Source organism: Schistocerca piceifrons, chromosome 5, assembly GCF_021461385.2.
Source record: "Schistocerca piceifrons isolate TAMUIC-IGC-003096 chromosome 5, iqSchPice1.1, whole genome shotgun sequence".
NCBI lineage: Eukaryota > Metazoa > Arthropoda > Insecta > Orthoptera > Acrididae > Schistocerca > Schistocerca piceifrons.
In genome coordinates, this window is record NC_060142.1 from 476,738,941 (window position 1) to 477,226,527 (window position 487,587).

A 487,587-nucleotide genomic window follows, 5' to 3' on the forward strand; every position below is an offset into this window, starting at 1 on the left:
GCGCAGGTACGACGTTCACTCGACCACGGCTTGATGCCGACTGACCTGTTGAGTGCGTGAACGCACAGATGGTGTTGCTACTCCCCCCACAACCCGCACTGTGACCAATCGGAGGTTACTTTCTGAACCGCCCTCGTAAATCTCATGTCATTGTCTTGACACAGCTTAACTAATTCTATGGACAGTTTTGAAGACAAATTGTCCCCCCAGTAGGCTCATGGTTCTTTAGTGAGTTTGTGCATGGTGCACACGAGGCCCTGAGCTATTGCAGTCAATTCTTCCTTCTCTGGCTGCGTTTCCTTCACCCTGCCCTCCCTCCCTATCCTTGCTCCTTCCCTGTTGCCCCCACCTTCCCCTCTCTCAGTGTTCTGATTTATATCAACCTTGCTGTCCACCTGGTTTCCTGAATTGGTTGCAATTTTGTTCCTTTTGCCTGTTCTTTCATATTTTTGGGCGTTTAGGTCCCCACTTGAGGTTTGACCTCCAAAATTTCCTGTTTTTAGTGTGAGCCATTTGCGGAAGAACTCCCTCCCTAGCATCTACGGTGTGCACTCCTCTCCCCACTTCCTTACCCTCTCCCTTTCCCGTTGTAGCCCCCTTCCACTCTGCTATGTCACCAGCATATGTAGCTAGTCCATGTGGTAGGGCTGTTATGTTCTCATATGGCTGAGGCCCCTGACAACACAGGGATCACACTACATATACCTGAGCTGTTCCCTCCCCATATATGCCAAGTAGTGGTTGCTTATCTTCTTGGAACATCGGACCTCCTGGCAATGGCCACTGTGCCAGAGGGCCCTTGCTGTGGCTGGGTGGCGCCTATGCGCAGGGGGGAGGGGAGCTGGTCAGAGTGGGTGGTATCAGGGTGGATGCTTGGTACATAAAGTTTATCAAACTGCAAAAATCTGACCATTCTCACAAGGCTGTTTCTTCAAATGGTGAAGCATCATTGAATGCTGCTTTGTACGACCCAGCAACCTTCCCTTCCCTGGCTATACCATGGGAGGAGGGCCAGGCTCGCCATCTTGGGATGAAACCCTTCCCCCATTACCTCGTCTGTACTAATACAAATCGGGGTTACACCACAAATCCATTGTTTTTTGTGGTAAATATCGAGTACAAGTTTGGTGAAGTGAAGTCTCTTAGTAAGATCCGGTCGGGCTCCCTGTTGATCAAAGCTTCTTCTGGCTTGCAATGTGCAGCTGATCATGCCTGTGATTGTCTCGGCAATGTACCGGCGTCTATTACTCCTCACCAATCTCCGTATATGGTCCAGAAAGTGATTTTTCGTAGGGACCTCATCCTGCAAACTGATGAGAAACTCCAAGCTAATCTGGAGTGGCGCGGCATTCTTTCTGTTCGATGTGTGCAGAAGGGTCATAAACACAACTGCACTGATACTGGCGCCTTCATTCTGGCTTTCGAGGGGGATACCATCTCAGAGATGGTCAAGGTTATGTGCTACAGATATGATATGAGGCTGTACATCACTCCACCTATGCGGTGCATTTTGGGCATATGTCTTCCCGCTGTACGGCAGACCCTTTGTCTGGTGACTGTGGACACCCACTCCATGAAGGAAGCCCCTGTGTTTGTCAGTTGTGCTGACCGCCACTGCCCTCACTTGCCAGATTGCCTGGCTCACAAGATAGAAAAGAAGATCCAAGAATACAAGTCCCTAGATCACCTGTTTTATGCTGAGGCTGGCCACAAGTATGAGAAACTCCATCCAGTGTCACTATCTTCAACTTTTTCCTGTGTTACTTCATTTCCTCCTCCTATCTTTTCCTTACTCCAGCCCCATTCCCTCTTCCCTCACCCTCCTCTGCAGTTCCCACGACATCCCAACTGGGAGCCACTCCCCCTCTCTGGCCAAAGAAGTGCCCCCTTCTTCAGCACCTGCTAGTGATTGGGCTCCCTCCCAAGACCCCTCTCCCTGGTGTCTCTCAGGTTACCAGAACTTGCACCACCTGTGTACCCCAAGGTCGCCTGCTCTGTTTTGGTTTCATATCTTGCAGGCATCTGTACTGCACTCCTCCACCTCTCGAAGAGGAGGAGGAGGAGAAGAAGAAGAAGAAGAAGAAACATAAATCCCAAGACAAGACCTGTCCAGTGCCTCAGGAGGTGCCATCTCCCCCCTCACAACCTGAGTCCAACATTTTATTTATAGATGTCACCCCATCCTTGTTGGTGATGACTACTGACCAAATGACATGACTTCCTCTCAGCTTCTCTATGTCTAACCTAGACTATCGCAACACGATCATCCAGTGGAATTTGCAACAGACCCTATCATCACCTACAGGAAATGCAACATCTTGTTCTTCAAGAAACACATTTCCGTGATGACCAACCTTCAACATTTTGTGGTTATCGGGCCTTCTGTCAGAACCTTGCCAGCCCCGGGATAGCATTTGGTGCACTTTTATTCGCTATGACATCATTAGTGACTGCATGCCCCTATGTATCAATTTGGAAGCAATAGTCATTCAAGTGCAAATGACTCTGGCAATAACCGTTTGCAATGTCTACCTCCCTGCTGGTAGGCCACTTCCTTATGTTGCACAGTCTACCTTAATCCACCAACTCCCACCCCATTTCTCCTCCTTGGGGACTTCAGTGCCCACCACCCACTGTGGGGGGAGTGTCACTTCAATGAGTAGAGGTCTCCTAATTGACCAACGTACCGTGGACCTCAATTTGTGTCACCTCAATTATGGTTCCTCTACCCACTTCAGTGCCGCTCATGGCACCTTCTCTACAATCGATCTCACAGTTTACTCCCCTGCCCTCGTGGTTCCCCTGCATTGTTCATCCCATGATGATCGTGACAGTGACCACTTTCCGGTGATTCTATCATTTCCCTGGTGCCGCCAGGCAGACACGCCACCACGTTGGACATTCTGCAGGGCCAATTGGCCTTTATATACGGCTGCTGAGCACTTGAACACCTCCCTCTCAAATTCCATTGAAGTAATCATGCAAGGCATCTCTGCCACAGTTCTTCCCACTGCTGGCACTGCTGTCCCCCTATCCTCATCCCCCCTCCCCCTTGTCATCAACTGGTACCTTGGTGGACCAAGGATGTCCAGGACCACTGACGGACGCTGCAGTGATTTAAGTAACACCCTTCACAAACCATCCTCCTCCCTTTTAAGCATGTCCGTGCTAAGGCTCATCACCTTATTAAGTGCAGTAAAAAGGAATGCTGGGAGCACTATGTTTCCTCCCTGGGGACATATGCCTCTTCATCGTAGGTTTGGTCCAAGCTCTGTAGCCTTCTGGGCTGCCAGAGACAGTCAACTGTCCAGGTCTTAATCTTCAAGGTGCTCCGTGCAATGATCCATTGGTCCTCACGGAACACCTCATGGCACACCTTGAGACAGCATCAGCATCCTCCTCCTATTCTACCACCTTTCTCTAGAAGAAATGCAGAGTTGAACAGGACCCCCTGTTTCATCCCACACCATGCTGAGCCCTATAATGCACCCTTCACTGAATAGAAATTCTTGCAGGTTCTTACCTCTTCCTGAGACATGGCCCCAGGCACGGATTCCACCCACAACCAGATGATCCAACACTTGGGCATTCCCCATAGGCAACATCTCCACAGGGTCTTCAACTGCATTTGGTTCATGGGTGCTTTTACGTCACAATGGTGAGACAGTATAGTTATCCCCATCCTTAAGCCCAGGATGAACCCAACACCAATTGACAGCTACCACCAAATTAGCCTGACGAATGTACTTTGTAAACTGCTCAACAGGATAGCCAGCTTCAGATTATGTTGGGTACTCGAATCTCGGGGCCTTTTGTCCCTGTATTAGTGTGGCTTCTGGATAGGACAATCTCCAACTGGCCATTTACTCAGATTGAAAACACCCATCCGACAGGCTTTTATCTCACCGCCCGCACCTTGTCGCAACCTTCTTTGACCTACATAAGGCATATGACACGGCTTGGCCCCATCACATTTTAGTTACCCACCATGACTGGGACTTCCATGGTCCCCTTTTTTATCTCACCAGCTCTTCCAGGTTCGAGTTGGCACTTCACTCAGTGACCCCTGGATTCAGGAGAACAGTATCCTGCACGCTTCTGTGCTAAGTGTCACCCTCTTCCTCGTTGCCATCAATAGGTTTGTGGCCTATGTTGGGGCTCTGGTTACCCTTACATTGTACATCGACAATTTTTACATCTGATGCAGCTCCCTCTCAGTGGCATCTGCTGAGTGCTGGCTCCAAGGCGCCATCCAACAGGCCTCTGCGTGAACCATCTCCAATGGCTTCCATTTTTCTTCCTCCAAAACGTGGGTTATTCATTTTTGTCATCGACCAACAGTACACCCTGATCCAGGACTTTATTCAGAGTACCTGCTCCTCGCTGTTGTAGGACAGTCACGTTTCTTAGGCCTTATTTTTGATAAAAAGCTGACATAGTTGCCCCACATTTGCCACCTAAAGACTACATGTATACAGAAGCTTGATGCTCTCCGTCTCCTGGCCCACACATCATGGGGTGCACACCATTCCACTCTTCTTTGTCTTGCTCTGGTCTTGTCCAGACTAGATTATGGTAATGAGGTTTATGGCTCAGCAGCTCCTTCCACTTTGAAACTGCTTGACCCTGTCCATCAATGTGGGGTGCATCTGGATATTGGTGTCTTTTGCACTAGTTCCATTGATAGTCTCCTCACAGAAGTGGGGATTCCCCCTCTACATATAAAACGCAGCCAACTCCTTGTTTCTTACACAACCGCCATTCGCCAATTCCCTGACTTTCCTGTGCTCCTTGCCAATGAGAGATGTCTCCCTCCATGCCAGTTGGCATGCATCTCACATCCTACTGTTGGGATCTCCATCCTCACTCACTGGACTGCACCCCGTGTCTTTCCTCCCATAACCCCCCCCCCCCCCCCCTTGTGTCTACCTCACAGATTAGGACTGATCTACTCCAGTGTCCTAAGATCTCTGTCATTCCTATGGTTTTCCAGCATCTTGTATGTGCCATCCTTGCAGAGTTCCAAGGTGCCACCATCTTCTACACTGATCGTTCTAAGACAATCGATCAGGTGGGATATGCTTTCACGTCTCCTACTGGCTTCGAACACCATTTATTGCCAGGATCATGTAGTGTGTACACAGCAGAGCTTCTAGCCATTCATAGGGCACTCCTTTTTGTTTCTCAGGCCTCACTCCACAGTTTTTTAATTTGTTCAGACTCAATGAGCAGCCTGCAGGCTATCTACCAATGCTACTCTTGTCTTGGTCTCTGCTATCCATGACCTCCTCTCTGCCCTTGAGTGTGCCACCTGTTTGGTTCTTTCTCTGGGTCCCAAGTCATGTGGGCATCCCAGGGACTGAGCTGGCTGACCGTTTGGCTTCCAGCTGCAGATATGCAAATCCACGTCGAATCTCTCATTGCCCAAAAGTGGAATGCCATCTGGAGTGCTACTGCTCATAGTAATAAACTCCGTACAATCAAGGAGCCCACTGCAGTTTGGCATTCCTCCTTCAGCTCCTCTCAGAAGGAGTCCACTGTTTTGTGTCGTTTACACTTTGGTCATACCCAGCTCACCCATTGTTTCCTCCTACATTACAACCCAGCCCCACAATGTGGTTGTGGAGCCAGACTGATGATATCTGACATATTGGTGGAATGTCCCTTTCTATTGGCCCTTCGTATTAAGTATAGTCTTCCTGATTCCCTAAATTTAATATTACCAGACGATCCTCAGTTGGTTGAATTGGTTCTCAGTTTCCTCTGTGAAAGTGTGTTTTATTTCCAGATATAAGGCTCCACCTTACTCTTGGAGCAGGGGCAGGTTGGTAGTGTTTGGGACTTCTTTTCCAGTCTTCTCGGTCTGTGACCCCATGACTGCCCCTTTTTTCCAGTTTTTAGCTTTGGTCTAATCTTTTATGCCTCTTACTGTGTGTGTTTAATGTTCATTATTTTATAATTTGACTCCCCTGACTGGATACGTCCACTTTTAGTGGACCCTCTTTCTTCTGTGATTAACTTTGGAATTGCGGGACTGATGACATCACTGTCTGTTCCCATAACCCCTTGCAGTTAATCAATCAATCAAGATAAATCGTCTCCTATAAGAAATTTCTGCCCTCTTACATTAGATGGTGGCACATTGTCTATTTCATTCGATAGTTCATTGAAGTAACTGTTGATGGTTTCTGGTGTTACACCGGCTCTGGAGTGTTTTATGTTGTGACACACTCACACTGCCAATTGATCTTTTTATTGCCTCTTCCACAAAATCACTACCAGGGAGATTATCCTTAAACCTTTTCACCTCCTCCCCCTTTCTGACCAACAAATCCTTTAGTAAAAATCTTAAGGTTGTAGAGTCGATAGGATAGCCTTATTTGCTGCATATTTTCAATCTATCTACAAACAGCTTCTCTTCTTCAAAATACAAGGTAATTTGTCCATCCTGATATTTAATGTTGAGGTCTCATTTCAGGTGCCTGTGTAGTACATTACAATGAATCCCATGTTTTTTTAGCTGCTTTCCACAGGTTAACACCAAATTCAATGTGAGAGAGGGTATTTTTTTTATATGTATGATCAGGTCTGTGTTTTCTGTAACCGCCTCCAGCGATGAGTTTGTATCTCCATGGCATATCTGAGCACCAACTCTGAAACAAGAAAGATATGTTAGTTATGCATATAACATAATTATAGAATGAATAATAGGCTTCTATGTAGTATTAATATGGGATAATAGGACCTTTTTTGTGATGTGAATAGGAACACCAGAATTGTTATGTTTCTATTCGTCCCACAAACTTTAAAAACCAAAACTAAGAAATATGAAAATTCTCAGAGCTGATTTCATTAAAAGTAGAAGAAAAATCAACCCCTACTATTTTATATTAATGTTATAGGTAGTATTTATGCCATCAACCCTCATATGTATAATATCGTTTACTTACCAGAGAAGTTCGAAGTAGGTAGGCTTGAAAACTTTTGAGGCAGACACTAGGATAAATGTCAACCTACTGTGCTGCCAAACAAACAAAACATAATATCCTTGTTGGTGCAAAGTGTTGCTAACTCAAAAATATTAATAGTTAAAAATAACAGCACAAACATATTTTATCCAAAGTAATTATGTATATGAAGTTTTGTCTCTATTCACCCCACTGTTTCTATTCACCGCTTTTCATGGTAAAACATTTTTGTTATTAAGAGGGAAGTCATAGAAAGTAATTCAAACAAAAATAAGATTATAAAAATTATGACTGTTGAACAAGATGACAATTTTCTGAGGGGAGCATGCAAAAAACGTCAAAATGGCATGAAGTTTACCACATGGTGGGATTGCAAATGCTTTGTATTTCAGCACAACCACACAAAGTAGGTAGAAATCACGCCATCTAAAGTCTGTGTAACATCACAGAGCCAGGTCATGTTCTGAATCAAGAAATAAGCCTGCTTAGAGCAAGATAAGCATCCACACACACACACACACACACACACACACACACACACACACACACACACACACACACACACAGTATAATGACATCCAGAGCACCAAGATGACCGAGTGGCACCACACACTACTTTCAGAGGAGTCCTGCTTCTTGTTATAGCAGCACAGTGGGTGTACTTAAGGAGAACTAATGTTGTTAGATTATACTCATCATTTTCACAAGGGGCTACCACCTGTAAGATTCTATGGAGTACCATTGGGTACAAAATGGTATACTTCTGGTAAACATATCTGGTAATTCAGGAAGCAAATCCACACAATAAACTCAGTTTCAGTGTGGGCAACAGTGGGGTGAGACCACTGTTGTTTTTGCCTCCCTGCGCTAATCAAACCAATTTGGATAGTGTTACATCTCTTACATTTTAAGGTTAGTGGATGTGCCATATATTTGAAGTTTCAATGATGTTATTTTTCAATAAGACATTGCAAGACTGCATATGATCTGTGTTGTCCTTACCCATCTTGACACAGAGGGCATCCAACTACTGCCTTGGACAGAACTTTCTCCAGAAATCTCACCCAGTGAAAACCTAGTCATGGGTTGTCGTGGACCAGCGGGGCACCACTTGCCAGCACTGTGATTGATGAACTCTAGCATGCAGATGAAGCACTGTGGAGTGATGTAATGAATCTGTTATCCAAATTCACTTCGACTTGATATCCAGCCGGGTTAGAGGGATTGTTGTTGCCAGAGGTGGCAGTTCTATGTATTAAATTTCACACCCATACCAGCACTTCATACTGGTCCCGACTGGTCATTCAGTACCACCGGTCCACTGTGCCAGCCTTTGCCACTGGCATCGTTCATATTCTGTATGAAGGGGTATGGGGTAGTAATATCATTCTCCCAGCCATTGTCAATTTCCCAGACCTTGGAGCGGCTACTTCTCACACAGGAAGCTCCTCAACTGGCAACACAAAGCTGAATGCAGCCCATTTCAGTTCTCCCACCAAGGAGAAATCTCTGGCAGTACAAGGAATGGAACCCACGTCGTCTGCGCAGGAATCAGACATGTTGCCCACTTAACTGTAGTGGCAAAGAGTTTCACATCCCGTATATCCACAGATCAGCGACAAATTTAATTGTGTATTTTTGTAATATATTGTACAAGAACAATAAGTAAAATTCCATTATTGGCAGTGTAGTCTCAATCTTAGTCTTAGTTTCAAAAATTTTGAATTGTGCTATATGTTATTTTACATTAAATTAATTTCTGTAAATTTCATTTCATGGACAAATATGCTAATATGAGTGTATTAAAAACCAGAATTCAAGTTAAAGGAATGGAAGAAACAGCCTGCAGGAAAAAGAGGCAATGGTTACTGGAATAAACACACATTACACTTTTTATCTGTAATAAAATCAGTATTAAGTTTGTAACAGGTCAAGTGATAACAACGTCTTTCCTGAAACATTTTGTGTTTTCTAGTGACTGATTTGGTGCAGTTAGCTGACACGTTTCATGTAATGATGGAAGCTGTTTTGTTTGAGACACTATTGTGACTGTGCACACTATGCTACAATGAATATATTTTAATTGCCACTACTTTTAATTTTAATTTCCAGTTTGGTGCTTAATTAATTTTTTTGATTGGTTTGGAACAATATATAGTGAAAGAATTTGGTCCTGTCATAAGTTAAATGATTTCATGCTACATGGATTTGTTTGAGCAGATAAATCAGTTAACAGAAAAAATTAGTAGCCTGATCATGGCCATTGCAACTATGGTTGAGTCACAAAAGAACTGTCAATGGAAGTAGGCAGCACGAGTGAATCACAAAATCAATTGCCAGCGCAGCCATTTTGGAACAAGCTATATAGGTAGAAGCAGTCGAGGAGATGCCGACTGAATATGAATATACAATTTTAACACCTAATAGAAAATGCTGTTTAGAGTTGTTTTTTCCCCTTTGCAAATGTATGTTCACAACACAATTTGATTGGTTGCATTAAGATGACACCAACTACTACTTTTAATTACTATCCTTACAGCCCTTTTCTGTAGTTTGAAAACAGTGTTCATGCTTATGTGCATAACAAAACTCCATAGCTATGAACTGAATGTACATGGAAATACTGTCACCACAAGACACTAGCTATTACACACTGCTGACATGGCACTAAGGACACAATATGCTGCTGATATTCTCCTTGGCAGTATCTTGAAGTGCCACCTACATCAGTTAACAATCAACACTCATCCCTAAAAACTTTGTGTTTGCTACACAGTATATAGATTTATCATTTATGCTATGGTGCTTTCTCTCTCTAAGCTAAAACTTATGCTAATTGTTTTCTTTATGTTTAGTTTTAATTTATTACATACCACTAAACTGTACTCATTAACGACAGCTTCATTACATTTAACATTAACTCATTACAAACTGTTCAATTGTACACATTAATGATGGTTTCATTTTCCTTCTCATCTAGAAGTTCTAGTGTTTTATTGGAAACAATAATGTTCTTGCCATCAGGAAAGAGAATTCTTCCTCGGTGTATTACACTGTTTAAAAGGTCTATGGTCAATATTAATAACATAACTGGTCATAATGAGAGTACATTAACATTAATCATAATTTGTCACTGTAATTTAGAGACATAGCATACAGTAACTACTTCTGCTTGTGAATGTGTAACCTGATTTTTTCCACATTCATGAAAGCCCTCCTTGATGATATTTACAGAAAATAATGTGTGAACGAATGCATTAATTCAAGAAGTATGCATTGTACAGTAATTTATCACATATGACACACTGTATTCAGCGGTGAAAATTTACTGTGAAGGGCATCAGATGATTTATGGAGTTCATTTTTATTAAGTCCCCTTTTCTTGACACAATCTTACTAGATACAACACATAACCACAATTTGGCAACAATTTTGTCACTGCAAGGCAAGCTTTTCATTTTCGAATATAGTTTTTACCTCTACGGATCCCTCTAGTATCACAGAAGTTACTCCCTGATGTCTGAACACAAGTTTTCGCACCCTGTAACTTCTTCTTGTTAATGTTTTCCACATATTTCTGTCCTTGCTGATCGTGTGGAGAACATCATTTCTTATCTGACCAGTCCACCTAATGTACAGCATCCTTCTATAGCTCCACATCTCAGACACTTTGATTCTCTTCTTTTCAGCTTCCTCCACAGTCTGTGGTCAGAAATTTCGTCTGCAAAATAAGGACAGTGTTTAATTCTAGTAGTCGTCTTTTGATCAGGAATGCCCCCTTCTCTTGTGCTAATCTGCATTTCATGTTATTCTTGCTTCACCTGTCATATGTTATTTTGCTCCCACGGTACAAGAAGCCCTTCACTTCATCTACTTTGAACATCCCAGTTTTAATGATAATTTTGTCACTAAACCCCAACCACATTTCTGCTACTCCTCGTCAGTTTCATCTACCTTCTGTTAACTCTCAGTGCATATTCTGTGCTCACTAGACCGTTCATTTCATTCTGTATGTCCTGTAAGTCTTTCTCACTTCCACTGAGAATAAAAATGTCATCAGCAAGTCTTATCACTGATATTGTTTCACCTTGAATTTTAATCCCACTTCTCAGTCTATCTTTTATTTCCATCATTGCTTCATTGATCTACAGACTGAACAATAACCCAAACACTTCATTCTTGGTCACCATTCTTATTGTTCCTTATTGGTTCTTATACATATTGTGTATTACCCATCTTTCCCTAGTTTCCACCCATTTTTTCTGAGAATTTTGAACATCTTGCACCATCTCACATTGCTGAACACTTTTTGTAGGTTGGCAGATCCTATGAAGGTGTCTTCATTTTTCTTAATTCTTGCTTCATTTATCAAGTGCAATGTCAGGATTGCTTTTTGCTGGATTTACCTTTCCTAAAGCCAAATTGATTGTCACCTAAACGATTCTTGATTTTATTTTCCATTCTTTTGCATATTATTCTCATCAGCAACTTTGAGGCAAGAGCTGTTAAGCAGATTCTACTATAGTTTTTGTGCTTTTCTGCCCATGCTATTTTGGAGACTGTGTGGATAATAACTTTAAAAAATTCGGATGGTATGTTTCCATTCTCACATATTCTACACACCAACTTGAATAGTTTGCAGCATTGACAAGTACAAACAATATATCTGTCATCGTAAGTTCTTTGAGTCTGAACTTAATGACCCAGGCCATCTTGTTTGTTCAGTTTGCTGTATGATGTGTTGTAATGTGGACATCTGTAGGAAATATACTGATCCTTACGGAAATCAGTGTGTTTCTTTGGGCTACAACCCAACAGAAATCCCACAGTGGTGACCCCAAGTAAGAATTTGCATGCCGGCTTTGTTGATGCCTTCGTTTGTTCCACTTGGCCATGTATCCTGCCATGCAGCACGAGGATATTGAAGCTCCTGCACCTAAAACGGGACATTTTGTCACTTCACCACCACCTGGATTCTACAACACGTTTCCTGCAGTTTCATCACCTCAACACTTTCGCCATTCGACAATGTGACATGTCACTGCAGACTCAGGCTTTGCCTCTCTAGTGATTGTGCATCGACATGTGCATTTCCAAAACATTAATGAGGAGAGCAAAGTTCCTGAATTTCATCATGCTGACGTGGATTCTGCAATTTCGTGCATAAACTATGTATCAGACGGTTGCTGTCCGAGCGACTGTTACAACAGTGTCGTGTGCAACAGCACCTTTGTTAGGACAGACGATGTGTACTGACAGAGTTCCCATGATGTCCGAGCGCTTCACCACTTCACCAGTTTACAAAGTGGACAATGCCCAGTGTATATCACGAACAATTGAAAGACAGTGTCCGTCCCCCGTGACCATTCGGCCCCTCAGTGCACTTTACTGGCCCCCACTTGGTGTGAACAGTGTGCCGTGTAGTGATACTAACTGTGGTTTCTGCCCCTCCAAACATGCCCTAGCTCGTCATGTCAACAACCCGGTGGGAACATTTTACTGTGCTGGTCTGTACACGTCCGTTATTCAACCTCCCCACCACCACCACCGAAAGTAAACTTGCAGGGGATTTCAGCTGCAGCCATTCCTCCACTTGCTTTTCACATGGCGCCGGCTGTGCCTTCTGCGGTGGGACTACCATGCTGTGAACATAGCAGTGGACAGTTGTACAGCAGCATTTCCTGGTACTTCAATGCCATTCTCATCTCCTCCTACAGACTGCTCGATCGCACCCTACGCAGTGCCTGCCATCTGCGTCTATCGCACCGGTCCAGCACTCATGTCATACGAGTGATACGAGGGACTCAGATACAGAACTAGCTGCACCTTCATCACCACCACTAGGCCGCTTACTGAGGCTGCCTACGCTATCTGAGGACAACCCAGCAATCCGGTTTGTACTGGCGGAGACCTCGTTCTAACTGTACCACGTAACCCATGACAATTCAAAATTCCTGTGCTTCACGACTCAACTGCACGGGCACACAGACCTGATCTGTGACTTATTTCTGACACTGCTGCTAATTTCAAACGACGATTTCACAAAACAGACTATCATCGAGTGCTCTCAAGTTCCCCACAAGAGGTTATTCTGTGAATACTGTGCGAGAAACATCTCAGCGACCGCACCCCATCCCAGCTTTGGCGCCGGCTATGCCTTCTGGTCAGTAAGCAGATGATGCTGGACAAAACTCTGTGGTTGGTGTGGTTATCAAAACTGCCTACAGATCTCCAGGTTCATCTTCTCGTAAATACCCTGGAATCCATCGATTCGCATTTGCAGATGGCTGACCAGGAATTCACTCACTCACCAGTGCCACCAGCTGGAGCACAAGCAACAGGTTGGCACTCCTGTACCAGTAGCTCACACGGCCACAGGCATGGGCAGGCCACGTTCTGCCCCCCAGACTGCTGCGCCAACTGGCACCCTGCATGTGCCCTCTCTGCCCACCGAGCCGCTGCATATTGTGCCTGCACCGACCACTCCAGTGTATGAACCCAAACACACAGAGGACGACTGGCCACCTCCTCTCCAAACATACTCTCACTGTTGGTACCACACAGTATTCAGCTACTATCCAAAAAAATGCCACCCCCTATGCAAGCATCCAAAAAGCCGATCGTCTGATAAGTGGCAACCCATGCTACATTCCATCCACACCTCCATCCTATTGAATGGCTGCCTTAACGTCAAATACATTACTGGACATTAAAATTGCTACACCATGAAGATGAGGTCCTACAGACACAAAATTTAACCGCCAGGAAGAAGATGCTGTGATATGCAAATGATTAGCTTTTCAGAGCATTCACACAAGGTTGGCGCCGGGGTCGACACCTACAACGCACTGACATGAGAAAAGTTTCCAACCGATTTCTCGTACACAAACAGCAGTTGACCGGCATCGCCTGGTGAAATGTTGTTGTGATGCCTCTTGTAAGGAGGAGAAATGCGTACCATCACATTTCCGACTTGATAAACGTCGGATTGTAGCCTACCGCGATTGTGGTTTATCGTATCGCGACATTGCTGCTCGCGTTGATTGAGATCCAATGACTGTTAGCAGGTTAGCAGAATATGGAATCGGTGGGTTCATGAGGGTAATACGGAACGCTGTGCTAGATCCCAATGGCCTCGTATCACTAACAGTTGAGATGACAGGCATCTTATCCGCATCGCTGTAAAGGATCGTGCAGCCATGTCTCGATCCCTGAGTCAACAGATGGGGACATTTGCAAGATAACAACCATCTGCACGAACAGTTCAACGACGTTTGCAGCAGCATGGACTATCAGCTCGGAGACCATGGCTGTGGTAACCCTTCACGCTGCATCACAGACAGGAGCGCCTGCGACGGTGTACTCAATGACGAACCTGGGGCCACGAACGGCAAAACGCCATTTTTTCGGATGAATCCATGTTCTGTTTACAGCATCATGATGGTCGCATCCGTGTTTGGCGACATCACAGTGAACGCACATTGGAGGCTGTATTCGTCACCGCTATACTGGCGTATCACCTGGTGTGATGGTATGGGATGCCATTGGTTACACGTCTCGGTCACCTCTTGTTCGCATTGATGACACTTTGAACAGTGGACGTTACATTTCAGATGTGTTACGACCCCTGGCTCTACCCTTCACTCGATCCCTGCGAAACCCTACAATTCAACAGAATAATGCACGACCGCATGTTGCAGGTCCTGTACGGGCCTTTCTGGATACAGAAAATGGGGCTGCTGCCCTGGCCAGCACATTCTCCAGATCTCTCACCAATTGAAAACGTCTGCTCAATGGTGGCCGCGCAACTCGCTCGTCACAATATGCCAGTCACTACTCTTGATGAACTGTGGTATTGTGTTGAAGCTGCATGGGCAGCTGTACTTGTAAAAGTCATCCAAGCTCTGTTTGACTCAATACCCCGGTGTATCAAGGCCGTTGCAACAGCCAGATGTGGTTGCTCAGGGTACTGATTTCTCAGGATCTATGCACCAAAATGGTGTGAAAATGTAATCACATGTCAGTTCTAGCATAATATATTTGTCCAATGAATACCTGTTTATCATCTGCATTTCTTCTTGATGTAACAATTTTAATGTCCATTAGTGTGTTATTCTTTGAGTCGCAGCTTCCTCATGGACACCGGCGCTGACGTCTCAGTCGTACCTAAATCGATGGTTACATGCCCCCTCACACACACACACACACACACACACACACACACACACACACACACACACACACACACACACACACACACACACACACACACACACACGCACACACACACTCCTGCAAGCCATGATCTCATCTACCCTCCAGACCTGCAGCTCCATCGAGCTTCAACTCTGTCTCTCTAATGGCCTCTCCCTCCCCTGGATCTTCTACGTGGCGGACATTGCAGAACTGATCCCGGAAATCAACTTATCACACCACCACCTGTCTCCAAACATTGTTCGAGGTTCTCTATTTCACCACACCTCTAACTCTCACATCCCATGTGACCATGCTCCGCCAACTGCTTGAAGTGTAAACGTCGTTAACTGTTTTGTGAATCAGTGCATGGCTCTCGTGAGAAGGACTTGTGCAACTGTGAATCGCGTCCTGGCGGGAAGTGTCGAGACATGTGCTCTCTACTGTGAGAATGCCGTTTTGAAATATCCCATTGCATGCGCTGAGGATGAGCTTGCTGCGATCACCGCCCACATCAATTGACACCGTTCAGCAGCATCAACACCCGAGCCTTCATCCGCCGCACCCGACAGCTCTGCTGACAACAGCGCGCAGGTTAGCAAGACCACACCTATCTCGTGTGACTCAGTGACTCCAGTCTCAACCACACAGTGTTACCACCCCATCAAATGTGTTCTGCTCAACATCTCTCTAACCTCTTTCACCAACTGACACTCTTGCACCTTACAACAATCCACCTGTCTGGGCTCTGACCACGCTGCATGCGCGCCTGCACAGTGTTGATAAAAATTCTCCCACTCTCACACCTCCTCACACGGCTCGCTCCATAGCTCCAAACAAGCTAGCAGTGCCGCTACTGCCGAGCGTGCCTGTGTTGCACACTATGGGCAATAGACAGCCTCTGCGCACATCACTGACACCCGCCTCATGCTCAGCACTCGCAGACTGCCATCTGCACCGCCGTAAAGATAAAAAAATGTGACTTTTTCACTGCCATTCCTCTCTCGAAAAGAGAACTATGCTGCTTCCAAGCCATGCGCCCCTAATAAATCGATCAATACCACACCCCACACGCACACAGTCATTGAATATTCAGTTTCCCCCCTCACGAATGGAACTGTTCATCACATCGTCACGTCCAAGGGCCCACCTTTTCGCCACAAGGCTTGCTGTCTTAACCCACTTGAGTTACGCTAGGGTCGCCAGCAAATACAGGAGCTTTATGAGGTGGGAATTTTACAGCCCTCCAATAGTAGCTGTACATCACCCACACACCTCACCCCTAAACAAGATGGCTCCTTTCGTATGTGTGGCGATTACAGACGCTTTAATGCTGGAAATGTGATGGACTATTACCCAATACCAAACATTTCCGACTTCACTCATCTTCTTGTGGATGCTACAATTTTCAGTGAACTGCATTGTAAATGCACTTATCACCAAATCCCAATCGCACCAGAATACATTCCAAAAACAGTGATAATCACCCCCATTGGGTTGTACAAGTACAATTTCATGCTACTCGGGTTAAAAGGCATTGCTTTATTGACTCACTCTTACTTCACTTCGACTTCTGTTTCGTATATCTCGATGATATCCTGATCTTCAGCAAATCAGCGCAAGTTCACAAACATCACATAACTATAGTAAAGGACATTCTCTCTTCAAACAGAGTTGAGATCAACACCGACAAACTGCAACTGCGCCAACAATCTGCCCAATTCTTGGGGAACACAGTCTTGGCCGCCAATAATAATCATACCCTTGAATCAAAGGTACAACCAATCTTATCCATGCCATGCCCTATCACATACAAAGAGCTACGTTGGTTCCTGGGAACCATAAACTACTAGTGTCGTCATTTGCCTGCAGCAGCCAACACCCAGGCCGCCCTCACTAACGCCATTGCCGGCAAGCAAACTAAAGGGATGCACCCTATTCCATGGACGGAACCAATGTGTGCAGCCTTCCAAGCCCTGAAAGACTCTCTCGCACAAGCCATTACCCTCGCTCATCCAATCTTGGATGCTGAACTCTTCAACACCACGGATGTCAGTGACTCTGTGGTAGGCGTGGTCCTACAACAATGCCGCAACAATGTGGTCATGCCACTTCAGTTCTATTCAAAGAAACTTTCACACACCCAAAAGAAATACTCAGCCTTCGGCTGCGAACTTTTAGCGGTTTATGAGCCAGTGAAACACTTCCACGCCAATGTCATGGGCCGACCTTTCCACATCCTGACTGACCAGAAACCAGTATCAGATGCCATATGCAACCCCCTCTCGGCATCCCCCCCCCCCCCCCGTCACTTTTGGCATTTCGATTTCATCTCTCAGTTCTCTACAGACATCCGCCATATCAAAGACACCGACAACATCATTGCAGATTTCCTTTCCCACATTAGCACCATCTCAATGGTCGACGACCTTTCCTACCTTGCATCCCTACAGAACCAGGACGAGGATACACAGCAACTTCTCAACAGCACCTCCACTATGCTGTCTTTCACCAAAGCAAAATTCGCCAGCATCCAAGAGGAAGTCCGGTGTGACTCCTCCACTAACACCCTAGAACCCCTCATCCCCATCCCCCTCCACCTTCCAGTTTTTGACATATTACATTCTCTAGCACACCCCAGAATTAAGTTATCGACACGCATTGTGTCCAAATGATTCTTGTGGTGAGACATGAAGTGCGATTGTCAGATCTGGCCCCGGAACTGCATCACCTGCCAGCGCAATAAAGTCACCAGCCACACTGTTCCACCTGTTCGCAAATTCGACATTCCACCTGGCTGCTTTCACCATGTACACCTAGACCTCATCGCACCCTTTCCCCCCCACAGAGGGCTTCTGTCATGTTGTTTCTTGCATCAAGCATTTATCTCAGTGGGTAGAGGCCGTACCTCTCACCAACATAACCATCAAGACAACACTGCAGTGTCACGACAGTCTTTAGACCAAGCCCCTCCCGTTGGTACTCCTTGGCCTACAGTCATCGTACAAACCAGATATCAAGGGCACCACAAGTGAGTTCATCTATGGTGAAAACCCTGTCCTCCCTGGGGAGCTGTTACAACCTACCTCCCCCGACAATCCCACCCCTCTTCCTGACTTCATAAGCCGCATTTTGTGAAAATTTCCATGACCCCTGTCTAGCCATACCTCCCTTCCCTCCGACTCCCCCCCCCCCCCTGCTCCTACTTGCCCTCTGATCTCCTTTCATGCAAGTTCGTTTTTCTCTGTGATGACAGTGTCCGGGCCCCATTTGTCCCACCATATTAAGGCCCATACGAGGTCATGAGCCACCCAGCTAACACGATGGACATCCAGATTAAAGGTTTGCCACTCACTGTTTCTGTCCATTGTGTGAAACTGGCATGTCTTTCATGCCTGACAACATTATGCACCTCCCAGCACTGAGGACTCACATTCAAGCTATGCCCCCTCAAAGCTGCCACTGCAGCCCTCACCTGAACATGTGTCTGTATCACCATCAATGCCGTTCCTCAGGTTCTCTCTACCTCCTCCCCCTCTATTGGTTCTGCAAACCGACATCCCGCACAAATTTGTGAAGGATGTCACCTTCCTCATCGATGACAATCACATCTTCATCGTGCCGCAAGACAACTCACCCCACCCGACAGGGGATCTGGTTTGTCAGTCGATTGCTGGCTTCCGCCTGCTCCCACTTGGGGTCGATTACATGCTCCTCTGAGCTACGGTAAACCCCCTAGGGAGGGTCACAGTTCGAATGCTGCCAGCCAGTCACGCAGGGGACACAGTCCTTCCCTACACAACTTCATCTTCACATGCAGGCCTACGCCTCTTCCATCCACATCACCTACAGGAGTTACACATCTACCTCCCAGCATGGGCCCTGCCAAAACAACCTCTGGAGATGAACATCCCCATCAGATCACTGCTGTCTCCATCACCACATTCACCACCGGACATGCCCCCCCTTCCACTGCACTCAAACTGTGCACCACACTGCAGAGGGCAGTTTTGTGGCATCGAGAAGTATGAATGATATATCTCCGGCATTGCAAGTTCTTTGACTCTGAACCTAACGGCCCACACCATCTTCCTTGTTAAGTTCACTGTATAATTTGTTGTAATGTGGATGTCTGTAGGAAATATACAATTCTTACAGAAATGAGTGTGTTTCTTTGGGCTACAACCCAACAGAAATCCCACAAATTGTTTGGTTGCCACATCCTCCAGACTGTTTAGAAATTCCAAAAGAATGTTAGCTATTCCTTTCATCTTATGTAATCGCAGTTGTTCTATATCTTTGTTAAAATCTGACTGTAGTACTGGACCACGTATGTCATTCCATATTGATTCTCAATTCTTCTATCTCATCAGACAGTACCTCACAGTCACAGAGGACTTTAATATACTCTTTCCATCCATCTGTTCTCTCCACCACACTTAACAGTGGAATTCCTCTTGCAGTCTTAATATTGACTCCTCTGCTTTGAATTTCATTCAAGGTTGTTTTGATTTTTCTGCATGCTGAATCTGTCCTTCTGATGACCATTTCTCTTTCGATTACTTCACATTTTTCCTGCTGCCCTTTCGCCATAGCTTCCTGTGATACTTATTTATTTCATTCCTAAGCGACTTATATAGCTGAATTCCTTTCTTTTCCTGAGCATTGTTGTACTTCCTTCTTTCATCAATAAATTGAAATATTTCTCCACTGTTATCTTCCTTGTAATTGTAGTGTCCTTCCAACTTCTATGACTGCCCTTCTTGGAGATGCCTCTTCAACTGAACTGTATACTGCTGTACTCATTACAACAGTATATACAGCCTTATAGAATTAAAATATACATAATCATTCCTCAGTATTTCAGTATCCCACTGCTTCATAATTACCAAATTCTAGTCTGTGTCTATATCTGCTTCTGGGTATGCCTTATAATCCAATATTTAATATCAGAATCACTTTCTGACCCAGATGTAATCCAGCTGGTATCCTCCCAAGCATTTTCCAAGTATACTATCAACACTTGTGATTTTTTAACAGTGAATTTGCTATTACCAGTTGAAATTGTGACATGAAAGGCACATATATCACTGTGTGGTATTTGATTCTTTTTTTTTCTGATTGTCTCGGCTATTTTTGAGGAGAGTACATAATTTGCCGACTCAGAAAGAAAGCTTCACATTATCTTGTTACAACCAAGTGGGCCCTCATGTTCACCCCAAGGTCTCACTTGACGACAGGAGGTCAGTCACAGAGGCTCTGAAGGAAGGATGTGGGTCCCCAAACCACTGCAGCTTGTAGACATCAGTTGGACTCAGCCCTGGCTCCACACTTTGTCAGCAAATGCAGTTTGCTCCTTCAAATGCAATCTGCTCCTATGACACTACGTGCCCCTAGTGTATAGTGAGAGTGACAATCATGTTCCTGTAAGCAAATCAACGAACAGTGCCTTCTCTAACAAATACTGAATTTAGGATGAACTGCGGAAATCACAACCAAAAATCTAAAATTATCATAATCTCCACATTGACAGTCTTGGGCTTGAAATGCAGTTTTATACCCTGGTGCAAAAGTCTGTGACAGGCTGCCAGCAGAAATGACACAAGAGATTGAAAATCCCCAATATTTGAAAATAAAGTAAAAGAACACGTCATTAGCTACTCTTAATATTCCTTATAATATTTGCACTCAGAGCTGTAAATTTACATTAACTCTAACATTGGTATTCAACAAATCTTGTTTTAACTATTAAATATTCTACTGATAATGTTACATTTGGTGTTGTTGTTGTTATCATCATCGTCTTCAGTCCAAATCTGGTTTGATGCAGCTCTCCATTCAACTCTATCCTGCGCACGCCTCTTCTTCACCGAATAACTACTGCAACCTACATCCATCTGAAACTAATTACTGTATTCATCTCTTGACCTCCCTCTATAAGTTTTACCTCCCACACTTTCTTCCAATACTAAACTGATGATCACGTGTTTCAGCCAGTGTCTTTTTAACTGATCCCATCTTTCAGTCGAGTTTTGAGGCAGATTTCTTTTCTCTCCAGTTCAATTCAGTACCTCACCTTTAGTTATATGGTCTATCCCCTCTGACTTACAGCATTCTTCTGTAGAACTACATTTCAAAAGCTTCTATTCTCATCTTGCCTGAACTGCCTCACTTTCATAAATGGCCACACACCTGACAAATACCTTCAGAAAAGGCTTCCTAACACTTAAATATATTAGATTTTTTTTTCTTCAGAAATGCTTTTCTTTGCATTGCCAGTATACATTTTATATCCTCTCTACTTCAGCCATCTTCATTTTGCTGCACAAATAGCAAAACTCATCTGCTACTTCTCATAACCCATTTCCTAATCTAATTCCCCGTTATTTCCTGATATACTTCAACTACATTCCATTACCCTTGTTTCACTATTGTTGTTGTTCTTCGTCTTATATCCACTTTTCAAGACACTATCCATTCCGTTCAATTGCTCTTCCAAGTCCTTTGCAGAACTAAAATGTTATTGGCAAACATCAAAGTTTTTATTTCTTCTCTCTGAACGTTAATTCCACCTCTAAATTTTTGTTTTGTTTTGTTTCCTTTACTGCTTGCTCACTGTACATCTGTTTCAAGTAATAGATAAAAACGCCAGGTGAGTGGGAGAAGAAGAGGATTCCTCCTAATACACATGAATATACAGGCAATAATCAAGTAGCAATTCCCTAAATTATTTGTGTGAATAGATTATCATACTTAATTTGTTGTTAGTATACTATAAAGAAGCAGGCAGAAGTAGCTGCTTCTACAAGTTAAGATGTAATCTCACTCACTCCTCATTCCTGAATTAATGGTGGAATTCACAGAATGCTGTGAGAATGAACGAGTGAATGGTTGAAAAGCATAAGGCAATTTCTAGGACTTACTTGTTCAAAATATTTTTTCAGTTTTTATAAATAATGCATTCAGCAACATTTGAGTGCCACAAGCCTCTTAATTTATCTTATGTTGCTCATTAGGACAAAATTATGACCATAATTTAAATGAAAGGCGACTGTTTTGGACATAAAATCTGGCAAATCAATAGGAGATGGACTAAGGAATATCTATGCTAGTTTTCAAGACACAATAAGAGGCCAAGTAGATGACTTAATGAAAGAGGGACAGGCAACATTAGAAAACATCTAGGAGCAAGTGATATTCATTTTCCCATTATACCAGAAACAAGTCACACACATTCTAAAGTTGTCTTCTGCCATCCGTGTTTTTCATTATTGAAGAAACACATGAAATATTTTATGACATACGATGAATGACAAAGTATTCCGTGTGGGTAAACAACCATTTTATAAACATAATCTTTGATAACCCCAGGTCACTTCTCAAACATTTGTGTATATTATAGAATAACTCATCTACTGAGATTTGTGTCTTGGTTATTATGTAAACCCTGTTCTCCTTGCCTAGTTTCACTACCTTGTCAAGGAATAAGTTACCCATCTGTACTCATTACAGTTCATATTATTTTGTCTCCTATGATATATAGCACCTTGCCAATCATTATATCTGCATCTGTTGTTTGGATTTGGCTGGTTCTGGTAGCTTGGTTCCTAGCCACGGCCACCTGTTTTTAGATAACCATTGTTTCCCCAATAACTGAAATTTCTCTGCTTATTATCTGGTCGTGACACATATGGTTGCCAATGGTGGCTGTTGTTCTTGTTACTATAATGGTTGTATCTATTGCTTTGGACACATGACCATACATTTCAATTGTCTCCTTGCCCTCAGTCATCTTCATGTATGAGAGCTATGGAATCCAATACCGAGAGAAAATACACAAAGTCAGTTCAGGTACAGTAATTAATTTTCTCACAAATTCGGAAGCAATCTACTTTTCAAGATTTTTAACACATCTACATGTGAAAGATATGTTGTTGTTGTTGTGATCTTCAGTCCTGAGACTAGTTTGATGCAGCTCTCCATGCTACTCTATCCTGTGCAAGTTTCTTCATCTCCCAGTACCTACTGCAACCTACATCCTTCTGAATCTGCTTAGTGTATTCATCTCTTGGTCTCCCTCTACAATTTATACCCTCCACGCTGCCCTCCAATACTAAATTGGTGATCCCTTGATGCCTCAGAACATGTCCTACCAACCGATCCCTTCTTCTAGTCAAGTTTTGCCACAAACTCCTCTTCTACCCAATCCCATTCAATACCTCCTCATTATTTATGTGATCTACCCATCTAATCTTCAGCATTCTTCTGTAGCACCACATTTCGAAAGCTTCTATTCTCTTCTTGTCCAAACTATTTGTCGTCCATGTTTCACTTCCATACATGGCTACACTCCACACAAATACTTTCAGCAACGATTTCCTGACACTTAAATCTATACTCGATGTTAACAAATTTATCGTCTTCAGAAACGCTTTCCTTGCCATTGCCAGTCTATATTTATATCCTCTCTATTTCGACCATCATCAGTTATTTTGCTCCTCAAATAGCAAAACTCCTTTACTACTTTAAGCGTCTCATTTCCTAATCTAATTCCCTAAGAATCACCCTACTTAATTCGACTACATCCCGATATCCTCGTTTTGCTTTTGTTGATGTTTGTCTTACATCCTCCTTTCAAGACACTGTCCATTCTGTTCAACTGCTCTTCCAAGTCCTTTGCTGTCTCTGACAGAATTACATCATCATCGGCGAACCTCAAAGTTTTTATTTCTTCTCCATGGATTTTAATACCTACTCCAAATTTTTCTTTTGTTTCCTTCACTGTGAGAGGCTACAACCTTGTCCCACTCCCTTATATATCATCTTTTGTATATATTTTTTTGATTATTTTTGCAATCCTCCATCTTTGCTGTTGAACCTTTGAAGGTCAAACATTTCTCACTGCAATCATTCTTGAATACCAGTGAGCCAAAACTTGTCTAAAAAGACTTGCTCAAACTGTTCATATGTTTGACAATGTCCTGCAACATCTGCTACCCAGAGCAGTGCACCTCTTACGGTGAATATTTCAATGTAGTGTATTTTTTGTTATTGGTCCAGCTTCATGGCAGTATGTTACAGAACACTCTTGTAAAAGTTAGATGGCAGACCTTTTTTGTCTCTGGGGAAAACACCTGCATTTGGCAATATTTAATAAACTTCCATCCATCAGTATTGACGAAGCACAGGGTCCTATTTCCAGTGAATGTTGTAGTAAAGTGTGGCAGTGAATGGGGTAATTTTGTCTCCAGTATTGGGAGTTCGTTCTACAAGCTAAAACCCTTTTCATTGACTCTGAGAAACTGGAGAGGTGAAAATGTATTTTCTCTTTCATTTGGAATACTGTTTTGCTTGTTTCTAGTCTTTTAACAGTTTTGTTCAAGCTCACTCTGCAAAGAGTCAGTTTAGAATGTATTTGCTGTACAGTAGCATTGATTTTATTTTACTTTTTGTGCATCAATTTTTCGGTGTCAGTTACATAGGTTTGATGCTGCAATACAAACATTTGAATTAGTGTGATATTGTCGAATGCCCCCACATCCATGTGATTGGTCAACTACATTACGTCTTTGTCAATGCATTTTTGTCCTATTTTTATAAACACTTCATCTTCTGATGGTTTTTTTCACTTTGTTGGGATATTCATTACAACCAGCCCGTATTTCTGAAATCTCTCTCTGAATGTATCTATAGCCTAAGCTATCTCATCATGTGCTGTTTTGAGATTGTTTTGCTTTTCAGTGAGTTCACCTAACCTACCAATTGTTTTCTTAAGTTCAACAAGTAATTGTGAAAATTTTTTATCAAAACTTTTTGATGCATCTTCAAATTTTTGATCAAGTTTGCTTGACATATTTGTAAAATCTTGACTGAGAGCATGTGACATATTTGTAATCATCTGTTTGAAAATTTCTACTGTCTCAATCATTGTACTTGGCTTCAGTGAGGTGTTTTTTTCTGATATTTGGGGTACCCTTTTGCTCATAAGCATTTTGTGTTCATGCAATAGCAGACTGTCAGAAATTTCAGTCACCTACAACGCCTCTTCCAAAACTAATAGGTGAAAAATCACTCTCTGTTGACAACTTTGTTGGCAGTGCATCAACTGCTTGCACTGAAATATTTCCTAATAAAATGTGTCTGTCTGTAGTTTTTCTTAAATTGCTAAAAGAAAGGAAAGCAAGGGTCTAATACCACTGAATCGAACTACAGAACACTAATCATTATGATAATTGTTTCTTACCTTCCGCTGATGTGCTCATTTATATAAATTTTCTTTTCAATGTTGATTTTGTATTTCCTTTTACAAGGTGCTATACAAAATTTTCGAGACTGGTGCTGCCATCTGTTGAAAACCTTACCTTTGGACTAATGGTCACCATCACCGTCAAAATGGTTCCTATCCAAAAGTACACACCGGTCCCAGCACTTCTGCACTGGCCAAACATTTTCTGGAAGTCCTGTTCTTTGAGGGTGTTTATCACTGCCAACAACGCTTCTTAAATCCTCTCTAGTGTGTCGAACCAACGGCCTTTCAACTTGAGTTTCAGTTTTGGGAATAGCATGAATTCGCAAGGTGGCAAATCTGGCAAGTTTGGTGTGTGGGGTACAAACACCATGTTGTTTTTTGCCAAAATGGTCCTGGTGAGCAAGGATGTGTAACAGGGCATGTTGTCATGATGCAGCAGCCAGCTCCCTTGAAGTCAAAGTTTGGGCCGTTGTCACCGCACATCTTCATGGAGTTGTCACAAAACGTCACAGTAGTATGCAGAATTCACCACTTTGCTCTTCACCTGTGTCCCTTTTTTGGGTCTTGGAGAGCCCGGGCTCTTCCACTGGGGTGATTGTTGCTTTGTCTCTGGGTCATAACCATAAATCCAGCTCTCATCGCCAGTGATAACCCGTGACAAGAAGGTTGGGTCATCAGATGTGATCTGACGGAGATCCATGCACACTTCAACACTGTGCCTTCTGATCAGCAGACAAAATCCTTGGCACAAATTTTGCACCGACATGATGCATGCCCAATTCATCGGTCAACATCCGTTGACATGTCCCATAACCAATACCCACTTCATCCGCAAGGGCTTAAATGGTTTGACATCGATCCACATGAACCAATTGTTGAAGTTTGGCAACAATGTCTGGCATTCTGCGGCTAATGGGCCTTCCAGTGTGAGCATCGTCTTCGACATCCGTACCGCCAGCCCTGAACCGAGCATGCCACACAAGCAAACGCGTACGGCTCATGCTCTGTGCCCCAAACACTTGTTGAATCATTGCAACGGTCTCTGTAGCACTTTTCCCAAGATTCGCACAGAATTTGATACACACGCGCTGTTCTGTTCACGGATCCATCATAAAATCGCCACACACCAAACACAAAAGTATTACGGAAATCACTGTGGACACACAACACATCCTCTCAGCTGAATGCCACTCTGCGCACTGACTCATCAGATATGCAGCTCTCACCACCTAGCAGTGCAAAGATCTACTACTCCTACTTTCCAGATGGCAGTATTAGTCCTGAAAATTTGATTCCACCTCGCATTGTAGCTTTGCAAATTTCCCTCTCGGCTTTAATTGTTATTGTTTTCTTGCCAATCTCATATCATGCAACAAAGAAAATGTTCATTATTATTATGTGAAAAATAAAATTTTTGACATAGTATCAACAATAGTACTTACATCTGATAAGGCACAGTACCTGTAAGGTCGACAGTCCAATGAAACTACTACTGCTACTAATAATAATAATAATAATAATAATAATAATAATATCAATATAATGGAAGGAAACATTCCACGTGGGAAAAATTATATATAAAAACAAAGATGAGGTGACTTACCGAACAAAAGCGCTGGCAGGTCGATAGACACACAAACAAACACAAACATACACACAAAATTCAAGCTTTCGCAACAAACTGTTGCCTCATCAGGAAAGAGGGAAGGAGAGGGGAAGACGAAAGGAAGTGGGTTTTAAGGGAGAGGGTAAGGAGTCATTCCAATCCCGGGAGCGGAAAGACTTACCTTTGGGGGGAAAAAGGACAGGTATACACTCACACACACGCACATATCCATCCACACACACAGACACAAGCATAAATATGTCTGCTTGTGTCTGTGTGTGTGGATGGATATGTGCGTGTGTGCGAGTGTATACCTGTCCTTTTTTCCCCCTAAGGTAAGTCTTTCCGCTCCCGGGATTGGAATGACTCCTTACCCTCTCCCTTAAAACCCACTTCCTTTCGTCTTCCCCTCTCCTTCCCTCTTTCCTGATGAGGCAACAGTTTGTTGCGAAAGCTTGAATTTTGTGTGTATGTTTGTGTTTGTTTGTGTGTCTATCGACCTGCCAGCGCTTTTGTTCGGTAAGTCACCTCATCTTTGTTTTTATATATAATAATAATAATAATAATAATAATAATAATAATATGCACCACAAAATGTACTGGAAATGATGAATACAAATTATACTGGAACAGAACCATTATAACAGATAAAACAACACCACATAACAAACCTGACATCATTCTCACCAATAAAAAGAAGAAATTAACACAACTAATCAAAATATCCATACCCAATACAACAAATATACAGAAGAAAACAGGAGAAAAAATTGAAAAATACATCCAACTGGCTGAGGAAGTCAAGGACATGTGGCATCAGGATAAAGTTGACATTATACCAATTATACTGTCAACTACAGGAGTCATACCACACAATATCCACCAGTACATCAACGCAATACAGCTACATCCAAACTTATATATACAACTACAGAAATCTGTAATTATTGATACATGTTCAATTACCCGAAAGTTCCTAAATGCAATGTAACATATACTGTACAGTTAAAAGGAAGTCATGCTTGATCAAGGTCCACGTCACTTTCCATTTTTGACCAGACATAACATCTGAGAAAAGAAAGAAAGATAATAATAATAATAATAATATGTGTAATTATATTGTTTTAATGTGTCCCTCACAGAAACTAAAAGAAACATTAGATAAAAGATTTCACAATGACCTTTTGTAAACACTGTGTTAAATGTTTGTCGTTTTTTTGGATACATGTTGCTACCAATGGGTATGAAATTGTGATCACCTTTTACCTCGGGAGTTCATCGTATTTCAGTTCCTCTGAGTTAACTGTGGTCCACCCAACATGTCCTTTATTGTTTCTGTGTAGCATAGACTCAGCAATCTGACATGGTTTTGCGTTCCATCGTACAGAGATTCTTTTTCCATCGATATTTCTTCTTTCACATACAAATAAGTAAAAAATTTTGCGTTCAACAACTTTGGCAATCATATTCTCCATTTAAGCATTTTTATTACAGAGCACTGTTGTGTATGCTCAGTACAGGCATCGCTCTCAACATATCATCAGACCAACGGAAGAAGCTCATTAAAAAAAATTTGGATGAATTCTACTTTCATTTTCTGCTTCATAGATATTTTATTTCTTGGTTATCATTACACTGTACAGTTTACCACAAGTTGTTGAAAGATAATAAAGTTTATAGTCAAAACAAAACAGAAAAATATGACTTTTTTTCTTTCCTTATGTTTTTATACATTCAAAATATCTTAACCAAAAGAGGCCCTTAGCCATCTAATTTACTTTTCGGATTTGCACTTAGCAGTTACTTCCAATTCCCCAAGCTTATTGCATCATTATTAAGTTCTGCATATATTTTTTTGTAAAAGTCCTTGCATCATCTCTGAATGAGGTGCGCCACAAGTATAATAAAGTATCGTGAACTTTGAACACACCTACAAGAAATGCACGAGCATGTAGTTCTTACTCTTTATTTAAGAATACAGTGAATTCAACACAAATGGTCTTTGTTCACTATCAAAAGAAACAAGTAACCAACTTTTTAACTCTTTCTTAACAGGGAAATAAGTTCACAATCAAATGCAAGTACTTGGAACAACAAAGGGAAGACTTTCACAGTTAGAGTTGGTTCACTATAAGTTTACTATCCAATATTTAAGACTTCATTGTCCTTGAGCAGAGCACTTTGGAACAAATTAACACTTACAGTCTATATGAGTACACAGTTTCTACAGTCTTGCCAAGCGAGACTGACAGAATACCAATAGAACTGCAAGCAGGTTCCAAGGTCTCAGGAGCAATGGTGGCCTACAGACAGTGGCTCTGGACCTGCAGCAGACTTCCTCTTTTGGCTGGCTGCATTATAACTGCTGTGAGTGTCTTGGACACGGTCCTAAATACCTGCACAGGGGGAGTTACACTTCTTCCTGATTGGCTGCCCATGGCACTAGCGGTCAAAAGGTTCATGATATGAGCGACCTTTGTTGCTAATGTCATACCCTCTGTACTGTGATCTGCTGTACATGAAGGTACTCTGCAGGTTGCGCTGCAAATCACTGAGTCGGAACATCGTGTAGTCGCAAGGGCTGAGATAGCAGCCAGCCAGACAGTGGTGTGTTGCCTTATGGCATCAGCACTTGGCGGCTTTTGCAACACATCACATAAAATGCACAATACATTTATTCAGCTCAAACTTTTGGACAATTTTGTACTGTTAGGACACTGTCTATACATAAATGTAGGTTGGGGTTTAAAGAGGATAATAAATATTTGTATCTGAAATTGAGAAGCACTAAATATTTTGCCTCGTGGCTCTGATAGTCCAGCATGGTGATTTTGAAATCCCACTGGAGGGTACGGAACTTGATGACAGCCTCTAGATGGCACTGCTAAACCTGCAAATGCCTGTAATCGCATTTGCAGCACTGGCTGCACATTACCACCAGGACATGTCCACCTTGCCAGCCAATTAGTGCTTGTGCCTGCATCTTCACTCTCATATCATTCTCATTACACATCATTGGTGTGGTTTTAGATTATTCAATTTTTTTTATGTTTTTGATCTTGGATCACTTGTTTGGACTATCATTCTATGGTGCTGCTCCATTGTTTGTTCTTTTTGTTGTTGTCCTTGTGTCCACACTCAGTAAATCGCTGTTGACAGTCTGTGCAGTTTCTTTGGCTGTTCCTAACTTTCTGCTGAATCCCTGTCACTATAACTGGCAACAAGGTAAAAGGTTAGCAGCGTCCCATGGACACAAAAAGTTCATGCAATTCATGGAACAGAAACAACAACATCTGCTCCAGCTGCTGCAGATGTAACAGCAGTTCCAGCAACAACAACTACAACTACAACTACAACTACAACTACAACTACTACTACTACTACTACTACTACTACTACTACTACTACAGAAGCAGCAAACTTAGTTGCTCCATTAGGAAAGTCTGACTACAAAAGGATCAACTCTATGTTCAGAATACACACCGCCTAAAGGCGAAGATCACCTCCAAGGCGGAGAGGCACACACCCAATGTGTGTTTAACAATGACAAAGAAGATTGGGACATGTATTCACAGCAGCTGAAACAGCGCTTCACCACCTTTCCGTTCTCTTATGACTCTTCAGTGGCCACTTTTCCTTTCTTGGGCTTCCCCATAGATGTTTCCTTACTGTAGAAGTTGTCTCCCTTCTCAAATCCAGTCGCACTAACATCTGAGGAGAAATGCATGTTTCTTTCAAATTATTATTCGCAACAACTTCATTTGGTCACATCATGATTCAAATTTCATCAGTCTCACAAGCAATTTGGTCAGTTGCAGTGCTCCTAGATAACCAAATTACAGAGATCTAGTTGCTGATGATATTCCACTTGTGTGAACACAGCAGGAAAAACCTCATATGCTGACCCTTTTAATTTGAGATTTTGTTGTCCAGTTTGCTCTCTGTCTAGAAGTACACATAGCAACCTTCAAACCGGACAATCATTTCTTTGACAATTTGAAAATCACATTCATGACTACAAGTAGCAGCAGTTCTGCCCCACATGGGACCAGAATACTGGTACACCACTTCCCAGATGGCAGTGGCATTAATCATTGATTTCTGATGTCAGTGCCCTCTGAACATACAGTCACACCCTGCCAGTGAGATCTTCCATCACATTCCGACAGTTTCACAGCACACACAAGTGAACTGTCTGGATCGCTGGGTGCACCGCATCCATTGCATAAAATATGGATTTCTTCAAACTGTCTGTTGTAAACTGTCAAGGTAATTGAACTGTGATCCCTGAATGTGTCAAGGGGTAGTGCATGAACGTAAAGGCAACTGTTCTGCTGGGCATTCCTTTCACAATCAAGTTGCTTATCAACCTCACATCTGTGAACAAGGTGTCTGTATCCAGGCAGACATAGGAGGTTCCGTTTCCATGGTAAACCTCCAAATATATGATTGTATGGGTTCCCTCAAAATGGCCTGGCCCTCCCATACATTGGTCACATTTGGTGACTGTTCAGTTCCCCTCTGTGGTCAGTTCACTGTCAATACCACCTACAAACAAGCCACATGGCTGATAACACTTGTCAATATAACCACTTGGCTGGAAACATTTTCGACTTCTAGATGCCTTCTCATCTGGATTCTCCATCACCGATGATGTTCAGGCTGTATCAGATATGTCTCTTCCAGGAACTTTCAAACATTTGAGCCGCATTCCCACAAATCTTTGAGTCTGGCCTATGATGCACCACAGATATCCAGGCTCATATCTACTTCTGTCCTGATGTAGTGCCCTGTTTCTGCCAGGTTAAACCCACTCCATCCTCCTAGCACATGGACTTTACACAGGAAGTCAGTCACTTCCATGAGGCTGGGGTGAGTGAGCCTATTGAAATCAGTGCTTTGGCTACGCCCGTGGTAGTGATAAAAAAACCTAATGGCTCCTGTGGCTATGTGCAGATTTTAAATTGACAATCAGTGCCGAGGCACAGGTGGAAATGTACCCTATACTTCATCTAGAGGGCCTCTTCACGAAACTTGTCAAGAGGTGAAAATTGCTGACACATAATTTGCATATCCCATTGGATAAGGAGTTGCAATGCATCACAGTTATTAACATCCCCTTTGGTTTATAAAAATAAAAGTACTCACCTTTTGGAATTTCTCTCTCTGCGGCAATCTTCCAGTGATACAGGAATACTTAACCTTCTCCATCCTCGCTTCCACTATCTTGATGATTTAATTTTCATGGGTACTATGAGGTCAGGACCACCTGTGCACCCTATTTACTATGTTGTGTGACACAGGGCTCAAGTGTCACACAAATGCCAGTTTTTTCAGGAACAAGTGGGATACCATGGACACTTGTTCAATAAAGAAGTGATTCAGCCTACTGACTGCAATATTGCACTCATTGATTCTCTATCCCACCCTCCCACAACTTACAGGAGATTCAGGCCTTTTGGGAAAAGGTGAATTGTTATTCTAAGTCTCTCCCACAATTGGCTCACATTATACATCTCTAAACCAGTTGCAGAAGAAGGGCGTTCAGTACAGGTGAACAGCTGCCTGTGAACAAGTTTTCAAGCAGTTGAAGCATATGCTGCACTCAACACTTTAATTTAAATTCCTTTCCTCATAAAGTCCACTAGTTTTGGGAGTGGGTGCCTCTCCATGTGGCACTGGTGCAGTGCTGGCGCATAGGAACGATGATGGTACTGAGGAACCGATTGCCTGTGCATCAAAGGTGTTGTTGACACTCACTCAAAAGAACCACTCACAGCTCACAGGTAGGAAAGGAAGCTTTCACATTATCACCGCAATTAAAAAGTTCCATATTTACCTATTTGTGACTAAGTTTACACTCAAAACATACCACAATGCACTATTCCGGCAGCGCTCTTGCCTTCCAGAGCAGACAGCACAATGTCTGTGACACTGGATGTGTCTCTGCAGCTCCTAAAATTATACCATTAAACACAAGCCCACAGCACATGAAAATGTGGACGCATTATCTTGTCTACCCATAGGACCTGACCTGACCTTTGACCAGCAGGAAATCTTATGTTTCCACACAGATGAGGAATGGTGATACATCTTGGATGAGTTTCTCATTACAACTGCTCAAATCACTGTACACACAGCTATGGCCCTGTCTTATAGAGTGTCGTGCACTGTGTCTCCCACTGTCTGGCAGTATATCACCAATGACGTTAAGCAGTATACTCATTGTATCATCATCCCAATTGCCCTGCGACATCAAGTCTCACAACTCTTCCATCGTGGGCACTGTGGTGTGTAATGTCTGCAAGCCCTCGGGCTGTGGCATGCCTACTGACTAGCGGTGACCAAGGATGTGGCAGCCACGGTGCACAGCTGTTCCACTTGCAGCTAGTGTTATGGCTCTCCACCCCAATCTTTTGTCACCTGGCCCACCCACATCGCTTCTGTCTTAGTGGGTCCCTTTGTGGGGTTTATGTGACTCATTGCCATGGACACTTACTCTAACTACACACATGGTCAGGACAGTGACAAGCACAACAGATGCCGCAGTAAGCACACTCATCCAGAATCTCAACATCGAAGGGCTTCCTCGAACCATTTCGGACAGAGGGCCCCAATTTGTGGCAACAATCATGCATCTCAATTGGCATCAAGCACACATTTAGTCCAATGGCAAAATACACCGTATGGTGCAGACGTTTAAAAAGCAAGTGTTGAATCAGTGGGAACCACCACCACCACCTGCACCACCACAACTGCACTCATAATGTTCTTGAGGACCACTAGCATCCAGTCATATCCCAGGAGAGCTCCTTCATGGGTGGCAGCCACACACTCTCCTCCATCTTCTAGCCCCATAGCCCTGAAAATCCCAGACCCAGCACACTGGAAGCTACCCACCGGTCACAACAGTGTGGGCATGCTCATACAGGGCAAAAGAAGCATGGATGCTGGCTACAATGCATACCACCCACGGGTGGCATCTTACAACAGTTGACACTCCAAGGGGTTTGGAGTGCCATCATACCTACCAACCAAGTCCTCACCTTATGACTGCACCACTGTTAGTGGCATAATTGGACTTAGATGGCCCACTTTTGCTGATACCACAACAGCATAGGTACAGCCTGAGTAGAGAAATGGACATCTGAACATGGCTCCTGCAATCTCAGCCACCATCACGAAATCATCACACCCCAGTACTTTGTTGAATGAGCCCCAGTTCTTCCCACCAGCCAACGGGTTTAAGTGCCAGGACACCAACCATGCTGCCAGTTCACCCCTCCAAAGCATCATCATGGATACTTCTGGGGGAGAGATCCAGTTTACCGGACCAAACCACTGGAGGGCACATGAGTTGATGACAGCCACTAGATAACACTGCTACGTCAGTAAGCACTAGTATCACCTGTGAAGCGCTGGCTGCGCGATGCCGCAGGTCCAAGCCCACCTTGCAAGTCAGTCAGTGCCTGTAGCCGTGCTATGACACTAGTTGCACAGGGGCTCTCCTATCTACAGTTGCGTATTCACTGTACCCTCATATCGCTTTCATTACAGACTTTTGTTATGTCTTAGGTTTTGGTCTTGTTACACTCGTTTGGACTATGGAATGTGCTGTGTGTTCCTCTTTTTGAAATCGTTGAGTTAACATTTGGTGAATGCGTTAGGTCTATTGGTCGATGATGATGATGATGATGATGATGATGATGATGATGATGTTTGGTTTTTCGTGGGGCGCTCAACTGCGCGGTTATCAGCGCCCAACTATTGGTCGATTTTGGAATAACCGTGCTGGGAGGAAGCCCGACAGCCAACACAAAGAATATGAATCAGAATGAAATTTATGTAATGAGGGATCATTACTACTGGAAATACTGGAATTAAAGCATGAATTCTTGTTGAAACTAAATTGGTGCCATGAATAGTCTTCCTTACAGCATAAGAAAAATATATTGTAACATACCAATACTGAAGTCACATAAATTGTATTTTTCAGTAAACTTGGTGCTTAACAAAAAGTCAAGTGTTCGATTATTACATACATATATATTTAATAGAAGTCACTATTGAGTTATACTGACATCATTAATTTACCCTGAATTTTCCGTGGTTGCCGATCATAGTCTGTCCCCTAAATCTTGATGATTAGCACATATAGTATTTTAAGATGTCTTGATGGATGGAAGAAATTACTGCCTCTTCTAATGATTGCAGGCAAAAGACATGCTTGTGAAGAAATATTGGTGTAACAAATAAAAATATTCCTGCATGTATGATAATTCTTTACACACACACACACACACACACACACACACACACACACACGCATTTTCATCATGCATAACATTTACTACACATATTGTTGATGGATGAGTAAAAATCACACGACCTTTTTGTGTGAGATCTAAAACATAAGTACTCTCAAGCGAGATTGAAAGAAAAGTTGTTAAAAAAATTGAATATTCCCGGGACATTGCCTTTTTATTACAAAGATAATTTTAAAAGCCTATCCTTGCCTTCTTCTGCAGCAATGTACAAATTTTTTATTACTAATGAGGAAAAGAAAACATTCCTAGAAATTAATAATGAGAAAAAAAATAAAAAATATGATATTGAGAGCTAGTTGTTTTGGTATTAGACATGAACTGTTGCTGACAACCCGTGACCAGTCAGTTCAGTCTCAGTGGGCTCTTTGATTGTTCCCGAATTTCTGCCAAATATTGGACACTATACTGACTAACAATTGTGACTGCTCCTGGTATCTCAAGATGATTACCAGGGTGGAAGAGATCCCAAAACGTAAGCACTTGTTTTTGTTTAAGCCAAATGGAGACTTGGGAGCTCCAATGTGAGGTGCGTAATGGGGGCACTTAGGAACATGGCTGCCAAGGAGGGGAAGGAAATCAGTGTGCATTCCGGAGGGAGTCATTCCGGATAAGGAAGGGGTGCTTCCGGATGCCATGAAGAGTACAGGGTGCAGCCAACTGCAGGTGGTGACTCATATCGGTACCAATGACGTGTGTCGCTTTGGATCAGAGCAGATTCTGTCTGGGTTTTGGCGGCTAGCGGGAATGGTAAGGACTGCCAGTCTTGCTTCCGAGATTAAGGCAGAGCTCACCATCTGCAGCATCGTCGATAGAAGCGACTGTGGTCCTTTGGTGCAGAGCTGAGTGGAGGGCCTGAATCAGAGGCTCAGGCAGTTCTGTGACTGTGTAGGCTGCAGATTCCTTGACTTGCGCCATCGGATGGTTGGTTTCCGGGTTCCGCTTAACAGGTCAGGAGTCCACTACACACAGGAGGTGGCTACACGGGTAGCAGAGGCTGTGTGGAAGGGTGTGGGTGGTTTTTTAGGTTAGAGGGTCTCAGAGAACCACAGAAGGGACATCCATCTAAAAGTGGGCAGGTAAAACACAGTAAGGTAGTTGTAGAAACAATTGGTATTGTAGTTGTAAATTGTCGTAGCTGTGTTGGGAAAGAACCAGACCTCCAAGCCCTAATAGAAAGCACTAAAGCTCAGATAGTTGTAGGTACAGAGAGCTGGCTAAAGCCGGAAATAACTTCAGAAGAAATTTTTTTCAAATGATCTAACAGTGTTCAGAAAGGATAGATTAAATACAGTTGATGGTAGAGTATCTATTGCTGTCAGAGGTAGTTTACCTTGTGGTGAAATTGAAGTAGACAGTTTGTGTGAAATAGTATGGGTAGAGATTATACCTGACAATCAGACTAAACTATTAATTGGATAGTTTTACCGATCCCCTGACTCAGAAGATATAGTTGCTGAGCAGTTCAAAGAAAACTTGAGTCTCATTTCAAATAAGTACCCCGCTCATACAATTATAGTCGGTGGTGACTTCAATCTACCCTCGATATGCTGGAAAAATTATACTTTTAAAGCCGGCGGCAGGCATAAAACGTCATCCGAAATTGTACTGAATGCTTTCTCAGAAAATTATTTTGAACAATTAGTTCATGAGCCCACTCGAAGCGCAAATGGTTGCAAAAGTGTACTTGATCTTTTAGCAACAAATAATCCTGGACAAATAGTGAGTATTGTGATGAATACAGGGATTAGTGACCACAAGGCAGTTGCTGCTAGGCTGAATACCATAACACCTACAACCACCAAAAAGAAACGCAAAGTATATCTATTTAAAAAATCTGATAAAAATGCTCTTACTGCCTTTTTAAGAGACAGTCTTCATTCCTTCCAATCTGATCACGTAAGTATAGAAAAGTTGTGGAATGTTTTCAAAAAGATAGTATCGACAGCAATTGAGAGATACATACCACATAAATTAATAAGTGATGGTACTGATCCTCCATGGTACACAAAACGGGTCAGATTGTTGTTGCAGAAGCAACGAAAAAAGCATGCCAAATTTAAAAGAACGCAACATCCCCGAGACTGGCAAAGTTTTACAGAAGTTCAAAATATAGTGTGTGCTTCAATGCGAGATGCTTTTAACAATTTCCACAACGAAATTCTGTCTCAAAATCTGGCAGAAAACCCAAAGAGATTCTGGTCATACACAAAGCACACCAGTGGCAAGACGCAATCAATACCTCCACTGCGCGATAACAACGGTGAAGTCACTGACGACAGTGCCACTAAAGCAGAGTTATTAAACACTGTTTTCCGAAACTCCTTCACCAAAGAAGACGAAGTAAATATTCCTGAATTCCAATTAAGAACAACTGCCAAGATGAAAAACATAGAAGTAGATACCCTCGATGTAGCAAAGCAGCTTAAACCACTTAATAAAGGCAAGGCCTCCGGTCCAGTTGTATACCAGTCAGGTTCCTCTCAGAGTATGCTGATAAAATAGCTCCATATTTAGCAATTATATACAACCACTCGCTCACAGAAAGATCCATACCTAAAGACTGGAAAATTGCTCAAGTTGCACCAATGCCCAAAAAGGGAAGTAGGAGTAATCCGCTGAATTACAGTCCTATATCACTAACTTCGATTTGCAGTAGGGTTTTAGAACATATACTGGTTTCGAACATCATGAAGTACCTCAAAGAAAATGATTTATTGACACATAGTCAGCACGGATTCAGAAAATATTGTTCTTGTGAAACACAACTAGCTCTTTATACTCATGATGTAATAATTGCTATTGGCAGGGGATGTCAAATTGATTCCATATTTTTAGATTTCCAGAAGGCTTTTGACACCATTCCTCACAAGCATCTTCTAACCAAACCGCATGCCTATGGAGTATCGCCTCAGTTGTGCGACTAGATTCGTGATTTCCTGTCAGAAAGGTCACAGTTTGTAGTAATAGAAGGAAAGTCATCGAGTGCAACACAAGTAATATCTGGCGTTCCCCAAGGAAGTGTTAGAGGCCCTCTATTGTTCCTGAACTATATTAACGACATAGGAGACAATCTGAGTAGCAGTCTTAGATTGTCTGTAGATGATGCTGTCAATTACCGTCTTGTAAAGTCATCAGATGATCAAAATGACGTGAAAAATGATTTATATAAGATATCTGTATGGTGTGAAAAGTAGCAATTGACCCTGAATAAAGAAAAGTGTGAAGTTATTCACATGAGTACTAAAATAAATCAGTTAAATTTCGATTACGTGATAAGTCATACAAATCTGAAGGCTGTAAATTCTGCTATATATTTAGGGATTACAATAACAATTAACCTAAATTGGAATGATCACACAGACAATATTGTTTGTAGGGCAAACCAAAGTCTGTGATTCATTGGCAGAACACTTAGAAGGTGCAACAGGTCTACTAAAGAGACTGCTTACACCACACTTGTCCGCCCTATTCTGGAGTATTGCTGTGCGGTGTGGCATCCGCATCGGGTGGGACTGACGGATGACATCAGAAAAGTACAAAGAAGGGCAGCTCGTTTTGTATTTTCACGTAATAGGGGAGATAGTGTCACAGACATGATATGTGAATTGGAGTGGCAATCATTAAATCAAAGATGTTTTGCGTTGCGACGGGATCTTCTCATGAAATTTCAATCACCAGTTTTATCCTCCGATTGCGAAAACATTCTATTGGCACCCACCTACATAGGAAGAAATGAGCATCACGATAAAATAAGAGAAATCAGGGCTTGCACAGAAAAATTTAAGAGTTCGTTTTTCCCACGTGCCCTTCAAGAGTGGAATGGTAGAGAGAAAGCTTGAAGGTGGTTCATTGAACCCTCTGCCAGGCATTTTATTGTGAATAGCACAGTAATCACGTAGATGTAGATGAGTAAATCATTACGCATTGCAACTCCTTGTCCGGCAGAATCTGCAAAGTATGAGTCATCCAGATCTAGCTTGAAAAAATAGTCATATCTGACAAGCTTTATGAAGAAGCCCTCTAGATGGGGTATGGGGTAGGTTTGCACTTATGCCTGGGTATTGACTGCCAGTCATCACATAGCTGGATGGAGCCATTAAGTTTCTTGGCCGCTACCAGGGGCATAGCCGAAGTGCTGGTTGTAACAAGTTCAGTCATCAAAACCTCATAAAGGCACTCGTGTTCTTGCCTAACAGATGTCTGTAAAGAGATTGGAACTGGTTTTGCCCAGCAGAAACCGGGCACTGTATCTGATACAAGGAGATATGAGCCTGGAAATCTCTGACACAACCCAAGCCAGGGTTGAAGGTCATCAAGGACTATTGACAACAAACAGTATCAGTTGTGTGACCCATTTGTAAAACACAATGACTGTGAACTGACCCCAGTGTGGAATCGAAGTCACCATATGTGATCAATGTTCAGGAGGGCTGGGCCATTTTGGAGGAACCCACACAATCACACATTTGGAGGTTTACTAAGAAAAGAAAAGCTCTTGTGTCCACCTGGACAGACAGATATCCTGATTCGTAATTGTGAGGCTGATAAGCAACTTGGTATTCGAAAGGGTCACCCTGGGGAACAAATTCCTTATGTTCATTCACCGCCGCTTGACGGAAGAAAGGAATGGGATTCAAACTGTCCTGACAGTTTACAACAGACAGTTCGAAGATGCCCTTCTTTCACACAATGTGTGCAGTGCACCCAATGATTCAGACTGACTACACTTGAGAGTGCTGTGAGACAGTCTGGACGTGACGTAAGACCCCACTGCCCACACTGATGGGATGTGAGTGGCTGTTGAGAGGCAGTCGACAAAGTATGGCATTTGGATAGCTGCAACCTGTAGACAAGCCATGAGGTGCTCATTTTCTGCCCATGCAATTTTAAAAGAACATGACATTTTCAAAATTTTGTCCGAGAAACAATTGTCCATGTATACCTCCATATATATATAACTGCTGCTGCGTTTTCGTCAGGGTCTACAGTAGAGTTGCGCAGCATGTGCCAATAGTCCGTTTATCTGCATAGTTTAGTTTTCCATGGCCTTTAGTATGAACAGGGACTGCAATTGTTGTGTGCGGATGTGAGCCGAGTTGGTGACACTTCGCTCTCAGCTTCAGGCTGTGATGGCTTCTGTTACACAGCTTGAGGCTGCAGTGGATGGGCGCCACTGTTGTGGGCCGGCCATGGGGATCCAATGGACTTACAGCAGAGTCCTCCGATCAGTCCTCACCGGTGGCCAACCCAGTTATTACTGGCACTGAGGTTGACCCCTCACCTGGGGTAGGGTGGGAGGTCGCCCTGGGGGGAAGCAGGCGGCGAAAGACTTCCCAGGCGGCTGTACTTAAGGCCTCCCCAGTTTGTCTGACAAACAGGTTCCAGGTGTTGTCTGTGGCTAACACTGTAGCTGAGCCAGATGCTATCGCCTGTCCTGTTCCAGAGGAAACCACTCAGCCTGTAAGATCCGGGCAATCGCAAAGGGTGGGATTATTGGTAGTTGGGAGCTCCAACGTTAGGTGTGTTATGGGGCCCCTTAGGGACTTGGCCGACATGGAGGGTAAGAAATCCATTGTGCACTCCGTGTGCATACCGGGTGGAGTCATTCCAGATGTGGAAAGGGTCCTCTCGGATGCCATGAAGAGTGCAGGGTGCAGCCAGCTGCGGGTGGTGGTTCACATCGGTACCAATGATGTGTGTCACTTTGGATCAGAAGAGATTCTCTCTGGTTTCGAGCGGCTAACAGAAGTGGTAAAGGCTGCCAGTCTTGCTTGCAAGATGTAAGCAGAGCTGACCATATGCAGCATAGTCGACAGGACCGATTGCGGACCTCTGGTACAGAGCCGAGTAGAGGGTCTGAATCAGAGGCTCAGACGGTTCTGCGACCGTGTAGGCTGCAGATTCCTCGACTTGCGCCAAAGGGTGGTTGGGTTTCGGGTTCCGCTGAATAGGTCAGGTGTCCACTATACTCAGGAGGCGGCTACACGGGTAGCAGGAGCTGTGTGGCGTGGAATGGGTGGTTTTTTAGGGTAGAGGGTCTCGGGAAAACACAAGAATGGTTTCAGTCACAAAGGGTGCAGGCTGAACACAGGAAAAACGTAGGTACAGAAACCATTGGTATAACAGTTGTAAATTGTCGTAGCTGTGTTGGGAAAGTACCAGAGCTCCAAGCGCTAATAGAAAGCACTGATGGTCAAATCAGCTGGCTAAAGCCGGATATAAGCTCAGCCGAAATTTTTGCGAAGAACCTAACGGTGTTCCGAAAGGACACGCTAAACATGGTTGGCGGTGGCGTGTTTATTGCTGTCAGCAGTTTAGCTTGTTGTGGAATTGAAGTAGGTACTTCCTGTTAGTTAGTATGGGCAGAGGTCATTGTTGGCAACCGGAATAAAATAATAATTGGATCCTTTTACCGACCTCCCAATTCAGATGATACAGTTGCTGAAAGGTTCAAAGAAAACTTGCATCTGATTTCAAACACGTACCCAACTCATACGATAATAGTTGGTGGTGACTTTAATTTACCCTCAATATGTTGGAGAAAATACATGTTTAATTCCGGAGGTACGCATAAAATATCATCCCAAATTTTGCTAAACGCATTCTCTGAAAATTATTACGAGCAGTTAGTTCATGAGCCCACGCGAATAGTAAACGGTTGTGAAAACACACTTGACCTCTTAGCAACAAATAATCCTGAGTTAATAACAAGCATCAAAACCGATTCAGAGATTAGTGAATACAGGGTTGTCATAGTGAGAGCATAGTGAGAGCACATTCCGGGAAGAGATGGGCAACATATTACTACCGCCCACATATATCTCGCGTAATGATCACAACGAAAAGATCCGAGAAATTAGAGCAAATACGGAGACTTACAAGCAGTCGTTCTTCCCACGCACAATTCGTGAATGGAACAGGGAAGGGGGGATCAGATAGTGGTACAATAAGTACCCTCCGCCACACACCGTAAGGTGGCTCGCGGAGTATAGATGTAGATGTAGAATACTGTAATCCCCAATTCCTCGAAAAATAAGCGAAAAAGATACCTATTCAAAAAAGCAGATAAAAATTCACTTGACACCTTCCTGAGAGACAATCTCCACTCATTCCAAATTAATAATATAAGTGTAGACCAGATGTGGCTTAAATTCAAAGAAATAGTATCGGCAGCAATTGAGAGATTTATACCAAATAAATTAACAAATGACGAAGCTGATCCTCCTTGGTACACAAAACAGATTAGAACAATGTTGCAGAAACAACAAAACAAACATGTCAAATTTAAACAGACGCAAAATCCCCAAGATTGGCGATGTTTTACAGAAACTCGAAATTTAGTGCGGACTTCAATGCGAGATGCCTATAACAGTTTCCATAACGAAACTTTGTCTCGAAACCTGACAGAAAATCCAAAGAGATTCCGGTCGTATGTGAAGTATGTTAGTGGCAAGAAACAATCAATGCCTTCTCTGCACGATAGCAATGGAGATACTATCGAAGACAGTGCTGCCAAAGCAGAGTTACTAAACACAGCCTTCCGAAATGCCTTCACAAAAGACGACGAAGTACATATTCCAGAATTCGAAACAAGAAGAGCTGCCAGCATGAGTAACGTAGAAGTAAATATCCTCGGAGTAGTGGAGCAACTTAAATCACTTAATAAACGCAAGTCTTCTAGTCCAGACTGTATACCAATTAGGTTCCTTTCGGAGTATGCTGATGCATTAGCTCCATACTTAACAATCATATACAAACGTTCACTTAGCGAAAGATCCGTACCCAAAGACTGGGAAGTTGCACAGGTCACACCAATATTCAAGAAAGGTAGTAGGAGTAATCCACCAAATTACAGGCCCATATCGTTAACGTCGATATGCAGCAGGATTTTAGAACATATATTGTGTTCGAACATTATGAATTACCTCAAAGAAAACAGTCTATTGACACACAGTCAATATGGATTTAGAAAACATCGTTCCTGTGAAACACAACTATCTCCTTATTCACATGAAGTGTTGAGTGCTATTGACAAGGAATTTCAGATCAATTCCGTATTTCTGGATTTCCAGAAGGCTTTTGACACTGTACCACACAAGCGGCTTGTAGTGAAATTGGGTGCTTATGGAATATCGTCTCAGTTATGAGACTGGATTTGTAATTTCCTGACAGAGAAGTCACAGTTCATAGTAACTGATGGAAAGTCATCAAGTAAAAGAGAAGTGATTTCTGGCGCTCCCCTAGGTAGTGTTATGACCTTTGCTGTTCCTTATCTATATTAATGATTTTGGAGACAATCTGAGCATCCGTCTTCGGTTGTTTGAAGATAACGCTGTCGTTTATTGACTAATAAAGTCATCAGAAGACCAAAACAAACTGCAAAACGATTTTAGAAAAGGTATCTGAATGGTGCGAAAAGTGGCAGTCGACCCTAAATAATGAAAAGTGTGAGGTCATCCACATGAGTGCTAAAAGGAACTCGTTAAACTTCAGTTACACAATAAATCAGTCTAATCTAAAAGCAATAAATTCAACTAAATACCTAGGTATTACAACTACAAACAACTTAAATTGGAAGGAACACACAGATAATGTTGTAGGGTAGGCTAACCAAAGACTGCGTTTTATTGACAGGACATTTAGAAAATGTAACAGATCTACTAAGGAGACTGCCTACACTACGCTTGTCCAACCTCTTTTCGAATACTGCTGTGTGGTGTGGGATCCTTACCAGATAGGACTGACGGAGTACACTGAAATAGTTCAAAGAAAGGCAGCACATTTTGTAATATCGTGAAATATGGGAGAGAGAGTCACAGAAATGATACAGGATTTGAGCTGGACATCACTAAAAGAAAGGTGTTTTTCATTGCGACGGAATCTTCTTACGAAATTCCAATCACCAACTTTCTCCTCCGAATGTGAAAATATTTTGTTAACACCGACCTACATAGGGCGGAACGATCACCACGATAAAATAAGGGAAATCAGAACTCGTACAGAATGATATAGGTGTTCATTCTTTCCGCGCGCTATACGAGATTGGAATAATAGAGAATTATGAGGGTGGTTCGATGAACCCTCTGCCAGGCACTTAAATGTGATTTGCAGAGTATCCATGTAGATGTAGAGAGCTGATCACACAACGAAGTCTCATATTAGAGTGTCAGCATAAGAGGTTTTGCATGCTGTGTTCACACAAGTGAAATAGCATTGGCGATTAAATCTTTGCAATTCAGCCACCCAAGAGAAATACAACTGACCAGCTTGCTTGTGATATTGATGATATTCGAATCACGATGTGTCTAGATGAAATGTTTGTGAATAATAATTCGAAAGCAACATGCACATTTCCTTAAAAGTAAGCGCAACTGCATTAAATAGGGAAGCCTACTTCTGTAGTGTGAAAAGGTCTCCAGAAGCGCCTGAGAAAGGAACAGCAATCACTGGAGAGAGTCATCAGAGACCCAAAAGATGGTGAAGCGCCGTTTCATCTGCTGTGAAGACATGTCCCAATTTTCTTCCACATTGTTAAAAGGTGGAAATGTAGGTGTGCGACTCTCCGCCTCGGAGGTGACATCCTCCTGTATGGGGTGGGTATCCTGAACCTACATTAGTAGTAGTAGTAGTAGTAGTTGTTGTTGTTGTTGTTGTTGTTGTCACTGTCGTGGTGAAACTGCTGTTGGAACTGCTGCTGTTCCACAAGTTGCACAAACTTTGTGCCCATGGGATGCTACCAATGTTTTATTCTATCATCAATTATGGTGACCGAGATTCAGCAGAAAGTTGGGAATAATGAAAGAACCTGCTGAGACTGGACTGAGCAGACAGGGTTGTCAAGACTGGTCTGTCAAGAGTGAACACAAGGCCAAGAACAAGAGGAACACACAGTGGAGACATCATTGCACAATAACAAGGTCCAAACAACTCGTGTGCAATGAAAATGATATGACAGGGCAGCAAATACACAAATGAGGACAGAGTTGCTGCATGGTTAGGTTTAACGTAAGCCATGAGCACTAATTGGCTGGAATGGTGGGCTTGGCCCATGGCGCTGCACACCCAGTGCTGATGAGGTGATTACTGGTATTTGTAGGAGTAGCAGTGCCATCTAGTGGCTGTTATCAAGTTCCCAGCTCTCCAATGGAATTTCAAAATGCTGGGCCGGACTACCAGAGCCAGACTTAACTTCAGGAGGTGGAATATTTAATACTGCTTATAGGCAGCTATTACAAATATTTATAATTCCCTCCTAACCCCAGCCTTTATTGGGATACAGACAGTGTCATAAACTAAACTAAACTCCGTACGAACAGACCATGAAGGTGCAACAGTACCGACCAGCCGCCATGTCATCCTCAGCCCTCAGGTATCATTGGATGCGGATATGGAGAAGCATGTGTTCTGCACACCACTCTACCTGCTGTATTTCAGTTTTCAAGAACAGAGCTGCTACTTCTCAATCAAGTAGCTCCTCAGTTTGCCTCACAAAGACTGAATGCATCCTGTTGTCAAAAGTGCTTGGCAGACCAGATGGTCACCCATCCAAGTGCTAACCCAGCTCAACAGCACTTAACTTTGGTGATCTGATGGGAACCGTGTTACCACTACAGTAAGGCCAATGGTCTATACAGTGTCATAGCAGTAAAAAATTGCCCAATAGTCTGGGAGCAACTGCCAAGTGCAAATCCAAAAAGTAAATTAGGTGGCTAAAGGGTCTCTTTTGGTTCAGATATTGCATTAAAGCAGTTTCTCAATGTGTTGTTATGAATAAGAGGCCAGCATTGAATCCCTGTTCTCCACACTCTAAAGCACTCATATCTGTCATTGCCTTCGTAACTACGTAATGACTTATTTGCATACAGAGAAACTAATGTATTTTAACTGACTGTAATATCTAAGACTGGGCTGAATGTTGTCCCACAAACTTCCTCTCTGCATATCATTTCCGTGTCAACTCTGTCACTGGCAGTGCAACATTATGCCACACTTCTCACCCAGTTAATCCTGAACATTAGCATACTAACAGATTGTAGAAGACTTTCTCTCATATAAATTAAGCTCTTTTATCTCAAATGCTACTGGATTATTTGAAAGTAGTAGAACAATATAAAATTAAAATTCTCTGTAGCAGCCATTTCATGCTTTGTTTGCTGAATATCTTTCTGCAGACAGCACATATTCTCTGCTGCCAGTAGCAGATCTCTTGTATATCAATATGCTTTTGTTTGATAATACTGCTTCATCATTCAACAGAACAAGAAATTTGTAACACAAATAAAAAAGTTAATGTATTTCTTCAATAACAAAAAACGGATGGCAGAAAACAACTTTAAAATGTGTGTGGCATGTTTCTTGTATAATGGAAAAGTGAAGATCACCTACATATCCAAAAAATAGAAAACACTGTTGTGTGTTATTCTTCAAATAAACTTATTATAGACGACTAATGATTATCTACCTTTTATAGGTAATTAAACACTGGAATATCCAAAATGGAGTATACAAAAGCAATGTCTCCAAGAAAGTTAACATGACACAGTTAACTTCATACAGCATGTGGAAAATAATTTGATATTTGAGTATATTCACTCATTTCTAAAAGGCAACCTTATTCTGCCTATCAGTAACAGAAAAAACTAAGTACACATTACTGAATACTGTCCCTGAAATTCAGAAGACTACTGCCTTTATAAGGAAAACATCCTAAGAACATTAAATATATACTGCTGTAACTTTCCACTTTTTCATTTGCTTATAGAGAAGACAATTTATAGTTACTGCTGATCATCAGTAGATCACTCTGATCAGTGTTCTGGATTTAATTGTCTCCCATGATGTGTTAATAACATGCCAGTTTTAATAAAGCACCATTCCCTAGGTGAGCTTATTACTAGGATAAGTAAGATACTTCATGCTGCAACCAGTCTTGGTAGATGCTTTTCAGGTCTGCTTCACCACTTTGAGATGTCATTATTCATCACCAGGGTGAATTAAAATGTAGAGATCTAGGACATGAATATGTTTTGTTATTCTTCCAGTCCCTAAAACCATCTCTCCTTCTGGGTAACTATGACATTGGACTTGCTGAAGGCCATATGTTAATAAACAAAAAGTGAGAAGTAATGCAACATGGTGTGAAAAGCATGAAGGTGACACCTGGAGAGCAAAAAATGGTTTTATGTGAGAAAATATTATACAAATTATACTACTTCTGTATGGCTATAAGATACTATACACTAACTGTACAACAATGATTATGTTAAAAACTGCATGTTGTACCTGAACAACTTACGCACATTTGTCACACACAACTAGGAATTTTCTGCTTTTCATTTATGTCGAGCATACTGAGATCACGGAAAGATGGCCAAAGAAACAGTAACAACTCCATGTTTGGAAGTAATTACAACCTTGTCAAACTTCAAATCTACAATTTCCTTTTATCATAATGAAACAGTACTTGTAACTGTAGCAAGTAAGTTCACTTCACAATCATTATTGTCATTGACACTGTATATTTGATAAATTTGTGAAACCAAACAACAGCTGACAGGATTGTAGGTTCTTTTTCATCTTCTAATTCACCTGTGACCTCTTTAAACGGTTTCAGGAAATCCACTATTCTTCCTGCAAGCTCATTATCATATCCCTTTAACCTGTAAATGAAATTCTTTTCCATTAGTAAAACAGTAACTTTGTGATATCAACTGTGTAAGGACTCCAGCATAGTTTACTCTAACTGTTCCAGAATGTGCTGTCCTCTTGTTTCAAAGATTTGCAGAGGCCAATTTCCTTCATGTTCTGTACAAAATATTACGCAATATGTGTTGTTGCTATGATGTTCAGGACGTGATCTAATGATAAGATATCTTCATCAAAAGTGCACCTAACTTCTCTGTTTATACAATAAACAGCACAAGGAAGTCTTTTATGATTTTTCGTGCTTTTATTAATCGGCAGCCTGGTCGAAGATAAAAACAAAATAATGCAATATGTCAGGCAAAACGTTCCAATCAATCAGCCATTCTATCTATTATTTCTTTCATAACATTTACTCATGTCTTCTTAATGTCTGTAAATTTGGTTTTAAATAATATATCAGTCACAAAGGATCAGTCTGTGTTTCCGTAATGTGCTGTAAGTATCAAACAATGTATCTGATCAGTCAACATATTGACTGTCACAATACATGTTTTGTTAATAAGTTACATGATTACAGAAGGCATTACACTGTTTCAGCAGTGTCAGCCTGTTTGTTGAGACGTCTATTTACAGTAGATGAATGTGGCATGACTTCTAAATAATGTGCATTTATATCTGTTAACTCTCAGGTTAGTTCTTTGAAACCTTCACCAGAAATAGTATCAAAAAGGTCTCATATCTTAAGCACATTTTGCTGTTATACTATTTTTTTTATCACTGCTGGTATCCCTGGAAGGTCTGTGCTTACATGGGATCTCATACAACTGTGTTTCTGTAAATAATTTGTTTCTGTCTGGAAACAGAATAATGCAGGGCAGTTTACACGATATGTACACAGTACACTTGCTACGATTCCTCCCATTGCGTCTTTGAGTGGTCCAAACATATGGAAATCACTTGGGGGCAAGGTATGGTGGATGAGGAAGACACTCAAAATGCAGGTCTGTGATTGTTGCAACTGTTGTATGGGCAGTGTGGGGCCTTGCATTGTCATGTTGCAAAAGGACACCTGCTGACAGCAATCCACATTGCTTTGATTTGATTGCAGGTCGCAGATGATTTTTTAGGAGATCTGTGTATGATACACTGGTGATAGTGGTCCCTCTAGGCATGTAATGCTCCAAAATGACACATTTTTCGTCCCAAAAGAGAGTCAGCAGAACCTTCCCTGCTGATGGTTCTGTTTGAAACTTCTTTGGTTTTGGTGATGAGGAATGGCGCCATTCCTTGCTCGCTTTCGTTTCAGGTTGGTGGAGGTGAGCCCGGGTTTTGTCCCCAGTAACGATTCTCGCAAGGAAGCCATCACCTTCTGGTTCAAAGTGCCGAAGAAGTTCTTCACAAGCATCAACACGTTGTTGTCTCATTTCAGGAGTCACCTGCCATGGCACCCATCTTGCAGACACTTTGTGAAACTGGAGCACATCATGCACAATGTGGTGTGCTGACCCTTGACTAATCTGTAAACATGCTGCAATGTCATTCAGTGTCACTCAGCGGTTTTCCTTCACTATGGCTTCAACTGCTGCAATGTTCTGTGGAGGCACAACTCATTGTGCCAGACCTGGACGAGGAGCACCTTCCACTGAAGTCACACCGTTTGCGAACTTCCTACTCCATTCGTAGACTTGCTGCTGTGAGAAACGTGCATCACCGTACTGAAACTTCATTCGTCGATGAATTTCAATAGGTTTCACACCTTCACTACGCAAAAACCAAATAACAGAACGCTGTTCTTCCCTGGTGCAAATCGCAAGTGGAGCGGCAATCTTTGTACTGATACTGTGACGGTATGTGTGCATCTGCACTATGCTGCCACCTACAGGCCATTCTGCTTGGTGCTTGTAACACGCTTACCAACTTACAGGATAACGGTGCAAAATTTTGATTTGTTATTACAAATTTAAGGTTTTCATTTGAAAACCCTCATATTTATGTCTACAGTTAACAGAAATCTGTTGCATATTTTGCTTTTTACACCCTCCTTTTTCTTCAATGGGTATGCATTGTTTCACTCTTACTGCACTGGTTTTCCTAAGCTGCATGATTAAAGACAGACAGACTACACTGGACGTAGTTGTGCACTGAGAAAGACACATTTAGCATCTTAGGAGTCAAACATTGCCTAGGATTCAGTCATTACTTCTACATTCAACCACAATAAGTAATGCAGGCAGCCTATCTGTTTTTACTCTCGCCTGCCTCTCTTTCATTACACTATCTGGCCATTTATTGTGACTTGGAATCCAGTAAATGAATTCCTTAGTCCACTTCCTATCAATTTGTGTGAATATATGTCTCTATTTCATTTTCATTATGATCATAATTACATCCTGATGAGCAAAATAGGACATGTCAAGTTAAGAGACTTGTGACACTTGAGAATTACTGAGGGCAATATTTATAAAAATTGAAAAGGTATTAAAAGAAAGTGGGTTCAACAAATTGTATTGAGGCTTTCCATCCACCCCTTCCATTCACACAATGTTCTGCGAATTCTACCATGAAGGAGAACCCTCAGAGATGAAGAATGAGTCAGTAGGAGCAGCCACTTCCGGCTGCTTCTTTAAAGTATACTAACAACAAACTGTATCTATAGTCCAATTAAAATTACTTGATGGTTGACATCTGTCACTTGCCACTAGTGTTGCCACATCTAATGCCAGCTACTGCTCAGTTATAGGCAACACACAAACATGGCAGGTCACTTCACATATTCTGTTAATATGTAATACGGAGCAATGGTGGAAGCGGCTGCCGCAAGGTATGACACAAATGGGAGATGCTCTGTTGACAGCTGAATTTTAAGTGATGAATGACTGAACTGTGCCAGACGACAGGTTTTGTAGCCATGAATTTAAACTCATGTCCTAACCTGAACACAACCTCTTGATGTGCAATGTATCCGAGAAAATGGAAATCAACACACTGCGGCAAAACAAAAAAATCTTGATCTCTTTGTTCATGGCATTTAAAGCTAACCTCTATAAGCAAACTCAAGATAGAAAAATTTCTTAATATGTTTCTTGCATAGCCATCTTCTATAGCAAACTTTCAGGTTTAGTGGTAAAAGCAAACTGTAATTTCTCACTGTCACTGTTTACCTGGAACTATCCTCACACTGGCTACACAAGCTGCCGTGTTACCAACTGATGAGCAGTCCTGGTTGGCACTTGCAGATTATAAGCAACAGAACAGATTCCAAATGAAAAAAAGAATGATGGGAAGGAAAACAAAATCAAACAAAAAAAGTCAATATGACGATAAAAATGACACAGCAAAGTATTAGAAATAAAAAAAATACACTTAAACCAACTAATTGATTAAAAATAATAATCACAGTCTTCTGATTAAATTTACAAAAATCAAAAATTTCACTGGGCTTGATGAGATTTGTTCCTTCAACCTTCTACATGTCAGGTTTATATGCTAACCACTATGCTATGCCATTACACTGTGAAAGAATGTATTTACTCTGGTATCCCAGTCACGACTGACAGCCTTCAAAAATTCGGCTTTACACACTGTCATGTGTAGCTTGCCTAATGTAAGCCAATCTCTGTGATTTCCATAACTGTGTAAATGAATCTGAAGTGCATCTTGTGCAGAAGAATCCAGTAGTATTCGATTAGTGCCGTGTATGAAACGCGTGTATTCTGTTAGCATCATTTGTGTGTGTGTGTGTGTGTGTGGGGGGGGGGTGTCGTTGTGGTTATCATGTGTGATTAAATACAAAATAAAAGGGGCCAAACCCAGGATTCAGAATCCAAACATATCAAGAAAGAATGTCCAACAATAAATTGGAACTGAACAAATTGTTGCAGCAGTTTGACAACAGCAAATGGTTCAGGTGTGATACTAAGGGTTCTGATTGGAGGAAACCAGCTAAAACACATGAAATGTCAACTATCAAGTAATTTTAATCATAGTATAGAGATAATCTACTCACACTAATAAATTTGGAAATTACTTCAAGATCATTCTACTTAGGTTCATGTATATTAGGAAAAGACAGCTATTTTGGGGGAAAAATTGTTCCTCATCTTCTATCACACTTAAGATGCAGTATATCAGTACAATATGTAACAACTGTCAAGCTCTGTTGAATAGCAGCTTCAGAGTTAAGCTAAATTACAGCCCTGAGGCCAAATATTCCAAGGAATTGCAGGAGTGGCTAATGAAGTGTCCTTTTACTTTGTTTTTAAATATATGGGGATTTTCGATTCCCTATGGTGATTTCTGCTAGCAAATTGTTATAGATTTTTGCACCAGAGAATGAAACCACATTCCTAGCCCACAATTATTGTATGTCTATACGGAAAGTATGTTAATTTTAGTTTTGTGGTTGTGATATGCACATCATCCTACATTCATTCTTGATAGAGGAAGGCACCATGGTCTAGGGGTAGTGTGTTTGAGTGGTAATCAAAACATTCCAGGTGCTGATTTCGAACCCAGTCACTCCTTAAATATTGAATAAAAATCATCAGTAATGACAGCAAGAGACCTCTGGCATACGGAGTCACCCTAATTCCGCTAACAGTCTTGTCAAAGAGAGCAGAGGAGTGGAAAGAGGCTCCGGACAACCTTGTGGTAAGAAACAGTGCCCAAAGGCAGAAGAATCAGTTTTGACCAACAGCATGAGGATGATCCACAGGACATGTATCCTGTAACTGAAAAAGTGTCATGATGATCTCTGCATTGACTAAAGATTCTAGATTAGTTCCTCACTCACATCTCCAGGAGAGAATCATCAATATGGAAGTGACTGTGAGTAAAGGACTGAATAACCAGGAAAGACTAGTATTCTACGAGATGGAGTGTGAAATGTAAGAAGTCTCAATGAGATAGGGAAGCTAGAAAATCTGAAAAGGGAAATGCAAAGGCTCAACCTAGATACAGTGGGAATCAATGAAGTCACATATAGGGTAATATCTATAACTTCATAGAGTAGAATTCATTATGAATAGGAAAATAAGGTGAGAGTGAGTTACTTTGAACATTGAGTGGTAGGACTGCTCTCATCTGAATCAACAATGACCCAATGCCAACAACAATAGTTCAAGTGTACATGTCGACATCGGAAGTAAATGATAAAGAGAGAGAACGTTTAAAGTACAAGTTTATCCGTACAAAAAGGGGGATGAAAATTTGATAATTGTGGATGATTGGAACACAAAAGTGGAGGAAAAAACAGAAGAGGAGGTTAGAGGAGAATATGGGCACTGTAGCCTAGAGCACGGAGAAAGACTAAAAAAGTTCTTTGGAAAACTTCAATTGGTAATACCGAATACAGTGTTCAAAAATCACAAGAGGAAGTATACTTGGAAAATGCTTGTAGACATGGAGAGATATCAGCTGGATTACATCAAGGTCAAACAGTGATTCTGAAATTAGACATTGGATTGTAAGATATACCCAGAAGCAAATACAGACACAGACTACATTTCATAATGATGAAGAAATGAGATACTGAAGTACTGAGAAATGATTATGTATGTTAGAAGTTCCATAAAACTGTAGATCCTATGATAACGAATAACATAGCACACAGTTCAGTTGAAGAGGAATGGACATCTCTAAAAAGGGCTGTCACAGGATGTGGACGAACAGTTTTAAATGCAAGGAATATAACTGCAAAGAAACCTTTGGTAACAGAAGAAATACTTCAGTTTTTTGACAAAAGAATGAAATACAAACATTTGCCAGCAAAGGCAGGACTACACTAATGAACAGGTAGTGGAAGAAGCTAAGGTGATAGTGGCAGGAAAAATATGATGAAATCAAAAGAGAAATGATCATAAGGAGGACAGATTCAGCATATACGAAAGTTAAAACAACCTTCAGTGAACTTCATAGTAAAGAAGACAAAGGAGAGAACAGAGGTGGGTGGAAGAAGTACACTGAAGTTTTTTACAAAGAAAGGGAGGAAATGCCTGATGTTGTGACAGAAGAAGAATTTGGAGTCAATTGGATGACACAGTCAATTTCAAGAAATTTTCAAAATTTGCCATCAAATACGAAAGGCATAGATAACATTCCTTTGGAATTTCTCAACTCACTGGAGGATATGGCAACAAAACGCCTATTCGAGTTGATGTGTAGAATATAAGAGAATGGAGACATACAATCCGACTTTCGGAAAAATCCACACATTCCTGAAGATAGCAAGGGCAGATAAGTACAAAAACTGTGGTGGAATTCACTTACAAAACAGCTGACAAGAATAATACGCAGAATGTAAAAAAAATTAGGATTTTCTACATGACAATTAGTTTGGCTTTAGAAAAGGTAAAGGCACTGGAGAGGCAATTCTGACATTGCTCTTGATAACTGAAGCAAGAATTAAGAAAAATCAAGACACCTTCATATGATTTGTCAACCTAGAAAAATTGTTCAGTCATGTAAAATGATGCAAGATGTTTAACGTTCTCATAAAAATTGATGTAAACTGTAGAGAAAGATGGGTAATATACAATATGTATAAGATCCAATAAGGAACAATATAAATGGAGAGCACAAATGAAATGCTTGTACTAAAAAGGGTATACTACAAGGATGCATCCTTTCTCCACTACTGTTCAATCTGTAGACTGAAGAAGCAATGACAGAAATAGAAGCTAATTTCAGGAGTGCAATTAAAATTCAGGGTGAGAAAATATCAATGATAAGATCTGTTGATAAGATTAACATACACAGTGGAAGTGGGAAAGACTTGAAGGGCATACAGAATGAAATAAACAGTCTATCAGGCTCAGGACATGGACTGAGAGTAAACAGAAGGTATATAAAAGTGACGAGGATTAGAAGCAATGAGTTCTGGTATTAGTGTCAAAATTAATATCATCAACACAGCAGACAAACTGAAGAACATCTGCTACCTTGGAAGCAAAATAACATGTGCCAAACAAACCAAGAACAAAATAAGAAGCAGATTAGCAGGTTGAATGAGAGCATTCCAGGTCAAAAGTAGCCTACCAGAATTAAACACTGGCCTTAATTTGAGGAAGAAATTTCTGATAATGAATGTCTGGACCACAGCATTGTATGGAGGTGAAGCATGAACTGTGGAAGAAGCTAAGAAGAAGAGAATTGAAGTGTTGAGATATGGAGGTATAGAAGGAAGCTGAAAATTAGCTGGACTGATAAGATAAGAAATGAGGTTATATACGGAATCAGCAAGGATAGAAATATGTGGAAAACGTTGAGAAGATGGGACACAATGACAGGATTTGTATTAAGGCAGCAGGGATGACTTCTGTGGTATTATAGGGAGCCGCAGAGGGTAAAAACTGTATTCTAAAATGAAATGCATGCCTTGCAGTGATAAGAGTTGTACCAAATTGTGGTTAAGCATTATATCTAATAAGATTGTTTTAAGAAGCAGAAAGCGACTTAGTAGAAATGATTTCCCAAAACCATATGCTGGCCTGTGTAGTAAATTTTCACCATTGGTTGTCATGTATCACATGTGATTTATTACAGTACAGTGTGTACTTCCTGAATTCATGCATTCATTCACATGTCTTGTTCCATAAATCTCATCATCAAGAACAGCCTTCACAAATATGGAACAAGTCAAGTTATACATTCACGAGCAGAATTTGTATGCTGTGTCTGTAAATTACAATTTACAATGATATAGAATTTATCAGTGTAATACAAGTAAGAGTTAAGTGATATATAGACACAGGAATGTACCTACATCGTTAATGAGAAGAGGATAATACCATTGGCTGGTCATATGAACAAATTTTATGATTAATGTTAATGTACTCACAGTATTATGAACTCTGATCTTAATATATGTCAATGACATCCTAAACAATACATGGAGAAAGATGAACTAGAACAGTCACAACCATAGGAAACGTCTTTTTTTTATGAGGTTAGCATTCATTGAGTCCTCGGTTCACAGTCAATGTGTACCATTACAGAGTCAGGTCTGAAGATGGTCCAAAACTGGTAACATCATAAAAAAAGAAATTTCTTGCAGTTGTGACTGTTCATGTTCACTTTTAAGTAATAAAAAACTGCTGTACTGCAAGAGAAATGTGCTCAAAAATTACATGAAGGAAGAATTCTCTTTCCTCATAGCAGCAACATATATAGTCACTGATAAAATGCCAGAACTCCTAGTTGGGAAGACAAATGGAACCCTCTTTAATGAGTACAACTGGGATATATGTAAAAATTAACATTATACAAAAAGAAAACAATCAGCATAAGTTTTAGCTTACACAGAGAAAACAGTTTTAAGCCTCAGTGATAAATCTGTACAGGGTGTCCCATTTACCTTGACCATCCTAAATAACTGTTTGTCCAGGTGCAAATTACAAAATGTTTCAAGCAAATGTTCTTTAGCTGTCAAGAGGACATCAAACAGAATGACTGCCTTCATTGCAGCTTTGTTTTTTGCAAAGATATGAACAGCACTATGACTTTTTTAAATGGCACCCTGTATTTTTTATTCAGTAATTCATTTCCTCTCCTAAATATCTATTCAAAAATATATCACAGTATACCATTCACTGAAACACAATGTTATTAATTACATAACAACATTGATGTTGATATTCCCAGCGCTTAGTGCAGGAACTCGGGGTAATGAAACGCATCCACGCGATGACGATGACAAATGTAAACATAAGTAGAATGCACACCCATCATTCCATCAACCATTGTCAGTTGAAGAGTTGTGTGAGTAGAATGTACACCAACGAAGAGAAGGTAGAAATGCTATTCATCTATGGGGAATGTAAGTTAGCAGAGCAGTAATTGCAATACTGTTTTCTTATGTATGGGTACATTTAGTAGAGTAGCTTAGTCCTTTTAAATACTATTGTGTAGAGTAAGCATACAGTAAAGGCTATCCTTCCTACAAACTGCATTGACATAACGTTAATTTTTTTATTGTTGCTGTTGTTGAAGGTAGGCGAAATGCTGCGCAGGCAGCGGAACTGTACAGAGAGCAATATCCTGACAAGAACCCACCTTCCCGACGGATGTTTTCTCGTCTTGTTATGAAGCTTCAGGACACGGGAAGTTTCAACCCACAACAACGCAATCGTCGTAGCACTCGCACAGACAAAGCTGCCGAAGTTACTGCTTCCATTGCTATGAATCCACATGTGAGCACACGACAGCTTGAATACAAGATTAGCATTTCTAAAACCAGTGTACATCATATTCTTATACGTTACCGATTCCATCCTTACCATGTACACTTGCATCAAGAATTGCATGGGAACGATTTCCAGAATTGTGTACAGTTCTGTCAGTGGGCACAGCAGCAAATCCTCACCAACCTGAACTACTTCTCCAAAGTTCTATTTACCGATGAATGTTCCTTCTCAAACAAAGGACAGGTAAATACAAGGACAACTCACAATGGCTTAGACAGGTGGAACATCAGCGTCAATGTAGGGTTAACATTTGGTGTGGGATGATTGGTACTACAATTATTGACCCTTATTTCATCCATAGTAGTCTAAATGGCACAGCGTATGCCAACTTCCTCAGACAACTACTTCCTCCTCTTCTGGATGAAGTGCTGCTAAGAACCAGAATGCTTATGTGGTATCAATACGGTGGTCCAGCACATAATGCCTTGCATGCACATCATGTTCTGAACCGAAGGTATCCTGCCAGATGGATTGGTCAAGGAGGAACAGTTACTTGGCCTGCTGAGTCTCCTGATTTAAATCCTCTGGACTTTTTTCTTTGGGGATGCATTAAAGACATTGTACATCACAATATTCGAACAACTACAGAGGACATGCAGGAACTTATCGTGCTTGCTTGTAATTCTCTTCAGCAGGCAACACTGGAAGCGGTAAATAATTCTTTCATTCAACAGGTGCACCAATGTATCAGTGTCCAGGGTCACAACTTTGAGCACCTTTGAATGTTCTACTCCTGGGCATTGGTACAGGAGAGTCAAAGTCAATTTTGTGTTATGTTTTTACTAGGTTTTCATTTGTTCTCTGAGAACTCCAGCAAGTGGATGGGTTTGTGATCCGGAGCTCAAAGTCAATGGTGTGTTAGGGGCCTATGTAATTAATAACATTGTGTTTCAGTGAAAGGTACATTGTGATACATTTTTGAATAGGTCTTTAGGAGAGGAAATGAATTACCGAATAAAAAATACAGGGTTCCATTTAAAAAGGTCATACCACTGTTCATATCTTTGTAAAAAACAAAGCTACAACAAAGGCAATCATGCTGATTGATGTCCCCTTGATGGCTAAAGCACATTTGCTTGAAACATTTTGTAATTTGCACCTAAACAAACAGTTATTTAAGGTGGTCAAGATAAATGGGACACCCTGTATAATGTGTAGCAAACACGATATTTTTAGAGACGAACATCTGTTAACTGATGTGGATGAACACATGGAGACACTGACAAAAAGATCACCAGCAAGTTATGCTCTTAGTGTCATATCATCAGTGTGTAATAGCCAGTGTCCTGTGATTCGGACTTACATTTGCCATGGGCAAAGAAATAAAAAGAGCTAAACAGCAATTTCTGCCAGGTATTAAAACTATGTAATAATTTATAATAATTTGCCTGAGGAAATTAGTGTGACACCTAGCTAAAAATACCTCTTAAATATAGCAGTTAATGATTAATTAGTGTGTTTTGGTGTATGGGGGGGGGGGGGGGGGGAGAGAGAGAGAAGGTCTAGTGTATAATACTAATGTTCACCATGTTCTTCCAAGTTCAATGTCCTACTCATCCTGAGGGGATGCTGACACCATTTTTTTGGACGAGCGGAAGGGAAGACATGGTGAAGTAACAATGGAGCGGCAGCATGGTCGTATGCAGCAAAAAGGTTAAATGAACAGTGTATAATAATTATTCAAGTTGTTATGTTAAATGAACATGGCATAATTAATTTCATGTTCAGCTAACTTGTTCCCAGTACATACAAACATAAGAGAACTACATATTAGATATATCCGAATGAGGTAATGCATTTGTTAAGCTGCGGGTGTCAGATTCTGCAGGATAGAAGTTTACGTTTGGTCCAGCCAACCTGGTTTAGGTTTTTGTAAATCAGTTCAAGCAAATGTTGAGACAGATCCTTCAACAAGTACAGAGCCAGCCAATTGTCCTGTCCTCTTCTCATTAAAGACATAGGTATATTCCTATGTCTCTATATATCACTTAACTATTTCTTGAATTAAACTTATAAATCCTATATCATTGTAGAATGATCCTTGGACACACAAATGACTAATTCAGAAGTCATTACATAGCTACAAGGTTTACAGTATTTCATTTCAGAATAAATTAGAGTATCTGTCCTATTCTTTGCCAGTTTTCTCCCCTTCTTCTTCTTATTTCCCTTGAATTTATCCCATCTGGTCTGGGATCCAATCTTCCAGTATTTGGCAAAATTTTATTCTATTATTTAAATTTTAACCCAGATGCTCTTCCTGACACCACAGTAATTAAGTTACCCTAAGGGAGGTGCACTATCTGCCTGTGAATCCTGTAAACTTTGTTTTGTGTGTTATCATATTTTAACTCTCTGTATATCATACTCTCTGAGGTGGGATTGGGGACCAGCTCATCATCTGCCTAAAAGAATGTGAGAAACCACTCTGGATGGCCAGTGTGCCATGCACATTAAATTTGATTCTGCTTCACTTCTCTGTCTCACAAGTTAGTGTGCTACATATTTAGCTCTATGAGCGAATCCTCCCCCCTCCCCCAATCATCTAAAATAAATGTCAATGGTCACAGAGACATATTCTAGCCTGAAACATCTACTATGTGTATATGTAGACTGAAGAAACAAATGAATATATGTACCATGGCCGGGATTTAAAGCCATGTCTCCTGCTCACTAGGCAGATGCACTAACCACTAGCCATTGTTGTAGAGTGGCTATGTATCACTGCACAAACTACCCTTGCACGCCTCCCTCCTCAATCCAAATTCCCACTCGAACCTCAGCCCACTGGGTATATCCTCTAAACTTGAATAGCATTGCAGACGTCTTCCAACTGTATTGGAATAGCACTTCAGCATCAGATAAAATGGGGGAGGTGCTATTCCAACACAATTGGAGAGCTTCTACAACGCTGCTCAAGTTAAGGGGAATACAACATGGGATGAGGCATGAAAGGGAATTTCAACTAATGAGGGAGGCATGCTAGGGTAGACCGTACACTTGTACAAAGCCAGGGAGATGTAGTGGTTAGCGCACGTGCCCAGTGAGCAGGAGGTCCGGAAAGGAAAATAATTATATGGTGATGTTTAGAGTACAAATTAATTTGCAATATGAATGTAAAATAACTCATTCCACATCATGATGATTTATCATACAAAATGATCAGTGGAACATGAAAGTAAGTAACTAACTAACTATGTGGCACCTACCCAACAGTGATGATCACATAATATAGACATTACACACTGATAAAAAACAGCTGGCTAGGGATCATAGGACTCCACCTCTGGACAATTTTATTTGGAACACACTACCTGGGGAAACAGTTTTCAGGTAAAAGTGAAACTGATTCATGTGGAATTGTCAACAACTATGATGTCAGTCAGACATAAGGACAAATCAGGTAGGCCTATAGCTAAAGTACACACTCTCTGGCACTAACTACAAAGTAAATACTTCTAACGCAGGAGCATTTTATGCCATTATATCCACTTACTCAAATATTAAGAAATCCTTAAAAGCACAGCAGTAGCAAGACAGAGAAAAAAAGGATAGATAACATCCAAATTACCACAGAGCAAAATATAGTCACAACAATGAAAATTTCGTGTCATACGGTACTTCATACTAACAGAAGATTGTTTGCACTATACTAGTACAACAACCACACAGCTTTTGTCAAAACTCTTTAATTATGTATAACAGTATGTACTAACAAATAGTGTACTAATGGAATGTGTCACTGCATCATAACTGTAGTGGTCTAATTGTTTATATTTGCCAATGTAAGCATTTTACAATATCACAAAAGGAGACTTTGTCCACAACATGTATTTGAGTCATTCCAACAGTACCTCTCTTTCACTAACCTGTCCATCTGCTACATATTCCTGGCTTCTCCCTTGTTCTTTGAATTCCACAATATCTAGCAGCTTGTTGAAATATTATTAAAATGTAATCTTCCTCTAGAAGCTCTTCCTGCATATCTACCACCATTATCTTCCACATCAACTAATTTCATGGCATCAAAATTTGATCTTTAAGGATTCGGATTGCTTTCTTACATATTACCCGATTAGGACCTACCATTGCCAGAATGTTTCTACAATTTTTCCCAGAAATGACTCATCCTTTCTGCTTCATCCCTTAGAACTTTAAATTTTCTACTCTCCTACAAAAACTATACCTCGAAAAGAAACGTTTTTTTCCCTTCCTCCCATAGTGCAACTATCACAAAAATTATGCTTAAAACAGAAAAATAAATTTTTCCAAGTGTTGGCTATCAAAATTGACAATCCGGGGTCTTTCAAGATCATAATAAAAGAAGTACTCACGATGTGAAGTTAAATTTCATTCATAAACTAACTATAATACATCATACAGATAATTCACACTTGCTACACTGTAAAAAAACATGGCTGAATATATTCTGACAAATGGCAAACGAAGAATAGTAAATTGATGGTATCAGAACTCAACTTTAATATAAGACTATGACTGCTTTACGGATTCCATGTTATACCACTGTTATCAATTTTATACAAAATACATTTTGTTTTGCCTTGTCCACTAATCTGTGCATAGAATAGATTATTATTCAATTGGCCCTGACACTGCTGGAGATGAATTCTGTATGTAGGTGTGGTCTTATCATCATGAACGTCTGTAGATGATTTTGTTGATTGGAAATATGTTTGCTTGGTATACATTAGCACTAGTTTATACTCCATGAGGCACTTCTTTATCGTCTGAAGCATTTTCTTCACGTAAAGATCCATTTTACGAACGCCACCCTGGGCTACATCCTGCCAATAGTACGCCGTTATGCTATCTAGCACCAGCAGACTAACATATCGGTTGACACTTAACAGTCTTTCTAAAGAATGCAATGTAATTTGATACTGTGCACTGTCGTAGCATTTAAGAATTATAAGTTTTCTTAGAGATTCCTTGATTATTTTCTCCGCCGTCGCCGAATCTAACACTGTTTTGTTGTCCTCAACATCTTCACTGTGTGTCCTACATTTCATAAGATGTAGCTCCATCAAATTTACAAGTTTTAGCAAATGAAAGTGATGGTCTGTATCCATCAATATAGCCCCAACATTCAGCCCGCCAATATGGAATTTTCCCCATTCTTTCGGTAATACGCATTTCACTAAAAACTTCGTCACAAGTAACGTCTTTCCACACGATGGATCGCCAGTAATTTCAATCACATCATTTAATTCGGGGCCAGTTTCAAATATCACCGTATCTATCCCTTTAAGGCTCAAATTGGCACCACATCTGGATAGAAACTGAACTCCGGATTCCGCATCGCATTGAAATGCCATTACAACCAATAAAAATTACATTTCAATACAGTGAATACACAACACTCACTAAAACTACTGCTATTTAAATAAGGGTTTTTCGCGTGGAAAACAAATCCACTACAAAGTTTATAAAAAACGAGGCAGGCATGTAAATACAACAAAAGTTGATAACTAAACGCCTGAGTCAATCGAAGGCGCCCTCTTTTAGCTGACAACGCCGTAGCACTTAACGCCACTGGGCAAACTAGGTCGAGATTATATTCAATTCATATTGAAATTTAGATTTCGTCGAGTGCAGACGGCAGGACAGATATTAATCAGTTTCCTTTTGTTGGTATGATTTTAACAAATAGCACAGTAACTTTGAGAACCTAAATTGTTGCAGTGTTATGCAACCTTTTATTGCCACTGCACATTTTATTATATGTCGCAACGATTACAAACTTTTCTGATAAGCTTCTCGGAAACATACATCTACTTCAGGATAACATATTATGATGTTTCTCATTCGAGATTTGCAGTTACAAGTTTAGCGATCATGCATTCTAGTTACGTTGGGTTTCCACATTCAACTAAAAAGATGCCACAGCAAGCTGCAGTCCATGCCACTGACTCCCTAATTAAAAAAGTGCTTAATGCTTATGAAGGAAAAAATTTTGCTCAGGCTACCTTTTGTGATCTTAGCAAAGCCTTCGAATGTGTGGAGCATATTTCACTCCTCAACAAATTAGTTTATTATGGAATTACAAACAGTGAAGTTGACAACATTTTCGAATCTTTCCTCAGCAACCGTAAACAAATTGTTTGTATTGATAAACAGAGATTACAGCTAGCTGAAGTTAAGTATGGTGTGTCACAAGGCTCAGTATTAGGACCTCTGCTATTTATCCTAATGACAATCGATCTACCATCTAACATAAATACTCACTCCATTCTCTGTGCAGATAATACCACTTTTTTCAATACAAGCTCAGGCATGGATATGCTCCAAACTGTGACAAATGACACAATATCACAAGCATCAGCCTGGTTTCGAGCTAATGGGTTCCTGCTTAATGCGAGTAAAACTCATAAGATCGTATTTAGTTTAAGAGATCTGCCAGTAGCAGACTTCATGGATAGTGTTAAGTTCTTAGGTATTGTTATAAATAGTAAGTTGACTTGGGAGCCACATATTAAATACATTAGTGCAAAGCTGTCTAGAGTAGTGTATTTGTTAAGGAATTTAAAAAACCATGTACCTAAGGCCTATGTGAGATCGGCCTACTTTGCTTTTTTTCAAAGCATTATATCTTATGGGCTTTTAATATTCGGCAATAGCTCACACCGTCAGGACATTTTGGTACTTCAGAAGAAAGTAATTCGAGTTATCACAAACAGTGATAAACTGGCCCACTGCAAACCACTGTTTATCAACTTAAAAATATTAACTGTTATAAACATATATATTTACACTACCCTACTGCATATAAAGAGCAACTTATCAGAATACCAGCGTAGAAGAGATGTAAACTTTCATGGAACCAGAAATAGTAGCCATCTTGACATACCTTACTACAGATTATCCAAGTCACGAACAGCTATGGCATTCCCGTTCAGGCTGCAGAGGTGAGCTGATCGCTGCACGTTAAGTGCTCGCTCCCCAGCGTGCTTGGACGTCATGGAAAGGGAGGCAAAGGCGCCGGCCTACTGCAATTGCTGGGCCTCGTGCTCGGCGCATCAGAAGACGGAGGATGCAAGAAGACGGCGGAGCGAAAGGAGCAGTGCTATCGCTGCCAAAAACTTGGACATGTTGCCAAGTACTGTCGTGATCTAGTAGCGTGCCTTCGGTGTGCACAAGCACACGATTCGCACCACTGCATGAAGAAGGACGCCACACGATGCTGCACCAATTGTGGTGGCGCTCATGCGGCGAATTACTGCGGCTACAGCTACATCAAGAATTGGACTCGCGGTGATAAAGCTAGACAGAGACATAAGACCTCCAAGAAGGCGGATACAGCCGAGGCCATTGTGTCCTTGCCACCCCCCGCCTTTGGCGGATCCGTGGTGGCTGATGACGTGGCTGTTCCATCGGACGCAGTCAGTGAGGCGTGCGCCGCCGAAGATGAAGAAATTGCTGCCCACAAAGCCGCAGTGGCGGAAGAGAGGGCAACACTCCAACCCGCACTAGCCGAGGCTCGGTAGCTGGTACACAGTCTCCGTGATGCACTGGCCAGCCAGCCCCACCCAGCACAGAAGAAGGATGCTGAGACGCAGACTGCCACCCCCGTGGAACCTGTAGTGATGCAGGAAGCCACGAGGGTGGAAACACAAGACGCAGCCACACAGACAATCGTCGCGGCGAAGAACAAGGCAACATAGGTCATCATGCAGGAGGCCCCTTCCCCCTCTCCAAGACGCAGCTGCAGAAGATAGTGTCCATTCACTTGGACACTCTCAAGTCCTACAAAGCCCACACTCCTCTCACATCTGTCGAGTGGGAAGTTCTCGTTGCCTCAATAGAACAAGCCCAGAATGCAAGGAAAGAACAAGGGGCGAGGACCGCCGAAGCCCCCGAAGCCGCCAGCTAGGAGGATGTGACAGATCCTGAAGTGTCACAAGCAGACCACACAAGAAGAAGAAAAAGGATAAGAAGAGGTACCCAGACGCCAGGAGGACTTAGAAGACTCTCCTCCTTACTGCGCCCGACACCCATCACCAACATCATCATCATCAACAATTCCTCTTGTCAGTCGTTGACTGGCAGTCCCAGGCGTCAACAGGGCCAGTCAAGTAAAGGTCCCTAGCCGACGCATCGCCGTTATTCATATAACATACCGCCTGTCCTTGACCAGCAATCATTAGTACCCACTATGCACTACTGTCCCAGTTATTCCTAAATGTCCCAGCAAACTTCAACCTCCTAAGTGGAGTAAATGTCTAACGCCAACTAACTCCTCCTTAACATTCTCAAGAAGAGGAATTCAAGTGTGAAGCAGCAGCACTGAACAGATACAAAGTGGTAGGTATAAAGATGTTTAACAAACTACCACTACAATGGATAGAAGGTCCATTTGATTTATTTAAAGACAAATTATTCAGTTGGTTAGCTGCAAATCTTTGCTACTCACATCAGGAATTTTATGACTGTAAAATATCGTAGTGGTACCGGTTTGGAGAGTACAGCATAATTTCTTTAGCTGAGTAATTTATCATGCAATGCTTTTCATATTATGTGATTTTAAATATTGTATTGTATAGAAAACCAATAGTGACATATTGATATTCAACCCATGTATATCTGCTGTATAACTTGTATATATGTAACTTGACTTTGTCAATTGCTGTAATAGCTAAACGGCAGTAAAATTTCATTCAATTCAATTCAGACATTGGTGTTGTCATCCAGGTTGTGGCATTAGATTTGAGTTAAGAATCCAATAAGAAAAAGCATAAATGCTGAACATAGAAGTGGGTTTTGTGCAGAAATAACTCAGAGGTATCAAACACACTTATAAATAAAGTAGACCTCGAAAACGAACAGTCATTTGAGACTCGCTTTCGAACAACAAAAGTAAATTCCGAGTGCTTATTGAGATGTATATCAAGCTCTGTTAAAAAAATACAATACTGACATCAGAAAGGCAGTACTTGCTCGAGTGAAACTACAAATAAAACTGATATATTTGACATCTGGTAATTAGCTGTCACCTCTCTACATACACCACGATCCCAAAAATAGAATTCCATCGTTGCATTCAACCTTAATTAATTTCTAAGTAGTACTTGCTTACTCATACACAAAGAATATTCATGGATCAGAAAACATATATATCACGCACTTTCACCACATAAATGAATAAGCTAATAACTGCAATAGCAAAACCTAAGCTACCAGCATCCTTAATTGTAGAAAGGTAGTATAATACACCATGTTGTCGTGGACCTAGGCAAATATCATTTACAATAAAAACACACGTCTCATGTCAGTAATCATCGTATAGAATAAAATCTTACGCTGCATCATTTTGTAGTGTGGTTCCACATGTAAGCTCACTTGTGCAAGAGGTAGGTGAAGGACACATGAAAGAAATTCATGCATGTAGGAACCTGGCATTTGCAATAAATACATCTCAAGTGGGCACATATTCTGACGTATGATACACAATTTCAGGCAATACTCGAACTACTGTATTTGTAGCACTCTTTTTTGCGCTTCTGTACACAAGATCACTCCTCACGCAGTTCAATAAACTGAGGATGTTAACAACCAGTTTGTAGACATTTTAGAGTACAGTACTACGCAACACATACACACAGAAAAGTTGTTTATATGAAAACCAAAATATTGCTCTTGTGCTTCGAAATTCAGCAACGAGAGCGAAGTAGAACGACGCTAATTGGTGGTGGGGGAATGAAAGTGGCGTCACGAAGTTAAGACGACTTTAACTTTTTTTGCGTGGTTAGAAGTGCCGTCGCTTGAGTGGCGCAAAGGGAATCTGTGTGCATTCACACACAAACAAGATGACGCCACTCGAGTGGCAGCAAAGTGGCGTCACTTTTGTTATACATGGAAACCTAGGTTTAGATGCCTACCACAGCCTACTCTACACAAGCTGTAGCCTTCTATATGACGACACTGTGTAGTTGTCAAATAGACGCCAGACTTCCAGAATGGGTCTCTCATTGCACATTAAAAATACAACTGTTTCACTCTCTAATGCATGCACTTGTACGTTTAACACATGCACATAAGAATGACTCACTGATATCTTTCCCTTCACATAGCAAGAAATGGAATTTTAACAAGCCCCCAAAAGCTATTGAACACAAAAATGGACCTAAGTACAGATGGCAGTATATGGCAAAACATGTCATATGCACATAGATGAGCACAATGCTACGATTAGGGCATGCGCACATGAAAGAAACAGTAACACTACTTCCATTTAAATAGTAAAGTATGAAATCTTAACAAATGATGAAAATTATGGTACATGAAAATAAAAAGTCTTACAGCTGTCAAGGATAGGGGCAAATGAACAGTATGTACATACATAACTAAAAAGAATTTTCCCAGCCCTGCAAATGTGAAATATGATGGTAACTTCCCAGCATGTACTAAATTTAACATGCTCCAATGTTGTTATTTTATTGCTTAAGGTATATGAATTTGATTATCAGTTTAAACTAAAATTGGGCTTGATGAAGTAGTTTGTAAAGGCTCTCCCACAGGATGAGCATTGTATCAAGTACCTTTCCAAGAAATTTCTCTTCACCACACGACACAAACTGAAAGCTGGAATTCTTTTTTAGTCCTTAAATAGATAAACTGATGAAGGGTGAAGAGTCTCGGAAGATAATGAAGAAAAGAGAAAAATGGTGCATGATCCCCTTCCAACCAGTTACTGAGAACTTTCTATGGAATAACAAAGCACCTAATAACAAGGCTATTGCTACAAAAAGCTGCAAAATTTCAAGAAGATGGATTATTAAATGAGTGTGAAAATCCACTTTCTACACTCACATACCAACTACCAAGATACTCGTATTAAGAGGAAATACCAGTGGCACTTGACAGCAGGTATGTTGATGACTACTGTTGGATGTTGAAGAGGGACAGTCATCATATACAAGGATCTACAAGCAAGTCAAAGACGATAAATTTAAAAAATTCATGCAACATTCTTGACTTCTTGCTTTTATATAAGTCAGTCACAAAACAAATTAGGGGAGTTCTGAGGAGTATTTTTTAAAATTATTTCATTTTTTAAATGTGTTTTGATTAAAAACTCACATTGTGTGAAATGGTGTTAAAATGTATTTGTGGGTACAGAAGTGAAAATCGTCAAAATTTTACTTCCTATTTTGTGTAAAAACCTGATGTGACACACACAAATAGTAGTTATTTCCAGAATCAGCATAAAAAAATGATTCAAGAACACCTACTTTCAGCAGATCATCTGACAAAAAGTCTGAAAATACTGACTGGTGTAATCTATTGGAACCTGCTGAAGTTGGAATTCGGTGTGAAACAGATGTAGTAAATGATATAGGGAATTTGTCGTACATGGAAGGTGAGATGGCATTTATTGGCTGTGATATCCCCTTCTGGGTTTGGCCGCCATATTTCAAATCTTTTTAGTTGAGGCCACTTTGGCGACTTGTATGTCAGTGATGATGAGAATGATGATGGATACATAACACCCAGTCCCCTGCCGGGAATCAAACCCAGGCCCCCTTGTATGGTAGGCAGTAACGCTACTGCTGCGCTATGGAGGCAGACACACGTAAGGTGAACAGATGGAAAGCATGGGTGGACAGAAACCTAAAAGACAGAGTAACTATATGTTCGCTTATTCCTGATCAATTTACGAAACTATTACACGGCTGGTGCCGGCGGAGGTTCAAGTCCTCCCTCGGGCATGGGTGGTCGATTTGTAAAACTATTGGTTTGGTAGGGTGAAATTGTATTAAACATCTGTCACTAAGCAAAGCATTTTTGAGTTTCGGAAATGAGTCTTGACAGTCTTTAATCCACACAAACGGTACAGTTCTGCAACGCAAGCGATGCAATGGAACCGCGATCTGAGCGGCATTCGGTATGAACTGAATGTAGTACGTCATCTTGCTTGTCACTAACTCCAGTTCAGACACACTGCGAGGAACAGGCAGGTCACGGATTGCAAGCAAATGAGACTGGATGGCGTGCACACCCCGACTGTTTATCACATAACCTAAGTACTGTAGTTCAGTTTGAAAAAAGTCATACTTTTCAAGGTGACACTTGAGTCGTGCTTCTGACAACACACTAAAAAGAGTACGTCAATTGGCAATGTGTTCCTCTGGTGTACGACCTGAGACGACTATATCGCCAAGGTAGTTTGAACAAAATGGCACTTTTGCAGTCAGCTGTTCCAAGTAACGTTGAAAAATGGCGGGCGTGGAGGCACTGTCGAACCGCAAACGCAAATACTTGAACAGTCCTAAGTGTATATTTGCAACAAACACTTTCTGTGATTTTTCATCCAATGGAACTTGCAATAGGCATCACGCAAATCTATCTTAGAAAATAACGTCCTACACCAAGCCTATCCATGAGCTCCTCAGGCAAAGGTAACCAATAAGTGTCAACTACTGTCTGTGGGTTGGCTGTAAACTTCAAGTCAACACAAATGCGAATGTGACAAGAAGGCTTAGGCAACAATACGAGGAGACTTGCCCGTTGAATAGGTTGAGTGGGAGCAATTACATCATTATCTTGCAATTCTTTCAATTCATTGGCAGCTTTGTCTCTTAAAAATTTTGGCTGTGCATTGTCTTTCAATGCAACATGCTCTTCAAAGTTATTAGCTTTGGCCATTCCTTCTTGAAACAGTTCAGGAAATTCTTTAAGCAAGCTAGCTACATGGTCTTTTGGCTCAAAAGCCGAGACTGAAAGCACATTGCCTTGGATATTAAGGCCAGTCAAATCAAAGTCATCTAAATCGAATGTTTACTTACTGTCTTTTGATTTCAATACAGTAAAATCCACTGTCCTAGAGTGAGGTTAGTAAGTGGCAGGCAAACTACATTGTCCAAGCACTGGAATTTCCTGTCCATTGTAAGCAGTGAGGTGCTTGCTAGATTTCGATAGGCGTGCAGAGCCTAACTGTTCGTACGTTGCGTGATTAAGCAAAGTTACTGAAGCACCTGTGTGTAACTGAAAGCTCACACAACGGCAAGTATCTCGTAATGAGACAAATAGTATGTTACAACGGCATTGCACAGTACTAGGGCGAGAAGGAAGCACAATCTTAATCTTACTTTTTTCACAACCTGTTGTAACTTTGAAAAACAAAGCCTTTACTGCAAGTCCACGAGCCAGTTTTTCCTGGGAGTGGGCAAAATTGGCGTTTTTGTGCCGTTGCAAACAAACTGCTTCGACATGGCACTTTTTTCCACACGTGTTACACGTTGCGCTACGTGAAGGGCAGTCCTGTCATTTATGGCGAGCAAAACATCTAGGGCAAGGCTTCACTAAAATTCACAGGCCTGTTTACCTATCTACGTGGCTGTCCACACGGCTGTATAAGCGCCTGTTGCGGATGCCTGCGGCGCTTGCGAACAAAGGACGACTCGGCCCGACAAATCGTGGCTTGGTCAAACTTACCAGCCGCTATGGCGCCCAAATCATGCTGGTCTAAGATGTGCAATAGTTGGGGAAGTGATGGATCAGAATACTCTAAGATTTGTTCCCGTATTGTACTATCTCGGACATCGAATGTTATAGCATCATGTATCATGAGATCACTGTAAAAGTTGCCACAACTATACGTAAATTTACACTTCCTAGTCATGCCCATTAATTCTGTGTACCGGTGGCGGTACGTCTGATCAGGCTTTTTCTGCTAGCAAAAGAACTGATATCTAGCAGCAGCTACTTGGACTTGCTGGTCACAATATTGAGTTAACATAGTGATTACTTGGTCGTAGCTGAGTTCGTTGCAAGATGTGGTTGGGAATAGCTTTTTGTATCAACATGAACATCGTTGACACTGCAATCTAAAGGAAGTGTTGTAACCGGCCGTTGTGGCCGAGCGGTTCTGGGCGCTTCAGTCCGGGCCCGCGCTGCTGTTACGGTCGCAGGTTCGAATCCTGCCTCGAGCATGAATGTGTGTAATGTCTTTAGGTTAATTAGGTTTAAGTAGTTCTAAGTCTAGGGGACTGGCGACCTCAGATATTAAGTTTCATAGTGCTTAGAGCCATTCGAGCCATTTTTTGAAGTATTATAACTTGGTATTACCTTGAACACGACAATCTTTACAATGTGCTTGGAACTAAGTCAGGTATTCAAGCCATTCGTTTTCGGTATCATTAAATTGCCGGACTGGTGATATGCTGGTCAGTGGCACTTGTTGAGCCAGCTGCTTGATCAGTTGTGCGGCCGACACAGCTTGTGTACCAGTAGTTGTTGTACCGTCGACAGTAAGGTAGCAATTTGTTGGTTCCGAAATTGTAAACTTGTGTTAGATCCTTCACATTGGCCATCTGCAGCCTAGGTGGGGGAGCAGCAAGTGGAGTGGATGGGGTAGCCAAGGCTTACACAAATACGTTATAGCCTCTGAAAAGAGAAATTTGATTAGTTCTGCGGCTCCCATCCTGGAATAAGTGCAAGAACACAATAACTATTGAGCATATAGAAATGAGCACTCCTGCAAGCAAAAACACAAGACACGCAAGCAAATCTTCAGCCAAATTGATTAACTTCGGTCGCCAGTGTTATATCCTCATTGAAGCTGTAGAGTTTTTTTACCATAGGAATCAAGGGGAACGATGTTGTTTGGTGGCCAGTATCCTCTTTCTACAACACAACTGCACACATGTGATAACAGGGTTCTCTATTTAGTTAAATACATAATGGCTACTTAACTTTAACAATGTCCATGTATTGTGATATGAGCTCTTCAATATTAGTCCACATTAGCTACACTGCTGGTAACGTATAAGTCCTGCTATAAACACTACTCTAGTCGCAAGACACTCTCGTAGCCGGTGATGTGAACTGAGCTTGTAACTGAGACTGAGACAGCCTGTCAGTGGCGGCAGTCTAAATACTTGCAGTCAAGAGGGCGTTGGCGACTTGTTGCTTGCGTATTGTAGAAGTTACAGATGTCAACCAGCCATGCCTGTCTGAACAGTAGAGCTAAACACAGCTGCAAGCTGATTGTAGTCAGAACAGAGTAGCGAGAGTAATGTTACATACGTTATTGGTAATGACGTATCTATGTTAAGATGTAATGCTGATGTTAGCGTGCTTGGAGATCTAATGAACAAACGCCATCCATATTTTAGGTCTGACACAGAACTTGTGTAAGCCATTGTGATAGGAGAAATACGTGGCGCACCTAAGAACTTAATTAGACTGTAGATATATTTCGAAAAATATCACAGGTCTAGAAACTACCCGTACTACCAGCAAAAAAAAAAAAAAAAAAAAAATGTGGGCTGACAGGTGTTATTGGCGCACAGTCACAGATAATTAAGCAGCAAGTACAGGTGGTATTTAGAATAGGTGCAAGAGCTACAAAATGCACCTTCCTAGTAGCCTAGAGACTATCGGTTGCCCATATACTCAGCTGCAAATCCCTTCAAGAGAGAAAAGCAAACATTGGATTCTGATAAGGAGAAATTAGTATTATGAATGAAGATTGGTTGGTTGTTTTTGGGGAAGGAGACCAGACAGCGAGGTCATCGGTCTCATCGGATTAGGGAAGGACGGGGAAGGAAGTTGGCCGTGCCCTTTGAAAGGAACCATCCCGGCATTTGCCTGGAGCGATTTAGGGAAATCACGGAAAACCTAAATCAGGATGGCCGGACGCGGGATTGAACCGTCGTCCTCCCGAATGCGAGTCCAGTGTCTAACCACTGCGCCACCTTGCTCGGTTATGAATGAAGAGCAAATGATTTTACAGGCAATGGTTAAAATCATAGAGGTGCATGATAATATTGTCAGCCCATTTTGGTGATGTGCAGGAGACCAAGTGTGATGCAAATTTGTGACACACAATACAACAAAGGAATTTACCATTCTAAATCTGAATCAATTAACTTACCTCACATTGAAAGTTCGATTGTCTTGAAAACTCAAGAGTTGGAATATCTTAACACAGGACCACAAGTTAAGTTATCACAGCTGTTGTGTAAATATTTAGAGTGTTTTCTGACAATTCAGCACTATCAAGGGATGCCAATACAAAACAGAGGTAGTGCCACTTACTGTCTTTCCAACTACTCTGAACTGTGTGCCAAAAACGAGTCTGTTACGAAAGAAATCGGAAGATGGTGGAAGGGGGTTAATAGAACCATCCCTGCCCTTATCTAGAAATCCTCTAACAGTGGTAGCTAAAGCCAGAGGAAAGATCTGACTAGTTTAGACACTAGCGAAATAAAGAAAACTAACATACCTTTCGTTCGAGGTTAGAGAACTTGGTCGAACAGACACAGAAGTTCTATGGGGTTAAGTACCTTATCCTCATAGATTGGTGATGTTCCTACTGCCAAATTCCGATAACAGAGGATTTTAAGAAATTTACAGCTTTTATATACAGTGGTAGAAGTTACAGTTCAAGCTACTACTACTTGGTCTGAATGTGAGCACAGGCATGTTGATAACAGCTCTAGATACTGTGCTTGACCTGGAAATGTTGCACAGAGTAACACTGTATGTGGAAGATCTATGGATTGCTACCAAGACGTGGAAGAACCAACAAGATTTATTAGGGAAATTTGTAGAGGCTGGTGTAATTGCAAACTCAGAATATCTCAATTCGGCAGGCAGCAAACAAAGTTCTTTGGACATATGATTTCAGTACTATTACTCCTGGACCAAAGAAAATGTGAGCAATGGGAAGTTTCATCAACCATGAGCCAAAAAAAAAACTAAAAGCATTTATGGACTCGTGTTGTTTATTGAGGCATTTCATGCCCTATCAGATCCTAAATGGTGAACCACTGTTTAGTTTACCTAAGAAAAATGCACCATGGGTATGAAAAACAGAATTCCAATTAGAATTTGTGACTATTAAAAGAGTAGGGTATTCATACGCTGTGAACCCTCGTATTCTGTGAAAAACTTAGAAGCCTTAATGGTTGTGTGGCAGCATAAAAGTTCCACTTGTATATCTGTTGTAAACCGGTAGTCATGTATTGTGACTACCAAATGCTGTAAGCTATTACACGATCGATTAGCGTGCTCAAACATGTCTGAAGGGCTTCATATACTATTTGCACATGTCGGCATAAACAACTGTGTGACTGTTATGAAAGAGTATTGCCATCAAAAATCTAAGGAGACAAGTGCAAAATACTGTACGAACATGCATCATGATGTGTCAACATGATGTGTCTGATAATTTCATACAGTCTCATATGTAATTCGTCGAATTGCATTACATCATAACATATGGGGACGCCATAAATCCCTCTATGATGAACATGCACATGAATTAATTAAGATTGTAGTAGTCATTCTACTGGCGTTCCTACAAAGTTTCACTGTTCTTTTACTGATATGTACTACACTTTCTCACACTGAGATTAACTGCAGATGTTCATGTATGACATAGGCGCAATTAGTTCATTTAGTGATCTTTTGTTTAATAACACTGTTTGTCATCAAGTCCATTTATCATTGAAGTTCAGACATTTGATTCGTATTGGCTATCAACTTCTGCTGCACTTTACTCTGTACAGTCCTTGCAGCTGATTTCTTTTACCACCAATAGACATTACTCGATATTGATTAACTATTGAGCTACTAATGCATTCTACTGACAAGTGGGGATAAAGATCTGAGGGCTTAGGTCGTTTACAGTATGGTCCTCCCATTCAGGGACGATTCAAGGGGAACAAGGGACATACAAGGAAAAACTTCGAAAGGACCTGTCTTCATCCCAGTATATACTCTGTTTCATTAAGTTCTCAAAAATTATATTACTTTAATAGCAAGATTATTATAAGGTTTGAAATGAATATACATATATAGAAATCTTGCTTGCATACAAATAAGTTAATGTCCTTGGTTTGAAAAATATTCAGGTAGTTTCTCCGTAAAGAGTAATTCAAAATTATACAATGCAAAAGTTGTTTCTTTGTGTCGATCTTCTCTCTTGTTGGAGTCTTCTCCACTGAAGTTGAAAGTATGACACTGGAGCAAAGGTTCTCTAATGAGATATTGCTTAGCACCTGGCCAGAACTAAAGGTCGAACCCAGGATACTCCACAGACTTCAGATGTGCTGCTGCTACTCATGTGCTGTTGTCTCATAATGTGTCCCAGTACTGCTATTCTGCGCATGTTCAGCGTATGTGTTCATAAAATCATTTAAACGTGGCATTACACACAGTTAAAAATTTTACACACTACAGAAGAAATACAGAAGATTTAGATGTTTATTATTGTTCACTCATGATCAATATGGCATTACATTCACCACAGCTGCTATTTTGATTTGACACATTGTCATATGCTCTAAGTAAAATTTAGTATTCATAAGCACCCCCCCCCCCTCCCAAGACCCATGGACCTTGCCGTTGGAGGGGGGGCTTGTGTGCCTCAGCGATACAGATAGCCATACTGTAGGTGCAACCACAACGGAGGGGTATCTGTTGAGAGGCCAGACAAACATGTGGTTCCTGAAGAGCGGCAGCAGCCTTTCCAGTAGTTGCAGGGGCAACAGTCTGGATGATTGACTGATCTGGCCTTGTAACACTAACCAAAACGGCCTTGTTGTGCTGGTACTGTGAACGGCTGAAAGCAAGGGGAAGCTACAGCCATAATTTTTCCTGAGTCCATGCAGCTTTACTGTATGGTTTAATGATGCTGGCGTCTTCTTGGGTAAAATATTCTGGAGCTAAAATAGTCCCCCATTCGGATCTCCAGGCAGGGACCACACAGGAGGACGTCATTATCAGGAGAAAGAAAACCGGCGTTCTATGGATCGGAGCGTGGAATGTCAGATCCCTTAATCGAGCAGGTAGGTTAGAAAATTTAAAAAGGGAAATGGATAGGTTAAGGTTAGATATAGTAGGAATTAGTGAAGTTCACTGGCAGGAGGAACAAGACTTCTGGTCGGGCAAATACGGGGTGATAAATACAAAATCAAATAGGGGTAATGCAGGAGTCGGTTTAATAATGAATAAAAAAATAGGAGTGTGGGTAAAGTACTACAAACAGCATAGTGAATGCATTATTGTAGCCAAGATAGACACGAAGCCCACGTCTACTACAGTAGTACAAGTTTATATGCCAACTAGCTCTGCAGATGATGAAGAAATTGAAGAAAAGTGTGATGAAATAAAAGAAATTATTCAGATAGTGAAGGGAGACGAAAATTTAATAGTCATGGGTGACTGGAATTCGGTAGTAGGAAAAGGGAGAGAAGGAAACGTAGTAGGTCAATATGGAATGGGGGTGAGGAATGAAACAGGAAGCCGCCTGATAGAATTTTGCACAGAGCACAACTTAATCATAGCTAACACTTGGTTCAAGAATCATAAAAGAAGGTTGTATACATGGAAGAAGCCTGGAGATACTGACAGGTTTCAGATAGATTACATAATGGTAAGACAGAGATTTAGGAACCAGTTTTTAAAATGTAAGACATTTCTAGGGGCAGATGTGGACTCTGATCACAATCTATTGGTTATGAACTGTAGATTAAAACTGAAGAAACTGCAAAAAGATGGGAATTTAAGGAGATGGGACCTGGATAAACTGACTAAACCAAAGATTGTACAGAGTTTCAGGGAGAGCAGAAGGGAACAATTGACAGGAATGGGGGAAAGAAATACAGTAGAAGAAGAATGGGTAGCTTTGAGAGATGAAGTAGTGAAAGCAGCAGAGGACCTAGTAGGTAAAAAGACGAGGGCTAGTAGAAATCCTTGGGTAACAGAAGAAATATTGAATTTAGTTGATGAAAGGAAAAAATATAAAAATGCAGTAAATGAAGCAGGCAAAAAGGACTACAAACGTCTCAAAAATGAGATCGACAGGAAGTGCAAAATGGCTAAGCAGGGATGGCTAGAGGACAAATGTAAGGATATAGAGGCTTACCTCACTAGGGGTAATATAGATACCGCCTACAGGGAAATTAAAGAGACCTTTGGAGAAAAGAGAACCACTTTATGAATATCAAGAGCTCAGATGGAAACCCACTTCTAAGCAAAGAAGGGAAAGCAGAAAGGAGGAGGGAGTACATAGAGTGTCTATACAAGGGCAATGTACTTGAGGACAATATTATGGAAATGGAAGAGGATGTAGATGAAGATGAAATGGGAGGTACGATACTGCGTGAAGAGTTTGACAGAGTACTGAAAGACCTGATTCGAAACTAGGCCCCGGGAGAAGACAACATTCCATTAGAACTACTGACAGCCTTGGGAGAGACAGTCCTGACAAAACTCTACCATCTGATGAGCAAGATGTATGAAACAGGCGAAATACCCTCAGACTTCAAGAAGAATATAATAATTCCAATCCTAAAGAAAGCAGGTGTTGACAGATGTGAAAATTACCGAACTATCAGTTTAATAAGTCACAGCTGCAAAATACTAACGCGAATTCTTTACAAACGAATGGAAAAACTGGTAGAAGCCGACATGGGGGAAGATCAGTTTGGATTCCGTAGAAATATTGGAACACGCGAGGCAATACAGACCCTACGACTTATCTTGGAAGCTAGATTAAGGAAAGGCAAACCTACGTTTCTAGCATTTGTAGACTTAGAGAAAGCTTTCGACAATGTTGACTGGAATACTCTCTTTCAAATTCCGAAGGTGGCGGGGTAAAATACAGGGAGCGAAAGGCTATTTACAATTTGTACAGATGGCAGTTATAAGAGTCGAAGGGCATGAAAGAGAAGCAGTGGTTGGGAAGGGAGTGAGACAGGGTTGTAGCCTCTCCCCGATGTTATTCAATCTGTATATTGAGCAAGCAGTGAAGGAAACGAAAGAAAAATTCGGAGTAGGTATTAAAATCCATGGAGAAGAAAGAAAAACCTTGAGGTTCACCGATGGCATTGTAATTCTGTCACAGACAGCAAAAGACTTGGAAGAGCAGCTGAACGGAATGGATAGCATCTTGAAAGGAGGATGTAAGATGAACATCAACAAAAGCAAAACGAGGATAATGGAATGTAGTCGAATTAAGTCGGGTGAGGCTGAAGGAATTTGATTAGGAAATGAGTCACTTAAAGTAGTAAAAGAGTTTTGCTATCTGGGGAGCAAAATAACTGATGATGGTCGAAGTAGAGAGGATATAAAATGTAGACTGGCAATGGCAAGGAAAGCGTTTCTGAAGAAGAGAAATTTGTTAACATCGAGTATAGATTGAAGTGTCAGGAATTCGTTTCTGAAAGTATATTATGGAGCGTAGCCATGTATGGAAGTGAAACATGGACGATAACTAGTTACGACAAGAAGAGAATAGAAGCTTTCGAAATGTGGTGCTACAGAAGAATGCTGAAGATTAGATGGGTAGATCACATAACTAATGAGGAGATATTGAATAGGATTGGGGAGAAGAGAAGTTTGTGGCACAACTTGACGAGAAGAAGGGATCGGTTGGTAGGACATGTTCTGAGGCATCAAGGGATCACCAATTTAGTACTGGAGGGCAGCGTGGAGGGTAAAAATCGTAGAGGGAGACCAAGAGATGAATACACTAAACAGATTCAGTAGGTTGTAGGTTGCAGTAGGTACTGGGAGATGAAGAAGCTTGCACAGGATAGCGTAGTATGGAGAGCTGCATCAAACCAGCCTCAGGACTGAAGACCACAACAACAACAACAGATGCACACACAGTTTTGCTACAGTTTGTTGCGTTTCACATTTCACAGCTAGTGCGGACACATTACTATACCGCAACGCGAATACTTTCGGCGTCGCGATTGTGCGCTGTCACCAGTGCGCTGCCGGTAGTTACAGAAGTATACCGATTGTTGGAAGTGAATATTTTCAATCCGTCCGAACACATCGGCAGCAATCCTTTACGTGCGTCACCACACCGTCACAGTATGCACTGTTCTTGTAAAGGGGCTAAGTACAGTAGGTTTCTGTGTCACAACTTGGTTTTAGGAATAAAAAGTGTTACAATGACATTTCAAAGTAGTCGAGTTCTCGAAATAACATCCATCATTTGCTCTGTCCTTCATCAAGAGGCGTTATACACTTGAGCCAAATATCATACTGCAAAACTTGCACCCTGGCTACAGATTCGCGTAGTTTTACAATAATTGGCATAGTCTTTACACTCATGTATATTATTATATAATTTTAAAATTCCTATGGAGATGTCTCCATTACAAGCAGAGTGTATGTACCTCAAATTTACATGACGCACACACATTGCAAAACTAACGTATGATTATTAACCCAGAAGGAGAAAATATGTCCACATCTTGTAGTATGCACTAATGGGTTAAACTTTTCCTACTTGAATTCATCTCTGAGTGACACACAAAAGGTATCCTGTTCTAACTACTTCTTTCCATTATTTACTGATGCTTATGCTGACTGACACGACTATCATTTCTCTACACATATCCTGATATATACATAAATTTATTACATAAATATATTACATTGCAAATACACTAAGACTGCAATTGAAACTTGTCAAGTACTGCTTAAGGCAGGTTGCCTTCTATGATTACAACTTTTTTTATAAGTTTCATTTTAGCCATCTGCAATGTGTATTGCACCTTTTGGACATACAGTTCACGAAGAACTGCTGAAGGCAGTTCATGTTTTCAAAGTTTTCAAATACCTCTTCTGGCTGATAGCCACTAAGGTTTTCTTACAAATTAATAGCAAACATGATGCAAATATTTACTATATTGGACATAAATCTACTATTTACAAGTTTTACATGTAATGCACATATTTCTTAAGAATCCTTATATGGATAAAATCCCTTGACTTTGCTAGTTTTGATGTCAGCTAAAACATGTTGCATGTTGATAACTTTGTATGGACCTTTATATAACAGCTGCCATTTTTTCTTCTTTTTCTGTAATAATGATGGCTTTGGATGACATCCAAGTAGCACCAAATCACTGACTTCAAATGATTATGTACTGTTCACATAAGAGTCACACTTTGCTTTTCTTGCCTCAGCACATGGAGACAAATTAATCACGACTCCAACATGGATCAGGTTTTGCAGCTTGTCTTGCCCAGGAAAGTGTGGTAATGGAATAAGCCAGTCTTTCCTAGCTGATTTACCATTGAATACCTCAGCTGGTGCCTATCCCATTGTGGCATGAGGTAAGGTTTTAAGAATCTTTTCAAAGGTTGGTGTGTAAACTATCCACTTTCTGTAGAGGTTTGGCATGTAAATCCTCATAATTCGACTGAATTCTTTAAGCATTCTTCCAATTGGGTTTGTCTCTGGTGACACATAAGATCATTCTTGTTTGATTGCTTGTTTTTTGAGGAATTGTTCCCAATTAAAAACAGAAAAAGAATGCAATATTATCAGTCATCGCTGCCTGAGCCTCGCTAATCTTGGTCAATCAACACTAATTGCATTGGATTTGTGGATACAGCTGTATGGAACAAGTTTTTGTTTGAAAGATTCATGTGTTTAGCGTTTTGGCAGATGATGCATGTTCGTACAGTATTTTGCACTTGTCTCCTTAGATTTTTGATGGCAATACTCTTTCATAACAGTCACACTGTTGTTTATTCCAACATGTGCAAATACCATATGAAGCCCTTCAGACATGTTTGTGCACGCTAATGGATCGTATAATAGCTTACAGCGTTTGGTGGTCACAGTACATGACTACCGGTTTACTACAAATATACAAGTGGAACTTTTATGCTGCCACACCACCACTGAGGCTTCTAATTTTGTCACAGTATATGAGTGCTCACAGCTTATGAATACCCTACTCTTTTAATAGTCACAAATTCTAATTGGAATTCTGTTTACCTTACCCATGGTGCATTTTTCTTAGGTAAACTAAATATTGGTTCACTATTTAGGATCTGATAGGGCATGAAATGCCTCAATAAACAACATGAGTCCAACAAATGCTTTTAGTTGTTTTTTGGCTGGTGGTTGATGAAACTTCTCATTGCTCACATTTTCTTTGCGCCAACGGTAATAGTGCTGAAATGTCTAAAAAAACTTTGTTTGTGACCTGCCAAACTTGGATGTTGAGTTTTACAATTACACCAGCCTCTACAAATCTTCTTAGAAACTTCTCTAGAAGCTCTAGGTGGTCCTCCCATGTATTCGTAGCGATCCCCAGATCGTCCACATACAGTGTTACTCTGTGCAACATTTCCAGGTTAAGCACAGTATCCAAATCTGTTATCAACATGGATGTGGCCATATTCAGGCCAAATGGTAGTACCCTGATCTGTAACTTTTACCACTGAATATAAAAGCTGGAAATTTCTTAAAATCCTCTGTTATCGGAATTTGCCAGTAGGAATATCACAAGGTACCCTCCGCCACACACCGTCAGCTTGCGGGGTATGGATGTAGATGTAGAAATCTATGGAGGTAAGGTACCTAACCCCATAGAACTTCGGTGTCTGTTTGACGAAGTTCTCTGACCTCAAACGGAAAGGTATGATAATTTCCATTATTTTGCTGGTGTCTAAACCAGTCAGATCTTTCGTCTGGCTGTAGCTACCGCTATTAGAGGATCTCTAGATAGGGGCAGGGATGGTTCTATTATCCCCATTCCACCATCTTCCGAATTTCTTTCGTAACAGACTCGTTTTTGGCACACAGTACAGAGCAGGTGGAAAGACAGTAAGTGGCACTACCTCTGTTTTGTATTGGCATCCATTGATAGTGCTGAATTGTTAGAAAACACTCTAAATATTTACGCAACAGCTGTGATAACTTGTAGGCCTGTGTTAAGATATTCCAACTCTTGAGTTTTCAAGACAATCGAACTTTCAATGCGAGGTAAGTTAATTTTTTCAGATTTAGAATAGTAAATTCCTTTGTTGTATTGTGTGTCACAAATTTGCATCACACTTGGCCTCCTGCACATCACCAAAATGGGCTGACAATATTATCATGCACCTCTATGGTTTTAACCATTGCCTGTAAAATCATTTGCTCTTCATTCATAATACTAATTTCTCCTTACCAGAATCCAATGTTTGCTTTTCTCTCTTGAAGGGATTCGCAGCTGAGTATATGGGTAACCGATAGTCCCTAGGCTACTAGGAAAGTGCATTTTGTAGCTCTTGCACCTATTCTAAATACCACCTGTACTTGCTGCTTAATTATCTGTGACTGTGCGCCAATAACACCTGTCAGCCCACTTTTTTTTTTTTGCTGGTAGTACGGGTAGTTTCTAGACCTGTGATATTTTTCGAAATATATCTACAGTCATTACTTTACCTGTAGCTCCTGTATCTATAATTAAGTATTTAGGTACGCCACGTATTTCTCCTATCACAGTGGCTTACACAAGTTCTGTGTCAGACCTAAAATATGGATGGCATTTGTTCATTAGATCTCCAAGCACGCTAACATCAGCATTACATCTTAACATAGATACGTCATTACCAATAACGTATGTAACATTACTCTCGCTACTCTGTTCTGACTACAATCAGCTTGCAGCTGTGTTTAGCTCTACTGTTCAGACAGGCATGGCTGGTTGACATCTGTAACTTCTACAATACGCAAGCAACAAGTCGCCAACGCCCTCTTGACTGCAAGTATTTAGACTGCCGCCACTGACAGGCTGTCTCAGTCTCAGTCACAAGCTCAGTTCACATCACCGGCTACGAGAGTGTCTTGCGACTAGAGTAGTGTTTATAGCAGGACTTATACGTTACCAGCAGTGTAGCTAATGTGGACTAATATTGAAGAACTCATACCACAATACATGGACATTGTTAAAGTTAAGTAGCCATTATGTATTTAACTAAATAGAGAACCCTGTTATCACATGTGTGCAGTTGTGTTGTAGAAAGAGGATACTGGCCATCAAACAACATAGTTCCCCTTGATTCCAATGGTAAAAAAAACTCTACAGCTTCAATGAGGATATAACACTGGCGACCGAAGTTAATCAATTTGGCTGAAGATTTTGCTTGCGTGTCTTGTGTTTTTTCTTGCAGGAGTGCTCATTTCTATATGCTCAATAGTTATTGTGTTCTTGCACTTATTCCAGGATGGGAGCCGCAGAACTAATCAAATTTCTCTTTTCAGAGGCTATAACGTATTTGTGTAAGCCTTGGCTACCCCACCCACTCCACTTGTTTCTCCACCACTTAGGCTGCAGATGGCCAATGTGAAGGATCTAACACAAGTTTACAATTTCAGAACCAACAAATTACTACCTTGCTGACGACGGTACAACAACTACTGGCTGCACAAGCTGTGTTGGCCGTGCAACTGATCAAGCAACCGACTTAACAAGTGCCACCGACCAGCATACCGCCCTTCCGGCAATTTAACGACACCGAAAACGAACTGCTCGAATACCTGTCTCAGTTCCAAGCTCATAGTCAAGTTCAACGTGTTCAGGGTAATGTGAAGTTACAATACTTCCTTTAGGTCATGGAGTCCCCAGTGTTCATGTTGATACAAAAAACTATTCCCAACCACATTTTCCGACAAACTCAACTACGACCCAGTAATCGCTACATTAACTCAGTATTGTGACCAGCAAGTCCAAGTAGCTGCAGCTAGATATCAGTTCTTTCACTTGCAGAGAAAGCCGGAACAGACGTACCGGCAGTGGTACACAGAATTAACGGGCATGCCTAGGAAGTGTAAATTTATGACATTCGATGTCCCAGAAAGTACAATATGGGAACTGATCTTAAAGTATTCTGATCCATAACCTCCCCAAGTACTGCAAATTTTAGACCAACATGATTTGGGTGCAATAGTGGCTGGTAAGTCTGACCAGGCCACGATTTGTCGGGTTGAGTCGCCCCATTTTCGCGAGCGACGCAAGCACATGCGCTTATACAGCCACGTGGACGGGTAAACTGGCCTGTGAATTTAGTGAAGCCTTTCCCTCGATGTTTTGCTCGCCGTAAATGACAGGACTGCCCATCACGTAACGCAAAGTGTGATATGTGTGGAAAAAATGGCCATGTCGAAGCAGTTTGTTTGCAACGGCACAAAAACGCCAATATTGCCCACTCCCAGAAAAAACAGGCTCGAGCACATGCAGTGAACGTTTTGTTTTCCAAAGTTGCAACAGGTTCTGAAAAAAGTAAGATTATGATTGTGCTCCCTTCTCGCCCTAATACTGTGCAGTGACGTTGCAACATAGTATTTGTCTCATTATGAGTTGCTGGCCGTTGTGTGAACTTTCAGTTAGACACAGGTGCTTCAGTAACTTTGCTTAATCATGCAACGTACGAACAGTTAGTTGATGCTTCGAAAACGAACAGTAATACTGTTTATTGACGGTCTGCTGTGGAGGAACGTTATGCGTTAGGGTAACACCATCACAGTCGTATACGAGAATCACCATTACTTTAGACCACTCCATTCGCATCATCAACAGAACAGGTTTGCAAACGGTATACTACCCCTTCCACATCGCTGGCAACGGGTTCTACACAACGCTGGTGAGTGCTTTGAAGGACAGTAACAGGTGCAAACGTGTTACACTTTTGTACCGGCAGTGAATAAAGAGTTGCCACTATTTAAGTTCCAACCCTCATACTCTTTTTAACATTACTATTATGTATTCTTTCTTAGTATGTTCATTATTACTTGACTGAGGCATACTGATTTTATTTAGGACACCTTGTATAATTTTCCTACAATTTACATTTTATGAAACAATGTTCATGGAGAAAAGCCTGACGCAATTGACAGAATGGAAGTGATATTGTGTTGGTCTTCATGTAGCATTTACAAACATTAGACGGTTAAATTTCTTGACACCTTGGCACTCTACTCAACAGATCTGAATTGGTTAATGTTGGAATAATTCATGATTTGTCTCCTGCTAGTGCCAAATTCATGAGCGACTAAAAGGAGTATGATACAATCGGCATTTGGTGTTCAGCTGGAGTTGAGGTCACGTGACGTCTATCACTTTCTGTTTTGGGACATGCTATATTGGATTTCATAGTATTTTGTTGTTTCTATATTATGCCTGCGTGTTATGCCAGTATGTCATTTCAAGGTAATGGTACACTGAAGATTTATCACAACCACGTCACTCTGGTTACGAAAAGTTACAATAATATGCCATTTAATAACACATTGGTGGTGAAAGCATTTAGCAGACACTAAAATGAACAATAGTAATGAACAAACTTAGAAGCATTAATTGTGATCTTGTGTTCAGAGACATGCATTTACGAGACTCAAAGAAGTTGCTTTGAGTCCCATTACATGCTAATAATTTTTTTCCATCTTTGCGTTTGTAACATATTCAGGTACTTTCTTATTCATTTGACAGAAATATGTTCTACAATATTTGACATTATTTACATATAAGAGCACACTCCATCACGAATTATTTTCTTCGAGTTTGTGACATCAGTGTGGTTAAAAATATATATTCTCGCTTGCCACAAATATATGGCCGTTTTTTCCGAATATGTTGCGGTATCTGAGGGTGTGGTTGGGAAGGTACCTGAGAGTACAGCTTAAACTTCTGCGAGTGTAAGGAGCATGAATGATATTTATATTCTTGCCTGTCATTTCACGATATCCTAGGGTGTCACCTCAGTTCCGAGAGTTCCCGTACCTGTGCAGAAAATTGGAATAGAGATTAATATAATTATCATTTCCGTCCTTTTTATTGCCCGTGAAAACCACACATTGCATTTTGTACCACCATACAGCGAGACCTTCAGAGGTGGTGGTCCATATTTCTGTACACACCGGCGATTCAGCATAGATCCCTTAGAGTGGTAGGTGGGTCGCGTTGTCCATAAACAGTCTATCCTAGGCATGTACGATAGGGTTCGTGTCTGGAGAACATGCAGGCCACTCAAGTTGAGCAATGTTGTTATCCTGAAGGAAGTCATTCACAAGATGTACACGATGGGGTCGCGAATTGTCGTCCATGAAGACGAATGCCTCGCCAATATGATGCTTGTATGGTTGCACTATCGGTCGGAGGATGGCATTCACGTACTGTACATCCGTTATGGCGCCTTCCATGACCACCCGCAGCGTACGTAAGCCCCACGTAATGCCACCCCAAAACAGCAGGGAACCTCCACCTTGCTGCACTCGCTGGACAGTGTGTCTAAGGCATTCAGAGTTGCCTGGTTGAAGGCATATGCGGCACTCATCGGTGAAGAGAACGTAATGCCAATCCTGAGTGGTCCATTCGGCATGTTGTTGGGCCCCTCTGTACCGCGCTGCATGGTGTTGTGGTTGCAAAGATGGACCTCGCCATGGACATCAGGAGTAAAGTTGTGCAATATGTGGCCTATTGTGCACAATTTGAGTCGTAACACGATGTCCTGTGGCTGCACAAAAAGCATTGTTCAACATGGTGGCGTTCCTGTCAGGATTCCTCTGAGCCATAATCCGTAGGTAGCGGTTATCCACTGCAGTAGTAGCCCTTGGGCGGCTTGAGCGAGGCATGTCATCGACAGTTCCTGTCTCTCTGTATCTCCTCCACATCCAAACAACATCGCTTTGGTTCACTCTGAGAAGCTTGGACACTTCCCATCTTGAGAGCCCTTCCTGGCACAACGTAACAATGCTGATGCGATCGAACCGCAGTATTGACCGTCTACGCATGGTTGAACTACGGACAACATGAGCCGTGTACCTCCTTCCTGGTGGAATGACTGGAACTGATCGGCTGTCGGACCTCCTCCGTCTAATAGACACTGCTCATGCAAGGTTGTTTACATCTTTGGGCGGGTTTAGTAACATTTCTGAACAGTCAAAGATACTGTGTCTGTGATACAAAATCCATAGTCAACGTCTATCTTCAGAAGTTCTGGGAACTGGGGTGATGCACAACCTTTTTTGGTGTATGTACTTTTGGTTTCCCCAAGGCATTGGTAGATGCCTCTGTTGTCAACGTCCCCTTATTTCCTCACGTGCGGTTATTTCCTTGACCAAAAATACATTCCATTCCAGGGATAAGTCTCGGCAGCGCAGCCAACCAATGAGAACGAAGTTACCATAAACCAATGAAAATGTTCGGCGCGTGTCGATTGGAAATTAACTTCCGACGTTTACAAAATATTTTTGTGTGTCAGTAAACGATTAGAGAGAGAAAAAAAGAAATATTCGCTACGAAATGGCTTGGAGTTGCAAAAGCCGCAAATCGTACCAGTTTGGCCAACCATGAAACTGTGTGTGTTACCTCTTTTCATCCCCATAGTCATGGTTCACCTTGACATTTAATGTTTCGGGTTGTTAATGTTATAATGTGGAATTCGTTGAATCTGTGAATATAAAGTCTATGGCAGCGTAAACACTGTGCACCAGTGAAATACGAAATGAGTATTTATCCCACCACAAAAATTTTATATTTTGTGTATGTAGGTCTAATTTGATTTTGTGTTGTGGAAGTCATTAAAACTTTGGATATGGTGTAGTTGCTGTGTTTTCATTAGCTGATTGTAACCGCTGTCACCATTTGGCTGATTTCGAAATGGAGCAGATCTCTCTTGAATGGAATGTATCTTAGGTTGGGCAAATAAGCATTTGTCTGTTGTCAAGGTCGAATCAAGGCAGAAGCTCTTTATATGTTCAGCTGGTTCATTTACTACAAATTTGTAAACTATTGTTGTCTTTTCTTTCTTTGAAAGTGAGAATCTGCCCAGTTCATCCTGTTTATTTACATAGTAGTGTTTAGTACGGAAAGTACATACGATGATCTCCCAACGCGAAGAAAATATGTTGGTTGTGTGAAGTGTGTTGTTATTCACGCAAAAAAAATACAACTACTGCTGTAATTTATTTCTTTGAAAGAAAGAACCTGTCAACCACGTATTAATCGCGCTAACAAAGTTGACACTCTGCGCGGTTGCTGATGGGAGCGACTGTAAATGGGAAATGTCTTTACTGTTGCTCCCATATGCCAAAGCGTCCAGTGTCAACTTTGCGCGTGTAGTACTCGTTATTTACATGGTGGTATGTATTACATAGCGCACTTAAGGAGAAGCTTCCCCCACTGCTAAATAAATGTGCTGGTTGTGTGATGTATGTTCTAATTTGTGCGAAAAATTACAAATCATTGCTCTACCTTTGTTCTTGTAAGTAACGGAAAAAAACGAGAAAAGACACCAACAGGAGATCAGGAGTATGCCTGTAACAGTATAAGAATGTATTTCGTCTGCGTATGTGCTTTATTTGAAAACGAAGTCCCCTGAAATAACTGTTGTTGTTGTGGTCTTTGGTCCTGAGACTGGTTTGATGCAGCTCTCCATGCTACTCTAACCTGTGCAAACTTCTTCATCTCCCAGTACCTACTGCAACCTACATCCTTCTGAATCTGCTTGGTGTATTCATCTCTTGGTCTCCCTCTACGATTTTTACACTCCACGCTGCCCTCCAATAGTAAATTGGTGATCCCTTGATGCCTCGAAACATGTCCTACCAACCGGTCCATTCTTCTCGTCAAGTTGTGGCACAAACTTCTCTTCTCCCCAATCCTATTCAGTACCTCCTCATTAGTTATGTGATCTACCCATCTAATCTTCAGCATTCTTGTGTAGCACCACATTTCGAAAGCTTCTATTCTCTTCTTGTCGTAACTAGTTATCGTCAATGTTTCACTTCCATACGTGGCTACACTCCATACAAATACTTTCAGAAACGACTTCCTGACACTTAAATCTATACTCAATGTTAACAAATTTCTGTTCTTCAGAAAGGCTTTCCTTGCCATTGCCAGTCTACATTTTATATCCCCTCTACTTCGACCATCATCAGTTATTTTGCTCCTCAAATAGCAAAACTCCTTTACTACTTTAAGTGTCTCATTTCCTAATCTAATACCCTCAACATCTCCCGACTTAATTCGACTACATTCCATTATCCTCGGTTTGCTTTTGTTGATGTTCATCTTACATCCTCCTTTCAAGATGCTATCCATTCCGTTCAGCTGCTCTTCCAAGTCTTTTGCTGTCTGTGACAGAATTACAATGCCATCGGTGAACCTCAAGGTTTTTCTTTCTTCTCCATGGATTTTAATACCTACTCCGAATTTTTCTTTCGTTTCCTTCACTGCTTGCTCAATATACAGATTGAATAACATCGGGGAGAGGCTACAACCCTGTCTCACTCCCTTCCCAATCACTCCTTCCCTTTCATGCCCCTCAACTCTTATAACTGCCATTTGGTTTCTGTACAAATTGTAAATAGCCTTTCGCTCCCTGTATTTTACCCCTGCCACCTTCAGAATTTGAAAGAGAGTATTCCAGTCAACATTATCAAAAGCTTTCTCTAAGTTTACAAATGCTAGAAACGTAGGTTTGCCTTTCCTTAGTCTAGCTACTAAGATAAGTCGTAGGGTCAGTATTGCCTCACGTGTTCCAATATTTCTATGGAATCCAAACTGATCTTCCCCGAGGTCAGCTTCTACTAGTTTTGCCATTCGTCTGTAAAGAATTTGTGTTAGTATTTTGCAGCTGTGGCTTATTAAACTGATAGTTCGGTAATTTTCACATCTGTCAGCACCTGCTTTCTTTGGGATTGGAATTATTATATTCTTCTTGAAGTCTGAGGGTATTTCGCCTGTCTCATACATCTTGCTCACGAGATGGTAGAGTTTTGTCAGGACTGTCTCTCCCAAGGCTGTCAGTAGTTCTAATGGAATGTAATTTACTCCTGGGGCCTTGTTTTGACTCAGGTCTTTCAGTGCTCTGTCAAACTCTTCACACAGTATCGTACCTCCCATTTCATCTTCATCAACATCCTCTTCCATTTCCATTTCCTTGTATAGACCCTCAATATACTCCTTCCACCTTTCTGCTTTACCTTCTTTGCTTAGAAGTGGGTTTCCATCTGAGCTCTTGATATTCATGAAGTGGTTCTCTTTTCTCCAAAGGTCTCTTTAATTTTCCTGTAGGCAGTATCTATCTCACCCCTAGTGAGATGAGCCTCTATATCCTTACATTTGTCCTCTAGCCATCCCTGCTTAGCCATTTTGCACTTCCTGTCGATCTCATTTTTGAGAAGTTTGTATTCCTTTTTGCCTGCTTCATTTACTGCATTTTTATATTTTCTCCTTTCATCAATTAAATTCAATATTTCTTCTGTTACCCAAGGATTCCTACTAGCCCTCATCTTTTCACCTACTTGATCCTCTGCTGCCTTCACTGCTTCATCCCTCAAAGCTACCCATTCTTCTTCCACTGTATTTCTTTCCCCCATTCCTGTCAATTGTTCCCTTATGCTCTCCCTGAAACTCTGTACAACCTCTGGCTTAGTCAGTTTATCCAGGTCCCATCTTCTTAAATTCCCACCTTTTTGCAGTTTCTTCAGTTTTAATCTACAGTTCATAACCAATAGATTGTGATCAGAGTCCACATCTGCCCCTAGAAATGTCTTACAATTTAAAACCTGGTTCATAAATCTCTGTCTTACCATTATGTAATCTATCTGAAACCTGTCAGTATCTCCAGGCTTCTTCCATGTATACAACCTTCTTTTATGATTCTTGAACCAAGTGTAGCTATGATTAAGTTGTGCTCTGTGCAAAATTCTATCAGGCGGCTTCCTCTTTCATTACTTAGCCCCAATCCATATTCACCTACTATGTTTCCTTCTCTCCCTTTTCCTACTACCGAATTCCAGTCACCCATGACTATTAAATTTTCGTCTCCCTTCACTATCTTAATAATTTCTTTTATTTCGTCGTACATTTCTTCAATTTCTTCATCATCTGCAGAGCTAGTTGGCATATAAATTTGTACTACTGTAGTAGGCATGGGCTTTGTGTCTATCTTGGGCACAATAATGCGTTCACTATGCTGTTTGTAGTAGCTTACCCGCATTCCTATTTTTTTTATTCATTATTAAACCTACTCCTGCATTACCCCTATTTGACTTTGTATTTATAACCCTTTATTCGCCTGACCAAAAGTCTTGTTCCTGTTGCCACCAAACTTCACTAATTCCCACTATATCTAACTTTAACCTATCCATTTCTGTTTTTAAATTTTCTAACCTACCTGCCCGATTAAGGGATCTGACATTCCACACTCTGATCCGTAGAACATCAGTTTTCTTTCTCCTGATAACGACGTCCTCTTGAGTAGTCCCCGCCCGGAGATCCGAATGGGGGACTATTTTACCTCCGGAATATTTTGCCCAAGAGGACGCCGTCATCATTAACCATAAATTAAAGCTACATGCCCTCCGGAAAAATTACAGCTGTAGTTTCCTCATGCTTTCAACCATTCGCAGTACCAGCACAGCAAGGCCATTTTGGTTAGCGTTACAAGGCCAGATCAGTCAATCATCCAGACTGTTGCCCCTGCAACTACTGAAAAGGCTGCTGCCGCTCTTCAGGAACCACACGTTTGTCTGGCCTCTCGACAGATACCCCTCCGTTGTGGTTGCACCTACGGTACGGCTATCTGTATTGCTGAGGCACGCAAGCCTCCCCACCAATGGCAAGGTCCATGGTTCATGGGGGAGGGGCTGAAATAACTAGTTCGCAAATTTCCTTTTATACTTTCTAAGACGATGACGGTGATGCTAAGTCACATTTTAATTCTGTCTCACATATGTCAGTGTTTTTTATGTATTTTGTTCTGACAGTAACGGGTGGTTTGTTTTTAGAAACAATATGTTTTGAATATTCATTCAAATCTCGATGTTTCATGCTTAATTTGCAAATTATTGACACTGACAAGCCCCAGTAGCTCGCAGAAACTGAATGTGAACAATAAATTTTTTCCAGTGGCAAGACAGGAAAGATACCATATGCCCAGTTACATCTCTTTATCCACTACGGAATCTGTTACCCACTACACCACAATGATGATGAACAACTGTCCTCTGTTACAGTCTCCTGCAACCTTTGAACGCCAATAACAAATTATCTGACATTTAATATCAATAAATTTTAACTTTTCGAGAGATCTCCTGTATGTGCGTTTTGGAACAGCATTTATTTATGACATAATTTATTATCCAAATCACACACAATATGAGCTTGACAAAATCCAGTATGACCTCACCCAGGCGCTTCAACCAAAGTATATCTTTGAAATATATACTATAGAGATCACTAACAACCACCATAGACATACTAAAACGAGGCAAGCACAATACTTTGAGTGTCTCGTCTCAATAAATCATGTGGTTGCATTGATGTTTTGGACCGGAAACCGGCATTTCGCCTCTAGCTGCTGTACATACTTGACTGTAAATACTTGGCTGCAATGATAGATGAATAGCTGAAGCAGAATTCTGCACTTGTCTGGAATATGATTGTATATTCGTAGCTATAAAATCCGTGTACTTTTCCTCATTGTCATCCACCTGTTATCTACGTACATCACATGAAGTAGCGAGTGTGCTTAAATGGCTGACTGCTGTTTAAAGAGTCGAAGCAAGTTGGCTGGAGCATTAAACTGTCCAAAAGACATAACTTTGAATTTATAGATGCTGTCAGGTGTTGTGGAGGCAGTCTCTTCCTAGTCAGCTTCATCAAAATTGATTTGCCAGTAACCTGGCCACATGTCCTTAGTTGTGAAATACCTTCTTCTTTTCAAGCCATTTACGATGTCTTCAATGCACAATAATGGACAGACATCATTTTTTTGTCACTTTGTTCAGTCATCAGTAGGCTAAGCAGAAATACCTTGAACCATCCTTCTTTTTCACAAGGATCATAGGAGAGAACCAAGGACACTCTGATTGTTCAGTGATGTCATTTTACAGCATCTCCACTTCCCCCACATTATCCCTCATTGAGCTAGCAATGCCCTATGTAAGTGCTGGCTAATTAGTGGATGATCTCCAGCATCAATATGATGTTTCACCATGGACCACTTGGTCTATCCTTTCTCTACTGTGCTATGGTGTGCCGGAGAGTGGCCTCATTTAGGGTACCTTCTTGATGACCTTGTTTTATATGTCAACTGTGATCATCTGCAGATGATTGTTGTGATGGGTGATATGTGGACCATAGTAGTCATCGAAGACTCACATTCTTTCTCTCTTATGGTACGTGTCCCGGGCTTCCACAGTGGAAACACAGGAGCATATTGTCCTCTGTCTCCAAATTTCTGTTGCTCTGTGGGCCATCGCACTTGGCTGAGGGATTGGTTGTACCTGCATTAGTCGGGTGCTAGATTGTCTGACAGCTGTGGTGTACATCGAAGTTGCCCCAGCCCATTCTTCCTGATGCATTCGACTGGCATTTGAGATTGGAGCTAAGGATTAGTACACCACCTATTCATGGGTACTACCTCTTGCACCACCTGGTCAAACAGTTCCGGCTGCAATAAAATACAGTAGATCTTCTCTCTCTACAAGTCATATTGAAGATGTAAGGACGTGATGGCACCACTTGATGAATTCCTCAGTTTTTGTGACCCCCTTTACCAGAAGAGCTCAGCGTTTACACCTACATCATATTCTGCGAATCACCGTGAAGTGGCACATATCATTGAGCCAGTTATTAGGGCTTGTTCCCGTTCCATACATTACGAAGCACAGGAAAAATGGTTATTTAAGTGCCTCTGTGCATGCTGTAATTAATCTAATGTTATCCTCATAGTACCTATGGGAACCATATGCAGCGGACCATAGTACATTTTTAGAGCCGTTATTTAAAGCCGCTTCTTTAAAGTTTGTTAGTGAACTACCTCAGGATAATTTCCATCAGTCTTCAGCAGTCTGCTAGTTCATTCTTCCCACATCTCTGTGACACTCTCTTGTGGCTCAAACAAATATGTTACCATTTGTGCTGCCCTTCACTGTGCATGTTCAATATATCCTGCTAGTCCTAATTCGTACAGGTCCCACACACTTTAGCAGTATTCTGGGAGGGGTAATGTGAGTGATTTGTAAGCTACCTCCTTTGTGGACTAACTTCATTTCGCTTGTGTTCTTCCAATAAACCAACACACGCTACTCTGAGCCTATGTGACCATTCCATTTCACATCCCTACAAAGTGTTACACACAAATATTTGATCAAGTTTATAGAGTTCAAGTGACTCACTGTTATAATATTCATAGAAAACTATGCTTTTTTCCCATTTTGCATTTACATTTTGAACATTTGAAGCACACTGCCAATCACTGCACCACTTTGAAATCTTATCAAGGTCTTACTGAACATTTGTACAGCATCATTGTGACTGCACTTTATTACAGATAACAGTATCGTATGCAAAAAGTCTGAGGTTACCTTTAATATTGTCCACAAGATCGTTACTATACAACACAAACAACAAGGGATGCAACACACTTTCCAGGGGTACATCTGAAGTTATGGATGTTGGGAATGATATACTACTTGTATTCTGGTTTCTGTTCATGTAAAAGATGGCTTTTACATTGCTTAAATGTATGCTTGGTAATGTATATGTTTTGAAGTACCCAACATCTCCACCAAACAATGTCACACTGTAACCACATCCAAAAGCAGGATCATCCATGAAGTACTACACTTAGCAGTGAAAGCATGTTTATCATAAACACCAATGTACAGCCAGATCTGATTTGAATCCCTGGATGGAGAGTGCCGTTCTTTGTACAGACATGTAACACTCCAAAATATACAAAAATAAGACATTTCAAGTGTTTTTCAGAAATGATAAATACTAAATAACAAGTCAGTTCTGAGCTTCAAGTGGCTCTGACCACTACGGGACTTAACTTCTGAGGTCATCAGTCCCCTAGAACTTAGAACTACTTAAACCTAACTAACCTAAGGACATCACACACAACCATGCCCGAGGCAGGATTTGAACCTGTGATCGTAGCTGTCGCGCGGCTCCAGACTGTAGCACCTAGAACCGCTTGGCCACTCCGGTCGGCTCAGTTCTGAACTGACAAGCTGCAGGACACCAGCCAGCAACATCAGCTGCCACACTCCAAGCACCACAGCTCATGGCAGTATTGTGTGTCACTAATAGTTTTGCTAAATTAAATGAGATTATATAATACTTATATCTGCAAAGTAGCATTTATTTATTTTACACACTGACAGAAAACATCACATGCTGTTTCCAGCTCTGATAAGCTATACGACAGGTGTGAAAAGTGTCAGTCCTTGAATGATCAATATAAAGGACAGAGACACTGTGTACTCGTGTGACAGTGTTATCCGCACCTGACAAAGTTTGAAATATGCCTCAATGTGAGTCTCCATTCAGCCATCTGGTAAAATTGTGCAATATCCAGGTTTGTGGGGCATTCAGAAGTGTCAGTAGCCCAATGTTGGATTGAATGGGAACATGAGGGCAGACATATTGTTCAAGAATCTGGTCTATGAAATCTGGCCACCACAAGGGAGGATCATCCTATTGTACATCAAGCACATTGCAATCCCTTCATATCTGCACCTGCCATCCGAGAACAAGTAACAGACTCCATGGAACATTCTGTGTCATACTGCATCATTGGTGGATCAGCAACAGGGAATTACCATTCCATGTTTAGGACGCTGTTAACACAACCCAAGTGGCTGAATTTGGAGGGGTGCTGTGACATTGGAGCATGAACTTATGATGAATGGCATCGGACTGTGTTTAGTGATGAATTATGGTTCTGCATTAGTTTAGAACACGGCTGTCTCTCAGCAGCAGATATAAGTTTCATTGGAGAACTAACACAACCAACCAGTATCAAATAATTTTTAATACATTGATCTAGGTTTCAACACATCTAAAGATGTCTTCACCAGAATGAAATTTTAACAACCCAATAAAATATGGTACATAGAAAACATTAACAAAGATGAAAATGTCGGTAACTTAAAGGTTACTTGCGAGCTGCCAATAGTCAAAATTATGAGCAGACATACTTAGATCAAAAATTAAAAAAATTTCCAGCATTTGGTATGTATACCTTGTACCGAACATTAGACTGATCGGCCCACTGGTATACATTGCAGCCACAAAAACAGAATACAAGTTCACCACCTATTAGGTGTGGAAAGTGACATATGCCAATTTGAGACATCACAACAGAAATAATTGAATTAAACAACAGTAAAACATAAAAAACAAAAACTCAAAGAATGTGAGCTTAATGAATTTTTAAAAGTACAAAGTAGTCAAATTAAGTACAATTGAGTGCCATCTATTACATAAAGTACAGAATGTTTACACATAACAGCTGCATAGTAGGAAAAAAAAGTGTGTGCATGAAGAAAACTTTAATAGTACAACTAGGGGCAGAAAAATATAGTAAAAAATTGAAGGAATAAAAATTTTGCAAGCAGTGAATTAAAGCCATTTAAAACATTTTTGTTACATAATAGTGACTGTTTGTCAAGAAAGAGGCCATCGTTCATAGAAATATGTTTGAAAATGAACAGCTCTTCGAGTATGTCAAGCCTGTGATCTTTCTTTTCTCTACATAAAATGGAAATTTCTTCCACACTTTTTGGTTTGCGACCAGAAATTAACATATGATCAGCAAAAGTGCAATTATGCACATTACTGTCACTTTTTTTCCCAATAAATATATGCCTAAAGAAGTAACTTTAGCATCAGTTTTCACTCTGAAAATGTTTCCAACTAACATGGGATCACAACTGTTATTTACTGCAATAGTTCTTATAAATTCACCTCAGCATTAAGGTCTACTATGAATTCATCATCATCATCATCATCATCATCATCTTGGACAGTTTCCAGCCACTGGCAGGGTCTGTCGGGAACACAAGCTTCTCCATCGTGTTCTGTCTTTCCACCATTCCCCATCTTCCACCTTCGTCCAGTTCTCTCCTCTTCTCGTCACACATTCCTTCACTCCCTTCACCCATCTATCTCTTGGTCTTCCTCTGGGCCTCTTCCCCTCCAGTTGCAGATCAAACATCCTCTTTGGAATTCTTCCCTCATCCATTCTCTTCATGTGTCCATACCACTGCAGTCTTGATTTTTCTATCCTGTCCTGTACTGGTTCCTCCTTTAGTCTTTCCCTCACATACACATTACGCAATCTGTTTCGTCTTGTTACACTCAACCTGCTCCTCTGGAACTTCATTTCACTAGCCTGTATTCTACTTTTGTCGCTTTTGTGCGTTACCCATGTCTCACTTCCGATGCCAATATGGGGACAAAGTAGGTTCGGTATATAATTCCCTTGGATTTCTGTGGCACCTCCTTGCTCCAAATAAGCCCCCTAATGCATTTGTAGAACTGCCCTGCTTTTCTGCACCTTTCATTTATTTCCATTGCGTTTCCCCCCTTACTTTCAATCATGCTTCCCAGGTACTTGAAGTTCTCTACCACTTGTAGTTTTTCCCCTCCACAAGTTATATCCACATTTGGCCTATTCTTCTTCCTTGTTGTGACAATTATTTCACTTTTCTTTGCAGAGAAATGCATTCCATATTGTGCTGCCGTTGCCTCCCATACATCTAACTGCTCTTGCACCTCCTCCTCGCAATTTCCCCATAACATCAGGCCATCGGCAAAAAGCACTGCTTTCATTTTATGATCTCCAATTGCATCTGATACTTGCTGTAGGATTTCATCCATAACAATAATAAACAATAAAGGCGAAAGTGCACTTCCCTGTTGCAGCCCATTTTCCAGCTTGAACCATGCAGTACGTTCCCTCCCCACTTTCACACAACTCTCACTTCCCTCTGTAGGGACAAGCTCTGGGATGTGCTGAACGCAAAAGGGATAGATGAAGAGAACACGAAAAGTCTACTATGAATTGCTGAATGTAAAAATACTTTATGGGAATGAGGATGCAATGAACTAGTGGGCACAGTCTGATCTGTATAAGTGGTTTCTCAGAAAATATTGAAGGAAAGTTTGTCGTCGTATATCAAAATACTAAGGTCCAAGTAATGTACTTTATGATCATTATTTTCTAATTCACAAATGAAGTTGATATTTTCATGAAGACTATTAAAAATTCAGGGCAATTGCTTAATATCTTCCTGGGAACCAACTGTATATGATCAAAATGTCATCTGCATATCAAGAATATGACAAAATACCCAGGTCAGTAGCTGAAAAATTATTAAAGAATTTTTCTTTCAGCAAATTAATGAATATGTTGGCCAAGACACCTGCCTGTAGATTACCCATTGCCAGGATGTCAGGCTGATGGTACAGTTTGCCACTGACAGAAAAATAGTGGGCGTCCGGTACAGTTGTTTATAGTGAGAAAGTGAACAAAAGTTATAGTTGTGTGGTGAAAAACGGAACATACGTAAATTATAACAGTGAAATAGTGAAGCTAAATGAACGTGTATCAAGCCTGCAATTAATTGTAGATGTACTAAGGCGGGACATTGCGCATTTAGGAAATGAAAATGCCGAACTGAAAAAGGCGCGTAATATCCCGATCGCCAAAGCAAGTAAAACACGGAACTGGGAGCACAGGACTAGCATGATCACGGAAGAAAGAAGCGAAAAGGTGATAAATACAATGAATGGAACGAACCGCGGCAATAAAAGCAGTTTCAGTGTCCTACCTACAATAAACGAGTGCTCTGAAGTGGATATAGGACTAAAGGCAGAAACAACAAGGCAACATATGTTTACTAGGCCAAAAAGGGTTGGTCGTGTGAAACTCAGTGACTGTAGAATTACTGTGGTAACAAAAAACCGTTTTCATGCACTAGATTCAGATATAAATGTGGAATCCACGGAAAACTGTGACGACAACAACACGCCGAATCTACATAGTGACAAGCACATGAGCAGAAACTTCCGCAATAAACGTGAAGACAAACTCAAAGTGAAAATATTCTCTGATAGCCATGGACGTGAGATCACAAAAATACTACGTTACAGTCATTGTATACAAGCAACTAGTATTGTCAAACCAGGTGCACCCATCCAAGAACTCGTTAGAAACATAGAAACTGAAAATGATCGTCATATTGTCGTCATAGCAGGAGCCAATAATGTATATAAAAAAGACCTCCACAGTGCAACACGAAACCTTAAGGCAATACTAAATTCAACAGGAGAGAAATCAGTTTTTGTAGTCGGAATTCCACATAGGCATGACCTTTCGGAATGGTCATGTGTGAACGTGGAAATCATAAAAGCAAACAGGCAATACTCAAAGATTGGCAGGGCCTACCAAAATGCATATTTTATAAGTATGGACTCCTCGCAAAGAGACTGTTACATGAGACATGGCATGCACCTTAATAACAGAGGCAAGAAGATTCTGTGCCAAAACATCAGCATGATACTGAAAGCATCTGACAACCAAGAAGTAATTGCTGCTCTTCCAGTTCCTTGCTTGACGCAAGCAGAGCCTGAAGAAATGGTTACTTCTATTGCAGCAGTAGAAGTAGAGGTAGAAGCAGCAATTGTACCTACACACATAACAAATGCTGCAGCAGCAGTACCTACCACACTTCATCTACAGGATTCAACAGCAGCAGAAGATGAAGCAACATCCAAATCTCCACTGTCACCAGTTGCCACAACAATGCCTACAGCAGCAGCGGCAGCAGCAGTACCTATCACACTTCACCAGCAAGATTCAACAGCAGCAGAAGAAGAAGCAACCACCTTATCTCCTCAGTCACCAGATGCCACAACAGTGCCTCGAGACACCATAACAGCAGTTACATCAATTCCTCTAGTAGCAGCTTCATGTACAATATCATCACAAGGAGGGAAGAGTAGGTATACAACAGTAGATGTGCTACCACTCCAAGTGAACAATTTTTTAGTAAAAGGCAACAAGAGGCAGAAATCCAAAAGATAAGCCCTGAAAAATATCACCATAGTGTTCAGTGTGTAAGCAATAAGAGCATGGATCTTAAAATATGTTACCTTAACGTTCAAGGACTGAAAGATAAAGAACTTATCATAAATGAGTTTGGTCTTGATAACCAGTTTGATATTTTTTGTCTGAGTGATCACTGGGCTAATGAGAATGAACTTGCAGTTGCCAAATTTGACAATTTTAGTATAGTAAATAGCTACTGTAGGAAAAAGCACATTAGAGGTGGTGTGGCAATTTATTCCAACCAGTCACTCAATTGTACAATTATCAAACTAGACCTAAATTCCTTGTGTGATAAACAGCACTTTGAAGTTATGGGTATAATCATTAATAGTCATAAGCTAATAGTAGTATCCATGTACAGATCACCAAAGGGAAGCATTAACATATTTTTAGAAAAAATGGACATGCTATTGAGTAAATTAAGTAATATTAAATGGCTACATTATGATATTGCAATAGGAGGTGATTTGAATGCTGATTTTGATGTTACTAAATGTAAGGGTAGTGTTGCAGATCTGGAAAACTTACTAAGACAATACAATTTACATCATGTTAATAACAGGCCCACAAGAAACAAAGCATGTTTAGATAACATCTTTGTAAACTTCAAGACCACTGAAAACACATGCGAAGTTGTAGTGTTCCCATTCTCTGACCATGACTCCGTATCTCTAAATTATGCAAGTAAAATTCCCCTCAATAGGAGCAATGCAAACAGACCTGTCCCAACAGTTGTGATTACCAGACCCATAACTGAGGATAAAATTAACACATTTCGTAATTCCCTTGCTGACAGATCCTGGTTTGGCCATTGTAGTGTCGATGGACATTACACATCAAGTAATGACCTGCCAGCCAAAATAATATTTGATAGATTTTTTAATGCATTCTTGACCCTATTTAACCATAGTATTCCCATAAAGAAAATCAAAATAATGGACAGCAGCCACAAATCCAGATCTCAAAACAGACAAAATATATGGTACACTAAACAGCTGACAGATCTAAAGGAACAAGTTTTGTTACTGTACAACATATACAATAGTATGAAGTCTGACTGTGCCAAATCAGCCTATGTGGAATGCAGGAATGAATACAAAAAAGCCATCCTGCACGCCAAAAAAACCTACAATGCCAACAGCATACATAATTCCACCAATAAATGCAAAACCGCTTGGAAAGTAATTAACAGTGCTGCCAGAGATACTAAAAAAGACGAAATTAATATCCCACCACAAACACTCAATGAGTTTTTTATTAATTCAGTGAAAGAAATAGGAGACACAACTATCAAACCAGACATTAGTCCATCAGAGTTACTCTCCCAAAATTGGGGCAGACAGTCACTAAATACAAGCATGGTAACCTTCTCCGAAGTATCGCCTAGATATGTACAAGGGGTCATAAAACAACTGAAATCATCTGATAGCTTAGATATATATGACATATCATGCAACCTGCTAAAAAAAGTGTGTGACTGCATTCTCTACCCCTTAACCCATTGCATAAACAAGTGCTTACTTGAGGGATATTTTCCTGATGAGTTAAAACTGTCTAGGATCGTCCCAGTATACAAAAAGGGAGATAAAGACACTCTATCTAGCTACAGGCCTATTTCAATAGTACCCGCATTCTCCAAGGTAATAGAATGCATCATGTACCAACAATTATCATCTCACTTTGAGAATCTAGGAATAATTAATGATACACAATACAGGTTTAGGAAGAATCTGTCGACCATTGATGCAATCAACACGGTAGTCAGTTACATCCTCAAAGTTTTTGAGAACAAAGGCTTTGCTCAGGTCTCATTCTGTGACCTAAGCAAGGCCTTCGACTATGTTGAGCACATGCCACTACTAGAGAAACTAGAATTCTACGGCATCAAAGAAAACAGTCTCAGACTATTAAAAGCTTATCTCAACAACCGTAAACAGGTAGTTTGTGTTGGTAAGGAAATGTCAAACATAGAAAATGTTAAAGTAGGTGTGCCTCAGGGATCTGTACTGGGGCCCTTCCTGTTTCTGATAATGATCAATGACCTCCCCTCATTTATTAGATCCACCACTGTATTGTATGCAGATGATACGACTTTTCTCCATAGCAGTAACAGTCTTAATGATCTTAAAACCTGTGCTGAAAATACACTCACTCATGCAGCATATTGGTTCAGAGCAAATGGTTTCCTGCTACATGAAAATAAAACTCAGCAGATAATCTTCACCCTAAGAGACAAGCCACTATCTGATGACCCTAGTTCTGTTAAATTCCTGGGAGTTTATTTAGACGAAAAGTTATCCTGGGGCCAACATGTAAACTTTATTAGTAGTAAACTATCTAGAGTAATTTATTTATTAAGACAACTCAGAAATTGTGTACCTGAAACATACATCAGATCATCTTATTTTGCATTTTTCCAGAGTATAATATCCTATGGCATTATCTTGTGGGGTAACTGTAGTCATATACATGACATCCTATTATTGCAGAAGAAAGCCATTAGGATAATTACAAATTCTTCACATAATGCTCACTGCAAACCCTTATTTACTAAACAAAAAATTATGACTGTAATAAACCTTTATATATACAATGTCTTAATCTTTACAAAGAAGAATCTACAAGATGTGAAACGTAGAGAAAATGTACATTGTTACAACACAAGAAGCATCAAACACATATACACGCCTTACCACAGACTATCAAAATCAATAAATAGCTATGAAGTCACAGGGCACAAGCTATTTAATAAGCTGCCACATGCCATACAGGATCTTCCTGAACATACATTCAAAGAAAGACTGCATGAATGGTTTATTGCCCACTCGTTCTATGAAATCAATGAATTCTTCAACTGTAAAATGCAGTAATCCAACAGATGACCCACTGTACATTTATTGTAATATAAGCTAAAATATTTCAGTAGTCAATACCTTATCACACTGTATTATAAATTGTAACTTCATTTGACGTTGTCAATTGCTGTAATGGCCTAAAGACAATAAAATCTTTATTATTATTATTATTATTCTTAGCACACAAATTAGGTCAGTGTTTTGCCCATCAGAAATATCAATGCATTAGGTCAGTGATTTGCTTATCAGAAATATCATGATAAAATAAGAGAGTCTTTTGTTTTTCAAAATAATTATTCTGTCATCAATAGTCAAAAACTAGTCAGTAAAATCAAAGATTTGCAGTGTGATCAGGATACTAAATTGCTTTCACTAGACATTACGAACCTATACACTAATGTACCCGTTCAAACAATTACTGACATAATTGAAAAATACGTTTGTACTTTTTAAAAAGATATTTCTAATGAGCAAATCACCGACCTAATACAATTGCTAAGAACAGCATCAAAATAAAACTGATGACATTTTCATCATGAACAGTGGTTCCCCAGAAGGCTTCGAGCAATTGCTTGGAATTTTTAATGCTCTTAATGAAAAAATCAGCTTCACTTGTGAATTCGAAAATAATGATTGCCAGCTACATTGCTTGGACCTTAGTATTGCCATGGACAGCAACAGATTTTCCTTTGATATTTTCTGAAAAGCCATTAATACAGAAGAGACTGTGCCCGCTAGTTCAGTGCATCCTCATTCTCCTCCCTCCCCCCCCCCCCCCTCCCAAAAAAAAAATAAAAAAAATTGCATTCAGCCATTCATCGTGCATCTTATTGATGGGATGAACTGATGCATCTTAGTGATGGGATGAACTGAATACAAACTATTGCATTCAATAATGGTTAAGATCCCTCATTAGTTGAAAACATCTTCAGAATGAAAACTGATGCTACAGTGACTACTCCATGACAACCAGTATGGTTTTCAAAAACATTGATCAAGCACTTTTCTCAAGACATAGTGAAAGCTTTGGCTCAAGGGAACCAGGTAGACGCAGTGTTTACGGATTTCCAAAAAGCATTTGACTCAGTTCTGCACTTACGCCAATTGTCAAAAGTGTGATCACATGGGGTATCAACTGAAATTTGTGACTGGACTGAGGACTTTTTGGTAGGGAAGACACAGCATGTTACTGTGGATGACGAGTCATTGTCAGATGTAGAAGTAACTTCGGGTGTGCTCCAGGGAAGTGTGTTGGGACCCTTGCTATTCATGTTGTATATTAACGGCTACACAGACAATATTAATAGTAAAATCAGGCCTTTTGCAGGTGATGCAGTTATCTACAATGAAGTACTGTGTGAGAGAAGCTGAATAAATGTTCAGTCACATCTTGATAAGATTTCAACATGGAGCAGAGATTGGCAACTTGCTCTAAATGTTTAGAAATGTACAGTTATGTACTTCACAAAATGAAAAAAATGTAGTATACTATGAATATAATATCAATGTGTCACTGCTGGAATCAGGCAACTCATAAAAATACTTGGGTGTAACTCTTTGTAGGGAAATGAAATGGAATGATAACTTAGGTTCAGTCATGGCTAAAGCAGATGGAAGACTCCGGTTTATTGGTAGGATACTAGGGAATGCAATCAGTCTACAAAAGACATTGCTTACGAGCCACTAGTGTAACTCATCCTAGAATATTGCTCAAGTGTGTGGGACACCAACCACACAGGACTAAGAGAAGATATTGGACATATACAGAGAAGGAGGGCAGCACAAATGGTCAATGTTTGGTTAATCCGTGGGAGAGTGTCACAGAGATACTGAAGAAACCGAAACTGCAGCCTCTTGAAGACAGACATAAACTATTCTGAGACAGTCTATTAAGAAAGATTCAAGAACCAGCTTTAAGTGATTACTCTAGGGGTATACCACAATCCCCGACGTATCACTCACACAGGGATCATGAGGATAAGATTGCAATAATTACTGCACGCACAAAGGCATTCAAACAATCAGTCTTCCCATGGTCCAAAGATGAATGAAATAAGAAGAAACCCTAATAACTGGTACAATGAGATGTACACTCTGTCATGCACCTCATGGTGGTTTGCAGAGAGTAGGTGTAGATATAGCCTTTAGGCATCAGTGTTGTGTCTGACAGTAATGAGTATAAAAAAAGCTTTCTCAGTTCCATTTTTAGGCTCTATTGCTTATAGAATCTGTCATCTTCTAGTTAAAAAATGCAGATGCCAAATTGTCTTTACTACTAACAATAGCTTGCAGAAAATCTCATTTACAATATCAAGTCCACAGTTGCTCCTACATGCAGCTCAGGAGTTTATAAAATCACTTGCTATATTTGTCGTGTTTGCTATACAGGACAAACTGGAATATCTTTCAGTGTCAGGTACAAGGAAGAGTTAGTGGTTTTTTTTAAAAAAAAAAAAAAAAAAAAAAGAGAAGAAGAAGAAGAAGAAGAAGAAGAAGAAGAAGAGACACTGATGTACATAATTCCACTTTTGCTGATCATCTGTTACTTTCTAGTCACAAACCAAAAAGTGCTGAAGAAATTTCCATTTTACATAGAGGGAAGAAAGACCACAGGCTCAATGTACTCTAAGAGTTGGAGATTTTCAAGCATATTTCTATGAACTATGGCCTCATAGTCAACAGTTATAAATATGTAACAAAAATTTTTTAAATGTCTTTAATCTACTGTTTGCAAAATTTTGATTTCTTGATTTTTTTATTATGTTCTCCTGCCTCTATTTCTGAAACATCTTTTCCTTCACATCTCATATAGGTATGTGCTACTAAAGTTTCCTTCGTGCACTTTTTCTTTTTGATTGTGCAGCTGTTTGTGTAAATATTCTACAATACTCTGCACTTTATGTAATGGTCATTTCTGTAAAGCCTAATTGATGGCTCTCAGTAGTACTTAATTTAGTCGACTACTTTGTACTTTAAAAATTTCATTAACCTCTCATCCTTTGAATTTTTGTTTTTATGATTAAATGTTGTTTAATTAAATTGTTTCTGTTGTAATGTCTCAAATTGGCGTATGTCATTGTCCATGCCCGATAGATGGAGCAACTTGTATCCTGTTTTTGTGCCAACAATGTAAGCCACTGTACTGATCAGTCAGATGATTTTCATTGCCAGGTGTACATACCGAACACTGGAACAGTTTTAATTTTTGACTTGAGCACGTCTGCTTGTATTTTGACTATTGTGTGCTCGCAATGTAACTTGACCTAAGGAACCTTTAGGTAATGACATTTTCATCTTTGTTAATATTCCTGTGAAATTTATTTTTCTGTGTATTTTATAGTATCGTTAAAATTTCAGTCTGATGAAGGATGAAGAGGTGTCAAAACCTAAGTCAATGTATTGAAAATTATTTGCAATCAGTTCTGCATTACTCCAGATGACCACCATCAGTAACCTGGCCTCATTTCTCCAACATTGCAAGAAGATGCTACGGTGTTACTACTGGCTTCACGGTATGAGTAACCATCAGGTATTAATTCAGGACAGGGCTCATAGTGATTGAGAAAATTCCAATAGCTCTACAATACATTGTGGACATTCTGCATCCTCTTGTGTTACCTCTCATGTGACAGTATTGTGATACCCATTTTTCAACAGGTCAATGACTGTCTACATGCGGCACTTGCCACTCTGAACTGTTTGCATGATGTTGTGATACTCCCATGGCCAGCAGGGTTCCCCAATGTGTCTGCAATGGTACAAATGTGGAACTAGCTCGGACGTCAATTCCGCCCAAGTCCTAAGCCCCAGGATATCGAGGGCCAGTTATAACAGTTTCCACAGCTAGTTTGCCTAAGGAGAAAATAAAATGGGTTTATGCCACCTTTCCCAAGGGGATACAGTGGCATGCTGATAAGAGGATCTATAGTCCAAGTTCTTTATGCATTTGACTCAGTTTTGCAGTCAGTGCAATAAAATCCAATAATATCACATACTCTCTCAACCCATGAAGGTTTTAGTTTCCACCTCCCCTTCTGTGGACCGACATTTGTTAGGCAGTGTATTTGTGCCATTTTGCATTCTACTGCCACTACAGCACACAGGTCTTCAGCCTATAGCTCCATTTATGGCTGCTTTGTTACAACTCTTTGTTCATGGATTTTTAACTTGTTTTATTAATAATTTATTGTGAAATAACAATACAGGAAATTTTTAAAAATCTATTTATTTCTTCATTTGTATCAAAGAAATTCTTGTCATTCTTTTAGTATGACTCCCTTTTTGACATTGCTTGTGCTGTCAACCAAACAACAACAATAAAAACAAGAACAAACTATATACTGAGTGGCATCTCAGCATTCAGACGGCGACTTATTTTATTCTGTAAATATCTAATAAAATGCTCCTCAGGCAATAACAACTGACTAAACAAATACTAAAACAGTATAATGCACAGAAACAAAGTACAAACCTACAAACACAGAAAAACTGCCATTGTTTTGCAATATTCTGAATCTCATATTTTTTACATATTTACACTACTATATTTCATACACATTTCTTCAACACACAGAAACGCAAGGAAAACATTGCTGAGTGCATATTGATACAGATATCAGAAACTGAACAAGAATAACTTTTTAATAAAAAGTGGGATTTAAGAGACATTATCACAATCTTGCAATGAAGTATAATTAGCTGGTACCCAAAGAGTTAAACCTGCAGCAAGAAGAATAGCCATGAACAAAATATAATCCATTATGAAAGGAAAGCAGATCAAGAGAAACTGGTACAATCAGTATCGGTTCACATGTACACCAGATTATAGTTCTGTATATTGCTTTATGTCACCATGGTCTGTTTTAATAATTGTCATAGATATATTGGTTACAACCATGAGTGATTTAATCTGTTCAATAAATTTTCTCTCTATATCGCGACTTTGTAAAATTTTACAAGAAATTCAACTAGATGTTTACTGTGAGATACAGGCTTCAACAGCAGAACAAGGACCTGTGCTGTTGATTGCAGAACACGTACTTTGTATCTACTTAATTTTTTTTGTTACTAAAAGAGGTATAAAGACAACTGTCAACACTGACTTTCTCCCTTTAATCCTTGTCAAAGATAAGAGGTTCTCTTGATTGTAATTTTAGTTCCAGGATTAGCGATAAAACTGCAAAAACTTTACCAGTCACTCTTGTGTGCTAAAAGACAATTACAAAATATTTCAGTATATATACTCTGTCACTATACCAACATTAAACTGTGTAATGATGCTTTCTGTCAGTCATATTTTATGTTGCATTTTTATGCATTCAACAGTAAAACTGGTCTGGCTGAAAATGAGTGAATAGTACGTGAAACATTGCACCTATCATGTGTCCAACAAAACAGATTTTTGTTTGTTTGTTAAGACCATAAGATATCAGAATAAGTGAAAATTTTATTTTGTTTTCCTTTAAAGATTAGGCTCATAAAAAACTGAATAGTTACTGCACAAGTTAATTAACAAGTAGTAATTATACTGATTTCCTATTTAACCATCTTTATACATTTTGGCATGGTTAACAGAGAAAGTACACACATTCATTAAGCAATGTTAAATTACTGTAACAGCAGCAAAAAGGCTTGTCAAGAAGCCCTAGATTTCACTTATCTTTTCAGATGTGATTTCAAGAAGAGATGGGAAAATGAAGAGGAACATACAAGGTCATAGTGTGTCTATTAGGTGTTGGAATGAAGGGAAACATGCATGGCTAACAACTCTGTTTGTAGCAGTGGCCACAGTGCAAAAACATGCTTCAATTCTTTTCAGTAATAGACAAATGCAGTGGTAAGTGTCTCACATTGATCTGTGAAAGCAGCATAAGGCTTATATCATATCACTGGATGGCAACCATTGACAAATTGTTCTCGCACTGTGGCAAACTGAATTTTCTGAATAGTGTGAATAACAGATATCTGTGAGCAACTAAAAAAACTTATTCAAATATGACTCAATTTTATAAATGATTATGTATTATGAATATGCTTAATAAACAAACAGTAAAATCAGAATAGAAAGCAGAACATATGAAATAGATATTACATTAAAACAAATAGCATGTGATAGCAAAATTTAGTGGGCTGGATAACAAGCTGAAAGTACTACTATGTCGAAGCTACAAGTGATCAATAAAATAAAAACATCTCAAACATATGCGTAAGAAAACTAATCAACTATTTCCGTTTTGAAAGAAGGCAATATTTCACACATTTCTCACAATGAAAAATGTATTTTCTGTAAGAGAAGTAGTTTGCAAATGACAGAACTCTTAATGTTTGCAATAAAATCTTTGGGTTTCTTGCTGTTTATATTGTCAGTGTGGCCATGACATTATGAAAGGTATGTACCCTCTTTCCATCTTTAAACACCCAGCTGCTCCGTGGCCACTTAACTAACACCTAGCCTCTGTTCAGTTGTGTTATTGCATATATTTTCAGTGCACTATATTGTAAAACAGTGTAGTGCCTGTCTGCACCTTACTTTCAACAAAAGCAGAGCTATACCACCATATGTTGCACTAGACAGCTACACAATTTAAGACTCAGCCAAGAAGGTAAATCATTACAATGAGCACAGCTTAATGGAGGAAAATGTATGCAATTTCATTAATACATATTATCTGTCCAGTGAGTGTTTTTGGGGACAGTATTACTACAGAGACCATCAAAATGAATGTGACACCAAATCTTGTGAACTGTTCTACAGGTTTTGCTCTCAGAGGAGCTTCACAACCTGCAGAGAAAGTAATAAGATGGAGCAACAAAATGCTGCATTTTGTGGTGCAGATGTGAGAAGTGAGTGTGAACTGCTGGCCATATAATCACAGGTCTGGTTGGAGGTTAAATTGGTTATAGAGTGGCTGTTGCAGGGAATTAAATGTTCACCATCACAGAAGACTATGTAAAGAGAGAGACTGTGCAATACCTACACTTCACCAGAACATGGAAGGAGAGTTTATGCCTTCTGACATGTTGCAGACACACCGAATTGATGACAAGAAATGAGTGAAAAATTTATTGCACTGACATGTTACAAGAACCTTCATTTACACTTAATCCTTGTTTGGACTTATTTTGTCCTACGTGTGTTTCTTGCAGACTTCCGATAAATTATGAATTTAGATGTTAACGATCCACATAACAAAGTTAATCAGAGGTACATTCTTACCTCCTAATTACTTTAGATGATACGCTATTGCACTGAGAAAGCAGAGGACAGGTTCATTTCAGCTGCCTTCTGTCTTCATTTATTAATAGTATGGCAAAAAGCTCCTTCTGACCACATGCTCCCCTCCTCAAACTTGATGCTGCTGTGCCCTAACTACTGGTGACCTGTCCTCTCAATCTGTTTCAATTCCATCTCCAGTTTTTCACAATAATAATTGTTTTTTATCTTTTGTTCTTGTAGAATAATGCCAAAAAATAATATAATATTATTCATCACACCTAAGTTTGCATTTTTGAAGCACAGTAACAAAGCAAAAAATAACTTACTTTATTCAGTTATGTAAAAATATGTGCCAGGTGGCATGTCAATAACATATCGTGTCCCTTCATGCCACCAGCTATTATTTCATTTATCGTACACTCAAGAATTGTCCACGCCACTCTTTTATCCTACATTTTCAGCCAAACACCACTTATTATATACAATGTTAAAAGGTAAAGCATTTACACAAGCATTACAAACTGTTTAAGACCCAGCAGGAAAAGGTGATGGTTGATACAGAATTGGAAGCTCACAAACTAAGGTTTCTCCAAGAAAAATGAGCCGACAATGGAATAAATAGAAAGGCAGCAAACAAAACTTAAATTGAAATGAACACACAAAGTACAGGATGATGTCAATCTATAGAACATAAGATACAAACTGCATTCCTGAGACACTGCTAAAGCAAAGTTAGACGGGAATCGGCCATCTGTTCTGAGAATAATGTTTGAAACTGGAGACAGAAAGAATGACGGAGGTATTTGGGGAGCAGAACTGAGAATAAATATGTAAGTAACATAAAATTATAGATTCAAGGCAAGACTTTTCGTTCTGTTGGCAGGCTTCTATGATTCAAAGTAATTCACCATTTTATCTGTTTTTAACACAGTTTGTTCCTCTTTTGGTTGTTCTCACTGTCATAAAAATATGTCATTGTAAATGGCTTGCATTTCGTACAATGTGGCAATTTATTTCATGAGAATCTCCCAACTTTCAGTTGACAAACTCATTATGTCGACTAAAATAACAATGCTTTAAAATACAGTTATTGAAAGAATGAACAGCAGAGTCTGAACTGTAATAGACTAGATGGGCCATTCACTGACTACTGTGCCTTTGTTATGTCATCAGAAACCTAGATAAAGAAAAGCAATCAACAAAACCAACTATTGAACAATTTTTTACAATCTTCCCTCTTAAACGCATAAACATGAAGTGAAACTACAAACCTGGCTTCACATAATTGGCTTGATTATATTAGTTCAGCTGAACAAAATGGCTATAATTTAGACAAAGGAATTTTTGTTTGTTCGTAGTATAAGGTAAGTTCCTCATTTGGCTTCATAAGGCTGAGTGGACCTCATTCCAGATATCCCACCTCAGATATTTTTTTCTGAGGTCGTACTGGGAATGGAACCCAGGTCCATCTGTACCAAAGGCAGTGATGCTAATCATTCAGCTATGGAGCTTGGATAAAGAAGCAGTGCACCATCAAGATTCATCTACTGGCAATAACAGCTGGATGGATTGGCGACACGCCAATCATGTCCCACGATCACGGATAGCTCCTAGTATTGCCTTGTACGCGCCAGTCAGCCAGTCGGAACAGGCCCAAGGCCTAATGCTTTATGTTATGCTTTATAAAGTAAGTAACCATATCCAGTGAAATCATCAAAGCAGACAAGGTAAGGATGAACTCAGATTCATGATGTATTCTAAGCAACTGAGAAAGTGGGAAAAATTTAGAAACCTCTGGGAATGTAACTTGCAGTTAATAAACCAAAGTTTACATTTTTACAGTTATTAATGCTGGAGCCTTCCTGTGCACTAGTAACTTTTGGTTATGACATACATACATACATCTTTTCCGCAGTAGTATATGCAATGCCAAAAATATTGTGCCCAGAGGGCAGAAAATAAAATGTTTTATGTACAAACTATACCAATAAGAATGGCAAAATCAAATTACAATGAGAAAAAACAACAAATGTAGCAACACAGAAGATGATGCAAGTCTAACTACCCTTTTTTTTTTTTAGACACCGTATATTTATTTTCCTGCAATATTTCAATCTTACCATGTCCCGCCAATTCGTATAATTGCATTCCTTTCTATGTTTTACAATGTGTGTTTAAATACATGTAAAAGAGCTGTCAATGAAATCCTCATTTTCACAAAATATTACTTACATAAATATTAATTTGAACTACACTAATAGGAATATTCTGAAAGTACATGCCAAACAAACAACGTTAGGATAACAAACAGAGGCAGATTTATTCCAAGAATTTTAGTGATCATACTTGGCAAATCTAAAACATTGGAGTGCAAATACATACCTGATCCTAATTAATCAAAAATAAATAAAATATTCCGATTCTTCAGTTATATCACAAAAGATGACATTGATAATATCTCAATGAGATATGAGCATGTACAATATACAAAAATAAAAATATAATGGCAACTTCAACAAGAAAGTAATGCAATATATGTCCAACTAATATGCAGAGTCCACTTTTTTTTTTTTTTTTAGAATTAAATCTTCATGTTTCTCTTTAAACTTGTTTATTTTACCAATAATGAAGTGGTTTTAACATATTCCTCTGCAGTTGCTTATTTGTACTGCATATACTAGCACTTATTATTTTTAGCAACAGAGGAATGCAATATTATGCAGGCTGCTCAGGGTCCAGCTCAATGGAATATAATCTTTCTGATTTTCAATATCTGATACCATACATTACTGTATAAATTAGCAAACAATAAAAAAGTTCTTAAGGACCACTTTGTAAGAGATACGCACACACTTCCATGCATGATTAAGATAAATACTTTCACATAAAACATCTCAAATGGAAAACTAGGCACTATACCATCATTTATGACCTGAGTACCTCTAAAATAAGGAACTCCCACTGTAGTTAATAAACTACACAATTTTTGTATCAGAAACAGGAACAACTGGCGTATTGTCTACTACCAGTGCTGATTCAACATGCCACACTTGAGCCACACTATCTGCTTCTGGAGCACCATGGGCACGACACCACACTTCCAGAGAAGAACCGAGGTCGAATGTACCTGGACCCGTCGTAACTGCACACAGTGACACGGAAGTACTGTCGTGAGGACTTAGTTCTGAGCACGAGCCTGCCAAGCCAACCCAGTGGAACGTACTTGAAGAATGTGGAGAATACAGCTTGTTTTTACTTGATGATGAACTGCAGGATAAAAAATATATACATGTTTGACAAATATTGGTTGAAAATTGTAGGAAATTAGACAGACTGAGATGTGGCAAGGTAGAATGGTTCCATTTTCTATAATTCCACTTCTAATTTTCTTAGTCTTTTCTGTTATTCATTATACAAACAATGCACATACCATGATTGCACAAAACAGTTAAATTCTTACCGCTGCAGTATTTCAGTAAACTTTTTTTTTATTCACAGGGTATTTTACAGGCTACTGATGACAATGGCATATTTAGTTTGTACAGAAAGACATTTTATTTAAGGGAATATTAACAATTTTGAAGTTATGCAAACCAAATTCTTTTCAAAATTTTACCCCAATAATAAATGTTTGTTTCAAGATAAACACAGGTTATTTGAAAGCCCTCATTTTACTCTTTCAAACAAACATTTTCCTTTTTTAAAAAACTTTGTATTTAAAATGTAATTCACATTTAACATATTCCAGACTGTTCCAATTTGAAAATGCAATCCTATCACATTTCTACTATTATAGTTTTCTAGCCATGGTTATTCTGATCACAAAAATGTATAACTTTCCAGAATTAACATGTTATTTTATGAAAAATCTAAAATCTAAACTATTAATTTCCAGAAAATTATTGTAGGCTTTGTAATCCCCAGTGTACATTAAAAACTTCCGTTAAAATTTTTGACATGACTGGAGACGTCAGTCATGTGTGCATGAGGTGTGCTTGCTTGTGTGAATACTAACATGTCATCTCTACAGTGAGTAGCAGTCTATCCTTTCCATAATATTGTGGTATTCCAACCTGGACTTTCCACTGTTTGGTTTTACTGATGTTTTTGCGATATTTTGATTATATAGCTCATTCTTAATCTCAATAACTTTACTGCCTAATTTGTTTCTGCAGTTTTTACTTTTACTGTGTTTTATGCCAATATCTAAAATGTAATAGTCCTATATTTTCCCATTTCATCATTACTGTACTGCATGCCTCTCTATATAGGCCTCAATGTACAAAGGTATAGACAGTTGTGGGCAAGCATTCAACCAGTTCTGACACTATGCTATCCATTTTATTCATATAGTCAGTTGGCAGTCAGCACTTATGATTCCAAGTAGTTACTATGGTAATCTGTGCCATTTGTGAAATTTTGTTAGACCAGTCGCAATCTATGTCGCTTACTGGTGTGTATTACAAAATTGATGTTTGTATATTACAAGCAAGCTGGTCATTGAAACTGTGTTTTGTGTCAATACATGTGAAGAGAATGAAAAACTAAATTTAACTGAGCTGTGTAGATTTATTTATACTAGCTATTAAAACATGTGTAAGACAAGAGGAAAACTAAAATAACGACACATGGAAATGTGACTGGATTATAATCATGGCGTGAAGGTTTTAACCTTATAGAACCTAAAAAGGGATAAATCATACTTAAAGGCCTAAGAGGGGCTACACAGGATTTCAACAGAAAAAGTAGGACTAAAGAGAAGTTTTGGAGAAAAAACATGGTTTTTAAATAGCTTTCTTGAATTAATACTAAGGAAAATTGATGACGTGAATCTGCATATTTTTAAGAAATGACATAATAAATATATACATATTCAGCGAAATTGTTCTGAAATAATTTCACACAACCATCAACAGGTAAGAATTTCTTTTCTTTCAGACATGTGAGTAAATAAAATTTCTTGTTAGTTGCTGTATTAGATTAGGACTGTTGCCATATACTGGTACACATCTCAAGAGTGTGTGTGTGTGTGTGTGTGTGTGTGTGTGTCACATGAATTTTTCAATAAAAGATTTTCCATTAAAACATTATAAAAGGAGAAAACAACTGTAGCACATGTAATTATCCCAGCATTTTATGCTTTCTTTTAGTGCCAATATAAGGAATAGTTAATAGTTTATTTTTCGAGAATAACTACAATAACTGTGTCAAAATTATAATAAAATTTTCTATTTAAATATTAGTGTTCATTATATTACTCATTAAAAGTCTCCAAAAAACGCTAAAATAGTTTAAAATGAAACAGAAAATAAAGAGCTAAAATCCATTTTATAAAAAGTTGAAAATCCAAGTCCTAGTCATGAGGTACCTGCCAGAGATTCCGCTCATTATTGCTTAATACAGCATTGAAGAGTTTTGTGTGTTAATGGTTTTCAAACTGTTTCAGTCACATCAATTCTGCATAAGGCACATCAAAACTTTGCAGATAAAGCACAACATATGCATATCACTGCCAAAATACTTTATCAAATACAACTTGAAACAACAAGTGTGTTGTTCAAGCATGAGTATTCAGACAGTGCTATATTTGAATGAAAGATACAATAACTGGAGAGTCATCAGCTGTAACGGCTGATGTAAACTTTTACAATTAGTTGGATCTTTTCATTTTCACTTTGGGAATCTATGATCATTATGAGATTTAATCTCACTACAAATTGTTCATGAAATGCAAATCAAAAGTGCATTTAACAAAAATTATGATCTGAAATTACACAAACTGGCCTTCTATTTGTCTTCAGTCATAAAAAAGTATCTTTTCTTGGGACACCAGGGGAAACAGGCAAATTAATGTAGAAATCTATGGACATGGTATAGATGTTCAACACACTATTTAAAGTAACTATTAATCCAATCAGCTCCAAAATAGCTTTAAACTAGTTTGCCAGTATTCATTAAAAATGAATACTGGCAATATTTCTGAGAGCACAGGAGTCTGTATTTAACAGCATCCAAAACATCTGAAATATGAATAATAGGGGAAGAAAGGCAAGCATGTTTGTGTATCTTTAGAAGTACAATGTCTGTGAGTTATGTGCAGTAAGATGTTTTACCTGAAATTGTTATGAAGTATAGGCCAGTTTCCCATACTGTTATCAAGGTCTTCATGTACAATTCAATACACATATACTTACCTTCCACTGTCTGACGCATTCACCCTGACAACAAGACTGGTATCTGAACAGTTCTGCAACTGAAGCTGAACAGGTACAAAGCAGAGCCTGTAAGGAAACAAAATTATGTTACCAGTATGAATCTTTCAATCTGCAGTGAAGTGTGTGCCATTTTGAAACTTCCTGCCAGACTAAAACAGTGTCCTCAACTGGTGCTTAAGTTCAGAACCTTTCGTGTCCAATGCTCTTACCGATGAAACTTTCCAGGTGTGACTCTCAACCTAGGTTATGGGTTTGTATACTGATCTGGCACACAGTTTTAATTTTTCACCAAGTTTCAACAATATATTAAATTATCATTTAATGTTAAGGTGTCATCAACCCCTACATGTGGTCCTATTGGAGGTGAAATGCCACTACCTTGCTCTCACATTTGGACCATCTTACTCAGCCAATTATAAATGAATCAACAGTTTCACAAGGACACCAAACCATAGTGCAAATCAGCATTTTTCATATTGACATTGCCATGGTTGAAAGATGTGATAAGTGGTAGACAAACATACTTTGACTGACTGAGCAATTATTAGGCTTGATTAAATAAAACATTATACTATAAATAATTTTAAGTACAACTATCTATGCCAATCCTTAAATCCTTACCTTTCTTCCCAAAAAGTAGCAATTTTAAAGAAAAATATTCTCTCTCTCTCTTTGGTGGAAAGATTAACAACAGTATAACACGAATGTTTTGGCTCTGGATTTGGTGAAGTGTTGGGGGATGTGGCAAGTTGAAAAGGTCAGTTAGGCAGAGTTTAGGTGTTATGAGAGTTGGAAGAGGAGGAACACTGTGATTAGGATACAGGTGAGATAGTAGAGCCCCTCAGCTCCACAGAAGTTTCAGTCATATCCGAAGGCCTGACCTTTAGCCTTACACTCAAATTTAACCATGCAATGAAAACCGTTCTTTGCTGCAAATCCCTCCAGCCAAAGCCAACCTAATTCCAACACTGAACCCCACCTCTCCCAATTCATACACCATCTCAACCATACTCCTCCTCCCCCTTCCACCTAACCACCCACTGGTCATCTTCCAAAAATTCATTACCTCAAACTTGGCCTCACCATCCTTCCCTAGTTCCTTTCCTCAGAACAGCAACTGTTCAGCAGAAGAATGAATAGCCATATGTAAGCTCAAAACAAATCCTGATCTAATCATCCTACCTGCAGGCACAGATGCCACTACTTTTGTTCTGAATCGCAATGATTATCTGGCAGAAAGGCCTCTGCTAATTATCTTTCTCCTCCACCTACAAGCTCTGCCATAGCGATCCCATCCCAGACGCCCAACACAACCTCTAATACCTGCTTAAAGCCTCAGGCCCTTCTTCCATTTTCACCCCAATAACACCGTGTGCACCCACCTTCTACATGCTCCCCAAAACTACAGACCCAAAAATCCTGGAGGCACCATTGTGGCTAGTTATTGTGCGCCCACTGAAACAATTTCAGTCCTCAATGCCCAACACCCCAACCAATTGCATGTAATCTAGCCTCCCATGTCAAAGATACCAACCTCCACCATTCCCGCCCCTTTATCTCCTGGCTCCCTACTCGTCACTCTTGACGTCACCACCCTATACACCGATATACCTCTTACATAGGAGTTTTTAATACTACCTTTTCCAACATCCTTCAGTCTCCTAACCCACTTCCTCATTCCTCATAAACCTTACTAACTTTTTCCTAACCCACTACTACTTCTCCTTTGAAGAAAAGATATACAAACAAATCTGCAGCACAGCCACAGTTACCCACATGGCACCTTCCTGTTTGTGGGCCATCTAGAGCAGACCTTCCTAGTCTCCCAAAATGATAAAGTGTTAGACAACCTTGTAGATGGGGGAACCACAGCTATGAGTAGTCATCTTGGGTATTAATAACTGTTTCAGCTGTGATTAGTACTTTATTATTGGAGGGCACTAAAAGCTACATCTTCAGGTGAGCTTTCTGTACACCAAAACTAACCTTACTGTGTGGTTCAAAAATAGATCCCAGTGATCCACTCCATACCATACACACAGCACTCCTTGTACATCTGTCAACCAGCCATAAGGAAAGTCCTCTCCCCTTTCATAACTAGTATCACCAATGACTGGCAAATGAATCACATTCTCCACCAAGCATTTGTCACATTTATCACATCATCGAATAAGGAATATACCTCTGTTCCCTCCTAAAGTGGTATTCTACTGCCCACCCAACGTATGCAATATCCTTATTCATCTGTATGCCACTCCTCAATCGACCCTGCACCCTTGGCTCATATACCTGTGAAAGACTCCACCTTTCTCAAACATCTACCAACCATTGCTTATTCCAGCCATGTCACTGGGATTCCTTACTCTGTCAAGTGCAGAGCCAAATTTTAAATCAGTCACATTGTGCATCATCTTACTGCAATAACTGATCAAATTTCTATGTGGATATGAACATGAGAAAACTAATCTCCCAGTTGAATGAGCACTGCCAAATGGTTCTAGATCAACTAAATCAATCAGTTAAAAATAATGTTGAACTGATACAGGCTGATCAGCTAATCCTCCTCCCGCTCCTCACACAACGTACCCTCTAGTTCCCTACAACCCACCACAGACAAGTCTGCTATGAATACCAGCCATATATATACATATATATATATAAAATGGAAGGAAACATTCCACGTGGGAAAAATTATATATAAAAACAAAGATGAGGTGACTTACCGAACAAAAGCGCTGGCAGGTCGATAGACACACAAACAAACACAAACATACACACAAAATTCAAGCTTTCGCAACAAACTGTTGCCTCATCAGGAAAGAGGGAAGGAGAGGGGAAGACGAAAGGAAGTGGGTTTTAAGGGAGAGGGTAAGAAGTCATTCCAATCCCGGGAGCGGGAAGACTTACCTTAGGGGGAAAAAAGGACAGGTATACACTCGCACACACGCACATATCCATCCACACATACAGACACAAGCAGTTTGTTTGTTTGTGTGTCTATCGACCTGCCAGCGCTTTTGTTCGGTAAGTCACCTCATCTTTGTTTATATATATATATATATATATATATATATATATATATATATATATATATATATATATATATATATATATATATATATATATAAAAACAAAGATGAGGTGACTTACCGAACGAAAGCGCTGGCAGGTCGATAGACACACAAACAAACACAAACATACACACAAAATTCAAGCTTTCGCAACAAACTGTTGCCTCATCAGGAAAGAGGGAAGGAGAGGGGAAGACGAAAGGAAGTGGGTTTTAAGGGAGAGGGTAAGGAGTCATTCCAATCCCGGGAGCGGAAAGACTTACCTTAGGGGGAAAAAAGGACAGGTATACACTTGCACACATGCACATATCCATCCACACATACAGACACAAGCAGACATATTGGCCTTTAAATATGTCTGCTTGTGTCTGTATGTGTGGATGGATATGTGCGTGTGTGCAAGTGTATACCTGTCCTTTTTTCCCCCTAAGGTAAGTCTTTCCGCTCCTGGGATTGGAATGACTCCTTACCCTCTCCCTTAAAACCCACTTCCTTTCGTCTTCCCCTCTCCTTCCCTCTTTCCTGATGAGGCAACAGTTTGTTGCGAAAGCTTGAATTTTGTGTGTATGTTTGTGTTTGTTTGTGTGTCTATCGACCTGCCAGCGCTTTCGTTCGGTAAGTCACCTCATCTTTGTTTTTATATAAAATTTTTCCCATGTGGAATGTTTCCTTCTATTATATATATATATATATATATATATATATATATATATATATATATATATATATATATATATATATATGTGTGTGTGTGTGTGTGTGTGTGTGTGTGTGTGTGTGTGTGTGTGTTTTTCCCACATTACTACTATTTGGTGCTTAGAGATATGTATGTCCTTATAGACATATTATTTAAGGTCAAATGTGACATCATCTCCAAAGTCAAGAAGCTACAATAATGATTCATAAACTAGACACAATTGCCCAATGAAATAGTCAGAAAGACAATACAGAGTGTACTCACAACCTAAGATTTCAAACGTCCACTCCTGCAGAAAATAACTGACCATCAATATTTACACCAACATTCATACTCTGCAAGTCACTGTGAAGTTCTTGGAAAAAGAGTACTTCCCACTGTACTCTGTATTAGATTTTCTTCTCATTCTGTTTGTGTATTCGTCACAGGAAGAATGCCTTTATCTGCTGTCCCTACGGGAGCAATGCATATGAATCTGTAGTATATTGCTAGATTTCTCACTTAATAACTGTTTTGAAACTCTGTAAGTTGGCTTCCACAGGATGGTTGGGTTCTTTCTTCGGGCACCTGGCAGTTCAAATTTTTCATCATTTCCATTAATCAAACAAACTTGCAAGCATTTGTGGTGCCCTTCTTTGTATATGTTTAACATTCACTGCAAGTTCTATTTGGTACCACCCCACGTACTTGAGCAAAATTCCAGGACAGATGATGAGTATTTTTTAACTAATCTCCTTGGGGCACTAGATGAAATTGCAATATAATAAGGAATTAAAAGTATTTCTGGGCACCGTCATAAATAAACTTTTTCTGTACAGATATTGTTAACATGAAACCCTCCAGTAATGGAATGTAAATGTGTAAAGGTATGTTGAAGTACCAGTGGTTTAAAACTGCTGATAATAAAGATTCAGCAACAGAAAAGACAAAGTAGACATTTTTAGTATCATGAAGCCACAAAACTATTATTCGCAAGGCTACTGAAAAAGTGCACTAAAGGACAATACAGTGGATATTCACAATTAAACATTCAAATAAGTACAACTGAAGAGAACATGTAAGCACCTCTACAGAAATTACAGTCTCTGGACAATAAGCTACACTTGTGAGGCAACTATGATAAAACTCACTAATTGGTGAATAACAATGTGGTTTTAAGAAAAAAATAGATAATGTTCAGAGTAGATTCTCAACTTATAAGTCAATAATAATGTATGTGAAAAGACACTCTAAAATATTCATAACCTCTTTTGTTGACTTATTAAAAGCCTATGACTTGGTCAATAAGAAGTTATTGTTTGAAATTCTCAAAAATATGGGCTTAGGTAATAAAACTGCAGCTCTTATTAAGCAAACACAAACAAACACCCATTCTAAACTGAAATTTAGGTGTGTGATTAAGACTTAAGTCAGACAGGGAGATGGTCTCTGCCCACTGTCTAGCGTTTGCAGATGACCTAGTTATTTTTTCAGTCTGATGAAAACAGCAACTAGACAGAGAGAATTACTTAACGAACAAGCTGAAAAGCAGGCTTACAAATCTTCTTTGAGAAAAAAAAGACAAACTTTAGATGGGTAGATCACATAACTAATGAGGTGGTGTCGAACAGAATTGGGGAGAAGAGATATTTGTGGCACAACTTGACTAGGAGAAGGGATCGGTTGGTAGGGCATGTTCTGAGGCATCAAGAGATCACCAATTTAGTATTGGAGGGCAGTGTGGAGGGTAAAAATCGTAGAGGGAGACCAAGAGATGAATACTCTAAGCAGGTTCAGAAGGATGTAGGTTGCAGTAGGTACTGCGAGATGAAGAAGCTTGTACAGGATCGAGTAGCATGGAGAGCCTCATCAAACCAGTCTCTGGACTGAAGACCACAACAACAACATAGGGGAGCCCACAAGATAATACTAAGTAAATATGGAAAAACTGAGAGAACTGACTAATTCAAGTACTACGAGAAGTAACTGAATCAGAAAATTTGTGTCACAGACAGGCACCATGAAATACAGAAAAATGAGTAAGCTTTCGGCCAAAAGGCCTGCGATATACCCCCCCCCCCTCCCTCCCCCAACCCCCACACAAAAAAACTACTGTCTCTGGCTGCCCTAAGAACAACTGCACATAATGGGAGAAACAGTCTGGGGGTGACGGTGCGAGGGGGGAGGGGGGGTAAGGAGGAGACTGTGGCAGGGAGGGGAAGGGATAGCACGATAGGGGTGTTGGATACTGAAGTGCTGGTTGTGGGTGCACAAAAAGTCATAGTGGAGAAAGGGTGGGGCAGCTAAGTACAATCACGAGATTAGATGGAAGGTGAGGGTCAGAGCAGGAGTGGGAAGGAAGGAAAGTATAAAGACTGTGGGTAGCGCTGAAATGAAAGGTTGTGTGGTGCTGGAGTGGGAACAAGGAAAGGGACAGTTGGCTGAAGAACAGTGACTAATGAAGACTGAGGACAGGGTGATTATGGGAATGTAGTATATATTGCAGGCAGGCTTCCCACCGGGACAGTTCAGAAAAGCTGGTTGTGGTAGGAAGGATCCAGATGGTGCAGCTTGTGAAGCAGTCATTGAAGAGAAGAATGTCGTATTGGACAGATGTTCTGCAACTGGTTGGTCTAACTGTTTCTTGGTTACAGTTTGTTGGTGTCCATTCATATGTACAGACAGTTTTTTGGTTGTCACACCCAAATAGAACACAGCACAAAGGTTGCAGCTTAGCCTGTAGGTCATATGACTGGTTTCACAAGTAGCCTTGCCTATGATGGGACAGGCAATGCTTGTGATCGCACTGGAGTAGGTGGAGGCGACTATCCACGAGAGCAGTCATGTGACCTACACGATAAGCTGCAACCACTGTGCTGTATTCTACATGGGCATGAAAACCAACAAGTTGTCTGTCCGTATGAAAGGCTAGCAGCAAACTGTGACCAAGAAACAGCTGGACAACCCAGTTGCTGAGTACACTGCTGAACAACATTCTTCACTTCAACGACCGCTTCACAGCCTGTGTCTTCTGGATCCATCCTACCAACACCAGCTTTCTGAATTGCACAGGTGGGAACTCTGCCTGTGACATATCCTATGTTCCTGTAACTCCCCTGGCCTTGCCCTTACTAAGTCGCTGTCTATCATGCACCTGTCGCCTTCCCCAATCCAACTGCAGCAGTACACAACCTTTATTCCACCAACGCACCGACAGTCTTTTTACTCTCTGTTTCCATTTGCCCTACTCTGTCCTCACTGCATCCCTGTATATTCCCGCAAGCAGCACTTTACTTTCCCCCACTCCTACCCAGCTATCCCTCCCCATTCCTGCCCCAGACTACGCTTTATCTTCACCACCCAGATTGCTTCTGCTATTGTGCGCTCTTGCTCGCAGTCTGGCCTTAGTGGCCAGAATCACTGGTGTGTGTGTGTGTGTGTGTGTGTGTGTGTGTGTGTTTTGCCTATTTCAGTAACAACCTTTTGAAGGTAATAAGTAACGTAAGATAAGACATCAGTATCCCTCAATGGTGAACTTAGACACTATTCTACAGTAATTTGCCTAGAAGTGCTTTATGTAGCACAATGATTAAACAAAAAGGTGATGAGGAAAACACTGGAATTCACAGAAAGAAAAATGCTAAAGAATGTCAATGAGGCAGATGGTTGAATTCTCAAAGATCCTATTAAAATTCTGTCCAATGAAACTACTCATACAATCAGTTATGGTATCCCTCAAAGATTCAGTTCTAGGACCCTTTTCCTCTTATTCATAAATGACCTGTATCGGAATCTGCCTAAGGCCTTATCTGTATTTTTTGCAGACAACATGGATTTCCTTTTCCAAAATTCAGCTCGTCAGATTGTAAAGGATGTAATAATAGATCCTATCAACAGCATAATTTTCTACATACACATAAACAAGCTATCATTAAACAAAAAGTGTTCATTTGCTTTTCACTGCCACCAAAGATCATCCTACCTACATGGAGCCCATTCTGATCAACTATGAAGCAACGGAACAAGTCAATGAGATTACATTTCTTGGGGTGTGGATGGACGATAACTTACAATGGAATATTCACAGATGAAAGCTGCTAAAGAAACTGAGCAGTCTGTGCTACACTTCTCAGATTTTTAGTCAGTCTTATGATACCTCAACCCTAAAAACAGTTTATTTTGCTTTAGCAGACTCAGTTCTCTCTTATGGAATCCGATTTTGGGGGTCAGCATTTAGTACAATTTTTGTGCGAGAAACGCTTTTAAAGATAATAAGGCCAGTCTCTCTGCGTACCTCCACTAAGCCCAATTTTAGGGAACTGAAGAAAACAGCCAATTAGATCTTAGAAAATAGGACTTTCGTTAATAAGAATTTGCCTTTGTTTGTGAACAATACATCTATTCACAATCATAGTATTTATTCTAGTGCAGAAATTCATGTTAATAGTTGAAGACTTACAGTTTACTTGGTATACAGTTTACTTGGTATAAGAAATATGGGCAGTGTGCTTTGCAGTAAATTACCCCTATCTGTTAAGGAAAACAGAAATGCATTTAGGAATAAAGTAAAAAATATCTTAGTTACACCCTGTTTTTCACCTGTTTGTGACTACCTAAAATCCAATTTGTTTCTAATAGTTCTTTTGCATTTGGTCTGTAGTGTGTCTAAATCTAAAAGTTTACTCACACATGACCACTGTCTCTGGCCACCGAGGCCAGACTGCAAGCAACTGCGCATGATGGGAGAAGTAATCCGTGTGATTGGGATAAGGATGAGGCTGGGCTGGGGATGGAGAGGTATAGCAGCATAGGGGTGAGGGACAGTCAAGATCTGGTTGTGGGAGCATACAGGGTCATGGTGGGGAACAGGTAGGGAAGTTAGGTGCATTCAGGTGGTTAGAGTGAAGGTGGGGGTGGGAGTGGAAAAGAAGTAAAGGAACTGTGGGGGCACTGGTGGAACAGAAGGCTGTATAATGCTGGAGTGGGAACAAGGATGGGGACACACAGGTGAGGACAGTGACAAACGAAGGTTGAGTCCAGGTGAATTATGTGAATGTAGTTTATTTTGTAGGCAGAGTTACCATCTGCGCATTTCAGGAAAGTTGGTGTTGGTAGGAAGGATCCAGACGGCATAGGTTGTGAATCTGCCGTTGATGCAAAGAACATTGTGTGGGGCAGTGTGCTCAGCAACTGGTCCAGTTGTTTCTCGGCTACAGTTTGACAGTGACCATTCATGTGGGCAGACACCTTGTTGATTGGCATTCCCAAGTGGAATAAAGCACAGTGGTTGCAGCATAAGCTGTAGATTACATGACTGTTTTCACAGGTATCTCCATCTTTGATGAGATAGGTGATGCTTGTGAGTGGCTGGAATAGGTGGTGGCAGGACGACGTATGGGACAGATCTTGCACCTAGGTCTAATACAGGGATATGAGCCATGAGGCAAGGGGTTGGGGGCAGGGTTGGAGTAGGGATGGACAAGGATATAGCGTAATAGCATAGGTGCAATGTGTGGTGGAATATCACTGCGGGAGTGGTTGGAAGTATAGTGGACAGAAAATTTCTCATTTCAGGGCATGATGAAAGGTAATCTGAACTCTGGCAGAGAATGTGAATCAGTTGCTCCAGTCCTGAATAATATTGAACCATGAGGGGAATTCTGCACTGTGGCCAGGCAGTGAGACTTTGGAGAGACAAGACATTGGAGACCTGGTCCTGTACCAGGTTGGAGGGTAATCACATAAGTGATGGCCTCAGTGAGATCCTCAGTATATTTCAAGAGGGTCTGTTCAGCACTGACAGATGCAATGGCCATGACTGGCTAGGCTGTATGGAAGGGACTTCTTGGTATGTAATGGGTGGCAGCTATTGAAGTCGAGGTATTGCTAGCAATTGGTAGGTTTCATATGGACGGAGGTACTGATGTAGCCATATTTGAGGTAAAAAAAAACTTTGGAGAGTCGGAGGAGGAAATGGTTGGTGTCTTTTATATAGGAGAGTAGGTTCAGGTAACAGGCTGCAGGTTTTGGTCTCCAAGAGCATAGATTCTTTCAGTGGGAGGGCGGGGGGGGGGGGGGGGGGGGTACAGTCACCAACCACAATAGAGCATCCTGGGTGGTTGGGCTTATGGACTTTAAGTAGCATGTAGAAGGTATGTATGCTAGGAGTGGTACGGGCGAGGAAAGAGATAGACTCAGGGGAAAGGCTCTGAGAGGGCCTGAGGATTTGAGGAGACACTGGAGATTCTCTTGGGTTTCTAGAATGGAATCACTGTGGCAGGGTTTGTAGGTGGACGAATCTAACAGCTGCCGGAGTCCTTCTGCAGAGGTGTGGTTCAAAAGCACAGTGGTGGAGCCTTTGTCAGCAGATAGGGTTACAAGTTGAGGATGAGTGTGGTTTGTTCTGCAGATGTAAGGTTATTGTGCATGTTGAGGGATTTAAGGAATGATGGCAAGGAAAGGTTTGAGGGTAATGGGGTGATTTGAGGGCAATAAGGGTGGCTCACAGTTGGATAGAGGAGTGCATCAAATCAGGTATGATTTAACATTGGTTTTGGCTTAAGAATGATTGGTAGGTTTGGCAATGAAAAAGTGTTTCCTCTGTAGGGACTGGGAGGAGGAGAGAAGATCTTTAACAAGTCCAGCATGATTGAATTTGGGAGCAGGACAGAATGTAAGGCCTTTGGAAAAGACTAATACTTCTGTAGGACTAACACTTTTGGAGGAAAGTTTTATGACCGTGTCTTCGGCCTGTTTAGGTTCTGGATTCTAAGTGGTGGTGGGAGGGAGTTTTTGAGGGTGTGATAAATGTAGTAGGTCTATGGGGCAGTGTTTATCAGCTATGAGGGGATGTGGGGGAGGTTCAGAGGGTGTTGTAGAGGTGGTGGATAGTGGTAGTCCAAGGTGGGAGCAGGAGGTGAACAGGTTGGAGTGTCTGAACTGGTGTTGAGCATGCTGCTCTAGTTCCTGGAGGACAAGAGTTTCCATGTGAAAGTGGGATATAGAAATTTGGGACTGCACAGTAGGAGAATTTTACAGATGGAGAGGAAATATATCAAGAAGGTTTGGGCCTGATTTACATGGTTTTGCAAGACTAGATTGGTGAGCACTAAGTACTGTTGGAATCTGAGAAGATGGAAGTCACTGTGAAAGGAGGGGTTGCAGCAGGAGGTCAGAAATATGATAGTACAGCCTGTTGGGGGGGGGGGGGGGGGATTTCAAGAGACAGGCAACAACAAAGGAACAGTATGTGAGACTGGGTTCTGGCATACGTTAAGGAAACTTCTCTGTATTGGTGCAGATGGAAGGAGCAAGGACCCATTCTCAAGGATAAAAATGCATAAAAATACATAAATAATGCATGAAAAAGAGTCACAAAAATATGAAAAAATACATGGAGAAAATCACAAAAATGACAGAACAGATGAAGTAAGGGGAAACAAGAGAATCCTGAGGGAATAAACTGATAGTGAGAGATAAAAACCAAATGAAATTGATGTGAAAATACTTTGAGACTAAAGATAAAAATAAATAAAAAGACTATAATGTAGGTTGCAAGTAGGTGGGTGGATATGTATGAAGAAGGGAGGCAGAAGATGTGATTAGATAAGGTGACGTTAGTAAATGCAAATTGGAATAAGAGAGGAGAAAGGTTGAAGGGTGGGGAGGAAGTTGGTAGTACAGGGTAGAAGTTCTTGTGGCACAGGAAGGTACTGAAAATAACATGCAAAAATGTGCGAGAGTACAGGAAGAGTGATCAATGTGAAATCTCAAAATTTACCAAAGGTGTCACTGAGGACTTCATGGGCCAAAATTACCCTACCAACTTTGTACAGAAATAGATCTCCAATGTCTAGTCCCTCTAGTCACCCACCACCTCCCAAAGTCCCACCTTCTGGCCACAAAGCGGCATTCCCTTTGTGACTCAGTACCACCCATCAACTGTGTCCTATTCTCTGCCAAGATTTCAACTACCTCTTGCCATGACATGAAATGAGAAAAATCCTACCCACTATCATTCCCACCTCTCCCCAAGAGCTATTCCGCTGCCCACTGAACCTACACAGTATCCTCATGCATCCCTGCTCCAAAGTCCTTGCCATATGGCTCATATCCCTGTAATAGACCTGTCCTGTAAAACCTACCACCACCACCACCACCACCACCACCACCTACTCCATTCCAGTCACAGGTATCACCTATCCCATCAAAGGCAGGGCTACCTGTGAAACCAGTCATGTGATCTACAAGCTAACCTACCATCACTGCGCTGCATTATGTGTGGGCATCACAATCAACAAGCTGTCTGTAGGCACGAATGACCACCGGCAAACTGTGGCCAAGAAACATCTGGATCACCCAGTTACTGAGCACACTGCCCAACGCAACATTCTTCACTCCAATGACAGCTTCACAGCCTGTGCCATCTGGATCCTTCCTACCAACATCAGTTTTTCTGAACTGTGCAGGTGGGAACTCCAACTGCAGTGTATACTATGTTCCCATAATCCCCCCCATCCCAATCTTCATTAGTCACTGTCCTTCATCCACCTATCACCTTCCCTGTTCCTACCCTAGGACTACACAGCGTTCTATTCCACAAATGCACCCACAGTGTTCTTACTTCTCCCTTTTTCTGATCCATCACCCCCCCCCCCATATATATATATATATATATATATATATATATATATATATATATATATATATATATATATATATATATAATAGAGGGAAACATTCCACGTGGGAAAAATACATCTAAAAAGAAAGATGATGAAACTTACCAAACAAAAGCGCTGGCAGGTCGACAGACACACAAACAAACACAAACATACACACAAAATTCTAGCTTTCGCAACCAATGGTTGCCTCGTCAGGAAAGAGGGAAGGAGAAGGAAAGACAAAAGGATATGGGTTTTAAGGGAGAGGGTAAGGAGTCATTCCAATCCCGGGAGCGGAAAGACTTACCTTAGGGGGAAAAAAGGAGGAAACTCTTTGCCTTTACAAATGTCTGCTTGTGTCTGTGTATGTGTGGATGGATATGTGTGTGTGTGCGAGTGTATACCTGTCCTTTTTTCCCCCTAAGGTAAGTCTTTCCGCTCCCGGGATTGGAATGACTCCTTACCGTCTCCCTTAAAACCCATATCCTTTTGTCTTTCCTTCTCCTTCCCTCTTTCCTGACGAGGCAACCATTGGTTGCGAAAGCTAGAATTTTGTGTGTATGTTTGTGTGTCTGTCGACCTGCCAGCGCTTTTGTTTGGTAAGTTTCATCATCTTTCTTTTTATATATATATATATATATATATATATATATATATATATATATATATATATATATATATATATATATATATATATATATATAAAAATAGAGGGAAACATTCCACGTGGGAAAAATATATCTAAAAACACAGATGATGTGACTTACCGAACGAAAGTGCTGGCAGGTCGATACACACACAAACAAACACAAACATACACACGAAATTCAAGCTTTCACAACAAACTGTTGCCTCATCAGGAAAGAGGGAAGGAGAGGGAAAGACGAAAGGATGTGTGTTTTAAAGGAGAGGGTAAGGAGTCATTGCAATCCCGGGAGCGGGAAGACTTACCTTAGGGGGAAAAAAGGACGGGTATACACTTGCGCACACACACACATATACAGACACAAGCAGGCATATTTAAAGACAAAGAGTTTGGGCAGAGATGTCAGTCGAGGCGGAAGTGCAGAGGCAAAGATGTTGAAAGACAGGTGAGGTATGAGTGGCGGCAACTTGAAATTAGCGGAGATTGAGGCCTGTTGGATAATGGGAAGAGAGGATATATTGAAGAGCAAGTTCCCATCTCTGGAGTTCAGAAGGGTTGGTGTTTAGTGGGAAGTATCCAGATAACCCGGACGGTGTAACACTGTGCCAAGATGTGCTGGCCATGCACCAAGGCATGTTTAGCCACAGGGTGATCCTCATTACCAACAAACACTGTCTGCCTGTGTCCATTCATGCGAATGGACAGTTTGTTGCTGGTCATTCCCACGTAGAATGCGTCACAGTGTAGGCAGGTCAGTTGGTAAATCACGTGGGTGCTTTCACACGTGGCTCTGCCTTTGATCGTGTACACCTTCCGGGTTACAGGCCGATCACCTGCCACCCTACCTAAAACCTCTTTCCTCATTACCTTAGCCAGCTTCATCCTGACCCACAACTTCTTCACTTTTGAAGGCCAGACATACCAACAAATAAAGCGAACAGCCATGGGTACAGGATGGCCCCCTCGTACGCCAACCTATTCATGGGTCGCTTAGAGGAAGCCTTCTTGGTTACCCAGGCCTGACAACCCAAAGTTTGGTACAGATTTATTGATGACATCTTCATGATCTGGACTCACAGTGAAGAAGAACTCCAGAATTTCCTCTCCAACCTCAACTCCTTTGGTTCCATCAGATTCACGTGGTCCTACTCTAAATCCCATGCCACTTTCCTTGACGTTGACCTCCATCTGTCCAATGGCCAGCTTCACACGTCCGTCCACATCAAACCCACCAACAAGCAACAGTACCTCCATTATGACAGCTGCCACCCATTCCACATCAAACGGTCCCCTTCCCTACAGCCTAGGTCTTCGTGGCAAACGAATATGCTCCAGTCTGGAATCCCTGAACTATTACACCAACAACCTGACAACAGCTTTCGCATCCCGCAACTACCCTCCCGACCTGGTACAGAAGCGAATAACCAGAGCCAATTCCTCATCCTCTCAAACCCAGAAACTCCCACAGAAGAACCACAAAAGTGCCCCACTTGTGACAGGATACTTTCCGGGACTGGATCAGACTCTGAATGTGGCTCTCCAGCAGGGATACGACTTCCTCAAATCCTGCCCTGAAATGAGATCCATCCTTCATGAAATCCTCCCCACTCCACCAAGAGTGTCTTTCCGCCGTCCACCTAACCTTCGTAACCTCTTAGTTCATCCCTATGAAATCCCCAAACCTTCTTCCCTACCCTCTGGCTCCTACCCTTGTAACCGCCCCCGGTGTAAAACCTGTCCCATGCACCCTCCCACCACCACCTAATCCAGTCCTGTAACCCGGAAGGCGTACACGATCAAAGGCAGAGCCACGTGTGAAAGCACCCACGTGATTTACCAACTGACCTGCCTACACTGTGACGCATTCTATGTGGGAATGACCAGCAACAAACTGTCCATTCGCATGAATGGACACAGGCAGACAGTGTTTGTTGGTAATGAGGATCACCCTGTGGCTAAACATGCCTTGGTGCACGGCCAGCACATCTTGGCACAGTGTTACACCGTCCGGGTTATCTGGATACTTCCCACTAACACCAACCCTTCTGAACTCCGGAGATGGGAACTTGCTCTTCAATATATCCTCTCTTCCCGTTATCCACCAGGCCTCAATCTCCGCTAATTTCAAGTTGCCGCCACTCATACCTCACCTGTCATTCAACAACATCTTTGCCTCTGCACTTCCGCCTCGACTGACATCTCTGCCCAAACTCTATGCCTTTTAATATGTCTGCTTGTGTCTGTATATGTGTGGATGGATGTGTGTGTGTGTGTGTGTGCGCGCGCGAGTGTATACCCGTCCTTTTTTCCCCCTAAGGTAAGTCTTTCCGCTCCCGGGATTGGAATGACTCCTTACCCTCTCCCTTAAAACCCACACTCTTTCGTCCTTCCCTCTTTCCTGACGAAGCAACCGTATATGTGTGTGTGTGTGTGTGTGTGTCTATATATATATATATATATATATGGGAAACATTCCACGTGGGAAAAATATATCTAAAAACAAGGATGATGTGACTTACCAAAGGAAGGCGCTGGCACGTCGATACACACACAAACAAACACACAAAATACTAGCTTTCGCAACCAACGGTTGCTTAGTCAGGAAAGAGGGAAGGAGAGGGAAAGACGAAAGGATTTGGGTTTTAAGGGAGAGGGTAAGGAGTCATTCCAATCCTGGGAGCGGAAAGACTTACCTTACGGGGAAAAAAGGACGGGTATAGACTCGCACACACACACACACACACACATATACACACACAAAGAGCGAAGGCATGTTTGCGGAGGGAATGTAAATAAAGCTTAATGGGGTCGTTGTGAGGGTGACATGGTATTAGAAGGTGGAAAGTGTGACATGAGGCTGAAATGAAAATGAAAATAAAAATATATGGGGAGAGATAAAGGTGAACTGGAAAGCAACTGGAGATCTGGTGTGAAAAAAGGCGAAAAAGTGTTGGTAAAAGCTGAGCTACGTTGATCCTGTGGTGAACTTGGGTTGGTAAACAACGATGTGCTCAAAGGTTAAGTGGTTGTGTTGCCTCCAATACAAGTTGAAGGGTGGAGAAATTCAGGAAAATTTCAAAAAAACTGCGTGCAAATGTATTAAAAGGAGTGGTTTTGTGGTGGCAGATTATGAAAATGAGGCTAACAATTGTCTGACGAAGAAATAATGACATTAAAACCTGTGGGAAGCGGCTAAAAATGATCAGTGATGTGGGAAAAAAAGCGAAAGTTATTAGAACTAGCCGAAATGGTTGTTTAATAGGTGAAATGAACTGTTTGTAAACTGGAAACAGTGGATTTTATAGCAGCGGTAGTGTTGAAAGCGGAAAAAAATTTTTGGTTATGGTTTGGAAGTGGGTTACGTATTATTGAGTATATATAGGTGGGATAAAATTCTACGGTAGATTACGGTAAAAAGGAGAAGGTGAATACAAAGTGAATCTACTTACAAAAACAGAAAGAGAAAATAAGATGACAGAAAAGATTTCGAAATGCAACAGTGACAATAACAAACGTAATTGTTGGGCTCAAATTAATGATATGAATATAATAGAGGGAAACATTACACGTGGGAAAAATATATCTAAAAACATAGAAGATGTGACTTACCAAACGAAAGCGCTGGCAGGTTGACAGACACATAAAGGGCGAAGGCATGTTTGCGGAGGGAATGTAAATAAAACTTAATGGGGTCGTCGTGAGGATGTTGTGAGGGTGTCATGCGCTCAGCCATTAGTTGTCGTCATAGCGATGTAAAAGGCTGTGCAGTGCAGTCATGTCAGCTGATAAATGACATGTGTTGTTTCACATGTGGCCCTGCCTTGAATTGTGTATATTTTGCCAGTAGCGGGGCTGGAGTAGTTGGTTGTAGGGGGATGCATGGGGCAGGTTTTGCAGCGGGGTTGGTTACAGGGGTAGGAACCGCTGGGTAGAGAAGGTGGTCTGGGAATATTGTAGGGTTTGACAAGGATATTACGGAGGTTGGGGGGGCGACGAAAGGCAACTCTGGGTGATGTTCCCACCCACAACCACCTACTCCAGCTCCACTACCTGCGTGTCTATCAACCTGCCAGCGCTTTCGTTTGGTAAATCACATCTTCTTTGTTTTTAGATATATTTTTCCCATGTGGAATGTTTCCCTCTATTATATTCACATATATATACCTTCATCTAACCTTCCGACTGCACCTGGCTGCCATACCCCGTCACCACCATGTCCCTGTATGCATGCTCCCACAAGCGGCACTTTCTGTCCCCCACCCCTACCCTTATTGTGCCCGCCTGTGACTCAGCATCTCCACTATATGGTGAGTTGCAATCTGTTCTTATCAAAATATTGCAGAAGTTTAATGGAATAGTATAGAACTAGTCTGATTTGTGGCACTATAATTTTTGATTTTATTTTTGATTTAAGTTTTTAACTGCAAATCTAGTCTGATGAACTGTGCTGGTCTCAGTCTTTAGTATTATCTCACTTAAGATAATTTGTTTAGCAGTGCTGTACAATTTTAGTTTAAAGTTTGTATCTCATGTGCGTGCCCCCCCCCCCCCCCCCCCCCCCTCCCCACACACACACACCAACTAATGACAAGAAGAGGAAGGACCTGAAAGTGATAAACTGTTTCTGGGGGGAGCTAAATGATAGTCTGAAAAGCATGCTACACTGACATGTGAAGACACTTATAGGTGATTATAGACTGGAAAGGCAAACTAGCATAAAGGAATGGCAGGGCAGTACCTAACACACAAGTGAATAAACAAAAAGAGGAATGTTTAGCTGTGCCGTGTTGAGAAAACAAAATGAGACTTATGAGAACAAACAGACTGAGTAAGAAAAAGACATGTACTAACAAAGAGATAGAGGGGCTGGCCAGTACTTACCTCAGCTCAGTACAGCCGATAGATACACAAAACGAAAACAGAAAATTTACATTCCTAGCTTTCCAAACTTTGTTGCTTCATCTGGGAGGATAGGAGGGGAAAAAAGGGAAGAAGGGAAATTGGATTCACTTACTCACAACCCAGGCTATGAAGCAACAGGGAAAGGTAAACAGGGAGGGTAATAAGGATGGAGGCATGGTTGTCAGAGGGAAGCCAAAGATATTCTACAGTATGTACTGTGCCAGCTTCAAACCAAAGAGGATGCATACAGAAGTAAAGACGTATATAGTATAAAGATAAACACAACTATGTAAGAAGAAAAGATGTGTGAATGGCTAAAGAGGAGAGGGAAAAAGGAGGAGACTGAAGAGTAAATGGGAGTGAGGTTGGTTAACGTAGGTTTAGTCCAGGGGGATGGCATGATGAAAGGATGTGTTGGAGTGCAAGTTCCCATCTCCGCAGTTCAGAGGGACTGGTGTTGGGTGGGAGAAGCCAAATGGCATGTACGGTGTAGCAGGTTCCTAGGTCCCTAGAATTATGCTGGAAGGCATGCTCTGCTACTAGGTATTGGACATCTCTGCTCTTAGGTATTGGACATCTCCTAGGCGGACAGTTCATCTGTGCCCGTTCATGCGCTCAGCCATTAGTTGTCGTCATAGCGATGTAAAAGGCTGTGCAGTGCAGTCATGTCAGCTGATAAATGACATGTGTTGTTTCACATGTGGCCCTGCCTTGAATTGTGTATGTTTTACCAGTAGCGGGGCTGGAGTAGTTGGTTGTAGGGGGATGCATGGGGCAGGTTTTTCAGCAGGGTTGGTTACAGGGGTAGGAACCGCTGGGTAGAGAAGGTGGTCTGGGAATATTGTAGGGTTTGACAAGGATATTACGGAGGTTGGGGGGGTGACGAAAGGCAACTCTGGGTGGTGTTCCCACCCACAACCACCTACTCCAGCTCCACTACTGGTAACACACACACAATTCAAGGCAGGGCAACATGTGAAACAACACATGTCATTTATCAGCTGACATGACTGCACTGCACAGACTTTTACATTGGTATGATGACAACTAATGGCTGAGCGCATGCACGGGCACAGACGAACTGTCTGCCTAGGAGATGTCCAATACCCAGTAGCAGAGCATGCTCTCCAGCATAATTGTAGGGACCTAGGAACCTGCTACACTGTACGTGTCATTTGGCTTCTCTCACACCCAACACCAGTCCCTCGGAACTGCAGAGATGGGAACTTGCATTCCAACACATCCTTTCATCCTGCCATCCCCCTGGACTGAACCTACGTTAACCAACCTCACTCCCATTTACTATTCAGTCTTCTCCTTTTTCCCCTCTCCTCTTTAGCCATTCACGCATCTTTTCTTCCTACATAGTTGTGTTTATCTTTATACTATATACCTCTTTACTTCTGTATGCATCCTCTTTGGTTTGAAGCTGGCACAGTACTTACAGTAGAATATCTTTGTATTAACAGAATCTTCCGTCGGTTCTTGGTAGAACAACATTATAATAATAAATGAAAAGCACCAGTTTGCTTTTGTTCTACAATATTATTTTTATTGCTAACCGGTTTTCGGCTTACAAGGCCATCTTCGGACATTTCTGAAGATGGCCTTGTAAGCCGAAAACCGGTTAGCAATTAAAATAATATTGTAGAACAAAAGCAAACTGGTGCTTTTCATTTATTATTAGAATATCTTTGGCTTCCCTCTGACAACCATGCCTCCATCCTTACTTCCCTCCCTGTTTACCTTCCCCTGTTGCTTCATAGCCTGGGTTGTGAGTAACTGAATCCACTTTCCCTTCTTCCCTTTTTCCGCTCTCTCCTCCCTGATGAAGGAACAAAGTTCCAAAAGCTAGGAATGTAAATTTTCTGTTCTGTTTTGTGTATCTGTCGGCTGTACTGAGCTGAGGTAAGTACTGGCTAGCCTCTCTATCTCTTTGTTAGTATTTGTTTCACATCTATAAATGAGATGTTTCACATCTATAAATGAGATTTTCCATTAATCATTAAGAAAAAGACAAGGGCAAACATATATACCAACATTGGTGAAATCCAAATTGAGCCATGTAACAGTCAGACAAAGACTAAAGACTCAAACTCCTGCGATTGTTAGTGGCAGTAGACAGAAAACATGCTTTGTTGGTGTTGCGAATCTTGGTGATTTTGAATGAAGTAAGCTCACACTGCAGTGTTGTTCTTCGGCACACCAGTGTAGAAGTGTGCTCAGAAATAATGTAAGTGACAGATCTGTGAAATATGCACATTTATTTACACAGCAAAGGTGACTTCGGAATTTTCCTTTGTGTGAGATTGCGTGTACAAGATTCGTGTGCCGATTTGAAGTTCTAGATCAGCATATTTTACAGTTTGCACTGGTTCTGCATAATCTTTCACTGATTGTATCAGTACCCATTTATATTGTGATATAGCATGAAATTCTGGTCATTTGCGCATGTCATGACAAACTCTAAGTGTTCTTGTCAATTGTAAGCTTAAGGTTAAGATTAAATGTGCTCTTTTAAATTGTTTGAGAACAGTAGGCCTATCCACAAAAAACTGTTCTCAAATTTCATTGTATAATTATGTGAGAAACATGTTATTTTTTAGAATTTTCAGATGCTTACAAAACTATATTTTTGTAAGTTACCGGTATGCGTGTTTTGGATATGTAACTTGCTTTGCACTCAATCAACATTTGTGGTTCACAGTTACTGCCAAAGAATACATCACCCCTGAATTCCATCATATATCATTGCAAATAAATGAGCATTTTTGAGTATTTTTTGAAGATACCACACTCTACAAGTAATTTTGTAGTATCTCAGCATTTGTGATTTAGTAACTGTAACAGATATTCTACCTAACATATTGTGTTACATCTAGTTTTCCCTTAAAGAGTAGCAGTGCTGCACATAACCTACAGTTATCATAAATTTACTCTGTTTTCACCATACATTGGAACTGCCAACAACTAATAGACCCTTACCCTATTGCATTTGCCTCCTCTTGGCACTAGATAAAACATGTTCCACCAAAACATGTGAAGCGAGTCCCACTGGGTCAGTTTGAGTGAAAGACAGCACCTCAAACTTGTTGCTTAGGGGAAACCCTAATTAACCTCAAAACATGTTAGGAAATCAGCAATTTTTACTACAGTTTTATGTGTTGCCTTTATAGAAATCTCATTTTGTATATTTGCATAAGGTATTAGCAATTTTTTAGCTCAACAGATTAAAAGATAATCAGCACACTTAAAGTTGTTTGTTCATTGCCCTGTAAAACACTGCATCAGCCAAAATGCAGCCCCACTGTGAATGCTGCTCTCTAACATGGTTGATATTCATAAGCAGTCCGAAATCGCCCTGACTACTGTCAAATGATTGGCAGCTGCTGCGAATCAGTGTGTTGGATGAGCTCCTGAGAGTCATGTACCTGTGATACCAGTATAAGAGGTACCTTAAGTGTCATACTCTCCTGTGGATCCTGTCACGTCTGCAGAATGTACAAGATCTGTCATTATTTGCCCACTTCATTGTGAGTGGCGTGGCAATGGTAGATATAGGAATCCTGTACAGGGTGGATGGGGTCAGGGAGGACTCAGGATGTTTTACTGACCCCCCTAACCAACAAGTCTGAGGTGCTGTCTTTCAATGAAACTGACCCAGTGGGACTCACTTCATCTGTTTTGGGGGAACACATTTTATCCGGTGTCAAGAGGTGGCAAATGCAAAAGGGCACAAGTCTATTAATCGCTGGCAGTTCAAATGTATGGTGAATAATGGTACCCCTAAGGGAAATGGCAGCAAGGGACAAACAAGGACACCAGATGCACTCAGTGTGTATGCCTGGAGACCTCATTCATGTTTAAGAGGCTATTCTAGCAGCCACTGAGGGAACAGGTTGCAACCAGCTGCAGATTGTGGCATGGATTGGAAAATGATGCCTGTCTTCTGGGCTCTGAGTGCATACTTGGATCACTCCTGTCTCTGGCAAAGAAGGTTGAGAAGACCAGCCTTGTGCATGGCATTTCAACAAAGCTCACACTTTGCAGTATTGTCCTAAGAACTAATCCTGGGCTCGTGGTTCTGAATCGAATATAAGGACTGAAGGAATGTTTGTGTGATAAGCTAGGCTGTGACTTCCTGGACTTGTGCCATAGGGTTTCATTACACATAAAAGATTAAAGATTACTACTCAGGTAGCTGAGCGTGGTGTGCACACGAGTTTTTTTTTTTGCTTAGGTGACTCTCCAGCCAATGTAGATAACGGTAGCTGTAGGAAACCCAGATGTATCACTGTAAGGTTGAAATAAATGCCTTCCACAGCTTTCACAAAATTCTAATGGTAACTCTCGAAGCATTTGCAACAAAGTGCCAGAGTTTGAAGCACTCATGAAAAGCAGTGAAGCTCACATAATACTAGGTACAGGAAGCTGGTTGAAACCTGAAATTTATAGCAAGGAGATTTTTGGGGAAAATTTAAGTGTGTATCGAAAGGATAGGCAAACAGGAAGTGCAGTTGAGGTATTTGTTACAGTAGAAAAAAAATTCAAATCCTCTGAGATAGAAATTAAAGCTGCATGTGAGATTGTTTGGGCAAGACTCAGAATCACAGATGAACATAACACGATAATTGGATCCTTCTACTGCCCACGAGCCTCATTTCCCAATGTAACTAAAAACTTTAGAGAAAACCTTAGTTCACTTGTATGTACGTTCCCCAGCATACTTTAGTCATCCAACAATTAACTGTGAAAATTACAGTTTTGTTAGTGGTGGGATAATAATACATCTTGTAAAACATTACTAAATCCCTTCTTTGAAAACAAAAGGCTTCGTAGCCAGGCAAAGGGACTGTCACCAATTATGGTCAACACAGTGTTGAATCAAGTTATCAGACAATGGACAGCAATAAACGAGGAAATAGAAATAAAAAAGATTTACATGAGGGGAAAAAAATAAAAAACAAACAACAGGGGAAAAAGGCGCTGCCTTCCCTTTGTGAGCAACACCCAACACTGCAATAGTGATGCAAAAGAAGATACACAACCCTACAACTTAAGCAAAATTTCCAGAAGGATGGGAATGAAAATCAACTACAACAAGGTCAACAGACTGAATACCACTCTGCATCAGAATCACCAGAAAACAAAAATAAAAGGTAGATCAATACGAATATGTGGGAGACTTGATAAAACAAATGAACAATAGTAATCATGGAATAATAGGGAGGGTGACGAAAATGAAGTCAGCCATTTATATGGCCAGAGATAGAGTACAAAGAACATACATAAATACACAATGACCACACACTACAAGGCAACAATGAGGACTGTAGTACTATAGACGGCAGAGACAATAACACTAGGAAGACATTAGGCAGAACAACTACAAGAAGAAGAGAGAAAAGTACCGATATAAATATTGGGTCCTGAAAGAGACAGTGTAAGATGATTGTGAAACTCTAAGAAAGACATGTATAGGGACATGAGGGCAATATCGGGAGAAATCAGACTGAAAAGACAAGATTTATGGGACGTGTGATAAGAATGAATACGGATAAAATGACCAAAATAGTATGGGAAACAGTGAGTAAAACAAGGTGAAAGACAGGAACCAAGTGGGGTGTAGATCTCTAGGAGGACTGTTCTGAACTGGGGATCAAGGTGGAAGTACACATCAACTAGTACACCAGAGGTCAAACACAGAGAAGAACACATCAAAATGATACACATTCACCAGTGGAGAAGACAATAGAAGAAAATACTGAAGACATTAGAAGAAGAATGTGAGAAAAGAGCATAAAAGATGAAGAGGCTCTGGGAGGAGGCACAGGAGCAAATGCTATCTCAAAGGACTACCCAAGGTCCTTTGGAGGCCATAACAAAAGAAGACGAAGAAACTGTTGCAATCCTGCTTCAAGCTATTCATGATCATTCCAGCTAAATTTGCTCAAGTAAATAAAAAAGAAATATGCTAGTCCAAATGAAATCAAATAAATAAATAAAGCTGCTCCACTCTCAGTTGCACTAGGTGGCTGGTATTTATCTGCCATTGCTGGCTTAGTGTTTATTTGACTACAAAGGTATTTTTCAAAAATATCATAATATCCCACCTTCCAGAACCACACGTCAACTATTCTGCTGGAGAGCTGTTTCTCCAATACAGTTTATTATCTACATGGTATTACGGTACTTCTAGTGTATCTGATTTAATAGTCAAGGTTGCCACCACAGAAAATTCTTGTCTAATGTTACAGCCACGGACAGTTGCCTAGCTTTGACTCTTCAGCTGTAACCATTATCTTCAACTAATTTAATTAGTAACTGCATTAACTAGTAGCTGCGTTCTTTAACATAACAGACATTAAATGGGGCAAGTTAGTTTAAGCACATGCATTTTTGTATGCTTGTCACTGCTTGGGTGTCATTTTATAGTTGTAGCTCCATAATGATGCACCTATGATCTATGATTATTTTTGCTCAATTTGATGACCCCTAACTTGCTCCAACTATTATTAGGTTGTTTCTCTTCACCTGTACGCATGCATTTACATACCTCCAGGCTTAGTTTGAGAAGGATGGGGCAGGCAGTCTGCCATAGCCTCCAGCAATTTAGATACAACAAAAAATCAAAAGCAATATGGACAGATGGAGATTAGAATGTCCACCCTCCTGACTACAAGGTCAGTTTGTCTGAAATGGCACAACCTCATTCAGTCAGTTCCTAGAGTAAAGTACTGTTTTGTTTTCACATTCTTGCAAAGAAGTTATTTAACAATGCGAAAAACTAGTGCAATGCTGTTCATTCTTTTCTCAAGAACCATCACTACACACTATATTAAGTCCTGGTTTTGATATTTTGGATAAACAACTTATAGCTATTTTAAATTTTGTATTTCAGACAATCATTTGAAAATGGATACACAGACAAAAATATGCAGTGCCTATGCAAAATGAAAAAATGAACGTATTTTTTAATCCAAACAGTCACAGTTTGTGCAACAAAACGTTATCATTTTTGAAAAAAATAGGTATTACTGAGGAACTGTACATCACTGAGGGAATGGGGAATCTGAAGTCAAAATGTGGCAGAAAAAATTGAGAATGTGTGTGACAAAAGAATCATTATTCCAAAAGCACTAGTCCAGCAAGGTACGCACGAGAGCATCTGTAAACTTTGTAAAGTATGAGAGAGGAACTGTCAGAATTGATGCTGTGATGGTAGATCAGGAGCTATGCCTTGGCATTGCCTCAGAAAGTTATGGTTCAGCATTCCAAATTCCAAATCCCAGCCCACCATACAGCTGTAATCTGTTTGGAACGCTCAGCCCAGTGCACATACTACTAAGACTGGAAGATGCATTCTGGAAGAACCAGTTACTATCAGATGTGAAAACTAACAGCTGCAGTTGTCTTCACAAGTACATAAATGTAAAAAAATTTGATGAACAGAAGCAAAAGTAGGTCCATACCGTGGATAGAAAAAAAGCCAGAGAGTGAGGTAAGGTGTCAAAAGTAATCAACAGAGTAGAATTTGAAAGCACAAACTAAATATACTAAACTGCACTATAGTGTAATTATGTATACTACTATGTGAATGAAGATCTCTCTTCCTGAAACTCATGTACTCTACTTTTTTACTCTCTAGGCACAAAACAAATGAAATTGCAAAACATAAAGCACAATCGGTGACTTTTAGCTTACCTCGATACACTAAAGTCGTGGCACACCCTAGGCAAATGCCGAATGTTATGTATGACTAGCCTCTGGAGAACATCGAGAGTGGGGTACTTTTCACTAGTGACACTCTTGTAAGATGAGTCATCTGGCCCAAATATCCTAAGTGGACCTTCAATCTCTGATGGTACTGGTACTTTAGCATCATCTGCTGAGGAAACAGACAACACTGCAATTTTATCCAGTATTAAATGGTGCTGTCCTAGGGCCATCCTTTTTGTTCCTTTCCCATTCCTAATCTCCGTCTGTAATAAAGAGCAAAATAATTTAGCCACACACTACGTTCTCTTGTGATAGCATAAATAATTAAAAGAAGTACAGAATGTTGACAGATAAGACTTATAACACAACAACTACAGGTACACAGATACTGGAAGCTATGGATATATTGGACATCTACAAAGTAGCAGATCATAAATTTTGTGACATGTTCGATTTCTCTCAACTGTACATTTCAGTGGCCATCTCTCAACTGTGGATTTCACAGGTAACTGTTCATTTAAAATACTGACACATTTCCTTATCAGTCCTTTTTTTAATGCTCTTTCAAGGACCCCTTGCTTCAAAAGCTCAACATTCAGCTCCCAATTTTCTGAGCAGCTACAGCTAATTTTTGTAACTATAATCTATATTCACCTTATTACATTATTATAAAGTTATAACAGATTTTACGCTTCCGTTGCCAATGGAAAAGGAAAAGCGTACAGAAAAAAGTTGTGCAGAATAACAGCAACTGATATTACAGATGGACCACGTCCACGTCTACGTCTACACAATTGCTCTGCTACTCACAATAAAGCGTTTTGGCCTTGTTCTGCAATTGAAACTGATCACTAGATTAAGTTTAGTACAGTCAGCACAACATGAAAGGACAACAGAGTAGTGCATTTTTTTCATGTCCACTTGTTTTCATAGTTACAGTCTTAGCACCTTTTGTGGCAACAGTTCTGTCACTCTGCACATCAAATGTCAAAGGAGTTTTGTCTATACTCACTATTTGGCTTAGTTCCAAACTGGTTTTCTTTCGTTGTTGAATAACAAAGTGACGGAAAGATAATATTCTCTCTTCATATTCTTGAAGTTATTTTCTGAGATATTTTGGTTTGGTTTGCATGCCAAGACCATGATGCTTCATAAACCTGTAGCACCCACCAACTCTCCCCTTAAAGTCTGTAGCACTAGTTTACGACATGTATTTGAATCATTTTTGTATTAATTCCAAATCCATTTTGATGGTGTCCTTGATTCCATGTTCTTCTGCACATGCTATTACTTTTAATTTATAGCCTGCATCATATGAATACTTTTTATTTTTTTTCCATTTTCAAAACTAGCTACCAACAAAAATACTGTACTGATACCGAAAACAAAACTTAATTTCAATTCAAGTTCACTGGCACTGTAGACTGAAATGACGCATAACACACCAAAGACTAGACGGTGTTAGCTAGCTTGTGAATCCCACAACTTATGTTAATTGCATCAGTGCACTGCTGCTGCCAGTTGAATCCAATGTTTCCAGCTAGAGATAGGTTTACTGCAGCATAGAATATATGGCCATTTTTTTCTCGAAGAAAAAAGTACTTCTTACAGTCCGTAAAATATGGGATGTATGACTCTGGGCCCACTTGTTTCACACAATGTCCACAGGATTGCACTGAAGCACCTAACAGAGAGTAATGAAATCTTTGAAGACATGCTTCAGTTGGTAGTTACACATCATTCCAACATTCGGTGGGCATCTCCTCCACACCTTTTCCACAAGACAAGTGTGGCAACCCTTTGGTGATTACTGCCGATTGCTTGCTAGTACTGTCCTGGATGGGTATCCTGTGCCTAATATCAAAGACGTCACATGTGCTTTGACAAGTGTAAATGTTTTCACTGCTCTTTACTACCACAAGGCTTATATCAAATTCTGGCAGCACCTACTGATATACCAAAAACACCTTCTGGTCTTTTTGAATTCTTGTTCATGCCATTCAGACTCAAAAATTCTGGTCAAACTTGGCAATATTTCATTGACAAAATTTTTCAGGAACTGGCATTTTGTTCCATATATTTGGATGATATCCTGGTATTCTCCTCCAACACTCAGTTACAAGACAAGCAAGTTCACAAAGTATGACAGAAATATAGAGCCACGGCACTCGGTGTCACTGTTAAAAGTGAAACAGCTTTCCTCAACTTTGGCCATAGGATCTCAGCTGATTTTATCTGCCAGTTACCAGGGAAGTTAGCTGTTTTACATTACCTTCCGAAGCCAAAGAATTACCAACAACTGAGATTTTTCTGGGGATGGCGACTTTGTTTCTATCGCTGTCACCTTTGGGCAACAACTTCCATTCAAGCACCTCAATGAAAGCAATTTTCAGCCATAACACCATGGGCAAATGAGTATTCAAGTGGACTCCAGAAATGGACAAGGCTTTCCATGATCTACAAGGGAGCCTTGCAGAGGCAGTGCTGCTCATCCAAGCTGTACAATTTATATTGTTGTAGAGGTCAGCCAAAGTGCAACTGGTGCAGTCTTGCACCAGAAAGTTGACAAATTACAGCCAGGGCAAAGACAATGGAGTGCTTACGATAGAGAACTGTTGGTAACATACGAGAGCATGAGGCACATTTGCCCTCAAATCGAAGCCTGGCCAGTGATGACCTATACAGACCACATGCCAATTGTGCCGGACTTTCAAAATGTCAGTGATAAATGTTTCTCTCAACAGTACTGGCACATAGAATTTATCAGACAATTTACCATGGATGTATGCCATATTAAAGGTGCAGAAAACAGTCACTGACTACTTTTCTCACATTTGCACTTTGATAGATGTTTTGAACTACAACACTCTCACCATGGCCCCAGTGAAATTATCCTTTCATGCAACTGAGACTGAAGGAAGTTGAGGTGCCAGGTGGCAAATCTAAAATATGCTGTGATGTCTCACAAACAAAGCAAGGGCCCTAAATTTCACCATAGTTTTACAATGTGGCATTCGCCAGTGTTCACAAAGCATCACATTCAGAGACGAAAGCCATGACTAAATTATTAACAAACCATTTAATGAGGCTATCAATAAAAAATGATGCTCAGCCCTTTGCTCATGCGTGCCTTCACTGCAGCACTGCAAGGTGGAATGCCACATTCATGCAGATATCAGGTATTTCCCTGTGTCTCCAGTGAGATTTAGTCACATACATATCGATCTTGTTGAAACTATACCGCCTTCAGAAGGTTAAAGTACCTATTTATGGCAACTACTGGATTCACTAGATGGGCAGAAACTGTAGCAATCATTGATATATCACTGAGACTACTGAAAACACTTTCACCACAAATTGGTTAGCGCACTTTAGCTGTCCTCTCTGCGTGGTTCCCAATGCCACCACACTAGAAGTTGCCATTCTGGCAGCAATTGAATTTTTGAAAGATGGCATAGAACTTTTAATGTCACTCTTATGTCACCAACAGAAGTAGATGAAAGTTCTTCCTTTGCTCCTATTATGATTAGACAGCTTATAAATCTGATACCAGTGCACTATTGGCTGAAATAGCACATGGGGAGCCACTAAAGATTCCGGGATTGGAACTATCATTATTGGTACAACAATTCAGGAACTGTTGCAAAGTCATCTACTTCATGACACAGCAAACACCTGTTTTTTGTACAAAAACATTTGATGGACTGTTCCCATGTCATGCTCCACATGGATTTAATTCAAGCCCCTTTTCAGCCACCATACATAGGACTTTCCAAGTGTCGTGAATTCGGGACCACATGTTATGTATCTGCCGAGGCACTGAAACCAGTGTGGTACTGTCACTACCTTTGGGCAGCACACCGAAAACCACAGTTACATACCACCCTGACACGCCCAAGCAGATCTCAACTATAGGGTCAATGCCATGTCACCCACCCTTAGCCACACTATGACTGCACCAGAACCACAATCAACTGTCCACACAAAGAGAAAGTGAGAGGGTTCAGTGGGTGGTGAAACTGTAATAAATCTTGTTGTATCTCGCCTTTAAGTATATTCCTTATTATTGCTATTCTTTTCTACACACTTGAAATGATTATCCACAGGATTACATAACAGTCTGCATTTATTATGTGAACTTACACAACATACTGTATATGTGGATAGTTCAATATCAATTCTAATACTAAAATAAACTCTAAGCATTTTTGTATGAGTTACATAAGGGAGGATCAGAACGTAATGCACAGTAACTGCCCTCCTTCTATGAACTGGGCATATTGAAACTGGTACCACAATGAAAGAAATGTATTGAGAATGGGGTGACCACGCAGAAAAGTACGTGAAAGATGTAACTTCATTTGTGATTTTTTTGTTTTCTCACCTATTAAACTTTTAGGTATTAAAATTATAGTGTAATACTTTTGATCTTCCCTCGTATTATAAACATTCTATCATATATAGCTCCTTGACAGATTAAACCTCTTATTCTGAGGTCCAACCTATGACATCCACACAAAGTTGGAGGCTCTTAGCCACACTTGCTGTGACATAATGGGCACCTGCTGACTAACCTCAAATGCTGCAAGCCTCCCAAGGAGTACCTCAGACAGATATTAATACAACACAAACTGTACACTGATCAGCCAGAACATTACTACCACCAACCTACTATCGATATAAAACCATCCAGGCAATAGCAGTGCCACTTGGTGAGAAATGACTGCTAGTAAGACACACATACAGTGCATGTGATATCAGTGAGCATGCTGCTGTGCATAGAATGGGGAATGCATGTGATCTATCAGAGTTTGACCGAGGGCAGATTGTGATGGCTCACAGGTTGGGCATCAGCATTTCAGAAACTGCTTGACTTTTTGAGTGGACGAGGAGTGCTGTGGTAAGCATCTTCAAAACATGGTGAAACCAAGGTTAAACCATGTCCAGGCATCCTGAGGTTGGGTGGCAACCCCTCATTACAGATGTCGGATATTAAAGGCTCGGTACACTGGTAAAACAGGACATGTGCTGAACTGTGCTGGCACTAACATCACACTTTAATGATCAGTAGAGTATGTGTGTGTCTGTGCACATAGTGCACACTCCTAACAATAGGCCTCCACAGCCAACAACCCAGGCATGTACCAATGTTAATACCATGACACTGGCAACTATGACTGAAATGGGCACGTGACCATCTGCACTGGACATTGGCGCAGTGGCAGAGCATTGCATGGTCTGATGAATCCTGATACCTTCATGATCATGCTGGTCAGATGGAGCAAATCTGTCGTCTTCTAGGGGAACAGCTGCTTGACACATATAATGTGGGATAAGGACAAGCTGGTGGCAGTTCCATTATGTTCTGGGCAGTATTCACAAGGGCATCCAAGTGTCCAGTGGAGCTCGTTCAAGGCACCATGTTGGCCAAACGTGTTGTAAACTGATTGCAGATCACTGATACCCCTTCATGATGATCCTGTTTCCCCAACAGCAGTGGCATTTTTCAACAAGATAATGCGCCATGTCACAAGACCAAGGGTGTGATGGAGTGGTTCGAGGAACACACTGGTGAGTTCCAATTGATGGGCTGGCCCCACAAGTCAACAGATGTGAACCCTGTCGAATACATCTCAGATTGAACATGACATTAGAGCTCATAAGGTGACTTGTGTGTGCAGATGTGCCATATCCCTCCACTGATCAACCAAGGCCTCATTGCTTCCATGCCATGATGCTTGCCAGTGTTTATATACATCAAAGGTGGACATACCAGCTATTAGGTAGGTGGTCATGATGTTCTGGTTGATCAGTATATGCAAAACATGGACTTATGTTCCACAATATTATTAATAAACTGCACAATTAGTCATTTATGCAAGATGACAAGGGTAAAAAATCTTTGGAAAATCCAGGATGGAATGATGACACTATTATGAAAAGGCTAGTTGCTAACCACCAAATAGCGGAGATTCTGAGTTGCAGATAGCCACAACAAAAACGCTGATGACAGTCTTTTTTGTTTTGCCTATCTGCAATTCAGCATCTCTGCTATAAGGTGAGTAGGAACTATCCTTTTGATAATATTGTACATGAAACTTGCACTTCTGACATTTAAAAAGAGAAAAAACCTGAACATAATTATGCAAAATTCTATGCTCTCACATATTCTGACCCATATAAATGAAAAAAAAAAGCATGTTACTGCTTCATAAATAATTTAACCTGAATACACGTACACGAAGTACCTTAAACAAATTTCTTTAAACATCCTGTCTTGTTAATTATATTTGGTTTTTAGAAGCTACACATTTTCACTACATAAGTAAAGTATACATATTTCCTTTTTATATCATTGTTTCTCCTTCTTCATTCCCATTTTTTTTTCTAAAAAAAATCATAACCATGTAAGTTTCAACAAAACAGTTCTGTTAACTGAATTACTGTGGTTAACATTGAAACTGCTGTAATAAAACATGTATGTACATATTCATCCGTTTAGTACTCCTGAAGTTTCATCATTAAAGCAGCTGAAAAACGCTCATGTCAGAGTACAAAAAATGCAAATCTGTTCCTCTTTAAAAGATTCTGACAGAAAATTGGGAAACCACCTGAATCAATCTTCATTCTGCCTTCATCATCAAAAATTTTGGTGTGTGGACGTACTTTTGTTCTTTTAACACAAGAATGTTCTAAATCTTTTCACCAGCTCTCTCCTTGTAGTGAAGCCTTCGTGCTCAGCATCTCCCTCCCACTGTGTACTTTTTTTCCTGTTGACACTCTCACCCTCCCCCCCCCCCCCCCCCCCCCTCTCTCTCTCTCTCTCTCTCTCTCTCTCTCTCTCTCTCTCTCTCTCTCTCTCACACACACACACACACACACAAACTGGCATTGTCTCCTCTCTCTTCCACCATCATTGTCTTTCTACTACTCTTTTTCAGTACAAAAAGTGTGAATATGTTTGCATGGTAAAATTTTTGTTGAGGAAGGAGGAATGAGGCAGCTGGTTCCTCACTTTTCTGTCAGAATCTTTTAAAGAGGAGCATATTCCCTTTTTTCTGCTCTGAAAGGAGCATTGTTCAGCTGGTTTCCTCCTTTTCCCTGTACGCCAGGGTGTGCTGCTTATATAAAACGAATTCTGTAGGTCAGTACAGTTTTGACAGTTTATTTCTATATTTCAACACATTTAAAAACTTTAATTGGATAGATAAAAAATCTGCTCACCAAGTGGCGGCAGAACACACACACACAAAAGACTGTTGTGATTGGCAAGCTTTCGGAGCCAGTCGCTCCTCCTTCAGGCACAAGGGTTGAAGGGGAAGGAAGAAGGGTGAAGGAAAAGGACTGGAGAGGTCTAGGAAAAGGGGTAGATTTTGGGAAAGCCACCCAGAACTGCAAGTCATCCCTTATGGTAAGTCTCCCCTGCCCCGTGGTTTTGGATGACTTTCCTGAAATCTACCCCTTTTCCTAGACCTCTGCCATTTCGTCCTTCCCCTTCAACCCTTCTGCCGGAAGAAGGGGCCACTGGCTCCAAAAGCTTGCCAATCACAACAGTCTTTTGTGTTCTGCTGCCGCTTCATGAGTAGATTTTGTAGATTTTTTATCTTCTATACAATTAAATAACTTTATCAATAATTGATTGTTTTCATTGTTGCATTTAAATACTTTGACACACATAAACAACAAATAAGTATCCACAATATAAAGCTAACACAAAATCGACTCTCATTCAACCCAAGTTAACTGAACACTACATTAAAATGCACAACATTTTTAGACTATGCCTATAGTATACCAAAAAATGCAGAGTTGGATTTGCAAGTACAAATTCATAAGACAAAAATTATTTTTTGTAAGGTGCTTATGCTGCCAGGTGGCAACATCAAATAATTTCCAGGTCATGAAAGTGTGTGTAGGTGTGAAGTCCCTATTATACAGAGACAGGGCTTCACAAAATTCTATTTCTGAAAAAACTGCAACTAAAAACATTGTTTGGTGACCTCAGAACCCTTTTGATGACCCCAGAACTCTGGCCATGTGTTAAACATGTTGGTTAAAACTCCATTTTCACCCCAGACCATATATTACATGCTAATTTTACATATATAAGTACAGAAACTTCAAAACTGTGGCTCTTTGTAATGGATAATTATATCAAAAAAATTTCATGGCTTCCTGGGATCATCATCTAAAGAACATACAGTAACAAATTTGACAATTTGCCATGAATGGATGATATAGAAGTGGCCATCCCCACAATTGGTACTTTTGGTACGCAAAAATCATGGTTTTTCAGGGTTTTCTTAGAACAGTCTCTGAAAAATGGTGCTTTTATAAGCCACTTACGGCCCACCCTAGTACACACATAATGCAAAGGATTTGCTCTGTTTGCCTGTGCTGGAGGAAATGTGCCATGTTTAAATTTTCATTCTGTATGCCTGCTTTTCCGATAGATGTACAAATAGTCATTAGGCTGAGGTGGTCAACTGATCACAGAGATAAGGGATGTCAACTGTTTCGGACAGCCCTCCGCCTAATGAAAATTTGTATATCTATCAGAAGAATGGGCATACAGTAGCTGTACTGCAGTACAGGATGAAAATTTAAACGTAGCACATTTCCTCCAGCCCAGGCAAATTGAACAAATCTTTTGCATTAGGTATGTACTAGGGTGGGCCTTAGGTGACTTATAAAACGCACCATTTCTTCATGGGTGGTTCTCAGAAAACCCTGAAAAACCACGATTTTTGGGTACCAAAAGTACCAATTGTGGGTACTTTTTTGCACTTGGCTTTTTGAAACATATTGGTTCTGTGTATTGTAATGCACAGACCGATCTTAAAAAATATTATTGTAACAAGGTCTTCCTTTGAGTCCCTTGTCACATTTATATGTGGGAAGTTACTTGAGTGTTCCTTCAATCCTACTTGTTAACTAAAATATGATAAGGTCTGATTGGATGTTAGCACTTTTGACTTAAAATTAAGTCCTTTTTAGTTGAGTTGGGTAACTAATTAATTTAACTAGTTAATCTAAGCTAAGTTACCTCCTTGATACAAACATATACCAATTAACATTACTACCACCCAGTATAAACCCTCACCAAATTTGTCATTTAATAGGTTAAGTATACAAAAGTGCACTACACCAAATGCCATAGAAGGTTCACTTGTAATTTGTTGTTGGCTAAACACAATCATTTATTCAGATAATACAATGATCTTAATCTAAACTTGTTAGGGGATTGACGTCATTAAATTATAGCAGGTCTCTCACATTGAAAGTCTTACTGAATGTTCCTTTCCCTCAAACATTTTAATAAATTTTAATTTAATTAAATTAATTTCAGCAAGAAACTGGTCATTCTCTGTTGGAGAGAAAAACTGTTTCTCTGCACAGGATACTTAGGGTACCTTCCTTGCACAGAGGACAAGGGTACTAAGACCACAATAAATCTTCGTAGACTGCCCACAAGCCCCACTCCTTCACACTACATTAATTTACACCATGTAGGTCGTCATTCCTTAAAGGGAAAAAGAAAATGGTTACTTGACCTAACATTAATGTTACAATACCTCTTGAATCTTCATACCAGTCAGTCTATCAAAATTCACTCTAATGAGTGCTGCCTTCTAACCAGGGCACAAAATGTCCCTAGACCACTGCACAATAGTACTTATATAACTTACCAAACGAAAGTGTTGGCATGTTGATAGACACACAAACACAAACACAAACACACACACAAAATTCAAACCCTCGCAACCAACAGCCGCCCCACCAGGAAACAGGGAAGGAGAGGGAAAGACAAAAGGATGTGGGCTTTAAGGGAGAGGGCAAAGAGTCACCCCAATCCCGGGAGCGGAAAGACTTACCTTAGGGGGAAAAAAGGACAGGTATACACGCGCGCGCGCACAACACACACACACACACACACACACACACACACACACACACACACACACACACACACACACACACCACGCACGCACGCACACATCCATCCGCACATATACAGACACAAGCAGACATTTGTAAAGGCAAAGAGTTTGGGCAGAGATGTCAGTCGAGGCGGAAATACAGAAGCAAAGCTGTTGTTGAATGACAGGTGAGGTATGAGCGGCGGCAACTTGAAATTCGTGGAGGTTGAGGCCTGGTGGGTAACGGGAAGAGAGGATATACTGAAGGGCAAGTTCCCATCTCTGGAGTTCTGACAGGGGGTGGGGGTGGGGGTGGGGGTGGGGAGGGGGGGTGTTTCGGTAACAATTTGAATGGCTCTATCATGGTAATCCATGGGTACCATGGTTACTCTATGGGGCCTAGTTACTGCCAATGCCAAGGATTAAGTGATCATTTTGCTGATCAGGTCCATGCCATAGTATAATGTTTGTCCCCCCAGTGGTGATGATGTGTCTGAAGATGACAGAGCCCCTATCCACACAGCTCACGTCATCCAAGACAGGTTTTGTGGGCATGAGGATGAAGTGTCTCATTTCCCCTGGCCAGTTACCATATCACTATCCACCTCTATTACTGTTACTGAAACTTGACACTATTTTGCATGAAGAATGGTACAAGATTCCACTGAAAATCAAACAGGACATGTATTTATCCATTCCAAGATGAATGGAAGTGCTTCTGAATGTCAATAGTTTTCCTACATCATATTAGGCATGATAATGTGTTATGTTTTTTGTGTTCCCACAATTCTGGCCACCCCTTGTACATGAAAATACTTCCACTTCCCTTACTACTAGTTACTCATATGCTTCCCGCTTTAATCATCTAACCACTGGCCATCATTTAGCAATCCCATACAGTTATCAAGACAAATACACTGTTGTCATAATCAATGAAAAAACAGATTGCTATTTACTATAAAAAACACACGTTAAGTTGCAGACAGCACAATTAAAAGACTCTTCCACAAAGCTTTCAGCCCAGCCTTCATCAGAAAAAAAAAGAAACAGAGAAACACACACCATGTGTGTATGAATGGTGTGTGTTTCTCTGTTTCTCTTTTGCTGATGAAGGCCATGGCCAAAAGCTTTGTGTAAGTGACTTTTAATTTAGCCTGTCTGCAATTTAAAGTGTCTTCATTATGGTAAGTAGCAATCTAACTTTTCCTACATGGTTGACATTCCGAATGTGAAGTTCCATTGTTTGAAACACACTTATTTATGACATTTCCAAATGAAATATAAACTTAATTCATTGCAACACCAAATGTTTTATACTCTCAAGTGCCCACCCATAGATACTCCAATAACCTAAATTTTGAAATTTGGCACATTGGTAACCTGGTACGGGTTTCCATAATAATTATCACATTCTATCTATATTGTCATTAAGTCTACTTTAAAATCAGTAATACTGATTGTCATCATAACCTGTAATAATGTTTGTCACTAAATGTGTGTATGCAACACAAATACATGCCAGTAGGAGTGCCTGCCGCTCTCCCCCACCATGAGAGAGTGGACCAGCAAGGTTCACTGCCACAAAATTGCTACATACCTCTGGTATTAATAAATGTAAAATATTATGTGTGCCTGTAATAAATACTTTCACTTTCTGTCATATATACTAAATGTTCTCACTGCTTTCTTTACTATATTAAACATAAGCTTTAGGTAATAATGTTTTCTGATTTTGACCACTCACTTCTTGTGTCGAACAGATAATTTATTTAACTATTTACTTATGAATTAATAGAGGGAAACATTCCACATGGGAAAAATATATCTAAAAACAAAGATGATGTGACTTACCAAACGAAAGCGCTGGCACGTCGATAGACACACAAACACATACATACACACAAAATTCAAGCTTTCGCAACAAACTGTTGCCTCATCAGGAAAGAGGGAAGGAGAGGGAAAGACGAAAGGAAGTGGGTTTTAAGGGAGAGGGTAAGGAGTCATTCCAATCCCGGGAGCGGAAAGACTTACCTTAGGGGGAAAAAAGGACGGGTATACACTCGCACACACACACATATGGTGGATGTGTGTGTGTGTGTGTGTGTGTGTGCGAGAGCGCGCGCGCGCTCGCACACACACACACACACACACACACACACACACACACACACACCATGTGTGTGTGTGTGTGTGTGTGTGTGTGTGTGTGTGTGTGTGTGTGTGTGCGCGAGTGTATACCCGTCCTTTTTCCCCCTAAGGTAAGTCTTTCCGCTCCCGGGATTGGAATGACTCCTTACCCTCTCCCTTAAAACCCACTTCCTTTTGTCTTTCCCTCTCCTTCCCTCTTTCCTGATGAGGCAACAGTTTGTTGCGAAAGCTTGAATTTTGTGTGTATGTATGTGTTTGTTTGTGTGTCTATCGACGTGCCAGCGCTTTCGTTTGGTAAGTCACATCATCTTTGTTTTTAGATATAACTATTTACTTACTTCAACATAACTTAATCTAAGGTGAAATAAGTATTAATATCTCCATAATGTGCAGTAACTCACTTATTTCTATTATAAATAAATGAGGCACCAACCTCAACTAGTGCAACAGTATCACTAACTTAAGATATAAGTAATAGCAGCAGGTAATAAATTTTCATTAGGAGTCTCTTTGTAAAAACAGAGCATACCAATTTCTCATTTGTAACTGTATACATTAAATTTTCAGTAACCACAAACCATGAAAAATTGTTAGTAGAAGCTAATGTTGGTATAATATTTGTACTACAGTGAGCTGGTGGAAGTCCCAGCAGTGGCAGTAGCTAGCAATTTCTCAATGGGGAGCACAGCTCCTACATCCTCAGTAATGACAGAAGGTATACCCTCTTTAAAATTACTTTGTGATTGACGGATTACAGTGGTGTAAGTTTTGTACGTGGTTTGGGGGAGGAGGGGGGGGGGGGTGTAAATGACTAGAAACATGCAACACAGTGAGCACATGGCACTCGAGCAAGAACTATGATTGGCTGCTGGCAGCTGGCCCCTACTACTCAACTAGCTGATATGTCAATTACAATTTTAATCAGAGTACAGTAAGTCCTAAGCGGTAATCAATAACAGCAAATTCTCTGAAGAAGTCTGTTGTAACGTTTTTCCATGGTAATTGACAACATTAAACTGTCAGTAGTAACTGATAATTCTAATTTCTTAAAATTAATAAATGAAATTAGATTATAATTTATCAGACTGTTATAATCAGTTTCGTCACTATTAGATATAATCAGTTTCATCACTATTAGAGGACTCTACAATAGCCTGCAGTTCCTCCAACTACAGTTGTCTTTCATCTGTAATTACTGTAACAGTTTTTACTTTCTTAACTGTATTATACACAAAAGCACTTTCTGTTTGTAATGTTTGTTCTTCAATTGCTAGAATATTCTCTACTAAACCAATAGTAACAGAATGTTCCACACTGTTATCAGTCTTTTCTTCCACTAAATCTAAATAATTATCAAAATTTTGTACCTCATTTTTGCCCATATATATTGTATTCCCTAATCTGATCATCCTTTCATTTAACAGAGAACTTATCTATACTAGTGGTTTATCATCATCATTTTCTTGTGTCTTTGCCCGTATCAGTGCAAGAGTGGCAAGGTTTTTAAAAGATTTAGCATGGTTAATTTACAAGGTGGCCGGATGCCCTTCCTGTCACCACCTCATTACCCCCCAGGACAGAATGTGTGTACCCCAAACACCTGCGTATAGTGTTATCCACGCAAAAGTGAGTGAAAGTTTCTTAAATGTTTGCAAATCACATAACTGAGGCAGGACTTGGGTATCAGCTCAGTATTCATCTAGTGGAATGTGGAACATTGCCTACAAATCACACCCAGGTTTGCTGGTACACTGACTAGTCATTAATGTACTAGGAGGATTCAATCCAGAAGTAGCACATCTCCCCATCCCACAAGCAGCACTAACACGTATGGCTATCATGACAGGTGACAAGAGTTGTATCCACTTTTCAAAATCTGTTATCTATTTGAGTAAATTTGTTATCTATTTGAGTAAATTTGTTATCTATTTGATAATATTCTCTCATTCATGTCTGTTGACTGCTGAGAAAGTAACAGTGTTAAATCTGTTGAATGCTGTGAAAGTACCTGAATTAAATCTGTCATTGCTGTGCAGTCACTTGCATTTTTATTTCTAAATTAATATTTTTCTTTATGAGAGCCACTGTCAATTTTCTAAGAACTAGTAAGTAAAAATAAAAAAAGTTAATGTAAAGTAATTAATAGAAAATATTTAGTTCTCTCTTTCTTTTAACTTTTGGCAAAAAATTACATTCCCTCAACTAGTTTTATTTTTACACTGAAATGTGTTTGATAAACTGACTTCACAATTGCATAGTCCTCTAAACATTTCAGTTGATGACCTGACAATCATTGTACCTGAGCACCCACTTTACAACATTTTATCCATTAAATACAGAGCCCACCAGATTTTAATTAGTGGACCCCACTGGGAAGTGCCAATTGCATCTGATGCCAGCCCCTGCCATCTTTACGTGTTGTCAAATCTCCTCTGCTTGGAGCACCAACTGCATATATTGCTCATGTCTCTGCACGCCGTCTGCCCTGTCAGACTGCCGCTGGATACCAATGTTGGTTGTTGACTGCTAGTCGTGTAGATGCTGTGCTGACTGCCAACAGTACTGGCTGATTGTGTTTTGTTCAAATAATTTGTTATGGACAACAGATTGGCAATAATGGTTAAACTTGATAGGGTGCACCTACTGCATACTCTTCTAGTGCTTCTTCAAAAAAAATTTTTACCAATTCAACTTAAGTTAGAAGAACATGAAATCCCTGCAAATCATCTTTATTGTTTTTTTACATCCAATGTATTCGTAAAATCTTATAAATAACGATGTATAATTACATTACTTATAATTTCTTTATAACTGTTGAATAGTATTGGATGTCATTTGACAGTGTCTAACTGCATAATCTTTTTCTTGCTTATTTTTCCAATATTAATGTCAATTTAAATCTTGAATCATTGCATGGAAGAGGAAGTCCACAATCTGGTTGTATTTTACACTTCAGATGTTGCAAAGTCTTTGGTTTCTTCTATTGTATAGTTTCCATCCTTGGTCAATGTGCTAAGACACTCACACACATAATGACATCATTTGTCTTTATTAATTGTTTTACACATGTAATGATATAATCTTCTGTTTTGATAAACTTGTAACAGGGTTTCTGGCCCATTGTGAAAGTGTAATAACTTCTCAGAGTCAAATTCTTCTTTATTATTTTCATCTTCAATTGTAGCACCCTGTTCGATCTTCTTTCATTCCAGGTTCATACTACACTTCAGGGCCATAATGTGACAGTTTATGTGACAGTAAAAACGTAATTAATTCTTGATCCATCAATTCTCCTGCAAATTCTTTATAATTATTTTCGTCTTCTATTTTAACTGTCAAATCAAACTATTACTGTTCCAGATTCATGTTACACTACAGGATTGCCATGTGAGAGGGATAACTGGTGGTGAAATCATAGTAAAAATTGCAGTATCTTGATTTAAGTATATCTGCTGCTGCTGCTGTTGTTGTTGTTGTTGTTGTTGTTGTTGTTACCATCATCATCATTGTTATTATTCTTTTCAATATATTTGAAATGATTATCCACAGTATTAAATAACCCTGTGCACCTATCAGCTGAACTTGTGCAACATACTGTGTATGTGAATAGTTTAACATCATTTCCAATACTTAAACATACTCTAAGCTTTGTTGTGTAAGTTATACTATACACATTCTTGTGAATATACTTCCTTGATGGTCTTCAACCTCTTATTCTGTAGTGCTCCTTATGATATCCATGTCAAGTAGGGAGCTCCGAACCATATTTGCTGAGATATAAAGGATGTCCACTGATTAACTTCAAATGCACCATGCTTCCCAAGGAGAACCTCTGTTGCAATAATATTACAATACAAACAAACAAACTATATGTACTAACACATAACACTAAGGGCAAAATATAGACTTGTGTGTCACAATACTATTAATAAACTGTGTGATTACTCATTTATATAACAACAACAGCACAGAAAACTTCACACTTCTGATGTTTGATAGGGAAAGATCCCAAATCTAACTATGCAAAATTCTGTACTCTCACACTTGATGACAGGTGGGGTTCAAGTATCTCTACAGCCCAAGTGCTCCGCACTTTATGGAGTGGGCTGTGTGGCAATAAACAATTGATCAATCAAGTTTCCTACATGTTCTGTGAAAGTATTGATTGTTCTCTGTCCAATTTGTTCTTCATATCATTTGACATTACTGGTGAATTTCTCAATAAGAAGTGTTTAGCATTATTAAGTTCGCCTACAAGTTATGTCTTCTGGTGCTGTTTCACACATACCATCTTTTTATAGAACAGGGGCCAATAATTTACTCCCTTTTCTGGATATCTACTGGTTTCATTATCATTTTAGTAGAAGTGTTGAATCAGTTACTAAAATTCAGGATACTTGTTTAAGATTAGATTAATACTAGTTCCATGGATCATGAATACGATATTTCGTAATGATGTGGAATGAGTAAAATTTTCCAATACATGACATAATTAAGTTAATTTAACAACATACTTAAGTTAATAACTTTTTTTATTTTTTTGTGTTTTTTATTTTATTTTTATTTTTTTAATATTTTTTTGTTTTTTTTTTTTTCTTTATTTTTCTTAATTTATATCTAAAAATTCCTCTATGGAGTAGAAGGAGTTGTCATTCAGAAATTCTTTTAATTTCTTCTTAAATACTTGTTGGTTATCTGTCAGACTTTTGATACTCTTTGGTAAGTGACCAAAGACTTTCATGCCAGTATAATTCACCCCTTTCTGTGCCAAAGTTAGATTTAATCTTGAATAGTGAAGATCATCCTTTCTCCTAGTATTGTAGTTATGCACACTGCTATTACTTTTGAATTGGGTTTGGTTGTTAATAACAAATTTCATAAGAGAGTATATATACTGAGAAGCTACTGTGAATATCCCTAGATCCTTAAATAAATGTCTGCAGGATGATCTTGGGTGGACTCCAGCTATTATTCTGATTACACGCTTTTGTGCAATAAATACTTTATTCCTCAGTGATGAATTACCCCAAAATATGATGCCATATGAAAGCAATGAGTGAAAATAGGCGTAGTAAGCTAATTTACTAAGATGTTTATCACCAAAATTTGCAATGACCCTTATTGCATAAGTAGCTGAACTCAAGCGTTTCAGCAGATCATCAATGTGTTTCTTTCAATTTAATTGCTCATCAATGGACACACCTAAAAATTTGGAATATTCTACCTTAGCTATATGCTTCTGATTAGGGTCTATATTTATTAATGGCGTCATACCATTCACTGTACGGAACTGTATGTACTGTGTCTTATCAAAATTCAGTGAGAGTCCATTTACAAGGAACCACTTAGTAATTTTCTGAAAGACAGTATTGACAATTTCATCAGTTAATTCTTGTTTGTCAGGTGTAATTACTATACTTGTATCATCAGCAAAGAGAACTAACTTTGCCTCTTCATGAATATAGAATGGCAAGTCATTAATATATATTAAGAACAACAAAGGACCCAAGACTGACCCTTGTGGAACCCCATTCTTGATAGTTCCCCAGTTTGAGGAATGTGTTGATCTTTGCATATTATGAGAACTACTTATTTCAACTTTCTGCACTCTTCCAGTTAGGTACGAATTAAACCATTTGTGCACTGTCCCACTCATGCCACAATACTTGAGCTTGTCTAGTAGAATTTCATGATTTACACAATCAAAAGCCTTTGAGAGATCACAAAAAATCCCAATGGGTGGTGTTCGGTTATTCAGATCATTCAAAATTTGATTGGTGAAAGCATATATGGCATTTTCTGTTGAAAAACCTTTCTGGAAACCAAACTGACATTTTGTTAGTACTTCATTTTTACAGATATGTGAAGCTACTCTTGAATACATTACTTTCTCAAAAATTTTGGATAAAGTTGTTAGAAGGGAGATTGGACGGTAATTGTTGACATCAGATCTATCCCCCTTTTTATGCAAAGGTATAACAAAAGCATATTTCAGTCTATCAGGGAAAATGCCTTGTTCCAGAGAGCTATTACACAGGTGGCTGAGAATCTTACTTATCTGTTGAGAACAAGCTTTTAGTATTTTGCTGGAAATGCCATCAATTCCATGTGAGTTTTTGCTTTTAAGTAAGTTTATTATTCTCCTAATTTCAGAGGGAGAAGTGGGTGAGATTTCAATTGTATCAAACTGCATAGGTATGGTCTCTTCCATTAACAGCCTAGAATCTTCTAATGAACACCTGGATCCTACTATATCCACAACATTTAGAAAATGATTATTAAAAATATTTTCAACTTCTGACTTTTTGTTCGTAAAGTTTTCATTCAATTTGATGGTAATACTGTCTTCCTATGGTCTTGGTTGACCTGTTTCTCTTTTAATAATATTCCAAATTGTTTTAATTTTATTATCAGAGTTGCTGATTTCGGACATGATACACATACTTCTGGATTTTTTAATAACTTTTCTTAATATAACACAGTAGTTTTTATAATGTTTGATAGTTTCTGGGTCACTACTCTTTCTTGCTGTCAGATACATTTCCCTTTTCCGGTTACAAGATATTTTTATACCCTTGGTAAGCCATGGTTTGTTACAAGGTTTCTTACGAGTATATTTAACTATTTTCTTGGGGAAGCAGTTTTCAAATGCATTTACAAAAATGTAATGAAATAAATTATATTTTAAATTGGCATCAGGTTCACAGTACACCTCATCCCAGTCTAACTGCTGTAGGCTTTCCCTGAAATTTGCAATTGTTAAATCGTTGACTGAACGTACTACTTTGGAGGACTGTTTAGTATTGCTGAATGGAGCTATGTCATATATTGTAACTAGCTGTGCACCATGATCAGAAAGACCATTCTCAACAGGCTGAGCATTTATCTGGTTAAACTTATTTTGGTCTATAAAGAAGTTATCTATCAGTGAGCTGCTATCCTTTGCCACCCGAGTAGGAAAATTAATAACGGGTGTCAAATTGAAAGAACCGAGTAATACTTCAAGGTCATTTTTCCTATTACCCTCTTTCAGAGAATCTACATTGAAGTCCACAAATAATAATTTGCTTCCCCCTGTCTGACAGATAGCACAACAAGGAGTCCAAATTTTTCAGAAATAGATGAAAATTTCCTGATGGGGACCTATATACAGTTACAATTATAAATGTGCCTTTATTTAATTTAAGCTCACAGGCACATGCTTCTATATGTTTCTCTACACAAAACTTTTTTGTTTCTATACTTTTTGCACAATGATAACTTTTGACATATATGGCAACTCCTCCTTTCTCCATATTTTCTCTAATTACATTAAGACTCTCTCTCTCTCTCTCTCTCTCTCTCTCTCTCTCTCACTCACTCACTCACTGCCCATCTTGCTTTTACCCTTGTGTTGTGTAAAGTATTCAAGATTTTGGCTGAGAGAGTGTGTGTAAACTTCTGCACAGTTGCATGCACCTGATTAAAGAGCTCCTTTCATTCCATCCCCATGTCACAGGTGAAAGGATGTATGCTTTAAGATTCACTGATTTAGTGGGGCAGAAGAAAGAAGAGAAAATTCTCACACAGTAAACTGTATCGATACTGTTTTAACTAATCATGTCTATAAAGATTAGGCAGGAACATTTAAGGTATGAAAACTAACTTGAAAAGAAACTCTGGCACAGAGTAATTGTTAATGTTTAGAAATAAGATAAAAGAGCCAAAAAGATTCTTAAATGTTTTCAATAAAACATTTTCATGCCAAGGAAATAAAGTGACAAATAAATTAAAATGGATCACACAGGGCATGAAAATTTCTAGGGCAAGGAAAAGGCAGATGCACAAACAACTAAAATATAACAGACATACTGATTTCATTGAATAAGTGAGACTATATAAAATTATATTTAAAAGAGTGGCCAAAGCAGAAAAACATTTGGCAAATATCTGGATAATTTTAAACCAGAATATAAAACTATGGCTTTGAGGTCAGTCATTAAATCTGAATAAGTGTTGATGCCTGTAATGAAGAAATTTCAAAAATTACCTCGAAGAAACAGAAGTCCATCCAATTCAAATGACAGTGTGCTTCAATGAATTATTTATTAATGTAGCAAAATCTGTTGTCAATGGAACAGATTACCATAACAAAGTGAGTAAATTTTGGTCTTGATGAAAATTCTCAACATCTTACAAAATTTCAAAGTATTTCCATGAAGGACATAGAAAATTAATATTTAGCATTAAAAAGCAAAAATTCTCTGGGTTGGAATGGAATACACACCAAAGTTATTAAAACAGCATACACCATAATTGCACGCCCACCAGCTAAAGTAATTAATGTTTTGAAACTGGTTGCTTCCCACAGGCACTGAAGAATGCCAAAGTTAAACGAGTTTTAATAAAGAGATCAAGAGATATTGTGGGACATTATTGTCCTATCTCAGTTATTTCAGTCACATCTAAAATATTTGAAGTAGCTGCAGTTATCAAGCCCAAAACTTTATTGCATATATTCCATTATCCTAAACAGTCAGTTTGGTTATCAACAAGTGAAAAACACTATAGATGCAGTAAACAGTTTTGTTGGTGCAATAAGCACATAATTAAACAAGGACAATAAGATCACAGGAAACTTCTTTGATCTAATCAAGGCTTTTGATTCTGTAAACCAAGCCTTGCTTATTTATAAAATCATCAAATTTTGCATTAGGAGCAGTGACCTACAATGACTTATATCCAATTTCTGTAACAGAAAACACCAAGTGGGGTAAATTATTATTCCAATTGAGAAATAATGTCTCTGGATTTTGCACAAGGTTCCATATTCGAGAGAAATCTTTTGTTCATACACAAACACAAGAAACAAAAAAACTTGATGCTTCACACTGGGTAAAACCGTATACCTTGCTTTGCAGTAAAGGAAACAAAAATTTGTAATAAATTGAAAGAGAACAATTAGGTCCACTGAAAAGAAAGCTATATAAGGCACTGCTACTGAAATGTTATTATTCAGAGGATGAATTATTAATCCAAGTTGCACACAACTTGTCACATATCCAGTTAAGTAAACATAATCATTTATAAAAATATATGAATAAAAATAATTTTTGATAATCTAATGTAACTGGATGGATAAAAAAATCTACTCAACATGCGGCAGTAGGAGAAAATACGTATACAGCTTGCATATTTCAATACCTTTATAAGCATTCTCTCCTGCTGCTGCTCGGTGAATAGACACAATATCTATCCAGTTACATTATGTTCACTATGGGTCAATTGGAATGAAAGTAAATTTAATCTAATCTAATCTTATAAAAATATCATTTTACAGTTATGTTATTGTTTACTGGCATCAAAATTGCTTTAACTATAATGCAAATTTCTGATATTTCTCCTGTGCGCAAACCAAATGGATTGCAAATGTATGTCATGATACGAATAAATCAATCACAGTTCGCACAAATTACTGTACACTGAGAGTGCACAACAATTTTCACTTATTTATCCAACGGTAAATTATTGTTCATTTCCTTCCATTAACATGATATGCAGAGTGGGATGAAGTAGACAAAGGAAATTCGAGGTGATGGAAATCATAACATTTCAATACAACAGAATTTTCTACAAAGCAAACACAGCAGCACTTATTAGATACTGTATGCAAAGTTCTATATTAACTCTCATGTCGCATTTCTCCCACAGCTACTGTATTAATTTTTCCTCTCTCCCTGAAAGTGATCTGCTGAAGTTTCCCTGATTCAAAACTGTCTCAAAAAACTCAGTGCTTTAAAATCTTTTACTAGTATTCCAACAGTTTCCTCCATTTCCATGGATGGAAGGCAGAGGAGTGAGGACAATGACAGATAGCTGCATTGTAAATTACAAGAAGTTCACATGTCAACAATAAATTTTGTCTTTGTACTTCAGGTATTTTTTGTGCACTGCTGTGATAGAAACTCCATTTTAACATACACAGTTTCAATGAGTAATATGGTCACTGAAATGCTGTGCATAAAAATGAGATCTTCAACCAGGCAAACCTGCTAGACATCTCAGAATATACTTCACAGACAATCTCATGAACCAAATATACACAAAACTATTTACCTGCCACCTGAGAATTAAGGTTGCATTAATATTGAGAGCCTCCTCCATGCCGGTAGTATCATCATTCTCTAGTTGACTAGCAACAGAATTCCTTGAGACTTCTGCAGTTTCATCTGCCCCTGAACTGGAGATGACTCTTGCCCTGTGTCTGTTATAGAAGTCCACATACGGGCTCTCCCTAGCAGAAGTTACATTCTCTACATGGTCTTCAATGGGAAGATCAGAAAATGGATCAGCTCTTTCCTCTGAAACAGAATTATTGTTGATTTTTCTTATACTTAAATTTTTTATGAAATGTAGTCAAAAGTAGTTAGGTATGATATAGCACAGCATTCTAAGTACATAACTGTGTACCACCAGGAGTAAATATGACACAAAGACAAGGTTGGACTTGTGTTATGCTGACAGCCAACAGATTCAAACAATTCAATGCTGAATGGTATGTCCGAAATAAATTTCTCAGTGCACAGCATGGGGAACATTTTGAAGAGCTATTTGCATAAATTATTTTATATTTATACCCTCGAGAAAGAAATCCGAGAGAGAGAGAGAGAGAGAGAGAGAGAGAGAGAGAGAGAGTAGTAGATTCAGTACACGATGGTTGTATCCAGTATTTCGAGTAAGAAATGTGTACTCCATATGATGGGAGAAGAGCTCTGACAGTTGATGCGGCCTTGGCATGCATGCTTAACGCATATACGATGGCCAATTAGATCGTGAGCTTTTGCTTACGTTGCCATGGTAACGGCCCAGTGTTGCTGTAGTGTTGGGCGTCTTCCTCATCACAAGAAGGGGTGCTACAGATGTATAACGTCTCAAAATACACAGTCTGTAAACTACACTAACGAGTGTCATTAGTGTATTATTTGTAAACAATATTTGCTTTATTCCACACACACACACACACACACACACACACACACACACACACACACACACACACACACAAAATGGGCTCACATTAGTGTCATCTATAATTAACAGAAAAGCAGTTACTGTTCAGTTGATTTATCTACAACAATGTTGAAAATTATGTTATATTGATTGCTATTGAAAGATAAAAATTATTAATTATATACATAAAATTTTATCTGTAATAAATAAGACTTCTTTATAGTGCTACAAGATTTGCAAATCCAGAATTCAAATAATATATCAAACTGAATGTTATCCCAAAATTTGATACTGCTAAAAAACCTGAACTCTAACAAGCGAACTTGACAAAAAACAGTCCAACAATTAGCAAAAGCTAAAAGAAAAGTTCATCAGAACAGCACAAAATTTAATTCCACTTTGAAAGAAACAAAACACCCTTGGTGGAATGCAGATTGTGAAACAGCAGTTAAGTCTACGCATGAGGCATTCAAAAATTGGAATAGTAACAAAGCTGAATACGCACACCACCTTTCAAACAGTAAGTAAAGAAATATCTAAATCTGACAGTCTAAAAGAAACTACAAAAATGCCAAACTTTTTGGAAAGAGACTTCCAAACAAACAATACAAGAAACTTTTATAAAACATTCAAAGCAAAACTAACCAATTACCAACCTCAAAGTCTTTGCTTCAAAGATGAAAATGTCAGTCTGGCTCTTAGCAACCAGGAAAATTGTAAGGTACTTACTAATTATTTAAAAAAACTATTAAACTGTAATCAGCAAATAACTTCCAACCACAGCAAACTAGTAACACCAACCCTAACTCTAAAGAACCACACAAAATAGAAATAACTAAACAAATTAAGAGACTTAAAAACAATAAAGCATCTGGAGAAGACAGTATACTTGCAGAACTACTAAAATCAGGTGGCACTAATACCATAAAAAAGGTCACTCAACTAATAGGACATATCTGGCAAACCGAGAAAACATCTGAGGATTGGAAAACTGGCCTAATTAATCCATTGCATAAAAAAGGGGGTGAAACTAATGTTAATAATTGCTGAGGACTCTTACTTTCTTCTCCCGGTCACATACAAAATTCTACTGCCATTTTTTTGATTGAGCCCAAGAACAGTTAGAACCTAAAATTGGTGAATAACAAACAGGTTTTAGACAAAACAGATCTTGTCTGGAACAAATTCTAAATTTAAAACTAATCCTTAGGCACCAAAGTATTTCTAGTAACAATACTGTATGTACATTTGTGCAGTGTCATTTTTTCCTCGTTGAGTGCAACAGGAAAGAGAATGCCTAGCAGTGATATAAGGCATCCTGAGCCAAACACCATATGGTCACCTGTGGAATATGTATATAGATGTAGATTGTGGGCCAGTTGCACCTCTCTACTAGCGTAGTTACTGCTTGCAATCATTAAAACACATGTTGTGACCAGTGTGAATAATCTTGACAAACGTTTGCATAAACTCAGTCTTCTTGTGGGTAATTCAGGCAACATTGAAGAATTACAAAAAAATGAAGACCACCACAGAAAAGTACCAGTGAGATGATTGTTGTTAAGCATGCGTAAAGTCATTAGCAATGAGGAAATGCAAGTTACACCATGAGGTGTAACATACCACTGCAGTGAAGTGATGTGTTTCAGAACGTTTATAGTATCAATGAATAATGATTGTCAAACATGCAGTTAATTTTTATCAATTGGTTTAGTAAGTTTCAACACACATACTGCCTGGAGATTTTGCGTTATCTGTGCAAGTAACTGAGTCCAGTTGGAGACAGTATTTCTGCAAGAGGGGGTGATGCTGGCAGTTTGGTCAGGCTTTAAGGCACCTGCTAGTTTGACAGTTATTCTATGCAGCTGTACCCTTGCCTCAGAGACATACTGCGCTCCTTGGAATATCACACACTATGAAAATGGACAACATCATGAAAGGAAATGGAAATGTCGTGCGACGAGGGCCTCCCGTCGGGTAGACCGTTCGCCTGGTGGAAGTCTTTAGATTTGACGCCAATTTGGCGACTTGCGCGTCGATGGGGATGAAATGATGATGATTAGGACAACACAACACCCAGTCCCTGAGCGGAGAAAATCTCCGACCCACCCGGGAATCGAACCCGGGCCCTTTGGATTGACAGTCTGTCGCGCTGACCACTCAGCTACCGGGGGCGGACCATCATGAAAGAAAGAGAAGATAGTCTGCTCTGAAGTACGATACAAAGTTTGCATTGAACTATCTATCAATTTGTATTTCTTGATATAATTGCCAAACAATAAAGGCACACAATTATTGTATAGGATGTTCTGAGATTGTATGAGCTGAAAGAATCTATGTATGTCTTAAAAGAGTGACTTCTATTAGTTAGTAGCTTATTGGAACAAGCTCAATTCCATTTCCAGCACAAGCTAAACCGTACAGGAGACAAAGTCCACAAAAAGAAGAAAGAAGACACCAGGAGGGGAAAAATACTCAAGATAAGTAAGCCAGTAATATCTGGACAGTTCACAACAGCATGAGAATTAACGCATGAAATCCCTCTCCAAGCATATGTCAAATACAGCTAGGAGCTGTCCCAACATTCTGCACCAACGTCCCTACTCACTTCAATTGAGTGACAGGACATGCTTATCCAGGATGAGTTTTTGATCACCAAAACTTTGCAAAACACGGAAATACTTTTTAGACAAAAATAGTCAGTTGTGAGAGCTTTTTACAATGGTTGTAATTTTGTCCTCATGTTTCCATTTGATATCCTGCAGCTGATTTCAGTTCCTCCTTTCCCACCAGCTTCCATGCAATGTAAGCCTCACCATTCCATTGCCCTTACTATTTGCTTAAAACATATTTAACTTGACGCATCATGGTGTGGAAGCAATGAGGCCTTGGTAGATTGCTGGAAGGAGTTGGCACCACATCTGCACACATGTCATCCAATTCCCGTAAAGGAAGGGGATGATAACCTCTGACACCTCATTTAATCATATCCCTGATGTGTTTGAACGGGTTCAGATCCGGCAAGTTGGGAGGAGAGCACATCAATTGGAACATGTCACTGTGTTCCTCAAACCACTCCATCACACTCCTCATCTTGTGATGTGACCCATTAACTTGTTGAAAAATGCTGCTGCCATATGGAAACAATCGTCATGAAGGGGACATACACGGTCTGCAAGCAATGTATGATGCACTTTGGCCATCATTATGCCTCAAACAAGCTCCACTGAACCCATGGATGCCCACGTGAATGTTCCCTTGAGCATAACGCAGCTGCCACCAGCTTGTCTTCATCTCACAGTAAAGGCGTCAAAGAGCTGCTACCTCTGGAAGATGATGGATTCACTCCCTCACACCAGCATGATGAAGAAGGTATTGGGATTCATCAGATCATGCAACACACTGCCACTGCACCGCAGTCCAGTGCCGATTGTCACATGCCCATTTCAGTTATGGTTGCCAATGTCATGATGTAAACATTGGCATATGCATGGGTTATTGGCTGCGGAGGCCCATCATTAGGAGTGTTCGGCACATTGTGTGTTCAGATAAATTAGTACTCTGCTCCCCTTCACAGTTCGTTGCCTGTCCTGTTTTACTAGTCTGCCCAACCTATGATGTCTAAAACCTGTAATGAAGGGTGGCCACCCAACTCTACGATGTTGGGATGAGGTTTCACCACGTGTTGAAGACACTGATTGCAGCATTCCTCTAACACCCGACAAGTCATGCAGTTTCTGAAATGCTCTTGCTGAGCCTCCATACCATCACAATTTGCCCTCGGTCAAACTCAGATGGATCGCATGCCTTCCCGATTCTACACACGGACAGCACGCTCACTGATACTACGTGCAACAACCGTGTGTCTCACTAGCAGTGGTTCCTCACCAGCTGACATTGCTGGACGGGTTTATATCAATAGTAGGTTGATGGTAATAATGTTCTGGCTAATCAGTGAATTTAGTTTCTAGGTAAGCTTGATGATCATTTAAAGGAAAACTTGTATGATGTTTGAGTTATTCTTGCAAGATTTAACAAAGGCATAATTGTGAAGCAATTTTATTGTTATTAAGTTGAATGCTGGCCTTCGACAAAAGAATTGGAACAATGACTTGCTGTTTTATGGAAACAAAGATGCTCAATGGGACATCTGGATTGACACTGCTCCATGATCACATCACATATGATGAAGTTCGTAAGTTACATGAAGTATCGACAACAGTAGAGCAGATGCAGCAACAGTAGGGCAGATGCCATAACAGTGGCAAAGACTGGTATTAGTTTGAGAGTAAATAGTTACTGGCCAGTAGGATGACTTAGGCAACAATGGCTTGAGACCCTGCACAAAGATCTCACGATCTCAGTCCTGCACGTTCATTAGGCACAAGATCAGATAAAATTGCAACAGAACACTAAAACAGTGGACCCCGCCAGCAAGAGGGACAGATGGTGAGGGTGTGGAAGAGGAGGAGGAGGAGGAGGAGGAGGAGGAAAAAGAAAAAAAAGAAGAACAACACATTATTTATGCCATTTCTAAAGATGAAATTGTTGACTTGTATAACACGAATGCAACAGCTAAGCTTCTCTAGTTTTGTGTCAAAATAAATGTTATAACATAAAAATCAATGTATACTCCACAAAATTATAAAGGAGGGGTCTCTCTTCCAATAGTGTTTCATCCATCCTTGCGCCACAAAGATTACTTGCGTTTATCATAAATACCACCCAAGGTAAAAAAGGAACTTAAAGTTCAATAACAGTATCTACAATTATACACACAACCAATACCACTTAAAGAAAAATGTCACATTAAAAAGAAATAGTCAAGTCATTAATGAGGGGAACAGCTTCTGCAAAGAGTGAAGTTTATAGCCAGAAGATAACTAATCTTAGGGACAGCGAAGACTGTTTGTGAGTGATAAGCAGTCATATATAAGCAGCTAATATAAAATTCTCATCTGCTATGAACCCCTTACACACTACCATACACCTGATGTACAGAATTTTTCATCACTATTATCTGAAACAATTATTACACCATCCAGTAGTTCTGTATCACAAAATACGATTAACTTACTTTTGTGTTTCTGTCTGCGTGCACTAAACACAAAGTGGATTGACTCTTGTGCCTGAAGTTTCACTCCTGAAATGAAATAATATTTAACTCAGTTGAATTAACAAATTATTAACAGCTACAATGATGTTAAAACAAATATAAATTGCAAACTATAACTACATACTACCTGTAGGAACAGCTATTTTTCCACATAGCTGCCATGTTTTGCTGACGAGTGAAACCTGAGAGACTGATACCTCTGTCAATATAGGATCGTGTACCTGCAAATTAAGATAAGGGCATATAGAAATTATTCCTTGTTTCAGTATTACATGATAACACATAAAGAGTAGTTGTACTATTCACAAATGGGTACAAGGAAGATGCTTCCTCAAAGCTTGAGGAACAATGAGGCGTATCTTTGCCAACATCGAGGAAACCTATGTGGCTGAATCTTCAACCACTGAAGATGCTAACTATTTTAATTTGTTTTTGACTCTGATAAATAAATAAAAAGTACGACATATCAAATAGTAATTATTATTGTCCGTTAACAGTTACATGCACAAAAAGACTGTTCATGCACTTGCAGAGTACAGCAAAATGATTACTTGTACACATTTGGCTCCTCTGAGAGAAGTCTCTGGTGTGTGAGAAGTTGTCACAGATCTGTGTTTCATATGATATTGAGTTAATTTTACGAAATATAGTAGTACTAGAGGCACTGCCTGACTGCAGCTGGTCAGAGTAAATATTTACTGTTACCTTGTTTTTCGGTTACTATCAAATAAATATTTTGTTTTTGTCACTGTTCCTTTTTTATATTTTATTGGAACACTTGCTTATGTACTTTTAATGTTGGCAATCTGATTCAGACATCACATGCCTATGTGTCACCCTTGAATTATTTTTGTGCCAAAGTACCTACATGTCTACCCTACTTTCCCAACAACAACTGGAAACTGACTATTATTTCGTGGGATCATAAAGGAAGACCACAAATTCTACATTGCATGTTGCATCTAGTCGAATTTCACGAAGTGTGTGAATTTTCTTTCTATTTTTTTCCTTCTGCTATTGTTGTTCACCTGATTCTCAGTTTTCATATGAACATTCTCTAATTCTCACATCTTCTCTCACACTTTCACATAGTTCTTCTCTTCAACCTTCTCTTACACATTTTTTTTCTTTTTTTTTTTCAAATTACAGTATGGCGTCTTTTTTCTTCCTTACTGTTTCTCCATGCCCTCTTATATCTTTTAGATTTTGCATGACACTCTGTAAACTCGCTCTTATGATATGGCATTTTAGTGACATATAAACAATTTTTATTTGTTGCTAAAATAATATTAATGCATTAGCACAAACGGTTATATACCTTCAAGCGGCAAAATTTGTAGAACATAGGCATTTATGACTTATGGTTTCAGAACATTTCTAAAAGCACCTAGAACATTTGGCTCTCTCCCATACAGCTTTGGTGTGATGAAGCTACTCCTGACCAATAATTACTTGTGCTTTGCACAAAATTTTTCTATATAAATTTATATTACTATGAAAACTAAATTTGAAATGTTTCTTTTTTGTATTGTTTTTGTATCCTACCTAAATCTGAACCTCGCTCACTTGGCACATGTCAGGTTATGAGTTGGAATCCTTGGTACATTCAATATTTACAAGCATTGTAGGTCTTTTCATGAAAGAATAATATTTTAGAATGAGAGAGATTACATCTCACTACACATCCAGTCGCATCCCACACAGTCACTGTTATTAAATTTTCTTATTAGCAAAAGGAGACCAAGAGCTATCTGCTATCAAAACTGTGTATATGTGGTAGTGGACAACAGTGAATGCTTACTAACACACACTTAAAGATATTGGAATCTCTACACTGAGAGAGAAGTGTCTTGCAATGGAAAACTAGTACAGTACAACATCGTTCTTGTACAAGAAGCCTTGTATGTGACAGAAACCACATTAACTAGAGGGATTATAAAAATCGGTTACACTGAGACATGATTGGAAAATTCTTTGAAAAATCAACAGTGGTGCTCTCTGAGACACAGACAACATCACAGATAAATTTAGGAAAAGATGCCTACACTTGTATTGGCACCTATGTGTGATTGATGAAAAAATGTTCACTAAGAAAATATTTATCATAATTAATGCAATTAAATTAAAGACCATTTGGATGAAAGAAACACAAGACAACCAGGAATAACTGAAAATATCAGAAGAAATTAAGGGCAGAAAACAACTCTGAAATAAACATCAGAAACAAGAAATTGAACAAGTATGAAGAAAAGAAACAACAGGCGAAAAAACAGAGAGAAAAGAAAGAAAAAAAACACAGTGAATTAATAAAGAGGCTTTAGAAATTGAAGACAAGGAAGTGAACCTGTGACTGGCTCAAGTGCACACACTCTCCTAAGGCAGGATAATCAAAGAGTGAGAGTGAGAGATAGTATTTTTTAATAGGCAATCTGTTAAAGATATTTGCACAAGGCTCTAGAAATCCTTTAAGAATTCTAGAGTAGCAGGCAAAGTCTACATTGATCTTATTTTTGTTTTTTGTATTTTTTTAAGATTGTGATTAATCTGAAATAGGTCTTCAGTATTAATTTCAGACACTGGAGTTCACAGGTTTGACAATTTAATGTATTTTTCTATTTGGACAGTTTAAGAGTCACTTATACACTCCTGGAAATTGAAATAAGAACACCGTGAATTCATTGTCCCAGGAAGGGGAAACTTTATTGACACATTCCTGGGGTCAGATACGTCACATGATCACACTGACAGAACCACAGGCACATAGACACAGGCAACACAGCATGCACAATGTCGGCACTAGTACAGTGTATATCCACCTTTCGCAGCAATGCAGGCTGCTATTCTCCCATGGAGACGATCGTAGAGATGCTGGATGTAGTCCTGTGGAACGGCTTGCCATGCCATTTTCACCTGGTGCCTCAGTTGGACCAGCGTTCGTGCTGGACGTGCAGACCGCGTGAGACGACGCTTCATCCAGTCCCAAACATGCTCAATGGGGGACAGATCCAGAGATCTTGCTGGCCAGGCTAGTTGACTTACACCTTCTAGAGCACGTTGGGTGGCACGGGATACATGCGGACGTGCATTGTCCTGTTGGAACAGCAAGTTCCCTTGCCGGTCTAGGAATGGTAGAACGATGGGTTCGATGACGGTTTGGATGTACCGTGCACTATTCAGTGTCCCCTCGACGATCACCAGTGGTGTACGGCCAGTGTAGGAGATCGCTCCCCACACCATGATGCCGGGTGTTGGCCCTGTGTGCCTCGGTCGTATGCAGTCCTGATTGTGACGCTCACCTGCACGGCACCAAACACGCATACGACCATCATTGGCACCAAGGCAGAATCGACCCTCATCGCTGAAGACGACACGTCTCCATTCGTCCCTCCATTCACGCCTGTCGCGACACCACTGGAGGCGGGCTGCACGATGTTGGGGCGTGAGCGGAAGACGGCCTAACGGTGAGTGGGACCGTAGCCCAGCTTCATGGAGACGGTTGCGAATGGTCCTCGCCGATACCCCAGGAGCAACAGTGTCCCTAATTTGCTGGGAAGTGGCGGTGCGGTCCCCTACGGCACTGCGTAGGATCCTACGGTCTTGGCGTGCATCCGTGCGTCGCTGCGGTCCGGTCCCAGGTCAACGGGCACGTGCACCTTCCGCCGACCACTGGCGACAACATCGATGTACTGTGGAGACCTCACGCCCCACGTGTTGAGCAATTCGGCGGTACGTCCACCCGGCCTCCCGCATGCCCACTATACGCCCTCGCTCAAAGTCCGTCAACTGCACATACGGTTCACGTCCACGCTGTCGCGGCATGCTACCAGTGTTAAAGACTGCGATGGAGCTCCGTATGCCACGGCAAACTGGCTGACACTGACGGCGGCGGTGCACAAATGCTGCGCAGCTAGCGCTATTCGACGGCCAACACCGCGGTTCCTGGTGTGTCCGCTGTGCCGTGCGTGTGATCATTGCTTGTACAGCCCTCTCGCAGTGTCCGGAGCAAGTATGGTGGGTCTGACACACCGGTGTCAATGTGTTCTTTTTTCCATTTCCAGGAGTGTATTTTCTTGAACACAGGAAGAGTTGTTCAGAGAAAGCTACTACTTTCCATATATATGAAGTACACAATAAAGACTCTTACAACACAATTATACTCAAGGTGTCCAGGGAATGAGCAGATGTAGGTGTCCAATAGAGGCGGAACATTATTACTATGGGACCCACCACTAATTAGATTTTTTAAATTTATTTAATCACCTTTTTCTAGTAAAATATTGGATGAGTTTTGGAATATGATCTGTTCAGTAATTCAGTGAGTGAAATACATCGGTGACACACACAGGAAGCTTTCAAACTAATTTAATGTTGCCATTTACTGCAGGAGATAACATTAAAGAGCACTTCACCAAGGTGTCATGTAACAATATTATGAAAAAGATAGTTGCTACTCACCATATAGCAGAGACACAGTCGCAGATACGCACAACAAAAATACTGTCAGAAAGTGAGCTTTTGGCCTACACGGCTTTAGTCAGTTCAGGGGGTTGAGTATGTTACATCAGCCTTTCCATGATGACCATTTTTCCTATGAAAGCCTGGGACAACGGGAGAGAGTAGCTGCATACATGTACACCCTGTGATCGTGCTGTATGTAGTGTGTGCTCATACAGAGACATGTGTTCAGAAGGGAAGCTATAATGTTAACTTCTTTGCATGTGTATCAACTGCCTGGAGGTTAATCTATACCATATAGTGGTAATATTTTTTCGTACAATTATTTGCATTTCTGTAAGAAATTTTCATTAACTGATTAGAAAAACTCTTATCACTGAATACTCTACTCGTCTACAGTGGTCTGCATCCATTTGACAAGAACACAGAAACTGAAGTATTTGCAAAAGCTCTCCTTACTTGTGAACTTGCTCAATTTTAATAATAGCTTCGACTAGGTTTGTGTATGTTTGTAGCTGAGTGGTACAGCACAGCTGACTGCTACCACGGAGACCCAGATTTGATTCCTTGTATTACTAGGGATTTTTCCTTGGTGGGAAGACTTGTACAGGGTGTATTCTGCATCATGAGGCCAATTGAGGAGCTACTCGATAGATTAGCAGCAGTTCTAAGGTCAAGAAACCCAACAACAATCAGGAGAGCAGTGTGCTCACCACATGCCCCTCCACACCATATCCAATGTTGCCACTGGCAGAGGATGACACGAGGGTCAGTTGGATCTGAGTACAGGGTGTACATAAAGTCTGGGAACACTTCCAATTATTTGTTGCACAAGAACCAAACATTGTACAGATATAATGTATATGTTATTTTGAAGAGAAAGTCATTTTTTCCCCCTTCATGTATATTGCCACAGTGTAGTTTGGTAATTTGCCGATAGTCAGCACTAGTCACAAATAGGACGAGTTCAGGTGCGGACCGAGCTTTCTGTGTGTTGGATTTCGACAAAAACAAATATGCTACAGCTGTTCAACAGATGTTTAGCATCAAGTATGGTAGGAAGCCACCAACAAGGAAGGCCATTTACCACTGGCACAACAAATTCCCTACGACAGGTTGCTTGTGTCCGGCAAAAAGAAGCGGATGTCCCAGTGTGAGTGGAGCAAATGTGGAGTGTGTAAGAGAGACATTCATAAGGAGTCCAAAGAAACTGGAGCGTGGTGCATCCTATGAACTTGAAATGGCTCCAATGGCAGCGTGGAAAGCCTGCGACAGAAGCTGTCTATGAAACCATCAAATTGGAGCTAGAGCAGAACTACAGTCGATGACGCCATGCTTGGATGGGTATGGCAAGAATTTGATTACCGTAATGACGTCTGCCGGGTCACTCATGGTTCGCATATCGAATGATTGTATAAAAAAAAAAAAAAAAAAAAAAAAAAAAAACGGCTTTCAGAGTTTCTCTTCAAAATGGCAATATGTATGACACCTGTACAATGTTTACTTCTTGTGCAATAAATAACTGAAAGTGTCCCCGGACTTTATGTAAACCGTGTACTGATCAAATAAAATTTTTCTATAAGATCATTTTAGCAGAAAGCTTTATGTACCTCAGATACATGCCATCCATCATCTGTTCATGTCATGCTGTCTTCAACCCAGAACTTGGTTTCTTCTTTCACCTGCAAACTTTCAGTATCAGGCAATTAGGCATTTTTTGCTACGGGACTTCATACACCTTTTTCAGCATCCAACTGTTAGTGTTTATGTACATTGCAGTGCCCAACTGGTGTCACAGTGTGACTAGCTATGTTACTTGCTACAGTCCGATTTCATTCAATAATGTCAAAAAAATCAGATTTTATCTTGTCTATTTCAGCTTTTGCAATCCTTTTCACATGTCCTATGGCTTTATTTAGTTTTTTGTCTAACACAATGAACTAATACTGGCATATCAAGTAGGTCATAGGGTAATGTCCTGTTGTCCACACATGGTCCTATGGTCATGAAAATGTCATCTAGATTTATATGGTAATTTCTGGTCAACACAAAAGGAAATTAAAACAACATGTTGATACCAAAGTTTCAAATTACATTTGATCAGTGTCACACACTGAAAGTGTGATAATGAAAATAGTGAAATATCTGCTTCTAAGTAATAACACTTTTACTATGAAAAATTCAATAATAATTTGAAGCAAGCTCACCTGATTAACATTTTTAACTTGTAGTGCCAGATTCAAAACTTGGCTACTCTCATCAGTGGAGGCTACACAACTGTTTGTTGCCATAGATGTACACTGAACTGAACCCAAAACGGTTATCTCCCATGAATGTCTTACTAATCGATACCTGTAACATGTGGTAATACCAACTTAAATTTAGTACAGAAATCACTTTACATCAAGCTACACATAATGAACATATCTTTATAAATAAAATAAACTATTACTTCTTAAATGAAAAAAGGTAGCAAATGCACAATGTTAACTGCTAAGAAGGAAGGAAGGAAAGAAGGTAGATTAGGAGTTAACATCCTGTTAACATCATGGTTATTGGAGATGGAGAACACGCTTGATGTGCTTCAAGAATCGGGAAGGAAATTGGCTATGCCCTTTAAAAGAAATCATTCGACATTTGCCTGGAGGGATTTAGGGATATCACAGAAAACATAAATCAGGATGGTCATATGCAGATACAGACAGACAGCCTCCCGAACTGCAATTAATACAAGTCCATTGCTGTGACATATGCTTAGTTAATTTTGTGTGTGTGTGTGTGTGTGTGTGTGTGTGTGTGTGTGTGTGTGTGTGTGTGTGACGAGGGCGCGAGCATGTGGGCATTGGGAGCTTACGGGCACTCAATGACGGGGTTATCAGTGCCTTTTGTTAATGGAAGAACACTTCAATACCGTAGTCTGCCACTAGTCACTACAAATTCATTGCGAAATGGTGATTACAGATGAGGATGTAATTTAACTGTGACAGTAACATTGCATTCAAAACTCCCCAAATAAATGTGACATTTTAAATGACTACAGTAAAAAGTCTTAAGGATGAGAGACATAATGAAATATTTACATAATTATATAAAAACATATTTTACTGCTGGCAGAAAGTCTATGATTATGTCACAACTTCATATAGACAAGAAAATGGTCATTTAGTACCACAATAAACTAATAGTATTTATTTATTTACATTTCTCCGCACAGAGTCACTGATATGAAGACTTTTGCAAATACCATACTTATGGGCACTAGACTTAAAAGTAGTAATTGCAATTAATAATATTTATCAAAATTTATTACATCCACACATGTCTTAGGATAACAAGAAACATTAATTTATCACATACTTAATACCACATGCTTAATTTTTATAATAAAAACATTATTATTTATTTATAAAAACATTGGAAACATTATACACCTAGTTTGCATATACTTTATGTTAAAACGCATCAGTGGGCTCTATTTACTACTTTAAAATGCACTGAGTGGATACAATCATGTTTCAATTAAAAATAGTAAAAAAATTAAAAAAATTAACTTTCATTTAAACAGTCCCTGGTCACAAGTTTCCAGTGGCTCTGGCAGTTTGTTATACCTTTTCATTCCATTAATACACTCATGTTCAGCTAAAACAGAACACTTTGAATGACTAGAGATAGGATGTTTAGTATGTTCTGCAGGATTAGCATTTCAGTCACTTTCATGCAGCATGTGTCCTGTTGCCTAGTAGGCATAGGATCTGCAATGGCCATGATAACGTGTTCCACGCATGATGGCATCGACATGCATAAAGCACAAATGGTGTCCAGTGATATAGTCATCCATGCTGCATTCACCTGGTTCTGAAGTTCATCTGTGGTGGTTGGCATTGGGTCATAGCACTGCACCCTCCATTTCACCATCTCCCACACATTTTCGATTTGCGACAAGTCTGGTGATCTGGCAGGACAGGGCAAAATGCTGATACCCTGTGACACAAAGAAGGCATGTGCTCATGCAGCAACATGCAGTTGTCCATTGTCTTGCTGAAAAATTGTATCTGGGGTGTTGCGCATAAAGGATATGGCCATGGGTTGCAGGATGTCATTCACGTAGGTCACACTTGTCACAACACCCTGGATATGCACCAACTGTGATTTGTGGTTACACCCAATAGCATGCCACACCATCAGGCCTTGATTTGGCACTGTATGTCTTATGCAAATGCAGTCACAGTGAACCCGCTCCCCCTGTTTGTGGCGAACCAAAATGCAGCCATCATTTTCAAACAAACAAAACCTGGATTGATTCAAAAACACTGTCTGATACCATTCCTGTCCCTGGTGATGTCATTCCATACTCCACTACTGTCAGGCATGTTTCTGCACATTAGTCAAAGGTAGGTGGAGAAGCGGACGATGTGCAAGTAAGCAATGTTGTAATAAATGGTGACATACTACCACCCCTGATAGTGTACAATGTGTTCCACTGTTCCACTGTTGCACCAGAGCCAAGGAGGACGCAGATCTGTCCTGCAATACCATTTGCACCAGATGTCGATCTTCTTGGAGGGTGTTCCAAGTGGTGCGACTTGACGCATCTCGTCGTATTCTACGGCCTTCAGTGAACCATTCTGCACATACTCGTTGCACAGCCAAAACACTTTGTCCCACACAAGCAGCAATTTCCTGGATGGATGGAACACATTCTCTCATGCCAATAATGCATCCTCTTTGAAACTCACTGATTTGATGATACAGTGTGCGCATACATCTGTGAAGCATCATTCATATCTGCTGAAGTCACACTGGTCCGTTACCTTCCGTTTATTCCAACAACAGGAGCCACAGGCACATTTTACCATCAGATGGTGTTACGCTGCAATCTTTATGTTGTCCTTGAACTGTGGGCCGACTTGGTTCAAATGCTAATCGTTTCTGCAGAACATAGTAATGTACACACCCAGTGAATATGAATGTCCTGTCTCCAGTTATTCAAGATGTTCTGTTTTTTTTTCTGAAGATAAGTGTACATAGGCTCCCATCAATCATTTTTAATTTTATTCTTTGTCTGAAGTACTTGAATTACACTTTGTGTTTTGGTTATGTATATCAATACATTTACTTAGTTAAGGTTGCAAAAAAGTAATTAACTCATAGGTGCATGAAGAATAGATTGTGGAGTATCTGTGCTGTACAAAAGCTTCATGACAAGATTCTCTAGAGCCTAGTCTGCGTTCAATCCTGAGTGTTCCTTTTTTTGTAGCAGCAATATTCTGTTCTGCACCAGAATTCTGTATTTCTGCACAGTAGCTATTGTAGGGATAGATTGTCCCACAATATACAGTTTTCAATGTGTGCTTGGGCACCTGGCTAAGAAGTTACATATCATTACTGATTTTATACTGCACAACACAAATATGTTTAACCATCAGAGGTCTGAGTCCAGATTGACACCAAAGACTTTACAGCTGTCTGCTTCATCTGCCATTATTCGTTTGCGCATGAGTGATGTAAGCTTCTGGTTGCAAATATTAGCTTCTAGGATTTACTTTCATTGATCTTCGTCTCTTATCACCAGCTGACAAAAATTCACACTTGAGTTGAAGGGATGCATAATGTCATTAACACATCCCAGGAAAAGGAAAGGACCAAGCACTGAGCCCTGAGGAAATCTTTGTATCACTGCTTCACTGGAGGATTTGAAAGTTACTACCTTATTATCACTGCTTCACTGGAGCATTTGAAAGTTACTACCTTATTATCAATTTAATATCTAAGTTTAATATAATATTTCAGATTCATCAGTTAGAAGTATCACTGACACATTATTGATACCATATGGCCTCATTTTCCTTAGAATAAGCCAATGATTTACATAATTAAAAGATTTTCTCAGGTCAAGAAATATTACAACAATATGTGTACTCTGTTCTCTACAACAGTACGCTTCATGGAAGAATATGGTAATATCAGTGATTGCACTTGGTTATTTCTTCTATCGATACTGAAATTCAGTAAGCATTTTGTGTCCAGAGAGGAAGGCAGCAAGCTGAGATAGGATACTATTATTTTACTGAAGGCGGGATTAGTGACATTGTTCTATAATTTGAAACTTTCTCCTTACTTCCCTTTTCATACATCTTACTTATTTTAAGACATTTGGATATAAGTTTTCTCTAATACTGCTGTTCATAGGATAGGTTTTGATAAATTGCCACTAAATTATCAATGCTGTTTGTCAGTGTTGAACTCCTGGGCTATATATGCTGGAGGGATTTTGATAAAACTCAATTGTAAAGTACAGGCTAAAATTTTACATGTATAAGTTGTTTCTGATGTAACATAACAAACACTTTTGATTGCAACATAAGATTGCTCTATTCATATTAGCAATTTACTTATATATAGCTCTCATTGTGAAATTCAAATTTTCACTTTTGGTTTCAGTTTTAGAAATTATGCTACCACCACAAACATTTATTGAATGTCAGACCAACCTCTTATCCACAAGGGCATAGTAAGTTATGTGGGAATAGTTTCCATGCATTGACCCCGCCAAGCCTGGTGGAGAGAAACGTTCACCTTAATTTTTATACCCTTTCTTAAAGCTTTGACACAAATTATGTATTTTGATTGAAGCATGGGGTCTAAATATCTTGACTGTAACTAGTTTTGCTTAAAAGACAGTGTTTTAATTACTATCAATTAATTAAACCATCAGTAAGAATAGATTGATAATTCCTGTAGTACTTTGCCTGGACTAAATCCAACTTCAGTTTTGTAATCCTCTGATAAAACAGAATTGTTTGATGCATATCACAATATGAGGGGGGAGTGGGGTGGTCGAAAAGATTCTAGCCTAACAAATAAAGAATGACAGAAATTTCATAATACCAATTTATTTTTCAATACACTTGCAGGCGCACTCAGATAACTTCTACAAACTATTCAAATAAAAGGTCTTTGATTTCGAGTCCAACCAAGCATTCACAGCATCAATCACTGAATCATCATTGTCAAATCATCTTTTTTAGGTATGGGAAAAGAAAAAAGTCTGATGGAGCCAAATCTGGAGAACATGACAGATGACAACGATTTGAACCCATGGTCATGCAGAGTTTCAAGTGTTGCGAGGGCTTTGTGCACCGGTGCGTTGTCCTGATGCAAAAGAGCTCCATGCACCAATTTTCTGTGCCATTTTTTCTTTCTCTCTTCTCCCAAATGGCGCAGGAGGATGCAATAGTATGATGCATTGAGAGATATGCCCTTTTGCAAGTAATCCACAATAATTACCCTTTCTGCATCCCAGAAGACCAATGCTATCACGTTACCAGCTGATTTTTGCACCCGGAATTTTTACGGGTTAGGGGATGAAGGTGGTTTTCAGTTTTGTGACTTGTTTTGTCTCAGGATCAAAGTGGTGAATCCACGTTTTGTCCATTGTCACATACCTTGCAAGAAAGCTGTCTTCATCCATTTCAAATTGGCAGACAATTTCTTCACAACACCGCAAACACTCCCGTGTCTGATTTGCATTCAAATCTTTCGGGACCCACTGAGATGAAACTTTCCACATTCCCAAAATATCCACAACACTGTCATGAGCACACCCATGGGAGATTCCAAATGTGGTTCCAATGTGCTGCAACATTGTTCGATGACCCTGCAAAATCATATTGTGAATTGCAGTCACTGTTTCATCATTGGCAACAGTGACAGGCCTTCCACTCCTTGGCGCATCTTCCTCACTTGTTCTTCCATGTTGAACACCCAGTTTATCACTGTTGCATACGGCGCAGCACTGTCCTTAAGCGTATTCCACATGTCCCCTGCAATTTCCTTTGGTGTCATTCCCTTCAAATGAAGATATTGAATAAGAGCATGGTTCTCGATTCTCTTTATGTTCACCATTTTGCTTACACTGTGGTATACAATGCATCCTAGAGCCAAAAGTAACAAAGATGGAGCCATCAAATTTGACTTGCACACCCACAAAGGGTCACCACAAATGTAGCTGGTGGTGTTTGTGCGAGACATTACGGTAACTAGGGCTCTTTTCAACTGCCCCAAGTAATATTGTCTGACTTTTATCTTCACATTTTTCTAGCAACTTTTGTTTTTGTATATTTTCAGACCTTCCACCCCGCTTTTTAATTCAGTTCAATCAAAATATTATAAACATGATTTGCATGTATACAGAACCGGCAATTTTTGAGATGTTACCAAGAGTGAGTCGGATGGGCTTAATTCCTTTTTAGAAACCATCAGCAAAATTAGAATTATATGGATCTTAATTTGAATCAGAAGACCACTGTAATTCTGATGTAAAACTCAAATTATGCCTGAACAATTTCATCACAAGTCACCATGTCAAAAGCACATCCCTCAGCTGGAGACAGCAGTTTTGGCACAATATGAGTAGCAACCAAACATTTTGGCAGCTACAGATGTGCATATTTTCAGGATAGCACAATATTTTCATCATCTTTTTTGTTTGGTATGAAAGTTGCAACACTGATTGCAGCAATATATTTAACTATATCTTATTTGTATTGCTAGTTTTGCTTGGGAACCAACCACAACTAACATTCCAAAGTTAAATGAAGCTGTGGACCTGCAACCCTTGCGGAAAATTGACCCAACCAAGAAAAGATTACCCACAGAAGTTGCGGAATTGGGATTTTACATTATTAGCGAGGCCTTGTAGTAATGCTGTGTCAAATGAATGTAGCTGGACCTGAAAGTAAGGGGTTCAGTTATTTCATTTGCACATTTCTTTACCATCATACTTGAGATACCATCCATCCAGAAGAGTATTTGCTCTAATTTTTGCGTTGCTTGAGCCTGACACAATGTGTGATTTTATATGGTCTCAGCCTGCAAGTCTATAATGGGGCTGATTGGTCATAAGGAGAGATCAAGTACTTATTGATCAAATTACATATTCCATTTGCACCTTTTACTAAGTTGTCCTCAAGCCTAATGTTGGCTGGTTTACTGCACATCTTACTGATAGTTATTCAGTGTTTATTGATCGGTCTCCAAGATGTCTTACTTATGTTTGGATGCACTATGGCATCGCTGTTTTGGCCGTAGGGCTAAATAGTGGCCCATCCAACCGGTTAGCCTGCTTAGTTTATAATAAAATGAACAAATGATACCTCCTATGCTGGGATGCCAATGATTGCATTTGTTGGTCAAGTAATACAGAAAATCTTTTAAACACACTGTATGCCAAGACAAGACTCATGAAAAAATGAATAAGACTCTTAATGACTAGTCACTAAGGGCTATCACAGTGACCATCCCAGCATAACTCACAGAGTAAAGATTAACAAATAAATTGCTATAAACTAGGAGTAAACAGTATTGAGTTAATAGATAAAACACAGTACTCCTGGCAGCTGGCTTGGAACTAATTTTACATAACGAAATCTAACACTTGTGGCACGATGCTTGTGTGAAACACTTGTGCACTACAGTGTACAGAACTGCTGGGTTGCTAAAACAGCCCCCTTGGCAGAGTGCCACCCAGGAAGCCAGGAAGTGTGCGAGGAACTGGGCTTGTCGACCAGATCTCATGGGGCGCTGGTCCCCTGGATCTGAGGTGGCCATTGCTGGTGTCATAGTTGCTGTTGCTGGACCAGGTATTGAGAGAGGTTGCATCTGTCAAGTCTCAGTGGGGTGTGGCTCATCGAAGACGTATGCCAGGATGAACCTGTCTATTATGATGGCAATGTGTTTTCCATTGACCAGAATGTTCCATGGTGCGACCTCCCCTCTTGACAACATGATGCGGCCTTGTGTATGGTTGTTGCAGGGCTGGTTTGACACCATCAGTATGTAACATCATGAGTGTGCACATACTGTGATCTTTGTGGACAAACGTGGTGACAGTTCCCTGTCTGGATGCCTGTGGTGGTCAGATCTTTTTGACATGATCTCTAAGGTAACCAATGAAGGTAGATGGCTCTGTATCAGGCTGCAAAGCCACATCTACAAATTCACCAGGTACTATTAGTGATTCTCCGTACACCATTCCTGCAGAGGAACCAGTTTGTATGCATTCTGTAGGCTAGGTACAACCACTGGCAGAGTTCCTGTCCACCCAGTGGTGTGGCACATTAGAGCTGCTTTTAGTGTTCAGTGCCAACACTACATCATTACATTGCTGGCCTGGTGGTAGCTGGTTGTTTTGTGATGAGTCATGCTACAGAATGCTGCAATTTTAATGAACAATTCTGCTTTGAACTGCTTGCCACAATCTGCTGTAATATGCTGAGGACAGCTGAAACATGATAACCGGTTCAGCATACAGGCATGTGCCAAAGTTTCCACATAGATTTGTCCACAGTTGCTACTTCTGGCCAATGTATGAACAGGTCAGTCATTGCCAGCAGGTACTGTTGACCATTTGATGATAGGAGGGGCTCATGATGTCCATGTGCACGTGAGTGAAACGTGGTAGTGTTGGGAAAGTTGCTGATCAGCGCATGTATATGCCTGCTAACCTCGTAATGCTGACACTGTACACAACATCATGTGCACTCATGGCAGTCTTTCTTCATTCCTGGACACAAGAAGTGATCTATGATGAGGCATAACATAGATTACACACCAAGGTGACACAGGTTGTGGAAATATTCAAAGGCCTTCTTCCAAAATCCTGCTGGTAAAAATTGCCACGGCTTTACTGTTGACACGCACAGTATAACTAGATGCCTGTGCCAGGAATGTTGACTAACTGCAACTCTAATGATGATATTGTTTCCCACAACAGCTCTTGCAGTTCCTGGTCAGTACATTGTATAAGCTGGTTATGGTCATAAGTGGTACACTTTTGTTGATATGTTGACAGTTTCTGCAAGAAAATGCTAGAGGCTGCCACACATCATTGTTGTGTTGCTGCAACACAACATCTACGGCAGTCTGGCTCGCATCTTCCACCAATGCCCTGTCCAAGTTACTGCTGCATTCCTTTTACATTTTGGACCTGCGAACACAGCTGTCAATGATTCTTGAATTTCTGCTGCTCATGGTAGATGCCGATGAAACAAAATTAGAATCCATAGCAACTCTTGCAGCTCCATAACTGTGGGGATCTTCAAAATGGCTTCCACTTTGTAGGTAGTGGTAAGGAGAGGAGAAATCAATTTCTGACTGACCAAAAATACATTTTGCTGTGTTCAGAACAACACCATATTCGTTCAGCCATTTTAAAACTTCTGACTGACAATGTTGTTCTGTTGAGGCTAGAATACCAGTATGTCATCAAGGTAAGCAAAACAGAGTGGCATGTCTCGCAACATGGAATTGATAAATCTTAGCCATGTCTGCACTGCACTCCTGAGGCTAAACATCAGGAATTTGCTTTCAAACAGACCAAATGGTGTAATTATGACATCTTCAGGATGTCTTCCTTAGCAAATGGTATCTGCATATATGCCTTTGCACAGTCCAACACACTGTACAGGCAGGCACCACTCAACTCAAAGCTGTAACTGCGGAGTAGCAGCAGTGGATAATAATCTGGCACTGTACAGGTGTTAAGCACTCTATAGTCACCGCAAGGGCACCATGAACCTTACTTCCTTGGTACTAGATGCAGCAATGACGACCAAGGACAACTGGATGGTCACATGATGCCCTCTTGAATCATGCTGTCAAATTCTGTCTTTGCAACTGCTAAGCGATCTGGAGTTAACCCTCACAGCCTACACCCCAGTGGGGATCCCTCAGGAGAATTTACATAGTGCTTGGTGTTAGGTTTCACATTTTTAGGCATACCAGACGGTCTTGTTAGTGCAGGAAAACATTGTTCAAAGTAGGTGCAGTGTACTCCCCAGCTGTGGCTTTAATCATTTTGTCAAATTGGGTCAATGCCTGGTGCTGGAAGAACACAGCCGTTAGTCCGGTGGTTCAGTTGACCAAGGTACGTTTTGGTGATATCAGGCAGAAGGTTGTAATATGCCAGGAAGTCCGCTCTAATTATTAGCTCTGTGACATCTGCGATTGTGAAGTTCCACACAAATGCTCACCATAGGTCTTGGTCCAGCTCAAATCGGTGTGTGCCATATGTCACAATAGAATAATTGTTGGTGGCAGCTAGAAAGAAAGACATACACAGCGTACAATAATGTAGCACTGTTCATGGGAAGATACACTCATTGGTACCAGTGTCAACTAGGTATTTATGACCTTTTCAGCGATCACTCACAAACAGATGCTGTGACTCAGACCAGCAATTGGATGAAGCATCTACATCCAACTGGCAGTGGCATTTGGGAATGCACAGAGTCTGGTACAGCAATGTGCTCGATTGCCAAAATCAGCTATGGTACCAACATACATCCTGCTGCATTTCCATCCGAAGAGTCTACGATATACTGCATGAACACTTCAGGAATATGCATTGGCCATGGCCGTTGTTGGTGATATGGCAAGGTAACAGCTGCCTGATCTGTGTCAGCACACCCATCTTTGCTGTCAGAACATTGTAGTCAGCGTGTGATACTGTGGCAGACGCCCTTCGCACTAAACAGTTGTTACACTGATAAGCAGGGGTGATACAGTGTCTTGCACCTAGTCTGCTAGCTCTGCCACTGTGTCTAAAAGGCATTTCAGATTGTAATGCACTGATTGCTTTAATGAGAGGTGCCAACCGACTATTCCAGATAGTTCTTAGCAGGCTATCTGCTACTGTGCCAGCATTGATCTTGCTTTGCAAGTGCTGCAAGGACTGAGATAGTTTGCAATCCCTGAAGTTGTCCTGTGTCAGGATATGGCAGAGGAGTGCTTCTTGTGAAGCAGATACACAAAGCTTTATCTCTGCTTTGAGACGGTTATACAAACCATACTCTGGGAGTGAATTTAACACATCTTTCACTTCAGCCACGTACTGAAGGTCAAGTTGGCTCGCAACCAATGTGAACATGGTGGCGTCAGTAGTTATTCCTCAATAAAAGAATCTGGCTTCAACTTGAGCAAACCAAGAAACTGGGTTGTGAGGCCAAAAGGATGGTTATCATACAGCGAGCCTGAAGACAGCATGGTTAGTCATTGCTAAATTTCCCATCATGATGCAGTAGTACTTCCTCCAATTTCTGTCAGGAGGGTGTAAACCATGTCGGGGCCACCAATTTGGCTGCATAGCCAAATACTGGCCCATCTGATTGGTTAGCCAGCTTAGTTTATGGTAAATAACACACAAGCGATATCTCCTTTGCTACAATGACAATAACATTACTCGTTCACAGGTCAAGTAATACAGAATGCCTTTTACACGCAGTGTATGCCAAGAAAAGACTCTTGAGACAACAGCAAGTGAGACTCTTGTTAACTGGTTACTGTGGACTGAGCACAATCAAAGAGCTCAGCATAGATAAACACAAACATATACATTGCTATAAGCTAAAAGTAAACAGCACAGAAGTAATAGAAAAAATGCAATGCTCCTGGCAACCAGCATGGAACTAATTTGAGAGAGTGAAATCTAACGTTCACAGCACAACATACATGTGAAAAGCTGGTGCAAACAATGTACAGTACTGCTAGCCGCAGTTGCTACACTGCTTGTCTGTTTCCTTAAATGTAAGAGGTCTGTCTTAAATTTTTTTTTAGCTTGATTGTTCTTTTCCTTAAATATATTAGCTTTGTTTTTTGACCCTTTCCTTATTTTTGTTATTCTATTCTCAACATTCCATTGTTGGTTAGTTTGTTTCTTAACAGACAAGATCACAATGTTATGCCATTTCTTAATTAGGCTAGGTGGAAGTTTCAGTTTAGTACTACCCTCACTGTCAAAGTGTGTTAGTTCCCAGGCTATTCATTTTATGAAACAGTAGTAGCCAAAATAGCAGAACACAGTTCTATAATATTAATCCCATTTGCTTCCAGACCCTGTACCCTGACAAATGGAGTCCAACTTCTCCTCTGCTAGCTCATTTTTGAAGGTGCTGATGTTGGCACCAATCAGAATCTGTTTGTACTCAACCTTTCAGTTGTTGAGAAAGGAGAGCTTCAGTATTCTAACAACTGACAATAATGATTATTTTACTTGTGTCTGACTATGTTACTCCAGTGTCAGAGCTTACTACATTTGTGATATGTTCAGGAGACACTGGAAGGTTTGGATTGGTTATATAATGGTAAGAAAGAGATTTTGATACTAAATTTTGAATTGTAAAACATTATCAGGGGCAAGTGTGGGTTCTGATGATAGTCTGTTGATTACAGACTGTAGGTTAAAACTGAAGAAATTGCAAAAAGGTAGAAAATTAAGGAGATGAGACTTGAATAAGTTGAAAGAACCAGAGGTTGCTGAGAGTTTCAGAGGGAACGTTACACAATCATTGACAAGAACAAGGCAAAGGAATAGAGTAGAAGAAGAATCAGTAACTTTAAGATATGAAATAGTGAAGGCAGCAGAGGATCAAACAGCTAGAAAGACAAGGGCTAGTAGAAAACGTTCGATAACACAAGAGATATGGAATTTAATTGATGAAAGGAGAAAATATAAAAATTCAATAAATGAAGCAGGCAACAGGGAATACGAACTTCTAAAACTGATATTTACAGGAAGTGCAAAATGGCTAACAAGGGAAGGCCAAAATGTTGGGATCACATATTTACTTCAAACTTTGTAGCTGTAGTGGGCCATTAAAACAACATAATGTGCAAGTAGTAAGGTGCACTACTCTGGAAATTCCAAGAAAATCAAAAGAGAAGTTTTACACATCTATCACGTGGCTTAATCAAACCATGTAAAATCCAGGATGGGATGTAACAATATTATGAAAAGGATAGTTGTTAATTACCACACAACGGAGATGATGAGTCTCAGATAGGCACAACAAAAAAGACTGTTACAAAATAGACAGCAACCCCCCCCCCCCCACCCACCCACACACACACACACACACACACACACACACACACACACACACACACACACACACACACAGAGCCTCTAGCAGCTGAAGCCTATTTGGTGACAGTCTTTTTGTTGTGCCTATCTGCGACTCAGCATCTCCACTATATGGTGAGTTACAACCATCCTTTTCATAATAGTATTATGTGGTTTATGTATTTGTGTGTAGGTGCTGGACACTTAGAGTTCATGGTGGTCAAGTGATTAGCATTTGAGTCTCGCAAGACAAACTTGTATGAGGTGATGGTTAGACTCCCACTCAAACATTAATTAATAATTATTAATATTTTTTCATCACTGGTCATATTATTCAGTTTACGTGACATTTCAGAGATAATATAATTTAAAAAAGAGAGAAAAAAATGTGTATTTGCATGAAGTTTAAGTGAATTTCATGTTATTTGATTACTTACTATTTTTAATCAAATGTAATTATTAGAACAAACATATTTATAACTATCAACAAGTAAACAAAGAATTGCATAGAGTTTTCCTGAAAATGTATGCCTCTCATCATTTGTGAAATCCCTTATACATACAATCTGGTAACGCACCCAGAACTATTTCGCACCTTGACATTTCATGCTGCAGGCACAGAGGCAGGCCTCATTTGGCCGTTAACATGCGTAGCTGTGAGACACTGCTCAAGCAGCAAGAACAAATGGTGTGGATGCAAATTTTAGGAATATCACACAATTTACACTTGTACTACAAAAATGAAGATGACTCCCTGTTTTTCGACTATTGGAGATAATGAATGTCATGACGATTCAATGCATACTGCAGCTACAAAACGTCTGTTGTGGAAGTCTTTTTCAAGAAGTGAACCTTATTGACACAGAGCAATGACTGAGACAATTTCAGCAGATGCAATGGCAAGTGTAGAAGTACTTTATCATTCTATTGTCAAAATGTTAGGAGAAGAGAGACTTACTACTCATGAGGAACTCACGCATTCCGACAAAGTAGATGGAGGTGGTCTATTTCATGAAGTTGACGATACTTCCGACAATAAGAATTTTCAACCAGCCAAAAATAAGGCAAAAGCTGAACACATGGTGTTGGAGACAAAAATAAACGTAGCAGCACTGGTAAAAAGAGCACCCCATGTGGAATCTATAAACTCTCCACAGAAAAGGATCTCAAATTTTAAAATGAGAGGACCATTTGAGGAGATGAGAAGAAAACATAAAAACGGGAGGATCAGCAATTGATAAATATGCGCTAATTGAGTCATGGACCAATGACTGCTTCGTGGAGCCTAAAAAAATCACCAGCAAGGAAGTTACAATTTTGTCAACTGCTCTGTTTTTATCTTCAACAACTGTATTTTAACAACAGATTATGACAGTGATATGTAACTCTGATTGCACATTTCAGGTAACAAGAAGGATTTTACAGCAGTGGGCTTTGGCTGATGCAGGCCAATTTCAGTCCAAGAACTTCATCTTCAAAGCATCAGTTTCATGGGATAAAAAATTCAAACAATGGCACAGAATTCAGAAGAGGAAGATCGCGACATACATGAGAAACAGGGAGTCTGTGCCTTGGGAAGAAACACTGGAAGTCACAAGAAAGTTTCAACTGCAGACGAAGGCACTTATCCCTAATTTTGACAAAAATTTGAGATTAATACAGACCAGACAGTTTGCCAGTACCGGTCAATTTATGACAGAAATCTTGCTGAAAGAAATTCAAAATCTGTGTTTGTTATAAGTGATGAAAATTTAGATAAAAAAAAAAATCTACTCACCAAGTGGTAGCAGAACACACACATAAAAAACTGTTGTGATTGGCAAGCTTTCAGAGCCAGTGGCCCCTTCTTCAGGCAGAAGGGCTGAAGGGGAAGGAAGAAGGGTGAAGGAAAAGGACTGGAGAGGTCTAGGGAGAGGGGTAGAGCTTCGGAAAATCACACAGAACTGCGGATGAAGGGAGACTCACCATACAGGATAAGAAGGAAAGACTGATTGTTGGGGATTGCATCGGACAAGATTTGAAAACCTGAGCTCAGGTTTTCAAATCTCGTCCACCTTACACATTTCTTTCCCACCTTATACATTTCTTTCAACAGACCTATTTCTTTCTGAGGTTATTTCTGAAATTGGTGCAGGTATTTTAAATCTGTCTTGCGACTCCAAGAAAATGTGTGTTTTTATCACCAAGTGGGTTTCGTTTTATTGAAATAAAATAACTTCATTGGTCTTAATGAAACACATATACCATTTGGCTTGCTTTCTCCATCTAAATACAATTTATTACAAAAGATGTTGATGTTAGTACTTAAGGTTTTTTCTCACATTAGGAAATGCAATCTGCTTGCAAGTTCTATTTAGATATTTCCTCATTTGGCTCTATTGTTTCTTGTACCGTAGCTGCATAGACACATTGTCAACTTCCATCTTTACTTACCCTTGAGATCTCAAAATTTGTCAGGGAAAAATGCTAAAACTTGTCTGGAAATCAGGGAATTCCACTTGGGGAAACTTGTGGCAACCCTGCATTATATTCCTAACCTTCATAAAACTAGTATGTATATATTTCAGGAACAATAAAAGAAAAATCCCTCTGAAGATGCCACAACTGTCATGAAATATGTTTGGGGATAAAACAACACAAATAATTGTGTTCTTGCAAGAAGATGTTGTTGTTGTTGTTGTGGTCTTCAGTCCTGAGACTGGTTTGATGCAGCTCTCCATGCTACTCTATCCTGTGCAAGCTTCTTCATCTCCCAGTACCTACTGCAACCTACATCCTTCTGAATCTGCTTAGTGTATTGATCTCTTGGTCTCCCTCTACGATTTTTACCCTCCACGCTGCCCTCCAATGCTAAATTTGTGATCCCTTGATGCCTCAAAACATGTCCTACCAACCGATCCCTTCTTCTAGTCAAGTTGTGCCACAAACTTCTCTTCTCCCCAATCCTATTCAATACCTCCTCATTAGTTACGTGATCTACCCACCTTATCTTCAGCATTCTTCTGTGGCACCACATTGTACTACTGTAGTAGGCATGGGCTTTGTGTCTATCTTGGCCACAATAATGCGTTCACTATGCTGTTTGTAGTAGCTAACCCGCACTCCTATTTTTTTATTCATTATTAAACCTACTCCTGCATTACCCCTATTTGATTTTGTATTTATAGCCCTGTAATCACCTGACCAAAAGTCTTGTTCCTCCTGCCACCGAACTTCACTAATTCCCAATATATCTAACTTTAACCTATCCATTTCCCTTTTTAAATTTTCTAACCTACCTGCCCGATTAAGGGATCTGACATTCCACGCTCCGATCCGTAGAACGCCAGTTTTCTTTCTCCTGATAACGACGTCCTCTTGAGTAGTCCCCGCCCGGAGATGCAAGAAGATAGACTCTCTTTAATTCATTACTGTTATTTTCTCCAAGAACGGAATGGAGCTAAAAATGACATTATGATAAACTCATTGTTGTTGTGGTCTTTAGTCCAAAGACTGCTTTGATGCAGCTCTCCATCTGCTCTATCTGTGCAAGCCTCTTCATCTCTGAATAAGTACTGCAACCTAAATCCTTCCTTGAGAATGTGCTGCTTACTGTATACATCTCTTGGTCTCCCTTGATGACTTTTACCCCCCGCCCTCACTGTGCTTCCCTCCAGTACTAAATTGGTGATGTCTTGATGCCTTACACTGTATACCATCATCAGAGCCGTTCTTTTACTCAAGTTATCCCACAAACTTCTTTTCTTCACAATTCTTTCAGTACCTCATCATTAGTTATGTGATCTACCCATATAATCTCCAACATTCTTCTGTAGCACCACGTGTCAAAACCCTCTGTTCTCTTCTTGTCCAAACTGTTTATTGCCCATGTTTCACTACGATACATGGCTACACTCCATACAAATACTTCCAGGAAAGACTTCGTGACACTCAAATCTATATTTGGTGTTAATAAAATAATCCTGTTCTTCAACCCTTTGCTTGCCAGTGCCAGTCTACATTTTATGTCGTCCCTACTTAGGCCTTCATCAATTATTTTGCTGCCCAAATAGCAAAACTTATCTTCTTTTATTATCTTATTTCCTAATCTAATTCTCTCAGCATCGCCAGATTAATTTGACTATGTTCCATTATCCTTGTTTTGCATTGGACGAGATTTGAAAACCTGAGCTCAGGTTTTCAAATCTTGTCCGATGCAATCCCCTACAATATAGATGACTGCCAATAAAATGTTGATTCTACTACGTTAATTATTGTTGGTTATTAGCCACTGTGTTATATCTATTATTTTACAGGTGTTATGTAAGCTTTCTTTCAAGAAATATTTGAGTACATGGTGTACAAACTACCAGCAACTGCCACACTTTTCTTCCTCTTATCATCCATACTTTCTAATGTATAAACTACTTTAAAAGTGCCAAAATGTACTAGAATACGGTAAATAAAATATCTATAAAATGCCATACTGCACAACGTATTTGCAATGAACAGTCGCAGTTTTTGAAATCCATCGTCTGTGGCCTCTACCCTGCCGAGGAGCACTGCAGTCCTTGATCCGTGGGTATATCACAAAAATCCACTGCATTACGCCACATACAAACAGACCAGGCCTGTGGACAGTTAAGTGGGACTAGGTCTGATGGGCAGGACTTGTATTAGTGGAAAATGAAGGGCTTCAGATTGGCAGGCCCCATCCATTAGAGATACCGGCAGAAATGGCCCGCAGTTTTGGCCTATCATGGAAATCCACTCTTGTGGCCAGATATTCGTGAGTGGTGGACAGCATGTTGATGAAATGCGACCACAGTGATCAATCCACGAAACAGATAACATCTGCAAATACTCTGAGAATCAATAATAATGAAGATAGGTAGAATTCACTGTAAAGATGATCGCTGAGCCGCAGACAGGCAGATAGAAAACACAATCACACTCTCAGAACTAAATTTTCGGTCATAGCCTTTGTCAGAAAATGAGAGCACATGCACATTCACACAATCACTCACACACAACTGAGGCTCATGTGACCGCCATCTCCGATCACTGAGAATCAGATCCAAATAAACCACTCCTCACGCCTCCCTGCCTCTCGTCAGCAGCTGCTAGGCTAGAGGCCAAAAGTGGTGGCAGCACTGACTGCAAGCTGAGGGGTGTGGTAGGAAGGGGAGAAGTAGTAACGAGGGAGTAGGGAAGTGGCGCATGTGCTCAGCTGCACCCAACCAGTGACAATGCACAACATCTCAGTAAACAAACCATTTCATCTACTAAGACAAAAACGAGATTTTTCCAGTTTTTTTTTTTCAAATTTCCCTGATATTTCCCAATTCCCTGATTTCCAGAACCTGTGGCAACCCTGATAATGGCGTCAGATTTTGTCATCGTTTGGATGGCATACATATTTTACATCTTGTAGCTGATAACAGAAATCAGCCACATGTGTATATTACCACCAAATGTGATCTGCAACACAGGGATGTTAGACCAATGTCTGAAATGAATTTCTGTGTAGAATATAACCTCTAAACTATGCATTCCAGTAAAATAAAGGTATATGGCCCTTTGAGCTGCTTAAACACGTCTCCATGTCCTGTAATTAAGCTAACCTTATCCTCATGATACCTAAAGGAGTGATATGTAGCAGGTGGTTGTTTATTCCTAGAGTCATCATTTACAGCTGGTTCTTGAAACTTTGTTAGTAGGCTTTCTCGGGATGGTTCCCATCTACCTTCAACAGTCTGCCAGTTTAATTCTTTCAGTATCTTACTGACACTCAGCCACAGGTCAAACAAACCTGTGACCATTTGTTCTGCCCATCTCCATATTAGTTCAATATCCCCTGCTATACCTATTTGGTATGGGTCACACAGACTCCAGCAATATTCTAGAATGGTCACATGAGTGATTTGTAGACTGACTACATTTTCCTAGTATTCTACCAATAAACTGACATCTGCTACCTGCTTATCCATGACTGACCCTATGTGATCGTTCCACTTCATGTCCCTACTAAGTCACAAATTTGATAAGGTAACTGTTTACAGCCATCAAACAATTGAAGAAATGCATCTCTGAGCTATCAGCTGAGCAAATAAATCTTTATTCTCTATTTTTTTGAGTTAAATAATCATTTCTTCGGTTTAGGTGTTTATTTAACACAAACGGGTAGAGAATAAAGGTGTAGCTGATGGCTCAGAGATGGATTTCTTCATGTATCTGACAGATGTAAACAGTTACTTTACAATATCCCCAATCAAATTTCGAGGTCTGGCACAAATGGTAACTTTCTTTTGTATCAATGTCCCGAACTGAAAATTACAGCTTTTTCTCCTGTGAAGATTGTTATTTACTGAAACCAGTACAGAATAAAGGTGTATTTGCACAGCTGATGGCTCAAAAATGCATTTCTCCCATCAAGTACTGTATTTGCTTGAGTTTACAGATTTGAACTTGGTCTCACTAATATTAAATTCACAGGATACTATGTTTTCCATTTTGCAAAGTGCACAACTTTACATTATTGAATAGTTAAAGCAAGCAGCCAATCATTGCACCACTTTGAAATCTTATCAATGGCTGACTGAATATTTGTACAGTTTAGGTCAAAGTGTACTTCATTACAGATAACTGCATCATCTGTGAAAATTCTTTGGCTACTATTAATAACATCCACAAGATCGTTAATAAACAACATGAACAACAGCGGACCAAACACACTTTCCTGGGTTACACCCAGAGTTACTTCTACATCTGTTGATTCTTCTTCCATCCAAGATAACATGCTACATCCTCCCTACCAAAATGTCTTCAATCCAGTCACAAAATTTGTCTGATACCCCATATGATCACACTTTTGATAGTAAGTGTCGGTGTGGTACGGACTGAAATGCTTTTCGGAAATCGAGAAATACTACATCTACCTGACCACTTTGATCTTCAGCTTTCAGGATGACGTTAGAAAAATGTGGGTTGGGTTTCACGTGATCTATTTTTTCCAAATTTATGCTAGCTGGCATGGAAGAGGCTGTTCTGTTCAATATACCTCATTATGTTTCTAAGATTCTACAACAAATGGATGTCACAGATATTGGATGGTCATTTTGTGGGGAAAGACAGGTGGATGCATTGGCAGAGGGCTGCAAACAAACAAGGTGGCTGATGAGAATGGAAGGAGGTGATAGGACAGGGGGGGGTAGAAACTGTTGGATGGAGGGTGTGGGGACAATATGTTACTGTAGGTTGAGGCCGGGATGATTATGGGAGCAGAGAATGTACTGTAAGGATAACTCCTATCTGTGCAGTTCAGAAAAGCTGGTGGTGGAGGGAAGGATCCAGTTGGCTCAAGTAGTGAAGCAGTGATTGAAATCAAGTGTGTTATGTTCAGCTGCATGTTGTGCCACAGGGTGGTCAGTCTACTTTGCTCTTGGCCACAGATTGGTGGTGGCCTTTCCTCCTGGTGGACAACTGGTTGGTAGTCATTCCAATGTAAAAAGATGCGCAATGATTGCAGCAGAGCTGGTAAATGACATAGCTGCTTTCACAGATGGCCTGGCACCTGATGGAGTAGGACAGGACTGGAATAGGAAGTGCTGGGTGGGTGGATTGGTCAGGTTTTGCACCTGAGTCTTCCACAGAGATATGATCCTTGTGCCAAGGAGCTGGGATTGGGAGTGGCGTAGGGATGGAGATGGACTGAGATGATGTGGAGGTTAGGTGGGCAATGGAACACTACTTTAGAGGGGTGGGAAGTATCTCGGGTAGGATGTCCTTCATTTCAGGACATGATGATAGATAATCAAAGCCCTGGCAAAGGATGTGGTTCAGTTGTCCATGTCTGGGGTAGTCCTGGTGATGAAGGGGACACTCCTTTGTGGCTGATTTTTGTCGGTGGTGGGAGGGTTTTGGGTGTGACAATAAACGACATGGGACATCTGTTTGTGTACTAGGTCTGGGGGATAGTGCCTGTCTGTGAAGGCCTCGGTGAGACCCTCAGCATACTGAGCAAGAGTGTTTTTGTCATTGCAGATACACCATCCCACTGTATAGGAGGGACGTTTTGGTGTAAAAGGGATGACAACTGTCAAAATGCAGGTACTGTTGGTGGGTTTAATGTGGACAGAGGTGCAGATATAGCCATGAGAGAGGAGGATGTCAACATCTAGGAAGGTGGCACACTGGTTTGAGGGGGACCACTTGATGCGAACGAGTGAGAAAGTGTTGAGGAACAAAAAAATAGGGTATCTTGGCACTGGGTTCAGACTACGAAGATATCAATGAACCTGACCCAGACTAGGGGTATGGTGTTTTGGGAGGCAAGAAAGGTCTCTTCCAGATGACCCATAAAAAGGTTGGCATACGAGGGTGCCATGGAGGTGCCCAGGGCTGTGCTGCAGATTTGTTTATTACTTTTCCTTCAAATGAGAAGTATCTGTGAGTTAGGAAAACGTTAGGTGTATGAGAAATGAGGTAGTGGGTTTGGAGTCTGAAGGATGCTGGAAAAGGTAGTGTTCAATAGCGGTAAGACCAAGGACATGAGGGATGTTTGTGTATAGGGAAGGGGTGTCAACAGTGACAAGTAGGGATCCAGGAGGAAAACGGATGGGAATGGTGGACTGTTAGGGAAGGAAGTGGTTCGTGTATTTGATGGGGAAGGCTAGATTATGGCCAATTCATTGGAGGTGTTGGTGAATGAATGCTGAAATTCTTTCAATGGGGGCACAATAACCAGGCACAATGGGGCCTCAAGAATTGTTGGGTTTGTGGATTTTGGATAGCATGTAGAAAATGGGTGTGTGGGGTGTCATAGGGATGAGGAGGGAAATGGAATCAGGGGAGATATTCTGGGAAGGGCCTAAGGCTTTAAGCAGGTACTGGAGTTTGTGTTGGACTTCTCTCCACTGAAAGAATAGTGTTCTGAGGAAGGGACTGGGGAGGGATGGTAAGGCTAAGTTGGAGTGAGGTACTCCTGGAAGGTGATCGGCCAGTTGTTAGGTGGGAGGGGGGAGTATCACAGTTGGATGGTGGTACGAACTGGAAGAGGCAGGGTTCAATGTTGGAATTAAAGTGGTTTTGGTTGGAGGGATTGGAGGCAATGAAATGTTTCCACTGCAGGGGTTGGGAGAAGGGGAGTAGGTGTTTGACAAGTCCAGCATGGTTAAATTTGGGTGTAGGGCTAAAGGTGAGGCCTTTGGATAGGACTGAAACTTCTGTGGAGCTGAGGGTTTTGGTGGAAAGGTTAACAATTGTGTTACGGGAATATTTTGGCTCTGGATTGGTGGACGGTTGGTAGGGAGTTTTGGGGGATGTGGCAAGTTGAAAAGATTAACTAGGGACTGTTTAGCTGCTATGTGGTGTGGACAAAGAGGAACACTGTGGGTATGATAGGGGTTGGATGGTGGTGCCCTGAGATTGGCAGTAGGTTTCTACATTCCTAGATGTTGATCACCTCCTCTCTGCTGGTTCCATCTGCACCTCTGTTTACATTAAACCTACCAACCACCAACAGTAGTTGCATTTTGTCAGCTGTCATCTCTTTCACACCAAAAAATCCCTCCAATATAGCCTGGCTACCTGTGGACAGCGTATCTGCAGTGACAAAAACTCCCTTGCTAAATATGCTGAGGGTCTCACCAAGGCCTTCACATGCAGATACTATCCCCCAGACCCCGTACACAAACAGGTCTCCCGTGCCATTTCCCCTCACACCCTAAATCCTCCCACCTCCCACAAAAACCAGTTACAAGTGAGTGCCCCTTTGTCACCCAGTAACATCCCAGGCTGTAATAGCTGAACTACATCCTTCACCAGGGTTTGATCACCTATTGTTGTGCCCTGAAATAGGGACATTCTACTCTAGATTCTTCCCAGCCCACCTAAAGTCGTGTTCCGTTGCCCATCCAACCTCCACAAGATCTTAGTCCACCCCTGTGCCACTCCCAATCCCAGCCCCTCGCCCCAAGGATCACATCCCTGTGGAAGACCCAGATGCAAAACTTGCCCAATCCACCCACCCAGCACTTCCTATTCCAGTCCTGTAACAGGTTTATCCTACCCCATCAGGGACCGGAGCACCTACGAAAGCAGCCATGTCATTTATCAGCTCTGCTGCAATCATTGCACATCTTTTTATATTGGTACGACTACCAACCAGCTGTACACTGGGAGGAAAGGCAACCACCAAACTGTGGCACAACATTCAACTGAACATAACACACTTGATATTCATGGCTCATTCACTACTTGAGCCATCTGGATCCTACCCTCTACCACCAGCTTTCCTGAACTGCACAGATGGGAGTTATCCTTACAACACATTCTCCACTCCTGTAACTATCCTGGCCTCAACCTATGGAAACATACTGTCTGAACACCCTCTACCGAACAGTTTCCACCCCCCAGTCCTATTATCTCCTCACATTCTCATCTCTCATCCTTTTTATTTGCAGCCCTGTCAATGCATCCACCTGTCTTTCCCCATTCCCCACCCCCACCTCCCTGCCCAACAACCTCCTGACACTGCACCTGTTGGCAGTCTAATCTTTGCATACTCCATCAGACAGCATTTGTCTCCCCCCCCCCCCCCCCCCCATTTGTACACCACAATCACTATCACTTCCACTTACCCACCCTCTCCAGATTGCTGCTTGCATTCATATCTTTTTCACTCCTCTTTTCAGTGGTACAAGAAATAAGTTGTGGCAATATTGAATATAACTCACAATATTCAAACTTTGAACAACCTACGAAACATTGCAACATCAATTGTCAACTGCATGTCTGAAAAAAATAAATGTGTACATGTGATCTCAGATTTCCTTGGTGCGATTGATTAATGGTGTGCTACTAGGCATACAGCAAAGTTATTGTTTCCATTATATCCATATTACTTTGAAGCCTGGCCTAGTCATCATCTTCAGGCACTATAAATTTTGCCTTTAAGTAGAAACAGCAACTTTGCTGTATACCTGGAAGCGCACAAACTCACTGCTGCTTCAGTAGCAACACTAGTTTTCTTGGCCTAGGGCCACTGCCCTAGACTAATTTTTGTACCTGATATTTCATTCCCCATTGCAGGAGTATTTGTTGGAGGCAATGGAGAGCAGGTAGATGATTTTCCAATATGAACTGCTTTAAAGTGTACAATGGCTCAATTACCTGAAGCAGCCAAACCTTTTTTATTTGTAACTGTCGAGTTGTGATGTCTTCTGATTGTTGCCAAAGATCACGGGTTCAAACCAATGTATATTAAGGAATTTATAAAGCAGAAGGATTGGTGATGTTTACCTTATTTAGCATTAAGGCCCACAACTTCCCTCATTTCAGCCCTCCTTTTCTGTTTAAAGTTGTTTTTGTGTTTCTGAATTTATATGTTCTCTCTAAATACCCTAACAATGTGGTGATTGGACCCTGCCGAAATTTCAGTATCGAAGCATCAAATTTGGTGGTTCCCTGTTCCCATGAATGAACTACTACTGCTAGTTTATCAATACTAATTTATCCGTGCTATCCAGATGATAATTGCTCTCATGTTCATCACGACATCCAGTGAAGCTTTTATTAGTAATTCAGATGTACATGGTTCGACTTTTGTGAAGTCACAAATAAATAGTTCAAACAGTAAGTCCAGGATGGAACAACAATATGGAAAGGATAAACTGCTACTAACCATAGAGTGGAGGCCTAAATCGGAGACAAGCACAATGAAAAACAATGGGCACAGTGAAAAAGAATGCTAGAAATATGTCAGCTTTTGGGCAAAGTTCTTCTTTAGATGTAGAAAACACGTGCATGCGCCCACGCAATCTAAGTGGGGTGGACTAGGGACTCCCCTCCCCTCCCCTCCCCTCCCCTCCATCTCCTCTCCTTCCCCAACCCACCCCACCTCCCCTCCCACAGCTTCCTGTTTTGCACCCAGCAGCTCTATCCTGTCACCATGTCACTCCATGCTCCCACAAGCAGCACTAGCATTTCCCCTCAAACCTAACCTGCTATCACCCCCCCCCCCCCTCCTCCCTCTTTCCCTACCGGCCAATGTCTCTTCCTTATCCCATTACCCATCTCAGCTAGACTGCTGCTCATGTTAGACACATTCATAGTTGGGCCTTAGGTTGGTTGGTTGGTCGTTATGAGGGAGGGGACCAAGGACAAAGCAGCAAGGTCACCAGTCCCATCAGGTTAGGGAAGGATGGGGAAGGAAGCCAGCCATGCCATTTCGAAGGAACCATCCTGGCATTTTCCTGAAGCAATTTAGGGAAATCATAGAATACTTACATCAGGATGGCCAGATGCACGATTGAGCCCTCGTCCCCCGAACGCGAGTCCAGTGTGCTAACCACTGCGCCACCTCCCTTTGTAGATGTTCCTTAGCTGAGCACATGTAATGTACAGCACTTTGTTTATTTAAGGCTGATTACATTGGTGAATCAATTACCTGCACCGCCACTGGCTCAGAGGATGTCTCCCACAATAGCAGACACAACATCAGGAACAAAACCCATGACTAAGACTACGCCTAATTCCCAGAAAACCAAAGTCATTAAGAGAGTAACCAATGATTACTTGTCCTTTTAGAAAAATAATAATTATCACGAAGAACTGTTTAATAATCATAACTTAAGTCCTTACAGGTTCTAATAAAATGGAGATCACAATCCCATGCCTTCTTCACAATTTCAATACAGAGCACTAGGTTAAACTGGCCAAGGAACTGTAAAAGAATTCTCTACTGATTTGCCAAGGGCACAATTGCATTATTTGCATCAAAAAATTCAGGGAAACCATGGAAATCCTAGATTTTCAGTGTTTTTACTTCATTGCACTATCATGACTGATCTCATTGTTCTCCTGAAATAATATTACAACATTTCTCAAAACCCTTCCATTCACTATAAAAATTGTAGCACTCTGTTGCCTAAATTTTATATGAGTGCAGCACATACACAATTTGTGAATGTGTGGTGGTGGGGAGAAGGTGCGAGGCACATAATATTATGTTCGAATGCAGAAGTATAAGGAACTGTTGTACTTACCGTGGAATGCATTTGGTGTTGTTATTTTCATAGTAAAACATAATTTCTAAGTTGGTGATGCCTCTATAGTCAGGTGCACGAAGCCACATGGATTCCATGTGTTTCTGACCGGGTGCAAGTTGCCCACCCGGAAGGGAAATTTTTATGACTTCTGGAATAGTCCCCTGTCCAGTATCACAAACTGGATAACCAGCACATGAAATCAATTCTGGTACAGATGATGCAAGATATAAATTACTCAATGGAGCACTACCAATGTTCTTGAAACGTATGCTAACATTCTGCATTTCACCACAAAGCATCTGTGAACTCATATTTTGAAATGATACCTGCAAAAGTGAAATGAGATACATTATAATAATACTACTTCAAATATATTATGGCAACTACAGAAAACTAGGTCTTGAAAACTATCCATTTAATGAAAGCACTTTAGAAATTATTGAGTTCTGGATGATTTAAAAGTTGACTTCATCCAAACAAATGGAAAGACGAAATGGTGCTCAATGTTAGATAGCTCAGAATTTCAATAACGGTTCAGAATCGTATGTACAAATTAAGGCTAGAGGTTCAGTCTTGTAACTGACAATACCAATGCAGAAAAAGTTTTTTATTACTGCGTTCCTTACTACTGTTAATAATGAATATACAGTTGCAAAAAACAATTAAAAACTGACACGTAAAGAGTTCAACATGTGGCATCTTAAGAAATTACAACACATGAGAATGGGAGAGTTGACATTTATTACTTTTACTGTGCAAACAGGTTACCCTATGTAACAGGACAATAAATTGAAGAAAAGAGCCAAGTGCTTACAAAGCTTCAACTGAGGGTTCACTCAGCTCTCTCCAACACAGGAGTGGACCGTGTTGGTGAAGGATGTTTGTTGTTGTCGCTGTTGTTGTTGTTGTTGTGGTCTTCAGTCCTGAGACTGGTTTGATGCAGCTCTCCATGCTACTCTATCCTGTGCAAGCTTCATCATCTCCCAGTACCTACTACAACCTACACCCTTCTGTATCTGTTTAGTGTATTCATCTCTTGGTCTCCCTCTACAATTTTTACCGTCCACGCTGCCCTCCAATACCAAATTGGTGATCCCTTGATACCTCAGAACATGTCCTACCAACCGATCCCTTCTTCTAGTCAAGTTGTGCCACAAACGTCTCTTCTCCCCAATCCTATTCAGTACCTCCTCATTAGTTATATGATCTACCCACCTAATCTTCAGCATTCTTCTATAGCACCACATTTCGAAAGCTTCTATTCTCTTCTTGTCTAAACTATGTATCGTCCATGTTTCACTTCCATACATGGCTACACTCCATACATATACTTTCAGAAACGACTTCCTGACCCTTTAATATATATTCAATGTTAACAAATTTCTCTTCTTCAGAAACGCTTTCCTTGCCATTGCCAGTCTACATTTTATATCCTCTCTACTTCGACCATCATCAGTTATTTTGCTCCCCAAATAGCAAAACTCCTTTACTACTTTAAGTGTCTCATTTCCTAATCTAATTCCCTCAGTATCACCCGACTTAATTCGACTACATTCCATTATCCTCGTTTTGCTTTTGTTAATGTTCATCTTATATCCTCCTTTCAAGACACTATCCATTGGGTTCAACTGCTCTTCTAAGTCCTTTGCTGTCTCTGACAGAATTACAATGTCATCGGCGAACCTCAAAGTTTTTATTTATTCTCCATGGATTTTAATACCTACTCCAAATTTTTCTTTTGTTTCCTTCACTGCTTGCTCAATATACAGATTGAATAACATCGGGGAGAGGCTACAACCCTGTCTCACTCCCTTCCCAACCACTGCTTCCCTTTCATGCCCCTCAACTCTTATAACTGCCATCTGGTTTCTGTACAAATTGTAAATAGCCTTTCGGTCCCTGTATTTTACCCCTGCCACCTTCAGAATTTGAAAGAGAGTACTCCAGTCAACATTATCAAAAGCTTTCTCTAAGTTTACAAATGCTAGAAACGTAGGTTTGCCTTTCCTTAGTCTAGCTACTAAGATAAGTCATAGGGTCAGTATGGCCCCACGTGTTCCAACATTTCTACGAAATCCAAACTGATCTTCCCCGAGGTCAGCTTCTACTAGTTTTTCCATTTGTCTGTAAAGAATTTGCGTTAGTATTTTGCATCCGTGTCGTCTTAAACTGATTGTTCGGTAATTTTCACATCTGTCAGCACGTGCTTTCTTTGGGATTGGAATTATTATATTCTTCTTGAAGTCTGAGGGTATTTCGCCTGTCTCATACATCTTGCTCACCAGATGGTAGAGTTTTGTCAGGACTGGCTCTCTCAATGCCGTCAGTAGTTCTGATGGAATGCTGTCTACTCCCGGGGACGACCAGAACTGATCCACATTGCCATTGCCACTGACAGCCACGTATCTCCCCCTCTTCAGCTTCTTTTCCCCACACTACAGCTTTCTCAATCCTTTAACCTCCCACCACATGCATCCAGCACTCACATGAAGAGAGACAGAAAGCAGTTTTCTGACCTTTTAAGTTTACATATGCACCATCCATCATTCACGTGCAAGAAAGTGGCGGCCATTCTTCATTTCTCGTTTGTCATTTACATTCTCTTAACGAATAAAACAGACACATCAACTGTGTACACAAGTTTTTTCTTCACCACCTTGTGATTTAATAACTGACATTTTACACTTTCTGGTAATATATCTCTCATGGAATCTTTCAACCCACATGACATAAGGGCACAAAGATTGTAAAGGACATCCTCCCGAGATAGGAAGACTTTGAAAAAGAGCTGCATAACACAGATCACAATCCAGTAACTTTGGAACGTGAATTATTGTACAGTGTGGATGATGATGATGATGATGATGAAAACTAGATGACTTACAAACTCATCATATTAAAATTAAAAAGCATGAATGAAGCTGAGAGGGGACAGTACCGGCTAGATGCAACTACAAAAAGAGTATACAACAGTATTCAATATCTTGGACCATTTTCAGTCTGTATTTAGAAAATACAATGACCACTGACTGCTAGATTTATTTATTTATTTGGGTCAGAAGCCATACAAAACTCTAAATCACATGACTGTACACTATTAAGAGATACTAGAAAATCAACATTTACATTATTTACAATTTACATAGATTACATAATTAACTAAATGATCTTCACCGAGAATTGAGCAACAGCAACTGCTCCCCCTTCAGCCTTCATCAGCTCTTCATTGCTACATGACTGCAAGGGCAGTGGCACAGGTGATCCACTTTCTGTGCTATTATTTATTCACATTGTGCTGGTACTTTGGAAAATGCCCATTTGACAAGGTTGTCCTTGGAGTTAACAACACTTGACCTTTGTCTGCTCAATGATCTCCAGGAGAACCTATCTAAAGTACCTCCAGTTGGTAGACACTCAGCAGATTTCATGCATGTCTGTAGTTGGACACTTCTACCTACACTTACTTGTTCTCTGGCAGCAAGGTAAGATATAATGCTGACAATGAACTAGGGAAACTACAACTGGATTTCAACCTAGATCTCGGTGGTCGATGGCTACAGAGAGATTTTAGGTAACAAGGGAGTAAAAATTGGAATAAGAATAATATTGTGTTTGAGATTTGATGATGACATGGTCTTTCTAGCAACAGACAAAAAAGAATTACAGGATATAGTTGAAGTTCAGGGAAAGATTAATGGAATGAAAATCACTACTAATAAAACAAAAGTAATGCCACTAACAAGAAATAAAAGGGTGAAGGTAACACTGAATAGTGGAATAGTACAACATGTGCAAAGTTTTAGATCCCTACGAAGCAGGATACAAACCAAATGGAAGAGCAACATTGAAGCTGAAACAAGGATAGCAATGGCGAAAGTGGTATTTTGTAAGAAAAAGAGAATTTTCTGCAACAATATGAACAAAGATTTGAAGGAAAAAACTAATAAAATGCTTTGACACATCTGGATTCTAGGATATGGGGAGATGCACCAGGCCTGGGTTGAATCTGTCCTGCAAATTAAAGGCAAGGGACTGTATGCTGGCCACCATGGATGTGGTTTTTAGGCAGTTTCCTCACATCTGGCTTGGTGTATACCAAGCTGGTACCAATGCATTGTCTCAGATACACAATTTGCAAACATACAGAAAGCTCCACATACTTTCACACGAGATAACACTACACAGAGACACAGTAATTGTGCCACAAATTCCACACTGTGGGAGAGAGAGTGCAAGAAGGGCATCCAGCCACACTTTATCTCTAACTCTGCAAACTCCAATAATTAACATGCCAACCCCATGAGGGAATAAAGGCCAGCTACGCATCCTCTCTATCTTCATACAATTTTCACAATGGCCACAGTAATGTCTACTACTCTGTTATGTTTCCTCCTCCATCTTTTCGTTTACTTGTGTCTCAGAATAATTCTCAGTATTTAATTCTACAGCGCTTACAGAGCAATTTTTGAATGGTTTTTCTATTAAAAGTCCATGTCTCACTGCTAAAAGACAAAAATAGTAAAATTTTACAATTTTAACCTTTCCTTTTCAGATGAATGGGAAGCATGACTTTGAAACCTCTTCTTTACTACAAGCATTCTAGGCCATATTTTACTCTGTTCATTTTTCTTCTTCCTGTCCATTCACTGTTTGTCTTCATATCTATTTTTGAACTTACTTTATTAAATTCTTTCATTCACTGTTCATGTTTGATTACACTAGAGGCTGTTGTTGCAGTCTTCAGTCTGAAGAATGGTTGGATGCACTCCATTCGATTCTAACGTGTGTAAATCTCTACATTAACCCCCTCCCCCTCTCATTTTGGTGATAGTTAATCTCCCAGGCTGATTCTTCTTTCAGTATTGAATTTCTCAATAATATGATGAAATCTAATAGAAGCTATTGTACTGACATACATTTCCTTCATGATAACAACACTGGTTGGACAATGTCTTGTGTAACTGACCCTGTTCCAGACATTTCCATGTTACATGACAACACACAACCCCTCTGCAAAGTCACTCCTGGACAGATGCTTGCAAAGATCAGCACAGTGGAATCACGCATGGCACCCGCTGTGTGTAGTTGTCGCCACGAGTTTTATTCGAGCGACCTGGTGTCTATTCTGTAATTACACTGCAGCCACCAGTACCTGTTCTGGGTTCTGAACAAATGACAACTGCCCGTTTGCTCAGGCACTTCACAGCTCTGCAATTGGTCACCTCCGTGAGACTTTGTCACCAGGATTCTGCTGCCACCTCATGGACGTGGCATGACAGGCTACCATGCAGCTCTGTGCCTTCAGAATCTGCGAGCTGCCAGCTGCCGCTCACAGGCCATCAGTCCAATGTTACATCCTGGGCAACACTGGGACCTGCCATTCAGGACAGCCGTGTCCAGTGTGTGGCCGCCACCACTGACTCAGCGCCAGAATGCCACTGCTGTTAGCTCAGCGTGCCACCTCCCCTGTCGCAGGCCACATGCTATGTCTCTCTCGCCTACCACTATGCCAGGAAATAATATAAGATAACTGCAGACCATCTCGGAGCCAAGAATACACCCAAATGACTGTTAAAATGTAATGGACTGATAAATAATTTTTTATGTTCAGTATATGTTTGTCTGCAGTTTCACACACTGCAACACCTGTATCCCATGCTGGCAAAGCCCCAGATGGGAGTCAAGACCACGCACCCACCCACCCACACACCACATTTCTTAATACAAAACTTATTGAAAACAAGTTAAATATTTTCTGTAGATCTATACTGGTGATTACACTTAAGTGACTGAAGTCATGAGACTCTTCCTATATTGTCGCTCATGTCCTTTTGACCAGCATAGTGCAATAACTCGATGTGGTATAGTCTCAACAAGTCATTGGAAGTCCCCTGCAGAAATATTGAGCCATGCTGCATCTATAACCGTCCATAATTGGGAAAGAGTTGGTGGTGCAGGATTTTGTGCATGAACTGACATCTCAATTATGTCCAAAAATGTTCTATGGGATTCATGTTGGGTGATCTGTGTGGCCAAACCATTCACAACTGTCCAGAATGTTCTTCAAACTGATGGTGATAGTTTTAGGGACCTTTTTTTGTGGGGTTTTAGGGCGCTCAACTACTAAGGTCATTAGCACCCAGTCACAAATGTAAGTGTACATATAATCTGGTAAATCTCAAGGGGGGGAGGAACACCAGAAAGTTCTTAGAAAGATGCAGATAAAATAATTAAAAGAGTTAGATGTCTTTGGACAAGTCCGTCAAAGTAATAAAATGAAGAACACGAGCAGCTGCTCGAGTGTCATCAGCTAAAATTTCTTGTAAGGTAGATGGCAGAGACAGGACAACACGAGATTGATTAAAACGGGGATACGACAACAAAACATGGCGCACTGTCAATGCATGACCACAAGGGCACTGCGGGGGGGGGTCACCAGATAGCAGGTAGCGGTGGCTAAACCGGCAATGCCCAATCCGCAACCTGGCCAAAACGACCTCCTCTCGTCGAGATGGTGAGGAGGAAGTTGTCCAAGCTGTTGGGAACGGTTTTATGGCCCGGAACTTATTTTCGTGAAGTGACGACCAAGTATCCCACCATAATGACACAAACCTCTTACAAACAACCCCACTAATGTCAGACGATGGGACACAAAGGGAGGCTGGCCGAGGCAGGAGGACTGCAGCCTTGGCCGCAGCATCAGCAGCCTCATTCCCAGGCACTCCTACATGGCCTGGAACCCACATAAAACTAACAGGAGAGCCATCATCAGCAAAAGAATGGAGGGATTGCTGGATCCGTTGCACCAAGGGATGGAACGGATATGGAGCTCCAAGGCTCTGAAGAGCACTGAGTGTATCAGAGCAGAGTACATACGGAGAATGGTGGTGGCGGCGGACATACTGAACGGCCTGATAGAGAGCAAAAAGCTCGGCCGTAAAGCTGGAACACTGGTCGAGGAGCCAGTATTTAAAGCTGATGTCCCCAACGACAAAGGCACAGCCGACACCATCATCAGTTTTGGAGCCATCAGTGTAAATAAAGGTGTTACTGGCGAGTCGCGCATGAAGTTGGACAAACCATGAGCAATACACTGCATCTGGAGTACCCTCCTTCGGGAGCAAGCTGAGGTCAAGATGAATGGGAACCGGAGCCTGGAGCCAAGGTGGTGTCAGGCCTCTCTGAAGATGGTAGGGAGGGCAAAATCCAATTGTCGAAGCAGGCGATGAAAGCGGACTCCAGGGGGCAGCAGGGCAGACACATACAACCCATACTGACGGTCGAGAGAATCGTCGAAGAAGTACTGATAAGAGGGGTGGTCGGGCATTGACAACAGCTGGCAGGCATACTGACAAAGCAATACGTCGCGCCAGTAGGTCAATGGTAATTCGGCAGCTTCAGCATAAAGACTCTCGACAGGACTAGTACAGAATGCTCTGGTCGCAAGACGTAACCCCCGATGATGGATGAGTTGAGACGGCATAAGAGGGATGGCCGGACTATGGACTGATATAAGCGAAGCAGGACAGTGCGATCCGCTCCCCAAGATGAACCACTAAGAACACGGAGGACATTAAGTGAGCGTGTATAATGGGCAGCCAAATAAGAGACATGTGGAGACCAACAAAGTTTCCTGTCCAGAGTGAGCCCTAAAACCTTCGTTGTCTCTATGAATGGGAGAACAACGGGACTGAGATGTAAGGATGGTGGAAGGAATGCTTTATATCGCCGAAAGTTGATGCAAACTGTCTTTTCTTCTGAGAACCGGAAGCCATTAGCCACACTCCATGAGTATAGGCTGTCAAAGACAACGCTGAAGGCAGTGCTGCAGGAGGCATGTTCTCTGGGCACTGCAGTAGATTGCGAACTCATCGACGAAAAGAGAGCCGGAGACGTTAGGTGGAATGCAATCCATAATTGGATTGATCCCTATGGCAAAAAGGGCTACGCTCAAAACGGAGCCCTGAGGCACTCCGTTCTCCTGGAGGAAGACATTGGACAATACGGAACCCACATATACCCTAAACATTCAATTTGTTAAAAATGAATCAATAAAAAGGGGCAGGCGACTACATAGACCCCACCTGCGCATAGTGCGGAGGATACCTCCTCTCCAACAGGTATCGTAAGCCTTCTCCAAATCGAAGAACACATCTACCGTTTGGCGCTTTCGCAAAAAGTTGTTCATGATGAACGTCAACAAGGTCACAAGGTGGTCAACAGCGGAGCGGCGTCGACGAAAACCGCATTGAACATTGGTAAGTAGCTGTTGATAATCAAGAATCCAAACCAACCGAGTGTTAACCATGTGCTCCATCACCTTACAGACACAGGTTGTAAGAGAATTGGGTTGGTAACTAGAAGGAGGGTGTCTATCCTTCCCGGGTTTAGGTATGGGAACGACGACGGCCTCATGCCAACGCATGGGGACCTGACCTTCGGTACAGACGCGATTATAGGTATGAAGAAGAAAGCATTTGCCTGCCGGAGAAAGGTGTGTCAGCATCTGAACGTGAATGGCATCTGGACCCGGAGCAGAGGACCGGGACAGTGCAAGTGCACGGTCGAGTTCCCGCATGGTAAAGGGGGCATTATAATCTTCCCGATTCAGCGAGTGGAAGGAAGGTCGCCGAGCCTCTTCTGCCTCTTTTCTGGGAAGGAAGGCAGGGTGGTAATGGGTGGAGCTTGAAACCTCCGTGAAAAAGCTGCCGAAGGCGTTGGAGACATCCACAGGGTCCACAAGTACCTCATTACCTGGAGTCAGGCCAGGTATCACGGAGTGGGCCTTAATGCCCGACAGCAGGCGCAGGCCACCCCAGACGACAGAAGAGGGAGTAAAACTGTTAAAGGAGCTTGTGAAAGAGGCCCAACAAGCTTTTTTGTTGTCTTTGATGACTCAACGACATTACGCTTGGAGCCGTTTGTAATTAATACAATTTGCCAGCTTAGGATGGCGGCGAAAGGTGCGTAAAGCACGTCGTCGAGCATGGATAGCGTCTCTGCAAGCCTCATTCCACAAGGGGACTGAAACGTGTCGTGAAGAAGAGGTAGTACGAGGAATGGAACGTTCGGCAGCATTGATGATAACAGCCGTGAGGTATTTGACCTGACTGTCACAGCTGAGAAAATCTTGGTCCGGAAAGGTCACCAGGGAGGAGTAATAATAATAATAATAATACTAATAATAATAATAATAATAATGGCGTGTGACGAGGGCCTCCCGTCACGTAGACCGCTCGCCTGGTGCAAGTCTTTCGATTTGACGCCACTTCGGCGACTTGCGCGGCGATGTGGATGAAATGATGATGATTAGGACAGCACAACAGTCAGTCCCTGAGCGGAGAAAATCTCCGACCCAGCCAGGAATCGAACACGGGCCCTTAGGATTGACAATCTGTCGCACTGACCACTCAGCTAATGGGGGCGGACAGGGAGGAGTAAAGTCCCCAGTCAGTTTTCAGTATGTTCCAGCTTGAAGGACGTGGGGATGGGGTGTGGTGCAGGAGACGAACGACACAGGGGAAATGGTCACTCAAATAGGTGTCAGGCAAGAGTGGTAGAACAGATCGAGAGGTCCAAGTGGGAGAAGGTATGAGTAGAGTCCGAGAGGAAAGTCGGGGCGCCAGTATTAAGGCATGCAAGATTGAGATGGTTGAAAACATCCACAAAGAGGGAGCCTCTCTCACAGGATGCAGGAGAACCCCAAAGGGGATGATGGGCATTGAAGTTGCCAAACAAAAAAAGGCGGAAGAAATTGAGCAATCAGGTGCATCATGTCAGCCCAACTAACTGAGGATGAAAATGGAGTGTAGACAGTACAAACAGAAAAAGTAAAGGCAGAAAGAGTAATACGGACAGCTATTGCTTGGAGTGGGGTGGTCGATGGGATGGTAATAGACATCATCCCAAACGAGCAACATGAGCCCACCATGAGCTGGAATACTGTCCACAGGGGACAGGTCACATCACTCGGAGGTATAGTGCGTAAAAACAATATGGTCAGTTGGGCGTAACTTCGTTTCCTGGAGACCAATGACAAGCGGACAGTGCAGGCGGAGGAGCAGTTGTAATTCCTCCCAATTAGATCAAATACCGCTTATGTTCCAATGTAACATAGCCATTGCAAATCAGAGAAAGGGGGAACGAAACGGGTGAAGAGCTGGTCACCTCGACGGCCGCGGAGGGCCAGGTTTCGAGAGATCATTGCTACAACCGTCGAGAGGCGGATCCTGTCCCATCGAGTTGTCACCAGCTGCGGCCACATTCCTGGGTTGCGCAGGAGGGGCAGCATCGTCCGCCGATGACAGGCCAGCTGAGCGCCTGGCAGCAGAGCGTACTGGCGAAACCAAGGACGGCTGGGAGCAGCGACTGTCGGATGGAGCATCAGGCGAAACACGCCAGGGTGGAGAGGGAGATAAAGACTTCTTCTTTGAGGCCTTCTTGGAAGACTGATGAGTCACAGGGATGGTGGGCTGTGAGGGCTGGACCCGAAGAAAGTCCTCACATTCGAGGTCCTTCTTTGAATGCCAGACCTTGGAAGCCGGGGTCCGTAACGTTTCCCCGATGGACACCTGAGAAGAGGATCGCTTCTCAGGCGGCGGCAGAGGAGGAGGAGGCGGAGGAGGAGGAGGAGGAAGGGTGGCCCCTGGGGCAGAGGGGGCAGGGGCCGCGAGGGAGGACGATTTGGAAGGGAGGGATTTGGGAGGTGGAGGCATAGACCCTGGATGGGGTGAGGAGGTGGAGGGGGGACAGGATAGGGGTGAGGATACTGCGGAAGGAGTGGACACGACCGAAGCAAACGATGTTGTCAACATCACGGGATGGAGGCGGTCATATTTCTTCCTGGGCTCAGAATAAGACAGACGGTTCAAGGTTTTCAATTCTTGTGTCTTCTTCTCCTTCCGATATGCAGTGCAGTCGAAAGATCGAGGTGAGTGGAGGCCAAGACAATTGACACACCGAGGTGGTGGGGTGCATGTATGTCCCTCACGAAGAGGACGTCCACAATCGACACAAAGCGGCTCAGCTTCACACCATGACGACATGTGCCCAAAGTGCAAACATCGAAAGCATCGCATAGGAGGCGGGACGTAAGGTCGCACATCACACCGGTAGCACATCACCTTCTGTGGGAGAACATCCCCCTTGAAGACGAGGATAAAGGCCCCAGTGTCAATGCGACGATCTTTGGGGCCGCACTGGACTCGCCGGACGAAATGCATGCCACGGCACTCCAGGTTGGCCCTGAGCTCCTCATCAGATTGCAGCAGGAGGTCCCGATGGAAAATAATCCCCTGCGACCTATTGAGTGCCAGATGTGGGACAATGGACACTGGGATGTCCCCTAGTCGGTCGCATGCCTGGAGCGCCGCCGACTGTGTAGTGGAGGTGGTCTTTATGGGAATGGACCCCGAATGCATTTTACTAAGAGCCTCGATTTCTCCAAAGATATCCTCAATATGCTGTACAAAGAACATGGGCTTGGAGGTGGCGAACGTCCCCCTGTCCGAGAACAGACTAAATAGTGGGGGAAGTATTTCGCCCCAAGCCAGCGGGCCTGTCTTTCCTGCCACGGAGTGGCCAAGGGGAGAAAGGCAGAAGTACCAGAGACAGAGACAGAGACAGAAAACTTTCCCCTTAGAAGACGCGGCCGCAGAGCGACTTGATGCATGTTGACATTTCATCTGTGAAACGTCCGCCCGATACCACCCACTCTGACCAAGGGCTCTCCCCAAGGGTGCCCCCCAGCCTCAGCAAGGGCCACCTGGCAGGATGACCGTTGCTGGGAGTCTTGATGTCCCAGGTACATGGGCATCTACTCCTTGGCTTACGTGGGGAGGGTGCAGCTCAGGTATCGGCAGTACGATCCCTGTGTTGTCAGGGGGCTACAACCTAGAGGGTACATGACGACCCCACCACAACGGGCTGGCTACCGTGCTGGATTTCGGGTGCCATGGAAAGTCCATCATGATTGTAGGTGCAGATGGGGACGCACTATGGGCGTAACATGTGCAACCCATCAGGTGTTTAGGCCCAAATTGATGAACAGTGGGTGCAGTTACGACGCCGTTACGATGATGAGTGGCAAGGTCTTAGTGCAATGAGGACCGGTGATACACCACGTAAGGTGTCCTTCCCCAAAAGGCTTGTACTTCTGTAGAATTTTGAAAAATGGAGGTCAAACCCCAATGGGGACCATCACATTGAAGGCCGAAATGGTTGAAACTCCTTTAGTCGCCTGTTATGACAGGCAGGAATACCTCGGGCCTATTCTTACCCCAGACCCACAGAGGAAATAGTTTTAGGAAGTATCATGTAAAATCTGGAGAGGGAGTCAATAGGTCAAGAGTCTGTTGTGCTCATATTCACTTGGCAGTCCAGCTGCCGCACTAGTACAATGTAATCAGCCGGGAGAATATAGCCATGCTGGTGTGTGTGTGTGTGTGTGTGTGTGTGTGTGTGTGTGTGTGTGTGTAGTCTGCATAAAAATAGCTCTGTTTGACATCATCCAAAGGCTTAACAACATTTTCAGTTACATGCCTATCAAGTGCTTAACACCTCAACTAATGGTCAATTATTTATATTCTACCCATGACTTTCCATCATCACACTTAAAACACTCTTATCAGTTCTTCAATATTATCTGACAGTGAGACATCCTTACTAAGATTAACGAAAAACAATAAAATACAGAAGAGCTGTGTGGCTAGTCAAATATCTTACTAATGTGAAGCCAGCATTAAATTGCTCAAAAATGTCTCATCAGAGGCTTCTTTCAATATAAACACGCATTCTAAATGAGTCAAAAACAATTATGATTATGCAGCTGTATATGGGAGTAAATACTATAATAGTAAAATTAGAGAAATTTGGGCTAATATAGAGAAGTATGGACAGCATACCATCCAGAAATGGAATTTGAAGGATTAACACGATACTGAAGGACTACATACCTTCTGACACACATAAGGTAGCTTGTTAAGTATAGATGTAGGTAAAGGAACTGGCCCAGTATTTGTTTCCGTTATCTAGAGAAATACTAGAAAACTTTTAATAGGGTAACCAGATGGAGATTTGATTCCCTTCATACGACTTGATCCACATGCCTCACAAAAACTCAAGAGACAAGGGTTCAATACATTTGTAACAAGTATTTACAAATCAGATGCTTTTATTAAATGCTGCACTCTATCGAAATCTTCTAAACCTAATCTGTAAAAGAACTAGTGCTTTCTGCTATTACTGAATGAGAATTTTTCTCTTTAATAAAAGCTGGCATCATCTACATAGTTTGTCCATTCTTTCTCTTCCTTTCCTACTTTGATCTGTTATCTGACAAGTTTACTTATATTACACACACATTATAGGTCAGAGACCTAAACATGTAATTATTTCTGGAGGGACTATGGACGAAATCATTGAGATGTAAGTATGGGTGGCAGATCGTCATACAAATGTATAGGGAGATGTATTTCAATGCCAAAACATAGTAACATTATTAACCATACATGAGAAGAATGAACAGTGGTCCATGTGATACACCAACTGGAAGAGCTTTCTATTGTGAATATTTATGTCAAACAAGTGGAACTGATTATGACATCAGCACAATAAAAAATGATACATCTGAAAAGGTACATTGTGCCAGTTCAGAAACACAAGCACAGAGAAATGTCAGAAGACTATACAATACATAAAAGAACCAATCTTTCAGTTCTCAATAGAAATAAGGTATGACAGTCTCACAGATACATGTAGTTTGGTATGAGGCACCAAGCTGGCCAGCCTACAGGAAGTGATGACAATGTCAAACGTGTTTTACTAATGTTTGAGCATTTACCTCTGCGTATCAGTGAGTCTCACAAGAACTGGAAGGAACGGTGAAATTTTCTCAGTCTTGCAATGGAATTTTATTTTTAGGCAATTAAAATATACTTATTTCTCAACAAATCCCTTTTCACAGCCGTAAAATTTGTCCAATGGCTTTCCACTGAGGAGATTCTGCCTAACCTTGAAGATAGATTCTTTTTCTCCACACACAAATATGTTTCATTTCAATTTTTCCTGCAGACTTGGATCAATACCTGTTTAGTCTTTGCGAGTTAATCAATGTGAATATCTTCTGTATAACAGCTAAGACATGCCAAAATCTTTCTGGCAACTGAAAGAAATTTTGCTTTTTGTGTTGTATGGCCTCCAACTTTTAGTCACTGCTTTGATTATTACACAGGCCAACGATGCAAAAACATTTTTGCTGAAAATTATCTTATTCTTTTGTTTTTTAGGGTGGTAAATACAAATATGATACTTAAAAAAACTGTATCACCCACCATTTCTTCACATTTTACGGTTAAATTTATTAAATTAGGCGATTTTTTAAAGAATTTAACACCTTTTATACAGTTAAAATAATTTAAAAAAGAGGTGTAATGAATGTAGAAGATGTTGGTAGCACTGCTGAAAAACATTTGCTGTCAAAAACAGGTCGATTCTAGTTTTGTGTAAACCAATGGTGTTTTGTTTACTGTCAACCTAACCTCACTTTCCAGTTTCCTGTACATATGCTCAGTACAATATCTAATTGTGGTTGTAAAAACTCTGCTAAGAGTTCTTTTTATATTTGTGGTGGATTTGTGATTAAAAACACCAAAGAAACATTACAGACTTTGTGAAAAAAGTTTATCTATCACACTTTGGATCTAAACTTGGTGATCAAGATAAATCTTGGGCATTGCGTAACATATGGTGTGTGCGTGTGTGTGTGTGTGTGTGTGTGTGTGTGTTGAAGATCTGAGAAAATGGTCCAAAAAGGAGAAAAAAAAGCCTTTAGATTTGCTATTACTATGATATGGAAGGAGCCAAGAAATCATTCCGATGATTGCTACTTTTGCAGTGTTGATATTACTGCTCATAATTCAAAAAACAAGAAGGTAATAAGCTAGCATAACCTTCTGTCCGTCATCCGACCAGTGTACATTTGCCGGTTCCTGAACCACCAGACGATTTAAATTTATTCCAACAGAAGTATTTTCTGATGTACAATCTGAGTTACTTGAACCAGATCATGATGATTTCCATTGTAATACAGAAAGTCTAGAGCCCAAATTGTATAATCAGACCAAGCTTAAAGATTTGGTTTTGAATCTGGGCTTAACGAAAGAAAAAGCTGAATTGCTTGGCTCTAGATTAAAAGAGAAGAACTTATTGGCAGCTGGAACCAGCATATACATATATAGCAAGAGAGAGAGAGAGAGCAGCAATTTTCCAGGCTTTTTCAACAAGAAGGTGATTTAGTGTACTGCTCAGACATTCCCGGTCTGATGAATGAGTTTGGTAGGAAGACTGCAGGCTGTTTACTGATTCATTCAAAGCTAGTTTTATTACACAACATTTGCAGATGACACTGTAATTTACCATCTAGTAAAATCATCAGACGACCCATTCCAATTACAAAATGATATAGAGAGAATTTCTGTATGGTGTGAAGGGGGGAAGGCAAAACAAAGACTGTGCTTTGTTGGCAGAACACTTAGAAGATGCGACAAACCCACTAAAGAGACAGCCTACATTACACTTGCCCGTCCTCTGCTGGAATACTGCTGCGCGGTTTGGTATCCTTACCAGGTAGGATTGATGGAGGACATCAAAAAAGTGCAAAGAAGGGCAGCCCGTTTCGTGTTATCGCACAATAGGAGTGAGAGTGTCACTGATATAATACACGAGTTGGGGTGGCAGTCACTGAAACAAAGGTGGTTTTCTTTGCAGTGAGATCTATTTACGAAATATCAATCACCAACTTTCTCTTCCGAATGCGTAAATATTTTGTTGACACCCACCTACGTACGGAGAAATGATCATGATAATAAAATAAGAGAAATCAGAGATTGAATGGATAGATTTAGATGTTACTTTTTCCCACACACCATTCGAGAATGGAATGGTAGAGTAGTAGTATGAAAATGGTTCAATGAACCCTCTGCTAGGCACTTAAGTGTGAATTGCAGAGTAGCCATGTAGATGTAGATGAAATGGTAGCACGTATGCATCTATACCTGTTTGACATTCTGTACATATGAAAGAAAGCTCCGAAAACCTAGAAATAGTGCTAAATAAACTAGGCTACTCTGTTCATGGTTGGATGATGTGTGGCACTCTAAAAGTAACATGCACGCTCCTTTGTCAGCAAGGTGGCTTTACCAAATTTCCGTGTTTCTTGTGTGAATGGGACGGTAGGGCTAGAGATCAACATTGGTGCAGAAAGTCTTTAAAACCTGGTGAGAAGAACATTCTACGCAAAAACCTTGTACATCCAAAAAACATACTCCTACCATCTCTACATATAAAGTTAGGCCTAATGAAACAGTTCGTAGAGGCTTTGCTTAAAGATGGACCATGTTTTAAGTATTTCTGCCAAAAGTTTCCACATCTTTCAGAAGCTAAACTAAAAGAAGGTGTTTTTGTCAGACCTGACATTAGACAATTGATGTCTGATGTTAACTTTAAATCCACAATGACCTTAAATGAGAAAGAAGCATGGGTATGATTCAAGCAAGTTGTTACGAAGTTCTTAGGACATGAAAAAGACCCAGAATATGTTTCTATTATAGCTACAATGTTAAAGAAGTTTAACACTTTAGGATGTTTAATGAGCCTGAAAGTTCACATTTTGAACAGTCACCTTGATTACTTCCTGGACAATATGAGAGATGTTAGTGAGGAGCAAGGAGAGCGTTTTCACCAGATTTGAAAGTGATGGAAAAACGCTACCAAGGCTGCTGGAACACCAACATGACGGGGGACTACTGATGCTCACTTCACCGAGAAGTTCCGCAAGAGATGCACCATAGAAAAAGCTACACAAGAAGCTTCAAAGAAAAAAGAGAAAGAAAATACAAACCAATTCCAGCTGACAAATGAAACCTCTGTTAACACATATCACTGTTTTAGGTAGCTTACTGTAAATACAAACCATGCTTATGTTGTAACAAAGTGTTTCATTAATTTCCCCGTTTAACGTATAGCATAGGATTTTTATACTATATAGTAAGAAGCACATTGCTTGAAAACTGTGGGTGATACAAAAAAACTAAAGCTATATTTGGACCCAGCTTATAAAAATCTATACAGATCTGCAATCAAAGTAAAAAAAGTTCTTCAAAAAACATTTTTTGCTGGCCTGTGGTGTTGTTTCGTTCGAGAATGCTTTTGATCAGTATACAATAAATGATGTTTCAGTTGCCTACAGGATTCTCTCGTGGTTAATTTTACTATAAAATGTACAATATTCTTTCTAGTGATATGCTTATGGCATCACCTATTAAATGAACCCGTAATTGCCAATCATCAAATACCACCTTTTGTAATTTCTACATGTTTTCTTTTGTGGTAGCAGTTTTGGGACATCCTTTATATATACCATTTTAAACAGAAGTATGGCCAGATTTGTTGCTGCTGCTCATTTCTTAATCTATATAAAGTGGAGAAGACTTCATATAAACTTTAACCAGCTGTCTTACTGATGGTCAAAACAAATTTTAATAAAATACAACAGGGAATTATGGGAAAGATGTACAAACAAAGCCATACTGAAAATTAAACTGACATCTTATTGTAATTAATAATCAAAATGAAGCATCACAGAAAAGCCAAATTTTACTGATATCAGCACAATTCTATGCCAGCCCAAATATTTTCTCCTTGTCCTTGTAAAAATCCCTACTAAAACTGTGCAATGTGTTAAACATGTTCTTCAGCTATTTTTATAGGAAATGCAATTACTACAATAAATTAAATCAGTGGCATTCTTCCTCGTATATGGGTGGATATACATTTCTTAAGGAAAAAAGATATTGTGATGAATCAACTTTTACAAGTGTAACAGCAAATAAACGTAGCCAGTAGATATGGTTCTTAGAAAATGCTTGCTGTATTGGTAAGGGTGCATTATTTACCGATGAGAGCCAATGGTACAATATGTTGAAGCTGTATCTATCACCTCAGTTAGATGACTATCAACTGAAAGCATTCTCCAATAGGATGGTGCACCACTGCACCTGGGCATAACATTTGTGTCTTTTATGTATTCTGATCTTTCGTTCCATTCACTCGTTCCTTAGCACTCTCTGTGGAACTCTGCCAACTAAGTGATTCTTTCAATTTATCCAGTCCCCATAATCTTAATTACCAAGCATTCTGCAGTTTCTTTAGTTTTAATCTGTGGTCCATAGCCAGCAAATTATGGTAAGAATTTACATCTGCCCCAGTACTATTTTGCATCTTGAAAACTGGTTTCAAAATCTCTACCATTACATAACGTAAAGAGACTCAGTCTCTTTCACAAAGCTTTCAGCCACAGCCTTCATCAATAAAACACACACATAAAAGTGCCTGCACCTGCCAATTCAAGCATCTCAGGCCGGAGTGCAAGTATAATGTGCAATGCAAGCAGCAGTCTGAAGGGGCAGGAAAGGGGAAGGGATAGCCACTTACACCTTGGGAAAGAGGCAAACGCTATCTGGTGGAGTGTGCAGGGACTAACCTCAACATCACCTCTCCCATCCACTTCACATGGTCCTCTTCAACCCAGCCTGCCACCTTCCAAGATGTTGACATCCTCCTCTCTGATGGCTCCATCTGCACCTCTGTCCACATTAAACTCACCAACCACCTACAGAACCTGCATTTTACCAGCTGCCATCCCTTTCACACCAAAAAAAATCCCTCACATACAGCATGGCCAGCCGGGACAGTGTATCTGCAGTGACAAAAACTCCCTCGCTCTGTATACTGACGGTCTCGCCCAGGCCTTCACATACAGGCACTATCTCCCATACCTAGTCTGCAAACAGATATCCTGTGTCATTTCCCCTCACACCCCAAATACTTCCACCACCCACAAAAATCAGCCACAAAAGAGTGTCGCCTTCATCACCCAGTACTACCCCAGACTGGAACAACTGAACCACATGCTTCGCCAGAGCTTTGATTACCTATCATTGCGCCCTGAAAAGAGGGACATCCTACCTGAGATACTTCCCACCCCTCCTAAAGTGGTGTTCCTTTGCCCACCTAACCTCCACAACATCCCAGACCATCCCTATGCTGCTCCCTGTCTCAACCCCCTGCCACAAGCATTGTATTCCTGTAGAAGACTCAGAAGACCCAGGTGCAAAACCTGCCCAATCCACCCATGCAGCACTTCCTATTCCAGTTCTGTCGCAGGTTTATCCTACCCTATCAGGGAACGGGCTGCCTGTGAAAGCAGCTATGTCATTTACCAGCTCTGCTGCAATCATTCCATAGCTTTTTATATTGGTATGTCTACCAACCAGCTGTCCACCAGGATGAACAGACACCGCCAAACTGTGGCCAAGAGCAAAGTAGACGACCCTGTGGCACAACATGCAGCTGAACATAACACACTTGATTTCAATGGCTGCTTCAGTACCTGAGCCATTTGGACCCTTCCCTCCACCACCAGCTTTTCTGAACTGCACAGATGGGAGTTATAGTTACAACGCATTCTCCGTACCTCTAACTATCCTGGCCTCAACCTATGGTAACATACTGTCTGCACACCCTCCACCCAACAGTTTCCACCCCTCTGTCGTATCATCTCCTCCCATTCTCCTCTGCCACCCTGTTTATTTGTAGCCCTCTGCCAACACAGCCATCTGTCTTTCACCGCTCCTCTTTTTTCCCCCCTACCTCCCCTCCCCACAACTTTCTGATGCTGCGCCTGTTGGCACTAGTCCCTGCACACTCCACCAGACAATATTTGTATCTCCCTCAACTCATACACCACTATTCCTTACACTTCCCCTCCCTTCCCCACCCCCTCCAGACTGCTGCTTGCATCCCACCTGATGTTTCATTTTGGCCCGAGATGCTGGATTTAGCAGTTTATCTGGAGTTTCCATTGTTTGACATATATAAATTTCATCAATCAAGTATTTGCAATGATTAAACTGTGCTCTTTGTTAAATTTTACCAGGTAGTTTCCCTTTTCATTTCTTTCTCTCAGTCCAAGTTCTCCTAGTATTTTTCCTACTCTTCCTTTTCCTACTATCAAATCTCAGTCAATCATCATAATTAAATTTTTGTCTCCATTTATAATTTGAATGATTTCTTTTCTCTGATCATACATTACTTCATTCATCAGCAGAGCTACTACGCCGACATACTTATACTACTGTTGTGGGCTGCTGGGTACTTGCTTTGTGTCTATTGTGGCACCTATAATGTGTTCATTATGTTGTTCATAATACCTCACCTGTACTCTTATTTTCATATTCATTATTAGTTCTACTCCACATAACCCCTATTTGATTTTGTATTCATAAACTTTAACTAACTTGTGGAGATATCATGTTCTTCCTGCTACTGCACTTCAGTAATTCCCACTATGTCCAATTTTAACCTACTCATCATTTCTCTTTTATAAAATCTCTAACCTACTTACTCTAAGATTACAGCAGTCTGTGATTAAACCTGTAGAATGTCAGATTTGTGCAACAGATCACCTAGTCGACCTAGGGATATTATAAATTTAGATTTTTATTTCAAATTTTTCCACTTAAATTTTCATCTGTGATGTACAAGTACAGTTCATTGTGGCCTATGTGCCGAGTAGGATCATTGTTTCAGCAAAGGTTGTTTGTTCCTGTGGAATGTGCTGACAAACAAGCTACTATGCACTGCTATGAGAGGAATCGTGTGAAAGAAACCAAATGTTGGCTGCTGAGCATCATCTGGAGCATTACATTCAGACAGAACACACTTTGTCGTGCCTCCTTTCACCTCACAATGTTGTGAACTATCTTGTCTTCCCTTATTTCTCACACTTTCTTCTGCCAAACGTAACAGCTTGTTATGACCATCCTGACTGGCTGAAGGCCTCACAGACTGACTTGGGTGTGCCCATATGTATTCTGTATAAAAGAATATAGGGAACTGAAGTTTACTTCTTTCATTGTGAAAACTCCTTTCAGTTGGCCATATCCCTGACAATCTTGACCAGGAGCTACTCTGACCCTGTGCAGATTTGCCTTTCCTGAAGACAATATATTCCTGAAGAGTCCCTGTCCATACTTCCCAACGAGAGTCAATTTTACCTCTGGAATGTTTTATCCATCAGGATGCCACCATCATTTAACCTTACAGCAGAGCTACAAGCCCTCAGGAAATTAAAAGGTTGTAGTTTCCCCTTGTTTTCAGCTTTCACAGTACCACGATACCAAGGCAATAACGAGTAACGTTACTAGGCCATATCAGTCAGCCATCAAGCATGTTGGTACTTGCATCTATGGTACACCTATCTGTATGACTGAGGTGTGCAAGCAACCCCACCACATCAAGGTCCATGGTCTGTGAGGGGATTAGTTATCTTACTGCACTAAAAAGTTTTAAAGTATTTTCTGTGATATGCCACAAACATGTCTATATTAAGTCATCTAAGTCTCACTGTTTACAGCAAGAAGATGTTATCATACTCACTTATGGTATAACAGTTTAGGTGGTATAAATGGTGGTTATGACTTAGGAGGTAAAATTGCAGGGAAGATGGAGGAGAAAAATGGCCAGTTTGGTAAGAATACAGGGATGTCAAGCCATGACAGATCCACAAAAATGAAGGGTTGATAAAAATAGGTGCCTTGTCAAAAATCTGCCATCTGAATGGACGAAAGGGTCAAGAATGATAGAATGGGGCCCCTGGAACACCACATAAAATATGAAAGGAATCTCTCATTACCGTACTAACATTACAGTGGAGCCATGCAAGGGATAGTTTCTGATATTCAAGATAGTTTCATGAAAAGTGAAGACTACCAGAGGAGTCAGAGAATAATTCCCACAATTCTGAAAAATGCCGAGTGCTAACCTCTCCTAATTTCTACGTACATTTAGTGTCAGTTAAAATGGTACTCATGGTTCACTAAATTTACATGTAGTCTGTTATACAACTGCATCTTACTACTTCATTTCTAAACATTAATTAAGGTGAGAACTTCTATGAGCTCACAGAATAAAGTGTAATGAATGTCCATGGCTTGTGTTAAACTATAACATTCCAACAGTTACAGACTTACCTGAAGACAAGGTGCCGATGTTACAACATTTATTTCCAGTCTTTTGTCATTTATTTCTTGACTTCCTTTGTCTTTTGTTATTTTTGCACGAGGGCACCTTACACGGAAGACTTGCTTTCCTGGTATAGTTATAATACTAGGAGCATTGTTAGTTGTTTGTTCAGGTAATTGTTGTATTGCTGTATTTGTTAAATGGTAAGCAACACCAGTAATGTTCAATTCCCCAACACACTTGGGTATAACACTGAGTATCACCTGAAACAGAAAAGAGAGACTCAATCAGTACACAAAACCCTGCAATCAAAACTGCCAAGTGGGTTAATTTCTTCATTCACATAAATGAAACTGATTTCAAATGCAACTTTTTATTAGTTTGAGTTGTACATAACGTGAGTCTGAAATACTGAGAAAGAGAGGGACTATTTCTGTCTTTCAAGATCTCTCTCACATACTCATTGAATGAAAGACCAGGCTTGGTAGTCTAGTGGTAAAGTGCGAGCCTGAAGACCCGTAATGTCACAGGATCAAAAATCCTGGTCAGACACTGGAATTTTTCCATCTTGCTTTGTGCTACCCTTCACCTCCCAATGACATGAAGAAATGCCAGGAATGACAACTGGATTGATTCCGTGTTAAACTGTAGGGTTACTCTCCTTGGTAGGATTACTAGGGCAGGTTAAGTGTCCACAAGTCACTGAACTGGCATCCAATTGAAAGAACTTGCAAATACGTGGATGAATAATACCTCGAGGGGCTCACAACCTATCATGCCAAATAAATTTAGTTTTAACAAATAAAGGGCTATTGAGTTTGTCAATAGCAAACTTATTACATTGACTGGCAAGATCAATGAATGTATCAGGAAAAGCAGTATTCCGAATATGGAATACACCACCATACCCAGTCAGTGTAATGTAAATATCCTATTCATCTTTTTTATGAATAAAACATTAAAGAATTGTAATAGGACTTCAATTCTTAAGGTTTTATTCATCAAAAAGATTAATTGTAATAATGACATTGTAATTCTGTCAAAGACAGCAAAGGAACTGGAAGAGCAGCTGAATGGAATGGACAGAGTCTTGAAGGAGGATATAAGATGACCATCAACAAAAGAAAAATGAGGATGCAGTCAAATTAAATCATGTTATGCTGAGCGAATTAGATTAGCAAATGAAACACTTAAAATAGTAAATGGGTTCTGCAATTTGGGAAGTAAAATAATTGATGATGGTCAAAAGAGAGGACATAAAATGTAGACTGGCAGTGGCAAGGAAAGCATTTATGAAGAATAGAAATTTGTTAACATTGATCGAATATGGATTTAAGTGTCAGGATGCCTTTTCTGAAAGTATTTGTACGGAGTGTTGCCATGTATGGAAGTGAAACATGGACTATAAACAATACAGATAAGAAAAGAATAGAAGCTTTCGAAATGTGGTGCCACAGAAGAATGTTGAGGATTAGATGGGTAGATCATGTAACTAATGAGGAGGTAGTTAACAGAATTGGGGAGAAGAGAAATTTGTGGCACAACTTGACAAGAAAAAGGGATCCATTGGTAGGACATGTTCTGAGGCATCAAGGGATCTCCAGTTTAGTATTGGAGGGAAGCATGGAGGGTAAAAATCATAGAGGGAGACCAAGAGATGAATACAGTAAGCAGATTCAGAAGAATGTAGGTTGCAGTAGTTATTCAGAGATGATGGGGCTTGCACAGGATAGAGTAGCATGGACAGCTGCACCAAACAAGTCTCTGGATTGACTACCGCAACAACAATAAGTTTTCAAAAGTTTGTGATTTGTAAATTTACATACCATAGAGTTATAAATTTGTTAAATGACTAATGCCATTACGTATCTCAGCAACAACAATGTCACAAGTGCTTTGTTAAAAATGGGCATTATGAATCTTAGCAGCTTATTACTCTTACCATATTTTCTACAGAATCATGATCTTGGCAATTTTGTTCAACCTGTGATGAAGAAATGATTAATTTCCTTGGCTCTGTTACTAAATTACTTGGTGAAGACACATTGTCAAAAATGATAATCGGTGCTAGAACTTGACTATTTACTCAAGTGCTTCAAGCCCTGGTTTGTTTCAGAATAACCATCTCTTCTGTTCATAGACATGATGAGCAATGAATGCCCTTTTCTGTATTTGTAAGTATTACTTGAGACTAACAGAGTTAAATAAGGTATTTCTTTAACAGTAACTATGTGAGAGATAAATGGATTGAAATCTTATCTTAGGCTATCAATTCATATCTTTTCCAAGTTAAATGTACTCTAAATTAGCACAGAAAGCACAGGGAAGTCAATCAGTGTGGAACTTTTAAGAAATACATGGTAAATCAGAATTTAACACTGGTTTAACAGTGACAGGTTATGCCACTGGGAAAAATATATAAATTGATAAATTGCATAATTATTGTGACCTACCTAGAGAGAGAGAGAGAGAGAGAGAGAGAGAGAGAGAGAGAGTGAGAGAGTTCTCTGTGTTTTCTTTAAGACACATTCCACATGTTGGGCAAAGGAGTTCTCATCACTGCACAGCAAAGGATTTCTTGTCACTGCAGATATGCAATCCACAGGTTATCTGAGTGCATGGGAGGTACTTTTTGCTGTGGAAGAGATGACATCTGACAGAGTGCAGATACTATCGATGGTGAGTGGGTTTCATATGGTCAGAGGTGTGGATGGAGCCATCAGAGAGGTGAAGGTCAACATCCAGGAAGATGGCACGTTGTGCTGAGGAAGACCAGGAGAAGTGGATGGGAGAGAAGCTGTTAAGGTTGTGAAGGAATGAAAATAGTGTGTCTTGGCCCTGAGTTTAAATCATGATGATATCATCAATGAACTTCAACCAAATAAGGAGCTTAGGGTTTTGGAAGGTCAGGTGGTTTCCTCTACATGGCTCATAAAAAGGTTGGCATCAAAGGGTGCCCATGGCTTTTCTGTGGTTCGGTTTATGTTCCTTCCACTCAAAGGAGAAGTAGTTGTCTGTCAGTATATAGTTGCTAAGATGTATGAGGAAGGTGGTAGTGGGTTTGACAATGGCAAGGCAATGAGCATGAAAGATGTTTGTCTATAGGGAGGTGGCACCAACAGTGACAAGCCGGGATCCTGGAGGTAAAACAGCGGGTATGGTGGATAACTGGCGAAGGAAGTTGTTAGTATTTTTGATGTGAGAGACTATGTTTCAGGCAATGGGTTGGAAGTATTGTTCAACAAGTGCAGAAATTCATTCTGTGGGAGCACAATAAACCAGCTGCAACAGGGTGTCCAGGATATGTGCCACAGGGTGGGAGTATGATTCTGGAAACCCCTTCATTAACCTCTCATAGCATCCAGACCCTTCCTGGCTAACCTTTTTAAATAGTCACATACTCTGAATGTTCCTCCCAGCACTCCATGAAATCCAGAACCCAAACAAAACTGTTATTAACCTTCCCATCAAAAATCTCAATCCCAGAGAAGTTTCAGTCCTATCCAAAGGCCTCACCTTCAACCCTATACACAAGTTTAACCATGCTGGACTTGTCAAAGACCCACTCTCCTACTCATGATGCCTACAATGGAAACGTTTCTTTGCCACCAATCCATCCACCCACAGCCAACCTAATCCCAACATTGAACTTTGCCTTTCACAGTTCATACCACCAATCAACCATGACCATCCCCTCCCCATCTCACTCCTTTGCCACTTTCCAAGAATTTATTACCTGCAATTTGGTCTCACCTTCCTTCTTCAGGTGCCTTCCTAAGAGCACTAATCTTTCAGAAGAAGAAAGGACAGCCATACATAACCTCAAAAATGGTCCCGACCTAATCATCCTCCCTGCAAACAAAGGCTCCACACCATTGTCCTGCTGAACAGCAGTGACTATTTGACACATGTTCCTGTCAACTGTCTGACTCCTCCATCCACAAGCTCTGCCACAGTGATCCCATCCCAAAGGTCTAACGTAGCCTCCAATCCCTAATGGAATCCCAGAACCTCTCCCTAAGTCCAGCTCTCTGCTCACCCGAACGACATGCCCCAAATACCCATTTTCTTCATGTTCCCTAATACCCGTAAACCAAACAATCCTGAAAGTCCCTTTGTCGCTGGGTATTGTGCTCCCACTGAAAGAATTTTCACTCTTGTTGACCAACACCTCCAACTCATTACCTGAAACACAGCCTCTCACATCAAGAATACTCCTCCAACTCATTACCTGAAACACAGCCTCTCACATCAAGAATACTAACAACTTCCTTCATTAATTATCTACCATCCCCACCCCCTACCTCTTGGATCTGTACCTGTCACTTCTGATGCCATCTTCCTCTTCACTAACATCCTTCTTGCCCATGGCCTTCCTGCTATCAAACACTACCTCTCCCAATGTCCTTCACATTTCAACTCACTAATTCATTCCTCTTACACCTTAGCAACTATATCCTGACACACAACTACTTCTCCTTTGAGGAGAAATCTGTGGCACAGCCATGAACATCCAAGTGACTCACTCCAGTGCCAATCTTTGTTGGGCTACCTAGAGGAAACCACGTTATTCTCCCAAAACCCCAGGCCCCTTGTCTGGTTTATGTTCACTGACAGTATCTTCATGATCTGGGCTCAGGGCCAATACACCCTATGTTCATTCCTTCACAGCCTCTATACCTTCTCTCCCAACCACTTTATCTGGTCCTCCTCAGCACAACATGCCCCCTTCATGAATGTTGACCTCCACCTTTCTATGTCTCAATCCACACCTCTGTCCACAATAAACCCATCAAACACCAACGGTATCTGCATTCTGTCTGATGTCATCCCTTCCACAGCAAAAAATCCCTCCCATAAATTCAGACTGCTTGTTGGCAGCATATCTGCAATGCCAAGAACTCCTTTGCTCAACAAGTTGAAGGCCACAGACAGACCTTACCTTCCAAACTTCATCCGCAAATAAGATTCCCCATGCTATATTCTCAAACACAGCTAATCCTCACACCACCCCAAGAATCAGCTACAAAAGAGAAACCACCCACTCCCCCCCCCCCCCCCCCCCAAGAAAAAAAAAATCATCACTCAGTACTACATTGGACTACAATAACTGAACTATATTCTTCACCAGGGCTTCGATTATCTACCTACCATGCCATGAAATTAGGAGCATCCCAGCCAAGATCGTTCCACCCACTCCTAAAGTGGTGTTCCATTGTCCACTCAACCTACACACTATCCTAGTCTATCTTGTTCTGGTGTAAAGACAAGTGCCAGAATGAAGAGGAAGAACGCAAGACCAGAGAAGGTGGTGGGGAAACGTCAACCGATAGCCCGCTGACAAGGACCGTGCCATACCAGGAGCGACCTCTGCAAGAAGTGAATATAAGTGCCACTCCTGCCAGCCTTTGCCACTCAGATCAGCACTGTATAGGGATATTAGTGGGAAGTATTCCTGGAGTATTAGCACGGTCTAGCAGAGAGTGCTACAAGAATAGTTAGTAGTGATTCATAAACAGTTAATGCAGATGTTTCAGTTTCAGATGCAGCACACCTCAGCACTACTCAACACAGTGCAGCAGCTACTCCCCAATGCTGTGCGCCCAACAGAACAAGCACCACCTACTACAGCTCCTGTACCACCTTTTCGACAGTTTAGTGAACCAGATGAGGAATGGCTCGAGTGGCTGCACCAGTCTGATGATCATATGGTAGCTCACAGTGTCCGAGGTACTGTGAAAGTTCTATATCTATTATTCACGGTAGAAAGTGAAGTGTTCAGATCAATTCAAAAACTCTTATCTAACGACACTACAAGTGACCTTATGTATGACAGTGTTATCTTAAATGGAAAGCACCAGTTTGCTTTTGTTCTACAATATCTCGTCACTGACTGACTATTATGACCAACAAGTGAATGTGGTAGCAGCTAGGTATCGATTCTTTCATTGTAAAAAACTGTCAGAACAAACTTATCGCGATTGGGTAACAGATTTGCAAGGTATGACAAATAAATGCAAATTCAAATGTGCTTGTGGTGCTTTGTAGTCTGATGTCATGTTGCATTATGCAATCGTGTACAATGTTCCTGATGTCAAAATCAGAGAACAAATTTTGAAACAGTCCGATCCATCATTTCAGCAGCTAGTACACATACTAGATCAGTACGATTCTGGTGCCTTGTGGGCTCATAGATTTGAGCAGCCAACTATTTGTCGCGTTGAGTCCCTAGCTTGCGATCACCCTAGTCCACATCAGGGACGTGTGCTAGTCCTGCCAAGTAAACAACCTTCCACGCCGCATAAGCAGTTCACTAAACGGGTGGCTACACAGGCAAACAGAATAAAGTCTCGCCCTCGCTGTTACACACAGCACAAATGCCAAGACTGCTCCTCCCAACAAGCTCAGTGTTATGCTTCTGGTAGGAAAGGACATGTACAATCTGTATGTTTGCAACAGAACAAACATAAGAATTCGGCTCAATCACAAAAATCTAGCCACAAGGCCCACATCATTAATGCAGTGTACTCCAAGTCTGCAACAGGCAAGCGTGCAGTTTCTTCAGTGATACATCAGTCAAACAAACTCTTTGTTCATTTACTTATTTGGGGGAAACGTGTGAAATTTCAGTCGGACATGGTTGCCTCTGTCCATTGATCAATAGTCACACATATGAACTGTTAAGCTCTCCACACTTGTCTAAAACTAGCATGCAGCTGACGGCTTATAACGGACAAGACATTCCCATTCTCAGAACATGTACTTTGCCTGACTTGTATTGCTCGCATATGCAGACAGTGACTTTTACAGTATTACAATCACGCGAGTGTGAGAACATATACGGTTTTGATTCTTTTGATTTGTTTGGCTTTAACATTCAGGACAATGTGTTGTAAGTGTCTGTATTCAAGGCAAAAGGCAGTGTCACTACTTTGCTAAGAGAATTTCTGGAACTCTTTTCTGAAGGTTTAGGCAAAACTAACAATTTTGTTGCACATATTATTCTGAAAGACAATGCTCAGCAAAAATTTTGCCAGGCCAGTACTGTTCCCATTGCATTACGGGGTCACAGCTGAACTTAAAAGAATTGCAAGATAGTAGAGTTATTGCACCCATCTCAGCTAGTCAATGGGCAAGTCCACTTGTTTTGCTCCCTAAACCTTTAGGTCACATTTGCCTCTGTGTCGACTAAGTCTACAGTCAATCCATAAATGGTCATTGATACTTGTCCATAGCCATACCCAGAGGATCTCGTGGACAAATTAGATGCTGGACACTCTTTTCCAAAAATTGATTTGCGCGGCACTTATCTTCAAATACTGCACAACAACGAATCTCAGAAAATGTGTGTAGTAAACACTCATTTGGGCTTGTTTACATATTTGCATTTGCCTTTTGGCAGTGCTTCTGCACCCATCATTTTCCGCCAGTATTTGGAACAGCAGACTGATCAAGTGCCGAACTGTTCAACTATTTGGGTGACATTATCATAGCAGATCCTACACCTGAAGAACGTATTGCAAATTTAAGTGCTTTGGTTCACATGTTATATGAGGCAGGACTAAAGTGTAGACTGGACAAGTGTAATTTCTTTAAACCTGAGTTGCAGTATTTTGGTCATGTCAAACAGTGAAGGTGTACGTCCTCTGCAGTCGCATTTGTTAGACATATGAGACTTGTCAGTTCCTGGCAGTATCACTGAATTGCAGTCAGTTTTAGGGAAAATGAACTATTATATTTGGTTCATACCGAATGTTGCACAAATAGCAGCTCCATTGCATCACTTGCATCATAAGAATGACCCCATTGTTTGGACAGATGAGTGCCAAGTAGCTTTTCAAAAACTTAAAGAAGCATTGCTCAGTGATGGATGTTTGGTTCACTTTGATCCTGACAGACCAGTTGTATTGAAAGTTGACGATTCCTGTTATAGAATCGGTGCAGTGCTTTCACACAGAATTGGTGATAAAGACAGGCCTATTGCTTTTGCATCAGAAGGGTTGCCCAAAGCTCAGTGTAAGTATTCACAAATGGAAAAAGAGGTTTTGGCTATAGTTTATGATGTCACCAAATTCCACCACTACTTGTATGGCAGAAAATTCTACTTTGTTACGGATCACAAGCCTTTGCAGTCCTTGTTTTGTCCAACGAAACTGGTTCCTGTACGAACTGCCCAACAATTGCAAAGATGAGCTTTGTTGTCTCAATACCAGTACGAGATCGTATATCGTCTGACAGCTAAACATTGTAATGTGGACACAGTTTCATGTCTTCCAATTGGCCCTGACACATACTTTGATGCTTCTGCTGCATCTTGTTGTCACATCAATGCTAGGATTCTGAATCGCTTCAGTCTTTTCTGCTGAACTATAGAAAAATTGCACAGGGCATGAAATGTGATCCAGATTTGAATATTTTGTTAACATATGTTCACACATCATGGCCTCACTCAATGAAGCCTCAATCTACAGAAAGATGTAATCCATGTCCAAAATAACAGTGGACAGTCACATGTGTTGACCCCTAGAGCTTTGCAGAAAGAAGTGTTGCAGTTACTTCACCAAGGACACTGGGGGATCGTTTGTGTGAAACAGTTAGCGCATTGACACTGTACTTGGCCCAAATTGAACAGATGATGTCACAGTGTCACACATGCACGGAAACTCAGTCCGCTCCGCTACAAAACTTCTCTGCTTGGCGTAAGTCGCAATCACCATGGCACTGTGAGCACATAGACTTTGCGGGACTTTTTTGGAACACTCACTGATTAATTGTGTTGTGCCAATGAACTTGAGAATGTCATGTACCACAATTCAGGTGGTTTATCGATTTTTTGCCTAGGAAGTTTATCTGAAGTAATAATGTCAGACAATGACCCTCAGTTCACATAAAATGAATTTGAAACATTCTATGAATGCTATGGCATATAGCATCTAACTAGTGCACCCTTCCATCCACAGTGAAACGACAAAGCAGAACGTTTTGTCAGACCTTTAAGCAGCAGACGGCCAAAGTTCACTCCGCACACACCAGGGATCAAGCGTTGCAACTGTTTTTCACCTCGTATCGTTCACACCCACAAGATGGACCATCACTGTAGGAACTGCTTCACGGATGCCGCCATCGGACACTGCTCCACCTGCTCCATCCTCCTCAGCATCTGGCGCCGAAGGAAGGCTGCAAGTGTCACTCGTGCTACATGATATTGTCTTTCACAGGGTTTTTAGCAGCAACAGAAAAGACAAAGGCGAGATTGTCCGTCGACTTGGCACTTGAATGTAACTTCTTTCAGATCCAGATGGTTTGCAGAGCCACCATCAAAATCAACTTTGCATCTGTCATGTGCATGATGATCTTTCAGTCCCTCTTCCCTCCCAGATTCACAGGTCCAGAGGACAGTGCGGCCACAGCAGCCGCCAGAAGCTATCATCACGACACCACGGGATGACCCCATGGAGACGGAGCCTCTGCCTCCTCTCATCCTACCGATGGAGCTGGACCTGCCCACACTGCAGCAGTCGCTGCTTTCTTCATCTGGTTCATGGCAGCAGGTGGTGGACGTGTACCCTTCTGGTCATTTTCCGGGGCACATTTCCGCCAGAGAGCAAGCCGGATGGTGAGGTACAGCCGGAAGCTTCCCCTGCAGCCACAGCTTCCAGCACAATGTTATGACCACACTCCTGCGCCCTCACCGTGGTCGCACTCCCTACACGATGACGATCTGTTGCTTTGGGGGGAGGAATGTTCTGGTATAACTACAAGCACCGAAACGAAGAGTAGGAATGCAAGACCAGAGAAGGCGGTGGGGAAAAGTCAGCCAACAGCCCGCTGACAAGGACTGTGCCGCACCAGGAGTGAGCTCTGCAAGAAGAGAATATAAGCGCAACTCCTGCCAGCCTTGGTCCTCTGTATAGAGACATTCGCGGACATTAGCGGAAAGTTTTCACAGAGTATTAGCACGGTATAGCAGAGAGTGCTATGAAAACAGTTAGTAATGATCAACAAACTCTGTGACATACTTGCCTGAACATTGCATATATCACAGGACTCTGATTTATACTGCCTGTCACCCATCGCTTGAACATTTGTTCTAAATCCAAAGTTAAGTATTGTCAATCTACTTTATTGAAATAAAACTACTAATGTTATTTGCTTGAATTGTTATATAGCATTCTGAGAATGCAGCATCATTCAGGCACCCTATAGGAGACGAGTGGGCAAGACCCAACACATCTCTATGCCACTTCCGTTCCAAAACCCTTTCCCCAGGGATCATATCTCTGTGGAATACCCAGGTGCAAGACTGGCCCCCTCCACCCACCCAGCACTTCCTATTTCAGTCCTGTCACCAGCTTTTCCTACCATATCAGAGGCGAGGCCACCTGTGAAACCAGCCATACCATATACATATAGGCATGTGTATATATATAGGCATGTGTATTCAAGTACAGAGAGATGTCAACAGGCAGAATACGGTACTGCAGTCAGCAATGTATATATAAGATAAGTGTTTGGCACAGCTGTTAGATCCATTGCTGCTGTTACAATGAAAGTTATCAAGATTTAAATGAGTTTGAATGTGGTGTTATAGTCTGCCCACGAGCGATGGGACACAGCATCTCCGAGGTAGAGATGAAATGGGGATCTTCCCATACAATCATTTTACGAGTGTACTGTGAATATCAGGAATCCGGTACAACTGAAGAGAATCGTTCAACGTGACGGAAGTGCAACTCTTGTGTTGTGACACTTCTGCGTGCTTGCGAGGGCTATACACAATATTAGGCAGGTGTACCAGTTTCTTTGGCACTTCAATATAGTAACTCTGTTGCAATCACTAAACAGCTTTTTATAGGTATGACAACTGACCCACTGTGAATCAGAATCAATAGCCACTGCCCAACTATGACCAAGAACCAAACAAACCACATGTTAACACAACATGCAGCTCAGCACAACATGCTCGATTTCAATGCCTCCTTCATGACCTAGGCCATCAGGATTCTTTCCTCCAACACCAGCTTTTCTAGACCATGCAAATGGGAGTTATCCTTTTGATACATCCTTGGCTCCTGCAAAGATTTGGCCTCCATTTTTGTTAACGAATTTCCTCATACCCTCCAACCAGCAGCTTCCCCTTTCTCTGCCCTATCACCCCTTCCCAACTCATCTCTACCCGTCACTTCATCTGCCCACCTGCTACAACATCCGTGCATTGCATACCTAACCTGTGCACCTGTCAACACCTCGCCCTCCCCAGCATTCCTAGCAAGCAAACCGGCTGCCTTCCCCCCTAGTTGCTAGCTACCCAGCCACAATCTTTCTTCCTGCCTCCCACGTTTTTCTACCTCCACTCACCCGAATCCACCTTGCGAACTGCATTCCTGGTATTGTGTGCCTGGCCAGCAAAGAGAGAGAGAGAGAGAGAGAGAGAGAGAGAGAGAGTGTGTGTGTGTGCGTGTGTGTGTGTGTGTGTGTGTGTGTGTTTTCTCCCTCACTCTAGCCTGATAAAGGATTTACTCTGAAAACTAGCAACTTTTCTTTTTTGTGTGGACCTGTCATCAAGTCAATGCTTCTGCTTCTCAGTAAGTGGTCTCCAGTACTTATGAAGTATTTAGATTCCACCAGAACCTTCTTACTAAAATGACTGCTTTAAATCAAATGACAATATCCACTTCCCCACATGTAGGTTAAAACATGGGCTGCTTTTGTTGCATTACCATCTACAATCTGTGGCAATGACTTTTAAGACATAATCTACATTGTACAATGTGGCTGACTGTCAATATCACTCTGCGGATCTACTGAGGATGCTCCTCTTTCACATTACGTAGCCACGTACGAGATAAGTAGACCAGTACGGATACAATGTAAGACTACAACTTCTCTCTGTGAGTGTCAACGTGTTTTTCTCCTCTTTGATGTAGGTTTTTATCAACCTTAGTTTGTTGAGCTGATTGTTGTCCATCCATTTATCTTCCTATTTTTGTAATATATGGCATCCGAGGCGTGTCAGTGCAGATTTCCTTGGCTACAGTATCAGCACGATGTGCGTGGTGCCTACATGACTCGCATCAGGAGAAATGTCACAGAGGTTCCTGCATTCTGGACGTTGTATAAAATGTAGTGAATGGCAGAGAGCAACAGGTGTATCAAAGAGTAGTTTTCAATTGCCTCCCAATTACTGAGGTATTCACTGCACAGGAGAATATTTCTATGTGGTTGAAGTTGTAGGTCTCTGACAGCTTTACGTATTGATATTAATGCTCCATATACATACTGCATCAGCAGGAAGACATACTAGTTTTTACACATTTTTGTTGGCTTCTGCTGTGAAGTACAGGGCCTAATAGGTCTACAATAGAAGGGATCGCAGATCCATAAGTAACACATGCATAGACTAGAGATTGTTGATCTGCTCCTGAAGAAGTGTTTCAGTGGAGGTGCAGAGAGTTTAATTTCCACATACAAATTGTCTTCAGCTGCTTTGTTTGTGGTAACAATGTCAATTTGTGCTCAAACTAATTTTCTAAAAAGTGATAGTCATGAACGACTTCCAGCCTTTGGTTATTTAGATAAACTTGGGTGTGAGTGGGCAAATCAAATTCTGCCCAAGTGCATGATCTGGGATCTTTTGGACGGAAAACTACACCCATGATTTTGGGCCCACATGTATGTCTTCTGAATGGCCGGCTAAAGGCAATATTCTGCTGAGCTTAACGACACAGAACTATGGTACAGACTTCTCTCAAATGAAATATTATCAGTGTGGATTACAAAAGTGTGGGTGTGGTAGGCATAGTTAGGAACATTCATAGCTGGGAACCAATAAAGTAAGTTTACATACATTGTGTTGTCATTTATAGCATATCCTGATCATCTGTAATTACCAAGTAGATGATGATTAATTACTGACATGTCATGACCGACAGGTAGGCAATTTGTTTCTGTGTCAGACAGTTTGTTGTTAAGTTTTGTCTCTTAAAAGTCCAAGCACGGAAGAACTAACTAAACAATAAAAATGTTAAATCCAAAAGGGTGTGCTTACTCACACCAGTGGTAGCACCAGCCCTGTATTGAAATGTTAAATTTGTTACATTCATTAATGTGTTGTAGCAAATGGTTGTCAGTGAAATCTGGGCATAAGAGTGTTTCCTTGGCACTGTGCTAGTGCACTGTTGGATTCCCCGAATTTAAAATGGGTGTTCTACGTCTCTATCTGTTGAGTATTAAAAGACAATACTCTGTTCTGTTAATATTCAATGTCAAGTAAAATCTGGGTGAAATTCTGTGAACTAAAGATTTTGGCACAGTGCTTCACTAGTTAATTAGTTATTTCAAAATGAGTGATCTTATGAATTACTCAGTCTAAAACTTCAGATATTCCAACTGAGAAAGAATGTCCATTGTTATGCTGCAATTTTGCCTACACCTAGGCATCTCCTGTAAGTGTGTTCATTGCATATTAATTCAATTGCAGGAAAGCTACCATGGATGGCAGTATGATGAGTTGGGGCCCTGTGTTCATTAGAGAAAAGTTAAAATCCATGAGGTGGTCCTAAAATAGTTGACCTCTACCAACACAGACCTGTACAGCTACATTGTGACATTGTAGTGGTTGAATACTGGGAATGCCGTTCTGCAGGTAGCCTGGGGTAAGGCGTCATGTATGGTGAAATGGCCAAGGGGGGAAGGGACGTGGGAAGTGGGAGGGGGGATTGGAGAGGGTTCCCAACACTTCAGAAGGAGGCAGAAGGTGTACAGGATAGTAATGAGACACACAGACACCTGCACCAATGACTTCATGCAGCAACAAAGACGACGTGGTGGAGTGGGTTTAACATAATTCAACAGTGATTACAAAATTATGGCCTGCATATTAGCAAGAAGAATAAAAATGGTTATTAACTCTGTACTGGCCCGTACCAAACATGTGTAGGCAAAGACAGAAACATCTATCAGACTATATGCGAATATAGGGATATAATATCAACCGCAAATGTATGCCGAATAAAATGTGCAGTGTCATTAGACTTCAAGAAGGCATTTGACAGAATAGATCATAAGTATCTCCTCGGAATCATGGCAGTAATGGGATTCCCACCACAATTCGTGAGGATTATTCAACAAATTTTGAAAAACAGTATAGCATGAATAATGATAAACGGACGACTAAGTAACGAGATTGAGTTGACTGGACCCATACGACAAGGTTGCCCAATGTCAATGGGCCTTTTCGCAACAGCAATAAAACCTCTCCTCATGACACTCAAGCATCACCTGCAAGGATTATGCATAAACGGCAAGAAAATAGTGTGCAATGCTTACGCAGATGACGTGGGCGTCCTGGTTATAAATGAAGATGAAGTGGCGAAAGCTGTTCAGATTGTACACACATATGAACTTGCTTCTGGCGCCAAACTAAATAAAAGAAGTCAGGCATCATGAACATAGGCAGAGGAATATGCATGCAAAATCAGGGACAACTGACTGAGGTATCCACATTGAAATGTTTGGGTATTGAATTTAGGAGTAACATCCAACACACCATTGCTGTCAATTATAAAAAAACTACTTGCAAGCATATGAGCATCTGTACAAGGAAACAGTATGTGGCAACTAGATGAGATACAGAAAACCATTCTAGTAAATGTGTATATAACATCTAAACTTAACTAAGTTGTACAAGCTTTCCCTATGTCATTAGAAACAGCCAGAAGAATTTTGTCCGCGACAGGAAGCTTTATAAGCCAACGCAACATTTTCAAAGTGAAGATCGATACACTAACAGTCCCAACAAGGAAAGGAGGTTTAAACCACGTTGATGTCAGTTACAGGTCACATGCATTATACGTGTGTTGAATGTACAAGCAATGGAAACAGTTGCCGGGCAGCTTAACAGCCCACTTGCTGAATGAAATTGCTCCTGCAAGCATGCAGCCACCAATAGATGTGCAGCATATACCAGCTGGTCTTTGTCACCTAAAAACTTTTCTCGTTGAGTACAGTTATATCTCATCGAGGCTCTCAGAGCAGCAGTTGACGAAAGTAAAGGACATCTGTGCATATTTGATGGAAGATAAGGAAGGATATATTACTGAAAGAAAATACCCCAGAAACGACTGGTCTGCAATTTGGAAAAATATCCACGATCGGAACTTACCCCATAAGGTGAAAGGAACTCGGTATAATGCAGTCGACAGGAAAATATCAACAATTCCAAATTGCATGCTATACATCTCACAAATTCGCCCTTGTGCGCGTCATGCAACCTCCTTGACACTGAAGAACACTGATTCGTGTATGAAAGAGTAAGAGACGTATGGCATATAGTTAAGCAGAAATTAGTGACCATTAACAGAACATCTCCAACCGTTTTCACCGCCGCAGATTTTCTGACTCCAGACGCAGTGCCATATCCTAATACGAAAAGAAATGCAGTTAACTGGCTAAAAAGTCACATGCTGCACTTTATCTTAAAGGCAGAAAATAAAAGCAAAGAAGATTACTGGGTGTATCTAATGACTCAGCACCATCATATCATGCGGACAAAAGACTACAAAAGAAATTACGCATGCTTCCTAAATAGAATCATGGAATAAAATTATACACAGAACAATAATAGATTAAGATTGGTGCAGAATTCAGAGATGTCAGCCTTGCATGATTACAGATAACTGGTACCATAATGTCTTCGATCCTTTCGCGAGACACTACAGAAAAGAAATCAAGTCTGTGGCAAGATGCACCAGACTACATCCTCATGAAGAAATTAGACATCAATTTTATGTATTTTATTTTTTGATCATCTTATGCTATAAGCAGAGAAGTTTTAAGTTCTAAAAAGAGTTTTTCAAAAGTATACAAGATTTTATGTTTTCCTTATGAAGATGAGACTTCACATTCAGTTTATTTTAATATATTTGTCTTTCCATTATCAAGAGGAAGATTAATTTCCTTTAATTGATATTAAGAAGAAATATTTATTCTCGTTTATGTTAGCAGAGGTAATTAAGGCATCCAGCTTACATAAAAAAATAGGAAGCCGGATTGGGGGAGGGGGTTGGGGGAAGGGAGGTGGGGGGGGGAAGAGGGGAGGGAGGGGGGGGGGGAGAGAGAGAGAGAGAGAGAGAGAGAGAGAGAGAGAGAGAGAGAGAGAGAGAGAGAGAGAGGCCGAGCACTTGCAAAAAAGTAAGAAAAATGAGGATTTGGCTTCAAAAACATAAAAAAAGTAAAAAAAGTTGGTAGAAGGATGGACTCTTAATAATAATAATAGTAATAATAATAATAATAATAAAAATGACAAAAGCATAGAAGCTAGCCGAAGAAGGCAAAACAAGGTGAGCGTTTGGGAGGGCTGTGAGGGTAGAAGGGAGGCCCTAAAAATCAGTTGGATCTTTGTGTAAACCTGAAAACGGCGCAAAAAGGTTTTTTTCTTGTAGTGGACCATTGTGTTTTGAATGCTCACACTCTTTACAGATAATTTTCATTTACATCTGGTACGAGAACTTGTAAAAATTTACTACAGAACAGAGAGGAGATAAGAAAGGAAGATGCTCTGATGACGAGAATTCTCTGCGCTGTACTGGAAGGCACTTTCCACATGTCATTACAAGTGACCAGTCCAAGAAACGTGGACTATAGAATAGACGTGCAGCCTGCTCGATAGAGAATGTGCCCAGAGAAACAAAATATGAATGCAAAACACGCAACATGCCCTTGTATGTTGTGCCATGGTTGTGAAACATACCACACAAAGAAGTTTTAGCCTAGTTTCTACACCAGCAAGATGAAATTAAGCCCTCACTTCTGAAAAAAATTATTTAAAAATTAAAAAACAAAAAAAGCAAAAACAGAAAAATAAGTACAAAAATAAAAAAAAATCCTTTTAACTTCGCCATTGCCGGTTGAAAGTCTGCATCAGAAAGAAGGATGGGAAATATAACAGTGAAAAAAAAAATAAAATAAAATAAAAATAAATAAATAAAAATGAAAGTAAATAAGTAAAACCTCAGAATTATCTGAGCTTTAAGAGCCTCTCCAAATGAATTACTCTGCTGACAAACACCTGATGTACGAACAAGTGAAACATCCAGTCTGTGCTAACAAACACAGACTGGATGCTTCAAGTCTAAGACCATAATGAACAAAAAAAAAAGAATTATTCATATCAATTGTTTCAATCATGAATAACAAATATCGTTGAAAATCACAGAAAATAGCCCTTTCAGTATTTCCAGAACTTTCCAATTTTCTAGGCAACTTTTCCACACTTTTCTTTCACACAAACCTTGCCTTAACAATTATGAATGCAACCAAAAAAGAATCAGCCAAATCGGTTAAGCCATTTTTGAGTTTTAGTGAGACTAGCGGACAGCAGTTCATTTTTATATATAGAGATGTTAAGCGCAAAAAATATATGAATTTATGTTACGTATATATAGAGATGTCATGTACAGTATATTTCTGTTGTACAGTAACAATTGCGTCCCGTATAAAAAGAATTCAGAAATGCTGACTTTTTGATTTTTAAGATTCCCTGAGGATAATTTATTGGGTTAATGAGCTCAAGACATAGTGAATAGCTTCGAATGTATATCTCGGCATCTGACACTTCCTTCAAAAGTTGTTTGTGGGCAAATTATTGTGGTAGTACAGGCGAACGTCAATGTTTGATCGTTACGGGTTCTCCCGAGTTTACATCGTAAGTTATGTTTATAAACCTGATAAGTATCAGATGTCAAATAAAACTCAGATGTATACAGAGGCCTTATGATGATTCACAAGAACTAATTGCAAATGAAAGAAAACCTTTGATGAAGAGTTACATGTTACCAGCATAAGCAGTTTCAGTGTACATTATGTCTGTCGAGCAGTTCACCTCCAGATTTAAAGGTATGGAATAAGTATCCAGATACACTGTGGTTATTTGTAATGTCGGTGATGACACTCAGACTGCCTTGGCTCCAGAAATACTCAGCACATTGCGAGCTCGGTGGAGCCAAGAGCTCTGGCACAGATAGCAGTCCACGAAGATGGCTGTTAGCGCAGATAAATGACTGAGGTGACCTGAAGGGCATGCCTGACATAACCAGCTGGATGTGCAGCTGCAACAGCCAAAGGGTTAATATACTGTGACTTTGATAAGATTTTTATTGACTGGTCCATGAAACTTCACTCATGAAAACATTCTGAGATTAATGATAGCCCTCTCTCGGAACAGGAAGCAGACAACATTGAGAAATAACATCACAGGAATAAAACTAAACTTACAATGGAGAAGCAAAGTATGGATTGTCATAAAGTTTGGTACTGCCCATTTCTGTTCTTAATGTACAAAAAAAGGCTCTCCAATGTATGCAAAGGACTGCATGAAATCTAATGTTTACTGATGACACATGCATCCCAATGAAGGGCTTAACCATTACATGACTGATAACTAAACAAGTCAACAACTGGTCTACAGCAAACATGAATAGTCTTAATTTCACAAAACCTTACACTCAGGTGAGAAAAGTCATGGGATATCTTTTAATATTGTGTTAGACCTCTTTTTGCCTGCCATAGTGCAACAACATGATATGCTTTCAATATTGTGTTGGACCTCCTTTTGAGCAGTGTAGTGCTACAACTTGACATGGCATGGAGTCAGCAAGTTGTCGGAAGTCCCTTGCAGAAATACTGAGATATGCTGCCTCTATAGCCATCCGTAACAAAGAAAGTGTTGCTGGTGAGAATTTTGTGCATAAACTGACCTCTCAACTATGTCCCATAAGTGTCCCATGGGGTTCATGTTGGCCAAGCCGAGTGGCCAAATCATTTGCTTGAATTGTCCAGAATGTTCTTCAAACAAATCGCTAGCAATTTTAACCCAGTGATACGGCGCACTGTTATCCATAACAATTCCAACTTTCTTTCTGTCTCCAAGTAGCTGAACATTACCATTTAGAGCCAATGATTGGTTCAGTTGGATCAGAGGTCCTAGTCCATTCCATGTACACAGCCCATACCAAGATAAAAACAGACTTTAAAATAGCTGGTTGGTGATGAAATAATAGTCACAGTCTGTTTTTGGACTATTTCTTCATTCATTATGCATTTTGAGCTCAGCCCATCTTCAGATGACCTGGTGACAAATATACTTTGTTACAATCTTGCAAAATTTACACACACGTATAAATGGAGACCCTGTGCTAAACCACCATATAGTAACAAGACATTTACGATGTAATACATAGTCTTTGATACAAAGTGAACATACAACTTTGACAAAGTTGTCAAGCAATGTCAAAAGCGACAGTACCATACAGCAAAATGAGATTTCAGCTACACATGTGTGCTGCTAACAGCCGAGTGATTTGGCTGGTGGCCATTCATGCTCAAGAGAACTAGTTGATACTAGGTGGCATGTGCCCTGTGGAGCTGCTGTCAAGGTTGATAAGTCATTACAAATAGAAATAATATTATCAATACAAAATTTGTACAATTTTTCAATTTTTTATGCCACCCTTACGTGCAGGCAAACTTAAGTCATATATGGTTTTATTTCGTAGAGTGTGCTTGTTCACACTGGCTAGCTTATATGCTAAGGTGCTACCGTGTTTGACGCACACATAATTACAATTTGCAATTTATAAGCATGTTAGATCAAATTATAGACTATACATGAACTTTTCTTTCCTTCCTCTGTTTTATATTATACATACAATACTATGCCAACATGAGAATAGGTAGTTACAAACAATTTATGGATATTTGCAATAAAGCCATTTAAAAAATATACAATAAAAATCGAAGACAGAGCTTGTGTCAATATGTAAATGCTTTTACAGGCAACATAATGCTTGCAAAAAAGCAATGCCTAACCATGTGAAACATTGAGCTGCAGTTATTGATTTATTTATTTAATTTTATTTTTTCATTCACACCCTCTATATGAATTAAGAACTCATTTATGATGTATACAGGATTCTGTATTAAAACACTAAGTGGTTGGCATTAACAAAGTTCAGTCTGCAAAAAACAAGGGCCTTTTTCGATACCTCCCTGTGGGTAGACTGGGATTCTCCTACATATCCGTTGGTTTACCTAGCAACTTTTAACATAGGGTAAAACTGTTAGCCTATATTCTACAAAAATGTGTTTTAGTACAAAATCCTGTATACATCACATATGAGTTCTTGATTAAAATAGAGGGTACTTATGAATAAATAAATAACTGTAACTCCATGTTTCACTTGGTTAGGCATCACTTTTTTGTATGCATTATGGTGCACATAAAAGCTTTTACATATTGACACAGGCTCTGTCTTTCCTGTTTAAAGTATATTTTTTGAACAGTTTTATTGCAAGTAACTGCAACTTGATTGTAACTGCCTATTCTCATGCTGGCATAGTGTGGTGTGTATAACTTAAGAGGGGGCAAAGAAAGAAAAGTTATGTATGGTCTATTTTTCAATCTAACGTGCTTATAAATTGCAAATTATAAATTGTAATTACATGTGCGTCATATGTGGTAGCACCTTAGCACTTAAGCTAGCCAGTGTTAACAAGCACACTCTATGAAATGAAACCCTATATGACTTAAATTTGTCTTCGCCTAAGGTTGGCATAAAAAACTGAAAATTGTATGAGTTTTGTAATTGATAGTGTTATTTCTATTTGTAACAAAGTATCGGCCATGACGGCAGTGCCACAGGGTGTAAGCCACCTCGTCCCATCTAGTTCTCTTAAGTAGGAACAGCTGACAGCCACATCACTTGGCTGTTAGCAGAACACATGTTTAGTTGAAATCTCATTTTGCTGTGTGTAATTGTAAAACTTACATCACTTTTGACTTTACTTGACAACTTTGTCAAAGTTTTATGTTCACTTTGTATCAAAGAGTATGTATTACCTCTTAAATGTCCTGTTGTTATATGGTGGTTTAGTATAGGGGCTCTGTTTATATGTGTGTGTAATTTTGCAAGACTGTAACAAAATATATTTGTCATTCGGTCATTTGAAGATGGGGAGAGCCCAAAACGGATGCCTTTACCATGACTTTCAGTCACATCTATGACATACATCTTATACCATTAGGGAGCACCACCAGCTAGCACAGTGCCTTGTTGACAACTTGGATGTACGAGTTTGTAGTGTCTGTTCCACATTCTAACCCTATCGTCATCTCTTACCAACTGAAACTGGGACTTAACTGATCAGGCCATGTTTTTCCAGTTGTCTAGGGTCCAACCGATATGGTCACGAGCACAGGAGAGACACTGCAGGTGGTGTCATGCTATTTGCAAAGGCACTCACATTGGTTGTCTGCTGCTATAGTCCATTAATGGCAGATTTCACTGCACTGTTCTAACGGATATGTTCATCATATGTCCGACATTGATTTCTGTAGTTATTTCACGCAGTGCTGCTTGTCTGTTAGCATTGACAACACTATGCAAACGCAAACGCTCTCAGTCATTAAGTGAAGGCTGTTGGTTACTGTGTTGTCCGTGGTGAGAGGTAATACTTGAAATACGGTATTCTCAGCACACTCGACACCGCGACTCTCAGAATATTGAATTTCGTAACGATTTCCAAAATGGAATGGCCTGCATGTCTAGTTCCAACAACCGTTCCGCTTTCAAAGTCTCAATTCCCATCGTGCCGCCATAATCACATCATGCACCTTTTCACATGAATCACCTGTGTACAAATGACAGCTCCACCAAAGCACTACCCTTTCAAACATTGCGCACAAAACACTGTTGTCATCTGCATATCGCTATTCCATGACTTTCATCACCTCAGCGTACACTGTGCAATGACTTGCTGGTACTAGAAAGAGACATTAATGGTCATACAGTACATGATACAGTACATATGAAATTACGTAGGGCCCAATTGGATAACCATAAAATAGATTTAAGACATCAAAAAACTAACCAAGAAGCTCAATTCAACAATTCTTCACTTAAAAGTTTCTCTCAGCATTTTGACATCAAGGCACAGGTGGTGGCATATTTCCACTTTCAGTCCCTTTTGTTTTACTGAAGTATCTTCCAGATGCATTGCAGCTAAGGAAGCAAAGAATTCATCTAACAAAAGCTAACAATACAAACTTAGTGTAAAGCAATTAATCATATCTCAGAAGACCCCTCTTCTATGAATTTGTAATCATTACACTCAATTGCAGTGTATTTCTTACTTAATGGTATTTGTTGCTAGTAATAAAATTCCACTTCAGATAAATTTCAAATGTGCAATTTACACAATAACACTAAGACAAAAATTACTTCAAAGTAAACTTTCCCTGCTTGATTGGGGGTTTATTTTCTTGTGCAAAAGTATTCGAACGTTCCCATTTGATATAAGGCAATAAAATGGGGAAAGCCAACAAATTCGAACAAAATTAATGACCTCCCTTACTAACCACGCCTCCTCCAAATTATCTCCATGTACTGATTAAAGATCTCAACATACATGTTAACTGTGTTACACAGATAATTGATGTTTGCAAATAGATTACTATTTTGAAATGCTATAGGTGAGTTACTCTTGACCAATATCAACTGAGTCATTTCATTAATAAACAAGAGGGAGTATTTAAATAACACTGAGTCAATATAACTGATGAAGATCATTTTTTCTGTAACAGAATGAAAAGAAAAGAGTGTTTAACACTCCAGAAGAGGATTTAGGAAGCCAATGTAGCACACAAAAATACAAATAATATAATATTTCCAATGTTTCACAAAACACACTTACCTCTTCATCACTGTCCGGCTTAACAACAACAGCATCTATGCATTGTGTTTCAATTTCAACATTCTTTGTACTTTTGCTGGATTCATTACTTATCTCACTTTTACCATTTTTAAAGTTCCATAATAAATGAACATTCAAAAGAGGCAGTGGAATGTGTAAAGGATTCTTCAGAATTATTCTCACATATATTGGCTCTGTTAATGAGAAAGAGAACCTGTATACAGTTTCCCATTATACATCAACAAATTACAAGGCTAATTCTATTGATAATTTAGCATTATATGAACATAATATCAATCACAAAACCATCTTACCTCTCACAATAGCAATGGGTTTGGAGGTATTCACAGTCTCATTGGAAAAAAGTTGGAGTGTTGGTCTGAAGATCATCGGCAAAGTACCTTGTGCTTCAGTTACTAATGTCTCTTCTAATTTTGTCCACCTATGTCAAGTAGAGACTGACATTCAAAAAAGAACAAACCAAAAATATTTACATCTATTTGATCACAATGTTAAAATTCAAAACCTGGGAGAGCAAATTAACTTAGTGTGCTTTATGATTATAGGACTGAGTTACACCACCTTTTTACCAATGTTAGTTTTTTTCCCAAGCATATTTTAGCACATACGTGCAATTAACAGTGGATCTTATTTTACTGACAATCTGGAAGAGGAAGAAAAGATGTTTCATCATAACAATTGTTAGTGAAAGATAGGTCTAAAATTTATTGTGTCTATTGAAGTTTCTGTTTCTAAATTATTGGTTAGACAGTTTTTTTACAAGTTCCATTAAATGGTTAGACAGTAAAATCCAGAGTATGACATATGTCTGTGTTAAATGTGGATATAAATATCCAGTTACTGTTAATCCAGTATGGAGAAAGTAGGATCCCGTGGAGGCCCGGGAAAAGAATAGGCTTCCGGTATGTTCTGCCAGTTGTAAAAGGCGACGAAAAGAACAAACCACTAATAGGGCTAACCCCTCCTTTTAGTGTAATTACTTTGTTCAGGACAGAACTAAAGAAGCCTCGGACAAGCGCCGTCATGGTCGGGGACGATGCTTGAACCCTATGCCCGTCCACAATGGTAATAACACTGCTAGCCAACTGGAAAATGATTCAAATCCAAATAGAGGTGTTTTGCAGGATATGCTTCCTGCAACCACCCTAGAAGGAAAACAAAGACAGAGGATGAGATGGTCAGATGAAGTTAATCGACCCCTCATGTTCTGTTATTACCAAGCGACAAACCTAGGAACCAACACAACTGGATACAGACCACAAGTATACACAACATTTATTACCGGATACCCAGAATTAAAATTTTTAACAGAACAACGACTAGTTGATCAGATCCATGTAATAATCAAAAATAACAGGATACCCCAGTCCGAATCAGAAAACATTAAACAACAAGTACAACAAATACTGGAACAAAATAATGTGCAATCAGAAGAAGAAGAAAATACAGTAATGGACTCAAACATCCCAGAGCAAACAAACAAAGAACAACACACATCAATTAAACAGTCAGAGGAAAACAAAATATTAAGACAGCCACCAGAACAAGCACAAATAGAACACGAAGTGACACACATGTTAGATATAGAAGAAAAATTTCAGCTGACATATATAGAATACAAAGACACAAATATAGACATTAGACCATTCTTGCATAGACCACCAAATAACCCACAAGTCGAAACAACAATAAAAACTATCAACACAATCATACACAACAAAATAAATGAAAACACAATTATGGAAGTGTTACAACTACTGGTTTATATAGGAGCTTTCACTACACTAAATATACACACTAGGCAGAGATCAGAACCAACCAACACACAGAAGAAACCCACAAAACCAGCATGGCAACACAGGCTACAGATCAGAATAGAAAAACTGAGAAAAGACATCGGACAGCTAACACAATTTATAAGAAATGAAATGTCAGAAAAAAAAAAAAAACCCGAAAAAGATTAGGTAAAATCTCACAACAAGAAGTGATAGAGCAATTAGATGAAAAGAAGCAGAAATTACAAGCATTGGCCAAACGACTTAGAAGATACAAAAAAAGTGAAAATAGAAGGAAACAAAACCAAACATTCAACACAAACCAAAAGAAATTTTACCAGACAATAGATAACACACACATTAAAATAGACAATCCACCAAACATAACAGACACGGAACACTTCTGGAGCAACATATGGTCAAAACCGGTACAACATAACAGGCATACACGGTGGATTCAAGCAGAAACAGATACATACAAGATGATACCACAAATGCCTGAAGTGATAATTTTGCAACATGAAGTCACCCGAGCAATTAATTCTACTCACAATTGGAAAGCCCCTGGAAAAGATAAAATAGCAAATTTCTGGCTAAAGAAATTCACCTCAACACATTCACATCTAACTAAATTATTTAACAGTTACATTGCAGACCCACACACATTCCCTGATACACTTACACATGGAATAACTTATCTGAAACCTAAAGATCAAGCAGACACAGCAAACCCAGCTAAATATCGCCCCATAACATGCCTACCAACAATATACAAAATATTAACTTCGGTCATTACACAGAAATTAATGACACATACAACACAGAAAAAAATTATAAATGAAGAACAAAAAGGCTGTTGCAAAGGAGCACGAGGATGTAAAGAGCAACTGATAATAGATGCAGAGGTGACATATCAAGCTAAAACTAAACAAAGGTCGCTGCACTACACATACATTGATTACCAAAAAGCTTTTGATAGTGTACCCCACTCATGGTTACTACAAATATTGGAAATATACAAAGTAGATCCTAAATTGATACAGTTCCTAAATATAGTAATGAAAAATTGGAAAACCACACTTAATATCCAAACAAATCCAAATAATATCACATCACAGCCAATACAGATTAAGCGTGGAATATACCAAGGAGACTCATTAAGTCCTTTCTGGTTCTGCCTTGCTCTGAACCCACTATCCAACATGCTAAATAATACAAATTATGGATACAATATTACTGGAACATACCCACACAAAATCACACAGCTGCTATACATGGATGATCTAAAACAACTGGCAGCAACAAATCAACAACTCAACCAATTACTAAAGATAACAGAAATATTCAGCAATGATATAAATATGGCTTTTGGAACAGACAAATGTAAGAAAAATAGCATTGTCAAGGGAAAACACACTAAACAAGAAGATTACATATTGGATAACCACAGCAACTGCATAGAAGCGATGGAAAAAACAGATGCCTATAAATATCTAGGATACAGACAAAAAATAGGAATAGATAATACAAATATTAAAGACGAACTAAAAGAAAAATATAGACGAAGACTAACAAAAATACTGAAAACAGAACTGACAGCAAGAAACAATACAAAAGCTATAAATACCTATGCTATACCAATATTGACCTACTCATTTGGAGTAGTGAAATGAGGTAACACAGACCTAGAAGCACTCAATACACTTACACGATCACAATGCCACAAATATAGAATACATCACATACATTCAGCAACTGAAAGATTCACATTAAGCAGAAAGGAAGGAGGAAGGGGATTTATCGACATAAAAAAAACCTACATTATGGACAGGTAGACAATTTAAGAAAATTCTTTATAGAACGACCAGAAACTAGCAAAATACACAAAGCACTCACTCATATAAATACATCGGCTACACCACTGCAATTTCATAACCACTTCTACAGTACAACCCTTTAGATCACATAACATCAACAGATACGAAGAAAGTAAATTGGAAAAAGAAAACACTACATGGCAAGCACCCGTATCATCTAACACAGCCACACATCGATCAAGACGCATCCAACACATGGCTAATAAAAGGCAATATATACAGTGAGACGGAAGGATTCATGATTGCAGTACAGGATCAAACAATAAACACCAGATATTACAGCAAGCATATTATTAAAGATCCCAATACCACAACAGATAAATGCAGACTTTGCAAACAACAAATAGAAACAGTAGATCACATCACAAGCGGATGTACAATACTAGCAAATACAGAATACCCCAAAAGACATGACAATGTAGCAAAAATAATACATCAACAGCTTGCCTTACAACATAAACTTATAAAACATGTTCCCACATACACGTATGCACCACAAAATGTACTGGAGAACGATGAATACAAATTATACTGGAACAGAACCATTACAACAGATAAAACAACACCACATAACAAACCTGACATCATACTCACCAATAAAAATAAGAGATTAACACAACTAATCGAAATATCCATACCCAATACAACAAATAGACAAAAGAAAACAGGAGAAAAAATTGAAAAATACATCCAACTGGCTGAGGAAGTCAAGGACATGTGGCATCAGGATAAAGTTGACATTATTCCAATTATACTATCAACTACAGGAGTCATACCACACAATATCCACCAGTACATCAATGCAATACGGCTACATCCAAACTTATATATACAACTACAGAAATCTGTAATTATTGACACTTGTTCAATTACCCGAAAGTTCCTAAATGCAATGTAACATATACCGTACAGTTAAAGGGAAGTCACGCTTGATCAAGGTCCGCGTCACCTTCCATTTTTAACCAGACATAAAGTCTGAGACAAGAAAGAAACAATAATAATACTCAGTTTTTGCAGTGACCAGCATTTTGAAGCTTGTGCTGCAGAACTAGATTTTCAAAAAGGTTAATAATAATAATAATAATAACAACAATAATAATAGTCACAATAAACAGGGCTACAGCTGGCAATTTTGAATTACTTATGACACAATTTGTGCATTATTTAACTTCTTGACTTCCAAGCAGAATGAGTCAGTAATAATGAAATTTAATTTTTTTAGAGCATTCTTATACTAAAGGTATACTTGGGCCCCTTGCCATGTCATATAATCTAGGTCCACTCATAAAATTTGCAGCAATAATTAGAGGAGTTACTGACAGCATTTTTATAGATGCAATGAGACTGGAAAATCATACAGTAATTTCTATAATTAAGTGCTTCTCAGACCACGAAGGTTTACTCCTGATGTTCAGTAGCAGAGTGCATGTCACATAAAAACAATGGGAAAACTACAAGGGTAATAAATGTAAAAGGAGTTGAGAGAACTTCAAAAAGAATATAAAGAATACAGACTGAAAATGTGTGTTATTAAGCCCTGGTGTAAGTAAAAAATCTAATGCATTCCATAATTAGTCATAGACTACCATGACAACTGTTTTCCAAAGAAATTAAACTGTGAACGCAGATTAAATGTACCTAAATCCTGGAATACAGAAACGATAGAAATATCATATCAGCCCCTATCACTTTATACGGGAAAACATGCTACATAGTACATAGTCTGTATTTCAAAATGGACTGTCACTTGAAGAGGCTTGTCAGATGATGCACCAGAATCAACAAATGCAAAATTACTCCCACTGGGAATATTTTGTAACTTGGCTACGATTTTTGATAATATGAGTCATCAAAAAGTTAAAAACAATATGGGATCAAACAGTGGTAAGTCCAGGATGGAATAACAATAATATTGTGAGAAAGATAGACTGCTACTCACTGTACAGAGAAGTGCCGAGTCACTAACAGACACGATGAAAGTACTGCTATACACTTAAATATTTCGGCAAAAGGCCGCCCCTCCTGAAGTAGGGGCCAGGCTGTATGGAAGGGATTTTTTGGTGTGGAAGGAGTGGCAGCTGCAAAGTGCAGGTATTGTTGGTGATTGGTGGGTTTGATGTGGACTGAGGTGTGGATGGAGCCACCTGAGAGGAGGAGATCAACATCTAGGAAGGTGGGACAATGGGTGGAGGAGGACCACGTGAAGTGGATGAGAGAAGGTGTTGAGGTTGTGGAGGAATGAGGATAAGGCACCCTGGCCTTGGGTCCAGATTATAAAGGTGTCATCAATAAACCTGAACCAGAGAGGGGGGGGGGGGGGGGTGTTTGGGGAGCTAGGCATGTTTCCTGTAAGTGGCCCATGAAGAGATTGGCATAGCATGGTGGCATGTGGGTGCCATAGCTGTGCCACATATTTGTTTGTATGGTTTTCCTTCACAGGTGAAGTAGTTTGGTGTTAGGATGTAGTTGGTTAGGTGTACGAGGTATGAAGTAGTGGGTTTGGAATCTGCACAGCATTGGGAGAGGTAGTGTTCAATCACAGCAAGGCCATGGGCTTGAGGAATGTTTGTGTATATGGAGGTTGCATCAACAATAATAAGTAGGGACCCAGGAGGTATTGGTGTGGGGATGGTGAAGAGCCGGTGCAGGAAGAGGTTATCTTCAATGTGAGAAGCTAAGTTTCGGACAATTGGTTGCAGATGTTGGTCAACAAGGACAGATTCTTTCAGTGGGGACACTGTAACCAGTCACAATGGAGCACCCAGGATTGTTATTTTTGTGGATTTTGGGGCAGCACAAAGAAGGTTGTGGTGAGTAAGGAGACAGATTCAGGGGAGAGGTTCCAGGAAAGGCTTAACAATTTCAGCAGGGATTAGACTTCTGGGATGGGGTCACTTAGGCAGAGCTTGTAAGTGTAGACGTCAGACAACTGGCAGAGGCCCTCTGCCAGGTAGTCACTCTGATTCATCACAACAGTGGTGGAATCTATGTCTGCCGGGTGGATGCTCAGGTCAGGATCCATTTTTAGGTTGTGTAAGGCACTCTTTTCTTCTGTTGAAAGGTTGGTGTTCTTAGGGAGGGATCTGGGGAAGGATGGTGCGACCAGGTTGGAAAGTTAGAATTCCTGGAAGGTAACCAGGGGATGGTTAGGCAGGAGTGCGGAAGGGTCATGGTTGGACGGCGGTACGAATTGGGCCAGGCAGGGTTCAATGTTGGGACTGGATTGGCTCTGGTTGGAAGTGTTAGTAGCAAAGAAGTGTTTCCATTGTACGAAGCAGGAGAAAGAGAGTAGATCTTTCACAAGTCTAACACAGTTAAACCTGGCTGTAGGGCTGAATTTGAGGCCCCCAGATAGGGCTGAAACTTCTATGGGGCTGAAGATTTTAGTGGAGAGGTTAACAACAGTGTTCTGGGATTGTTTCGGCTCTGGATTTCGTGGAGTGTTCTGCACTCCCACCTCACTGTGGGCTAGGAAAGAGCTGACAGTCAACTGAGCACCAGCGGTTCTGTCTTTCAATGGGTCGTCTCCTTTGCTCCTAAACGATTCGTAATTCTCAACCAGAACTTTCCAAACATTGTTAAATGTTACATATTGTTGTCATTTTTAGTGCTACATGCAGAACAGCTTCACCAGCACTAAAGAAAGAGCACACATCAAGCAGTATTAGCATACACAGTCAGCAATAACAAATAATTGAGGAAAAAGTACCCAGGTCAAAACTAAATTAGATGTACAATGGTAGAATATGCAAGTTGAAAGTGCTGCATATAAATGAAATAGTACACGTACTTCAGGCCACTGATTATGCCTTAATAAACTGAGGTGAAACCAAGTCTGGTAAAACAAATACTACCTTTACTCAGTTGCATACAAATGGTCGTAATCTAAAAATCATTAACATAATATTAACTGCAACTGAGCACTGACATATCACCAACATTAAAGATGTTACTGAAAAAAGTTAGTTTAGTCTGTATATTTCCAACCACTAATGAGTTACAGAAGCATTTTCTCCGGAAAACATACAGGGACAGTATTTTCAGAATACAGAAATGTGTTATAAGAACTGTATCTAGTGTCAATTCTAGAATGTTCTGCAGAGATCTCTTCAGAAAACAGAGTATTTTGGCAACTACTACATAAAATTAATATTCTTTGTTGTTACCAACATTTCTCTTATCTTAAAAAATAGTGGCAAATATAAATACCATTAGGACCAGAAACAAGCTCTACAAAGACTTCAAGAGGCTATCAATAGCACAAGAAGGAGTAATACACAAGGTTACCCATGTACTCAACAATCTACCAGAGCACGCTATGTATCAGGTAGATAATGTGCTGTTGTTGAAGACTGAACGAAAGAAATGGTTCAAATGGCTCTGAGCACTATGGGACTTAACTGCTGTGGTCATCAGTCCCCTAGAACTTAGAACAACTTAAACCTAACTAACCTAAGGACAACACACACACCCATACCCGAGGCAGGATTCGAACCTGCGACCGTAGCGGTTGCGCCGCTCCAGACTGTAGCGCCTAGAACCGCTCGGCCACTCCGGCCGGCTACTGAACGAAAGAACTTCTGCACCTTCTTCTATTCCACTGAAGATTTTCCTCACACAAATTCTTAAATGTAATATTTTAGTTTGGTTTAGTTTATATTTAAAATTAGCCCTGTAATAAAGTAATGCCTCTGTATTACACTTAAATTAAATCTTCAACTTCTTTCATCAACATCAATAGCTAAGTGGTCAGCACAGCTGACTGTCATGTGGAGGACCCAGGTACAATTCCTGGTATGCCTGAGATTTTTTCCTTGGTGGGAGGACTGGTACGGGATGTGCTCAGCCTCATGAGGCTACTGAGGAGCTATTTAACCCCTTAGTATTGGTTCAAAGATCAAGAAATGGTAGGACAGTGAACTGACGACGCGCTCCTCCCTACTGCATCCGATGACACCACCAACAGAGGATTACATGGTGATCAGTTGGGCATGACTGGTGCATGTAAAGACAAATGTGGAACACACTGACTTATTTTCACACGCCAGAGACTACTCTGTAAAAGATCCATGGAATACAGCTAGTGCACCGTAATGTAATGTAATGTAAAATCCATGACATTGGTGCCCACATCATCTGCACTTATCAGTCAAGCAGTAACAAATTCTAATCACAGATTCAGAATCTATTGATAGATTTTTGTTCTTATGCACTCAAAAGTATATAACTGTGCCCCCAGCTGCAGGCCATTACTGCAGCCATTAAAATAGAAATATCACCAGTACTCTGTGCAGAAACCTTCACACAGTTAGTATGTATATGAGGCAACTAGCCACATGTCTCAAATCATTCTTTTGGTATAATATATGAAGTATGTGAGAGAGAGAAAAATTAAGGCTTGAACATACCTTCTGTTGTCCGACTGATCATCTTCAAATTTAACACCAGTTGCGTAGACTATGGCTGCTTCACTTGAGGGTGTTGATGTTAACGAACCAAGTAAAACTTTGATGCTGTCATTGTCCACAACTGGTAGAGGAAGAACAGTTAAATTGTCCGATACATTGCGCTCCTCTGCCATTAACTGCTGGAAAATTAGACACACACATACACACTAAGGACAATTGTGAGCACAATTCTTACTACTTGAATATATACACAAAGCAAAATCAATGTACTGACTATTACAAACAAATTTTAGGTAAAAACTTTTGAACCTAAGTTTTTACTGTTTTGACGGCTATGATCTGCGACAGATGTCTATTATAGATTCTAGCTCCAAAAGAACCCAAGTATATTTGGTGTAAAGGTTCTTATACTCCTATCACTAACTTTTAAATCAGAAGATAGGCACACATTGTTTGAAAATTGTTTCCAGTTCTTGGGAAGGATTTATAATAATTGTGCTGTGACCCCTCCATTCCCAGTCATTCATTTATTTAAAAAATGCTGCAAGGTTCTAGCTGTCATCATCGCCCCCATCATCACCAAGATTAGCTTTGCATGGTGCACAACTTTAGCACCCTTACACACATAGATAATACAGCACTGCAGGTGACAAATAGAAATTTATCTTGAAAAGTAGAAAAATACCAACATCAGTTATCTATGTCAGTCTCATTTACTACTAACATCGAAGGCATAATTGGTGTGTTTACACCTGATCTTCAAGCAGATATAGTTGAGTTTTTTCAGATGTAGCAGCTGGATGAAAGTCAGCAGTTTTATATATCTTTTCTGCTCTCCAATAGTTACAATATGTCATGTTTATCAGATACACTGCTGAAGTTTATAAATTGTGATAAAATCGCTTAGATAGGTTTCCAGTAATCTGAACACAATATACAGTTACTACATACATAAATTTGTAACACTGAATTGTGTATCAAAACATAAATAGCCCAAACAGTGTATAAATAAGGATAGGTAGAGCATCGTAAGTCAAAAATCACCCAAACAATTCCAGAGTGCAGATGACAATTCTAAGAAAACAACTAAATTAAATAATTCATCACAATTCAGATATTAAGTACTTAGTATTTATTTCCTATTTCTGCAGTTTTTACATACACATGGTAAATTTAAATTCTTAGATACTATATTTATTTTATAACATATTTATGTAACTGAGTCGCAGGTGACTTCTGGTTTTCATCCTTTTTATTGCTACAGCAGAAACAGCTGTACCTTGTTACCAATAATTAACCAGCGGGTCAGTGAAGCTTTTAGAAAGCTCACTGCAACTGTATTTTATCGTTTTGTTCTTTTTTGTATGAAAATTTCTCATTCTACATATTGGTTCACTTTTTAGCCTTTACTTATGTCACTAACCTGGTTATTGTCTGTATTGTCAAAAGCATGTTATGTGACACATATGTAGATACCAAATGCAAATTTACCCAGTGTGTTTTATTAAAACACAATTATATATTCCTTGAATCTGGTCTTTAAGTTTGGCCTGTCTGCCCTACATATTGTAGTAGACACACGTTACACTTTATCTTACAGATGGCAGAGTTGGAGAATTTATTAGTATTTGTTTTTATGATGTGCAGTCTCTTACTAAATGATGTGTTGTTGGAGGATAAAGACTTTTTATATTGTATGATATAAACCCACCAGCAGGTTGTTTGTTTTTTTTTTTTGTTAAATAACACCAATATATGGAACGCACTCTCTCCTGGTGTCAGGTGCATTGTCATCTTGAATTTTGTTATTGATTATCAATTTTTTACTTACTGAAATACACGAAGACAATGCCACCCTCAAGCTAAATGTTGATGTTAACACCATAATGGTTTAGTAGGCATTGTGCTTTTCAATATATTATGCTACTGGCTTTCTCTGACATCTGAACCCAGCCAGTTACAGAGGGAGCTATTGTTTAAAAAATTGAATCAAGAGTCACAGTGCAGTTTGGCATATTTCACACTAACAATCCATGAATACAGGTGAAGGAAGCAATAAATGACAAAAAAGTTCTAGCAGTGGCAGGACTGAATCCTGGGTGTTTGGATTTGTTGTCTTACACTTTCCCACCTAGCCACTGAGCTTATCTATGAGAAAAGGTTTGAACTAATTTGCAGTAGATATTTGTCTTGCTGTTTCGAAGTCAGTTTGGTACTCTTATTAGTGGGTGGCATTTTGAGTGACCTGTGCAGCACAGAGCAATGTGCTGCTAACATGTGAGCATGTAGGTCGCAGTGCACAAATGTATCTGCTGCTGTTTAAGTTTTCTGTAAATGTTAAGAACGTGTTCATCTGTTTGCCCAGAAACAGTGAGGCCAAAAAGATATGAGGCATGCAGCTGTTTTGCTTTGCTTTGTTTGTGTCAAACAACTGCAGCTTTCCAAAAAACATTTCAACATGGATGAAATAACAGTACAGTAAATAACAAAAATGATTCTTAAAGGATGTGTTTGCCACAATAAGGATGTTAAAAGTTAAGGATAGCCACATTCTTAGTACTAAAATTTTGAGGTTAAAAAGAAAATCTGAAAGAAGAACTATAATACTCCTGAGAAGTTTCCTGTCATCACCTAAAACAAAGTGTACATTCACATATAAAGCCTTGGACTGCCATGTCATTACTAAACAATCTCCTTTCTACCGTCACTTAGTGTAAAGATGTTTGCAAACCACAACCATCACACAATGGCGTGTCTTTGTGTCTGAAAAAGAAACCACACACAATGCAACAAGGTCTAATTCAGTAGAGCGTTAGAACAGCATTCCTACCTGCCTCATGTGGAAGATGGCATTTTCTGTATTCCACATTTTATAGTGTTTTAATACGATATACAGGAATACTAACACTATACTGTTCATTTTTGGCACGCTAATGCAGAAGGTGTGAAGAAACCAGCTAAGTGCAAAATCCATGCATTTCAGACATTTATTTACTTATATCTGTGTGTATAAGCTGATTTCTGGTATATCCTGTATGTCAAAATAAAATCACATGTGTCAGGTGTGTTCACTTTGAAAACCTAGGTCGTAAAACTTCATGTAAAATTTAAATGTGTTTTCCATGTTAATTATATCAAAGCGTGTGCACTTGTCATGGTATACTGAGTAGTTTTGAATGTTGAGTGCTACGAAAAATGAAATTTCAGCTGTGGCATCATATGAATTCTACATTTATGCTTTAAACAACTTTAGTAGTAGTATCTTCATTCAAAAATAATCTTTCATCACAAATTTCAGTTTTTATCCCTGTAAATATAGAGATATTTCTGAGAATTTTTGGAAGTTTTTAGAGTTGTGCGTAACATATTTCATAGTATATCAGAGTTTGTTACTTACAGTTTCTATTTCAGCAACAGCATACACTGGTGAGCAAAACATTATGACCACTGCCCACTGCAACATTTGATGCTGTCTGGTGGTATTGCAGGCACTTGATGCCATAACAAATGAGTGTAAGTGGAGCAGACATGGATGTGGGATCACCCTAGCAACGATATGGGCTGCAAGTGGGGAAATACATTGAGATAAGCAACTTTGACAAAGTGCTAATTATAATTACACAGGGCCTGTGAACGAGTATCTCGAAAATGGTAAAGCTGGTCGAATGTTCATGTGCTACTGTCATTATAATCTATGTAATGAGGTAGAAGAGCAGTGAAACTACCACTAGGCACAAAATGGTTGGACATCCACAACTTCACAGAACATGAGACCAGAAGTCTCATGTGTCTTTTAAAGTAGGATAGACGGTGATCTGTCCCAATTCTGCTGAAAGAGCACATTGCTGGTGCACGGACAAGTGTTTTGGAGCACACCATTCATCACACATTGTCGAGCATGGAGCTCTGCACCAGACCACCTCTACATGTTCATGTGTTGATCCAATGGTACCGTCACTTACGACTGCAGTGGACTATTGGGATTTGACCTTTGATCAATGGAAACATGTTGGCTCTTTGAGTGAATCACACTAGGTCGATGGTCAACCTCACAAATGCAGTTATCAAGGTGAATGGCAGCTCAAAAAGTGCTGTGTGCAACAATCACAGGCTGTTGGGAGCAGTCTTATGCTTTCTCCTGTGCTTGCATGAGATTTGTAGTAGTAATCGAAGACACACAGACGGGTTTGAGGAGCACAGTGAGCACATGTAGTTGTCTCAGTGACCAAATTCACCTGATGTAATTCTAAAAATTCCATTTGGGTCACTATTGAGTGCCGTCAGAACATACGCAAGTCAGCGACCCTTTATTTACACAAATTGCACAAGCTGTGCATAGACATACAATGCCACACAACTCCACAAACCTACCAACAAATTGTCAGACCCTTGATTATGTAGAATAAATGATTTATTTCATTTCAAAGATGGATGAGCTATTAGGCAGTCAATCATAATATTTTGGCTCATCAGTGTATTTTATCTGTATTTATTGTAAATTAAAGCTGATGTCTAGCTTGTTCATGACCAAACAATAAAAAATAAAAATAAAAAAAATAATTGTCTCCCCGATTTTACTGTTGTCATGGAAGTTGCTGTGAATGGGTGTGTTGAGATGGCTACCATGGCTCGTGAACCTCAAGCACTATCCTCTCCTCTGTTTACTGTCTGCTCTACATGAAGTACAAGACCTATCACTCATCTACTTGACTGTGAATGATGTGTCACTGGTGAGGCTAAGTGTCCTGTATAATTAAGACAGGGGCCATGGAGAACTCAAGAGTGTCACAGCTGTCCTCAAGAAAACACATTTCAGGTGCTGTGTTCCACTGAAACTGAAATTAAGTCAGTGAAACTCACTTAACATGTTAGGAAACCTGCTATCTCCAACGTGAAGATGAGGCAAATGCAAACTAGCTGGGGTCTATAAATTACTGGCAGTTCCAATGTATGGTGGATGGTGGTACCCTTTGGAAAATGGCAGCATGGAATGGAAAGGAAAACAAGGTGCTCTTGTTGAAGGAGCTATTCTGGCAACTAGTGTGGGAACAGCTTACAACTAACTGCGGATTGTGGGCACACTGAAAGCAACAATGCCTCTCATCTGGATTCAGAGGTCATACTTTTATCACTCCAATGAGTAGCAGAGTAGGTTGAGAAGAACAGCCTTGATCAAGTTTTAAGGAAGCTCATAATCTGTAACAATGTCAACTGAACTTATTGTGAACCCCTGGTTCTGAGTCAGGTGGAGTACTTGAATTAGACTTTGATAACTCTGTGAGAAACTAGGCTGTAACTCCCTAGACATCTGTCATAGGACTGAGAACTGTAGTATTGCATTAAATGGGTCAGGTTTGTACCACACAAAAGGGGCTGCTACAAAAATTGCTAACTGTGTGGGGTACACACCAGGGTTTCTAGATTAGGTGACTTTTCAGCCATTCCAGATTACAATAACTGTAGGAGACCCCAAAGTATCACTATACAATCAGAAGAAATGTCCTCACAGGTGAGAGCATTAAAATCCTAATGATTAACAACTAAAGCATTTGCAACAAAATGTTAGAATTTAAAGTGTTCACATACTACTAGGTACAGAAAGCCTCATAACATTATACATTGACAGCAGTGAGATTTTTGGGGTAATTTAAATGTATGACGAAAGGAGGTGTGGCTCGCGATTTCCATACTGGGGAAGGTTGCAACTAACCTTGACCTGAGGCTATGCTACATATCAGTCTGTCACCATAACCAGAAGGGATAGATTGGATGGAATAGGAGGGATAGATGGGATGGGATGGAATGAATGGGATGGGAGGGAGGGAATGGTAATATTGCACTCTAGCCAAACTTTTTTACATGCTGCATCTTTTTTCCGTTTCATAACCAACTACTAAATAACATCAAAAGCTAACTGCAAGATAAAATCTATAGGCAGGTTATCTATCCCACAATGTCACATTTCCCAACAATTTACCACAACAAATTGTATTGAAAGCCATGTTTTGGAGGAATCTTTAATGTGGCATATGTTAGCTTTGCTGCTTGCTTTATGTTTTTAGTATTTTCATTTTTAAACTTCAGACGTTTAATGTTATGTAAGCTGAAACTGTGGAGTCTATAAGTTTGCCTGACAAAACAGTGATGTTTCCATGATTTCACATATCTTGTGCTGTGATTGGCTGACATGACTTGGCTAAGTAACTGCCATGTCATTTACACACCATATTCATCATATTTAGAGTTGTGTATTATAAAAATATGCATCATAAGTGACACAGCACACAAAATCACTCAGCAGCAATGTATATTGGTTTGTGCTACTATACCCTTGTTTTGATTTATACAGTTCTTGTTCTTTATTTTTGTTTACATCGGATCTGGGCATACCAAGTTCCTTCACTTTCATCTTAACTGCATGTTCCAAAAATTTACCAGATAAATTGCACACTGACTTCATATTGTGTGGTTTTCAAACTTGGGGTATGCTGCTGTTATGTGTAAGAAAGCAAAACTCACGAAACTCATGCATAATACACTCACAAAAAGAAACTTGCTAATAATGCACATTACCTGCAATCAGCAAGCAAAGAAACCAATTAATGGAAGATCTTTCATAGGCAGGGTATGTTTTGCATACTTTTTTCTCTAATCATTCATGAAACTCTTCCTAGGTGGTGATACTTATGCTACCATACTGCAGTGTACTCTAGTGAGACATTTGCAAACTATAGCCAATGTCAGAAACAAAAATACTGTCCAAAGTACTATCAAAGCACGTCAAAGCATAATAGAGATATATAGAGACAGGGATTTGATAGTGAAGTTTCAGCAGCTCTGTTCATTCCCTTTGGATGTATAAGCGGTGAAATGTGAAAATTGTGTGCAGGTTGGTAGGACACCCTCAAGCTAGAACACCAGAGCCTTCTGGATGCCCATGATAGCTGTACTCTGAGGCAGCCATGCCCCCAAACCTCTGCTACATATAGCTAAGCAACATTTCAAGGTGCAGTCTTAAGAGTAGTTACTACTTATTCGAGAAACATTTCTCAGTATCACATACCAAGCCCTAAAAAATTCTGTAAAACATTATTTAGAAATACATTTTAATGCACATTTTGGGGCAGCTCCACTTCAGAGCATTTAATTATGAGCCGCACCTGGTTGAAATGGTAATCTAATGGGAAATGTAGGTGATGTATTTTTCACAGTGGACAAGAAACTCAATTCCTCTGAGATAGAAATTGAAGCTGTATGGGAGATTGATTGGACAAGATTTAGCATGAAAGATGGGCATTAACTTGTAATTAGATATTTTTAACAACCAACAGACTCATTCCCAGATATAAACAAAAACTTTAGAGAAAAACTTCAGTTCAGTAATGCACAAGTTCCACAATAACAAAATCATCGGATGAGGCCTTAATCATTCAATAATCAAGTGGGATAGTTACAGTTATGTAAGCGGTGGGCAACACACAGTTCAGAACCTTAATCAAGATGAAAATACATTATCTCTAATGGAAACAAATAACATATCCTCTTACAGCATGCCCTCACAAGTGACCATGAAATAATTGTTGTAACAATGATGTCAAAGTACAATGGACAACAAAAACAGGTAGAAAGATTTATATGTACAGCAAACTAGACACAGAGGCCGAGTGGCATTTCTCAAAGAGGAAACACACATTTAGCTCTGGACAGGAACATCTATAAGAACATTGGCTCAAGATTAAAAGAACCGTTGACCATGCACTTGATAGATAAGTGCACAGAAAAAAAACAATTATTTGTTAAAAGCTATATATTTTCAAATTGTTTACAAAACAACATTATCCCCTTCAAAATACCCTGCGTTACAACTAATACATTTGTCCCACTGGTGCTTCCACTGTTCAAAACATTTTTTGTAGTCTTCTTTAGAAATGTCTGACAGCTCCTCCCTTTAATTTATATGATTAAATTAAGACAACATAAGCATAAATAGCATTAGGCAGTATTCTGATACTATTGTTGATATACTACACAGATTCAGTTTCTATGACTTTCTTCTGTTTCCTTAATGTGTAACTTTACCTGTGTCGTACCCCTGGAGGCTTTCCTTGTTGATGTGGTCTACAGAACACTAATGCACAAATGAAGGTAAAAATACAGAAGATTGAAGAAAATCAACCCTTCCTATGAATCTGCTAACTGTATTCATCTCTTGGTCTCCCTCTACAATTTTTACCTTCACACTTTCCTCCAGTACTAAACTGGTGATTCCCTGATGTCCCAGAATGTGTCCTAACAACCAATCCTTCCTCCTAGTCAGGTTGTGCGACAAATTTCTTTTCTGCCCAGTTCTATTCAGTATTCCTAATCAGTTGCGTGATCTTCCCATCTGATCTGCATTCTTCTGTAGTATCACATTTCAAAAGCTTCTATTCCCTTCTTGTCTAAAGAGTTTATCATCCATGTTTCACTTCCACACATTGCAATACTCCACACAAATATTTTCAAAAAAGACTTCCCAACACTCAAAACTGTATTTGATCTTAACAAATTTGTCCTGTTCAGAAATCCTTTTCTTGCCAGTGTCACTCTACATTTTATGTCCTCTCTACTTTTGCCATCATCAATTACTTTTCTCCCCAAATAGAAAACTCGTCTACTTTTAGCATCTCATTTCCTAATCTAATTCTCCCAGCATCATGTGATTAATTCCACTATCCTTTTTTTTTGTTTTTGTTGATGTTCATCTTACATCCTCCTTTCAAGGCACTGTCCATTCTGTTCAACTGTTCTTGTTGGTCATGTGCTGTCTCTGACAGAATGAGAATGTCACTGGCAAACCTCAAAGTTTTTATTTCTTAGCCCTGCACTTTAATTCCTGCTCCAAATTTTTCTTTGGTTTCCTTTACTGCTTGCTCAATATTGCTTGCTCAGATTGAATAACATCAGAGATAAGCTACACCCCCTTCTCAGACCCTTCTCAACCAATGCTTCCCTTTTACACCTGCTATCTTTAGAATTTGAAAGATGATATTCCAGTCAACATTGTAAAAGCTTTCTCTAAGTCTGCAAATGCTATAAACATAGATTTGCCTTTCCTTAACCTATCTTCTATAAGAAGTCATAGGATCAGTATTGCCTCACATGTTCCAACATTTCTCCAGAATCCAAACTGATCTTCCCCAAGGTCAGCTTCTGCCAGTTTTTCCATTCTTCTGCAAAGAATCAGTGTTAGTATTTTGCAACTGTGACTTATTACAATGATAGTTTGGTAATTTTCACATCTGTCAGCACCTGCTTTCTTTGGAATTGGAATTATTACATGATACTCTAAGTCTGAGGGCATTTCACCTGTCTCATACATCTTGTTCACCAGAGGGAAGAATTTTGTCATGGGTGGCTCTCCCCAGGCTATCAGTAATCCCAATGGAATGTTGTCTACTCCTGGGCCTTGTTTCATCTTAGATCTTCCAGTGCTCTGTCAAATGCTCCATATATAGTATCATATCTCCCATCTCATCTTCATCTAAGTCCTCTTCCATTTCCATAATATTATCAAGTGTTTCTCCCGTGTATAGACCCTCTACACATTCCTTTCACCTTTCAGCTTTCACTTCTTTGCTTAGGTCTGGTTTTCCACCTTAGCTCTTGATATTAATACAGCTGTTTCTCTTTCTCTGAAGTTCTCTTTAATTTTTCAGGAGACAGCATCTATCTTTTCCCTCGTGATATATGCTTCTAAATCCTTAGATTAGTCCTCTAACTATTCCTGCTTAGCCATTTTGCACTTCCTGTCAATCTCATTTTGTAGACATTTGTATTCCTTTTCAACCGCTTCATTTACTGCGTGTTATATTTTCTCCTTTCATCATTTAAATTCAATATCTCTAGTGTTACCAAAGGATTTCTTCCAGCCCTCGTCTGTTTACCTACTTGATCCACTGCTGCCTTCACTATTTCATCTCTCAAAGCTACCATTCTTCTTCTACTCTTATCGTCAATAGTTCCCTAATGCTCCCTTTGCAATTATCTGGTTCTTTCAGTTTATACAGGCCCCATCTCCTTAAATTCCTACCTTTCTGCAGTTTCTTCACTTTTAATCTACAGTTCATGGCCAATAAATTGTGGTCAGAGTTAACATCTGCCCCTGGAAATGCCTTACAATTTAAAATTTGGTTCTGAAATCTTTGTCTTACCATTATATAATCAATCTGAAACCTTCAAGTGTCTCCAAGTCTCTTCCTTGTACACATCCTTCTTTCATGTTTCTTAAAACAAGAGTTAGCTATGGTCTGTGCATACTTCTATGAGACAGCTTTTTTTTCATTCCTTTCCCACAGTCCATATTCACCTATTATTTTTCCTCCTCTTTCTTTTCCTACTATAGATTTCCAGTTCCCATGACTATTAAATTTTTGTCTCCCTTAATTATCTGAATAACTTCATTTATCTCATCACACATTTCTTCAGCCTCTTCATCATCTGCAAAGCTAGTTAGGATATAAACTTGTTTTACTGTGGAGGGTGAGAGTTTTGTGTCTACCTTGGCTACAACAATGCATTCACTATGCTGTTCATAGCTGCTTATCCACGTTCCTTTTTTTTCTCTTCATTATTAAACCTACTCCTGCATTACCCCTAACTGATTTTGCATTTATAACCCTGTATTCACCTGACCAAAAATCCTGTTCCTCCTGCCACCGAACTCTGCTAACTCCCACTACATCTAACTTTAACCTACCCATTTCCATTTATAAATTTTCTAAGCTGCCTGCTCAATTAAGGTATTTAACATTCCACACTCCAATCCATAGAACATCAGTTTTGTTTCTCTTAGTAACAACATCCTCCTGAGTAGCCCCACCCAGAGATCCGAATGGGGGACTACTTTAACTCCGGAATATTTTAGGCAAGAGGATGCCATCATCATTTAACCACAGGTTAATCAAGTCAAAACAAGCATAAGAATGGCTGTGTGACAAGTGTTCAATGAATTTGAAAAACAAGCTTTTAAATGTCAGATGGTCAAATAAGGCTGAACAGTTCTCGTACCCCATTAAGCCAACTAATGGATCAAAGTAATTTTTCCACAAGGTTATTTGTCATTATGGCAGATGATAATATGAAGACTGAAACACTAAATACTGTCTTCCAAAATTGATTCACCAAAGAAGATTAAAAGGTATTTCTTACATATGATTTTTGCACAGACTCAAATATGATATACAGGGTGATTCAAAAATGCATGTAAATATTTTAAGGGTGTATTTGTGAGGTAAATATAAGACAAAAATGTTCTATAAATGTTTTTCCATAAACGTTTAATTCCAGAGTTATCGTTAAATACGAAAGTCATGTCCGTATCAAAACGACGGCAGTGCAAGCAGCAGGATGCCATATTCTGGTACGTAATTCACATACGTATCTCCCAACAGTTGATTCGAAACTGCATGAATAGTGTTTGTTTTTGTTTGCACGTGATGTTTACTCCTACTGTACGGAAGATGGCGCTGATGTTGTTGGTAACGGAAAAGTACGTCCTGTCGTTCATTCATCGTCGGAAGGCTAAAGGTTTCGTGCACATGATGTACTCAAACAGTGAGTATGCTGATATGCACCTTGTGTATGGTGCAGCAGATGGAAATGCACTTGCAGCAAGACGAAGGTACAGTGAGCTGTTTCCAGGAAGACGGTTACCAAGTCATCAGACGTTTGTATCTGTGGACAGACGTATGCGGGAGTATGGCATTCGTCCTGGGCCACATTCAGGTCGACCACTTGAGCATGCAGTGAACGTCGAGGAACATGTTTTGGACCTGGTAGACCAAGATCCATCTATCAGTACGAGACAAAGTAGTGCAGCTGTACGACTTCCACAATCTACTGTATGGCGGCTGCTCCGGAGACAACAGTTGCATCCATTTCACCTGCAAAAAGTGCACGAATTGACACCTGAAGACTATCCTCGCCGTCAGCTATTCTGCCAGTGGTTACAAGAGCGTCATTTGAATGATCCAATGTTCATTCGGCGGATATTATTCACAGATGAGGCCATGTTTACTCGTGCGGGTGTAATCAATTCGCATAATATGCACCAGTGGGCTGTCGAGAATCCTGGCGCGAGAATTGTGCGTGGATATCAACATCAATTCTCCATAAACATTTGGTGTGGTATTGTGGGGAATTACTTACTCGGACCTCATGTTCTGCCTCCAAGGCTGAATGGGCACGCGTACTGCGAATTTTTGGAGGGAGAATTGCCTGGATTGTTACAGGATGTCCCTCTTGCAACACGAGCCACCATGTGGTTTATGCACGATGGTGCTCCCGCCCATTACAGCCGCAACGTAAGGGTGTACCTCAATTCCGCGTATCCACATCGATGGATAGGTCGCGGAGGACCAATTGCTTGGCCAGCCAGATCACCTGACCTGAACCCTTTAGACTTTTATTTATGGGGCCGACTAAAGACATTGGTGTATTCTTCTGCAGTACCGAACAGAGAAGTGCTACAACAAAGAATTGAAGGTGGTTGTGAAATTATTCGTGGAGAGTTGAACGGACTGTGTAATGTGCAGAGATCATTGATGCGACGAGCACGGGTCTGTCTGCAAGTTCAGGGACAGCATTTTGAACATGCATTGCATTAAGATTTGTGCAAATACAGTACAGTACAGTACAGTCTGTAAAATGCTTCAATTTTCCTTAGTTATTGTGCATTGCTGTAGTTCAATCAACAGGACCTAAATTAATACAGTGTTCGCGAGGAATTGTTTCAGTTTGTTACGTCACGTTTATTTATCAGTTTGCGTTGTTAGTCCAAATGCACTGTAATTAAACTGTGAACTCTGGGAATTAAATACCTTACGTTGTATTGAATGTATTATCCTGTTTTGTTCATAACTCTGTAATAAGCCAAGTATGGAAAAAATTGTATAGAACATTTTTGTCTTATATTTACCTCACAAATACACCCTTGAAATATTTACATGCATTTTTGAATCACCCTGTATATCTATAAGTGAGCACAGAAGTGAAATCTTGCTCAAGTCATTTTATAATAAAAAGTCAAGTCTCACTTTTAGTAATAGACCATAAAAGGCTGCTGGGCTAATGGAGCATGTCATTTAACTGCAAATCAGTAACAAGTCACTCCAATCTGTTAAGCGACACTAGAGTGTTGTAATGACACACCTCACTTTCCTTCGCATAACCCCAGTAATCTGGAGATGCTAAATTTAGGGAGTGAGACGGCCATGTCACCTTGCCAACGAAGGATATCACACAGTTTGGAAATGTATGTTTGATTATAGTCTTCTTTGACATGCTGTTGCATGCAAAAAACTCCTCTCTAGAAATAAAAACTGTCACTGAAACAACTTACTATGTCAAGTTCATTATGTTGCATTCTACTTGGGCATGCCAACCAACAAGCTGTTTGTCTACATGAATGGCCACCGACAAACGGTGGCCAAAAAACAGCTGGACTAGTTGGTGAGCATGCTGCCAAACACAATGTTTTTCACTTCTATGACTGCTTCACAGTCTGTGCCATCTGGATCCTTCCAACCAACACCAGCTTTTCTGAATTGTGCACTTGGGAACTCTATGTTCCCATAACCCCACTCCTGGCCTCGACCTTCATTAGTCACTGTCCTTCATCCACTTATCTCCTTCCCTGCTCCCATTCCAGCAGTACACAACCTTCTATTCCACCAACACACCCACAGTCCTTTTAATTCTCTCCTTTCCCAGTCCCCCCCCCCCCCCAAATCATGCCACAATCTAACTTCCCGAATGCACCTAGCTGCCCTACCCTGTCCCCACCACATGCTCCCACAAGCAGCACTTTACTGCCCCCCCCCCCCTCTGCACCATCCCCCTCCCTACTACAGCCGTCAATTCACATACATTGACCAGATCACTTCTCCCATTATCTGCAGTTGTGGCCAGCGACAGTAGTGATGTGTGTGAGATTTGTGCTTGGGTGTACGAGCAAGTATTGTTTACTTTAGAAGAAGGCCTTTTGGCCAAAAGCTCAAACATTTAGCAGTCTTTTGTTGGGCGTGTCTGCAACTCAACATGTCCAGTACATGGTGAAGAGCAATCTATCGTTCTCATAATACTATCGTTATTCCATCCTGGATTTTCCATTGTTTCATTTGCTACTTCACTGATAGCACCTATACACCATTTACGTAATGTACCCATTGTCACTGAGGTTGGACTGTAATAGGAAGATGTATGCAATTACGGTTTACATCTACAGTAAAAGACTAAATTGTTAGTGTTTCAATATGTGAACTAGAAACAGGCCTTCTTTGCCAGAATAGTATGTGCATTGCACAGTACCCCTCTGCACAAAGAAACAATTACAGAATATGCACGAAAAAGTATGTAAGGATTTCTAAGTAAGAGACAACAGAGTCAAAAACCAATGAATTACTGGCTTACAGGCTACAAAATTTTCTAACATGCACACCAATGCACCGAACTGTTGACAAGTTCTGCAGGAATAGATAGATAGATAGATTGATAGATTGATAGATTGATAGATATTCAGCGATCACAGGCCCTGCAGACCACGCGCTGCTTCCACAAACTGCCTCCATTCCTTCCTGTTTTGTGCCAAGTTCCTCCAGGTGTCTTCAATTCCCAGGGCTGCTAGGCCCTTCACCAGGTTGTCCACTTAGCGCTGCCTTGGTTGTCCAATGGGGCGTTTGGTTTTTGGTTTCCCCGCTAGTGTCATCTTCACCTGTCTTCCATCTGGCATACGTGCTACATGGCCCACCCATTGTATTCTTTTTGCTTTTTATCTTCTGTAGGATAGTTGGTTGTCGCATCAGAAGGTAGATTTCCTCGTTTTTCCTCCTCCTCCATTCTCTGTTATCTAAAGCTTGTCACCGTATCTTCCTCATTACTCTTCTTTCAAATATTAACAGTTTTTCCCCTTTCTCACTTAGTCATGCTCCATGTTTCTGAACCGTACATTACTGCTGGGCATATCACTGTGTTGTAGATTTTAATCTTAGTGTTCACTGAGATCGATTTTAAGCCTAGTGTCTCTCTAAAGGAATGCATGCATTTCATTCCCACTGCTATTCTTTCCTTGATGTCCATTTTTATGTTGTTGTCTGTGGTAAACCAAAATCCCAAGTATTTGAACTGGTGTAATCTCTTGAACCTCTTGCCATCTATCTTAAGAAATTCTTCCTGCTCTTGTCTTCTACCTAATTGCTGTGAACTCTGTTTTGTCTCGATTCACTTTGAGCCCTACCTTCTGTGTATAATTGTCAGAAATATATAAATTTTAATATACGAAAATTTGTAATTTTTAATGATAATTTTCTGCTTATAAGTAAAGTAAGGGTATTTCAAAGAGACTCATCTAATTTAATAAGCCTGTATCTTCTATACAAATGAAGATAGAAACTTGAGGTGAACATAAGCTTATGCATGGAAACAAAGTCTACATTGGCATCAGGTGTAAGTTGCTGGTTCACATGGTTGCCAGCAAAGGTCTCCTTTGTAGAGGTAGCTAGCTCACACACTTGTTCACTCCCCAGCTAGTTTTACTCTTCGTATAATTGCTAATCTTGGAATCAAACAAATCAACCTCCTGACATATTTTGCATTTTTCCACTCAATAATGTGCTGTGGAATAATTTTCTGGGGTAATTCATCACTTAGAAAGAAAGTATTGATAGCTTAAAGGTGAGCAGTAAGAGTAATATGTGTTGTTCTCCCTTGGGTGCCACGTAAGTACCTCTTCAAGAAGCTACACATTTTAATTGCATCACCACAATACATAAATTCACTAACAAAATTAATCATAAATAATTCATCACAATTTTGGAAGAACAGTGATGTCCATACCTAAATCACTAGAGGGAAAAATGACCTTCATTGCTCATTATTAAAGTTGTCAGTGGCTCAGAAATGTCTGACAGATATCGAAGCAAGTTTTAAATCCAACTTAAAATCATTACTCCTGAGCAATTTTATTGCATTGATGAAATTCTACTTAAAAACTGGTAATGGAGGGGGAGGGGGGGGGGGGGGGGGGGGGGGGGAATCTAACTATTCAACCAACGTGCATCCAACTGAGATGGTAATAAAAAGCATTTTGTGTTCTCAGTTTCAAAAGGTGTGATCCAATTACAGTTGTGCATTGTTATTTTCATCTAAAGTCTGGCACAACACTCCTCAGTGATGGACAAGCTGTATGGGATATAGAGATGTCACATTACACTTTTGGCTTCGGAGGTCATATGATCTCACAATATGTGATTTTGTTTGGTGGTGGTTTATAGTAGACTCCATCAACGTGTCTCCCCTTCCAACAACTTAAGGTTAACTGTGACACCACATAGCAACAGCTATGAATACAGGAACTCTGGACATGCTCAGCAAAGTAACAGAGGAGTTTGATTATTACTGGACGTTTGTCCTGTGTCTGGTGGAGGGTTAAATGGAAACTCTCATCCTAAACATAACTGTAAAAAGTGACATGAAGTTGTATGTGCAGGCATGTAAAATATATGCCCTCAAAAAAATCATAGTTCTCTTGTAAATAAATTTGTAGACATAGCATACATTAAAATTCATCCCAGTTTCTACGCTCATTCATGTAGAAGATGCAGCTTCATTAAATTAGATGAAACTTTCTGGAACACCCTGTACTTCAGTCACTAAGCTTATTTATTCATCACTTAAATACCACAAATATTTAATTGTTTTAGGCTGCTAAAAAACAGTTCATGGAAACACTTTTCTTAAAAATAATGAGAAAATAAAATTTGAAGATAATTTTAAAAAATCAGAATTACTTAATTTGAAGGATGCTACCTAATGTACAAACTGAACTACTCGTGGTAGACACATGCCAGGAATGAAATGAAGTGGCACGTTTTTGCATGCACAACATTAGAAATTCACCCTTGGACTAGTTCTAACAGTTGCCAACTATCTGATCAGTTTTGAGCCAATGCTTTAACAACTTACTGCTACTCAAGAACAGTTGGAAGTAGTCACTAGAGCTGCACAAAATCTCTTTTTTGCACTGCCTGTATATAGTTAAAGAAGGCAACAGCTTCTTTCAAAGTAGCAGCCTTCTGTCTAATTTTCTGATTTAGTTTAACTACCATAAGCATATACATCAATTGGCAGTATAGTGATAGTTTACTGTTAATACAGTGGAAACAAAGTATCTATGATATGTTTGTCTTTTGTTAGTGTATACAGTGACTTATTCCACATCCCTCAAGGTTCTCCTTCTTGATGGGACCTACAAAACTTGATGAATGAATGAATGAAAGAGTGAGTGAGTGTGTGTGTGAATGAATTTAGTGGACTGCTGCTCAATCATCATCAATATTGCGGACTTCTAAACTTAGTTCGAATTCACTTACAACTTTTTTTTCTGGCATTAGGCATAATGGGAAATTATGAGATAAAAGAAGCAGATGACAATGTTTCAGAACTACAAACCATCTTCGAACTGAAGGCATAGGAACATCTTGTGAGAAGCAGATTGTTCTTGGTGAGATTCTTCAAAATTTTCTAATAGCCTCAAAAGGAAGTGTCTTCCATGAACACTGCACTGTACATTTACCTGCACAATTATAAAATTTAGAGTAAAATAACTCTGTAACTGGTTTCTGTAAGTACCAAAGAATGAAGACTTTACCACCACCTAATAATGGACAACATGAACACCATTAATAATAACTATGCAGATGGAGGAAACTGATTGTTAACCTTACATCCTTAGTTGTGCATAATTCTAAGATTATTTGCACCCACACTTTGAGAGATTAAAATTTTTGAAGCAGCAACTTAGAATAGAAGCAGATTTCTGAAATAGTCCAATTACCATGGTTTGCATTTATTTATACTGTCTTATTCTATGGTACAACATGGCACGTTTTGTATTTATTGTCCCTAATCTTCAGAGGTTGTTACTCATAGAATGCACACACATATGAACAACCACTTAGCAGTACAATTTTTGTTCTAAAAATTGAATCAATGAAAACAGAAAACCTAAAATTACACCAACTCTAGAACTGCTTGTTCAAAATGTATATTTACTTGCTGAATAGTGAGATATTCACGAAGAAAAGCTGACTGCTGAGGAGCTGATTGTTTGCTTGCTGGGGTGAGAAGCTTGGAGAATGACAGTGAGGCATCTGAAATTTGTTTGAGGTATGCTGCTTGCCTGCCAATCGTGAAATGGATATGATCTTCAGCCAAACTCCAGTTTCTGTTTTCATATATCTGTAACACAGGAAAACATTAATACCTCATACTTAGTTATAACCTGCATCTTCAAAATCTTGTTACTAACTTGGTATGCCTGCTTGTAGCATCTGAGTGAATGTTTTCGCTGTCCAGCTTTGGAGAAACGGTGTCCAGCTAATACAATATGGAATGCATATTTTCTTGCCATGCGAGGTCGAGTTGACTTTAAGAAACAGTAGGACGCTTGCTCCAATAGTAAAGCACTGCGCAAGTCAGAATCTTCACTTGTCATTCTGATGAACTGCTTTGCAGCTTCTCCATACAAACTTCGACCCTTGAGACACTCAGTACTGAGTAGTGTTGCTCGAGTCGCAAACTGAGGCATTCTGGAAGACAAGAAACATTGTATATAAGAAATGTTTAACACTACCAGCAGTACACAACAGAATTACGATGGCTAACATAAGTTAAGTAGAGTACAGAATGTTGATTGTTATTTCATAATGATCCCATTTCCTATTCAGTCTCATTCTAAAATTCAATGCACATTCCATACGTCTTTCAAAGAAAGATTTTAAGACATTAGTCTCTGGAGACAGCAAAGTTTTCGTGTGTGTGTGTGTGTGTGTGTGTGTGTGTGTGTGTGTGTGTGTGTGTGTGTAATAAATGAGTAATACTAATACATAAAACCCATACTTTCAATAACATTATTATTTTAAATGTACTGTTCCTTCACCTGTAACTACACCCCCACCTTCCTCAAGTATTTATTAATTTTTAATTCCTCAAGAACTGTGAATTGTATAATACTTTTGTGTCCATTTATTAAGATTATAATCTTAATTTACCTGTACTATTTTTATCTGTAATCATGACATTTACTATTCCTCATGCATTCATTTGGTTCATAGTCTTTAGAGAATGGTGGTTTCCATATATAATACTGTGACTTCTTTAAGCTCATAATGTTATTTTACTATCTCAACTTAGCTATGTTGTTTTACCTGGAATTATAACAGCTATTCCTCCAAAACTTGCCTATTTTATATATGTTATAGAATTGTGCATTAGTTATGAACTATTTTAACTTCTGGGTGCCTGCACTTTTTTGTTTATTAATATTACAATCTTAATCAAGTGGATTAGTCCTAACTGGAATTAGATCACTAATGATTATCAGTCTTTCAATTTGGTAGAACTGTGTGGTACTTGCATAAATTTTAGAAGTGATCATCCTTTCTGGAACATCCCATAAGGGTCACCCTCCATTCCTCCAATTTGTTTCAGTCTACTTGTCTTTTTATTGTAAATAATTTAGCAACTTACCTTCCCTACCCACATGTATTAAAACTATGTGCTTTGTGCACTAGAAAGATTTATACACTGTTTATCTTACAGCACTGTAGCACTACATAAGGCAGAGATGGAATTTCAATACTTTACGTATGCACAATGTACTAGAACTTCAACTTAGTGTATTATATACAAATGTTTATCTTGATGTAAGTTATTCTGTTCCCCCATTAATAATTTACTAATGGACATTTTATTTGACTAATATGCACCATAAGGATGTCCAGCATATTTTTTAGTGGTGTTAATATGACAATGAATGTTACATTTGTATACAACAATAGGGCAGTTTTCAGGTTATGTTGGCTAATGAACGTAATCATCTGCACTACTGTATTGTTTTTGTGCCACATATGCACAGAAATATCATGTATGCATGACCACGTGTACCAGCGATGTATTACAATGAAACTGGTAGCTTAAGGTAAGTAAGTATCTTGAGTTATAAAGTATACGTATATGCGAGAGCTTGAATAAAATTTAGGTATAAACCAGTATCACTATCTCTGAATGTATTACACGTGCTTGAAAATGACCCAAAGTTGAAACTGGCCAATTCCACGGATAATACGAACAATACAGCCTACTTGAAACATGTTTTCATTCTCAAAGTATTACTGAGGTTAAAATCCAACATCTCCTTTAATTGCTGACGCCATTACAGTAATTCTCATATTGGTTTAACAGTACTTGTTCCTTAATATTTACACAACGCACCTTGATTGCTGTGAGTAGTAGTAAGATGAGTTGTTGCACAATGAAACATTAAGTTCACATAATCTAGAATTTCTCCTCCTGCATTTAACACTTTCTTGTATCCCTCTTTTCAGTAAGTATTTAAATCTGACATACTTCTAGCCTTATATTTTGTCTCTTTAGTAGTAAAATAGTACATACCCTTTAAAGGTACAACATGTTGCCTATGAGAATTTTATGAGTTTTACCTCAATTTTGTTCAGTGGGGATAAAACCTCCGCACACAGGCCCAGATGGCCCCATCGATACAGATCAGCCGCTAAGTCGGCCTTTACCAATGGCGTCATTGGAAGTGGTAAGGACCAGAGGTGTACACATTACTGTTTTGACATACCCATGTTTGCCTGTTAGCCGGGCGGGCAAGCTGCTGCATGATAGCAGCAGAATGGGCAGATTGTGTTACTTGCACCTAAGCCTAACTATGCCTAACACAAGCAGGCTAAAGGAAGCTTGCCTGCCCTTCTTCCCACTGTGCTATGCTATGTAGAAGTTTATCCTGTATTTTTTCAGTGTTATAAATAGGGTTCAGAAGTTGATGGAAAGTCTTTTTTACCTGAGTATCACAAGATGAGGGTCAATGAAGTATATATTTATTTTGGGTCATTGTATAGGCCAGAAAATGGAGGTTTTTATTTACCCTTTTCTTCCTTTTCACCATATTTCATGCTTGCTTAGTTATTTTGATATGAACGGTTTTCTCTGTAAATTCACCCTCTTTTGATTGCTACTGACTGTTCTGAATTCAAACCATCATCAGGTCAACCACAATACCGTACATCTTTCCTGTAGTAAGCAGAATTATCTCTGAAAGCCGAGGTTCTTTGCACCTAAGAAATTGAAGATGTTTATTACACAGCAACACCAACTGAAGTAAAGTTTTGGAAGTCTAGTTTCTGTAGCCTCAGAGTGTTTCAGCCAAATATGACCCAGGTATAACAATTTTAATTACTTTTCCCAGTATTTGCACTGCAAGGTCATTGAAAAACAGTTAATTCTAAATTCCCTAAAAGCATTTTAGCAAACATGAAGTTTGTTTTTCAGTTTAAATTAAAAAAACTACGTATCTGAAAGAAGAAGCTTTTCTTTCACATTAAGCTTTCTTTGCACTACATTGCATACCACCAAACGAAGTTTTTAATGTCCACTGAGCTATTTTTTTTCCTGTTTCAGTCAATGTTTGCCTTAAATTTAGAAAGCGTATATACTGCTAAATGGCCTTAAGTCCTTAGCATACATTTCCACACATTTGTCAGCCACTAAGCCATTGTTCAGTTTCAAAATATTTAAAGTGAGGAAACTGCTGATCAAATTTAAAACATGCTTTGATATACTCCAAGTTTCTGACTGAATGTTTAGTAATGCCTCATACAATTTGCACTGCACAACCCATACCAATTTATTTGAAGCTGCCTCAAACACACGAAAACCTTTCCCTTACTGGACTAGGCTTCTGTTTTGCAACTGGTATATTTTCCCCAAATCCTAATTTCTCTTCAATTTTAGGTTTAGTTTGCTCACTTTGCTGCTGCCACCAATATGATAAATGAGCTGAAATGAAACTACCCATGCAAACATATACCTGACAAGCCACAATGGATTGATAGCGCAACCGGTTGTCAGGTGTAGCAGGCTGAACAGGTCCCATGAATCTTGCCAGGATTGCGGAAATCCAAGTTGGTCCACTTTATCCACTGTGGTTCGGTACATGTGTACTCTTCTGTCTCCATCACGACAAAAAGAGCTGCTTAAATGATTGCAGCGAAGACAGGGGCAGACGGGCTGGAAAGAGAACTTGTACATCTCTGGTATGGATGGGGATGGGGTCAGCACACCACTATCCTAGCTATTGTCAGCTGATGTAGCCTGGAGCCACTACTACTCTGTGAAGTAGATCCTCAACTGGTGCCCTGAGTTTGAGTACATTTCGTTCCAGTCCTCCCACCAAGGAAAACTCCCTGACCGTACTGGGAATCAAACTCAGGTCCTATGCCTGGCAGTCAGCCACGCTAACCACTCTGCTACAGAGAGAAGTAGACCAGGGGGTGGGAGGCTACAGTGGGACATTTATATACTGACCAATAAAATGCCACCTGGTATAACACTACACAACTTTATGAAAATAATCATAACTATACATAATTAAATCATGAACACTTTGATGCATTGCACTGCATTTATCAATGCCTGTAAGCAGCAAAAGGTCTAGATTTCATTATAACTTCATTCTTCAAGAGCTGCAGGATTACCAATGATACCTATACAGATACCAGCTTCGCATAATTATTCAGCGATTGTTTTGAAGTAACTACGGAGTAACAATTATAAATGTAACCAATATAGAAGACACCGTAAGTTGCAGATGGCACAATTAGAAGACACTTACACAAAGCTTTCAGTCACAGCCTTCATCTGCAAAAGAGAAACAGAGAAACACACCAGCCATACACACAAGCAAGAACACCTCAGACACATAACTGCCAACTCCATCAGCTCAGGCCAGAATGCAACTATCATGTGGGATGGCAGCAGCAATCTGGAAAGGATAGTAGTGCACAGGTGGGGGGACAGAGGAACACTGTCTGGCGGAGTGTGCACGGACTAGAGTGCCAAGGGGTATGACATTAAGAAGTTGTGGGGTTGGGAGGTAGAGATAAAAGGAGCAAAAAGGAAAGGAGCGGGAAAAGATGGGTGGGTGTGTTGGCAGAGGCAGCAGACAAAGAGAATGGGAGACAAGAATGAGGAAGAAATTATTCTCATCTGGCATTCTCTTTGTTTGCCACCTCTGTCAATGGACCTGCCATTCTTTCCCCGCTCCTCTCCTTTTCACTTCTTTTTTCCCCACCTCCCTACCCCACAAACTCCTGAAACTGTACCTGTTAGCATTCTAGTCCCTGTACACTCTGTCAGACAATATTGCTCTGTCCCCCACATGTATAACACTCCTATTCCTTCCCTGCCCCCTCCAGATTACTGCTGCGATCACACATGATAGTTGCATTCTGGCCTGAGCTGCTGGAGCTGGCGGTCATGTTTATGTCAAGTGTGTTTGCATGTGTGTGTTTCTCTTTCCCTGATGAAAGCTGTGGCTGGAAGCTTTATGTAAGTGTCTTAATTGTGCCTGCCTGGAACTTAACATGTCTTCTTTATGGTAAGTAGTAATATACCTTTGCCTACATTGTTATATTCCTATGCGGATTTTCCATTGTTTGAAAGTAACAGTGTTCTTATTAATACAGTGGGCTCATTCAGCAACAATAACTGTGCCTCATTCCTCTTATTTTGAGCAGTGAGACTACAACTGTGACAAAGTCTTACATAAGCTGCAATGTAAATTATTTCTCAACAACAATGTGGTCCATAAATTAGTCATTAATATTAAAGCAGATCAAAAATATGTAAAAATGTGCATTACTTTCCATCAGATGAATAACAACGTAACTCTGATCATCGCTACATCAAGTTTTAACAATTTTTTTTTTCTGGAACACTGGAAATTATGTTTTTAAAAGTGATTTTCTATGTCATTTTTAGTGTATTTTTATGTGTGGCTATGCATGTATGAAAGTTCCAAAGTAGTTCCTTACAGTCAGTCCCAGATAAATGTACACTGATGAGCCACAATATTATGACCACCTGCTTAACAGCTTGTTTCTCCATCTTTGGAACGAAATACATCCCTGATTCTGCATATCAGGGATCCAACAGTTTGTTGGTAGGTTTTTGGAGGTATGTGGCATGAGTTGTCTATGTCCAGGTCACATAATTCGCATAAATATTGGCCCATTGATTTGTGTACATTGTGACGGCACCCAATAGTGATGCAGATGAATTCCACAGGAATTACATTTCCACAATTTAGTCACCCAGACATCAACACGAGTTCTGTATAATGCTCCTCAAATCACTTTAGCACGCTTCTGACTCCGAGACACAGACAATTATATTGCTGAAAGATAGCAACACCATTGGGGAAGACATCAAGCATGAAGGGATGCAAGTAGTTCGCAGCTGTCAGTGTGTCTTCAGTTACCACCACAGGTCCCATGCAAGCACAGGGGGATGACTCCAATAGCATAATACTGCTCCACCAGCCAGCATTCATGGTGTGCTGCATGTTTCGAGCCACGGTTCACCTCAATGACAGCATTTGTGGAGATGACAATCAACCTAGTGTGGCAAAAATGTGATTCACATGAAGAGCCAAAACGTTTCCATTGATCAACGGTTGAATGCTGATGGTCCTGTACCCAATGCAATCATAATCGACAATGCCATTGGGTCAACATGTAAACACATTGGGGTGGTCTGCTGTGGAGCTCCATGTTCGACAATACATGATGAACAGTGTGCTCCGAAACACTTCGGCATGCACCAGCACTGTGCTCTTTCAGCAGAGATGTCACAAATCACCATCTGTCCTACTTTACAGAGTGGACAAGGCTCCAAATACCATGTTCTGTGATGAGTTGTGCATGTCCAACCACTTATTGCCTAATGGTAGTTTCAGTGTCCTACTTCTTTCCATAGATTCTCAAGACAGTTGCAAGTGAACATTTGACCAGCTCCCCTGTTTTCGAGATACTCATTTACAGATTCTCTGCAATAATAATTTGCCCTCTGTAAAGTTGCTTACTTCAATGGGTTTCCCCATTTGCAGCCCATATTTTTGCTGAGGCAATCTCCCATCCACGTCTGCTCCACATACATACTTATGTTGCTGCATCATTGCTCACAATGGCATCAGGCAGCATCCAATGTTGTTGTGGGCATTGTTCATAATGTTTTGGCTCAGTGTACTTTGGCAACACGAGAACATACTGATTTTCCAAAGTTCTTATTTAGAAACCAAGTGAGAGCATTCACTGAAAATCATCTCTTTACTAAATAAAATTAATAGTTTTCCGACACTTTTTATAGGAACTGTGATGTGAAATTACCAATCTATCATTATCAGAACAAAAAAAAAAAAAAAAAAAAAAAAAAAAAAAAAAAAAAAAAAAAACAAACTTGGGATATTTTATATTTTTCAAAATTAGTTTACTTCTGCAGATACTAGAAGTGGCGCAATGTCCTGGCAGGACAGTATTGTTTCTGAACACTGTCCTATTAAGAATCCTGTAGTGTTTAGAAGTAGAGGTCTGTACTTAGAGAAAAGAAAATTTTGCACAAAAAATTCGAAATTACTATTAAACAAGAAGTGAGTGACCAGCTTTCAGGCTTGCGGGGATAAAAAAGTGCAAAACAATGGAAAGGAGCTTCCTCTAAAGAGTATGGAACAAGTGTTATCTATTTAACCAGAATCAGTTATGGAAAAGGAAGAATGTGTAAATGTGAAACAGTGAGCGCATTGCAGTTAATACGGAGAAAAACAGAAGCTGTTAGTTAGTCACAAAAACTTGGTGAAGAGAAAAAAAAGGTAAATGAAAAATTCAAACAAAAATTGGACAAATTTAAACAGGAATCTGACTCTGCATTACAAAAGAAAATTTCTGAGGCTAAATTAGGGATGAATAAAGACTGAGAAACTTGAAAATGAAGTTTCAGAAATACAATGGAAACTACAGGTTGGAATAACAACAATATAAGGAAAAGATAGATTGCTACACTCTGTAAAAATGACAAGTTGGAGACAGGCAACACATACAGCTTTCGGCCAAAGCCTTCTTGAGGAAAGGAAAGGAAAACAAACACAAACACAAAAACACACACACACATTGTGCCTGTCTGCAACTCAGTGTCTCATCTTTAGAGTGAGTAGCAATCTATCTTTTCCTTATATTGTTAAGATTCAGAAACAGTCTGAAGTCAAACTTGAGATATTTGTAAAACAAAAATGTTGAGAATCACATAAATCGGGAATGTCCAAGAATTCTTTACACATGCAGTGCTCTAACTTGCGTGCAGAGTTCTGTCACCTGGCAGCATTCTAACCCCACTATGCACCTTGCTGTCTGAGGGGGAAACTGAGTATGTGCAGTATTTGGATAGCAATGCAATTGTGTGATGGTCACTTAACATGTTACGAACAGCTTGGTTCATATTTCACAACAACATTCTTCTTATACTGTCATCATAGACTCCGTAACATGTTAAAAGTGTGTGTATATCAGTGTAATTGTTAGATGTTCTCTGAAGAGAGATTAAATGCAATGGAAATGAAGTCCCATGCTACTTGACAGAGCACAGGGGATAGATGTGGGAGACTCACATCACCATACTATGCAAGGTCCTAATGGAGGTGGTTTGCAATTGCCTTCCCCCGACCGTAATGGGGATGAATGATGACGATAATGATGAAGATGACACAACATCACCCAGTAATCTTTGGGCAGGTGAAAATTCCTGACCCTGCCGGGACGGGAATCAAACCCAGGACCCTGTGCTTGGGAAACAAGAACGCTACCGCAATACCACGAGTTGCAGACTAGCCATTAAATACTAAAATAAATTTACAGCTGTCTTCCAAAACCTTTAATACATGTGCGTAGGTACATACAAACACACATACCTGTAAATTACATAAATACATTCTCTCTCTCTCTCTCTCTCTCTCTCTCTCTCTCTCTCTCTCTCTCTCACACACACACACACACACACACACACACACACACACACGATCCATCAGGTCAAAAAGGATTTAGAAAATTCTCATACAGATCCAACAAATATTATTACCAGCAAGTCATACAGACAAAAACTCAGCAAATGGGAAGTACCACCATAGAATGAAGTCAGTGGCAGACCAGTGACACAATGTACTGAAAAAGGAAAATGCTCCCATCCAGACAAAAGTTAGAGGTGCCTGAAGACTCCGTAGACTGAAACATACGAGCTCTACGTGATCCAACAGGATTTGCCTCTGGCAGAAAGATATTTTGGACTAACAATGAAATGTGCAATAATTGTTTACTCTCTGTATAAGAAACAGATCTCAAATACAGAGTTCATGGATGACTGCCCACATTACAAAAGTTCAAAACCAAATGTAAATCCAACACTTTCCCAGGGATGCACCTACACAACAGAATCCATGAGTTATAATAGGTGGCACAGCAGAGAGGAATAGGATGACAGCCAGTAGAAGCCAAACTACTCTGAGCGTGCTTCAAGGACGTTGGGCATCAGCAAATCTCATAGCTGTAGCTCGACAACGATAACAGCAAGTGGAACAATGATGCTTCTGGGATGTTGGGCACCAGCAAAGGTCAGAGGCAATGGCTCAACAATGGCACTTACTGGTGGGATGAAGTGTAGCGAGGCACAACACCTGGGATTGGCAGACAGTTGTCTGGTGTAGTGTCAGTGGCAGATGCCTATGGCGAGGAATGTTGGTGTGGCCAGCAGGAAGCCCAGAGGGGTACTGGCTGTAGCATGTCCAATAGTGGCCTAAATACTGTCCAGCAAAGGGATAACACTGTGGCACTGAGTGGGCACACAATATGGTGTAAGAAAGTGGTGCTTTGACAACAGCATGCTCAATGCAATAGTCATGTCACCTATCAGTGAGGTTGGCACTGCCAGTTCCCAAAGGAGGTTGGGCTTGTAAATGGTTACATTGATGTGAACCGTTACTCACGCCCCCTCGACAGGTGACACCCCACAATACATGCCTGGTACACGATGCAGTGTAGACATAGATGTTTGCAATATGCCCCTCCCCTTACAAGAGGAGGTATAGTCAGTCCGAAGGCGTCATGGAAATGATGTGCTGGCAATGGTGTCAACAAGCGTCTATGAACCATGGGAACAACATTCAACCAACAGCAGTCAGCCAGAGGGTGATGCTGTCAAGAGGCCAGCGAGCATCTGATGTGCCCAACAAAAGGCGACCTCGATAAGGGACCTGTAAAACTACAGACTGGCAGCAGCAGCTGGCCAAGACAGACACTGCAACAGGGAAGTAACCAATTTTGTGCCTTTTATGAGTTCCTAACCTGGAATGAATTGTATATCACCTGTGTGCTTCAATAGCTTAATTTCTCAAGTTTCTGCATGTTAATTTAATATCTAATAGCCACCGTTTTCCTATTTTTGTTTGTGTTGGGAAGTAAACTGATTTTGCGACATATTACAAGTTCCTAATCAGGGGCAAATTATTTAGTTTCACTTAGTGCTTTGGTAGTTACATTTTTGAATCTGTGCATTAATCTAATTTATTAGACACAGTTCCGGCGTTTTCATCAGGGTCTATAGTAGAGTCCCATAGCGTGAGTCAATAGTCATTTGTTTGTTCTTTTTAAGCTAGTGACTGCTTGTTGGTGTTAGTCATACAGTCAGGTAGCAGCAGCCAGCAGAGACAGACACAGTAACAGCGAAGTAACCGATTTTGTGACTTTTACAAATTCCTAACCAGGAGCAAATTCTATAATATCATCCATGTGCATTAATAGTTTAGTTTCTTGAGTTTCTGTGTGTTAATTTAATATCTAATAGCCTCAGTTCTCGTGTTTTCATTTGTGTCGGAAAGTATACTGATTTTGTGACCCATTACAAGTTCCTAATCAGGGGCGGGTTATTTAGTTTCACCTGAGTGCTTCGGTAGTTAGGATTTTGAATCTCTGTGTATTAATCTAATTTATTAGACACAGTACCTGCATTTTCATCAGGATCTACTGTAGAGTTCCGCAGCACGTACTGATAATCTATCTCGGTAGTTTAGTTTTCCACGGTCTTTTTGTACGGACAGGGACTATGATTGTTGTGTGCGAATGTGAGCCGAGTTGGTAACACTTCGCTCTCAGCTCCAGGCTGTGATGGTGTCGGCTAACAGCTTGAAGCTGCAGTGGATAGGCACCACTGTTGTGGGCCGGCCGCGGGGATTCAATGGATGTCCAGCATGTCCGAGTCCTCCAATTGGTCCTCACTGCTGGCCAGCCCAGTTACTGCTTGCACTGAGGTTGATCCCCTCACTTGTGTTCGAGTGGCAGGTCACCTCGGGGCATAGCAGGCAGTGAAAAACTTCCCAGGCGCGGCACGTAAGACCTCCCTGGTTAGTCTGACAGGTTCCAGGTGCTGCCTGTGACTGACACTGTTGCTCAGCCAGATGCCGTTGCCTGTCCTGTTTCAGAGGAAAACTCTCAGCCTGCAAGATCCGGTCAATCACAGAAGGTGGGGTTATTGATAGTTGGGAGCTCCAACATTAGGCGTCTTATGGAGACCCTTAGGGACATGGCTGCCAAGAAGGGGAAGAAAGCCAATGTGCATTCCATGTGCATACCGAGTGGAGTCATTCCAGATGTGGAAAGGATCCTTTCGGATGCCATGAAGAACACAGAGTGCAGCCAACTGCAGGTGAAGGCTCACATCGGTACCAATGATGTGTGTCACTTTGGATCAGAAGAGATTCTCTCTGGTTTCAAGTGTCTAAAAAGAGTGGTAAAGGCTACCAGTCTTGCTTGCAAGATGAAAGCAGAGCTGAAAATTTGCAGCATAGTTGACAGGGCCTATTTTGGACCTCCAGTACACAGCCAAGTGGAGGGTCTCAATCAGAGGCTCAGATGGTTCTGCAAGCGTGTAGGCTGCAGATTCCTCAACTTGCGCCACAGTACGGTTGGGTTTCGGGTTCCACTGAATAGGTCAGGAGTCCACTATATGCAGGAGGCAGCTACACGGGTAGCAGGGGCTGTGTGGCATGGACTGGGCAGGTTTTTAGGTTAGTGGGTCTCAGGAAAACACAAACAGGATGCAGACCGAACACAGGAATAATGTAGATACAGGAATCATCAGTATAACAGTTGTAAATTGTCGTAGCTGTGTTGGGAAAGTACCAGAGCTCTAAGTGCTAATAGAAAGCACTGATGCTCAAATCGATATAGGCCCTGAAAGCTGGCCAAAGCCGGAGATTAACTCAGCTGAAATTTCTGCTAATAACTTAATGTTGTTTCAAAAGGATGGGCCAAACACGGTTGATGGTAGCATGTTTGTTGCTGTTAGAAGTAGTTTATCCTGTCGCAAAACTGGAGTAGACAGTTCCTGTGAGTTAGTACAGGCAGAGATTGTTGGCAACTGGAATAAAATAATAATTGTATCATTTTACTGACTTCCCAATTCAGATGACACATTTGATGAATGGTTCAAAGAGAACTTGAGTTTGATTTCAAACATGTACCTGACTAATTTAATCTCAATATGTTGGCGAAAATGCATGTTTAATTCCAGAGGCATGCATAAAACAACATCCAAAATTGTGCTAAATGCATTCTCTGAAAATTATTTCAAGCAGTTAGTTCATGAGCCCATACAGATAGTAAATGGTTGTAAAAAACACACTTGACCTCTTAGCAACAAATAATCCTGAGTTAATAATGAGCATCAAAATGGATACAGGGATTAGTGAACACCGGGTTGCCATAGTGAGAGTGAACATTGCAACCCCCAAATCGTCCAAAAATAAACAAAAAAATATACCTATTCAGAAAAGCAGATAAAAATTCACTTGATGCCTTCCAGAGAGACAATCTCCATTCCTTTCAAATTAACAATAAGCGTCGATCAGATGTGGCTTGAATTAAAAAAAAAAAATAGTACTAGCAGAAATTGAGAGATTTATACCAAATAAATTAACAAATGATGGAGCTGATCCCCCATAGTACACAAAACGGGTCAGAACACTGTAACAGAAACAACAATAAAAACATGCCAAATTTAAACAGATGCAAATTCTCCAAGACTGGCGATCTTTTACAGAAGCTCGAAATTTAGTGCGGACTTCAATGCGAGATGCTTATAATAGTTTCCACAATGAAACTTTGTCTCAAAAGCTGGCAGAAATCCAAAGAGATTCTGGTCGTATGTGAAGTATGCTAGCAGCAAGACACAATCAATGCCTTCTCTGGGCAATAGCAATGGAGATACCATCAAACACAGTGGTGCCAAAGCAGAGTTACTAAACACAGCCTTCCAAAATGCCATCACAAAAGAAGACGAAGTAAATATTCCAGAATTCGAATCAAGAACAGCTGCCAACATGAGTAACATAGAAGTAGATAGCCTTGGAGTAGTGAAGCAACAAATCACCTAACAAAAAGCAAGTCTTCTGGTACAGACTGTATACCAATAGGTTCCTTTCACAGTATGCTGATGCATTAGCTCCAAACTTAACAATCATATACAACTCTTCGCTCGAAGAAAAATCTGTGTACAAAGACAGGAAATTTGCACAGGTCACAGCAATCTCCAAGAAAGGTAGTAGGAGTAATCCACTAAATTACAGGCCCATATCATTAAAGTCAATATGTAGCAGGATTTTGAAACATATATTGTGTTCAAACATTATGAATTACCTTGAAGACTATGGTCTATTGACACACAGTCAACACGGATTTAGAAAACATCGTTCTTGTGAAACACAACTAGCTCTTTACTTGCATGAAGTGTTGAGTGCTTTTAAGTAACAATGCAAAGAAATTTTGTGAACCCTGATAGACGAAACCTTCCAAAATTTTATGTCTTTATGGCTTACGCCCACATCATTTGGCAACAAAGTCAGCCTGTGTCTCCCTTGGCTGGAATTACATAAAATAAAGCATCAGTAGCACGCAAGCTGTAGTAGCAAAGTTGGTAAAGTGACGAACTGCTGTGGCAAAGGACGTAGGTTCGTATGCTGTACATGAAAATATTTTCTGTCCTCCTTGTGTTTGCAATGCATTATGAGACTTCGTTAATCATCAAAGTTAAGCATTTTTCTGAAATATTCATTGTGATTTACACATAAGAGCGCCCTTTCTCAGTAATGAGTATCTCCGATTTTGTGACTTCCATACGTTCAAGAAATGAAAGATGAAATTACTGTGTGTGAAACAACTGACAGTGACATTTATACTACTTCGTGTCAAAAATAATTCACCATTTTTTTTGGAATACGTAGCTATTTCCAAGTGTGTGGTCACACAGGAATCTAAGGGCACAATGTAAATTACTGCAAATGAAACTAGCAGCAATTGTCTTTATACTCTTATCTGTGATAGAATCATTGACAACAGTAAACAGAGCTAAAAGGTTCGTGCCATAATATTTTCATACTAAAAAAATGGTTGAAATGGCTCTAAGCACTATGGGACTTAACATCTGAGGTCATCAGTCCCCTAGACATAGAACTACTTAAACCTAACTAACCTAAGGACATCACACACATCCATGTCCGAGGCAGGATTCAAACCTGCGACCGTAGCAGCAGCACGGTTCCAGACTGAAACGCCTAGAACCGCTCGGCCACAGCGGCCAGCTATTTTCAGACTACACCACCATATATGAAACATTTTGGTTCATCAGGCGTATGTTATAAACTACAACAAACTTCTATAGCTGCACTAGCCACACACCCTTGAAAAGGCGATTTTTTTAAAATTTTGTTTTTATGAACCAAATCGTTGATGTATCATGTAGGGAAGTAGGTTACTTCATTATTTGGAATACTAGGAGTGAGCTACAACCATATTCTATGCATCATCTTATTCTTTGACACTCTCTTAAACAATTTTTCAGTTCATGGAGATGTGTTCTGTCTATGCAAATAATTGAAGGCAATTTATTCCCATACATGTTTTGCTTCTTTTATTTGTGAAGCATCATCACGAATAAAGGAAGCAAAATACATATGGCAATAAACAAACTGCCTTCAATTAGTTGCATAGACAGAATGTACCTCCATGAATTTTGAAGCAACTAAGGAATGATGGAAAACAGAAAAAATGACGAATTTTCCAAGTGTTTCTATAGATGTATTTGTACAATGTGGTACTACACTCCATTTCTAACGCTTATTCCAAAACGTAAAATCCAAAACAAGGCATCAATGTGAATGAGGATAAAATGACATAATGCGACATTTACGAAAGTTTCCAGAACACAGTCAATTTCTATTGTTATCATGCATTCATGGAAGCCCACAGTCAGTGAAATCTGAACAGTATTACATACTCTACCCACACTTTTTGGTACTGTGAAGAATGGTATGCCTGAGATGGCTGCTAGCCGCTTCGAGTTTGTGCCACTGTGGCGATGCAGTGCGCGTGCGCAGATCTGAGTCAGATTGCTTTTCATTGGTTGACACGAGGAGAACTGACAACTGTGTTTCGGTTCACTAGGACTGTTTGGCATCGCTTTTGAATTGCTTACTGAATAAAGTTGGCGCTCTGTTTCGGAAACAAGACTGTTTGGTGCGCTCACGTACCAAACCGATCTGTTACTGAGAAAGTTCGCTCTTATTTGTAAATTACAATGAATATTTCAGAAAAAGGCTTGACTTTGATGATTAACGAAGTCTCAGAATATGTTGCAAACACGAAAAGGAAAAAAATCTTTTTGTAGCCAGCAGTATACGAACCTACAACCTGCCACAGTAATTGCTCGCCTTACCAACTTCACTACTACAATTTGCATAATGTCGGTGTTTTATTCTATGTAATTCCATTTGAGAGAGACGCAGGCTAACTTCGTTGCCAAATGATGTGGCTGTAAGCTGTAAATGCATGAGATTATGGAAGGTTTCATCTATCAAACTTCACAAAATTTCTTTGCATTGTTACTTAAAAATTTTAAACACGTTTTGATAGTTAACATATTAACTATTTGTGGAAAAGAGTATGTGAAGTCACTAGTAATTTCAGCCAACACTCACGTAATATACATAAGCAGAGCCAATGTCTTGGTATTTAATGATCTTTAAACTCTCAATTGCATAAAAATAACAAGTATTTTGAGAGAATATTGACCAAAAACTTTTTTTTTTTTGGATGTTGTAATCATTCACAGTAAAAACCTAACCTAACCATATTTCTAATAAAGGGTCTATTACGAACTCACTCACGAACCAGGTGCGTCCTGCGGTGATTCTTTAGTACCACAATCACTGAATCCAAAGCTACAACCACTAAATATGTTTAAAATAAAAAATTATACGTTTCAATAAATCACAGCTAACTGAACGATAGGGCCATACCGAAATCCAAAAACTCTCGGTACAGGTGTCAAAAAATCAGACAGAATACCGTTCGGTAACAGGCTTTAGAAGCTTGCTGAATAGGAAATTTGAATAAAGAACCAAAAATGACGTCACTACCAAGACTAACCTACTGCACCGATTGGTATGAATGATATAGAATAGGGCCCCAGATAGGAGTGATGAAGTACAACGGAAAAGTTCAAAGAAGGGCAGCACGTTTTGTATTATAGCGAAATAGGGGAGAGAGAGTCAGTGAAATACATCGATGTAGATGTAAATGTAGACAGAGAGACAGCATAGGGAAAGATCATCCAGCCACCGGCGGCGGGGTGAAAGGAGGGGGGTGAGTAATGACAGGGCACAGCCCTCCATTGGCCCAGATTTGCAGTGAAATTTCCATGAATGACAAAACAAAAGCACAGCGACAGAGAGGAGTAGACTGTGACCAGCACAGCCAAAGAAGGGAGCAGCATCAAATGTACGGCAGAAGTCCCCTGAGAGTGCATGCACAGTGGGCCCAAGAGGCAGAGGAAATGAGGTGCAAGAAGAAGCCAACAGTGCCTAAGCAATGGGTGACTAGTCGGCCACAGGGTTGGCTGCAGTGATGGCAGGGATTGTGGCCACAAAACTTGAGAAGATGGGGCAAAGACCACCTGCAATAGGCTTGACAATGACCAAGCTGATGGAGGACGGGTCGGCACCAGCTGAGACAAGGCTGTCCAGAACAGGACCAGCGTCAACTGGGCTCAAGATTAGAGCTGGTGGTGCAGGTAAGATCGACCCCTGGGTTACGAGATCAAAGGATGATGTATGCCAAATAGCAGGAAGAGGTCGCAGCAGCAGTGGAGGTAGATGTGGTCACGAAAGTGGCAATGGGTGGTGAGTTGTCAATAGCTGGTTTTGGGAGACGCGGAGGTGAAGATGTCTCTGCAGTCACCCAGGCTAACATTGATGCAGTAACTAGGGAGGGCACAAACATATCAATAGCATTGGAGGCACTCCCCACAGTGGTGGAGGCGGCGCGTGTAAACTTGTTGACACCTGAAGCCAGTGCCAGGAGTGGCAGAGGAGAAGGTATCTCCACAATTGCCCCAGGCCAACACTACTGTGTTGACGGGTACCGGAACTTGTGTCGACAAATCCTGGAGTAACAGATGACGCCGAGTGCCCTGGAAATGAAACAGACAAAGGACAGCATAGTAGGCTGTGACCTGGTCCCACAGGTGCACTTCCAAAACAGAGGAAAGATCGACCCCTCAGTTAAGAGATCAAAGGATAATAAATGCCAAATAGCTGGACCAGAAGAAGAGGAACAATTGGTAATGAGAGTCTTCACAGTTTACAGAGGCCTTAAGAACAGTTCCAGTGGACAAAGAAAGCCGGCCACTGCTCCATGTCGTCATGAAAGGCCTGCAATTGCCACACACCATAATTGGAAACCAGGTAACAATGTCACCTATTTCACACATGTTGGAACAAAGGTGTGTAGTTGATGCCCATGTGTAATTTTCATTGGCAGTTTTGCTTACAAACCCCGTCCCCCACAAAAAATAAATAAATAAAATAAACTCCAAGAAACAAACAACTACCATTAGAGAACACGAAGAACAGTCTCAGCACCAGTTGAGTGTGGTGGATGATGGTAGGAGACAAGAACCATACACATTTTGACACTAAAAGAACTGTAACACATATGAGAAACAGACTCTTAACAAGTTGCATGCATGCATGCGCGCATGTGTCTCAGGGGTGCTACAGACTACCAATGAAATGCGCAAGCATCACAACAGCTGCTTATTATTGATAGAAGAAACAGAACTCAAATGTAGTGTAGTACAAACAGAAATGTCACTCCTAGACATTGCCTGGTATGCACCTACATGATGAAGTCCACGAATCATAGTAGGCAGCAGAGCAGAAGTGTTGAGGATGATCAATGTTAGGACCCAACATGGCACACTGAGTGCACCATTGAGGATCATAGCTTCAGGGATGTAGTGCATTGGCGGGTGTCTGAGATGATAGCTTGATGACAACAGTGGCTGGTGGGACGATGATGCTTCTGGGACATTGTGCACAAGCGGATGGCGGAGGTGTAGCTCACTGACAATCCCAGCAGGTCAAATGATGATGCTTCCAGGGTGTCAGGCATTGGCTCAATATTTGTAGACATGTGGCAAAACACGGCACCTGGGAGTAACGGACAGCAGTCCAGTGGAGTGTTAGCAGTAGGTACTTGTAGTGAGGGTGAAAACTCTGATTGGTGGCTCAATACTCTCCAACACAGGGATACCAGTGTGGTGCTGAGTGAGCACGTGAAGTAGAGTAAGAAAGTTGTGTCCTGACAACAGCATTCTCTAACGCAATGGGCGTGCTGCCTATCAGTGAAGGTGTCACTGTCAAATGATATGGAGATTGTGTGAAGCTAAGATGTATACTGACTGAGCTGTGGGACATTAGGTTTGTCAACAGCTTGGTGAGTTATGATGATATGAGCTGTTCACTTATGCCCTCCCAGTAAGATGGTGCAGTATATCCCAGGTACATACAAAAATTGCTAATCAATCTGTCATTGTGCTGGTAGTCAATACCCAATGGTTGTTAACATATCGGTAATGCCTTAAGTCCTCAATTACACTCGCAAACTTGTGTTCTCTCTCTCTCTCTCTCTCTCTCTCTCTCTCTCTCTCTCTCTCTCTCTCTCTCTCTCTCTCTCTCTCCCTCTCTCCCCCTCCCCTCTTCTACCCTGGTAGAGTCCACTTGAACTCAACAAGACTTGAGCAACAAGTGTACAGTTATAAATGGGCAGTGTTGGAGACTAGCGAGTAGAACTTTCGAGTGTATGGGAACGAGTTCGGAGGTGACATCATAGGACCTGGTGGAAAGTTTACAGTGAGTGTATGGAGCTCATTTCTGATCTCTAATGCCCAGAGCCTAGGGTTACAGAGGGCAAGCAATGCTCACCAGTCTCCAGCTCATGAAGCCTTGTTTCACCACACTCCTACACAGCAAACGAATGCTGACACCTCTGAGAAGTTCACCATTAAGTATGACCCAAGAGGCATGTGTATCTTATTTTATTTGTTACAACCCAGTTACACGAGTCTGAATTAGTACACCTAACACTTATTCTTGTGGAGGGGGGTGGACAGAGGGGAGGGGGGGGGGGGGCAGGGGGAGTGGTAAACACTGATGAACTAGGGGGGTACAAGTAACGATACTGCACACTGAATAGTGATGCCTTTCTTTCTTTTTCTTTTTCACTATTTCTCTGTCATATTTTCTCAAGTTACAAGGTTGAGTGAAATATTGTTCTGACTGAGTCACAAAGCGCACTTGCACGCCATCTGGTGCTGGTCAGAGTAACAAGCTGGTCCAAACCTTGCAAGAGCACTTACTTGCCTTACATTGGTAGCCAGAATAGTTGTTATCGTAATCTGTGTGTGCATGACAGTGTACGGTACACATATGTTCCAGAAAACCACATGTGAAAATGTGGTTTTTCAGGCAGTCGTTCATGGGCAGTTCCTGAGAAAACCCTGAAAAACCATGACTTTGGGGTAACAGAAACTGGGTCATTCCGTGTCAAAACACTCAAGGCTTTGTAACCCTCCATCTCAGATTTTCACAAAATTTTGCACATTTGCTTATACTTATAACATAAAAACTTTTGCAAAATCTTTTTGGTCTCAGGCTACAACTTTTTTTTATTTATAATTTTAAATATAGTGATAGTTTGATAACTGGGCTCTGCAAGAATGTCAATGCAATATGGTACTTATCTACATAAATGCCCATAAATCAGGTGTTTATGAAGCTTTTGATATGGAATTTTTTCAGAAGTAAGGCATATAGTTAACAGATATCCAGTTATTGAAGCAGTAAAGTTACGAAGAAAATTTTTTAAAAATATTAATCTATGTAAATTTTAGATTTCAGAAAAATTGCGAGGATGTGGAAAAACGCTTATATCACATTTCTCCAACCTGCTGGGAATCTGATTTTGGCGCTAAATAATCTCCGAGACTGTAAGCTTCCTAATAAAATAAAATTTTAATGTGACATCTGCTAAATGACAAACACATGTGAAATCAAAATACTTTTGCTGTGTTGGAAAAGGGTCATTTCAAATAAGTTTATCCACTCACTGTCTCACTGCCTCAGAGCCAAGAGTGTCAAATTAGCATACTCATGTATAACTCATTCTAGACAGGCAAGTTAACTTTAAGAGTGAAAATTTATTTCCTTTGATTTGACCAATTCAGTAATTTTTTTTTTAATGACTATAATCTATATGATTTATGCAATCAGCCAAATCAGCTGCTCACACTTATTAAAAAGTGTTTTTAGGCAGCAGAAGCTTGTTTGAAGCATTTATAGGCATGGAAACAATGCAACAATTAGTCTGTTTGGCCAGTTGCTCTTTGTCTTTCTGTGAGACAGGTCATATCCGTATGTGATGCGGCCCTATCATTCTATCTGTATAATGTTGTTGTTGTTGTTGTTGTGGTCTTTAGTCCTGAGACTGGTTTGATGCGGCTCTCCATGCTACTCTATCCTGTGCAAGCTTCTTCATCTCCCAGTACCTACTGCAACCTACATCCTTCTGAATCTGTTTAATGTATTCATCTCTTGGTCTCCCTCTACGATTTTTAACCTCCACGCTGCCTTCCAATGCTAAATTTGTGATCCCCTGATGCCTCAGAATATGTCGTACCAACTGGTCCCTTCTTCTTGTCAAGTTGTGCCACAAACTCCTCTTCTCCCCAATTCTATTCAATACCTCCTCATTAGTTATGTGATCTACCCATCTAATCTTCAGTATTCTTCTGTAGCACCACATTTCGAAAGCTTCTATTCTCTTCTTGTCCAAACTATTTATTGCCCATGTTTCACTTCCATACATGGCTACACTCCATACAAATACTTTCAGAAATGACTTCCTGACACTTAAATCTATACTCGATGTTAACAAATTTCTCTTCTTCAGAAATGCTTTCCTTGCCATTGCCAGTCTACATTTTATATCCTCTCTACTTTGACCATCATCAGTTATTTTGCTCCCTAAATAGCAAAACTCCTTTACTACTTTAAGTGTCTCATTTCCTAATCTAATTCCTCAACATCACCCAACTTAATTCAATTACATTCCATTATCCTCGTTTTGCTTTTGTTGATGTTCATCTTATATCCTCCTTTCAAGATGTTGTCCATTCCGTTCAACTGCTCTTCCAAGTCCTTTGCTGTCTCTGACAGAATTACAATGTCATCGGCGAACCTCAAAGTTTTTATTTCTTCTCCATGGATTTTAATGCCTACTCCGAACTTTTCTTTTGTTTCCTTTACTGCTTGCTCAATATACACACTGAATAGCATCGGGGAGAGGCTACAACCCTGTCTCACTCCCTTCCCAACCACTGCTTCCCTTTCATGCCGCTCGACTCTCATAACTGCCATCTGTTTCTGTACAAATTGTAAATAGCCTTTCGCTCCCTGTAATTTACCCCTGCAACCTTCAGAATTTGACAGAGAGTTTTCCAGTCGACATTGTCAAAAGCATTCTCAAAGTCTACAAAATGCAAGAATAGTAGGTTTGCCTTTCCTTAACCTATTTTCTAAGATCAGTCATAGGGTCAGTATTGCATCACATGTTCCAATATTTCTACGGAATCCAAACTGATCTCCCCGAGGTCGGCTTCTACCAGTTTTTCCATTCGTCTGTAAAGAATTCGCATTAGCATTTTGCAGCCGTGAGTTATTAAACTGATAGTTTGGTAATTTTCACATCCGTCAACACCTGCTTTCTTTGGGATTGGAATTATTATATTCTTCTTAAAGTCTGAGGGTATTTCGCCTGTCTCATACATCTTGCTCACCAGATGGTAGAGTTTTGTCAGGACTGGCTCTCCCAAGGCCGTCAGTAGTTCTAATGGAATGTTGTCTACTCCTGGGGCCTTGTTTCGACTCAGGTCTTTCAGTGCTCTGTCAAACTCTTCACGCAGTATTGTATCTCCCATTACATCTTCATCTACATCCTCTTCCATTTCCATAATATGGTCCTCAAGTACATCACCCTTGTGTAGCCCCTCTATATACTCCTTCCACCTTTCTGCTTTCCCTTCTTTGCTTAGAACTGGGTTTCCATCTGAGCTCTTGATATTCATACAAGTGGTTCTCTTTTCTCCAAAGGTCTCTAATTTTCCTATAGGCAGTATCTATCTTGCCCCTAGTGAGATAAGCCTCTACATCCTTACATTTGTTCTCTAGCCATCCCTGCTTAGCCATTTTGCGCTTCCCGTCGATCTCATGTTTGAGACGTATGTATTCCTTTTAGCCTGTTTCATTTACAGCATTTTTAATTTTCTCCTTTCATCAATTAAATTCAATATTTCTTCTGTTACCCATCATCTTTTTATCTACCTGATCCTCTGCTGCCTTCGCTACTTTATCCCTCAGAGATACCCATTCTTCTTCTACTGTATTTCTTTCCCCCATTTCTGTCAATTGTTCCCTTATGCTCTCCCTGAAACTCTGTACAACCTGTGGTTTAGTCAGTTTATCCAGGTCCCATCTCCTTAAATTCCCATCTTTTTGCAATTTCTTCAGTTTTAATCTACAGTTCATAACCAATAGATTGTGGTCAGAGTCGACATCTGCCCCTGGAAATGTCTTACAATTTAAAACCTGGCTCCTAAATCTCTGTCTTACCATTATATAATCTATCTTAAACCTGTCATTATTTCCAGGCTTTTTCCATGTATACAACCTTCTTTTATTATTCTTGAACCAAGTGTTAGCTATGATTATGTTGTGCTCTGTGCAAAATTCTACCAGGCGGCTTCCTCTTGCATTTCTTACCCCCAGTCCATATTCACCTACTACGCTTCCTTCTCTCCCTTTTCCTACTCTCGAATTCCAGTCACCCATGACTATTAAATTTTCGTCTAAAGTATGTTTCAAATGAAGTAGCGCTCAGTTACTTGCAATGAAAAATGTGAATTCATGCACTGTTGGAAAATTACTAAAAACACTCTGCCATTTAATAACCTATACCTTAGTAAAAATTCTACAAACAATAGAATAGCTGAGTGAAGACCAACGAGATTTGATATTGCTATGATCCAACATAAGCCTTCCACAGGATCAAGGAAGTGCTACTATGTGTGGACATCACAGATACCATTACTTGAAAGTTATCAAAGAACTTCTTGTGATCCTTCCAAAAAACAGAGACATACAGTTAAAAAGATCTTTGTGGTCAGTTTGCTTGTCTTTGTCCAAAACATTAAGTGCTCAAAGAATCGATGTAAAACCAGGCCAGAAACTGTGCACAACAAGCCGTAAGATTTGTGAACAGAAAACTGACATCAGTGATAGATATGAAAGTGATGCAGATGACCCGAAGGTGACACTTCACGAATTAGCACTAAAAAGTCTAAGTATTGGGGAAAGAAAAGTGTGCCGGGCATTAGAATGCAGTATTGAAGATTCTGACCATAGAGAAGAAAAAATTAATGACGAAATTGTTAAGGAAGTCAAGGATTTTGATTCCATGATATTGTTAATGAAAGAAAAAGTGGCTAGTGTAAGAGACCTGAAAAAACTTAAATTTCAAATTTAGCTCCACTCTCTTGGTCAAAAGAAAACAATGTCGGAATTCAGTGTTAGTGAGTATGGGGCTTGACAAGCAAGGAAACTGAAAACAGATATAGGTATTTTATCAATTCCTAGACCAAAAAGGGGGAAGTTATTGCTGATGAAGTGCTACGGTTGTCACTGGTTTCTACCAAAATGATGAATATATTCGAATGTTACCAGGAGGAAAAGACAAAGTTAGCATTCAGAAGAATGTGTATACACAAAAAAGACTCATCCTTTGCAACTTAAGAGAACTGTTCTCTTGTTTTAAATGGGAGAATCCAAACATTAACACTGGTCTTTCTAAATTTTGTTCACTAAGACCAAAGTCGTGTATTTCAGCTGGTGCTGCCAGTACTCATTCAGTGTGTGTGTGTGTGTGTGTGTGTGTGTGTGTGTGTGTGTGTGTGTGTGTGTGGTATCCACGAAAATAAAATGTAAAACTGCTTTTGGATGTAGAACACATTAAAGAAACATACAAAGAACTTATAAAATTTCTTGTATGTGACTCTGAACACTATGACTGCATGCTTAATCATTGTGATAATTGTCCCAGTGATGACAAACTATCAGAATAATTAAAAACAGAAATTAGCCTACAAAGATGCTGATGATGAAATTGAGTTCAGCCAGTAGATAAACACAAATCATTAGGCAGAATTGGTAAAGCAGTCTGCAACTGTTGGTAAATATGCAGTCTCATTGGTAACAAAATTACAGTTACTTAATCCACACTCATTTATATCTAAGAGTCCGTCAAAATCATTGAAAAATATTGAAAGAAAATCTAATCCTGGAAAAAGCAATTCTGTTAATGACCTTTGCACAGAACTACAGTTTTGAAAAATTCCTGGCAGATTAGAACTTTGTACCGGACCACGGCTCGAACTCTGGCCGTAATTCAGAATTAAATTCAGAGTTACCACTGGACGAGAAGCAGCTGTACAATCCCTCCTGTGTGTGTTTATGTGACAATGAAGAAAGTAAATTGGTAAAAGTGAACCACTGCTTTATAAGTGATGATATGGAACATGATGTAGGATTTTTAAATGCTGTCCACAAAGTAATGGTAAAGCGGCTGGCAGAGCATTACCAACATGCGAAGAAAGTGCATTATTTCACTGATGAGTGTGCTGCTCAATATAAGAATATAAAAAGCTTTAAAAATGTGTGTGAGCACAAAAACGATTTTTCTATTGATGCTGAGCATTCCTTTTTTGCTACTAGCCATGGTAAATCTGTGTGCAATGGTTAGGGAAGAACTATAAACGTATACTGAGAAGAGCTAGCCTTCAACTGGCAGCTGACACATACGTAACTGCATCTGATGTTTACCATTTCTGCAAAGCTAATACCGACAAAAGCTTTTTTCACTTCTTAGAGAAAGTCTATGTAGATTTCCTATGCAAGAACTCAAGAAGAGATTTTCGATAACCTGCACAATACCTGGTACCAGGAATTTTCACCATAACAAACCACTTTCTTGTGATTTTTTAAAGATTAGGAGAGTAACATCTTCTGAAAAGCCTTCCTCGATTTTTTCATTCAATGAAAATGCGCCGCAATCAACATCATTAGGTGGAATGTATTACTTTAATGAAAAGATACAAAGTTAATTTGTCACAGTGGATTAAAAACAGAGAATTCTTTTGTAGCAGGTGCATATGATAACAGGTGGTACTTTGCCTTAGTCAGAAATTACTGTGATGAAGGAGGAGACACTGAACTACTCTCTCTCTCCACCCACTTGAACCAGCAGTGTTATTCTTTTGGCCTGAGAAGGAAGACTCTTGTTTTGTGCCTTTGGAAAACATTTTATGGTGTACCTAAATCAACATCATTAGGTGGAATGTATTACTTTAATGAAAAGATACAAAGTTAATTTGTCACAGTGGATTAAAAACAGAGATGCTTTTAAGAAGTTTCATTGGTGGTTTCACAGATCTTCACTGCTAAACATTTACATTTTAAATTAACATTAACGTGACTAGAATAACTGTTGTTTAAAGATGCTGATTTGACACCCTAAATAAAGTGTAATGAAAATGTTTCAATCAAATTTATAGCTTTTGGCTCTGTTCTTTCAAGAGGAAGCCTTGCTACAGGTTGTCAGTTTACATAATCTGATCTGAATGTTGTTCTGAACAATGATGTGATATATGTTCAGTATACATCCAATATCTATGAAAACTCAGGATGCTGCTGCTTTTTTCTTTTAACAATATCAGAGTTTTGATAAAAATAAATCTTCTATCAGCTATCAGAAAGTGTTTTACATATTTAAAAATCATTGTTTGGACCACAACAGCTTAAGTTGATTTTCTATATTCCCATAAATCAGGAACCGTTATTAATTTTTTTCCCATAAAGATACAGGCCTTCTGTGACATCTGGGGAAATATGACAGTGATGTGCTGAAAATAAGATACTTTCTGAGGGAGATAGGGAGAGAGGGAGAGAGGGAGAGAGGGAGAGAGGGAGAGAGGGAGAGAGGGAGAGAGGGAGAGAGGGAGAGAGGGAGAGAGGGAGAGAGGGAGAGAGGGAGAGAGGGAGAGAGACTGACTGGGTGAAAGGATTTAGAATGTCCTGTGTTAAAACAGTGCACATATGTTCACATGTCACAAGGAGGAAGGCGGAATGAGGATTGGGACAGCTGGTTTCCCACTTTTCGGTCGGAGTCTTTTAAAAGGAGACATACTCACCTTTCTGTTATGTCGGGAGCATTTTTCAACTTATATTAATATATTTCAAAATTTTTGTGTGTACGAAACTTTAAACACCACTTTAATATATTTTAGATTAAATATATAAGGACTAGTGAACCCAGAAATGCTAAATATGTATAGGGAATTAAACCGACCAAGACTTATACGAATAATTGTAAGAACAGTTATTATTATTATTATTATTATTATTATTATTATGTTCTTTAAGTTTGTTATTGGGTTTTCAGAAATACTGTGGGAAGGAAGTTTATTTATGTTGCAGATAACGTGGAAGACGTTGCCCAACGATCACCACGAAAGTTCGACGTAGCGGCAAGTGGGCAAGGAATAAAATGAATGCTTCAAACTACCGCGAGCCGTGGAAGAGCATATGCCACGAGAGCGTCGAGCTTCCTAGGTCGTCGTTGGACAACGTCAAAGGAAGAGATATTCTGCTTTCTCTTTGGAAACAGATAAATCGAGTCTTGAAAGGTTCATGTAAAACGTATAGGCGGGTGACACATTAGGTGGGACCCGATGCCTGTAATACTTCCACAGTTATTAAAAAGTTGTTAAATGGCAAAACCAATAGTTAATCATTTATATAGATAAAAGTAGTAAAGATATAGGAAAGGAAGAGTTGCAGCATCAGAACGAAAAGTGATACATCGCTCAGCAATGAAGAAGGACATAGACAGCGGGCATTACGCGGTGAAAACAAATCAACTGATAAAATAGTAAGTCTGTAATTAAGCATGCAATCTCCTCCTCCACCCCCCCCCTCCACCCCCCCCCTCCCCCCCCGCCTCTCTGTCCATCTCCTCCTCCCCTTCTTTCTACGTCCATTCCTGTCTGAATGTTCAGTAGAGTATCAGGTAAAAATGTGAATTAAACGATGTTTTCAAAATTTTTGATAACAATATTTCCCATTTAAATACTACACAGACATATATATACGTAACACATCACAAAAATACATAGCCTACATCCATCCAAATGTTTATTACACTATCACGTAAAAACAAAGTAAGATCTTCTTGAGATTTGTTGTAACAATGCTTCTCCAAATATGTAGACTACCTAACTATGTCAATGTTAGAGCAAATCAGACAATAACATTTCATGATCTTTGGTAATTGTGCTTCCCACGTCAATCAGAACATTCGTTATAGTGTCATGGAAAAATTTGTAGTAAATAAGCCAAGAAATTTTTGGTAACAACGTTTATAACTTTTTTTGTAATGAAAACATGTGACAGCAGAACTGCCAAATTGAACGTAACTTTTTTTTTACTTTCTTTTTAATACCAAGAATGTCATTAACGTAAGGAGAAGAAAAGGAACAACCAAATTGGTTGAGCAATTTTCAAGTGATGATCTGAGTCGAAACAAGGCCCCGGGAGTATACAACATTCCATCAGAACTACTGATGGCCTTGGGAGAGCCAGTCATGACAAAACTCTACCATCTGGTGAGCAAGATGTATGAGACAGGCGAAATACCCACAGACTTCAGGAAGAATATAATAATTCCAATCCCAAAGAAAGCAGGTGTTGACAGATGTGAAAATTACCGAACTATCAGTTTAATAAGTCACAGCTGCAAAATACTAATGCGAATTCTTTACAGACGAATGGAGAAACTGGTAGAAGCGGACCTCGGGGAAAATCAGTTTGGATTCCGTAGAAATGTTGGAACACGTAAGGCAATACTAACCTTACAACGTATCTTAGAAGAAAGATTAAGAAAAGGCAAACCTACGTTTCTAGCATTTGTAGACTTAGAGAAAGCTTTTGACAACATTAACTGGAATACTCTCTTCCAAATTCTGAAGGTGGCAGGGGTAAAATACAGGGAGCGAAAGGCTATTTACAATTTGTACAGAAACCAGATGGCAGTTATAAGAGTCGAGGGGCATGAAAGAGAAGCAGTGGTTGGGAAAGGAGTGAGACAGGGTTGTAGCCTCTCCCCGATGTTGTTCAATCTGTATACTGAGCAAGCAGTAAAGGAAACAAAAGAAAAATTCGGAGTAGGTATTAAAATTCATGGAGAAGAAGTAAAAACTTTGAGGTTCGCCGATGACATTGTAATTCTGTCAGAGACAGCAAAGGACTTGGAAGAGCAGTTGAACGGAATGGACAGTGTCTTGAAAGGAGGATATAAGATGAACATCAACAAAAGCAAAACAAGGATAATGGAATGTAGTCAAATTAAATCGGGTGATGCTGAGGGGATTAGATTAGGAAATGAGACACTTAAAGTAGTAAAGGAGTTTTGCTATTTAGGGAGTAAAATAACTGATGATGGTCGAAGTAGAGAGGATATAAAATGTAGACTGACAATGGCAAGGAAAGCATTTCTGAAGGAGAGAAATTTGTTAACATCGAGTATAGATTTAAGTGTCAGGAAGTCATTTCTGAAAGTATTTGTATGGAGTGTAGCCATGTATGGAAGTGAAACATGGACGATAAGCAGTTTGGACAAGAAGAGAATAGAAGCTTTCGAAATGTGGTGCTACAGAAGAATGCTGAAGATAAGGTGGGTAGATCACGTAACTAATGAGAAGGTATTGAATAGGATTGGGGAGAAGAGAAGTTTGTGGCACAACTTGACTAGAAGAAGGGATCGATTGGTAGGACATGTTTTGAGGCATCAAGGGATCACAAATTTAGCATTGGAGGGCAGCGTGGAGGGTAAAAATCGTAGAGGGAGACCAAGAGATGAATACACTAAGCAGATTCAGAAGGATGTAGGTTGCAGTAGGTACTGGGAGATGATGATGCTTGCACAGGATAGAGTAGCATGGAGAGCTGCATCAAACCAGTCTCAGGACTGAAGACCACAACAACAACGGTCTTTCACAACTGATTATGATTTCTGACTTTTCAAGTGGATTTGCCAAAGATTTTCTTTTGTACAAAGCTTGTCCTGACAATTACAAACACAACAAAGACAAAAATCAACCAAGTCTGTTGGGCCATTCTTAATTGATGATATTTCATACATGCGGCAATAGATGTTAATTGTTGGATTTTCCAAAAATTTTCTTTTGCCCAAACCTTGTCCTGGCAATAATAAAAATAACAACAAAAAATCAACCAAAGTGGGCAAGCTGTTATCAGGAGGTGATCTTTCATACATGTAGCAACTGGTTTTTATTTACACAGATTTTGTGTCTTACGTTCTATAATTTTGTAAGAGAAATTTTTACTAAAATTAATTTTACTGTTCATACCATTGAGTAAGGAGTGCATTTTAGGCTGAGTAGAAGTGTGAAATCATAGTTTGGAAAGTGTGGCTCTAGACTGAGTGATAATATATTTATGATCTGCATGCAAGATGGATGCACTCAAAACAGAAGGAAACATTATAGAAAAGAGTTTTTTTAAATGGTGTGTAAAGAGATCAATGAGTGTAAGGCTGAGCAGCCATCATGCTTTAATAGCTGTGTCAGAAAACTGCTACATAAACATAGAGCACTTCATTAGAGATTCAAGAGAAGCCAGAACCTAGCTGAAAAAAGTGAAAATGAGCATAAGGAAAGCAATGAGAGAAGCAATGAGTGACTTTGAAACTAAAATTTTGTCAATCAACCTTGCATAAAAACCATAAATTGTTTTGTTCTTGTGTAAAATCAGTAAGTGGTTTGGAATCCTCTATTCTTTCACTGTGACCATACTGGCACTGAAATTGAAGATAACAGAGAGGAGGCTGAAATACAGAATTTGGTCTTCCAAAATTGTTTCACCATGGAAGAGTCTAACATGGTCCCTCCTTTCAATTGTCACACAAACACCAAAATGGCAGATACTGAGCTAAATGATGGTGGAGCATCAGTACATCATAGATACTGCCAGAGCCAATGCCTTGAAGATTCCTGCATGTGCCGCTAACAGTCTTTGAACATTGCCACCAATGAATAACCTCTAGTCTGTCGACCAATGAAGAATGCCAGGATGGTGTTATAAGCAGCATCCACTTGGGTACTAATCTCTGCTTCTTTTTTGGTTTGTAGTTCCTTGCTTCTACTGAGAGTTCCATGTTGCCAGTTGGTGCCAAACATTACTCCAGGTTGTTGTTAGTAGCTCTATTGACAAACATTAGGTTTTTATAGACACATGCCTATATCAGGCCCCTGCTTATTGCTAGCCACATCTGCAACAAGTTGGCAATAGTGAGCAGTTCTTCAGATTATATTTAGTACAATATATTTATTCATACTGCATTTGCGTTAACTACTCTTTTGCTTGCCTGTCCAGGTTCCTATGGCTGCAGATCCTTCGGGCATCTTCCATCCATATATCATTAGCAACATGGGCATAATAACTGCCAATGTTCAATACCACAGACTGCAGAACAGAAAAGCAACTCCAATCACTTAGTTGTGGAAATGCATGAAAATCAGATGAGATACTTATAAGATTCCCTTCTAGCAGCTGTACTTCTTAGATCATTGAAGCAACGAAGGCTACCTAGCAACTAGAAAAAAATACAGGACATTCCTGTTTTCAAGAAGGGCCATAGGGGCACATAATTATAGGCCTATGTCATTGATGTCAACATGTTGTAGAGTTACAGAACATGTTTTATGTTCAAGAATTACAATATTTCTGGAGAACGAAAATCTCTTCTATAAAAATCAACATGGATTCTGCAATCTGAGATCTTACAAAACTCAGCTTGTTCTTTTCCTCCACGAGATGCGCAGTGCTGTAGACAACAGTGCTCAGGCTGAGGCCATGTTCCTTGACTTCAGGAAGACATTTGACATCATCCTGTACAGCCAGTTAGTGAAACAAATAAGACTTATTGAGTATTGGGCTAGATTTGCCACTGGATTCAAGACTTCCCTGCAGACGGAGCTCAACACGTCACCTTCTTCTTCTTCTTCTTCTTCTTCTTCTTCTTGTGTGGCTCTACAACTCATGCTGAGTCTTGGCCTCTTCAACTATCTCCTCCCATTTATCCCGGTCCCTTGCTAGCATTTTCCAGTTCCTGTAGCCCATTTTCTGAAGGTCTTCCATGACTCCATCCTCCCATCTAGTTTTTAGTTGACCATGTTCTCTCTGTCCATCTGGCTTTCCTTGTAAAATCTTTTTTGGTATTTCTGTATCATTCATCTGTGCCATGTGTCCAGCCGACCTCAGCCTAGATGACTTCACAATTCTTCTAACAAGCTGGTCTTTGTAGATGGCGTACAATTCATGGTTGTCTCTCCTCCTCCATCTTTCCCTTTCGCAAATTGGGCTGATGATTCTCACGAATATCCTTCTCCTGAATGCATCAAGTGATTCAGGATCCTTTGCTACCATAGCCCAGGTCTCAGAGGCTGTATGTAAGCACTGATCTAATCAGTGTTTTAAGAATGGTTAGTTTTATGGTCCTAGTTAGAAGCCTTGAACATAGAAGCTTTGTGAACACAAAATAAGCTTTATTGCCAGCAATTAGTCTTTGCTTTATTTAATATGAGAAATCATTTAGGCTGGTTACCATCTAAACCAGGTACTTGAAATGATTGACTCTTTCAAAGGCAAAACTACCCATTGTTATTTTGGGTGGTATGTTCTCCCTGTGCACTTTCCCAGAAGCTAGGTATTTTGTTTTCTGCCCATTGATATTTAGTCCAACATTCCTGCCGGGCTTTTCAAGTGCAGTGAATGTCTCTTCCATTGTCATCATAGTTCTTGCTACTATGTCAATGTCGCCCGCATCTGCACACATTTATGAAAAATCTGTTCCCCTACTCAAGATAGTTGCTTCTCTCATCACCTTCTCCAAGGCGGCACTGAATAGGAGGCATGCCAGTGCATCACCTTTCCATACTCCATTTTTAATTTCCAAAGTATTGGACAATATTTCTCCAGTTTTTATGCAACCTTTCATTTCTCTCGGTGTCATTCTTACTACCCTTATCAGTATTTTTGGAATACTCAATTTACCTAGAACTTGATATAGTTGCTCTGTCCATGCTATCATAAGCTGCTTTAAAATCAATAAAAAGATATGTTTTGATCCCATATTCCTATGTTTTTTCAAGAATTTGTCTTAAGGTAAATAGCTGGTCAATGGTCGACTTACTGGGAATAAATCTGTATTGGTATGGCCCTATTTCCCTCACTATTATCGGAAGGAGATGGTCGTACAGCATGTTATAGAGGATTTTCTATCCCAGATTAAGCATTGTGATCCCTCTATAGTTACCACATTCCATCTGTTCACCTTTCTTATATATTGGGCATATAATTTCCTCTTTCCATGCTTGAGGCATTTCCTCTTCTTCCCATACTAAATTAACCAGTTTCATGATGTTCATTTCCAATTCAGAGCCTCTCCTTGCTTGAAAAGTTCTGTTGGTACGCCGTCTGTTCCTACTGCCTTGTTGTTCTTTAATTTCCTCATTGTAGTTCTCACCTCTTCTAAGTCAGGTGGGTCCACACTGTTATCTGAGTCCTCTTCTTCCTGTATTTCTGTTGGATTCCCTGGTACAACTGATCTCAGATTCAGGAGTTTATCAAAGTAGTGATGCCACATCTCACATATCTCCTTCCCTTCACTTATAATTTCACCATTATCTTTTATGAAACTTGTTGAACCCTTAAAAGGTTTCCGTACCTTTTTCACCTCCCTATGAAATTCCCTTGCCTCGTCTGCACTTCCCAGAAACCCCATTTCTTCAGTATTTACCTCCATCTACTCCATCTTTTTCCTCTGACGGGTCGTTTTTTCAATTCTCTGTTTTTCTTTATATTCTTCCATTATCCTCCTGGTACAATGTGGTTGTAATGTCCTTCTGTATGCTTTATTTTTTTCATTTGTTACTGCTTCACATTCAGTACCAAACCACGAATTTCTTGTTTGCCTTATGATGTTCCCAAGTATCTCGCTTGCTGCTGCTTGCACTGTCTTTTTTATCTTTTCCAAATGATCTTCAATGTTTCCAGAATGAGATTTCCTCTCTGCAGCGGAGTGTGCGCCAATATGAAACTTCCTGGCAGATTAAAACTGTGTGCCCGACCGAGACTCGAACTCAGGACGTTTGCCTTTTGCGGGCAAGTGCTCTACCACTGAGCTGCCAAAGCACGACTCACACCTGGTCCTCACAGCTTTACTTCTGCCAGTATCCGTCTCCTACCTTCCAAACTTTACAGAAGCTCTCCTGCGAAACAGGCAAAGGCAGCGAAAGGCAAAGGTCCTGAGTTCGAGTCTCAGTTGGGCACACAGTTTTAATCTGCCAGGAAGTTTCATCTTCAATGTTGTTACATTCTACAGCACTTCAAATGGCCTGAATTATTCTCTCCTGGTATCATTCCCTTGCTTCCTCTTATTCTAAAGTTGTGATGTTATATTTCTGTGTATCGGGCCAGGTTCCTTTCACTGCATTTGATGGTCTTGCCCTCACCCGTGCCCAAACTAGAAAGTGATCCATGTTTATACTTGGACCTCAAACTACTTACATCCAATAAGTCTGACTTGTGTCTCACATCAATTAGTACATGGTCAATCTGATGTACTGTATTTCCATCTGGTGCTGTCCATGCTCCCTTATGTTTTTATTTGTGTAGGAACAATGGTGAGCCTATCAAGTTTCTAGATGTTGCAAATAATATCAATCTTGTTGCATTGTCATTACTTATGGCATGTTTACTATAGATGCCAATTATTCGTCTATAGCTCTGTTCTCTTCCCATCTGGGCATTTAGGTCTCCAGCTGGTATTTTTATATCCTTCCCTGGGCATTCATCATACACTCATTCCAGATATTCGTAGAAATCATCTTTCTCCTCATCCTCTGATTCTACAGTTTGTGCGTCGGCATTAATCATGGAGTAATTGAAGAATTTCCCTTTTATCCTCAGTGTTGATAGTCTCCGGTTTATGGGGTTGAATCCAATTATGAAATGCTTTACTTGATGACGCACCACAAATCCTGTCCCAAACTCATGGTTCCTTTCATTACAGCTAAAAAACATGTTTGCTTCTTTCTTTTCTAGGATTCCACATCTGGTCCATCTTACTTCTTGTAATGCTATGATTCTCTGCTTCAGGTTCATAATCTGACCTAACTCCCTTCTTCTGTAACTGTCAATGAGAAATATTTCCCTTTTTCCGCAGTTGTAAGTGCACATCTGCTGTATGTTTGGACACTCTCCAAATAGCATCCGACTGGAACAGTGATCACAAATCTGCTGTCTATAGGTTATTTAGTTTGCATAGTAACATTCCACTTGTTCATTGAGCAACTGCCTGCACAGATACAGGTGCATCTTATACTCAAAATTAATATAAAATTTGATTTAAAATTCCTGCCAGTTTTAAAAGTGGCCATATGTTTTCGATGGCAGGGAAACGTATCTATAACTGACAATAGCAGTGCACAAATGCGATGAACATGGGTTGTGGAGACTGACAAGCTTGCTAACACTGTCTCTCTCCCATCCCACCATCACAAACCCAGAAAACTGTCTAGCCTATGATGTGTCATTGCGGTGATAGTGAGCTTGAATTTAAAATGATTTGTGTTTTCAGTAGCAGTATGACAATTTTGTTAGTAGCGAGTTTCATAATGGAAAAAACAAAAGGTGTTCATAAGATGTCGGCAATAAATTTAAAGTAACAGCATATGCAGAACAACATGGAAACAGAGCAGCTGAGCAACATTTTGGCCCTCCACCAACAGGAAAAAAAAAAAAAGAGGAAGACTCAATGTGCAGACAGACGACTAAATGCAAAAAGGCCAAAGCTAAATTATGACTTATTGAAATGTATTCAAGGGCACCATCAAAACAGCATTGGAATTAAGACAAAAATGATTCAAGTAAACACTCATAAGCTAGCACTACAGTGGAACTTAACAAACTTAATGGTGGAATGGGTTGGTGCTACAGGTTTATGAAGCATCATAGACTTAGCATGGGAACCAAAACCAAAATATCTCAGTAAATGCTACAGGGGTATGAAGAGAAAAAAATATCTTCCCATTGCTTTATTATTCAACACTAAAAGAAAACCAGCATTGAACTAAGCCAAACAGTGAATATGGACGAAACTCCTCTGACGTTCAATGTATCGAGTCACAGAACTGTTACCAAGCACTGTTGTCATGAAATTATAAGAACAAGTAGACAAGAAAAAGTGCACTACATTGTTGTCCTCTCATGTTGTGCTGATGGTATTAAGCTTAATCCCATGATCATTTTCATGCACATAACAATGCCAATGCCTTCTGAAATACTGCCAGGTGGTGGTGTTCATGTATATGACAAGGGCTGGATGAGGCTGGTATGGAATTATGGATTAGCAGAATGTAGGAGAGAAGGAGAGGTACTTTACTAAAGAAGAGTTCTCTTCTTGTGCTAGATCAGTTTTGTAGTCATTTGAAAAATTCTTTGAAAGAGAAAATGAGGCAGGGAAATGCAGAGCTTTCTGTTATTCTGGCAGGACTTATTTCACAATTTGAAACTTCTTGGTGTCTCGATAAATAAACCATTTAAAGTGTATACGAGAAAGGGCTGCAACAAATGGATGATGGATGAAACTCGACATGAATTCATGTCGAAGGGAGCTTTACCCTCAAGCGGGTGCGCCGTTTTTCATAACACGAGCGGGTGCGCAGCGCACTTTGTACACGTGAAAAGAATATGTTTCCTTATGTTACCAAGGTAAGTCATGTATGATCAAAATCACAGTTTACTCTTAGTTTATTTCAACAAGGAGAAAATAAACATACATAATATGAGCTAAACTACTGTTTTATTAAACAATAATGAAATAAATTTTCACTATAAAACACTGTTGCCAAGGACAGGTGTTAAAAAGACAATAATGACACATTCGAAGCACTAAGCAGTGCAGCTGCATCAAATCTCAGTCAGCTGCTTATTCGATGACTAATTATCTCACAGACAACTGCCTTAATGTGTGATTATGTTGCTAGTTCATAACTGGGGTCATTTTTTTTAACTGATCATAAATTTTTTCTCACCAAGCTTGCTTTGTATTTTATATTACTGCTGCTCCCTTGCACGTACAACAATGCAATTTATCACTGTGTTACCTGAAGTAATACTGAAGGAATAGGTATAGGTTTTTAGTTATGAAACAAAAATGGAACCACACAAAATCATTTTATTTTTGGTTGGCGCACTTTATACACAGGCGCACCCGCTCGAGGGTTAAAATGATCTACAATCAAACAAGTGAGTCAGTGGATAAAGCAGTCTTGGTCTAGAGTCAGAGAAGACATTATTGTTAAATCTTTCAAGAAGTGCAGCATAAGTAACACTCTCAATGGCAGTGAAGACCATCTTATATAAGGAGAGGACAATGATGATCGCGAAGAGGAAGAAGAAGAAATTTCAGATGACAATTCCCAGGGATTTTGAAGGTTAGTTCGGTTGTATAAACAAATTTTTTTTTGTCTGGTTTTGCAATCCATTAATAAAAGTGGTAAAAACATTGGTTTTAAAAAAATGCTTAAAAATCAAGGTGCATCTTACAGTCCATAAAATATGATAACAATAATATATACTCAAGCCTCTACAATATAAAGGCAGTGGACAGTGAGCACGGTGTTAGTCTTCTGCAAAAGTTCCTAGGGAGAAATCTGTTGTACAACATCCTAGTGATCAGATTATCAGCAAATGCAGCACAACATCTGCACAGTTCAGACTCCTTTAATAATTTTCATATGGCTTTAGACTCAGAATATTTTAAGGACAGATTGGACTTTGTTTATGTACTGCACAGAGTAGACTTAGCTTGTTTTCATCTACAGTTTGTATAATCGGAATACCTGTTGCAGCAAGATCATATGAAGGCTTAGATGAATTAAGATGGTTGCCAATAAATTAGTAGATATTCCCACTTGCACAGTTTTCTGTCCACTAATGGTCAGAGTTGACTACCTATTCCCTCAGTTACATATAAGGTCAGTGTAGAAGATGAAAGCAGTAAATACGACAACCTCATTTCTGGGCCACCTAGACACACATATAGAACCAGCAAATCCAAGTTCCAGTAGGGACAATTAGGTTTTGTCCACAAGAGCCACAGTATCAGTATCACACACTTGTATCAACAGGAGTAGTTCAGAATTATAAATATAGCTTCTGTCAAGGAAAGATAATGTAGAAAACACTTCACAAGTCCATTGGAAAGAGTTCAAAGCCTGTAGCAGGACTGGCATGATTCAACAACATCTGGATGCAGCTTCAAGAAATTGTGTGAACAAGCACTAAAAACATACTACTAATGCAGATAATTAAATTGTATGACCACAAGTTAAGGATGTAACCATAAAATAAAAAACCATAAGTTTACAACATCCATATAAGAATGTTTCTGAGCAAGGGTGTTTTAGATGTCCTGACATCATACCAAAAGGCATCTACTTTGAAAATCATTTTTTAAAAGAAAGTATTCATTGTATTTTTCTGAAGAAAGATTTTCAGTGCTCATCACTGAAACTGACAATGTAATATAGTATTTCCCTTTCACACAAGGTACAGAAGCACGGCATTCTAAAGGGAAAGGAAGAGCATCAGACAGAGTGGAGCATATACCATCACCAACACATAAATGCACCACCTCTATTTAATTAAGGGCATTTCTCAAAAATACTAAGCACAATTTCGCTCCTCCTCCTCCACCTCTTCTGATTTCACTAATTATCCAATTCTCTGAGGAAACAGAAAAATTATTTTAAACACTAACATAATTTCTTTCATTTATCTTAGTTTCTGAACTTGAGCAATTAGCCCAAAATTAGGTTATAAGGGTAACTATAAATCTATGAAGCTTTTGTTGGTATAGGTAAAGGGCTAAACATAACGTAACAACTTTTTTAAGTGGGTTCAGCAAGTTAGTTCAAAAGAACCGTCACCCACTGCTGGGAGTGTCATTGGCTGTAGAAAAAAAGAAAGCGAATAAGAGAGAGAAAGCATTTTGTGTGATGGAATTTGCCTGTTACCAGTTGGAAATGAGTGTGCAGAGAGCCTTCCATGGCAAGACATCACCAGTTTACAACAGCACAGTGAAACTGTACAAGAAAATCGAGGACGAAAGTCGTTTGTGCAATGTAAAACAATGGGGCCAACAGCACATGTCAGAATAGATAATGGATGGTGTGAGTGACATGATGATGTAATATCCCACAAAATCTACATATCAAGCTAGTATACAAACTGAACATCCCTCATCAAACAGTGTGGAATATCCTTTGTACATGATTTAGAGTGAAGCCATACACTCCTGCAAGTCATAAGCCACAATGACTAATTGTGCCATCTGCATTTCCACACAGATATGCAAAAGCATCTTGAAAATCTTTAGTGAGAAAGTCACTTTTCATCTTCCTGGGAAGGTCAGCCAACCTAACACATGCATATGGGGGGGGCATAAAATCCTTAAGCAACTGTTAAATTTGTAAAGGGTTCCAAGAAAGTTAAGGTGTTCTGTGTTATATCCAACAACACTAACACGCCCTTCTTCTTCACTGAGAGGATTATCTATGGTATCACCTATATCGACAAGATGCAATTGTGGCTCATGCCACAAGCTGAAACTGGTAACAGAGATTTCATCTTTCCAACAAGAGACTGCCCATCCACATTTGACAGTTGTGATTACATGAAGGAGACGTTGCTACACTGCTGCACAGGCCATTCTGTGGCCACTGACCTGCCAGTACTTGAGGGGCTGCTGCAGTCACCAGACTTTATGCCTTATGATTTTTTTTTTTATTAATTGGGTTACATCAAGGACAACATTTATGCTCCAACTCTACCATAGAAACTCAAAGACTTGCAACACTCCAGCACAGCGGCTGTTCTTAGCATCACCCATGATAGGCTGGGTCAGGTATGGTGAGAATTGGACTATCGATTAAATATTTGTCATGTGATGTGAACACACAGAACATTTATAAATACTATAAAAAATTAGTGTGTCTTTCACATGATGTATCACCTGTTATGTTATTCTTGGCCATTTATCTGTACCAATTTTTTGAAATACTTCATGAACTTTACAATTATCCTGCATATGAAGTCATGCTAAATTAAAAAAAAAAAATATTCAAATCATCAGAATATAACTCTGCAACTGAGATTTATAGATGGGAAGGAATTAACTTCTGTGAACATACTTGCACGAGTTGAGGTAAGTCGATATGCTCTCCTCCATGTACTCCTGTGCCTTCCTCGTTGGCTCCCCTTGCATAAAGGCAGAGAGTGCTGCCATTTCCAGTGCTCCTGCATAGTAAAGCCACGCTTGGTCAGCAGAGAAATCCCGCTTAGCAGAATGGTATGCTTGGAAAGCCAACGTGTAGTGACCAAACATGAAGCACAAGTCACCGAGTCTTCTCAGCTGCAGTTCTGGTGAGTCAGTACTATAGCTGAAAGAAACACACATTACTGAATTGTAATTCATATAGTCTTTCATTAACCATGTTCTTAGATCCCACCAATGAGACCCTTCAGGGCTGTGGAATGAGATGAGTTACACATTAACAAAACAAAAGCAAATCATAAAAACTTAATCTGTACATTGAATTAACAGTAAACTATCACTATCATGGGGAATTATTGTGACACCACTGTCTTTGTTGTCTAAGGTGTGTAATGAGCCAACCACATTTCATCTACAGTCACAATAGAGCTCAGAAAATCCTCACTTTCTAATTCAAGTTGTTCAAGAAATTAGCAGGCACTACTGACATGATTTGTTTGTGCTCCTCTGTCACCTGTTTTGTGACCCCATCTTGCACACAGTTTCTGGTATACCATCACTTCTGTCGGTGTCTCGTATAAGGTAATTCTGGAGAGTTGTGGAAATATTACAGAAATTTCATCCACTGTCAACTGGTGGTCTTCATGAAAAGTTTCCTTGTTTTCTGCCACCAACTAATCAGTCAAAATGGAAGGTCTTCCACTCCTCTGTCTTGTTACAGGGTGACAATTACTGAACTACGTGAAATAAAATCATCATAACTTCTGAGCGGTTTGCATTATGACATTAAAACTGCACGGTTGACCATGGGGCATGACGGGCATTAGTATGCGCATATGGTTTGGTTTAGTGATGAAGCCCACTTTCATTTGGATGGGTTCATCAATGAGGAAAACTGACCCATTTGAGGTACTGAGAACCCGCATTTCATGATCAGGAAGTCTCTTCACCCTCAACGTGTAACTCTGTGGTGTGCAGTGTCCAGTCACGAAATAATTGGTGCAATATTCCTTGATGGCACACTGACTACCAAATGGTACATGAAAGTTTTGGAAGATGGTTTCATCCCCATTATCCGAAGCGACCCTAATTTTGACAGGATGTGGTTCATGCAAGTTGGAGCTCGACCTCATTGAAGCAGGAGATAGTTTGATAACATGGAGGAGCACTTTGGGGACTGCATTCTGGCTCTGGGGTATCCAGAGGCCACTGGCATGGGCCTCTATCGGTGGCCATATTCTCCAGATCTGTACACAAGTGACTCCATTTTGTGGGGCTATATTAAAGACAAGGTGTACAGCAATAACCCCAAATCATTGCTGAGTTGAAAACAGCCATTCAGGGGGTCACTGACGATCAATTTTCCGACACTTTAGCGCGTCATGCAGAATTTTGCTATTCATCTGCACCACACCACCACCAATAATGGCAGGCATACCAAACATGTCATAATCGAAATTTGAATATCTGTAGTGACATTTAAATGTTGAATAATGTTTGTGCATGCCATAGTTTGTAACTAACTTACGTTTATTTATATATATAACTGTCACCTTGTATGAACAATTGTTCTGCCACCTTTAAACTCCCTACACCACTTAAAAACACTCTTTCTGTTCATAACACCTTCACCATAAGCAATTCTGATTCACACAAAAAAGTGGGTAGGTGTCACCCTTTCCACGAATAGGAAGCAGATCACAGCAACTGGCTCACACTTGGCGGAAATCCTTACTGATATGTTTTATGCAACTGGACACTACAAAATGATTTAAGTACTACCACATTCCTGCGATGTTTGCTCTGTTCAGAGGAACCCCCTCTATCACTCAGTGTTGCCAACCCATAAAAAACCACAGCCTGTTACGATAACAGTACACTTACTTTCTGAACATGCCTCGTATGTAGAAGTATTCTCCTCCTAGAACAAGACACTTTAATCTCAGTAGTAACCTATCCCTCATCTTTGTTCTATTTGATTTTACAATAATTTGTTCCAGAGGAAAACAAGACAAGGCGCTACTGGAATACGTTTAAGAAAGATTTAAATTCTCAGTCTACTCTATTTGGCTTTGTAAATGTCTCCCAAATATTTCTTCCCATAATTTCTCACTAAATACTAGAATTGAGCCATAGTTGTCAATTCTGTATTACAATCCATCTGATTTGTAAATAACAGGCCAGGATATTTTATGGTTAACTTCGGACCATCATGGTCTGATGTACCACTGACTATTGGTTTTACAGCTAAATCACTGCAAGTTGTTGGCTCTAAACAAAATGTCAATAGGTGCTGCACTACGTGCCTCCATCTTCATAAGGAATTTTACTGTGGAAAATAATCCAAAGCTGGATATCAACCCTGGGTGCCCTCAGTCAGTGCTCTGTGACAGACTGCCTATTACTGTACTTTTAAACTATTATCAAGTACAATGCTAAAAGTAATTACACCTTGAAGGCATGTCTAGTCTCATTCATCTGATTTGGGCTGACTATCAGATATGACATGTTAATGGTATAAGAACTTTTAGCATTGTCCTCAATAACGGCCAAAGTTTAGATAGTGCAGAAGAAAAATACAGTAATAAACAGTCAAATGGTGGTCTAGTGTTTCAAAAAATTCTACACGACTGTGCCCCAGTACTATCGAAAACTTTTTACCAAGACTGAAGCCTCTACAAACAATGATCCTCCTGTTAAGTTTGTGTAATCCCATTAAAACCACTTCTAGCTGCTTTGTAAAACTCACAATACTCTCTGTTAATGGCCTATAAACTGTCAGTACTACAAGCTTTGTTAGTTTCTTGATATACTATTGTAGCACAGCAAGCAAAGTTGTTAAACAATATTCACTAAACTGAAGGGCCTGACACACAGCTCTATTTTTACCATATATAGTTACTCTCCTTTTCTTCTTGTTAGTTTTACAGTTGTACAACATTAGTTTGTATCCATCAAGAAGAATCAGTTCAGTTTAAGTGATTTTCATGTCATGTTCAAGCAGTTCATCTCATTTATTCATATTTCATTTGAATCCCATAAACAAAAATCTAAAGATGTGAAGTCCGGTGATCTTGGTAGCCAGTTAACTGTACTATCATGATCAATCTAATGATTAGAGTAAGTGTGGTTGAGATGTTTACTGCCACCTCTAATACAATGTGAAGAGGTTCCATCATGCTGGAAGTACACTGCAGACCCTGAGGATAAAGGAACATCGTCAAGGTGTTTAACACCTTCTCCATGCAGATGGAGAAGCTCGCATGTTTGCAAGAAGCTGAGGGCTACGCCAAGGGTACTGCAGCTACTGGCATCATCTCCCGTGCCAGAGAGGCCTATCCTGTTTTATTTTTTCCATCTAATTTTATCCATTCATTCGCCTAAGTAATTTATGAAAAAGAGTAAAATGACCACACCAATGAAGCCTATGAAGCTAACCAAAAATGTTTGTAAAAACTCCTGCCATATGCTTCATCAATCTTGTTCTGTGACTTTTGCCGTCCATGACAGAGAGATGAAGTGAATTTCTGTTTAGTTCACTAATAATATGGAATATATTAATTCTTATGGTATGAAGTTAATGTCACTTATTAGCTCCTTATTTCACCTGATCTATCTGTCACAGGTACCCGTGATACTTCAGAGAAACAAGAAATTTAAGCATAGAAAGCTGGACACCGTAGTGTTGCCTTTAAAGAATAAGAGTAGATAAATAGCTTCGAGGCTCAAACAACTATCAAATAATAACATATTTTTCATGCATATGAAAAATCATACGCAGTGCTGTGCATAAATTAGCTGAGACACATCCTCCCAAGTGAACTAACCATTGTTGCGTTTCTTGTGCGGCGCCACAACCGGGTAGCGTCATAATTTCTCCATAATATTTCACCAGGCGTAGCTTTGAGGGATGAAGTAGTGAAGGCAGCAGAGGATCAAGTAGGTAAAAAGACGAGGGCTAGTAGAAATCCTTGGGTAACAGAAGAAATATTGAATTTAATTGATGAAAGGAGAAAATATAAAAATGCGGTAAGTGAAACAGGCAAAAAGGAATACAAACACCTCAAAAACAAGATCGACAGGAAGTGCAAAATGGCTAAACAGGGATGGCTAGAGGACAAATGTAAGGATGTAGAGGCCTATCTCACTAGGGGTAAGATAGATACCGCCTACAGGAAAATTAAAGAGACCTTTGGAGATAAGAGAACGACTTGTATGAATATCAAGAGCTAAGATGGAAACCCAGTTCTAAGCAAAGAAGGGAAAGCAGAAAGGTGGAAGGAGTATATAGAGGGTCTATACAAGGGCGATGTACTTGAGGACAATATTATGGAAATGGAAGAGGATGTAGATGAAGATGAAATGGGAGATACGATACTGCGTGAAGAGTTTGACAGAGCACTGAAAGACCTGAGTCGAAACAAGGCCCCTGGAGTAGACAATATTCCATTGGAACTACTGACGGCCGTGGGAGAGCCAGTCCTGACAAAACTCTACCATCTGGTGAGCAAGATGTATGAAACAGGCGAAATACCCTCAGACTTCAAGAAGAATATAATAATTCCAATCCCAAAGAAAGCAGGTGTTGACAGATGTGAAAATTACCGAACTATCAGCTTAATGAGTCACAGCTGCAAAATACTAACACGAATTCTTTGCAGACGAATGGAAAAACTAGTAGAAGCCAACCTCGAGGAAGATCAGTTTGGATTCCGTAGAAACACTGGAACACGTGAGGCAATACTGACCTTACGACTTATCTTAGAAGAAAGATTAAGGAAAGGCAAACCTACGTTTCTAGCACTTGTAGACTTAGAGAAAGCTTTTGACAATGTTGACTGGAAAACTCTCTTTCAAATTCTGAAGGTGGCAGGGGTAAAATACAGGGAGCGAAAGGCTATTTACAATTTGTACAGAAACCAGATGGCAGTTATAAGAGTCGAGGGGCATGAAAGAGAAGCAGTGGTTGGGAAAGGAGTGAGACAGGGTTGTAGCCTCTCCCCGATGTTATTCAATCTGTATACTGAGCAAGCAGTAAAGGAAACAAAAGAAAAATTCGGAGTAGGTATTAAAATTCATGGAGAAGAAATAAAAACTTTGAGGTTCGCCGATGACATTGTAATTCTGTCAGAGACAGCAAAGGACTTGGAAGAGCAGTTGAATGGAATGGACAGTGTCTTGAAAGGAGGATATAAGATGAACATCAACAAAAGCAAAACAAGGATAATGGAATGTAGTCTAATTAAGTCGGGTGATGCTGAGGGAATTAGATTAGGAAATGAGGCACTTAAAGTAGTAAAGGAGTTTTGCTATTTGGGGAGCAAAATAACTGATGATGGTCGAAGTAGAGAGGATATAAAATGTAGGCTGGCAATGGCAAGGAAAGCGTTTCTGAAGAAGAGAAATTTGTTAACATCCAGTATTGATTTAAGTGTCAGGAAGTCATTTCTGAAAGTATTCGTATGGAGTGTAGCCATGTATGGAAGTGAAACATGGACGATAAATAGTTTGGACAAGAAGAGAATAGAAGCTTTCGAAATGTGGTGCTACAGAAGAATGCTGAAGATTAGATGGGTAGATCACATAACTAATGAGGAAGTATTGAATAGGATTGGGGAGAAGAGAAGTTTGTGGCACAACTTGACCAGAAGAAGGGATCGGTTGGTAGGACATGTTCCGAGGCATCAAGGGATCACAAATTTAGTATTGGAGGGCAGCGTGGAGGGTAAAAATCGTAGAGGGAGACCAAGAGATGAATACACTAAGCAGATTCAGAAGGATGTAGGTTGCAATAGGTACTGGGAGATGAAAAAGCTTGCACAGGATAGAGTAGCATGGAGAGCTGCATCAAACCAGTCTCAGGACTGAAGACCACAACAACACACGCTGCCATCTTCAGATGGTTCCTGACGAATGCTGTGCCATTCCACTCGGCATCCTATATATACTAGCAGTTACCTCCTCCACCGTTACTCTCCTGGTGTCTTTGGTGTGGCTAGTGTGGCAGCTACTGGAGGTTGTAGAGGAAGCAGTGCCTGGGTCTGAACTGGGGTCTGCAATCTCCCTGCTACCGCTGTCGGGGGCGGTCCTCGATCTCTGGGGCCGCATCTTTCTCTCCAGGCTGAGTGCAGGGTTCCAAGCCTGACTAAGTTGAAGGCCGCTGTCTTTATTAATTAGATCATCGGTAGCAGTCCCAGAAGTGGGAAGATTGACAGAGTATTTTTGTTTTTTCATAGTCCATAGTATGGCCAGTCTTTATACAATGGTGAGCCACAGCTGATTTAGTGACCTGGCATAATTCGGTATGGCGCTTGTGTTCGCGGCACCTTTCTTCTACAGTGCAGACTGTCTCCCCACTGTATGATTTTCCGCACTGACAGGGAATTTGATCAACGTCTGGTTTTCAAAGGCCTAGGCCATCTTTCACTGAACCCAGTAGAGTCAAGGTTTTTGCAGGGGGTTGGAATACACATTTTACATTGTGTTTCCCCAGTATTATGCCAATTTTTTTGAGGTGTTTCCGACAAACGGAATGCACGCCAATGACTTGTGTTCTTCTGTTTCTTCTTCTTGTTCTCTTGGCGCAGTCTGTCTGAGTGCGTATCTTATTTGCTTCTGGTTGTACCCATTTATCCGAAATGTCTCTAAGTGCTGCAGTTCTGCTGGAAGGCTCTCCTGATCACAGATCGATCGTGCCCTGTGAAGAAGTGTGTGCAAAATGCGCTACAGGATGATCTAATTAATAAAGACAGCGGCCTTCAACCCTGCACTCAGCCTGGAGAGAAAAATGCAGTCCCAGAGATCGAGGACCGCCCCCGACGGCAGCAACAGGGAGACTGCAGACCCCAGTTCAGATCCAGGCACCGCTTCCCCCACCACCTCCAGTAGCTGCCGCGCCGGTCACATCAAAGACACCAGGAGAGGATCGGTGGAAGGGACAACGGCTAGTATATATACGGCGCCGAGTGGAATGGCACAGCATTCATCAGCAACCAGCTGAAGATGGCAGTGTGTACATCTGCAGAAATATTGTGGAGAAATTACAACACGCAGTCGGATACCCGAGAACTGTTCAAATTGGAAATATGCCAGGAAAACTTCAGATCCCATATCAAATACCTCTACAGGGAGGAAATGCTTCAACAGATGAAGATGCTGGACAAGCTGCAGAACAAGAAGGAGCAACTGCTGTGTTCACTTGCGTTCCTGCTTAGATGCTGAGACGGTACTGTCGTGCTGCCTTTCGCCAAGAAAACTCACCACATAAGGACTGCATCGGCCAGGCGCATCATGAGATGAGCCAGCTTAGCACTGGTAACAGAGAGAATTCATTGTACTCCCCGCTGCCTGGATGACACTTCGATGAAACTGCCGGATGTCCATCTCAAGATATCTTCAGTTCTATCTCCCATATCACGGGAAACGGCTGACGCTGCCACCTGGACACAAGGAGATGGCGCACGAAGAAAAGCTATGAGTAAGCAGATATCGAAGTTTGAACGCCTTGTAGCAGGACAGAAGACTACGCAAGAACCACCTAAGCGTACTGTCATCAATCTTACAGGAAGAGCGATCAATGATGTAGCAATGTCGGTGCTCGAGAAAGGACTCAACTTCGCCCCAACCCTGACACCTCTACTGATTGTGGACATTATAAGCAGTATGGAGCAGGTCACCTACACTCTGCCAGCCAATGAAGCAGAAGAAATACGTCACGAAACGTGCCGTGCGCTCACCAGGTCCATACCACTGAAACAGAACATCTCTAAGGAGGAGAAGGTGGCCATTCGCGAGTTACGCAGCAATCCTGAGTTGGTGGTCTTGCCTGCTGACAAAGGCAATGCTACAGTACTGCTCCTGCACTCAGAATATAAGAGGAAAATGTACGAACTTCTCGATGACGGAGCCTACAGAAGGATAGAAGGAGACCCGACAAGTCGCCTTCAAAGTACCTTTGATGGAAAAACTGTCAAGAAACTTCTACCACAAGCGGCTGCACCACCACAGCTGTACGGGCTACCAAAGGTCCACAAGGATGGGACACCTATGTGTCCAATAGTCAGCAAAATAAGAGCAGCAACCTATGAACTGGCCCAACACCTGACGGGTGCCCTAGTCCATTTCTGGGAAAATGCGAACACCACATCCGCAATGCCATCCACTTTGTGCAGCGTATACAAGAACTTCGGCTCCAGAATAGCGACTTGTTAGTGAGCTTCGACGTAGTGTCCCTCTTCACTAGGGTACCACTGAAGACTCCATCGATCTGATAAGCAAGAAATTCGACAACAACCTAACAAGGTTCTTCGAGTTCGTGCTCACCTCAACATACTTCATGTTTGACGGAAATTATTATGAACAGACAGATGGCATTGCCATGGGATGCCCGCTTTCACCGGTTGTAGCCAATTTTTTTATGGAAAATTTTGAACAGAAGGCATTAGAACAAGTCAAACAAAAACCAACTTGTTTGTTCCACTAATTGGATGACACGTTCATTGTTTGTTCACATGGACGGGACAGCTTAAATGAATTTCTCGAACACCTCAACTCGCTGCACCTCAACATACAGTTCACAGTGGAGGTGGAGCAGGATGATGCCCTACCGTTCTTGACATCCTGGTGAAACGGAAACCTGACGGCAAGCTGGGACACAGTGTATACAGAAAACCTACACACACCGATTTGTACCTAAATGCCTTCAGTTGCCACCACAACTCCCAGCGTGAAGGTCTTTTGCGCACACTTGTTCACAGGGCATGATCGATCTCCGATCAGGACAGCCTACCAGCAGAACTGCAGCACCTCAAGACAACATTTCGGAAAAATGGGTACAACCAGAAGCAAATAAGACATGCCCTCAGACAGACTGCACCAAGAGAACAAGAAGAAGAAACAGAAGAACACAAGTCATTGGCGTGCATTCTGTTTGTCGGAAACACCTCAAGAAAAAAATGGTAGAATCCTGAAGAAACACAATGTGAAATGTGTATTCCGACCCCCTGCAAAAACCTTGACTCTACTGCGTTCAGTGAAAGATGATCTAGGCCTTCGAAAACAGGCGTTTATCAAATTCCTTGTCAGTGCGGAAAATCGTACATTGGGGAGACAGTCTGCACTGTAGAAGAGAGGTGCCGCAAACACTAGCGCCATACCGAATTACGCCAGGCCACTAAATCAGCCGTGGCTGACCGTTTTATAAAGACTGGCCATACTATGGACTATGAAAAAACAAAAATAGTCTGTCAATCCTCCCACTTCTGGGACTGCATTACTAAAGATGCCATCAAAATCTGACTACAGGACGATCTAATTAATAAAGACAGCAGCCTTCAACTTAGTCTGGCTTGGAACCCTGCACTTAGCCTGGAGAGAAAGATGCAGTCCCAGAGATCGAGGACCAGCCCTGATGGTGGCAGCAGGGAGACTGCAGACCCCAGTTCAGACCCAGGCGCCGCTTCCCCCACCACCTCCAGTAGCTGCCACGCCGGCCACAACAAAGACACCAGGAGAGGAACGGTGGAGGGGGTAACGGCTAGTATACATGAGGCGCCAAGAGGAACGGCACAGCATTCAGCAGGAACCATCTGAAGATGGCAGTGTGTATGTCTGGTGAAATATTGTGGAGAAATTACGACGCTACCTGGTCGGATACCCAAGAACTGTTCAAATTGGAAATACGCCGGAAAAACTCCAGATTGCACATCATAATTATTATTCTTAAAATTATTAATATATAACTGGTGACTGCTCTCTGGATGGGGTCAAATAGATTACACAGGTCCAATAGTTAAATGATATGAAACATATTGTGTAACATTATATTGTAGTAATTGTTTTTTATTTACTTTGTTTCATGATTGGAATATCACCGAGAGAAAAGCAAGGTCAAACTCTACATGGAATGCATAAATTACAAATGGTTAACCAGAGGAATTGTACCAACATCGTTTAAGATGATTATCTATATGGCAAGAAAGAACTCCATCTTATAGCTCCAATCACTGCTGTTGATCATGCCTCGATCAAAAGTAATACCAATATCTTACCTTGTCCATACATAAACGAAGCATTTCTTTTTGTAAAACAATAGAGATATGAGTTAAAATTATTTTCATTTTTTGAAATGCGGATACAAAAATTGTAAACAGCAACAATAAGCTGCAATATTGGTATAGCATACATCACGTACTGATCAGGAAAATTCTCGCAATCAGTTTGAAGATCAAAATTTGATTTTACTTCATATTTACAAAATGTAACCAGTTAAAAAGGTTGTGCCAACTAATGAAAATAGTGTAGAGATACAAAATGTTGCCACAATGAATGCGATGACAAATGATAGTGACACCAAAAATGTTGATCACATCAACGACAGCTGGGGATACTACACAAATTCAGTTTATGCTAATGGCAATAATGTCTTACCTCATGATGCTACCAGGCTCACAGTAGACAGGACTAGTTCCCAATTCTCTCAGAGATACATTTTCTCGCATGAAGCCAATGAAAGACACACTAGTGTGGAGTCAGTAAGTTTCAATTTCCCCATGTCACGAGAATTTGTCTCAAATGTGACAGAACAAGACACAGGTACACAAGATGCTAATGCATCATAGTGCATTCAATGGAGGACATGTATAAAGGCCTCACTGACCTAATGAAGAATTTATTTAACAATTTTGCTACACAACAAACAGACCAAAAGTTTAATGATTTAAAAATGAACAAAAGCAAATGTTTGATGGTTTTAAGACTGACCTATCACAGAGGTTCAGCAATTTAAGTCAAAATCTACACATTACATTTCTAATGATTTAACATACAAACTTACAGATATGGGGAAGAAATCAAAGGTGGAATTATCCACTGATTTGTCTCAGGAAATTGACAACCTAGATCAAGCAGTGTCATCTATAGATGAGGCACAAGAGGAAATGGTTGGTAAACTAAAGATCGTGAGTGAAGTGCAGACTCAGATACGAGAGGCTCAGTCAGAAATTTGCAGAAATTTAGAAACTGAAACCAGTACTGTTAATGAGTTGCAATCTTCACATAAAAGTTGCTGGAAGCAGTACAGAAGCTGTCAGTAAAACTGAGCACAAGAGCATAAGACTTAAATCAAAGCAGGTGAAGAGGTAGTAAAGGGAAGGGAAAATGAAATGACTGCTAGGACTGAGCTAAGCTTTAAGGCAGCGGATGAGAAGTTGCAGAGCAGTATAATTAATGCTGCAGATGTCACAAGAGAGATGCCAATAGTAAGCAATCAGGTGCAGTCAGAAAGGATAGATAGTAGTAATACTTATCAATCATTTGCTACCAACCCTTCAGACGGAGAAGAAAGGAATTAAAAAATGCAACAGGCACTGCCAATGCAATACCAGTTGTGCAAACATATCCAGAGTACAATCATGTGCCTCCAAACAATGTCATGGCAGCAACAGACAATACTGTGTGCTTGTCTACTTCATTAATGGATGGGGGGTCTGCTCTGTCATGGGCAATTTTCGATTTGTTTCAACAGAGGGTAAGACGACAAAATCCATAGTGTTTATCAGAGCTTTTCACAACATGTTACCCTGCAACTGGTCAAAACCACAGAAAATCCGGTTCATTGTGGGTTACACACAACGTGATGTTTCATTGCGGGCAACAGCTATGGCTCAGAGATGCCATATGTATGAGCAATTTTAATGGGCTTTCTTGGACAAATATTAGTCCACAGCAGTCCAAGAGAGGCCTCATCGAGAGGCATTCGAGTCACCACCATTCAGTAGTAAACATAGGACACTGAGGAAGTATTTTGAAAAATACTTAAACTAACCTAGGTGTTGGACAAACCCAGTTTCCCACATGGACGTAATGAAAATACTGAAAAGTCGCCTGCCCGTCCACATCAGGAAAAAGCTGATCACAACACCTGGAAAGATGTAGAGTACTTCTTATTCGTACTCAACTCGGTTGACATAATTCATAACGAGAGGCCATCACAACCACAGAACATTAATACACAGTGCAGTGTGCACCTTAGCCAAATAGTCAACAGCAGAATGGCGACGGTGACAATAACCAACACCATTGGCACCCACATGCCCTGTGCAACAACAATAATACAAAAAATAATTATAGTAATGGTGAAACTGAAAGAACACACAAGGTTTCAAAGGAAATCACAAACAGAACTACAACAGACCAGCTTATACTGAACAGAACAGCTATAACCAACAAGTTCACAATGTGCACACAGCAGGCAGCAATAACCAATACACTAATTGGCAGGAACCAACTGCAAGTAGACCATTCAGCAGTCCTCTGCCTGGGAATTACAATCAATGGAATAGCAATCATATACCCAGTGTGCGTCAAGATCAAAGATAATTTAATTCTAGGGCAATACAGCACACGGACTGGCGAGGTCAAACCTACAAAGCGCCAGTTGTTGAAGTTACTCACAATGAAGAGGCTAACCCCTCGGGTCAGGAAAACTAACAGGTCACAACAATCCTACACTTGCAAACCAATAGAAGGGATGGTGACATGCAATTTATTCCAAATTACTTTCCCAGATATGATTGAGTGGAAGATATGAAAGACCAACTGTTTCGGGAAGATGTAAACAACTTAGACAAGGATAATGAGGAGTCACTGCAAGCTGTAATTAATGCTGGGATATGTGATCTAGATGTACCTGTGGTATTTGATATGGGTGCATCAACAAATCTAGTATCACAAGGTCTGTATAACAAGTTACAAAGATGATGATATATACCAACTTTTCCGGTACTGACTTGTTGTATTCTGATTGTGGTGGGGAGCAAGACAAAAGCAATTAAACTTCAGGTATTAACACCTATTACCATACCCATATTGTAGCTCTATTTTAGCTGTCACCAACCCCAAAGGTGGCATCAGGCTTGCACTTGAGCCTAAAGTACAAACAAAATCAGTGTTCCTGTCAGGACATGCCCTGACAACCTTGAAGAATAGTTAATGAAATTTCACAATGTTAAATTCACTATGTTAAATTTAAAAGAGTCATATTGGCGAACAGCAGCACGTGAAAACAGTGGGAAGTACACAGCCTTTGTGTGTGGGGACAGGAGCTAAGAATTTTGTGTTTCATTGTTTGGCTTGAAAGTAAGCACAGGTGTTTTCATTTCCATATTGGACAAAGTTTTGGGACCAGAACTCCTCAGCCGAGTCACTCTCTACGTTGATGACCGGTTAATAATTAATCCCACATGGGTAGAAAGTCTGAGGTTTTTGGCACATGTATTATGCTGATTAGCAGAATATGGGGTCGCAGCTAATTTAACAAAATCGAAGTTTAGAATAGAGAAGGTCAAATTTCTGGGTCACACTACCTTGCCACAGGGTATAATACCTGATCCAGGAAAACTTGATGTGATCAAACATTTCCCACTGTTACAAATAAAGAATAACTCAAAGGTTGATGAAAATGAGCAAAAAGCGGTGGGGGATCACCGCTTAACAAATGGCAATGGCTAAAGTGACAGTGCCCAATACGCAACCTAACCAAAATGATCTCACGATGAGAGGACCAAGAGGATGTCGGCTAAGCTGCTGGGTAAGATTTAATTCCCCGGAGCTTGTTCCCTTGAAAGGAAGACCAGTGGTGATGCCAAAGTGACACCACATGCTAACAGACAGCAACATGGAGATCAGAAGAAATAGGAGAACTAGTGGGCTGAGATAGGAGGACTGCAGCCTTGGCAGCAGGCTCAACAGCTTCATTTCCTGTCAGACCTATGTGACCAGGAACCCACATAAACATCACAGTAGCTCCCTCAAAGAGTGAGTAAGTGAAAGCTTTCTTGCAGGCTCTGAAGTGCAGTGTGAGAATCGGAGCAGATGACAATTGAAAAGCCTGTGCCACTGGATGTACTGTAAGGCCTGATACTGGGCAAAGAGCTCTGTTATAAATACTGGGCAGCATTCAGGAAATTGATACCAAAAATCGTCAGTGCCAATGGTGATGGCACGCCCCACACCTCTGTCAGTCTGAGATCCAACAGTGTACACAAACGTATCATCAATAATTACCACGCCTTAGAAACTGCCAATTGGGTTTACATGTAAGTGAGATAGCAGTCAGCAAATAGGTAGCACAAGGGAAATGGTCACTCAAGTCGATGCCAGAGAGATGGACCACATGTGCTGATGGGCAAGGTGGGCAGTGCAGAATGAAAGGTCCAGATAGAAATAGGTGTACATGCAGCCTGAAAGAAATGTGGGTGCTCCAGAGTAAAGGCAGATGAGGCTGAGTTGATTGAGAAGGTAAGCCAAGAGGGCACCTATCAGATTAGGTTCTGGTTGGTTGGTTTGTTTGGGGGAGTAAAGGGATAAACTGCTGGATTATCAGTCCCTATTTTTGAGGTCACACAGGTCTCAAATGAAAACCATACTTCAAATGAATCCTACCACTTAAAATTGTGGAAAGGAAAAAAAAACATAAAAAGAACTGGAACGACACAGCAGGAGAAAATGAAAGAAGCAAGCCAACAGGTTCTCGAAGAGCCCCAAAGGGGACGGTATGCATTAAAAGTCACTGAGCAGCAGAAAGGGGTGAGGGAGTTGCCCAATACGCTGGTGGAAGTCTGTCCAGATGACACCGTATGACGGAGGGATGCAGAAAGTACAAAGAGAAAAGGTAAAGCAAAGTAGGAAAATGCAGACTGTAACAACTAAAAGCATGGTGTTCAGTAAGATGATTTGACTATGAACATCATTCTGGATGAGCAGCACAACTCCCCCATGAGATGGAATGCCATTATTGGGGTGAAGTGGACTGGAAAGAATTGTGAGATGTCAAAGCAGTCACAAGGCCAAAATTTTGCTTCCTGGAGGCATAAAACAAGTGGAAGCTGGGATTCCAAGAGCATCCGCAATTCCTCATTGTTGGTTCTAATGCTGAAAATGTTTTGTTGGGGGAAAGTCATGATGGGGAAAGGAGAGGAGGGGAAAAAATGAAAGGTTGTCACCTCAGCAGCTGCCTAACTGCAGCCTTTAAAGACTCACTGCAACAGGGCACAGAGGCTGGAGGATCCAGTTCCATGAGATCTACAGAGGTGTCAGCATTCTCACTGGGTCGACCACCACTGGAGGGTGCCCACAAAGAGGGTTCAGTCACCACTACTGTGGAACCTAGTGATGAATGAACTCACTGAACAGTGCAATACCAGAGGCTGATTTTGCCACTGATACACAGATGACAGTCAGGGTAATACTTGGAAAACAATGGCACATAGTACTGTTAGAATTCGCAAACTGTACAACTTTTGTTCAATCATTGCTGTGGTGTCTTCCACATATGGCAAAACCAAGGTGAAACTACATTCAGACATCGTGGGGTTGGGCAGCCACCCCTCATTACAGAAGTCAGACGTTGGAGGCTGGGCAGACTGGTAAACTGGACAGGCGGCAAACTGTGAGGGAACAAACATCAGAATTTAATGCTGGGCACAGTAAAAATGTGTGTGAACACACAGCACAGCGAACACACTGAATGATGGGCCTCCACAGCTGACAACCTGTGTATGTGATAATGTTAACACCATGACATCGGCAACTATGACTGAAATGGGCACGTGACCATCAGCTCTGGACATTGGCACAGTGGCAGAGAGTAGCGTGGTCTGATGAATCCCAATACCTTTATCATGCCAATGGAAGGGCACAAGTCCATTGTCTTCCAGAGGAACAGCTCCTTGACACCTGCGCTGCAGGATGGAGAAAAGCTGGTGGTGGCTTTATTATGCTCTGGGGAACATTTCCATGGGCATCCATGGGTCAAGTGGTGCTTGTGGAAGGCACCACGATGGCCAAGGAGTATCATACAGTGGTTGCAGACTATGTATACCCTTTCATGATAATCATTTTTCCCGATGGCAGTAGCATTTTTCAGCAAAATAATGCATCATGTAACACAGCCAGGAGTGTGATGGATTGGCTCAAGGAACACTCGGGCAAGTTCCAATTGATGTGCTGGCCCCCCAATACACCAGATACGAACACAATTAAACACATCTGGGATGTGACTGAATATGGCATCAGATCTCATTGTCCACCTCCCCAGAATTTAGGGGAATTAGGTGTGTTGTATGTGCAGAAGTGGTGCCAACTCCCTCCAGCAACCTACCAAGGCCTCACTGCTTCCATGCTACAATGAGTCTCCACTGTTATCCTGGCTATTAGGTAGGTGGTCATAATGTTCTGCCTCATCAATGTATGAGGAAAGCATATTCAGCTTACCTACTGGAATCTTGAGATTCTCAATGGAACTACCAGTGGAGTGGATAGTGAAGTATCTATGGGCAACTCAAAGTACGAAACTATCATGGAGTCCTCACATAAGCAATACATGTTCGAAGATGAAACGTACTTTTATAACAGGGTGTATATGCAGATAAATAAAAAAAATCCCTGATTTTTGGGTTAAAAATACACTTCTTCCATGTTAAGTGACAGTATACTTTCCCTCAGAACTGTAAAACTGATAAATACTTTCAATGGTTAAGGTTTTATACACCAGTCGAGAACATTCCGGCACTAAACGGTGAGTTTTGGAGAGATCTTTTATGAGCAGCAATATGTACACTGCATATTTTTGTATTACAGAAAATTTCGAATTCCATCATTCCACCAAACACACACATTAGTTTCCGAAGCATTGAAATTGAGATTGTGATGCACTTTTGTACACCAATCATACCTCATGTCACATGATCCCACCAAATGACAGCAGATATTCAGAGATAAAATATGTGACATAGTTGGCCAATAGCAACATCACTGTTAATTAACACGAACACAAATAGGTAAAGTTAATTGTTTAAATTAATATATGTAGCATAGTTACATATAATATTGGTCTTATTTCTAGTCTTCTGGGCTCAAAATCTTTCTAAGTTGCATGTCCTTAAAGCGTCAAGTTTTACACGAGAGTCAAACGCTCTGCAATTTAAGAAATTTATTGCACATTCTCACACGTAACATAATTAATCTTGGGAAAAATGAAATTTACTTCAAAAGCAATGCTTTTCAAACCACCATTCACAATATTTTCCTGCAACCTGTTAGAAATAGGTTTGTTTCAGAAGTTGCCAGAGAATGACAGAAGACAGGCATTATTGTGCATGCACAGCTACGATGACATAGGAAGCTTGTTTGTTCATACATATATAGCATTAAGAGATCTTACATTACATTGTAGAAGAAACAAGACATCAAAGGATATTCCAAGAGCAGCAGAATTACATAAACCATACTAAAATGCAGAATACAGCTTAAAGTGCACATTTATATGTCCAGATTCACAATGAAATTGGCCCCAATTTGATATTAAGCTTTTCAGCGTGGTTTTCAGGATGCAAATTTTCTAGCAGTTTCAGTATAATAATATCTTATGTTTGATTCTTTATTATGGCATAATGTCATACATGTCAGATGATGAAAACATTCTCCTGAAATTCAGCAAACAGTTGGAATTAACCAATGGTGTGGAATGAAACACTTTGTTTCAAATAAATTGACTGCCTCTGCAGAAAAGATTAATAAAAGCCAAATACTTTCAAGGATATCCTGAATCCCACACCATACAGTGAATGTGGTAAAAACAGGAATGGTCAGAGAAACGCTGGCTGACTATACAAGAACTTCCAGCTGGTTCAGTAAAACTATAACCGTTGAGTGGGTGTACCTATGAATAAAGTGTGTCAACCCCAAAACATATTGACTTGTACTGTTCCATTGCTGTTTTACAATAGGGAGCCCATATCTAGTCCTTCGTTATTGCTTTATCTAACACAGTGATGAACTGCACTGTAATACATCAAAATAAGCAGCAGTAATATAAAATAAATGGCGATCTCTGTAAGAAAAAAAATTACGATACATGCAAGAAAGTGATCCAGATTCTGAGCTAGTAGCACAACCCCAAAATGAGGCACTTGTCTGTGAGGTAATTAGTAACTGAATAAGTGGTTGGCTGGGATCTGATGCAACTGTGCTGTTTAATGCTTTGAGTGGGTCATTACTGTTGGGTAGCACTTTTATGTGGCAACAGAGTGCTATAATGAAAATTTATTTTATTATTGTTTAATTAAAAAGCGATTTAGATCATATAATGTAAGTTTATTTTATCATTGTTCAATTAAACTATGGTTAAACTGTGGTTATGCTCATACTGCATACCTCAGTAACAAAGCTGCTATTCTTTATACATGTGTACAAAGAAGATCGCAGCATAACTACTCATAAAAAATGGTGCAACTGCTCAAGGGAGCTAGATAGCAGTGTAAGTATGAACCATGACATCATTCAGGACATGTAGTCTGGTTTACTAATCAATCAAAAACAGATGAAGGCACTGGGGCTGGGGTACATGGGGTACAGCTTAAGACTACAGAGAGCAATTTCTCTAGCGAAGCTGGCCAGAGTATTCCAGGTGGAAATGTCTGCTACCAGGGCATGGGCAAAAGAGAATTTTCATAGGCAATAGAAGATCGTAGTATTTACATTCTTTCACACAGTCAAGCAGCTCTGTAATTTTTTCAGCCTCTGCAGAAAGATCAAAGATCATTGCAAAATGTCACAAAGCCCTTCCGAGAATAAGGAAAAGCAAACATGATAAACCTGCTGTGGGCCCCTGATCCCACAGGAATCAGTGGCAATGAACAAGCTGATAGGTTGGCCAGGACATGTGTGATCACTCCATTTATTGGACCAGAACCTGTCCTAACCATCACTAAGTTTATGGTTAAGCAAAAACTATTAAACTGGATCAGAAAGCATGTGCATAATATCGGACTATGACCCAAAAACAAGAAGCTGGCAAGTTAATGGTGTCAAAGTCACGTTTCGAAGAAGCTGTGTGGTGAGGGTGATGAAACTGCTCCACACCTAATCTTCCATTGTGAAGTGTTACAGGTCAAAAGACACAGAATATTCAAGTAATCAAATCCTGAAGAAATTGTATCTAACAAAGAACTAGTAAAAGACCTCTTACTACTCTTCAAGAGAACAGATTGGCTTTACTATAATCACAGTGAGCAAAACCACACAATAACCCTGTTTCAGCCTGGCCAATAGTGGGCTAGGACCACTTATGTTTTTACCTCGCGGTTCAAATCAAATCAAGATTAGAAAATTATGCAAGTTATATTAGTGAAAAGACAGACTACAATAATGTGATGTGTCGGTTTCTGAATGGATATGGCAATCAGGTACATGAAATCACCTGTTTCATATATTTTATCTTTCCATTTTATAATCTCAAATATTTGTCTTGGGGAAAAAATGAAATCATCTTCCTCATAAATACACGGCTTGTAATCGTAGCACCGGCCTAAAGTATTCAGACTGAATTTTCACTCTGCAGCAGATTGTGCCAATTTGAAACTTCCTGGAAAATTGAAACTGTGTGCCACAAAGGCACTCAGACCTGGGACCTTTGCCTTTCACACACAAGTACTTTATCAATTGAGCTATCCAAGCAAAAATCGCAACCCACACTCACAGCTTTACTTCCATCACTACCTCATCTTCTAGTTATCAACCTTCTCTCCATAACATCCTACTTTACTGGAGTGTGAGTCCTGCCAGATGTGGAGAAGAACTGTGAAATCTGGAAGGTAGAGGAGATGACGAAATGATGAAATAAAGCTATGAGAGCAGGTCATGACTTGTGGTCAGCTAGCTCAGTCAGTAGAGCACTTGTCCATGTAAGGCAAAGGTCCCAGATTCAGGTCCTGGTCTACCACACAGTTTTAATCAGTCAGAAAGATTTAAATCAGCACACACTCCATTGTAAAGTGAAAATTCATTCTGGAAATATTCTTTCACTCTTTCAAATTTGAAGGAAATTGCTGGAAGTGGTACTGTTAAGCTTCAGCTGCTGTATAATCAGATCAAAAGTTCCATTTAAAACTGAGAAATAGTGCTGTAACATGCATTGTCATTCCATGTCAGCAAAGCATGAAGAGGGCAATGGCAGCAACAATAACCATTATTTTTATCATCAAATTAAAATACACTTATTTATTGAGTTCATTACTAACGACAAGATGTGTGTGGGGCTCATGGTACAATTCCACTCACTGTTCAATCCCTTCAATTGAAATGAACTGCAACACTGTCATATTCTTTTTTCTTTATTGTGGGATCTGCAGCACATATCTTTTAGTAAACAACTAGCTGTCAAGCTTAAATTTCTACAACCGTTCAGATAATAAAATGCATTCTAATATATGTGAGCAACAGGAAAAACATTGCTGAAAAAATATTGCACCCTACAACTACAGACAGCAATAATGGTTTACTCAAAGTTGGCATATGTCCATCTACTTCAGGACATGTACTGATGAAGGCAATGAAGCTGAAACAAGCTTTTTAAATACCAAGCAGCATACTGTCTTCCAATTCTGCACATACTGCCATACTCAATTTTAAAATGTATGCTCAGGCATCTTTCACAATACAAAACCACTAAAAGTGAAGTGCACATACACCATCAACTTTAAACCATACAAAAATTGACTCAGTGACAACATTACCAGTACTTATAACAAGAGGCATACTGAAACTGAAATATGATGTTCCAATGTCCCTATTAAGTTTACTTCTGATATATGAATTGTGCAATAAGCATTAATGTCACAGGTGTTGAAAGATTCAAGGACAAGCTTATCTTTAATATTACCACAACATACAATTGTGGCTGTTATTCACCAACACCCATGTTGAGCAGTATCATTCTTCTCTGCGAGTCGCAGCTCATGATTTGCCGCACAACTCTGAGCCGTATGAAATGAGGGGAGGTGGTGGGGCCAATGACGTAACACTAATTTTACTAGGCACCACACTTGCTACTGCTGACGTATTGGAAGTAGATAAGGAAGCCAGACCAGAAGTTGTGGTTAGCGATAAGTGATGCCTACATAAGTAATGTATCTGAAAGGAAGGAATCAGATGTCGTCCAGATGTTCATGCAACAGCATTTTATGACTTACAGAGATGCCGCATTACTATAGCAGGACAAGGCGAATCTGTGGTATTGTTTATAAGTCTGTTGACAATATATCAATTACTACACAGAGCCAATTAGGAGCTCCACCTTTCCTTCTGGGCTATCTGTTTTTGCTGAAGAAGTTTTGAACTTTAAGTTTATGAAGAATAATACTGCTCAACATGGGTGTGGGTGGATAACAGCCACAATTGTACATTGTGGTAATGTTAAATATAAGTTTGGCCTTGAGTCTTTTGATGCCTGCGACATTATTGCTTATTGCACTTTTCAGACATCAGAAGTGTTTAATAGGGACATTGGAACATTATATTTCAGTTCAAGTATGCCTCTTAAGGACTCAATGCTTGTAAGGCCTATGAGACCGAGTCTGTTTTTGTATGGTTTAACCCTTTCCACTCCAACGTTAAGTGGCGCTCGACATTGCGAATTTTGTTTTCCACTCCGATGTCGAACCTTAGACACAATTTTACTGCTCTCACATGATCAATTCTTAATTCTGATAGTACTAGGCATCAATGGTGCTTAGTGCTGCCATCTAGGGGAACCTGCCTTAACTGGTGTCACACTGTTGCAGCTGTGTTGAAAGAAATGTTGGCATTATTACATTAAAGTTTGTGTATGCACAATGGCTAATTCCTCACATTCAGTCCATTCTGAGAAAGAGATTTACAGCTTTTAGAGGAATCTTTAAGTGACACTGATATTGAGAGTTATTTGGATGATTAGTGTGATCCATTTCTAAACAATTCTAATGAAGAAGATGATGAAAACCAAGAAATGCACATTTTTCTGGTGATTCACCAGAAGAGCCAAAGCAGATGTTGAGGGAAAATGACATTGACTTTACAGACTTTCCTTTTGACAATTCAAAGTGTGGTTTTATCCCTGAAACATATAATGTTCCATCATAGCCAGTTTGCTTCTTTCAGATAATTTTTACAGACAACCTATTTCAACAAATACCAGAATAAACAAACAGATGTGCTACAGCAAAAATATGTAAAGTGACACCACTTCCACAACATTCTGCTTGGTGGGATTGGAGAAATGTTACCAAGGAAGAAATGAAACACTTCCGTGGTGTGCTACTGAATATGGCATTACAAAAGAGTAAGGACTTGCAGGACTTTTTTTCAGGAGAGTGGTTATAATCACCTGACTTCTTTTCAGACTGTTTTACACACAGGCGATTTATGCCAATTTTCTGGGCACTTCATGTTTCTAATCCAGAGAGTGCTACACATGTCAACACTCAGGTTCATCCATATCTGAGTAAAGTGAAGAATGTGTTGGGCTACTTGTCCCACACATTCCTCAAAATTTATCAAAGGTATTTAGCTGCTGATGAATCTTCAGTATCATTCAAGTCCCTTGTGCTATTCAAAATGTACAATCCCAAAAAACAAGAAAATGAGGACTCAGCGTTTATGTGATTTCAGATTCATCAAATGGTTATGTTTGCAGTTTGATACCCTATTTTGGAGCTGTGACAACAGAGTCATCAATTTGTCCAGACTCAGATGTTTCCAAGAATAGTTCTTCAATTGCTGGCTAATATGACAAATGCTACAGGCCAGCCAGGGTATCATTTGTACACTGACTGTTTTTATATAGGTGTTGCATTAGCTGATGAACTGTTGAAACAGAATGTGCACCTAATAAGAACAATCCAAGACAATAGCAAAAATGTTCCAGCTCCAATCAAGAAGGAAGTTCTGTGTCTGAAGAAGCACAAAATAAAATGCATCCGCAATAAAAATAATGATGGTTCTAGCATGGCAAGATACATGAACAGTTCTCATGCTTTCTACAACAGTAAAAACTCAGTGGCACTTATAGAAAGCAGATACAGAGAGGAACGGAAAGAAATAATGAAACCAAATGTCATTATTGATTATACTTCAAAGATGGGTGGAGCTGATCAATCTCACCATTTTATTCCAGTTATGGTTTTCTAATGAAAGTCTGAAGTGATGACAAAAACTGTACTTCTGTTTGTTGGCAGTAGGACTTGTAAATACCTATTCGTTACACAAGAATCACTGCGAGAAAAAGAAATTGAAAAATTGAAAACTGTCTCACAAAGTATTCCGTAAAACTCTTATAAGATACTTAGTTGGTGAAGAAAGAAACCCAGGACAGAAACAAGTATGTCGTTCAACTTCTGATGATGAGGAATGCTTGACTGGACAGTTGCACATTATCAACAAGTTCCTGGGAACAAGCATAAGGATTGTGCAGTGTGTTCAGGTAGAAAAAGAGAAAGTTGGCAGGAATGAAATTGTGTATTACTGTGAATCATGCACATGAAACCCAGCTCTCCACCTTGATGAGTGTTTGAAAAAATATCATACACTGAAAAGTTTTGTACTGTAATGTTTTGGAAATATATTTGCGTGAAAGTGCACTTTTTGTTTTAATGTATACCCTAGCTGCTGGTCAGTGGCGTCATTGATCCATAAAGAGACTGTGCAATTCTCTGTGGTGTGATTGCCACCCAGGCAATGGTGATTTAAATAAGAATGCGCGGAGTCACACTGTGTCTGCCTTATGGAGTGCAAAGGGTTAATAGTGTGTATACAACTGTCATATTCAGTTTTAAAATCTACACTTAGCTACCTTTCACAAGACGAAAGCACTAAAATTGAAATGTTTTGAAGGAGCAAGCTTTTGTCATCAGAATTATTCTTTTTGAATGCAAAAGCACTAAAACTGATACATTTTGAAGGAGCAAGCTTTCATCATCAGAATTTTATTGCAAAAATAATTCTGCTGCTAAAGGTGAAAGATGGCTGAGCCTACATTTTAACATAGAGTTAAATAACTGACCTCATATTTATCATGGATAAAATGAAACTGTGATTCACTACTTACATGACTGCATTTACTGGATTATTTGCACCTGGTGTCCCTGGTTTGTTGCTTCCGAACCAACGTTTTGTTGCACTAAAAAGAGACCTACTGACTCCTTTCTTATTGGAAATCTGAAACACATCACAAATTGATTGATTTAAACTGTTGTTATACCTCCAGTTTATATGCAAGCGAATTACGCACTGCTAATCAGACTGCAAGAGTACCAATCTTCCTGAGAAATATTAGTTTTGTTACAAAGTTGTGGAAAGCTGCCAATGTGCATTTAATCTATAAATTAGCATGTCTACCATAGCAAAAAAAAAAAAAAAAAAAAAAAAAAAAAAAAAAAAAAAAAAAAAAAAAAAACACTAGCTTCTAATATTTATACTTACAATATCACTCAATAGCTGAATTTGCTTTTCAACAAAGGGGAGAAGAGATTTAAGGCAGAAATCTTGGGCAAATAATCTTAGCCGCTCCAAATCGCTTGCACTCAAGCAGCTGCCATGCTGAATAACAATGTTGTTGGCACCAGCTGCAGAATGGCCAGCCCAAACGTTGTCATTAATGTGGCATGGAGCAGAGAGAACTTCATTGTGCTGTTTCTGTAAGCAAATAAACGAAATGTTACACAGTAGCTAATTACACTAGTGTGTTAATTAATGTGGGGAAAAACAGACTTCCAGAACACAAAATTACAGCCGACCATCTTCATCCTAGTATGCAATAATTCTAAGGTGCAAACCAAGCTTCCCATTACATAATTTAGCAGTAAAGGAGACCACTCACCAAACAGCAGAAGTATTGAGTCATCAAAAGGCACACACAAAAGATAATGAAGACTTGCAAGCTTTAGGAAGAGATTCTTTGACAAACCCAAGTACAAACATGCCCCCCCCCCCCCCCACACACACACACACACACACACACACACACACACACAAGTGTCCCTAGATTGTGCCGGCTAAATACACCTGACTTTGCTTCGTATGTTAATAATACTGGAATATAGCGCAATGATACTTTTATTTGAGTACACCCATTGTGCAAGTAGTGATACTCTATGCTCGTACTATTTTAATTAACTGCTTCTACACAAAGTAGGACTATACCAGATGGATGGTTTGATTCCATGTTCATCACATATACTGATCACCTTCCATTTCCATTATTCACTTGAGAATATCGACACCATACATTTCTTATTTGAGAGTTATGAAGTACGTGATGGTGTTACGCATGTGTACAGTATTTATAATTGCTCTTTGAAAGCATGTGTTGCCCATTTTTATTTGCTGATAAACCTCGTTCAGTGGCAGACATCTGCCAATTTATCCACCATTGGACTTCTTTTCTGGGTGGACACAAATCATAATGAATTTTCAAAGCAAATTATTTACACATGTTTACATCAGAGAAAAATCATAAAACAGTAACCCTGAAAAACAACACAGCTGACAGGAAGTCGAGTATATTATCACAGTGTAACACCATTAAATGATCAAAAGCACATCAGCATTGCATGAATCCACCTGCATCATTGTACATAGCAGGCAGCTGTGCTTTTGGGAGTTAAGATGGGAGCTAATGCTAGCAGGGCAACATAAGTTGGTCACTCAGTCAAATTAACACTAGGCAACAACATTAATGGCTTCTGGTCGTTCAACTCATGAAGAATGCTGTGTTATCAACTTGGTTGAATGTGCACAGACAGCAGCTACCTTTTCTTTTAGACAGCTGCAATAGTTGAAGTGTAATCTACTTCCCTGCAATCTGGTTCATTATGCACTACAAACCATTTCATAATAAATGAAGTGTATCTAATAAGTATGAGATACACATTACAGAATGTAATGCATATTCATGCTTTTCCAGCCATAAAAACATGAAGAAAAACCAGTAATACAGATTCTCATGCCGCAGAATGGATTTTATAATGAACTGCACCTTAAAGAATGGATTACACCCTCTGTTGCCTCCTACTTTATCAACAAAATGAAAGAATAAATTCTAAAACACTCACAGCAGGATGAACAGCATTTTTAACTGTGTTGTATTTTAGTCAGAAAAGTGAGATAAGTAAAATAAAAAGTCCACTACAGAACAGATTATGCTGTGAACTACTTTTTACTGCACAGACAGCTTGACAAGAAAGTAAATGTACTATGAAAATTAAGAAATAAATTTACATCCCATTCATATACATATTTATTCAGATGTTTCACTGTCACTGCCTTCAGAACTGAAACTGCTGGATGTGGATGCCACATTGACAATTCCCAAATCCATTATTTTGCTTCTAACGACTTTTCTGGTAATCTTCTTCTTTCAGTTTGTCAGTGGGATGTAAGCAACTTTCCCAATCAACAGTACCGATTTTTGTCAATTGCTTCATGGATCAGCCTTTCAGCGCTGACTCCCTTAAATGCATTATTTTTTATCTGCTACATACCCCTTCATCGTTGCTCACATCACTTCTACTGACAGTGATAAGGAGGTTCTCTTATCACCCCGTGACCACATTACAGTGTTATGGAACCAGCTGCATACTTTTTATCCTTCCATTTCACTGATGAAGTCTTCCATTTGTAAGGTATGAGACCATCCAAACTGGCATGTAGTGATTCCATGGAAACATTTTTATCACAGAAAACTTTATTTCTGATGCGTTTTGAGTCACCAGCTGATAACTGTTGCGAAATATACTTAAGAGACTAATTAAAAAAGCTAATACATAATAATTAGAAGGGCAATGTAACATCAGGAACCGAAGTACTGCACATACTAAGTACAAGTGGGTGCCAGACTGACTTTTGGAATCGTAATCAGCTCCAAGAGGTCTGTTCTTGCTTGTGTTTCAGTATGTCATATATTATTACAACACAGACATGAAAGAATATCACTTTTTCTTGTGTTTATAGTGGGAGGCTTGTCGAGAATAACAGTGACAGCTTGCATTGTCCATAACAATAACAGCGCCTCGATTAAAATAAGTCAAGAGCTGACTCTGAAACCATTCTCAAAATGTTTCTCCATTCATTTCGAAATAAGAGTCAATTTTGGAATTTCACTGGAATATAAGTTAACTTTGATGCACAAATCTGGTAGCAGCAGAACCAGTATGACATATTATAAGATGCTTCCCTTTTCCCATTGGAACTTTCAAGAAGCCTTGTCCCTATGCTGTTTGCAAAATAAAATTTCTAGTGCAGTTTTGATTTACCAAAGTCTTGTCCAAGTAACGCACAGGTGCCATTCATTTTGGTCTGACGTCATGCACTGTTCTTAGCTCGTGTCATTAAAAATTTCTGCCTGTTATTAGATTTTACGTATTTAAATCTGATGTTCTTCAATATTCTTTGGACTGATCTTGCACTTACTTCAAACCCAGTAGCTTGACCCATAACAATTAGCAATTTCATTGTCATGTGGAACTTGCCTATTTCATAAAATTTGAAAACCTTTTTACACAAAACAGCCTGATTGAAGTCATCTATTCCTGTTACCTGCTTTGGCACATTATGTTTCTTCCATGGAGATCGAAATTCCATATTTCCAGTTGTCTGCTGACACAGCTTGACCTCTTGCACAATTCATCTGGCAGTATGTACACCAAAATCACCACAGGCCACTGCAGGGTGCACCTTGGCGACTGCACAGACTGGCTCATCTCATGTTTGGAGAACGAGTACACTTTAAAAATAGGGTCCCTTGCCTGTTTTTAAGCACCTGATGCCTTCTAGGTGTTCTACCCATTATGAGAAAACTTACAGAACACACAGAATATCACAGAAATCAGCCAATCTTAGTTTTGCGCTTGTAAAACTCAACAGAACATTCAAATATAATGGAAGTTCACACAGTACAGAGTGCAGAAACTGACTGGCTGGCTGCACAGTGTCTACTGTGCATTCCCTGCCCAGAGGCCATCAACACTGTTGCAGACTGTAGTATCTGAACTACAATAGTAGAAATTTGGCATATCGAAGCACGCCTAAATTCAGAGATGTCAAGGTAATTAAATGTTTACTCTCCTTATTTTCAAATTTGGCTGCAGCAACTGCTAACCACAGATATGACATCCAAATTGTCAAAGATTCATTGGTAAATCCAGGATAGAATAACGGCAATATTATGAAAATGATAGATTGCTACTCACCATCTTACCATATAGTGAAGATGTTGAGTCGCAGCCAGGTGCAATGAAAAAGATTGCTAAACAAGTAAGCTTTTGACCAAAAGGCCTCCTCTTGACTTAGACAACATACATACACACACATTCATGCAACTACAACTCATAGACATATCACCACTGTCTCGACTGCCAAGGCCAGACTGCAAGCAACAATATATGACGAGTGAAGCAGTCTCGATAGTGAGATACGGTAAAGAGCTGCTTGCGGGAGCACACAGGGATGAAGTGGGAAGAAGGTAGGACAGCTAGGTGCTTTAGGAGGTTATATGGAGTGCAGGGGGGGGGGGGGGGAGGTGAGGTGGAAAAGGGGAGTGGGAAGACTGAGTGCGTTGGTGGAATAGAAGGCTTTGTAGTGCTGGAGTGGGAATAGGGAAGGGGATGGCAGGTGAAGGACAGTGACAAACAAAGCTTGAGACCAAGAAGTTTACAGGAATCTCGTATATATTGCAGAGAGAGTTCACAACATTGCAATTCAAAAAAGCTGTTGTTGGTAGGAAGGATCCAGATGGCAGAGGTTGCAAAGCAGCCACTCAAATGAAGAATGTTGTTTTGGGCAGTGTGCTCAGCAGCTGGGTGGTCCAGCTATGTCTTGGACACAGTTTGTTTGTGACCATTCATGTGGACAGACAGCTTTTTGGTTATCTTGGCCACATATAATGCAGCACAGTACTTGCAGCTTAGCTTGTATATCATATGACTGGTTTCCACAGATAGCCATGCTTTTCATAGGTTACATGACACTTGCCTGAAGTGGGTGGTGGTGGTGGTGGTGGTGGTGGTGGTGTTGGTAGGATATATGGGACAGAATGTGTGTCTAGGTCTATTACAGGGGTATAAGCCATGAGGCAAGAGGTTGGGAGCAGGGGTTGAGTGGGGATGAACAAGGATATTGTGTAGGTTCATTGAGCAGCAGAATACCACTGCGGGAGGGTCATTTTAGGGCATGACAAGAGGTAGTTGAAAACCAGATGGAAAACATGATTCAGTTGCTCCAGACCTCAATGGTACTGAATTATAAGGGGAATGCTCCTCTGTGCCCAGGCTGAGAGACTTTGGGAGGTATAGGTGACTGGATAAATAAGGCATGGGACATTTGTTTCTCTACAAGGTTGGGCGGGTAATTACAGTCTTTGAAGGCATCAATGAGATGCTTGGTATATCTGCAAAGGGACTGCTTGTCACTTCGGCTGTGACAGACACAGGTGGTTAAGCTGTTTGGAAGGGACTTCTTGGTATGGAATGGGTGGCAGCTGTCGAATTGGAGATAGTGGTATTGGTTGCTATGTTTGATATGGACAGAGGTACTGATGATGCCATTTTTGAGGTGGAGGTCAACATCAAGGAAAGTTGCTTGTTAGGTTGAAGAGGAAGAGGTGAAGTGAATGGAAGAGAAGGTGTTGAGGTTCTGGAGGAGTGTGGACAGGGTGTACTCACTCTCAATCCAGATCACCAAAATTTCAACAACAAATCTGACCCAGGGGAGAGGGTGGTATTCAGGATCGTTAGGAAAGATTCCTCTAGATGGCACACGAATAGGTTGGCATAGGATGGTGTAATGCCTGTGCCCATTGCTGTACCATGTATAGGTTTGTTGTTGATGCCTTTAAAGGAGACGTAATTGTGGGTGAGGGTATAGTTGGTCATGGTGAGCAGGAAGGACATTGGAACCCATCGAGTATTGAGAAAGGTATTCTTCAATAATGGCAAGGCCATGGGCACTAGGGAAGTTAATGTAAAGGGAGGTAGTATCAATACTGAAGAGCAGGACATCATGTGGTAGAGGAACAGGAACTGTGAAGAGCTGGCCGAGGACATTAGCTTGCCGCTATTGAACACTACCTTTCCCAACGCATGATGGATTCCTAACATACAACCTCCTTCCTGCTCACCACTATCAACTACACCCTTACCCACTATTACTTTCCTTTGAAGGCATCAACTACAAACCTATACATGGTGCAACGATGGGCACCTGCATGGCACCATCCTATGCCAACCTATTCATGGGTCATCTAGAGGAATCCTTCCTAACCACCCAGAATTCCAGCCCCTCATCTGGTTCAGATTCACTGATGACATTTTTATGATATGGATGAAGGGTGAGGATACCCTGTCCACATTCCTGGAGAACCTCAACACCTTCCCCCATTCACTACATCTGATCCTTCTCAACTCAACAAACCACCTTCCTCAATATTGACCTCCACCTCAAAGATGGCTACATTAGTACCTCTGTCCATATCAAACCTACCAAACAATACCAATACCAATACCTCCAATTCAACAGCTGCCACACATTCCATACCGAGAAGTTCCTTACATAAAGCCTAACCACCTGTGGCCACTGCATCTACAGGGACAAACAGTCCCTCTCCAAATACAGCAAGCATCTCACTTAGGCCTTCATAGACTGTAATTACCCATCCAAACTCTTAGAGAAACACATCTACCATGTCTTACCTCCCAAAGTCTCACTGTCTGGCCACAGAGGAGCATTCCCCTCACAAGTCAGTACCACCCATGACTGGAGCAACTGAATCACGTTCTCCTCCAGGGTTTCAACTATGCCTCGTCATGCCCTGAAATGAGGAATGTATTACTCACCCCTCTCACAGTGGTATTCCACTGCCCACCAAACCTACTCAATATCCACCTTCATTCCTACTCAACCCCTGCTCCCAACCCATTGCCTCATGGCTCACATCCCTGTAATAGACCTAGATGCAAGTCCTGTCAGTCACAAGCAACACCTATCCCATGAAAGGCAGGGCTCCCTGTGAAACTAGTCATGTGATATACAAGTTTAGCTGTTTCACAGCCTATACCATCTGGATCCTTCGTACCAGCATCAGCTTTTTTTAATTGCACAAGTGGGAACCCTCCTTACAATATATATGACATTCACCAAACCCTTGTGGCCTCAACCTTTGTTAGCCACTTCATCCACAATCCCCTTCCTTGTTCCCACTCCAGCACTACAAAGCCTTCTATTACACCAACAAATCCACAGTCTTTTTACTCCATATTTTCGCCCCCTCCTGTCTAACCTCTTGAGTGCACCTACCTGCCCTACTCTCTCCCCTCCTCACCACTTTATGCTTCCACAAGCAGCACTTAACTGACCCCCTACCCTCCCCTCCCCAGCCTCTTCCTTAACCCCACAACCCGGATTGCTTCTCACCTCACGCACTGTTGCTCACTCTGGGCTCAGCAGCCACAGACAGTGGTCCTGCGAGTTTGTGTGTGTGTGTGTATATATATATATATATATATATATATATATATATATATATATATATATATATATATATATATATATATATGACGAGACTTACCAAACAAAAGCACTGGCAGGTCGATAGACACACAAACAAACACAAACATACACACAAAATTCAAGCTTTCGCAACAAACGGTTGCTTCATCAGGAAAGAGGGAAGGAGAGGGAAAGACGAAAGGACGTGGGTTTTAAGGGAGAGGGTAAGGAGTCATTCCAATCCCGGGAGCGGAAAGACTTACCTTAGGGGAAAAAAAGGACAGGTATACACTCGCGCGCGCGCGCGCACGCGCACACACACACACACACACACACACACACACACACACACACACACACACACACACACACCCATCCGCACATACACAGACACAAGCAGACATTTGTAAAGGCAAAGAGTTTGAGCAGAGATGTCAGTCGAGGCGGAAGTAAAGAGGCAAAGATGTTGTTGAAAGACAGGTGAGGTATGAGTGGCGGCAACTTGAAATTAGCGGAGGTTGAGGTCTGGCAGATAACGAGAAAAGAGGATATACTGAAGGGCAAGGTCCCATCTCCGGAGTTCTGACAGGTTGGTGTTAGTGGGAAGCATCCAGATAACCCGGACGGTGTAACACTGTGCCAAGATGTGCTGGCCGTGCACCAAGGCATGTTTAGCCACAGGGTGATCCTCATTACCAACAAACACTGTCTGCCTGTGTCCATTCATGCGAATGGACAGTTTGTTGCTGGTCATTCCCACATAGAAAGCTTCACAGTGTAGGCAGGTCAGTTGGCAAATCACGTGGGTGCTTTCACACGTGGCTCTGCCTTTGATCGTGTACACCTTCCGGGTTACAGGACTGGAGTAGGTGGTGGTGGGAGGGTGCATGGGATGGGTTTTACACCGGGGGTGGTTACAAGGGTAGGAGCCAGAGGGTAGGGAAGGTGGTTTGGGGATTTCATAGGGATGAACTAAGAGGCTACGAAGGTTAGGTGGATGGCGGAAAGACACTCTTGGTGGAGTGGGGAGGATTTCATGAAGGATGGATCTCATTTCAGGGCAGGATTTGAGGAAGTCGTATCCCTGCTGGAGAGCCACATTCAGAGTCTGATCCAGTCCCGGAAAGTATCCTGTCACAAGTGGGGCACTTTTGGGGTTCTTCTGTGGGAGGTTCTGGGTTTGAAGGGATGGGGAAGTGGCTCTGGTTATTTGCTTCTATACCAGGTCGGGAGGGTAGTTGCAGGATGCGAAAGCTGTTGTCAGGTTGTTGGTGTAATGGTTCAGGGATTGCAGACTGGAGCAGATTCGTTTGCCACAAAGACCTATGCTGTAGGGAAGGGACGGTTTGATGTGGAATAGGTGGCAGCTGTCATAATGGTGGTACTGTTGCTTGTTGGTGGGTTTGATGTGGACGGACGTGTGAAGCTGGCCATTGGACAGATGGAGGTCAACGTCAAGGAAAGTGGCATGGGATTTAGAGTAGGACCACGTGAATCTGATGGAACCAAAGGAGTTGAGGTTGGAGAGGAAATCCTGGAGTTCTTCTTCACTGTGAGTCCAGATCATGAAGATGTCATCAATAAATCTGTACCAAACTTTGGGTTTGCAGGCCTGGGTAACCAAGAAAGCTTCCTCTAAGCGACCCATGAATAGGCTGGCGTACGAGGGGGCCATCCTGGTATCCATGGCTGTTCCCTTTAATTGTTGGTATGTCTGGCCTTCAAAAGTGAAGAAGTTGTGGGTCAGGATGAAGCTGGCTAAGGTAGTCCATTCTTTTCATAATACTGCTAATATGTGTTGGCATGCAGTCAAAGAAAGTAAGTTCTCATTAGGTGCTTTTTTTCTGCAGACTGCAGCTTAATCAAACGACATTACCATCACCAATAAGTGGCAGTTTAGCTTTGAAAATGACAAAGTATTTTGCCTCCAGCAAAAAGCTGGAAGCCATTAGTATCCATCAAAGGAAAGGACAGTCTGTGTAAGAGTGGTGGATATTTTGCTGCTCACCAGATCTCCATCACTTCCTATGTGGAGTGCTCAATTTGTGCAGTGTGGTAATTTCACTCTACAGGATGACAATACATTGTTAGAAGAACTTGACTCATGGAACTTCAACAACAAACAATTCAGCACACAGTTCAGCTAACTTGATCTTCCAATCTGAAAGCCATCCATCATGCTGGGATACCTTTTTGGAAGAATACTGCTGTTCAAGGTCATCCCCCAAGACTCATATCAAATTGAGAGCAGCTTTGTGTAAAGTATGGCATTCAATTGCTATGGATCATCTTTCCTTTTTCAGATCCCCATGTTAACCCTGATCATAATTTTCTTACAGCTAGTAAGTAGCTCTATTTAAAAAGACTGTCAAAAGCGTAAAGTTCTGCAGAAACTCAAATCAAATGTGTTTTATTAGTTTTACAAGATACTTTCAACTACCTTTTATTAACAGCACAATAGTCTAAATTCAAAAGATATAATACCTCACACACTGAATGTAAGGCATTATGTCAGTCAAAACTTCATTTCATACACAATACTGGCTTTAAATAACAACAGAACATGGAGCAGAATGGAGAGAAATGGCTAAATGCTAGCTGTGAATTAAAAACCAGTCACTACATTCATGCAATGAGATGATTTCAGGGAATTTGTTATTCCTGTAGTATAACTTAAGTGAAGAGCAGAGCACTATTACCTACACTTATTCAAAGTACTGTCTAAAACACGCAAAATGATCTTCCACAGAAGAATGTGTTAGAGAAATTATCCTGATTATCAAGTTGTATTTATACTCTGTAACCAATCACTTTGTAACACCATTTGGTTTAATTCTTGGAAATGCTTTGTGGAAGCATAAATAAAGCTGTTGTTACTGACATATGTATATTTCAATTGCTGTTCTTGACTCACAGTTACTCGCAACCAAAAAATGTCTACATGTTTTATAACTTCTGACAAACCAAACTGTAATAGGATTCAAGAGTGAGCTGTCAAAATATTGGACAATATCTATCTTCCTAACTGTGTCTCAAAATGCAGGTATGTGTCAAATTTTGGCATTCCTATAGGGTCAGTCATATTTTTGCACCCCAAGGGCATAGCTGAAGAAAATTAAGGTATTTCCCTCTGCCACTGCCAGAGTAACAGGTCAAGTCAGATGGCTGAGCAAAGTTTCACCATAAACGTGTGCCTATTGCAATGAGTATTGCTACCAATGTGCCACGGCAGTTATCTCACATTGTCACCACACACACTGACTGGGTGTTCAATAGTACTGAAGCACTTGAAAGCCGTAGCCACACGTATTGGATGACCTGGTTACTTTACTTCTCATCCACAGACTTCTTGTGGCTTACATGATCAAAACTGACGCAGTAGCAAAGCAAGGATGGGCCAAGACCATACAAAAACTCAATTTTTAGTGAAAGGCATCTCCACTCAGCTGATCACCTGTCTCAAGGATGGACCTATGTCGATCCACGAGTCAACACGGTTCAACCAGTCATCCTCTTCAAACTCTGACACTGCTAGCTGTGACAATGCTGCTTGTGTCAAATTCGACACTGTGGACTTGGTGCTCACCAACAGGCCGGCCACTTCGGGGCCTACTTCAGTCAGTGCCCGCCTTCCATCCTGTAAGCGTCCGGCTCTTGCCTGGAGACATGCAGCCACTCGGCCACTGTTGCCTATGCAGACAAACTTCTTACTGTCTGCCTTTGCACACATTGCCAGACTTAGCTGCTGTGAGCTGCCTCTTCTACCCTGGATCCACAGGGCAATCCGGCAAGCCTCATCCCAAGCTGTTCGGCTGCCACTAAACAGTGGGGCTGACACGGAGACCTCGCCATGCTGGGATGGGGATCTCCTGGTGCCACTGGGACTGACCCCATCACTCACTCGCCCACTACCTGCTGTGGCCACGTGCCACATACTGTGAAACCCCCTTCAACTGGGCATGTCCTGTTTACATCTTGTGGGCACCAGCATCCAGGGCAATGACACGGCCGATGTTCTTTGAGTAATAAATGAATGGTTTTTCAATGTTTTTTCCCTGATGTCTCAGCAGGCATCTAACAGCCATGCACTCACAGTTGCGCTGCAAATATAGCCTTCCGTAGTGATATTCCAGCATCGTGACCTAAGTCTAGCAAGATCCATGACCCACCATAGCAGCTGATCAATCTGGTAATTACAATATATATTCTGATCTATTGCTATCTTATTATCAGCAACATCAGGAGGGAGGGTAGATGACACCAGCAAAAGTGCAGAAGTAATATGGAAGAATATGATAAAAGACCATAATCCATGGGAAACTCTAGTGTACTCCTTAATCCAGCACTCTATACGAAATCCCAGATGATATTTGTGAAGCAACACGACGTTAATTCCCTAACTCACAGTTAAATCACTACTTATGTTACTGAGTTATAATTTGAGTAAAAATTTGCCCTAACTCTTTAACGCTCTTAATGCCCATGCATAGATCACACCCATCTACAAGAAGGGTAGTAGAAGTGGTCCACAAAATATCATCCAATATCCTTGATATCAATTTATTGTAGAATCATGGAACATATTCTGAGCTCAAACATAATATGGTATCTTTAACAGAATGACCTCCTCCATGCCAACCAGCACTGATTCCAAAAACATCAACCATGTGAAACCCAATTTGCTCTTTTCTCCCATGACAGTGAAAGCTTTCTATCAACGCAGTCAAGTAAATGCAGTACTTCTTGATTTCTGGAAAGCATTTGACTTAGTGCCACATGTAGACTTAGTGTTGAAAGCACAATTATACAGCATATCAAGTTAAATTTGTGACTGGATTGAGGAGTTTTTGGTAGTGAGGATGCAGCATGTTATCTTGTATGGACAGCCATTGTCAGATTTTGAAGTAGCTTCAAGTGAGCCCCAGAGAAGTGTGTTGGGGCCCTTGCTGTTCATGTCATATATTAATGACCTTGCAGATGATATTAATAGTAACCTCAGACTTTTTGCAGATGATGTAGTTACCTATAATGAAGTAACGTCTGAAAGAAAGCTGCATAAATATTCAGTCAGCTCTTGATAATATTTCAAAGTGGTGCAAATATTGGCAACTTCCTTTAAATGTTCAGAATTGTAAAATTTTACACTAAAAAAAAAAACATAATATCCTATGACAATGAGTCACAGATGAAATTGGCCATATCATACAAATACATGAGTGCAACACTTTGTAGGGATATGAAATTGTATAATATGAGCTCAATTGTGCATAAAGCAGATGGTAGACTTCAGTTTGTTGGTAGAATACTGGGGAAATGCAATCAGTCTACTAAGAAGATTGCTTACAAATCACTTGTGGGACCGATTCTATAACATTACACACATTTGTGGGACCTGTATCAAACAGGACTAGCAGGGGATATTGAACGTATAAGAGAAGGGTAGCATGAATAGCCACACGTTTGATCTGTGGAAGTGTCACAAAGATACTGAAGGAACTAAAAATGGAAGACTTTTGAAGACAGATGTAAACTATCTCAATAAAGTATATTAATAAGTTTCAAGAACCAGTTTTGAATGATGACTCTAGCAATATACTGCAGCTCCCTACGCATCACACACATAGGAATTGTGAAGACAAGCCTGGAATAATTACTGCACGCACAGAGGCATTCAAATGATCATTCTTCCTGCACTCCATACATGACTGGGATGGGAAAAAAACCATAATAACTGGTACAATATAGCTTATCATCTGCCATGTACTTCATGGAGGTTTACAGAGTACAGATGCAGATGTGATTTTCCCCACAATTACACTTGAAAATTTAACATTTTTCAACTTCGAAGTCCATATCAGATTAGTGAAATATAGCCCAGTTTAGTCCATAAGATTCTTGTGTATCTTCAGCTGAAGGCAATTTCAGTGGGGTTCCTTACGAATCACATGTCTATGCTGCCCCAGTGACGGTGGTTACAGTTCAAGTTCTTGACAACAGAATACAGTGATCAATGACTGACTATAAAACAGTAGTGTTAGTTACCCTTCCTAAAAAATTAAAAAAAATCCATTGCTTGTTGTGAAAGCCTTTCCGCGGTGTTCTTAATATGCTGTTTCAGAAGGTCAACTGTTTAGAAGTTGTCTCATTCACCCTTTCAACAACAAATCTTTCAGAAGCTGTAGCCACTACCTGTTACTAGTGTTCTGGAATAAAAATTTCTCACTGACAATAATGTACAGTTTTCCCAATGATGCCAAATTCCTGATAAAAGAAATCTTGTTAAAAGAAGTCCACTCAGCAACTACAGTTTCAAAAACTGTATCATCCACAACCAAGAGGTAGAAATTCATACCTGCAACAAGAGGTAAAATTTAAAACAACTTCAGCAAGCGACAAATAATTTCTTGGCATCCCAAATAAAATTCATCCATACTCTTAATAACCATTACCTAAGCGAATATATTTGCAATTTTCCCTGCAATTATGCTTGAAAATCTTATCTCTTAAAACATGTTCAACTTCAAAGTCCATATCAGCATATATATTTATCACTTTTGAGCCACAGCATACTGCCAAGGGGACAACATTTTGAGAATAATTTGGCTATGCAGTTTTATTTTCCTTAGCAACCAAGGAATACATTTTAAATCAGGCTGGGCTACTTATTTCTTCTGCTAGATCTCTGAACCTCTCATCACAACTTATATCCCATGTTATGTCAACACAAGAACTCTTACCCACTCAGTGATGTAATCAACTCCAGGTACCCAAAAATTGTACTTACCTCCTTGGCTTTTAGATGTCTCCATTTTATTATGGATCACGTAAGTGTGTGCTAGTGACAGGAGTAAAGAAAATTAAAATGATGAAGTGACTCCCATATAGCATATTTCTATTGACATTACTTTAGAGAAAATTGCTTTTCAGTAGCAGAAAGCGGGATAACTGTGTCACACCTAAAGCATACCCGAAGCAAAGTGCACATATTTATTGCAAACAATATTGGAAGATGATTATACAAAGAAAATGTCATGCCAACAAGAGAAATCTTTAGATATCTAAAGTCAGATTAACAAAAAGTAAGCTCACTTTTAATATACAGGGTGTTGCAAAAAGGTACGGCCAAACTTTCAGGAAACGTTCCTAAAAGGTTCAAATGGCTCTCAGCACTATGGGACTTAACATCTATGGTCATCAGTCCCCTAGAACTTAGAACTACTTAAACCTAACTAACCTAAGGACACCACACACATCCATGCCCAAGGCAGGATTCGAACCTGCGACCGTAGCAGTCGCGCGGTTCCGGACTGAGCGCCTAGAACCGCTAGACCACCGCGGCTGGCGAAACATTCCTCACACACAAATAAAGAAAAGATGTTACATGGACATGTGTCCGGAAATGCTTAATTTCCATGTTAGAGCTCATTTTAGTTTCGTCAGTATGTACTGTACTTCTTCGATTCACCGCCAGTTGGCCCAATTGAAGGAAGGTAACGTTGACTTCGGTGCTTGTGTTGACATGCGACTCATTGCTTTACAGTACTAGCATCAAGCACATCAGTACATAGCATCAACAGGTTAGTGTTCATCAGGAACGTGGTTTTGCAGTCAGTGCAATGTTTACAAATGCGGAGCTGGCAGATGCCCATTTGATGTATGGATTAGCACGGGGCAGTAGCCGTGGCATGGTACGTTTGTATCGAGACAGATTTCCAGAACAAAGCTGTCCCGACAGGAAGACGTTCGAAGCAATTGATCGGTGTCTTAGGGAGCACGGAACATTCCAGCCTATGACTTGCGACTGGGGAAGACCTAGAACGACGAGGACACCTGCAATGGACGAGGCAATTCTTTGTGCAGTTGATGATAACCCTAATGTCAGCGTCAGAGAAATTGCTGCTGTACAAGGTAACGTTGACCACGCCACTGTATGGAGAGTGCTACGGGAGAACCAGTTGTTTCAGTACCATGTACAGTGTGTGCAGGCACTATCAGCTGCTGATTGGCCTCCACGGGTACACTTCTGCGAATGGTTCATCCAACAATGTGTCAATCCTCATTTCAGTGCAAATGTTCTCTTTACGGATGGGGCTTCATTCCAACGTGATCAAATTGTAAATTTTCACAATCAACATGTGTGGGCTGACGAGAATCCGCACGCAATTGTGCAATCACGTCATCAACACATATTTTCTGTGAACGTTTGGGCATGCATTATTGGTGATGTCTTGATTGGGCCCCATGTTCTTCCATCTATGCTCAATGGAGCACATTATCATGATTTCATACGGGATACTCTACCTGTGCTGCTAGAACATGTGCCTTTACAAGTAAGACACAACATGTGGTTCATACACGATGGAGCTCCTGCACATTTCAGTCTAAGTGTTCATACGCTTCTCAACAACAGATTCGGTGACCGATGGATTGGTAGAGGTGGACCAATTCCATGGCCTCCACGCTCTCCTGACCTCAACCCTCTTGACTTTCATTTATGGGGGCATTTGAAAGCTCTTGTCTACGCAACCCCGGTACCAAATGTAGAGACTCTTCGTGCTCATATTGTGGACAACTGTGATACAATACACCATTCTCCAGGGCTGCATCAGCGCATCAGGGATTCCATGCAATGGAGGGTGGATGCATGTATCCTCGCTAACGGAGGACATTTTGAACATTTCCTTTAACAAAGTGTTTGAAGTCACGCTGGTACGTTCTGTTGCTGTATGTTTCCATTCCATGATTAATGTGATTTGAAGAGAAGTAATAAAATTAGCTCTAACATGGAAAGTAAGAGTTTCCAGACACACGTCCATATAACATATTTTCTTTCTTTGTGTGTGAGGAATGTTTCCTGAAAGTTTGGCCGTACCTTTTTGTAACACCCTGTAGAAGTCAGATACCAAATTTTTGGTGGTAATGTTTATTTACTGTGGATAAATTCAATCAGAATTGCACTCTTGCAAAAAGATAAACAAGAATATTTGACATTTGTTTATCAAAGAATATGCTCAGAAAATTGGGACTGCAGACTTACTTACTGGGTTGCCTGTGTACCTTGGAACTTATATTTAATAATATACTTTTTATGTAGGTACTGCCTAAAAAGGTCAGTATTTGTGGACTAAGCAGTTCAACTCAGAAATATTTTAAAACAGGGAACTATTACACATTTTGTAGCAAACTTTCTAAAAGGCTATGTACACAGACTGATGATATATTCCAATAATGATAATTTATCAAAAGTGTGACATTTTAACATCACATACAGATCAGTCAATCAATAACAGTCTTCTTTAGGACACAAGATGAATTACCACTGAAAAGCTGTGGGTATAAAGTAGTGCTTTTGACAGTGCTGTCTTCACATGCTAAAGTATCAGTAAAAAAACCTTCACTTTGTTATCATAATACATACATTACAATGTTGTTGCATCTGGTAGGGGTCTGCAATATACCATATAAACAAAGATTTTATATTTAGTTCACTATTGGAGTTTACATGTGCAACAATGACTTACCACTAAGTGTAACAGGAAACGAAATCTGAGTGACCCTATATTCCAGTCCGTTAATTTAAAGGCTAAGCATGTGTTGTTATAAAATTTCCAAATATAACTGAATGAAGTATTTGCCTCAAAAACAGTGTTACTGTACCTTTGGATGTTGTACTCAGCTTTGGGCACTTCTGCAGCTGTCATGGAAGCCTACTGTAGTATAGAATATGAACAAAAACTTATCTCCATGCACCAATGCAACAGGCAATGAAACAAGTATCATGTTCTAAACAACTCAAGCCTCTGTTATACTTCAAGGCAGGTGACACTTGATGCAATACAAGACAGAAGTATTAAAAATAGATCAGTTCAAAAATGTTTTAAATTCTCTATACTTATTCCAAGTAAATAACTAGCTGCATTTCTCACAAGGCAAAGAAACTACCTAGTTCCCTCTTTATTAACATCTTGAGCAATAATAGTTTTCCGCTAGATTTTCACAACAATTATAAACAATATGCAGTATGTGGGCAGCAATAGAAAAACAAACAATGATTAGGTAATTAATGCAATACTTCCCAATATTTACCAAGTTTGAAGAAAAAAATTTTACTATCAAGGTAATACCTCGTCTGAGTTAACTACTAAACAATCTCGGACATCGGCATCAGGGCTGAGGGGGTGGTGGGTGACCGGGACAGGTGAGTTCTCGCCCGCTTCCTGGGCCACTTCGAGAGCACTGCCGGACTTTATTACCTCAGTTGGAGAGGCACTGTCACAGCTAACGTCGGCACTCACACAGCTCGGCATACCCGTCACCCCGCCAACCTCTGCAGGAGTCCGTGGACTACTATCGTGATCACTGGCATCCTACAAACAAGACACACACAAAGCTACAACTAAATTTACCAAAAATGGTGCAGCATACTACTGAACTTCAGAACAACAAAATGCACAGTATCAGTAGTGAAAATGTGACAATTAATATGAAAAAAAGACATTACTCAGTGGATAACATGACAAATCTAGTATCCATAGTTAATGCCAGTTTCACATGCAGTAAAAATAACACCATGTCAATGAAAGGGAAATTTCTCAGCAACTTTCCTCTCTCATTGGAGTTAACTAGTTTTGCTTCTGAGAGGGGTACAAAACGGAATGAAATGATTACAAAAACTCAGTTGTAGATAAAGCGTGTGGTAGACTCAATCTGTGTGTGTGTGTCTGTAAGAGAGAGAGAGAGAGAGAGAGAGAGAGAGAGAGAGAGAGAGAGAGAGAGATGGGGGGGATTTAGGTTTAGGGGAACTCAATGGCAAGGTTATCAGCACCCTCGATTCATGGATAGTATACGGGGACCATGCACTAGGTCTACAAAGGACGCTAGAATATTGCTCAAGTGTTTGGGACCCACAGAAACATGGGATATTTAAATGTACACAAAGAAGGGCAGCACATATATGGTAATAGGTTTGTTTGACCCACAGAGATAGGGAAATATTTGAACTGGCCAATGTTTGAAAATGGACACCAAGTATCCCATGAAAGCCAGCATTATGAAGTTCTGAGAACCAGTATTTAGTAAGAAATCTAGAAATATATTACAACTGCTCCATATTGTTTCTACAGTGACTGCAATATAAATAGTAATTTCAGGTATGTAACTGACAACTCATTTTTATTAAAAAATTTCTTTTGGAGGAGTTATTATTTGAAGATGAAGAATATCTCAGCCTCGTACTTAAAAGGTGACACACCAAATTTGAGTAAGCAGCAGCTGGAAAAAATCAGCTATAGTTTCTCATTTCCAGCCACTTCGCTTCCCACTTATGCACAACGTAGTACCTTAACAGTGAAGAGAGTGTATTTAGGGGCACAACAAATTCAACAAAATGATTTTCAGTATATGCCTTCCCAGATATCTGCTTTTCATCCTGACTGCCAATGCAGGCTGGTACCAAGTGAAATTGAACCACTGACCCATGCCTTTGTAGGCATTCAAGGATATTCTGGATAGCTTAAGATTCATTTGTTTGCTGAGTACATTTGTTGTACAGCAGTAGACTCAAGGAGTAAGAGCTGATGAAAAATTCCACAGTCCTGGTATATCTCACTTGCTCCAGTGTTATCAAAATCCTGTATAATTCTGAATCAAACACAGTAAATTTGATTGGTAAATGGATCTACAGGTCATACTCAGCGTAAATCACAGAGCAGCCATGACAGCCCCCTGTTTAGGCAGATTGTGGAAATGGTCATGTAATTGTGGTAAACATTAAAAACTATAAAACAATGCATTAATAACAACAAATCCAGGAGTGACGCCCCCTACAATTCGTTAAATCTAAAATAATTCTCTACATAGCTCAGGGCTAGAGCCACCCAGTTTCTAGGTGGCTCTAACCCTGAGTTGAGTAGAGTTGGTATTTGTCAGACACTTACAAGGGGACTATGTCTCCTTGTCATCACCAATTTCACTTAAATGTATGGTACATGCAGGGCTTGGCCAGAAATGAAAATGACAGAAGTGGGAGCTCCAGATAATGAAGTATTTCGAAAAAAATAGCATTTCTGGCATGTGTCGGACAAGGCACAAGCCACTTATGTTGTGTAGTTTCTATGCAGCAGCAGGCACAGTAGAAAGAGCACCGAACAGTAATCCCAGGGGGCGCGGGGTTGAGTCTCTAAGCAGAAACCTCTTTTCTTTTTTTTTTTTTTTTTTTTTTTTTTCCAACTTTTGCATTATTCACACTGCACATTAACTGCTATAATGTCCATATGGTGTATTTATTAATATTTTCATAAAGGGCATAAAATGGAAAGGCAGAGGACATTTTGGGATTGCAAACAAATTTCCAACAAAGGATTACACTTACAGCTTCCACACAGACTTTGCAAATAAGTTTCAAGGAAGATTGTAATTACAAAAAAGACAGGACTTCATGTTTCATCAGTTTCATGAATGTAAACCAAGTTTGTTTTCCTACAGAAACTTAAAAAGAACCATGTAATTTTAAAAATATAGGGCTTAAAAGGGTGCAAATATGGAGAAAATTATTGCTTCCCCTGTAGTTACTATGAATATCATCCCAGCACATGTAAATCAACACCAAAACAACAAAAGCATTTAATTTTATACATTAAGTTCTCATGTATGCTTTACAATACCTTCCTGGAAATTTATTTGCAATTTCAAATTTTTCTCTGCCTTTCCTTTTCATGCCTTTTATGAAAATATTAATAAATGTAATATACTGAGCATTATGTTGGAGAGAGATTGTGCCTAGAGAACCACTTAATTTTAAAAATACTGAGCAGTACAGAGGATATCAAATGTAGATTAGCTATGGCAAGGAAAGCATTTCTGAAGAAGAAAATTTGTTAACATCAATTACAGATTTAAGTGTCAGGAAATCTTTTCTGAAAGTATTTGTATGGAGTGTAGCCATGTATGGAACTGAAACATGGACGATAACTAGTTTAGACAATAAGATAATAGAAGCTTTAGAAATGTGTGCTACAGAAGAATGCTGAAGATTAGATGGGTAGATCACATAACTAATGAGGAGGTACTGAACAGAATTGGGGAAAACAGGAATTTGTAGCACTACTTGACTAGAAGAAGGGTTCGGTTGGTAGGACACGTTCTGAGGCATCAAGGGATCACCAATTTAGTACTGGAGGGAAGTGTGGAGGGTAAAAATCATAGTGGGAGACCAAGAGATGAATAAAGTAAGCAGATTCAGAAGGATGTAGATTGCAGTAGTTATTCAGAGATGAAAATACTTGCACAGGATAGAGTAGCATGGAGAGCTGCATCAAACCAGTCTCTGGACTGAGGGGAGAAAAAAAAAAAAAAGAAAAAAAAAAAAAAACCAACAACAGACTCGACCCCACGACCCTCAGATTATCATGTTATACTGTCACTGTTGCACCAGGCACTGCCTGGAAACTGTGGTAACACAAACAGTTCATGCCTGACCTGACACACGCCACATATGCTATTTTTTCTTAATGCCCAGCCAGCCATCTGGAACTCCCACTTCTGTACCTATATTTCTGACCAAGCCTTACATTCACCACAAATTTGGGCAAAATCGGTGATGATGAGTAGTTGCAGTCCCCTTGTTAATGGTGCTATGTGGTACTTTGTGTGGATGCCCTGAACACACACAGTCCTGAAATTAGATCCTAATGAATGGCAACCAACAGTATGCCAATACTAGTGATACTACAACCACAAGGATCTGCCAATGGATGACACATTGCAGCCCTCCAGCCTTGGCACAGAGGCCAGCCTAATATCTTCATGGAGGTTTGAGTCAATAGCCTTTATATATGTATCTCCGATCTGTATACTGTGGGTCCATAATTCAGCCAGATTAACACAACAGCTTCATGAAACTGGAGTAGACTCTGTCTGTTTTCTTTCAAGGAGTTGTGACTACGGTGCTTGAAGACAGTCAATGCCTTCAAGGACGTTGGGTACAAATCATTCAGTTAGGATAACTGCAATAGCTTTGATTCAAATCTAAGACTTAGAATATCTTTGTAAGCTCAGCCGATTAAAAATGTTATAAATAGATGAGCAGATAAAAAGGAATGGCCATGGGCAGTTCCCCATCTTCAGTGGTTGCCAATCTGCTCGTGGAGAAATTTTAGGAAGAAGCATTAGAGACAGCTAGATACAACCCCACATGCTTCTTCAGGTATGTGGCTGATACATTTGTGGTCTGTCCTCATGGCATGGAGAGTTTTTGGAACACCTTAACTCATACTACCCAAATCTAAAGTTCACTATGAAAGTGGAAAATAATGGTCTGGTTGGTTGGTTGGTTTAAAGGCGGGAAGGGACCAAATTACGAGATCATCAGTCCCTTGTTCCTAATAAAACAATACAAGTGTGAGAATAAAACAGACGAATCATATAACACAAAATGGAAAGAAAGGGAAAGCCACAAGAATGAAGGGAAGGCAGCGAACACTAAAAGGAACAAAAGAGGACAAGAAAACAACAGAGATATACTAAAAACAGAAGAGAGTAAAACATGAAAACAGATTACAGTGGCTGGCCAACCATGAGAATAAAATGGGAAAAACCAGCCACTCTGCAACACATTAAAACCTCCACCCTAAAAGCACTAGGGTGGAGGGGACAAAGGGACAAAGGACATGTGCTGAAACCTACATAGAAGTATAAAACCCACTCTCACGGATAAAACAAAACTAAAGCTGCTGTGGAGGCATTGTGGCCCAACTCCGAAGGCAGCATGCTAAGGAAGTTAAAAGTCTGCTGCAGAGCGGCTAAAAGTGGGCAATCCAGTAAGAGGTGGACGACTTTCATTTGGGAGCCACAGCGACACTGAGGTGGGTCCTCACGATGGAGTAGCTAACCATGCATTAGCCACATATGGCCAATGCGGAGCTGGCAGAGGACAACTGATTCCCTGCAAGAGGCCTGCATGGAAGACTTCCACACAATCATAGTCTCCTTAATGACACGCAGTTTGTTGTGTGTGCTGTTAGGCCATTCCATCTCCCAAAGCCGGAAAACCCTGCGGTGGAAGACAGAATGCAGGTCAGCTTCAGAGATGCCTATCTCCAGAAGCGGTTTCCACATAGCCTGTTTGGCCAGCCTGTCGGCAAGTTCGTTTCCAGGAATTCCAATGTGTCCTGGGGTCCACACAAACACCACGGACACTACAGAGGGTGGCGAGGGTAGCACTGGTTGATAGCTTGTAGGCTACTCAATGAGTCAGTACACAGGAGAAATGACTTGCCAGGGCATGAGCGGATGTACTCAAGAGCACGAGATACGGCCGCCAGCTCTGCAGCCAACCGGCAAGGAGTGCTGTTCAATATGTCCTCCATGAAGATAAGCAAAGCCTAGGTGACCATCAGCCATCAAGCCATCTGTGTAAACCACTTCAGAACCCCAGAACACGTCATGAATCGAGAGGAAGTGACAGCGGAGAGCGGCAGGGTTAACAAAGTTCTTAGGGCCATGCAAAAGGTCCAGACGAAGCTGCGACCAAGCCGTACACCATGGAGGCGTATGTGAATGGACCGCAAGTAGAGGTGGTGAAGGAAAGGACTCCAGTGCGGAGAGAAGGGACCACATGCGAACCGCAATCGTTAGCCCCTATCTGGGTCACCGATGCGAGAGATGGACTGCCACGGGTGGGAAAAGGAGACGGTAATTCGGATGCTCAGGGGAACTATGAACGTGTGCTGCGTAACTGGTGAGCAGTTGCACATGTCTGATCTGCAGTGGAGGGACACCACCCTCCACCAGTACACTGGTCACTGGATTCGTCCTAAAAGCTCCTATCACTAATCGAACCCCACAGTGGTGCATAGGGTCAAGTAAATGCAATGCTGAAGGCACTGCCGAACCATAAACCACACTCTCATAGTCAATTCGAGATTTGACAAGGGCTGTGTAGAGCTGCAGCGGCATACAGCAATCTGCACCCCAATTGATGTTGCTCAGGCAATGGAGGGCATTGAGGTGCTGCCAGCACTTCTGCTTAAGCTGACGAAGATGAGGGAACCAAGTCAATTGAGTATCAAAAACCAGTCCTAGGAATTGATATGTCTCCACTACAGTCAGTGGATTGTCATTAATGTAACGTGCGGGTTCCGGATGAACGGCATCACACCGACAGAAGTGCACAACACACGACTTTGCGGCTGAAAACTGGAAGCCGTGGGCTAGAGCCCATGACTGCACCTTGTGGATGGCTGCCTGGATGCACCGCTCAGCAACAACGGTACAACAGAAGTCAGTCTGCATACAGAGAAGGTGAGATGGAGGACCATTAATGGCCACTAAAAAGAGAGAGACACTCAATACAGAGCCCTGCGGGACTCGATTCTCCTGGATACAGAAGGAAATATGGGACTCACCAACATGGACACGCAAAGTACGGAGCAACAGGAAGTTTTGGATAAAAATCGGGAATGGTCCTCGGAGACCCCACTCATACAATGTGGCAAGGATATGATGTCGCCAAGTCGTGTTGTATGCTTTACGTAAGTCAAAACAGACGGCAATCAGGTGTTGCCATCTGGAAAAGGCTGTTCAGATGGCAGACTCGATGGACACAAGATTATCAGTGGTAGAGCGACCCAGGCGGAAGCCGCCCTGACATGGAGCCAGCAAGCCACTTGACTCCAGGAACCAACCCAACCGCCGACATACCATACGTGCCGGATGCTCACAAGGAATGTTGGTGAGGCTGATGGGCCAATAGCTATCCACATCAAGCAGATTTTTACCAGGTTTGAGCACTGGAATGATGGTGCTCTCCCGCCACTGCGATGGAAAGACGCCATCACACCAAATCCGGTTGAAGATGACAAGAAGATGTTGCTTGTAGTCAGATGAGAGATGTTTAATCATCTGGCTGTGGATGCGATCAGGCCCAGGAGCTGTGCTGGGGCAATGTGCAAGAGCACTGAGGAGCTCCCACTCTGTAAATGTGGATGTTATAGGATTCACTGCAGCATGTAGTGAATGAAAGGACATTCCCTTCCAGACACAGTTTGATTGTGCGAAAAGCTGGGGGGTAATTCTCCAATGCAGAGGCTCGAGCACAGTGCTCAGCAATGTGCTCAGTAATTGTGTATGCGTCAGTACATAACTCGCTATTTATGGTAACACCAGGGACAGCTGTTGGGGCCTGGTACCCGAAAATATGTTTGATCTTTGCCCAGGCTTGGGAAGGTGACATGTGGCACCCAATGGTGGAGACGTATCTCTCCCAACACTCCTCCTTCCATTGTTTGATACGGTAGTGAACACAGGCTATGACGTGCTCCGGGGAAGGGTGCCACTTATGCCACTGTAGAGCTCGCTGATGCTCCTTAATTGCTTCAGCGACTTCCAGCGACCACCAACGGACTGCCTTACGCCTCAGGCACCCTAAAGAGCGAGGCATCACGTTTTCTGCCATAGAAACAATTGTGCTAGTCACCTGCTCAACCTTCACATCGATGTTACTGTGTGGGGGAGATTCAGCAGTGACAGCAGAGGTGAAAGTTCCCCAGTCCGCCTAGTTCAAAACCCATCTGGGCAGGCATTTCAGTGCCTTATGCTGGGGCAGTGACAGGAAGATGGGGAAGTGGTCACTACCACAAAGGTCATCATGTGCTCTCCAGTGGATAGATGAGAGAAGTCCTGGGCTGCAAATTGATAAATCAATGGCCAAGTAACTACCACGAGCCACACTGAAATGTGTGGCGGCCCCAGTATTTAAGAGGCAGAAGTCAAATTGCGCCAGTAAAGCTTCAGCATCTCTGCCTCGGCCAGTAAGCATAGTACAACCCCACAATGGGTTATGGGCATTAAAATCTCTCAGAAGTAGGAAAGGTTTAGGGAGTTGAACAATCAGTGCTGTTAATACATTCAGGGGTACTGCAACATCTGGAGGAAGATATACATTGCCGACAGTTATTTCCTGTGTCATCCTTATTCTGACAGCCACAGCTTCAAGAGGGTTCTGAAGGGGCACATGTTCACCACAGACCAAGTTTAGGACATAAACACAAACTCCACCTGACACTCGATTACAGTCGCTACGGTTCCTGTAATACCCCTTACAGCCGCGGAGGGCAGGGGTCCGCATTGCTGGGAACCAGGTTTCCTGGAGGGCAATGCAGATAGCAGGTGTAAAGCTTAACAGTTGCCATAGCTCAGCCAGGCAGTGGTAAACACCACTGCAATTCCACTGGAGGATGACATCTTGAGGCTTGGGAGGCATGGAACATTCAGTGAGGCAGTTTACACATCAGTCACCTGCTGCCACAGATATATTGCCTGAGCAGTCTATATCCATTGTGTCTGAGGGTCTGGTGAGATCTAGATCCTCAGCGGACGCCAAAATCTCCACCCCATCCTCAGCCGCAGAGCTTGTATGTAGCGGTGGTGTGGGTGCCACCACAGTTTCCTTGGTCTTAAGGGTTTTCTGTTTGGATTTCTCTTGCTGCTCCTTAGGTTTCTCTGGCTGGGAGAACTTCAGTGGCTCAGTCTCTGGGATTGAGGATGAGTGTGAAGCTGTACAACCAGCTGCTTTTGGCCTCTTCAGCCACTGGCGTGTGTCACCTTTACCACTAGAAAAAACCTGGGAAGGGAGTGACCCAAGGGAGCCCTTCCTAGCAAAAGACGACAAAGAAGACTTAAGCTTCTCCAGCTTAGAAGTGGGGATGGACATCCTCAATGGTTGGGGCGGTGTTGGTCCCAAAGTAGGTGGTGTAGAAGCAACAGGGAGCGAAACGGCCCCCACCAGCAAGGGGGTAGGTGAAGTCTTCCGGCTCTGAGAGGTGACCTGGGCTGGCGGAACTGATGGTGTCAGAACTGAGGTAGCGGCAGCGTAAGACGATGTCATACGCACAGGATGCAGGCGTTCAAATTTTCTCTTAGCCTCAGTGTAGGTCAGTCTGTCCAGGGCCTTGTACTCCATTATTTTCCTTTCTTTCTGGAGAATCCTGCAGTGAGGTGAGCAAGGCGAATGGTGCTCTCCGCAGATGGCACGAATGGGAGGTGGGGCACATGGAGTATTGGGATGTGATGGGCATCTGCAATCTCGGCATGTGACGCTGGATGTACAGCAGGAAGACATATGGCGAAACTTCCAGCACTTAAAGCACCGCATCGGGGGAGGGATATAGGGCTTTACGTCACACTGGTAGACCATCACCTTGGCCTTCTCAGGCAATTTATCACCCTCAAAGGCCAAGATGAAGGCACTGGTGGCAACCTGATTATCCTTCGGACCCCGGTGGACACGCCGGACGAAATATACACCTTGCCGCCCTAAATTGGTCTGCAGCTCATCGTCGGACTGCAAAAGAAGGTCTCTGTGAAATATGATACCCTGGACCATATTTAAGTTCTTATGGGGCGTGATGGTTACAGAAACATCCCCCAGCTTGTCACAAGCGAGTACCTTCCGTGACTGGGCATAGGATGCTGTTTTGATCAAGACTGACCCAGATCTCATTTTGGACAAGCCCTCCACCTCCCTGAGCTAGTCCTCTAAATGCTCAACAAAAAATTGAGGCTTCATCATCATGAAAGATTCCCCATCAGATCTCGAACATACAAGGTACCGGGACGAATAAGATCCACTGCCATCCTTAGCCTGACGTTCCTCCCATGGTGTGGCAAGGGAGGGGAATGATTTGGGGTTTTACTTCTGTGCGTTGATTTCAGCTCGTGATTGCTTAGAGAGATGATGGACTACGCTTCATCACATGTCATCTGCCCTGATGTCACCCACTCCAACCAGGGGCCCTCCCCACGGGCACCACCCAGCCGCAGAAAAGGCCACCTGGCAGGATGGCCATTGCCGGGAGTCCCGATGCCCCAGGGGGATGGACATCTACCCCTTGGCATTAGTGGGGAGTTAACAGCGCAGGCATCAGCAGAGCAATCCCTGTGTGGTCAGAGGGCTATAACCAACAAGGCACATGGCGGCTCCACCACAACGGACTGGCTACTGTGCTGGATATCAGGTGCAAAGAAGTCCATGGTCATCATCAATGCAGGAATTGACCCTGCGTAGTGGATGGTTGAAAACGCACCAGGGAAGGTGTCCTCGCCCAAGAGATGGAGAATGGGCAGGACTGCAATGCAACGACGAGAAAGTGAGCTAAAGATCTCAATGCACAATGGACACGATGCACCTTGTAAGGCGCCCTTCTCCAATTGGATCGCTCTTCAGGAAAATTTTGAAGAATGGAGGTCAAACCCTACAGGGGAACATCACAAAGACCGAAACGTGTGAAATTCCTTTTAGTTGCCTCATACGACAAGCAGGAATACCTCGGGTCTATTCTAACACCGGACCCACAGGGGGGAAAAGAATGGTCAGCTGAAATTTCTGGATGGCCTAGTCAAAAGGAGTGCAGATGGGCCATTTTCCCATTGTGTGCACCTCAAACCAACAGACACTGATTTATAACTGCAGGCTAGCAGCTGTCATCTCCAGCACAGAAAAATGGAGTTCTGAAGACACTGGTCCCCAGGGCACCTATCTTGCCACACTAAGATTGTTTGACATCAGAAATAGAGCATCTACAGTCAAGCACATTCAGAAGGTCTTTCAATCAGCCACTCTACCACACAACAGAGAAGAAGAGCAAGATGAAGTAAACACTGTGGCTTACTTGTCCTATGCAGGATCTATTTCTACAGAGATCAACAGGATTCTCAAGAAGCATAACTTGAGTATGCATTCTGTCCACCTATCAAATTAAAACAGCTACTAAGAACTGTGAAAGATTACTTCGGTTTACAAACATCAGGAATTTATAATATACCTTGGCATTGGGGCATGTCCTACATTGGCCAAAATAGGACAGCGGACATCAGATGCCAAGAGTATCAGAGGCACACCTGCCTGAGACAGGCTACTAAATTTCACACTGCTGAGCACTTCTGGAACTTAATCATACCATAACCTATGGAGGAGCGAGTCTTCTGGCACAACCCCCAGATACTGAGATGGTGTTGTATAGGACTTGCAAGAGATAAAGGCTGCAGAAAACCTCCATGAATAATGACACTGGATTCCAACACAGCAGAGTCTGGGATCCTGCACCAGAGTTGCTAAAAGATGCAACTATGCATAGTGAAGAACTGAGTATGTGGACATGGGGAACAAGTCTCAGACAGAGCACCAGATACACCATACCGAGATTAGACAACCAGATTGCTAACAGGTGCATCAGACAGAAATGAAATGCCAGCTCACGGCTCTGTGCACCGGTTTGAAGACACTACATCTCAGGACATTTCTAGGGGAAAGAGACCGTAGGTGGAGCACCTGGAACAGGCAATGGAGGTAAGGTCAATAGATATAAATACTGGACCCATTCTACTCTGTGAGCAGTCTCAGGTAGCACCTGATGAAGGTAAGAGTCACATTGTTGAAATATTGTGCCTGGATGACACTGATATCTGGCAGGACACACGATACCTCAAGATGTCATGATGGGAACAGTTAAAACTGACACAAAGACTCATCTAACGTGGCTACAACAGTCAAGTAGCTGTGGCAAAGTTGAAGGAAGAACAAAATAAACTGAAAAGTTGTCCAAGAATAAGGAGAATTTTACTAGACACATTAATACAGATTTTACACTATTAATGGCAAAGACAAAGATCAATGCATAAAACAATTGCGTTGAGAGAAACCATTCTCCTACTGAAAACTGCTGCTTCCAATCTCCAGCCATGCTGTATTTAATTTTTTAGAAACTGTAACATGGTAGGATACATATTACTTTTCAATGCTGCTCAAATCACTAACTACCACATATCTGTAGGCACAAATTTTCACATGCTTCATTCACTTCACTTGTTTTATTACATGCAGAGTAATGCATTTTTACATATCTGTTTTAGTTTTAATACCACAGTTTTTACTAGGATGGTGATGTCAGATATGGTAAGCTTTTACCTTTCTCCAAATTGAGATTTTTCTTACTCAAGCATTATCACTGAATTCAAACCATGCATGACCTGGCTTTTTCTTATTCAGAAGGCTTTGCCAATGATAAAAATATAACTGTCACCGTTCGTATTATAATACAAGTGCATGTAACATAGCTGCGAATTTCTGACAGAAAGAATTTATAGACAATGTGCTGCCATTACATTACCCACTAATTACAGAGACCCACATTTTAATGTGACACCTAGTAGAAAATTAACTGGATTTTTATAGAGATAAAACTCTAAACGCACAGAGAGTTGTACGATATACCATCAAAAATAAAAAAATGACCAGAGCTTTATAACAGCATAATCACATTACATGACATTATGTCAGGGTCCATAACAATCGCTTGGCAGGGAAACACATCTGATTCCTGTTATTTGAAAAATGTATTATTTCAGTTAAAAATTACAAATCTTCAATAGTGACACAGAAATTATGTGACATATGAGAATATTTTAAACGAAATTAGTAAGAATACTGAAGTGTTATTTTAATATTGTTGCAAAATTTATCAATAGCATAATGCAAAAAGTGACTTCAGATTACACTGTGCATCAATTAACATACATGATACTTGAAAAATTAGTCAACTAAGTGAAGGAATAAGACACAAAAATGGGAATGGAATCTAAAAAAATTAAGTACACTCATAACTAACATGACAAGGACAACGTTCCTTGACCTGGTATGGAGATGGCAATGGTACCTATTAACTGACTTATGCAAATGGACAGAGGCAAATAGCATGAATAACTGACACACAGATTATATGCACTGTGTTTTCTGCACACTAGTACATTCTAGTTATATATGGCAGCACTGACCACTCCATTAGTTGTCAAGCTGCATACAAAATTTTGTTATTGAACATGTTGCACAACAAAGTAAATCGACTGTCAATTTGATCTGCTTAATATCATTGTTTGTGTGGCATTTTACAGTAACTGTGTGTGTTTCATCCAAATGGGTAAACTGAAATTGCATGCTATCACAAAATTATGTGCTTAGGATGATTTTTGGTTGATGAAAATTCATTCAATGTTCATGTAGGTTTTTAACCTGTCTGCTGTTTTATCACTGAACAGTTAAGAAATCGCTGGCCCAATACAAATATAATCCACTTTAAGGACATCCCAAAACTGCAACCATAGATGAAAATATTACAAAAGTGTGCAAAATGATGCTGGACAATCAGCAATTTGTATTAAACAGCCGATGTCACAGGCATGTCAGAATAACCATCATTTTGCATCTTCCTTGAAAAATCAGCTTTGATAAAATCTGTGAAAAATAGTATTAGTCAAATATTGACCAAAAGTAGATGTGAAATGAATGTCAGCGCAATTTTTAAGAGAATCCTACTGATAGTGTGTGCTGATTTCCTACTGTGGATGAGACAGGATTCACTATTTCAAGTCAGAAATGATAGATATATGGGCAACATTTTCTGATATGGAGAAGCAATTATTCTTTTGATAAACACTAACTTACAAATATTACCTAAGTCTTGCAGATGAAATAGCTACAAAACATTTCAAGTGGTCATGATTGCAAATGTAAAGAGAGTACTCCTCCTTTAGGACAACATACACGTCCACAAAGATGCTTTGACAAATGGAAAAATAAGGGATTTTAAGTAAGCAACGTTAGAACATCCTCCATATTCACCACATTTTGACCACTCTGATTACCATGTATTTCCATCTCATGGAATTTGTGGCTGGAAGACGTTTAGAACTCAATCAAAATATTATGAAAGCTGAGGGCAGGGTATTTTGGAGATCTTCCAGAATCATACTCTGGAGATGGAAAATCTTTAGACACAGATCATTGACCACAATGAGAATCAAGTAAAAAAAATATTTTTCAACTGTAAAACACTATCTCTAATGTACAGACCACAAAATGTTGTTCTTTCCTTGTACAAACATTCAGAAATGATACTAGACGGAGGGTGAAAAAATTAAAAATATAATTAATTAAACAAGGCAGCATTCAGCACTCATGTCTTGAAAAATGAATCTATGTAACTGTAATGCAAAGCTCATTCATATGTAAATCAATGAAGTGCAATATTTGCAAACATGGAAGAAAATCTAATTTCATGCACTAAAAATGCAAAGATCAACATATATATAATACATACCACCTATAAAAATCTACGTATCAATTTTTCCTGGGACTTGATGCTGAGTGACACAAAGAAACTTCCACAATAAAATATATCAGAACTACTATTAGCATAAAAAAGTACAAACCTGACTATCATGCTGACGGGTGAGAAATTGGCACCAAGGGTCTGGAAGGTGACTCACATCCTCCTTATGTCCTGCAACTCTAGAATTTATCTGCAACATATAGCAAGAATTTATTCCATACGTAGTTTTCATTGTCTCAAATACGGCTTCCGCCCTTTCACTGGTAGAGCCTGATACATCATGCAGCAGCACATAATATCGAAGAACATCAGGACAAAACCACTTGGGCAGCTTTGCGGGAGTAACATTCTGCAGCTGTTGGAGTTGCTGTCCCATGTGCACCAACATGTCCAGAGGGTTAGTTTCAGCAGAAGAGACAACCAATATACCTGTATTTCAGTGTCAAGGATACATGCAACTAATGACAATGCTAAAAAGATAACAAACAGAGAATCTGACAGAAAAACTCACAAATTTGAAGTAATAATCGCAACTGTCTGTGGTGTTATACATCATTCTGGATCAGAGACCTTACACATATTAAAAGGAAAACAAATGGGGATAAAATCACTAAAATTGTTACACAGTGAGCATCAACCCTACAAAATGACACTGATGCCCCTAACTCCCGCCTCACTTGCACTGACACACACAATCACTCTATCTTGCACATGTTAAGACAACAGAGAAAGGGTGAAATAAATGCGCTGTACCAAGGATTACAAATTCAGATATGCCAACTTTCAAACGTGAAAAAAAATCAGGAGAATTTTAGTGGTGTACTATTGTGAATAACAACATATCCCTGACGATTAAAGTTGCAATAATTCAATACCTGTAACAGCTCAATTACATTTGCTTTATTATTTACATGTAAGTACTAAATAATGGACATACCTGAGCCTTCAGACTGTATAACTAATCAGTCAACATGCTGAACAACATGAATGGTGAGCTCTGCAGGCTCGAGAGAACTACAGTTCGAAATTACGATCCGAGAAAACAAATTAACATCTATTACATTCCTGTTTTGACATCAGCACACTTTTGCATGAATAAATCACTGTTAAATGATCACATGTTTCATTTCATAATGCAACCCATATTTGCATTGCATCTTATATCCGTAAGACATCTTTCCCTAATTTAAATCAATTTTATGCAGGATGTACCTGTTAGGCTTAGCAAATAATCTGAATAGTTTTTCAGTCTGAATTTGTTTGATTACGGTAATTACTTATTCAGCACACCCGGAGCTGACTTAGCCTTCTTCAAAAACCCTGAACTAAATTTCTACTCAAAGCATTTGCCTTTTTGAACTGATTTTAAAATAAAAATTTCTCCAAAGACATTCTGGAAGCATGGACCTGAACTGAGTTCTGCTCTTTGTAACTGTGTTAAAAATTCTCTCTCATTCCGCATTACTATGTGGAATTGACAAAATAGCCAGCATCACCTTTGCAAGTTTATCATATTGAAGAACGCCATCAGCCGATTTCATATGACCTACCAACGTCCACTGAACATCACTTCTCTCTGCTGCCAAGTTGGTTTCTTCCAGCTGAAAGTTACAGAACTGAGAGTGGAGAATATCAACTTCTGTATAAGTGTTCACTTTTGCTAGTCAAAATATTAGTTAACATAGTCAAGTAGCAGCCATGCCTTGTCATCCACCAATATATCGAAGGCGCATGGTTTTCAAATTGTAAGGAAAGTATTGAAACTGCTCTGAAAATCGGGAGATCGGTCTTCATGGTAGGAGGATCAGGAGGAAGAAGGAAAAATCGAAGTCTCCTGCTTAAATCGGGAGAGTTGGCATGTCTGCAAATTATGTAGAATGACAGAGCAGCTAAAAGAAAGACACGGGAGAAGGTGATTGACTGATCACTTACAAAAAACATGGGTGAACCAGTCATCCTGTTAACATATTAAGAGTGTCTTCCTAAAACCTTAGGAAACATTGGTTAATTCACAAAACTTTAAAACTCTAATCATGTTCAACCTTAGGAAACATGTTAGATAATTCACAAAACTTTAAAACTCTAATCATGTCCATTTGAAAGTCACTAGAGGGCAGGTCTATTGGCAAATCTACTGCTGCCCTCTGTACTGAAAAGTCAGTCTAATAAAATGGGGCGCACTGATCTGCACTCAATAAGAACCACACATTGGAGGGTCCTCTTACCAGAGTAAGAATCTATGCGTCATAGGGCTGTGTCCCATGCAATGATGAGCAAGGAGGACCTCATCCCATCTATGTGGTTGGAAGGAGGTACGCCACAGCCTTATTGTGGACTTTACTATGTAGAGCTTATTGTTTGTCATTTCCACCCACTCATCCCCCCCACCCCCCCCCCCCCCCCCCTCCCCAATCAGCGCTTGACTCTGTATCTCAACAGACAGACGATAGCATGCAGGGGGATAGCATACTAAACCAACCGAGGATCGCAACATGCCTCCTTAGTTGCTACATCCACCCCTTCATTCCCTGGAATATCCATGGGCCTTGGCACCTAACAGAAAGACACTTTCTTCCCCAGCCTTTGTAGTTTAAAGAGGACGTCCTGAATATTTTGAGCTACTTTATCTACTAGATACAACTATTGGAGAGAATGAAGGCTACTCAAGTAATCTGAATGGACAAGGAATTTAGCACTCAAACATCTCACCTGCTCCAGTGCCCACAATATCGCATATAATACCATATTGTAGACACTAAGGTCTCGAGGCTAATGATCCTGAGGTCACAATCAGGCAAAACAATAAAGCAACCAGCAGAGTCACCCAGTTTAAAACCATCCCCAAATACAGCTACAGAGTTGTGATGCTTATCTAAGATGGCTGTAAATAAATTATTAAAATGTATGCAGGAGTGCAAAATCTCCCATACTGCACGAAAACTAAAATTACTTGGGACTCTGCAGTAACTAGAGCGTCAGTCACTTAAAACCTCTGATTTCAGCCTGTACATGCCCCGTACCAAGGGACTCCAGCACATACTTCGCACAGATCCCTAACAGCCGCGTTGCCCATGGACGACTGTTAACAGGGCATTCCATATCCGGACAGGCAATGGTATGGTATGTAGGGAAAGTAGGAGCAGTGAGGAATGTACACACCACCTGCACCATGAGGAGCTGCCACCATATGGTGAGTGGCAGTTCACCAGCCTCAACAAAGAGGTTGGGTATTGGGCTAGTCTGATAAGCACCTGTGGCCAGCCTGATCCCCTCATGGTGTATAGTGTCAATGATGAGGTCTCACTAACCCATATACTCTGCACCCATAGTTCAGTCTTGATCATAAGAAGACCCTACAAAACTGGAGCAGACACAATCTGTCCATTCCCCAACACCTGTGGCTATCACCCTTCAGTATGTTTAGTGACTTCTAGACCCTCGCATTCAGGTCTTGTAGGTATGGTAATCACAACATTTTGGAATAAAAAATGGGGCCCAAAAATCTCAGAGTCTTTAAATGGGAGAACGGTGTCCCACATTCATAATTCAGGCAAATTAAAAATATGACAAGAACAATTAAAATGAAACACACACACACACACACACACACACACACACACACACACACACACACACACACCTCTGCAGAAAATGTAACACCAGTCTTTGTAGCCCACTCCTTCCACCTCTTCACTGTAAGTTACAACTGATGACTCACTGCTGCAGTGTTGGAAGAAGAGCAGAACAAAATTGTCCACAAATAAGGAGCTTTGGACAGGACACCTTACCATGAACAGAATACTGTTAATGGTTATGGCAAAGAGTGTGACACTTAAACAGTGCCCTGGGAAGCATCATTCTGCAGCACAAAACTATGTGACAGCTTGTCATCAATTCTGTGCCTAAAAAGGCATCTGGAGAGGAAGGATTGAATGAAGGTGGGGAGGTGGTACACCCCAGGTGTTACATGCTTCACCCACTGTCCCTGCTGTCGAGACATCTTCGCGGGTACCAGGCGTGGTTGGGCCACCCTCTCCCCAAAGGGAGTGGCGGGTTCAGCGGCATTCGCGGCGCACGAGGCGGAGGGTCCATGTGGAGGCTGGCCATTTGGCATCGCCCGCTCTGCCTGTGAGTGGACATGTGGCCGCTCCTTCAGCAAGGTCCGAGCAGGCACATGGGGGTGGGGTTTATTGGTTATTGGGAGCTCCAATGTTAGGTGGGTGATGGAGCTCCTTAGGGAAATAGCGGAAAGGTCGGGGGAGAAGGCCAGTGTTCACTCTGTCTGCTTGCCGGGGGGTCTCATCTGAGATGTGGAGGAGGCCCTGCCAGCAGCGATAGAGAGCACTGGAAGCACCCGACTGCAAATTGTTGCTCATGTCGGCACCAATGACTCCTGCCGTCTGGGTTCAGAGGTCATCCTCAGTTCGTACATGCAGTTGGCGGAATTGGTGAAGGCGGAAAGCCTTGCTCGCGGGGTGGAATCTGAGCTAACTATTTGTAGTATCGTTCCCAGAATCGATTGCGGCCCTCTGGTTTGGAGCTGAGTAGAAGGCTTAAACCAGAAGCTCAGACGATTCTGCGGTGATCTGGGTGCAAATTTCTCGACCTCCGCTATCAGGTGGAGAAATGTACGGTCCCCCTGAATAGATCAGGCGTGCACTATACGCCAGAAGCGGCTACAAGGGTAGCGGAGTACGTGTGGAGTGCACATGGGGGTTTTTTAGGTTAGAGAATTCCCTCCCTAGGCCCGACAAGACGCCTCCTGAGATGCGGCAAGGTAGGAGTAGGCAAAATGCAACAGGGAATAACAATATTAATGTGCTAATAGTAAACTGCAGGAGCGTCTATAGAAAGGTCCCAGAACTGCTCTCATTAATAAACGGTCACAATGCCCATATAGTACTAGGGACAGAAAGTTGGCTGAAACCAGGCGTAAACAGTAATGAAATCCTAAACTCAGATTGGAATGTATACCGCAGAGACAGGCTGGACAGTGAAGGGGGAGGCGTGTTTATAGCGATAAGAAGTGCAATAGTATCGAAGGAAATTGACGGAGATCCGAAATGTGAAATAATTTGGGCAAAGGTCATGGTTAAAGCAGGCTCAGACATGGTAATTGGATGTCTCTATAGGCCCCCTGGCTCAGCAGCTGTTGTGGCTGAGCACCTGAGGGATAATTTCGAAAATATTTCGAGCAGATTTCCCCACCATGTTATAGTTCTGGGTGGAGATTTTAATTTGCCGGATATAGGCTGGGAGACTCAAACGTTCATAATGGGTGGCAGGGACAAAGAATCCAGTGAATTTTTTTAAGTGCTTTATCTGAAAACTACCTTGAGCAGTTAAACAGAGAACCGACTCATGGCGATAACATATTAGACCTTCTGGTGACAAACAGACCCGAACTATTTGAAACAGTTAATGCAGAACAGGGAATCAGCGATCATAAAGCAGTTACTGCATCGATGATTTCAGCCGTAAATAGAAATATTAAAAAAGGTAGGAAGATTTTTCTGTTTAGCAAAAGTGACAAAAAGCAGATTACAGAGTACCTGACGGCTAACACAAAAGTTTTGTCTCAAGTACAGATAGTGTTGAGGATCAGTGGACAAAGTTCAAAACCATCGTACAATATGCGTTAGATGAGTATGTGCCACGCAACATTGTAAGAGATGGAAAAGAGCCACTATGGTACAACAACCGAGTTAGAAAACTGCTGCGGAAGCAAAGGGAACTTCACAGCAAACAAAAACATAGCCAAAGCCTTGCAGACAAACAAAAATTACGAAAAGCGAAATGTAGTGTGAGCAGGGCTATGCGAGAGGCTTTCAATGAATTCGAAAGTAAAGTTCTATGTACTGACTTGGCAGAAAATCCTAAGAAATTTTGGTCTTGTGTCAAAGCGGTAGGTGGATCAAAACAAAATGTTCAGACACTCTGTGACCAAAATGGTACTGAAACAGAGGATGACAGACCAAAATGCCGGAATACTAAATGTCTTTTTCCAAAGCTGTTTCACAGAGGAAGACTGCACTGTAGTTCCTTCTCTAGATTGTCGCATAGATGACAAAATGGTAGATATCGAAATAGACGACAAAGGGCAACTGAAATCACTCAAAAGAGGAAAGGCCGCTGGACCTGATGGGATAACAGTTCGATTTTACACAGAGTACGCGAAGGAACTTGCCCCCCTTCTTGCAGCAGTGGACCGTAGGTCTCTAGAAGAGCGTAGCGTTCCAAAGGATTGGAGAAGGGCACAGGTCATCCCCGTTTTCAAGAAGGGCCGTCAAACAGATGTGCAGAACTATAGACCTATCTCTCTAACGTCGATCAGTTGTAGAAATTTGGAACACGTATTATGTTCGAGTATAATGACTTTTCTGGAGACTAGTAATCTACTCTGTAGGAATCAGCATGGGTTTCGAAAAAGACGGTCGTGTGAAACCCAGCTCGCACTATTCGTCCATGAGACTCGGAGGGCCATTGACACGGGTTCACAGGTAGATGCCGTGTTTCTTGACTTCTGCAACGCGTTCGATACAGTTCCCCACAGTCGTTTAATGGACAAAGTAAGAGCATACGGACTATCAGACCAATTGTGTGATTGGATTGAAGAGTTCCTAGATAACAGAACGCAGCATGTCATTCTCAATGGAGAGAAGTCTTCCGAAGCAAGAGTGATTTCAGGTGTGCCACAGGGGAGTGTCATAGGACCGTCGCTATTCACATTATACATAAATGACCTTGTGGATGACATCAGAAGTTCACTGAGGCTTTTTGCAGATGATGCTGTGGTGTATCGAGAGGTTGTAACAATGGAAAATTGTACTGAAATGCAGGAGGATCTGCAGCGAATTGACGCATGGTGCGGGGAATGGCAATTGAATCTCAATGTAGACAAGTGTAATGTGCTGTGAATACATAGAAAGATAGATCCCTAATCATTTACCTACAAAATAGCAGGTCAGCAACTGGAAGCAGTTAATTCCATAAATTATCTGGGAGTATGCATTAGGAGTGATTTAAAATGGAATGATCATATAAAGTTGATCGTTGGTAAAGCAGATGCCAGACTGAAATTCATTGGAAGAATCCTAAGGAAGTGCAATCCGAAAACAAAGGAAGTAGGTTACAGAAAGCTTGTTCGCCCACTGTTTGAATACTGCTCAGCAGTGTGGGATCCGTACCAGATAGGGTTGATAGAAGAGAGAGAGAAGATCCAACGGAGAGCAGCGCACTTCGTTACAGGATCATTTAGTAATCGCGAAAGCGTTACGGAGATGATAGATAAACTCCAGTGGAAGACTCTGCAGGAGAGACGCTCAGTAGCTTGGTATGGGCTTTCGTTAAAGTTTCGAGAACATACCTTCACCGAAGAGTCAAGCAGTATATTGCTCCCTCCTATGTATACCGTATTTACTCGAATCAAAGCCGCACTTTTTTTCCGGTTTTTGTAATCCAAAAAACCGCCTGCGGCTTAGAATCGAGTGCAAAGCAAGCGGAAGTTCTGAAAAATGTTGGTAGGTGCCACCACAACTAACTTCTGCCGCCGAATATATGTAGCGCTACACAGGCATGGTTTGTAGGCACAAAGATAAATACTGGCGCCAAAACCTCTTCGTCAGTAAATAAATTTAAAAAAAGGTGGAAAACTAGCTTTTTTTCTCCGTCCCGAGCTTCAATCACTACATTTTCATATATTATCCAACGAAGTAAATACAAATTCCGTATTTTTCATCTTCTAATGTAGCAGAATTTCAATGTACTACGAAAATCCGACTGGCAAGACTGTTTGGGATGTTTGTGAATATGGCCAACTCTACGTTCTGAATTTTTTACTACCTGTGAGAAGAGATGGTTGCTAATAGGAACCTGATGAAATGTGAATCACATACAGTATTCTCTTCACCATAAGAATAATACAAATATAAACATTTTGCCATGTATTCTTTCGTGTTTGCTGCTATCTCATTTAAATCCTGTCTGCCTAATAAACTACGAAACTAGAGTGAGACAACAGCAAACGCGGAAGAATATACGTATCGTGTCATGATTATATTCGTATTATTCTTATGCCTCATAGTGATACAGTCAGAAATGAAGCACGGCAACTGACTAGATTTTTAAATCTTAAGATGACTAATTTCTGTGCAGAATTTGATGTACTAAAGAAGCGGCCGCAAAGATTTTCGAACGGAGAAAAATTTTCGCCTAACTCTCGTTCAGAACATATTCTATCATACGTAGTCTATTATTTGGTTCTTGTTGATCATTATCAAAGAAAGCAGCAGTGTAAGTAACAACAAATAGCAGTCTCTTGCCATTGTTTCGCTAATGAGACGTTTCCTCTCTTTTTTTTTTTTTAATTGTAAGCGGTGGTAGCGCGCACAAAAGCAAGCCATGCCGTGAGCGGCGACAGGCCGTAAACACACACTATCAGAATGCGACAAACAATGCATGACACAGTACAGTAATGCATTTTCAGCTTAGAGTGACGTAAACACCTATAACAAAGAAAACGGCACTTATCAGATCAAAGAAAAATAAGCAATCCATTCAAACCAGACGAAGCACGTGAAAGAGGAAGGGTACCCGTATAAATACGGACGGAGCACCTGACGCATATGCAAGGGCTACCTGGCAAAGCGTAACTGCTAAGCTTACAACTCGAACCAAACTACTGTAGGTGTATCATCATTCATTCGACCTAAATTGTGTCTCATATTACAATGGACCAACTTTATTTCGATTGGAGGTGCGGCCTAAAACACTTTTCTCTCCTTGAATTTCGAGCCTCAAATTTCAGGTGCGGCTTAGATTCGGGAAATTTTTTTTTCCTTTATTTCGAGTCTCATTTTTCAGGTGCGGCTTAGATTCGAGTGCGGCTTAGATTCGAGTAAATACAGTATTTCGCGAAGAGACCATGAGTAAAAAATCAGAGAGATTAGAGCCCACACAGAAGCATACCGACAATCCTCCTTTCCACGAACAATAAGAGACTGGAATAGAAGGAAGAACCGATAGAGGTACTCAAGGTACCCTCCGCCACACACCGTCAGGTGGCTTGCGGAGTATGGATGCAGATGTAGATGTAGAAGCCTCATTGGTGTAGCTGACAGAATATTATACCTCCAAGTGGTGTCTTACACTTTACTGAAGTCAAAAAACACTCTTAGACGATATTTTTTACATAGGAAATCCTGCTGGCTTTCCACTTCTAGCAGTGTCAGGTGGTTGACAGTGGATCAACATCTCCTAAATTCACACTGAGACCGGCTAAGAAGCTGCCTGGTCTCTAATATCCAGACCAGACAACAGTTGATATGCACTCTAGGGTCTTTCCTACACAGCTCATCACGGTGAGACTTCAGTAACTACTGAGACATGTTTGGTCCTTTCCTGGTTTGAGAACAGGTATCAAAATTTCCTCCTGCCACAAGTCAGGGAATTGGGCTATCAGCCATATTGAATTAAAACATCATAAGAGGATTTCCTTGGACACAGTTTGCAAGTGTTCCAGCATGCAGTAACGTATTTGGCTGTGACTGTGCTCCGTATCCCAAGCATCAGACATTGCCGAATCAAACTCCCAAATGGACAATTGCAGGACTCAGAATCGGTGGACCTCAAGTCCGACTCAACCCTTTCCATGGTGGCACAGTAACGATGGAACACTGGATCCCAGCTGGCAGTGGCAGTAGTTAGTGCAAAATGCTCTGTAAATGTCTGTTCAAAGTCTTCAGGGATTGCTTGGAAACACTCATTTCAACAATGTTGCTATAGGTAATCAACTGCCTTTACTGAAAATTCTCCTCATGGCTTCCCATACTATTGTATAATAAGTGCAATGGCTGACAGAGTCCAGAAACACTTATCATGACCATTTCTTGCTCTCCTTGATGATGTGTTGAGCCTTTGCCCTTGCTAAGCAAAAGGCTGCAAGGTTCCCCACTGTTGGGGAACACTTAAATTGCAGCAGAGTGACATGCCTGCCCTGGATTACTGAATGACATTCAGCAGTTCACCAAGGGTCAGGTTGCCTCCACAATGATCTGGAGCACGGTAGATTACTCATGTGATGAAGTTCACACACTCCTGGCTGCTGTAGCAGTATTCAAACACAGCATTCAGTCACCTCTGCTAATCATCCATCGTTTGTGGCTGCGTCCTATCAGGGAGAGCTGCATCCAGTAGGTAAATGCGGAGTGGGAAGTGGTCACTGGAATGTAGGTCATCAATGACTTCCCACTGAATGGAGCCTGTGAGGGCTGGAGAGCAGAAAGATGGCTGAAAATGATCCATTAACAGCACAGAAATGAATGGAAGTCTCTGATCTGCACAACAGGTGAGATTTCATAAGGCTCTCCAAAACCCGACTCCGAGGCACGTAGAAGCCTTGCCTCACAATACATAATGGCCACTGAAGTCTCCCTGTACAAGAAACGGCCGGAGGAGTTGAGCTACAAGGCCTGTGAGAGCCTTGGAATCTTATCATCTCTTGTGGAGGTTAGTACAATGAGCAAACAGTGATCCTCTGACAACTGAATTTCAACTGCAACTGCTTGCATTTCAGTAGACAGGGGGAGTCCAGAGGATTGGTGCGCATAGCTGACAAACACATCAACCCCTCCCATGGCCCTTTCCCCAGTCATATCAAAGTTGCAATGAAGATTATAGTCCCATATCACAGAGGCACCAGATGCTTTAAAATGCATTTCCTGCAACACTTTCACCCTGTCTTTCCACCGAGGAGGTGAGCTCAGAATGGGTACAGGCTCACTCTTGAGGCAAGACGAGTGCCCCAGGCCGATATCAAGGTCCATCGGTTATAAAGATGAAGCATGAAAAACATCACAGAGGCGTTAAATTCGTCATATTGCTTACTGCCCATCTCCATTACCAGTAGGTGCTTTGTCTTTAATTTTTTGGCCTGGGGAAGCTTTGGAGCCACAACCACAGTAGTAGTAGTAGTAGTAGTAGTAGTAGTAGTATTGGTGGTGGTAGAGCTGGATGGTGGACCAGACAATCTTTGGAGGAGCAGGGAGCACTGTAACATTGGTAACTGCAGCCTTTTCTGAATTTTTGTAGAGAGATACAGGCATTGAAATAACTGCAGCAGCACAAGTGCACTGACAAATGCAGTTCCTAGTGCTGACACTGTAGTTGGAGTCATGAGCAATGGCAGTTGGGTTTAGGCTCGTTCTGTGCACTTACATCATACGTACTCCAACAGCCAGTGAGCATTCAGTAGTGTTCCGAGTGCTCTGCTCTGAATGCCATTGCTAATGCGAGCATTAAACATGATTTTAGCGAGTTGTTTTGTGAATTTATATTTCATTTGTTGTGAGTTGTCATTGCAGATGGTGGTGGTAAATGATAAATTCTGAATAAACAAGCGAGAGACATAATTTGAAGGATATATGCTTCCTTCAAGCGGAAAGCATGCACGTGCATACACCGTAGCTGTCACTTGTAATCATCAACAATGCCATTCCCATCCGTGCCTCAACATGGGTGAACTGCTATTATTTGTGGATCGGACTACAGCAACCTCAGCTTGTGTAGCAGCATCAGCTTTCTGAACTGGCTGTTTAATAACCGAAGCAAAGAAGCTAGTGAACATTTGGAGGGAGGGGGGGGGGGGGTGGAAGCATGGTCTTTTACATCTTTCTGGCTTCACTATACAGGATACACTTCGTAGTTTTAAGCTGTAGTATCTTCCTTTCTTTAAGGAAGACACTGCATTCCCTAATCCAGACAGTGTGCTCCCCAAAGCAAGTCACACACTTTGGAGGAGACGAACAACAGGCCCCTTCGTGAGCTGCCTGACCGCATCTGCTACAAGTTGGTTCTCCCTAAGAACCTAGAGTAATGTGCTGGCATTTAAAACCATGTGTTGGGTTGTAGACATAAGGCTGCAAGCTTTCGAGAAGGAAACCTACCTTGACATGCTCTAGAAGTTTCATGATGTTAAATGTAAGTACAAATGAGTCTGATTTGAGCAGATCATCATCCACCCTTTTCATTATATTTTGCTCATCAACAATGCCTCCTGGGGCCCACTCAACTTCCAATTTCTCTTTGGGAATATCTACCAGATCCCCGCATAACAACAGCTTTGCTGTATTTCAAGATGTTGTGAAGCTCAGTTTATACGGCCGTTCCCCAAGGCATTGAGCGTTTTGTACATTCTTAACTTGTTGGAAACTATAAGTTTCTACCAACAGTGTCCTATCACACAACTGCATGACTAATTTTAAAGTGCCAGCAATGCACTTTTTTTAGTATAGACAGGCAAAACTTTCCTGAAGCTGCCCTCTCCCCCTTTCACTACCAAAAACACATTCTGATTATCAGCATGCATTCTGTTGCTAGATGCAAAACTTTTGGAATTAATTTCCGAGTTAACATCCTATCGACAAGGTCATTAGAGACGGAGCACAAGCATGGATTAGGGAAGGAAATCGGCTGAGCCCTTTCAAAGGAGCCATCCTGGCATTTGCCTGAAACGATTTAGGGAAACCACAGAAAACCTAAATCAGAATGGCCAGACACTGGTTTGAACAGTCGTCCTCCCAAATGCAAGTCCAGTGTGCTAACCAATGTGTCACCTTGCTCGCTGGGGAAATAAACATCTAACTAGACACAACCCCACATGCCTAGGTAAGCCTTATGCAACTGAGGTGCAACAGTTCCCCCAGAGGTTGCCTCCTACCAACTGTTACATCTCAACAGCCACTCATCTCCCCAGCATGCAGCACATCTTAAGATTGAGGGATGTTTTTTTCTTTTTTTTCTTTTTATAAAGGGTTTTACCATTCTCACAATCCAAGGTGCCGACCCAAAATCACCTTTCCCTAAGGCACACAACGTTCCACCAATGCACCTTACAATGCATTCTATCTTGGCAGTTTCCAGAAACCGAATCAGCAGTGTCAGTAGACTGCCAGCTATGGGAAATGCTGAGTGAGTTACAACAAACATGGAAGTTATCACAGCACGGGGTAACGACTGAGCACCCAAGTCCACAAGCGAAGCATAATAATATCACGGAAGCTGAGAGATACCATCATACTAGTGATAAAGCAAAGTGTCATACGATAGGCTAGGTACAACGCAACAATAAGTATTCAGGTGGTGAACCAGCAGAAAAAAGCTTCTGAAAAGTGAAGATACGAAAGTCTGAAGTCACTAGGAGACCTAACAGTGAGGGAAAACCTGTATGTATGTCATTACAGCCATTCCCATCACCACAGAGAGCACTGGAAGCACCAAATAAACTTCCCACCCTTCTTAACAAATGGCCGATTGCTGAGTGTCCATTGCCAACTTCCCAGTGTGTAATCTCAGCCCTTGGGTCAGTTGCAGCTATCCAGTGAGAGCCCAGGTTATGGAGGTTGACCCTCTGCACATTTAGCTGCCTCCAACCATATATGAAACCATGACTCCAGCTGGAAGGACACTGTCGCTGCCAGCTGCACTGCCAACTTCCGAGGAAACGCTGATGGGGTGTGGAAGCTGCCATCACCCTACACGTCTGCTGGAGGCTTGACCTGCATGGCCCGGATATTATCTGTCATCTATCTTTGAGGGGGATGCCCACTGCTGTTGCTTATTCCATTCCTGTGGCAGACACTGATGCTGCTGGCTCTGTCTCCTAAGTGGGGGCTGAGAGCTGACTCCTGCGAGAAAGCAAGTACTTCATGTGGACTTGGGAGTGTGACTCCCAAGTGCAAATCTTAGAGGTCAACAAGAACACTTTGGATGTAGAGCTAGGGGGCCACTGGCATCCATGGGTTAACAGTCACCCTGTGACATAACAACTGCCACTCAATGCTTCACTGAGCTGGGGAAACTGCAAAGCTGAGAGAATGCCAGCCTTCCTCTGCTGATGAGGCCACTGCTCTACCAGCCTCTGAGGGGGCCAGGCAACCTGTGAAAGCTGCAAAGTCATATACGAGTTCAGTTATGATCACTGCACATTTTTATATCAGTATGACTGTTAACCTGTCCCCACGATGAATGGCCACTGCCAACCTGTGGACGAGAGCAAAATATACCACCCTACAGCACAACACACAACTGAACATAACATGCTTGATTTCAATGGCTGCTTCACTACCCAAACCATCTGGATCCTCCTCTCCACCACAAGCTTTACTGAACTGCACAGATGGGAGTTATCCTTACAACACATTCTTCATTCCCTTATTTATCTTGACCTCTACCTACAGTAACATTCTGTCCCCACACCATCCACCCAACAGTTTCCACCCCTGTCCCCACACCCTCTTTGTAAGCACCCTCTGTAAATGCACCCCCATTTCTTTCCTCTTCCGCACTACTCTACTTCTCCCTCCCCCCCCCCCCTCCCCCCATTCCACAGCCTCCCGATATACGCGTCCATTGGCAGTCTAGTCCCTGCACACTCTGCCAGACTACGCTCTTCTCTTCCCCCATCTATACACTGCTGTCCCTTCCAATTCCCCACCCAATCCAGATTGCTGCTTCCGCTCTATGTGGCAGCTGCATTCTGGTCTGAGATGCCCGAGATGGTGGTCATGTCTTCGTGAGATGTGCTTGCTCGTGTGAATGAGTGCGTGCATTTCCTTTTCTGAAAAAGGCTGTGGCCAAAAGCTGAAATCTAAGTATCTTTTCATTGTACCTATCTGCAGCTCAACATGTCACCTTTATAGTGAGTGGCAATCTACCTTTTCCTTACATTGTTGATATTCCAATCTGGAGTTTCCATTGTTTGAAATATATATAACAGGAATTATACATGACCCACACACACATTTCAACTGTAGGACTGCAGTACACCAATTTCGCATATCCCCTCCTAAATTTGCAAAACACTCAAACATGTATAAGAAGATACAGAAATAAGTTTAAAGAATGATCCAGGCATCGGTAGGGACACATTTTAACAACATTTCATCCACATTTGCAGTAGGCTTTACAAAAATGAACAAGGAACGGGAGGAAGAGAAGAGTTTTGTCAATCTAAAATCACTTTCAGCCACATGCCTACACAAACATTGTATTTTATACATTTAGTGCCTAAGAAATTTGGGAATCATTGATAAAGGACATGCACAGTGTTGTTCTGTCTGTTTTCACATGAGGTGGGGGAGAACATAAAAAATTCATAAGTAATCATGAAAAAAAATCACTTTGCAAACAGTTGAAATGGTTTTTCATTAATTTTTGACACTTTCCTATAAGTATGTTGTTGTAGGTAACCAATCCCCAGGCAAATCTAATGAAAGTTCTAAAAAGCAAACAAAGTAGCAATAAGGTACAAAACTCAACAGTAACAACACCCATTAATGATGATGCTTAACTGTAAGACATTATTCTTAGAGCCCAAAAATTAAATTATCTCTGATATGCCACAGAAGATGAAGATGAAATGAAGTAGATGAAGATGAAATGGGAGATATGATACTGCGTGAAGAGTTTGACAGAGCACTGCAAGACCTGAGTCGAAACAAGGCCCCCGGAGTAGACAATATTCCATTGGAACTACTGACGGCCGTGGGAGAGCCAGTCCTGACAAAACTCTACCATCTGGTGAGCAAGATGTATGAAACAGGCGAAATACCCTCAGACTTCAAGAAGAATATAATAATTCCAATCCCAAAGAAAGCAGGTGTTGACAGATGTGAAAATTACCGAACTATCAGCTTAATAAGTCACAGCTGCAAAATACTAACACGAATTCTTTACAGACGAATGGAAAAACTAGTAGGAGCCAACCTCGGGGAAGATCAGTTTGGATTCCGTAGAAACACTGGAACACGTGAGGCAATACTGACCTTATGACTTATCTTAGAAGAAAGATTAAGGAAAGGCAAACCTACGTTTCTAGCATTTGTAGACTTAGAGAAAGCTTTTGACAATGTTGACTGGAATACTCTCTTTCAATTCTAAAGGTGGCAGGGGTAAAATACAGGGAGCGAAAGGCTATTTACAATTTGTACAGAAACCAGATGGCAGTTATAAGAGTCGAGGGACATGAAAGGGAAGCAGTGGTTGGGAAGGGAGTAAGACAGGGTTGTAGCCTCTCCCCGATGTTGTTCAATCTGTATATTGAGCAAGCAGTAAAGGAAACAAAAGAAAAATTCGGAGTAGGTATTAAAATTCATGGAGAAGAAATAAAAACTTTGAGGTTCGCCGATGACATTGTACTTCTGTCAGAGACAGCAAAGGACTTGGAAGAGCAGTTGAATGGAATGGACAGTGTCTTGAAAGGAGGATATAAGATGAACATCAACAAAAGCAAAACAAGGATAATGGAATGTAGTCTAATTAAGTCGGGTGATGCTGAGGGAATTAGATTAGGAAATGAGGCACTTAAAGTAGTAAAGGAGTTTTGCTATTTAGGGAGCAAAATAACTGATGATGGTCGAAGTAGAGAGGATATAAAATGTAGGCTGGCAATGGCAAGGAAAGCATTTCTGAAGAAGAGAAATTTGTTAACATCCAGTATTGATTTAAGTGTCAGGAAATCATTTCTGAAAGTATTCGTATGGAGTGTAGCCATGTATGGAAGTGAAACATGGACGATAAATAGTTTGGACAAGAAGAGAATAGAAGCTTTCGAAATGTGGTGCTACAGAAGAATGCTGAAGATTAGATGGGTAGATCACATAACTAATGAGGAAGTATTGAATAGGATTGGGGAGAAGAGAAGTTTGTGGCACAACTTGACCAGAAGAAGGGATCGGTTGGTAGGACATGTTCCGAGGCATCAAGGGATCACCAATTTAGTATTGGAGGGCAGCGTGGAGGGTAAAAATCGTAGAGGGAGACCAAGAGATGAATACACTAAGCAGATTCAGAAGGATTTAGGTTGCAGTAGGTACTGGGAGATGAAAAAGCTTGCACAGGATAGAGTAGCATGGAGAGCTGCATCAAACCAGTCTCAGGACTGAAGACCACAACAACAATGCCACAGAAGTAACACCCACCGATGATGGCAAAAGTATGGGCAAGAAAACTTAAAAGATTTTGTGTTTTATGAAAACCGGCCATAATTTATCTTGCAACAAAAGTGGCTAACTTACAAACTAACAAATGATTAAGCACACTGTTGCACCATTCTGTACATTTTCCATTTTGTACTCAACAACTAGCCCCCTCTGTATAAACGGTAACAGCTAATATTGCCAACAAAGTGCTGCTACTTGCCTAACTCTGTCACAGCCCTTCAAAGATGGGACCATAACAGAAATATTATTTTGCTTTGATGTCTCCATTCTCATACAATATATTCACAGTAAATCCAGACCGGTGACAAAAGAATCTTCCACTATTATACTAATGCTAACACTTCTGTCATAATTTTATCTCCCACACTACAACAGAAAATCAGAACAAAAATAGTTTACTGCAAGCATCAGCAGCTTGTAGTAGTTGAAAAAGTAAAAGGGGTGGGAATAAAGAAAATGATCCAAATTAAAAATATAGAAACATAGGGTGATGGAAAGGGAGACGGAAATTATGGAAAGAAACATCATGGCAACAAAAGAAAGAAGAGAAACATATGAGAATGTAAGTGGATACAACCTTTTAGTAATTACTTCACATAATCAACAATAAAAAAACCATAACGGACATAAAAGATTCAGTTTAAATATTGTAATCACAGAGGCAAACCTGATTCTGTTCACCTCTGAAATTCAGTAAGTCAATAAAGAAGCATTATTACAGTTTTGACATTTCTTTGTCAAAGGATACAGCCCAAGAAATGTTTTGTGAATTCATGGTCAGAGGGAAACTGAACCTGAAGAAAGGTTTCTCTCCATGCTTCAAACCACGGAGCAGATGCTGGAATTTCTACAGTCTGGTCACCTGAAAACATACAAATTTGATTATTTTCTTTGTGTTTTTAAAAATCAAAATGTAAAATTATGCTCCTCCAGATGTGTCCAATGGAAAATGGATCAATACTATGAAAGAAAATATAACTGGCAATATTTTATGAAAATAACATATCAACATATTTTGCAACAATCACTGTACTTACAGGCCAGGATCACTATAGGTGAAGCATTCCTCATCCTACCACTATAAAAAAAAGAGAGAAAGAAAAAAGTGGGAATACAGAAGCGTCCGATTCCACCCGTCTGCTCTGACCCATGACGTGACCAATATGGCGGAAACGACCATTCACTACGACTCCAATATGGTGCCTATGACGTCATTACATAAACATAACAAAGATGAAAATAAATCGAAAAACCAACAATACACACATCTTCCTCCAAAAATATAAACAAACTAATGGGACAAGTGTGGGAAATTGGGGTTTTTTGGGTGGGGACAAACTAAATTTAAACACACATAAACACAGACCACCTTACCAAATGACACAAAATGACGAAATAAATCGACAACATAAAATTCCCAAATTCCACTACACACAATATCTTCTGGAATCAGTCACTTACCTTCACCCAAATAGCTCAACCGCAGCTCACAATACCAAACCATAGATACAACTGCAACAAAATAGATCCTCCCTCCACAACATAATCACAAAACAACCACCACCCCCTACCCACCTACCTCCACAAATATTACCAGCAACTTTACCTCTCTCCCCCCCCCCCCCATGAGCCACAGACACCCACCCTCACACCACCACCTAACCCAACCAGTAGCTCTCAGGGACGCTCTTCTGCCAACAGTACTCATCTAAATGAGACTGAAGGTTAGAAGAGCTTCTATTCCCCCTCCCAATAACTGACTTAACCACCCCCAAAACCCCTCTATCATATTTTTACAAGACCCAGTCTCATAATTTTTGAATTCCAAACTATGGTTAACTACTAAATGCTGATACCCCCTCTCATCCAACCCATTATAAAACAAAAAAGCGTCAAACTACTGTACTGTCCTCTTCAATAAAGCCCTCAATTAATCCCACCAATTCCCTTTTCATCTGCCCCTCCCAAACCCTAAAAATGCACTCTGAAAAACCACCCCCAGATACAACAGCCCCCCACACCCATAAACCAACCAGAGACTTAGCCTTCCCGTACTACTGCCCCCCAAACCATGACTCGTCAACCTCCACCACCACCACCCCAGGCCAACCCAACTTACCCCTGTACTTAATATACTCAGAACACACTTCCCTACAAAATGAAAACCAGTCAAGAACTGTCCTCTCACTCACACCAGTCTCATGCGCACAAAAACTGTGAGAGGATCTATAACAAAAATAATACGTCATCAACACAATCTCTCGCAAGCCCAACCTAGACCTCTCGAACCAGGTACCACGCCTTATGGAGTGTCATAGGTTGTCCCTACGGCACTGCCACGTGTAGCCATCCATGGTCTGAGACACCGGAACTTTTGCCAACCGTATTTCCTGCCAACACACGCTGCACCTAACCACTTCTGCCAGCAGCCCATACAATAGCAAAAACTTTATAAGGGAAAAAGCACTGTCCCCCATTTCCAGATGCAAACGAGCACTGTTGAATTTATCCATCATATCCATACCTAACAAAAGCAGCCACAAATTAAACTAAACAAAGTAACACATGGCATACAGCAAACAGCACTACAATAACTTGGACACAACAAAAACTAAATTGTTCACTCACTGAAAGCAATTTCTGTCGCGGCACACTCAAACTGATACCTTGTACGACAAACAGCATTACCAGAATGAAGCCAATACACCACACAACACGCAAACTGCAAACACACCACCAGGCGGCACCACCAACCGCAACGAAATGACAACTATAAATACCACACACACAAACTAAACTCCGCGCGGTCATGACGTCACATGCCACAACACCCTTACGTCATGGGTCAAAGCCGACGAGTGGGATTAGATGCCTCCACTGACCCTAAAAAGTTGCTACCTGCAGTATTCAACATGCACAACTGCTCTCAAGCAGTGCTCAATAGGATCTCTCTCACTTTATTGACATCACTGTCACAAACAAATTGTTATCACCATTTTCAAACACCAGTAACTCTATGGTATTGTTTTTAGATCTTGTACCCTTTTTGCCAAACTGTTCTGTAACAACAGATTTCTCAACGTTTCTGAAATTTATGTATTGCAAGTGTTCAGGGCATTATCCAGTGATCACAATACCTGAAAAGTGCCGTAAATAATGCACATGTTATAAACCTGTGTTCACCGCAAGTGGCACTATGGTCAGACCTCACCTCATAATGATCCTGTGTATTGTGCAAGGGAATACCATCCTTGTCTTACCAACACGCAAGAGTTGTCAGCCAATGACAGCAGAGCTAGTGTATATTTAGAGAGACATGCACAGCAAATGCTTAAGTTAATTTTACTGCTGATGCAGGAGGAAATAGTCTTCAAAATTGTGACCTCTTACTATGTTAAAACAAACAAGCACAAACAAGCACACACAACACACACACACACACACACACACACACACACACACACACACACACACACACACACACACACACACAAAAGTGACATACTGCGCAAATATCCATTAAATTCCTTATATCACTGGAAAGTTGCTAAAATCCATTTTATGGCTGAATACCTCATTCATTTCTGTGTCATAATATGACTGAGCAACATACACAAATAATTTCTCTTATTGGTATTATACACCGATGGAAAAAAATACACCACTATGAGGATGCAAATCAGGTTTGCTTTAAATACACGATGTGACGGCCACGGGCATCAGTTATCTTTGAGACTGGACATGGCGAGCTGATGTTAGTCAAGAATGACTAAGATGACAAAGACACCATCATCAACACCTCACTGAGTTTGAGAAGCTGATTGTTCCTTTTGCGATACAGTAGAAACACTTGGCAGGAATGTAGTCACTACACATGTTTCCTGGGAAGTGTGGTCACAAGAATATACGATCACAAGAAGTCTGGGCTCTAAATGGCCACATGGTGCTATCGAGAGATAAGACCACCATGTTCGGCATATGGCTCCAGTGCATTGTATTGCATATGCAGCAGCAATCTGAGCAGCAGTTGGCAATACAGTTACACAACAAACTGTTACAAATCTACTACTTCAAGGACAGCGCAGAGCCAGATGCCCTATAGTGTTCATTCCACTGGCACCAAACCACCACCATTTGCGACTTCAGTCATGTCAAGCAATAACTCAATGGAGGGCATGGTGGAAGTCTGTTGTTTTTTCTGATGGAAGCTGGTTCTGTCTCAGTGCCAGTGATGACCATGTTTTGGTTAGGATGACGCCACTTGAGAGGCTGCAAGCAACCTGTCTGTGTGCTAGATGCACTGGACCTACACCTGGAGTTATGGCCTGGGGTGCGATTTCATATGACAGCAGGAGCACTCTCGTGGTTATCCTGTGCATACTGACAGAAAATTTGCACATCAATTTAGTGATTCAGTCTGTTGTGCAGCCATTCATGAACAGCATTCACTTTATGTAAAGAGCTTGGTTAATGACAGGGTAACCATTCGATCAATAAATTAGAATTACACTTAGGCACTATTGTGCTTTTACAATGCTGTCAGAAAATCAAATGTTGGCAGCCGTGTTCATTATATGAGGTTTAAAGATTCACTGTCAAATACATCAAACTCAATACGTGTCATAATTTCGAAGACTCTGAAGTGAAAACAAAAGTGTAGTGTTTTTCTGTTATTTACACATCATACCTATTAATTGGAATGAAGGCAATTAATTTATTTCCAGATGATCTAATTTGTACACCATACAACAGATCTGATATACAGATTTAATCTCCAGTTGAGACTAGAGTAGCATATGGAGTATACATAAAAAAGTCACGCAGCTCAAATAAACATCACACTCTACCTATAATTTGGAGAACTGTGCAGAGAACGCAAATATTAGTCTTACCACTGGGAAGCACTAATGGTGTTTGTAAGGCTATATGTATAGCTGTGGTAACAATATCAGTTGACAATGGACTGCACAGTAACTGTCCATTGTCATTAGATGCAAAGCAGGGTACTTCTTGTGGTCCACATCATGTCCGTCCTTTCAGTCAGTGAAACAACAGATTTGCCATTCTTTACAAGCTTATGCTTATTGACACTGGAAGTGTACAGATAAGGTCTTCCAGGATAGGCTGTCATATCACAGTACATGACAATTATCGAAATGTGAGTGGATCATTAGTTTGATGTCCAAATACATGCAAGAATTTCTAGACGTAAAAGAAACCAAGTATGGAGTCTCATTTGGCAAAATGTGGAGTTAAAAAAAAATGTTGAACGAAAATATAAATACCATATTACCTATATTGATGGGGTAGTTGCGCTCACTAGATGCAAAGCTTACAGATTCATTAAGAAACTTCCTTGCCAGCGTTGGCTGAGGTGGCCGAGCGTTAACATCCAACACTGTAAATCTTAAGTTTCTCACTGGTATAACACCACCTGATGGTTCTCGGAAATGGGCTGCAACATAACCGTTAACAACATACACAACCTGTATACGGCCAATTGAAACTTGAGTATCACTGTAAACTAATTCAGCTAAACTGTAAGCTGTTGAGGGCACACTTTATCGTTGTCACTATCACACCTGTAATTAACACAAACCTTCTGTATTCAATTTGCAAAACGGCTGAATCATTTCTGTAAAAGATAAGTTGTTTTTCTGGCATGCCTGATCGACCAAGGGGCTACACATAGCGGCTATAAGTGGCGAAAAAGCATTCTGGATGAATTCATGGGGTGTCAACTTGCACTGAGCCATTTCGTAGCGTTAATGACAGTCGTCCCGGTAAATGACAGGTTATGGTATTACTTCGATCATGCCTTTCCCACCATAGTTCAGGTGCAGGTCTTTTCTTTTTGCACTTTCACTACTAACACTTTCATATCATTCCTAACCCCCATTACTCCCATGTTTCACACTAACGTAGATTTGAACTATCTACAGTGTTTGTTGGTTTGTGTCATTATCTTTGATGTATCTCAGCTGATTCGTCAAAGATAACATTCGTGAAGTGTCCAAACGCGAGTCGTGTGGCAAGTAATGTAATATGCGTCCTGCGTGAATGGCACTGCTGCACTGCATGTCACAGAAGTGTAGAGGATTCGGAGTTGCGCTTCTTAGTGTAAAATTTTGTTACTGTAAAAATAAATCATTTTGCTTCTGTTCAAGAAATTTTTCATTATCCATTTTTTTCTGTGAGAGCGCGGTGCGACTGCTGTTTACGCACGTGACTTGGTATTTTGACGTTTATCGCGTTCGAAACGGCGTCGTGGTTGTGATAACATGTTTCATGTGTGCCAGTATGCGTAAGCGATTGAGGCTTCTTTTATGTCTCCGTAACAGTTTTGTCGGAATTTCTATACAGGAAGCAAAAATGTCAGGAGTAAAAGAGAAGCAAACGCAATTTACTGTGCTCGTGGAAGGGAACATTGGGAGTGGAAAAACGACATTTTTAAACCATTTTGCGAATGATGATGCTTTAATCCTTTCAGAACCAGTGGAAAGATGGAGAAATTTAAGAGGACATAATTTGCTTGTTAGTGTGACTCGGGCAGAGTCAGTTGCTTTACAAAAATTCTGATGCAATGTTAAAGCTACGATGATGAATTTGTGTTTCAGGGTCTTTTGTACGAAAATCCAACGCGGTGGGCCCACGTTTTCCAATCGTATGTGCAGTTAACTATGTTGGATTTTCATATGCAACGCTCGAATCATCGTCTGAAATTAATGGAAAGATCCATATATAGTGCGAGGTTAATAATTTGCCATTATTTGTTCACTTCCCAGTAGGAAATATTTGACAAGATTTATTAGACAAAATTTGATATGGCATCTAATTCATTTTGCACAGTCATGAAATAATCTTCTGTAGAACATTCATTTCTAGTCGCCAGAAATACTGCTGTACACTTTTTTGCCATTTGAGGATGTGGTGCTGCATATCTCCATCTGGCCATACTACAAGAGTATAGGTAATCTTTAAAAGCAAATGGAAAAAAAATCATATGAATTACCACAACTAGGATGAAATCAACCAATTATTAAGTTCCTTAGAATAGTGAAAATTTCTTCATGTGTTGTAAAAAATCATAAAAACTGTTTCATTGAATTTCAACTTTATCTGTACTTGTTGCTTGGAGGAAATGCTTTGTACACGAGGCTGTGTATTAATAATACTGTTGACATGACATGGTTGGGGTCACAAAGCAAGGTGATGCAGTAATTAAGACACGGTACTCGCATTTGAGGATGTGGTGCTGCATATATCCATCTGGCAATCTAGATATAAGCCACAATTTCCCTAAATCACTTTAGGCAAATGCCAGATTGGTTCCCTGGCAAGTAAAAGGCTGATATCCTTCCACTATCCAACATGTTCTTCATCTCTAATAACCTTGTCAAAGACTTGACATTAAAACCTAAATGTCGGCAACATGTGAGAAAGAGGTTGAGCAAGATTAGCAAACACTTTTGAATAAAGCTGTCTGAAATACAGTTCATACAACACTATAGCACATCTGTGAATTTCCACATTTTGCAAACTTGATATCTAAGCAAAAGACTTGTCTTCTACAGACCAACATTCCATATTCTCACTTATGTGCACTCTTCATATGTATATGAGTAAGCTTCCAAAGGACATTCTCTCAAGCTTTTACCTCCAGCTACAACTTCTGCCCTCCATACTGACACACATGACAGGTTTTGCAACTGTTCCAAAATCTTCTTATAGTTTTATTCTGAGGAGGAGGAGGAGGATATTAGTGTTTAACGTCCCGTCGACAACGAGGTCATTAGAGACGGAGCGCAAGCTCGGGTGAGGGAAGGATGGGGAAGGAAATCGGTCGTGCCCTTTCAGAGGAACCATCACGGCATTTGCCTGAAGCGATTTAGGGAAATCACGGAAAACCTAAATCAGGATGGCCGGAGACGGGATTGAACCGTCGTCCTCCCGAATGCGAGTCCAGTGTGCTAACCACTGCGCCACCTCGCTCGGTTTATTCTGATTCGAGTGCTTCATCCAGACTTGTTTCCAACTCAATCCATATCATTGCTTGCACATAATATATGCTCAGTCATTCTTTTGCATTATGGAATTACACTGATTTGAAATAGCTGTGAAAGATTTTAGAATTATTTCTTCTTTGTACACTGCATATCAGCTCGGTTTTCCCATATTATAATATCTTCTAAATATATAAAATTTTCTGTTCCTTATGACAATTTTTTCTCTGTTTCATTATACAGCTGCCATTCTTTTATCTTATACTAACTTAGCCCATGTTGCTTTGCTCGCACTGTATGGTCTGCACAGATTTTTTTTGTTTTCCTTTAGTTGAATGTTTATATTGCTCATAAACGGCAATAACTAAACGCTAATTAAGGTCATAGAAGGAGGGATGTACTTATGACAAAAAAAAAAATGATTCTGGCAGCTAGAGTCGGAGGTCTTAGTTAATCTTGCCTTTACAGTCTTTATGCTGATATTTCCAAGGAAATCAAATAAAAATTTTCATAGATTTAACTTTAAAAATTTGTGACATGATAATAATTGTCATCCACTATTTCGACTCCTTAGAGGCTGAATTTCTGAAAAACACTGAAACAAATTCGTTTATTTCCAAACAAGAAGCTAAATATCAGTTTTCTTAGATTTAACTTAAAATGCTTTCATAATGAAATGATTTTATTAAAATTTTCATCCCATATTTAGCTCCATTGGGGGTTGAATTTCCAAAAACACTGAAACACGTTTTATTATTTCTAACTGAGAAGTGAAATACTAATTGTCATATATCTTGCTTTAAAAATGTTTAATTGGTGCTTTAATGATGATTTATTTTCCAAAACAGGTTTCACTCACTTTTTACCCCCTTATTGGCTGAATTTCCAAAAATACTGAAGCTCTCAAAAAAGACTGGGAAGTGAAATATCTATGTTCATAGATGTAGCTTTAAAAATGCTTCAGTAGTTCTTTAATAATGATTTCTTTTCAAAAAAAACTATCACCAACTGTTTTACTCTTAGGGGTTAAATTTCCAAAAAAGCTGAAACGTGTATTTCTTTATATTTGAGCCTGAGATGTAATACCAGTTTTCGTAGTTCCAGCTTCAAAATTGCAGTTATAGTGGCATATTTTCAAAAAACCTTTTGTCCTTTGTTTCAGCCCCTTAGGGGTGAGGGGTGAAATTTTGAAAGAACCCTTGTTTAACAATGCCTACAATGTAAGATCAACACCCGCTCTAAATTTCAAGTTCCTATACATGGTAGTTTGGGATGGGCAGTGAGGAGTCAAGCCAGTCAGAACGTTTCCTTTTATACATAGAGGTTTGTTTTGCTTCAGTGAATCACAATGCATTGCTTAATATTGTACGCACCTTTTTCAGTTCGTGTCAGTTCCTCAGCCCATTAATGCTCATAGATCCATTTTAATGGTGTGTTCCCATTGCTGAAAGTCACCAGTGGAGTATCTATTCTTTATTAGCATGAGCATAACAGAAATTGTGCGACAAAAATTTGGGTCAAGCTAGTTAATATACAGTGACTGAAAGGCCATAAGAGCTTAAAAAGACAACATCTGCCTGCAAATCCGTATGCATGCTATGATACCATGACTCCCTCTTGAGGGTCTCACAACTCTTTAGTGAGTATGTGTATGGTAAACACAGGACACCCAGCCTTGGCAGTACTATCTCCATTCTGCAAGCCTAATCTCGGACTGTTATATGCCCATAGGGGCATAGTTGGTAATCACTGTGTAAGGTCTTAGCAATTCTGGTGCGCATACATTGTGGGCTCTTCAACGCTGCCAGTTTCCTATTACCGTATACTCTGGGCGTGTTTCAGTGACCATCAAGGGGCATCATGGTATAAAATAGCGTGCTTCAGAAAGCAATAATCTTGGTTTAACTATCCGGCTTGTGAGGATGGTAAAAACCACTGTAATGTTAGTGAATAAATTTCCAGTTTTGCCATGGTGTCTTCTGTTAATAAGCCAGCTATCAAGGTTTGATCCATAATCTTACGGCATCACAATGTCAAACATAAGGCATAACCAGCCTGTACGCCTAGCTGTAGTGTAACAAAATTAACATGATTAATTTTGAAAAGGAATTTCGGCATGTTGCACAGCATCCTAAGCTTCCTGATGCCTCAGGATGGAGGATTAATCCTCTAAACTGCTAAAATTATTATTAAAGGACATTGTGGCAGAGGCAGAATTTTATTCACTGCAATCAGTAACTACACTTGACTAGTCGGGCCATAGAAAATTTTTGTGTTCCTCAGGAGACTGTGTGAAGGGGCAACCAACTACACTTATTCAGGCTAGTTGGGACTCTTATCTTAGAGGACATTGATTGCCCTAGAATCTTTTAGGAACAAAATTATTTTTTATGCCAAAATTACAAGAAAAAGGGTGAACCATAAGGCAGTAATAACGCCAGACAGAGAAAACTTGGATGGTCAGTACTCATGAGAAAGTTTGATCAATCGCAACGTACCGGGAGAGAGAGAGAGAGAGAGAGAGAGAGAGAGAGAGAGAGAGAGAGAGAGAGAGTGTGTGTGTGTGTGTGTGTGTGTGTGTGTGTGTGTGTGTGTGTGTGTGTGTGTGTGTGTGTGTGTGTGTATATATATATATATATCTAAAAAGAAAGATGATGAAACTTACCAAACAAAAGCGCTGGCAGGTCGACAGACACACAAACAAACACAAACATACACACAAAATTCTAGCTTTCGCAACCAATGGTTGCCTCGTCAGGAAAGAGGGAAGGAGAAGGAAAGACAAAAGGATATGGGTTTTAAGGGAGAGGGTAAGGAGTCATTCCAATCCCGGGAGCGGAAAGACTTACCTTAGGGGGAAAAAAGGACAGGTATACACTCGCACACACACACATATCCATCCACACAGACACAAGCAGACATTGTGGCTTGTGTCTGTGTATGTGTGGATGGATATGTGTGTGTGTGCGAGTGTATACCTGTCCTTTTTTCCCCCTAAGGTAAGTCTTTCCGCTCCCGGGATTGGAATGACTCCTTACCCTCTCCCTTAAAACCCATATCCTTTTGTCTTTCCTTCTCCTTCCCTCTTTCCTGACGAGGCAACCATTGGTTGCGAAAGCTAGAATTTTGTGTGTATGTTTGTGTTTGTTTGTGTGTCTGTCGACCTGCCAGCGCTTTTGTTTGGTAAGTTTCATCATCTTTCTTTTTAGATATATTTTTCCCACGTGGAATGTTTCCCTCTATCATATATATATATATATATATATATATATATATATATATATATATATATTCGATTTTATAGTAGCATATTTTACCCCTTTCTGTGCCCAAGATAGGGATAGGTTGAGTATCGGATAGTGTAAGTCTTCCTTTTTTCTGCTATTATATCATGAATGTCACTATTGTTTTTAAACTGGTCCATGTTGTTGAGAAAAAATTTCATTAGTGAGTAAATGTACTGTGAGGCTGTTGTAAGAATTCCCAGTCTTTTAAAAAGATGCCTGCAAGATGTGTGACTATGAACCCCACACAGTATTCTAACCACTTTCTGTTGAGCAGTGAATACTTTTTGTCTAAATGGTGAGTTAACCCAAAATATTATTCCTTATGACATCAGAGAGTGAAAGTATGTTAGCTTACTAATTTCTGTATCTTCAAAAGTGGCAATTATTCAGATTACAAAAGTTGCTGAACCTAGTCGCTTTAGAAGATCCAAAATACAAATTTTCCATTTAAGATTCTCATCTATATGTACACGCAAAAACTTAGTATGCTCTACCCTGTTTACTGACTTCTGTTGATGTATTATATTTATTGCAGGAACTACCTTTTGCAGCAGAGAATTGGATGTACTGTGTTTTTTCAAAGTTTAGAGCAAGTCCATTTGCAGAAAACCAATTAATCACTTTTCCAAAGACCTTATTTGTATCATTTTCAATTGGAGTTTCTTTTACTGGATTAATAATGATGCTTGTATCATCAGCAAACAGTGTCAGCTCACCTTCCTGTTTCGGATAGGAAGGGAGGTCATTCACATGTATCAAGAACAGAAGGGGACCCATGACTGAACCCTGTGGAACACCTAATGTAATTTCACCCCAGTTAGATGAAGTGGCAAACTAATTTAAATCACTTGACCCATATAAGGAAACTTTTTGCTTCCTGTTCTGTAGGTATGACTTAAACCACTCATATGCTATTCCCTTTATACCATAGAATTGTAATTTCTGTAACATAATGTCATGGTTCGCACAATGAAATGCTTTGGACAAGTCACAGAAAATTCCTATGGGTGACATTTTACTATTTAAAGACTATATTACGTGGACAGTGAAACTGTATATTGTTGTCTCAATGGAACAGCATTTTTGAAATCTGAACTTTGATTTACTAAGTATCCCATTACTGTTGAGATGGCTAACCACTCTTCAGTTCATTACCTTCTCAAAGATTTTTGAAAATGCTGTAAACATGGATACTGGCCGATAATTATTGACATCTGTGGTGTCCTCCTTTTTGTAGAGAGGCCTGACAATGACGTATTTTAACCTACCTGGGAAAAGTACCTTGAGTTAGTGATGCATTAATATGAGAGTCAGAACATCAGCTGTAATTGCTCCACATTGTTTTAATATCTTATTAGAGATGTCATCTATTCCAACAGAACACTTATTTTTCAAAGCTTTAATAATTTTACTTATTTCACAAGAGGTTGTTATGTGAAAGTTAATCTGACTAAATTTTTTCAAAAGAGACTGGCTTTTTCTTTTGAACTGTTCTCACCAATTTTTTCTCCTACACTTAAGAAATGATTGTTAAATACATTAGCTACTTGTATACTGTTGGTTAGGATGGTATTGTTCTCTTTAATGGTAATACTACCTACCCCAGTGGTTACTTTTCCTGTCTCCCTCGTAACAACATTCTGTATTGATTTGATTTTATTGCCAGAGTTGTTAATTTCTTCTCTAACACACATATTTCTTGATTTTCGTACAACTTTTCTCAGTATGTTAAAATAATTTTTATAATCTAAAACTGCTTCTGGATCTTTACTAGTTCTTGCTGTCTCATACACTTTTCTTTTCCTTTCTGAAGACACTTTAATACCTGTAGTAATCCAAGGTTTCTTTGAAAAGTGTGTGGTGTTACATTTAGTAATTTTCTTTGGGAAACCATGTTCAAAAAGGGATATAAATTTATCAAGAAATATGTTGCATTTATCGTTAGCATTTGGCTCATTATATACGTCTCCCCAACTAACATATCTTAAGTTTTCTCTGAAGTGCTCTGTAGATACCGGGTTGAGCAACCTCACACTTTTACTTAATGGTTTCTAAACAACACTTCTAGTTCACTTTTCTTATCAGAATTACTTAGAAAGTTTACATTGGAATCACCACAGATTAATAACTTCTTCTTTTTGTCTGACAGACAGCATAATAAGAAGTCAAACTTTTTTATGAACAGCTTCCAGTAATGCAAGCAACATGGCAAATTTCATTTATAGTAATCAAGAGAGAGGAGGGATCCTTTCAAATCAGCTCTTAGTTTTTGCAGTCTTTGAAATGGCTTTATAGAGGTCTGTGCTGCTCTTAGGTTAAGTGTTTAGAGTCTAGAAATCAGACAATTTACCTATAGCAACTAATATGAAAAACACCATTAGTTACAGCAAGAGATTCTCATAATATAATGAAAATTTACCCAGAGATATAAGAATGGTCATTTGTCCAGACGTAAAGGACATCATGAAAAATGTAAATGATCTCTACAACAAAATTTGGAATTTAGATTAACATTCAACTCCTCCATATAAGTAGCTCACATAGCAGCTGTGTTTATTAAGCTCAAAGTTTGACCCAATGTACCAAACTGTATGAGATGTTTTCAATTCCAAAAGTTTGAGCATACGTATAGCTTCATGATTTAACTAAGAATGCGTTAAATTCGTATCGCAGGCATTCACAGAAAATTAACTGTATATGATACCGTCTGCAAGGCATAAGTGCATGAAGGGGGAGGGAGCAAAAGGAAAGGAAATTGTAGGGAACTAATGATATCAGCTGCATCGAGACTCTGTATGGAATCAACAGTGATGTATGCCAGACTGAGTCTCGAACCCAGCATCTCCCGCTTACTAGGCAGTTGCATTAACCACTGTGCTACCCAGACACAGTATTTATTGCAAATGAGATGATCATCTCAGCCAGCTCCCCAGCCAGCCGACTCACAATCCCACGCAGTGCCACCTACCTGCAGCTTCTGTCCATGTCCTTCATGTTTACTAATTTTAGGCACCCGCTGGAGGTCATACATAGATGTGCATCCACACTGAAGGTTGTGGATTCATTGCCCATCAAGGTGAACCAGTTACATGAATATGTGGTTCTGTTCTTTCAGACATGTGCTGCTTACCATGTTGAGGAGACATTGAGATGTGGAGAGGCATAACAAAAAGACTACTGTACGTTTAAGCTTTTGGCCACAAGGCCTTCTTCTGAAGTAGAAAATATACATTCTCACAAGCATATGCAACCTGACCGCAGCAGCCAGAGGCAATGGTCTCGTGTGTGTGTGTTTTTACACAGTCTTGTTTTTTGCTTTATATATAGTACATTTTATGGTTTCTTGTTAGACACATTTTGCCGTGTTAAATCTTTTTAATTAATGACTATACATATTCTGTTTTAAGCTATTGAATTTAAGATGCTGATTCCTTATGTGTCTCAGCACTAGTACCCTTTACTGGCTTTAGCTATGTTTGTATAAGTAGGCTATAGGATGCCCCATGGCCATCACCAGCATTTGTTATGTACCAATGTTTTGATCTACATCTACATCTACATTGATACTCCGCAAGCCACCCAACGGTGTGTGGCGGAGGGCACTTTACGTGCCACTGTCATTACCTCCCTTTCCTGTTCCAGTCGCGTATGGTTCGCGGGAAGAACGACTGTCTGAAAGCCTCCGTGCGCGCTCTAATCTCTCTAATTTTACATTCGTGATCTCCTCGGGAAGTATAAGTAGGGGGAAGCAATATATTCGATACCTCATCCAGAAACGCACCCTCTCGAAACCTGGCGAGCAAGCTACACCGCGATGCAGAGCGCCTCTCTTGCAGAGTCTGCCACTTGAGTTTATTAAACATCTCCGTAACGCTATCACGGTTACCAAATAACCCAGTGACGAAACGCGCCGCTCTTCTTTGGATCTTCTCTATCTCCTCCGTCAACCCGACCTGGTACGGATCCCACACTGATGAGCAATACTCAAGTATAGGTCGAACGAGTGTTTTGTAAGCCACCTCCTTTGTTGATGGACTACATTTTCTAAGCACTCTCCCAATGAATCTCAACCTGGTACCCGCCTTACCAACAATTAGTTTTATATGATCATTCCACTTCAAATCGTTCCGTACGCATACTCCCAGATATTTTACAGAAGTAACTGCTACCAGTGTTTGTTCCGCTATCATATAATCATACAATAAAGGATCCTTCTTTCTATGTATTCGCAATACATTACATTTGTCTATGTTAAGGGTCAGTTGCCACTCCCTGCACCAAGTGCCTATCCGCTGCAGATCTTCCTGTATTTCGCTACAATTTTCTAATGCAGCAACTTCTCTGTATACTACAGCATCATCCGCGAAAAGCCGCATGGAGCTTCCGACACTATCTACTAAGTCATTTATATATATTGTGAAAAGCAATGGTCCAATAACACTCCCCTGTGGCACGCCAGAGGTTACTTTAACGTCTGTAGACGTCTCTCCATTGATAACAACATGCTGTGTTCTGTTTGCCAAAAACTCCTCAATCCAGCCACACAGCTGGTCTGATATTCCGTAGGCTCTTACTTTGCTTATCAGGCGACAGTGCGGAACTGTATCGAACGCCTTCCGGAAGTCAAGAAAAATAGCGTCTACCTGGGAGCCTGTATCTAATATTTTCTGGGTCTCATGAACAAATAAGGCGAGTTGGGTCTCACACGATCGCTGTTTCCGGAATCCATGTTGATTCCTACATAGTAGATTCTGGGTTTCCAGAAATGACATGATACGCGAGCAAAAAACATGTTCTAAAATTCTACAAGAGATCGACGTAAGAGATATAGGTCTATAGTTTTGCGCATCTGCTCGACGACCCTTCTTGAAGAGTGGGACTATCTGTGCTCTTTTCCAATCATTTGGAACCCTCCGTTCCTCTAGAGACTTGCGGTACACGGCTGTTAGAAGGGGGGCAAGTTCTTTCGCGTACTCTGTGTAGAATCGAATTGGTATCCCGTCAGGTCCAATGGACTTTCCTCTATTGAGTGATTCCAGTTGCTTTTCTATTCCTTGGACACTTATTTCGATGTCAGCCATTTTTTCGTTTGTGCGAGGATTTAGAGAAGGAACTGCAGTGCGGTCTTCCTCTGTGAAACAGCTTTGGAAAAAGGTGTTTAGTATTTCAGCTTTACGCGTGTCATCCTCTGTTTCAATGCCATCATCATCCCGTAGTGTCTGGATATGCTGTTTCGAGCCACTTACTGATTTAACGTAAGACCAGAACTTCCTAGGATTTTCTGTCAAGTCGGTACATAGAATTTTACTTTCGAATTCAATGAACGCTTCACGCATAGCCGTCCTTACGCTAACTTTGACATCGTTTAGCTTCTGTTTGTCTGAGAGGTTTTGGCTGCGTTTAAACTTGGAGTGGAGCTCTCTTTGCTTTCGCAGTAGTTTCCTAACTTTGTTGTTGTACCACGGTGGGTTTTTCCCGTCCCTCACAGTTTTACTCGGCACGTACCTGATACCTTTATCAGAATGCTTTTAAGGGTACATATAGTTGCCAGACTCATTGCATTTTTTTATGGATTAGCCCTCAGTCAGTTGAATTTTGTTGTTTGGTACTAGTGATTTTTCTGTTTTGTGGCAGTAAGCTGAAACAGGCCATTGTGAAATGTATATTATATGTGATCAAGATGGACATTTATTAATAAAGTGCCACACATTATTGCAGACTTGTTTACAGACCTTATGTCTTCTGTCGATAATTACTTCATCTACCTGAGTGCCTAGAACCGTAGCTTTCATTATACCACATGAGAAAAGTGTGAGTTGATTTTTGCAGGACTGATGTTTTTGGAATCCACATTGGTTAGTTTGAAGGAGGTTGTGACGTTCCGTCGCCCCACATCGGTCTTAGCAGTACGGCCTCATACCATACATGCTTCACTCTCTACAGCCGTCTGCTAAGGCAGCGAGTCTCTTTCTTCATGTGCCTATTTCTGTCCAAAGCTCTCAATTTTGCTGTGCAACCTGGTACCCATCTACTATAATTACTGGGGAATAGGTTTGAGACAATAGCTGCTGAACTAGCTAGGCTTCCACTGCCTTAATGTCATCCTCATTTCTGATTTTCCCTCCACAGTGACACCACTGGATACCAGCACCACACACATGCCACATGGCAATGTACTTCACATCCAAGACACTTGTAGCAAAGTATTGCAACTCACCTGTGCCACACCATTCTCCATACATGCACCACAGTTCAGTATGTAAAATGGTGTTTCATGCTGTAAGATGTTCAATCCAGCCTGCAAGTGTTTGTGTGCACATTACACTAGCCAAAACTCGAGCTCCCACCTATCACAGCTGGTGCATTTGAGTGATAACTGTATTCTGTTCCAGTGGATCTTCCTGGCCATTTTTCCCATGAGAGACGATCAATTCCACAGTTCGTGTCAGTAAAAATCGTGTTTGTGCTGGTAAATACTTGGCTACAAGTTAGTGCCTTTGTTCTGTGTCCCATAATTGTGTGAAATTTTTGCAGAAAATTTATTTTCTGTATGAGTCAGCACCAAGATACTATTCTTACTGCTGCTCCTTTATTTAGTGCTAACATATCACCAAGTGACTTTTGCTAAAAACTGTTAAATTCTGAGATAATTTTCTGATACCATTCCATTGCTTCCTGTAATAATTTAGTTATTTGAATGAACTTGTTGTTTTTCTTAACCTCTTATGATCATTATTCATTGTGCAGTACCCAATAAGCCATTTCTCATGCCTTCAACTTCAGCTAGTTATTGTCATTATTTTATTAAGTTAGGAAGGAATATTTTCCTACACTGATGACTGACAGTAAACTCAGGTGACTTAGTTTTCAAATTTGGTATGTTGTTGGTTGCCTCATTCCTTTAAACATGCATTCAGACTCCCACTCCTGTGCACCCCTTGAGCAAATTCCAGTTCTGTCATATGAACTCTGTCACACTAAGAATGTTGCCATGATGAATTATTTTTGTGCTGTGCATGCTATTGCACCATGACCCATATTTTGTGCTTAATACCACAAGCTATTTCCCTTGTGTGCATTTTGTGTATTCACCTCCACACAACCTAACGACCATAAGACTTCCACCATTGGCCCAACCAGCAGCTCACCGCCCACAGTTGGCACTCCAGTATCCCCTGATGTCATCAGTGACCTAGCTCATGTCTCGCAGAACTGCAACGTAAGCGTGCTTAGGCACCTCATGGTGACACAGTGACTAGCGGCCCAGTCTCCACACTGATGCCCTCACCTACCTGTGCATCTCTGGTATTCCACAAGATCTCGAAGTGCCAAAACCCAAGACCTCCTCCCACTGCCACTACTACGTCCAGCTATGCCACAGCTCATTGCTGACCTTCAGTCCCCAGAATCTGTACCTGTGATTTTCATCAGCATATGTCATCTTTGCTGGCTGCGACATCACCCATGACAACACCAAGTTTGCAATGGTGATCAGCAAGCTCAAGCTGACATACACAGTGGAGATCTGCAGTGTCATTTCATCACCCCCAATCACTGACCACTGTGAGACAATCCAGAGACACACATGTGCAACTCACGTTGTCTGGGATGCAGTGAATCTGGGTCGTTCTTTCCCTCGAGCAGTTTGGGGACTGGCAGCCCTTGCAATTCCTGTGCCACCTCCAAAGCCTAACAAAGTCACACACAGTCTCCAATTGTTTCCTGTACAACATCTGGCTAGCTCGCCTTGTGTCCTGATACAGACAGCTGTGGTGTTGCACGCCGATTTCCCCCTTACTGACATTCCAGCCTCATTGACAGGGTACAAGAGACACTGATCTCCCTGCTTACTACTGCCGACACCTTCAAGCACCAGCTCCTGCCCTGCTCGTTTCCACTGGTCATTAACACTGATGATGACACCACCACGGAGTGGCACTCGCTGCTCAACATGGTGCTGATGATGTCACTGTCAGCTCCCTTCTCTGCCAAACCACAGCACAGCACCCAGCAACTGGAAGTATATGACATTCTTGTCTGTCTCAGCACTGACATGGCAATGCTGCGGGCTGCAGTTGCCGGCCTGGTTTCTGCCCACCACCAATTGCACAGCCTCATCTGTCAGCACAATGACTGCTACCAACACTGCAGCTCCACTCACCTCGTTGATGCCTCCCACGACATGGCTGGTCTCTGCTACTACTGTGAACACCTTGGCCCAGATGCTACTAACTGCTTTTGGGCCTCAATCTGCCACTCCATTCCTGCTCATCAGTGGCAGAGAGTTGTCTGTCATCCTACAGTGACTCATACAGAATCCTGGCACTGTCTCAGTGATCCTCCTGATAACAACATAACAACTCTACAATTGCTTCCTGCAGCATGCATCATTGTGTGTTTGACCTCTGCCTATCACAGGACCTCCACTGGGCCTTCCCTGTCACTGACATCACTGACTTCATTATCAGAATGAACTTCATCGGGCACTATCGTCTCCTCCGTGATGTCGCCAGCCATAAAGCAAGTGGCATACTTCGGCCCACATGCCAATCTCTTGGTGTAGTTTCCTGCTTTTACATATCCATCCCCACACCTCCTCGAGATATCTGTCATTCAACTGTCCATCACATCTATACCAATCCATGAACCACCTGTCTTCTGCTGATCACTACCCCTACCAGCAGACAGTCTCAAGATTGCAAAGACGGAGTTTGATGAGCTGATCGCCATCAGCATTCAGCATCCTTTGAAGAGCTCTTGGGTACCTGTCCTTCACCTTGTCAAGAACGAGGATGGCTCCTGACACCCATGCAGAAATTACCAGGTGCTAAACTCCTGTACCATTCCTGACTGGTATCCAATGTCACCTCCATGTAGCTACACTGACTATAACACTTTGACATGATCAACTGCACCAAAGCTTTCACCCAGACCACTGTTGCACCCAAGGGTATCCAGAAGACTACCATCATCATGCCCTATAGCCTGTATGAGAGTGCCTTTATGAACTGCCCAAATGTGGCAGAATTTCCTGGCCAGCGTCTTGTGAGGCTTGCCCTGGTATTTTGCCTACAATATCCTCATTTTCTCCTCAACGCCTGAATAACACTGTGAGCTCTTCTGCATAATCTTTGAAAGCCTCCAGGACACCAGCATCATTGTCAACACAGCAAAGTGAATTTTTGGTGTCATTGAAGTGGTATTCCTGGGCTATACCATCTCCTCCACAACTTCTCATTCCCTGCCTGGAAAGGTACAAGCCAGCCTTCAGTTTCTGCATCCTGAGACAGTCAAAGACGTATGGCATTTCCTTGGCACATTAAAAATTTTCTGCTGCCATCAGAGGAATGCCATTGCTATGCAGGAGCCACCAACTGCTGCCCTTCACAACGTCAAAAGAAAGCAGTAGAAGCCAGTGCCAAGGACACCACAAATGGACGACAGCCTTGCTGTTATCATGTTTGACTTGGGAGATGCTACCCTGCTTGCCCACCCCCACCCCACTGCCCCACTTGCCATCATGGTTGATGGCATACATATCCCCATCACTGCATTCCCAGTCATCAGGTGGCACTTCACACATGTTCATATGTATGTCGTCAGCTCTCAACCTTCCTCTGACGACTGCCGCTGCATCCTCACCATAGTGGAAAGTTTCATCCACTGGCCTGAGGCAACACAAATACCCAACATCACCACCTTCACAGTAGCCACTGCTTTCATCTCCATGTGGATTACCCATTTCAGTTGCTAGTGTCACATCACAACGGACCATGACTGTCAAGTAACATCTTCCCTTTTTTGCACACTGAGGAGCCTCTGTGTGGCTGACCTGCACTTGACATCGAGTTTTCATCCAGCTGCCAGTGGTATGGTGGAACAGCTCCACCATGCCTTGAAGGCTGCCCTTGCATGCCTCAACAGCAGGTGGATTGCTGCCCCGACTCTAGAACTTCTTGGCCTCAATGTCACTCATAAGGCTGACCTAGAGATGTCAGCCACTAATGTTCTCTGTGGCTGCTCACCCTGCTGGGCAACTTCCTGGAGCTCACTCACCTACCAGCAGATGAGGCCATGCCTGAGCTCATCACCAGCTTGCAGTACTGCATGGCTTGCCTGCAACCCAAACCAGCTCCAGTGCCACAGCAAATGCAGGACATTCATTCACAGTGGCCTCGCCTCATGGAACTATGTCTTGCTGCACATCGATGCTTAGCAGCAGACACTTTGCTCCCACTAGGTCCTACGGTGGGACTCCAAAACGTTCATCTTACATCTTCACAGCACCCTTCCCGGCATCTCAATCGACAGGCTGAAGTCCACCTATATGCTGCCTAAACTGAAACAACTCAGCCCATCCACCATCATTGTCAACCACTGTCATTGCCAACTCTGCTCAGTACACCTCCTCACACCTTTCCCTCACTGCCTCCCTCCCCCAAAAAACCACCAGCCTACTGTACCATTGCTGAGGAAGCAGCCAGAAACCAACCAAGCTACCCTGGCATTGCCCCCATGATGCGACCCTGACCCACTGATCATTGACAATGTAGGTAGCAGCACCACCAACATACCCTTGCCATTCGACCTGTACTGCAGCCTACATCTGATGTAGTGATTTCATCTCTGCTGTCACCAACAGCCAACTGTGTTATTACCCCCCCCCCCCCCCCAATGCGACTCCAGACCCCTTTGCTGCACCACCAGCTGATACATCACTTGCACTTGCTTCTGGGATCTCACCAGCCCTTACTATCATGCACTGGCCTGACACTACAGACACGTGGCCACCCCACTGGTACTGCCCTCATTCATCACCACCTTTCTTCTCCTCCACCCTTGTAAGAGGGATCTGTGTGGTAGCCCTTCACCATCCATCAGTCTTAGCAGTCCAGCCCCATTACATACATGCCTGTCTCAAGGTGGCCATGTGTTAAGGCACCAGTTTTCTTTGTGTGTGCCTACTTCCACCCAAAGCTCTCCATTCTGCCATGTGAGCAGACACCCATCTATGGTCGCTGGCTATGAGACTAAGACCATAGTTCTGGAGATAGATAGGCTTCCACCTGCCTGTTGTTGTCCTCAGTTACAATCTCCCCTCCATGGCGACAAAATTGGATTTTGGCCCCACACATGTACCATGATGGACACAGCAAATGATGACACACTTCATATCTGAAATGCTTCTTGCAACTTGGAATGCAAAACATTGCTTTGTGCTGCAAGGCATTAAATCTGACTAACAAGTGCTAGTGCTAACATGAGTATTAGCAGAGATTCAAAATCCTCCATCACTGAAGTACGTACACATGATAACATTGTTCCATTCCTTTGGATCTTGTCCTGGCGATTTTTCCCACAAGAGACTATTAATTCATAAAGCATTTATTATCTTAGCAAGTCAGCACTGAGGACGCTATTCTTACCACACCACCCTTTTAGTTAATGTTGACAGATCACAAGTGACTTTCACTTAGAGCTATTAAATTTTGAGCTCATTTCAGAGCTCCCTGTAGTAATTTAGTTATTTGAAGAAACCTGTTGTTTTTCTTAATCTCTTGTGAACATTATTCATTATGCAGAACCACAGGCTACATTTGCCCCAATATGGAAAGTGCAGAAGAAGATGATGATGGATGTCAGTGATATTGGACAGTTATTTTGTGTATCCCCTCTGCTATCCTTTCTGTAAATGGGTGTGACCTGTGCTTTCTTCTAAGTTCTGGGCACAACTTTTTGTTCACGGAATCTCTGTTAGATTACAGTTAACAGAGGGGGCAAACTGCTCACTTTAAACCTACTTTTTATAAAACCATATCCATTTTTAACAAACTGATAAGTTACTGTAGATAGCTGTTTGCCTCCAATAACAGCTGACCTGTTATGGAAGAATTTGAGGTTAATGCATTTCAGTCACCTGTTTTGATCACACTTTCAATATTTATTCTTATAATTCATTGTTTCTTTGCATTTGCTTCATTGCCACCCCTGCCAGTTGGTGCATAGAAATCATCATTTAAGGAAGAAAACTACAATTGTAACTTTTTTATATCATAAGATGGCTTTGTCTTGTACATGTGTACAACCAGTTTACATAAAACTTTCTTAAACTTTGCATGTGACTTTATTATTTTTTATTTGGTAAAAGTAAAGGTAGCTCAAGTTATCTTTAGCGCCCCCTCCTTGAGGTTTTTCTGTATCTGCCACTGCCTTGGGCCATGACATGTTAACCAACACATACTTACCTGTATTTATGAGCAACCAGCTGTAATAACCCATCTCATCATACAGTCAACTACATCCACTCATTCATAGAATGCAAATTATATCACTTCCAGGGACCTTGTGTTCAAATCTTACCATCCCACTCTTCAACTGCTCAGAGTGGATAATTGAAGAAGAAAATCCACTGCACATTTTAACCTGCTTGACATTTAATCTTGTGAACAGCAAGGAGATATGATGATCATGACTATGGTGATTCTGTTGTTCAATGTTAGTTGTGTGTCATTCAAGATTGGTAGTCTATTTATGAAACGCTAAATGATATACGAGGTGCGGCTAGAAAAAAACTGGACTGATGCTGGAAAAAACATTTATTTACAATTATTTACAATTTCATGTTATCTCCTTCAATGTACTCTCCTCCTCGGTCTCTACACCGCTCCATACAAATTTTCCACTGTTCATAGCAATGCTGCAGATCATTTTCGGTAAGTCCATACATTACTTCCGTCGCTTTTTCTTTTACTGCTTCAACAGTCTCAAATCTAGTTCCTTTCAAAGCTGACTTGACTTTAGGGAAAAGAAAAAAGTCACAGGGGGCCAAATCAGGTGAGTAGGGTGGATGATCTAAGATGGAAATGTTGTGTTTTGCCAAAAACGTCTTCACTGACAACGCACTGTGAGCTGGGGCATTGTCTTGGTGAAGGATCCATGACTTTTTTCTCCACAAAGCGTTCCGTTTTCTCCGTACTCGCTCACGTAGGGTAGCCAGGACGCTAATGTAGTAATGCTGATTCACTGTTTGTCCCTCTGGTACCCAATCAATGTGCACAATCCCTTTGATGTCAAAAAAACAATCATCATTGCCTTGAATTTAGATTTTGACATTTGTGCTTCTTTTTGTCGTGGAGAACCAGGAGTTTTCCAATGCATCGATTTTGTAAGAAGGTGGGATCACTTTCAATGTTTTCCAGGATGTCAGAACAAATCATTCTTCGGCGTTCCTTCTGTTCAATTGTGAGACACTTTGGAACCATTTTTGAACACACTTTGTTCATGTTGAAACTTTCATGAAGAATCTGCCTAACACTTTCCTTGTCAACTCCTGTTAACTCAGACACTGCTCTGATTGTTAAACGGCGATCTTGTCGAACAAGTTTACCGATTTTTTCAATGTTTGCATCAGTTTTTGCTGACAATGGTCTGCCAGTGCGAGTGTCATCACTGGTGTCTTCGCGGCCATCTTTAAATCGTTTAAACCACTCAAACACTTGTGTTCGCGATAAACAATCATCGCCGTACACTTGTTTTAACATTACAAACGTTTCACTTGCAGATTTTCCTAGTTTGAAACAAAATTTGATGTTAACACGCTGTTCTTTCTGTACACTCAACATTTTCTGACACACAGACAAAACGTCAACTACTTAAAACAGACGCCACGGGCAGACTGAGTGCAGGAGGCAGATGAAACTCGAGCAGTAGGCGGAGCGAGAGTCAATTCACAGGCCACGCGACTTTCAGCCTTATTGCATTCGTTTTATTGTTTCACCAGTACTAGTCCGGTTTTTTTCTAGCCACACCTCGTATGTCATCCATCCTCAGGCATGAGTCCACACATTGCTGAGCTTCATAAAAGAATATCTTATTCAAGGGAAGTGGCTACGTATAGAGAAATTGATGTTAAGTTCTAAGGTCTATAAATTAAATAAATTGTGTTAAATAGCTCTTTCAGCGTTGCGCAACAACAGTAGATTCAAAACAAACCAGGCTGGCTGTACTGGAAGTTTGGAGGCCACTTCAGGAAATGCATTATGTTCATTAGACAGTTCAATTGTGTAATGTTTATAAAGTAAAGTCAACTTCAGTAGAGAATCATTATTTATAGAGATGTAACTCTTGATATTCTGACTGATAATTCTGATCACAGACACCTAGAGTTGTCAATGTCCAAATCAATGGTTTGATTGAGATGTTTAGAGAAAACTTGCAGGAAGAACACTAGGAAGATGCTTACAAAGCAGACAGACTTGATGAAAAAAGTAACTCTATCTTAAAAGTATTTGTTTAGACCAGCTGTACAATAACACAAAGGTAAAATTAAAGCAAAGCACAATAAACAATTGATAACTAATCAGATTAAAGTGTCTTGTATCAGAAAGAGAAATCACTACAAGTTACTAATGAAAGTTAAAACTCCATTACAATATTGTAAAATACTGCTGTCACATAAAGAGAGCATAACATGTTGTGAAGTCCTGGGTGGAATACAGAGTTGCAAATCATTTGTCTGGCTCTTAAAATATATGCAATACAAGTCAGTCTTTGAGTAGTCCACTGGCACATAAACAAGACCACTGGGGTTAGGGATGGTGTCAGCTGGAGTGGGTAAGAGGAACAAGGAGACAGGGAAGGGAAGGAAGAAAGGGGTGACTGGAAGGGAGTGATGGCTGAGAGGAGGGGCAGAAAGAGAACAGGAATGTGGTGCCAGTGGCTCGGACAGGGGACATTGTGTATGGGAAGAGAGAGAAAGCAGTGTTGTGGGTGTAGACTAGTGGGATGAAGAGGGAAGATTTTTTGGTGCTTATTTAGATTTAGGTGAGGGACAGGTACGTCCAGAGACTGAAGCCAGGAGGACTGTAAGATTGAAGAATGTGTTGTAAGGACAAATCTAATCTACATAATTGAGAGTAGCTGGTATTTGGGGAAAGGGGGGGGGCTGTTCAGATGGCATTTTTAACCAAGCAATTATTGGAATGAAAGATCCATTCTGGAAACACTTTCTTAGATGGAGCTTAAGGCATTTCTCCACAGTATCTTTTCTTCCAGGAGTGCAAGTCCCACGAAATATGAGGTAGATCTGTGAAGTTTGGAAGGCAGGAGAGAGCTACTGGCAGAAGTAAAGTTGTGAGAGTGGCTTGTATGTCATGCCTGGATAGTTCAGTTGGTACCAGTCCATCACAGTTTTAATATACCAGAGATTGTCAGAGCAGTACAGACTCAATTACAGAGTGAAACTTACATTCATTCACAAACACTCTTTGCAAAATTATTTCTATTGGTATTCTACTAAATTTTCTTTGGATAATGTAAATGAGTTGGCATTTATGATTATGTGAAACTATACTTTTCCCATAGCTGAATGTGACTGATGGGGATGATTTAATGCTGCCATTTGACTCTGTTGTATGGGATTCGCTTGTATTTCACAATGTGCTTCTATGTGCAAAACACTCTGGACTGCAGTGTTGATTAGTTTGCTTTTCTGTTTAGAAAGAAAGGAAGATCAACATTTAACAACCCATTAACAATGAGACCATTAGAGATGGAGAGCGCTTCAGATTGAGGAAAAATTGGCAAGGAAATCAGCTGAGTCCTTTTCACAGGAACCACTCTGGCCTTTACACGAAACATTTTAGGGATAGCACGGAAAACTTGTGGCTGGACAGAGATTTGAAGTACTGTCCTGAATGTGTGCCCAGTGTTCTATCAGTGTGCCACCTCAGATGATTTTTATATTGAATCTATTTTTGGTTGTTATCTAGCCAGACTATCAGAAATTCAACATGTATCATTTCATGTGTTGCATCACCATTTGTGTTTATTTTGGGTACCAGCAGGTCATTTTAATTTATTCAAAGTTGCATAAGATGGGTCTTTGTGAAATTAAGACACTGTCAGTTGCAAACCAACTCTAATGCTGTTCGGATATAATCTGGACTGCGTTTTGTGTGTTTGTATTTGGGAACTTGATTAGTATGCTACTTTTAAACAATCAGGTTAAGTTACTAGAAGGTCATTATTGTACTGAGGTCAGGTACAAGAGTGGACTTAATACCAAACCATTTGGGACCTCACATTTTTTATTCCCCCATTCTTAGTTTATTTTTATTCACATGGTATAAACAGTCAATCTGACCCTCTGTTTTCAGTTATGATTATATGACACCAACTGTGCAACAAGAATGCTGTTAAAGCTACAGTATTCTGGTTTCCAAAGCAGGATTTTATGGTTCACAAACTGAAATTCCTTGGCAAAGCTGCAGAATATATCAGTGTGATGATTTTTGTTGTTCCCATCAGCTAGGACTTCATTTGTTAGATCATATTGAGCCTTATCTGTAGAGAATCCTCTGCAAAACCTAAACTGAAAGGCAATTAGAATGTTATTTGTGGCAAATGAATCAGTATTCAATTGCAAGCAGCTTTCTGAGTTACATATATATACTCTTATATTTTATGAATATAATAGATGGAAACATTCCACGTGGGAAAAATATATCTAAAAACAAAGATGATGAGACTTACCAAACAAAAGCGCTGGCAGGTTGAAAGACACACAAACAAACACAAACATACACACAAAATTCTAGCTTTCGCAACCAACGGTTGCTTCATCAGGAAAGAGGGAAGGAGAGGGAAAGACGAAAGGATGTGGGTTTTAAGGGAGAGGGTAAGGAGTCATTCCAATCCCGGGAGCAGAAGGACTTACCTTATGAGGAAAAAAGGACGGGTATACACTCGCGCGCGCGCGCGCGCACACACACACACACACACACACACACACACACACACACACACACACACACACACTCTCTCTCTCTCTCTCTCTCTCTCTCTCTCTCTCTGTGTATATGCGGATGGATATGTGTGTGTGTGCAAGTGTATACCCGTCCTTTTTTCCCCATAAGGTAAGTCTTTCCACTCCCGGGATTGGAATGACTCCTTCCCCTCTCCCTTAAAACCCACATCCTTTTGTCTTTCCCTCTCCTTCCCTCTTTCCTGACGAAGCAACCGTTGGTTGCGAAAGCTAGAATTTTGTGTGTATGTTTGTGTTTGTTTGTGTGTCTATCGACCTGCCAGCACTTTGGTTTGGTAAGTCTCATCATCTTTGTTTTTAGATATACTCTTATATTTTCTTAGACGATGTTTTTGTGTGACTAGACAGGCTGATGATTCCATATTTTTTGATAAATTCTTTTGAGGTTTACCCCATATCTTACTTCATTGGTAAATAAGAACAATAAATCAAATCTGGACATCTAGACTGATGTACAGTGGTACTTTTCAGGTAGACAAAAAATTTTATGGACAGTATTTTGATTGCTGGCACCGTAGACATTTTCATTTGATAAGCACATGTGGCAACCACAATCACAGAACCTGATGAAGATATATCAGTTGTCAAAAAACTGTGCAGCAATTTGACATCAGTAACATTGTTGGATCCAAAATTATACCATCAATCAGTCTTGCTGAGAAAACCTCAGAAATTAAAAGTCTTCTGTGACTTGGTAACTTCCCACTTCTTCACTTTTAACTTGTCATGTTACCAGATCTCATATACTAGTATTTCATTTTTAGTTAATGTCTTCTCCCATCTTACAGTGTCTCCCCCAATTTAAGACCTTAGTGACCTCCACTGTTTGTTGTCATTTCCTATTCCTCTTCCACTCTTTTGCGAGTCATAGTACCCATTGTCAAGAAATCTGGTTTGTGACTCTGTGTAACCACTTGTTCCGAGTGGGGTAGTTCAGTGGTTAGCACACTGGACTGGTATTCGGGGGGGGATGACAGCTCTAACCCATATCCAGCCAGCCTGATTTAGGTTTCCTTTGATTTCTCTGTCACTTAAGGTAAATGCCAGGATTGTTCCTTCAGAAGGGCACAGCCGCTTTCCTTCTCCATCCTTCCCCGATCTGAGCTCGTGCTCTGTCTCTAAAAAACTCATTGTCAACAGGGCGTTGGACACTAATCTCCTCCTCCTCCTCCTCCTCCTCCTCCTCCTGTAACCAATTGTGGATCTGCTTGACATATAGATTTTTTTTTATATGTTCATCCAGATGTGTGCACTTGGAAAATGTAGAGTCAGTGAGTGTTGAAAATGAATATTGGACAAGGAAATCATGGCCAGAGACAAATTATGTTAGTGAAGTAAGAATATGCCCAAAGCATATTGTTGTATATCACTGGCAAGAAAAACATAAGAATTGCTGTTGTGTAAGAGGTAGTAAATTGTAACAGATTTTTGAAACATGATTCATATTGTTTAATTGCTGGAGCACCCAGTTACATTCAACACTTCACATGGTGCTACAAATAGACAATAACTAAGGAACTTTTTGTCTACACTGTATGCATTACCAAAGATACATATTCAAATACACTCAAGGATAATACATATACACACTTACAAAAGAACAATCAGAGATAATAAGTGCAAAAAGCTATACTATGCAACAATTACTAGTGATGATGGTATTTTCAATCAAGAAAGTGAAATGTCTGTAATGATTATATAATTTTTAGTAAGGACTGATACACAAAACCTGCACTAAGAAAGTGTTTCTGTATCATATTTATTCGCACATTGTGATCTGCAAATCCCTTCATGGGAGAGAGCTTTTAGGGATGAGCACAAGTTACCCATTTGCAGCCCATGAATAAACATAGGAATAAAAATATAACAATTTATTTCAAAATCTAGCTTTACTGTCGCAAAAAGCAATAATATGATATAATAAAAATAGAATTTTAATTTCATAATATTAAGTTGGTGCATAAGTTCATAGCATTTTGTATTGCTTGTTGGTATTCAGGTTATCAATTGTCATTTTTTATTTGTAGTTCACTGTTGCTATTTCAGTTTACAATTTGCCATTTTGTCATTTCGAGGTAGTGACTGGAGCTGTGGATGCTATAAAATTGAGTGCCATGTGGAAAAATAAGAACATTTCTAACATATTCTTCAGTTTGAGTTCAATAGAGGGGAGACAGCAGTGGAGGCAGCCAGAAACATTTGCACTGTGTATGGAAATAGTGCCATTGGACAGAGCATGGCAAGAATTTTTTTTCTCAGTTTAAATAAGAACGCTTTGACATTAGTGACTCTTCACGTTCAGGGAGACCTGTAGGGTGTGATGAAGGCCATTTTAACACATTAGTACGCAATGATCCACACCACTCGAGAACTGGCAAATGTGATTAACTGTGATCATTCCACCATCATGCAGTATTTGCATGCAGTGAGGGGGGTTCAAAAAGTGGATGTGTGGATACCATGAGCTCTAAGCCAAAGTCTCACGTTGCTCTCTTGACCTGTCCAATATCGTATGTACAACCTTACAATTTTATGATTTGTATTAACTGTTTTGTTGAAGGTAGATAATTTCCTTGCTACAAAATAATGTAAAAACTACTTGTAAATAGCTCTCTTGACCTGCCCAGTATCATATGTATAGCTGTACAATACTATGATTGCCTGGATCAATAAAAATACAATACAATACACAAATCAATGGGTGGCCATACGAGCTTGCTCGTCATCAATTGGCTCATGAACAACACTGACCATTCCTATCCTGTATCATTACTGGTGATGAGAAATTGTGTCTTTACACTAATGTATGGCAAAGAAAGGAATGGTTGAACCCAAATGAAGCAGCAACTCCCTGTAAAAAGACCTGCACACCTCCACAAAAGATAACATTGTGCATATGGTGGAATGGCGACAGTGTGGTGTGCTGAAAATTGTTTGCCTGTGGTGTAATGTCACTGCTGACATTTCTTGCCAATAACTGAGGTGTCTGGCAGACACAATCCATGAACAACTACCAGGAAGACTGTGTGAAGTGATGCTATTCCACAATAATGCCCACCCACATTCTGCTAGACTGACAAAAAACAGAGTATACACGAGCTGGGTTGGGAAGCCATTCTCCCTTCGCTTTATTCACCTGATCTTCCACATTCAGATTTTCATCTTTTTCACTCTTTATTGAACAACCTTCAAGGAACTTCGTTTCTGAATGAAAATGTGCTCAGAACATGGCTCTACAAGTGTTGCGCCTCAAAACCACTTGATTTCTGTAGTTGCGGAATCGAAAAATTAAGCCCAGCATTGGCAGATTGGTGTAAATATTGAAGGAGAATATATTATTGATGACTAAAATTTCTGTTATGTGTATCTGTTTTGTCTATTCAGCTTATGGAGAAACGCTATGAACTTAGGCACCAACCTAATATTTTGGGTGATCTTAAAGTGAAAACACTGGGCCGTTATGATGATTTTAATGCCTACATTTTTTGTGGAAGTGAGTGAAACAGTTCTTTGTATTCATTATACACAAATTTACATTGCGTGTTTTACATTCTGAGAGTGTGCAGTGAGGTACTTTAGCAATACTACAGTGTACACATCTTCAAGGTAGTCATTGTTCCAGCACACTGGATGCATTGTCAGAATGCTTTTCTTGTGCAATGAATGGTTTGAATCAGTTCTGCTGGATCTGATACCTCTTGTGACTAGGAGTTGATGAAGATACTCCAAGTGCACCAGCAGTTAAAAGTGAATGACTTCAAGGATATTTACCCATGATTGCAATGTTCATTATAAATGTGTGAAGGCATTTACAACAGTGACACCTAGAAAATGCCAGAAAATTCTGTGCTGCTAATTTTTCTCTATAAATTTCATAAATTGATTTTAACATGTTGGATTTGCCTACAAGCCACATTACAATATCTGTGCAAGAAATTTCTACATAGGAACCATCTTTACATTTCTGAGAAGCTGTGCATACATTTTCAATATTATGGAAATTTAAAAGAAACTATATTGGTTTGTGATTTGTCCAAACCATTGTTGTGATACATTGGGTACTACATTGAAACCGAAATTCTCCTGAGAACATATTCATTTCATTCTCAAAGTATTTTGGAAACCCAACTCCCTTTCCTCACTTCCCCCAGACATATGTTCCCTGTTTCTTCAGATCAAGCTTAAATGGTACAGAAGTAAAATAATTATCAAACTACAGCTTGTGATATTTTACTGTAGGTTCTGAACCAAGGTGTTTCATAACTTGGGAACTTAAGCACTTTTTTGTCTCCAGGCCAATTTTCCCTACATAGAGTTGACATCTGGAAAGGAAACCAGATTCATTTGACAGTGCCTAAACTTTTTACCCACATTTTACATGTTTCTGTGACATATACTACTTGAGGCTTCACCTCCCTTTGAAACAAACCATTGATTCATCCTTGATAAGGTGATCTGTTAGTTTATAACTTTCGTAGTAGCTCTTGCTAAACAATCCAGCAATGGGCTATCTTGAACCATTTTTCGTAGTCTTTCTCCCACTTTTTTGGCTGCTAATCGTTATGTGATTATGAGATCTGTCCAAAAATTCCAGAACATTCATAATTTCATGCCAATGCTGTGTTGGAGCAAAATGTGCTTTGCATCCTTGCACATGCCTTTGTTTAACGTGTAACTGCCAGGATTTTCATTGTTGTATGTCTATTAGTTACTGTTCAGTGCCGTATTGAGCAGAACACTGTGTAACAGAGTTTGCAAATTCTGAGATGGCAGAGTTAGAGGAGCAATGTGTCTGATTTAAATTGTGGGTGAAACTCAAGAAAACCTTTACAGAGACACACCAAATTATGCAGGAAGCCTACGGTGATGAGTGTTTAAGCCATACTAATATTACAAATAATTCAAACGGTTTAAAAATGGCCAGACAGAAGTTAATGATGACCCTCATTCAGGACACCCTTTAATGTCTATCAACCATGCTCATGTCTGTAACATCTATGAAAATTTTTATGCCAATTGAAGACTGACTGTGCAAGAGACTGCAGAAGAATTACGATGAGGAATAATTCTATTTATTGCATCAGAAGTATTATTCTTCGTTTCATTCTTCTGAGCCTTCTTCAGAAGAAGACTAGCACCAACATTTCAGTTGGATCATGTCATGGAATCCTGACACAGCATCTTGGAATGCATCATGTTGCCGCCAAGTTCATCCCACAGCTCATGAGTCAAAATCAGAAAGGACTTTGCCTCGCACTCTGTGAAGAGCTTTTGGATCATCCAAATGTGAATGTGATGTTTGTTAAGAGAATCATAACTGGTGATGAAATGTAGATCTAATGTTATGATGCCGAGACCAAGATTCAGTCTTCGCAATGGGTTGGGAAAGGTTCTCCAAGACCAAAAAAGGCTCGTCAGGTCAAATGTTAAAGCCGTGCTGATAGTTTTCTTTGATTTTGAAGGATTAGTTCATCATGAGTTCATGCTGCAGGCACAAACCGTTAATCAGTGGTATTATTGGGACATGTTGCAAAGCTGGTGAGAAAATGTGAGAAGGAAATAGCCTGAAATGTGAGGAGATCACATTAATGCACCCATACGTTCATCCCTTTAGGTGCATGACTATTGCACAAAAAACGATATCACTGTGCTGCCTTAGCCCCTGTACTATCCAGACCTGGCCACTGTTCCCCCCCCCCCCCCCCCCCCCCCCCCCAAAGTTGAAAATCCCATTGAAAGGATGAAGATTTCCAGCGACAGATGAGATAAAAGAAAATTCACAGGTGGCACTTTGTGTGATCCAGCAAGAGGCATACCAAGACTGTTTCTGGAGGTGGAAATGCCATTGGGAGCAGAGTACCAATTGTGGAGGAGAGTATTTCAAAAGAGACCATGCACAATTAGTGAAAGGCAACTGTAGAAAAGTTTTGTAGACAAAGTTCCGGAATTTTTTGAACAGACCTCGTATACAGGGTGTTACAAAAAGGTATGGCCAAACTTTCAGGAAACATTTCTCACACACAAATCAAGAAAAGAAGGTATGTGGACATGTGTCCGGAAACACTTAATTTCCATGTTAGAGCTCATTTTAGTTTCGTCAGTATGTACTGTACTTCCTCGATTCACCGCCAGTTGGCCCAATAGAAGGAAGGTAATGTTGACTTCGGTGCTTGTGTTGACATGCGACTCATTGCTCTACAGTACTAGCATCAAGCACATCAGTATGTAGCATCAACGGGTTAGTGTTCATCACGAACATGGTTTTGCAGTCATTGCAATGTTTACAAATGTGGAGTTGGCAGACGTCCATTTGATGTATGGCTTAGCACGGGGCAATAGCCTTGGCGCGGTACATTTGTATCGAGACAGATTTCCAGAACGAAGGCGTCCCGACAGGAAGACATTCAAAGCAACTGATCGGCGTCTTGGGGAGCACGGAACAGTCCAGCCTATGACTCGTGACTGGGGAAGACCTAGAATGACGAGGACACCTGCAATGGACGAGGCAATTCTTCGTGCAGTTGACAATAACCCTAATGTCAGCGTCAGAGAAGTTTCTGCTGTACAAGGTAACATTGACCACATCACTGTATGGAGAGTGCTACGGGAGAACCAGTTGTTTCCGTACCATGTACAGCATGTGCAGGCACTATCAGCAACTGATTGGCCTCCATGGGTACACTACTGCGAATGGCTCATCCAACAATGTGTCAATCCTCATTTCAGCGCAAATGTTCTCTTTATGGATGAGGCTTCATTCCAACGTGATCAAATTGTAAATTTTCACAATCAACATGTGTGGGCTGACAAGAATCTGCATGCAATTGTGCAATCACGTCATCAACACAGATTTTCTGTGAACGTTTGGGCAGGCATTGTTGGTGGTGTCTTGACTGGGCCCCATGTTCTTCCACCTACGCTCAATGGAGCACGTTATCTTGATTTCATACAGGATACTCTACCTGTGCTGCCAGAGCATGTGCCTTTACAAGTACGACACAACATGTGATTCATGCACGATGGAGCTCCTGCACTTTTCAGTTGAAGTGTTCGTACGCTTCTCAACAACAGATTCGGTGACCAATGGATTGGTAGAGGCGGACCAATTCCATGGCCTCCACGCTCTCCTGACCTCAACCTCTTGACTTTCATTTATGGGGGCATTTGAAAGCTCTTGTCTATGTAACCCCGGTACCAAATGTAGAGACTCTTCGTGCTCATATTGTGGACAACTGTGATACAATACACCATTCTCCAGGGCTGCATCAGCGCATCAGGGATTCCATGCAGCGGAGGGTGGTTGCATGTATCCTTGCTAACGGAGGACATTTTGAACATTTCCTGTAACAAAGTGTTTGAAGTCATGCTGGTACGTTCTGTTGCTGTGTGTTTCCATTCCAGGATTAATGTGATTTGAAGAGAAGTAATAAAATGAGCTCTAACATGGGAAGTAAGCGTTTCCGGACACATGTCCACATAACGTATTTTCTTTCTTTGTATGTGAGGAATGTTTCCTGAAAGTTTGGCTGTACCTTTTTGTAGCACCCTGTATATGGCCTAATGACCACAAAAATCTATTCTGAGGCATGAGAACTGAAATGTTTGAATCATGCCTGCTGGGGCAGAAGATCAATAATCCCTGTATGAAGGATATTTCCCGATACCAGTTAATAAATTGATAACAATAAATTTCTTTATTTTGTCAATATCAGTTGGTTTGAGAGCTGTTGAACCTCCAAGCTTTTGAGTTCCATACATATCTGTTTGGAAGACTGGTTGTTCTAGTAAATCATCACCAAATAAGCAGCCAAGTATTTTAGTGGGGCTTGCTTTGTCAGAAAGTATATTTGAATCATATTTATATGTAAGTTCGATAGTTTATTTAGGAAGTATCTCTTGCACTCATTCTATTTGCTCTATTAGTTCTGCATTGTCATTACACACAGCATTGACATTGATGCCGTTACTAATGTGAACAGAATCAGTTTCAACATCCCCTCCAAGTCCAATTGTGTTCTCACCATGTGCAATAAGTTGTGGCTGTTGATCAGTCCATCTGATTCCGTGTCAATATCTGAAGCAACTGACTTTGGAGCACTAGAAATTTCAGGAAGTATTCCATTAGCACATTTGTGCTGAGGTCACAAGGTCTAAATTTTTTGTTTCCTCTTGGCAGTGGTCTATTATCTATATTAACAATCTATAAAGAAAAAAGATTCTGCATCTATATTGATCATTGACCAAGCTGTTCAGAATGAAACTGCATGTAATTTTGTGAGAAACAAAACTGGTTATTATAATTATAAAAAACATCTTCAAAAATCATTAAGTGAAGTATGAGGACAAAGCACTACATGACATTTTGAAGATCTGCTGTATAAATGTCACAAATTGAGTATACATCCAACTAATCATACAACACTATACTGAAAAGGCGATTAACCTTCAACAATCACTTTGCTGATGCAGCTAATTGGTAATCAGTGTAGGCTTCAAGATAAAACCAGAGGGCCGGTTAAGGAAGTGAAGTAAACATATGATTTAAGACTGAAACCACTGTGCTGGAAAGGGTTATACATCAAGAGGCAGAAGCAGTCACTTCTGTAAAGTACACTAACAACATATTCTAACTAGTGCTAATCCACTCAGACTGTTAATTATGGTAATTACTTCTATATTACTTTATATAAGGAGAAAAATACTGCTTTGAAAAAAGCCAGTGCTCCACTCACTATACTACTTAGTTGCTGCTCATAGTTCATGTGTAAACTTCATACAAAGCATATATGTAACTTCACAAAAAGCACTATCAGCTGTCTATATATTGGCAAAATCATAATCTATCTAGCACAAATATTAAGTGTTATGCAGAATATACATGCTTGAGTCCAATTATTCTTATAAATTGTGGGAGGAGAGGCTAGTGGAGTATTATTTTACTTTGATCGAAATATTTGCGAATGCTCAGTTTCCTTCCCAATGTCCACTAGCAACCTGTTATAGACTTTTTGCATCAGAGTAAAAGTCCATTCTGAAGTGTAAAGAGGAATGTGTAGTCTATATGGAAATTATTGCTCCCTCTAGTGTTGTAGTTGTGAATTACTGGTTTCATCCTAAATTCAGTGTTGTTAACCACAAATATCATTAGGGAGAGTATGTACTGGCATGTAAGCTTATTCTGAAGAGGCATGTGCAAGATGTTTGGTTATCAACTTTCTACAATGTTCTTATCACACACTTCAATCAAATGAATACTTTCTGCATCTTAGCTGCCATGTCCCATAATATTATGCCACAGGATCGAACTGAATGAAAGTATGAAAGTGCTCCTGTATGCAGATCAACACAGTGGGAGTGTCAAAGCAGGCAGAATTGAGATTTTTTGGTTAACTTATCCACATGCTGGTGACACCTCAGTTAATTATCCATCTGGATGCCTAGGAACTTCACACATGGACCCTCAGCCAGTGTGTACCCATTGATCTCTACTTTTGATACCTGTAAGTCATTTTATTATTTCAGAAATGCATTATAAGAGTATTTGGAAGGTTAAGGGTTAATCTGTTGGCTGAAAACCAGTTGTAAGCCTGCACCATTATTTGCCTAACTATATCTGGCATCAGCTGCTGGGAAGGGAGATATTTTTCTGTTGGTTACCAGGGCACACAGGTAATGCAGGAAATGAAAGCACATATGTAGCAGTCAAGGAGGTGTGTCATGATGCTCAGTTATTTCTGCGTGTCATCCCTTGACATGCTATCACCTGACTGTTGAGGTGCAGAGTTGCATGTTGATGGGAAGATGAGTGGGTGCAAGTGACAGGTAATAAGCTGTGACTAGTGAAGCACACTACACGGCTATGGCATACCTCGTTCCAGCCACGAAGATGGGATGAGGTCCTCCTTACTCATCTTTTGCATGGGCCATAGTCCTCTAACATGTAGCTTCTTGCACCAGCAAGAGGGCTTTCCAGTGTGTGGTGCTTGTGGTATACAGATCACAGTGTATCAAATTTTAGTAGACTGTCTTATTTTTTGATCAGAGGGCAGCAATAGATTTGCCAGCAGATCTGCCCTCTATTTTAAGTGACACTGAATGTGGTCAAAGTTTTAAGATTTTGTGATCTGCGAGTGAGTTTGTGAGTGTGTGGGCGAGTGGGTGTGCTAACATTTTTAGCCCTTTTAACTATATTTTTTTCTTTTAATATTTGTCAGGGTGCTGATAACCTTGCTGTTGAGCACCCAAACACCCCAAAAATGTACCTAGTATGGATGTGTTTGAACCTGTTATCAATGTACTTGTGTCATCATCAGCAAACATTACAGTTTTTGAAGCATCCTCGAATGTCCCCAGTAAATCATTTATATAGAAAAAGAATAGGAGCAACCACACTATGCAACACACTATATTTAACATTTCTCAACTCTGAATTTAATCTTGTTCCTGTTGCATCATTTGCTAATGTAACACACTGTTTTCTGTTGTTATCATATGACTTTATCCACAAAAGATCTTTAATGTCACCCTTTTAGCTTTGCCAGGCAGAGTTTTATGATCTGCACAATCCAAAGGTAGAGAAGCCTTTACGGAAGCCCAACTCAGTTGTTGTCAAAAGGTTAGTCTTAAAAAGTGGTTCAGTATTCTGTTTTAAGCTAATTTCTCAAAAATTTTTGAGAACATGGGAAGGAGGTATGTGGGCCAATAATTACAGGTCCATTGCTTCCATCCAGTTATACAGGGTGTTCAGAAATTCCCATTACAAACTTTCAGGACTTGTAGAGGGAAGTGAGTACATAATATTTTGAATAGGAAATCATGTCTGGAAATTTTCCGTTTACATTCTACAATGGTTTCAATTCAGGCGCTCAGCTCATCCACTTCTGCATGAGGAATTGGATTAAGCATGGCACAGTACAGTTATTAGATAACAGTTCAAAAGGAAACACAATGAAGCATCCATATATCACTTAAGCACATTTGTTTGTATTAAAACCCAACCATTACATTCTGTATATACAGTACGCTGGGTTCTTTTTTTGTTTTGGAATAATGTGAACAAGTAATGTTAAAGTGGTAATACAAACAAGTGGCTTAAGTGATATATGGATGTTTTATTGTGTTTTCTTTTGAACTGTTACATAATAACTGTACTGCATCGTACCTAATTCAATTCCTCAAGCAGAAGTGGATGACTTAAACATCTGAATTAAAACCATCTTGGAACAGAAATTGTATTTTTCTGTACATGTGTTTCTATTCAAAATACTTTGTATTCACTCCCCTCTATAAATCATAGAACTCCATAACGGGAATTTTTGAACATCCTGTATAAACGGCCTGACAAAAAAATGAAGCTCTCAGAAGTGGAGTATGAAATGAAACTTCACAGTTTGAGAAGGTATGTGATGGTATTTCACTGAGCTAAACATACAGTTAACTCGGCAGGATGAGCCCACTTATCAGTATTACATTGTGCCCTCTGTGGCCTGCATGCTGGCACTGACATGGTTGGGAAGGGTGTCATAAAGCCATTGTATCCTTTCCTGAGGAAAGCCGATGCAGCTATACCTGAAATCTTGGTTATTGACACTGGGACAGAGTTGAAATCTGAGCTGGTCCAACACATGTTCTATAGTAGAGAGATATGGGCATCTTATTAGCCACAACAATACCTTAACATCACAAAGACATTCCATAGAGACACATGCTATGTTTGAGTGAGCACTATCTTGTGAAATGGCATCATGATATTGTCACATGAGAGATAACACATGACCATTGTACTGTCAGAATTCCCTCAATCATTATCAGTCACAACTTGAAGTTATATCTGACAGCTCACCACATCATGATACCAGGAGTAGCACAGCTATCTCTCTCCAAAACATTGTAAGAACTCTCCCCACATCACCACCAAACTCACAGATGTTGGTCATCAGGGTAGCGCAGAACTGTGGTTCAGTAGTGCGCACCGTAAAACACCTTTCATCATCAGTCTGTGCTAGTCACAGCACACTCCAGATGCAGCCTTTTGTGTTGTGATGGTAGTAGCAGCCTGTGCATGGTACAATAATTACGTAGTCCTGCCATTGCTAGTCTCTGACCAAGGGCTCAGGATGACACAGAATGTTGCAGGAAGTCCATTACTTGTTCTCAGGTGACAGTCACTTATGTAAGAGGTTAAGATGTGCTTCGTGCACAATATGACAATCCTATCTTGTGGTGTTCAGATGTGGTCGATCAGAACCTTTGCAATGAGTGTTCCAGCCCTCACATTCACACATCATCCAACATCAGGTTACTGTCACATCTGAATGCCCGACAAATCTGGATATTGCACGATTCACTCAACTGGCTAAATGGAGGTCCACTATCAAAACCCCTTTCAAGCTCTGTCAGATGCTGATAATGCTGTCTCACAGGAGTATGGGGCACTTCCATGACCTTTACAGTGCTCACCGTATATCTGACATTGTTGAAGCTCCTTATATAACCTACCAGGTCTGGTAACAACACTAAACATGAACATCATTCTATACATCACATAGGAATGAAACTCCAATCATTTGCATACTCACCAATGGTATGTATGTGCACAAAGTTACACTGATGTCAAAACATGACTTCTGGGTGCGTTGCTTTTTTTGCCAAGTACTGCTGCTTATTTCAGTCTTTCAGAAAATACTCCTTGAGTTGTTGACTGATTACAAAGGTTACTCAAGGGTGGCACTATCAGTTGTAGTACTTTGGCTGAGATACCACCATAGCCAGTGTATTGTTGCCAGTGAGCTATTGATTTTGAGATCCCTCTAACAGATGAGTTTTCAAAACTGAAATCTGGTGGTGGGATACGTACTGCCCTTCTAGGTAAGTTTATGGATCTGCTTTCAATAGACCATTTTTGTCACCATGTTTTCAGTTACTTCTCCTCCTCCTTCTTGAAATATTTCTGCTTATGTAGGTCATTCACAGAGCCTCTTCTAATCTTCTCTCTTTTTCCAGAGTCTGCCGTTCACCATTTCCTCCCTTTGTAGTCCTTTGTGATTCACATCATCCTTGCCCTGGTCTCCATCTTGTTTGTGGTCTTCCAGTTGATCTTCTTCCAGTTACTGCCCATTCCAGAGCTGTTCATGGTAGTTTTTCTTTTCCAATTCTATTAACATGGCCAAACAATTTCAGCCTATTTCTCTCCATAGTTTCTTTTAGGGGATTAATCTGAAGTGTGTTTTGTATTATTTCATTTCTTGTCCTGTCCCTTCTCATCTTACCGGGCTCTCTTGTAGAAACCACATCCCTTTCGTTTTTATTCTACTCAGATCTTTCTTTGCCCATGTGCAACATTCTGATCAACTAGTCACAATTCATAGATTATACAATTTTTATATCATGATCTTTGCTTTGACTGGTATTTTCCAATTCCTAATTGTGTCAAATATACAGTAATAATATTTGTAGCTATTTTCTTTCCCCCTCTGAAATGTCTTGCTTGATGTTTTCTTTCTTGGTTAGCTTACTTCCTTCTACTTCTTTAATATTTTTTCTATTGCTGCTTGTATTCTCCCCCCCCCCCCCCTCTCCCCCCTGCTGATTTTATTACCTCACTTTCTGTTAAGTTTATTTCTATGCTTGCTTTGTCAATTACCCTCTGGAAGGTATTTAGTTGTTCTGCTCATTGCCTTCCCATATAATCACATCATCTACATATGTTATAATTTTTATGTAATGTGCTGTTGACTCTTGGCAAACTTTCCATACAATGTCCATAGTGAGAACATGCCAACTATTAGAACGCAGTTCAGGTATTTGTTATAAATGTCTCTGATTCTGAGTTTCATTCCATTTGGCAACTCCAGTCTATTCAGACCTTCCCATATCTCTTCCCCTCTTTTATATCATTGAATCCAAATATGGTGTCTTTCCTGAATTCCCATTTCTGTCTGCTACCTATCAAGCTGTAAACATGGCAGCTATAGTTGATATTCCAAGCTAAAATCTTTGTTGTTCTCTTAATTGTGATTCTATCTTGTTCCTGATTTTCTATTAAAAAAATAGCTTTTCACAATTTTCATGCAATGCATATTAATTCTGTTCATCTGTAGTTCTCACGGAGCACTTGATTTTCCCATCTTAAAAATAGTTACAATAATTGCCTGTGTCCACTCATCATGAATCTCTCCATAGGTTCATACTATTGTCATTATTCTATACAGTCACTGAAGTCTAATAGGTCCTGCAGCTTTGACAAGTTTCTCTGTGATGTCATCTACTCCAGGAACTTTGCCATATTTCTATTACAGTTTTCTCAATGTCAGATACCCGTAGATCTTCTTGTTCTGTTTCACCGTTTTGTTTATACATCTTTTCCTCCATAATGGTGCTATTTCTTCCATTTCCTTCCATTTTGTTACATGTATTTATTTCATCTTGTCCATCATATAGATTTTGGAAGTATTCTTTCCATACCTTCAAAGCTACTACTTCCTCTCATGCAAGTTTTCCTTGTTTGTTGTTGTTTTTTGAAGTGGTGTCCATGTTTTTGCTTCTGTTACCTAAAATGCAATATGATATCTTCTTGTCTTTCTCAAAATTCTCTTCTATTCCTTTTTTTGTAATTTTTCTCAGGACATCATCATAGCCAATTCTGTCACCATCCTTGCTGCTCTGCTTAGTGATTTCCATTTCACTCTATTATGTTCCATTATACACTCCTGGAAATGGAAAAAAGAACACATTGACACCGGTGTGTCAGACCCACCATACTTGCTCCGGACACTGCGAGAGGGCTGTACAAGCAATGATCACACGCATGGCACAGCGGACACACCAGGAACTGCGGTGTTGGCCGTCGAATGGCGCTAGCTGCGCAGCATTTGTGCACCGCCGCCGTCAGTGTCAGCCAGTTTGCCGTGGCATACGGAGCTCCATCGCAGTCTTTAACACTGGTAGCATGCCGCGACAGCGTGGACGTGAACCGTATGTGCAGTTGACGGACTTTGAGCGAGGGCGTATAGTGGGCATGCAGGAGGCCGGGTGGACGTACCGCCGAATTGCTCAACACGTGGGGCGTGAGGTCTCCACAGTACATCGATGTTGTCGCCAGTGGTCGGCGGAAGGTGCACGTGCCCGTCGACCTGGGACCGGATCGCAGCGATGCACGGATGCACGCCAAGACCGTAGGATCCTACGCAGTGCCGTAGGGGACCGCACCGCCACTTCCCAGCAAATTAGGGACACTGTTGCTCCTGGGGTATCGGCGAGGACCATTTGCAACTGTCTCCATGAAGCTGGGCTACGGTCCCGCACACCGTTAGGCCGTCTTCCGCTCACGCCCCAACATCGTGCAGCCCGCCTCCAGTGGTGTCGCGACAGGCGTGAATGGAGGGACGAATGGAGACGTGTCATCTTCAGCGATGAGAGTAGCTTCTGCTTTGGTGCCAATGATGGTCGTATGCGTGTTTGGCGCCGTGCAGGTGAGCGCCACAATCAGGACTGCATACGACCGAGGCACACAGGGCCAACACCCGGCATCATGGTGTGGGGAGCGATCTCCTACACTGGCCGTACATCACTGGTGATCGTCGAGGGGACACTGAATAGTGCACGGTACATCCAAACCGTCATCGAACCCATCGTTCTACCATTCCTAGACCGGCAAGGGAACTTACTGTTCCAACAGGACAATGCACGTCCGCATGTATCCCGTGCCACCCAACGTGCTCTAGAAGGTGTAAGTCAACTACCCTGGCCAGCAAGATCTCTGGATCTGTCCCCCATTGAGCATGTTTGGGACTGGATGACGCGTCGTCCCACGCGGTCTGCACGTCCAGCACGAACGCTGGTCCAACTGAGGCGCCAGGTGGAAATGGCATGGCAAGCCGTTCCACAGGACTACATCCAGCATCTCTACGATCGTCTCCATGGGAGAATAGCAGCCTGCATTGCTGCGAAAGGTGGATATACACTGTACTAGTGCCGACATTGTGCATGCTCTGTTGCCTGTGTCTATGTGCCTGTGGTTCTGTCAGTGTGATCATGTGATGTATCTGACCCCAGGAATGTGTCAATAAAGTTTCCCCTTCCTGGGACAATGAATTCACGGTGTTCTTATTTCAATTTCCAGGAGTGTATTTTTGAACTATTCTCCACACGTGTTATTCTTCTTTGTGAGTGCTTCTGCAGTTCCCTCAATTCAATTCACCAAGGAGTTTATTTTGTCTGACTTTTATTGATGCCCTTCCACATGTTCCTTCTGCTGGCTCGATAAGGCATTATAGAGGCCATGGTAGTAGGTGTCTACGGTGGGTGGTGGAACGGGTAGTCAGAGATTGGGATGCCAATAGTTAACACCTTGGGTGGAATAGCAGTGGAATGGTGAGTGACACCTGGTACTTGTCTTATGTGTCACCAAGAAAACAGCATTGTTATACCATTCATTTATTATGCAGTACTACAACAGTGATGCCCAGAGAGGCCAGCTCTTGCAGAGCACAAGCCATACATATCTGGTGAGAAAGATGCTACTGTCACATGTGGCTCCTAGTCATAGGCAGCAGGCAGTGCCACGCAGATGGGGAAGTGATGGCAAAGCTGCTGACACCAGCAAGACGGCTCTCCACAGTGACAGCCATTCTTCCTATAGGCAACCGAGCAGCTCTTGCAGTGCGTCATGACACGTGGGACCATACCATGGACCCAATGTAGAAAGAGCATCTAACAACACTAGTGTCTGCCCACACGAGCAGAGGCAGACAAGGAGTTTGCCTGCACGGGCAATGGCAATTGAAAGGCTACGCAGACCCAGGATTGAGCTGTAGACTTTTTGGAATTGATACTAGCAGCATTGCCACAGCTAGCAGTAGCAGAGTACACAGAGGGTAATTGGTTGAGACATGTAGACTTGTAAACAAGTGGACTGACATAAAATCTCCCCCCCCCCCCCCTCCCCCCAATTCCTCGGTACTGGTGGTTGGCAGACTGCAATAGCGTTGATTAAGATTATGAGTATTTAAACAATGGATAATCCAGGATGGAATGTAACAATATTATGAAAAAGATAATTGTTAGCATATAATGGAGATGCTGAGTCGCAGACAGGCACAACAAAAAGACTCTCAAAAGTGAGCTTTCAACCAACAAGGCCTTCGTCAAAAATAGACACTGCCTCTCGCACAGATGCGCCTCACACACACATGGTTACAGTCTCTGATGAACTAGTATCCATCTGCCAGAGACGGTGGTCATGTGTGTGAGTTGTGTTTGTGTTAGTGTTTATGCATATGTTGTCTATTTTTCATGAAGGCCTTGTTGGCTGAAGTTCACTTTCTGACAGTCTTATCGTTATTCCTATCTGCAACTCAGCACCTGCACTATATGGTGGGTAGCAACTATCCTTTACATAATATGATTATGAGTATTTATACAGACTTGGTTTGTCCTTGTTTTGCCACAGCATCAGTTTTGATCACGTAAGCCAGAACAAGTCTGTACCTCAGATATGAAGTAACGGGGTCACTGATGCTACAGCAGTGCCACATTCTTGCTGAGCTGGTGATATTCCAACTCTGGTCCCTCAGCTGCACCTGATAATGTGCAGCTTGGCATTGTAATGGCAGTTTCTGTTGTACCAGCAGACAGCCCCCGATATAACAACATTTGGTCAGCTCTGGTCCGACCTGCCTTTGTGTCCTCTTGCATTAGTCTTGACAGTTGTCTTAATTGTATTCACTTGTGCCCAGTCAATTATTTGTGGCACAACAGACTGTTTGAATCTCCTCCATTCTTCTTCTACATCTTTCCTTCCATCTTTTCTCTGTATGTCTCTTTTGTTTCTATTTCTTCCAGTTTCCAGAATTTTATTTTTCCCTGTCTTCTTTCACTGTATTTACACTCTCTGAATATCTTCAGTGCCCTAGCAATAGTTTGGTCACCACCAAAATTAATGCTTGGTATTATTTTCACTTCTGTCAGGCATCTTCTGATTTCTGCAATTATTGTTATAAACTCTACTACAGATTTCTGTTGTAAAATTCAATCATATCTGGTGAACTTGTTCCTATCTCTTTCCTTATACCATCAATTACCAATGATCCATTTATTTATCAAATATGTATAATAATACCTCCGCTTCATCATATCATGATTTTCACTGTGGCTTGCTATTACTGTTTTATATCGCCTTCCCAACTCTAGCATCAAATTCTCCAACAATCACAGTCTTTGTTGGATGTTACAGCATCATCCAGTTTAATGGTAATCTCTTCCTTTTCATCTGTCATGCATCTTATTTCTGGAGTTTAAACCTGTTTTGCATCAAGGATATTTCCTTCCATCATTATCCCAACTTTAATTATTCTATCGGATGCAGCTCCCCATCAGATTCTTTCTTCCCCAGTTCTTTATCCATTATTCAGCTACTGTTAGAAAGAATAAATTGAATTTAGTATCCAAAATGTTGAATTTCATTCCTCTATCTCATTGGTACTGTCATCTGAGAGCTCAATAACATTTTTGTTACCAATTTCAAATGTATTTGCTTCAGGCCTAATAATGCCCCAAACTGTTCATGCTTTGTTCTTGAAATTTTGAATTTTTTTTATAGTACATGGGTTTTGCCTTTTTCATGACAGACTGAAGAATTTTGCATTACTACTCGTAGTGCATTTTTGTCTTGAATAGAGCTAGTCCTTTGCAGGAAAAACAGCTCTCTCGTACTAATACTACACTGGTGTCCAAAATTAAAGCAACAAACTGCTATTTCCCCATTCTGTGCGTAATTCATGATATAATAATACAAACTGTCAACAGATGTCCATACAATCGTGTTCTGCACAGAAAATGGTATCCCAGGTAATGGACAACCATGCCAATGATGACGTCTGGGAACCTATCAAACGGGATAGTGTTTGCCATGTAGTCCCACATCGACAGTCATTGGGTACACAGTCACATGCAGTGTAGTATGGCACAGAGAAAATCCCTACCCAACTGTCTGCAGTGGAGGGCCATGGGAAGACTGGAGCTGGATGCTCACAAACTGATGTGACCCAATGGCTTAATATGAATTGTTCTGTTGTTTCTCAACAGTTTATAGAGACCGAAACTGTACCCCAAAGACCATTCCAAGGCCAACCACATGTGACATCAGAAAGAGAGGACCATTATTTGGCTGTAAGGGCACAAGAGTACCACCTAGTACTGTACGGCTACTGGTATCTGACTTCACAGCATCTACTGGACATGTTACATCAAGGCAAATGGTATACAGAAGGCTTTGGTAGAGTGGCCTTTATTGCTGGAGAGCTACTGTCTGAGTACCTCTGACACATCTCCACAAAAGGGAACATCAAAAGTGGAGTCGCCAACATGCCACCTGGACAGTCGAACAGTGGGCCAATGTTCTTTTCACAGATGAGTCCCAATTTGGTCTGGAGAGTTATTCTTGATGGACCACATCTGGAGGGAATGTGGAACACAATTTCAGGATCCAAACATTGTGGAAAGAAACCAATATTGTGAAGAATCCCTTATGATGTGGGCAGGGATTATATTGACCACTCAGACACTTCTTCATGAATTTGTAAAGGTGAATTGGCAAGTTTTAACTGCTGTCAGGTATCGTGATGAGATCTTGGGACCTCATGTGCGGTTGTTGTGTGGTGTTGTGCTCCCAGACTTTGTATTGAAGGGTGATAATGCTCGAACTCATAAAGCACAGGTGGTTGATATTTCCCTGGAAACAGAGAAGATACTGCCTACATGGTGTAGTCTGCTCATTCTCAAGATGTGAATCCCACAGAGCATGTCTGGGATGCATTAGGGAGATGAGTTGCATCATGTCAGCATCCACCAACCACTCTCCAAGACCTGTTAGCAGTTCTGCAGAAAGAATGGGCATTATTGCTCCAGCAAGAAATGGATGACATCATTCATAGCATGCCCCATTGTTGTCAGGCCTGTATTGGTGCCAGAGGTGGTCGCGCTCCATACTGAGCACATTAACCTGTTGTCGGAACATGTGCAAGTCCGTTAAGTTGGAAAAAAATGAAGAACATTTTTGTCTGCTGTTACACATGTTGCAGTTGTTTATTTTCTGTGTTTTTTTCCATTGTTTCTACTTTACTGTTACCTGCTTATACTATTTTATGGCAAAATAAATGTAACCTTGTAAAATTTCTGTTTGTTGCTCTAAGTTTGGACACCAGTGTAGATACTTTGATCCCAGATATTGGCAACCTTATTCCTCAGCTTCTATTGTAAATATCCCTGACCCACTGTGAAAGAAAACATAATGTTGTGAGAATATTTTTGGGAAAGAGTTAAATTTCTCGTCTGCTGTGGATTCTAGGAAAACTTTTTTCTATTTTTCTTCCTATAAATAGTCTCTGAATAGTGTTACTGAGTCATTATTTACAGTCTGTGAAATTTTCCTTTTCCTTTCTTGGTTAAACATGATTGACCAATGTTCTTTATTACTATCATTTAATCATCATAGTCAGATGAACCATTTATTATGGTGCTCACATCTATTTTGTTAAAGACAGATGGATTTATATATAAATCAATAGCTGTTGCACTCTGTCCTATTCTTGATGGGAGTGTTACTGTGTGAGTCAAGCCAAAGTTGGACATCAGTAACTCCATGTACCCTCAATCATAACGATATAAGATGAAATCTTCATTGAAAGCTCCACACACAGTAACTTCCCAGTTATTTCTTTTAAGTCAGACTATTAGAACTGCTGTCTTATATGTTTCTGAGTCTGTTATTCAGGAGGACTACATTTCAAACTCGTGTCCGACGGTTCTGATTTAGATTTTTCATAATTTCCCTCAATCACTCAAGGCAAATGTTGGGATGGTCCCTTCAAAAGAGAATGGCCGATTTCCTTCTCCATCCTTCACTAATCCGAGACTGTGATCCATCTCCAATGATCTCATTGTTGACGAGACGTTAAACACTAATCTCCTCCTCCTCCTCCAAGTCTATTTCTGAAGTACAGCACTTAGAAAGCTGTTCAATGCAGTATTCAGTAAAGTCTGTTGCCTAGAACTTTATTCCCTTTTTTGTGTAAATACTCACCCTCTTCCCCCTATCCTCAAGTTATATTGAAATTAATGTGATACCAACTTGTATCCTTCTAGGTAGTTCTGTTTAATTTCTGTAACTTTTGTATGATGTCCTATTAGACATAGCACATCAGTAGAAATACCTTAATATTTTTAAGTGTTTTTTTATTGACTAAGAAGCTCATTTTTCTTATTGAACAAGCTTGCTATATTTCAGTGCGAAAGTCCAAGTGTGTTATGATTGTTAACTTTTGCCCTGTCCAAGCTATCATTTTTTGTTTGTCCACTTATTATTGTAGTTAAGTCCAGTCATTGAGCAGCTCTGCCTTTTGGAAATATTTACCCTAAAAATGTCCTAGTGCAAACTTTGGAGATCACAGGATTGGACAGAGAGTGTTATGGTTACATTGAATGCTTCTAGAAACTAGTCATCCAAGTAACCTCTTACCGGAAAGCATTCAGACATAGACCAGGCGGTGTGTGGTATGAGTGTGTGAATTGTGATGCATCAGTTCTGCATTTACTTGTTAAACAGAACACTTCATCCAAGGCTTGTCATATTGCTCAAAGAGTGACACAATCTTCACATTCGTGTGAGGAGCGTTTCCAGTGATGTGCCTGATGTCATGCCCCATAGTGTAGTTGAGGCTATGTTCCAAACTGTTCCTGGCACCCCAAAAGACTAATACATGATTTTTGTGTGTGTGTGTGTGTGTGTGTGTGTGTGTGTGTGTGTGTGTGTGTGTGTTCCTTTCTGGAGAAGGCTCTGGCCAAAATGTGTATCAGTCTTTACATTGTGCCTCCCTACAACATCTATCCTTTTTGTAATATTGTTGATATTCCTACCTGAACTTCCAATTGTTCAGTATATGATCTTCCCACAGAGAGCCTAAATGACAGGTGACATCACTGAGCCTAGAACTCAGTTTAGAAATGCTAGTCATCCAATAATCACTACCTGACAAGTTCTGTATTAGTTAAGATATGAATACTCTCTAGCAGGAGCTCCTTGTTGGTTTTAACCTTAGCTCACACTTTGTTCCCTGTTGTGTCGCAGTGTTCCTGACTCCATGGGTTATATGCACACTTGTGTCTTCAGTATCCAAAACAGTGAAGTTGTTGAAGAGATCTAGACTCAAACAGGGAGACTTGCAGCATCTGTTGAATCCCTTCCCTGCTCTGGCAGGTTTGGCCAGAGTCCAACCATCCCCCCTAATGTAACTTTATGGCTACCAACTACAGTTATCAACTCTTTTAATTCCAAATGTGCTACATCCAGTTCAGATTTGAGTTTCAAGATCAGCTGCTCTTTCTCCATAATCATGGTGTGACAGTCACAACTACTACAGTGTCAAAAGCCATGTCTCTATCTCAGCTGGTTGCATGCAAGCTGAACCACCTAGTTAAGAAAATTGTGCAATTCATGTTGTGTCAATGTTCTTGAATTGGTGCTAGGATTTATTGAGGTGTGGGCTAGTGAATGACCCTGACAACAAAGTATGGTGCTACAGTCATAAGAGTGCATCATCCACCATCGTGTATATGCTCTAATAACAGCACCAGCAATCTACAATAGATTTGTTCCACACACATGGTTTACATGTATGAAGTTTAGCACATACTGTAGCAATTAATGAACAAAGAAATAATTTAAATAAATGAATGAAAATATTGTAGAAACAAAATAATAAATAATTTAGTGAAGACTGTTCACTAAAACCACAAGAATAAATATGATAAACAGACATAAAATTATCAAATGTGTATAAATACTTTGTTATTTAATTGTCTTGATTGCAAAGTTTTCTGAACAAGATAATGGGTTGCAGCTATGTAATAGCTGTCTTCAAAATCTACAACAGATGTAAAAGAAGAAAGCATCACTGTCTATTACATTGAAAGGTTACAAATCAAAACAGAAATCATAATATAAACACAATCTACCTCTCATGCTGCTACACTGCGACAAATCATCAACATGTAAAAATAAACATGAGTGAAAGTTACCATCCATACTTCAACCAGTATATACAGGGTGGAGAAAAATTGTGTCACAATATATTAACCCTGGATAGCTGATACCAGTAGGAACAAGAATTACTAATGTTGTGTAGGTCGACAACGCACAATTTTTGAACTACGGAAACTTGGCGCCATGTGCTCCGATTGGCTGTGGGATTGCCCTGTTGCCGGATGATCTGGACAACATATCATGTTGGGGTAGTAATGTGGTGAGGGACATTTGTATGTGTGAACCGACAACCATAGCACTGCCCATCAACCGACAAACTGCAACGACAGCTATATGTAATGAAATATAAAAGTTCTTTTGCTCACTTATATACGCCTGAGAATATTTTTAAGAAATGTATCTCTAAATGGACCTTCTTTTAATTACATTGTACAATTATCTGCATGCATCAGTGACATCCAGAACAGCATTTGCATCCTACAGTATATATACACTTGAAGCATGCATGGCAACTTAAACTCGTGTTATTTTTATAATAGAGGGAAACATTCCATGTGGGAAAAATATATCTAAAAACAAAGATGATGTGACTTACCAAACAAAAGCGCTGGCACATCTATCGACGTGCCAGCGCTTTCATGTTATTTTTACATGTTTATGACATGTTGCAGTGCAGCAGAATGAGAGATATATCATGTTTTTATTATAATTTCTGTTTTGTTTTGTAATGTTTTAATGTAGCAGAGAGTAGCTGAAATCAGTAATCTTGTTCTAAACTTTGCGATCGAGACTGTTAAATAAAATATTATGTAAAATGTAGGAGTGTTCTCCAGACTCTCATTTTATATCAAATTTTACTCAAATATGTATAGGCTTCTGCATCAAGGTTAAAGAATTAAGATGATGGCTAAATGCAGTTAAGATTGTGTGAATAGTGAAAAAGATTTGGCAGATTCCCCAGTTTGATCACCTATCACAAAAGCTGAACCAAAATCCTCTTCCTGACTACAAGTCAATGATAAAGTTATCAGTGATGCTGCTTCACAGTGCACTAAACTTCAGTACAAAACAGAACTATCAATTGTGCAAAGCTAAACTCTTCCAGTTGCAACAACATACAACATTCAAAAGCAGCTAGAAAATGCCTAAGTCCCCATGCACTGCTCAAAAATTCTACCACCCATAAAATTTTCAGGTGTCGAAATGGTGATGCTGGATTTCTCTGAGAGACCAGGTTCAAAATCATGCCAAAAGCTACCCAGACTCACAACCGACTGCCCATCAGACGCAATCAACTGATAGTGATTAAGTGCAAAAGACCATGAGGCACAGCAGCCCCACCTATTTAAACCAATGGAGACCATAGTATTGTATTCACCAAATATACGTTGTGTCCATTATAAATAGGTGGCAGGAAGAGAACCCCTTACCAAGAAATGTGGTTGCCATTCTGAAGCAGCTTCCTTGCATGCAGCAGCTATACAGCCTCCTCAAAGGGCCTAGTAGGTTTGTACAAACTACGGCAGAATTATGGAAACGCAGATTAGCAACAATTTGCAGTAATTCATTTAGAGAAAATATACATTAACAGGGTGTATATGACCCGGGACAACCGAGAGATCTGGGAAAAACCCGGGAATTTTTTCATCCGGGAGATAACTGGAAAAACCTGGGAATTTTTTAGAATTCTGGGGATCTTTCATTGTTTTTGTTATCAGTTAAATTTTTGTAATTGTGACTGGTAAGAACCGATACTCCAACAAAGGATATTACTGTATCCTGTGCGAGAATGTACGATGAATTTCTTAAATCACAGAGCGTTTGACTCTCATTTAAAAATTGACTCTTTGATGATGAGCCATTTAGATGAATTTCGAGCCCAGAAGATAAGACATTTATGCCGTTATTAAAAATTTTACTGGCACATTTGTGTGATATACCTTAAAGTGTAATACGTGCATAAAAGACGAACTTTATATGTGAAAGCTTACCTTCTCTTGCAGCATATTAATCTTATATACCAATATTATATGTGAAAGCTTTGCGTTTCGTGTAGCAACACTATGTATATTAATTTAAACCATTAACTTTTTCTATTTGTGTGCTCGCGCTACTTAACAGTGACGTTGCTATTGGCTGACTACATCACATGTCCTATGCTCTGAATACCCGCTGTCATCGGCTGGCGAGATCACATGACATGAGCTATGACTGGCTTACAAAAGTGCATTGCAATCTCGATTTCAATGCTTTGGAAAGTTATATGCGGTGTTTGGTGGAATTCGAATTTATACTTTCGTAATACGAAAATATGCTGTGTACATGTTGCTGCACATCAAAGATCTTTCCAAAACTCATTTTTTTCCCCTGTGTTTAGTTTTCTAAAGCACCAGGAAATTCTACGCCCGTGTATAAAACCATAATCATTCAAAGGACTGATAAGTTATACAGTTCCGAGAGAAAATATCCTGTCAGTTAACAGGGAAAAAGTATGTTTTCACTCAGGAGAAAGTGTATTTTTAACTGGGAAATCCAGGAGAAAACTGAGAATTTTTTTTCCTTGTCCGCGTATACACCCTGATTAAGTATGTTGAGTGTGAAGATGATCTGTGGCAATGTTTTTGAATGTTCACATGCACTGAGCTATCTGTGAACATTGGCTCCATAATGTCCACTTGGGCTCTTTGGGGTGGCAACTGTACACATTGTCCTGATGCAGCCTTGTGGTATTGTTGATACTAAGTGACTAAATGAAGTGGTGCACCTGCTTATATCACCATCACCATTTGGCAGGTTATTGTTCTCTTGGTAACTATCTGCTTGACATTAGGCAGAAGCGTAATATAGTCTAATCATGTTTACAACTTCTTACAAAATTATGTCAAAATGTTAATAACTGAAAGTATGTAATTTCTCTTAAAACTTATTGAAATGGCCACCTGCTCACGGGGGTCACTTGCTGATCTTGCAAAACCAACATACTTATTACAATAACTATTGATGAAAACATTACATGGTGCCATATGCACAACTTTTAAAATAAGCAAATACAAGTAAATATTTCTATACTTACAATTGTGGCATCTTAAAACAGAGCACAATTCCCTGCTTGTTTATATGTTGCTATTGGTTTTTATGCTGCACACACTAAATTTGAATCACAGCCGACTTAACTGGAGGCACAATCTAATTGCAAAATACCTAATTTGGCACAGAAATATCTTACATATCTAAACACAAATTCGTTTAGGAAAGTGGTAAAGGTATAGGGTAACACATGCTGACATCAGTAAGTGTGTGACTGTTGAGTATGTTTCATTCTGTTCAATTTAATTAGTTTATTTTAATCAAATCATTGATACTCTGGATCCAGTTAAGTGCCAAACAAACCATGTCAGTATGTATTCCCTGTACAGTTCATCTTCTGTTTGATATAATGTTTATGATTGTGGCAGTTTTGATTCACTAGTTGTGTAATTTAAAGTGTTTTTGCTGTCATTACTTTGTGACAATTTTGATTTACCAGTAGTGTAAATTAAAGTGTTTTTGCTACCATTGCTTATAAAACTTGAAGTTAATTAAACATGAGAGTTTTTGCAGCATCATGCTATGCTACACTAAACTCATGATACACACTTTAGTATCCTCATTTATTACATAGGTCCATTGTATTCAATTCTGTATTTTCGTATGTAATTTTGGTGAGAAATATTTCAAAGCTGGAAAGTGACACTGGCAGTTGAGCATGCGTTCATAGCTGGCTCGAGTATCGGTATCCTTTCACATATTTTTGGCTGTTACCTATGCTAGACCACCTTTGTACTCAACACCCTGCTGTGATCAAGCTTATTAAAATCTACCCTGCCAAAGCATTAGCCTCCCAAGCCAAGCCAGGAGCCAGCTAGGCTTGTAAACTCACATACTTCACACCTCCACAGCTGACCACTTCTCACTACTCTGCAGCAGTTTCCAAACTTGTCCATTATGAAAGTAGTTTTTTGTCTAGGAAGATTGCTGTGTGGTAACAGTTCAATGAAAAATTTTATTACATGACTTCTTGTAATTTTATTTACTAAAGAATGACTGACATGATAATGAAATGTCATTTATGCAAGAAGCTTGTATATATGATATACACACATCATTGAGCTAGCTAAATATTATACAGGGTGTCCCACTCAAACTTCCCTGTTTTCAAAGACCCAGGAAACAAAAATCACAGTAGATATGACAATGAAAAATGCACCACATTGTAGAGCATCTCAAATAATTTATTTATTTATCATCAATACACCTCTACATGTAAACCATTTGTAGTACGAAGAATGTCGAGTCTATATTCAATTTCTTGCCAATTTCTTAGTAACATTTCCTCTGTTATTGTTGCAATCACATTAGTGATATTGATGTCGCAACATAGGAATATCGTCTACTTTGGTTACATATACGTGGTCCTTCACAAATCCCCACATGAAGAAATCAAGCAGCATAATGTCAGGTGAATTTGGTGGCCAGGTCCTCCGCATCCGATCCAACAATTGGGAAATTTCCTATCCAGGAACTTACGAACAGCCATTGACCAATGCGGCAGAGCTCTGTCTTGTTGAAAACTGATGTTGGGTGGCAAGTCTCATATCTGAGGGTACACAAACTGCTCCAACATGTCCAGATACACTGTCCCATTCACTGTTTGTTCCACAAAGAAGAACGGTCCAACAGTCGTGTCATGCATTAGCCTGCACCAGACATTTAGTTTACGGCTATCACAAACATGTTCAATGACAACGTGCAGATTATGCAAACCCCAAATCCAAACATTATGCCTATTAACTCTTCCTGATAGATGAAAAGTTGCCTCATCTGAGAATAAACATCTTTCCAGGAAGCTGGCATCCTTATCAATATGCTGCATCATATCTGCAGAAAATTGTTGTCAGTGTGGTTTGTTGTTCAGCATCAGATTTGCAGAATTTGCACTTTGTAAGCACACATATGAAGATGCTGGTGAACTACATGATGCAATGTTGATCGAGGTACATCAAGTTGCCTAGATGCTTGACAAATTGACTTATGTGAGCTTCTGAGAAACGTTTGTCTGATGTCCTCCACTTTCGCTTCTGAAACTCCGTAATGTGCACTGCCAGAATTTTTCAGAACACTTCCTGTCACCAGAAACTTCCTATACCATTCCTTTGTTTTCACATCAGGTGGATCATATTCACACACACGATGATAATTTCTTTGCACAGTAATTGGTGATTTTGTTTCTGCAAACCACATTACTGCTTGTGCGCACTGCTATGGAGTTGCCATTTTTACTTCATGCTACCCTGCTACACTCTGCCGACGATACTTTGCACTTCTGATGTGGGAATATAAATTCTTTGATACGCTCTACAATGTTGTGCATTTCTCATTGTCATATCTACTGTGGTTTTTCTCTCCTGAGACCTTGAAATCAGAGAGGTTTGAGTGGGACACCATGTATTATTAAATATTTTCCATAAAAGATGTTTCCTGTACTTGATTTAATTGTGGCTATTCCGGAGACTGAGATCAGGTTAAGTTGCATTTACTGCACAGATATAATGTGAAACAACTTTTCAGTAACACAGTTTGTTATTTTATCCTCTTAATTAATAAAAAGAGTGCAAATGCTTTTTTTATAAATAATGTGTTAGAAAATATTGACTATTGGTTGCAACAATACTATAGTAAGTAGCCATTAGCTTCATTGTCCTGAAAACTCTGACTACTATCACTATTTCACACTTAGTTACTGTAAATATATTTATGCTAACACTTTTTCAGCTGCAGATGCACTGAAATTAAACTTTTAATCAACTGTAACTTTAACAACAGCTTTTTAATGAGTGCAGTATCCAAATTTAGGGGTACTTAGAAGTTTTATCAATGTTTACAGTGAATGAACAGTGTTATTTATTCATTTAACAGATATTGCTTTGTTGAGAATTTAAAAAATAATGGGAATCTGGCTGATGCTGAGTATGTTGTGCTGGATGAGTGGTTCAAGTGGCTTATGTCCAGAGTAGATCTGCGCTGTGACCTGATTGGTTTGTAACATGTTTGGGAAATGTACCATGCATTTACAGAAAGTATTCATTTATTTAAAATTTATTTCTTGTTGTGTATCATTGCAGTTTATCTCAGAACAGATCCAAAGGTTGTTCATAAAAGAATTGTATCTAGAGGTCGTAAAGAAGAGGCCAACATTTCATTGGGGTATTTGGAGAAACTTCACCAGTTGCATGAGAAATGGCTGTATGAGAGAAGTGTGTTTTCTTGTCCTGCTCCTGTAAGTATTAAACTTATGTGAGTAGAATGGGAAGTACTTGTAGATTAGGCTACGATTTATTAAAAAATATTGAAGTACAGTATTATGTCACAAAGTAAAAGTAATTTATCTCAAAAACAGATTTTGCTTCAACTTTAAATGTCGGGTGGTTGGATGAATCAGGAAAAATCACTCTCAGCATTCAGAGGGAATTCATACTTTGCTCATTACCCGTATGTTCATTCATTCATTCAACATTTACGAACCCAATAGCTGTGCCACATTGGTGTCACTGGTTCCCACCAGATCACCAAAGCTAAGCAACATTGTGCACAGCCAATACTTGGATGGGTGACTGCCTGGAAAAAAATTGGTGCTGTCGGTTTTAATGATATTCAAGTCATCAATGTGGCACCAATTGAAAGACTTGTGATTATTATTATTATTATTATTATTATTATTATTATTATTAACATCTCCAATGATCCCACTGAAAAGAACTTTTGGAAATGTGAACTGAAAATATCCAATGTGTAATCAGTCTCTCAAGAACAATTGTCCTTTCTCCTGCAGTTGAGCAAACAATGACTTGAATTATAGTAATGTTTATTTTTTTTTTTTTTTTTTGCCTTATTTTGATGGGTATATAACAAAAGTAATGGTAAGCCACAAGAAATGAGATACCATTTTTGTGTCAGTTATAAATAAAAAACACATTGACAGTTAGATTAAGTCATTACATTGCACAATATATCAGTGTGGAATCTGAGTAGAAATGAAAGCTCCAAACTTTATCTATGATCACATTAAATATGTGTATATTAAGTCACCACCACCACCACCACCATCCATTAACCATCTCCAGTTGTATGGGTGAGGTATAAGATCATTTTCCATCTTTGTCTGTCCATGTATACTTCTGTCTCAACCTGGTACCATTCCACTCCTTATCCTTCAAATTCTGTGGTTCATTTGAGTGATCCAACATTTCCTGGGCCACCTTTAGGTCTCTTGCCTCCAAGTTTATTTTCGAGTTATTTTTCTCACTATAATTAGTTTGATCCATTGTCTCTACACATACAAACAATTTCAACCTTGATTTTCTTATGTTTTTACATAATGGTTGCCTTGCTTGTTTCTTGACAGATCTATTCATTTTGTCCCTTGGCTTTTCTTGTTTTTTGGAGCACTGATCTTAGGAATTCCATTTCTATAGCCAGGAACTACCATTTTCTCTACTGTTGATGTTACTCACTTCAAGGACATAACAATAATATTATGAAAGGGACAGATTACGACACACAATATACTGGAGATGTTGAGCCACAGGTAGGCACAACAAAAAGACTGTCAAACACGTAAGCTTTCGACTGAAAAGGCCTTCATCAGAATTAAACAAAAAACACACACACACAAATGCAACTCTAACACATGTGACCACAGTCTCTGGCTGCCAAGACCATTCATAGATAGTGTTAAACAATATGTCTGATACTGACTTTTTTTTGGTCTTACAGGGAGTAGGTTAACCCAAAGGAGGGACTTAACTTGGTGGTAAAAGTAGCTGCTTTTTGAATTCTATTCATGATTTCTGCAGAAGATTTTCCTTCTTTAGCTACAATACTACCAAGGCACTGGAAGAGATTAATATTTTCTAACTTATTTCCATCCAGATTGATGGTCACATGTAATCTTTGTCTGTTGGCTGTCATCAGAATTATTTTTGTGTGCCTGATTATTAAGACCAAACTGCTTCAGCTGGTGATTCCACATAATTAGTTTCTTCTGTGCTTCCCATATCACCACATCATCTGCAAAGGCAATGTGTTGAATTCCCTAACAGCTTTTTGTTTCACTCTTCATTATTTTTCATCAGTGACAGTGATGAAAAGTTACAACAAACTCCCTGTTGCACTCCTTTGTTTATGGTAAATCATCTATATGTAGCTCTAGCAGTGGTTGTACAACATTACTCATTTGTTGATAAGAGTCTGGTACATTCCTCCTTGCCAGACATTCCTGTAATTTGTTTCTTTGCAAACTATCATAGACATCTTTCTTAACACTAGGAAGATAAAGATGGTATATCGTCCTTTCTCTCAGTATATTTCAATTATTATTATAACAGCAAAAATTATTTTTTTGTTTTTTTACCTCTAAAACCATACTGCTCTCCCTCAAGCTATGGTTCAACAGTGGTTCTTATATAGCATTCAGTAATTTTCTCTTTCAACTAAGTCCACAAGACAGGAGTGTGGTTCCTCTATTGTTGCCCCATTTCTGCCTGCTTCCTTTCTTGAAGATGAGTGTTAGACGTCTTTTGTGCAATTTACTGGTATTTTTCCTTTTTTCCAAACAGTATTTATAACTTTGTACAGCCAGTGGAGCTCATGAATTCCAGCAGCTTTGATCACATCTGTACTCACTTCATATATGTCGGATGATTTGCCTTTCTTCATGCTCTTCAGGGTATTTTCAACTTCAGACCAAGTCAGTGGCATGTCACCTCCCTGAGTTTCAGATTTGCCTGGTTCTTTCTCTGTTAGATCCATTCCAACATAAAAAATATTTCTCCATCCATTTTCATATACCCTCATACCTCGATATGATGCTTCAGTAGTTTATTGTTGTTTCTACAGTCTCCTTCCAGTTTCTCACAAAATTTTATTATTTTTTTCAGAATTAATACCTCTCTTAGCTTTAGTGTCACGTCTCTGTATTTTTATCTAATTCTCAAAGCTCAGCCACATTATTTTCTGCAGCTCTCTGGTTCTCCTTAACCTGCTGTGTTCCTTTTTTGTACCACTGAACGGAATCATTCCAGCAAGGGATCTCCTTCAGTTTCACTGTTGTATTAGGGGTCATTGCCTTTGGCAAAAAACCTCTAAGGAGATCGATGACTATATTTCCACTAAATGTTAAAACGCTAGTCTTGATTGCAAAAATAATTTTATTTCTCATCCCATTGTGGTGACTGGTACTGCAAAGACCTGCATAAAGTGAAAAAGATGATGCTATGTTGACATGATCCCCATTAATTCCTCATCAGCAAAAAACGCATTTGCATGAAGACATTGGAATAAATAAGTATTTATTGTAACTGTATTGAAAGTTATCACGGAAAAGGCAGCAGTGTTACTGACAGTCTCCCTAATTCTAAATATATCCCCCTTCCTAACTGAGCAATGCACGTCTTTAAGATTGTTATTTTAAATAATTTTGTACATCAATTACAGCACCTGATATGCTAAGTTTTCTTTACTGTTTTGACAATTACAAGAACAACATGAGTTGTAGTCTTATTACAAATCATCAATTCAACTGTATGCACATTAAGTGATAAGCTTCTTCATAACTCTTAACAGTTGCAACAAGAAGATAAGTTACAGTTGTCTCATGTCTTGCCATTCTTATTGCTGCTACTTTTCTTAAAGTCATTATTTACGCTGTATACATTCACCACTCTACAGCTGGTTCATATTCCAATGACTGATGTTGTGATTCAGCAAATAGATTGTCAGTGACACTCCAATTATTACTGTACTCTGCCTTTATTTCAGGCATCATATTACCATTTAAAAATGATGTCACTGTTATTCAACACAAATTACATGGTCGCTGATTAGAGAAGTCATCAATGGACATTTTGTGTCATCGTTGCCACTGTAGAATCTTGCACCATGGGAAGCAGGGAGAGGATATTGTTTGGTTGCCTGTATCCTCTTTCTACAACACAACTGCACACATGTATTAACAGTGTTCTTTATTAACCAGAACAGAAAGCTACTTATCTTTAAGCTAGTCAAAGTGTTGAGGTACAAGCTCTCCTGTGATAGTCCACATTAGCCTCACTGTTGGTGAAGTACAAGTCCTGCTATGTACACTACTCTGGTCACTATGTACTGACTAACTCTAAGCTAAAGACTGTGACTCTGCAACTGGCTGGTCCCTCTGGTCCGTGACAGTAATCTAAATGCTTGCGGTCGAGAGGGCATTGGTGACGCATTGCTTGCAAGGCTGTCTTTGGCCTCTCTCCTGATAGCCGGACTTTATTCAGCACCTATTATCTTGCAACCTCTTTGCCAACCGGTGTGCTGGTGACAGCTTATGCCTGCACATTCCTCCCCCCCCCCCCCCCCCAGAATGCTGCACTGTTGTCGCATAGTGAGGGTGCAAACAACAACAGGGAGGAAGGCAGGATGCTGGACATAGAGATGAGCCAGGAACCGTATCCCATCATTTGGCTTACTGGCTTGTGAGGCAACAGAAACATCCTCTGGAAAACTGCTTCCAGAGCAAATGTTCAGGCCTGACGGCATGTCCTGGGATGAGGATGATGATGATGACAGTGACAGCAATGGCAGTGGTGGGTCCAGGTCCATTGGGGTGGCAAGTTCGGATGGCGGAGCTGAGGATGCAGCATCCATCTGCTCCTCCTGGGGTGCCGTGGTGGCACCAGTGGGCAGCTGTGAAGGCTTTGTGGCCCCATGAAGCCATGAATCTGGGGGAAGAAAAGCAGAAGAATCACTGGGCAAATGACATGCGCAAATTTGGTTATGGTGGTGGCGCTGTAAAATCATCAGGACCTGCAGTCAAATACATAAAAGAACCAATGCATTCCTGGATCATGCCTCTTTCCCAGCACCCACAGTTGCCATAAACCCTGAAAAGAATGAGCTCATGCAGCACAAAGCAATACTTGTGAACCACTGGCGGTGCCAGATGCTGTGAAGGATGTAGCAAGTGTAACAGCATTCAATGGCCGTGGCCATGCAGAAGTTCCACCGGTGATAATCTGTCTCATGGGTGGAAGTGATAGGAGGCAAGAAAGGGTTGCAGCACCTCTTCCCTTGTGTGGATGGTGCAAAGCTTGGCCATCTGTTGCTTAAAAGTGCGTACAAAGTATTCTGCTTCTCCGATGGACCGCGGGTGAAACAGAGCACTTGTTAGATGATGAATGCCATTAGGTCACAAAATTGGTCAAAATCACATGAAGTGAACTGTGTCCATTGTCTGACACAAGTACTTCTGGCAAACCTTCTATGTAAAATATGGAGGACAACACTTGAGTTCATAGGCATTGCAAATGGAAACTTGCTAAAAGAGTCTACCACTATGAGGCAACGAGTGTTCCAGAATGGCCCTGCAAAGTCTATGTGCACTTGCTGCCATGGTGCATTGAGTCTTAGGCCAAGTTGAGAATGTTTGTGGTGGAGCGAATTGGTTTTTTGCAGATGCACGACACTGTGATGTCATCTGTTCAATGTGGGTGTCCATGCCCTACCAAGTACAGTGCCGTCACGCTAACTGTTTAGTGTGAACATATCATCAATGTACTTGGTGGAGCAATTGTAACACATCCTTTTGCAATACTTTTGGAATAAGCACACGCAATTGTCCACTGTCATTTTGAACTAGAATCACGCCTTGTTGTACAGAAAGGTTATGCCAATGAACAAAGTATTGGCTCACAGCTGATTTCTGGATACTGTTCAATGAACGAGGCCAAGATGTACGAATGTAATGCAACAAAATCTTGAGGTCTGGGTCTGCTTCCATGGCCTGTGCAATTTTTCTGTAGTGCAAGAGAATCAATACCAGCAACTCAGAGTCCTGTGTATCCTTTTGGCAACAAGATGCGGCAGATTCATCAAAATTGGAGTCTGGGCCAATCGGAAGGTGAGACAGGGCATCTGCATTGCCATGCTTTGCCATACGTCTGTACAAAATTTCATACTGATACTGTGAAAGCAATGAAGTCTGTCATTGCAATTTTTGAGCAGAGTGAGTAGGAACTGGCTTTGGCTGATGAAACAAGGACTGCAAAGGCTTATGATCTGTCAATAAATAGAACTTGCGACTATACGAATAGTGATGGAATTTTGCCACTCCATATACAATAGCAAGAACTTCTTTTTCAATTTGAGAATAATTGCACTGAGTTTGAGTAAACAACTTTGAGGCAAAAGCAATAGGTTTGTCTTGTGCACCAATTTTGTGTGAAAGCACAGCGCCAATTCTCTAGGAAGAAGCATTGACTTGCAAAACTACCAGCTTGGCAGGGTCAAAATGCACTAAACATCTAAGAAAAGCATTTTTGAGTTTCTGAAATGCATCTTGACAGTCTTTAGTCCATACAAAAGGTAAATTTTTGTGATGCAAGCGAGCAATGGAGCCATGATTTGAGCAGTATGAACCAAATTTAGGATGTCATCTTGGCTAGTACTGACTGCAGTTCAAACACATTGCGAGGAACAGGCAGGTCATGGATTGCTAGCAAATGATATTGGAGGGGAAGCATGCCCTGACTGTTTATGAAATGACCGAATTCACACTTTTCAAGACGACACTTGAGTCCTGCTTCTGACAACACTCAAAAAAGAGTATGCAAGTTGATGTGTTCCCCTGGTGTTTGACCTGAGATGATAATATCATCAAGGTAATTTGAACAAAATGGCACTATTGCAGTCAGCTGTTCCAAGTAATGTTGAAAAATGGTGGGTGCGGAAGCACTGCCAAAGGGCAAATGCAAATACTTGAACAGGCCTAAATGTGTATTTACAACAAACACTTTCTGTGATTCTTCAACCAATGGTATTTGCAAGTAGGTATCACACAAATCTATCTTAGAATAGCAATGTCCAGCACCAAGCCTGTCCATGAGTTCATCAGGGCGAGGTAATGGATAAGTGTCAACTACTGTCTGTGGTTTGAATGTAGACTTAGAAGTCAACACAAATGCGGATGCAACCAGAAGGCTTACGCAACAAAACGAGAGGACTTGGCCACTGACTAGCTTGAGTAGGAGCAATTACACCAGTATCTTGCAATTCTTTCAGTTCACTGGCTATTTTGTCTCTTAATGCAATTGGAACGGGGTAGGCCCAGAAAAACTTAGGCTGTGCATTGTCCATAACATGCACTGTGAAGTCATTAGCTTTCCCCATTCCTTCTGAAAATAGTTCATGAAATTCTTTAAACAAGCTAGCAACACTGTCTTTTGATGCAAAAGCTGATATGGAAAGCATGTTGCCATTGATGCTTAGTCCAAACAAATCAAAAGCATCTAAACCGAAAATGTACTCACTCTCTCTGGATTTCAACACTGTAAAATTCACTGTCCTAGAGTGAGATTTGTAAGTGGCCAACAAACTACACTGTCCAAGCACTGGAACTTCCTGTCCGTTGTAAGATTTAGAAAGGCGTGGTGAGCCTAGCTGTTCATACATGGCATGATTAAACAAAGTTACTGAGGCACCTGTGTTCAACTGAAAGTTCACACAATGACCAGCAATGTGTAATGAGACAAATAGTTTGATAGAATGTCGTTGCACAGCACTAGTGTGAGAATGAGGCACAACCTTAATCTTACTTTTGTCAGAACCTGTTGTAGGTTTGGAAAACACAATGTTCACTGCATGTGCTTGAGCCTGTTTTTTCTGAGAGTGGGCAAAATTGACATTTTTGTGCCATTGCAAACAAACTACTTGGACACGGCCTTTTTTTTCCATACTTGTAACATGTTGCATTACATGATGTGCGATCCTGTCTTTTGTGGCAAGCAAAACATCTAGGGCAAGACTTCACTAAGTTCACAGGGCTGTTTACATGTCTACATGCCTGTCCTTGCAGCTGTGTACACACTCAGTGATGTGGCTGCTTGGGACGGTCGCAAGCAAGGGGTGACTCGACCCGACGAATCGGCGCCTTATCAACCACTATGGCACCCAAATCATATTGCTCTAAGATTTGCAACACTTGAGGAAGTGATGGATCAGAGTACTTTAAGATCTGTACTTGTATTCTACTATCTGGGACGTTTAATGTTATTGCATCTCTAATTATTAAATCACTGTAAAAGTTGCCACAACTACACTTAAATATACACTTCCTAGTCATGCCTGTTAATTCTGTGTACCACTGATGGTACATCTGTTCTGGAGGCTTTTTCTGCAAGCAAAAAAACTGACATCTGGCTGCAGCCACTTGGACTTGCTGGTCATAATATTCAGTTAATGCGGTGATTACTTGGTCATAACTGAGTTCGTTGGGAGATGCAGCTGGGAATAGTTTTTGTATCAACCTGAACACTGGGGATCCCACAATCGAAAGTAAGTGTCGTAGCTTTACAGTTCCTTGAACTTCATGAACGTCAGGTATTCGAGCCATTACTTTTCCGTGTCGTTAAATTGCCGGAGCAGTGGTGTGCTTGTCGGCGGCACTTGGGCTGATTTGTTGGTCTGTTGTGTGGCTGATGCAGTTTGTGCAGACAGTAGTTGTTGTACCGTCATCAGCTAGGTAGCAATTTGTTGGTTCTGAAACTAAAAACATTGTGTTGGATCCATCGTTTTGGCCGTCTGTGGCTGAGGCATGGGGGCTGGGACTGGAAGGTGTGGGGTAACCATTGTTTACACAAATACATTATAGCAAACAAGCAAGCAAAGCCTCTGAAAAGAGAAATTCGATTAGTTCTGCGGCTCCCCTCCTGGAATACACGCAAGAACAAACGACACATTAGCTAAATGAACACCTCTGCAAGCTAAAAAACAAGAGAAGCTAACAAAATCTTTGGTCGAGTTGATTAACTTCAATCTGCACAAAATTTTTGTCAGTACCACTTTTGTATCATCATTGCCGCTGTAGAGTCTTGTACCATGGGAAGCAAGGAGAGGATGTTGGTTGGTGGCTTGTATCCTCTTTCTATAACATGACTGCACACATGTATTAACAGGGTTCTTTACTAACAAGAACAGAAAGGTACTTATGTCTAAGCTAGTACACGTGTTGTGGTACAAGCTCTTCTGTGATAGTCCACGTTAGCTTCACTGCTGGTGAAGTAGAAGTCCCACCATGTACATTACTATGGTCGCCATGTACTGTCTGACTCTGAAGTAAAGACTGTGACTCTGACTGCGACTGACTGGACCCTCCACTCCATGGCTGTGATCTAAATACTTGTAGCTGAGAAGGCATTGGCAGCGAGTTGCTTGTGAGTCTGTCTTTGGTCTCTCTCCTGATAAGAGTGCTCGATTCAGCGCTAATTATCGATCTTCTTGCAACCTCTTTGTCAACCAGTGTGCTGGCGACAGTTTGTGCCAGCACAGGATGATTGACAAATTTCCCAGTTAGCACATGTCTTTAATATTGGGCAGCTTTTAACTAATTTCTGCCATGAACCAAAGATACAATTTATGAGAACATTCTTTAGAAATACTGTTCACATCACAGTATCCATTTGAAAGAATTTGCTACTGTAAGATGTTTTGTTATCTACAAGGATTGCAGTGAACAAAATTATAGAAAATAGGAATTTAAATCAGGTCTCTGCACAGAGTGCCAGGAAAGAAAGGTAAAAAAGATAGTAAACACTTCCGGGCTAAATTGCCGTGGTCGATCTGTAGAACTTCTTCTCCCTGACATTTCGTTCTCAACTACGGAGAACATCTTCCGAGGTGAGTCAACGACTGGCTGCTAGGAGCTGAGGCCACCGCTTATATGGAGATCGTAGAGGGCGCCACTGCACGTCACATGGCGTCGATGTGTAGCTATCTCTGGCTATCGTCTGTTCTCTCGATTGCAGGCAATCGATTGTCACGTGATTGATGCAACGTCGACCGCCATATCTTGTCCAATTTTAATCCTTCTTCTTTACGATTAAAATTGTATTGATGTTTGTGGATTTCAATTGCCTCTCTATACATACGTGTATAATAATGTGACGTTCTCGCTAGCACACTTGTCTCACCAAATTTTATTTCATGATCTCCATCCTTAAAAACATGTTCCGCTACTGCCGATTTGTCGATATGTCCCAAGCAACAGCTTCTTTTGTGCTCCGTCAAACGTGTATTGATGCTTCTTTTTGTAGTTCCTATGTAAACCCTGCCACAACTACACGGAATTTTATATACCCCTGGGGTGGCTAGGGGGTCACGAGCATCTTTTGTTGATCTTAGGCATTCACTAATTTTCTTAGTAGGTCTGAAAATAGTCTCCACCTGAAACTTGGCTAGTACTTTCCCAATGCAATCCGTGATGTTATGGATGAACGGAAGAAATACTTTTCCAGCTGATGGTTGTTGCTGTCTCCTATTTTTAGGCATTTTTCTATTTGTGTGAAGTGCTCGGTTAATCTTGTTTTTCGTATAACCATTTTTCGCAAAAGCCATTCGTAAATGATTTAGTTCTTCTTGTAAGTAGCCTGGTTCACAAATATTATTGGCCCTATCCACTAGTGTTTTTATGACTCCCCTCTTTTGCCTAGGGTGGTGGTTTGAGTTCTTATGGAGGTAGTGATCAGTATGTGTACCTTTCCTGTAGACCTTATGGCCTAAGGTCTCATCCGCCCGTTTGATAACTGATACATCCAAAAAGTTAAGTTGTCCATTATTCTCTTTCTCCATGGTAAATTTGATCTTTGGGTTGATGCTATTTAAGTGCACCAGGAAATCATTCAAGTCCTCTTCCTCATGATTCCATATTACAAAGGTATCATCCACATACCGATACAACTTCGAGGGGCTTTTTGTGGCCGACTGCAGTGCTTGATGTTCAAAATATTCCATGAATAAATTTGCAATTGCGGGGCTTAGGGGGCTTCCCATGGCTACCCCATCAATCTGTTCATAAAATTCACCATTGTACTGAAAATACGTCGAGGATAGACAGTGTTGAAACAAGGCCACTATATCAGTAGGGAACATATCGGCTATATGAGAGAGAGCTTCATCAACTGGAACCATAGTGAACAAAGATGCTATATCAAAACTGACAAAAATGTCATTAGGACTGACAGTAATTTCCCTCAATTTCTCAATGAAGTGTAGAGAGTTTTTAATATGACTCTCAGTTTTGCCTATGTAAGGTTGTAACAAAGAGGCAAGGTGTCCGGCTAGTTCTTGGGTAGGAGCTCCAATTGTGCTGGCTATTGATCTCAAAGGAACATCAGGTTTATGTATCTTTGGTAATCCTATAATCTCAGAGGATAAGCCTCCGTTTTACAAAGATACTTTTTAACTTCTGTAGGAATGGAAGACTGTTTTATCAGACGATTGCTGGCATTCAGCACATTCATTGTGGGATCCTTTTTCAACTTCTTGCATGTGCTGGGTTCCAGGATATCACTGATCTCCTTGTGATAATCCTCAGTATTCATTAAAACAGTAACATTTCCCTTGTCAGCGGCAACTATAATAACAGTCTTGTCTGCATTGATCTCCCGCAATGCCTTCCTTTCCCCTTGAGACAGATTGCTGCTGGGTGGCTTAGCTTTACATCATATCCTGGAGGTTTCCATCCTAATTTCATCAGCAGAATATGATGGTAACTGACGAATTCCTGCCTCTATATTAGCAATAATGTCCTCCATAGGAACCTTGGATGGAGTGATTGCAAAATTCCCTCCTTTAGACAGAACAGAAAGTTCTTCCTAAGACAATTCTTTTTCCGATAAATTAATAACCGTTTGGGAATTGTTTGGAATTGGTGTTTCCTGTCGACCCTCTTGTAGACGATCAAACTTCTCTTTCTGTCTGTTGGAAGACACTTCTGCACCAGTCTCCATAGATCTAAATGTTAAACTGTCCACTTTGTTCCAATGACAAAACTGCATAGTATTGCTAATAAGTAAATGAAGATTTAGCAGTTGACTATCACATACTGCCAGTCCTCATCGTGTCTGATGTATCCGCTCACGTAGTAATGCCAGTTCCATACGAGAATAAATACGGTTAGCTTGTGCTGAATGAAACATTCTTCTCACTTTTAAAAACTTGGGAACTATACCGATATCACGACAGCGTAGCAGAAAAGTGAGTGAGCAAAGTTGTTGACCTTTCTTCTTGCGTAGGTTCTCCAGTCGTCGTACCCTAGCTGACATTTCCTCCCCGTAGAGGCATCGAATCATCCCATGTAGGCTTTCATGGCCGGCGTCTTCATCAGTAAACACTTCCAGGCTAAATTGCTGTGGTCGATCTGTAGAACTTCTTCTCCCTGACGTTTCGTTCTCAACTACGGAGAACATCTTCCGAGGTGAGTCGACGACTGGCTGCTAGGAGCTGGGGCCGCCGCTTATATGGCGATCATAGAGGGCGCCACAGCACGTCACGTGGCATCGATGTGTAGCTATCTCTGGCTATCATCTGTTCTCTCGATTGCAGGCAGTCGATTGGAAGAAGGATTAAAATTGGACAAGATATGGCGGTCGACGTTGCATCAATCACATGACAATCGATTGCCTGCAATCGAGAGAACAGATGATAGCCAGAGATAGCTACACATCGATGCCACGTGACGTGCGGTGGCGCCCTCTACGATCTCCATATAAGCGGTGGCCCCAGCTCCTAGCAGCCAGTCGTCGACTCACCTCGGAAGATGTTCTCCGTAGTTGAGAACGAAACGTCAGGGAGAAGACGTTCTACAGATCGACCATGGCAATTTAGCCCGGAAGTGTTTACTGATGAAGACGCCGGCCGTGAAAGCCTACATGGGATGATTTGACGCCTCTACATGGGATGGTAAAAAAGATAGTTTCAGGGAAATGGAACAATAAAAGGACAACATAACAAAGACTGATAACTAAAATGGAACAGCTAATGGGAAAGAAGTCAACATGGTGTGGAATGTGTATAACATGGATTGCTGATAATTAAACAATTGAAAGTCCAGGATGGACTGTAACAATTATGAGAAGGAAATTTGCAGCTCACCATTTAGCAGAGATGCTGAGTCGCAGATAGGCACAACAAAAATTAAAGCTTTCGGCCATTAAGACCTTGTCAACACGACACACACATGCACACACACACACACACACACATGCACACACACGCGCGCGCGCGCACACACACACACACACACACACACACACACACACACACACACACACACAAAAAAAAACTGGGTTGGGGTAAAGAGGAGGCTGAGGCAGGGAGGAGGAGGGATAGTATGGTGGGGGTGGTGGACAGTGAAGTGCTGCAGGTCAGATGGATGACAGGGGAGAGATGGGCAGGGGGGGAAGGGGGGAGGCAAGTAGCGGAAAATGAGTGAAATAAAAACACTGGGTGTGGTGGTGGAATGACAGCTGTGCACTGCTGGAATGGGAACAGGGAAGGGGCTGGATAGATGAGGACAGTGACTAATGAAGGTTGAGGCCACGACAGTTACGGAAACATTGAACATATTGCAGGGAAAGTTCCCACCTGCACAATTCAGAAAAGCTGGTGCTGGTGGGGAGGATCCATATGGCACAGGCTGTGCAGCAGTCATTAACATGAAGGAGGTCATGTTTTGCAGGGTGTCGAGCAACAGGGTGGTCCACTTGTTTGTCGGCCACAATTTGTCGGTGGCCATTCATGCAGACAGACAGCTTGTTGGTTGTCATACCTACATAGAATGCAGCAAAATGGTTGCAGCTTATCTTGTAGACCACACGACTGGTTTCACAGGTAGCCCTGCCTATGTTGCGATAGCTGATGTTAGTGACTGGACTGGAGTAGGTGGTGGTTGCACGATGTATGGCACACGTTTTGCATCTAGGTCTATCACAGGGGTATGAGATTGGGAGTGGGGGTTGTGTAAGGATGGATGAGTATATTGTGTAGGTTCGGTGAATGGTGGAATACCACAGTGGGAGAGGTGGAAAAGATAGTGGGAACGACATTTCTCATTTCAGTGCATGATGAGAGATAATCAAAATCCTGGCAGAGAATGTAATTTAGTTGCTCCAGTCCTGGGTGGTACTGAGTTACGAGGGGAATGCTCCTCTGTGGCTGGATGGTGGGACTTTGGGTGGCTGAGGGAGACTGGAAAGGTAAGGCATGGGAAATTTGTTTTTATAGAAGGTTGGGAGGATAATTATGGTCTGCGAAGGCTTTGGTGAGACCCTCAGTATAATTTGAAATGGACTGCTTGTCACTGCAGATGTGATGACCACGGGTGGCTGGGCTATACGGAAGGGACTTCTTGGTATGATATGTGTGGCAGCTGTCAAAATGGAGGTATTGCTGGTGGTCAGTAGGCTTGATATGGGTGGAGGTACTGATGTAGCCATCTTTGAGATGGAGGTCAACATCTAGGAAGGTGGCTTGTTGGGTTGAGTAGGACCAGGTGAAGCAAATGGGGGAGAAGTTGTTGAGGTACTGGAAGAATGTGGATAGGGTCTCCTCACCTTCGATCCAGATAGCAAAGATGTCATCAATGAATCTGAACAAGGTGAGGGGTTTAGAAGTCTGGGTTTTTATGAAGAATTCCTCTAGCTAGCCTATGAATAGGTTGACATAGGGTGGTGCCTTGTGGGTACCCATAGCCATGCCCCAGATTTGTTTGTAGGTAATCCCTTCAAAGGAGAAGTAATTGTGGGTGAGGATATAGTTGGTCATGGCAACCAGGAAGGAGGTTGTTGGTTTGGAATCCATCATGCATTGGGAAAGGCAGTGTTCAATAGTGATAAGGCCAGGGGTATTAGAAGTGTTAGTGTACAGGGAGGTGGTATCAATAGTGACAAGCAGGCCACCATGTGGTAAAGGGACAGGAACTGTAGAGGGTCAGTGGAGGAAATGGTTGGTATCTTTTATATGTGGGGGTAGGTTCCAGGTAATAGGTTGAAGGTGTTGGTCTACAAGAGCAGAGATTCTCTTGGTGGAGGCACAGTAACCAGCCACAATGGGGTGTCCTGGGTTGTTGGGTTTATGGACTTTAGGAAGCATGCAGAACGTAAGAGTGCGGGGAGTGGAAGGGGTGAGTAGAGAGATGGATTCCAGAGAGACATTCTGGGATGGGCCTAAGAATTTGAGTAGTTACTGGAGATCCTGATGGATTACTGGAATGGGCTCACTCTGACAAGATTTGTAGGTAGAAGTACCTGACAGCTTGTGGAGTCATTCTGCCAGGTAATCCTGGTGGTTCAAAACAACAGTGGTGGAGCCTTTGTCTGCAGGTATGATTGTAAGGTCAGGACCAGTTTTTAGATGTTGGGCTGTGGCTCTTTCTGCAGATGTAAGGTTAGTTTGCATGTTGATGGATTTGGGGAATTATGGTGAGGCAAGGTTCGAGGTTAAGAAATTCTGGAAAGTTAACAAGGGGGTGGTTTGGGGGCAGTGGGGGTGGATGACAGCTCAGTGGAAGAGTGAACTGAGTTAGGCAAGGTTCAGTATTGGTCTTTGGTTGAATCTGATTGGTAGGGTTGGTGGCGAAAAAGTATTTCCACTGTAGGGACCAGGTGGTGGATAGAAGATCTTTTAACAAGTCTGGCGTGATTGAATTTGGTAGTGGAACAAAAGGTGAGGCCTTTGGAAAGGTCTGATATTTCTGTGAACATTCGTTCACTGTGATGCGTCTGTCATCAGTCACCAATTCGTTAACTCTCTGCACATTGTCTAGAGTGAGTGCAGTATGAGGTCTGGCGCTGCGAGGACAATTCTCAATATTGCCATAGCAGCATCTCCATACACCTTTTTCAACCTCATGTGGATCTTTCCCATTGTCTTGTTTTCACAGCACGAGAATTTATGACAACATGTTGCTTCTGACGAATGTCAAGTGTAGCAGCCAACTTGAAGACATGCTGTGATGGCACCACTCACAGGAACAGGTTGAATTAAGTTCGAAAACAAGTGGGAAGAATGTATCAACACACTGTAAAACTTTCACACATGCAGAATGAAAACTGTATTTTTACAAAAATAGTGTGCATTTCTTTTGGAGTGACCCTTGTATGAAAAGCTATCTCTAACCAATTGATTCTCATAAAATTCATCATTCTCCTCAGTGTTAATTCCTATCATCAAAAACTTCAACACCTCTTGATTAATTGCTACAGTTTTGATTAAATCTCCTGTTTAATTTAGTTTCTCCACAAATTCCAGATTTTGGTTCTACAGAACAGTAACTTCATATTGTCCCAGTCAAAACTGACATTGGCTTTGACTATCCAGTCCATCCCCAACAAAATGTGTTCATTCAGATCAGCTGCCACTAGATAATCTTTTTCAAATGTAAAATTACCAACTGTGAATGAAATCAGAGCTTGCCAACTAGTCAGTTTACTAAATTTTCCTATGGCTCCTGTAATTCTAACACCAGTGATAGGAAGTTCCGTATAATATTCTGTATTCTTCAATCTATCTCTTAACTTACCAGAAATCCCACAAATAGGACTACCAGTGTCTACTAAACGAATTCCTTTCCAAGTAGCAATAGAAATCTCAATTTACGGGCTACCAAGTATTTCAGGCTTATCAATATTTTCATCTTCTGCTAGTAAATCACCTTCAATCTCCTTAAAATTTTAATCAGTTTCACCTGTAGGTCACTTGCTGCTGTCACTTGTAACACACTCAATGGCAACTTACAACTAGACTAGGTACCTTCTAAAACCATCAAATCACTCTCACGTGTAGGTTGTGTTGTTGTTGTGGTCTTCAGTTCCGAGACTGGTTTGATGCAGCTCTCCATGCCACTCTATCCTGTGCAAGCTTCTTCATCTCCCAGTACCTACTGCAACCTACATCCTTCTGAATCTACTTATAGTATTCATCTCTTGGTCTCCCTCTATGATTTTTACCCTCCACACTGCCCTCCAATACTAAATTTGTGATCCCTTGTTGCCTCAGAACATGTCCTACCAACTAGTCCCTTCTTCTTGTCAAGTTGTGCCGCAAACTCCTCTTCTCCCCAATTCTATTGAATACCTCCTCATTAGTTATGTGATCTACCCATCTAATCTTCAGCATTCTTCTTTATCACCACATTTCAAAAGCTTCTATTCTCTTCTTGTCCAAACTATTTATCGTCCATGTTTCACTTCCATACATGGCTACACTCCATACAAATACTTTGAGAAATGACTTCCTGACACTTAAATCTATACTCAATGTTAACAAATTTCTCTTCTTCAGAAATGATTTCCTTGCCATTGCCAGTCTACATCTTATATCTTCTCTATTTCGACCATCATCAGTTATTTTGCTCCACAAATATTAAAACTCCTTTACTATTTTAAGTGTCTCATTTCCTAATCTAATTCCCTCAGCATCACCCAACTTAATTTGACTACATTCCATTATCCTCGTTTTGCTTTTGTTGATGTTCAACTTATATCCTACTTTAAAGACACTGTCCATTCTGTTCAACTGCTCTTCCAAGTCCTTTGCTGTCTCTGACAGAATTACAATGTCATCAACGAACCTCAAAGTTTTTATTTCTTCTCCATGGATTTTAATACCTACTCCAAATTTTTCTTTTGTTTCCTTTACTGCTTGCTCATTATACAGATTGAATAACATCAGGGAGAAGCTACAACCCTGTCTCACTCCCTTCCAAACCAGTGCTTCCCTTTCATGTCCCTCGACTCTTATAACTGCCATCTGGTTTCTGTACAAATTGTAAATAGCCTTTCATTCCCTGTATTTTACCCCTGCCACCTTTAGAATTTGAAAGAGAGTATTCCAGTCAACATTGTCAAAAGCTTTCTCTAAGTCTACAAATGCTAGAAACGTAGGCTTGCCTTTCCTTAACCTTTCTTCTAAGATAAGTCGTAAGGTCAGTATTGCCTCACGTGTTCCAACATTTCTACGGAATCCAAACTGATCTTCTCCAAGGTTGGCTTCTACCAGTTTTTCCATTCGTCTGTAAAGAATTCGCGTTAGTATTTTGCAGCTGTGACTTATTAAACTGATAGTTCGGTAATTTTCACATCTGTCAACACCTGCTTTCTTTGGGATTGGAATTATTATATTCTTCTTTAAGTCCAAGGGTATTTCACCTGTCTCATACGTCTTGCTCACCAGATGGTCGAGTTTTGTCAGGACTAGCTCTCGCAAGGCTGTCAGTAGTTCTAATGGAATGTTGTCTACTCCCGGGGCCTTGTTTCAACTCAGGTCTTTCAGTGCTCTGTCAAACTCTTCACCTGTATCTATCTGACACAGTTAACTTCAACATCATTTGATCTGTTCAGAATTTCAAGTATCTTGTTACTAATCTGCCTAGTTTGTTCATATTTATTGCTACACCTGGTCAAAATCTCTCTGACATCAGCAGGGATTCATTGACTCCCGTGTACCTTCTCCATCAACATCAAAGCATCATCATCAAATCCTACGATCTTATGACTTACATCATCATCCAATACTTCTACAAAAATCATACCATCTAAGTCATCACAGAGCAATGCATCAGCATCAACATCAAGAATATTATCACATCTATTAAAATCATCATCAAAATTATCAGTAGTATCACTAGCATCAATATGAACATCTGCTTCTAATTCATAACTCTCTACAACCAAATCATCATCAGTACTACTTTTGTTTGTGCAAGTAGACAAACAGATAGAATTAATTATGAAATCCTCAGCCTCCTTACGTACAAGATTATTAACTTCTGCCACATCTACCTCAGATAAGACACTGCATCCTTACATAACAAACTGGGTAAACCATATCCATCAACATCATTACACATAGCATCATTAGAAACACACACAGATCATCAAAAAGACTAGTCAACTCATCACAATAAAGTTCAAACTGTTTTTCTCCTGGCACATCATCACTGCTCATCTCTAGTAGCATGAAATCCTAAAACTCACTCCCGAAATTAACTGTGTTTATCTGATAATCACTACTGTGTCTAGTGTGGTGTCTGTAACATGAACTACTTCTACATCTTCTACGATTAGCCTGGTTTCTAGCAATCCTCCTCACCTCAAACTGGCAGGCTCTGAATGAGGAATGAGTTGGTTATCTGTTTTCCTGACTATTATTTCTATTCTCATTTGACCTAGTATTGTTTCTCCTCTCATAATTATTGCTTTGGTTATTTCTGTGATTATTACTAATACTCTAATTGTTCCTATTCTGAGTGTGATGGTTATTATCTTAATTGTTTTTTGCTCTATTATTATTATTATTATTTCTTTACTTTCTCAGACGTTAAGTCTGGTTAAAAATGGAAAGTGACGCGGACCTCGATCAAGCGTCACTTCCTTTTAACTGTATGGTATGTGTTATATTGCATTTAGGAACTTTCGGGTAATTGAACATGTATCAATAATTACAGATTTCTGTAGTTGTATATATAAGTTTGGATGTAGCTGTATTGCATTGATGCACTGGTGGATATTGTGTGGTATGACTCCTGTAGTTGATAGTATAATTGGTATAATGTCAACTTTATCCTGATGACACATGTCCTTGACTTCCTCAGCCAGTTGGATGTATTTTTCAATTTTTTCTCCTGTTTTCTTTTGTATATTTGTTGTATTGGGTATGGATATTTCGATTAGTTGTGTTAATTTTTTCTTTTTATTGGTGAGTATGATGTCAGGTTTGTTATGTGGTGTTGCTTTATCTGTTATAATGGTTCTGTTCCAGTATAATTTGAATTCATCATTCTCCAGTACACTTTGTGGTGCATACTTGTATGTGGGAATGTGTTGTTTTATAAGTTTATGTTGTAAGGCATGCTGTTGATGTATTATTTTTGCTACATTGTCATGTCTTCTGGGGTATTCTGTATTTGCTAGTATTGTACATCCGCTTGTGATGTGATCTACTGTTTCTATTTGTTGTTTGCAAAGTCTGCATTTATATGTTGTGGTATTGGGATCTTTAATAATATGCTTGCTGTAATATCTGGTATTTATTGTTCGATCCTGTATTGCAATCATGAATCCTTCCGTCTCACTGTATATATTGCCTTTTCTTAGCCATGTGTTGGATGCATCTTGATCAATGTGCGGCTGTGTTAGATGATACGGGTGCATGCCATGTAGTGTTTTCTTTTTCCAATTTACTTTCTTCGTATCTGTTGATGTTATGTGATCTAAAGGGTTGTAGAAGTGGTTATGAAATTGCAGTGGTGTAGCCGATGTATTTATATGAGTGATTGCTTTGTGTATTTTGCTAGTAGTTTTAAGAAAGAATTTTCTTAAATTGTCTACCTGTCCATAATGTAGGTTTTTTATGTCGATAAATCCCTTCCTCCTTCCTTTCTGCTTAATGTGAATCTTTCTGTTGCTGAATGTATGTGATGTATTCAACATTTTGTGGCATTGTGATCGTGTAAGTGTATTGAGTGCTTCTAGGTCTGTGTTACTCCATTTCACTACTCCAAATGAGTAGGTCAGTATTGGTATAGCATATGTATTTATAGCTTTTGTCTTGTTTCTTGCTGTCAATTATGTTTCAGTATTTTTGTTAGTCTTTGTCTATATTTTTCTTTTAGTTCTTCTTTAATATTTGTATTATCTATTCCTATTTTTTGTCTGTATCCTAGATATTTATAGGCATCTGTTTTTCCATCGCTTCTATGAAGTTGCTGTGGTTATCCAATATGTAATCTTCTTGTTTAGTGTGTTTTCCCTTGACAATGCTATTTTTCTTACATTTGTCTGTTCCAAAAGCCATATTTATATCATTGCTGAATATTTCTGTTATCTTTAGTAATTGGTTGAGTTGTTGATTTGTTGCTGCCAGTAGTTTTAGATCATCCATGTATAGCAAATGTGTGGTTTTGTGTGGGTATGTTCCAGTAATATTGTATCCATAATTTGTATTATTTAGCATGTTGGATAGTGGGTTCAGAGCAAGGCAGAACCAGAAAGGACTTAATGAGTCTCCTTGGTATATTCCACGCTTAATCTGTATTGGCTGTGATGTGATATTATTTGGATTTGTTTGGATATTAAGTGTGGTTTTCCAATTTTTCATTACTATGTTTAGGAACTGTATCAATTTAGGATCTACTTTGTATATTTCCAATATTTGTAGTAACCATGAGTGGGGTACACTATCAAAAGCTTTTTGGTAATCAATGTATGTGTAGTGCAGTGACCTTTGTTTAGTTTTAGCTTGATATGTCACCTCTGCATCTATTATCAGTTGCTCTTTACATCCTCGTGCTCCTTTGCAACAGCCTTTTTGTTCTTCATTTATAATTTTGTTCTGTGTTGTATGTGTCATTAATTTCTGTGTAATGACCGAAGTTAATATTTTGTATATTGTTGGTAGGCATGTTATGGGGCAATATTTAGCTGAGTTTGCTGTGTCTGCTTGATCTTTAATTTTCAGATAAGTTATTCCATGTGTAAGTGTATCAGGGAATGTGTATGGGTCTGCAATGTAACTGTTAAATAATTTAGTTAGATGTGAATGTGTTGAGGTAAACTTCTTTAGCCAGAAATTTGCTATTTTATCTTTTCTAGGGGCTTTCCAATTGTGAGTAGAATTAATTGCTTGGGTGACTTCATGTTGCAAAATTATCACTTCAGGCATTTGTGGTATCATCTTGTATGTGTCTGTTTCTGCTTGTATCCACCGTGCATGCCTGTTATGTTGTACCGGGTTTGACCATATGTTGTTCCAGAAGTGTTCCATGTCTGTTATGTTTGGTGGATTGTCTATTTTAATGTGTGTGTTATCTATTGTCTGGTAAAATTTCTTTTGGTTTGTGTTGAATGTTTGGTTTTGTTTCCTTCTATTATTATTATTATTATTATTATTATTATTATTATACCTATTTCTGTTGTTGAGAGGACCTCCCCAACTTGGAACTGATTCTCTCTATGACCACAGCTGTTATCTGACCTATCACTATTTTCGCAGACATGATCCAGTTTGTCAACATATGAGTATTTAAGAAATTCTTCTGCCGAATCATCTGGTTCATAGACCAGACCCCACTGAATGCAATTAGGCAAGTGCCATTTCAGTGTGTGAATTTGTATGGGATCATGTAATGGCTTGTCAATGTGCTCTGTTGTCCTAAGCTGTCTTTCACAAAATTCATATGTCCTCGAATTTCTTCACAACATCTGTTACTATTTAGAAATTCTGTCTTAATTCTGGCCTTTTTACTTTTTGACCAAAATTTGTTCAAATATAATCTTTCAAAACTGGCAAAAGTCATTTCTGAGTTAACATGCTGGTTAGCCCAGGACAAAGGTTCAGCCAGATAATGCTTTCTTAATTTCATTTTAGGCAGTTCTGGCATTCGGATTCAAAGATGTCCTTGCATTGGTGTATAAAATCCACAGGATGTAATAAAATCTCCCCAGAAAAATTTCAATGTAACATTATTACAATTATTTACAAGCATCCTGCCACAGCTATAGGTGCTACTAAACATGTTTGTTTCCAAATTGTCTACTTTGAAGTTGAGTGTTTGAACATTTTGAGCAACAGTGTAAACTTTATTGCTAATGGAAGAAATTTGTTTGGTAACAAGCATTGAATTTAATTTCAATTTTTTGTCAGTATAATAACTCTCAGTCCCAATATAGAATTGCATTGTTTAGAACTCAGATTTACTCCTGTTTAACTCGTCAGTGACAACACTTTCATTCTCATATAAGATGTGAAACAAATACTAACAAAGAGATAGAGGGGCTGGCCAGTACTTACCTCAGCTCAGTACAGCCGATAGATACACATAAAACAGAACTGAAAATTTACATTCCTAGCTTTCGGAACTTTGTTCCTTCATCAGGGAGGAGAGAGGGGAAAAAAAGGGAAGAAGGGAAAGAGGATTCAGTTACTCACAACCCAGGTTATGAAGCAACAGGGAAAGGTAAACAGGGAGGGTAGCAAGGATGGAGGCATGGTTGTCAGAGGGAAGCCAAAGATATTCTACTGTAAGTACTGTGCCAGCTTCAAACCAAAGAGGATGCATACAGAAGTAAAGTATAAAGATAAACACAACTATGTAAGATGAAAAGATGCGTGAATGGCTAAAGAGGAAAGGGAAAGAGGAGAAGACTGAAGAGTGAATGGGAGTGAGGTTCTTTAACGTAGGTTCAGTCCAGGGAGATGGCGGGATGAAAGGATGTGTTGGAGTGCAAGTTCCCATCTCCGCAGTTCAGAGGGACTGGTGTTGGGTGGGAGAAGCCAAATGGCACATACGGTGTAGCAGGTTCCTAGGTCCCTAGAATTATGCTGGAGGGCATGCTCCGCTACTGGGTATTGGGCATCTCCTAGGCGGACAGTTCGTCTGTGTCCGTTCATTCGCTCAGCCAGTTTGATTGTTGTCATGCCAATGTAAAAGGCTGTGCATTGCAGGCACGTCAGTTGATAAATGACATGTGTAGTTTCACACGTAGCCCTGCCTTGAATTGTGTATGTTTTACCAGTAGCGGGGCTGGAGTAGGTGGTTGTGGGCGGATGCATGGGGCAGGTTTTGCAGCGGGGTCGGTTACAGGGGTAGGAACCGCTGGGTAGAGAAGGTAGTCTGGGAATATTGTAGGGTTTAACAAGGATGTTACGGAGGTTAGGGGGGCGACGAAAGGCAACTCTGGGTGGTGTGGGGAGAATTTTGTCAAGGGATGATCTCATTTCAGGGGTTGACTTGAGAAAGTCATATCCCTGGCGGAGTAATTTGTTGATGTTTTCGAGGCCAGGATAATACTGGGTGACAAGGGGGATGCTTCTGTGTGGTCTGGGGGTAGGAACATTGTTGTTGGACGGGGAGGAATGTATTGCTCGGGAAATCTGTTTGTGGACAAGGTCTGCAGGATAGTTGCGGGAGAGGAAAGCACTGGTCAGGTTATTGGTGTAGTTGTTGAGGGATTCGTCACTGGAGCAGATACGTTTGCCACGAATACCTAGGCTGTAGGGAAGGGAGCGTTTGATGTGGAAAGGATGGCAGCTATCAAAGTGAAGGTACTGTTGTTTGTTTGTGGGTTTGATATGGACTGAGGTGTGGATGTGAGCTTCAACAAGATGAAGGTCAACATCCAGGAAGGTGGCTTGGGTTTTGGAGAAGGACCAGGTGAAATTCAGATTCGAAAAGGAGTTGAGGTTATGGAGGAAATTAAGGAGTGTTTCTTCACCATGAGTCCAGACCACAAAGATGTCATCTATAAACCTATACCAGGCCAGGGGAAGCAGCTGTTGGGTCTTCAGGAAAGCCTCCTCCATGCGGCCCATGAAGAGGTTGGCATAGGAGGGAGCCATCCTGGTTCCCATGGCCGTTCCCCTGATTTGTTTGTAGGTCTGGCCTTCAAAAGTGAAGTAATTATGGGTGAGGATGAAGTTGGTAAGTGTGATAAGGAACGAGGTTTTTGGAAGATCTTCGGGTGGGCGTTGGGAGAGGTAGTGCTCAAGGGCAGAGAGACCATGGGTATGTGGGATGTTTGTGTAAAGGGATGTAGCATCTATGGTGACAAGAAAGGTTTCAGGTGGGAGAGGAGTGGGAATGGATTTGAGGCGTTCTAGGAAGTGGTTTGTGTCTTTGATGTAGGATGGGAGTCTGCGGGTGATAGGTTGTAGGTGCTGGTCTACCAGAGCTGAGATACGTTCGGTTGGGGATTTGAAGCCTGCTACAATGGGACGGCCAGGATGGTTCTCTTTGTGGATTTTGGGTAATAGGTAGAAGGTAGGGGTACGTGGCTCAGGTGGAGTGAGTAAGTCTATGGAAGCCGTTGTGAGGCCTTGTGAGGGACCTTGGATTTTTAGGATTTTTTGCAGCTCAGTCTGGATGGAGGGAATGGGATCCTGGGTAACAGCTTTGTAGGTTGAGGTGTCAGAGAGTTGACGCAGATCACCTATATGGTCCACATCCTTCATTGTTTTGTCCCTTTTGTTAGCTATCACTTACGTCTGTCATCTTAACACTTTCTCTTCTTCAGTGTTTTATATATACATAAATAAATATTTTCATCACCAACAGTGCTAGTTTCATCTTCCTCCTATTATCTTGTTCCGTTTATAGTCCTCTTCTCTTTTTTATTTATTGATTTATTTATTCAACATTCCATAGGTTTAACGTTCGTTATTCGCTGTTTCCCAGCCAACAATCACTGCCAACAATCTCTTCCACACCTACCAGTATCATCCATTTCCGTCGATTTCTTGTTGCTGGCGATATTTTTGTGCCATTGGCTATCTTTCTCTGCCACAAGAAAAATTTTTTGGGACATTTCTGCCCCACCCGCGATCTTTTTTGCGGCACGCGCGATCTTTTTTGCGGCACGCGCGATCTTTTTTGCGGCACGCGCGATCGCTTTTGCGGCACGCGCGATCGCTTTTGCGGCACGCGCGATCGCTTTTGCGGCACGCGCGATCTTTTTTCGCCACTCGCTATCTCTGTTTCTGAGCTACGTGTGTTCTTTTTCCCCTGATCTGGACATACTTGCTTGGTCTGGTTAACTTTTTCCGTATTTTTCTTATTTACTGGTCTTCCTTTGGTATTGAACATTACCAACACAATTTCTTTCCTTCTCGTCCTTCCCTCCGTGTTTTACTCCTTATGATTACTATCTCAACTTTAGTTATCTAATTTCCCTATCCACCAGTTACCCACTATGTACCCTAATCCTATACCACATTATTTACATTCATTCCGGAAACATGCATTCACTGTAGCCAAACTGCAATCCCACATACTTTTCCTCCAGTCCTGCTTAACCTTTGGAATTACCCCTAAAGGGCTTACCTTAAAAGTTCCCATCTCTGGGTGCAATTCCTCCTTCCACCAGTCTCTCCTGGACTTCCAGAACCTTCAATCCTTAGCCCTTACCCAACTTGTCCTGAATCTCTACACTACTTCATGTAACCACCACTCCCAACAGCTCCTATCTCTCTTCAAAGTCCTCCACCTCTCAAACCCTTGCTTGGAGAACACACTGAGGAACATCATCCTAGAAGCCAGCTGCAAACTTGAGTTCCATGCCACACAACACCTGAAAAAACTATCCACAGTGCTAGTGCAACACCTAAGAAGTGGGGTCCCTCTCCCTATCCCTCACAAACACCAACCACAACAGAACCTTCAACAAACCCCCCTCATAGCCAACAAACCTAGCCTAGCCACCCTACTCAATCTCCCCATCCCAGCACATATCCCACACAGACCAAATCTCAACTACAACCACAGTCAAATGCCACATATCACCAGTCCCAATTCAGTCCTAAACCTCTCATCCAGATCCCTCTCTCCTCCAGAGACATCTGTTCTATCAAAAGGCTTAACCTTTAGCCCCACACCTAAATTCAACCACACTGCCCTGGTTAAAGATCTCCTCTCATTCACCCGGAACCTCAACTGGAAATATCACTTCACTACCCAAACACAGCCCCCAAGTACTAGACCCAGTGTTGAACCCTGTCTAGAACAGTTTCGACTGCCTTCTCAAAGGGATCCTCCTCCCCTCCCCCAAAACCATCCCTTGCAGACATTTCAGGAATTCCTCACATCCAGTGTTGCCTCCCAGTCCTTCTTGAAGAACATCCCGACAACCCCCAACATCACCCCAGCTGAATCCCGTGCCATTAAAGAGCTGAAAATAGACCACTCTATTGTCATCCTCCCGGCGGATAAAGGCTCCACAACTGTCGTACTTGACCGTGTGGAGTATGTGGCAGAAGGACTGCGTCAACTCTCTGACACCTCAACCTACAAAGCTGTTACCCAGGATCCCATTCCCTCCATCCAGACTGAGCTGCAAAAAATCCTAAAAATCCAAGGTCCCTCACAAGGCCTCACAACGGCTTCCATAGACTTACTCACTCCACCTGAGCCACGTACCCCTACCTTCTACCTATTACCCAAAATCCACAAAGAGAACCATCCTGGCCGTCCCATTGTAGCAGGCTTCAAATCCCCAACCGAACGTATCTCAGCTCTGGTAGACCAGCACCTACAACCTATCACCCGCAGACTCCCATCCTACATCAAAGACACAAACCACTTCCTAGAACGCCTCAAATCCATTCCCACTCCTCTCCCACCTGAAACCTTTCTTGTCACCATAGATGCTACATCCCTTTACACAAACATCCCACATACCCATGGTCTCTCTGCCCTTGAGCACTACCTCTCCCAACGCCCACCCGAAGATCTTCCAAAAACCTCGTTCCTTATCACACTTACCAACTTCATCCTCACCCATAATTACTTCACTTTTGAAGGCCAGACCTACAAACAAATCAGGGGAACGGCCATGGGAACCAGGATGGCTCCCTCCTATGCCAACCTCTTCATGGGCCACATGGAGGAGGCTTTCCTGAAGACCCAACAGCTGCTTCCCCTGGCCTGGTATAGGTTTATAGATGACATCTTTGTGGTCTGGACTCATGGTGAAGAAACACTCCTTAATTTCCTCCATAACCTCAACTCCTTTTCGAATCTGAATTTCACCTGGTCCTTCTCCAAAACCCAAGCCACCTTCCTGGATGTTGACCTTCATCTTGTTGAAGCTCACATCCACACCTCAGTCCATATCAAACCCACAAACAAACAACAGTACCTTCACTTTGATAGCTGCCATCCTTTCCACATCAAACGCTCCCTTCCCTACAGCCTAGGTATTCGTGGCAAACGTATCTGCTCCAGTGACGAATCCCTCAACAACTACACCAATAACCTGACCAGTGCTTTCCTCTCCCGCAACTATCCTGCAGACCTTGTCCACAAACAGATTTCCCGAGCAATACATTCCTCCCCGTCCAACAACAATGTTCCTACCCCCAGACCACACAGAAGCATCCCCCTTGTCACCCAGTATTATCCTGGCCTCGAAAACATCAACAAATTACTCCGCCAGGGATATGACTTTCTCAAGTCAACCCCTGAAATGAGATCATCCCTTGACAAAATTCTCCCCACACCACCCAGAGTTGCCTTTCGTCGCCCCCCTAACCTCCGTAACATCCTTGTTAAACCCTACAATATTCCCAGACTACCTTCTCTACCCAGCGGTTCCTACCCCTGTAACCGACCCCGCTGCAAAACCTGCCCCATGCATCCGCCCACAACCACCTACTCCAGCACCGCTACTGGTAAAACATACACAATTCAAGGCAGGGCTACGTGTGAAACTACACATGTCATTTATCAACTGACGTGCCTGCACTGCACAGCCTTTTACATTGGCATGACAACAACCAAACTGGCTGAGCGAATGAACGGACACAGACGAACTGTCCGCCTAGGAGATGCCCAATACCCAGTAGCGGAGCATGCCCTCCAGCATAATTCTAGGGACCTAGGAACCTGCTACACCGTATGTGCCATTTGGCTTCTCCCACCCAACACCAGTCCCTCTGAACTGCGGAGATGGGAACTTGCACTCCAACACATCCTTTCATCCCGCCATCTCCCTGGACTGAACCTACGTTAAAGAACCTCACTCCCATTCACTCTTCAGTCTTCTCCTCTTTCCCTTTCCTCTTTAGCCATTCACGCATCTTTTCATCTTACATAGTTGTGTTTATCTTTATACTTTACTTCTGTATGCATCCTCTTTGGTTTGAAGCTGGCACAGTACTTACAGTAGAATATCTTTGGCTTCCCTCTGACAACCATGCCTCCATCCTTGCTACCCTCCCTGTTTACCTTTCCCTGTTGCTTCATAACCTGGGTTGTGAGTAACTGAATCCTCTTTCCCTTCTTCCCTTTTTTTCCCCTCTCTCCTCCCTGATGAAGGAACAAAGTTCCGAAAGCTAGGAATGTAAATTTTCAGTTCTGTTTTATGTGTATCTATCGGCTGTACTGAGCTGAGGTAAGTACTGGCCAGCCCCTCTATCTCTTTGTTAGTATTTGTTTCACATCTTATATGAGATTTTCCATTAATCATTTAGATCACCTATATGGTCCACATCCTTCATTGTTTTGTCCCTTTTGTTAGCTATCACTTACGTCTGTCATCTTAACACTTTCTCTTCTTCAGTGTTTTATATATACATAAATAAATATTTTCGTCACCAACTGTGCTAGTTTCATCTTCCTCCTATTATCTTGTTCCGTTTATAGTCCTCTTCTCTTTTTTATTTATTGATTTATTTATTCAACATTCCATAGTTTTAACGTTCGTTATTCGCTGTTTCCCAGCCAACAATCACTGCCAACAATCTCTTCCACACCTACCAGTATCATCCATTTCCGTCGATTTCTTGTTGCTGGCGATATTTTTGTGCCATTGGCTATCTTTCTCTGCCACAAGAAAAATTTTTTGGGACATTTCTGCCCCACCCGCGATCTTTTTTGCGGCACGCGCGATCTTTTTTGCGGCACGCGCGATCTTTTTTGCGGCACGCGCGATCGCTTTTGCGGCACGCGCAATCTTTTTTCGCCACTCGCTATCTCTGTTTCTGAGCTACGTGTGTTCTTTTTCCCCTGATCTGGACATACTTGCTTGGTCTGGTTAACTTTTTCCGTATTTTTCTTATTTACTGGTCTTCCTTTGGTATTGAACATTACCAACACAATTTCTTTCCTTCTCGTCCTTCCCTCCGTGTTTTACTCCTTCTTATGATTACTATCTCAACTTTAGTTATCTAATTTCCCTATCCACCAGTTACCCACTATGTACCCTAATCCTATACCACATTATTTACATTCATTCCGGAAACATGCATTCACTGTAGCCAAACTGCAATCCCACATACTTTTCCTCCAGTCCTGCTTAACCTTTGGAATTACCCCTAAAGGGCTTACCTTAAAAGTTCCCATCTCTGGGTGCAATTCCTCCTTCCACCAGTCTCTCCTGGACTTCCAGAACCTTCAATCCTTAGCCCTTACCCAACTTGTCCTGAATCTCTACACTACTTCATGTAACCACCACTCCCAACAGCTCCTATCTCTCTTCAAAGTCCTCCACCTCTCAAACCCTTGCTTGGAGAACACACTGAGGAACATCATCCTAGAAGCCAGCTGCAAACTTGAGTTCCATGCCACACAACACCTGAAAAAACTATCCACAGTGCTAGTGCAACACCTAAGAAGTGGGGTCCCTCTCCCTATCCCTCACAAACACCAACCACAACAGAACCTTCAACAAACCCCCCTCATAGCCAACAAACCTAGCCTAGCCACCCTACTCAATCTCCCCATCCCAGCACATACCCCACACAGACCAAATCTCAACTACAACCACAGTCAAATGCCACATATCACCAGTCCCAATTCAGTCCTAAACCTCTCATCCAGATCCCTCTCTCCTCCAGAGACATCTGTTCTATCAAAAGGCTTAACCTTTAGCCCCACACCTAAATTCAACCACACTGCCCTGGTTAAAGATCTCCTCTCATTCACCCGGAACCTCAACTGGAAATATCACTTCACTACCCAAACACAGCCCCCAAGTACTAGACCCAGTGTTGAACCCTGTCTAGAACAGTTTCGACTGCCTTCTCAAAGGGATCCTCCTCCCCTCCCCCAAAACCATCCCTTGCAGACATTTCAGGAATTCCTCACATCCAGTGTTGCCTCCCAGTCCTTCTTGAAGAACATCCCGACAACCCCCAACATCACCCCAGCTGAATCCCGTGCCATTAAAGAGCTGAAAATAGACCACTCTATTGTCATCCTCCCGGCGGATAAAGGCTCCACAACTGTCGTACTTGACCGTGTGGAGTATGTGGCAGAAGGACTGCGTCAACTCTCTGACACCTCAACCTACAAAGCTGTTACCCAGGATCCCATTCCCTCCATCCAGACTGAGCTGCAAAAAATCCTAAAAATCCAAGGTCCCTCACAAGGCCTCACAACGGCTTCCATAGACTTACTCACTCCACCTGAGCCACGTACCCCTACCTTCTACCTATTACCCAAAATCCACAAAGAGAACCATCCTGGCCGTCCCATTGTAGCAGGCTTCAAATCCCCAACCGAACGTATCTCAGCTCTGGTAGACCAGCACCTACAACCTATCACCCGCAGACTCCCATCCTACATCAAAGACACAAACCACTTCCTAGAACGCCTCAAATCCATTCCCACTCCTCTCCCACCTGAAACCTTTCTTGTCACCATAGATGCTACATCCCTTTACACAAACATCCCACATACCCATGGTCTCTCTGCCCTTGAGCACTACCTCTCCCAACGCCCACCCGAAGATCTTCCAAAAACCTCGTTCCTTATCACACTTACCAACTTCATCCTCACCCATAATTACTTCACTTTTGAAGGCCAGACCTACAAACAAATCAGGGGAACGGCCATGGGAACCAGGATGGCTCCCTCCTATGCCAACCTCTTCATGGGCCGCATGGAGGAGGCTTTCCTGAAGACCCAACAGCTGCTTCCCCTGGCCTGGTATAGGTTTATAGATGACATCTTTGTGGTCTGGACTCATGGTGAAGAAACACTCCTTAATTTCCTCCATAACCTCAACTCCTTTTCGAATCTGAATTTCACCTGGTCCTTCTCCAAAACCCAAGCCACCTTCCTGGATGTTGACCTTCATCTTGTTGAAGCTCACATCCACACCTCAGTCCATATCAAACCCACAAACAAACAACAGTACCTTCACTTTGATAGCTGCCATCCTTTCCACATCAAACGCTCCCTTCCCTACAGCCTAGGTATTCGTGGCAAACGTATCTGCTCCAGTGACGAATCCCTCAACAACTACACCAATAACCTGACCAGTGCTTTCCTCTCCCGCAACTATCCTGCAGACCTTGTCCACAAACAGATTTCCCGAGCAATACATTCCTCCCCGTCCAACAACAATGTTCCTACCCCCAGACCACACAGAAGCATCCCCCTTGTCACCCAGTATTATCCTGGCCTCGAAAACATCAACAAATTACTCCGCCAGGGATATGACTTTCTCAAGTCAACCCCTGAAATGAGATCATCCCTTGACAAAATTCTCCCCACACCACCCAGAGTTGCCTTTCGTCGCCCCCCTAACCTCCGTAACATCCTTGTTAAACCCTACAATATTCCCAGACTACCTTCTCTACCCAGCGGTTCCTACCCCTGTAACCGACCCCGCTGCAAAACCTGCCCCATGCATCCGCCCACAACCACCTACTCCAGCCCCGCTACTGGTAAAACATACACAATTCAAGGCAGGGCTACGTGTGAAACTACACATGTCATTTATCAACTGACGTGCCTGCACTGCACAGCCTTTTACATTGGCATGACAACAACCAAACTGGCTGAGCGAATGAACGGACACAGACGAACTGTCCGCCTAGGAGATGCCCAATACCCAGTAGCGGAGCATGCCCTCCAGCATAATTCTAGGGACCTAGGAACCTGCTACACCGTACGTGCCATTTGGCTTCTCCCACCCAACACCAGTCCCTCTGAACTGCGGAGATGGGAACTTGCACTCCAACACATCCTTTCATCCCGCCATCCCCCTGGACTGAACCTACGTTAAAGAACCTCACTCCCATTCACTCTTCAGTCTTCTCCTCTTTCCCTTTCCTCTTTAGCCATTCACGCATCTTTTCATCTTACATAGTTGTGTTTATCTTTATACTTTACTTCTGTATGCATCCTCTTTGGTTTGAAGCTGGCACAGTACTTACAGTAGAATATCTTTGGCTTCCCTCTGACAACCATGCCTCCATCCTTGCTACCCTCCCTGTTTACCTTTCCCTGTTGCTTCATAACCTGGGTTGTGAGTAACTGAATCCTCTTTCCCTTCTTCCCTTTTTTTCCCCTCTCTCCTCCCTGATGAAGGAACAAAGTTCCGAAAGCTAGGAATGTAAATTTTCAGTTCTGTTTTATGTGTATCTATCGGCTGTACTGAGCTGAGGTAAGTACTGGCCAGCCCCTCTATCTCTTTGTTAGTATTTGTTTCACATCTTATATGAGATTTTCCATTAATCATTTGGAACACTTTCATTCTCTTTTACTTGCTCTTCAACTACATCCACTTAATCATTAACCAAGTGTAATTCAACGACTGTGAATTTCTTCAGTCAACTTCTAATTCTACATCGCCTACTCACTTATTACTTCAACAATATCCTACTTAATTGAGTTTAGGCTATTATTTAGTTTTCAAACTTTACATCCATTCTTTAAAATTTTTGGTCCATATTTTTATCAGCATTTTTAAAATTATCATCCATTTTCTTATTTTGTTCTAATAATTTACTGTCTAGTAGCTAAGAAGGCTGTTCAATTCAATTAACAGGCTGTCCCATATGCTGAAAATCTTGAAACGAACAGTGAGACGTATTTCCACAATTCCAATATGGAAAATTTGAGACCCTATTCACATGGGGATACTCAAATCAGCTCTGCAGCTACCTGACAACCAAGAGATTGGGAGACTGGATGACTCAAGTAGCCGATCACATTCACATAGGCACAACACCCATCTCACATACTACCAAATTACTTGCAGTGTGAACAGAAAATTAAATCAATTTCATTGGCTGTGGGCAAAGGATGTATGTACCACATTTCTTTGTGTACTGTGCTCCCAGTAGTACAATGTCTAGTTACTCTAGTAGTGATGATAATATTATAATACAGCATTATTATTACCGCTGGTACAGTAGGAGAAAAGTGAGAAAGTTGTGGGGCCATCCTTACACTGAGAATAATATAAATTGTAGGTTGCAAGTTGTTGTAAAAGACCTGCAGGAATCAGATTCAAAATTCCTCACATTCTATGAGATGAGAAAGGAGTCTTATCTAGATCCAAACAAATGGTTACTCCTTACATTCATTACACTATCACAAACATGAGGGAATGTGTGAGCCCTGATGAGCAACCTCTAATACCACTGAGGTAAGTCTCAAATCACATTGTACCAATATTTTGGATTTTACTTTTTCCATATGTATTTACACAAAAACAAACAATATAGGTGTGTATCCATATTAAAGAAAACAAAATATTGATGTAAAGATCAATGTAAAGATTATGTGCTGATAGAACAGTACACAAAAGTTATTTAACTGGTGGTTGTCAAAAATAAATTCCGTGGTGGTATCAATGGAATCTAAAACATCACACACAACTTCATAACATGTTGAAGAGTCCTGTCAGTGCTCCTCCTCCAGTATTGTATGGCTTCCATATCTCTCACTCCGAATAGAATACATGGCTGCCTCTGTAGGGGCCTGTCGGCTGTGTGCTTTGGACTGGTTGCTATACATTATGTCATTAGTTGCTTGGAGGACTCTATTCTTGAATGTCTTTATTTGTACTTCCATCATTGGTTTGATTTATGACAGTAAACTGAGAAGAAATGTTATTTTGCCTTGGGAATTGCTGGTTGTAGTAGCAAGTTGCCTTTTTTTATCATTGAGATAATCCTTGAAGGTTTTATCCACACCTGTGAGGGATTGTTGTTTTCATTTAAGCAGTCATGGGCTGTCTGATTCCATAGTCTGGAGCACGTCTTCCTGTGGCAGTGGTGTGGTTGAAGAAGGTGGCGGTGGTGGTGGTGGTGTAGGTGTAATATTTTCTGCCTACTCTGTGAGACAATTCACACAACTGCTGTGACACAATAGGTGTAATTTCTGCTTTCTCTGACAAATTTCTGTCAGGTGCAGTCATCATTTTGATAAACAGAAGCCTGAACTTCATTTCCTCTGACAAAAATATGGTTTCTCACTTCTATGGGAACCACTGGGCAGGGGCTTCAGATGCACACAAATACAGATCATAAATTTTGCCACTTCTCCTTGCATTAAATCACTGCAAAAAAGTATTATAAATAAATAATTAATAAACAATGTGAAATATGGCAGTACACACACAGGTTTCCAAATACGAACATACGCACAGGTACCAATGGTATGGATGTTATTGTGCTACAACTGTATTAGCTCTTGCAGGTACCTGGCAACAGGATCTATTTTTGCATCATTGTTGTTTTACTTTGCTAGAGAGCACAGCACAATTGCATACATCATCCACGAAACTACCATAATAATTTGGGAAGTGTTGAATGACATGAAACCTACATGCTAATTCAAATGAACAGCAGTGGAAAACGACAGCTCAACATTTTTATTCACTACAGAATTTTCCTAATTGCTTGCAGTGGATGGGAAGTGTATCCACATTGAAAAATTACTTGGAATGGATTCAGCTAACTTCAGTTATAAACAGTACCACTCCATAGTGTTGTTGGCATGCAGTGATGCTGATGGTTTCTTCATTGTAATTGAAACTGACTATGCACGTAGAAATAGAGATGAAGGTATATTTCATGCTGCAGCAACCAAATGCTGAATTACAAATGGAAGATTAAAGTTGCCATTGCCTTCAATATTACCAGATGATGAAAATCAATATGATTTTGGTTATTACTTTGTAGGAGATGAAGCATTTCCATTATTGTGCTACTTGATGCAGCCATACCCATAAATAACACTTGATAATCTGATGAGAATTTAAATTACAGATTAAGCAGAGGAAGATAATCTGTAGAATGCACATTTGGAATCATGACCAAAGAGTTCCAAATCTGGAGCAGTCCTATGCATTCTCGAACTACAGAAAGAGTGGTTGACATGATAAAATCCATTTGCATTCTGCATAATTTCATTTGAAAACAGGAAAGTATGCTCTACAGTTGTGGTGAACAACAATGCAACAAATCCGAAATGCCATCAGAATACAGCCAAGGAGAGACATTGTGCTGCATTCTCATTCTGCTGCTTATGAAGTAAACAATTATTTAGCCAAGTGCTTTCTGGCACCTTGTGCTTCCCTCCTATGGCAGTCAAGGCACTGCACCAACAATAATCAGGATCTGCTATAATTTCTTTTGCTACACCCTTTTTTGATTTGTAACATGAATTTATGTAAAACTTATGAATGAATTTCTGTGTGTTTTTAATTATGTAATTAAAAATGTTCTAGTTACATTTTTATTACATGTATTGTGTAGTGGGTGCTTATAAATATTTGATTAGTTTTTCAAGAAAATGGGTTTTAAAGCATAGTGACTAGAGCACACTTATTTTATGTTGAAATTTTGATTACTGATAATGAACTTACCTGATAGATTAACCTCCTTGGCCACTTAATGCCATGGTCTCTCTGTCACCTCATTCCTTGAACACCCTTTCAATTTGTAATTGCATAGGTCCAGACATTTCTCCACTTCTCTCACAAATTTCAGATTAAACATTTGTTCACACACTTCACAACCCAATTGTACGAATACATCTGAGAGTGGGAGACTCAGTGACTAGCATGTCAGATTGCGTAGAATCCCAACTCTGGGACACCACTACTGAAGTACCGCGTCTGAATGACCCCGCCTAGTTACACATTCCAGGTCTTTTTGCTGCAGAATATCTCAGTTGCATGGAGGCTTAAGTATCTCTTTGTGAATAAGGCCTAAGTTTGGAGTCGACACGGCTAGCCGATGTCTGGATCTGGTCATAATGCTCACTTGATCTAAGTTACTTTTACTCATACTGGCCTATTTATTAAACAAATCATAAGAAAACACTTTTCCTGGCAAATTCTTTCAAAACTCTCACACGCAGTATTCTCTGACTGACTATATGGTGTGAACAATGAAAGCACTTCCTGCTATTGAATTGTTTAAATACTGAAAGTAGAGAAAGAAAAGAAAATCAATAAATGTACTCATCTGATAAAATCCGCTGTATCAGTGATGGCCCACACTTTCGCACATATACTTTTTCCCAGATGGATCCGTCCATCCAAAGGCAAGGACAGCACTTTTTGCAATCAGTTATTGTCCCTGAAACTTAACACACATTAACACTCTGTACAGACTTGCACGTTGAAATGGAACTGCTGATGGTGAAAAAGTCAGCATGGTGTGGGATGTGTATTATGTGGATGTGCTGATAATTAAAATATTTACAGACTTACAAAAGTTGAAAGTTTATGTCAGTTTCATGGCCACAATAACTAGGTGAACCACAAGATTGATTGAACTGAAAAATGCAGAACTGTTCATTAATTTAGAGATGAAATGTTGTTACCAAAAATGTTTGTGAAATTTACACAAAATGTAGATCTTCATTCTTCAGATGCAGCTTTCTGCAAATACTCTGAAGCTCCTCTCTGGGCTGCTGAAAAACTCACCATGTACTGTACTAAATTAAATCCAGGTACAGATTCCCCACAAAACTGCCTTATTAACATGCAAGATTTTCGGTGGCGAAAAATATGTAAACAAAGTTTTACATGCCATGCTGTTGATGGTTGGTAACAAACTGCCTTTCTGCTGTTCACAAACTGCTGGTATTTATATGATTTACAACAGTCACTGACGATCAGAATTTACAAATTTTAAGAAATGACAATTAAAAGTGTCTAACAAATGTAATTCACGTACATAGAAAAATAATGAAAATAATGCTTTACAATTTTGTGTGGACGCAGACATGATTTCATTAAGAATTACCAAGTAATTTAAAAGTTTCCAGAAAATAACATACATATTACATTTTAGTTAATTACAGTTGAAAGAATGAATGAAAAGTATTCCTAGCTTGCATATGAATTCCAAATAATATGTTTATTAAAAGTAGCTACCCAATTTGTCAAAAATAAATTTGTAAGCTGTAAAACAGATATTGTACTCAAAAGCATAGCAAGTTTAGATCAATTAAGTAGTAATTATCGAAAACAAAATGTTTCTAGCATGTTCACAAAATTGTTACTGTGTGCAGAATACAATAGCAAACTCAGATTTTACATAAGCTGCCTTAAACAGGCTGATTACTGGTATGGTTGCATTGCATCATTGTACATTAAACAATTAACTAAGCATATTATAAATGTAGTCTCTCCAGGGATGCAAAGGACGCCTAAATGGCAGTTTTATTACATAACCCATCCTGCACCCTCCCCAAGGATCCTTGTGTTCAAGCAGTGCCTTCCCCCACAGCCAGAGGACTGATGATCATCTTCCTACAGAACCAGTGATGTGGTCTTCCCTACTGCAGCCCCCCCAAAAATGTGATTCCAACTGCTGTGATTATAAAATTTCACTGTTCAGAAAAAGCTTTAATACTGCTCCTCAACAATGCACTAACCACAGCCATCTACTAGCTTATTAGTATGTAATTACTCTCTTCACATGAACTTTAAATGTGTTTGAATTATTATAATAATGAGGTCAGCTACCCCTAACAAACGGATATTTGTCAACATAATATTCCCTTTCCTTCTTAAAACTACTAGCCATTAAACAAGCTATAAAAGTACAAAAAAATATGACACAATCGCTATTGTATTGATTTTTGGGTTCAGTTCTATGTGTATTCTGTTTTTGCAAACTAGGTTCTTTTACTGAAGTTCCCAATATTTTTCTGGCATTCTCTTGATTCTATAATACTGTTATGATGTCTGTTAAAGGGTCTTGAAACAGTGATGCTTTGGGATGGGAATATCAATTACTTCCCAAGGTTCTTCATATAAAGATGAAAGAATTTATTCATTCCTTTTTGTACTTTATATGGAATTAAGGCTTTTTAGCCATTTTATTGTCTTTCTCAGACTTTGGCAACGCAAACTTTTAAATCATTTTTTGTGGATGGCTGTTGTATTTCTAACATTTGACATTACATACACCGATGAGCCAAAGCAACTGGCACACCTGCCTAGTATCATGTAGGACCCCCATGAGCACACAGAAGTGCTGCAGCATGAAGTGGCATGGACTCGACTAATGTCTGAAGTAGTGCTTGAGGGAACTGGTACCACGAATCCTGCAGGGCTGTCCATAAATTCATAAGAGTACGAAGGGGTGGATATCTCTTCTGAACAGCATGTTGCAAGGCATCCCAGATATGCTCAATAATGTTCGTGTCTGGGAAATTTGGTGGCCAGTGGAAATGTTTAAAATCAGAAGAGTGTTCCTGGAGCCACTCTGTAGCAATTCTGGATGTGTGGAGTGTCACAATATCCTGCTGGAATTATGAGAGTCTGTGAGAATGCACAATGGACATGAATGGACACACATGATCAGGCAGGATGTTTACATATGTGTCACCTGCCAGAGTTATATCTAGACATATCAGGGGTTCCATATCACCCCAACTGCACATGCCCAACACCATTACAGAGCCTCCACCAACTTAAACAGTCCTTGCTGACATGCAGGGACCAAGGATTCATGAGGTTGTCTCCATATCCGTAAACGTCCATTCGCTCAATACAATTTGAAATAAGACTTGTCTGACCAGGCAACATGTTTCCAGTCATCAACAGTCCAATGTAGGTGATGACAGGCCCAGACGAGGTGTAAAACTTTGTGTCATGCATTCATCAAGGGTACACGAGTGGGCGTTCGGCTCCGAAAGCCCATGTCAATGATGTTTCATTGAATGGTTCACACACTGACACTTGTTGATAGCCCAGCACTGAAATCTGAGGCAGGGTTGCACTTCTGTCTCACTGAACAATTCTTTTCAGTCTTTGTTGGTCCCATTCTTGCAGGATCTTTTCCCACCCGCGGAGATGTTGGAAATTTGATGTTTTACCAGATTCCTGATTTTCACGGTACACTTGTGAAATGAGCGTACAGGAAAATTCCCACTTCATCGCTACCTTGGACATTCTGTGTCCCATTGCTACTGCACCACTATAACACCACATTCAAACTCACTTAAATCTTGATAACCTGCCATTGTAGCAACAGTAACCAATCTAACAACTGTGCCAGACACTTGTTGTCTTATATAGGTGTTGCCAACCGCAGCAACAGTAACCAATCTAACAACTGTGCCAGACACTTGCTGTCTTATATAGGTGTTGCCAACTGCAGCACCGCATTCCACATGTTTACATATCTCTGTATTTGAATATGCATGCATAGACCAGTTTCTTTGGTGCTTCAGTGTAAGTCCTAATATCTTTGCTGGTTAATGGATGGATTTCTTCTATTGCACACTATTAGCATTTTCATAAGTTAAAGACTCACTTTCTTCTTCTCTCCTACTTCAGTGCTTATAATAGTATTTTTGATATGCATCAAATATAATGTGAGAAATTAAAGTTTTTTAAAGAAATTGTCATTTTTTGAAATGGCCTGAAGGTAATTAATTTACAGGTCATCTAGGCATTTAATTATTTCATCAAATTTTCCTTAAATTATTTTCTTGAATTATTCAATTGTAATTCAGTGTGACCTATATGCCAAGTATGGTTATAACTTCAGCAGGGATAGCCTGTTCATGCGAACCTTGAATTGTTGACAATCTGCCCTCTATGTAGTCACTGTGTGTAGCCAGTACGGATCAAGGAAGAGGAGTCTGGCTGGTAGCTTAACAAACCAACCAGGGCATGAACTACCTGCATAAGGGATAAACTTCCTTTTGATTAATAAACCATTATATCTTGTTATTTAACATCTTGTAAGGTTACCCACATCTTAGAAAGAGAAAGAGATGGGGGGGGGGGGGGGGGGGAGACATTGTCTTAAAGCATAAAAGTGAAACAGATTATTTCATCAAACTTGGAGTTAACTCATATTGAAGATAACCTTTTTCACAATATAAAAATATTCATAAAAGACAGTCAGTCAACAATCATTCTGCACATATTTATTTTCTGTGTGACAGCTGTTGTAGAGCCCTTAGAATCAGCAAAGACAATGGTCAGAATCATAATATTCTGGCCCAATAAAAATATGTTTAGCATTTGCTTTGTGCTGAATGCCATTGCCACTCTCCATCCAGAATAATGTGCTAGAACAAGTTGATAAAAACAGGAGAAAGCTATATAGTCTTGAAAAGAATATTTAACTTTTAATAGTATGGCAGGTTTCACTGAACTATAAAACATATTTTTAAGGGTGAGAGCAAACTAATTTCATATTGTTTCTAAAATATTTGTTTGTTACTAACTGCTTTTCAACATATTAGACCATTGTTAAGTGAGTTGATATGTAATGAGGGTCTAATAAGCTGAAAATCAGTTTGTAACTTACAGATATTAGTTGAACAAAATGCAATTCATTTACATTTCATTCGAAAATATGAACTTGGCCTCATAAGAAGTCATCAGAGAATCCATTAGAAATTATTTTATTCATGTTTGTGGTGTGATTTTGACACAGTAAATTTTTTCACATCAAACTGCATTTGGTCACTATTATCTTAAGGTTGTGTGAGTTGTGCTTGTGTGAATGTGTGCGAGTTTTCTATTTCTGAAGATGACTTTGGCCAAATTCTTAAATATCTCTAGCATTCTTTATCATTGTGCCTGTCTGCGACTCAATGCTTCCTCTATGTTGTGATTAGCAATCTCTCCTTTCCAGATTGTTGTTATTCCATTCTGGAGTTTCCACTGTATTTGGTGATTCATATTTATTTGAACTTTGTACAAAATACAAGAATGCTTTCACTTTCTTAATGAACAAGGATAGAACCTTACTGTTTGTGTACAGACATTGTTGTTGGCTGGGTGGTGTAATCATAACTTGTTTCTTGTAAAGCTTTTCCCCAATTTATGTTCCATGTAAAGTAAGTTACTTGTCCTTTCTTTCTGTTTACAGGTTAAGGTACTGGATGCAAATCAAGATCTAAAGAAAATAAAAGAAAATTTCCAGAAGTGTCGAAGTGAAATATATAATGATATTTTCATAAATGAACGCAGTTCTCCAGTAATTCAGAGCACCACATAAAAGGGCCAGAATATTTACCTAAAGCTTAGGATCAGCTTCTTTTCAAGAAGTTATGAGGCATAAAATGCTGCATTTACTGCAATCAGTATTTTGTAAAAGTTGATTTTTAAACACTCAAGTGGAGTAGATCAGTAGATAAACAGAATTTAAATAGATATAATCTCTATCTTTTTCCATAAGTTACTGCTTTTGGCAAACAAACTTCTGTTGATCTTTCTTATCAGTGATTACCATTTATTAAGACACCCAGCCATCTGCACTACTTTCTCACTGCTTAGAAGTAACTAAGTGCATTATCTTTCTTCATGTCAATGTTCAAATAGCAAGAGAAACTTCAGTAAAGCAATTTGCCTTAGAATGTTGTGTATTTCACCAAAAAGAGTAGAAAATTCAGGCAAAATGCAATTGGATACTTAATTCCAAGTAATATAAGTGTCTGTTATGCAAAACAGAAGAAGAAAATAATTAAACTACTATTGTAATAAATTTAAATAAATCATTTATTTTCAAAAATACAAAACTCATATTTTCTTTGTGTATGTATCCTCCATATACATGTATTAATGACTATCACATCTAGCAATCATCATTTATCTTTTCCCTGGATAGCCCTCCAGTTCAAAGTGTACATCATGTGCTTTATGACGACAGAGAAGTCCGTGTATACTTTTTGCCAGTTGACTTTACAAGGTAACTGCATATTTTAATACATTATTTTTACTCCAGCTTTTAAATTATTTTCTTCATCATCTGTCCTCCGAAAAGGCAATGTCATCTACGTCTGTAGCCATCCTTCTCTTTTTCACTCTGTTATTTAGTATGTGTCACACATCACAACACTTCTGGTACACAAAGAACTCTGAAAAATGCAAAACTTTTATTAAACTGTAATGCATAGTTTCATTAAAAAATCTTTTCTTTTTTTAAATTTTGTTTCATCTTCTAATGAAGTGAAAACATATTTGTTAATTTCCTCTGTTTGATGCTTTAGCCTGTAATCTCATTGACTGAAGAGAACTGTCTTCAGCGATGACACCCACTTCAAAATGGGTACTGATGACCAGTGAAGTCATGTCTGAAGACACCCCAGACAGTGGTGAGATACCAACCTGACTGTCGCCCAACATATGGCCTGGCATTCAGGAGTGATGGTCTGGGTGCCATTTCTATTCATAGCAGAATCCTTGTGGTTGTTATCCGCAGCACCCTCAGAGCACAGCAGTATGTTGACAATATTCCATGCCCTGTTTTGTTATCCTTCACTGAAAGCCGTCCTGGGCTTACACTTCCTCAAAGTAATGCCCCTCCCACCCTCCACCTACACACACAAACCAGTGAGAGTTTCCAATGCTTGACTTCATGCTTGTCAGATCCTACCTTGACCAGTAAGATCGCCAGACCTCCCCCAATTGAGAATGCTTGGAGCTTTATGGGCAAGCATTCTTGTCATCTCAGAATTTTGATGATTTAATTAGCTAATTGGACAGAATATGGCATGATGTCCCTCAGGAGTTCATCCAACAACACTATCAATCAATGCCAAGCTGAATAACTGCTTGCATAAGGACCAGAGGTGGACCAATGCATTACTGCCATACTCAAGTTATGATGCTCTTTCTGTTGAATAAATCATAAAATTTTTCTCATTTGTCTGTAAAAGTACAGCACATCTATCAATTTCCATCCCATTTGGATAATTCCTTCACAGTGTGACTTTCTCTTTTTTTCTTTTTTTGTTTACAGTTTAGGTTGTAAATGATTCACCAATATGTAATTCACTGAATTCATCCAGTAAGCACACATTGCATTCCCAATGAGATAGCATGGTTATATCATTCCAAATAGCAAAATGTTAAAGAGCTGAGTTGGTGTTACTATGTTGGTAAAGAAGAGTATAGTCTTGCACTTAGTAATAATGATTCAAGGATCATATCTATAAATCATCACAGTTTAAGTCTCAGCACTTGTGAAAAGTACCACCTTTATTTTACATAAAAAATAAATTATTGGTCTGATCATGATGATAAACTGGCAGCAATAATGCAACACCCATCAATCACAGTTACCTAAATGGAAAAATTACAATTCCACAAAAT

At 40.5% G+C, this 487,587-nt stretch overlaps 3 protein-coding genes across 5 annotated transcripts; 1 reads left to right on the forward strand and 2 right to left on the reverse strand.

Moving 5' to 3' along the window:
* Positions 1 to 60,984: 60,984 nt before the first annotated feature.
* LOC124798431 (DNA repair protein XRCC2-like) lies at positions 60,985 to 62,768 on the reverse strand. The gene has a single exon (XM_047261840.1). The coding sequence runs from the start codon at positions 62,564 to 62,566 to the stop codon at positions 61,733 to 61,735; it is 834 nt and encodes a 277-aa protein (XP_047117796.1). The 5' UTR covers positions 62,567 to 62,768; the 3' UTR covers positions 60,985 to 61,732.
* A 49,287-nt stretch (positions 62,769 to 112,055) lies between these two features.
* LOC124798240 (trafficking protein particle complex subunit 8) lies at positions 112,056 to 392,774 on the reverse strand. Of its 3 annotated transcripts, none has more exons than XM_047261556.1 (22): positions 392,313 to 392,774; positions 392,007 to 392,168; positions 387,462 to 387,575; positions 369,817 to 370,145; positions 355,680 to 355,922; positions 338,497 to 338,709; positions 338,123 to 338,232; positions 314,120 to 314,368; positions 274,689 to 274,968; positions 274,433 to 274,618; positions 256,343 to 256,518; positions 247,576 to 247,703; positions 247,262 to 247,455; positions 224,521 to 224,775; positions 202,430 to 202,758; positions 176,713 to 176,857; positions 170,178 to 170,271; positions 170,012 to 170,077; positions 164,041 to 164,285; positions 141,863 to 142,140; positions 116,180 to 116,266; positions 112,056 to 113,252 (listed from the first exon to the last, which is right to left on the reverse strand). In XM_047261556.1, exons 1-22 carry the CDS (start codon positions 392,467 to 392,469, stop codon positions 112,961 to 112,963), a joined length of 4,332 nt encoding a protein of 1,443 aa, XP_047117512.1. In that variant the 5' UTR covers positions 392,470 to 392,774; the 3' UTR covers positions 112,056 to 112,960. The 3 variants fall into 3 exon arrangements, with proteins under 3 accessions (XP_047117512.1, XP_047117510.1, XP_047117513.1); XM_047261554.1 differs by having other exon boundaries at positions 112,057 to 113,252; positions 256,343 to 256,521; positions 392,313 to 392,771; XM_047261557.1 differs by lacking the exon at positions 355,680 to 355,922 and having other exon boundaries at positions 112,057 to 113,252; positions 256,343 to 256,521; positions 392,313 to 392,770.
* A 68-nt stretch (positions 392,775 to 392,842) lies between these two features.
* On the forward strand, positions 392,843 to 485,959 carry LOC124798241 (deoxynucleoside kinase-like). Its single transcript, XM_047261558.1, has 5 exons — positions 392,843 to 393,247; positions 393,331 to 393,464; positions 443,822 to 443,940; positions 444,028 to 444,182; positions 485,363 to 485,959. Exons 1-5 carry the CDS (start codon positions 393,002 to 393,004, stop codon positions 485,489 to 485,491), a joined length of 783 nt encoding a protein of 260 aa, XP_047117514.1. The 5' UTR covers positions 392,843 to 393,001; the 3' UTR covers positions 485,492 to 485,959.
* Positions 485,960 to 487,587: the final 1,628 nt, after the last annotated feature.

What these genes read in the sequence shown, in the direction of transcription:
- LOC124798431 (XM_047261840.1), bottom strand. Translation starts at nt 62,566, where the DNA reads ATGGCATTTCAATGCGATGCGGAATCCGGAGTTCAGTTTCTATCCAGA.
- LOC124798240 (XM_047261554.1), bottom strand. Translation starts at nt 392,469, where the DNA reads ATGGCTCAGTGCAAGTTGACACCCCATGAATTCATCCAGAATGCTTTT. An exon ending in AATATCTCACTATTCAGCAA is followed by an intron (nt 256,522 to 274,432) that starts GTAAATATACAT and finishes CTAATTTTCCAG; the next exon opens with CAGTTAATGGCAGAGGAGCG. An exon ending in AATGCGTCAGACAGTGGAAG is followed by an intron (nt 113,253 to 116,179) that starts GTAAGTATATGT and finishes TTTATCCTGCAG; the next exon opens with TTCATCATCAAGTAAAAACA.
- LOC124798241 (XM_047261558.1), top strand. Translation starts at nt 393,002, where the DNA reads ATGTGTGCCAGTATGCGTAAGCGATTGAGGCTTCTTTTATGTCTCCGT. An exon ending in TCTGCGCTGTGACCTGATTG is followed by an intron (nt 443,941 to 444,027) that starts GTTTGTAACATG and finishes GTATCATTGCAG; the next exon opens with TTTATCTCAGAACAGATCCA. An exon ending in TGTTTTCTTGTCCTGCTCCT is followed by an intron (nt 444,183 to 485,362) that starts GTAAGTATTAAA and finishes TTCTGTTTACAG; the next exon opens with GTTAAGGTACTGGATGCAAA.